The following is a 576,716-nucleotide window of genomic DNA, read 5'->3' on the forward strand; positions in this document are numbered from 1 at the left end:
AGGTCAAAGCAAAAGATCAGCAGAAAAAGCTTAACAAAGACATGTGCAGTGATGCTCCCAATTTTTTTTTAAAACTAACCAAAGTGTTTCTCTTTCTTTTTAAAATAATTAAAAGAATGTAACCAGTAGATGTTATCTACTGTTATAAGGTGGAATGCGGCAGCTAGACTGGTGACTGGGAGCGGCTGCCAAGACCACATAACACTGGTCTTGAAAGACCTACCGGTACATTGGCTCCCAGTACGTTTCCGAGCACAATTCAAAGTGTTGGTGCTGACATTTAAAGCCCTAAACAGCCTCAGTCCAGTATACCTGAAGGAGTGTCTCCACCCCCATCGTTCTGCCCGGACACTGAGGTCCAGCTCTGAGGGCCGTCTTGCAGTTCCCTCACTGCAAGAAGTGAGGTTACAGGGAACCTTCTCAGTAGTGGGGCCCACCCTGTGGAACACCCTCCCAACAGATATCAAGGAAATAAAAAACTATCTGAGTTTTAGAAGACATCTGAAGGCAGCCCTGTTTAGGGAGGCTTTTAATGTTTAATAGATTATTGCATTTTAGTGTTCTATTGGAAGCTGCCCAGAGTGGCTGGGGAAACCCAGCCAGATGGGCGGGGTATAAATAATAAATTATTATTATTATTATTATTATTATTATTATTATTATTATTATTATTATTGTTGTTGTTGTTATTATTATTATTATCAAGCAAAAATCTGGAGTATGTTGTACAAACAGAACTCCTTGAAAATTTATCTCCTATAACCGTGGGTATGCAATATATACATATGCAATATATACATAGTATATTTATAGTATTATATTATATTTATATTCTATTAATAGTATAGTATATTTTAATAAGAATAAAGAGAAATAATTGGACAGTAGGGATATAACATTTATATACGCTGCAATGAATATTCAAAATGAGATTAACTGCAGACATGAGGGCATATTAGGATTCCAGATGAATGCCAAAAATTATAGAGTTACACTAACAAATGTCGGCAGCAGACAATGACCTTTAGGTAATATGCACATTCACTGATCTTTCAGTGTTATATCTTTGGGCATTTCCCAGATAGATAAATGATAACCGGTACTTCCTAATGATGGTTGACCTTGTCTATATTTCACTTGAAAATATATATTGGCTTATGTCTAAAGGAGTCTCACGTGAGCAGAAAAGCATATCTGCTTGTGCCTGGTGCCACCATCAAACTTCCTCATCCTCCTGTAGCTTCAGTGCCCCATCCCACACCATCACAGAGGACTTTGCAAGCAACTGAACTCAGGACTTAGCTTGCGGACTTAGCAAGGACCTTGTAAGCAAAGAACCTTCTCTGGGCTCAGAGAATGAAAACTACTTGTAACATCTGATAATACTGTTATAAGAAAAAAATCTGCTATGTATGTATATAATGTGTATGTGTTGGCCTAGTAAAGATAACTCTTCCAAACAGTTGTTTCCTTTGGTGAGCTTAGCCACTTGACTGAGCACCCAACAGAGGTCCACTCAATCTTCTCTCGATCCAAATCATAATTAGTAAATTTTTATATGTTAGTGCATGGCATGCTATGACAGAATTTAAATATCAGGCAAGTAGCCAGGCAACAGAAAGCTGTTCTTCAGATTCATAGCCCCCTCCCTAGCCAAATATGGTCCCATGTTATTAATAACTCATTCTCATGCAATGAGCTACATTATTTGTGGACATAGTCACATTTATTTAGGTGAACTAATCTGGTCCCTGAAACAGCTTACAAATTCATAAAACAGATGCAAATATGTTTTCAGAACCAATTAAAATAAACCAAGTTGATGACTGATTTAGGCTGATGGTGACCAAAATGCTTTTCACTTACTGGAGCATAAACAAATGACATAAAGAAGTGGCAACCACACTATGAAGTGATATGAGAAGCGCTCATTGACTTTCAGGTAAGCGTGCTCTCAAAAACATAGCCTTACAAGAAAAGTGCATGCAAACTATGGCAGTTCTTAAAATATGAAAAATTGCAATCTTTTCTATTTTGCTTGTTGCGCGAAGAAAATTGTAATTAAATTTAAAAAGAAAAGATTGATTCCCTGCCACGTTGCATTTACAGTGTAATAGTTCTGTAAACCACTCAAGTCTTCTAGGCAATATGTAAACAAAATCCATTGAAATCAAAGCCTGATGAATCAAAAACATCAAGTTATAGCATCCACATTCAGGAACATCCCACTAGTAATTACCCTGCCCTTGCCCTTTCTCTTCCTGCCCTGCCTATAGATACACAGAATGAATGTTCCCCACATCAAATGGGGTGCGTGATTTGCGTGGTCACGAGTAGCCCCCTTGGATCACGGTGCAGCTCCTGGCAGTTGGTCCTGGCACAGCCTTCCCAGGTTGGATACCTGTGGATTCCACCTACTCCACCAATCCCGGCTGGGGAGGTGTTGCCAGGGGCATTGGCAGGTAGAAGGAGGGATTATACAGTACACACAATAGAACTTGAGTCATACCTGGGAAGCAGCCGTTGGATTCAGAGCTTCCCCACCCTCCACTCCCTCAATTGACGTTTACATTGCAGGTTAACCACCTTCTTTTTCCACAGCCACACAGGCATGCAGGCGCTGCTATGTCAAGGTCGCTGTTGAAGGGCCGGAAAGGACTTTCCCTGCATTGACAGGTTTCACCTTTCCAGTAGCAATTCATCAAAACTTTGGCGGTTGCAGGCCTTGGGCGGAATCCTTTAGTCATCTACAAAATTGGGGCTGGGGGGTGAGGCGGTGACCCCCACCCCCATTGCGGCGTCGGTAACAGGGTTCCCATTAAAGGGGTCTCAGAGGGAGGCATTGACCATATGCCCTCAGGTCGTCACTGCCCTCCCCCTCCAGCGGCGGCGAACGGGGGGGGGGGCTATCTGCTTGAACATATGTTCTCCAGAGCTAGCCCACTCTCCACACATGCTGGATAACCCTGAAATTACCCAGAACCCCGGCTGGGGGGGTGGGAAGGATAAACGCCCAATGCCTGAGCCAAGGTCTCCCTACATCTGAATATTAATAAAGTAGTGGCCAATTTAATCCCATAGAACGTTGTCAGGTGTCGTTATTTCCCTCAGGGACTGCCGGGGTTCAGGGGACTCTGCCTGGCCACGCAACAAGGGAAGACATGCAAGCTAAATGAATACGAAGGGGCTTTGCCTAAGCTTCTCTGATCAGACTGAGCTAAGATTAGAGATTGCAGAGCTCTCTCACTTGAGCAGCTCAGGCATTTGCCAGAGCTGCGTGCTGCCTGTTAGCTTAGGAATTTCATAGTGCCTCAGAAAAATAAGCTTTTGTGTGCTTTTGTGCAGCTCCCTCTCAGCTGTGATTTGTCCCCAGAACTTGGATGGAAAAGAGAGGCTCACCATTGATTTTCAGGCAATTTGTTAAGCTGTGAAAGGTTCACCTTCACTGACTATACAAATGACAGCAGAAAAACCAAAACTCACCTGAGTGGTAACCATCACCTTCTTTTCAAAATACAGAGGGAAATAAGTTAACATACTGGGAAGAACTTGTATGGGGTGGCCACTGTGGTACCCTCCAGCTGTTGTTGAACTGCTAGTCCTATAGCCCCAGCCAGCATAGCCCATGGTCAAGGAAGATGAGTGTTGTAGTCCCAGCAACATCTGGAGGGCATCCACCATAGACCATAGACATGTAGAGTTGGAGGGCAGAACAGGGGTCATCTAGTCCAACCCCCTGCAATGCAGGAATCTTTAGTCCAACACGGGGCTCGAACCTGTGACCTTGAGATTAAGACTCTCATGCTTTACCGACTGAGCTATCCCAAGCCTGCCTATCACTCTATCTCTCCCTCTAGCTTAGAAATACTAGAATGAAGTAAGGGTGGGTTAGTAGGTTAAGAACATAATTGTTTAACCACTATTTATTACAATATTCCTTTCATGTATCAAAGTATTATTCATCATTTAAAACAATGACAAATATATATACCATAACAGCACAGCAGTAAGAGAAATAACTAGCAAGATAGTTCATGATCAAGGGTCTGCAAATGGCTGGGTAGAATAAAAACGTCCCCAGTTTCTGACAGAAACACATCACTAGAGGTAAAAAATAAATTTTTAAAAAGGTAAAGGACCCCTGGACGGTTAAGTCCAATCAATGTGACTATGGGGTGCAGCGCTCATCTCACTCCAGGCTGAAAGAGCCGGCATTTGTCCACAGGCAGCTTTCTGGGTCATGTGGCCAGCATGACTAAACCACTTCTGGTGCAACGGAACACCGTGACGGAAGTCAGAGTGCAAAGAAACAGTTTACTTTCCTGGTGTGCTTTCAAACAGCTAGGTTGGCAGAAACTGGGACAGAGCAACGGGAGCTCACCACCATCACATGGATTCGAACCGCTCACCTTCCTGTAGGCAAGCCCAAGAGGCTCAGCGGTTTAGACCTACATTGCTAGAAGGTTCTCACTTAGACCTGTGTTTTGGGGAGGAAGTTATATTTTTCAGAGAACAGTGGGCCTGCATAGTATCCACAGCTGGTACCTTGCATTTTAGGATTAGAACCACTTGTAAGATTCAGCCCCAAACATAAAACCCAGTCACCTTTGACTTTGCAAATAACCTCTTTGACGTGTACAAATAACACCCTAATAATCAATCAGCACCATCAATTAGCAAACAACACTGGATAAGGGGAAATTACCTCAGAAGTTTGGTAAGGGGAAATTACCTCAGAAGTTGGTGGACTCTCCTTCATTGGAAGTTTTTTAAGAGAGGTGGGGTGGCCATCTGCCAGGGGTTCTTTAGCTCTGATTCCTGTATTTGAGGGGGTTGGACTAGATAATCCTATGAGTCTTTCCCAGCTCTACAATTCAATGATTCTATGATTCATGCATACACACACACACACACACACACACACACACACACACATACTGCTGGGTATATATGGATCGGAGAAAAATATATTTAGAATGACAAGTCTCAGAAAAGTCATACTTTAGGTATTTTATAGGAAAATACTAATTCATAGTTTATAGGGAAGAAAATTAGGCACTAAAATAATTTTGCTGAGCAGAAAATATGCACGGCCAAAAATATAATTCACAGTACTTTTGCCAACAAACATATTACAGACAACAGTAATATGCCAAAACCATTTAAATGCCACTCAGTTCAAAGCCAAGCAAAAACTCATGATGTGTTTAATTTGCCAGAAATTTAATGAGACAATACCGGAAGCTAATATTATCTATTTAAAAATAGAGAGACGGTCATAGTGGCAGGGGCCCTACCACTGAGTGAGAGTCCTCCCTCTAATAAAACATGGTGACTCTATAAGATTGTCACCTGGAGGCAGCCACTCCATTAAGTACCTCAGTGGGAGAAAAGGGAAGCAGGGCTTGTTCCATCTGCTTTGTTGAAACAACAGCTCCATCAGACACCTCCTACCCCAACCCCCTGTGCCAGGGGGTTGATCTCCCCCTTCTTCATTACCTGTCCTTTTTCCTTTGTGTGTCTTTAAAAAAAACTATAAGTTTGTAGGCAGGGACTGTCTTGTTTTAATTGTTTGCAAGCCACTCTGGGAGATGCGGGTGTCGCTGTGGTCTAAACCACTGAGCCTCTTGGGCTTGCTGATCAGAAGGTCGGCAGTTCAAATCCCCACGACAGGGTGAGCTCCCGTTGCTCGGTCCCAGCTCCTGCCAACCTAGCAGTTCGAAAGCATGTCAAAGTGCAAGTAGATTAATAGGTACCGCTCCGGCAGGAAGGTAAACAGTGTTTCCGTGTGCTGCTCCGGTTCGCCAGAAGCTGCTTAGTCATGCTGGCCACATGACTGTACATGCTGGCCACAGCTGTACGCTGGCTCCCTCGGCCAGTAATTGAAGATGAGCGTCGCAACCCCAGAGTTGGACACGACTGGGCCTAATGGTCAGGGGTCCCTTTACCTTTACCTTTAAGCCACTCTGGGAGCCCTTTTTGGCTGATGAGTGGGGCACATAAATAAACAAATATTTCCAGGAGTCAGAGCTCAAATAATTCTTATGATAGCTTAAAGGAACCATCTGCAGGGAACGCTGTCAGGTTTATATTTTTCCACTTTTAAAATTCAACATTGATTTTTTTTATTTAAAAAACCTGCACATTTTCTTGGAATAATGCCCACACATCTTCTTGATGTACTAGTACATAAAACACTCAGACATCCACAATGCAATAGTTTCCGCCCCCGCCCCCCCCCCACATTATCCATAGCCTATTCTGAGGAGACAATCCTAGTAGGGCTGAGCCTAAATTACTCACTGTTTTCCATGAGCAAGTTTGAAATGTTGAGCACCATTCTTTGCACAATTCTCCCTTCCTATTGTCTAGAAGGTGCTGGCTTGTTTAGGGAGCACTGCTTCCACTTTGAATTGATTTTATTCGCTATTGAGCGATATCAGCATATACTCAAAACTAACTGGCTAGGTAATGTTATGATATCATCAAGTTCACCACACAATGCCTGATTGCCCTGGATCACCCATGTAAGTAAAGTAGGAAGGAGAAAGAAGACATTGCTTGGGTAAATGGTGTCTAAGGCAGAAGAAATGTTTCATGTGGATTTGGAAGATAGCAAACTGATGATCTGGCCAGCAAGGAGAGGGCATCTCTACCTATGAGCATCATATTGTCACTTGTCTTCAGTCTGCTGAAGCAGGACATTAGTTGGTGGAGAGGAAACTGAGAGGAACTGAGCACCATCCTTTATCCCCAGCTCCACAGAAAAGGTAAGGCATGACCATGAGAGTGGAGAGATGGGCAAATCTGCCATTATAAGTTTCTCATTTTTTCTAGTCTTAAGTTCTCCACATTTCTGCATCAATCCGCTTTAACAATAACAATAACAATAAAAATTTATTATTTCTATCCCGCCCATCTGGCTGGGTTTCCCCAGCCACTCTGGGCGGCTTTCAACAGAACATTAAAAACAGAATAAAAATTCAAACATTAAAAACTTCCCTAAACAAGGCTGCCTTCAGATGTCTTTAAAAACCATACAAGTCCTCATGAGAATTTGTCAGCATTTTAGTGCAAATCTATGCTTATATTCTCATTTTTGTATGCCATCTTGCCCAATATACACATTTTTGAAGCAATTTCCCCCTAACGTAATGCATTTTGTACATTATTTTCACTCATATGTGCATTCCCCTAATACACACTTTATTGCATAAATTATTAGGTTGGGAAACTGTATCGCAAAGTTTTTGAAAAGTGAATTTTGAAGGCTCACTATGTTTCAGTTTGTGCATGGTTCCAGAAAGCACAGATTGGTATGTAGGTTTGTCTTAGACTCATAACCAATCTAAAGGAGGAAAGGAGAAATGTGGGTGGGGAACTTATAAGAGGAAGGGGAGATGAACTGGAAGAAGGGGAAAGAGGCTGAGTAAGGAAAGATGGCAGTGGGAACAGGGAAGAGAAGGATATAGTCCTTGTTTGTCATTTATTAATAAACATGAATTCCTGTCACTTGATTCTTAATCCTTAGCTGTAGCACAGATAGTCTTCAGCTAGGAAGCAAATTCAGCTGGGCAATAATTAGACAAGATATCACAGACTTAATTATGTCTGGTCCCAGATTCTCTTTAATGTTTAAACATAAAATATACTTTTAGGCAGAACATTTTATCTGTGTTACTTTTGGAGTTGCTCCCAATTCCAGCTTTCAAAAAGACCTAAAGGGCAACACTATAAGCAATAAACATGACCATAGAACTTATTTGAAAAATATTTGCTGCTACTTATTTGCTGCTGCTGCTGCTGCTGCTGCTGCTGCTGCTGCCCCTTGAAAAGCAAACTGCATGGTCAAAGAGCAGGCGTTATGGATAATCAGTGTAAAACAGAATGCTATTTTTGCAAAAGGCCCTTCAGGGTAATTAACCCCCTTGGGGCACTTTAAATTTGAAAGCTATCTTTGCTCACAACACTGCGTGTGTGAGTGTCTGTGTGCACGCACACATATACACACTTGGGGGTGTGAAACTGCTTGCTGTGCTCACCAACTGCCCTGGCATCCCCCCTACATTAATCCCCTAGAGCAGGATTCCTCAACCTCGGTCCTCAAGATGTTTTGAGACTACAATTCCACAGGGGGGTGACACTCAGCGCCACCCCCCGCAACTCCCAAGCTGCCACCCGGCACCCTTTCCATGTGGCAGCTGCTCGCACGGCAATTCGCAAGGCTAGAGCTTCCTCATCCCACTGCAAGCTACTAAGCATGCTATTGATTTCCTCAACCCCATTTCTGAAGCCACTTCTCTCATCTGTTCTGCAGTCTGACTGCATCCGTTTTCACCTTCATCCTATGGCCATGCCTTCTCCTTCCTTCTTTTGTACAAACTTGCTGGCACACAAACCACCCCATGGTGACCTCCTGCATCTTTCACTTTCCATGCATTGCATCTGCCCAGCTATGAAGCCACAATCACTTCCTGTTTCTCAGACCCTTTTAAGCCCCTTTCAAGAGCTTTCATCTTCACCCCCACTCCCTTGCCTCCTGCTCCCACCTGTTTTGCAACCCCGTTGCTCCCCCATTTTTATATTCACTCCCTTTTTTCTTCCACCCTTCTTATTTAAACAATGCCAGATGTTTGAGTAAACCAGGGATGGAGGCACATTGAGGGGTTGTGGTTCTTGCTGTTTTAAATAAAATTAACAAGGAAAAAGCAAAGATTGGTATAACACAGAAGCCAACACCAAAAAGCTAATACAAAGCCTTTCCAAACTCATTTCTTGCTGCATTCAAACCTTGTTTTAAACCGTCAGTGGCTCTCCCATGTCACCCCTGCCAACTCTACTCCAATCTCTCTGCCAGTTTAAACATGTCACTTTTCCCCTCTCAGTTTTACTCTGTCCTTGCTATATTCAAACCTCTGAAGTTGTTTGAAACCACCATTGCTGCTTTATTCAAACCTCTACCATTTTCATCTGTCTTTCCACCCTGCTTAATTCTAACCCCTGCTTCTGGTCATAACCACCATTTTCTATAACTTTCCTCCATTCGTGCTTTACTCAAGCTTTTGCTGTTGTTTGAAACCACCTCTTTCCCAGTTAGTGTCTCTCCCTTCTCACTCCCATGCCATGGCCACTGGTGTTGTGCATCCTGTCTTCTTTTATGCCCCATTTACCCCATCCTAACTTCAAGCAAATCCAGGATTGCAATGCTGCACCAAGGCTCCAATGGCAGCTGCCCAGTGACAGTCCTACATATTTATGTATATAGAAAGATATATGCATTTAAAAATGGCCTCACCTTACTAATTGACCGTGTGTGTTCTAAGCAGTCACAACACGTGGCCTAGTAAAAGGAATTTCCCACAATGGCAAAGATTTGATCACGTAATGTGTTGTCGCAACAATGAACTTTATAACAGGCAATTCATAACAAACTTCACATTTGTGTACTGTACAGTACAGTGCAACCTCGGAAGCCGAACACCTTGGTACTCATACGTTTCAGCTCCCGAATGACTGAAACTCAGAAGTGAGTGTTCCATTTTTCGTATGATTTTCGGAAGTCGAATTTCCAGTGCAGCTTCCGTGGCTTCCGAGTGGCTGCAGGACACTCCTGCAGTCAATCAGAAACCGCGCTTTGGAAGTCAAATGCTTTGGAAGTCGAACGGACTTCTGGAACGGATTCCGTTTGACTTCCAAGGCACGACTTTATTTATTTATTTATTTATTTTAAGAAACCTTCTGTGAAGAAACTTATTTCCTTTTATCTTAGGGCTTTTGTGCGTCATCAAGTACAAAAGTTATCCAGATAATATTTATAGTACTCTCCAGGTGAGAAAATGATTTCTGGAGAGCCTTAGGAAAAGAAACCCAGCAAGAAAGATGCAAGCAAACGCTTGATGTTTTGCTGTAAAAGCTTTCAATTACTTTGTTTATGAGGCATAAAGTATCAGAAATGTAGGTTTATGAAGAGCAACAGTCATGTTAGAGCATTTAATTTCATTTAGAGATTTGATGAAGGAAGGTGAACTGAGTAACACAAACAACCACTGTGTTTATTGTATATGTGACATTATCTTTCTATAGCATTAAGAAACATGGCCTACCTGAAAATACATTGAAATCCCTAGAATGATATCCCTATTCACCCTTTAACTTTCTCCTGTGCAATAATTTTTCTGTACCAGTGCATTTATTTGTAGAGGGAGGGCAGGAACTCAGTGGCATGCAAGACGTCTCAGGTACAATCCCTTGCATCTCTAGGTCACTTCTGCCTGAACTCTGGAGGAGCCACTGTCACTCAATGGGGACAGTACTGAGAGCAGCGTTTGGAAAAGTCATTTTCAATAGCAGCTAGGACTTGTTCCAGTTCACCCTGTGCAAAAAAAGGAACTAGCTCAAGTTTGTCTTTTTTATAAAACGAGCATGTTTATCCAAATGAACTTCTTAAGTTTATAAAAAGTTCATCCTTGGCCAATTTATGTCGCTTCAGCTTTTAAAGGACACCGGGGTTTTTAACTGGCTTTCCTATCTACTCAGAAGTAAGTGCTATTGAATTCAGTGGGCCTAACTCCCAGATAAGTGGGTTTTAGGATTGCAGCCTTAGCAAAGGGATCAGAAGCTGGATTGCAGCAATGATCCACCTCCTCTTTCAAACAGTATAATCTTATGTGCCTGGCATTTTGAGCAGTACAATAGTACATTACTAACACTTGAACATATGTAACAACCTCCTTTGATGGGGCACTTCTGGTGGTTCTCCATGCCCCTGAGGTTTGGTTGGCTTCCACTAGGTATTGAGCCTTCAGTGTAAGTGCCCCTGCCCTGCTTACAGCTTTGGCGGGGACTGCCCTTACTTTCTTCCAGACATTTTCTGAAAACTCCACTGTTTAGAGAGGCCTTCACAATATGGTTTTCTTTAAACCAAACAGTGATGTTTGCAATTATGTTTTATGGATATTTATAGACTGGTTTTATTGTATTTCACATGTTGCAATCTGCCTTGCTATATTTTACGAAAGAGCGGATTATAAATTTCCAAATGAGCAAATGTCCTGTGCCATACAAACTATGTAGATGTGGGCAATACAATAGAATACCCCCACACACACACACACACACCCTTCCTTTGAAAGCGGACACAGGTCAAAAGTGCATCCTGTTTAGTTTATTAGTTATGGGGAAGGGAATTGTAAAAGTATGAATTTCACCTAAAACATTCATGAGCTTAAGACAAAGATAGCCAGCGTGGTGCCCTCCAGCTGTCATTGGGCTCACAAGTCCCACCAGCTCCAGCCAGTATGGCCAGAGGCCAGAAATGGGAATTAGCTCCCCCTACCTGCTGATTTAGGGCCAAAAAAGTGACCTCGCCAAACTGGTTAGAAATGAAAAGCCATCCCTTCAAAAACATTTTAATGCGGCTGAAGAAAGAGATAATATTCATGACACATCCTGCCATCCATGTTTTCAGGGAAGAAAAACCGAAAAAGTTGAGGTCACATCTGTTCTTTCTCTTGGCAGATATTCTGTCAAAGTATACCGCAGCTGAGGGGAATTCTTCACACCGAAATCAAATTAAAACTGGCTTTGTGATGGTTTGTTCCCCTTCCCTGCTTTCATTTTTCTTTCTTTGCTTTATATGTTTCCAGATTTGGGAGGGATTTTTCTCCCTCTTTTTACAGCATCCTGGAAGTTGCCCAGGGAAGAGAGCGCTACATTACTTCGTAACCATTTCTTCATTTGCTCACTAGTGGCTTCCTCACCCTACACACGTGTCCTACATATCTGACCCTCATCGATCATATAAGAAGCAGATGGGGGCCTTGACAAGTATATTCTTTACCACCAGGTGAAATGGACATTGATCTATCTATAAGCAGTTCTCCAAAAGGAACACTCCACGAATGGGGGCCCACAAAATCTATTTGCAGATACAGAAGGAAATAACTGCTGCTTGAAGCTGGGAGACTGAGCTAGAAACAGAGAGGGCAAAAATCTGAAGAAAGATACAAAACCTAAGAATCTGCTATTAGTCTGCAAACTCCATTGTCACCTGTTTAGATCCAAGGGGATATTTTTTGGGGGTGCATCTCATAATTGGCAGCTAGGAACAGCTTTTTAAAAAGCCTCCTTCGTGTTTATTTCAGAGGGTATTATGGGAATTTGGTGGATTTTGAGAATTAAGCAATTTTGGCACAGCTGACATGTTCAGTGTGGTAAGGAAAGAAGATGAGCAATGGTTACCCTGGTGAACACTCATTTATCTGTATGGTGAAGAGCCATTAATACAACTGACTTCTTATGGAAGACCAGAGCAAGAGGCTATGGGAAAGTTGGTCTTTAGCCCTGGCAAACACATGTAAAACTGACATGCAGCATAAATTAGTAACACAGAGTCTTCTTCAGTAAAAGAATAAAAGCTTTACTGAGTTAAAATAAACTTGTTTGCAAATAACAGCATAGTGAACAGAAGGTTAAACTAGCTTCAGAGCATACACAGAGTTACTGAGTCACACGGAGTCTCCATTGAGCACAGGCTTCACAGAGCACAGGCTCCACCTTCACACACACACACACACACACTGACTGAGTCTGCCTGCAAGCAGATACAATACTTATACAGAGAATGAGTCATCCTCAAGATGAGTCACAATGATTCAACATGCTAAATGATTCTGCAGCTTTTCAGCATTTCACAACATTTCTAGACTCCTTTACTGCTTCCTTTACGGCTTCTGCTCTCAAATACCTTTGTCACATGACAAAAACATCTTAATAATAATAATAATCTGGCTGGGTTTCCCCTCTAGGCGGCTCCCAACAGAATACTAAAAACACACTAAAACTTTAAAAACTTCCCTAAACAGGGCTGCCTTCAGGTGTCTTCTAAAAGTCAGGTAGTTGTTTATTTCCTTGACATCTGGTGGGAGGGTGCCACTACCGAGAAGACCCTCTGCCTGGTTTCCTGTAACCTCACTTCTAAGAGCCAGTATGGAGTCAGCCATGCCAGAAATACAGTGGAACAGGTATGTTCTGCATTTGCAAGAACTCGATCGCTTAGTGTGGCAGCATCTGCACTTTGGAATTCCCTGCCTATTGAGATCAAGCAGGCACCTTCACACTGTACTCTTTTCAGCACCTGCTAAAAACATTCCAGCTTAGACAAGTCTACCCAGATACTTAGAAAGCTGAGGTAATTTTAATCTGTTTTGGTATTTTAATTTTGTATGTTTTAAAGCAGGGTGGTGAATTTTCCCTCAGTTTTATAGTTTATCTCTTTGTAAACCACTTTGGGGTTTTTATGATCAAGCGGTGTATAAATTTTATGAAATAAACAAAATAAAATGCTCTCCGCTTTCACTTGAAATTAAGGGCCGAGACCAGACAGCCTTTCAAATAAAGTATTCCTTCAAAACGAGGTCTGAGCTCCATAAGGTGAGAAACATTGAGCCTGCATTTGCATGTGATGTGTGTTATCACAGTTTCTGCTAGCTGCAGGCACAAAGATAAAAGCTGCTTTACCTGTCCTGGAGTTGGAATAACAATCTCAAAGCTGTATTTTGGTTACCTATGCAAGCGCAGATGACTGTCCCTGCTCCCCTTTACTCGGCTTTACAGCTTTGGGTTTAAGATCTGTGAAAGTGAACCAGCATATGTCTGAGCCTAGGTTAACCCCTGTGCAATTGCTGTTGTTGTTGATGTTGTTCAGTCGTTCAGTCGTGTCCGACTCTTCGTGACCCCATGGACCAGAGCACGCCAGGCACGCCTATCTTTCACTGCCTCCCGCAGTTTGGCCCAACTCAGGCTAGTCGCTCCGAGAACACTGTCCAAACATCTCATCCTCTGTCGTCCCCTTCTCCTTGAGCCCTCCATCTTTCCCAACATCAGGGTCTTTTCTAGGGAGTCTTCTCTTCTCATGAGGTGCCCAAAGTACTGGAGCCTCAACTTCAGGATCTGTCCTTCCAGTGAGCACTCAGGGCTGATTTCTTTAAGGATGGATAAGTTTGATCTTTTTGCAGTCCATGGGACTCTCAAGAGTCTCCTCCAGCACCATAATTCAAAAGCATCAATTCTTCGACGGTCAGTCTTCTTCTTTATCAGTGCTCTCACTTCCATGCATTACTACTGGGAAAACTATAGCTTTAACTATATGGACCTTTGTCGGCAAGGTGACCCTGTGGGATATTTTCTCATAATAAAATTAGCCTGCCTAAGCATGGAGTTCCCTTGGGCCATGTCACAGCAGTTGCTTGGAATATGTTCATGAAAAATGTGGAAGTACCACTGAAAGCCAATTCTTAAAAAAAAAACCTACAAGTGCATCAGACATTAGGAGGAAATCAGCACAGTTCACCTTCCCTTTTTCCAGGCGTGATGGAGAATGTGGCCTGGGTTTGATTTGAAATTAATACAAAGCAACAGCACTAGCTGAATAAGTTATATATCTAAACTGCTGGGTCTTCTAGCACCCCCAAATGGAATCTAGAAACAGCTGCATGGACCTAGGCTTAGCAGCAAACTCGTCTCCTTCAGCATATAGGAATGAACAACAGATTCAGTCCTATTCATATTATTTTCTCTCTGAAAATGCACAGATGCCTACACATATGCACATGTATTGAAAATTGCATATACATCTTATAAAATCACAGGGGTATTGAAAAAATGTTTTGTTGAAAGGTAAAGTTTCATATCAACCCTGTTTGACTTCAATACAATACTTTCCTGTAGTGACTGTCACTAAGTCACTCCTCAGACAAAGCTAATCTTATGTCTCAGGGATGTCCAACTGGTCGACCGCAATCGACATTTGATCTCCAGCTGATTGTGGTTGAATGCAGTCGATTGCGAGCTCCTTTCCTTCCACTGGGGAAGAACTGTTGAATGAATGTATCATGCTTGCTAAAACAGAAGACGGAGCTTTTGCTGCCGGATATTTTGGTGAGCGATTTTCGTTCTTTCCTCTCTAGAAATAGATCTGCAATTGTGGTCCCCCCACCAAGAAAACTTTTCAACTTTGGCACCCCCCCCAAAAAAAGTTAAAGAACTTTGACTTTCTCTCCTAAAAAAAGCTCAAGCTCAACAACTCTGCATTCCCCACCCCACCCCACCCCAGATGCCCCTGTTATATCTTATCTGAAAATAAGGTGATTGGAAAAGTGTTCTCTGCTGAACTTTTTGTTTTTTATGTCTTCAAGGATATAAGCAGGACCTGCAACAAATTGTTGCTGTGCATGTCCAGATCTAAAGAGGACTTCTGCTCTTTAATACGTATATGCAAATCTAAAGTGTCCCCTGGGTATAAAGAAACTACTAACTTTTCTTCCCTTGTATGGCCTTGTTTCACTTCCAAACTGATAGGCATTCAACCACCCAAGGTCATTATTAGAAGGAATGATATACAGTTTATGAACTGCAGGTGTTTTTATTAGAATCTCAATGATTTAAAAAAAATGATATTGTGTAGTTTCATTTCTTTAAAAAAATGTAAGCCACTTGTAGACCTTGGTAATATATGACTAATGGAAAATAAATCATGGTTAGTATACTCCAGCAGCAAATGGAGGAGAGGTGGAATTCCCTCTGTACTTCAGTTAAGGCTTTAAAAAAGTTCTGCTTTATCGACAAGTTCTCACATCTAAAGCTGATGTGACACAGCCAAGAAATGAAGATCAGAAAAGCATGGTGAGCAAATGGATTTTGAAGATGGGTTTAAATGAAGTGGGGAGGTAACTGACATGCCTGATGGGAGATAACATGAGTAAAGAGGAGGCAGGAGTAGAAAAGAAGGGGGGCAGGCGACCATTTGCAGTATGACAGTTGTGCAAAAATGGAGATCAGGCCACTATTACCCTTCAGCAGGATGAAGCGGCCCATAGTTGTCAATCATTATATTTTTACAAACATGGTAAAAATACAAATTGGATTTTCTGCTTTAAGTACCAACATGATTCAGGCCATATCAGAAAAAAGGCAATAAATGAAAGTGAATTCTAAACATCATGGTCCGTACATGAGCCATCACCACACAGAAGCATGTTTGGTGATGTGCAACATTTGAATTGTGAAGGCCTTGTTTTAATCGCCACTGTTGGGCTATGTAAATGGCTTTAGTCCACTTGGGGATCTGGTCCCAATAAAACAGAACAGCAAGCTTGCAATTGTCTCTCTTCACTGTTTTACAACACAATGTCTTTACCCGTCATCATTCTGCAGGTTTTATTTACTTATTTGTAACTAAGACATTTACTAAGCAACAATAATGGGGAAGGTCCAAATTAACATTAGCGGACAAGTTGGAGAGTTGGCATCACTGCACAAGCAGAACTGTAACAGTACAAAACAGTATACGATAGGTTAATACTTTTGGCAATCCCAGGTGCTAATTTGATTTCGCTGTTGCACTACCATAGGAACAGGGCTTCATCTAACAGACTGGGTCTTGCACTAGTGAGTTGCCACAGCTGGATCTCTAAATGATGATGATGATGATGATGATGATGATGATGATGATGTCTGGCCAAAAGCATCTTCACTCATACACTAGAGTTGGAATAAGTATAAAATAAGCACATCAATTCAAGAATACACAGAAAGGAACATGAATGGAACATATCCAGATTATTAGCTGCCCATCCAGAAACCTGTCTTACTTAGTGTAAGGAACATGCAAACTTATACTGCACATTAGCAAATATTCCTCAAATGCATTCATATCATTTCATTCTTACACAGAGATACAGCTTGCAAGGAGAAGCTACTTTCATTCTGAAAAGCTGAAGGGATGAGAGTACATAACTATGCTATAGATTAAAGTCAATATTAGTCACAATCTTGTAAATCCACATAGATCCCATGAGGATGAAGAGTAAAACAGGGGGAAAGATTTAAAAGGTTCTGTTCAGTCATGGTTTTTTGAAACCCAAGAGTCTTAAGTGTTTGCTTCAACAGATTGACTGCTGGTGTTTAAATAATCTCATGGTTCATTTATTGAGGGAGGTGGCAAGAAATGTCAAGAATGGCTGAAGCCGGCACATCTTTTTCCACTTCAGTTTACTAGTCCACATTCAGTCTATCACTACCTCTACACAACAGTGCAGCATCTGCACTGCCCCAAACAGCAAACCAACCCCACTGATTACCCCTTCCTGTGGTTTTGTATAGATGTTAATCAGTAGAGGTGTCAACCCTATAGGACCCCACAGTGCAATTGCCATGGAGCTAAGGTGAGGTCCCCCATTGACACTCTCCAGAGCAGAGTGAAGCAAAACGAGCATATCACCAAGATACCAAAAGCTGGTATGAAATCAAGGAGAATCAACTGCCATGATCCATGGGGATTCCTACCACCAGTTAAGAGTCCAATCATGAATAGGTCAGTAGCTTCTCATTCCCCTAGTTGGCCAGGAAAGCACAACGTGGATGTTTGAGGCTGAACATCTAATGTCCTGAACTTGGCTTCAAGTGACAAGAAAGGAGATTCCAGCTAAACATATGGAAAAACTTTCTGACAGTAAGAGCTGTTCAACAGTGGAACAGACTCCCACAACAGGTGGTGGACTCTCCTTCCTTGGAAGTTTTTAAGCAGAGGTTGAATAGCCATCTTTATGGATGCTTTACCTGTGATTCCTGCATTGCGGGGGGGTGGACTAGATGACCCTTGGGTCCCTTCCAGCTCTCTGATTCCATGAACCCCTGGCCTACCTGGCAGTAAGTCAGTATGTCAAGTCCCCAGTCCAGGATCCATCCACGGCTGCAAAGTCCCGCAGAGATTCTGGAGCACCCAAGCTGAGGTGGTCCATCAACATGCTAAGTTGAGCAGACACAGCGTTCAGCTCTGCTGCCCTTTTATACTTGGCATGATGATTGCAGCATCTGGGCTCGATGTGGCATGTGACCCTCCCCTGTCCAAGCCAACTTCAACTGGGGAATCACACACCTCCTTCCAAAGCTTGCGAGCCCCACCTGGCCAGGATTGTGGGCCCTTGGCTGCCTCTGCCTTCTAGGGAGCACCTCCCACTGTTCTTTAAGCCTTAGAGCAGGCATGGCCAAACTTGGCCATCCAGATGTTTTGGGACTGCAATTCCCATCATCCCTGACCACTGGTCCTGTTAGCTAGGGATGATGGGAGTTGTAGTCCCAAAACATCTGGAGGGCCAAGTTTGGCCATGCCTGCCTTAGAGCCTGTTGCGTTCGGAGAGAAAGGGCCCCTCTGGCTCTGGTGATGAGTCCTGCTGCTCTGGTTCCTGTGCAATGACACCCATCCCCTTGTCATCCTCTGTCACCCTGTGAGTACTTCCTACACCAACCTCTCCTTCTCCTTCCCCATCCCCAGCTTGCCCCAGTCCCAGCTACACCCCTCGCTGGGATCCTCTTCCTCCTCCCCAGTGTTCTGCCACTTCATGACATCCAAGTTGTACTAGCAAAAGCCTGGTGCAACTGACTGAGTTTTATTTCTTTTTTATAATGCTTTTTATTAACTTTTCATTACAGCATGCACACACACAACACTTAAGAAACAAACTAAAAAACACACAAAACAAATGACAAACATATAGCCATAAATTCGAAAGTTCTTACATATGGACTTATGTTACCCTATTTTCTCTTTCCGATTCTTATTCTGTTCTAATAGACTTCCTTTCTCTTCAAAGTGGTTCTGGTTTCATGTTTGATAAATGGTTTCTTTCTCATTTCATCATTTCTACCCTTCTCCATATACTATGCTTGTAGACCATAATTTATTTTGCAGAAATTACTCAAAGCAAGTCCAGGTTTTGATTTGGCGGCACTGTTTTTTTAAGTAATCTCTGTACATTCCCCACTTTTTTAATTTTTGGTTAGACTGTCCCCTAACAGCATCCATCATTTTTGCCAGTTCAAGAAAATCAAATAGTCTGTCTTGCCACTCTTTTTTTGTTGGTACTGTTTCAGTTTTTCAATTTTTTGCAGTTAATATTCTTGCTGCCGATGATGCGCAAAGGAATATTCTCTTATTTTCATTTGGGATGTCTGAGTCTAATATGCCTAATAAAAAGGCTTCTGGTTTGTTTTTTGTTTTTTTTTATAAAAGTTTGTTTTTAAAAAAATTCAGCTCCTCATAAAAAAGTGTCCCAGAAGCTCTTAATTTTGTTGCAGGCCCACCACATATGAAATACAGTGGACACTCGGGTTGCAAACGCGATCTGTGCGGGAGGGGCGTTCGCAACCCACAGTGTCTGCAACCCGCAGCACCGCATCTGCGCATGTGCAGGTCGCAATTCTGCTCTTCTGTGCATGCGCAAGTGTCGAAACCCGGAAGTAACCCAGTCCGGTATTTCCGTGTTCGGCGCAGAGTGCAACCCGAAAATGCATAACCCACAGCATTTGCAACATGAGGTATGACTGTAGTGTACCATCTGCTTGGTTACAACCCCAGCACATTTTAGATCTCGTTTTGTACATTTTGAATATTTTGCTAGGTGTTATATACCACCTATAAAACATATTTAGGAATTTTTCCTTTATCGAGTACAACTGACTGAGTTTTATAGCAGGTTGTCATTTACTAGAAACCCCATCTCTCAGTGGTGCCTCTTGGGCAGTTAAAGGGCTGGTGCGTATTTCTGTAACCATTGCCTTCTTTGAGCTGATGGAGTTTCTGGCTGTGGGATCTTCACTCAAGGTTCTGTTAAACCTCCAAGGAGTCTGAGGACCAGCCTCAGAATCTGATGGCAGCTATTTTCTGCAGGTTCAGAGGAGGGGAGGTGGGCAAAAAGCAGCATATTAACAGTACAGCACATATTCTACCAGCACCAAATATTGTATTATATTTCTATTTTCAATTTCCTTTTGCAGCCATTTAAGAATGACCCTAAAATGTATTCTGATAATATTTATCAAATTTGTCCATGACTTTTGTTTTCTCGTAGTCAAACAAGGACATTGTAACAAATTCTCCACAAAGCATTTTGTATTGCACAGGGTTTTGCTGCCCTCTCGTGTTGGAAATCAGTTTGGAAATGTTTTATGCTAGAAATGCCTTCCAATGGGGAATTAGGGTTTCTCTGCAAATACATCTTAAAGATGCCCACTCCCGTTGCACTTTTTCCAAAGTTCTACTGTGTTTTTTGCAAATGTGTGGTGCCAGTGTCCCATCACTTTGGGAGAAACGAATTTTGAGGACTCAGAAAATTGTGGCTGCATCTAGAAAGGGAATAGACAGATAACTGGCTACTTGCCACTCTTTATTACCCTCCTCCCATACAACTGTCATAGTGGATTCTGCTTTCTGAGCATCAGAAGGAAGAAATCAGGTAATACAACTCTTTATGAAGAGGAGTGAAACTAAGCAAAGCCACGCAGAGTGCACTTCATTCAGCAGCTGATATTTCTATGGACAATAGTGGGCAGAGTGGAAGGGGGTGAACTTCAGTTTTACATGCACACAGAGTTGCTGCCTCTATTGTCTTGCACTGCAACATGGATCATGTAGTTTTCAAACTGCTGCCCTATTCATGCATTACTCACAAGTAGCGTATTCGTGTGGTGAAACGGGCGTGCTGCTGGTCCACTCCCAAATTTGTGCACCTGAGCTAGCCATGCTTCCCAATAGCCACATGGATCTTTTAAAAAAGCTAAGAAAAAACCCATTATATAGCTCTCAATGCAATTTTCAATTGACTGCTGTACAGCACCACCTGCTGTCACATTTTTATAACACTTTTATAACATTATAACTCACCAGTATAGATCAGTCCACTGAGTGGCGCAGGTGGCTGCTCATACATGGAACTCCACTTGACTGAGACACTCAGTTGCATTAACCTCCTACTAGTATGTAGACCTCCGTAAGTAAGCAGTTGCTCACACATAGGAAATCCTTGGAAGTCATGAAGTCACTGGAAGACAAGGCTAGCTTGGGGTGTGATGTCAGGGATAGGGACAACAGAACTGCCCCGCATCAACACCCTGCATGTAAATAATGTGTGGATAGGACTTGTGAAAACAGTCATTCAGACACATGCATGATTTGGCAGCAAAAATGAACATTGTCCTATGAATGATAATATCACATGGGAGCAGATCCTGTTGAACTCAAGGTATGCATGAGGGGACTAGAGATGATTTCATGTGAATGGAAGAAAACTGCAATATACAGATGGCATGGCACGGATGTCAGTAGAACACAAATTATTTTGCATGAAAAGCTTAAACTTTTGGTATTCTAAGAATTATGCTGCAAATCTATCAGGTGAATAAGTTATGCTGGGAGGGTTTCTTCATTTTATTTGATTCTATTGAAAGACAGAAAGGATGGGAGATGGTTCTAAATTTTATTAGGCCAGATGGGGCACTATTTCTTCATAGCTAAAGATTTGTCAAATCCCTATCTATATTTTACACATTAAATATAAAACATTTGCAATATAGGAATCCACAACTGTCTGCACAGCATTCCAAGGGCCAAGCAGAGAGGCCTGGAGGGCTGCATGAGGCCTCAGGGCCTTAAGTTCACCACCACTGCTTTAAACTATGTAATTTGTTTATATATATTCAGTACAATAGGGTGATATGTCTGTTTTGAAATTCATATTTCCCTCTAGGACAAGCATGTAGTCAGTGTTTATGAAGCACCACTGAATAAAAATATACTAAAAAAAATTCTTTCCCACCATCCCATTGTAATAACAGCTATTTTTAGGCTTCTCGATCTTCAGGTGAGCAACAAACATTATATCACTTCTGTAGACACTGCCGCAAATTGACTGCTGACTCATAAAGATGCACGGTTCAGCCCAAATCTCATCTTATTCCTTTTAGTAGTTACTGCATGCCATTAACTGGGGTAATATGACTCTCACAAAATTGTGCTGCATTGCATTTGTACTTGGGGACAAAAGGGAAGGTTGCGATGGGGAAAGAATAAGGGATCAGGGAGAAATGCACTAGTGGAATGATTTCCTTCGTGCTATGTTGAATGCAACCCTTAGCTTCTTAGCCTTTATAGTTATGTACTAATAGCTAATAGGGACGCGGATGGCACTGTGGGTTAAACCACAGAGCCTAGAGCTTGCTGATCAGAAGCTTGGCAGTTCGAATCCCTGTGACGGGGTGATTTCCCGTTGCTCTATCCCAGCTCCTGCCCACCTAGCAGTTCGAAAGCACGTCAAAGTGCAAGTAGATAAATAGGTACCACTCTGGTGGGAAGGTACATGGCGTTTCCGTGCGCTGCTTTGGTTCGCCAGAAGTGGTTTAGTCATGCTGGCCACATGACCCGGAAAAACTGTCTGCGGACAAATGCTGGCTCCCTCGGCCAGTAAAGCGAGATGAGCGCCGTAACCCCAGAGTCATTCGCGACTGGACTTAACTGTCAGGGTCATGTACTAAATGCTCCATGATAGCCAACAGCCATGAAACCCATGAGTAGACAAACAGTTAAACTGCACAGTCTAATATGGCAATCTCTCCACTTGACACAACACAATGCTACTAACATATCATCACTGTAATATATAACTTGATGCATTAACAATTCCACTTTAAAAAAAAAAAAGAAGACCCTATGGCATCCTTATACTTTGTCCCATTGTCTACATATTGTTTTCCCCACACCCATTTAAAATAAGTACAAAGTATTGCTGTGCCACAAAACTTTGAAAACCTTTTCCTGGTGCACCTTATCGACTCCTGTCCCTGATTGTTACTCATTGTTAGCAGTCCTGTCATGGCTATTAAGTGATTGAGCTGATCCTCTTGGCTTACATTAAGTTAGCACTTAAGATCAATGAAACGTCTTGATAATTAATCACTTCAACAATGAGAACCACTGTCAAATTAAGCTTTAATCTCTTACAGCTCGAGTCTCGTAGTCCTCAGCACTCTTAGCTGCCACTCTTCACACACAATTTCATTGTCTTCAAATTAAAATCTTTATCCTTTCCAGGCACAGTAAAGTTCAACTATCTTCAATCGCTTCAATTTTCGTGATAAATTAGGCTGAAATCCTTGTTTTGAAAATGTCAGCCTATTCAAATATCCCTGTATTTTAAAATAAATAAATAATAAAACTCTCCTCAAGGGTAAATGTAAGCCAGTGGACAAAGATTTTGAAAACCTGGGTTCAAGGCTTACCTCAGCTAAGCTTTCATTGTGCAGCCTTGAGAGAATTGCTATTTCACCGTCTTAGTCCCACATCTCTAAAATTGTAATTATTATCCTCATAAATAGGGCAAAACTCTTTGCATAATGATACCACAATATTGAACATGTTTAGTTGGAATAGAAAGAACTTTATTTCAATTAAACCTTATTTCATGCTAGTACTATATTAAGTACAATACTACAATTTGTACAATCTTTACTATACAAAGTTATTTCAGCACTGTCTCTCTAATCCAATTATACCCTAGCCTTCTGTGTAACAATCATGTTCTGGGTGGCTTTAAACTTAGAGCAAGAACAGTAACACAACATTTTGAATTCACATAATCCCTTTATTCGCAACAGCTGCACTGCTTGCTAGTTTATTTCTGGGACCAATTCAAGGTGCTCACATTGATGTTTAAAACCCCAAGTGACTTAGGCCCCAAATATCTGAAGAAGCACCTCCTTGCCTTCAGGAGCACTTTAATTTTGCTTTGGGTTTCTGGTGCATTCTGGGGGAGGGCATTTTTGCTGAAATTCTGAAGGGGAAGGGGAAGGGGGAAAACTTTGGGATTTGGTTTTGGGGTGTGGCTTTACTGCTCCCCTTGCCTTTTTCATTTCTTATTTTTGTATATCTACTGCACTGTATAGTGGCACTATCAGAGCTCTAGTCACTGCTGCCACACTCGCGGTAGGAATCAAAGTTCTGCTGCTGCCACCCTTCCACCAACTCAAACAGCTGTAGAGCAGCAGGGGGAAAAGGGCTCTGGGCACCATTTTGAGCAAGTGTCAAGACACGTAAGCATCTTAAAAGCTTTTATTCCTTTCTGCCTTAACTGTTGGGTACTTGTGAGAGAGGCAAAGGGAGTTTTCCAGGAGTATAGCTTCTCTGCGAGACCAAATCACAGCAGAGAAGCTGGGGACCACACAAGTGAGCTCTGTGGCCTCAGCAGGCACCCGTCTTCTAGCTGATTTCCACGGCAGCACAGCAGCAGAAAGAATTTGCATGCGCCTCACTGAAATGGAGTGGAAATATTCCTTTACTTGAGGAAACTGAAGTGATACTAAACTTCCCCATGGGAGCATTTGGAGGAGATTATTTCACGGGGGAAGGATCTCGTGCATTCTGAAAACTTGTGGGGGGCAAGGAAGGGAGGGAAGTGCAGGGGGAGGGGGCAGTTCCGGTACAGTACTTTTTGTCCAGGAACAAACGCTGCAGCTACCAGTATGTTTTCCACTGTGACAGGATGATTTAGATTACAGAAAGATGTAGAAGAGGACTAAATGGTTTCTCTTTCCTTCCCAGTGACCCTGCCTCCATCCAGTTTAAGCCTTCCTGCTATCTCTTATACATTATATCACAAAGACCTGGATCGCCAGCATAATGCCCTGAGACTGGAAAATTATGCATTGCCAAGGGAGTTCATGACTGAGATCAGATTAGAAGAAGCTCACAACTCAAACCGCCGCATATCAGCTGTCCTGTGAATCTGAGTTTATCTGATATGGCTTTTCTCTATACATACCAAATTCAAAATTGATTGATCCATGTGCAAAAGTGTGTGGCTTGTCTTCCATCTCGAGACTCAAGTGATTTGGAGGTCAAACTGCTATCTTCCTTTAAACAAATGAAATTTTGCATGATAATGTAATTTATTTCTTTGTCCAATCCAGTTTGCCTCCTGGGCATTGAATTCTTCACCCACACGTAGGTAGCACCATTCTTTTTCAACTTCTGCCACTTTTATTTAAATCAGTCCAGGATAAATGGAAAAAGCACAAAGGAAGTTAATGGTGTCTGTTAACTCAATGAATTCAACACCAGCTCCCTTGAAGGAATTCTGGATAGACAGAGCCGAATGGAATTGTAGGGGAAACCTACAAGTGTGGGAAAACTTACAAACTACATTCTGACCTCAATTTCCTACAACACAGGGATTGGGGAAGGGTGCAGGGGTAGAACATCCGCTTGGCAAGCAGAAGGACCCAAATTCAAGCCCTGGTATCTCTAGATGCTGCTGGGAGAAATTACTGCCTGAAACCTGGAGAGCCACTGCCAGTCAGGGTAGACAAGTATTGAGCTAGATGGGTCAATTACTCAGTATAAGGCAGCTTAAAAGGGACGCGGATGGCACTGTGGTCTAAACCACTGAGCCTCTTGGGCTTGCCAATCAGAAGGTCGTAGGTTCGAATCCCCATGATAGGCCTGCCTATCACTCTATCTCTCTCTAGCTTAGAAATACTTTGTTCCAGCTCCTGCCAACCTAGCAGTTCAAAAGCACGCCAGTGCAAGTAGATAAATAGGTACCGCTGCAGCAGGAAAGTAAACGGTGTTTCCATGAGCTCTCTGGAAAGCTGCCTGTGGATAAATGCCGTCTCCCTTAGCCTGAAAGAGAGATGAGTGCCACAACCCCATAGTCACCCTTGACTGGACTTAACCGTCCAGGGGTCCTTTACCTTTTACCATTTTTTTATAAGGCAGCTTCCTATGTTCCTAATATATTAAACATTTCTCAGATTCCTGTAGTGAGCATGGTTATTTTCAAATACCAATTTCACCATGTTTTTATTTTCAAAATTGCTGTTTAATGAGCCATCTAATGATTATCCCAAAACATATGAGGAGTGGTGTGCTGACACAAAATGCCCTCTTGTGGAGCAAATAGCTTCTGTTTCATGATGGCACGTTCTAAAGGCAAGCACTAATGAAACAGAACAGCAGAGGGCACTGCCAATCCATAGTTAGGAGCCATTTATGCTAAGTTGATTTGGCTGGTCTTTCTCAACAAAGCTAGAATCTTAAGATTTTCCCCAATTAAAAGTATCTTAGGCTGCATTTGCAGCAAACTGGAGTGATATCAACAGGTTTTCATTGTGTCTTCAGCAAACATTCGAATCTTCATCTGTCTATGGTTTGTCCAGGGGCTTGCAGAGCTAAAGCAGTCCAGGTAAACATTCTGCAATCGGAACACATTTCTGACCTTCAAAATACCTGAGAATTCATGGCATCAGATTCCCCAGAGAGGCATTAAAATTGTTCAACTGACACCTTGAATGCTGAAATCAGGTTTTGATGCTTCAGTATTTGCATTTTTATGCTACAGCTGGGAGTAAGGTGAGAGGTGTTACTATACAGGTGCAATGGCACAGTAGGCTAAGCAGAAAATATATCACTGCTTTCATCAGATTTTGCACGTAACATTACAAAAACAAAAACAACACACACCTCTGGTCTAAAAGGTTTGAAAAAACTATGCACAAGCCAATGCAAGTAACAAGCATTAAGGATTCCAAATGTGGTATATCTGATATGAAAGAGGATGTGACTAAAAGCCAGAAACACTAGAGAAACAGAGGCTACTGGAGCTTTTCCTTTGCCTGATTGGATTTGGATTTTGTTTTAGGGGAACCCAGTTTCACTTGAAAATATCTGATGCTAGCTGGACTGTACAAAACTGAAATGTAGACATGGAGGTCTCAGATTCCCCCCCCCCCCCAGCCTTTGTTGCCAGGCTAGAGAAATAAGAAACTGGTCAAGAGGGCAGGTATAGGAGAACAATTAGCAGTAAGCTACTGTCTGGTGGGGGTAAGTCTTGGCAACCTAATTATAGCCATGTGACCTTGGGGAAAGGGCCACTGGGTCCTCCATTGGCAGTGACATCCATTGATGTGGAGTGGGTAGGGGCAGGGAATCACACAGGCCATGGGGTAAGCTATACCAGACATAGAAGATAGGCTAGGGGCACGACACAAGGCTGCCATCTTCAGCAGCAGCCATTTCACCCAACTGCACCAAGGTGGTTATTGTGTGGATGTCACAGAAAGTGATATAGGATCTCTCCATTTGCATTTTCTTCCTGCAATGTCCACTGGTGGGTGTTAAAATGCTATAAATCATAGCAACGTTTAAAAAAAAAAGCCACTTCAGTTTTAACTCACATATACCATATTTAACAAGAACCCTGTCATAAGCTCGTATTTATGGATTTAGTCAATAAAAATCAGTTGGACGTAATTGATAGCTCTACATTCTTATTGTGTTTAAATTATGCAATTATCAATCCTGGCCTCTGGGTCGCTATTAAAATGTGCATAGTAAATGGAGGAGCTGCATATCATGTTGCCGTGTCTTTCCTTGACAGGAGAGCAGAACACTGAAACAAATGGATTTAGTGTGGCTATTTCCCCCTTGCGTGTCGAGGTCCCCAAACCACCCCTCAAGTAAATCACACTTCACACCAGATATAAGTTTTAGGTTTTTGGCATTAATTTGGCCACAACTTTATTGAATACAAATTAAGTGAGTGGTTGCTTAGGCATTGGTTAAGACTATCTGTCCCTCTGGGAACAGAACTGACATCCACCCGCCTGTGGAGTCAGTATAGGGGAAAACACTTTGGGGAGAGAATGTGCGCCCGTTCTCCCCAAATGCTCCCAGGGGCTCTTGCGTGGGCCCTGTCCCCCAAGCGGGGGGAAACGGACAAGCATGGTGAGCCCCTGGATTCCTGTAACGGAATTCCCCTTGCAGCAGCAGCTTTGAAGGGGCAACCACAGCCAACCTGCCCCTTCGCAGCATAGGAGGGGCAACCACAGCCAACTCTGCCCCTCCTAAATCAATTTATAACCAATGCCTAACCGCCAACCTTACAAGTTGTGACTAATTGCTACGCAGTAGGCGAAAAACCAAATGGCAACATTCCAATCAGCCAAGTGGCAAAAATTCCTACCAGGCCCCTGCTCAACGCAGACGACCCCATGACAGGCATAGCAAGGTCAACGCAGAGGCCTAATAACAGGGCGGGAGGGAGGGCGATCCGATGCACGAAGCCAGGAGGGCTCCGACGCTGAGTGCGGGGTCATTTATAGGCTCTGGGCTGTCCATCAACAAATTGCAACATATGAATCTCCCCAACGACAGCCAGAGCCCAATCACCGTAGTGGCCATCCAAACTAACCCGCCCAGCAGCCGAGGGGTGACTTGTTAGCCCCCACCGCAACACGTGCTCTCCATGAAGGAGAACACGCTTTGCGTGTCGAGGTCCCCAAACCACCCCTCAAGTAAATCACACTTCACACCAGATATAAGTTTTAGGTTTTTGGCATTAATTTGGCCACAACTTTATTGAATACAAATTAAGTGAGTGGTTGCTTAGGCATTGGTTAAGACTATCTGTCCCTCTGGGAACAGAACTGACATCCACCCGCCTGTGGAGTCAGTATAGGGGAAAACACTTTGGGGAGAGAATGTGCGCCCGTTCTCCCCAAATGCTCCCAGGGGCTCTTGCGTGGGCCCTGTCCCCCAAGCGGGGGGAAACGGACAAGCATGGTGAGCCCCTGGATTCCTGTAACGGAATTCCCCTTGCAGCAGCAGCTTTGAAGGGGCAACCACAGCCAACCTGCCCCTTCGCAGCATAGGAGGGGCAACCACAGCCAACTCTGCCCCTCCTAAATCAATTTATAACCAATGCCTAACCGCCACAAAAAGCCTGCAAGGCTTGCCGCCAAAACCACTCACTACTCCACCCAAGCTTTTAGACCCGACGCCACTGAATTCAACCATGTGTCACTCCCGAGGGATGACAGATGCACACCATCATCCCGATACATGTGGCTTGCCTTGACATTGATGTCAGGGTGCGTAATCACGAGTCCCCCCAACCCCTGTATCACTTTAATTGTAGCACTGTTAGTACGCTTTCTGGCCTTTTCGGTGGCGGCTGGGGAATGACTTCCCCGCCAGACACGCCTCTGTAACAATTGAGACCAAAACATCTTTACAGTCGGCCAATAGGACACCAGGTCCTGCAAATCCTTCTGAATTATAGAGCGCAACGTGAGGCAGTCTGTTGCAGGCAAGTCATTTTCACCCAACTGGATTACAATCGCTGAAGGGGGCCCTTCAGTATGCACCCGCATATGGATTAAAGGCATAAATTCCCCCCACAACATGCCCCTTCTGGCAAACCAAGACACATGTACATGGCGTGGAAGTCCGAGGCTGGGACCAAGTCCTGTTTCTCTGGCTCTGACGCCGGCCCAGTGGACAATGCTGTGCCCCACGATCCAAATTTGAACAACCGCTAAACCTAAAGGAAGGGAGACAAACAACATTACCACCAATATCACAGTGCTATTTTCTTACGTAGCCCTTGTACACCTCGGACTTCCACCTTCCCAAATCCTTGATTCTGGCTGCTGACAGGCCCCAATGCGCCGCAGCAGTTGCTGCACCTATGCGAAAAGAGTGGGGAGCATACTCAGAGGCAGGGTGACCGCAGGCCATTATAACCTTACGCATCACCCTGGAAAATTGATGCCTAGCTAGTGGAGTGCCATCAGCATGAACCAAAAATGGGCCCCCCGCTGGGGACCTGACTGCCAAAAATTTAGAAGTATCTTTTACAGGGCAAGGACCTGCTTCCTTTGTAGCGGGCAGCCGGATAACAGCCCCCCTGCCCAACTGATCTGTTTTCGAGCTCCTAATAGTGAGCACCACCTCAGAAGAGGATAGCAAAACATCTTGCAACAGCAATCCCCTAGATCCCCCACCTTGAATGGGCTCCAGTACCACTTCGCCCACTCTTAGTGCCCCAAAGAACGCCAAGGAAAAGGCCGCAGAAAAAAGGCGAGCTTCATATTTGGTCCAGCAGATGGACCTCAACTTCATGCGCATCCTAGTCAATAATTCAAAGGAGATGGGCCGCCTGCCAGGGGCCCGAGGGGGACAGAGTCTACCCCAACCCTCCAATGCTTTGCGGACAACGAACTTCGCGCAAGGGTCTTTATTGAAAAATGTTTTAGAGAAAAAGGAAATCGCAGCAGCCTGTATCCTGAGTGTCTTTGGGGCACGACCTGCCTGAAAAAGGTGCGCCAAATACTTAAGCACTTGATCAGAAGAAGGAGGGGACCTGACGTCGGCCGATACGGCCGGATCAGTAAAAGATAAGAAATCCGTCCACGCCTTCCTATAGGATCGCAGCGTGGAAGGGGCAATGGACGCGGCTACTCCCTGCAGAACCAATTGCTGCCAAGGTTCCAGAGATGTTCCGGGAAATATTCCGGATGCTCCTGCGCCTCTGGAGCCAGGGACCTGAACCGCTCCATCTGAAAACGGGACAGAGCATCAGCGATCTCATTAGAAATCCCGGGAATAAAGCGAGCCGAAAACATAATATTAAAACGGAGGCAGTGCAGGACAAATGCCCTAAGAAGGGCCGATACCCTAGAGGAGCGGGAAGACTGCTTGGCCAACACGTTCACGACCGCCTGATTGTCAGACCAAAAACAGACACGGTGATCCCTGAACTCCTCAACCCATAAGTGGACTGCCACTGCAATGGGAAAAAACTCGAGAAAAGTTAAGTCCCGCGTAATTGCCTCCCCTTGCCAGGCCGCCGGCCAGTGCTTAGCACACCAGCGGCCCCTCCAATATAAACCAAAACCCAGGGAACCCGCCGCATCCGAGTGAACCTGGAAGTCATTGCGCATATTCAAAGTGTCCTGCCACAATGACACTCCATTGTAATTCCCCAGGAAGTCAAGCCAATTCCGAAGGTCCGCCTTGACTTCCTTCGGAATGCGAGTGTGATGATGTGGGGCCCGCAGGCCGGCCATAAGCCTGGCCACTCTCGAACAAAATGGTCTCCCAGGTGCCACTACTCTGCATGCAAAATTTAGGTGGCCCAGCAGCGACTGGAGCTGCTTCAATGTCACCTTGGGTAACGGGAGCAATTCCTCAATGATGCTCCGCAGGTTAGCAATTTTGTCGTCAGGAAGACGAGAGGTTTGAGAAACAGTGTCCAGGTGGATACCCAAATAAATCATCTGAGGGGATGGGCCCTCAGTCTTCCCTGCTGCCAGGGGAACACCGAACTCTTCCATAAGGGAAGTGAATGCCTGCAGAAGGGCTACGCAATCCCCAGAATCCCGTGTCGAAGCTAACAAAAAATCATCGAGATAATGGGTAACCCCCACCTGGCCAGTTTTATGTCGCAGGGCCCATTCCAAAAATGTACTAAATGCTTCAAAGGCAGCACATGCTACCGAGCAGCCCATGGGCATGGCCTTATCAAAGTAAAACGCCCCGTTAAACTGAAACCCCAAAAGCCAGAAATCCTGAGGATGGATTGGCAATAACCGGAATGCCGATTCTATATCACATTTTGCCAGCATGGCACCTGGGCCAAATTTTCTGATCATTTTGATTGCATGATCAAGGGAGGCATATTTTACCGAGCAGAGATCCGAAGGGATGACGTCATTCACTGACGTGCCCTCAGGATGGGACAAGTTATGGATGAGACGAAATTCACCCGGGACTTTTTTTAGGGACGATCCCCAAAGGGGAGAGATGCAGTTTAGGAAAAGGAGGAGCGTCGAAAGGGCCGGCCATGCGCCCCAATGCGATCTCCTTCTCTATCTTTTTCCTGACCACATCCGGCATCTCCCTAACTGCCTTCTGATTAGCAGGATTGCGTGCCACGGGAGACGAGGCTACCGGAATCCTGAAACCATGGGAAAAACCTTCCCGCAGGTAGGAAGCTGCTTCGCGATTGGGGTAAAGCTGTAACCAAGGTAACATAGCCGAAAGACGCACTGGGGTAGAAGCCAGATTCATGTCTGGCCTATCTTGCAGCACCTGTTGCTGGCTGGGGGGGGGCTGCTCTGGCAGCCTGTTGCGCGCCCCCCCTTCCCCCTCGAAAGGGCCGCCGGCCACTGTAACATGCCGCGGCAGGATGGTTCCCACCACATTTTTCACACACATGCGGGTACTTGCACGAGGTGCGCTGGCACGACCCCTTGTTGTAGTCCCAACAACAGACCTTGCGTGCGGATTTTACACCCCCAAATTTTTGCTTCTGTTGCTCCGGGGCTCTTTTCTGGATGTGAGGGGCCACGTAAGTGGACCAAACATCTATATCCCTACGATCCCAGCGGGCCGAGTGTATCTTGTTGGCCCTGGTTCTAAATTTTTTGTCATAAGTAATCGCAGCAGCCTCCCCCGCCATTGAACAGGCTGAGCGAACTATGGACTGATAAACCAACATGTGAAGAGCTCTTTTCGGGTAAGCAGCTGCGACCACTCCCGCAAAAACCTGAAAACAATCGAGCCAACGCTCGAAAGTTTTTTCCACCTTTGCGGAGCTGGCCCGTTTTTTAGAGGAAGATGCTACCTTGTCCTGGCCGGGGAAATCCTCTTCGGGAGGGGCGAGTTTAAATATATCCACATAGCGGCCCTCCAATATCCTGTTCCGCAGTTTAGAGGACAAGTGAGACCCTGGGATAATGTCCCTAGCCTTGTTGGTGGATACTTTGACTTCCGGCACCGGAACGTCATTCAAATACTCCTGGGTGGCTCCATACTTGGCACGATGGGAGTTGGCTCTCCGCTGCCACGCCCATCTGGGAAGGCCGGAGGCAGATTCGCCAAAACCCCAATAGAGTCGCAAGGAGTCCCCAGACTCCCCGTCGGAACTCGAGGAGGACGACCCAGAAGATGAGGAAGACCTATTTCCTCTACATCTTTTGGCGTGCCCCCCGCAACATTTTTTATGGCGACGTTTTCCGCCAGACGAAACCCGTGAAGGTGCCGGAAGGGTGTCCTCAGCCGAAGACTCCGACCCTGAATCCTGTTGAAAGTTACCTGTAACACGGGCGACGCCAGGAGCTGGAACCGCCGATGACCCGGAAGCGTCGGCTCTGGTCTTTTTGGCCCGCTTCTTGCCATGGCCCTCTGGGCGGCGCTTCCGACCGGAGGAAGCCTGCGATAGCACAGATGCGTTGTCTTCAGCCGAAGACTCCAACTCTGGCTCCTGCCGACCTGACTCCGGCTCCTGCCGGGAGGGCCCTGGGACTGCCGAAACAGAAGAGTGTGAGAGATCCGCTCCTAAGGCCCCAGTGACCTGAGGCCAGGGCAGAACCGCCGTCCTAGAGGAGGTGGCCCGAGGCCCCCTCCCCCTGGCAGCTCTGCGGGCCGGCCTTCCAGCCCCCCGAACCCCAGCCCTGAATGAAGAAACCAGGATCCGGGAAAACTGGGAATCCGAAAACAGAACCCCGGATGGCTGAAAGCCCTCCCCCTCGTCGGCGGACAAGGAGGAATTCTGTGAAGAAGCACCGGCCATTTCGGAAGGTCCCGCTTGGGCACTGGACTGCGGGGTAGAACGTTGGATGATGCCATCCACATCTGATGTGAAGCGGGCTAAGGCCTCGGGATCACTGGCCAGGCTGGACACAAAGGCCTGAATGCGCCCCATGGTCTGCGCCGAAGATGGTGAGCGCAAGGCCTGGGATGGCCCCTTGATGACCCTCTTTTCCTGGCTGGGCAGCGAAAGAGCTGGAACTTCCCCTGACGCCATACTTCGCTGCAGATGAGAAACAAATAGATCAAGTGACCCGCCAACGGCCTTTCCAACCGCTAATTATTATTATTAGAAATTATTTAAGTATTGTACAATAAGGTAAATTAAAGCAAATCACGCGCCGTAACCCCGCTGGCCACCAGGGGCAACAGCGGGGAAGCTAAAGGAATTAACTAAATCAAGTGTGGTAACCCAGCAAGCCGCTAGTGGTAACCGAGAAAAGATAAATAAATCAGAACAAATTAGGTGTAGTAATCCAACTGGCCACTAGAGGCAGCAGGAGGAAAAAAAAAAAAAACTTCAGTTCAAATTAAATTGGGTGCAGTAACCCAACCGGCCACTGGGGGCAGCAGGATGCAAACCTAGGCTGGGTCGGTGTAATGAGCTGACTGGCCACTAGAGGGTGCACCCACAGGAAAGTTCCAGGGGGAAACGAGCACCTGTGAAGAAGGCAGCCACGCGGGAGGCAGGAGCCCAAAATGGCGCCCGGCTGCTCCCCACACCCCCCCGGACACAGGTAAGATTTTTATTTTGTTAATTTATGTATTTATTTAAGTTATTTATTTATTTATTATTATTGTCTGTGTGTGTGTGTGTGTAAAGTGTGGGAGAGTGCTTGTGCGGGGACGGGGGGTAGCCAGCACACCGCTGGCTGGCGGACAGCCGCCGCGGTGGGCAGCTGGCTACGTGGAGGCCGCCCCAGATGGCCTGCAGGCGGCGCGCAACGATTGCTCCCGCTGCCGAGGAGGCGGCAGGGAGCGGAGACGGCCAGAGAAGGGGCCGGGAAGCGGGCTAGCTGGCGCTAGCAAGCGCCGCTGCTACGCTTGAGTAAATGCGTCCCAGCCGACCTGCGAGGCTGGGACGCTGCGCAAAGCGGCAAACGGCCGGAGCGGCCGAAAAAACAGCTGTGAGGCGGTAAAAAACCACCTCTCGTAGCCCACAGGGGAGGCTACTCTAAAGTAAGGGGGCTGCGACGGGCGCCTGGAGCCGGCGGGGAACCACGGCCTCCCCTTGCGCTGCCGAGAGGACCCGGCTGGGGGGGGAAGGGCCTACGCAGGCCAACTCCAGAGACGCGGTCCAAGTTCCCTAAGCCCAAAAGGCTTATTCACAAGGGCCGGGCAGCAGGGGGCCTCCCTTTGGGGATCCTACACGCGAGGAGGCCAAACCTGGCGCGGAGCGACCGCCCCGTGCAGCGAATAAATTCGCCCTGGAACGGTGGCTGGTAGCCACGCGTGGGGGGGGCGCAGGCAACAGGGGGCCGCCCTGACGAAATCCTCCACCCACCGAGACAAAAACTCGGCACCTCGCCGCGATCCGGGCAGCGCGGGCCCGAACCGGTGGAAGGGGGGAGGCCGAAGAAAACCGCCGCGCCGGGTAATCCCGGGCGGCGGCGAGGGTATGGGGGAGGGTGAAACGGGGTGGTGGTGTGGGGATTAAGGGAAATGGGACAATAAAATTAGATGGTAAGGAAGGGAATAAGATAGGCAAATTCGAAGTTGGTGAGAACAAAAGTGATAGAATACAACCGTCTGCAAATCTCGGCTCAGCGATCCGTCAGCACAATAGCCCGATCCGATGCACGAAGCCAGGAGGGCTCCGACGCTGAGTGCGGGGTCATTTATAGGCTCTGGGCTGTCCATCAACAAATTGCAACATATGAATCTCCCCAACGACAGCCAGAGCCCAATCACAGTAGTGGCCATCCAAACTAACCCGCCCAGCAGCCGAGGGGTGACTTGTTAGCCCCCACCGCAACACGTGCTCTCCATGAAGGAGAACACGCTTTGCTACTGCCTCCCGCAAAGGGAGAAGGAAAGTAATGCTGTTGGCCAGGCTTTTCTTCTCTATGATAAAAGTTTAGCAGCTACCAAATTCTGCTGAGTTTAATGTCTTTGCTCCCTGCCTGAGCCATTATAGATCTGAACTCCATTATTAAATATTTTTGCACAGCTGAGGGGGGCAGGGAGGGGAATGTGGACCCAAGCTGGCACTAGCTATATTTCAGGTAGGTTTGGCCTAACCCACCATGCAAAGCCTGAAAACAGTTAGTGAAATGGCTGAGATAATCTTAGTGGTCACTAATAAAACTTATTAGGAACTGTTCCATTGATTTTTATGGCTTGGATCCAGGCTTACTCTTCTATTGGCAGAAGGGTATTTGAGCTGGCACAGACTCCAACTGAGAGAAAGGTGAAGGAGTTTGCCACATGCACTTCCTGCAGCATCTCTCGCATATTCCAGAAGAACCCTCAGCCTCCAGAGCATAGCAAGGGTGTGATGAGGCTGCAGGAAGAAAGAGTAATTGACAAAAATCACCTCCACCCTTCCATGAGAGGGAACATCCCATGAGCTGATCTCTGGATCCAAGCCTGTATTTTTTAAATGTTTTGTGCATTTTCTATCTGGCTATTGCACACAGCACTGAAAATATTGATAAAACCAGGATGCAAATGGTGGAGGAGCTGAACTCAAGGGATTAGAGCATGGGTAGGCAAACTAAGGCCAGGGGGCCGGATCCGGCCCACTCACCTTCTAAATCCAGCCTGCAGACGGTCCGGGAATCAGCATGGTTTTTTTTACATGAGTAGAATGTGTCATTTTATTTAAAATGCATCTTTGAGTTATTTGTGGGGCATAGGAATTCATTCTTTTTTTCCCCTTTCAAAATATAGTCTGCCCCCCCCAAGGTCTGAGGAACTGTGGACCGGCCCCTGCTGAAAAAGTTTGCTGACCCCTGGATTCGAGCATGAGACATACAGTAGCAGATGCACTTCATTGTATTCCTTCCTGCATGGCGTTTGTTCTCTGAGTGTCAGAACAGAATTCACTTCCTGGGGAAGCATAACTTTACGACAGTCCTAGTTTGTTTAAAATGCTCAAGGCTCGGAATGCCTCCCAATAGGCCTACTCTTTGACACACAACTGTAAAAAATGAACACCAGAAAATGTGACTGTGAAAGAACAGTTATCCCTGCCCTGCCTAATATTTATTTTATGTGGTTTTCATAATGTATCAATTGCCTCGTCAAAAATACTGCCCAGGGCCATGTACAATAAAATACGTAAAACCTATACGATAAAACATCATAAAAGCAGACAAAAACAACTGAGTATATTCTCATAAAGGAGCTCTTAGCCCAAATACCTGCCTAAAGAGGAAGATATTCATCTTTTACCTAAGAAGAAACTGGCTCAGGTGGGCCTCATTGGAAGAAACTGCCAGAGAAAAAAGGCAGGTAACCTGCTGTCACGGAGGAGCAGTATGGAGGTAACAGGGCACAACAGTGTTCCATTGTCCTGCCTGCAGTGAGCCCAGCTTCTGGTATGTCACTTAAGTGCTGAGAATGCTGGTTTGCTTGTAGGTGGCATCTTCTAGTTCTTTACCACCCTCAAAAAAAAAAAAAATCCTTCCAGTAGCACCTTAGAGACCAACTAAGTTTGTTCTTGGTATGAGCTTTCGTGTGCATGCACACTTCTTCAGATACTTTTTCATGCATGCACTCATACCAAGAACAAACTTAGTTGGTCTCTAAGGTGCTACTGGAAGGAATTTTTTTAAAAAAATTATTTTGTTTTGACTATGGCAGACCAACACGGCTACCTACCTGTAACTTTACCACCCTGATTTTGATGCAGAACATTGCTTACATGTAAAAAAAAAAAGGGGGGGGGTTCAGTGCAAAATTTGAATTCCTGCAAAGTTTATTGTTCCACTTCTAAATATTATCAAGGATGTGCAGTGACTTTAGACAAAGCTGAAGCAGGGTGTTTCGGAGTGCTTCTTGGTCTGTCTGAGGTAAAGGTACAATGTGCACTTCATCATGCATTTGACACCCAAAAAGAAAACTATTGGTCTATTGAAGCATTTTCCTTCAGTCACAGTTCTTCAGATGCTCTGCCCACATAGAAACTGTCATGAAGTAGTGATCCTGTGAGCAAGTATTGCTGGGTGGGGGCCCTCAGGTAGGTAGTAACAATTAGTCCCCCAAGTGGGAGCATGTGATGCGGATGGCTGATTGACAGCATTCCCTAGCCTCTATAAATCTTCGAATTAACCTGCCAGGGGAGGCAGAGAACATGCCGTGTTTTAGACTTGCTGTTTGATGTTCTGTAGCTGGTGCCAGAGAAGAAGCCAAGAAAGTCTGGTAACCTGTTAGGTGCGTGTGCGTGATTTATTAGTAGCTTGGAGGGAAGATTTGGGAAAGTGAACCCCTTCTTGACAGAAACTTCTAAATCTTTCTTTCTTCTGAGAAAGCTATGTGATAAGGAATTTCTAGTCATATATACCACAAGTCTTCTTTGAAACCTCTTGCATGTTTTCTTTAGCATACAAATGGAAGCATACAAATTTCTTTAACAGATCTGACTTGTTGAGTCCATTGAATATAGAGGTTTCCAACAGCAACCAATATAGTTTCTGTATATAATGTGTAGAGTTTAGAATGCGGAAAATTTGCACACAATTCATGTTTTATTTGGAGATGCAGATATTTGTACATACAAGGAAAAAGCACGGCAGTTGATGACTAAAAGACAATGGGAGCGCATTGTCAATATATCTTTAGCTTCACATTTTGTTTTTGTCTATTGTATCTTCAAGGAAGATGCAGTCACATAGAAGAATGCAAAGTAATTTTATTAAAAGCCTTTCAAAACAGTGTAAGGCTCCATTTCATTCAGTAAATAATCAAGTAGTCCATACATTCATTTTTCAATAATAGAATGTGGCTTAATACTGTCTTTTGAATTCTATGGGAGCTGAGTATGCAGTTAATCCACAGGAGGTTGTGGACTCTCTTCCTTGGAGGTGTTTAAGCAAAGGTTGGATGGCCATCTATCATGGATGCTTTAGTTAAGATTCCTGCATTGCAGAGGGTTGGACTAGATGACCATCAAGGTTCCATCAACTCTACAATTCTATGATTCAATGATTCCAACAGTTTAGATTGGGGCGGCCATATGTCCAGACATTACCGAGATTTCCAAGGCAGAATTGATGTTCGGGGGGAATTTCCAAAAGGCAATGCTTTGTCCTGGGGTTTATCTAAGAAAAGCTCAACAATTTTGGGGGTGTTCTGGTTTTTACTTAGTTCAGCTTCCATTTCCTGAATTTGCAGGTAGAAATTGACCTAGCCCAGACACACTTGTTTTCTTATTAATCATTTAGAAGCATGAACATCAAATACTTCTGGCTTAATTAGTTCAGGGATCTGAATTTATTACCATATGAATCAATATATACTTCTTCACAGATTGATATTACTTGGTAAAAGTAGCATGGAACATTGATTGAGGACTGTTTAGCTGTCACCGTCATAAAAAAATAAAATATCAGCATGAAGACTGGGATAATATCTTACTCTTCAAATTATCTGAGAGTCAACAAGGACCATTACTGTAACATACAGATATGTGAACCAGTATCCTTGTCATATCTGTCTAGCTAACTGCCTCTACTCTGCTGCACCTTGCTTCATAAAATAAATACAAAGAGGAAATTAACCAGCAAAAAGTATTGTGGCCCCTTAAAGACTGAGACCTAAATAGAGGTGGGCACATTTGAGCCATTGATTTCAATGAGCTTAAGCATGGGATAACTCTGTGTTGGATTTAAGCCAGAGACTTAACCACAAATTAACTACCACATATTCAGGTCTGGTGAAGTTTTGAGTGCAGAGGACTCCTGCTGGTGACACATCTACTATGGCAGAGCCTTCCCAGAGTTACTGGGAAAACTCAGCCAGATGGGCAGGGTACAAATAAATTATTATTATTATTATTATTATTATTATTATTATTATTATTATTACTACTACTACTACTACTATTCCTCTAGCATAGAGAGCTGCTAGCTCCTTCCCTTGGTGGACAGCTCCTCTCCATTGGTAGAGCAGTACAGCTTCCAGTGGCTCCTCCGCCTTTGGCCAGCTCTTGAATTACTTGGTAACAAATTTATTATGACATAAGCTTCCAAGTCCAGAACACCAGAGGAGTATGTTTTTTGGGCTGCAAAATTGTTGGCCTGCCTGGCCAAGGAGTTAGTGATGCTATGTCCAGCTTTTGTCATGTTGCAGACCACAAGTGGGAGAATCGCTCATTTGAATGCTCCCCCTTTATCAGATTTTTAAAAGTAAAGTATGCTGCAAGAGTATTCAATACAACAGCCTAAAAAAACCTTTAAAAGTATGGTTTTTCTTAACATTTTAAATGTTGATGTTCTCTTATTTTATAATCTATGTGTATGAATATATATATATAGAGAGAGAGAGAGTACAGTTTTATCCCTGAAGTCTAAAGCATTACTGTCTAATTCATGGGAATCCTGATGATTCTACATCTTGCTCTGTGAGTCAAAACACATACTATAGTTGTCATGAAGATACCATCAAGAATGGCTTCCATGTTTTGCCTGCCTGGTCCATAACATTTGAACATACTGACTACCTGAATTGCTCTCATGATATTCTGAATTTATATGAAGCCCAAGCTACTAGCTGGAACATGAAGTACTGTCAGAGAAACCTGCAAGGGCTACTCAGAATGATATATTCTTTAAGGGGGGTTGGGAACCTTTATAAAAGCAGTTCAAAAATTATAGCAATAAAAATGGAGCAGTTTAAAAGTTAATCTGAAATTTTGCACAATCTAAGCAAGCAACTGTATTGATACCAAGTGCTCAGCTTCCACATCTCTGGCTGATGATGCCAAATGCTCCAGTGGGATTCCTGGACCAGCCCATCTATTTTTCTCTGTTTAATTTAGTTTAGCCTTTGCTGAGCAGACAATTGTTCATTACAGAATTAGACAGCAAACTGATTTAATGCCATATCCCACTGAGCAGGCAACTGAGTGAAGAAATTACTTAAGGCAGGCAAAGAGCCTAGCATTTGAACAACTTGGTGTTGTTCAGCAAAGGTCAACTTAAAATTGCCAGAGGCCCCCCAGTGGTTTTCCTGATCTGCATGTGAGACAACTACATTGAAAACAAATCCGTTGTAGCTCTGTTTATAAATCGTGCCTAGGATTGCCAACGTTTTCTTGGCATGGCTGCTATACTTTTAACAAGCAGAAATTCACCAGGTTAAGTTTTCCGACTGCTACACCTACACACTGGAATGGCATAGCACAGAGCCATTAAATACACAAACACCCTGTTAGGAAAGAAGTACCTTATTATGCTTTTTTTGGTAGTTGCCTCCCCAGGGTTGATGTAAACAAATCATTATAAATGGCAGAATTGTAAAAAAAAAAAAACCAAAAAAACCCCACTTCTATTTTGCATCTCCATTTCTCTCTTTTGTCCAAGCTGAAGACCATTTAAGAACTCCACCAGTTATCATCTGACGGGCAGCAGACTCTGTATGGCATGTGTACTGCACTCTTGAGTGGCATCCTGTCTCATTCTTTGGACTTGCCCTGTGGCACACTTGCAAAAAGGTTGGCCAGGTCCACAGATGTATGTCAAATATCTCCTAGGACTACAGCTGTTAAAGGCAAGGGAGACCACCGTTCGAGGCCAAAGCTGACACCTCTAGAATAAAAAATATATGGTCAGTTCCCCAGGGTTCATGTAAACAAATCAGTATCAATGACAGAACTGAAAAAGCTTCAGCTTTGCATTTCAGTTCTACCTTCTTGTCTCTCTGAATTCATAAATTGTGACTTTCATTGGCCACAATCTGGCAGCAAGAAATTCTGCTGAACACTCTCAGTCGGAAATAAACTGCACCCAATAAATGAAAATAATTTTAAGCGGCCAGTTGGAGCCTGGAACTCACAACACTGATGCATTTTGTAATTTCAAAATTTTGGGCCAAATCCATACATGAGCCACTAGCTATCTAATTTTATGCATGTATATATTTGAAATATTTATACCCCACATTTTAATTTCAAGAAAATTCACAAAGTAGGTTCTTTAAAAACGCAGCAAAAAAGGTCTAACATTCAATAAAATGCAAACTCTGTAAATTGAGCAACCTGGCAGAACACAGCACAAGAGAATAACAATATCAACTATTCATCTAAATACCAGACAAAGACATTTGACTTGGCACCGAACACTTTATAGGATAGGCACCTGAGCTACTATTTCTGAAGCCAGTGTTACCCAGTTTGACATCACTGCCAAACAACATTTCGTAGGATCAGAGAATTGTAGAGTTGGAAGGGATAATGAGGATCATTTAGCCCAGCCCCATGCAAAGCAGGAATATGCATGTCCTGTCCCATATGGGGATTGAACTTGCAACCTTGGCATTATCAGCACCATGCTCTAACCAACTGAGCTATTCAATCACTGAAGGTCTTAACTGGGCAGGTTCATACATGAGAAAGTATTCCTTTAAATGCCCAGCTCTCAAGCAGTAAAGAGCTTTTCATATCAAAACCAGCACTTTGTATTGTACCAGAAACACACAGGTAACCACTAAGGATCTTTTCACATGATTAAGATATGCTCCACGTGAATAGTTCAAGTCAATATTCTTTCCACAATATTTTGCATTAACTGGCATCTTAGCAGTCTTTGGGCATCCCCATGGAACATGCACTGCAGTAATCTATTTGCATGGATAAGTCATCAGCAAGGGTATGGATAATTAATCCTGCTATCTCTATCCTGGAGGGGTTATGCTAGCGAAAGGTGCTTTGTATATCACAAATGTCATCTGGCAATCTAACGTAAGGGCTGGACCTAACAACTGTGAACAGTTCAAGCTGTTAACCTGCTCTTTGAAGAAGAGCACAGACTCATCCATTATAGGGTGAATGCCAACTCCCTGGTCAGAAAAGTCAACCACTGAAACAGACATCTGGATGAGTTTCAGGTTATTCACCCTCATCCAGTCCATTACTGACCCTGCTCAGAACAGATCTGAACCATTGATTCTGTGAACATTTGTGTACATATGCCTTAGCAAAATGTGCCCCAGGGTCCCCTTGCTTGTTGTTTCTGCTGGGTTCTGTGTATTTCTTCCATGTCTGGGGATTGGTGACACAAAGACTCACCCCTGACTCAGCCTGTGCATATTGGGTGTCTCTGTGTCCACATGGCATGCAGCCACCTTGAGCAGTTTTTCCAGGAGCGCTGCTAGCCTTGTACTTCATAGCAGCATAATGGAAGTATGGGATTGCTCTGTCTATTATCTTAAATGAATGTGGAATAGTATTCTCTGAGGCTAAGATCTAAGCAAACTTACACATTTAAAAATATGTGCACACAGACAAAAATGCACATGCACTTTTGCAAACAAATATTATGATGCTGATAGTCATTTTTGACAACGTGGAAATATACACAGAAATAACAGGGAAAGTATGTTGCATTGCAAGAATATACAAGGATGATCTTGACTATCAATAACCTGCCCTATCAAAAGATTATAGCAGTTAGTGAAACTAGTAAGAGGTTCTACATTATGTACAACCTACATAAAGGGATTTAATTGATGTCATATTTTACTAGGAAATATAAATCGACAGATTAAACATTTATGTCCATTAAGCAAATTTTTGTATTGTGCTCAGCGGCATGCCAGGCCTTGGTAGAGGATGCAATGGGAGTCAATTTCTACAACAGTATGATATACGATGTTTACAGTAGTATGAACAGGAAATGAATTAATAAAGGAGTCTAGGGGTTTGGGTTTTAAAATTTAACAGAAGGGCAAATTTGTCTCAAGCTTTGCCTTGCAAAGTAGAACACAGCAGTTGCTCTACGACATATCAGTTCCGGCATGGCATATGCAAAAGCCCACATGGCTATCACGAATCTCACAGACCATTTTGTTTAATTGTAATTGCATGAAAACCAATATAGGAGTACATCAGCATAAAATTGAATTAGTGCCATGGTAAATCACAGGCATTTCTAGGTGCATGCATTGGTGATTAGACTAATTTTTGCTGCCTATAATGGTAGTGATAAAAAAGAAAGTCTTGTTCTTAGAACCCAACTGTGCACAAGCTCCTAGTAAGAGGAAGGATAATAGACTTCAGTCGTTTAAAAATTTAAACAGCTCTCTTATTTAATGCAAACCATCTGGTACATGATAATACATGCAATGTGTCTGGAGATAGAAGAGATGGACTGGGCCAGATTCTACAGAAGCATTCCAACCACTTACTTTACCTCCCAGTTTTACTGTGCAAGAACCTTAGACTAAAGCTGTGCTAAATAGTTTGGGAACAAGTGGGGCTTGTGGGGTGAGTTCCCTGGAAACGTCTAAGTCAAAGTCTATTATGGCTTAGCTTTAGAGAACTTGTGACCCTCCAGATTTCATTGGACTTCATCTCTCATCCACCCTGACCACTGGCCTTACTAGCTGGGTTTGATGGGAATCAGAGTCCAACAACATCTGGAAGGCCATAAATTCCCAAACCCTGATGAAAAGCTTAATGACATTGCTATACTTCTTTCCATACTTAAGTCACTTTGTATATACTGATGTATATTTCATCAGTGATAGAGTTTAGGAATGTGAATCCTTTGTGAACACAATTTATTTGTGCCAGGAAAATAAATAAGAATCACTCCTGTTACGTTGCCATGAGAGCAAGGGCCTTATCCCTTTTAGCCTGGGTTTGTGGAGGGTGAGGTTTTAGATTATCTCATGCTGTAGTGATTATTTCATACTGGATGTGCTCCCAATTTTAAAGACGTTTGTTTTGTGAGCAGTTATTTACACTGATTCAGAAATGTAATGGAGGGGAACATAAGGGAGGCAATTTTTGGATTTTTCAGGGCAGTAGCAATGGTGCTATCTGCCAAAGCACCAAGATAATGGATGGGTCCTCCTTACTCTGGCAAGTGAGTGAGGCGATAATGAAGCTTTCACATGTGCTGCTGTTTGTGATGCATATTGCTTGAGTTACATTAGCATAGAGGAAGCCAGACAATGAGAACAAAACAATATACAAATAGAAGCTGGGTACCTATTTCATTTCATTTTATGTTCCTACTTCATGCTAATAGTTTAAATTGCACATCTATTTGATGGGAGACTAGGGTAGGTCGTGATCCTTTGAATTATAGCTAAGCAATTGTTTGAGTTCCACACAATCTAGGTTTCTCTAACCATGAGACTAATGGGTAGAAATGTGTTAATGATGATGATGATGATGATGATGATAATAATAATAATAATAATAATAATAATAATAATTTATTTGTACTCCGCCCATCTGGCTAGGTTTCCCCAGCCACTCTGGATGGCTTCCAACAAAGATTAAAAATACATTAAAATGTCACACATTAAAAACTTCCCTAAACAGGGCTGCCTTCAGATGTTTTCTAAATGTCAGGTAGTTGTTTATCTCTTTGACATCTGATGGGAGGGCATTCCACAGGGCAGGCGACACTACCAAGAAGGCCCTCTGTCTGGTTCCCTGTAGCTTTGCTTCTTGCAGCGAGGGAACCACCAGAAGGCCCTTGGCGCTGGACCTCAGTGTCCGAGCAGAACGATGGGGGTGGAGATGCTCCTTCAGGTATACTGGGCCGAGGCCATTTAGGGCTTGAAAGGTCAGCACCAACACTTTGAATTGTGCTCAGAAACGTACTGGGAGCCAATGTAGGTCTTTCAGGACCGGTGTTATATGGTTCTCAGTGGCTGCTCCCAGTCACACATCTAGCTACCGCATTCTGGATTAGTTGTAGTTTCTGGGTCACCTTCAAAGGTAACCCCACGTAGAGCACATTACAGTAGTCCAAGCGGGAGATAAACAGAACATGCACCACTCTGGCAAGACAGTGCGCAGGCAGGTAGGGTCTCAGCCTGCGTATGAGATGGAGCTGTTAGACAACTGCCCTGGATACAGAATTGACCTGCACCTCCATGGACAGCTGTGAATCCAAAACTACTCCCAGGCTGCGCACCTGGTCCTTCAAGGGCAGAGTTACCCGATTCAGGACCAGGGAGTCCTCCACACCAGCCTGCCCCCTGTCCACCAAGAAAAGTACTTCTGTCTTGTCAGGATTCAGCCTCAATCCATTAGCCGCCATCCATCCTCCAACCGCCTCCAGACACTCACACAGGACCTTCACTGCCTTCACTGGTTCTGATTTAAAAGAGAGGTAGAGCTGGGTATCATCTGCCCAGGGGTCTGAACACGCATCCCCCACTTTTTGGACACGGACCAGGAGGAAGGAGTGGAACCACTGTATAACAGTGCCCCCAGCTCCGAGCTCCTCTAGATGGTCCAGAAGGATGTTATGATCGATTATATCAAAAGCTGCTGAGAGATCCAGCAGAACTAGGAAACAGCTCTCACCTTTGTCCCTAGCCCACCGGAGATCATCAACCAGCGTGACCAAGGTAGTTTCAGTCCCATGATGAGGCCTGAATCCCAATTGGAAGGGATCCAAATGGTCCGCATCCTCCAGGCATGCCTGGAGTTGTTCAGCAACCACCCACTCAATCACCTTGCTCAAGAATGGAAGATTTGAGACTGGGCCATACTGGCCGGGTCTAAAGATGGTTTTTTAAAGAAACGGTTTAATATCCGCCTCTTTCAGCGGGTCTAGGAACGCTCCCTCACAGAGGGAAGCATTCACCACTTCGCAGAGCCCATTGCCCAGCCCTTCCTGGCTTGATTTTTATTAGTCAGGATGGGCAAGGATCAAGGAGACAGGTGGTTGGTTTCACACATCCAAGCAGCCTGTCCACATCCTCGGGGGTAATGGATTGAAATTGATTCCATGCAACTCAACCAGACAGAGCTCTAGCACTCTCCCGCCCCGGGCCTGTTCCCACGATGCTGTCTACCTCCTTCCGAATCTGAGTGATGTTATCTGCAAAAAACTTTGCAAAATCATTGCAGGAGATCTTGGGGTCTTTACAAGGCCCCGATTGTAAAGGTGGTTCCATTAAATTGCGAACCACCTGCAAGAGTCTCCTGCTACTATTTTCTGCAGATGCAATGGAGGCAGTGAAGAAAGTCTTCTTTGCCGTCACTATCGCCACTTGGTAGTTTCAACGTTGAGCTCTAACCCATGTCCGGTCCGATTCAGAGTGAGTTTTCTGCCACTAATGCTCTAGCCGTCTCAGCTATTGTTTCCTCGCCCTCAGCTCCAGAGAAAACCATGAAGCTGTCCAGGCTCCATGCAATCGCAGAGGGCGCTTCAGAGCCAGACAGTCAATAGCCCTGGTTAACTCTGCATTCCAACGGGCCACCAGGGAATCAGCTGAAAGGCTATCAACATTTGGATCCATTAAGTGGCGAGAGCAGACCATCCGAATTGGTCCCACCTCCCTGCAGAGGGGAAGGGTCATGGAGAAGTCCAGTTGCACCAGGAAGTGATCTGACCATGGCACTTCTTTTGTTTCGCTTTTACTTAGTGTCAGATCACCCACGTCACTAGAGGTGAACACTAAGGCATGTCAAACTTATTCAGGGACAGCCCCATGGAGGCCATGCTTTCCACGAAGTCCCGAGCAGCCTCTTATAAGGTTGTGTCGGCGTGGATGTTAAAATCCCCTAGGACAACCAAACTAGGTGTCTCCAGGATAACATCCACCATGACCTGAAGCAGTTCGGGCAGGGAATCCTTGGTGCAGCAGGGAGGTCGGTACACCAAAAGGAATTCTGAACTGCCCCTATTGCCCAACTTCCAGAACATGCACTCAGAGAACTGGGTCTTCCCAGTAGGGTGCCTGATGCAAGCTAGTGACTTCCTAAAAATCACTGCAACCCCCCCCCCACCGCCCACATGACCTTGGTTGCTGTGCATAAGAGAAACCTGGTGGACAAGCAGCAGCTAGGACAGGCCCATCTGCTTCATCCAACCAAGTCTTTGTTACACATCCCAGGTCAAGTCCTTCATTTACGATCAAGTCATGGATGGCAGTGGTCTTATGAATCATTGACCTATCATTGTACAGCAACACCTTCAGGTCATGTGGGTTTCCCTTGTTGATTCCTGTATCCATCCGGTCAAGACCAGACCCGGAGGCAGGACTAGTCTTGAAACAACGACTAAGCCTGCCTCCTTGGTAATGACATGGTCTGGTCTTAGCGTAACTCCTCTTCCTACCCGTGATCACTGAGATCGGATGTCCAGTGCATCCCCCCCACCCCCCGTGGAACTTGCCCCAGCCATTTTGTTGGCTGGGGCCCACTCCCAGACAGCCCTGATCCCACCCCTTAAAAACAAAATGCAAAGTATACAACAACCAATAAAACAACCAAAAACAAAAACAGTTATATTAAAATTAATCCCCAACCAGATATCCATCCCACCCACCCCTAACAAAGCAAAAGGGGGGGGGGAGAGAAAAAACTTTAAATGCCACCGACTGCTTAAGGACATTTTAAAACACATTAGACACTTGGAACAGGGAAGCAATAGCAGACCAACCCTGCACTTCCCCAAAAGTTTGTTCAAATGAGTCCAGCCCCACCCTCTAGGCACTGCAACAGGAGTCCTTTTGTAGCTGGGAGTGTGAGGGCCTGGGCCCTGCCGCCTGGGCCAGTGGGAAAAGGCCTTGCAAGGGAGCAGGCCCTGCAGTCCTCACCACAGCTGATGGTTTACCTATGACTGCAGTGCCTCAGGCATGGAATGTTCCTTCATCAGGTCTCTAGGATGGCCAATTATTTTATTTTATTTTATTTTATTTTATTTTATTTTATTTATTGTGTTAGTTAGTTAGTTCATTAGTTAGTATACTGCCCTTCATCTGAAGATCACAGGGTGGTTTACAACAGAAACTACAAAATGGTAGGGTATAATAATAATAATAATAATAATAATAATAAACAAACCCATAAACCAAAATTCCCTTCCTACAAACACATTTAAAAGGCCATAGATTGCTTAACCAGCCCAAAGCCTGGTTACAGAGAAATATTTTTGCCTGGCACCAATTAGTATGCACACCTTGCTGATGTGATTGCATTAGGAATAGCAGGGAGGAAGACACCTTCATATTCAGGATGCCTCATGTATATTTGCATAATGCCCAAGGGTCACTGCTATGTTCTATGCTAATGGACAACAGACAGGCTACACTCCTGCTTGCTCATGCCCTGGGTTTCTAAGATGAAATGGAGATTTTAGCAGCCAAGGTATTGTATAGATACTTAAAATGAGAGCAAGGTTGTGGCTCTAGGTAACATGTTAGATAACATAACTTTTTCTCAATATTACATGTTAGAAAGACGATTATATTTCTTTCACTGACTGGTCACACTTCAGAAGTTTTCTTTTTGACATTTATATTCTGCCCCATGTCAATCCGGTCCTTAAAGGGTTAAATGATATTGTCACTCTGGACCTGAGATGGCCAAAGCCTTAGACCTCACATGCAAGCAAACCCTAGACTCAGATTGTGTCTGGGAACACGCTTTTCAAACAAAGAAGCTGTGAATGCTAAGTATGAGCTTGTGATGAAAAATTCCAGTGTGGTTTGATATGCATAGATTTGCATGCAGTGAAGCTACTGAGAAGCAGGAGAGGTTATTTGGCTAAGACCTAGCAGGTACAGGAAAGGAGACAACTGAGTTAAAAAAAACTCAGAAGCTAGTGATGAAAGACAGTGGGCAAGAATGTCCTTAACTTGACAGTGCCATGCCATGACACAAATGATCTTGTGTTAAAAGAACAATGACAAGGCTGGTGACAAGACAGGCCATCAGAGGCTCAAAGACAATACACCAAGAAAGACTCTATTAACCAGAAGATACATGCAGATGGGTACTTCAGAGAAAGTTTAAAGGAACAACGAAAGGTCTATTTGAGGACCAAGGTTAGGTGACCACAAACAAAAACTGAAGGTAACTGGAAAAGGTGATGACCTCACTATTGGTGATTGGTGAAATTATTCCACCATGAGGGTCCCTGACCAGAACTAGGGTATAAGAAACACCATGCAATGAAAGCTGAAAGGCATTCACCTTACTTTTGGCTTCACCTTACCTTTATCTTTTTTTATAAGGTTTTTTTTTTTTTGAAGGTTTTTGCCAAAAAAATAAAGCAAGATATCTAAGCCAACATCATGCATTTTGCTTTGACTTTGTTCAGTGGGCACGAATTAAGGGGACACTTTTCTGCAGAATAAAGGTCACAAATTGTTTTTCGTCTGCCAGCCACTATGGTACTGGTTGCATAAACATTATGACGGTGTGAAGGAAATATGTCTCTGTTATGGTCCCGGTTGGATTTTGATTCGTATTGGGAATACCCATACGATTTATGAGCTTTGGAACAGTCTCCTTTGTGCAGTTCTAATGTGACTAATGACAGTAATATTACCTGGCCAGTTTTACTCCAAGCATCTCTGCAAGCTTTGTGCCCTGTAAATTTTACTTTTATGGCATTTCATGCTTCTGCACATTGCCGCCAGAGCTACCTGCAGCATTTATTGCTTTAACAACATTTTCAAACACTCTGCCAGAAACTAATTGGCTTTCAATGTCACAAAGTAAGCATGGCAAAGGCAAGTTAAGGAACATCAATGTCTAACAAATAAGCAGACAGATGCATGGATCCAGAAAAAACCACAGTGGCATTTAATCATATTAGCTAGTTTTTAGAAAGAAAGAAAAGAAAGAAAGAAAGAAAGAAAGAAAGAAAGAAAGAAAGAAAGAAGGCCTATCATTTGCTAAGTGTAAAGGCACACTGTGGAGTTGACTCAGCTCATTCATTCTATTGAGGGTTTCAACAGGGGCAACTTTGATACTATGGAAGTCGCTCTCTCAAGAGACAGTGATGGCCACCAACCTAGATGGATTTAAAAGAGGATTGGACAAATTCATGGTGGAGAGGGCTATTGATGGCTGTGCTCTGCCTCCACAGTTGGAGGCAGTGATGCTTCTGAATACCAGTTGCTGGGAACCACAAGAAGGGAGAGAGCTCTTGAATCCTGCTTGCAGGTTTCTCACAGGCATCTATTTGGCCGCTGTAAGAACACTGCAATGAACAGGCAACTGTTCTATACGGGGATCAAACATGCAACCTTGACATTATCAGCACCATGCCCTAACCAACTGAGCTACCAACCACAAAACATACACATACATATATATACCGGTATATATACACAAGCAATGCTGGGTGGCCACTTACATATCACCAAAAGATGTCAAAGACAGTGTATACACAGAGACACATATTGAGAAATAATTTCTATATTTTAAATAGAAAAACAATGCCTCTCACTATGTTGTGACTAGGTTGCCTGTGTGCCTGCACAGCCTGCTTGCTGTGACTTCCAGCTCCCTGCCACTCTTCCTTCTCATGGTTCTTTATCTTTAAAACAGACTTCAACCAGAGAGCCCTTTAAAGAGAAGAACTCCTTCAAACTGAAGACTGTCCTCTGTAAAGTAGGATATATGACCATCCTAATTTAAAGCATGCAGTTCTCTTCTAACTGGGGGAAACTGCCACTGTGACAGACAAGGTCTGAAAAGCTACATTAAGAAAGGCTAGCAACTCACAATGGGGAATAGTACGCTGGCTTGGAGCAGAGTAGCAGAGTTCACATTTGCAGAATGGGGCTATTCCATCTTCCCTCTGCAGTTCCTGGCCCTCTCCCATCCCCAATTGGAACACACCAAAAGAGGAGAAGCTTCAAAAGCCAGAGGTTTACTGGGACATTTCAGCTACCAAAAAAGAAAAAACCCCAAAAAACCTTCTGCTTTGGAGTAGACTTCAAGGTGACTTAACAGACCAAACTGACTCCTATCTAAGCATGTTGCATATTTTGTTTAGGCTTTTCATAACATGTCAAGACATCATTATTTGTCATTGGGCAGAAATGCACTGCCACAAATGGAGAGAGAAAGACCACCCTGATTTTTGATACCTACCAATCCTAAGTGATGAACTCGGACAAACAGTGTGTAACAAGGGTTTGCGATATTAAATCAACTTTATTCTTCAAATAACTAATCACTCGATCAGCAAATGCTAGTGGTGTCAAAGTGAATGAAGGAGGGAAAGAAAACAGGTTGTTCCCAGCTTGCAACCTGTGCCAGCCAATGATGTGGTATATTGGGAAATAAGAAGCTGAACAATGGCTGAGTGGCCCAGATGCCTTTAGCAAGTTGAGGCATGGATATGGTGAAGCCAATGTCATGCAGGTATGCAGCTGTTAACAGATCAGTAGCACCTAAACAAGGTCTGAAGCTCATTCTGGGTTACACCAGCCAGAAAACAGTGCATGGTGTTTGCCTAGTAGCTGCCATTCTACTGCCACCATCTCCTGCCACCTGTTAGAAAGGGTATTGGTCTACCCAGCTGCTGTCTAGCAGCAGTGGTCTCTTACTTTCTACTGAACCATGTATGGGCTCCTGCCGCTTGCCAGTTTCACAGAAGAATGACTAACACCAAGCCTAGAAATGCAATCTGCTTGTCCATCCTACATCCTACTTTCTAAAGTTGCTCTGAGAGTCAAAGTAGCTGGTGACAGAGGCTGCCATTAAAACAAGGCCCACCATGGTGTTCTCCAACTTCTAATCCATATATTGTTAAAAATTAATTTGGCAGTTTTATCTGTTCAGCTGTATTTTGTACATGAATTACAGTGGCTGGTGGATGATGCAAATAATTATCTTTATATCAAGATGGAATAATATGCAGTCTGCAGTGTGTGTGTGTGTTTTAAAAAATATGGTTTTTACATATGGAATGTAAAATTATTTTTAAATGCTTTATAGAGGGAACTGTTTTTAAATGTTCTTACACATTTCTTCTTTTGTGGTTGTAATTGTTTTATAACTTGATGTTTTATTATTGTAGCCAACCCTGGAACTTTACAGTAAAGGACAGAAATATAATAAGAGAAATAAACTAATATATACGTACATACATAAAAAAATATAAGGAAAAGATCAGTTACGGAGATATAGGGTGCAAGGAAGAAGGGGCCATGAGGAAAATGGGGCTGGGAAAATTCTTTTGAAGGACCTAGGCACATGAGGGACTGTGTAGTGAGGGGAGGAAGGGGGTAGGCATGTGTGGGCACAAGCGGAGATAGTTTTGATCATGTATTTAAAACTCTTCACTTTCACCTTTCCTTGGCGGGGAACAAAAATAAAATCAGAAATTAGCATTTAAAATATCGCTTACAAACACTAGAAAACTAACACTTTAAATCAACAGCAGAAACAGCAGCAGCAATAAAAATAAATAAAAAATATGCAAAGTTCCAGAGACAGTTAAAGTCATTTTCATAAAATTTATGATCCAAACGCCTTCAGAGGTTGATTGTGTGTGTGTGACAGTTTGATTTGTGAGCTGCTGTAGAATTTCCTAAATTAAACATGGTATATAAATGGACCCAATAAAATAAATAATGAATAATAAAATGGAAACTTTTTCACTGATTTATGAAAGGCCATTAAAGAGGAGGCTAGATGGACATTTGAATAGACAACTACTTGTTTCCCACACAGAAAGACACCCAGTTTGGGTACCAGTGTAACACAGGGATACATCACAACTGTTTTGCTCTTGCTCTATTCCACAGTTTCAAGTTCCCCTGCTGAATTTGTCTGGTTAAGCACTTCCAAATCACAGTAGGATAAATGGTGCTGCAACTGTTTTAATTCTTGTAATTTTCAGTAGATTACAGCTAGTAGCAAATAATTGTGGTTACTGTGCTGCAATACTACAATTTTATGTTCCAGCTAGCAGTGTTGCTAACATTGGCTTTATTATATACCCTGTATTCTTGTGCAGTTTCCGAAAATCTAATAGTAAAATAAAAATCCCAGGAAGGCACATATACTTCTATAAAGCATTGGCAAAAGCACAATACAGCATGAAAACCTTCACCTGAGATGCTCTTAATACACATGAGAACTATGATTTCTTTTTTTAAAAAATCTAGTTTGAAAAGCTTTATAAACAGATACATTTATTTATTTATTTATTTTTACAACAAGTAAGTGGCCATCTCATTTCTATAGTGCATTTGTGACTACTTCACTGTCATAACTACAAGCTAGTGTATATTCTATACTTAGTGAACAGCGTCAGGAGTCATGACGTAGTCAAGATGATACAGGTATGTTTAGATCAATATGTTTAGATCAATTTAGATCAACCAGTTACAATGCTGGGCCCGAACAACTTCCCTGCCAACTGCACAAGGAAAGCGCAATCCATACCCATATCCTTCCTTGGAGGTTTTTAAGCAGAGGTTGGATAGCCATCTGTCATGGATGCTTTAGTTGAGATTCCTGCATTGAAGGGGGTTGGACCAGATGATCCTTTGTGTCCCTTCCAACTCTAAGATCCCATGAGTCTATGAAGTATCACAACCACGGGGAAGGGCTGTAGCTCCCGTTGTAGAGCACTTGCTTTGTGTATAAAAGGTTCCAGGTTCAATGCCTGGTATCTACAGGTAGAACTGGGAAAGATACCTTTTCTCTGAAACTCTGGAGAGTCGCTGATGGTCTGTGTGGAAGTACTAACCTAGATGGATCAATGGTCTGACATAGTACAAGGCAGCTTTTGATGTTTCCTAGTTCAAATCCATATCCCTGTAGGCTATGTAATTTCATTTTCTTAACTGGAATAGCTGCTTACAGTTAGCATTCCCAATACTACTCAAAACTGACATATATTGGCATCTACATAATTGAAATAAGTGTTTTGCAACAGTTCATTTCAGAATTCAGTATAGTAGCTGTGTTGAAGCCGCAAACACAACAAAGGCAGACACATCACGACACCATCAAATGCAAGAACGCGGCATGCATTTGATGACATAGGGCCTTGCCCGCAAAAAGATTGTGGTTAAATGCATTTGCTTGTCTTTAATGTGCCACTGATTGGTACTAAAAGGGGAAAATGGGTGAAGGTACCACACAAATAAATCCTTATTACTGAAGAAAGGGTAGAAAAGGTATGTGTGGTGGTCACATCCTGTCAAAGCAGTGGATTTTGGTGGAAGAGCTCAGATGGCAGGAGCTGCTATCTCCTGGTGTCAGATTTACACATTCAAATGATGTGTGCAGATTACAGATAACAATACTTAACCAGCATCAATGGCCATCAGAGTTGGGATTTGGAACTTCTTATTTCCACAAAATTAGCAAAATATTTTTTTCCTTCTTAAAGTAGTCCAAAACTTCATGATAATAGAATTTTTCTTTATTAATTTACTTGTCATAGAATGCCTTTCATCACATCCTGATCACTAGTGGTTTCCAATATATTCATAAAACACAATTAAGATTATCACAATTTATAACAAAAACAGACAGTGCAGTCATTCCTAAAATCTGGTGCATGCTGAACAAGTCTTTCAAAAGCCTGTTAGAATATGTATGTTTTTACTTGATGATGGAAAAATGGCAATGTGGTGGTTATCTGTGCCGCCAGGAAGAGGGAATTTCACAGTTGGTGTGCCAGAGAGACACTATGCTGTACTGTGAATGTACACCTGCTGTCACCCAACCACCACCGAGCTCAGGTTCCAGGTCGGCTGATATGGGAACAGGAACTTCATCAAGCATCTCAGCTCAGGGCTTTATATGTTAACATGAATAACTTAAATTTGGCCATGCAATGTATAGGCAGCTGGTACATGTCCTGAAAAATGGGTGTCATATGTAGTGCTGTATCAGCCAGTACTCTAGTGGCAGCATTCTACACTAGCCCCATTTTTTAGACCATCTTCAAGAGAATCAGGGGAGCGGGCTTATGGAGGTTATAATGTGGAACACAAGCCCCCCCCCTTCCTGGATGTACTCACTTTTTTCTAAACAAAAGAGGCCCAATTGTTGTTATTGTCCCTCATAGACATCACCTGTTAGTCACATGACATCACAGCAAGATTGATGGATTTGGTAGGTTTGACTTGGGAACGCCATAAGCTGCGTGTTTCAAAACGGTGTGATTCATGAGGGTGCCCTGCTTTGCTGATACAGCCATGATCTTCACCTTCCTCATGGCAGTTCAACCAACCAAGTTGGGCAAACATATATGGGACAAGAATGCTATCTGACTACTATCAATTCTGCCTGTTTCTGATGGAGAAGAATTGTGGCTAATCAGAGTAGGTGTAAAGCTTTTTTACCAGGAACAGAGCAGCACCAGGTATAGTTAGCTATATGGCCTGTGAGTTGCACGATACAAAACTTACACAAATATATCTGCACGTAAGTGTGCACTTTTATCAGGTATGGTGAGAAAGGGTTTTGGTACAATCAATAACTTTGGTATCCAGTTGCAATTTCAGATAACACATTGTCTAGGCTTGTAAACATTTCTTAGAGGTGCATTAAGTAGGTAGGAATTTTAGTTGGGATTCTGTTCAGAGTACATGAATCTGCTGTATAAAACAGTGAGAAGATGGCATTTTACATGGTTTTTACCTGCCTTTTCCTATTAATTCTAGGCTGCTGGGTTGCTTTTCTGGCTCCCTTTGCCTGAAATAAATATGCTATGAGACTTTCTTCCAGGCTGCAGGTATTTGTATGCTCAATCACGTCTAAGGAGAGCAATTATTCCTAAATATGGTAATAGGCTCTGTGTAAAAAGCTTCAAATAGAGGAATTGTGCCCTCTTTTTTTGCTGGTTACACACAAAAGAGGTTAGGAAGAGGAAAAATTACATTTCACACTCCGTAATTTCGTTAAGTGTTGCCAAAAGCAAAAGCCTTTTGCAGTTTAATACTAAACCAAAATTAACCTTATTTATGGCAGTTTTAAATTAATAATTTGAGAAGAAGGTTCTTGTGTAATACATACCTGAAAGCACTGTACCAAATGTTCTCCTGTTGGTCAAAAGTGGTGGATGAATATCTATCCAACAAACAAACAGCCCTGCATTATATGAAACAGATCTTTTTCCATTCCTGTTTGCTGACACAGTTCCCCTATCTGTTGCCTCTTTAGTACCATCTATTTATTCTTATCACTGGGCCTTCTTTGTCGCAGAATAGTTACATGAGTGAGCAAAGCCAATGGGGGACTATGAAGTAAATAGGACAGTCATCATGCAGTGTGGCCAGTCAAGTCTGTCTCAACATCAAGCCAATTGAGAACAAGTGTGATCCTTCCTGAATCAGTTACATGTGTAATCCAGTCCATCAGGGATCACACAATGAACAGCATGATGTCACAACACTATACAGTGGTACCTCGGTTTACGAACAGCCCTGTTAACGAACTATTCGGTATACGAACTCTGCAAAACCGGAAGTAGGTGTTCCGGTTAGCGAACTTACCTCGGTCTACGAACGGAAGCTGAACGGTGGAAGGGCACCGGTGGCAGGAGGCCTCATTAGGGAAAGCACGCCTCAGTTTAAGAATGGCTTTGGTTTAAGAACGGACTTCCGGAACAGATTAAGTTCGTAAACCGAGGTACCACTGTACAGCTAATCACATTTCAATAAAGCACAATTCTGAGGGCAAACATGGCCAATACAGAGTTAGGGCAATGCTTCCTGAGTATCTGAAACATTTTCCTCTCTTTTGTCACATGAAAAAAATAACTGAAAATGGGGGACTTTTATTATATCAGAAAAGTTCACAAAAGTGCCTCCCCTTTTCATCATGGTTCTTTGTTTTGAGCTGATGTTCATCTGAACACAGCTCACATAAAACTTTTATTTATATGCATGTTTATTGAGATCTAAATAATGAATTAATATTGCTCTGCAAAATGCATATTTTCTGTAAATTCATATGATCCTTTTCTAGGGTTTCATATTTGGGGTCTGACGAAGTTCAACTCAGATTTTGTCTTCATTTCCAGAGACTTTCCCTTCATATCATTTGATCATATTGTTTGATTTCCTTCATAACCCTTAATATTGTTTTCAAATTCTTTTTCTCTATGTTATTTATTTCTGTCATGCTGCTGAATCAAACACATCCTCTTATGCATTAAGCTGAGGTGCTTGAACAAACTGGGCCAGAGTGAAAATTGTCTATTATGTAGAAGAAAGCCCATCATCTTGTTCAGCACAGCTGTAAATCTGCATAACTGGCAGCACAAAACAAGGAAGCAAACTCTAGCCAAAGATGGAAGGGGTGGTTAAATTCATTGGCAAATAAGCTTGGTGTTTCTTCTCCTACAGATGGGTAATCTGAAGCAGAATCTTTTGAAGTCACTTAGCTCCAATCACAGTGCAAGGCAATGGTACAACTGTGAAAATAACTCTTTGACAACAAAACCACAAGCTTGGTGGGCATACATGAGAGTCCCTTTTCAGTGGTGGTTCCACTTTTGTAGGAATAAACTCCAAATGATATCAGACAAACCATATCCTTGTGAATTTTTTTAGTGGGCCATGAAAACATACTTGTTTTATTGAGTTAGCACTGTTAGCCACCTCAACCATAATTTAGTGTAAAGGTAGAATACAAATATAATACATTTTTAAAAAAAAAATACTATAATGTCTCTGGGAATTGTAGCTTAGTTTCACATATCCTTTATCACCTCATAGGGCCAGCCATGGTTAGAGTTCTTGGTAAATTCAGTGCTTCTCCCTGCCCCATAAATACACTTGGGAACCAAAAGCATCTGTGTAGGATAGAAGAACCCTAGGAAATCCTTCCAGTACAGACAGGGCTGTCTTAAGCATATGTGGCGCCAAGGTGCAAAGATCCGCCCGGCACTGCCCCCCCCCTCCGGTTACCCAGTCTCAGGCGCAGAGGAGGGCAGAGCCGGCTGGCCACCTCAGCGTCTTGCTGGCTCGGTCGCCCCCGAACTCACGGCACAGAGCCGCCGGCAGCAGAAGAGCCCGTCATGGCACTCCAACCAACAGACGGGCTCTTCCCCAGACTCAACTCTTGCACTCCAGGCTCTCAGCCCGGCGCCCAGGTGCCGCACACCCCTAGCACCTTTGGGTAAGACGGCCCTGACTACAGAGCATTGCACTCAAACACATTTTATTCCCTGATCTTCTCTCAGATTCAGTATTTTAGACAAGGAAGCTTTGTAATCAGGTGTCCCCCCATCTTTTTAATTTTTTTTTTTTAAAAAAAACAGTATTATATGAAGTATTAGAAGATATCCAGTCATAATCAGGTTGGCACAGAGAGGATAATCAACAATATGCTAAATTAGAGGCCACGGAAATGAACAGGACTTGCGTTCAAGTCATCTGGATATACAAACCACCTAAATTTGAGAATTGGGCTTAAATATGACTTAGTGCCACTGAAGTCTTTGATATTAAGGTGATATAGATGCTAGTGGATCTATAAGGCAGCTGGCCTTGTGTGTCTCAAAAACATACCGATTAAATAGATCAGACGATTTGGGACAGGTTATTTGACAATTGCTGCTGAACACTGTAAAAGACTGCATCCAGGAAATCTGTTGCCAAAGGTACTGCAGTATTCTATCAGTATCCTGGGATCCAATGTCTATTATTGTTAGAACTGCTTTTCCGTGTTATCCTAACTACACACTGGTGAAGCAAACATTGGTACTAGACTATGAGACTGATATTTCTTGAGAAAAAGTCCCTGGTTCCCTTTGTCAAAGGGGGAAATGTTAAAGTAAATGTTAAAAACCATACAGTTATTCAGATTCTTTAATATAGAAGCAGCCCATGAAAGCTTTCAGTTTGGTACAAAGCTATCTATATATTAGACTTGGCAGTAAAACTTCTCTAATAACTGAGGATATATTGGTTGCTTCCACATTTTATTGTCCTTACATTCGTAAGCTGGCACTAGAGTCCTTTTACTTAAATGTCTGGACTAATGTATCAGTCCAATTAATGCTTCTATTCTCCTTGAAGGGCAGGCTAATAACAGTTGGATTGCTTTATTCCTAAAAGACAAATCAAGATCTGCAATGTGCCTCTATATAGTCATAAACAAAATGTCTGATGCCATCACCTTAAATATCGGGGAAAAGAGACATTGGCTGTAGCTCTTTTTGAAACTTGATAGCATTTCCCTATGTTAACTGAACCCTTCTACAGTAATAGGTATTAATTCAGCAATGCCTATTGTTCAAGACAGGCTTGATTAACTGTCAAATCCCATGCTGCTGATACTAACTCCTAGGCTCCTTTTTCTGACAGTTGAGCTCTTAACTTTTAAGATGAATGGAAAGTTTAAGAGATGACTTCATGTACCTACCTCGGGACCAAGAGCTAGAAATGGATATTTTTTCTTGCTAAGAGCCAGCCAATAGCATAGCTGTGGAGCAAGAGACCACTCCATCTGACTTCAAACGACACAACAGAAAATGTCTCTGAACATTTAAAGTACTATTTGGACTCAAAAGACATACTCAGTATCCTAGAGAGACTAATTTAATTGCCCTCTGCTGATCTACTGAAAATGCCTTAGCCTGGGAAAATCGCATTCTAGACTCTGAGGCTTCATGTATATTCTTTATATAAAAAAACCCATGCAATATCAAAGGAAATGCCTATAAGAATATAAATTCTGAGCATGCGTTTGCTAATATCAGATTTTTCTGAACAGGATGCAGAAATTGCTAGGTGAATGTTTTGGGCCTGCATTAGACAAGAGGTCACATAAAATGATGGGTTCCTTCAGCCTTAAAAAAAATCTATGAATACATTTATCTAAGGTTCCTTGCAATTTATATTCATGGTGAAATTTTCCCAGAGTCCGGTTTTGATTCAAAGGGGCCATTTTCACAGTTACAATGTGATTTAGCAACAAGAGGTACTTAGGCTTCCTACGTAAGGTTATATCAGGTAAGAAATTGTACGCTGCGTCTTAGCATTTATGTCTTTTTCAGCACAATCCCATCATACATGTGTTTATTTGGAAGTAAGCTCAGAGTTCATTCAAACTTACTGCCTAGTACCACAGTCTTAGACACATTGTAGCACATCCTGAACAAACCCCTAATGTATTTCAAGAAATCATTCCAAGTGTTATTTTTATCAGCTTGTGATTTATTTATTTTCCTTATTGGGACCACTGAGGGTGTCACCAGTTGCTGTAATCAAACCATTATTTTTTGTTTTCAAGTTCCTATTCTAGTTCGAGTTAGACATACACTTTCAGAGAGTGATTCACCATTATGTTCTGTTTTGGGAAACAATAAAGATTCGGTCGCGTTTGGCTTGACTCCCTGACAATGTGAGCAGCTGAGGAATATTGACTTCCACAAGAATATATTATTCACAGAAAGATGACAGAAGAAGGGCAGCTGAACCAAGAAATTCACAATGGAAATGCACTCAGATGGAAAACTGTGACACCCCAGATTCTGACTCTTCCCCACACCATACTGCAAATGCTTCACCCCACACTCATGGGGGGGGGGGGTTGATTCCAAAGGGGCTCTTCCTCTGTGGCGGCACAACAATATGCCAGCTCAGCCTGGTTCATGTTTGTATTAAAAATTAAGAAGAAAAGTTTATTATATGTATAATATAATGTGTGAAGTATCATGTATGTAATATAATATATAGATTCTAAGGATTGCAAGGCTGCTAGAGAAGGGAAAGTATTGAACAAAGAATATCACTTATATCATGGGTAGGCAAACTAAGGCCCGGGGACTGGATCCAGCCCAATCACCTTCTAAATCTGGCCGCGGTCAGTCCGGGAATCAGCATGTTTTTACATGAGTAGCATGTGTCCTTTTATTTAAAATGCATCTCTAGGTTATTTGTGGGACATAGGAATTCATTAGTGTGTTGTTGTTTTTCAAAATATGGTCCGGCCCCCCACAAGGTCTGAGGGTCAGTGGACCGGCCCCCTGCTGAAAAAGTTTGCTGACCCCTGACTTATATTGTTACATTTGGGAGCTCCACTATGTTACTCCTTAAGATGGCTAACCTAGCACCCACATGACTTTAAAGAATTATTTATAATGTCATTTTGGTAGAAATTTAGATTTGCTTTATGTAAATATACGTATGAGACCAAAAGTTACTGCAAAATATGTCCCATCTATTCAAAGTTTAATAAATGAAGGTCTGTTCATCATCTTCTGAAATATCCAATAGAATACACTTTCATATTACTGCCAAAACTAAATCAATTTTCCCAACTATGTCTTACAGTGCCCTAGATTAGAAATTCCTATAGAATTTTTTGACATTCAAATAGTGGGAGACAAAAGTAAATAGTTAGCAAGTGACTTGTCCTTGGAACCAAACATAAGGCTGCAAATAATAGCCTTTATTGCCGTTCTATATTCAGACATCACCTTCCAGTAATTTACCAGAATCATTACTCACTGGATGAATCATTAGCTATTGGAGAAATGTTGGAAAGTGTCATATATTAAAAGACAAATTTATAAGTTAGAAACAGAGCTTTAGGATATCTGAAAATGTAATCAATATAGATGGAAGTTATATAATGTCATATATTGTTACAGCAAAAACTTCACATCTAATCTGAGTTTAAATCAAACAATTTCTCAACCTAAAGAATAAGTATGGTCAGTATAGTCATGTGACCTGAGAACCCATCTTAAGTTAAATTGGCCAAAAAGGTGGTATAATGCAAACTGTTTAAAGGTTTGTTTTCCTTCTGTCAGACTTACGCCGGCTTAGTTTAGCAGTAACCCTGCGAGAAAGCGGAGCTTGGATCCAGCGTATTTTGCCTTGGTTTAACTTAAATTTACATAGGTATAAGTATAGTGTATAGGATTTCCCTATATTATAAAACTTGACTACTTCAGTAATTTATTTTTTTTAATCTGAGGATCAGCTGGTTAGTCTTTTGCTGTCAGCAATCACTGGATGCATTTCATTTGTTCAAACTGCTGGGCTATTCCAACTGTTTTCCAAATTAATGTGGATTTCCATTGCCATTTTTTATGTAGCAAAGTGATTACAGTCATCACAATGTGAAAGATCCGCTTGTCAGCAGGGATGTGATAAGATTATCAGTGTGCTTAGACAGACCCTTTGTTCAAAATTCATCTTAGTGTGTGTTTGCACAGTCAATTTTGACAATAAAGGGCACATTGAAGTGAATTATCCCTAGCACACATTAAGTTTATTGTGCATGTGCCCTTGTCTTGTGCAAATAGATTTTATGTTCTTATGCAGGAAGTTATTCTTTAAGGTCCTTTATTCTATTTACCGGTAGTCCATTTTATAGACTGCCCTGTGAAGGCTTTGAGAAATTGATAATAAGACAAAATAATTAAATGATGTGGTCAGGCTTATATTTAGTTGGATTTTGAAGCAACTTATTTTTATGTTTAAGTTTATGGTTAAAATATAATTATGGCATGTTTTCATAAAAAAGAAGCTTAACCATACTAGAATCACAGTGGGGAAATTGTCACCAGTTGACTTTTTCCTGGACAAAATAATTATGTGAAGCTATTCTTATACAGTACACCATAGGAGTGCTTCATGTATCTATCATCCAGAAAGCTCCTCCACAGACTTACTATCAAGGCAAGTGCACAATGGAACATGTGACACAGTGCACCAGTATTTCACAGGCCTTTCACCACTAAGGGTGAAGTAGTGAGGGATCAGGAATCCACCATATGGATGCCTCCCGCAGTTTGGCCAAACTCATGCTGGTCGCTTCGAGAACACTGTCCAACCATCTCATCCTCTTTTGTCCCCTTCTCCCCTTCTCATGAGGTGGTCAAAGTACTGGAGCCTCAACTTCTGGATCTGTCCTTCCAGTGAGCACTCGGGGCTGATTCCAGTGAGCACTCGGGACTGGTCGACACAGTCAAATGCTTTTGTGTAGTCAATGAAGCAGAAGTAGATGTTTTTCTGGAACTCTCTAGCTTTCTCCATAATCCAGCGCATGTTTGCAATTTGGTCTCTGGTTCCTCTGCCCCTTCAAAATCCAGCTTGCACTTCTGGGAGTTCTCGGTCCACATACTGCTTAAGCCTGCCTTGTAGAATTTTAAGCATAACCTTGCTAGCATGTGAAAGGAGCGCAATTGTGTGGTAGTTGGAGCATTCTTTGGCACTGCCCTTCTTTGGGATTGGGATGTAGACTGATCTTCTCCAGTCTTCTGGCCACTGCTGAGTTTTCCAAACTTGCTGGCACATTGAGTGTAGCACCTTAACAGCATCATCCTTTAAAATTTTAAATAATTCAGCTGGAATATCATCACTTCCACTGGCCTTGTTATTAGCAGTGCTTTCTAAGGCCCATTTGACTTCACTCTCCAGGATGTCTGGCTCAAGGTCAGCAACCACACTACCTAGGGCAGTGTTTTTCAACCTTTTTTGGGCAAAGGCACACTTGTTTCATGAAAAAAATCACGAGGCACACCACCATTAGAAAATGTTAAAAAAATTAACTCTGTGCCTATATTGACTATATATAAAGTAATTTTTCAATTTTTCCCACGGCACACCAGGCAACATCTCGCGGCACACTAGTGTGCCGCGGAACAGTGGTTGAAAAACACTGACCTAGGGTGTACGAGACCTCCATATCTTTCTGGTTTAATTCCTCTGTGTATTCTTGCCACCTCTTCTTGATGTCTTCTGCTTCTGTTAGGTCCTTCCCACTTTTGTCCTTTATTATGGTAATCTTTGGACAAAATGTTCCTTTCATATCTCCAATTTTCTTGAACATATCTCTGGTTTTTCCTATTCTGTTGTTTTCCTCTATTTCTTTGCATTGCTCATTTAAGAAGGCCCTCTTGTCTCTCCTTGCTATTATTTGGAAATCTGCATTCAGTTTCCTGTATCTTTCACGATCTCCCTTGCATTTTGCTTGCCTTCTCTCCCCTGCTATTTGTAAGGCCTCATTGGACAGCCACTTTGCTTTCTTGTATTTCCTTTTCATTGGGATGGTTTTCGTTGCTGCCTCCTGTATAATGTTACGAGCCTCCATCCATAGTTCTTCAGGCACTCTATCCACCAAATCTAAATCCTTAAACCTGTTCCTCCCTTCCACTGTGTATTCATAAGGGATTTGATTTAGATTGTATCTTACTGGCCCAGTGGTTTTTCCTACTTTCTTCAGTTTAAGCTGGAATTTTGCTATAAGAAGCTGATGGTCTGAGCCACAGTCAGCTCCAGGCTTTGTTTTTGCTGACTGTATAGAGCTTCTCCATCTTTGGCTGCAGAGAATATAATCAATCTGATTTCGATGCTGCCCATCTGGTGATGTCCATGTGTAGAGTCGTCTCTTGTGTTGCTGGAAAAGAGTGTTTGTGATGACGAGCTTGTTCTCTTGACAGAACTCTATTAGCCTTTGCCCTGCTTCGTTTTGAACTCCAAGGCCAAACTTGCCAGTTGTTCCTTTTATCTCTTGACTCCCTACTTTACAATTCTAATCCCCTATAATGAGAAGAACATCCTTCTTTGGTGTCATTTCTATAAGGTGTTGTAAGTCTTCATAGAATTGGTCAATTTCAGTTTCTTCAGCACTGGTAGTTGGTGCATAAACTTGGATTGCTGTGATGTAAAAAGGTCTGCCTTGGATTCGTATTGAGATCATTCTATCATTTTTAAAATTGCATCCCTGTACAGCTTTTGCCACACTTTTGTTGACTATGAGGGCCACTCCATTTCTTTTACAGGATTCTTGCCCACAGTAGTAGATATGCTAGTCATCCGAACTGAATTCGCCCATTCCCATCCATTTTAGTTCACTGATGCCCAGGATGTCAATGTTTATTTTTGACCACATCCAGCTTACCAAGGTTCATGGTTCTTACATTCCAGGTTCCTATGCAATATTTTTCTTTACAGCATTGGACTTTCCTTTTGCTTCCAGGCATATCCGCAACTGAGCGACCTTTTGGCTTTGGCCCAGCCACTTCATCAGCTCTGAATCTACTTGTACTTGTCCTCCACTCTTCCTCAGTAGCATGTTGGACGCCTTCCGACCTGAGGGGCTCATCTTCCAGCATCATAACTTTTATATGCCTGTTGTCTTTATCCATGGAGTTTTCTTGACAGGGATATTGAAGTGGCTTGCCAGTTCCTTCTCCAGGTGGATCACATTTAGTCTAAACTCTCCGTTATGACCTGTCCATCTTGGGTGGCCCTGCATGGCATAGCTCATAGCTTCCCTGAGTTATTCAAGCCCCTTTGCCACAACATGGCAGTGATCCATGAAGGAGACTGTTCTACTTATGGAACACTTATTAGAGGGAAAACTCTTGCACATTCTCACTAACAGAAGTTGGCCAAATTAGAGTTTTCAGCTTGCCGACTTTGTCTCTCAGACTGTTGAAAAGATAATTCCTTGCAATTGCTTTCCTGCACGAAGTGACATTTGTCAGATTCAGGTAATGTGATAGCATAGTTGCACCAGTCACCAAGCTGTATTGCTCTTTAGATACAGCTAACTGTTGCAACCCATTCCCATCACTCCTCCAGCTTGCATTGTTTCTGAGATTTAGTTCACTCCTGGCCATTAATGTGGACAGGTGGCTCTGCCCTGAATATATTCTTATGATAATATCCATGTATATCATGGGTTGGCAAACTATGGGCCCTGGGCTGGATCAGGCCCACCTGGGTCCTAAATCTGGCCTATGCCATGAAGCCGGAACCTGCTGCGAAGCTGAGACTCTCGGCGATGGCGATGGGAGGAAGAGGCCGAGAGGTGGCGACTTTGCCACTCAAATGCCGTGCCTGGTTTACTTCAGTGGTATCTGATTGGCAGAGACGTCCCCACGGCACACTGAGGTAAACAAGGCGCGGCATTTGATTGGTAGAGCCACCGCTGCTTGACCTCCTCCTCCCATCGCCGCTCGGCCTCTTCCTCCCATTGCCGCTGCCGCCGCCCTGGTGCTCCTGTGGGCCAGAGAGCAGACAAGTTCACTCTGCCTACCCACCAGCAGTGGCGGCGGTGGCAGCAGCCCCTGGGAAGGTAAGCACAGCGGCTGGGGCTGGGGGGAGGACTACTTGCCCACCCCACCTTTTCTTCCAGCTCCTTCTCCGGCCCACAGGGTCTGAGGGACAGTGGACCAGCCCACTGCTAATTTTTTTTTTTTTTTGCCAACCCCTGATTTATATTCTATATGTGTATGTTGACCTGCCAGTTGTTATTCTGATCCACCAAAGTGCGTGTTTTTGGCAGAACAACATATGTGTGGAATAGAAGTTGGCGCTTGCTGAATCAGGCTGACAGCACATCTAGTCCAGCATCCTGTTCTCACAGTGGCCAACCAGATGCCTGTGAGAAGCCTGCAAGCAGGACCTGAGCACAAGAGCACTCTGCCCATCTGCGATTCCCAGCAATTGGTATTCAGAGGCATATAGCCATTAACAGTGGAGACAGAACAAAGCCATCATGACTAGTAGCCACTGATAGCATTGCCCTCCATGAATCTGTCAAATCCTCTTTTGAAGCCTCCAGGTTGGTAGCCATCATCACTGTCTCTTGTGGAAAAGTACTTTCTCTCCCTTTTGTCCTGAACCTTTCAACATTCAGCTTCATTGGATGCTCACTAGTTCTTGTGTTATGAGAGAGGGAGAAAAGCTTTTCTCTATCCACGTTCTCCATGCCATGCATATAAATTTCTATCATGCCACCTCTTACTCACCTTTTCTCTAAGCTAAAAGGTTGCTAACACTGTAGCAATTCATCATAGGAGAGTTGCTCCATCCCTTTGATCATTTTGGCCATCCTTTTCTAGAAGATAATGTAATGAGTTGAAGAAATAAAATGCTTTGGAGAAAACTGGCCAAAGGATGACTGGAGGAGAGCTCCAGTGTTTCAGTGAAAGGGGTGGTGAAGCCACTGTGTAAGGTGGTACACTTGCACCCTGGGGCCTCTCTGTGGGAAGCCCATGTAATAGTAATGCGGGGAGGGGGGGTAGACTGCCTATGCAAATTGTTTGATAAATATTGTACAGCTCTCAAGCTTTCTGAGGACAAAGGGAAAGGTGCTGCAGCCGTGGAGGCTCAAGAGAGGTTTGAGAGAGCTCAAGATGCCCAGAAGCAAATTTCTGCAGGAGAAGAGCAGATAGGCAAATGCTAGACAGAGAAAACGACACTTATTGTGTCAGAATCAGTTGTGAAAGTAAATGATAACAGGGATTAAAGAGCATCTTATGAAAGCACAATGTGTTGCTGGGGAATTGGAACAGCAGATTGAGAGTCTGCTGAAACAAGTTTCTCAGATTGCTGGACTAAAGGAATTAGTTACGGAGTTAACACATGAAAAGCATGTTCCATTTCCCCCGTGTTCCTGTGAGCAGGGAAGGAGGAAAATGGAACAGCATTGTAAAATTGTAAGATGTTTGTTGAACTGAGATTTTATTAAATATGAACAATTCCTTAAAATTGTAAGATGTTTGTTGAACTGAGATTTTATTAAATATGAACAATTCCTTGAATTAGAGAAATTGGGTATAATGGAAAAATTAATATGTCAATATGCATTAACTGAATGGCCTAAAGTACAGTAATAGCTTTGTTCAACATAATGGATGTATCAGTTTGCAGTCAACAGGAATGAGGGTATTGTCCATGTCATAAATCACATTATCTCTAGCTTGAGTAAGAATCTTGAACACTTATTGGTGGCTCTGGAAAATGATCTGTCTGCAACATTTTTGAAATATATCCCAGTTGGATAAAAACAAGTATACTGGATGGAATAATGTATCTGCTTCTCAGTATCAGTCTCTGTGTGAAAAAGCCGTGTGATTCCTTTCTTTCTTTTTATTCAGGTGCATTAACATTGGCTGGGGGGGGGGGGGAAAGAGCACCCTATTGGCAAAAATCAATATATTTCCTGGAATACTTTATTCCCCAGTCTCTTTATTAGTTTTCAAAAAATAAAACTCTTTCTTCACTCTTAGACCTGCACCACTGGAGTTTGTTGTTGGAAAGAAAAAATACCCAGACTCATTACATTGGCTGGGACAAAAAAACAGATCCCCCACATGTAAAATTCAATTGGTTTACTCCCCCCCCCTTTTTTTTGGTCCCTGGTACAGAATGAAAACTGAAAACAGTAAGTGGCTGAAATGTAGAGACATTGCTTATTACTGGACAGGACTACACTGTGAATCTACTACTTCTCTGTCAGTTCCAAAACAAGAAGTACACTTGGGTGTAATTTCACCCTCAAAGGTCTGGGCCAGGGTATTAAAGAGCTGAGTTAAATGATAATAAATAATATTAATAGGAAGTGCAGAAAGGAAATTTATCCACTGTTGTCTGTCAAGTGATCCCTCTTGCTTAAGTACATATTAGTAGCATGCTGTGTCAGGCCAAGGACCACCTAGTACAGTATAGCATTCTTTGCAAAAGCCCAGAAACCAACAGGTAAAAGACTGTCCTTTGGGAACTTGTCTTCTGCTACATGACGGTCTGCCTTCTACCCACCCACTCCTTATCATGGCCGTAGTGGCCATGGCTTGGGCATTGCAGAAAGGGCCAGCCCCATCTCAGATGCCGCAGCTGCCACTGCCCCAGGGCGCACAGACTCCATCTCCCAGCAAGCACAGCGCGGCGGTGAGTGCTCGGTCGGCTCACGGGCGGGCCGCGGGGCATGCTGGGAAACGAAGTTCTTTAGTTGGCCACCCCCAAACAGTGCTGTGCTTGTTTTTGTATTTGTGCCAGTAAGAACCTTCTGACTAATCATCAGGTTTTTCCAGTGATTCTAAATCCTTGTTGGTCTATAACTAAAAACCATTGATTCTGAAAAGAGTGGTCACTAAAAGACTTGCCTCAATTTGGCAATTTTCCTGACCTCCACTAGAGCCAGATTTTACTGTTAACTTCCACACAAAAAACTGTGTTGAAAACCTTAACTGCTTCTTGGACAACCACATCTTTTTGTTTGCTTCTAGCTTCAGTCAAAAGTGAACTGCCAGTTTATCATCTCACAAAGTTAACCCTTTACAAAACAGTGTTGATTTGTTATTGCTTAACCATCCCCTTACAATCTAATTGTTTCTTCAAAGCATGAATCAGAGGTTCACAGCAACAAGGAATGAAAGGGAAAATTGGATTTTCACCATAATATACAGAGAGAAGTTGAGTGAGGACTTGGTAAGACAGAGCGAAATCTAAAATAAAGTCAAGACCTCTTCTCTAGTCAGTGAGATATATGGGCATTGTCAGTGAAGAGGAAGGTCTGTTTAGTGAGTAAGAAATGAACAAGAAGGTCTTTTTCCACACACAGTGTATAAGAAGGCATCTGGGTGGCCACTGGACTAGATAGGCCATTAGCCTGATCCAGCAGACTTGTCTTGTGTTCTTAACCAGAACTTTTGTTCTAGTTTATAGAAGCCAAAGAGATACATCATAAGAACATAGATGTCCAATACTGTAAAAGCCTACTCAGAACTAAGTTTCACTGTTTTTCATTGCAACTTACTCCTGGGATTTGACCCTTTCTTAATTTATTATTAGGATGCAAGCACCAAATATTGAGAGCCACAGTCTCTGCTAAGATCGGACATGGGCAAAATAAAACCAAGTGACATTTCACATCCTGTCGTAATACAAGTGCAGCTTTAAAATGTAGCTTGATATATAACACTGATGAACATAAGAAAGGTAATATATTCTCAGACCTATCTCTTTCTTTTTAATTTAATAGTAATAAATGGAAGTGAATTTAGTACTACTTAGTTTACAAGTCACATTTAAATGTATCTTCTGAGAACCACTTTCCTATGAAGAATGGAACATTTCATGGATTTTCCCTTAAAAACCAGGAGATTAATTTTCAGCAGTCGGTGTAGGAAAATGTACAGATGGTTCCTTTCAATTACACACAAAAGCAGTATTTTCCTCTCAACTGCTCTAAACTTTTATACAGGTGTATCTCAGATGAGAAATGACAATTCTATGCATTACTTTCAGTCCACGTTTTTGAATTCTGGGCCTGAGTGACCTCAAAAATCAGAAATAAGGTCAAAAGTCTTGCATGAGGTTTCTATTCTTTTTTTGCTCAAGTCTGCATTCATACATCCTTAAAGAAAAGCTTTTCAGGTATTGTGAAGTCTACAGCAAGGCTTTTCTGCGGATGTAAAAACAGCCATAAAACTGTAGGGGGGCAGAGATTGAGGCACTATCGTTTGATTTATAGCTTCATTCTTTTCACACAAAGCTCACCTCACTTAAACATTAAAAAATGAAATAAAAAGCAAGTTATTGTTTAGAGAGATAGCAAGCGATGGATAATAAGGAAAGCATGTGGTAGGAAACAAAACGAATTATTGCAGTGTTTCTCCAACTTCAAAACAAGAACAGTTCTGGTTCAGGGACCAACCAATCTGAAATGGGAGCCTTGTAGCAAATTTTGGGGTTCACAGATGACACCAATGGAAGTTGGTCCATTTGGGCAGGTGGGATATTGTCCCCCCAACCTCAGTCTTCCCTCAGCAATCCCCCCCACCTGCCTTCTTTCTTACAACGAGCCCAAGGGGGGACACTGCATGCCAGCTTCCTATTCCTTAGTCTTGCTGTTGTCATTGTAGAACTCAACAAAGAGGAGGATGGGCGGAGGGGACTAGAACTGGCTCTTTCTATCATTTTTTCTGACTCTACCTACTGTTGCTGTCCCTTGCGGACTTCCACCTTAGTTGTTTCAATGGGCACCAGTCACCACTGGAGGACATTTCCCCCCCCCTCCATTTCCAGCCTACTGAAACCTTCCAGTTATGTGCTATGTAGTGGTAAAGGCCTTAGGATTAGAATCGCCAGCTCTAAACCTGACTGCTTTATTGTAATTTAACTGGAGGGGAGTACCGTGGTACCTCAGGTTAAGAACTTAATTCGTTCTGGCGGTCCGTTCTTAACCTGAGGTACCACTTTAGCTAATGGGGCCACCGCCATGCGATTTCTGTTCTCATCCTGAAGTAAAGTTCTTAACCCGAGGTACTATTTCTGGATTAGCGGAGTCTGTAACCTGAAGCGTCTGTAACCCGAGGTACCACTGTAGCGAGAAGATTTTTAAAACTCATGGTGTGAGGGATTCAGGGCAGTATTCTGCTAAATAAAGGCACAAGACTTTGACTTGCACTATGAGACTTCCAACCCTCCTCCTCTGCTCATGTGCTCCCTGCACCATCCCTGTATGTTCTCTGGATGGCTGAGGAGTTCTCCCTGGTCCCATTCCCCCTGTCAAATTCTTGGCTTCATTGTCCTCCACATACTGTGTGCTGAATTTTTGCAGGAAAAAAAACTTCTCTGTTTGTATAGATCCTGGCATGATTTACAACCATAGCTGTCAACTTTCCCCCTTTTTTAAGGGAAATTCCCTTATTCCGAATAGGATTCCTCGCAAGAAAAGGGAAAAGTTGACAGCTATGTTTAGAACCCTGTTTCCCCTGCCACATGATCAGGAGAGAATACCTGAACTTGCCTAGCTTCTAGTTTCTTTAGAATATTTTTCCTGCAGGGCAGGTGAGATCTTTCTATTTAAAAAACAACAACAGGGAAATCCAAGATAGGATAGGATAGTTCCTATCTTTGGCACTCACGGCGAATCAGTAAGTTGCCTCACCAGACATTGCAGTGAATAGCATCAGGTACTGGACTGATTTCACTCATCCAATCAAGTCAAAGCGGAAGAACTGATGTAAAGTCTGAAAGCAATGAGAAAGATAGCATTCATTATGAGTGCTGTAATATTCGGCTTGTTATGAAATTAACATTTCCATTGAGAATACAGCAAAGACATTCTACAGAACCAGTATAAAGAACGAGTACACAACCCACAGAAGCAAGGAAACAGTATAACTTAAAGGATACAATATTTGGTCCTCAACTGCAGCAAAGTGATCTCCTTCCCAAGGCAACTTGCAACTGAGGAACAGATTGGTATGGTGACAGTTAATGTTGATGCAGCAAAGGAATTTGGAATTTGGAAATAAAATCTGTGCCAGGGGTGGGGGGGGGGGGTGAGGAATAGAGTGGAAGTCCATAAAAGAGATTTTGTTTAAGAGAAAACATCAAGCTGTACAAATGATAACTAAACAAATACCAGATGGTGGATGCATACGACTGGATTTGCTTTTTCTTTCCCTAAGATTTGTAGTCATTGCTTCAATAGGAGTATTATGAATGTTTTCAGTACAAGCTTTGTACATATCTGACAGCATTATTTGATGAGTCTCTGACATCACAAACAAACCAGTGTGCTCATTAGCACCAATAAGTTGTCATTCAGAGGATAATTAACTGTGCTTTAGCTAGAGGTGTCTTTCTGCATATAATTCCACAGACTAAGAATGATAACTGCTATGACATGAATGTTATGTAACTTACATGTCAAGAAGATAGCACAGTGCGCCTCTCTGTCTCTTGCCATTAAAGTCAGATATTACAGTGCTAGGGTATTCACTCTGGTACTGCCCGTTCACCAGGATCTATGGACTAGGACTTCCTGCTTCTTCCATTGCCTGTGCAGCATCCAGAGGGTGAGCTTTTCTGCCCTGGCATCAAGCCTTTGGAATCCCCCCCCAAGTCCATTGTTCCAAGTCTCTAGTCAATTACATTTTACTTTTATATTATTTAAGAAAATGTATGATGGCTAAGCTTTCTTTTGAGCAAAGGAACCACAATGTTTTCTTACTGTGTCTAGCAAGGAGACTCTTTATAATCAGATGTTATGAGAAATGAGGTGGCTTCAGTAGAGGTTGGTCAATTAGGGAAATGGGGCAATGCCCTGCCAGCCTCAGTATGCCCCCAGTGAATCCAAGGGGTAGAACTGCCTATCAACTTTCCCTCCTCTTTTAGTCTCAGAGTTGCTCTAGAATCCAGTATTGAGGAGGTTGAGGACAAAGATAATATTAGTTGGCTCTGCCCATCATTGGTGGTGCTTGTCATTGGCTCTGGCTCCACCTACACTTTGGACTTCTTGCTTTACACCCCAACAGGCTCAGTAGGCATCAACCACCACTGGGTGCCTTTAAGGATTTATTAGATTGAATTTATTAGATTTATTTAGCTCTTTCTAACCCGTACCAAACACATTTAGTCCTCTGCCTCAAAAATCTCAAAAACACAGTAATAATAAACTCTTACACTAACAGGGAAACAGGGAATTTTCAAAAGGCAACCAGTGGAAAAACCCACATCAATAGCTGTAGATCAGCTGTAGAAATGGGTCGCATCATGTAACAGTGCTAGTGAATATACATCTGGATTAAGAACTGCAAAGTATGCAAAACTGGGCCAAGGAATGTATAGGGCTGACGTTGCTATTTGCTACTAATTGCTACCATTATGCAGTGTTGAGAAGGGCATAGAAAACAGACGTACTTTGGAAATGAGTCAAGAGACTTGTGAAAGAAAATATGGATCCACCCTTCCTTCCAGCCCCCACCTGCAACAATATTAAGAAGACGAGCATTAAAATAGTTGCCATTACAGCACGCCAACCAGCTCACATGCAAATATCCAAATTACTCTAATTGGAATGGCATTCTAGAAGAGTGTAATGGCTCCCTGAATTGGATATACTTAGGCCTAATAGTCACAAGCAGCAAACGAGCTGGCAAATTTGTGTCTGCCAGTGGACACTCAATGACTAAACTTAAATAAGTAAATAAAAACCCTGCACATGGACAACTAGATGCCAAGGAGAAGTGTTTTAGCCAAGAAGAAGAAGAAGAAGAAGAAGAAGTCCAGTAGCATCTTAGAAACCAACTAAGTTTGTTCTAGGTACAAGCTTTCGTGTGCATGCACACTTCTTCAGATACCTAGTCTTCCCTCAGACATACCAATGTCGGATTTCCCCCCACCTTGGGAACATTTAATCATTGCCACACCTGTATCTGAAGTAGTACAGTCCACATGCAGAGCTCACACTAACATGCACACCACTAGCCATGTGAACAGCTTTCAGCAGTATACATTGCAGGTTATGCAGCCCCTATCCAGCTGAGGGTTATATAGGCATGGAAACAGGCCTTGGTGTGTGTGAGAGAGTGCTATTGGCATTCAGTTCCCTGCCTTGGTTCAGCAGCTGGAGACATGTGTTTGTAGCCCTTTTTAAAAAGTGGAACTCTCGCTAATTGGGTGTTCTGGGAAGATGGATTCCATCTCTCTCATTGCCCCTTCTTTACCAAACAGCTAATTGGTGGGATTCTAACCTATAAAAAAATGAGAAAGGCTGCCTGCTCTGCTTTGTGAGTGCTACATTGGATTGAAGTTATAAAGTACAAGTGCATGTGTGTGTACTAAATGGAAGAAGATATAATTCTTGGGGAACAGATCACATTTTATTTTATTTTTTTAAGAAAAGCTCCTGGGATCAGACACACTATTTCTTTTTATTTTTCTATTTTCATATTTTTCCGTGGTGAACAATTAAGGTAAAGGGACCCCTGACCATCAGGTCCAGTCGTGTCCGACTCTGGGGTTGCGGCGCTCATCTCGCTCTATAGGCCAAGGGAGCCGGCGTTTGTCCGCAGACAGCTTCCGGGTCATGTGGCCAGCATGACAAAGCCGCTTTCTGGCGAACCAGAGCAGCGCACGGAAACGCCGTTTACCTTCCCGCCGGAGCGGTCCCTATTTATCTACTTGCACTTTGATGTGCTTTCGAACTGCTAGGTGGGCAGGAGCTGGGACCGAACAACAGGAGCTCACCCCGTCACAGGGATTCGAACCGCCGACCTTCTGATCGGCAAGCCCTAGACTCTGTGGTTTAACCCACAGCGCCACCTGGGTCCCTGCGGTGAACAATTACATTGCCAGTAATAAGCCCATCATTGTGATTCATGAGACATGTCTGGAGGCAGGGCTTTTTTATTTCAATGATCCCTTAGTTGCTGCTCTAATCCCATTCAGGGGGCAGAGGAAAGCTACTTCTAAGTTAAAATCAAAACCATCAGGAGATCAGAACAAGAATCTCATACATAACATATAGTTTGACAGTAACTTGTCCAATTAATGTGAAAGTTACTTGAGAACTATATTTCTTAAGAAGACTAGGGCCATAGATTATTGGTTATTTCTTTTTGTGTGACTATGTCACATTTCTGCAGGAAAAAGAAAAGAAAAGAAAAGGGAAATTCAAAGGCTCCAGAGGCAGGGTGAAATAAAATAACTTCCTGGGACACTTTTTATCCCAGTCATAGTAATAACATCCCTGACATTTTTCAATGTTCATTTTTCAATTAGTGCTGCATAGCATGGTTGTGTACAGAATTGTATAGAAAGACAAGCCATTTCATATAAAGTTTCAAGGGGTGGCACAAGGTACACCAGAAAAAGTTTTCTTACCAGCTTGTTTTGATTCCTTCTGTTACAAAGGCCTTCCAATGACAGAGCAGAGACTATTCACCTTTTAGGTTCATATGCAGAGCAGGGGAGGGAACCCCCATTGCAGCACTGTTTGTTCTTGTTGGTTTGCAGGATTGTATGTGTGTGTGTCCATCAACCATGTTGGTGCAAAATCCTGTTTATTTTGAAACAAGCTGGTGATTCCCCATTGCTTGACTCTTTTTTTTAATACTGAGAAAGGTCATGTTTTCCTGTGGAGAACAAAAGGGAAATCTCCAAGTTAATTCAAACTAAAAAGAATGATATATGTATACTGGGGGGGGGGGGAGGAGTTTAAGAAAAAAATGATGCAGTGTATATATCTCTATATAATAAAATTGTAAGAATGTTGTCAGAACTAAAGTATGAAGGCAGAAGAACGGGAAGGGACGCCTGGTAAGCAGTGTAGGTGTTGGGTAGCCCAGGTAAGCTGCAGAATGAATCCTTTATTTGTACACACACCTTCTCTGGCAGAAAAAGACAGGTAATTTTGAGGTACATAGGTATATAGTTTTATTGCTACAAATTGTCTTATCATGAAATGCTAATTAATTAACTGGCAAGGATCATAACATGGATACTCAAGTTGTAGTGTGGGTGTCGTTTTGTAATGGGTCGATAATGAAGAGTTATAGGTACAGACTGAAAGAAAACATCCTCTTCTGTGGGAGCACACCTTTCTATTAAGAAGCTAGGTATGTAGCTCAGCACATCTTTTGGAGCATGCTTGTTTGGCCTGAAAAAATACAGGTTTATATAGCTGATTACCTCATAGACACCATTTGGTTTGTTCCCTTGGGATGTAACAACAGAAAAAGAATACTTAATTCTTCGAACAAGCAATTTAATATGCCAGTTTCAGTTAAAAATTCTATATACAATTTTCGGGTTTTGAGGGTTTTATTTTGCAGCCACTACTATATTTCCACAGCCCTCTGTTTCCTTTGCTTTTCATGCCAACATGTCTAAATTTCATCAGGATTTAGTATTTTAAAACTGTGCCTTCTAATCATGTTTCATCTTCCTTGTATTGTAATAGATGGTGCATGCTGATCGCCATGCCTTCCGCAAATTAAGATTTCCAGCTTTGGAGCCCTCCAGATTTTGTTTGTGGCATTTTGATTGGCTCATCAGTATTCCTAAGCCTTTTAGACTGTCTTTGTTTCTCATTCTTTGTGGCCAAGTTTTCAGTTGTGAGGGACAAAAACAGCAATGGGAAATGGCTCTGGTAATCACAATACTGTTACTTCTTTTTCTTGATTTAGCTCATTGTGAAGTCTATCACAATAGCAGCGTTGCTGAATTCAAAATTAATGGTGGGCTCTCAGCCTCACCTGAAGAGATCCTCATCTCACAGTAATTCATATTCTCAGCACCTGCATTCAGCATGGTGGCACTACTAGTGTGGCATTCTGGCATATATATTTGTTTATTTTAAACATTTATATCCCACCTGTCCTCACACAGAGTTCCAGGTGGCTAAAAAAGGCAAGTTAAATCAAATAGTAGTGAAGCAACAAAATGGACAAAAACGACAGAGGGGGAAATGTAAACACAAAATAAAAAGTAAAATCAAATATGGTTATTAAAACAATTTCATCAAGCAGGTTCAGCAAGGTAAAACAATTCAGTGCAGGAACTTAAAAACCATTTTTTTCCTATGGAGGGAAGCTTTTGACAACCCAAGAGAAGACCATGAAAGAAGAAGGGAAGAGAAGCCTCCCTAGGAAGGGAGTTCCAAAGGCTGGGATGGTAAACTGAAAAGACCCCCTTCCTAATCCCAAGTATGCCTACTTCAGATATAGACAACAGAACATCCAATGAAGATCTCAGTAGACAAGTGGCAGGATCATATTGGAGTTGGGCTTTCACCACCCTCTTGGTAACTCCACCACCCTCAGTGTGGGGAGTGGCAGTAAGGGAGAGGGCATCTAGATGATGCATCTAGCATCTTCATGGTACAGCTTCTGCCATATGCTGAAGATACACCTCTTTACCTTGGGCTTTGACATTCAAGAAGCATATAAATTTTATGAAATAAATAAATAAACAAACAATTTTAACAATTGTTTTATGTAAGCTTGTAAGCTGCCTTGTGAGGATTATGCAGTGTCCTAAAAATATGTAAATAAATTAAGTATAAGCTTAATGTAACATATAGTTTGACTCTGGAGGATAGAAGAGGCTTCCACTGACCTCCTACTTCAGAGATTGGGACCCTGGGCCCATCTGAAGTTTGGTGGTCTGGGCTGGTGGTAGTCATAGTTCAACAACCTCTGGAGGCCCTCGGCTTCCCCATCCCCATCCTATGGTGACAGCTCCTCACATGCATGGCTATGCCCACATGGGGATCGTTTTACATGACTGTGATTTTAATTGAACCAAAGGCAACCGACCAAAGTGATTAATAGATTGTCTGGCACACACAAGCATGCACAGACACCATCCACCAAATAAAACTTAGAATCTGCAAGCGTAAATCTATTCAGCAATTTCAAGTCTCTTAAATATTCATTAGAATGGATGCCAAGCTCAACCAGTGAAGGTGATAAGTGCTTTGGGAAACTGTCCAGTGAGGGGTGGGGATGGGTTGCGATGAGTTCTGTTATGTATAGGAATCCCTCAGAAATCAATTAAATAGTCCTAAAAAGGGCAATCAAATGAACCAGAGAGGCAAACCAAAAAAGTTACAGAGCAAGAGGCTGGTGTGTGTGTGTGTGGGGGGGAAGCTAAAGAAAAGGAAGGATGATCATATATGGAAGACATTAACTTTTCCTTCCTCTGCCGCTGCTTCAGTAACATGTACTAGATAAATAGGGCAGAGCTCTTCAGCATCAGTATATTTTTTAATGGTATTGGGGAGACAAACTTACCCTGAGAAGAAGAGGAATGAATGGTAGCAGCCCTTCCATATCATCCACCTGTTTTCCATACCCCTTGCACTGTACAAAAGCTTATTTAGTATGCTGGAATAGTGCCACCCACCCTAGAACAGCAAAAGGGGCTGTGCCACACAGCTCTGGCAAAAGGAGAAGGTGCTACTTTGTACTGTCACTGAGGCTGTGTCACACAAGATGCTCTGCTTGAAACCTTGGCAAGCCACTCCCAGTCAATGTAGACAATGCTGAGCTAGATGAGCCAATAGTCTGACTCAGTAAAAGGCAACCTCTTGTGTGCCTTTGTTTCAGTGTCTATTGAAATCATCTGAACAAATTAATCAGGGCTAACCTAAGAGCCCATTGATTTTAATGGATTAGGGCCAGTATCTTTAAGCCACTGATTTTGCTTGGTTTCTATATGGGCTGTTTGGGAAAAAAATTAAGTACTGCTCTTGATGTCAACAGGAGGTTTAGGATTAAACCATACGGTATGTTGGACCCATAGCTGTCAACTTTCCCCCCTTTTTAAGGGAAATTCCCTTATTCCAAAGAGGATTCCTCGCAAGAAAAGAGAAAAGTTGAGACTATAGTTGGACCTCTGTGTTTAGAGTTCTCATCGTGTATTCCTTTTTCTTAAAACATGCACTAGAGCAGGGGTCTGCAACCTTTAAGACAAAAAGAGCCACTTAGACCCGTTTCCGAAGGGGAAAAAAAAAACTGGGAGCCACAAAACCATTGCGACATTTAAAACAAATATAACACTGCATTTTATTTTTAAAAATCCGATTTAAATTTTAAAAAATCCAATTTAAATAAAAAAATAATCCAATTTTTTTGATTATTTTTTTAAATCATTCATTTTTATCCACCCTGGGGGCCACTACCAGGTCACAGCCTGATCCAAGGTGGGTTGCAACAGCATACAAATATTTGATTTGTTGTTGTTGTTGTTTTAAAAAAATGAGTCCTCAACTGCACACTTGTGTTAAATGTTTGTCCCATGTCTAATTGAAGACTGCTGGCTTTTACAATAATCTTAGTGTCTTTTACCCTTAATATTCCAGACCAGAGGCTATGCTCACCTCTTCCAACCTCCTCTCTTGCTAAATAAAGCACAGAATTGCACCAGAGAAGCCTGTGGTGTTTGTGCTGACTTGCATACAGGTGGCTGTAGTAGTTCATAGTGTTCAAACCTTTTTAGGGGAGTTCCCTGCCCCCTTAATGACAATGGCGATAGATTTTGCACATGAACACAGATCCAAGTTAGGACTCCTCTCTTCCATGCCAACAGGTGCTTTGTCAAGTCTCCCCTAACACACACTCAGGACAGAGGAAAAACTGCAACCTTTTGGGGCGTCCCGGCCTTGCTCCGGGGCGGAGAGAGACGCGCGCCCGCGAGAGCGCGGTCTGAGGCTGCGAGCGGAACCAGGAGCGAAGGAGGCAGTGGCAGGGAAACATTTTTAAAAAGAGGGCTTCCCCCCTCGCCCTCGCCCGCCACCCACCGCCCCTGGCCCAGCCCGCAGCTGCCTACCTCGTCGTCGCCTCGACGCAGCAGCCAGCAGCAGCTCCACGTCAGCAGCAGCAGCCACACCTCCGGAGGGAAACTGCTGCTGTCTGCTGCTGCGCCTGCGCTGGCAGAAACGAGGCACGATGCATGAGCAGAGCAGCAGCGCCCTCAGCCTCCGGAGGGCGGGCCGCCGGCCAGCTGGAGGGTGGCCGCTGCCGCTGGCCAGCTGGAGAAGTGGACGGGCGTATCCGCCCCGGAGCCGCGGCAAAGGTGTAAAAGAGCCGCATGCGGCTCCGGAGCCACGGGTTGCTGACCCCTGCACTAGAGGGTCAGTTCAGATTAGGCTCACCAGCTGAAGCTGATTGAAGGCACTCAGTGCCACTGAGGCCCCAAGAGCCCGAAGCAACCATTCCCCTACACCAAGGCCCTAATCCAGATGAGTAGGGGAATTGTGGTGATTTTACAGAAATGAGATTACTTTGGGAGCTCTAAAGTCAGAACAATATTACATGTAGTCCATTGAATGCATCCTTAAATGATAATCAATGGGAATTAATAGTGTTTAAGGTTTGGATGAATTATGCCATTTGATCAATTATGTCTCATTAATTGCCAAATGGTGATCTGACACTGACCATGGCATGGCAATTTGGAAAGGCCATATAGCAAGAGTCTATACAGACTCCACTGAAGATAGTTAATTTTAATACAATCATTTAATTCATCTTAATATGTATTATTATGCACAATTCATTTTATCTTGGTTTTATGCTATTTCTGATTAATGATAAAACAAAATAAAAAATAAATAAATTCCTTCCAGTAGCACCTTAGAGACCAACTAAGTTTGTTCTTGGTATGAGCTTTCATGTGCACACAATGGTGATCAACTTAAATGACAACACAGTTTTTCAGTTCTGCTCAAATTACAATTGTTGCTGGATTGGGATGGCATTGCCAGGATATCATTGTAGGGCTTCCATCGCTATGAGCAAATTATTTCCACATGCCATACATCTCTAAAAGTGATGTCTCTTGTTGGTACTGATGAGATTCATTAGTAAGCTCATAGGGATCAACAGTGTACTCCCTTAACATCTAGAAATTTGGCAACAATTTACATTCATTTATAACAACCTTTGCATGGTTTCCAACTTTTCCTCCCCCACCCCCGGCCGCCGCATGCACCCAGCCAACACCTGTGTTGACTTCAAGCTTGGCAGCTGCAGTAAAGTCTTAAATTGGATTTTTTTCTCAAGTTATTATAACTAATTAAGGCTAATGAACTGTTTGCAGAATCTGCTAATTTGGTGGAGTCCAATTTTGCTGCTCCTATTAAAGTCAATGGGATTTCTCCCACTGGGCCATTGGGAGTATGCAATTTCAATACGATAGTATCTCTTACTGCTGAGTACAGGGAAAATCTGCAAAGTCTAATATATGGTCAGTGGTTCTCTGTTCTGTTAGCACGTTACTTTTCATGCCAAGTGCCATTTTTCTTTAGTTCTCCTTTAATTATGTGGATATGGCAGACTCTTGACAAGATCCATGTCCTTCGACTGTAAAATATCCTTGCACAGCCATATGGGATTGAAAGCATGCCTGTCTTAACATTGTGGAAGCTATGAATTAAGTCATTTTCATTGCCTGCTGCTTTGTTTAAAATGTGCTTCCAACTTCAGAGCAACAGAAAGATAGGGGAAGAATTGCAGCTCAGTGAAATGTGGAAGACCATCTAAGAAACATTTCATTGCCTCATAATCATTTCCAGTAGGGGATAAATGAGCTTTTCTGTATTGCTCTGCATCATAGCTAACAATGCTGAAGTTGCAATCTTGGAAATCTCAAGGGTGTGGGGTGGAACCATAGTATGTGAATTTGTGCAAATGTCACAAATGGAATATCTATGCCATGTAGTCCTGAGAGAGATGTAAATAAATGGTGTGTGCATGTAGGTAAAAGTACTGGGGGGGCAGGGAGCTAGAGCTAATTTTTTGTGTTATTTCAGAAGTGTTTTCATTGCTAAAGAAACAGCTCACTTTTAAAACCAAATACTAGTGTATCTGTTTCTCTTCTCATGAGTCTTCTCTCGTGAGAAGAGAAGACTCCCTGGAAAAGACCCTGATGGTGGGAAAGATTGAGGGCACGAGGAGAAGGGAATGACAGAGGACGAGATGGTTGGACAGTGTTCTCAAGCTACTAACATGAGTCTGACCAAACTGCGGGAAGCACTGGAAGACAGGAGTGTCTGGTGTGCTGTGGTCCATGGGGTCATGAAGAGTCGGACATGACTAAAGGACTAAACAACAACAACAACAGCGTGTCTGTTTAGAAGTGGAAACTACTACAATGAAAACAATTAATGGAACTGTAGCAGAATATGTGGATCTCTCTGCTCTACTTGCACAACTACTTCTTTGAGTCCTGGTATGGTACTTATTTTTCTTTTTTGTGTTGGCGGTAGATTTGGGGTGGGAAAACCAAACAAAATTTGGCCCACAATGCCATATTTATTTGTTTGTGTATCTTAGCCTGGGACAAACAACCCTCTCCAGACACCAACGAACAGGAAAAGGCAAGCCTTGCAGTGGTGCATTTCCATGTCCAGAAGGGGTGTGAAACAGCTTCATGAATTGTGTACATTTCCTACCCATAAATTACATTCCTCATAACAGGAACGTTCCTTGAAGACCTGAAGACATTACAAATGCCACTACCGCTTCCCCCACCCCAAAAAGTGTTATTCTTACTGTCTTTCCTTTTCAACAACTGTATTTCATGGAATTGAATTTCATGGAATATTAGTTTCAGCAGCCTGCCACTCTATTATGATATAAGTAAGAATCATGATAGTTCCCTGCCAACGGGAATTAGGTAGGATTAGGGCTGTATTAAGCAGACATCAGCCCTGAGTGCTCACTGGAAGGACAGGTCCTGAAGTTGAGGCTCCAGTACTTTGGCCACCTCGTGAGAAGAGAAGACTCTCTAGAAAAGACCCTGATGTTGGGAAAGATGGAGGGCACAAGGAGAAGGGGACGACAGAGGATGAGATGGTTGCACAGTGTTCTCGAAGCGACTAGCATGAGTTGGGCCAAACTGCGGGAGGCAGTGGAGGATAGGGGTGCCTGGCATGCTCTGGTCCATTTGGTCACGAAGAGTCGGACACGACTGAACGACTGAACAACAACAACAACAACAACAAGCAGACATTTTATCCCTTTAGGAGGACATATAAAAGGCTATGGTGATTATCAGCCAGTTGGAGGTGCAAGTGGAAAGATTTTCCAAGGAGCCATTGCTTCCTGGCCCTTCAGTCTTGCAAGTGGCCAAGGCAAAAGAGGAAATGAGGAAGCTCAACCTTCTCCCCATATAGACTCAGACTTTGGGAACATGCCCTCCTATCAAATCCTTTACTCGCTGAACACCCATCTTTGAACATTGCTTTTCATATGTGCCTCTCATATTTGATACTCTGATACAAATCTCTGAGTGGTGCAAGATTCCAAGGGTTCTAGGCACTTACCTAGGATTTGTGTTTCCTTTTGGATTGAGGCCCAGAGGAGATTATGGCATATTTGTGATACATGTTTTTTTTTTTTAAAAAAAACATCTATATATACAATCAGAGCCTACGATGGATGGGTTCAAAGCAAGAAGGTCTTGTTTCTCCCATAGCGACAGCCTTGGATTCAAACAGAAATCAAATTTTGCTCTGAGTCTTTCTCCAGCTTGTTGCTTTACTTCTAGGTCACACCACTCCCACACCTAACTCCAAACTCTGGCTTTGTCTGTTGAGGGAGCGGCCATTTGCCATCTCCCACCGAGTCCCTTAATCCCCCATCATCTCACCAGAAAGCTATGAGTACAGGGTACAATGAGTACCCGGTTCAGTGCCCTCCCCCCCCCTCCAGTCACAACACCTTTCCTGCAACTCTCTTTTGTGCTTCCAACCTAAGGCTGTCAACTTTTCCCTTTTTTAAAGGGAAATTCCCTTATTCCGAATACGATTCCTCGCAAGAAAAGGAAAAAGTTGACAGCTATGTTCCAGCCCCTCCAGCCTTGTTGTAGCTACTTTCAGTAACTCCAGACAAAATGGCACACACTGTTCTAAAAATTGAATCTACAATATACAAGAAGGGAATAAACATTGCTCCCCCCCCCGCATTATAATTATGCCTCAGTTAGAGCTTTAGTTGGTGGTAAATATATTATTAAATCTACAAGCAAGGGTTTATATTTTTTTTACTGCTACCGTAAGTAATAAACAGCTGTGATATACTGCAGCTGTTGAAGGATGTGAAACACTGTCAAAGATTAAACCTAGAATTGCACACTTAGTAGGATCAAAACGGATTAGAAGCATTTGAAATATGGAATTATGGCATAATTAGGCAAATGGGAACACATATTTCTTGTGCAAATATAATCCATGTTTCAATGTTCAGAATATACAAGCGAAGCACAAAACTGCTTGGTAAACTTGATAACTACAGAAGAACAGTAGGGTTTCCAGTACCTTGAAGGTTATGTTTATATGCCACCCCCAGAATTTGCACCCTTTAAAAGTTCTCATTGTCTCAGTCCCAAACCGATTATTTTGTTAATTGCCCACATGTGGCTCTGATCTATTTTCCACCTCCACAATTCAAATGTGATGTAGTGCATTAGGCATGTGTGGATGAATGCCACCGTCCTGCTCATCCCTTCTTTCCTTGAAGTAAATATCATATCACACGCTTTGTTTAAACTTCAGAGCTTCTGGGATTGGGTGAGGCCTGGGGCAACTCATGCTGGAGGGCATGACAGCAGGTGTGTAAGCAACTCCCATAGCTGCAGCTGTCATTGCCATGCTTTGCCACAACCCCACCTTGCTTTTGTTGGATCAACAGAATATGTTTGCATGGGTGTGACTGTACAGCACAGGAGAACAGACTGGGATCTACTTGGCATTTTCAACTTTCAAATTGGGACTATACAGCTTGGGACAAGGATCACCTTTTACATGCCCAATCAACAGCTTCAAATGTGTAGGTGAGAACATCCTGCAGACACTGGTGTAGGAAGGGCGGGGCATAGGGGGCAGGGCACCCCGGACAGCAGGATCCCGATAGGGTTCCATCTCAGCACACCATGGCCCCAGAACGTGCACCACGCCCCAGCGGGGGGCACACCCTGCTCCCAGAACGCATGCCAGCCCTGCCCCTGCCTGCTTCCCGCCCCCGGTGCCAGAGCATGAAGCTCCGCCACTGCCTGCAGATACCATCTTTGTAGGAGGTCCATTCCTCACAATATAGGAATTGGATCCTTGGTGTTGTGGCACCTACCTTTCGGAATTCCCTTCTGTCAAATATTAGACAGCAGCCTCCTCTGTTGTCTTTTGACTTCCCTCTTCAGAACAAATTGTTCCCAATCTGCACCTGTAATGGAAGTATGTTTAAATGCACTGTCATTTGCATATTTGCCACCCAGATCTTCCTTGGGAAGAAGAGTGGGATATAAATTTAACTATAAACAATGTTTTTAACAATGGATCCAGGTGCGCAGCCTGGGAATAATTTTGGACTCACAGTTGTCCATGGAGGCGCAGGACAATTCTGTGTCCAGGGCAGCTGTCTACCAGCTCCATCTGGTATGCCTACCTGCCAGCAGACTGTATTGCCAGAGGGGTACATGCTTTGGTTATCTCCCAAATGGACTACTGCAATGTGCTCTACATAGGGCTACCTTTGAAGGTGACCCAGAAACTACAATTAATCCAGAATGTGTCTGCTAGATGTGCGACTGGGAGCAGCCGCCTGGACCATATAACACTGGTCTTAAAGGATCTACATTGACTCCCAGTACGTTTCCGAGCACAATTCAAAGTATTGATGCTGACCTTTAAAGCCCTGCCCAGTGTACCTAAGGCATGTCTCCACCCCCATTGTTCAGCCCGGACACTGAGGTCTAGCACCAAGGGCATTCTGGCGGTTCCCTCCCTGTGAGAAACGAAGTTACAGGGAACCAGGCAGAGGGCCTTCTTGGTAGTGGCACCCGCCCTGTGGAGCGCCCTCCCATCAGATGTCAAGGAAATAAACAACTATCTGACTTTTATAGGACATCTGAAGGCAGCCCTGTTTAGGGAAGTTTTTTTAATATTTGATGTTTTATCATGTTGTTACTATTCTGTTGCGAGTCGCCCAGAATGGCTGGGGCAACCCAGTCAGATGGGCAGCATACAAACAATAAAAATATTATGAATTATCATTATTACCCTCCTCCCAGCTTCATTACTGAAATAAATGCTGGGGGGGTGTATTTTGTGGGTAGAAAGACTCACTCACTTGTGTTACTGAAAACAAAACCCTGGGCTGAGTGTGTACAGAGACACCCTATTCCTCAATTCTATATATATATTCAGTCCACTGCTTGGTGCCCTTATCATTGCTACAGAGCAGTGGTTCCCAACCTTCAGTTGCCAGCTGTCTTTGGACTACAACTCCTATCATCCCCAGCTAGCAGGACCAGTGGTCAGGGATGATGGGAATTGTAGTCCAAAAACAGCTCGAGACCCAAGGTTGGGGAAACTCTGCAATAGAGAAACCACACCCACTGCTTTTTTCAGCCCTCAGTTCCTGCACTTCTCAGGTGGGTGCCATTTTGCCATTACTGTACAAGAGAATGAGTGAGTTCCAGCATCTCTTTTTCTCAAGCCATAGCACCGACCACAGGCATGCAAGTCTCTCATGCAGGAGCTGAGCTCAAACTGTTAGGTCCCCAAACTAGAGCTTTTGCAAACCAACTTCGTGGCAACTGGACCTCAACAACACACACCTGCATTTACAAACCCCAAGCGTGAGAGTCTGATCCCTGGGCAAGAGTGTTACAAGGCGCAGAGATGGTTAAAGAAGCTCTGCTGTTGCACACAGTACTTTTGAGTTGGTGAGGCAGCGAGCAGAGAAAGTGCCAACATTTTCGCCACCGGACGCCTCTGCAAAGGAGCTAGCTAGGCCCCAGGATGCAGCCCAGCCGGGAGGAGCCGGCTCCTTTCCTCCTGCGCCAGCCGCCGCCATTCCACCGATCGGTCAGCAAGCGGCGCCAGATTTCGATGATTCACGCCGAGCCCGCGAGGAGGCGCGCGCGCGCACACACAGCCCGGCACTTACACAAGCGCACACAAAGCGGCTGGGCGAAGCTGGAGCGGGGCTCCGACGCCGAGCCAGCGGGGAACGGCGACGCAAAGCGAGGCGGAACGGGTGGCAGCGCGCGGAGGACGGCAAAGGTGAGTGCGCCTGGAATTGCTCGGCAGGGAAACTTGCAGGCTGCTTCTCGCGCCGCCCTCGAAAGGTACTGGCAGCACCCGCGTCTCCCTCAGAGCGTCCTTTTATTCCCTCAGCCGGAGGGGCGGTTGCTTTTCTTTGGGGAGGAGGCGCAGGGAGGGTCTCCCAAGGTAGGTCAAGCCCGTGAGGAGAATCCCTACTTCTGCACCTCAAACTTTCCCGGGAACCCGCCGCCCTCCCCTCCCGGTATGGCTGCTGCTGCCTTGGCAGTTTCGGTTCCATCTCGAGGTTCCTCTGACGGAGCGCCCTGTACGGTGGGCGAAGCTCGCGCAGGAACTGCTCAAGAGACCATCAGCTGCGTCTCTCATCAAATGCGTGGCTCACCCGCCTCCCTTGCCCCTCCTAGAGCTATTAAGCCGCTGTGTTTTGAACGCTTGCCTCTTTTTATTTTTCTTGTGGACTGATTAATTGAGACAGGTATTTGTCCTTGTTCTCCTCCCCCCCCCCACCTCCTCACCTCCTTTCTTCTCTTCCTGCTTTCTCCCTCTCTCAAACACCCCGCACCCCGTTTTGCAGATGCATAGGATATTGGCCATAGTTGTTTGGTGTTTTCTGCAAGTGGAAGGCAGGCATCCAGAAATCGTCCCTGGGAGCAGCAACAATGGCAATTTCTTGGACAACGACAAATGGCTGAGCACTGTTTCCCAATACGACAAAGATAAATATTGGAATAAGTTCAGAGATGTAAGTACTCCTGTTTTTATTCTTCCAAGCTGGTCCTTGGAGATTTTTTTTCCTTGCTAGGGATTGTCTGATGGTTCAGGTGTGTTGTTTTGGTGGGGCCAGAGAGATGGCTATATCTATCAGTATATGTCAATGGTTGCTGTAGATTTGGAAGAAGATCCTCGTCCTTTAAGATCAGCTGTGTTTCAGTCTTCTTACTATTAGTATTCTGTATATGTTTGATTAAGGGCTCATTTTCTTGGTATTCAGTTTTTCCTTAGGGTATAACTTTCAGAGAACTTTCTGTGTGCCTGTGTTAAGAGATTAGTTGCTGTTAAATGCAACCTTGGGGAAGGGGGAAGGATGCAAAACTATTTACCCACTCAAGCCACAAGGTGGTAAACACCTGAAGCTTTCTTCATGCACATGTGGCAAGAGACCAAAGCAGAAGATTCTATTACAGTATCTCAGTTCTGCTCTCAGGGGTATTTGTTATGGTATCTGTATTTCTCTGCCTTGGCATACTAAACATTCAGGAATGATTTCAGCTAACATTGTTACTCCAGTTTATGGATTGTGCTGAAACTTCATGCATTTGTATGGGCAGGGAAAATGTATTTCATAAGCAAAACTTTAGGGAAAAATGAACACTTCGAGAAACAATTCCATTGTGGTTAACCACCCCAGGATCAGTAAGGGGGGGGGGATGTAATGGCTTTGTTACTAAGGCTAGGTATTTGAGAAGCTTAATGTAACCCATTTAGAAATGTCTAAATGAATATTGTGGTAAGCCATTAACAGATACCATTCCCTTGCAATTGGCATAAGCAAGGGCATTTTGCCAAGTGGATTGTAGGGAGATGGCTGGGAAGAATTGGTCACCTGGTGTTCTAAAAACAATGAGGCAGATTCACAGCAACATTTATCTGCTTATGTCAGGCCTTATGGGAAAAATAAGACCAGATTCTTAAAAAGATGGCATTTACTTGACTATGACTATTGCAATCTGTTATTTACTGCAAGCAGTTCTCCAGTTAAGTAAAGCCTCAGTTCAGTCCCATTGATGCTATTTTCATTTTTATTCAACTTCCTTATATATATAGTAAACAAAATTCTAAGTATACATTGAACCATCAGTGATAAATGTATCTAAACTGGAGGAGGTGTTGTGATTCAGTTAATGTTTCTTTATGGTCAGATGTCAACAGGAATTTTGCTATTGAGTCTAGTGGGTTTGACTTGCAACCTTTTAAAGAATTTTATTTAATAAGTTAAAGCATGCAGTGAAAGAGTGGCCTTCTCCAGTCTCTGAGCGGACTCTCCAGGTCCAGGAGATGGCAAAAGATTCTCCACATCTGCTCATTTCAAACCACCACTATGCTTGGCCTGTGGTTGCTAACTGGCAAGGGGGGTGAGTGTCCCCTTAAGAAAGGTTTTATGTGCAGAAAATGGAAAATGATACTTTCCATGGTATGAAACTAAACATATTTAGTAGTCTGTAGGAATCAGCAAGAGATAGCAGGATAGCTAATGGACTAAGTCCAAAAGTTGGCAGCCCTTTGCTTAGCACATATCAAGGATACTAGTAAGGAATACAGGTATATTTTGCAGCAAATATGAGGAAGGAGATAAGTAAGGTGTGTAACACATGGATGCTACATTTACCTGTTTACATATTTATTGACCATCCATTAACAACACTCTTGGAGTGGCTTGCAGGTGGTTCAAAACAACCTAAATTCAAAGAAGTTATAACACAAACATCAGTACGGAAACCAGCACAAAGTATTTGAAAAAAATTTGTTCCACATACTTGATAAATCAGCCTTGCAAATAAGTCCACTGCAGTTCCTAGGCTATTAACCTACCTGCTCATTAATGCCATATAAGTAATTATTTTATGGGACAACCATAGCCTTCCAGAGTGAGGGGTCAGGTGGGGATTATTCCAATTAAGGCCTTATCCACACTTCCTCTTGTCTTGCTCCTCCTCCCACCCTCCAGGGGAAACTGCTCTTTAGTGCTCAGTTGGAGTAAATGGCAATTTGGTTTTTCTCTGGATTGAGACTTGTTTGGTTTTGGCACTAAAGAGCTGATTTTTCTCTGGGGAAGGAGTAGGGCAAGGGGAAAACCACTCAGACCTCTGCCTAGAAAGTGTGGGTCAAACAATAAACTGTTTGGACCAGTGCTTTCTTGGCATGGGACAAGCAGAAGTACGATGGAACGAGTGGAAGTGTGAATGAGCCCTTCGCTAACAAAATTATTACCTACCTGATCATCTTGTCGCAATTTTTATTTGCCATAGGTGAATAGGCAGGTGGGCTAGGCTTGATGAAACTTTCTAGTTACTATATTTTATGTATTCCCACTGTGATTTTTGAAGACCAAAAGATAATAATTTACATAAGCACATTTAAGAGTTGGTGCGGTTTAGTGGATGCAAGTGAGCTGGGAAGTTGACCTGATTGGGTTCAACTTGTAGTTTAGATTGGATTTGGATGTTTGATTTTTTCTTTTAAGTAAAATTACAAACTGATTTTTTAAGTTTCCTCAGTTTTAAAAGTGGTTTCTTGTAAGCTGGCCAAGAAACACAAACACAAAATGCATTTGGCTTTGCATCTCATTTTATAAATATATCTTTCATTATTCTTCTCCACGCCTCGTAGAGGTGGTTTTGGCTGTTTGATTGGTCTCAATGACTGCTTCATGCATGGTCCAGTATGCTGTGCTTGAAGGGAGCTATTTATTTAACATGACCCATTTTCCTCAGAGATGGAAGGAGGTAGCAGAGGCATACTCTACTATGACGTTTGGGCCATTGAAATGAGCATTACCCAGAGCAGCTCTAACTCATGTCATTGGACTTAGCACACCAGAAAACTGGTAGATTGTTTCTTAGAATGTCATGAGAGGATTGCTCACCAGTCATCATCCTCCTTCTTGAAGAGAAGTGCACATTATTCAAATTCTGCATGGCATATATCTTTAAAAGGAGATTTGAGTTCCTCAACTCTGGCAGTAATAATGCTGTCAAAAGATTATTTATCAAAAGACAGGAAAACATTAGGGTTCAGTATGTAGGTGAATGGCCCTGTGTGTAACGAATCTTAAAACCATATAAGTAATTAACATACATGCTTCTTTCATGACTTGGATATTTGGTGTTTTGAGCTACCGTTTGGGGAATGCACTTCGTCAGAATAAGAAACTTAAGTTGCCAAACTAGATGTGCTGGGAGGTGTTTTTGCTTCAGTGAATGCCCTTCCATGAAAACATATGTTTTTCCCGATCCTATGAGCCAGCACATTTGCTTACCTCTGCCCTCAAGGCAACAAAATGTACTTTGGTGCAGTAGAAGATAAAGGAAGAGCAAGCATTCTCAGATCCCTGTGGAACGTTGCTTCCCCCTCAGGAACAGTTAACTAAATTTCATAAGGGATGTTTACACATTGCATTCAGCGAGTGTACAATCTCAGTACTGTATGCAAATTGTTGAGTTGTACACTTGTTCATGCAGTTATTCTCATGTAATGCTTAACAAGTGCACAGTCCGTGTACCTGGGTAAATAATACCTGTACAAAACAAACCAACAGGCTGCACACTCTTTTATTTAAATGCTTGTGCATATGTAGAAGAGGCTTGTACCTGGGTTCAGGGTAACATGTGAACAAACCCATGGCATACCATTGTCTGTTTAAAGTCATAGCCATCTGTTTTTACTATCCTTTTAGTCTATGGCTGTGCATTTTAATTATCCCACCACAATTGCAGTACTGTAAATAAAAGCACAGGAACACAGGTGGTGCTGTGGTTTAAAACACTGAGCCTAGGGCTTGCTGATCAGAAGGTTGGCAGTTTGAATCTCTGTGACGGGGTGAGTTCCCGTGACTCAGTCCCAGCTCCTGCCAACCTAGCAGTTCGAAAGCATGTCAAAGTGCAAGTAGATAAATAGGTACCGCTCCGATGGGAAGGTAAACGGCATTTCTGTGCGCTGCTCTGGTTTGACAGAAGCGGCTTAGTCATGCTGGCCACATGACCCGGAAAAACTAACTGTGGACAAACGCCAGCTCCCTCAGCCAGTAAAGCGAGATGAGCGCTGCAACCCCAGAGTCGTTCGCAACTGGACTTAACTGTCAGGCATCCTTTACCTTTTTTAAAAAATAAAACCACAGTTTGTAAAATAGCACCAGGGTTCCAGTATGAGTTGTAATATATGATGCATTATGCCTGAGCAGGGAACTACAACAAAAGTAGGGGCCAGCAATTATGCTGGTCCCTCTCCAAGCATCCCTGTCCCCAACCTTGAGGAGGAAGGTCTGAAGGTTGTTTCTACCATCAATGCTTTTACACACACACACACACACACACACACACACACACACACACACTCACACACTTCCCTCTCAGAAATAAAGGGAGGACTCTCTCACCAGATAGTTTGATGTCCATTTGCTTTTCTTCTCTTGTGTCTTAAAGGCATTTTGTCATTAGATTGGGGAGTCTGCTTCAGTCGCCTGGGCTCCACCATACCTCTGTATTGCCTCAGAATTCTAGGATGAAAACATTGATATCCAGCAAGGAGGATGTTAATAAAAACATACATATCCTGCAAGAGGATATTGGCTAAGAGGGCAGTTTAGCACAGCACTACACCTTGCCCCCAACCCCCCACTGCCAGCCAGAATCCAGAGCTCTCCACTTCCCCAGGCTGGGACTTTGTGTTAACTACCTGTTTGGATCAGTGGACTTTTCTCCTAGGATATGGAGAAGGAATGGTGTATGTAGGGGTGTTTGTTACTTCCCCACTTATTTTTTAGTTTAGAGTGAATGTGGTCCACTTCCATTGAGTTCCAGACCCTCCAAGTGTCCCTATTTTCCAAGAACAGTCCCAGATTTACAGAAGCCGTCCTGGTTTCTTACTTGATCATGGAATGTCCTGCTTTTCCTTAGGACACCCCTATTTTCATTAGAGAAATGTTGGGGGGTATGGAGTTCTGGTGGATCAGAATAAAAAAATACCCTTCCTTGCCAAAATTTAGCAGAGTAGAACCCATTCATACTTTCAAGAGAGAACATCATGCTTTATTTTGAAGGCCATTTCCTTGAATGTAATAACTTGGTGGTCAGCAAACCAAATCAGATCAGATCCATTTGGCTTCAAAATAGGAGAGCAGCTCATGGCAGGAAATCTAAATTAATAGTACTGCAATGCTTTAGCAGGAGTGATAATAGGCTTCTCCATTTGCTTTGTGCTCATAAATCAGTATTTGATAAATCAATTTGGAATAATGAATTTTAATCCAAGGAACACATATTCTGCAACTTGTGTGTGCAAGAGCTAAGAAAATATTTAGACAGAGATTATTTCTAGCTTCCAAATATATAAAAATTGGGGTGTCTTAAAGCATGCATAAAGAAAGGTGTCATGGTCAGTGCAAAACTGAAAAGCTTGAGTGATAACAGCAGACACTGCAAATATGTCAGTTTAGTCACACATATTCAGGTATTTGAAAATAAAATAGTCTAGGTTTGTATTTGCTTTATAATGCTTATATGGAATAAAATGTTTGGCAGAAGTTTTCAACCTAGTAATAATTAGCAGTGAAGGTGTAAATGACCTACTGAGATCATTAGGATTTTTTATTTTTATTTTTAAAGCAGTTGGATTTGCAGCCACAGAGGTCCAAGCAGTCAAATGATTATGTATTGTGTCTGCATATAGATATTTTTCATATCTGTATTTCCTGCTGCTAGGTTATTGACATGCCAAAAAATGTTTCTTCATATTGCAATGTTTGAAAGTAGAAAATACATTGGGTGCAATAGCTTTCAGGGAGCTTTCTTTTATACAATGAGAAATGTTGAACTGAATTATGAACAATTACAGTTCTAGAACTGGACAGGGTTATCTTTGTATTTGCCAGTATGTTTTTAAGGTAGTTTTCATCAGCCTGGGCTGCATTTTTTAAAATTGTGCCCATGTTTCAAATTTGTCTGTCATCTTAGAAAAAAAGTTATAGTTTGCTTTCTGGATGTTGGTTATAGGTACCAAAAATAGCCAAGCTGCAGGGAACTATAATGATGTTGAGATCGTGCTATCTTCATGTTGAGGATGGAAAAAGAAAAAGAAATATTTCAGCTTTTGGTGAATTGTTGGGTAAAATAAAATGAAGAAACTTGACAACCTTTATATGGAAGATGGATGCCTTCAAGGATGAAAAGGGGCAAATGGGCAAATTAGATCTTAGCCAGATGTGCTTGAGATGTGAATCGTTTTTAGATTGATGAAATCCTAAACCCTTGTTAAATAAGCAGCCTCTGGGCAAAATTCTCTTCTTCAGGAACATTGGCAAAACCTAAACAGAAATGAAACAGTATTGCCAAAAGCACTTCTCTACATCTCCTTATTAAAAAGTTGGTAAGAGACAAAACAGGTTTGGAAAACAGACCCGCATTCTAGTATACAACAGTGTAGCTGTGGGTTTGTATAGCTATAAAAGAGTCAGCTTTTGAAAGCACACTACTCTGTTGAGGCTTGGTGCTTGGCTCCAGCCATGTATTTGTGAAGAGACCATTTGATGTAGCAGCTGCAATATTAGGTTCAAGTATGAGAAACTTAAATTCATATCCCTGGAGAGCAATGAAGTTCCAGTGATGGTTATAATAAGTCACTTTCTTATTCTAAGGTCCTTTCTGGTCTTTTAAAGAGGCCCTGATACTGTCTAGTTTTGTGGAAAAGAAGCTTCCAAAAAACAAACAAACCACCCACCCACCCCACCCTTCAGGGCCATCTACACTGGCTGTCCCTCTTCTGGGTAGATGTCCTGCCTCCCTTGCAGTTACATAGAGAATAAATCAGACTGGTAACCTCTTGCTGAATATATAATCCTGTGTCATCCTGGTTTCTCTTTTCCTCTGCTCCCTTTGCTGACCTTCGTTCTTAATTTAGATTGTAAATTCCTTGGGGCAGGAACCTGCCATCTTCATTTGTTACTCTGTAATGCTCCATGAAAAAAAAACAAAAACAGGTGGCAAAATATTATAGAACCAAGAAGTAATCTGTGGCTGGGGCTTAGTGCAGCTTGGGGACATCCCCAAGCTGTGCTAGTTCCCACTTTGCATGATCCATTGACCCCTAGCCGAGAGGAGAAGTGATGGCATTATTACTTCCTAACTTTGCTGAATGCATTGAAACATATAAAACATGTATAGCAAAATAAGGGAATGCCTGCAGGCTGAGCTGGTTTCCGCCTTGCATGTGATGAGGCTTGCTTTTTCTGTAGATTATCAGAGGTGGGGTAAATTTAGAGTTCAGTTCAGAACCCAAAACTAACATCCGGAGGGATTCAACGAACCAGAGTAGAAATTTCAGTAAATGGGGTGCGGAAAGGGAAAGCAGTACATCATAAAAATTAAAAACCAAACACTGCAAGCATTTATGAGATGTTAGCATCCGTCAGTCTTGAGAGACAATGGGGTGTGCCTCGGGGGGTGAACTCCAACTGCCATGTTAGCAGCACCAAAGTGATCTCCCTGTTGTGCAAGCCTGGGCAGTGTGTATGGAGGTCCTGGGCTGATATCCAAAGGAAAACAGAGCAATATGTTTGGCACCAACTTGGCTGCAGGAGTTGACAGAAGGAGGCATACAAGGTGCCATCCAACAGTCTTAGGGACTCCACTCCAGATTTGTGTAGGGTTTACTTAGCCTTTTCTTCTCCTGAAGATATCCAGGAAGGCAGTAGAGGTTTAGCATCAGAATTTTCCTTCTCTTAGAAGGGCTGCCTTCCCAGGCTGACGAGCTTCATCTGCCCCTCACTTCCCTCTACAGTGCATGCAGAAACCATCTTCTTGACTGTTGGACCCACTATTGGTCTAAGCTGGTCAATCTTCCAGAGCCTCTCTTCAGATTCATGGGAAGTCCATAACTCGTTGAGGGGTTGAGATCCATCAACTACCCTCATCTGGTTTAGCCAGCTTGTTTAAGCCCTTTCCTGGGGTGTAGGTGTGTTGACTGGTGACAGCTTCTAGAAGACACAAGTGAGATCTGAGTGCAGAGTGAGTACCAAAGGTGGACAAACTACCTCAGAAGGAGCACAATGTGTCCCCTACCACAGGTACTACCCCTCCCCTAACCATTCCATAAACCCCATAGAGCCCCTGAACATGCCTGATCTCATCTCGCAAGCTAAGCAGAGTGCTTGGATGGGAGAAAACCTGACAATACTGGGTGCTGTAGGCTTTTATCTCATGAAATTTATATGTTATATAATCTTGTTAATAAATTTGATCTAGTTTAAAATGACCTAATAACAAAGTTACTGTTTGTCCAGGATGATATAAAGCAGAATTTGGTATGCCTCCTTTACTTTTCAAGATCTGGTATAGTTAGCATACCAAACATTGCATATCTAATTTATTTTTTATACAACCCCTTCTCTCAATTATTTCCCAGACATTATACTCACCATGTTGTTAACCAGTGTGTCCAAACCTTGATTTCAGTTGTACTTTCCCCTCAAATTCCTGAATAATGTCACTTCTTGGTTATTGCTTGAAGAAGTTTGTTCTGCCAGTCTGACATTTAAAAAATTGAATGTTCATTTGAGCGGGGTCCCTATTCCATAGTGGGATTCAAGGGCAAGTGACGTTTTAAGAGGCAGCTTATAGTTAAAATAATTCCTAAAGTTGTGCAGCAGAGGCTTTGTCAGGGAGGTGGCTTGGGTTAGTACCGTAGATCAGTCTTTTATCTGTCACCTAAGCTGTTTGGTTTTTAATCCATTGTAGCAGAAAATCAGTCTCATTAAATGGGCGCAAGTGACTCAAATTAATTTTGTGGAATCCTATTCATATCTACTCAGAAGTAAGTACTACTGAGTTCAGTTGAACTTACTACTCTTAGGTAAGTGTATAGTATTGCAGCCTTAGTTTACTTAATGATCTAGGCACCATAAATTCCCCCTGCTCCTTCTTCGACTTACTGAGTCCTTCCTCAGTGTTTTCTCAGAATGCACACATTTTAACATGGGTATGAAAACTTTTTCTTCTGTATTTCTCCCAGGCTAGAACTCTGGAGAGTAAGACAGCAGATGATAGATGTATAAAAATGTCCTTGGTAGCGTAAACACTGAAGTCAGTTCAACTGTCCTTGTTCAGTGTGCTTGCTATATGCTTGTAGCGGGGTAAGAAGAGGACAGCGAAAAACTTTTGAGAGGCATTTGTAATAATATTGTGTTGTATCCAGCTAAACCATTATATGCCCAGAACAACTTTTATCACAGCACTATTGGGCAATATGTATTTATATACTGTACAATCTTACGTTTTTGGCCTGCTGTCTGAAATTGTCCTGTAAATAATTTGATATTGCGATGAAAACCACAAATCTCTTGTTAGTTTGGGGATATGTTCTTACAGAAGATTCCAAAGCAAACTCTTAGTAGCACTTTTTTGCTAACAGAAGCACATGAATAATCCCTACACAATCAAGATTTTATAACTTGGGTATCCCAAGTGATAGCCAGCTTTTCCAAACCTATTATAGTCAGAACATCCTGACCTGTATAAGAATTCTATTACTTTTCTAGTGCTCTCATATGTACCAGGATGCAATATACTGTCTCTTAGATTTCATTGAAGCTTTGCAAAGCTTATTCATTGTGCTATGCAAACACTTTGGTGTAGCTATGAGTAATAATCATAAAACATAGAAAAGAGATTGCCTTGTAAAGATAAGAAAATGAAAGATAATAACAAAATGAAATTGAGAATAACATTCTCAGTGAAGGTGTGCATTCCGTCTTCCAAATGTAATTGTATTATACTTGGGAAACTTTGTTTCATGCATGCTTATCCAACTTTCTTCTCTTCCTCAACATAAGAAAAAAATAGTTATGGTGAAAATTGGGACCTCCTGTTATGACACCTAGGGGGGAACTACTGATGAAGCTCGTGGCCCAGAGTGTATTTGAAAATCCACCTTGGCTTTTTGGAGCTTGGGTTTTAATTCTCATGTAGATAAAGTTCCCATACGGTAAACTGTGGTTTAACTATGCTCAGTGGAAACAAAACTATGTCAAACCAAAACTGATGACCAACTTCAGATGTGTGCATGCACACGAAAGCTCATACCCAGAACAAACTTAGTTGGTCTCTAAGGTGCTACTGGAAGGATTTTTTTTTTATTTTTATGCTAAATTGTGGTTAATCTAAATGGAAAGAGAAGCTCTTGAATTCATTGCCACATGGCAGTTGTTGTCCATCTCATCACGTTGACGTTTAAGCTTCATTCTAGATTGATGAAATCAGATATAATTACATTTTTGTAATTTTATCAATATATGTTTATACTTTTTGGAGAGGGTTAAAGATGCATTTCATTATTGTGCACATGTTAGTAGTACTTTACATAAGTTTTTTGCTCTCTCCAAATTCTAAGTTCAAGTGTGGATTTGCAAATCTTTCTTTTGTCTTATCAATATGACCCAGGCCTCTGTAGCTTCTGGGTGCTATCCAACTAACATGTCCCATCAATGCAAGAATGTCCCTTTCTGCAATGGAACTCCCCTTTCGCTCCTTGCAAGCCCCACACCCTTGCCGAAGCTGTTCTGGAGGGCGAGGGGTAGCAAGCAAAACAAAAATATTGCAAAACTTGAACCTGATATCTTCTGCATGCAAACCATGTTCTCAGTGGCTGAGCTATATGCACCCCCTGCAATGAACTAGTGTCCCAGTTGAAACTGAACTGACAGCTTCTCATTTCTAAGGCATACTTTCTTGATTAGGGGCTTTCCCATGGAATTCTGCATTAAACCTGAATATTTGCTCAATATTTTAAGAGCAAGGCTTCTTTTTATTATCTGATCCTTTGTAAGCTTAATATCACAGATGTATCAACCTGATGCCTTGCTCATCCTCATTGTTCTGTCCTCATCTGCTGCTTTTTATATAATTGGCCACAGAGGACCTTGTTTTAGCTTTCTGCTCTCCATTATGCTTATCATGCTATTATTGAATGACTTTCAAGGTAAAGTATTGTGCAGGTTTTTCCCCCTTCGAAGAGAACTGTTGGTTTCATCGTTTAGTTGTTATAGAGCATATAGAATTCAGCTTTATATAGTTGGTACATAGAAGTAGTTTTAAAAGCTGTTTAACTTGTCATCCACCAAGGTGAGCATCACCAGCTAGCCCTGTATGGTGGCCAATGATAGTCTCAATAAACTGGACCTGAAGAGTGCAGTTAGTTGTCCCTCATGTTTCAAAAGCCTGACTCATTTAAACTTAGAAGCCAGGCATTTAGAATTGCTGTTCCCAGGCTGTGGGACACTGTTCCAGTGAGTAGACATTCAGCAGGCATCTTCACTGCTGACTTTCAGATGTTTTTGATGACCTTTCTTTATGCCAACAGGCCTAATTATTTGTTTAAATTTCCTTAAGTCGAGCTAGTCTATTAATGATATTTTGTGTTGTTTTCATATTTTATGTTCCATTGTATTTGTGATTGCTGTGCATTGCCTTGACATTTTATGAATGGCAAGTTTAAACTATTTTTTTGTTTTTGTTTTTGATGCCTGCATGAGACCATGGAAACAGGTCAAACACCCAACAGGTGATACATAGCTAGTGGGATGCATTTGGCTTCTTTTCATACTTCAAATTGAAGAATAGGGTATTAGGAATTGCATCCAAGAGAAGGAAAATGTCTGCATAGCATATTCTAAGGCCCAGCTGCTACAAGCTGAATTTTGCATATATAATTAATGCTGATATGCATTAATTCTTTCTGTAATCTGTAGGTGATAATTATAAAGCGCTTTGATCATAAGATGTACCTTTTAAATAATATGTATTGAATCATTAGTTTTAATTTCAGTACATGCTTTTTCAGTACAGAATATTAGCCAATTAAAACTTGTCATGGAAAACTAGAGCTTTTTCACTTCTGTAATAAAGTACTGGATGATCACTGGAAAAGCAGTGTGTAGTATTATTGTCTCATGTGTCTTTGTAATTATATGTGTGGAAGTAGTTTCCTTTTTTTGTGTGGTGTGCAACTTAATCATCAATGAGCAAATACCTGCAAAATAACTAATTTTCTTCAGATATTTTGACAGTTCACATTGCTTTCATTCTACATTGGTTCATTACCCAAATATCAGGGTGTATGTGTATAGCTATTTCAAAATCTTCAACACTTAAACAAGACATTTCACTTCACACAGCATGAGTATCACCTGATCTAATCCTTCATAGTTTTTCTTCCAGTTCTTACATATTCCACACTGAAGTTCATTGAAGTGGACACACTGTATTTATTAGTTTTAAACTGCAGTTTAAGATTGCAAACCACAAATAGCTCATTCTGGAATGATCCCAAGGAGTTAATTTGGAATACACCAGAGAAGAAATAAATTGTCATTGTGCCTTCCAAGTGATGTTTAGTTTGGTCTCCCTTGTGTTTCTGAAAAATGTGAAACCTTACAGGGACTACTCTTCTTATTTCATCTGTCCCAAAACTGAAACATCAGCAGGAGATGTACAAAACCATGCTAATCAAACCAACCCACTTGCAGATGTAGACTGACTAGTTTCTGCCTAACTCTCTTAACATCTGTATCTACTGCACAAACTGCTATGTTGGCATTCAGTAAGTCCGGTTGCTTTCATCTACAGTTTTATTTCTCTACAGATGGAAGAGGATGCTTCACTGCTACCATTTTAGATCCACAGTTGTAGATAACTCAGTGCTGAGCTTTCACAATGATGATTATTCCAAATTTTGTAGGAACCACTAAATTTGAAGGAGAACTGTGTGTGTCATAAATTAAACATAAAACATTTAATTTTATAGCCATGTGTAGGAGTCCTGTGCAGTTACTTGGACACATTACTGAATATACAAAACGTAAGAATATACAATTAACAATAACCCATAATTTCCCTTTTTTTAAGGATGGGTGGCATAAACGTGTTTTAAATAACTAGAAATTATCTAAATTAGAAGTTTTTGAAAATCAAACATTTCTATTAATTACTGTGTTTGTGCCCTTAAAAAAATGTATGTTGGTCCCTTTACAATATGTTTTCTTTTAAAGAACTTGAATTTTTTAAAATTATGCACCCTTTTTGCTGCCTGGTTTTGATGCCACAAGGAGCTGTCCAGTGCTGAATAATTCTACAAGCACCTCACTGAGTTACTGAGGAAAGCCAGATTGTATTACATGAAGAGTGCTTTAATGTAGGAAAGGTAACCCAGTCACTGGCTCCTAGGTATAATTAGCGTTGTCCTTGGTATCCCCTGCCCCACTACCATGTAGGAGTGCATTACGCAATATTTTGCTGAATGCATGTCAAACATCACATTTTTATCATGTCGTCTCTCCCTAGGAGAGCTGCACAGCAGCAAACAATTTTAATATTAGTCCCCTCTCACTCTTTCTTGCCTGTCTAGGCTTCACTTTAAATGCAGAACCGCAAGTCCATTTGTGGAAGGAGCACATGTTAAATTACTTAACATTTTTGCTGAGGTAATGGCAAAAGTTTGTTACATTCGTAATCAGAAATGGAACAGATGGCAAAGTCCTAGTTTTATCCACTAAACATTCCAGTAATACATACTTAGTTTATCTTGCTTAGGTTTATACAAAGACAAAACAGTGCTTTAAAACAGATACAAAGCACTAAAAGAAATACTTTTGGCTAATTGACTGAGCAAGCCAGATCAATGTGCATAAAATATACTGCCTTGTATAAACCACTGTACTGGCAGGGTGATGAGAATTCACACTGTGAGGGTGGGAGGGGAGAAGCAGTAAGGGTATGGATGCTGCGGGCCAGGATCTAAGAAGCATTGGGAGGGATGGAGGTATTCAAAGCAGAATAGCTCATCCTTTTGCTGCTTTTCAACTTCCAACTTACGCTAAGCTTTTCTTCACAATCGTGACAACTAGAAAAATTAGCAACCCAAATTTTATTTAGCTGACTTTTATTTTCTTATTCAAGTGATACTTTTTTGTCAATTTTGAAATTCTTAACAGTTTAAGAGAAATTGGGATTGTACTGTATATCTGATGTTGAAAACATGTTAATAGTGGCATGTTTGCCATTACTGTATTTGGCCAACCTCTAGCCAAAAGTTGTTACTTTTGTGTAATGCAGAATAGCAAAAGTTTTCAGTTTGGTCTTGCTTCATCAGTGATATATTATAATGTGTTTACTTCCTCCTTTTGGGGAAACAAAAACAAAAACATTTGTTCTCATCTTTTCTGTCTTCACATTAGCTCTTCAAAGCCAGGAAATGTGTGAAGGAGTTTTGTAAGCATTTCACAGTGATACTAGTTCTACATAGAAAGCCAGAGGGCAAAACAAAGTGGTTTCTTTTGGTCCATGTAATCTACTTAGAAAGCAGTTGTAGCCTTACGGGCACAATCACAAGGGTCTATGTGAGCTACTGTTCAGGAAGATAAGATTTTAGATGCAAAAGCTGTCTAGTGATTAGTTGTGAGATGGTCCTTTGTAAAATTTCAAATGGGTAAAAAATGAGTTTTTCCTCCCTTCTGTGTGAGAAGGAGAACCACTCTAAACTACTCTATTTCTCTAATCTAACAGATATATTATTTTTATATCCTGAAGAGACTGGATGGATTATTGCATCCTGTCCTATATTGCCAGGATCAGTTGGTTTTATTTTTCCAATTTCTTCTTGGTTCACAATCAGATGGCTTCAGAAAAAGCCAAAGATAAATGACATTTTGGATGCTTATCTTGTAAGATAGCTTATATTTATCTTCAGGCTACAATGAATAGAGCATTCTGATAAACATAGCAGTCATGTTTTATACTGTGCTTTCATTCCTTGGACTTCTAAAGGGGGGGGAGAGAGATGATTCTGACAAAACAGGGATGGCATCTTCAGGTGTATACAGTTACAACTTTTATGTGTATAATATATATTTCACTTCCAGTGAAGTAATATTTTGTGATGCATGCCTCTGTTATGTATGTTGAACTGCAAATTTTGATGCTACATTGCAGACAACATCTTCTGTGTACCACTAGTAATGTCCTGTATTTCTTCACAACCAAAATCACAAGAAATGCAGAAGCAGAAATATAAGAGTTACAGTGCTGGGCAAGAGCAAAGTTATTTTTATCTCCAATGACAAATTGTTGGAAATAGTGGTCAGGGATGGTGAGAGTTGTAGCCAGCAACATCTGGAGAGCAACAGTTGCCCTATCCTTCTTTTGAGGAATCAAAGTTAAAAAGAAATACCACATGCTTTAGATAGCAGCTGAGAAGTTCAGCTCAGCTTTAAGAGTTTTGTGAAGTCTTTCAAAGTAACATTCCATGACAAATTGCTCTAGTTTTGCACGGTTTTCACTTTTGTCTTCTTTAAACATATTGGTTTATTTTTATTGAGCTTGCAGAACTTTTGAATAAGTGAGCTGATGCTTGTTAATTCACTTTTTGTGTAAGCATTGAAAATAAGTTTGAAATAATAAATAGCTGCTTAGATGTTTTATCACACTGGCTAGGCTTTCTATGAACACCAGAACTAAGCTTGTGAGCTAGTGACTTATTTCATACCCACTTAATATAAGAATAGGCATATTTTAGCAGTATGGTAAGAGTAGCCCTGGATTGTATCCTACTAAATTGCTCATGTTCATTAATTTTGTTGTGTCTATTCTGAGTAGGATTTCTGAATTGGAAGGACTGTGTCTTGGAGTTTTCAATTGTTCTCTCTAGTCTGCAATCCTATGCACAGTAACAGCTAAGAGCGATTTCCAAGTAGGCACGCAAGACTTGTGTAATAGCTACCCTCTTCTCAAACTTTTATTACTTGCTATTTTCTCATGAAGCATGAACTTCATGTGTCAAATGTAAGCCCTGCCTTGGCTTCAAGCCATGGCTGCAGTAGAAGAAAGGAAGAATCAGCAATGCTCTTAATGTTTGAAATTTCCCACCTGACATCTCATGACATCAGGTGCTTAGGTGGCCCTGCCCACCTGTCAAAAGTGGCCTGTGGAGGGTAGGCCAGATCTCCCCTCTGACCTGTACATTGGCAACCAGGGGTTGATTCAGATATTCTTGAAATCACTTCTCCACATTTCCTTTTCCTACTACACAGATAGGCGACTGTGAAGCACAACATCATCTCTTTCTTTCGGGTTATGTTAGCTAGAAGCACATTTGGTGCAAAAAATTGAAAAGCCCTTTCACAGCTGAGTGTCCAGCACAAAGTTCCTCTCAGCTATATACAGTCAGTTACAGACCTAGGAATTCCCAGTATCATGACCCTTTTATCGATCACCATACTTCATGTTATTAGTTTAGTCTGTTTGTGAACAAAGAACACTTTGCTAAAGGCTAGAAGGCAGGTTTTGTTTGAGAGTTGCTGAGAATATCAGGTTTTTTAAAAGCTGGCTTCCCCTCTGAGTTCTTTTTCTTCTGTGCTTTTGCTCTCTTCCTTCTTCAGACATTGACAAGGCCATCTGAGCTCATGTATCGCCGTGGGCTAGACTTTAAACTGCTTCATGAGTCAAGTACCTTCAAGTTAATAGTCGTTAACTTAAACGCCTTCTGCACTATTTGGGAAGACAGCATAATCGTTTCAACACACTTTTGGTCCTGTGGTAACCCTCAGTTGTACAATTGCATTCTAAATGTTTTCATTGGCTACTTTGCAACTCATCCAAGCTCTGAGCAACCTTAACCTTAGGGGACACATTTTCAAGCAATTTGTTGTCAAGTTGTACTTTAAGAGGACAACCACTGCACTGAAATATTTTGAATGATCTGCTGTTCTGGAACATTCTTATACATTTAAATGGTCATTTCCCTTAGATACAAAAATCAAGGTGGGTACTACAAATGGATGTAAATCATGTTGCAGTGTGAGGAGGAAAGAATAGTGCATTCCATATTCAGTATCGGTGGTACCTCGGGTTAATAACTTAATTCATTCTGGAAGCCCGTTCTTAACCTGAAAATGTTCTTAACCTGAAGCACCACTTTAGCTAATGGGACCTCCCACTGCCACTGCACCACCAGAGCACGATTTCTGTTCTTATCCTAAAGCAAAGTTCTTAACCTGAAGCGTTATTTCTGGGTTAGCGGAGTCTGTAAACTGAAGCGTCTGTAACCTGAGGTACCACTGTATTTCTTTTAGTACAGAAGCAATCTCTACATGTATGTAACAGTGCACAACATGCTGATGGAGGGAAAGGGCAAGTCTGAAGTGAACTTGAGAATTAGATTAAAGTTTTCTTCAGATCCTTTATCTAGAAAATGCCTGAGAGAGTCTTCCTTGGCTGTGTATCATTTTAGCCCTGACTCCATTAGGCATAATGCCGCCTTCTGCCTCTGATTTACGCAGGCTAGTATGTAGGACTGTGCATAGCAACCTCTTCCATAAGATACGATTCCTCTGTAATTAATTACTACAACTATTTGGAGACAGACTTTCTGACTTTTGATAGACCATTTACAGTTCCAGAGCAGCATAAATCACTACAAATTGTTTTGGATCCACCCAACCCATTCTGTAACAATTCGTAGCTGCTCCAACTTCATCCCAATTCAGCATAAATCACTACAAGTTGACCTGATTTGATTTGTGAGTTGGTCAAATCAGTTGCATAGTCACAGCACAATTGCCTGCATGTTTAGGTGTTGTTGGGGGGTGTTGTGTTTTTTTTTGGGGGGGGGGGGTAGGTGGCAATACTAACGTGGCATGGCAGGCAATGTGCCCAGTGCTAGGGGTAAAACCAAGGGTGCAGTCTCACTCCTTAGTACTTGCATAATGTTCCTTCATATCTTTAATGTATTTAGGGACCTTCTGTGTTCTTATGGACAGATGACATTCTTATGCAACCTCTAATCAAATAAAATTTTAGGACAGTATACAATACATGTAGATCACAAGCAGAAATCCAAATATCCTTTAAAGAAAACCCTAGAAAACACTGAGGCATAGTTTAATAATGGGGGTGTTAATAATGTATAAAAACTTGTAAATCACATACAGACCCACCATTGAAAAGGATGTATAGAGGACTTAAGGATTTTATCCTTAAAACTAATTTTCTAATATTTATTGGTCATAAAGATCAAGAGAGAGGTCTTTAAAAGTGCACTATCCATCAGACCCAGATTAAGCTCAAGAGAGCTAGAGGTGCAACAAATTAAATTGTAATTTATAAGCATCTGTATCTGACCTTTAGTTTCACCCAGATCTACCAGCACACCTGTCCTTCTAAGAGCAAAAGTGCATGTTGTGATCACTGGTTGACTCATTTCATACTCACTCAATACCCTAAAGCAGGTCTTGCCATTGCATCCATTTTTTCAGGCAAGTTCCTATAAATGTTCAACAAAGGCCTTCAGTTAGTGTTAGCAAAAAGCTGTGTCCCCTGGAATTCACATTACATTGTCTGGGGAACTTGCACTGTGCAGTAAAGGACTCTGATGAGGATGAAGTTCAGGCTGCTTATTCAAAGGGAGAACCATCAGTATCATACTTGGGGACCTCCTGGCCACAATGCCACCTTCCTCTGATTCAGACGATGAAGACTCTGCAACACCTGTCTCCCCCACCCTTGCAGAAATAAAGTACTACAAAGTAAGTCAAAAGCCCTTTAACCTCCCAACTCCTCTAGCAGGGCAGAGCCTACCACACTCCAGGTCTGGGCAGCCTACACAAAGCTTCAGAATCTGTGTATCAAGCTTCAACTGCCATTTCCAGGGACTACTTGCTATAATGGAACTATCACTCAGCTGTCAATGATGCAGTAAGAAGGACATGATTCATTGTGTATCCATTGAACTTTGTTTGATGCTTCCTTTCTGTGGGCTTTCTACTAGGTGGTAATGATATGTGTGTATTTCAGAATAAAGTTGATAATGAGAGAGAACACAAAGGAAGCATTTGTTGCTCTAAAAGCATCAATCAAGAAAATATTAGGTGTAGCTTTTTAAAAGCTCTAAGTAGCCTTGAAATCTGGAAGTTAATGATATATGCCAAATGCCAATATTATACAAGACCCACTTTTTATTTTTGAAGACAGAGAGGGAGAGCGATTGGCATCCTAATGAGAGTTGAGCTCTCTTATCTCTTGCAGCCCTGTGTACACTGCTGGAACTGGGACATATGCTTTAAAAAGATGTCTCATATTTTGAAGGACATTCCTGTTAACAGAAAAACAGTGCACCATAAAATATTCTAGTTTCCTTTTATTTCAGAAAGCAACTACTCTGTTGTAGCTCATCAAATATTTGTGCCATAGATATCCATGTTGTAAAATGTTTTGTTCACATTTTAAACATTTAGCTCAACAATAAATCACGTCTGTATGAAAGGGAAGTGGCACCTGGTTGAACATTCCACAGGAATACTGAACCTGCAAGGGCTTGAACAAGTAAAATTCCAAAAGAGTATTCATAGTGCTGGTGAAGGTGGGTAGTTGTTGCCATACTAGGTAATATCATCTGATTAGTGCTGGAATTGTTGCTCTGGTAATCATTTTACATTCTTTCACTTGAGCAGAACCCTATTTAGAAGATGTGTTATCAGCACTTTGTTGTTAGGGTGCAGCCTTTAAGAGTATTACCCCATAGCAATTTGGAAATGCCCTTGTTGAGCCTTTAGCTTTTGTAAAGTCAGTTGCGGTTCTGAAAATCCTAGATGAGGTCTTCCATTTCTATCCTTCTGTACTATATTCTGATACTGTACTGTACTATAATATACTATACATATGAAAAGACCAAATCAAAAAACAGTATAGTGCAATATACTTTTATTGTATTATCTCTCTGTTTTCTAAGATCCCTTACTTTGTTTCCTAACAAAATAGAAAATTCTTTCCAGTAGCACCTTAGAGACCAACTGAGTTTGTTCTTGGTATGAGCTTTCGTGTGCATGCACACTTCTTCAGATACGGCATTTCCACACTTCTGAAGAAGTGTGCATGCACACGAAAGCTCATACCAAGAACAAACACAGTTGGTCTCTAAGGTGCTACTGGAAAGAATTTTCTATTTTGTTTCGACTATGGCAGACCAACACAGCTACCCACCTGTAATTTGTTTCCTAAGTTTCCACTGTTCTCTCTTAGAGGCATTTAGGTAGTTGACTTGAAAAACAGAATCCTCTCTCAAAGAAAAATACCTTTCAGCTTGTTTACAGTGGGAGTTAATGGTTCTTAAACACACACACACACACACACACACACACTTCCCCCTTTTTTGACTTCTTTTAAAATGAGCCAAGATCGTAACATCAGTTAAGTCGTTCTCTGAGTCACCTAACTAATCTTTGTTAAGCAAAGCTATTCACTTATTTTACAGTATTTGTCTCACTTTGCAAGAGCAGTAATAGGGCTCTTATTTAATGGTGCATAGCAGTGGTTTCCAACCAGTGTGCATTGACACCATGGGGTGCCTTGAATGTTGGTCAGGGGTACCACGGGCAACACTGACCCCTGTCTCTAGCAAGCAAGGGAGCCCAGCCAGCCAGTCCACCAGCCCTTGCTGTTGGGAATGGACAGACAAGTTCCAGGCCCCTGTGGGGCAGTGTGAGGAGGCACCTTTATTTGGGGCAGGGGGCATTTAAGTTTTTATGAATCCAATAGAGCCCCTTGGAACTCTGCAGACTGTGTTCTAGACACATTGTAAGTTTTATTGGGAAACTTGTAAAGGTCCATTGATAGATAAAAACAACCACCAGAAGGAAAGGCTGGTGTGAATTTTAAAGGAAAAATACAAACAAGAACACATACTACTTGCCCACCTCTTAATTATTTTAAGGGAGGAAAGAAACAAACCTCCACTCCCCCACCTTAAAGGACCATGGATGAAAATTTATCCATTTTACTTCCCTGACAAAAAGATCCTTGGCCTATTTGTCTGCAATTTGGCAGGCTTAATCGATTGGGGAAAGGTTCCTGTGTCCATAAATTTCATTGACTTTGGTCAAAATGTGGAAATGTATTAGCTATTTTTAGATTCCTCATTATAGTGAATGGAAAAACACAGCTTGTCTTGTACAAAGAGGCTCAGAACTGATGTGGAGAGAGCATGGAGTGACTCAGAACCAGAATGGAATTTTTAAAAAGTACACAAGTGGATGTCATATTCGGCACACTCATAGTATATACAGTTTAGCAAAGATGTGCTTACAAACTCTAATGCAACTTGCACTTCTTTAATTAGTCTTGGGGTGCAATTGATTATTTTGCCCCAAGAATGTGGTTTTTTACCAAGAGCAAAATGTGGATACCTGATTAAGATACCATAAAAGGTAAAGGACCCCTGACAGTTAAGTCCAGTCGCGAACGACTCTGGGGTTGCAGCGCTCATCTTGCTTTACCGGCTGAGGTAGCTGACGTTTGTCTGCAGACAGTTTTTCCGGGTCATGTCGCCAGCATGTCTAAGCCGCTCCTGGCGAAACCTGAGTAGCGCATGGAAATGCCGTTTACCTTCCCACCGGAGCAGTACCTATTTAACTATTTGCACTTTGACATGCTTTTGAACTGCTAGGTTGGCAGGAGCTGGGACCGAACAACGGGAGCTCACCCCGTCGCAGGGATTCAAACCGCCGACCTTCTGATCAGCAAGCTCTAGGCTCAGTGGTTTAGACTACAACGCCACCCGTGTCCACTTAAGATACCATGTGTAGCAGTTTATGCAAATAACACCTCATGTGAACTGTTTTCAAAACTTTATCTCTCTTCACATAAAATTAAGTCAATTTTATAAAACCATTTATTTGAAATATTGCAAACCTTAGGTGATACATTTTTAATTCTGTGTTCATGTGATCAGAGTGGCTTCACATATAAATGCAGTCATTAAGAAGGTGGAGCTAGACTAGATAATTTCTGATCGGCTACATTGGCCACTGACATCAGAGATGCAGCAGATCTCATGACTGGGCCAAACACCCATTTTAGGATTTTCTAAGATGGAAGACATGCATCTGAAATTTTTAATGATTTCAGATACACCCCCCCCCCTGGAATAGGTAAGGCTTTACTCTGTCCTTGTGTTCCTGAAACCATCTGATCAGGAGACCAAGGATGCTGTCTCTCAGAATCTCTCTTCTGCAAGGAATTCTGCACATGCACTGAAACCCAAAAGTCAACTGGAAAATGATGCCACCATTCCTTCCTTTTAACTTAAATGGGCTGAGAAGCCCTGTGGGGACTGGTCAATTCCATTTCACTAAATATATCCCATGATGGCTTTTCTATGGACTGAAGTGTGACATATAATGAGTCCAGTAACATTTCAGTGCACAAAAATGGAGAACAACATGACTAGATCACAAGGCATCCTATTTGAACCAAGTGAAAAATATTACTTACTTTAGTAATTCTAAAGGCAGAAAGTGAAGCAACTGGATATTTTTCTCACTGCAACATATTTTGAGGCAGCACACTGAAATGGTAATACATATTGGCCCTAAATAACCTTTGCTGTGGAAGTTTCCACAGTGCATTGCAAGAAATATTCAGTCCTGTTGTACGTGCATAGGATGAAGGCATTTTTAATGATTGATGAAAGAGCCTGCTTGTTTTTTCACCAACCTTTTTGGGTGGTATATGAACATGCAGAGATCTGCTGCTGCACTGCTTTTGTTTTATTTGAATACATTATATGTAAAGTTATATTTGATCTGTTTGAAAAGTTGTATGGAAAGAATGTGACAAACAGCAAGAACTGAGACATGGCTTTGAAACTGTGCTCTGCAACTTAAATGACAAGGGAGTTGAAGGTGTGCTAAAGGAGGATAAGGAGATTGCTGATAAACTGAATGAATTCTCTGCACCTATCCTCACAGCAGAAGATATTAAACTGTTCAGGCTGTTAAAACAAAAAAAAGGGGAGGGAAAGAAAAAAGAATTTGCAAAAGGAAAGGGCCTCTCTAAACAGAGTGAATGGGTGGTAAAATGGCAAACACAGTTCACTGTAAACAAGTAAAAAGTGATACATGAGCTTGAGGGTGGGGGAATATTAATTTCACGTACAAACTCACAGGGTCTGAACTGATGGCAACTGACGAAGAATGAGACCTTGGCGTTGTAGCAGATATATGGATGAAGATGTTGACCATGTGTGTGACAGCTAGGACATGCTAGGAATCATTAGGAAAGGAATTAGAAATAAAACTGCCATTATACAATTCTATTGTTCAGCTCCATTTCAAATACTGTGTACAGTTCTGATCACTTCTCCTCAAAAATAATATTGTAGAGTTGGAAAAGGTTCATGAAAGAGTAACCAACAAGGGGATGGAGAAACTTCTCTGTGAGGAAAGGTTGGGGGCTTTGTAGTTTAGAGAAAAGGCGAGTAAGAGGAAACAGAAGTGTACAATATTTAGCATGATGTGGAGAAAGTAGTAAGAGAAAACACTAGAACTCCTGGACATCCAGTGAAGCTGAGTATTAGAAGATTCAAGACAGACAAAAGAAAGTACTTATTCACACAGTGCCTAGTTAAACTGGAATTTGCTTCCACAAGAGGTAATGATGGTTTCCAAGTTGGATAACTTTAAAATATGATTCGACAAACTGATGGAGGATACAGCTATCAGTGGTTGGTAGTCATGATACAGCCAGAGGAACATGTTTCTGAATGCAAGTTGCTGGAAATGGAAGTATGAATGAGTACTTTTTTAGTCAGGTTCTGCTTCCAGGCTTCCCTTGGGTGTCTGGTTGGCCACTCTGAGAACAGAATGCTGGACCAGGTGGGCCTCTCACCTGGTACACCAGGGCTATTCATATGTTCTTAATTGCCATGATTCCACTCTGAGATGACCGATGTCTAAAAGTATATCTGGGTGGGGGAAGGGGAAATGGAAATATGAATATCCTAAATATCAAATGCAATGTTTCATCTAGAATTCTGTGCATGTTCCAGAGCTAAGTATGACCCTGTTTTTAATCTGTATTAAACCCCAAAGCAAGATTTTTGTCTCTATTGTGTGCATGTGCAAAATCATACATTTTCAATGCTGAGAACAAATTAATCAGAGCTCTCTTTTTTTGGAGTTGAGGGAGAGAAGCATGTTTAAATAGGTTACTGAAAACATATTTCACTTGTTGTTCTTATTGAAAATATGATCAAACGATGAAAGGCCTTCCAACAAGCTTCATTTCGTTTTCTAGTTTTTCTCCAAGGATCCCATATAATTAGTTCCTTTTCTGTGTACAGATAGAAAGCTTTCCCCTGGAGCTTAAAATGCACTGTGTGTTATTTTATCCTGGGTAACAAGATACTGTTGCAATTCCTGTAAGCATAACATGAATGTAGCAGCTTATTAAAACAATACATAATATAATTTCATCTATTAAGAAACACAGGATAATTTATTGTTATTGCTGCCCTAGATGCAGTTAGGACAGCAGGGAGCATTTATGGTCTCTCCTGGACAAGTGGGCGAAGTAGAATAAATCTTCACAACTGTTCAGTTAATGGTCACAATCAATCATTTAACTGTTCTCCCAGATAAGGCCATTCTGGACCACAGCTGAGACTTGCATCTACAAAGATATACCTAGAATCTGGCCACCATTAACTGTGAGAAATGTTATGAACCGTACATTGCCACAGAATTTGCTTTATCTATGCTTCTGGCTACCATCCACTTTAAGCAGAGCCAGTGGTACCTCTGGTTACGTACTTAATTCGTTCTGGAGGTCCGTTCTTAACCTGAAACTGTTCTTAACCTGAAGCACCACTTTAGCTGATGGGACCTCCCGCTGCCGCTGCACCGCCAGAGCAAAGTTCTTAACCTGAAGCGTTATTTCTGGGTTAGCGGAGTATGTAACCTGAAGCATATGTAACCCGAGGTACCACTGTAGTAGGCTGGTAGCAGAAGCACAGACTGCCAGACCCTGAAAAGAGACAGAGAAGCCAGCAAACATCACCACTCATTGCTGTCTTTGTTCTGCATTGTGCACATAATCAGACATATGCATAATGAAGTTGTTCCTCTTCTGCAACCAATAACAAGCAAAAGGGGACAATGCGGTATGACAATGGCACTTTTAAATATAGGAGCCATTTCCCTATGACTTTGCAATATATTCAGCCTCCTCTGTCAATTGAGAAAAAGGGAGAGGAGATGCTATGTTGGAAAACATCACTGCTTCCATTCATGGGAGCCAAAGCAATCTTCAGCTGCAGAAATGAGAGGGAAAGTAAAATGTGCCACTACTGCCGCCAAAGTACTGGATGTAGCCCTGGCTGGGAACATAAAATGCACCTGCTCTGCTCACTCTTCCACCACATGGATTGCTGGGAAGTTTAAATAATTCCCTGGCTGGGCATAATGTGTGGCAATCAGAGGTGATGAAACACTGAAGAGGCAGTTTCCAGATTCCTTCTCTACATACTGAACCTAGTGCCAGTTCCTAGAAAGGGACACTTTTTAGAAGTAATAAATACAGGGAAAGAGGCCCAAGAGACCATACAAATCTGGAGCCAGTCTTCCTTTTAAAGCTGTACCATTGTAGTTTCTTGTTTACAGTACCATTTTGGGCACATTATTAAAAAACGAGTGCCTATGTTTTCAAGTGTTGCGTGCTGAGTGGCATTAACTAAGAGCACAACTGATGAATGTGCCATTCCCAGCTAGGCTCACATTTCTTCGTTCCCTGCCCCATTACGCTTTGTGTTTTTGTTTGTGGCTGATTTGGTATACAGCTGTCCATGGTCATTCAATTGTGTGGTGAGCTTCTTCCTCCTTGGTGTAAATAGATAATGGCTAAACACAAGGGGACATGAGTGACACTTTCCATTACACAGTCCTGGGGTGTCATTTACACAGAAACAGTTTGCTTCATTTGAAGAAATCCTCTTATGGATTTTTCCCCCTCTCCCCCTTTTGTCATGAAGAATGCTACGTGGCATTTGCTGATACATTACCCTGCATGACAGTGGAAATAACGTGCTGTCGGGTGTGATTAATAATGTGCTGCTAAGCTCTGTACAATTAAATGTTGCTACTTAATGAAATATAGTTAAAACCTGAAGCCAAAATCTAACTACTCTTGTGAAATGCTTTCATGACCCGGTGTGTATAATGTATAAAGAAAAATCACATTTTAGCCCTAGAGAAAAGAATTTGCTACTCCATGGCTATGATGTCATCTATATTTTATCTTCTACCTTTGGGGATGCTACCTTTTGCATCAGCTTATAGCTAACTGAACTACAGTGTGTAGTGAGGCTGAAATTGATAGTGGTTGTGGCAGCTGGGTTAGTACCATATTTTGTATAGCAGCATTTCCCCAGCCAATGATGAGTAGAAGTGAGGCTATTGCAGTGTCATGGCTACTACTGACTATGGAAAAGCCTCAGAGTAATGGAGCTATAAACTTGGAAAGTGCATCCAGGAGTTTTCTAATTTACTCCTGCCCCCAAGTACAGGGTTGGCATTTACCGGGGTGAGTGTCTTTCAATACCCTACGTAAGCCTAGTCAATCCCAATTCAAGGCAGTAATACTGCCTGTTTTCAAGGAGTTCCACCAACACTCAACACATTACAGTAGATTAGAACAAGCTGAGGTAGATGACAAAGCTCAGTAAGATGTTAGCTAGGTATATGTGCCATTAAAGTTCAGGGTTTTTATACAAATTGCTAGTTTGCGGGATTAAGAATCCAGTTGGTGGGGTAAGGGGTGTTTTAACCCTCTGCATGTTTCTTGGGCCCCAATTTGGAGTGGCATTTATGGCTGCAAATTGTATTGGGTGTGAGGGCTCCCATTACTTAACATGTTTAAAATGTAACTTCTCTGAGACAGTAGATTTAGTGATGGGCAAATAAGAGTGCCTTTTCTTGCAGAAATGTTAGTTTTAGGGATTGAATGGATATTCCCAACTATCTGGGATGCAACCATAGTTTTCAGAACGTGTACAAGCTTTTATGTAGTGGTCCCAGGACCCACTTATTTATTCCATTGGACCACAGTAACTCCTGCCTGCCATGAGGTGCACTTTCTTTCTTGACTTTATTGAGTGCCAAGTGAAAAAGTTTTTATTCTGATAATTGGATGAGGGTTTTTCTTCTTCTGCTGCTGCTGTTGTTTGTAAGCCATATTTTTAAAATGATTTTAGCAGACAGGCAAGACATAAATATCTTAATAAAAAGTAGTATGAATTATATTTTAAAAACCTATGGAATGGTGGAATGGTGAAGAGTTGTTGTTGGGGAGTTGTTGTTTACAGAAAGAATTGTTGTTGTTTATAGAAAGTGCATGTGGCATTGGATTGGCACCTACAAATCTATTATATTGCAAGATAGCCAGCTTAGGATGGAGACATGCATGCACGTGAAGTCATGCAATAGTTTTCTGTAGAAAAATTCTAAACACTATGAATGACTAGATTGTAGCATTTGAAAGGCCAGTGTCTTTCCTAGTTGAAAACATTATCACAGGCAAAAAGTGTCAACACTGACCCTGCCATTCCTGTCTATTTTCCTTGGGGCACAAGGGTCTGAGCATATTGGAAGGTGTAAATTAATGCTCCTAGCACATGCTGAAAGTTTAATGTAGGTCCCTGCCTCTGTATTTGGTAGATTCCTGAAAAGGCATAGTTAGTCAGCTTACGGCATGACCTCGCTCCTACTGAAGCTAAAGGCAAATCTACTGGCTTCAATGGTGTTGGATAAAGCCTGCAGAATTGATTTCCTATAGTGCCTGCGGTGCTAGGAGTTGTTAAAGAAGCTATAGAGTTTGGCACATTGTTCATGACTGCAATACTAAACATTTCTGAAACTCCCTATAAGAGAATCTCTTGCTTTGTGTTTTATGGCTTTCATGTAGAATTCTACTCTTGATGAAATTGCCTAAAATTTCCAGTAATTTTAATCAAGCAATTTAGTGTCAAATAGGCAGCAGGCTTAATCCAGCATGCATTTCTACATGCATGTGCAAGCAGTCCATATAGGACTGATTTGGGATTTAACTTTAAAACTGTGGAAATAAAAAAGCTGCATCTTGCTGTTTAGGTTATCTTAACAGTTGTACAGTTTGCAAATGAATGATGGAACTGGTCAGGTTCCTATTGGGAAACGGCTCAGCTGGTATATTAGATGCTCTGGGGGGATTACTCATTGGATAATCCTGTCCAGTTGAAGATCCTGCCAGAACCCTGGTGTCACTATGGAATGATGAGATTAAATGTATAGTTGACACAGTTGCTCCTGAACGTCTTCCCCAGTGCTGTGGAGCCGAAGTGGCTATTTGGTACTTTGGGGAGCTATGAGCTATGAAGCAAACCAACTGAAGACAAGAGTGCAAATGGTGAAAGTCTCACTCTGAAGCTGACTGAACAGTAGCTAGTAAACATAATTGTGAGGGGAGAGACTTCATCAGTCAAGGCCTCCTTCCAGCTCCTTCCACATGCCTTGCCCCACCCTCTGGCCCTAGGAGTCCTCATAAGGGAGCTGGTCCTGGAGGAAGAACTGTGAGGGGAGAGACTTCATCAGGCAAGGCTTCTTCCACCTTCTAGTCTCTGCTTCTCAATTTGTATTGTATTATTTTATGTACTGTGCTTGCCATTGTTTTATTGATTGTAGTTTAGAAATTATTTATTGTAACTGTTGAGTGGATTTCTGTTTAACTTTTATATGTTGATATTATTATTTTATACTATTCTAATGATTGTTGAATGTTACTTTTTGATGTAGGTTGCTTATTTTAAAGTTTTGTTTTATTACCACATTTTTGTATTGCATTAGATTGTTATTAGATGTACATTTTTTGTTTCTTCAGCTTGTAAGCCGCCTTGAGTATTGTAAGATAGAAAGACGGTATACAAATTTAAAATGATGGTGATGGCAGTGCAGGCAGTGAAGAAGGCACAGTTTGCAGTTTACATTGCATCTTTTAGTAGCCAGCCAGTGAAGTTATTTCAGACTGTGCAGAGGTTATTGACTTGCAATGTGGTGGAGGAACCTGTGGAGCATTTAAGGAACTACTGTGACCAACTGACTACAGATTATTAGGATAAAAGTCACTTGACTTCAGAGGGAAAAAAGCTACCCCCTTCCTCGGGAAGATGGTTGAGAGGGTTGTAGTGGGGCAGCTACAGGCATTCTTGGAGGACACAAACCATCTAGACTCATTCCAATCTCAGTTTAGGCTGATGACACTTAGCTCTCTTTATCAATATCATCTGAATCAGGAGAGGCTGTGCAGTCCCTGGACTAGTGTCTGAACGCAGCAATGAGATGGCTGAGGAACAGCAAGCAGAATTCCAGCAAGGCTTTAATGATACAAGCACATCTACCAATAGTGTAAATTTGACATAATTCTGGAATTGCTGCTCATATAGGTTTTAAATCCGTTTCATAGTCTAGTGATCTGCATCTCTGGTACTGTTCCTTCTTGCACAAGAAATTATTAACCTCCTAGTTAGTTGTCACGCTCTGACATATGACTGAATAGAAATTATACTCCTGAGATTGGAAGACAACTTGATGTTCCACTTACACCCCTTCATGGGAAGCATTTGTTAAAAAAATAGTATAATAAGTTTTAAATCAAATACAGATTAACAGACACCTGAAAATGAATCTAGGGAGAGCCTTTAAAGTCACCTTCATTTTTAATGGAGCTTGGCTAACATTCAGCACCTTCTGTATACGATCAGAATAAGCTAGGGAATGAATATTCAATTTAAGATTTATTTACATATAATTCTACTCAGATGGGATTTGGAATTGCTCAACCAGACACTCCTGTCAGCTAGCAGCTAAAACCTGTCAGTCTCAGCTGTTTTGATTTGATGCCTCCATTCCTTATCATGATGTGACTGTGCAGCAGTATGTGGAGTAGGGTTTAAATTTTAGTGAAAAGGATTAAAAATTTGATTTTAACTTCAGGCAGCTGAAATCTTGCTTTATATCAAAATATTTGAAGCTAGCTTTCAGGCAAGATTTCTAAGAAGTGCCATGTATATGGAAACGTGATCCAGACGAGAGCTCTACATAGATGATAAAAACCAGGTCAGAGATGTATTCAAATCTAGGCATACTTAATGAATCTGATATAGTACATGAAGGCAGGGATGGAGAACCAGTGAGTCTCCTGATGTTGTTGGACTCCAGCTCCCAGCAACCAAAGCTATCATGGCCAGTGGTGAGGAATTGTGGGGGTTGTAGTTTGGCAGCATCTGGAGAGCCATAGGCTTCACATCTCTGCACTAGGGTTTCCATAACCAAGAGTGTGCCTGTACTCTAAATGCCCAGGCGTGTTCTGCAATTGCATCTGCTGGCTTGTTTCTTACCAGTTCCTCCACATGTTCTTTTCCCTGCCCCTTGAAATAAACAGAATGCTTATTTTTGTTGATGAGTTTTAGAACTCTTCTCTTCTGTCCTCCACACTCTGATTCAGGAAAAAAACAAGCTGTTCTCGTTTATTATTGCTGACTACATTCAGGGTGTTCTTAACTGCTACCCACAATGTGTTTTCTAGCTGCAGTGATGGGAGCAGATATAGGTTGAGCATAGAGATTTCATGAGATCTGATGTTTCCAATGCAGAATGTCATGGGAATAGCAGCTTGCAAGGATTTCCAACCCATTACCCGAAACAATGGTCAACTCAGTATGGTCCACATTTGGTTAGGAAAAGCAGCCCTCCTGTTCACTTCCCTCTCCTAACATGCTGCTACAAAATAGGTCTGGAAGAAAGAGGGCTGAGGGTGAGCCTTGCAAGGGGAAGAGGAGGGAAGCTCGTTGTAATGAAGATTTAAAAGAGTGTAGGCCTGCAAGAGACCCATTTGGAATGGACTAGGCAGGGGCAAACTTTGGTCATTCAAATTTTCTGGCAACACACCATAAGACTTACTGATTGAAGGATGCATAACTAAATCATCTGCAAAAGAAATATGTATGTATCAATGCATGTATGCATGCATGTGTTCTACCCTTATTGTATATGAAACTTATAAACAGTATCATGGCTCAGCAAGGATACTAATATTCATAAATTGTCCTGCTTTATATATTCTACGTTATATTAAGTGTGCTGGACTGTGAATTAAACTCTTGCATGCACAGTAATCCATGTCAGCTCTTTGTAACAGCTATCACTTGGTGGAAGAGATCCTTTCACCTCCCTTTTCTCTGATTTTGTGCTGGTGAAGCACAATGTGCCAGCCATCTTAGCTGGGTGCATGCATGCACCCCGCTCCTGTGTCCAAACATCTCTAGATCAGCCACATAGACTCAATATAGAATGGGGTTAAGTTACAGTATGTAGTGGAGAAAATGAAATGAAGGGGACTGAGGAAGGAATGGTTTGGGGTTTTTTTTAACCCAAGTTGAAGGAATAATGAAATATGCCCAGGACCCTCTACTTTCTCAGGTTCTCCAGAAATAAAAGAGGGGGCATTGTGTGCTCCATAATGTGCCCAGCCTATTCTATACCCGTCTTCCATTTCTGAAGGCCTCCCATCATGCACAGCAATATCAGTAGCTGGAAGGGTCTGGAGCATAGCTGTCAACTTTCCCTTTTTTGCGGAAAAATCCCTTATTCCAGTACCGTTTCCCATTGCAAAAACAGGGAAAGTTGACAGCTATGGCCGTTTCCCAATGCAAAAAAAGGAAGGTTGACAGCTCTGGTCTGGAGTGGATGATGTAAAGTGACTTGAGATGTTCCCAGGCTGAGCTGAGACAACCCAATCCCTATCTCAGGTATCCAGAGTGCTACAAGGGTGGCAATATCTGCTCAATCCTGAAAATAGATTGAGGAATTCATTTCAGATGCCCGCATCTAATAAGAGATTCGATAAAATAGAACGAGTTGAATCCATTCTTCATAAAAGCTTTCTGCAGCAGAACCTAGTGATTCCACTCATCGGTAAGGTCATAGTAACATCACATAAAAAATTGGGGGGGAAATAATAAGTTTATACACTTCTTAATAGTGGTTAATTAACCCCGGAGAAAAATAATAATATTGACAATCCTATTGAGGGTACAAAAGCTAAGCAAGTGAAATAATTTTCAAGTTGGTGATCTTAAAACTAGAACACAAATGTCCCTTCTCCTCTGGGTGATGATTTTATTTTTCTGCAAAGTTCCTTCTCCTTTTATTTTAGAGGTCATCAAGATTGGGTTTTAAAACCAACACACGGATCAGCAAATTCCCCATTTGGAACCTTCTGTCTGGAAGTGCTATCGGATCTATTTAATTGGGTTTCAGTACAGCATCTGTAGCACCAGTAAATTCCAATAATTAAGCTCCATGATTTCTTCTGTATTATAAATGTCACTAAAATTGCTGTTGCAGAACAGATAATTTCTTTTTATAATTGGAATTTGTCATGAATTGTTTCCTCACTTACCGCTATTACAAGTTACAAATAATTCTATATAATTGGACTCCTTTTATTATTTTAGTTTATTTCCTTTTTTGTTTTGTATTTTAAATATATAATGCTTTTCTGTGTTCCTATCATCTAATGTGCCTCCTTTGCTCTACTCTGTACAGCATGTTGGTGAGCTGCTGCTTTAAGGTCTGCCTTGTAGATGAGCTAGAGTAGAATGGTTACTGCCACCTGGTGGTTGCTCTCTCCCAGCTTCCCAAAATATTTGTAACCTATCAGGAGTGGAATTAAAGATCTTGGCTATTAAAACGGCTAAAACCTTTTTTTGTGAACCACCCTGAGACCTCCGGGTATAGGGTGGTATATAAAACAAACAAACAAACAATTAAAACTGTTCATTACTGATATTTTGAGAAGGGGGGGGGCATGAAAAACATAGGTGCACGGTTGATTTCTCTTTTTGAGATTTGCATAATTGGAGCCAACATCTGTCATTCATGGACTAGGAAGCTGCCTTATGCTAAGTCAATGGCTTTCCACAGTTTCAGACACGAGTCTTTCCCCCTGGAAATTGCAGAAATACACCTGGGAGTTTCTTCAAGCAAAGCATGCCCTCTACTGTTAAGCTATGCCCTCCCCCAGTGATTCGTATGATGTTGAAATCATAGTGCAGTCATCTGAGTTATTTCCTTTTGCCAAATGCAAAGAATACAAAGCAATTTCTTCTTTTTCTTATTACTCTTGCTGTTTTATGCTGCCCAGTGGAACTAGAAGTTCTGCTTGCTTACCAGTCCCTTTCCAGAGCCATTTTAGCTCATGGGGTGAGGAATGTATTTAGTGTAATGCAGCAGTAGGTAAATCTGTGCATTGAAGTCAAATAATAGTAACTCCAGGTGTGAGTTGAAGTCAACTAATATCATCTCCAGTCAGCATTACCAGTGGTCAGGAACTGTGGGAGTTGTAGTCCAGCACCATCTAAAGCAGCCTTTTTCTAAACAACTGGGTCCCCAGATATTGTTGGACTTTGTTGTTGTTCAGTCGTTCAGTCGTGTCCGACTCTACAACTCCCATAATCCCTAGCTAGCGGGACCAGTGGTCGGGGATGATGGGAGTTGTAGATGACTGTATTAGTGGACTACAGAAATAAGGAAAATAAAGGCATACAGGCAGGAAATGTGCAAATGGGTCAAGCAGAGGTTGAGGGCAGATGTAATTTCTGGAAAGATTGCGGCAGAGCAAAGTAACAGTAAAGAGTCCAGTATTCTGCCTTATAATAATGGGCAGAAGCTTTCCAGAGTTTTAGATAGGAGCCTTTTACCAACCATCCAGGAACTGGACCTTGGAAGTTTTACAATATGCTCTGTGCTCTATCAGTGAGCTGTGGCCTTTGTTTCTAGATGAGGCACAAATCAAAGAATCTTTAAACAGATGGAGCCAGTCCTGTGATTATTCCCAACGCCTATGTGATATGTCTGCCACAAGTACATGCAAACTTTCTTCTAGGAGACTTTTCAGGACTGAAAAGTGTATTGTGAGCATGGGATACAAGATTTCCTAGGATTTCCCTGGAGGGGCTGAACTCACCACATTAAAACAATAATAGAATAGAATGAGAAATTCCAAGGGAAAAGAGAGAGAAACATAGCTTTTGAAGGGGCAACCCTCTCCTGGTTCTACTGGTCCATGTGATAGTAGCAACTGGACTGCTCATTGTAAGACACTGGAATGCCAATGATGCCCAAAGGCTGGAAAAGTGACTATTTTTATTTGAGCATTCTCAATTTTGTAAGGATGGGTGTTATGATTAGATGATACAAATATGTAAACTAAATAAATTGAAACAATTGCTGTGATAGAAATTTAAGACCGAGTGTATCCAAATCTTAAATTAAGCTCTGTGTCTAGCAGTGCCAAGTCAGTAATACACATTAAAAGAAAATATTGATCAGATCCTTTGATACGATATGTTACATTAAGATTTATGTTGGATTTTTTTTCCCTGGCAGGTTTCTATTAGTTCATTTTGCTGTGATAAGAGCTTACACAAGACTGTGGCAAATAAAAAAAAAAAACATCCAGATCAATAAAAGCATTAGTAATAAATGCAACTCTCCTGGGTGAGCTAATCCATTGCGCTACACCAAAATGAAGTGTTGGGTGGAATATATTGGCCAGAAAAAAGCGCATTATAGACCAATCAATACAGAAGCCCTCCAGATGCACCAGCTTAACATTAAGTGCTATTATTGGCCTTAATAAAATATGTGATACTCTACAGTAAATACTGGGATAATGTGGTAGTAAAGCAGGTCTGAACTCTGGAAATCATTGTGCCTTAAACCTAGAGCTTATGATCTCCAAGAAAGTTAGGAGTGATCGCTCCCTTCCTACAATGGTCAGTGAAATCAATGAAACAGAGGAAAGTTTGGCTGGAGTGGGTTCTGCTATGGATATTGCTTTGAAAATCTGGAAGTATACAAAAGCAGCAGTGGACCTGATGCCAACTAGGGACCAGCAGCTTCGAGTTGCTGCGTGCTGAATGGTAAAAGTGCTGACACTAAGACATAATACATAATTCTAAGGGAGCCTATGGTGTGTGGTATGCATTCCTAACTTGTGTTAATAAAGTTTGTGATGTTATTAGGTGTTTGTGGTTGGGTGCCAGTTTAGAACCTGCCAGTATATATTTAGGGCTTTTGACACCATGGAGAAGAAGGCTCTTCTTAAGTTATTTCCCAGTTGCCCCTGAATAGCTTTGAAGAGTTAGATAATCTAATAGTTAAGATACCAAGAAGAATCTTTATACGCTCATCATTTGGCTGCTCTGCAACGTGTTGTCAGTTGTATAGGAAAAGACAGGAATAATCCTTTCTGCATGGTAATTTGCAGTCCTGCTATATTCTAGGACATATTTCTGCTGTGTGTTCCATTAGTAGTATCATTCAGGTATCACCTCAGTGTTTAATTGTAGCTCTTTATTTTAGCAGTCACATGCTGTTATTTGAACACAGTAATTATTTCCCAGTGGAATATTTCCAATATAACAAATGCAATTTCTTACAATATCTAAACAAATACAGTCAATATTTTTCACCTCCTTTACGAATTTTGTCACTGACTAGATGAGGATAATCAAATTCTTTCAGAAACATCAAGATTACTGCTGGTTTATAATATAACATCCATACCATGTAATGTTGCATATCTTGTGTTCCTCCAGATGGCATCCTGTTTTAAATTGCATTCAGGAAGCTGATTCAGTAAACTCACCAGGTTTTGTCAACACATCATAATTGTTGCTGTGGTGGAAACTGCTCTTGGCTATTTTATAGTATTTTTGAATTTTGAAACTTGGAAATGGCTTTGAGACTTTTTTCTATGAAAACGATGACTAAAATTTAATAGATAGAAATATAATCAATGCAAATTCTTTATTCTATTTTGATTTACTTCTGCTGCAGTTTGCTTTTTGAGTCCAAGTGTATTATGGTAAGGTAAAAGGTAAAGGAACCCTGGATGCTTAAGTTCAGTCAAAGATGACTAGGGGGTTGCGGCACTCACCTCGCTTTCAGGCTGAGGGAGCCGGTGTTTGTCCACAGATAGTTTTCCAGGTCATGTGGCCAGCATGACTGAACTGCTTCTGGTGCAATGGAATACCGTGATGAATGCCAGAGCACATGGAAATGCCATTTACCTTCCCGCCGCAGTGGTACCTATTCATCTACTTGCACTAGTGTGCTTTCAAAGTGCTGGGTTGACGGAAGCTGAGACAGAGCAACAGGAGCTCACCCCATCGCGCGGATTTGAATCTCTGACCTTCCAATCGGCAAGTCCAAAAGGCTCAAGTGGTTTAGACAACAGCTCTGAGCACATTTATTCCACCCATCATAATGGGAGGCATGTCACTAGAAATGAAAAGTTCTGAAGTGCTTTTAGGCTATTTCAAGTAGACAGCGGTGTCTGTTTAATTCAACTAAATGTAGAAATACTTTGCTATCCATGTTTCCTAATCAGACATTTAACAGCATTCTAGTCATGATTGAACTAAATAGTCATATATGATCTTGGCAGGCAATTTTACTTTAACTGATGAATTTTGAGGATAAGAAATTTGAGCCTCCGTAGTTGTTATCTGTGCAAGAAATGATCTGCAAGTGGTTTGTAGTCCAGATTGCACCTGCAGTCTTTAAAGAGTCCATCATTGGGGGGGGGGGGGAGAGAGAGAGAGAGAGAGAGAGAGAGAGAGAGAGAGAGAAAGAAAGGAGAGAACATATGAGGCCAAGTCTCACTAAACACCATGTTTTGTGACTGCATCTAAACTGGGCCTAAATGTCCTGTTTTGAATCTGTTAAGTAGTTAGAAAGGGTAAGCAACTCAAAATCTGTCTTAGTATCTGATATAGCTGTTGGTTAATAGCTGCAGTGGATATATAGCTTGCCATTTTTGGTTTAGATGGACAAGAGTGTTTCCCAGCTGCCTCCTCTTTTGATGTCGAAATGTCACCCAGGAGCATTTTTCTCAAGCCTGTATGTGGGCTATTGGTTCAGCTTTACCTCCTGCCTTGAGTGTTGCAGTTTTTTATATGTGTGTCTGAAATTGTCTCTAAAAATCTTTGGACCCTACTTATATGTATGAGAAGTCAACTGCAGTGCCATTTCACAAATGCAGGAGCACTGAAGAACAAATCTGAAATGGCTCCTACTTGCACTAACACTCCTACTTGCACTTCCATTCTGTTTAAACTTGATCTTTGGCAACATATCAGGTCCTGGCCTCATTAGTATCCAACATTGATGTATGTCAAGACATACTGGTTTCTGTTGTATTTAGTGGGAAATGTTTATGTTCTCACCCATGATCACTGAACTCTTGATATAAGAAGGGTTCTGGTGCTACTCCAGAGTCCACAGAATACACCGTCAGTATATGTTTCTTCAAATTAGAAGATAGCAGCTGCATTTGCAGCATCTGTTAACTTACCTAAGCATGAATGTGAAGTTATTCGCAGCAGTGTCCACATCTTCTTTACTCATAAATAAGCACCACTTGTTGTTTCCTGTATTTCATTTCAGCATGTAAACTACTGTAATTGTTTTTATTTATGCAAAAAGATGCATCAAAATAATATCAACACCCCATGGATGAGAAGAGAAGACCCAATTCAATTTAGGAACATAAAAGAGCCTGCTAGATCAGGCCAGTTGCCCATCTAGTCCAGCATTCAGTTCTCATAGTGGTCAGCCAGATGCCTGTAAGAAAACCTTAAGCATTGTTGTTATTATCATTATCATTATTTATTAAATTCATCCAGTCTTTCCTTTTCATTCTTTCATTTGTTGTTGTTGTTGTTGTTGTTGTTGTTGTTGTTGTTGTTTCTCTGCCTGAGAAGCAAATATGTCTGATGTATAATGGTTTTGGCTACATATTGTTATGGTGATGATGATGATTATGACGATGATTACTGGTAATTTTTAACTATCTGAGTTGTCAAATTTCAAAATGAAAATTTTCAGGTCCCTGAAGCTCAGAAAAGCTAGGAAAGGGGAACTGCTGTCATGTGCTAGAGATTTCCCACCCCCACCCCATGAGTTGCATTTATCTTTGAGTAGAATCTGCTATAGGAATGTTCTGTGGCATAAACACCATTCATACTTCTTCGTCTTTTGTATGTGCAGTGAACACATGAAACAATGAGGTGCAGGACAGAAGGGGCTGTCATTGAGGCAGTCACTTAGCCCATGACTCTGACTTTTGCATCTAATATCAAAGGTCTGAAAAGTAGGAACAACTGAAAATGCAAGTGCCCCTTTGAGGACCTAAGCTCTTGGTGTGAAAGTTGGGAGCAGGACCAGACAAGTTTGCAACACTGGGGGATTTTCACCATACACGTGTTGCCCATAAACATGACTATTCTATGAATGGGGCCATAGTTTCGAATATACAGTATGTCCAGGTAATAATGAGATGGTGATAACCACACATGCCTACTTTTAAAGGTTTTTCCTTACACTTGTATCTGTCAAGGGTGTACATGGCAACATGTAGACCAGGAATGGCTAAGTTCTGATCCTCAAGATGCTTTTGGACTACAACTCCCATCCATTTTAGGCAGCATGACCAAAAGTCAGGGAGGATAGGAATTTGCCACTACATTAGCTTCTCTTATAGACAGACTATGCATTGGGCATGGGAAATTACATTGTTTAAATTATTAAGCCTGTGGAAGTTGTGTTAAATAAATACATATATTTCCTATGCCGATTTTACTTGAGAAGTGTTAGAAACATTTTCAAATATGGTGTTCACATCTTTCATATATTATAGCCTGAAGCATGTGACATAAAGGTGACGTTAAACAGAAGGCAGTGAGCCTTAGGATGGCTTCGAGATTAAAGAAATTAATTGCTTTTACAGAGGTTCATGACGTTGTTACACTTGATCAAAATATTCATGTACCAGAGTAGCATATGATTTTTAGAATCTGGTTTTTGTACACTGTGGGGAAGCAGAGAAATGAGGGCAGCAACAACTAATGCAAACTCAACCTGTGGTAGAGGACAAAAATAATATTTATGGAAGCATCATTACCATCATCAGATTTATTTATTATAAAGAAAAACTTCTGAAAGCAACTCTTAAGAACAGTGAGGATGAAAAAGGAGAACCAGTTTCAGGAAGCTGAAGAGTATTTCAGTTTTTAACAAATGCAAGTACACTTTAGATTATTGAGATTGGTTCTCATTTTTTTGTCTTTCATGTCTTTCATTTTTGGATGCGTTTCTCAAAATGTATTGTAGGTACACCAAAAACATAGTCATAAACGCATAATTTCACAAAAATAGTATTTTGTACCAACATTAGCAAACTGACTAATATTTATAAATATATAAATAATATAAAAAGAGCCTGCTGGATCAGACCAATGACCCATCTATTGCATCAGCCAGATGCCCGTGGGTATCACCTCTAGCTGCAGTAGCTTATTTTGTGACTAGAGAAAGATGGGGCTATGCCCTTCTGGTTCGGGTGAAAATGGACAGGGACATGGTCTTCAAGGACTCACTACAAGTCACTATTGTGCATAATGTGTTTTGAGTACAGCATGCTCTTAACTGGAGGGAATTGCTGCTACTTGTCTCCAGAATCAGGAGCTGCTTCCCCTTTGAGAGAAATGCTTCCATAAGGCAAGGGGTGTTTCCATAAAATAGTTTTTTAGCTCCACTGAGACTTTGCTTTTTCATAATTATCTGGAGCAAAATTAAAATATACACAGGATTTAATATAATGCTATGTCCTTCCCCATAGCCAAGATCTTTCTATAATTATTCAAAAGTTTTCCATTCAGCAACATTCCTCAAAACTAAAAGACCAAGTTCCTCTTGAACAGCCCTTCATCATCTGTGTTCAAATGACCATTGATAGTTAATAGGAAAATATAGTTTATGCTTGCTTTGCTGTTCAATGTATTAACCAAGAACTGGATTTAGATGACACTTCAATTTTATTTGAAAAGCTGTGTAGTTCTAGAAATGGTTATTATACCTATTGTCGCCTTTTCCTCATATCCAGAGTGATGACTCTGTGTATGTGGCATGACTTACTGATTTTTAAAGAAGTAAAGTGACAGCTCAGAAGTTCAGGGGGTGGATTCCTATAAAAAAATTGGGTGAGGTATGGGTCAAAACCAAGCATATTTAATAAAATGTATATCCCCCCCATGTTGCAAGTGGGATCATCTTAATAGATGGTCCTGGTTGCGGGCAGGTCCTCAACCCAGTCCCCCCCACCCTGGCGCGGGTGGAGTCATTACCCTCATGCCAGGGTGGCACCACGATTACCCAGGGCTAATTGCCCAATTCATTTGATGGGTTATCATGTGGGGGGAGTATAAAAGTGACAGTGTGATGCGTGTCAAGCACCTGATTCGCACTGCCGAACAACCGCCAACCCTCCCTTTTTATTTAGGTGTCTTCTGGCCTTGCTTTGAACGTTGGTTGGTTGCCCGCCTTGGGACGGGGACTGGGTAGGAATTTTTCCATTTGGCAAAATTGGCACTGGCCACTTGGTTTTCGCCTCTTTGCAATCGTCACAACTTTGTAAGGTATCGCGGTTAGGCATTGGCTTAATTTTGAGTGGGGGAGGGGAGGTCAGCCATCGCCTGCCTCCCCATTGTCCAAGGATATTCTGTTAAAGGAATCCGGGGCCTGGATCCTGTCCTAAGTCCGCTTGAGGGGCTAGGGCCATGCCAGGCCTCTGGGAACACCAGGGAGTTGCAGGTGGGTTCCCCCGAAGCAGCTGCCCTTTGGGTGGTTTACCCTTACAGACTTCCTGCAAAGGGGGCAGGAGTCAGATACAGTCTTTTGCCAATGCCTAAGCCAATACCGCTCACATTTGTAATTCAATAAAGTTGTGGCCAAAATTTGCCCAATACAGTGGTACCTCGGGTTAAGAACTTAATTCGTTATGGAGGTCCATTCTTAACCTGAAACTGTTCTTAACCTGAGGTACCACTTTATCTAATGGGGCCTCCCGCTGCCGTTGCGCAATTTTTGTTCTCATCCTGAAGCAAAGTTCTTAACCCGAGGTACTATTTCTGGCTTAGCGGAGTCTGTAACCTGAAGCATCTGTAACCCGAGGTACCACTGTAACCTTAAACTTAAAATCTGTGTCCGTGTAATGTTCTTTATTCAATGGGGTTGGTTTGAGGGTCTTGCCACGCAAATACTAGTACTGTGCCCAAAACCTGACCTCCAATTTTTTGAAAGTTTTCTCCCATCACCCCACCATGAAAGAGGCTTTGTTTTTCCATTTCAATTACAGAGGGATTCCCAATCATTAGAATATCAGTGGAGATATACCGTATCTTTCCATCTATAAAACGCCCCCATGTATAAGACATCCCCTATTTGGGGGGACTCAGATTTCAGAAAAGGGGGGGGGATTGTATCCGTGTATGACGCCCCCTAATTTTTGGCATTATTTTTCTAGGAAAAAAACCTAGTCTTATACACGGAAAAATACGGTACTTTATCACAGTACAAGCAGGCCAGTGGTAGAGTGTGTGCATTTCTTATTCATTTATTTATGTTGCAGGGTTATTTTTTGTTCCCAGCAGCATTTTCTCTGAATTTTCCTTTTGGTATTATCGTCAACATCCAACAACCAACCAAGTTGTCAAAGTACTGGTATTTCTCTAATTTAACCAAAGTAAAAGCCTGGCCCATACAACCAGGAACCCATCTGTTTGGGGTTTTTATTATTAATCTTGTAGAAATATTTTTATGAAGCTGGCATAGAAAAGGAACAACAAAAATTTCATGTGGCTTTTCACCGATGCAGGATTTGGAATAATTGCTCATCATTAAAATGTTGGTAGCAAAATGTCTGTTTATGGCTTTTGGCATTCACACTGCGTGTGTGCACGTGCAAGGGAAGATTTCCAGAGCCAGATGCACAGGGCTCTGTACACAGAGTCTCCTTGCATTCCTTTCTCTGAGTGTGGTGTTTGCAAGTGAAGCTCCTTTAAGGAACAAGGAGCAAAGGGGTGTGGAACAGCAGAACCTGGAAGATTAATCATGATGGAATTCTTTAGTATTAAAACAAAATAAAACATTTGTCATTTGCTTACAAGTTCCTAGCTTTGTTCTTTAATGCCCCTTCTGCCCTTAGAAAGGAGGGGGGGTTGCAGGCATCACGATCCCTCCACTTGCGCAGGGGATGGCTTCATCCCCTGCCACCATAGGCTGAGCCCTGGGCGTGGTGCTTTGCCAGCTGCCCAATCGGTGCGGCCGGCTGGGTGTGGCTGGGTGCATTTAAACCAGCGCACGGCCAGGGCTCAGCCTCTCTTAATTCCTGCTCGCAGGCGGCAAGCCTTTTAGCTCGATTGGCGGTAGGCATTGGATTATCTAGAAAGCTGAAGGTGGGGGGGGGAAGGTTGGGCCATCACCTCCCCTGGAAATGCTGAAGGGTACTTCCTTAAATGAGTCCGGGGGGCGTGTCCCTGTCTGAAACTGTGGTAGGCGAGGGCCAAAGGCACGCCCCATACCGGTGACCACAGGGTGAGTCTCTAGCTGATGTGCAGCAGCAGGGTTCTCCCATCGGTGGTTAACCCTTCCCTGACTGCCAGCGCGACGGGCTGGAGTCAGATATAGTTGGTTAGATCCAATGTCTATGCCAATACCGCTCAACGTCCGTAACCAATAAAGTTGTGGCCTTTTCATGCCCATTAACCTTACTTAACATGCCCAGTGTCTTTATTTTACCACAGGAGGGTCGGGATATTGACATGCAATACAAGGAACAACACAGTGCTGGAAGCTGGGTCATTTTTGCATCAGGGTTGGAATGTGTTTTTCATTTATGAGGGAGAACTGGAAGGGTCGTAATCAGAGACCCTCATGAGAGAGGTGCTTAAACGAGCTTTATAAACAAGCATGTTACTATCTGCATAACCATATCCCTTTTTCTAATCCTTGGTGATGCACCAAAACACAGACCATACTTGCATGCATAGATCTCCCTCTGCTTCCCCGTTCCATTTAGTACATTACAAGGAAGGACCTATGTATCTTTACCACTACACTTTTGAGTTTTCATCACTTGCCTCTGTGTGTTTGTATTTAGAATGTTTTATATAGGAACCTGACTTCTAAAATGTAAAAGCACGATTGATTGATTGATTGAAAGTAGTACTTCAGTGGACAGCAGAACAATATTTAAGCTTGACAAAAAAGTGTTACTCTTCTTATATGCTTGGCATAAGCACTGAACTTGTTATGTATTGCTTTTGTGCCTTGCTATTCAATGATTACAGTATGAGAGGTATTTTGTACAAGTTCAGTGTGACAGCTGTGGCTGTAAGCAGACTATGCTCCTTTGCTGACCCTCACAGATTGATGCCAGAAGCTGGTTAGCTATGTTCTTGGATGAAGTAACGGCAAATCTTTGACCCACAGCCAAAACAATAGGTACTGCAGATTCAGAAAGGCAATTTGGGGATGTTGCTTAGAATAAATGATTGCTTTACATTAGATGTACCAGTTTAAAAATCAAGGGCTGCTGTAGTTTGTCTTCTTACTTTGTAGCAAACATCGCTGTTATACAGCCCCTTGGTGATCCCTCCATTTCATAAACTTAATGTCATCAGGCTTGGCTGCCTGGTAATTTTATAACCCCAAGGGGAAGGATTAGACCAAGTGCTCAGTGTTTCATTGAACTTGTGCACATGGAATGCTGGAACAACCTTTCTCAACCTAGTTCCTTACAAATGTTTTGCACTGCATGCCCCATCATCCTTGACAATCAACCTTGTTGACCAAGGTGGATGGAAATCTTAGTTCAAAGCGTTTGGAAGGCACTAGGTAGTGGAAAGCTGGCTGGAAAGATTGAGTGCACATTTAAGCGTTCTTGATTGAGGAATCAGGAAAGGCTCCTGCTTAAATGAAAACCTGTGTTTGATCAGCTCATCATGCATAGGTTTCTTGACTGCAGATGTCTACAATAATGTGGGAATCTGGGCAGTACAGCATTTTCAGCAGTGGTTGTGTGGTGCACCCAGGGCTTTTTTTCATATGGAGCTCAGTTCTGGCACCACTCAGGTGGGCTCCATTGCCATTATAAGAGAATAAGGGAAGCATTCATGGTGAGCTCCGGTACCTCTTTCTCTAGGAAAAATAGCACTATTATGCACACATGAAAGGAACTTGTGACATATGCAATTCTCTGTCAAGAAAAATGTAAGAAGCACAGCGTTTTGCAAGCTATTTTATGTCAAGCTTTACAGGATTTCAGATAGAAGTGTTTCCTAGTGCTGCCCGGAGGTGCTAGGAATTTAACCTGAGACCATCTGCATGCAAACCCTGTGTTCTACCATGAGCTAAAGCTCAAAAATTGAGAGCTTTTTGCTGGCTCAGAGCTGAGTGTGCAGCATCCAAGTGGGACTATGTCCATGGTGTGTTTATTTGAAAAGTTATGTTCATGTCACCAGGGTAGATTTAAAAGGCATTTGTAAATAGATGCAAAGGAAGTCTGTTACAGCACACATATTTTAATGGCCGTAAAGGAGCTCAAATCAAATCTGCTTGCCAAAACTCAAAAGTACGCTGATATATTATTTTTATCAAATTTTTATCATTATAAAATATGAGACAAATAAATGAAAATATATAAACTATGCAATCTTGTTATATGTATATTTACTTGGAGGAAAGTCCCACAGAGTACAATGGTGTACTCATTTTGCTTTGTTGCATTGCGCTATTGAATGTGTCTGATTAAGGCAACTATCATTTTACCCTTGGAGAATCATCAGTCGAAGTTCATCGTATATCCAGTGCTCTTGATAGTTCTTTTTGATATTCTTTGCTTTGGTTTGCCAACATTTCAGGATCAGATGTTGCCATTTGCATAATAGATTGTATAGCTTTTTTCTCTCAATTGGCAGTTACAAGCATCATTATGTCAAATGCCACTTAGTGGAGCTTAAAACTGATTTAGCATGATTGAAAGCCCAATCTTGATATCAAAGATGTGGATGTTTTTGTAAAATGGTATGCTGATGTTGCTTTGGAAAATGAATCGAGGCACAATTTTTCAGTTTCTCAATTTGCTTATGGCAGTAAGTAGCAAATGACAATACTGTGCTCAATTCATTTTACAAAACTGAGCGTCATTTTATGATCATGTCTCATGTTTATTAAGCTACTGTTAATAAAGCCTGAACCATTTTGCAAACCCATTCATGCACTATTCAGGAAGCAAGCCTTCAAATGAGTCAGTAGGGCGTAAGACAGTCATTTGAAACAATGGTGATGTAAAGGTTTGTGTCTACTGGAATGCTTAAGCTTCGTTTGGTAAATGGAATTGCTAAGCATAGATTAGCTGCATACATAATAAACAGTAGATAAATTGTGTATGGATATTGAAGCAAGCATATTTAAACTGTTCCTTTGTCTTCTCTCTGTGAAATCATACAGCCATTACATAGTAATATATCTTGAGTCTCAGAACATTCTTCACACAAAATATTATCCATAAAAAGGAACAGCCTTTTTTAAAAAAGAAAAAGAAAAAAAGTCTAAGCTTTTAAACTTTTGAATGCTTGGTAAAACATTTTCTAATAGTCTGAGAATGCCTAAGGTTGGCAGTGAAGTAAGGTCTGCACTGAATGCCAAACAGCCAAATTTTGCCAGATCAACACAAGGTGCCCTACAGTGTGAAGTCTGTGAAAACAGGGAGACCAAATTGCTAATCAGGGGTTCCCCCAAAATTCCTACTCAGCCCCAGAAAAAAGGCAGCTAGGCAAAGCTCACACTATAGAGGGAGGGAAGGTATTGCAAGGCAAAAAGAGAGGAAACAGGATGGAGCAGCCTTAAATGTCAAGCAGTTCTGCTCTTTCCCTCTGGGCACTCTGGCTGGCCCTTGTAAGTCACAACCCTCTTCCCCTGACAGAGATCAATTTGAGATTCTTTTTGCCCCCACTGAGAGCACTATGACCATACATGTTCTATTTGCCTGTCTGCTGTTGTATAAATGTTGGCTACTGTGCTGCAAATGGGAAAGTAATACATCTGCTAAATCCAAAGGTATAGAAGGTACAGAAAGTGTGTTTTTAGGGCTGTAGCTATGACAAGCTACCTGTGCATTGCTCATTTGTTTCCACAGAGTTCTCCAGCTGCATAAATCTCCTGACTTTGTTTCTCCCTGGTCCTTTTAGCTCAGCAAGCTTCAACTTAGTGTGTCATCCAACCAAACACAGGATAGCGTTTAAGCTCTCACCTCATTGCCCAATATATATAGCCTGATCATAGTGGTTCCTTTGCCATTTGAAGGTGTCCTTATACTCCCACCACATGGTTGTCCTTGGAGATTGGCATCCATAACCTGAGAAGCAATAGATACAGGATTTACTGGGGCAAGTAAATAATTGCTTGGTTTTATTGGAGGAAGGGCAGGTTACAAGTGTAGTAAAGCAATTTCTTCTCAAGTTATAGTTTGTGATCTGTCTAGTTGGTAAATCCCATCAGATTATCTGATGGACCTGATAGCAGTCTGAGTGCAAAGAACAGCCAAGAGGTCCATACTTTTCTATCTGCAGTTCTTGTCCATCAGTGCTTCCAATCCATTTTGGAAGTCATTTGCAAATAAGGAGAAAAGGGAGGTGAAGCAAACTGTACACATTTATTGGACACCTAACCATATCTATTGGTTCTGCTCCATACTTTCCAGTCATTACAGAAAATTTCAGATGATACTGTTACCTAGTGATATATTTTACATCACTATCAATCTGTGCCGGGGTGACTACCCTGTGGCCTTTCAGATGTTCCTGGTCTACTGCTCCCATCATCCTTGACTGTTTGTTGGTCATGCTGGATGGTGCTGATGTGAATTTGCCTCCAAAAAAGTATGGGGGTGGGGGCACAGGTTAGCCATCCTTGATCTATGCAAATGAGACGCATAGAGCTGTCTTGTTACTGCACTGTTTTGGAATTCAGTGTTTCAGCTGTCGGTTGGCTACATGTTTTCTGTAACTTTTGAAGTGCTTTCATGTTTCCAAAGAAATATATAGCAGATAGATACTATTGCACTCCACCCCAATCTCTGTGCAGTGCAAGGTTCCCGGGGTTCCAGGCATGCTTTCCCGGGGTTCGTGTTTTCTTTTGGGAATGAGGCACAGTGGAAACTGTAGTGTCTTTATGATATATGACTTATTTACACATATATACAACCTGAGCTGATGATGGAGAGGCTCACAGTGTTGATACTCTCGAGAGCGTCTTGCTTCTCCCATAGCTGCAACCATGGATTCAGACACACACCAACCATGGCTGTGACTCTCTGCAGCAGGCTGACTTTTTCAGACTCCAAACACTTTCCCCTGGGTCACCTCACAGCCAAATCTGAAACTACTTTTAAACTTTACTTTGTCTTCTAAACTAAAATATGAGTTGAGGGAGGGGCCCTTCCCATTTGCTATCTGGCACAGAGTCTTCTCTTTTTGGCTTTCCTAATGGCTCATTAACTTCCCTTTGTGTTTCTTAATGGTTTGTCTCCCATGTGATTTCCTGACACAGGGACCTTGCCTGGCTTATCCAGTTTTAACACTCTAAACATAGATTAAAGTCTGACATTTACTTAATCCAGGAATTTAGGGTATCTAGCACCCAGAAACTCATATCAATACATACCATTTAGCCTTGGCTAATCACAGCACCCCAGCAGCAAGTTTTACTGTAGTTGAACAAATATCCTTAAGATGTTTCAGAAAGTACTCAAGATTTCAGGTACTCCTTTGATACTGCAAACCTTAAAGGAGTGAAATTCTTCATAATCGAACAGTTTTCTGGGAGACAAATTTTCTAATGTGTTAAAGTTATGAGTTCCTTTTCAAAAACTATCCTAGTTGGAATTGAAGGGAGAGAGAGAAAATCAATTGCAATGTTATGCCACCTTGTCAGTCTAAATTTCAATTTATACTAAGTTCCTTATTGCACTTGACTTGATTCATTAGTACTTTATCTATTGCTTCAGAGATGCATATGTCAGCTGTGAAGTTCAGTGTTCACACATGATATCTGGCAAGCTTTCATTTTGATAAAGGAAAGGGCATTATTAAAATACATTTCAAACTATGATTTGTCCATTTTAAAACGATCAGCTGCAAATCTGGTGATGCAAAGTAATTTGATATTGAACCTTGGACATTGCTTCCCACTATGCAAAAATTAAATGATTCTGTTCCAGGGCAAACTAACATCACCAAGAAAGACAGATGAATGAGTGCATAATTTATCATCCCTTCCTTTTCCAAATATACTACTTACCACCTGTAGGTTAAGAATCCTCATACTACATTAAATACCTTGGTCATGCAGGACCTTGTTTTGGTGTTGCAGCAAAAACTGCACAATCTACTATAATTTGCCATTTTGTATTTATTATTTACAAATTACAGTTTTCAAAACATTAGTATGTTTCTTTTATTTGCAGTTTCCAAAATGCATGGTGACCTTTAATCTAGTACACCCTTTCCCAACCTTGGGTCCCCAGCTATTGTTGGACTGCCACTCCCGTCATCCCTGACCACTGATATTGCTAGTTTGCAATGCTGGGAGCTGTAGTCCAGCAACATATGGGGATCCAAGGTTGAGAAAGTCTGCTCTAGCAACAACAGTAGAACTGAAGCTTACTTCCTAAGTTTCTTTCAAGTTCCTTTTTGCAAGCTGGTGCCAAACATATTGCTCTGCTTTCCTTTGGACCATATCTGTGAGGCCAAGAGGGGAGTTTTGTCTCCTCGGAAGCCCAGGACCTCCATAAACATTGTCCGGTCTCATGCCCCAGAATGGTCACTTCAGTGCTACTAACACAGCAAACACAATGCAGGAAGCCACAGTTATGAGTTACTGGTCTCTGCAGCCACAGCAGGTGCCGTGATTCTCCAGAGGTTTGACTTCACCCCCAGTGGTCTGTTGAGAAAGACAGATGCTAACAATTATTTGCAAAGCATTTCCACTCAAATGCTTTATACAAATAAATAAACATTTTTTTATTAAACCCCATGCTCCCCGGCCAGGGCCGGGCTCAGGGCAGCTAACACCAAAACGAATAACAATAAAATGTAATGGGGGGGGGGGAGGAAAAATAAAACCAGCAACAACAAACAGTTAATTAAAATGCAGCTTAAAATACAGTTTAAAATGCAACCTCATTTTAGTAGTAGCCCATAAATCAAGACCATAAAGGGAGGAAACATCAGATATTTACCCGAGCCAGCTATCCATGCTGGTCCTACATGGGCCAGCAAAAAAGCCAATGGAAAATTTATATACCATATCCCATATAACTTCCCTTTTAAATAAGTATTGTGTAATAAAATAAGAGGCATTTACAGACACATGCTCAGTGAGCCCGGATTCACCAGGGTTTAGAGGCCTGAAGGTAGCAATAATGACCTGGAATGAAATGTCCCCAACTTTTATTGATTACAGATGTAAGTATACTTTGGTATAGGCAGCGGGTATGTATCCTGAATCACTCCTATCCAGTTGTTGGTTGATTACTCCATTAAGGTCAATCCTGCTTTAAATGATTTCCCCCTGACATAGATCAAATGGGGCAAACCTGCCAGGCCACCACTTGGAAGAGTGTTATGACTCATTAGCCCCTGTCTGAGCCTTCAGATAAAACTCTCCCCAGGACCCTTTACTGGGATACACTAAACCTTTGTTCCAGTTTAACTAAGGATCCAACTGAGGCCTTTTCCTCCAAAAACTGTCACAGTTGTTATGAGGTAGGCGGAAACCCCAGATAGGCCCAATTTATCCGCAGGCAAATTCCTCCCATGGCCCGAGTACAGCAACTGATTAATTCCACAGCATGATCATGCAAGAGCACTCTCCGCTTACCTTCAGAGAGTGCACAGATATACAGAGTGGGCAGGTGGGATGAGCTTTGCTGACTGCAGTGTCCACTCACAGCACAGTTTGGATATATGGCAGACAGGCATACCTGAGTGGAAACAGGCTCCTGCAGGTCTGTCTCCAAACACTGTGCTCCCCCAAACCATCTCCAATTGGCCATCTCAAATTTGAAATTTGGGCGGAAAGCCTCCATGACTAGCCAAGGCACTGTCAGTCATGCAGCAGTGGATCCCCAGTCCCTCTGCATCTGTGCTGGATTGCAACTGCCGCTGCCAGAGATATGGTAAGCAGTGTTTCTAAGCTTCTTGTTCTCAATGCACTGAGGCTGCCGTTATGAAAAGCAAGTCAGTAAGAACCCTCCCATAATTTCTTTGTCTAGATTTCACTTCTCAAAGATACAGAAATCACTCTTTATTTCTGTTTCCCAGAAAACTTTGAGACATTACATTCTGTTTGCATTTCCAACAGATTGATTACAGTTGACAAGTGTTTGTGATTATCAGCTTAATCTAAAATGAACTTTCCTATCAAAATAACACAAAGGTAAATGCTCTGACAAAAAATAACTAAAATAGACACACAGCTTTGGCTTGGTTGCTCCAGGGGAATATGCCATGCATTGAAATTACGTTTCAAGAGAAAAGAATGATTATGATAGGAATTTCATTATTATAGAACAGAACCTAATGGGTTTATACACGATGTGGAAATGCAATATCTTTCATCTAAAGGTTCGATCTTAATGCATGGGTGACTTTACCACATCAGCTAAATGTGAAAAAGATGCATGTTGTGAGGTTAAGCATCTTGATTACGGCAGTCTGTTTTGCAGATCTGAGGAAAAGCCAAATAATGAGTCCCTTACATCTGATTTATTTATTTTAAGTAATTCATTCTTGCTTGCTTGCTTTTTCCTCTTTGTTTTGTTGTTGAGCTCTTTCTGAGCTTCTATATTTCTTAATTTCATGCCTTGTGATTACTCTTAGAAATTTGTTTTTTAAGTCACCCAGTTCATACATTTACTGAGCTGGCAATAGTCTTTCTGTGGTGAAAGGACACGTACTCCCATTCCTCTCCACCAGTGCTTCCCAAAAGTTATAGGAACTGCAAGCTTGCTGCTCTTCAGGTCCAAACTAAGCAATTTCTATTTTGCATTTGGCCAATTTGCTTCCAAGTCTGAATTCACAATAACTGCTGTATGGAATGGCTCCTGGCCAATATGTGTGTTATGTTTTATGGTGGCTTGCAGCAGTGTGAAAAAAGCTAGGTCCTGTTTGTGGTAGCATTTGCATATCAACATGGCGCCATTGGCTAATGCATCAGGCAGCCACAGAGCAGCTTCAGTTAGAGCTAGATGGCTTATAGTACCGGTACAATGTATTGTATTTTAAACATACTGTACTTTTTCCTAACAAAATAGGAAACAAAATAGGAAATTCTTTCCAGTAGCACCTTAGAGACCAACTGAGTTTGTTCTTGGTATGAGCTTTCGTGTGCATGCACTTTTTCCTATATGCAAAGTTGGCTGCATTTTTGGAGTTGTGCTTGTGCTTGAAGAATAGCTTGGTTAATAATCGAGAAATGTATGACACCCTCAACTTTGGGGTTCAACAAAGGGTCATTTTGACCCCACCCTGATTTTTGTCAAAACACTTGTGGCTTTTAAGCTTCTAAGTCTGTATATGATCAGTTGAGCTGAGAAATACATATGGTACTTACAACCTTCTGGTTTTGCACTTTAGTATTCCAATGGCCAGGCTTCTGAGCTTTTATTAGTATCCACATAACTGAGAAATGTAATCTTTCAGGTTGCTAAATGTAAACAAGTTAATAAATCGAGGAACTGCAGGCTCAAGAACTATTCAGAGGAAGAAACATGTAACTAACTCTGTCTTCCTGCTTCGGAAAAATTGATTTCTCTAAAAAGTAGATGTCAGCAGATGGGCCACACAAATTAAATCCAGTTCAAACAAATCTACATTGATAATTATATAAATCCCACATAAATTAATCAGTGAATACTTTGTCTGCTTTATTTCCGAAGATATAATGGCATGCTGGATAACATTTTATCCTAATATCTTTTTTTTAAAAAAAAAAAAGCATCTGTAAGGCCAGACCATGGAAGCTTGCCTCCAAACCCAAGTAATACAAATACCAGTGAGAGATTCAATGGCCTGTTCTTAATGATGGAACATAAGCATATACTGGGATATAACATTTGTGAAACTGAACTTTGTATAGTAGATATATTAAAAATTTCAGGTGATTAATGCTGCTGTATTTGTTCAAACAAAATGCCATCTAGTCATTTTAATATTGTGAAGTGATTAAACACAGGATTCTCTTTTTTTCTTTAACATGCTCTGTCTCCTATGTCTATGAGAGGAAATTAAACAAAGAAAATGAACTTAAAAGAGATTTTTTTAAAAAACCAACCCTATGAATATTCAAAGAGGCAGACCAGAGAGAGAAAAATGAGCTGACTTGTTGGAGAAAGTCAGCATGTGGAAAAGGAACAACAGAGAGGAAACTGAAAAGGCAAACATTTCATTTAAATTTGTCTGTCATCTTACTCTGCCATCTAGGGAACCAGTAAGGCCAACCAGTAAGGACAATTTTGATTTCCATGCTGCTGCTTGGCCCTAATTAGAGAGCTCTTTTTGGATCACATTAGATTGGCTCAGAAATGAGACAAGCTATTTCCCTGAAAGTTGAGACATGGCTCTGTTAGTTTCTGAAGAAATCTGAATTCACCAACTTATCCTGGGGGAAGCCCTTCAAAGGAACCCTTGATGTAAAACAACAAAGATGCTTCTCAGTTGCTTTGCCCAAGGCAGGGGTTCTCAAACTGTGATCTGTGGACCACCCATGGTTTGTGAACTTCATTCAGGTGGTCCACGACGCGCTTGTAAAATTGTTGTTGATGACAGGAGATGGCACATCCATCATATTCTATGGAATTCAAATTTCCCTAAAATACAATATACAAAAAAAAATAAAAGCAGCAATATAAATACTATTTAAAACCATACAACATCTCACATAGTGAATTACAATTGATATACTGTAACAAGCACAAAAATAATTAAGTGGAGAAAGTTTATGAACCACCGGCCTGAGATTTTTGTATTAATTACTCCACTTCCAGAATAGCTTCCAGATCAGTAAAAAAAGAAAAAAAATCCTCAGACATTCAGACTCACAGTGTAAGAGAGAGAGAGAGAGAGAGAGAGAGAAACTTTGCCACTTATTTTAAAAGTTACATTGTACAGCTGTACCTTGGTTCTTGAGTGTAATCCATTCCAGAAGTCTGTTTGAATTCTGAAAACGTTCAAATACCAAGGCACGGCTTCCGATTGGCTGCAGGAGCTTCCTGCACTCAATCAGAAGCTGCAGAAGCCACGTTGGACATTTGTGTTCCAAAGAACGTTCGAAAACTGGAACACTCACTTCCGGGTTGTCAGTGTTCAGGAGCCAAAATGTACGAGTACCAAGGCGTTTGAGAACCAAGGTACGACTGCATATTACAGTTAGTTGAGATGGAAATTGTTCATGTAGCCAGGTTGGAAAAGCTGGTGGCTTTGAAGCTCACCTTAAAACTTCAGCTGCATACTCCATGGGGTCCCCCCAGGGCTCAGCAGTCCCCAGCAGGGTTTGGGTACTGATACCTCTTCTGCGGTTTTAATTGGGGGCAGCTCTTCAAAGTATTTCCCTAGGTAGTACAATGGAATGAGCCCAGGGGTGCCAACTTGAATAAAATATTTGAGGGGGACAAGTAAGCCTCGCCCCTCAATCACATGACACAGTGCAGGTACACCATTGGAATGGCAGTGCCTATCGACTTGGGGGGTGGGCTCCTCGGCCCCTAGGAGTTGGCTCTTTTGAATGAGGTTGCCCAGGACTGAAAACTGGAGCTGGAGGGTAAAAGCATGAGAGCATTGGGACATGAGCAGAAGGACAATTTTGAGCCTATTAATTCTCATCTACTTTGCCAAGTCCCCAAACTTAGTTTCATCTATCATAATAAAGGACAATAATAAAAATTGTCCTTCTGCTCATCACTACCACCGTATCCCCAAATAAACCAAGTTAGTGCAAGTTTTGCAAACTCAAGGTGTATCAGTTGATTGAATCTTAACAGCATATTAAATTGTGATGGTTAAAATATACCGTCTGGTAGAGCATTCTTCTTTTATGAACCTACCGGTAAGTATTTGTCCTTTGTATGGTACCCCATTTTGTCCAACTCTGACTAATATTTTTTGGTAAGTTGGAGAGCTTCTTTCTCATGCGTTTCACAAATACCGGTCATCCAGAGCTCTGGATAGAAAAAAAGGATAAACTGTGAGAACTGTAGCAAATCACCCTGGCTTACCGCCACAATTGAGGTTGGCGCTGCGCAACAAGCGGATGTGTCATGTGCATGCTGTGCGGTGTGTGTGCATGACATGAGCACGTTGCACGGCTCTCAGGTATGTTGTGTGCATGTCACCATGGGTTATCAAGGGGGCTCAGTCCCCTCCTTGAAAATTTCAGGGGGAAGGCCCCTCGGGGTCCCCTAGATACACCCCCCCTGAGTGTAGCACATCTCTTCCAAAAACTCATGTTCTTCTTAATTGATATTGCTAATTTCACTCATACCTCTTTTTGCCAATCTCATTCACACCTTTTATTGTTTGTCTTTCTTTGGCTCAAAGAAGTATAAGGCATTTTACAGGCTGTGTTGGATTATGACTTCAGAGAAGAAGTTTAACTTCCCTTTTAATTTGCATGCTTGCAGCTGCATCAGTTATAAGGCTTTCTAGGGCTTTGGATGTGACTTCAGGTCAGACAGAAAATGACTTGAACTGTTTAATTGAAAAAGGCCGAAATGTTCTTGTCTAGTTTTTCTGGTGCTACTTCCTTCTGTCCATAGCTATAGCCCTTATTGCCCTTGCACCTGTTCCTGATATCCACATTTTTTATTGTTGTGCAGCTGCATTTTTGATACTTCATTTGATTTTGATTTTTGCGAGCCACTTTGGGTTTATTTTTGGAGAAAAGAAGGATATGCTATAAAAAAGTAAGTTGTGTTTTTTTTAACAACTATGCATATTCAAAACACGTCAGAGCACAGGAAGTAGCAGCCATGCCTATAGGAATAAGAACAGCAGGAGGAGACCAGGTTCTATTTAGGCTTTTTGGAAGTCTAAATATTAGAACACAGAAACAAATATTCCTGAGCTGAAAACAAGTGCAGATGCTGGTGCTCATGCACAGCCAGCCTTGGATGTAAAACAAATGGGCAGCTACACTGTATTGCTTATGTCTGTACAACTTGCTGAACCATTTTAATGCTGTGACTTGCTTTTTGTTCAATACATGCAATGTTTGGATAGCTGTCAAGCAGATGACTGTAGTTCAGTTCTCTGCATGGTGAGTTTTCATTGTATCATGTTAACTCTTTGGAATTGTTTGGGTGACTAAGCTTACATCACACCGAGACCTACACAGATGTTTGCTGGAGACCTTTGTCCATGCTGTGGTTTTCTCAGCTGCTAAATATGAAGCAATTAGTACTGATTCATGCTTTTTAAGTGCTGCTTGAAAATTCAGTTAAGGGGGATACATTTTGGGGCGAGTGTAAATAAGTGGTGCAGCAGCAGTTTTAATAAGGTCAGTTGTAATGTTACATGAATTGATCCAGAGGGGGCGGGAATTGTGTGAGTGACAATATGCAGACTAAAAAGGGGGCTGTATAAATATTGTTGAATTCCACAAAGGTTTTAACATAAATAAATTTGCATGAAAGAATACCTTGCATCTTCTCTGAATGAGGGTAGTGATTCAGCATCACAAGGCAGAAATAGATTTCTCTCTATATGCAAAATTTCTAGTAATCTGGACTTCAGCATTCTGCATACTTACTCTTCAGAAAGTAGACATCCTTAGAATTGTGCTTTAAGACATGACCAGAAGGACAGGGCGGGACTACATTGCATTGCATAATTGTAAAGCAGCATGCAGAAATCGAATTTTGAAAGAATCAATCTACAGCATTCATAGGAGGTGGAAACAATAGCAGGGCCCAGTGATTTTGAATTCAGTGTTGCTTCATTGAGTTGAAGGAAATTGACAATATTTGGGGGCATTCATAGCTTGCACTAAAGATTTGTGTCAACGCACTTAATGGTATTCATATTTTATTGTTGCTGATCAAGAATTATTTCTCACCTTCATTGTATTTCTTCTGATTTACAGCAGCATGCTACTGTGTTCCATCCAGTATTGATCAGGCTTGTATCTGAGAACCCATAAACAAATTAAAATCCATTTGCAACCCACCAGCTATACCTAAGAAGTGGCATTGTGCAGCCCAGAAGACAGGTGGCTCTGTCTTGCTGTGACACTGGCATTCTTCAAAGAGTTGTGCATTGTTGAGGTCACAGCCCCTCTTTCTCTGGGAAAGGTGAAATAGAAGCCTCATTACTATGGGACCCCACTATGTAGTTTTTAACTGGGAAGTTAAAAAAGGATTTAAATATGACCAAGTAAGTTCCTTCTCCAGCTAATGGGCATGTCACTCAATCATTCTCTTTGTCAAGTTGGCTAGATCTGTCACCCTCATATGCCAGTCATTGTTATGATTCTCTGCCTTTTAGTGTTTTTAGCCAATGAATGAAGAGGCTAGTCTCTCCTTCTCCTTCTCCTTCTCCTTCTCCTTCTCCTTCTCCTTCTCCTTCTCCTCCTCCTTCTCCTTCTCCTTCTTCTCCCTCTCTCACCCCCACCTTCAGATACCCATGGTTCCAGTAATGAATTTGTTGTGGTTACCTCTTTCATTGGAAGCTAGATTTTCTTTAGCAACTTAAATCAGTATTCTTTGTGGCCATCAAAGAATTTATGGATTTGGTTAGAAATGATTAGCTGGACTATTCTTTTCAAATAGGCTTTTAACCTCCAAGGGTAATGGAATTTAACTGTGTTTATGTTAGATAATGGTGCTGACTTCCTGTTTGTATTTATCTCTGCCTTCATGGTTGTCTTTATTTTTAATTAACTCCCCAGTTTAAGGAAGAATCTGAATCAAAAAGCAAGTAAAGAAAATCCATGAAATGGCATTAACTGTTAAAGCCTTCACGGATATAAATATCTCAACCAATCGATTTATTAGGAACATCCAAAATTAGGTGGTTGGCCATTGTATGTTCTATATGTGTTCTTTCTTGAATGAACAGAACCTCTGGATAGAGCAGGAACATTTTGCCAGTGTGCATTTCCCCCCAACTCACTTTAGCCTCCAATTCACAGGCTTTGTGTTTTCAGCTCAAATAGCAAATGCCTGAGCAAAAAATCCACCTACATCTGTAATAAATAAACCTATGGCCATTTTCAATCCTGATTGTACTCACTGCATTGGGGGGGGGGGCGGCACTGTGACTGTACTGCAACCACCTTGCCCTGATAAGTTACGTTCTACAAGATGTGTCATTCTAACATTATGTTTCCTAACCTACACTCCTATGGGAGGAAAGGTGAGATACAAATATAAAAAATACAGTGGTACCTTGGGTTACAAACACTTCAAGTAGCAAACACTTCAGGTTACAGACTCTGCTAACCCGGAAGTAGTACCTCGGGTTAAGAACTTTACCTCAGGATGAGAACAGAAATCGTGCGGTGGTAGCGGGAGGCCCCATTTGCTAAAGTGGTACCTCAGGTTGAGAACAGTTTCAGGTTAAGAACGGACCTCCGGAATGAATTAAGTATGTAACCAGAGGCACCACTGTATATAAAGCCTCCCTGTCCTTCACCCACCTAATTGGCACTAGCAGACTCCCTTTCTCTCTGTCTCTCTGAAATACGGTTTGTTACTTCCAAACTTGTACCTTACTGAATACACGAAACCAAGTTTTGAGTAAACCCGATATAGAAAGTTGCATGTTGAAATGAAAATGTGCAAGCCAAACTGCACCTAAGTTGCAGAGTTTCTGAATGCTTGTCACATGTCTACTTACTATTGGTTCCCAGTGGTCTAAACAGCCCACTGGATTCAGATGAATTGCTTACATTTTATTAAGTCTGGCAGTTCTGTATTTCACCATTGATTAGATGACCTAGGAGCACTGTAGGTTGTCGTCCGCGAATTGAAAAAGGATTGGCACCGCCTGCCAAATTAGGCTGGATTGCTGAGAAATATCAATGTATGCTCCCAAGGATTTGACAGAAATTAATAAAGTCAAAAGTTTCTTCAAGGTAGTCAGTGACAAATTGAGAGCTATTTATTTTCTTTCAGTTTAAGCAAAGCAAGGCACTATTTTTATTGGTGTAAAAAGCAGCATTTAAAAGTAGCTATTGTGAGCACAGTGCAATGATGATGATAATGATAATGATAACGATAACAACAACAACAACAACATCATCAACAACAACAATACCCCACCAATCCAGCTTGGTGGCAATAAACTGAAGCTAAGCTCTTTGGATGACCTGATACATTATTCTCATTAAGAATGGAGATTTCTGTTGAAAAGAGAAATAGCCCAAAGTGTGATGCCTCATTCTTCCCCATATAATGTTATGAATACCTGTGATCATGATGGAGCATATTCCTTTTCTGAAGAACTGTGCTATATGAAGTTAACATATCCTGGAACTGCTTGGCAACTTTGAAGAATGCACCTCCGGAAGAGACTTGGAAATCTTGTGATGCAAGAACCAGGTTCAAGGTGTTCATTTCTTAGACTATCATTGCAGGGATCATGGGCTTGGGGGGTCTGTGTTTTGTGTGTGTGTGTGTGTGTGTGTTAAAGTGAATGCCGGTTCAAAAATGTGCCAACCACACTTTCTTGGGCTGCTTCTACCCCCTGTTGACATCTGTCTGTCTTGGGAGAGAATGGAGGAGTGTGCCTTTGGGGATTGAAGTCAAAACTTCTGCCCCACAACGTAATCTTACATTACCCGCATCCTATCTTCCCACTGTTAGCTGAGTAGCAAGGGGACAGTGTGGGTCTTCATAAAAACTGCAGTCTATTCTACTTTTCACCACTGTCAGCTATTCCTCTGGCTGATCTGGCCAAGGATTGGCCTCTGGAACACTCAGCCGTGAGTTGTGAGTGATTTGCACAGCACTTTGGGGATAAAGTTGCTCAGCTCCATAGTGCTTTAGATATCTTGAATAAGCAATCAGTGTGTGGTACAACTTACAACTTAATGTTTAGCCTGAAACCAACAAATGCTGATACAGTGGTACCTCGGGTTACATAAGCTTCAGGTTGCATACTCCGCTAACCCAGAAATAACGCTTCAGCTTAAGAATTTTGCTTCAGGATAAGAACAGAAATTGTGCTGTGGCGGCGCGGCGGCAGCGGGAGGCCCCATTAGCTAAAGTGGTGCTTCAGGTTAAGAACAGTTTCAGGTTAAGAACGGACCTCCGGAACGAATTAAGTACGTAACCAGAGGTACCACTGTGCAGTCTACATTGGAGAAAGCAGGTCTAAAGTAGTGTTGTTTTGTTTTGTTGTTTTTTGGTGCAGCCTAGGCTTATGTACGGTATGTTTACTCATAAGTTCCACTAAATTCAGTGGGGCATATTCACAGGTAAAAATTACAGCTTCTTGAAACTTCTTTTTAAATTTAAAAATATCACTCATTCAGTGTCCTTGAAATTACATGACCCATTTATTATTAATTTTATACATTCACCCCCCCCACCCCACACAGGATTTCTTCCAATATAGATCTCATGCCATAGACTCCCCAGCTGACGGCTGTAAATAGTCTTCCTCTGAGGCTAATTGGGTATGATAGACAATTTTTAACCATCCGTTCCCAAAATGGAATCTTAAGAAGTAGTCCTCTATTATCTGTGTTCTGTATGCTTTGTGATAAGTTTGTCATGGGGAGAACTGACAGAGTGCCTATTAAACTGAAGTTCAAAGTATAGAGATCCTTCATCTGATCCTGCAGTTCTTGAACATTTTAGCCAGGAGGTACAGGTACAAACCTTTTGCATTCTTCATATTTTATCTCCCATGGCAAAGTTTCATTAAAGCAACTGGAAAGGTATATCAGAATTTTTCTATATCAAAATATGAAAAAAAACACCTTACCTCTTACAAGGGCTTGTAGCTTCTGCACAAAAAAATAATGGTAAAATAATGATAAAAAGTGTCAGAACAGGCTGGCACTAGAGTTGAAAGAGTGATTAGAAAATAGTAATTCTAATCTTTAGAACATTCAGCGTGTTCTGCAAAAGAGGCTGCACTGTAACATGTATTACTTTTCATATCTTTAGGAGATATGCCTGCATATAAAGTCAAGCTAACTTTATGATGATCTTAACAGCCAGAATTAAAGCACGTTCAGGCCTGTGGTATAGAACACTGTGAAACGAGATTCTGTGTTTCTATTCTGATATCCACATTAAATTTTATACAGTATTGGGCATGAATATAAAATATTTGAATCATGCTATAGCGATTATAAGGGATGCGGGTGGCGCTGTGGGTTAAACCACAGAGCCTAGGGCTTGCTGATCAGAAGGTCGGGTGTTCGAATCCCCGCAACTCCTGTTGCTCGGTCCCTGCTCCTGCCAACCTAGCAGTTCGAAAGCACGTCAAAGTGCAAGTAGATAAATAGGTACTGCTCTGGTGTGAAGGTAAACGGCGTCTCTGCTTCGCTTAGTCATGCTGGCCACATGACCCAGAAGCTGTACTCCAGCTCCCTTGGCCAGTAAAGTGAGATGAGCGCCGCAACCCCAGAGTTGTCCGTGACTGGACCTAATGGTCAGGGGTCCCTTTACCTTTTTTTATAGCGATTATAAAATGAGAGAAAGGGATTATTCTCTTATTGCCTGCAGAATAACTTTCAGCCACCACAGAATATCTCTCTGTGTTTGTGTGTAGCGATGTGTATAAATGGGGGGACCCAAGGTGTAAATCAAGAAACCCAAGGGAACATGCTTTGGGACCGCATTGTGGTTTGTTTGTGTGTGTGTGTTGTGTCTTTTGATGCAGTCCTACTGGAAGCATTTTGCTGATTTGCTTATGTGTCAGCTATATGTGTTCTCTTGTGCCTTCTGTCATAGCAAGAAGAATCAATACTAGTCCTGCATATTACCTGAAGCTTGGTCCTTTTGATTTGTAGGATTGTATGCTGCCGACATAAGAGATTGTAGCTTATCCTCCCTGAGAGCTGCGCTGCAGACCTCTGAGACATGGGTAATGGGCGCAGGGGTGGCCAACTCCCAAGAGACTGTGATCTACTCACAGAGTTAAAAACTAGCAGTGATCTAGCCCCTTTTGGGGGGTTCAGGTCAAAGTTGTTAATCTTTTTTGGGAAGGAAAGCCCTGTTTTTTTTGGGGGGGTGCAGGGCAACAATGTTGAGCTTTTTTTAGGGGGGCCAAGGTTGTTGAGCTTCTTTGGGGGGAGCCGGTGATGTACCAGTGATCTACCACAGACGTCCAGTGATCGACCTGTAGATCACGATCTACCTGTTGGACGTGCCTGGGCTAGGGTGTCTCCTCAGTGATAAGTCCATAGACACTGTTGCCAGACATTGGCTGCTTTTAGATACATAGTTCTCACACAGATGGTAATCTTGTCGCTGGGTTGAACCACTTCAGGCTGCAGGTGAGATCTCAAGCAGAACTCGGGCCATGAAGGGTCTTTAACTATTTGCCTATGCCTTGGTCCCAATCTGAATTGCAGGTGTTTCTGACAGCTTTTTACAATTTGAGGAAAATCCAGCCTCATACAATCAACATACTTAACTCTAATTAATGCATGGGGGGGGGATTAAAACCATAGAGTATGCTGTCCTGCCAGATTTAGCTAGGTAACGCCTTTGGGAGGAAGGGCTGCCAAACTTTTTGTTCTCCCACTTTCCACAATTCTTTTTTTCTACCATGTAACCAACCAGTAAGGATGTCTGAACTGGTTGCTCCAAGCCCAGACCTCATGACTTTGGCAATCCATCTTTGTATTTCTATACAAATAATTTAGAAACATTTACTAATTTTGAAACTAATTTACCAATTTTGAAACTAAGTTGTACTGCCTGTCTTTTCTTGCTGCTATATGGAAAAGCACATGAATCTGACTTTTGCTTCGTTTGTAAGTAAATCATATGTAACTTACCAAACATGTGGTCTCTTTTGATGCTAAGGGAAAGTGGGAAGCTTTGGAATAAATTTAGAAAGGGATATTTTAAATGTCTAACAGCCTATATTTCCATGCTTTTCTTTGCTGCATGTTTTGTGATTTTAAATCTTTTCTGGAGTTTCCTCACCAAAGAATACTTGTCCCAAACCTGGATTTAGGCATCCAGGGAATTCCCCTTTTATTCTTTAACCAAATTTACTACTAAAAACCAACAGAAAGTTCCCATCAATGGAATCTTTTATTCCATTGCAAATAGCCTAGATGCCTTCCCCCCACGACACCACAATGTGGACCATGGATCAGAATCATGTTGTGTGCAGAGGTCTAAAGCCTCCTTTTAATAACCAGGACCTTGGTGCTGGTTACTTATGGGAAAAAAATGTATGTCTTGGCTAAAGATGAGAATAAACTTTTGTCTAGCATGGCTTTAAATTTCTTCTCCTTTGCCAGTTTTTGTATTTCTTCTCCTGGGTTTCTGCAGTGTCCTTCTAGAACAGCTTATGTAATATACTTTTATGTACTGAAAAATATATTCTTTGTTTTCTGTGAGCTGGACTGTAGATGTTATTGATCATCAGAACTGATACCTCTATGATGGATCTCCCGGCTTTTACCCGTTTTGTAGCATGAATTAGGGCTGTCCCATCATATTCGTGTCCATGTAACTGAGGGATTGGGACTCATAAGGGGATGGTAATTTCTGCACTGGCTCTAGTCTAGACATTCCTGAGTTTGTGATAAATTGGAAAGTTACATGAGACCTGATTAGAGTCTCAGCCAAAGAGTGTGAAACAAAATGGGTGAACAGAATGCAATCTAATAATCTAGACAGAAATGTCAGATTCTGGGAATTACAGCAAAGCAATGTGATATTTATGTACTGGGCATTTTACTTGTATCACTGGGTTGGATCAGCAAAATATTCTGGTCACATGATGTCTTTTGCAGCTTAACTTATGGGGGGCATGAGGAAGCTTTTCATGTTTTCTGTCTTCTATGAAGCATAAGATATCTGCTTTGAAGCAAAAATTATATTGTATGAAAGTCTCTGTTGGAGATTCATTCAGGGATTTTCATGCAATTCATTAAAATTTCCAAAGGACCGAATGTAGGTAAAGACAGTAAGAAGCTTTTGTGATAATTATCAGGGGAAATAATTTTAACATTATAATTAACTATGGTGTGATTTAAAATAATTTACATTTAGGCTGTGAATAAATGGTTCCAGTAGATGTGCTTTACTATCCATTCTTTTTATTTGCATTTTCTCCCAAGAAGGAAGAGGGTAGAAGATTTCATAATGGACTGAACTAACACAGGTTTCTCCTAAAAGCTGGTAGTTTAACCATTAATTATAAAATTAGAGACTGAACTATCCTTTCTTCCTCTACTGTTTGCCTTCAGAGCTTTATCTCCTTTTGCAGAGTGGGTGTACACCTACCCTTACCCCCCTCAAAGCTCTTATTTGTGACACTGAAAAAGCTCTGATTTATGTAGGTCAGACCTGGCCTGGATCATTTGTAATCTACCAGGCCAAAGGCAACTCACCAGCCTTGTATTGTGGCTTGTCAGGTGCTGGACCACTCCATTGCTTCTCACCTGAGAGAGCTAGTAAAAACAGGAGGATTATCAAGCTCCAGCCTGCTTGCCCGGTAGGCTGCATTGGCCTTGGTATGCAAGCTTGTTACTGGTTAACCAAATTCTGAGAGAGTGAAAGCACAAAGCAGAGTTATGCCTAACAAAATTATAATTCACTAAAAGCCTGGTAGAATAATAAAAAGTCTTAACTGCCCACCTGAAATATAAGTAAAAAGAAGAAGTCCAAATGTCAGTTAAGTCTTAAAGCTCACTTGAGTTTGATGTGAAGATAAAATAGGTGGTGAAACAAATAATCACCAAGCTCAATAGCAATAGATTTATTTAGTGCCTCTTATACTCCCCTGCCTCCAAGGAGTTCAGGGATTGATAAATAATAAACAAATAAGAATTATGCTGGATCAAGCCAAAGGCTGATCTGATTTGTCAGGTTTCCAGTGTGGTGTAGTGGTTTATAGTGGTGGACTCGTAGTCTGGTGAACTGGGTTCGCTTCCCCGCTCCTCCACATGCAGCTGCTGGGTGACCTTGGGCTAGTCACACTTATCTGAAGTCTCTCAGCCTCACTCACCTCACAGAGTGTTTGTTGTGGGGGAGGAAGGGAAAGGAGATTGTTAGCCGCTTTGAGACTCCTTAGGGTAGTGATAAAGCAGGATATCAAATTCAAACTCTTCTTCTTTTTCTTCCCACAGGAGACAACAGTAGGCCCTTAACTAGGGGTATAAAGAAAGTCCTTCATTGGCAGCAGCATGGTGTTTGCAGCTGATGGGTTGGTAGCCCCCAGACTAAAGACTCCCCTAAGATTAGCAGTGGGTGAACCCCCTGAGAATTTGGGGAGGGGTGCATGATTGGTAAAGAAACAAGGACATCAGCAGCCTATTCTCTAGACTGAACGATTTGCTTGCTAAACTAAGCCAAGAGCTAATGTTTGAGGACAGAGGGAGAAAGCGTTGAGAAAAATCAGCTGTAAACACTATTGTTATGTAATAATATGTACCATTTCATTACTGTTGGGCTCCCTTTTGAATTTATTTTTTAATTTAATATTGGAGCACCTTGAGTTCCCCCATCTTAAAAACACATTTGGGGCCCAAGTGTGTTTGAATTTTGCACTATATCAATGACTTTATATTCATTATCTTTAAAAGGGGTGGGGATCATCAGGTTGTCTTTATTTTTATTATATATTTTGTGTTTTTTATATTGCGATTTTGTGTTGTGAACTGCTCTGAGATCTACGGGTATAGGGCAGTATACAAATTTAATAAAAAAATAGCAATAACAACAATCTCCTGTAACCATATGAATATGGTTTTAAATTCCAATTCTTGTTTTTTTAAAAAATGAAGTTCAACTCAAGTTTGGGGGAAAAAATTGTCAGTCTAATACTTTTCCAACTATATTTTCCATATCATTGGCAAAATTATCAGGCACTATCAGAATGATGACTGACTTATTTGCTCTCCCACTTCCTGTCCACTGATTTAGCAACAAATCAATATCTTGCTCTGGGTTAGCTTTTCAACTGATTGTGTATTTGCCTAATGTTGCAGTACAACTCAATTTTTTCTACCTGGAATTGTCAAGTTTCTTAGTGATCCTGATACACATTACATAATTAGATTATTTTATCTTCTTAGACTGGTTAAACTATTAAAAAAAGAAAGAAAAAATCATTGGACACAATCCAGCCTACCTTAGTTCTGTGCAAGGAGGGCGGGTGCAGACGCCTTCAAATGGATGCCTGGTACTTATCATGAAGGTCTGCATACCATAATAATGGCAGACCCTTCCACCCCACCCAGCGGGAAAGGGTAAGAATGACCTCGCAAGCTGCATGAATGAGCTATATTGGAATTATTCCTATGGGAGATAGTCACATAAAACTTCATTATAGGAGAGCAACAATTTCTAACTTAATATTGGAATACTTTGATTTGAGCATTGCATAGAGCAAACCAAATTCATATCTCTCCAAAGGGGTTCGATTTCTTTTTATCCTAAACTTTTCAACTTTAATTTTAACTTCAAAAGTGTCATTAAGGAAGTGGTAATCAAAGCAATGATTAAAGTACAGAAATAAAAGATGGTATCAAATATTGCTATGTTCGCATAGATGTTTCTATTTTACTTATGGGTATGTTTGATAGTTGGAGCAGGAGGCTCAGAACCCAGCCACTTGGGTCCCCAGATGGACATGATTTCAGTTTGAGATTAATGGACTTACATGCACATGGCACCAGTCATCGGTAGTCCTGCTCTTCTCTTCATAGCAAATATAATTTCCTTTTCACTGAGTAAGAAGATGCTATAGAGAAAGAAATCTGTTTTCCAATAGTTCCCTCCCAGGTCATAATGATGCTGAAAGTAGTGTGCATGCACACAAAAGCTCATACCAAGAACAAACTTAGTTGGTCTCTAAGGTGCTACTGGAATGAATTTTTTTATTTTTTATTTTGTTTTGACTATTGCAGTCCAACACGGCTACCTACCTGTAATGGTTATATTGTCACTGACCCTTTGAAATTGTAGTTGGTTTAACTTGCACCAACTATAGCAACTTTAAATTCAAGTGCTGACCACACACCTATCACCATCTGCAAAGAAGAAGCAACTGCAATAAACAATCAGGAGAATTCAGTAGCCCAAGTAAAGAAGATACTTGGAAAAATAGTTTGTTTGATCTGGTAGTTCTGGTTGGTATATTACATATCCGTAAAAAAGAGTTTTACTCAACGAATGGGGTTAACATTCAACAACTTTCGCACCTGTAAAGCAGCTGACTTGGAGCAGCTGGTCTGCTGAGCTTTGTACACCTGTAAATTTTATTTAGGATACTGAGCCAGAGAAGTGTTGTTGTTTTTTAAACACATGCCACTCAGTAATACAGCTGAACATTATAAAAAATGAAATTTTGTCCAAGTGTAGTACAGCAGACAACATTTTATTTGTTGGAGAAAGCTTCTCTTATAGAGATTTGGGTTGTTCAAACCATGTACAAAATAATATTAAGATTTCCCCCCTTGATTAACATTGATTACCAAGAAATCATTACAGTGCTGGAGGCAGTTTTCTTACATTAATAACTATTTTATATTTAATCATTAAATATCTGCCTACAGGACAATGTGCTCACATACACCATTTATATGATGTAACAAACAATAGCTTTACACAAACATTTAAATCCTGATTGGCGTTACGCAGCTATTTCTATTATGTTCTGCCTTTGCTGGATGATTGTGTAATCTTACTGGTGCCGTTCAGCACCTTTACTCTAGATTATACATTGGTGTAAACAAAGGAAGCAGTTGGTGCTGCTGTTTTGACGCAGAAGTTTATAAGATTTGATAGGACAGCCCATCACAACTGTGAGACAATAGCAGTGTTGGCAAATATCTGAAGTCAATTAGTTTCCTTGTGTGGTGCCAAAGGGCATACTATCCAATGGTATCTGCAACTATGTTAATGTTGGAAGGGTGTTGGTTCCAAATGTCTCTCTCTTTTTTTGTAATTTTTACTTGTGGTTATGTTTAGATGTCTTTCCTAGCTATTTAAAACCTATTGGGTTATATTCAATGCTAGTCCTGCTCATAATAGATCCATTAATGTTAATCAACATGACTGTGCGTACCTATCTGATGCTGTACATAGTTGCCAAAATCCTTAGTAGGGATGTTCACCCTTGTTTGAATGCTTTCCAGAAAGATTGAGGTGAGTAGGGCTGTGTTCACCTGGCTATAAAGGCTAAGAACACAGCCCTTTGGTCCAGTGAAGGGGGAAATGGCAGCGGAAGCTGTGATGGGCATTCCCAGAGATCTGGTGGATCATGTTTTCCCACCAGGGATGGGAGTGGGACAATCAGTCCCAAAATCTCCAGCAGTAAAGCACTATTTACTTTTCTGCTGAGGAGAAAGTTTCATCCCTTTTCTTACCACTTCTTCTCATAAGAGGGCTTTATCCCCAGATGAAATTTTGTGAATAGCAGAATTTTTCTGCCAGGGATTCTGGGACTCGTAGTCCCAGTCCCATGTCTAGTGGTTTAAGAAGACTTTGGGAGTGTTCAACTCTGCCATTGCTTGGGAACTGGAGTACGGCACAGCAGTGAAAAGGTTCTAAATGTTTAACTTACAAAACATGTGCACCAGTGCCTCCACAGGTTTCTATCAGACGCAGGGATAAAAGAATCCAATAAACTATTTGGATTCAACATCTTTTGTGTCTCCAGGACTTTAAAAAGATACTATTGATCTTTACCATCAGACACCCAGGCAATCAGTCATGTGCTGACAGTCACACATATGCAAACTAGAAGTTATCATATCTAGCAGTCTGCTCCCCAGAGAGATATTGATTTTGACTTGGTTTTGAGAGTTTTCCAAAGATACCCTAACAACTTTTCTTTTTTCCTGCTGTAAATGATCTGTGTGGAAGGGACAAATATGCAGAGCTGGACAGCGCAATGCTTTCAGTGCTATCGACATGCTTGTAAAACTTCAGGCCTGGGAGGCTAGTTTAAAAGTGGTATTGATTTTTTTCAGGAAGGTTATTGAAGTCTTAAATGCTTAACTACATTCTTTCCATTCAATTATATTGAAATCACCAGTCTTAACAATTAGCCAAGTTGGTATTATTAGCTGTTGAGAAAGATTTATACTGAATCCACTGCACTGTCCTTCACAGAACATCAATAGTATGTATACTTTAGCCAAAAGTGTTTCAAAGTATCCCATCCAACCAAGGCAATGGTCTTAAAAGCAGCACAAAGAGCCCCCAATGTATTTTATTCTAAAGCATTCTAAGGCAGTTGCCTTATGCACATTTCTTTCAATTGAACAGAGTGCAGCTTCTGAGTAAACATGCATAGCACATGGCTTTAAATGGGAGTGCTCTTAAATACAATGTTTTCAGCATAGTTGTGGTAACATGAAAGAAAAGAGAGTAATCTCTTGTTCATTTTTCTTTCACTATCATTAAGTATTCAAATGCATTCAATTTTGGATAAGGGACTGGAATATGAACTGTGGGTTATATTATATTAATTTAATCAAGCGAAAACGCCAGTGCCGTATTGATTTCAGTGGGCTTTGGGTGGCTCCTATCAAAAGTGACAATAATGAAAATGTGTCACTTTCTACAAGCAAGGATAATTAAGTGCTGGAAATCATTGCCAAGAAATATTATCAACTCATTACATTGATTATTAGATGCCTGTTTAAAAAGATTAATTCAACATTCAAACAGTACAAAAATTGAGTCTGCAGATATTGGCCCAGATTCAGTGCTCTCTGACCACCACCACCACAAGGGCTGTTGCACTAGCTATAAGGATGGAAATAAAGGTTGTACAATATGAAATGCAGCTGCACTAGCAAAAGCTTGCTGCACAGCAACTTGAGCAAGAGGAAGTCCTTGGGACTACAGCAGGACATCAAGTTGGGCATAAGGTACAGACCATTCCAGTAGTGCAACTTGAAGGAAACATCAGTGGGTGAGGGCAGTGGCTCCCAGAACTGGACTGGATTGTGAAGGAATCTCCAGCATCCACACTCCTCCAGCCTGAGAGATCAAATTGCCATTCTCTGATGCTGCTGTTGTGTGGCCCAACTAAGCTGCACTGGATTCTGTGCCATTGGACTCAAATTCAATGACTGTTAAGGCAGTCAATGTCTCATTAACCAAAGAAGCTTTGCTCATTGTGAGGAGCTGGCTAATCAGATGGAGTTGCAGCTTTATCTGAGGCTCAATCTAGGTTTGGTGTTGAAACCACATTCAATCCTTCTACCTGATGCTTCAGCCTGTCCTAAGCATTGCTTGCTGTGTCTTTCTTTTGACTGACTCACATCAAACCGGGACTTGGCTTGGCTTGCCTCTCTGGAAACTGAACCTTGTCATTCTCTACCTTGTCATGCTGGTTGTGCTGAACCCAAACCAGTCCATAGCCCTCACCACTAGAATCTCAAATGTCCAACCGAACCCCCCACCCAATGCTGGTCTGAGGAGTCCCAAATGTTTCTAACCAACTTTGTGCAACCAACCATTCTCCTGATTTCTGGGAAGGGTGCTACTTGGGGTGCTTCCTACCTTTTTTGGGGGGGGGGGTTCTGGATGCTAGAAAAGGGTGGGAGGGAAAGACACACACACACACAGAGAGAGAGAGAGAGAGAGAGAGAGAGAGAGAGATTTCAAAAGAAAATCTATGAGAAAAGTATATGAACCATAAAACAGAGATATAATTTTGAGAAAGGCAACCCCCTCCAATTCCACATATACATATACCCTGCTTTAAAACATGCAGACACACTAACCTGTTTTATTTTAAGGGGTGATTAAAGCAAATTTTCACATTATTGCTTATGAACTGTGATTCTAAAGCAGTATAATTTTTTCTGTGGGGTTATTTTTCTTCCCCCCCTTGGTATTTGGATATTGTAGATGCAGGTTTATTGTTTATTCTCAAGTTGCTATAAGAAGCTCTTTTTTAATTAAAAAATATCCATATCAACAGCTATATAATCGCATCTGGCTCAGTTAGCTCAAAGTGAGAGCCAGATACAAACTATTTGAATTGAACTGTGGGTTTTGAAGCTACACTGATAAGGCTGGAGTTGCCTTCTATTAGAGGATGATAAATCATTCAGGGGAAATCTCAAGTTAGTTTAAACTAAGTCACGTAGGCAGTAGATTTGTTGTCAGAGAGAGAAGAGCTTATCACTAAAAGTGGGTTGAGAGCTGAAGCTAACTGTCTGCAAGTTCTAAAATTAAGCTCTTAGAGACTAGAACCTCGGAAAGAGAGAAAAATACAAAGTTTTTAAGCATGCCCTCAGTCTTTGATGTTGTAGTGAAGCGTGTTATTTTCTCCTCTAATATGATATTCTCTGCAGGACAGCCATAGCCCCAGGGAAACACACCAAACACTTAATAGAACTTAATCCTTGGAGAGTAGTTCAAGGTGGTGACACAATTCATTTTGCATTTTCTCCTCAATGATACATGGAAGTTTGTATGCTGCTAAAATTCATACAGAAATGTTTCTTTTCTTTTTTGCATTGTGACTGAAAGCATGATTCTGCAAAATGCTTGTGTTTCTCAGTAAACCTCTGTCTGTAAGTTGTAGTGACATCTGTAAAAGTAGTTGTGGGAGCCAAATTACAGGTTTTCCAGTGTGATACATTGCCTTATCCTGTATGGGCTTCTTGCTCTCAGGGGGGCTACATGATACACCACACATAAGGAGCAGCCTCACATATTCCATTTTCATCTGTTGCTCCTCCCACAATATGTGCTAAAACTCAACATGAACATTCAATGTTACATATTTTGCTATATTTATCCTGTTGTCATACTTACTCACTTAAACTGAAATAAACACAGCACTTCCACCATTTATTTATTTATTTATTTGTATGTTAAGTTTCTCACCTCCCTTCAGCATAAGGTCCAAGGGCGGCTTACAACGATATAAGAATACAGTATCATTTTTGTCAAACATGTCTAAAATGTGCTGTTTCTTCCCCACCATAGCAAATGCTTCCTGTCCAAAATTTCTGTCAGTGTTTTATCATCTTGGTACTTCTGATGGTTATCTTGCAGCTGCCAATAGGAATGTTAATGTCTGGCAGGTATCCTTGCTGTGCTGTGCCAATGGTATCTCTGAAATAAGGTTTAAGCAGCTCTGGGACTATATGTAAATAGGTTTCCTTGTAAATACATAAGTGCAGGAATGCTTGTCTGGTGCTGAATTTTACACCCCTTCTTCACTTGTTCAGTTGAGAGGATGGAAACATTTTACTTAATTCCAGAGAAGGTCATTAGTTTCTTGTTAAACTTTGTTAGTCTTTTTTATTCTGCATTTTGCTTTTGGGGGGGTTCTGTTTTTGAAAATTGTATTTTATTTTTTGATAAATGTTGTATTATAAGCAATTGCAACAATGCAAGACTACAATATAAAATCAGTTAAAACAAATTATATTAGGGGTGTGTGTGTGTGTGTTTTAGCAGTCAAAGACCTGGGTAATGATTCCCCTCCTCACAAATTGTCCTGTGTGTGATTGAGTCCTGTTCTAAGCAAAGTGAAGAGGACTGGGTGGGTGCTTCAAAGGAAGAGGCCATGGGATATCCACAGAACAGTTTGAGAAGCTGATGATGATTGCCCTCTAGTTCATGGCTAGGGGATAGCAGTGGAGTGAGCAGTACTTGTCTGCACTTCCTTTCCCATGTAATGTTAATCACATGCATAAAGGGGCTCCATAAAGGGGCTACTGAAGATGGCTATTGTCTTTGGCTCTCAGTGGTTATCCTACTGTTAAAATGAGGAAGATAACTAGAACTGACCTTCTCTATGCCTTGCATTGTTTTAAGCTTATACCATGCCACTTCTTATTCACCTCCTCACAAAATTGTCTTAACCTTTTAGAGCTTTTCTCATGTGGAAGACTTTCCATGCCTCCAGTTATTTTTGTTACCCTTGCCTGAACTTTCTCCAATTTGCCTCTTCCTCTCAGAAATGGTGTGACTAGAATTCAACACAGTACATTAATGTCAAGACTTATTAGTATAATATTTTTCCTTCCACTCAGTGTAGCAGAACACTATGGCTTGTTTCAGAAATCATTGTATTTGTTTTAAATCAGAAGAAACTCCACCAAAGTCTGTTGAGTAAATCTGACGAAGGTGGGTTCAGCATCAGCTTCTTCTTGTCTTAAAAAAAAAAAATCTTCCCCAAACCCTTCCTTAATATCATTGATATGTGGAGTTCAGAACATATATTATTAAAGCTATGGGAACCACATACAATCTTACGTAAGTTTTTCTACCAAAGGCTTCCCTGTAAGTCCCATTGAATTCCAAGGGGCTTACTTTTAATTATTCATGTATAAGACTGCACTGTGAATGGGTCAGCCTACCTCTTTCACTGGTGGCAAATTTGCATGTGGTTGTCATTTGTGAGTCATTGTTTCATCTCACACACCAAATGTGAAGTGACTAGTACAAGCCTAGATTTGGCCTTGCAAGTGTCCCATACCAGACTTTACCAAGCTGGTGCCCTCCAGATTTTTGGACTACAACTCCCATCAGCTCCAGTTCCGTTCACCAAGCAGCTGGGAATGGGTACCACAATTTGAAGTGTAGATTGAAGAAGTTTGTACTATCTAATGGAACCAGTCATAATTCAGGTTGAACTGTCCCATCAGTTTCATAACAAAGTCCCCTATAATATGCATTTATTTTCTACAATTCAAGCAATTCCATTTCCAGGACAGCTCACATAATTTCATAAAAAGAATTAACAATAAAAGTTGAAAATATATTAAAGCTCTGAAAGAAAAATCAGTATAAAAAAGCAGGTTAAAAAAAAAAACCTCTGCCAAATAGTAAATGGCAAAACTATTTATTTATTTATAAAAGATGTTTATAAATAAATTGTGATGCTTTGGAGAAATAGAGCTGTGTGTTATCAGTACACTGATAACATTGTGCTCCTAAATTCTGACGGCTCCTAAAAGCTTCATATAGATATTAAATACCATTGGCGACAAAATTTGCCCTTTGCAATCCCATAACTCAAGTGCCCCCAATGAAATTCTCTGGACTTGGGCCAAGCAGGTAGGAATGAAACTACTGCAGTACAGTGCTTGCAAAACTCATCCCACACCACCAGTTCAGAAGGAAACCATGGCCGATGATATCAAAAGCTGCTGAGAGTAAGAGTAGCACACCCCTCTTGATTAAGGTCATCTTTCTGGGCAAGCACGACTCATTCAGTCCCAAACACAGCCCTGAACATAGGTTGAAGGGGGTCCAGTTGTTACAAGAGTTGCTGAAAATATACCATAACCCTCTAATATTCGATGGTTAGAGATTGGAAGCTAGATCATTTTTTCTTGGCAATAGCACAGTTATCTCCCCCCCCCCACAAGATGGTTATTATAATTATCACTATCATCATCATTGAAATAAACTTAACATAGCAAAAGAGTACAGGTTGCCAAATATTTTTATGTGAAAATCAAATTTGGGCACACATTTTCATCCACACAAATGAATCCAACAAAAATCAATCTTCACACAACTGTGTGCCTTTTATGCTCTGGTACCAACTTTGCAATAAGTTTTGAAACAAATAAGCCATGTTTGCAGAATTGAATTTGAGGTTCAGTAGCTTTAAAGCAAGCTCCTGACAGGGAGTGTTATTTGTTTTTTATAAGCTTTATTAATAAGTATTAATTCTTAGAAACTATACAAAAGTTACAGTAGCACAGTAATCTAAATGAACATTAAAATATTAATTCTCCAAAGTACCTAATGTGAAATTATTAAATACACAACACCATTACTTTACAGTTATATATTTATAATATTTATTCTAGCAAATACAAGACTTGGTGATAATAATAAAAAATTCAACTGATAACCAGCTTGTTCTTCATTTAATCTCCCTCCTTTTCCTGGATATTTATTCACTGCAGAACATCATCTGTTGTCTATAGGATACTTGTGCATCCTGTGTGTTTATAAGGTTCTTAAAACAATACTTGCAAAGTAGTTTTGATGTTAAGAGATTGCCTTTATTTCTAAACAATAGAGAAGAAGTTAACTTTAGCAGTGAAAAGTTTTTTCCCAGGCTCTTCCAAATAAAACATTAGTCTTTTATTCTGTGGTGATGTAGAAGGATAATACTGTGATCATTCTACTAGGTAATAGACTCTATCATTACTGGAAGCCAGTTCTTTATAAATTCATTTATCAACTCCCTGCACCCTCAGAGCTTTCCTTTTCTTATATCTCTGGGAATTAAATTTAGTTATAGCTGTGGTAATATTGCTTTCCTCTGTACATCATTTTCTCATGGTGGGAGAAGATGTTTATTCAGTCAAATAAAAAAGTGGTTTTCTGGCAATACGGTCAAAATGCAATCACCAAATAACTGTGTGATTGATGTGGATTCCAGTTCTAATATCTAAGGGACAATGAAGGCCTGTAGTGAGAACTGACGCAAAGCTTATTGTTCCTTCTTTCTGACCTTTATGTTGAGATCCAGCACTCAAATGTCAAAAGGCTTGGAAAAGCCCATTGCCAGAGATTTTGTTTTATATTTTAGCTACATTTTCTACAGAAACTGTGGCAAGGGAGGATATGGGGTGATCCAGGACTTTTATATCCATTGGTATTGGTGCGGTCCTTTTATTTGAGAATGGATCGAGGTTTTATTGATTAGTCCTTGAGAATATGTGTCAGGAGTAGACCAACAGAGTGGAAATCAGTACACACTCTTCTTCATAGTGCTAGTCTTTGATTAATAGGGAAGACACATATTTTGGAGGTATAGCCTTACTGCATTGTTTTTTCTCCATTGAGAAAAGTATAGGATCCAGCAGTGTATTATCTGTTGTGGCTAATGCTGGTCCAAATTCAATGTAATTTACTCATGGTTGTATCAGAGTTTCATTGCCTCTAAAAAAAATCTAGGTTCCATTTCATTTCTTTATTTTTCTTAACATGATTTATATGCAACTTAACCCTCTTACATGAAGCAATAAACCCTCAAATCCCTCTTACATGAAGCAATAAAAATAAATATTAAAAGTATATGTTAAAAACAAGTTGACACGCATGCCCCCCCCCAAAAAAAGAATCAACAGTTGCATCTATGATGCATTTGGGGAAGTGGTTTGTCTGTCAGTCTATCTTTTCTCTGTAGCCTTGGGCACCTTTCGAAATATTGTCATCAAACTTGGTACAAGTTTTCTTGAGCTATAGTGGGATGATGTTGGATGCCAGCTGCCATTTTGAATCAAGATGAGGGACTAAAATGTCACTTTGGCATGACTTAGCCCATTTTTGGCATAGGTTCAGCTGCCTCTTGTGATATCAGCAAACTCATCATGAGGGTTCCTGAGGTGGGGATGACAGACTATATTGCTGTTTGAGTGCTGAGCACCATTTTTAACAACAACAACAACAACCATAGTTTTTGGTTTCTACAAATTCCTGGGCAATGCTGGGCACTCCCTACTAGTACATAAAAAATAAAATTGCATGCTAATATATATGTCAAAACTTCATGTCTGAGTGGACTTTTAATTAGGTTTTTAAAAAGTTTTATTATATTTTAGCTATTGTAATGAATGTCTATCAATAGGTACCTTCTATTAATTTGTGTAATCTTATAAAGACAAACATGTGTATTTCCTTTTTGTGCGTACTAGAACTTGCTGCCATTCACTTATACTGAATTTTCACCTCCCATTTTACTTGCTTTTTTCATGGAATTCTTTCATGGAATGCCATTTAGTGCAACACTTTTAAACATGGGATGCAGGAAGCTCCCATAAAGATGCACCCTTGAAGTGTTTATAGGAATGAGCAACTTACAGTCTCTGCCAAGTGTGCTAATAACACTTTGTTTGTTGTTAAGACACATTTTACAGTTCATTTGATTTCAAGTATTTCCTGAATAAAATGGCTTTTTTTGACAGGTGTATAATAGAAATTCTTCTCATATACTTGAAGCCAGGGCAGCTTTAAAATCATACTTCAAATTGACACTAAAGGAAAGAAATTATTTTCATACCTTTTTGACATGGCTTTTCACTTTGGAATTGAGTCAACTACCTATAAGCATTCAATGAATTGATATATTATTGCCATGCTATTACTGTCAGTCATTGCTTTCTGGTGCAGCTGCATATATGAAGATAAATGAGCGATTAAAGCAGCCTTGCTACTGCATTTGTGCTCTTGTGAAATATATTGTTTATTACAGCTTTAGGATATCTGGCTTCAAAGTGCATCTCAGATTTTCTTGTCGCTTCCCCGAGTTCTTTATTTGAACTTGCTAGCTAGCCCTTTGTTTTCTACATCTTCCCAGATTGGCATACCAGCTAGGACATGAGTGGCCTTCAAGAAAATATGGCATAGCTTTTAACAAAAGTGCTCTTGTCCAGCACTCCAGTCAGCCATGCTGTCCTTTAGGAAACGTCATTCTATTACATGGTTTATGTTTTCTTTTCCATCTAACACTTAAAATTCTATAGCTATTGAGCGTTCTAGTCAGCATGCTTTTGGGCTGTTCTCATTTTGCCACCTAAGGTTTTTTGTTAAAATGTTTTTTTTCCTGTACTTCAGAAAACATCTGGATTCACACAAATTCACTTATACATCCCTCCATAGCAAAGTAATCCAGTTTGGGGTTCATTTTTGTCAGCCCTCACTACCTGGGTTCTCTGTTGGAGAGAGTGATATTGAGCTGTTCAGCACAAGGTCCCCATTTCAAATCCCTTTGCTGTGTGCAAAGTCTTAGTCAAATCACGTACTCTCAGATTCAACCCTCCCCACATACAATCTGTGAGGTAGGGGTTGTAACATATCTGCATTACTGCATGTAACTTAGATTAATTAAGTCATATTAGTGTCATTATCAGTCTAACTGTTACTATACCACATAATCAAAGGTGGTAAACTCTGGCCATCAGGATTGGCACATTTTTTTCTGACCTTGATTGCATTTAAGCACATTAAGCTATTCTCTAATTTACTTCATACCAGGAAAAGCTTCATCTACTAAATTTTTGCGTGTCGTGCTACTTTTGAAGTCAGGCCAGTAAAATGTGTCTGGCCAGTAAATAAAATATTTTAGAAGCTTTTACACACTCAAGGACTGATGCTGTTTAAGTTGACATTGGAACTCCATGGCAGATATTCTCCAAGAGACTCCATGAGGATTTTCTCAGATACTTGAACCCACTGTGCTGACTGTATACATTCTCTTCAGCACAGGTTGGCAACAGGCCAGGAGTACTACTTTAATCATCAGTAAACATCTGCCCAGCATTACTTCTGGTACTTAATGTAGTAGATCCCATATTTCAAAATTACTTTGATATCATAAATCTGTGCCACAGTTTTTTCTTCCAGTTTATAAATACCATCTGTGATATTGGCACCTTAATTTGGATTCAGCTTAATTTCCTCACACAACTAATATAATCAGAATGTGATTAATAATAAGACATTAGGAATGATGATGCTTCCATTATTGCAATTATGTATTTGTCAGCATATATTAGTATCCAAAACTACATTGTTTTGTTTCTTATGTTTTCACCTGGCATTTTAAATAAAAAGGAGCAACTATTTAGAAATGTGCAGAAGACTATAACAGGTAATAACGCCATTGGATCAGATGATTAAGTAATGTATGACTCCAAAATATATAAGAACTAAAAGATGGATGCATTTGCTTGACAGGTTTCAGAAGTGGAATATATTTCTGTTCCAAAATCTGAAGTGAAGCAGTGTGGAATATTGGTATTTTATTAACATACTAACTCATAACTGTCAGGTGTCTTTGTGGTATGAAAAGGGGATGAATGAATAAGCAAACAAAAATGCACAGAAACTTAGAGAGTGGTCCTCGAATCTTGTATAAATCATTGGAACTATTTTGAGGGAGAAATGGACTGTATTACGGTGAATACTTGTTGAAATTGACTGCTTTGAAAGTTAAAGCTATAGAAAACTAGATTGAAGGCTAAGTTTGACTCATACGAAATGATCAGCAAACTGAAATATCAATCCTAGCTTTAATCCATGTTCTGTTCTTGGGATTTGTCTGAAACTGAATATTTTCTTTCTCCACGGGTTTTGAGGTGACAGAATTGTTTACCAGAATTATGCCAGGATCTGTTTCATCAACAAAACCTGTGAGCAAGTGTGGTGAAGAGATGAAAGCATTGGACTAAGAGGTGGGAGATCAGGGTTCAAATCTCCACTTATCCATGAAGCTTGGTGGGTGACTGCATCATTCACAGGGCAGGATTTCCCTAACAAATTCCAGGGCTTTGGCCTTTGGCTTGTGCAGTGGTTCAAGAGAACCCCCAGAACAGTGTGGTGATGGAGGGTGTGGTTTTTTTTTTTTTTTTGGCGCCATCTGGCAAGTTGCAATGCTTGTGCTGATGGGAAGTGCACCATAGCATTGCATTGAAATCCACTCAGTCTCTCAGCCTAACCTTTCTTCACAGGGATGTTAATGGAGAGGGAGATGAACCATGTCTACCACCTTGAACTCCTCTACAGACCTAAAAGCAGGTTTTGACCCCATGCCCAAGTTTAAGCTACGACAAAAATTGGTCAATCTTATTGATAAAATACTTTTCTCTCTTATTAAGGCTCTGCATAGTAATGTTGTCGTTGTTATAGTTAATGAACCAGGATTGGTGCTATATGTTCAAACCGCCTTGCCCCAGTGAGCAACTTGACCTCTGAATTCTGCACCAGCTGAAGTTTTCAAATTGTCTTCAGAGTCAGCCCCACGTATAACACATTGCAGTCAAGTAATGTAGAGGGTCCTAGAGTATAGACAGCAGAAGTTAGGTTATCCCTGTACAGATAGGGGTGGAGCTGGGTCATCAGCCAAAGCTAATGAAAGGCACTCAGTGCCACCAAGGCCACTTTAGCCTGAAGCAACAGCAATGGATCCAGAAGTACCCCCAAACTGCCTACCCGCTCCTTCAAAAGAAGTGTAACCCCATCAAGAGCAGGCAGCCTCCCATCCATCAGCTCTCAGGAACCACCCAGTCTTATCTAGATTGAGCTTCATTTTATTGGCTCTCATCCAATCTGTTTCTGAAGCAAGACAATGGTCCAGCACACCCACTGCCCCACCTGCAGGTGTAAAGATGTAGAGCTATGTGCCATCAGCGTATTGCTGACAACATAGTCCAAAATGACCCCATTCAGTGGTTTCATGTTAAACAGCATGGAGAATAAAATCAAACCCCGAGGAACCCCATATTGAAGGCTCCCTGGGGCTGAAGACCAATCCCCAAGTATCACCCTCTGGAAACAACTATCTAAGTAGGACCAGAACCACCGCCAAGCGGTGCCACCAGCCCCTAGCTTGGACAACCACTCCAGAAGGATATCGTGGCTGATGGTATCAAAAGCCACAGAGATGTCGAGGAGAATTAACAAGGACACATTTCCCCTGTCTCTCTCCCGCAAGAGGTCATCATACAGGGCAAACAAAGCAGTTTCTGTGCCCAAACCAAGCCTAAACACCAATTGAAATGGATCTAGAAAATCAGTTTCCTCCAAAAGCACCAGGATCTTGTCCACAACCACCCACTCAGAACTTTGTCCAATAAGGGGAGATGGGCAACTGGCTGGTAATTACTTAGATTTTCCAAATCCAAGGAGGGTTTATTGTGCAGTGGCTTTACCTCTGCCTCCTTCAAACAGTTCTTATATGCCTGGATATAAGAAACACAGATAGATGAGAATTTACACCAGGGCAGAATCCAACCCAGATCTAGGCACATTTTCAGCCCATAAGATTCAATTGCCCACATACAAGTGATGAATATATTTATTTACAGGTGGAATAAGTGTTCTGAATCAATCAACACCTTTTGCAACTGATTGTAGATTCACAAATAAAATAATAAGTAACATTTTTTGCGCAATAAATTGCAAAATCAAGCCAATTAAACAGAATGAAAGAACATGAAATAATCTGATATTTTGAGAAACAGTTTGGTACAGTGTGAAATAACAAGGTGTATAAAACTGCTGGGGAACTGTGATATACATGAAAGCCCATCAGTCCATGAAATAGCAGGTCAGTTGATAGCATGTGCACATTTTGCTGAAACTTAAGTTGTACGTAGTCTAACAGGAACAACACGTTCAGAATATCCTGCCATTACATATCCACTTTTTTTGGATTAATGCCCTGAATTTGCAGTATCACACTTTAGCAAGCTGAAAATTTCCATGGAAATAATATGGAAGGTTTAACTCATCACTACCATACCTTTATTTGATAATGCCCCATGAGTGAGAGTTACATTGTGGGGTATACAGAAAAGCCAACCGGATATTTAATCGTAGTACCTATTTACACTCAAAACTATAATCGGGATAGCACTTGTTTTTGATGTGTGTTTTCAAATCATATTGTCCCTAAAAATAAATAAATAAATAAATTCCAGCATAGCACTGCAAAATATGCTCATTTTTATAACAAATTTTATGGGCATATGGTATGTTTAAACAACCAAATTGACAGCAGGTAGAGCCAGCCTCTTGGGAAATTGACATTCTTAGCACTCTCTTATCTACAAAGCATGATTGCTTGGAAGGTGATGGTGTCTGAAGATAAAATATACTATAGTATTGTGGGTAAACTAGCATGGGAAATGTCTCAGCAAAAAAGGTGGGGATCCTTCTGAAATTATGTTATCTGGTTACCATTATTACCATTGTAACAAATGTTAAAGAAACCTGTACTCTGAAAAGGAGAGAGTTCCTCAGAATCACAGAGCTTATTTTTATTTTTATTTTCTTACCCTGCAGCAAAAACACTTCACCAAAAAAGTTTTAACACGTGAATGAACCAGCATTTTGAGTTGACTCTGGCATGACTGAATTACAAGGGGGAGCAATACTTTATGTTTTGATCAGCACTTAACCTGGTCCCTATCACCCACTAGTGGGCGTTTCAGGATTCTAGGTGGGCGGTAGGGGGTTCTACGGCACAAGCTGAATCCTTCTTCCATCGAGCACTGGTGGGCGGTAGGAAATTTTACATCAAGAAAGATGCATTAGTGGGCGGTAGGTATAAAAAGGTTGACTACCCCTGATTTTACCCATTGTCAGATTTATATTATCAGATTTACTTTCAGATTATTGGATGGCCATGGGTTCATTTGCCCCCAGTGTGGTCAATTTATTTTTGGCATTTTTGGAAGATAATGTAATTTGTGTTCCTATTCATAATCCCTTCTAAGTTAATATTTTATTTTACAAATAGTATATTGATGTTTTTTATTCCATTTTTGTAAATCAATAGCTTACAATACTTTTAAAATTGAATCAACACCATTCATATCAATCTAAAATTTTCCTTTCATTCAGATCAACATAGTATTTAATTTCTAGATGCTGAGGTGTAGAGACATCATAATCAATAATGAACTTTCATCAAGCCCACAGACAGGAACTCTCCCTTGGATTTCTTTTTTTTTTTTATAAGAATTTATTGGCATTTTTCTATAACAACATATACCCACACCCACACCTACAATTAAACAAATGCAAAACAAATAAAACAAATACAAACAATGTCAAGTTTTCTTATTGCATCTTTCTAGAAAAAAAAAAAAAATTCTATTTCCATATCTTGACTATTGACTTCCCCTGCCTTTTCACCTTCGAGTTTATATCCTTAATCTATTTTATAACCATTTCTCCTAAAAAAGAAAAAAGAAATTAAATTCAGTTGTATAATTACAATCAATTATATCTTCAACATTTTACTAAAAATACATCATCATAATAATACCTCGTCATAATTCTTCTTCATTTATTCTTATCGATTTCTTATCTTAATCTACATCTTGATCTCAATCCTCTTAATCCATAAACTTAATCCACTTAGATTCACTTTACTTATACTCCCCCTCACAGATCTTCACAACTCATTCGATCAAATCTATCTCTTCTATCCTTAAGATTGCTGCTAATAACATGATAACTTGAAATATCTCCTTTCATGTTCAAATAAAAAATATAACAGAAAATTGTTGACAGTATTCACCCTCCAATTTCAGTTTACCATATCAGGCTACCTTAAATTTTACTTAATGCTTCACCCCACACCCCCTCTGTCCATTATTCTTCTCCTGGTGGCTTCAGCACTAAACTTCCATGTAGCTTCCCTCTCCAAACGTCCACAGATCCAGGCACAGTCCAAATCTCTCCTTGCCACGAGATCAGAGGTATCCATCTCATCATCTCTCAGCTTCTTCGGTTCTTTGTAACATTTCTTTTCTTCTTGTAAATACCTTAATTCTCTGTCCCTGGCCCCCGAGCTCACACCTCGGGGACTGGATATAAAAAATCTTAACGTCGCCTTGGGGCTGCCACCCCCAGAAAGCGAATTTCTTCTCCGAAGTAGCTCACTCATTTCTCTCCAACTTTGCATCAACCCTCTCAGCTCCTTGGCAAGGCATTCTTCCAAAATGTCAAAAGTTTTAAAAGCCTCCTCTGTGGGCAATTGGTTCCTTTTCAGACCCCCACACAAGACTTTGACTTTTCTACAAAGCAGTTCCACCTTCAAGGCAGTGAGTCTCTGTTCATCCGTTAGTCCAGAGTTCAATACCAGTTCAAGGACGAAACCCAACATACTGGCAGAGGAGGAGGAAGTGGGTGTCATATTTCTACTCCCCTCTTTGTTCGTCGCCATTTTCCTGAGCTGGAGCGCAAATACCGCAACTTTAAATGGAGATATTTTCCTCTAGTTAACTTCCCGAAAGAAAAGTTTGCCAGTCTCATGTGTCGATTTTAAATACATTGTAACCAGTTCTGTAGCAGTAATCACTCAAATTGGTTAGATTCTTGAGCTCGAAGGGAGGGAGGCAGGCTGCCCTTCTCCTTCCCCCCGGATCGTCCCAAAAGCACGATTTCTACTCAAATTCTTTACTCACGACCACCGGGTTCCTTTAGCTCCATTCTTCACAGGTAGAACTTAGACGCTCACCGCGGGCTCTGTCGCCGCATTTGCATCCCGGTTGGGGCATGTCCCCGAAGCCCGGCTCCGGTTGTCCCTTCACCCCCACTCCCCCTTTACAGGGGGAGCGAGGGAAGGGTTCGGAGCCTCCGCGGGCGCTGCCGGGGAGCCCAGGGTGCGGGACGCTCTTCCCGCACCCCAACCGGAGCCCCGCTTTGCGGTAGCGGGGCTCCTGACCCCCGGGATGGACAGGGCGCTTCGGACCCGAAGCAGCCCTCGACCACCCGGCGATTGCGTCGCCGCCGGAAGTCGACAGGAACTCTCCCTTGGATTTCATATATTTCCATTCACTTCAGTGATGCAGAAATTTGCCTTATGGACAATAGCTTTGTCTTAATGTAACTCCTCAAAAGAAAGGGATTTTGCTACTCGCACAAAAACAAGATTTAAACCTCCTTCCCTCACTCTGTTGGCCTTAATTCCATTCCATGGCAAACATGCTTCCAAGCCTTCAGCTGCGTCTCCTCTAGAACGCAGCAAATATCTAGGCATTTGTCTAGCTATTTAAATACCAAAAGCTGGGAGTTCCCGGCGTGCACAGCGGGAGGATGGCGGACTTTAACATCTTTGCTATCTATCACGAGTTAATTTGGCGGCTGCGATGGGAGTAAGCAGCCTCCCACCTCCCCGGGACGACGGGGAGGGCTGCCTTTGCCCGCGGTACTCCTTAACCCGCTTTTGGTCCTTCGGGACCGGTGGGGGAGTCTGGGCACATAGGGCTCGTTTTCAGATGCAGCTCCTGGAGCCGGCCCCGTTCGTGCACGCTCCCTTTAATTGGATATATAAATTTGTTTAAAGATTTTGGGCATGTCTCGGACAAAGGAGTGGGAAGAATGTTGCTAACTGCAGCCCTGAGTGATTAAGAATGAAGATTGGAAGAAGACGCGGACTTTACATTGGTATGTGAAGGAGGGAAAAGAAGGGGGGGTAAGCTCTGGAATCTCCGTTTGTTTTGCCTCAATATCTACTTAACACGGGCGAAACCCCCCCCTAGAAAATCCACTTTCACAGGCAAATGGCAAGTGGACTTTAAAGACAGAATGGAAATTAGAATGGAAATTACAAAAATAAACTGTGTGGAGGTGAAACTTGATCTGGACTTGACTCAACAGAAATGGAGGATCCTCGGCTGGCTGTGACGCAACTAGAATTAACTGCCGAGTGCTGATGATAGCCTGTGGAGCTGTACACCACTTCAAAGGGAGAAGCCGGATTTGATGGACAATTGATAGTGGAATTTACGAGGGTCTGGCCCTCCCGGAAAGGAGTGGGGACGGCTCGCAGGGGAAGAAATTGGTGTGTCGCAGTTTGATTTACAAGTTTGATTTATGAGAGACTTTCAAGATGGCGTCAGCCGAAATGCGATATTGGGAGAGGATGGCTTTTTCCACACAGAGACATTATTTACTATAAGAGTGTCTGCTTGCTGGCATTTATCAGAGGCTGTGAAAATATTGACTTTATGAAGCAACTGGAAAAGATCATAAGAAAGCGCTCCGGAGTCCGAGACATGGGGAATTCACAAGTTAAAAATTTGGCATAATTGGAATTGTTATAATTGGAATTGTATAATTAATTTGGCATTGTAATTTGTTTGGTAATTGGAAATATATATTGGAAAATCAATAAATATGTTTTTTAAAAAAAATACCAAAAGCTGGTCCGCCCTTCCGCTTCTCCTTATGTATGCTAAGCTTTACCAACTATATCATCCCTATTCTAGTTTACCGCAAAGTAAATCAGTGGCTTTATGCTTGCTCTCTGTCTGTGAAATAATGTGTCTCCTCTAATTTGTTTATCTTACAACATTTACTAATTCAATATTTATTTTGATGAATAATTGTTTAATGGGGATTTAATTGATAATTTTCTGTATTTCTGTGACTACCACCACCTCAACCAAAGGACATTTCCATTACATGTGCAGGCCTTGGTTAGTTACTATGAGTGAACTATACAAAACTATACAAAACACTGAGGGAAGGAAAACTCTAGTGCCAACAGAGTAAATTACACTGTGCTCCCACCATGCTGGGGCTGAGCTCAGAAATGATTAATGTTGTATAGATTTTGTACAGCAGGCCAGAAGGGGAAAGAAAATAATCCCTTCGTTCTCACCAGGACTCACACCCCTCTGTTCGGTGTGTTCACCCACACTTTGACTACCCAAAGGATACAAAACAAATGGAGAAAAGGATATTGATCGCAATTCTGTTTAACCTCTGTTTAGGGAAGTTGACATTAAAGTTTCATTATGGAAAGTACTAGAACCACGGTTGCAGTCCTGCACATGTTTTTGTGTGTTGAATGTGCAAGTTGTGCATGTGGCCACTGTGTGGTTGATTTATGCCCAGAATGTGTAGATTTCAATCTGTGATGAATTTGGTTTTGTTTATGTATCACCAGATATATGGAAGATACACATTTCTTTAAGAAATCATTCCGCTTTGATTTTCCCCCCTTTCCTTTTAAACTGTCTTCTGTGTTACCTGTAATTCTACAGACATAAGAGAAATGCACTTATATGCCAGAAAATACAGTAATTGTTCCTTGATAATTTGTCACCCCCTCCATTATGGAACATGGGGCAGACCTGACTGCATTCACACCAGTTGGATTCAGGATGAAACTATGCTTTTTACCCTCATTCTGTGACTTTCTGAGGGGAAAACTGGGGGAACTAGACAGAAAAAGGTAACACTGGTGGTATCTAAAAAGGGGAACCAGGGGGAGCAGTTGCATGAAATATTTCACCTTGCCTCCATTTTCATCCCTATAGCTCCACTGTTGTTTAGCTCTAGTAATGATCCTAAGAGAAACCAATGAGCTTTACCCCCTCTTCTTGATATAATAATAGAATAGAATTTATATTTTTCAAATACAATAGAAAGTGGGGAAAGATTAAAAACACTGCTAGCTCACATTAAGAATAAGAATATTCTATGAATTCCAGTTGAAATGTATGGATTAATATAAGCATCTTATATGTCCAAACAGGAGTCTAAATGAGTTTATTATAAGCCATGCTTTTGAACATAGAATTCTTAGCAATGATGTAATTTTAAATATTAAAATATGTGAATAATAGTTTTTAAAATAATTGTTTGATACTTAAATGTAACTCTTGCCAAACTTTTCCTATCAGATATTTTAGCGATTTCCTTATTTCTAGTAATAACATATGTGTGTTTTTTCCATCTAATAATATATGGAACAGAATTATGTAACCTAAGATTATTTTGACAGTGATCCACAATTTGTATTCTTTCTGTTCCTTGAGACAAATTGCCAAGTATAAAAAATCATTTCAGCTTTGTTGATTTTTTTAATAAAAATAAAATGCACCAGAGTAAACACAACTTAATATAATACTGTTACATATTTCCAGTTCATTGCTTTCATTATTGAGAAATAAGCAACAAAGTAAAGCATACACTGTAATCCTAATCAAAAGTGAAATCTTGAGTTTATTTTCAGATTCAATATTTCTGTTTAGCTTTCCACACAATGCATCTACATTCTTTGAGGAGTGGGGTGGGGTAAGCTAGAAGCCCCCCCCCCATCCATTGCTGGTATCAGATTGCAATTTAAATGAATTGGGTTTATGGATGGCTGCAGAAACTGTCTTTATTCACACTCCATAAACATCCATCAGACACTCTGCAGAATTTTACTGCAGCAGTAGGGGAAGAGCTAATCAGAATCACCCAGTGGAATGTTATGATAGGAAAAAGAGAAGAATAGATTACATATTTATGTAGTCTCCAGAAATGCATTTGGACAGAGAGTGTGTGTATAATGTAGCCGGCACTTCCATTACATGGCCAGCCATCCTAAGCAATAATTTGTGAGCTAACTTCACTGGAGTTAGATGTGGGATATTTTATCTCAGGTGCAGCTTCTGTTAAACTTGGGACATGGATTGTCCTGAATGTATTGAAGTTTTAATGAGTTTCCTCCATTACATTAAATATACAATTTTAAGAAGGTGACATTTTATACTTGTAAAAATAAAGCAAGTTCTCTCCATCTGCTCTGCTGAAAGATCAGCTTCATCAGCCTTCTCCCTCAACTATCATCTACAGTAGTGATTCCATTAGACTGTATGGAGGGGTGGCGCTGTGGTCTAAACCACCGAGCCTCTTGTGCTTGCTGATCAGAAGGTCGGCGGTTTGAATCCATGCAACAGAGTGAGCTCCCATTGCTCTGTCCTAGCTCCTGCCAACCTAGCAGTTCAAAAGCACACCAGTGCAAGTAGATAAATAGGTACCGCTGCAATGGGAAGGTAAATGGCATTTCCGTGCCCTCTGGTTTCCGTCACGGTGTTCAGTTGCACCAGAAGCGGTTTAGTCATGCTGGCTACATGACCCAGAAAGCTATCTGTGGACAACTGCCAGCTCCCTTGGCTGAAAGCGAAATGAGCGCCACAATCCCAAAGTCACCTTTGACTGGACTTAACCCTCCAGGGGTCCTTTACCTTTTATCTTTTTATGAGAGGGAGGGATATATGACTGCAGGACCCCTTCATCAAATCTGCTGAAACCTTTGGTTATTCCTCTGCTTGGAATACTTTCGTTTCAGGGACTTCCATTTCTTTTCTCCCCCCTTCTCAATTCATTTTTCCATTTGTGTTGTTTCTTTTGCATCATAAGCCTGAGAAGGGTAACTGCCTTTCTGCTAAGATTTGAGAGTTGCTTTGGAAGCCTCCCTTAGCTAAACTGCAGAATAAAGATGCTTGTTAAATAAAATAGATCAAGGAAGACTGTAGAATTTTATATTCAATTCGAAGAATACTGGGGAGAGAGAAATACTTCCAATGTTTTTAAATATTCAAAGGTTTAGGGTTAGTTCACATGTATCAGAAGTATTCAAAGGTTTAGGGTTAGAAGAAATATTCAAAGGTTTAGGGTTAGTTCACATGTATCAGAAGTTATTATTTGTTACATTTCTTAGTCACTCAAAAAAAAAAATATGCAAAAGGACCCCAAGTTACTTACAACAATAACGTTTTCCTTCCCTGAGTTGGTGTTTGAATGAATTTCAGAGGGATGAAGTAATGTTTACACAGGTAGTATATATCCCAGTTTGTATACAGTATAAGACTGTGGCAATCCTTGCAGTTGCTGTCACAATAGAGGAGATTAGTGCGACCTTGTGCAATTTTGTATATTTACCTATATAAGAGCATAAGAAGAAGCTGCTGGAACCATCCAAAGGTCCACATAGTCCAGTGTGCTGTTTTTCTCAGTGGCCAACCACATGGTTATTGGGAAGCCCACAAGTAGGACAAGAAGGCAATGGATGTCTCCTGTTGCTGCTCTTCAGCAACAGGTATCAGCTGCTTGATGATTTCAAGTAGCCATCATGGTTAGTAACCATTGTTAGATTTTCTTCCAAGAATTTATCTAATCCCATTTAAAAACTGTCTAAGGTACACACACACATACAAACACACTGGAGAAATAGCTCTGCTATTCAATCCATGGCATCTCCAGGTAGGGTTTGGAAGAAGCTCCCTGCCTAAAAGCCTGGAGAGGCAGTGCCAGTCAGTGTAGATAGTATTAAGCTGGACGGACCCAATGGTCCGACTCAGTGTAAGGCAGTTTCCTATAAGCTGAAGACCACTTGCATGAAATAAATTCAGCAGTAGAGGCACATGTGAATTAGCCTTGAAGGAGGTTGGAATTATATAATCCAATGACAGTTTTTAACAGGTGGCTTAATAATGATCCCCTGTGCTGTAATCCTGAACTCAGTGAAACTAACTTCTGACCAGACATGTATTTACATTAAAAAATCATTAAAACTTAAAAAATATGGAAACTGAGGACAAATACATTATTTTTAGTATTGAAACAAGGAATGTAACTTCACGTGTGCTGATAAGTTATGATCCTCCATCGTTTTCAATCTTTTGATCAAGAGCTGTTTTATGTTGAAAAAGGATAATACTTTAGGCATATATAATTTCATAAGTGATGTAGCCAGATAGGCGGGGTACAAATAAATTATTATTATTATTATTATTATTATTAGTCAGAAAAATTACCAACTTCCTTCCTTCCTGACATTAAAAAAAAAAAAAAACAGAGCCGGCAGAGTTTTAAGAGAGTTGTGCTTTTTGATAACAAATTTATCGTGGATTTTTCAGTGTGTTTAGACCAAAGTAGTATTGATATTTATTCACACAATAATGTGTGCAGTTGCATCATTTTTGCATGTGAATGAAGTAGCATCTGCAAAGGAGGCAGTGGTCCAGATCAGGATCACAGGATAGGCTTTGACATTTTACCACACTCTCAGTCTTTGCTCTATCTGGACCTGCCCTCCCCAACCCTCAATAGCTGCTTTAGAAAAGCAGGTTGCATTAGGGAAACCAATCACATAATTGCTAATTGAGTGAATAATGTCAGGTCTAATTTGGCCCTAAGAAGTTGAGACGTAAACATGTTCAGCAAAGTTTGTCACCCTCAAAGACACAATCTAAACTATTAAGGGCATGTGTTTTAAAGAAGTGTTGAGCTGGTGAATTCTTTTGTACTGCCAAGGGAGTTTTGCCACTGAAGTAGATCAAAGTGGTGATATGTCAATGTTGCGTTTGTATTGGAAACCCTACCTTAATGGCATTGTAATTGAGTGTCTCTTGAAACTGCATATGCAGCTATCCAAATGTTACTGTTTACTTTTAGGATGACCCTGATTAAGAAGACCATTTGCTAATTGGCTGAAAATATTGGCCAAGAGATTGACTTTTCTCAGATCTGAGGCTGCATCAGAGGGTGAGCATTGCTGTGTATAATTACCTCAGCAAGACAACATGCAGCTCAGGACACATGAAAACGAATTTGACTTCACTTACCAATTTGCCCTTTTGACTGACACAGAAAATTACATACAATTTGGCATGGCTGGTGGCCTTTTTAACAACATAAAATCGAAGTAGCAAAGACATTACACTCCAGAATAGGAATTGCACTAACAAATACGTGATAACAAAAAGCTGAATGGCCAGTAAAGCTCTAATGGGTACTTCTTTTCTTGGGGAGCCATCTGCATTTTAAGCCCCAGTTCAGGAGACCAGAAGCACACAAAAGCTAACTTGGCTGGCTAGAATTGTTGCAGATAGTCTCCTCAAACAACAATAATCAGCTTGAAATAAAACAACAGCAGTAATTCTCATCACTGGTATGGAATGGATAAAGATAATCCCCATTCCTGGCATATCACATAACTCCTAAACTTCAAAATTCTCCAGTGGTTCCATACTTCTTGACTAGAAGTGCAAGCAGTAGCAGGTGGCATAGTGGGATGGTAGCACTTGCCTAAGAGCTGAGTTGCTGCTGCCTACTGGGAAGAAGAATGGGAGGGGAAAGGCAGAGGTTGGCATGGCTGGAAAAGATAACCTGACACACTGGCTAGTATGTCTACACCACACTGGCCATCCTTCCTCCCCTCTCCTTCCCAGGAAGCAGCAGCGGTGTTGCTATCAGGAGGTCAGGTGGGTGCTGCCCCTCACTGTCCACTACTAAGTGTAGGTGAATCAGCCAGGTTATACGGAATAGCAATTAGGGGTCATGGAGGGGAAGGGGAGGGGAAAACCCTCTTTGCAATGTTTATGGGACATCTCAACTAAAGACCTAATTAGCTGACTGTTTTCTCTTGGCAAGCTCCTAATAGCACCATTTTATTCAGAAAGGCACAGAGTAATTTGACCAAAACAACTGCTGAGTGTCCATCCAGATTTCTCAGCAAATACTAATGGTGCCATAATCTATGCTGCCCACATGCCGCTGCAATAGTTAAAGGCTCTGGTATTCCCATTCATAGTAGTTTATATGAAAACTGCTCCCACATCAAGATGCATTAACAAGTCAATATGCTCTCCAGCTTACTTTAAATTCCAGAAACACAGGTTGTTAGATCCCTGTGCAAACTCAAATCTGACAGTAGTTTTCTACTTCTGCACATTTAATCTTCCATCAATTTCACTGCTCTCTGAATATTTCATCCAAGCTGAAGACTTTATCGCACAAGGAGCCGGAGATAGCTTGATATTATCTCATGGGAACACCTCGCTATTGCCTGGTTTACATCAAAGTGCACTTGATGAGTATTATGCCTTTGACACTGTGCAAGAGCAAGGGACAGAGCACAGTCCCTTGTGCAAGTTCAAAGAAGCTGAAGCCTTTGACTCTTCACGCTGAATAATATGTACTAGCAGAACCTTGTTGTTTTTTTCTCCATTCCAGTACGCAACAACTTAGTTTCTCAATTTCAGATAAAGGTTTTCCAACCCACCAGTCAGAAGTGCTTCAGCTGAGGTTACAGTTATCTCCAATCACACAGAGCCTCAGACTTTTTTTTTGTTGTGCTGTCAAGCTAAGATATGTTGTTGTGTGGGGTGGGTGTTTGGCCAAGAGGATTTTGCTTCATGTTGCTCTTCTCTTACCTTCTCACATTCATAGTCACAAACATTTGCAAAATATACAGGTGAAACTCGAAAAATTTGAATGTCGTGGAAAGGTTCATTTCTTTCAGTAATTCAACTTAAGAGGTAAAACTAATATATGAGATAGACTCATGACATACAAAGCGAGATATGTCAAGCCTTTATTTGTTATAATTGTGGTGATTATGGCGTACAGCTGATGAGAACCCCAAATTAACAATCTCAACTTTGGGGTTTTCATCAACTGTCTGCTATAATAATCACAATTATAACAAATAAAGGCTTGTCATATCTCGCTTTGCATGTCATGAGTCTATCTCATATATTAAACTCCAGTAGCTAATGAAAATAATTGCTTACATAAATGAACTTTTCCACGATATTCTAATTTTTCAAATTTCACCTGTACAATAATGTCACAGAGCCATGCTTTGCAAGCTCATCTTTTTTATCCAGCTGCTAGGACTATGGCAGCACTTTAGATGCTATCTTAACTAACAATATGCCCACCTTATGTATGTTGTTATGAAGATATTCTGCAGCGGGTTGTCCAGATCCACAGGCCCAAAGGAGATCCTGTGTGAGTGGTTTAGTGCAAGGATACCAATTTATAATGCTTTTTTTAATGAAAAGTGTGAATTTACAACACAGCCTGCAAAGCCCTGATGCTGTTATAGACTCAGGATGGACACAGAAGCAGTAGGACTCTTTCATGTCTTAACTGTGAAGTGCAAATATATTACAAAAAGCAAGCTATGTAAGCTGCATCAGTAGCCCAGTTAACTCATGCCTAGAATAGAGGCCCCTCCCCAATTCTCATCCATCTCTTGGATAAGGGAGTAGCTGACAGGCAGGCAGCATGAGAAGCCTCTCCTTTCCCAACTAACTGAAGAAGCTACATCTAAAGTGGAGTCCATAGAAGCTCATGCTGTAAAGAATTTGTTAGTCTACAGGTGCGTCCAGACTGTTGCTGTTTTCAGGTGGAATTCAATCATGTACCAGTAAATTTAGTTTGTGCTATTATAGCTGGTTTGGCAGTCATCTTGCACAATCAATCTGCTTCCCACCATAACTAAAAGGAAAGGGATGGGGAAATATACTGGAAAGTGTGGGATAACAATTGCTTGATGCAACGTCATATAACTTCCCCACAAACAAGTCAGAACAAATGCTCAAGTAAAAAGCTGATGTCATCTAACTGCCTTGCAAACTATAGGGTTGCTTTGTTGTTGTTGTTTCCTATTTAATACTCTAGAGCGCCACTTATAAATCATAAAATGGCAGTTCTGCAAATGGTCCCTATATGTGGCCTAAGCCGTTTACAACAACTTCCTCGAATAAACAAGTTTAAAATCAGTTGGTACCTTACACTGTTTGACTTCTGGATTTTAGTGGTCTAAGGGTGATGGAGAATATTAACATATATAGCTGAGCTGCAAGTTGAGAATGGAGACTGACTTAGTAGATAGGAAACACAGAAAAATAAACTTGGTTATGCTGAGAAAGAGACGTCGCCTTTCTTATCCTACTCACATCCTCAGCCTTTACTTATGCCAGCCCACGCAACCTTATTTGCATTTCAAATATCTGGATGCACTAAAGGCAGCTAGACCTTCCAGCGTCACAAATGATTGGGGGGGGGGGGCAAAAACAAATGATGGGACATTTCAACTAGCAGGTTGCTGACAGCGAGTTCAGAAATTTCCTTTAAGGCTTTATTTACATTTGATTAATGCATCTCACAGTTCTGACAGGACAAGGAGTAGATCTCTTGGATCAGCTTTCAGGCTGTCAGGCTGAAACTGAAGCTTAGTGTTTTTCTTTCAGCACACTGCAGGTTCTTGCAAGTTTTGCTCTGCAATGATACTGTTACATTTTGGGTCAGCACAGAAAAAAAACGTACAGGGGAAAACTGGTGTATCCAAGTTGGTCTTTCTTGTAGTAATATTCCAGGATATAACACTGCTGCAAGGTTGCTGGCAGCTATCTGTGTTATTGCAAGCTCATGCAGTTACAGAATTAAAACATTTTGCAGGTCAGGAACCTAGGAATGCCTTACTCCTGGTCAGACAACTTTCCTTGGATCCCAGCATTGTCTACTGACTGGCAGTGGCTCTCCAGGAAATTAACTAGCGGTCATTCACACCACCTACCACCCAGTACAGTTAACTGGAGAGGCTAGGGATTGAATGCTGGGATGCTGTGCATGCAAAGTATGTGTTCTACCTCTGAATGCAATTAGAATGCAACATTTAGAATGCAATTGAATGCTCTCAGATTATCCAAAGGAAATATCTGGCACTGTGTAAATTAAAGGCAATTTTGTATCGTTAGGCTTTTAAAAACTAAGAATGCATTGGAGGTTCTTACAATTCTTACTAACAAACGCTAAGATTTTTAAATGCCTGGTTCTTTTATTATTATTATGGATTGCTCTGGGAGGTCATCTTACATGTACAAGGTGATTCCAGGCTCTCACTATTTTGTGAGAAGGATCTAAGTGCAAACTGGAAAGTTAAAGGTAAAGGGACCCCTGACCATCAGGTCCAGTCATTCATCTCGCTCTATAGGCCCAGGGAGCCGGCGTTTGTCCGCAGACAGCTTCCGGGTCATGTGGCCAGCATGACAAAACCGCTTTCCGGCGAACCAGAGCAGCGCACGGAAACGCCGTTTGCCTTCCCGCTGGAGTGGTCCCTATTTATCTACTTGCACTTTGATGTGCTTTCGAACTGCTAGGTGGGCAGGAGCTGGGACCGTGCAACGGGAGCTCACCCCGTGGCAGGGATTCGAACCGCCGACCTTCTGATCAGCAAGCCCTAGACTCTGTGGTTTAACCCACAGCGCCACCTGGGTCCCTGGAAAGTTAGTTGCATACAATTCCAATGGATTAATGCACTCTGTCACTCTAGAGCACAATTCAACTGGGGGCATGGTAAACTTTGCTTTAAGGAAGGTAATGGGAAAATGCACTGAAAAGTGTGGGATGAATGATTATTAAGAAGACATGCAAACACTCATTAGCAAATCGGGATGAAGGCTTATTGTTGTATAACCACCCTTTATACAAATAAAATAAAATGCTCCATAAAGACCAGACATAGGCTAGTCATTGCACAAACAAATCAGGATGATTGCTGAATAAACAGGTCATCTGGAACAGCCCACAGATACCTGATTAAAAATAAAGTAGCATCACATTTCAATAGCATTCTGTAATCTGCCATGTTCAGTTTCTAATGTGATCATTGCCTCTCCTTATGATTTAATTTCAGTTGCAGGGGCAGGGGGCTTATCAGCATATTTACATGTACACTCTTGTCATCATGACGGGGAAATGAACAGAAAGCCCACTGCTGCTTCACTGATAGGCGCTGTCATTGAGAAGTTAAAGAGAGGGGAAAGGGTACCTGCTGTCCTCTGTGAAGGTAAATGCCCCTGCCGTATCCAAATCAGAGATCCATTTTGCACCACCCCTCTTAGGAGGAAATGAACCCCCACCTCTGTCCACTTTGCTGCAGCCCTAGTTTCATCTCTGCTATTCACAATCTTTCAGGTGGCAACTGTGCAATATGCAATCCCTTGCTTAAGGCCAGAGAACTGTGAAAATCTGTACAAATAGAAGCAGGAAAAAAATCTAGAAATCTTATACATACCCTTTCCTGACTTCATAATTTCCAGAAATCTCAGGTACATGAAGTAGCATTTTTGGTGTATTTGTTTGAACTTATTCTTGTGAGTAAGTCTTGGTAGAAATATCAAGATAATTGTCCCAATATTCGTTTTCAGGTTTGCAGCTTATTAGTCCATTCTTTTAAGGATGTTTGGAGATAACAATATGAATTATATCACTTTGAGTTAATCCCTCTTTTGTTTCTAGTGGGGAGAAAGTCCTTTATGATCATAAAATTGTTGTATTGTGGAGGAGCAGAAATTAGCATATGTACAGATTAGCCTGCAAGATCCATCAAGTCTCTCTGGTTTCCATCAAACATCTATAAACATCTCAAGGGTTTGAAAAGCTTAAGAATATTAAGCCTCCAACTGTAAACTTTTAAACTTATCTTAAAAGTATATCTCTGAAACTTTTTGAATTCATCCATATGAAATGCAATGGGGACAATATGGATTTTGATATAAACATTTTTAGTTGTGAAGGACTAGTTGGCTCGAAGTAATTAATAGACACATTGTTACCCTTCATGTAGATAGTTATGTGTGTGACATCCTTTTCTCATCTAGAACAGGATAGGCGATTGAAGAAGTTAGGGTGTAAATCAAGGGCTTACTATCTGCCCCTATTGTCACTAGCTAGGCATCACTGTTCTGGTATCTGAGAGGCGGTTTCCCATTCCCACAGTGGCATAGCACTTCCTTATCCTAACACCCATCAAGTAGAGAAGCTGGAACTGGATACAACCAGCACACAGCACATGTGAAGGTTAAAGCAAGAGTTAGCCTAGTAGGTGGTCACCGGTTGGGCTACAGGTGGAGGTGGAAATTGTGGGAAGCAACCAGTAATTTATTTCCTATTGCTCAGAAGCCAAAAGAACACCTAGTGATTATTAGGCAGCTTGCACTCTACACTTACTTTTCTCTAGATAGCCCCTGTCTGCTTTCTGAAATAAGCTTGCTCCTGGAAAAGAACTGGCTTTCTGATTCTGCCAGCTGTAACCTGTGTTGCAGTCAGCGGGCGGGGGGGGAGCATTGCTTAGAAGCTTTGTGGTTGGCACTAGCAATGCGCATAGGAATTGGCAAATATGTTTTGGTCTACATTAACCCATACGTTCACTCTGCCCCCTTTCCACATCAATCCATGATTTTTTAAATACCACACAGACATTTCTGTTAAAATATGTTTCAACATATTTTCTCTCAAAATACACATCTCTAAATGTATTTTGATGCAGTTAGAATAATAGAATCATAGAGTTGGAAAAGACCACAAGGGCCATCCAGTCCAACCCCCTGCCAAGCAGGAAACACCATCAAAGCATTCCTGACAGATGGCTGTCAAGCCTCCGCTTAAAGACCTCCAAAGAAGGAGACTCCACCACACTCCTTGGCAGCAAATTCCACTGTCGGACAGCTCTTACTCTTACTCTTGTTGGTTAAGAAAATGTGTTGGAACATTTGCGAAGTGTGAAAACAAATGGATGGTGAAGTTCTGTTCCGCACTTCAGTCTGGCCACTCAGATCATAATGGTTTCCAGAAACTTCATCAAAGATCTCTAGTTTGCAGTGATATTGTAACAGCTTCATTGGCACGTTTATTCCCACCATGTTCGGAAGAATTGATTTATCTATTACATTAATATCTCAGGATAGTGTACATGAGTCTCCTTTCCCCTCAGCCATTTTTATCTTCACAACAGCTGTGTGAGGTAGGTCAGAGTGAGAGGCAGTGACTAGACCACATATGGTGCATTATACCCCTTTAACAAATTGTTTTATTGGTGTGGCATTGACTTCCTCTGTGGTTGGTTTCCTTAACTCCATTCTAGAAATGTGTACAAGTTCCTAACTGTGGTTACTCGTGACTAAGATATATTGGTAGTAACATGCTGTTTGAAGTAATTGCATGGCAAGAGCTACCGGTATATACATGGTCCTAGAGTGATGTAAGAGCAACCAGGAAGATTATATCAACCACCCTGGTGAGAGAACATATGAAGTGTGTTTAATAGGACAACTGCATATTAGTGTTTACTATGTTTTGCTAAAAATAGAAGAATCAATTGTTTCAAGCCCTGAGTGTAAGTTAACAGCTTATTAGAATTCCAGGCTTCTCATGTTTGACAAGTTCTGCTGCTGTTAAATATCACATTCTCACCTTTGGATTTTCAGTGGCTGTTTTGGTTTGTTTGACACACCTCCTGATTTTCAATCTTTTTTGCAGGTAGTAACTATAATGTCTCAAAAACAGGAAGACGTTTCTGTCTTTATAACTTCAAGTTGAAAATTGCTTCTTGGCAATTCGGGAGCTCTATATTCTCTTGAGCAATAGCTATCTGGTTAGGAAGCCTTCTGAAATAATATTTTGTTTCATTTGATTTCCTTGTGTCAGAGGTCAGGCTATGCTGAGGAGAAAGGAAACACTGACCTTTTATCACTGAAACACAGAGGAATGTATTCTGGAAAGTTCAACAGAATGACATTTTTTTCTCTGTGATCAGACTTCATTGCTTGTCTGTCCTGGATTAAAGAAATGTGCAACTTTTGTACAAGGAAATTGTTTTTAGTTGTTGAAGAGCTAAATCTCCACTTTTGTTGCTGTTTGCTCTGTTTTTTAAGTTTAATAATAATAATACTACTAATAATAATTTATTATTTATACCCTGCCCATCTGGCTGGGTTTCCCCAGCCACTCTGGGTGGCTCCCAACACCATATTATTATTATTATTAGTAGTAGTAGTAGTAGTAGTAAATACTAATGATGATGATGATGATGATGATGTGATAAAACAGTGTTTTTCAACCTTTTTTGGGCAAAGGCACACTTGTTTCATGAAAAAAATCACGAGGCACACCACCATTAGATAACAATAATAGTAGTAGTAGTAATAATAAAAATGATAATTCTTCTCATGTCTGAATTGAGCATGTGAAGATGGCGCACCTTGCCCCGCCCCCACCAGGCTAATAATAATAAATAACAACTATAGTACTAGTCAGGACTCTCCCCCCAGCCACAGGAACTCAGTTCTGGCACCTCTCAGGTGGGCGCCTTCGCCATTATAAGAGAACGAGGGAAGGCGTCCGTGATGAGTTCCAGGCTCCAGCACCTCTTTTTCTAGAAAAATAGCATTGGTAGCAGCAGATGCCCCAATGCTAGGTAGGCAGCAGAGGTAGGAGGCGGTGTCGTAGCGGCGGCCGCCTCGCCCCGCACGGCCCACGGGGGTCAGCCAGTTGCTCCACTCGCGCAGTGACCAGATGTTGGGCACGCAGCTCAGGTGTCGGCACAGCTGTAAGAAGCTGCCGGGCTGCCGCTGCACCCGCAGCCGCCACTCAGCCAGTCCCGAGGACGGCGGGAGGCACTCGGCTGACAGCAGGCAGGCCGGGCCCGCGGTGGTAGCGGCGGCGGCGGCATCAGCCACCGGGCCGGGCAGTACCAAGAGGACTCCGGCTTCTTCGAAGGCCTCGCGGATGGCGCAGAGGCGGAAGGCCACGTCTCCCGGCAGCGGCGAGCCCAGCTCCGGGCGCTCGGCGGCGAAGAGCGGCGCCCTCGGGCACTCGCCCCGCACTGAGCCCAGTCCGCAGCGCGGCCCGCCTGCCAGCAGCTGCAGTCAGTCGGACGAGAAGTCGGCCGCGTCCGCCACGCCACCCGCGAAGACGTGAGCACTGGGCAGGAAGGCCCTCCACGGGCTCCGCCGCAGGAGGAGCAGCTCATAGTCAAAGGCGCCCGCCGCCGCCGTGGGCCGAGGGGGAGACGCGCCCAGCCCACCTGCCGCTAGCAGCAGCGTCGCCACCTCCCGCCAGTGCCGCAACCGCCAGCCCATGTTTTCCCACGGAACACCAGGCAACATCTCGCGGCACACTAGTGTGCCGCGGAACAGTGGTTGAAAAACACTGTGATAAAACATCAAATATTAAAAACTTCTCTAAACAGGGCTGCCTTCAGATGTCTTCTAAAAGTCAGATAGTTGTTTCTTTCCTTGACATCTGATGCTTCTATTCTACTTAATGTATGTGTGGAGTTTTGTGTCAGCATCACTTGTGCATGTTCTCTTTACTATTCGCTTGTGTTTATTTGGTGGTGAGAGCGGTTGGGGTTGACCTAGGGTGTGGTTGTTTGTTTATGATTGGCTGTGGTGAACTTTGTTTTCATATGTGAGTGTGGTGGGTGGGTGTTTTTGTATCAGGTTAGCCACATTGATTCGTATGTTGTTGGTGGGTTCTTGTCGTTGTCTTGTTGGGCTGTGTGTGTGATAAAGGGGAGCCATAATGGGGTGAAGGTGTCTTCTTCTATTTGTCTCTCCAGTGTCTGGCTATGATGTTTCTGACTGCTGAGAGTAGGTGGGTTATGAGCTCTTTATGATGTGAGTGGACATTATTATCTTGGAAGATGTTTAGTAGGGCCAGTTCTGGGGTGATTGTTGTCCAGAATAGTTGGATTTCGGGGCATTCCCACCACGTGTGGATGTATGTCCCTGTGGAGGTGCATCCACTCCAGCATTTTGGTGAGGTTCCTGGGTGTATTAGCACTAGTTTCCTTGGTGTTAGGTATCATCTGTATGTGAGTGAGTTTCAGAGTGAGTTCTTTCCTTTTCACTGATATGGATTTAAAGGGAGGTTTAGACCACATTCTGGTCCACTGAATGGGGTTACGCTCATAGCCTATGTCGTTCTCCCATTGTCAGGGTTGAGCCAAACAAGGAGGAGGAGTGGTGGCAAGCCCCCCCCCGGTGAGGCTGCACCCACAGAAGAATCTGGGGAAATGGAGGAGTTCATACCTGGAGAAGACTGGTGGCGGCCCCTCCAGGTGGAGAAGGGGAAAGACCAGAACAGAAGGAGGAAGTCGAGCCAGAATCAGGCCCTTGTGAGGAGAGAAACTGGTGGGGCCCCTCCCCTCCTCCATTCTCAGCTGTAGAGCTGAGAGACGCAGGGAACCATTAGAGGCAGCTGCAGCTTGTAAGAGACGTGATTATGGGCCGGCTACTTAAGGAAGGCCAGCTGCTCTCTTCGCTAGCACCTGCAACTGCTGTGCTGAGCGTGTGGTTGTTCTTGCTCGTCCTGTTCCTGTGTTCCTGACTCCTGGCTTGTTCCTAACTTGGCTTGTTCCTAACTTGGACTGTTCCTGATTTCGGCTTCTCTTGACCCCAGTGCTGATGCCTGACTTCGGCTGGCTTCTGACCCGGACTGTTCGGCCTTGGCTTATCTGACTCTGACTGCTACACTTCAGCACGCCAACTTGTTGGCACCCTAACACCCATTGTTTTTTGATTACGCATAGGGGGTTTGTGGGATTTTGGAGCAGTATTTTGTATATTGCGGATACCATCCCTGTCCTATGTCCCTTTGTTGTTAGGAGGAGGTTTTGGAAGGTTGTCAGGGGCCTAGTTGCTGTTGATTTTACTACTGGAGAGTTTAAGAGGCCATGTAATTGGTGGTGTGTTAGCCAGGGCATTTGGTTTGCCAGGTTTTTATCTGGAGGTTTTGTGCTGTGTGATGGAATAATGGGTGATGTGCCAGGGGAATTAGTGGGGATGGGGATGGGGTTGGGGACAGTTTACCTACTTCTGTTTTCCATGCTTTAAGCATGGTCTGTGTGAAGCTGTTTAGTGTTGTGGGAATTTTCTTTAGTTTGTTGGGAGGAATGGGTATGCTGTGGTGCAGGTATTTTCAATTGTGTCCCTCTCCAGGTGTACCCATTGTTTCGTCTCGTCTTCTAGTATACACAGGATTATGTGGCATACTTGGTTGAAGACTGACTCAGTTGTGCATCAATCTCATTGCTATGCCTTATTAACTAGGCTAATATAAAAATAGGTGAAATTAAGGAAGCTTTTTCTTTTTTAAAGAGCAGGAATTTATTATTAGGTTAAGTTAAATATATATATAATTTGTCCATAGATTCTTTATTGGATGAGATAATTTTTGTTGATTTCTCTTCATACTCTTGCACAGTCTCTAATGCTGATTAGGAGGGTTCATTCTTCATCTGTAACTGTTTGGGGCCACCGGGGAAAGAGGACTAGGTGAAAATTGATCTTCCTCCATTGTTAGTGCAAGTCGGCTAAGTGCAACTCTTGCTCCAACTTGATAAGACTCTCTTATGACTTCACTCTAATTGTATTCAGTTAAAATAAAAGATAACAATGCATACGGCATATTGGGCAATACTTCCTATATAATGATGTGAAATCACAGATATTTTAAAGTGGTTGATTTATTCCAGCCAACATGGTTCTGGACATTTTTGTCTTTACCCCATTACCCTGCACATTTCTGCACATACATTAACTGCATTCTGTTGATGGAATATCTGGGATGCTATTGTATTATTAATGGATGTATATGTGGGCACCCCCAGTTCTGGTCTTGCATGAAGAAATGGGGTGTCCTTTTGACCCTGCTAACAATGGTCCGAGCATTCTTTCAGTTTTGTCCTAATCGCTAACATGAAAAAGTGAAACTCCCTCCTTTATCTTTTTTTCAGGAAGATAACAGGGAACAAAAAAACCATGTTATGTCTACCACCCAAATGCAATGTTTGTCCATATTCAGAGGCCTAGCTAATCTCTTATCAAAACTGTGGTCTTGAGCATAACCACTTAGCCAGTCTTTTTCACACTGAATCCAAATTGAATTGTCATTCAATAGCTGCAGCTCAAAGGATTGGGAATTACCTTTATACTCTGCAGCGTAGAGCGCTCATGAGGAACAGACTATGATAAAAGTAGGTAGTCATATTCTACTCCCTTCTCCCCGCCCCATTAAAATTGAATCTGTCTCCACGGTAATTCTGCTCTGTGGATACTAACAACCTTTGCATTTGAGTCTCACTGCAATCGTTATTGTAGTGTAGTGGTACATCCACTGAACCAGTATATTATGCTTTTTGTCTATTTATCTTATTTTTATTTCCTCTTTATTGACTATTCTAGCAAGCTCTTTCAAATTCAAACACTGTTCAAGCTTACAAAAAGTTTATCTTGGGAATATTATCGCCTCAAGCAGATGACACCATGCAATTTTATGGCTTATAACTTTTTGTCATTCATTATTAGTCTTCCCACACAGGTGCTACAACAGACACTGCTAATACATTTCAGTTATTTTCTGCCTTGCAATTTGAAAGTCTAGATACGTATCTGCAAGTGCGTATAAATATACTGTAGAACGTTTGGAGGCCAGTTCACTTAATTCGCCTATCTGGAATTACATGTGATAGATATTCGGATCAACTTCACACAGTTGGAACAATCAGTTTCTACAAAGAATGATAATTTTTGATAGAGCACAGCCTAAAAATAATTTTAAAAATGGTGACATAGGTGAAGTCATCAAGCCAGCATTACAGCTTTAAATTACAGCTTGTTACTTCATTGCAAATGTTTTAAAGAAAATTTTAAACATTTAAAAATTGTATGTTTCAATATATTACAATTTATTTCTTATTCCCAATGTTTTATAATCCTCTCACCCTGCTGGTTTCATTGCATAAATGTTACATGTCTAAATCATACATACTGTTGATGTAAAGGTAAAGAATTGGGTAGATCTACTAGTCACGTGGGTGGTGCTGTGGTCTAAACCACAGAGCCCAGGGCTTGCCGATCAGAAGGTCGGCAGTTCGAATCCCTGCGATGGGGTGAGCTTCCGTTGCTCAGTCCCTGCTCCTGCCAACCTAGCAGTTCAAAAGCACATCAAAGTGCAAGTAGCTAAATAGGTACCGCTCCGGTGGGAAGGTAAACGGCGTTTCTGTGAGCTGCTCTGGTTCGCCAGAAGCAGCTTAGTCATTCTGGCCACATGACCCGGAAGCTGTCTGCGGACAAACGCCGGCTCCCTCAGCCTATAGAGCAAGATGAACGCCGCAATCTCAGAGTCGTCCGCGACTGGACCTAACGGTCAGGAGTACCTTTACCTTTACTAGTCACTAGTTAGTAGTGAATTAAGATTCCAAATGCTCAGATGGGCAAAGACCCTACTGAGGCTACTACTGAACAATTACTTTTAGGGAGTATAGTTCTAACAGTAATTAGCACTGTTTTTCTTTCTCCCTCTCCCTACCCTTTCTAACTTCACAAAACATAGGACCAGGTCCAGGTTTATCCACAACTAGGGCAAAATCATTCAACATAACAGTAAATGCTCATGAAAGATAAGCTCGTTTCTATTTAGTTTTCCTATACTTGTCAAGCATGACATTTTATTGCAGTTTTGGGTTTTTTTAAAGAGAATTTTATTGCCTTCAGAACTGTATGTTTATTTAGGTAATGGTAGCTTGGAAATAACTAGATGACCTGCATTGGAATTTAGAAAGTATGGGTATTCTGACTTTAAATTTTGTCTTTCATCAAATGTGAATATCTTTGAATAGTTGTGGGGGGGGGGACTGAAAAATGTTTGCATTCTTTCCCAACATTTAAATTCATTCTTTTATGTTTCCTCATTTATTATGCTTACGTCATCAGGAAGTTGAGGTATGTTTGCTTCTTCTTGTTAACTATTGAATAACTAAAAGGTACTGCATGGCGTTTTATACACAGTCAACATTTTAAATAATGGTTTAGCCTCTTTGTTCCAGAACTTGTTCATTTTCTGGTCTCTGGTCTATGAAATAGACTGGAAAGTATTGAGCAATAGTTAGTTCTGTTTGGAAACTATATCAGGTGGTATTCAACTAAGCTTTCCTCAGAGTAGACCCACAGAAATGAGCAAAATGTAGCTGAATGCTGCCCATTAAACATTACAGAAGTTTGTCATCCCTGGTTTAACATCTGGATACAAAATGGCTCTAGGCAAATTGATCCAGTAGGGAGGGAACATAAAACTGGGACAGGCATTTAATCACAAAAACTTCACTAAGTGAGCACTCTTTGGACTTTTCCAGTGCTAAGTTGTTAAAGCAGTAATAGCACAACAAATGCCGTTGTTAATCTTTATTTATTTATTTAAAATATTTATAAAGTGTCTCCCATTAACATAGTATCACCACGTCAGTGTACAAAAAGCATGTAGCTTTCTCTAAAAAGAAAGGTTTCTCTAAAAACAAAAACAAAAACCCCCACAGTTCCCTTATCTGGGAGCCAGTGTGGTGTAGTGGTTAAGAGTGGCAGACTCATAATCTGGGGAACCGGGTTCGCGTCTCCGCTCTTCCACATGCAGCTGCTTGGGCTAGTCACACTTCTTTGAAGTCTCTCAGCCCCACTCACCTCACAAAGTGTTTGTTGTGGGGGAGGAAGGGAAAGGAGAATGTTAATCACTTTGAGACTCCTTAGGGTAATGATAAAGCGGGATATCAAATCCAAACTCTTCTTCTTATCTATGTATTTCCCCCCCTCCACAAACATGCTTTTATTCCTAAGAGACTTTGAGTTGTATTGAACATAGCATTATAACTAAGGTTCCATCAGTGAACCCTCTTTCCCCTGTGTGCTCCCTAATCTGTTGTTGGAGTTCCCCCAACTTTCCAGAGCAGAACTGGGAATAGCATTCTCATCACACTAGATGGAATCATTGTGCTGCCTTCCCCTGCAGTGGGTTAAATGAATATGTTCCTCTCAATTTAGATAATGTAAGTAATGAATAGCTTGGGGAAGAAAAGACAGCTAAGAAATACTAAAGCATTGTATTTTGTATAGGAATAAATTAAAAGCAATTAAGCTTAAAGCGGGGGTCACGAGTAATAATAATTTTTGTGAGAGGGAAATATGCTTCTGCAAGTCATTTATTCAGTTGAGCAGTAGAACGTAGTAGTGAATCCACTGCATTAGAAGAAGCCCTGGGATGCAGAAGCTGCTAAAGTAAAATGATGCTAGTTTAGAATATGTACATTGAAAATACCTTCTTATTCTTAACTAGCTGTCATTTCCTGCTTCATGTGATTAGATCTGCATTTGATCAATTTCCTACTCCAGCTCACACTTTTTATATATACCGCTCTGCCTTTTCGTAAACCGCTTTGAGGTTTTATTACAGTCAGGAGGTATGTAGATCTTGTGGAAGGAAAGAAACCCATTAGCGTCACCTTCAAAATATGACTAATGCCATATAAATTAGCAAATTGCACACAAATTAAGCAAGCTCTGTCTGTAGGCTTACAATCTAACAAAAAGGCACGATAATATTAGGGAGAAAATGGAAGAACGGTAAAAAGGGGTTGAAGAGCAGCAGTTGGGGAAAGCAAGAATGTAAAGGAGTTTTTACTTCATTGTAAAAAGAGAGTCAGCTGTTAAATGGAAGAGCACTCCAGGGAATGAGAAATGGAAGTAGGTGGGGAATAGCAAAAGTATACTTAGGTTTAACTAGGAAATTGGTACCTTTAGAGTGAAGGCTTTAGGAAGAAGTGTGTATAGAAATAAGAGATGATAGAGAGGAAAAAAGATAATGCAAAATTATTTAAATACAAGTAGCTTAAAGCACTGATGAGAAGGAAGAGGAACCAAGTGACAGGAGCAGTATAACCAGAGTGGGGGTAGGAATTGCATGAGCTGAAAGGCAAGTAGAATATATTAGGCAGGTGGCAGAGTTGAATACAGACTATAGAATTTTGAGAGCAGAAATAGCAATACCAACAAGAAGAATGCTACAATTTATCCGTGCAGGAAATGGAGAAAATAATAATGACCATGAATAAGAGCAGTCCACTTCATTTGGTAGTGAATTGTTTACCTCAAATGTTAAGACTTTGAAAGACCATGGACATATGGAAGAAATGAGAATGCCTAGATTTTAAGCTTGAGGAGAAAAACAATATGAACACATGCAAGAGAAAGTTCTGCAAAAGGAGGAAAAATCAGAAGCTCAATTTTGACCCAAATTAAGTTTGAGAAACTGGATATTATTCATATGAATTGAAGGGTATCAGAAAACCACAGGGGGTTGGAACATGAAAAGAAGAAATGGCTTGGGTGTAGGTTAGTATAGTTGTAACTCAATAAGCAGATGAAAAAGCCAAAAGGGAGAATGTCAGGGATAAAAAGAAAAGGGCCCAGTACTCAGTTCTTTCAGAAAGAAGAGGGGTTTAAGGAGAACCATTGTTAGAAACTCTGAAGTAATGACAAGAAAGTTACTGCTTAACTCCAATACTCAAGTAAGCAATGGAAGTGGGTCAGTGAGCTGGACTAGAGGCTAAAGAACCAGGAGAAGGAATACAGAGAAGAGATATTGCTGCAATAAGATTACTAGAAATAGAAGTTAGAGAGTGAAAAGAAATAAAACCAGTTTGAAAACAAAGAAGACCTATGGAAAGGCTATACTTTCTGGAATTATGTCTGTACTGTCAAACGAGAGCTGTACTCAAAAACATTTGGCCAAGTGAACTTTGAGGAGCGAACCTTTTCCGAGCTGGAAGCAAGTGGGCAGTGTTGCGTTCATGTAATTGTTGCTTGCTATTTTTTTACCGTTATGCTTTCTTTCTCTAAGAGGGTTGGATGAAGAGAACATAGGCTGAGCAGCTTTAGAAAAAGAAAAGAAAAGAAAGTGACAACATTTGGAGGATGGAAAGTAAGACATTGGAAAAGAGCAGTATCCTCAAGAGATAGCCAAAGAGAAGAGTAATGAGAGAGTGGGGAATGAGAATCAAACACTTTTTTTGGTGTAACAAGGGTAGACTTACAGGAATGAAAGAGAGAACATATACAGAATAATTGTAAATATGCAATAAAAAGGAATGCTAGGGCAATGGATGTCAGGAAGCAAGAGAAAAATTAATAAGTAGTAGAGTGGAAAGAGAGAACCATGAAAGACAAATATGAGTGAATAATCACAGAAAAGAAAGCAAATAATGGAACCTCGGCCAATACAAGACAGGAGGAGGAGGAGGAATGTAGATGGGGGTAAAGGGAATGGATTTTTAAAATCTGATTTAAAATGCTTTCACCAAAAACTTCTGGAGGAAAGGATGTAAGGAGCAAGTGAAGAAGTTATACATAGTCCACAGCAGCAGGGGACTGAAATGGAGAGAGAGATGAAGAGAAGCTCTCAGAATCAACTGACTGAAGGTTGCAAAAGGGACAAGTAGCAATCATTTTGCTTCATTATTAATTTGCTTCATATTAATTTGTTTTTTATTTGAACAAAATGATGTCCAATATTAGTGATACTCAGAGTGGACGCACTCAGATCAATAGATTTAATAACTTAAATCATTGATTTCAATGTGTCTACCCAGAGTGTATTGGATATAATCCAAGATCACTAAAATTACCATGTGCAATGCGACTAGACAGGCAACTTGAATTCATTTTAAAAAATGTAGATAAATGTAGGGGATGGGGAATGCTGACTAGTTAAACTGTTAAATTCAAGACAGCTCACTAAATCCTTTGCTTGTTAAGCAGTTGAAAATATTGGATTTTTTAAATGTCATTTGCATGCCACCCTTCATGACTTCTTTATTATCCCAGGGTGCTTTGCAGGAGAGGAATAACTAGTTAAAAAACCCTGTCATATTTTGATCATCTCTGGCACAGTCATTTCTCTCCCATGCAGGATATGCACACCCAGGAAGAGCCATTTGCCATGCTTACAAAACCCAGTATTGTGAATTGGAATCCTGATTGTGCATCTTGAGAAGAAGATGACTTAGCTAATAGCAGCCAGTGTGTGGCCCTGTTGAGAAAGGAAGCAACCTCTGCCTCTGCTTGTCTTGTATTCACAACTTGCACAATATTACAGTTCCTTATGCATAGCTCTTAAACAGATACCTTACCCCAAAGGCCAGTTTCACAGACTTCATTTGGAAATATGTTGCTAGTGCTGATTTATACAGGTATACATGCCAGAGACAGAGGAAAGGCCACTTATCACTAACATGTGTGTGCATGGCGACAAACACCAAATTACCACTGTAATGGGTAAAAGAACCTTTGCTATCAAATTTAGTCACTGCAGTTCATGATGCCTTTGCTTTGAATATGAATATCAGCAAATTAAAAAGCCCAACTGCAATATTAAGCATTATTACTTCCAGAGTTTTCCTCTAACTCAGGTATAACCCAAGTTAACCCTCTTCCTTTCCCAATCCATTCCAGGTATAAATTTTGGAGTGGAGTAAGGGAGAAAAGTGGGGTGGTTATGGGGAAGGATTTCAACCATGTCACTCTCCACATTATGTCATTGGGTGTACAATGATATCCCGAAAAAGTTTGGGATTGCACTAAAAAAATAACCAAGCTCTCTGCTGACTTTAAAAGAAAATTGGTTGGGCTAGATGAGCCCAATTCCAAATGAATCCGAGAGGAGTTTTCCCTTCACTGGTTAGACTTCTTTGAAATTGCCTGGATATATACACAACCCTGGAGCCACTAAGATAGCATAGTATTTTGAGTTGTGAAACATATCTTCATTTTCTGTGTTATATTTAGTGTGTATATGTTTGAAAGCAACATTCTAAATTTTAAAACTTTGTTTTATCTTGAGGCCAAACAGTAAATGGATTACAGAAAAAGAGCTTTTCATATTTGTTTAACAAAGAAATAAATAAAAGACTTGCCCAAAAGAATACCTACATTTCATTTTAACAGTTTAACTGTTTTCACTCCTATTTTCTTCCCTTTAGGATGATTATTTCAGAAACTGGAATCCAAACAAGCCTTTTGATCAAGGTAAAAGAAATATTATATTCACTCTATAAAATTGCTTTGTTTTATAAGTATCAGTATCCATATTGCTTCGTTTCCCAACAACATAGCTTCACCTGTTGGTTTAAAACAGCTACTGATAGGAGCAGCCAGCCTGGCTTACTTCATAGAAATTGCTTACGAGGGTACCTGCACATTTTGCTTCACAAATTCCTTTTCAAGGAGGGCTAGAAACACTAAAGAAAGCAAATAAATCTTAGCATCTAGATGCTCTGCCCAGGAGCACCAGTGAAGGCCTTCACAGTTATCGTGGTGTCTGTGGGCCCTAGGTTGGTGACCCCAGATTAAACAATAAAGTTCCATTCATTCAACTGTACTGTAGTCTCACTGAATTCATATTATTCAAAGGGTCAAAGTACTTGCAACATGGAATCAGGATCTTCTGTGATCCTTCTTTTACTCATTAGCAGGCCAGTGGGAATGCTTTGAAAACTGGGGAAGGGGTGCTTTGGAAGAGAGTGTCTAATTTACTGTTGTGCCTTTCCCCAATATAAATTACTTTCTCATGAAGACTGGTGCTTTACATGTTCTGTAAAGATCTCATTTTCCCCAGTAACCTTTCTATGATCTCTCATCTGCTTTGGAATAGTGTTGTGAAAGTTTTTAAAAAATTGCACTGCAAAAAACCATGCATATTTGTTATATTTTGTGATTCTTTCACTTGTAATATCTTTAAATACATTTTGTCAAAGTTGCCAGTTTATGATGAAACAATTGTGCCAAGCTTATGGCTTTAGAATTTCAGCATCATCGCCTGCTGTATTTTCATTTTTCTTGCTACACTTCTGTTCTTTCCCCTTTTCCCTTCTTCGTGTGCTTGTGTGCAAGCGATATTTTAGCTTGCTTCCTCATCTGGAAATAAAAGGTCACCGTAAACAATAGTGTAATGCTACCCCTGGAAAGACTGCTGTTAAATGCAATTTTTGTTTCATTGTGAGTGCAAAAAAATCTCCCACAGCAAAGAGTACACCCATCAAATGTGCTAAAGGAAAAGGTGTCAGAGCTGTCTTGCTGTCATGTGCAGTAAACAGAAATAAAAGAGTCAGTGCTGTGATGCAGTGCCATATGTTGGCAAGGAAATACTGGTAAAGCGTTGATGAAATCTATCACTCAAGAAAACAATGTTACCAAATGATGGAATCATTAACCTAGCAGACCAAAACTCCCCTGCTTTGAGGAAAGTAAAATGGTAAAGGAATATCTGGCCTGTCATTACTCTATAAATTCATATAGCCCAATAATAACCTGTCTATAACGGTAACATATGCCTGGATTCTTAAAGAATATAGAGCAGCACAGTATATTCATGATCCATTTCTAGTCAGATCAATTTTGGTAAATCACAGATTCATGGAAGCCACAAATACTTTAGGAAATGTATTTAATAAATTCTGATTGGTTGGAGCACATAGAGATTCTACATGTGGGTAGTTTAGAAGTTTATCATAGCATCTAGTCAGAGACTCTACAGCAGTTTCTCAAACTTTTAGATCACCCTCCATCCTTAATGCCTGACTCTAGCTTCCGACCCTTTTATCTTTGTGCTGTCATCTGTTGTACAGATGAACATGCCAAGATCCTTAGTTATAACCTCATTTTTACAGCCTGTTGCTGCTGCTTGTGTTGATCTGTGGGATACTAATCTGAACACTGGCACAATAAGAGGAATAGAACATATCTCTAATCCTATCCATAAACTATAGTCAGGAAAATACCATTAACCACAAAATGACTACTCTCTCTAGCTCCCTTCTTTTCAAATCATATTAGGACGTTAGGAAAGTGGAGGTGCTGTCACAGCCCTTGCATTCAGTCCTCTGTCAGGGATATATACTGTCTTGGCTGGAGGTAAGGAAGACATTGCTTGCTTAATGAACATACATATCCATAGTTCCAGTTACAGGTAGGTAGCCGTGTTGGTCTGCCATAGTCAAAACAAAATAAAATAAAAAATTCATTCCAGTAGCACCTTAGAGACCAACTAAGTTTGTTCTTGGTATGAGCTTTCGTGTGCATGCACACGAAAGCTCATACCAAGAACAAACTTAGTTGGTCTCTAAGGTGTTACTGGAAGGAATTTTTTATTTTATTTTGTTTTATACATATCCATGTTCCCTTCAAGGGGGAAACCACCATATTGAGAACCCCTTCTATACAGGGTTGTGCAGCAGATTCTTTCCAGATCTCGTACTGAGAAGATAATAAGGCACATTAGCAGTCCTGCTGGGGTTGTACATATCAGTTTCTGCCAGTTGAGTAAAAAGCAAAGAATCTGCAACCATTCAACCGGAAAGTAGTTTTAAGTGCATATTATAAACTGATGGGTACCACACTAGATTAATAACAATGTAACAGCCACATTTCTCCCCTAGAATTTACATTTCTGCTGCACCCAACAGCACGGCAGAATAATACCATTCTGCACTGGTGTCTGGAAAACCCTTAAATAAGAAGAAAAAAAAATAAGCTACTTGAAATGGTTTTTCATTAAGACTCTGTTACTAGCAAGAAGAACATGTGGGACAATTAACCTTCCCTGGGTCTTGCCTCATTAAAATTTTAGCAGATGCTATTGATCATCTTTACACTGCATGGTGTCTACTGCAAACAAGCACTGCTGGCATTCTGGCATATATAAGAGGACAGCTTCCCAGGCTGGTGACCAGCATTATAAGGCATGCAGTTTTGTACATTACTATGCAGTAACCAACCAGTTCTATTACAAATTTTAAAAATCCCTGACATTTCACTGGCACATTACAGACAAATAGTATTCTCTTCCATATTTATTGTTGTATTATGTGATGTACATCACAGTAGTTACTGACCAGTATGTGTCCGATGAAGTGCTAAAAGTATCCTTGAGATCCAATCATTTCTACAAAAACAGCTGGATTGTGCTGTTGTTCTGCCCTGGAATTTATCTCTTGTGTGTTTCTGGATGCAACTTAAGGACAATCCACTCATGCAAGTTTCAGGTTTGCCACTACTGGAATACCAATGAAATACATCTCTGTTTGGATTAGATGTTCAACAGAATGTCTGCAGGCTACCTAAATCCCTCCTTAAGCCTTGTGTTTCCAGGGTTTAAATTTGGTTGGTTTTTTTTTTTGTTTTTCACTGTTGATTGGCACAGGAATTGCTTTCCTCTGTGGACATACAATGATTCGAATGTGCAATTCTTAATGCATAATTATCTCGTTCATGCAAAGAAGGTATTTGTGAAAGGACTCACCCATTTTCTAACTGGTACATAATCTCAAGCTTCCCGGCTGTATTATGTGGTGACTGAATGTGCATGTGTAATGGTGGGGGGTGAGTTCAGGAGGGCTCGGTTTCATTCTTTACTGAAATGTGACCATTTTATATAAGTAAGCCTTATGCTCCTGCATTGCATTGCTGGTTTTTATTGTCTTGTATTTCCTGGGATGCTAATGTATTTGTGCTCTTGGAATTCTAATGATGTCAAGTTCTCTCTCATATTCGTAATTGCCTTACTTTCAAGCTGCTAATCAGTTTACTGTTATTGTGAATGCCACGTCTCCTCTCCAGGGCTTCTGAAGCTAGTCTGCACATTTTCTCCCCCTCTCCCTAAAAATCCAAAGCACAGCTATTGCACTCTGACATATAATCAGTGACCTGTTTAAAATTATTGATTTAAGCTGTTCAGAAAGCAGGCTTCATAAACTGGGCAGTTTTTATACAGATAATTGACTCTTGGCAGTTAGGTCCTATTACCTTAGGCCAAAATAAAGCAGGGCAGGGAATGATAGTGTTGTTGATACAATGCTACACATCATACATCTCTGTACTGTATGTCCTAATTGTTAAGAGTTTCATTTTAAAGCCTCCATTGTTAGATGGGCCAAGTAATCCTTCTTCCATAGTTTCCCATCATCAGAATACCACTCTGTGAGCTCCAAGTACATGTGAAATGAAGTCAGAGAAAAGGGCCCCATGTCATGTGTCTTATAGTCTCCCTATATGGGATTTTATATTGGTGGTTTGTGTGGTGTGAATGGGAGTTGTTATGCCATATCCTATGCTCTGCCACGGCAATATTAGCAGGATGGAAGGTGACTGGAGGTGGCTACCTTGTTTTGGTAGGTAAATTCCTTACACCAGGTTGGCAGCTTGTCTAAAGCTTTGCAGTGGTGTGCCCATGTTCTGGGTGTGTAGAAGATTTTGCATAAGTGTGCTCTTACGCTGTCCCATCCACAGCTCACCCCAATTTCATCAACATACTTTCACTGGTGAAATAACTCTGCAAGCAGAGTATTCTACAGGTATGTCAGAGGAGTTCTACTAGCAGATCTGTCAGACTAGTAGCATATTTCGAGTTCCACCTACATAATTAGGCTTCTGCCATTTCCCAATGCACCTCTGCTGGTGGATCGGACTGCACCCTGAAAGTCTCACATAATTGATCAGTAATCAGCAGAAGTACGTAGTTCTAATTTCAAAGTTTGGGTTCATTTTAATGCTGGGAATGTGTATTCTTGACTGCTCGCTGTGACTAGGAAGTAGGATTGGGGGATAGGAATTGCACAGGTCGCAGGTTTGCCAACTGGAGGTCTTATTCCTGAATTTAAAGTGGAGGGGGGAAAGATATTGGCAGAACATGATTATAGTCATAAAATGGAAGGAATTTATAGCCAACAATTAAACTATTAAAATAACCATTAGGATTCTATTCTCCTCAGAGATTACAATATTGACTCACTTTTCTCCCCTTAGAAACCTATGCAGGAATTCTTTCACTTCATATGTGAGGACTTGACAGAGAATGAGAGAACAGGTACACAGGCAGGAGGATGAAAGGGAGATTTTTCTTCCACTCTTAGCCCCGTAGACTAACAATGGCACCCAGTAGAGAGAGAGAGAAAACTCAAGGATTGGAAGCTCAGAAGCTGCAACACTCTATGCTCTTTTACTCTTGGACGTAACACATTCAGAATTAAAGATAGCTCCAGGGACTGGAAAAGAAACCAACAATCTGTACTTTGTCCAAAGCAGTTGTGGATTTGAGCCAAAAGAGAAGCGCACAGTGGAGGTTTCTTCTGATATTATGGAACGTAGCAGTTACAAACAAATGCAAAAGGCCCACACTTTCTCCATGCTTCCAGATCTTTTCTCCTTCATTCAGGATGAAAGGTTCAGATTTATATTGTAAGCCACTCTGTGATCCTTGGATGAAGAGTGGTATAGAAATGAAATAAATAAATAACTTTTCAAAATGAGAATATGCCTGTACCTGCCCCTGAGAGTGGAGGGAAGATGCAGAAGTCTGGCTTTGCATGATAAAAGAGAAGTGCAGGGTATTTGAACTCCTCTCTGCCTGCCACCCAAGTCCCATGATGATGGAGGTTTATTGCCTGCTAAAATAAGGGAATATGTACATAGGCCACAAATGCACCCCTGATTGCCCATTTGCAGGAGGTGGGACTTCACTGTCTTATTTCTTGTTCCTAGAAGAGCAGCAAATACAGCTTAGTCGAAATACCACTGCTTGCCCTTCAGGTCATTCCAGAAGAACTTGGGTGTTGTGTAAATGTACCATATATCCCAGTTGTGCAGCCTGTGCGCCCCCCCCCCCCCCGCTTTTGTGAGTAGTGTCCTCCCTGTCATTTTTACTATAGCTGTTCTGCTACTGCTCATTGAACTACATTATAGGGCCGGCTCTCAAACATAAAGAAACCCATTAAACATGCTCTATGGTCTTGAACAGTTCACCTTGTTACATTTTAGTCCTGATCCCTGCAGTTATTTCCTTTTTTTATTAATAAGATGGTGTCAGATTTTAAAGGAAGAGCTGGAAAAGTGGTTGTATACATTTGCTACATACTTCATATGTACAAGAGAAAAAGTCAACAGTAGGTGTAGCATAACAGCATCATTTCAGTGTAATCACTATGAGCGACAACAATAATATATGTAGATTATAGAGTGTTTGGCTCTATAAATAATAATACAGGCCTTTTCCCTGTCCACAATTCTCAATGCAGTAGAGGCGATAAAGGAAGAGGAGTTGAAGGTGAAGTCGAAGGTAAACAAGGGAAGAATATGTTTTAGTTCAGTTATAGGTACTTCAGCTTCGCTTCACTAGATGATAAGAACTAAGAAGTTGTGCCAACAAGGTTGTTAAGAATAATATTTATACCCCCCCTTCCTCCTGAAGGAGCTCAATAAACACATCAGTGGTAGAACAATACAATAAAACAAACTGAAAACAATCCATGATTAAAAACAGTTAAATATATCTGTATAAAAATAATTACAATGCAGGTGCAAATCAGTATAAATATCTCCATTTAAAAGGCTAGTTGAAAGAAGGAGATTTTTTAATGAAGGATTTGAAGGAAGGAAGAGATGTGCCATCAGAAATGTGTTCATTCTTATCAATGGTTAACTGTTGAAATGTTAAGTTAAAAGAACATATATCCAGCACAAGACATCTTACATGCCACTGTAGCAGAGGTTCATTTAAATTCTTAACAGATTTGCAGAATCCTAGATATGCAAGCAGATGCTGTTAATTTTTCTGGTAATGTGCACCAATAAAGAATAAACATTGATAGCCTTAAAATCAGTGAACCAGTTTAGAATGGTTTATAATTTGTTTGCCATATGGCATTTTTAAAAAGCATCATTACCCAAAAGGCAGAAACACTGGAAGTAATGGGATGCTTTTTGTACTGCAGAAATATGCTTTGAATTAAAAAATACTGGCCTCACTGAATGACCATTATTATTTCTAATAAGCAAGCAGATGGATACACTGAAAGAAGAAAACCTGTCTCGTAAATGAGACTATATCCAATTTCTCCAGAATGTTGGGTGCAAGAGATTATAGAACTGCCAGATAAAATAGATGTAGGAGGTGCAAATGTCATTCACCTATTTGGCAGGACCTTTCGAACTACATTTCCCACATGCTCCACGGCAGTTTCTGAAATTGCTCTAGTGAGGGTATACAAACATTTGTAATTAACCCTGAATAAGCAACCCAACCTCTCAAAGTTCACAATTACATTAAAGCAAAATATCAACTTAAAAATGGCATGGTGCATGAATCTTCATTAATATCTTATTTCTATCTTAAATACCAAGGATAGCATAAATGAAAAAGCTTGATGTCACAATGGGTCTCAGTGGTTCAGCAGAATTGGCTGCTTTTATAAAGAGATCTCTGAGACCCAGGCTAGACATGATACTAATTCTGTGAGCGGTTTTGGGACTGAGGAAGGGGAAGTTTAAGTCTTTCCTTTCTTGCCATAGTCCTAACAGAAATCACTCAGTGACCCATTTTGCAAGTAATGCTAATGCTGAGCCAAACCCTGTCTCAGAGTGAATGAACAAATGAGAGGCTTACAGAGTGATATCACAGCTGCAGGACTCCTCCCCACAGTCTGACTGCTACCGGTACCACATTACCCAAGGCTAAACAAAGGGTTGGCTTAGTGTTACTGAACCAGGCGTCACCAATATTAATTGCAGGGCTCCATCCCTTAAAAACAACTTAGGGTCAAACTAGGCATGGCAGTGGCTCAGTTTACACGTAAAGCTAAGGCAGATCTTGTCTTAGTGCATGCAGGCTCCCAGAGAGGAGATTATGGCACCTTTGCTGCTCCTCTGGTCCTCCTGCTGCTGTAAGCTAAGTCATAGCCATTAATGTGTTGCTTGAACCCAGGTTTATGGTTTTGTCTTACACAGTCTTTGCTTGCCAGCTTTCTGTTTGATTGAATGTTGAACTCTAGAGCATGGATAGCCAATGTAGCACCCTCCAGATGCTGTTGGTCTACAACTCTCACCATCCCTGGCCATTGGTCATGCCGTCTGGGGCTGATGAGACTTATCGACTAACTACAGCATTTGAGCTCATCGTTTCTGCTAATCCTGCTCTAGAGCCTCTACCCTTAAGGAAGAACAACCAGTTCCCAATACCAAAATTCCAACTCATGAAAATCCTCATCCATATATTCCAATTGATGAAAATCCTCATCCATTGTGTTTATGGTATTCTGATTAGATCCACTAAGTTTGTTCTGGTATAAGCTTTCGTGTACACACACACTTCTTCAGATACCTTCAGATGCTACTGGACAATTTTTTATCCCCCCCCCCCCCCGCCGACTGCGTCAGACCTACCTGATTAGATCCGACATCTTTGTATCCTTTTCATGGTTCCACCTTTTGAACCTTTTCTCATCCCTAATCTTGAACAGCCACGCCTATTCTTTTTACCAGGCCAGCTCGTAGCTCGTTATTTCTTGCTATCTGGTTTTCCACGCCCTGTCATCAAAAATTATTCATTGCCTTTTAGCTCTGTGTTTTGTGCAGGAAACAAATTCCATCTATGCATTCAGGTCATTATGCCGCCTTGTTCTCTCGTGTGTGGAAGAGAAGAAATGGCTGGCAGACACTTTGTGCCCCGTTTGCAGCACCTAGAGCTTTAACCCTCTGTGCCTCTTGACACCCACAGTTGGTACTGCCTAAAAGGCCCAAGGATGCCAAAAGTGTTCAGATATTTAAAAGGCCAGTGAGCATGCAGTGTAGTAGATTATTCTCTCTTCCGGATATTGTCTTTTCCCCAAAGGGGGGGGGGGACTGTTCTCAGACACAGGTATGTAGGCATACACTATAGTAGCTCGTCTTTTCTATTTTCACCAGATTCTTTTTTCCAAGAAGGAAGTATAATCATCAGAGATATCCCAGCATCCTTCTGCACAGAAACTCCTCTATGCTTCAGCTGGAAAATATGATAAATTCCTCTACTCCCTTGTTCCATTGGTATGATAGCTGGTTTCTGGGCAGCCTTATATAAACTGGTGCATGTGAGACAGCAATATGCCCACTAGTCCAAGGGAGAAATGTTTCCAAGATGCACAGTTAGGTATTTAGCATTGTATAAGCTGGGAGCCCCTGGAATCCGTGTACAATCATTAAAGCTTTTATCTACAAACACCTGAATGTATATCAGTCCTTCCACTTTGCCATATGAAGTAAGAATAGGACCTACATTTTCCTAGTGTCTGACAGCTGAATTATGGCCCACAAAATGGTTTCTCTCAGTACTGCTGGGGGGTGGGGGAGGGAGAGAAAGAGAAAGATGATGACTGGAGTTAATGAATATCCTTCCAGAAGGAGATAATGAGAGAATTGTGATGCAGGGCAAAATCATGGAACCTGCAATTATTTTTGAAGGCTTCAATTTTCGTTTAGCCCTAGCCAAGATGTGCTTTTTGAGAAGCCACTCATAAATCCATTTTCTGGAATTGTTTGTTTCTGTATGTATTTTGCTCCCCATAAATGTGCAGTTTCCTAAAATCTTTCTGTTATTTCTGTTTCACTTGGCAGATTTTCTGTTTGGCCATTTATAACCCCCCCCCCAAAAAAAATACTCTGGGTTTTCACGTTTATTAATAAGAGTGATTGCCCAGTCAATCAGCTTTATTTTAATAGTGCTTAAATGTGCAGAGAACAATAACTGAAACACTGTGAATGAAACGAAGTACTTAGCGTTAAAAATATAGTTGGAATAGCTGTAGGCTCTGACAAACCACATATGAGCAAAATCTATAAGGATGTCTTCCTGTATTATTTAATTCTTCAGTACACTATATTAGAATGTCTCTGTGTTTGACTCGCCATCAGATTTGTAATTCAGTTTGACATTAACAGAGCAATCCTAACCCCAGCCAGGCAGCAGCAGGGTGCGACCGAGCAGCACAGCCTCTGCTGCATCCACCACTCTGCTGTTTACACTGGGGCTGGGGTAGAAGACAAGGCTGGTAAACCAGGAGCGGGCACAGCAGCTGAGCCCAATGATGGCATGGGATGGCAGAGGATCCAGCTCTGGAGCCAGGGGGTCCCATGTTGCCTTCCAACATTCTCTGTTTGGAGGAATTTCTACAGGTTGCACACTGGGGAACAGAAGACAGCAGAGCTGTTTGGGGCTGGGTAGAGCAGGGGTCAGCAAATATTTTTAGCCACGGGCTGGTCCACTGTCCCTCAGACCTTGTGGCAGGCCAGAGAAGCAGCACCGGGGGGGGGAGAGCTGGAAGAAGAGGCGAGGGGGGCAAGTAGTCCTCTCCACACCCCCTAGCCCCCAGCCCCAGCCGCTGCCACTGCCGCTGTGCTTATTTCCCTGGGGCTTGCACCACCACCACTGCTGCTGCTGCTTCTCATGGGTAGGCAGAGCAAGCTTGTCTGCTCCACTCTCTGGCCCACAGGAGCACCAGGGCGGCAACGGCAGTGGGAAGATGAGCAGCGCAAAAGGGCTGGCTCTGGAGAGGGGCTGCTTAAAATGGCGCTCAGCCAGCTTAGCCCATCCCCCTTCCTCCTTTAGGCAGGGTGGGAAGAAGCCAGGAGGGGGGAGGGAGGAGGTGTGGTGGTGGTGTGTGTGAGGGAGAGGGGAAATGGAATGACGCATGGGGGGGGGGAATGGCACAGACCGAATGAACAGAATCCTCATGCTGATCCATGGACAATCCGCGGGCCGGATCCTGATCTGGCCCAAGGGCCTTAGTTTGCCAACCCCTGGGGTAAAGGGAGATTTCCACCCCATCAAATCCTGTGATAGCAGAAAGGCTTTGAAAGGCGATTGGACTGTAGTCTTTATAACAAAGGCATACCTTTAATTTGTTTTTAAAATGGGTTCAATGCATTGGTCTGTGACCAGATAAATGTGAACTGAACTATTCGTGTAAAGCTTGTCTGAGTGTTGATCCTCAAGGTTTGATGGTCCATCTTGAACCATGTGGGATAGCTCCCGCAGTTCTTCAGTGGACTTTTAGCCTCTTCTTAATTCTAAAAAAAAAACCCACCAGATTGGGGTACAGCAAAATAAATATCCTATAAAAATGGAGTAGGGGACTTCATTGCTCTGCCATGTTTTGTCTCTGGCCCAGTGGTCACCACTGGCATGTTGCCCTCAGGCTGGAAAGGGTTCCTCTTCCCTGGTATGAAACAATCTAAAACCAGCAACAGCAGTAAAACATAAAAATTATATACAGTCCAGCAAGCGAGATCAGTACTTCCCAAATGCCTGCATGAATAAATAAATAAATATTCAAAAGGCATCTAAAGCCCAAAAGGGTTGGTCCCAACCAAATTTATGGTTAAATGGGATGCCAAGATTGAGAATAGCCTCTCGCACATCACCACATATTGCACCCTTGGTTGATGTGTTCCTGTTAGGAGGCCTTCTTTAACAGACCTCAAAAACCGTGGTGCTGTATAAAGAGCAGGATCTTGGCGATCCAGTGGGCATCTAGGTACTAATTTGTGTTCTGCCTTATATGTTGATACAAGCACCTTGAACTTGGTTTTGTAGCTAACTGGCAGCAAATGCAGGTGTAGCATTAGCAAATGCAGGTGTAGCATTAGCATATGTGCACGGGCAACTACCCACTCACTAACTTGGCTGCTACATTCTGCACCAGCAGCATCTTCCAAACTCAAGAGCAGCCCCATGTATAGCACATTGCAAGAATCCAAGCACTGTTCAACAGCCACTGTGACTAGGCAGGCACATCCTGGTAAACCAGTTTCGAAGAATATGCAGCCGTGAGTTTAATTTCATATGGTGGTGGGATAAAATGTTGGGGGGAAATCAGGATATATAGGGTCAGGTTCAAATGATGAATTTCACCAGCAGAAGTCCACACAATGACTGCTGCTTGTGCAGTGGGGCTCCCCACCCCAGGGGTATAGGATTGCAATGTAAATATGTATTGTAGACTAGTGAAAATTGAATTAAAGTTGCAATTAGGAAACATTAAGCACCAGTATTGAAACAGTCAGGCTCCAGTATTTTGAGGAGTGTAATAATATTGCAAAGTATTATTGGCATCATCCAACCAAAGTTTATAAACAGCTTATGCTTAACCCTGTCATTGAAATTAATTGAAATTAAAAATGCTTAGGCTGTCTCAAGATTTATATATTCAGATGAGATGCAAGATGTGTATAATTTGTGTTAACTTTCTGCTTTGATTTTTACATTCAATTTTCTGTGTGTGACCTTACTTAACCCAGAGTGTCTGTGTCTCAATTTGCTCATAATTAAAATAGAGGGTAATACTTAGGCTTGCACTAAGAAATAAAACACTCTGAAGTAAAATACTCCTGTTAAGTGGAGGGACATTATTTTAATGCTGTGCATATTTTTAGATTATAGATTCTGAAAACAGATGAAAAGCCTGATTAGAAACACAATGGTAATTCTAAATACCTAAATTGCCTTTGTGTCACGCAGTATGATGTCCTATAAAGATTTATTTAGATTTTTCATTTATTTAGTGCCTACAATTTCAATTAGAACAATTAATGAAGAGGTGAAATGATTTGGGTGGTGAGGGAGCCAACATTTCATTTAATGTCATAACCTGGCAAAAATCCAATCTGATCTTGATGGATTACCTTAGTCATTTAGTATGCCTTTCATTGCAAAATACACCATTACCACTTAAATAAATTTGCATTTTTCCCCCTTGAACTAACAATGAGAAAATAGCATTTTTCAAGTGCTTTAAAGTATTTTTGGTGACAACTTCTACAACTTTCATGTTGCAATAATTTGAAGTGTCCAAGGAAAAGAAAGGCAAACCAAGATTACAATAAAAAGCTCGGATAACCCTTTCAACTATTAGACGTCCAGGTGCTATTTTAACACAGTGCAATTTGTTTTAATGCAAGCAGTAATGACGATAACTGCAAATCACTGCATCAAGAAGCTTTTAGAGACTGAGCGCATGAAACAGAGGTCAAATGTTCTATTTCCTGTTGTGAATTTTACATGAGTTTAATACATTGGCATTTTCAGTACTGAAACCTGTGAAATACTGGCCAATACTTCAAAGGCACAATCTAATAGAGGCTCATAAAAATTGGACTTTAAATGTGCAGATAATTTTCCTCTTATATTTTTATTTGCATGAGCCACATTGCATGTGCAAATAAAGCATTTCCCTGCTTTCACATTCATATAGATGTATCCATTGAAGTTTTTTCCTCTAATGTGATCAGTGCAGTTATTGTGTGGAACACAGAGGAGGAAAAGAATTGGAAGCTCCAGCAGCATTAATGGTGACATCCGTCTTGCCCACAAAACAATGGAGACTGCCCGTCCAAACTGGGTGCCTGTTTCATAGGTGCGCACCTGCCCATTTCCCTATTCTCCTCTCATACAGAAGTTGAGTTTGATGCCAGCAAGTAACACTGTGGGTTCCCAGAAGAAGCAGAATCACTGTGTTGGATAGAGGTACCTGGACTGGGAAACCACCGCTCCCACCCACCATAACTGGACAAAATATAAACATGATACATCTACTGTCGCTTAGCTTCTTAAAGCTCCAGACAATACACTTTCTTTTTCTTTTTTTTTGGTAGAACATGCTTGATAAATTAAGAGTGTTGCCACAAATGTGTAGCATGGATAGATTGTGTAGTTCAACATTGCATTATAAATGAACTTTTGATAGAGGCAACTCTTTTATATCATATTATTACTTAAGAAAATGCAGTAAGGCACATTAAGTAATGTGCACAGTGGGGTATAGCGGGTTCTCCACTTAGCAAGAGCACGGGTTGCGGAAGGCTTAACAGGACAACTCCCTTGTTGCTGGGTGGGTTAGTTTGGATGGCCACAGTTGGGATTGGACTCATCAGGTTGCTGGGGAGATGAGCATGTTGCAAGTTAATGATTGACAGGCATAGTTGTTTAAATTCTTGCACGCAACTTTTAGGTTTCACTTTTGCTGCGTGCAACGGATCTCCTGCCCGCCCTCCATGTTTTCAGGGCCTTTTCTCTTTGACCTTGCTATGCCTGTCATGGGGTCGTCCACTTTGGAGTGGGTGCCTGGTAGGATTTTTTTTCATTTGGCTGATTGGCTGGTGCCATTTGGTTTTTTTGCCTACTGCATAGCAAATCGTCACAACTTGTAAGGTTGCGGTTAGGCATTGGTTAAAATTGGTTGGTGTAGGGGTAAAGAATTGGCTGGGCCTGCCCCTGCAAAATGCTGCTGCAAGGGTATTCCATTAAAGGAATCCAGGGCTCATCTTGCTTTTGTCCGTAGCCCCCGAGAAGGGGTGAGGGCCGTGCAAGAGCCCCTGGGAGCATTTGGGGGAGAGCTGAGGGCCTGGCATCCAGCTCCTGATCTCACCCCTATAGGGTGACTTCGCTGGCTAGCGGCTGTCAATTCTGTCCCAGGGCGGGGGACAGATAGTCAGAACCAATGCCTAAGCAACCACTCACGTTGGTTGTATTTAAATAAAGTTGTGGCCAAAATTATACCAAAAACCTTAAAACTTAAATAACTGTGTGAAGTATGAATTATTGGGGGGGGGGGTGTCTTGGAACCTCGACATGCAAACAGTTAGCTCAAAGTGGAGATTCATGATGTGTTTATCTTGCCATAGTTTTTTTTTTTTTCAAAATACACATACACATACACAATGGACTTCATCCTGTTCACAGGATGGATGGCCAGCAGAAGAATTTGTTGCATGGAACTGTCTTTTTCTCATGTAACCCTATCTTCAAGTTATAAAGTAATATGGCTGACAGTGAAATCTGTGTCATATTATGTATTTAAGCTGTATTTAGAGCTAAGGGAAAGTTGGCAGTTCTGAGTAGTATATGGATTTTATGTCTTATAATACTGTGGTTCAATACAACTTCAAAACAGGCACGACCTAAAATGTTTGTTTCAAAGCAGTGCATTTCCATTGTCTGGTCTAGTACATATCAGAAGCAATGCACAATCTCCTCAGCATCTGATATGCAATCGGTGAATCTTAGGAATGCTGGCCTGTGATGACAGTTGGAAGACCCTGGTGCATAATATAGAAGGGGCATTGCCCATAAGCTGTCCATCTTCTTTGATGATAGATAGCATCCTTTTAGATGCATTTTAATTCCATTTTCTCTGGTGGCTGGAGAATCTATTCCGAGATCAGCAAGCCCTGCCACAGTTTTTCCATCTGTGTATTTCATTGGAAAAACCATGAATGATGCCTTGCTTTCTTGTGCTCACTTCTGTGCTAAAATTGTAGGGGTAATTTCTCATCATAATTTTGAGTGCCAGCCCAGTGCCTGTAATGCCAGATGTTTCTGTTACTCGCCAGACTTTTCCACTCATTGGTGTCAAATTCTTTTAAGTCACTTTTACAAACATCCTTATATCAGTCAGAGTATTGAGGTCTGACTGGCTGGGCATATGGCAGGTGTATAATTGCTTCGGAACATGCACAAAGTAGAGAGTTTTGAAACATCCCAGAGAAATTTCACTAGAAGACCAGCTTGCATTCATCTCTAGAACTGGCATAGTGAGTAGTGTGTCAGATTACAAATCTTATATGGTTCCATTGACCTAAATTTACAGTACACAAATTGGGGCATGTGAATTGAGTTTAATAGTATGAGCTTTATCACTGAAAGGGCCAGCAAGACATATTATTTGAGAAGCTTTACCAGAAACAACATTGTTCTGTATTTTTAGACCTTAAAAAATGAAACTGTATCAACAGTTTGCTGCCAGCCTTAATGAATTCCGTCTTTCTATATTGTTCTGCAGGCAACCCAGCATCTGAACTGCCAGGACAAATGCTTGTGTTCTGGTCCGCCAGGTGTTCTAAAACCATTGTTTTTCTAGGCAGGCAAGGAAAAGCATACTGGTGAATTATGGCTAAAAACATAAGAAGAACCCTGTCAGATCAGACCAGTGGCCCATCTAGTCCAGCATCCTGTTCTCTCATATGCCAATAGGAAGCTTGGAAGCAGGAAATGAATGCAGTAATACTCTCCTCCACAACAGTGGAGCTTCAGGGTTTTTAGAATCTATCTGGTGTGGTGGTCTACAGTTGTGCAGGGTATTCTAAAAGCCCCAAAGTGTTCACCCATTCGTGTCCCATGTGTGTGCCCTGAAGTCTTGTGATATCTGAAGTTGCTTTAGATCAGAATTGTATGATATTTACTGAAGGTTATTTTCCTCCCTCACAACTCCTATACACCCTCAATCCCAAAAGAGATTCACATCTCTAAATAGGTTATGTAATTTTATGGTACAGCCCATTCCTGCTTCCTAAAAATGCCCACATTAAAATACTGTAGTGTGATTCAGGAAAGGAATGTGAGATTAATTTTGCAACATGCTCCTTTAGTGGACTTGCTATTATTTTTTATAGAAGTTTCAAATTCAGTATTAAAATATTCAGTCATTGTTTCATTGTAAGATACTGAATAGTCTAAAGGCATATTCTTTAACTTGCATAAAAAATATTAGTAATAAGCTTTACTCGACTTTAGGTTTGTTTTGTTTCATTTTCCAAAGCGAGGAAATTGTATGATGGCTTTGAATAGAGATGTCACAAGATTTCAGAGATGTGCTCTAATAGGCCATGCTTTTAATGTTCATAAGAAGATTGGGTCAAATGCAGCCTGATTCATGGTCTACTGCTAGCTGGGCTAAATTCACTCCCTAGTACTATGAATCACCACTGAGGACCCACTTGGTACCCACAGGGTTATAACATTCTGCTGTCATTTAGCTGTCAGGGATCCTGGGACAGAAAAGTTTCATACATGTTCAGTTGAGCATCTATAGTTTTGAACAGCCTGAAGTGCTCTGGGTGCCTATACAGTGAAGTGATTTCTTCAAAGCCTAATATAATTCTTTGGGCAGTTTATTTTTTGCATTAGTTCACAAATGGTTTGTTTTGTTTTTTGTTTTTATTATTTATTTTGATCTTGTATTTTTATGATGTGAACCACCTTGGCATCTATGGATGAAGTAATAATAATAATAATAATAATAATAATAATAATTCATGGATGGGGGATTCCTCATGGATCCAAACAGCCATCTGTACTCTCTGGGTCCAATACATTGTGACTGATGAATCTTTTTGAACCCAAAGGTCACATTCCCTCCTCAGCAATCTTCCAAGGTCATCTGCCTGTGGTGGGTGAGGGCCAAAGGCAAAAGTGGGCAGAGAAATTAATGTAGATTTTAGTTTTCTGCAGTAGGTTGGCTTCTACATACACACACCCCTTTGTCTTCCATCCAGAGAAGCAAGAGGCATTCTGAGAGTTCATTGATATATTCCATCCAGGCAAAAACAGTCTGTGTCTGTGTGGGGTATGGCCTGGAGGGAATTCTGAGGGCCAGAGCTGAAGGTCTGCATTTGGCCCCTGGCCGTGAGGTTTCCCACCATTGAAATATATGCTAAAGTACATGATACATCTGTATTAGTTAACCAATAATTAGGTCACATTCAGGCTTTCTCTTGTGTCAGCTTCTCAGATCAGATACACACAATCCCATTTTGTCAGTTCTCATTTGTTTGAATTACGAAACATCGAGTGATGTGCTTAAGAAAAATTGGTTAAACTTTAATTCACATTATTTTTCACATTATTTTTCTCTAGTTGCCCAATCTTATTGGCTGTTGTACTGGCAATGACTGCTTATGCTTGAGAGTCATGGGTCACCAACACAGTGGAATAGCTGGTGTCCTTAACAGTGATACTGTTTCCCATATAGCTCCCAGAGCACATATTGAGCAGGTTAACCTTACAAAAAAGGATGTGGGTTGAACAAAGAGGTCACTGGAGCACTAAATCTTCCTACCATAGTTTCCCAGTCTCCTTCTAGCTCAGCAAAGACAGTACACACACTCTGCCATTACTCAAAGGTTAACATTGTGCTGTATGTTCAAGATGTAAGACATGGCATTCAAAACAGTTTTGAGAGCCAAGGTTTGGGTCAGATAGCACACCAGCTTGCTATCTAGACATGGAGGTCATATGAAAGCTTAGTGGCAATGGTTATACCAGGTCATACGTTTTATCAACATATCAACATATGTTCATAGTTTTAGTTAAAGGACAGTCATTTGTGGTCATTACTAATGGTCTCAAAATAATAAGAAGTACAATTTAAGGATGCTCAGTGTAGATCATTATTGTCTATCCACATTCACTGCCATGTTTTAAAGGCAATATTCACTTCAAAAAAAATGCTATAATTTAATGCACTGATGGTGATGCTGATTCAATTTTCTGCTTGTATAGATATCTTCCAAATCCCTTATTATGAAAGAACATGGTTGGCCCTAGGTATAAGAATTCTTTTTCTAATCACGGAAGCAACCAGAACTAATGATTTGGTAATGACTCTGTCATTTGATAAACTGATCAATCTGACCTCATATACTGTACCGTGCCATTGTGTGTGCATCAATTAGTAAAAGGCATTAAATAAGACAAGATCTGTTAGTACTAAGCAGGATTAAAGGATTATTTAATGGGAGAGAAGCAATGAGGGTGAAATTATTTCAAACAATGAAGAAACCAGCTTGCTGAAAGCTAGAAATTGCAGCAAAACGTTGGTGAAGGCAATGACTTGCTTAGGTTTGAAGACAAACCTAGTTTTGATTCACTCATGTGCAATACCTTTTCTTGTAAGAAAAACAGAGCAAATTAATTTTCTTCATTAAAGTTGTAATGGAGAAAGTGTATGATCATCAGTGTGTAGCTGTCAGGGTGGCACGTTCCTCTCTTCACCGCAATCCCCACTTCCGAGCTGAGGTTTTATGGTCTTTGTTTACAAGTATTTACAAAAGTCATTACAAGCTCATCACCATCAGTCTGAGAACGAGAGATCAGATACCCCCAATGATGCGGGAACTTTATGACTCTTCTTTGACTCTGCCTCTTTTCCTCCCACCTGGCTTGAGCCCACGTAAAACTCCCTCCTCTCTCCGGACTCAGAGCTTAACCCTTGTGGTGCCTGCAAGACTGCTTGCTCATCTGCCACTTCTTCCTGCTTCTCTGCCTGCTCCAACTCCAACCCTTCTCTGCTGGGTCCTGCTTTCCCCCCACTGGCGGAGGAAGAGGGGTGCAGGGGAAGTACACCACCCCCAGCAATGCAATCCCGGCGGGGTGCCGTCGCAGCTGCCCCCCCTGCTGGGTGCCACCCCCTCACAGGCGGCATGCCACGCCCCCGCCTGCTCTCTACCACTGCTTCCCCTTCCTCTCTAGCCACACTTTCCTCTGCTTCTTCTTTCCAAATGCTCTCTTCCATGTCTGGGGGCTCTGGGCGCTCTGACTCAGCCCTGACAGTAGCAAATGAACATAATGTAGTGATATTTCTTAGCTGTGGTTACACACGTGTTTTTTCTTCCAACTCTGCCCCAGAGCAAATGATCCCCTGCCAAGTTAACCATCATGGGGCAATTGAAATTCAAATTGCCCCTGCTATGTGCCATGCCTGGCTGCTGGACCTCACTGTTGCCAGTACAACAAGGAGGTGCCAGCCTGGATTCTGTGCTTTATTCTGGCTGGAAAAGCAGTGGCAGCAATTGAAGTAGCATGGTGAAGCCATGCTGAGCCAGGCTGTCTGTCTTGAGCAGTCACACACCTTCAGCCACTGTCGGGACATCCCAAATAACTGCACTAGTAGTTGCCTTATATTGCTGACTGATGGGTTGCATCGGAAGGGACAGGTGGAGAAGTAATAACATGGCATCCCGTTTGAGCAAAGGACTCAATCAACACATCCTTGGCATGGAGAAAGAAGAGGTGCCGGTGTGCATCAGTGTGTTCTACAGCCAAGGACCTCAAACTCCCACAAGCGCTTCCTAAAGGACCCCTCTCATTGATCAGATACTTTAATTTCCTCTGGATTCATTACTTTAATGTGCAGCAAAGCTGGATCTTGTTTTGTATGGCTCATAGTTGCTGTGAGTAGCGGTTCAGGGGCAGATACTAATTCCTGAATCTCTGAGGAGATTAATGTTATAATATCCCATTGCTTAATCACAATGCATCTTACTGTGAACAGACATAATCCTGCCTATTTGGCAGGCTGGCTTCACATAACCATATTTATTTCATTTGTTTTTCAGCTAAAGGTAAAAACAACTTCTACCGTTATTTAGGAAACAGCTTAAGCATGTATTTCACTCAAGAGTAAGTAGCCTGACATAGGAAGGCCAACAAATAACTGCTTGAATTTTAGGAAGAAGTCTGGTTGCTGTAAAAAGAACTGGGAAGAGAGGATTGCCTTAAAACCCTAATAATAATAATAATAATAATAATAATAATAATAATAATAATAATAATAATAATATTTATTTATTTATTTATACATACATACATACATACATACATACATACCCCGCCCATCTGGCTGGGATTCCCCAGCCACTCTGGGTGGCTTCCAACAAAATATTAAAATACAATAATCCATCAAACATTAAAATCTTCCCTAAACAGGGTTGCCTTCAGATGTCTTCTAAAAGTCTGGTACAGTAGTTGTTCTCTTTGACATCTGGTGGGAGGGCATTCCACAGGGCGGGTTCCACTACTGAGAAGGCCCTCTGCCTGGTTCCCTGTAACTTGGCTTCTTGCAGTGAGGGAACCACCAGAAGGCCCTCAGTGCTGGACTTCAGTATCTGGATAGATCAATGGGGGTTGAGACGCTCCTTCAGATATACTGGACCAAGGCTGTTTAGGGCTTTAAAGGTCAGCACCAACACTTTGAATTGTGCTCGGAAACGTACTGGGAGCCAATGTAGGTCTTGCAATACTGGTGTTATGTGGTTTTGGTGGCTGCTCCCAGTTACCAGTCTAGCTGCCGCATTCTGGATTAGTTGTAGTTTCTGGGTCACCTTCAAAGGTAGCCCCACATAGAATGCATTGCAGTAATCCAAACGAGAGATAACCAGAGCATGCACCACTCTGGTGAGACAGTCTGTGGGCAGGTAGGGCCTCAGCCTGCATACCAGATGGAGCTGATAAACAGCTGCCCTGGACACAGAATTAACCTGCGCCTCCATGGACAGCTGTGAGTCCAAAATGACTCCCAGGCTGTGTGCCTGGTCCTTCAGGGAACATTCAGGACCAGGGAGTCCTCCACACCTGCCCGCCTCCTGTCCCCCAAAAACAGTGCTTCTGTCTTGTCAGGATTCAACCTCAACCCCAATGCTAAAGACTTTAAAGGAGTGATTGTGTGTGTGTGTGTGTGTGTGTAATGCTTTAGTTCCAGGTGGCTAACTTGTGGTTCTCTGTATGTTGTTGGACTCTACAACTCTCATCGCCCCTGACCATTGGCCATGGGGTTGGAGTCCAATGACATCTGGAGGAACAGAAGTTTCCCACCTGCTTGACTGTTTACACCTCAAGCCTGAGATGAGAACCATGTGAATCATATTGTACCTGGCCATTGGGCTTCTGTATTGTCATAGCAATAGTAAGCAGGAGCCCCTGGTAGACTACTTCACTAGCAACAGCAAAGCATTACAGTATAGAGAAACAGAGCTGGGTGACTGGCAAGTCATATCTTTTAGAGCCACCTGCAACACGCCTTTTGACAGCTCCAGCCCAGTTAAGAAAACTAGCTGTGAACCAAGAAGCACTTTATTTAAATCTCATGTTCAGTCACAAGCAAGGGCACTGCCTTTGGAGAAGCAATGTTTCTCAGTTCCCTGTATGTAGTATGGAGACAGTAATAAAGTGGTACCTTGGGTTACATATGCTTCAGGTTACATACTCCACTAACCCAGAAATAACGCTTCAGGTTAAGGACTTTGCTTCAGGATAAGAACAGAAATTGTGCTCTGGTGGCGCAGTGGCAGCGGGAGGTCCCATTGGCTAAAGTGGTGCTTCAGGTTAAGAACATTTTCAGGTTAAGAACGGACCTCTGGAACGAATTAAGTACTTAACCAGAGGTACCACTGTATCGTACACATGTGACAACTTATAAGGTTGTTTATAAAAATGACTGGTGCAACGTATGTGGAATATGGAGGGTCTATACAGATTTAGCAACATTATAAATGGCTGAAAGTGAGGGATACTAAAAATCATGGAAGTTAGAAACACTTGACCTGCATCTGTTTTACAATGATATAAATTAAAGTTGCACAAAATGGTCTGTTTTGATTGTTTGACCCTATGAAGCTGGGGAGCAGTAATATCCCCCCCCAAAAAAACCCTTTTTAAATGTGTGAATGTTTACCCCTCCCCCCCAAGGTGTTTGCTGCCATTGTTTCTCTTATCTGATGTTCCTTTTTCTTGGTTAGCATTTATTTCTCCTTATCAGAGTGATCTTGAAAGTCCTGAGGTCATGGAGTAAATGTCCTGGCTTTCAAGAATGTTATTCAGCCAATGAGGTTTGGCTCTGGGCCAGCAACACAGAGGGCAAGTGAAGTTAGCTTAAAGAGAGGGCAAAACTGCCTGCACATGTATGAATCTAAGTAGCCAGGTTACTGACAAAAGAAAGAAAAAGAGAGAGAGAGAGAAAACAATGTTCTCTTAATAGTTTTCAGTACATTCCTCAACAATCCCTTCTAAAAAAAACGTTAAAAGGGAGGGCAGGTGTCTTTCAGTGCTGGCTAATTTTTCTTCTTTTTCTGAATGCTTCTCCTCCACTTCAGCTCAGCTGTGTATAGAGCAGCTTGGTCATATAAAGAAATCTGGTACTAAAGTACATTGGGACTTGTCATTTTGGAGTAACTAGTGATATAAACAAGCACCGGTTCTTCACATATTTAGAAGGCAATATACAGTATTTTCTAGGCCAACAGAGTATTAGCCTTTTGTTACTTGCAGTTGGATGTAACACAGTGCTTTGCCGGGGGGGGGGACCCAATCTCCCAATGGAACTAATAAAACAAAGTGAAATAGCTTGAATATTATCACGCAGTTATGCTCTACTAGATACCTAGAAAAGCAATTAAAGGGACGCCATCAATGAGAGGACCCATTGGAATGAAAATGAAACCGAATATTACCATTGTTTACCTTAAGCTTCTCTGAACTGAAATTACTTTTTGTTGCTTCTGTATTCAAACACAATGACAAGAGCAATTTAATCTAATTTATGCCTTTTCAGAGGTTCCCGAAGGGAATGTTCTTGTTCCCAATCAGCCTTTGATTTATTCATCCATAATAATGAATAGTACTGTGGTCAAAAATGCATCAATTTTAATACTGTCTTTCATTTCCAAAGCGTGCCACTTAGATTTTTTCCCCCTCCAAGGCTTTCCTCCCTCTTTCTCACCACCATTTATGGCTTTATTGAAAGTCTTCCTGTAGAACGCAATGTGTGTTTTTCATGAAACCGCCATTTAGTCCCAAAGTGAGTGATTTACATTCTATAAAAGGTTGCTGGTATAAATAGCAGGCTCAATGGAATTAGAGTTGCAACTGAATTTAGCCTAAATGAAATACAGAGTTCCGTCAAGACACAATTATTTCCCAAAATATGAAGTAACATGACCTATATCTGTAGTACTTCAGAGGATTCAAACTTGCTTCTTTTGCACCTTATAACTTGATGGGGTCATTGTAGTGATAGAAACAAGAGATCTGATACAGCCAACCCAATGAGGAAGAACATTCATGTGCTTTTTTTTTTTTTTACTTACTGGGTTTGCCAAAGACAAAGCACAGCAATTAAAGCTTTGGAAGAAGGCACTGACCCAAAGGAATTTTTCTGTATATTTTACATGACCATGTAGACTTCAGATAATACTGACATATATTCCCAAGCAAGGATTCCTAGTTGCACGGTGCTTGGAAGCAAAGGTAGCTTCAGTGCATTGTTTTCTGGGACTTGTTCCACTGTCACTTTAGCAAATGCAGAATTAGTTTATACATAGTGTAGACAACTGTGGAACTTTAAATACTGTAGATATAGAACATCCATTATGATTATGAATATCTAATATAATTTTATTAATTGGGTTAAACCACAGAGCCTAGGGCTTGCTGATCAGAAGGTTGGCAGTTTGAATCCCCGCGACGGGGTGAGCTCCTGTTGCTCGGTCCCTGCTCCTGCCAACCTAGCAGCTTGAAAGCACGTCAAAGTGCAAGTAGATTAAATAGGTACCGCTCCGGCAGGAAGGTAAACAGCATTTCCATGCACTGCTCTGGTTCGCCAGAAGCTGCTTAGTCATGCTGGCCACATGACCCGGAAGCTGTACGCTGGCTCCCTTGGCCACTAAAGCGAGATGAGCGCCGCAACCACAGAGTCGTCCGTGACTGGACCTAATCGTCGGGGTCCCTTTACCTTTTATACTGAAAATGTCTGGTGTATCTCTGAACGATTCATGAGTCTTGCCTTATCCAGTCATCATCTATTGGGACCTAGTATTTTTGCCACATCTCAACATCAGGATATTGCATATTCAACCCTATTACAGTGATGCAGCAGGGTTATCTGCCCTCACAGGATATATTTTGCATGCAAAGACTTTCCTTGTCCGCTTCTTTCAATTTGGAGGCATGGTCACAGCCACCCAGAGACAACTTCCTTTCTGTTTCCACTGCCCATGACGGAAATCTCAAAAGCTCTCTCTCTCTCTCTCTCTCTCTCTCTCTCTCTCTCTGCTTTCATGTGGGGTCTGGGTAGAAGTCAGATCCAGCAAGAATGAAAATGGATCATCTTGAATTTGTATGATTTCACACAGGGTCATCCTTTCCCCTGCCCCCCCCCCGAATCCACCATTAAATTAAAGTTTACGCTTGTAGATTGGGGGTGGGGCAGGGTTGTTGAATGGACTGTTTATTGACCCATTGCTAGTTCCTATTAATTTCCTCACTATTTCAGTTCCCACGTGGGAAGAGATTTAGTCTTCCCCCTCCACCTTCATTGGAAATAGTACCACTCCCCTAGAACAACTAAAAGATAAAACACTTTCAAAATCCTGAGTGCAGTTACATGCAACTTCTTTGAACATGTGATTTGGTCCTAAGGATGTGGACTACTGGACGTTTTGTATCTGTCTTCAGTGGAGAAGGCAATCTTGAATGTTACCGTATTTTTCGCTCCATAAGATGCACTTTTTTCGCCTAAAACGTAAGAGGAAATATCTGTGCGTCTTATGGAGCGAATGGTGGTCCCTGGAGCTGAATTGCCCAGGGGCCAAAACCAGATCATGCTTTTTATTTTACAAAGAGAAAAGGGGGTGTTGAAAGGACCCTGCTAAGCAGCTGATCAGCAAGAGATTGGGAGAGAGATAAGAGTCCCGGCTCCCTTTCGCTGTGCCCCCTTGCCCAGGCCTCCTTTGTTGAATGTGCTGTGGAGAGAGGTTGTTTGTTTCCACAGTGACATGTGACTGGCTGATTAGATTATCTCTCTGGGAACAGTAGAAACTGCTGCCTTTCCTTAAGATTTTTCAGAAATGTGAGTTGAACCCCATAAAAACAGGACTTTTCCTCTTTGCTTTTCCCCCTTTGCAAAAGGAGCTTTGCTTTTCCCCCTTTGCAAAAAAGCTGCAAAACTTTTAGCTGATCCTCAAAAAAACAGGGCTTTTCCCTTTGCAAAAAAAGCTTCAAAACCTTTAGCTGATCCTCAAAAAAACAGGGCTTTTCCCTTTGCAAAAAAAATCTGCAAAACTTTTAGCTGATCCTCAAAAAAAAACAGGGCTTTTAGAGGAGGAAAACCAGAAAAATATTTTTTTTTCTTGTTTCCTCCTCTAATACAAGGTGCGCCCTATGGTCCGGTGCCTCCTATGGAGCGAAAAATACGGTATATCTCAGACACTAGGAATCACAAGTGACTTGTGTAGTCTCTCTTTGCTCGTTTGTAGAATCACAAGCAGAACTTGTGCATCTTCCTCCCTCAGAGCACATTTTAATTCAGGTGATGAGCAGGAGCAGCAGCAAACATTCCTGCTTGCCCTGCAGGAGACAATGCCCAAAGCTTCTCTGAGAATGAATTCTCTTGCCTGGGTACTGAAATGGAAACTATATTTTATGAAGCAACTTTAAAAGAAATGAATGGTAGTGAAGGAATAATAATAACACTCCTCAGTTTGCCTGTTGGTAGCTCTGCTGTGAGGAAGAGCCATCGCCACGTGTGATAGATGTTTCCTTTTATTTGTTAATTCCTGTAGAGTACTAGTTTGGGAAAGGTTTCGCTCCACCCTTGAACATGAGTTAAGAATTTGAGGTATGTACCAAACAGTGTGTTGAAGTGGCATTGTTAGTGTCTGTAATATACCTCACAGATCTTTTGTGACGGTGAGCACCATCAAATTTTGTGCTATATCTATATATATTTAAAATCGCAAAAAGTGGGTGTTTGTGCTATACCACCTTTCTCCATAACCGCTTGACCAATTTACTTCAAAATTGGACACAATGTTCCATGGGCATATGGGAAGGATCTTACATAGTTCGAATGCAAAAATAATACACCTAACCCAGGTAAAAATTGGATTTTGTGCCAAAAAACAGCGCCCTCCAGTGGGTGGAACACACCATAACACACTAAAAAGTCTCAAACCCTTCCTCCTCCTGTTACTACGTCACTACCTCTAGCCAATAGAGGGGCACGCCGCTCACAAACGCTGCTGCTGTCTCCGGTGGCAGCTGTAGACCCATGCAATCAGGAACAACTGTTTGTGCGGTTGGTGGCCATGGCTCCATCGGGTGGGGAGGAAAAGCGAGATGAAACATCGCTTCCACCATCTGTGGTGTTACCTTGGCCACCTACAGAGCCAGGACAGGTGGAAACGGCGCTCTCAAACCTTTCAAGTTTCCGACGCCACCTCCACTTACTAAACAGCCAGGGCGGGTGGAAACGAAACTTACCATCATTTGTGGCGGCAGCAGTAGCGGCTGTAGAGCCAGCCGGATAAGAAGCAGTTTCCGACGATGCCTCCACTAACAAGACGGCCGTACCGCCTGCGGAGTCGCCCGCAAAAAAAAAAAAAAAAACGGTCATTTCTGGGACTTCCTTCTCCACTTAGAGGAGAGTCTGGATGCCTGGAAACGAAATGACCGCCATTTATGGCTGTGCCAAAAGCATCTGCAGAGCCAGTAAGGAAACCACGCATCCTCAACTTCAACAAGAAAAAGTGTTGGTAAGCATACACTTCCACTTTTGCACTGAACCTCCCTTTCCCATTTCAAAAAATCTGCCACAGCAACGTGTGGCCGGGCCAGCTAGTAAATAATAAAACAGTGGCAGTACAGAAGGGAGGCCACTCTTTGAAATGCTCTTATAGTCTGGTATGCAGTCAAGTGTTGACTTGATCATCCTGAATTATTTACAGCCTGAAAGCCCGAAAACTAGAATCCAAAATCATACATAATGAAATTTAGCACAGAACTTGTTGATATAGATACATAGAGATTTTTCTTTCAACCTTTGTTTTCTTTCAATATGTTTTGCATTTTGTCAACTGCAGCCTCCCTTAATAAAACAGGGTTGTGTGGAATTTCTCACCTGAGCACGTGGTTCAATATTTATTATTGGTATGCATTTTGTAATCAGACCTGGCAAATAAGTATGGACACCCATGGAGTATGTGTTTAGTCCTAAAGGCAGTGCACTCGCGCTCTCTCTCTCTCGCTCTCTCTCTGTGTGTGTGTGTGTGTGTGTGTGTGTGAGAGAGAGAGAGAGAGACACTTTAATTTGTGGCTGCTACATAATGACATTTTGAAATATGCAGTGGCATTTCTGCTTGGTTGCTTCTCATCATTTTGTTTCCTTGACATGAAAAATAAAAGCTTACTAACTCTGGAAAGAATTAGCATGAAACGTGTCCATCAATCTCCATGAAGAAGCATTATGCTGCAGAATTATATTAACTTTGAAGTAAAGGTGGCATAATTGAACAGAAATGTGTGCAATCACTGATACCTTTATAATGAGAAATTCTCTTCAATACCATATTTGCTCTGTCCAAAATTTAATTAATTCTTACCCTGCTCCTTTCTGTTGTTACACTTTTTTATATATAAAAATACACCATTCCAATATATAAATGTTATATAAATGTTTTATGTTGTGAATAATTTTACTTTGTAGTATATCACACATTACTTCCTTTTTGGATAAAAGGGTCCAAATTTCCATATATTTTGGAAATGCATTTTAGATTATTAGAGTGGGACAAAATTTCTTCTCAACCAGTCTTTTATCTGATCTTCCTTCCTGTTCTGGCAATCAGATATAGGAAAGGAAATAGAGTAATGGGAAAAGATTTGTGGCTCAGCATTTAAGCTGACCATATGCATTATATTCATTTATTTACTGCATATTTCAACAAAAACCTGTAAACAGTTTTCAAAGTCTAATGAAAGCAATCAGCATAAGAAATACAAATTCCACATTCAAAACCAAACAATTCTACAACTAGTAATAGTAATAACATTAATAATTATATATTAATAATTGTACATTATAATGTACAAACTAGAACTGTGAAGAAATATTGTTTCTACCCAGAATGCATGAAAAGACAAGTAGAAATATTTATGTTGAATTTAGTAATTGAATTCTATTTCATTTAGAGGGCTCTTTGGTGGTTCTCCTTGGGCAAAAAGGGAGGTGCTAAAGATGACTTTCCTGAGGACATTGGCTAATAAGGAAAAGAGTAATAGCTAGTACCTTGCTTTTTCTGGTTGCCTAGGCAACACAAGAGAAGATTACTCGCTGCAATTCGTGTGCAGTAAAACTTCAGGCTGCAGGCTGCAGCAGGAAACTAAGTTTGTCCAAGGCATTTCATACTCACAACCACAAGTGATTCTGAATCATACTTACTTGGGAGTTAGTGGATTTACGTGTGAGAAAATATTGTTCCTGTTGCAGATTGTGGTTATTGGAATGATGTATTTTTATTTTTATTTTAATGAAAGAAGCTTATAAAAAACATTACTGAACCATTACACCTCTTGGTTGATCACACATGGGGTGTGTACACTTTTTTTTGCATATTGTTGCAAGGGAACATTTTAATGAATTCAAATATATCATGCATTTGCAGTTTCCCTGAACATGTGCAAAGTACTTTCTATTTCTTCAGCTTAGAATTTACCGCTAAATAAACATGCCTTGGGGAAAGCATCATAGCTGTGACTAAGAGTCTTTGCTTAGGAGAGCGACCTTAAATCCTACTACAGTGGTACCTCTAGTTACGAACTTAATTCTTTCCGGATATCTGTTCTTAATCTGAAACTGTTCTTAACTAGAGTCGTGCTTTCGCTAATGAGACCTCTTGCTGCCGCTGCGCCACCGGCACACGATTTCCGTTCTCAACCTGTGGCAAAGTTCTCAACTTGAGGTAACTCATCCAGGTTAGCGGAGTTTGTAACCTGAGGCGTTTGTAACTCAAGGTACCACTGTACATGTAACGAACATGTATAGAAAGCTAGTTATTTAGCATGTAGCATGGTGGAGAAAAGCAACTTGCTTGCTTCATTTTGGATCTGCACTACCAGGCTACACCATCAGAAGTCTGTTTTGGTCACTCAGTAATCTTTCTTATTCTTCTCATACATCCATCCCTTCACAAGTTCTTAGCACGGATGACCCATGTGTTGAAATTTTCACTTTGGTGCAGTCATTCAACTAGCCAATTTTTTGTTTGCTCATTTGGTTGACTCCGAAATAAACTACGAAATAAAAAAAATACTGTATTGTCATTAGAAATTCATTTTCTGCTTTTCTGATTCCTTTGCTTACAGTTTAAAATGCAATACTTTGTTGACAACTAAACTTTCAAACAGGAAGAAAGTGGTTTTGAACACTTCCAGCCATGGTGGTAGTAAAAGAGATTGGTTTGATTCCTAGGCACACAGTTATTTTGAAACCTAAATAAATAATATTTTAAAGCCAATTGTCTGGCAATGAAGTTGATTACTATGGAGGCTGTAATCTTGAGGTGGCTGGTGTCCATTGGGACTGATAGGATGGAAGGCAGGAGCCAATGACAAGCAGAGCCAACTAATTCTAAACTTCTTCCCATCCTCCTCCCTGACAAGTTCCACAAGGGCAACACTGAAACACTGAAGGGCAGAAGCTGACAGGCAGTGCTGTTACCTGCCCTAGTTGTAAGCAGGTAGTCTAAGCAAGGTCAGGCTGACTGGCCGAGGAAAGACTGAGTGTGTGGGGGCAATGCCCCATTTTTCTTAACGGAGCAGCCTCCTGTGGCAGATTTCCTCGGTGAGATGGGAGCTGTGCAACATGACCAAGTCAGGTTGTTGTTTTAACCTTTGTCAATCCCTGCCTACCATTCAGGGGTTCTGTATATGTGGTTTCATATAATATAAATCAGCAGCAAAGGTTCTTGATGTTGGGGTTCCTTTGACAACATATTCCAAGATCTAGATGTAAACTAAAGGTGAGGTACAATGGAAACAAAAACTGTATTTTTAGTAACAAATACTCAATGAGGTATAAAGCTTCACATTTTCACTATTAAGGCACAGTACTTATCTTCTATCAGAAATTGTGTTTTAGGTTTAAATAAGATCTTTTCTCATAATTCTTCACAACAGAACTGTTGCTGCTTAATCTGTTTCTTCCTAGAATGGCTATCTGCTTTTACTTCCCTAGCCAGGCCCCCATCTGCCAGTTCAACAGTCAAATTCTCCCTTTAACATCTTCACCCTCTCCTGATTGGTAGTTTCTCCTGCTTGCCATGATTGGCTAAGGGTCTCCAGGAGGACAACCCAATGGTCTGTTTGTCACCCTTCCAGTTCCAGGTGCCATATATCCTGCTAGTAATCCTTGTGAGGAATAGTTGCTTCTAGCTAGCAAGTTTGTTGGTGAGCTGAGATTAGAATTTGGTTCATAGCTCATGTGCTTAACCACTGTGCACTGCCATTTCACAGCTTCACATTTCACTATAGCTAGATGTAGTTCTTTATCCTTTTATTTATTTTGTACAGTCCATAAAGCAGTATTTCTGTGAAATACCAAGGTGATGAATTGTGGCATAATTTATTGTCTACATCCAAATAGCATTACTGTATTGAAGCTTTTTCTGCAAAAGCATCACATTCTTAAGATACCAACTTCCATCTCATTGTCATTGGTTTTGGTTTTCAGAAGTACTGTATAGATGAATGGTGCCTTTATCCTAGTGCTGCATGGCCTATTGGAAGTGCTTGGGTGCTTCATCCATTTCAAGATCATGCTTGCGGGCTCATCTTCAGACGCAACTGTGTGTTAAAATTCATGAGAACTACCTTTTAAGATTGGTTATGCCAAGAATGTGAATAGTGACTACTGTGCAAATAATTTGGAATGAAAGATTACTTAGCTTGAATATTACCAGCCTTGTTCCTGTAAAAGGAGTGTATTTTATCTTAACAAATTGCTGGACAAATTGTTAGACTGATGAAAGCTTTTTCCTGTAGGCAAGTGTGAAGTTTATACAAAATTGGTAAGGGCTATGAAATGTGGAGCAGCAAAATACTTTGCAGCAAGCATATTGATGGCATGGCATATACACCTAACAGCGATCTCAGGAACAGAGAGTGAATTTGGGATTATAATTCATTTCAGGTTACTATGGGTTAAAGATTTCCCTCTAAACCCCGTAAAAAGAGCGAGCCTACTCTGATTATGAAAGCTACCGGTATGTTCATAAGGTTTATTGGGGCGCAGTTGAAAGTGTGCTAACCTGCTGTCAACATTTGCAGTCTGAGTGTCTTCAAATGAATTCACACAAGATTGGCCTAAAATAACCACATGACTCTATCATATTTCTGAATAGAACAAGATCTTCAGACTCATGGGTTAACCATGGAGTCTACCAGAAGGGCAAGTGGTTTCATCATATGTCATGAAACTGTATATCAGGCTTCCTCAACCTCAGCCTTCCAGATGTTTTTGGCCTACAACTCCCATGATCCCTAGCTAGCAGGACTAGTGGTTAGGGATGATGGGAATTGTAGTCTCAAAACTTCTGGAGGGCCGAGGTTGAGGAAGCCTGCTGTATATTACGTGCATATTAGTATATAAAGCCCGTGAGCACTTGGGACCAGTTTTCTCATGGGATTGCCTTACCCCATATAAGGATAACCACTTCAATATGTAGAACTGACGCTTGTAAGAAATTGACCCAGTGTGACAGGACCTACACTTTGGAGCTCCATTCCTTTGGACACCAGGCAGGCATATTTGCTGTACTCTTTTTGGCACTTGCTTAAAACAATGTAGAAGTAATTTGTGTTTTTGTTTCTTTTTAGCTACTATTGATTTTAATCATCTTTTGAATATTTTTATTACCAGATTTTAACTGGGTTTTTTTTATTTAAAAAATACATTTTATTTTATTGTAAACCATTTAGATTTAATTTATTTACAATGAAACGATATAATTTTTTGTTAAATAAATAAAATGAGAGAGCTAAATCAGGGACAGGGAGGAGAGAATCTTTAAGGGAGCTGCGTTGTTACACCTAATAGCCCCTCCTGGAAAAGCTCGCACACAAAAAGTGTTGCATGCAGTATCTGGGAATCTGCTGAACGTGTCACACAGAGTAGAGGTCAATAGCCATTTATATTTGTGTTTGAAGCACCTGAGCAAGAAATGAATATATTTATAGATTAATGAGATTGGAAGCAGGCAGCCTGCTTGAACTGTTCTTGTCTCCTGCATTTACAAGTGTCTCTGTGTATACAATTGACTGAGCATGTGAATAGTGGATCAGGCTCTCTCTGACTTACATGTGTTGGGTGTCATGTTTGCTCTAAGCCTAAGATGTACCACTTGGGTTATTACCATTGTTAAAATGCTTATCTTCTAATCCTAAATATCATATCAACAGTGTTGATTGGAAGAAAGTGTGCGCCACTCCCTGCCAGCACAAGGGTTCCCACTAGTGCAGTGGGAGTTTTTCTCCTCTCCTCTCCACCTCCCCCATGTGGCCTTCATGCCCCCCCCCCCCACAATCCGAAGGGTCAGGAGACCATAAGAAAGTACACAAGGGGAGGGGGGGAGATAGTTCTGCTTGCCAAATGAAACTAAAAAAATCAGCGATCTTTCAACAATCATGTTGCATTCCAGCCTCTGTGTGTCCTAGATGCTAAACACCATGCCTTGTAGGATCATTAGACTGGATGCTCTGGGACACTGTGGAAATTTTAAATGATGGCTTAGAGACACCTGGAAAAAGGACCCAAGGACAGATTCAGTACCCCTTTTGGGATACCGGGGTCCTGTCATCTGCCTGCGGATGCCAGTCTTCAGCAAAACTCCCCTGGGTCACAGCTTATGTTCTTGCTACTACATTACTGAATATGTATGTATCTTTTTACTTCAAAAGGTGCCTTTCAGCTAGAGTTTATATACACCTATAAAGTACTCTGGATAGCAGGAATTGTTAAATGCAATTGGGCTTATGTGAGCCTTCTGAACACAGCACTGGGAGCAAAATATTTATTTAGATGCCAGGTAAAAACAATACCTTTTCCAGGCTTTTAGCAGCTGAAGTCATTTCTGAGTTTGGATGCTGCTAATTATGAGCATTGTTTTAATGTTTGTTTGTTATGTATTACATCTTGTATTGCCTTATTCTGATGTAAACTGCCCTGTGATCATTCTGGTGAAGGGGAAAATAGAGATAAATAATTAGGGAGGAATTCAACATTGTGCGAAGTCAGTTGTTCTGTCAGGGCAAGCATTTCAGCTTGCCAGACAGAATGATCCCCCTCCTACCCTCTCACGACACACACCCCAAGCCAATTTTGGGGGGTGCAGGGGGCACAAGGGGGGGACAGGGGAGCCCCCCTGTGCAAGCAGAAGTCCTACTGATGGGACTCATTACTTGAATCTGTCCATAAATAATATATAAATCAATCTATAGCTATGTGACATTCAAATTCCTAGGACTCACTTGCTATGCTCACACAGATATCTGCATCTGCTCTGACTGACAGTAGCACTAAAGCCTTCGGAAGCATTTTATTTTATACATTATGTACAGTAAATCGGGGGGGGTGTTGTTTTGTTTTGTCAGATTCAATCAAGACTAATGGTATGTTATCTATCTCGCAAACTGGGAGAAGAGTCTCTTGATACTTGACTAAACAAATTGTTATGAAAATTGTTTGTATTCCCTGCCTGGGGCAATGTTCTTCATCTCCTACTTGTACTAAGTAAATTTAGAGTGTTTTATAGAAAATGCAGAGGGAGGGGCATTTCTTTATGTTTAAAAATACCATACTATAGTAAGCAATTCATTCACAAATTACACAATGCTGCTTTCAATATTTCTACCAGGAGGTTTGGGGAGTGTTGTTTTTGTCTTTTGCAAATTTCACTTTCTGCAGTGAATGCTATTTGTGAGCTATTCTTCTGTTATTGCTGGGAGTATGAATTCCTTACTGAATGTATTTAGAAAGCTGCAGCCTTTCCATTTAACTAGGGGTGAATGGAATGTTAATAGAATGATCTTTGGAACCATGTCTATCTATGATGAATCCATTAACCAGCTTATGCTGCAGAAAGAGAACTATAAATGCTATAACCTTGAGGGTTCTCACTGGGTTTGTTTTTTTTAGTTTTCTTTCATATTTCTTTTCTCATAAAGGCTTAGAATACCATGCTTATTGTTGTCTGTTTGTTAACAAAAGTTAATGTTGCATACAGTGTCAGTATTGCATGAATTACCTTCTAAAATGAAACATCAGCTGGGTAGATAGCTACCCAGAGAAATAGCAGAGGGGAATTCTCCATCACCACATAAGTGGTGGTAGAAAAGTGAATAGACTTGAGTCCACAGGCTCACCCATAGAGCAATGAGAAAAAGCACAATATTGTTTGCCTAGAAGTAGTGCTTAGGAGAGGTTTGTTCCATTTATGTTTGGCTGAATTTCATAGAAGTAACTTAAGGTAGTCTTGAGAATGCCTTATGATTACTGACTTCTTTCCTTTAACCCACGTACCATCTTGCTATAGTACAAATATTAATTTTTTTAAAAAAAAAACCTATTTTAGTTTTCATTGTGGTTTGGGAGCAGGGGTAGTTGGAGTTGGAGTTGGCAAAGTCAGGCTCTTGTCAAAGCTCATGGGTTCGTTTGCTCAGCAAGGCTTCCAAATGCTTAACTTTAGAAGTAGCAGTTGAAATGAAGGGGGAAAGTACATAATGAATTGCTACAGTCCTGATGTGGTGTAATGGGACAGTACAACACCTGACTGCAGGTAGAAGGATTTTAATGTTTTCCCACATTTCACTTTTAAAAAAGCCCCACAACCCCCCCCCCCCATGGGGGTATATATTTGTTATAGCACACGGTTGTAATTCTTAGTAGCTATTATAGCAAAGCAGGGAAAGTCATGGAGATCTGACTATCATCAGCAGATTAGCCCTATTTTCTGAATCTTGACCCAAATCCATTGGAAATTCCATTGTTGTATTGCTTCAACCACAGATTGTAGAAAGCTGAAAGTGCATAGTGTTCCCTCTACAGCTGCACAGAAGGAAGGAGAATATTTTCTTTTAAAACTTTGCAGCGGGGAAATTCCTTCCTATGACCTGTGCAAAATGCACAGTAGTCCCCCCCCCACCCCACTCTGTAATCCTTTTGTATTTCACATAGTTTACAGGCCCTCAGCAAAGGGTTTCTGCAGAGGGTACCTTTTCAGGTCTTTACTACAGGCAGAACAGTCATCCATATGTGATATGCATTCATCAATTCTCAGCACAGGAGGGAATTTGAATAGCTAGATCCTCAGACACTTTTAACCAAATGTTAACACTACTCATTCCCGAGCTGTGTTGTGCCTCTCCCAACCGCAGCTATGATCCCTGCTCTTGCAAGTGGCTGCAGGGGGGGGAGCCCCTTCCGGCTGCTCCCGCCGCCGCTGACAGTGACAAAGACAGAGGGGAAGGAAGAGGGAGCATCCTGAAAGAGCCCTTTCCAGCTGCTCCCTCCACCGCCACCAACACATGCTTGCACACCCGGCTTATACTCAAGTCAATAAGCTTTCCCGGTTTTTTTGTAGTAAAATTAGGTGCCTCGGCTTATATTCGGGTTGGCTTATACTTGAGTATATACGTTAATTGTTTTTTAAAACAAAACCCATCATGGGGGGGGGGGCACCTTTGGAAGACTGAGTGCTTTATAGATGTAGAAGCCAGTAAAATCTCAGGGACAATCTGAAATTCAGACCAATGTAGAGAGAAAAATCTGTGCTGTAGTTGCCGAAGGAGAATGGTATTTCATTGCTATTTTTTTAAAAAGCTAAGAGCAAAACAAAGCTTTATTTCACCCGGGTGAAAGACTCAGTTTGGTACACGCACACCCCTGCACATTTGCGTACACACACACACACACACACACACACAGGCTGGGAGCCTCAATGGCACCCCTCTGGAGGCTCCACTCAGGTCAAAAAACTTGGCTAGCCCCCCACCCCCAGTGATGGCACTGTTTAAAGCCATGATATAATGATCCAGAAGACAAACAAAATCTGATCATCTGGCTTTCCCAGGCACTTGACATTCACACTTGGTAATCAAAGTAAGCAAGAGATGAGTCATTGCCCATGTTGTTTTCCAACATGTCTTATGGATGAATGGAAGTGTAACAATGATAATCTTTTTTGAGAAAAGCGTGAGACAATATTCAGATTGCAAAGTCACACATATTCCTTCAGAAGGAAACAAAAACTGGAGAAGGTTAATGTTAAATGTAGCTTTCTTGCCCATGCTTAATCAACAGACTTAAGACTTCTAGTCTCTCTTCTGCCATCTTATTAAAGAGAGAGAGGAGGGGGAATTTCCTAGTTTCATTGCTAGATTATGGGACATTCAGCTTTTTAACCATTTTACATGTGTAATGGAGGAGAGATATTTCAACTTACCAAATCTCAAAGCATATAAGAGCATTTACTTTTATCTCAGACTTCATAGTGGTTCTCTAATTGTATCATGTATAAACACTTGTATTGTGTGTGTTAAATTATTGCTAGTTTCTTGTTGGTACTATATAAGCACACAGAATATTTCAAATAACAGTTTTTAAGAAAGATTCTTGGTACAATCGGTGTGGGAAGTACTCTTGAAGCACCAATGTATTCTTCAACTGGGGGAGAGGAGAATAAAGCATAGCATGGATGCTTATTCTTCAAGCTAGAGATGAAAAAGTGGGAATCACAGATGGAAGGTGCCAACAGAGAGCAGGTTGACAGCAAAAAGGGGACTGAAAATGAGTGACACAGGCTGTTTGGTAGAAAGATACAACTACAGTGGTACCTCGACTTACGAAGTTAATGCTTTCTGAAGGCGCCCTCATAAGTCGAAATCTTTGTAAGTCGAAGGCGCCATCTCCAAACGGCAAAAAAAAAATCGGAAGTCGAAAAAACCACATTCAAAACTTCGTAAGTCGAGGTATCGTGCCGCCACTTTCCCTTCGCAAGTCGAAAATTTCGGAAGTGGCGGCCATTTTTTCGCTTCCGGAGGTCATTCGGAAGTCAAAAAATGCGGAAGTCGCTCATAAGTCGAGGTACCACTGTATACTAAATCAGACCAGAGGAGGCAGGGAAGGGAGGTCAGAAGCATATGCAGTTCTGAGGAGTGAAACAATTGATCCATTAGTCATTTGAAATGGAAATTTTAGTTATGACCATCCCAGCTACTGTACACATAGAATCAGAAGCTGAATGAAGGTTCGTCTCAAAATAATTTTGAAGGAACTAAAACTCACACAGTTCTGAATGTTTATGACCCTGCCTTTTCAGGGGGGAAGTTTCCCAACAAAACAAAACTCTTTTCTATTACTTGGGTTGCACCCGTTTCCCCTCTGATCTCCTGTTGTGCAGTTGTGAGGGGGGGGGAGCAAGAAACTAATTCCCATGATCAGAGCAGCAGGATAGTGATTCCTCATCACAGTGGGATATAGATTCCAATGCACATCATGTTCTGCACTTCATTGTTCTCAATAGAATCCATATTTGGATTTATTTATTTTATTCATTTCATAAAAATTTATATGCTTCTTGACTGTAGAACAAAAACAACAACCCTCAAAGTGAATTACAAACAAACAAACAAACATGATGGATGTTCCTGTTTAAGATGTGTGGATCTAAGCCCCTTGACAACAAGGAAACATTTACCCCCCTGGATGCCGACCTTTTTATAGTTTCCAAGAGATGCAGAAAATCATCAAAAGGGACTTCTTAGAATGTACACCGAATGCTGCCATTCCATTTCTGGTCAACATTGATTAGAAATCATGTGCACTGTGAAAAGTCTGACTTCAAAGCTTTAAATATGTGTGTGTGTGTGTGTGTGTGTGTGTATCAGATTTGTATATTTTACAGTATGAACCTTAGAGAGCAGTGATATTTCCATGCATGCCCCATTTTGCTAACAAATAGCATTAGGTAACAATGGCTCTGGTAGAACATTTCAGTTTGCTGCTTGAAGATTTTAAGAAGTAATAGGAGTAACAGTGGTTTGTCTTAATCTCTTTGATTTAATCTGATTCTGTTAAAATATGTTGTGCCATCAATTGATAATTATATGAGGAGATTAAACTCCAGTATAAAGTTTGCAGATAGTAATGTTACCATTGAAACATGACGGTGACCTTGGTCAAGTAAAAACTGCTGACAGGAGAAAAAATCCTAGATGTTGACAGTGATCTACTGGAACTCTTATTCAGAAGTTTTTATTTTTCGTTTTTATTTTTGGAGTAGCTGAGAGCAGTATTGTGCAAGAAGCAAATGTGTTGGAACAGGTAGCCTTGAAATTTAATATAACCATACAAAGAAAATTAACAGCCCCAAGGGCACTGCAAATTTCAGGCTGGATGTGGAGTTTTTATCCAGTATGGGAGAATGTAAGCAACTCTTTCTCGGGTAAAGACTTGTTTTAAAAAAACAGAAAAAGCTTTTAGGTTCATTCAACTTTTTTATTGTGTAAACATCCTTCTACAAGTACTGTTTTTACTTCAAGTTGATGTTTAATGTATCCTCTTTCTTAACAGTCACAGGATAAATTTGTTCTTCTTGTTTGACATAGGAACATGCCTCACATTTGAAAAATGGGAGAGGCTTTTGGGCACTGTGACTAATACGATAAGTCAGTGTAAAGCAGGGATGTAATGTTAGTGGACTACAGCCTCCATTGTCCCTCACCACCAACCATGCTGGCTAGGATTGATGGGAGCTGGAGTCCAACAACAACTGTAGGTCCACAGGTTCTTTACCCCTAATGCTCATTTAATCATTTAAGCGGCAGGAGACAGAAATACAGTTTTCTAGCTATATGCAGTTAATATCATCATCAACAACAACAACACTCAAGAATATAGAGTTGATAGATCTTCACATTAAGATGCTGGAAACGTTAGATGGTGCCACATTTCCATCCCAGCCTGTCTCTGACAATACAAAATGCTTCTGGGTCTTAAGAACTACTAACTTGGCTCAGTATGACTTGCTAAGAAAATCACCCAACCTAACAAGGACCTAAAATTTTGAGGAGTGGAAGTAAGCCACTGTTCCTGTCCTTTGCAAGCTAAATTTGTTTTTTTTTGGGGGGGGGCATTTTGTGAGGCAGTAGGAAATCCTAGTGCACTGGTGGCGAACCTATGGCACGCGTGCCAGAGGGGGCACTCAGAGCCCTCTCTGTGGGCACGCATGCCGTCGCCCCAGCACATAGCCGTCAGAAGGTGAGGGTGGAGCGTTCAGTCCTCAGCTCAACTTGGGCGGCCAGAGCACCATGTGCATGATGGGTCGGCACAGGAAACTGCACAGCAGGAGCAGGATGTGATGCCCATCAGGGTGCCGACTCTCTCCAAAACGGGGGTCGCAGCTATCCTTTGGCCCGACTTCATTGTACCCAATTGCATGGAGGCTTCTGGAGCATATTGTGGCAATTAGTATTTTGCGCGAGCAGGTTGCGAAATAGCACCGGCAATGATTATGGTGGGCCCTCAGTTTGGGTTGCTACACGAGCAGGACAATAAAGAGCCGAAATCCCCAAAATGGCCTGTCTGCTGCAGCGCCTTTAGGGCTCCTTTTGCTCAACCGCTCTGTGCGGGATGCCCAAACTGAGAAGACACCCTCGTGGCCAGGGAGGCACAAAGGGAAGGGCCGGGTGGAGCATTGGTCCCATTTGGATATGTGGCGCTATCCCCAAGCAGGCACCCATGTTGTTTTCAGAGGCTGGGCGTGGATCCTGGGACTTGTATCCGAGTAGAAGCACCTCAGACGGGGTGTTGGGGGGTGCAAAATGGAGCCACAACCCCCAGGGCGCACGTTTTCCCTTGGGAAGCCTCCGCTGTGTGTGGGGAGGATGCAGCGCTCTGTACACGCTGAAAGGCGTGCTGCCATGTTGGTGGGCCGCCAAGAGTTCCAAGCAGCCGCCTTCCTCCTCCTGCTATGAGGTTGAGGCTTTATACATTCTCCGGCTATGCCGGACACCCTGTGTAAGGGCCAGTCAGGGCTGGGCAAGGGAGCAGGGCTAGCACATGGGGCAGCCCCCAGGGCCCTTTCGGGAAATGGCGGCATGATGGGGGGTGCCGCTCTGCACATGCTCAGAGGGCCATGCCGAAAACGCTTGCTTGCTCGGGCTGGAGCTTAAAAGTGGGGAATCCTTAAAGTGTGGGATTCTCTGCCAAATTTTAAGTCAATGAAAGCACTTGGGATTGCTTTCGTTACTTAGTTTGGATCATCTTAATGCAAACCTTTACAAGTTGTTTGTATAATTGAAAACTCTGTTATTGTGTTTTTCTTTTAAGACAAAAGATGTTAATGTATGAGTTGTTTTTTCTAAACTAAAACCTCCGTATTCAGGTTAAATTGCCTTGCTGGCACTTTGCAATAAATAAGTGGGTTTTGAGTTGCAGTTTGGGCACTTGGTCTATAAAAATCCTAGTTGGGGTTTTCCCTAGGTTCAGTGAAAATAATGGTGTTTCTTGGAAAACAGAGATATCCAAAGATTTTGTAGTAGTGGACAATATTTGATAGTAGCAGTAGCAGAGTTGAAATCAGATGGTGTCTGACATGTAGCAGTTAGTAGCATCCTACGGTTGCTGGTGCCTTATATAAAAAATTGCAGCAGCATTCAGTATTTGAAAAATCTGACACCTTGATCTCAACAGACTTTAGTAATATTTATATTGACAAAAAATGTGACTTTCAAATTTAGATGGCAAAGTTTGATTCTGAAATTCAAATGGAAAGGAAAACTTTGTAATTTGAAAAGCTGCTGCATTTTGAAATTTGCCATGTTTGTTTGTTTGTTTCCAAAATGCCCGTAACAGTCTCACAGTTGGCTTTGTCGCGGGGTTGGGAATTATCGCCTGGAAATGCATTTCTATAATATATACTGTTTTGAGCATTGGCAGCTGTAACTACATTGTCCTGATTACAGTTCGACAATGTTTATGATTTCTGTAACACCAGCAGCCTGCTGCTCTCTGTGCTGCTGCTTCCTGTCTTGTGTAGCTAGTGTGTGGACTGCGAAAGGAATCAGCATCTAGAACTGTCAGTTCAGTACAGCACTTTTCAGTAGTATTCACTTAATCAAACCCAGTGAAGTCTGGCTTCAGGAGGATGAATATGTCTCTCAAAGTGACAGTGTACTAAAACTCCTTTCCATATCCTGACAGCAGCATACATGATGGGACAGAATTGAAAGGCACCCCCTGATGTTCTCTCCACTTCTGTCTTTTTTTAAAAAAAAATCATTTAATGTGTTCCATTCTGATATTATAGCAATCATTAATTTGTACCTGTTGTTGTTATGAACATCATTTCTCAGTAGTCTTTAAAATGCCACTCAGAAAATGCAATCTCTGTGATTCATCTATTAAAAAGTCAAAGGTTTATATTTGCACACACAATATTGTAGCATCTGCTTTAAATGTGGAAATTGTAATGAGTAATCTTTTAGACCCCTGCATTAAGTCTGAAGCCCCAACCCTGAAATATTTACAAACTGAGACTGAATCATAAATTTCCTGCTGAAATCTTAAATCATAATCTTTTCTTACGCCATATAGATTTGCAACAGTCATATTGTGGAAGTTAATCACTGAAGCCCAAATCTTTACTCAATTCAAATATGTATGTGGATGCCCCATTGCACTGTGTTGGGCTCCTCTGTGAATTACTGTTCAGACTCTAGCTCAAGTCCCGATCATATTTCTAACAGGTCATGGTTCTGAATCCATCACACATGCTCAGCATACAATGACTGAAATACATCTGAGCCAAAGAAGAATTCCTGACTTCTTTAGCCCAGCCCTATCCAGCTTCCCCAGCCTCAAAAGTCCTGATAGTTTATCACCACCACAAAATGTGGTGCACTAGAAGAAGGAGTAAGATGACTTTTGGACACACATGTATAGAAAAAAGAAACTCTCCTTAATATAGAATGTCAACCTTATGCAAATCTCCTTTGAGGGAGATACTGAAAATACAAAGAAATATCAAGTGTACACACACATCAAATGCATGCACGATAGGGCTAAAAATACAGCAAGAGAATAAATGACTCTATGAATATTGATGAATTGTCAACATTTAAAAGTTGCTGGACAAGTGGTTCAAAAGGAATAAGCCCACTAAACTGGAAATGCTTGTTTTAGGAGTCTCATGCATATTCAATAACTAGATGTTTAATCAACTAATCAAAGCACTTCAGTAATTGAATGTTGATTGCCTGATGCACTAAGGGGGAAAGTCAGCTTTCCAACCATAGCTGAAGGTGGTCTAATAACTAATCATAGAAAGAGTTCTTTAAAAAAAATAGTTCTTACTTGTAATACAAATATTAACCTTCTAAAACACCACCCTCACCTATTGACTATTAATGCATTGATTTCCCCTGCTTTTTAGAGGTTCAGAAGTCACTCCTGCATTTGTATCATTGGGAAACAACACAGAAGCTACATTAGAAATGTAGCATCCCAGAAACAGGCATTCACAAAGTTTATAACTTGGGCAGAGAGACATCCAAAGCAGGATTGGGGGAGAGGGAACTGAAAGTTGATGAGCCCTACTTTGTATGCAGCAGTGGAACAGAAGGGGGTGTAAAGTGTTTTTCTTTCCCCCCAGGGTTTTCATTCTGGAATGTTGCTTCTTTCATTGGAAACAATGCACCAACTCCTTTGGGTCTATGCCCTTCTCCCAGCAGAGTTTGGGGAAATAATTTTTCAGATTCCTGGCACTTGTGTCATGGGATTCCACAGGGTTCCATCTTGCCTCCCCCCCCATTCCATTTAACAATACGAAGCCACTAGGAAGTGTTATCCAAAGCCTTGAAATGAAATATCAACAGTACTCAGACAATGTATAGATCTGTTTTTCCATGTTATCTAATGCAGTTGAGGCAATGAAAGGGTCAAATTGTTGATAGAGCTCAGTAGTGTGCTAGTGTGGGGAGGGCAATAAACAGAAGCTTAAACTTGATAAGACTTGGGCATTGTGAGTAGAAGCCAGGATTCCTTTGTCTGGTAAGGAGGTGAGGTTCAGATGGGGCTGTTCTTTCTTGTTTACAGTTTAGGAATAATAATTGATCCAGCTCTATCATTAGAGACACAACTGTACTTGGTGGCAGATTTTGCTTTTTCCAGCTTAGACTGGTCATCCTGCTGCAATTTCTTCTAGACAGGAACCGTCTGGTAACAGTGTTCTAGTATCATCCCAATCAGACTAGTGCAATGTCTTGTGCTTGCAGTTACCCTTCAATACGGTTCAAAGGCTGCATTTAGTTCAAAATATGGCAGCTAGAATTCTAATTGGGATGGCTCACTGGGAACATTCCACTTTTTTTCTAAAATGAATTCAAGGTTCTTGTTATATCCTTTAAAGTCCTTCATGGCTTGGAACCTAGAAACCTTAAGAGGTGTTCTCTCCCATATCAACCTGCACAAGAGGTAAGATCTTCCACTGACACCCTTCTCAGGGTGTCACTGCCATAAGCAAATAGCAACAGGGGGGGGGCTTTTCTTTTGTTACAGAATTCTCTCCTCAGGGAAGTTACCTACACGGTAGCCGTTTGGGCACTAATTAAAACATTTTTTCTTTTCCAAAACATTTTAAATGAAATGAAGTTTTTAGATGTGATGGATTAGAAAGCTATATTTTGAACACTAAGGGTGGAATTCAGTATTGCTGTCTTATAAGTGTTTCTCCAGAAGCAACTTGGGAAGGCATGTGGGGGTGGGGAGCCCTATTGCGTAAGTGCAAGGCTTCCACTGACAGGGCTGGTTAGGTGAACCCCACCCTTCATAACTGGATCATAACCGTTGTCAGAATTGATTTGGAAGCTGTAGTGAAGTTGTGAAGTGTTTCAATTTGGGGGTTGTGGTTGAGTGTGTGCTTTCTTTTTATTGTCATTTCTTCTTTTGAACCAGCCTGGGATGTATGGAGGTCTGTTTGTAAAAAGAGTGAGATACAAATATGTTTCATAAATAATTCCATTTGATCCATATTATGCATGGGCTTTAAAAGCTCATTTGAACCAAGCTTTTATGAGTTCTTATCTGAGCTGGGAATGCAGCAAACTGTGTGTGTGTGTGTGTGTGTGTGTACAAAATATACATGCATATACAGTAAGTATTATACCCAAGGCAAACTTTTCTAACTGTTGTATTTTAGTTTTGGGTATTGCTGGCTGAACTGAGTACACTATTGCGTGCAGAAGTTTTCAATAATGCTTTGCATGCTAACAAGGGAAATATTAAAATTCCCATAAAAACAAATTGAAATATACTAATGTTGCATTTTTGATAAACATTAGAGCAAGGGAGCATGCAAAGTCAATTCAAAAACAGATCCATGCAGCAGGGGTCCCTTTTAATGTTATATAAGGGTGATGAGTGTGCATGATTTCTGCTGTGAGTACCTTGCTTGTGGGTGTGCTCAGGAGGACCTTAATGTTCTTTCTGTATTAACAAATATTCATCACTGGCATTTGCTGTTCAGGAATAATTATGCTTCTGTTCTTTGGGCGCTTTCAGAAATCACTGGTGGATCATGCTATTGCTACATATTCCAGTGATGCTACCATATCTAAGGTGGAGGCTCAGACAGCCTAACAGTCTATCAACATTGGTTTGATTCTTTGACTAAACAAGCATTTAGCAATAGGATCACAAGAAATAATCTAGCAATGCAATCGTAACTCTGAAGGTGGGAATACACAAGAATATTACACAGTAATAGGGATCAAGATTTGTCACATGGATTAAAGTCTACTTTGTGTTAACTATGTAAACAGATGCTATCTTAGCCACTGCTTAGTGACACAAGTTTCAATAAGCCCCCGATTAGGAGCAGTAAACCAGTTATATCAAAGTTCCTCTCCAAACTCAAGAGAACACAATAAATATATTTATTACAGAGCGGGGGAAATGTGGCCCTCCAGTTGTTGCTGGACTTCAGCTTCCATCCCTGACCATGCTGGCTGGGGCTGATGGGAACTAGAATCCAGCAACATCTGGAAAGGCGCAAATTCGCCAGTCCTATTGAATTAGGACCAACTAAAATGTCACAAATTCACACTCTCTATAACTCCTCTAAAGGAGTGAGAAATTGATTACGATAGAAAATCCCAAAGCCTGTAACTGACTCAGAAACAACATGCCCTCTGCAGGCAGCATGTGCTCTACTACTTGATAAGATCCCATAGGAATGCCAGACTGTCCTAGAATCATAGAATTGTAGTGTTGGAAGGTATCCTAAGAGTCATCTAGTCCAGCCCCCATGTAAATGCAGGAATCTCAGCTAAAGCATCCATGGAAGATTACCATCCAACATCTGTTTAGAAACATCCAAGGAAGGAGTCTACAACCTCCCACAGGAGACAGTTCCACTGCCTAACAGCTGTCCTGTATGAAGCAGCACTGATGTATGAACACACAAGGGCTAGCTGGGAAGTCACTCATGCATGCATAGAGATTTTTGTTTTAAAAAACTGAGTATTTATTTTTTGAGGAGGGTTGTTTCATAACCCATTGGGATAAACTGTTGACTCAGTGGGAGGTGGTTTAAGATCTGCACCTTCCAGAATCGTTCCGTGTTTTAGCGTATTTTGACTTTAAAAAAAACACAAGCCAATTGTTCAGCATTTCAATATGACATTCATTTTGTTTACTCCCCTTAGCAGCTTAGTGCAACAACACTCTTCGGCCTTACATCTTCCTACAACAAAATAACTCCCTTAAGGGAACAAAATAAAAAACTAGTCTTATTGTGAACATATATATGCAACACAGAAAGAATTCATCAAAGGCAGTAGGATTAAAAATATTTCTGTGAATATCTAGACGCCCAAGACTCAGACACACAATGAAGATCTGTAATTACTCCTCTTAAGGGTGCGGGGCGTATTACAATCTGCATATTACAATTTCCTTTTGAGCAAGGAAAGCAATAGTTTCTTTGGTATTTATAATAATAATAAAAGTTCATAGTAAGAAGACAATGCTCAAGAGCTTCCTCTGTGTGTGGTGTGCTTATTTATATATAGTGCCCTTGGTGCAACTTTACTTAGTTTCTTAAGCAGAAACACAAACAAGTCTCTGCCCTCAACCTGGGTATAATCTGAAACACAGAGACAATGGGGGTAGAACTAAGGGTATGGAAGAGACACAAGGTTTGGAAAGCATTTTGAATACCACTCCTGTGTTTCTCTTTCCTACAAAAATAGGTATAGATATATCATAGAAGGACCTTTCCAAGTTCTCTCCAATCAGATTAATGCAGTTGGTGACATTTATATAGCACTTGAAAAATAGACAAATGTGCAAAGTTCTGATAGTTATCTTTTAATACAGCTATTTGCCCAAAAGGAACTACAAAGCAGGAAGAGAGTCCTGGAAGAGAGGGGGACTTAAAGAAACTTCCTGGTATTCAATTTTCACAGTTTTCTGAATTTTAGAGATAATTCCCTCCCCTGAAATAGCATTCTATGGCAGTAGCCTGTTATCCCTTTTAAGTCACATAACTTGCTATCTAATGTAATCATGGAGATATGTCTTGGGGCAGGATTTGTGCACCAAGGCCAAACTTGTGTTGCTGTAGTTTCCACTCCAAAGCCTCAAATTAAACAAGTTTGAGTCATGTTAAAGGATTCCAATGTAGCAAAATAAAATGAGCCCTGATAGAATGAGGAACATAAGAATGAAAGACAGGTTTGGAGTGATTCAGGGTGTTTATTGCATATGCAAGAAGGAAAGCATTTCAGCTGGAGTAGAATTACTTGTCCAAAATTGCAGTAATACTGATGAAAAGTTTGAACCAGGCTGCACTTGCGGTGAGCTGACTGTGTTATCATTTAATCATTGTGGATTAAAACACACATATGTTCTCCCCCCCAAAAAAAAAAAAACTGGTGGTCACAGCCAGGTGGATATTTCATCAGGAGTCCCAGTTCAAGACAAGTGTTCAGGTTCAAAGTAGCACCATGGACAGCAATGAGTGATGCTGAGATTGAATACAAGGAGAGTCAAATGTTGTTTCAGAAGCAGAAAGCTCTAGTTTGGGATTTAAATGTAGCTTGGTCTGGATTTGCCTCATCTGGAAGAAGACTCATAGTTAAAGAGGTCTTGTCTGATCTATTGGCCATTGGCTCTGGTGGCATGGGAGAGACTGTGGGGAGACTCTAAGGAATCTGTGGAAAGATGGGCTCCTCATGAGATGGAGCTTCTAGAAAAGTGTGGTCAGCCAAGTCTGGTGCTGAAGGAAATAACCTTTCCATCTCAATCACCTCCTCATGGAGAATCTTACTCCAGAGCCATGACAGTGTAGAACATACCAACCTTTCTCTATGCAGCCGTGTACCTATGCATTATGGTCATTATTGTTATTATTTAACAGGATATATATAGAGAGAGAGAGAGGGAGAGAGAGAGCAAGAGAGAGATCAAAATCTATTGGGGGGAATGTGAACCTTTCATTAAAGTTACTGAAATGACAAATATCCCCACTGTCATTTCCATTCTAGCTGTGGAGTATAAATTCCTTCTGTTCTGAGGAGAGAGGAGTATTTATTAAATAAGTCAAAAAGGTGTTTTACAGCACTTCTTTTTTTCCAAATAGTATTCATTTTTACATGCTTCTCCTCTTGATTCCCACTGTATCTTACCTATTGCCTCCCTCATTATGTTCCAGTAACATATGGAAATACTAATAATTGTGTCGCTGTGACTCAGTAATATACATTGCCTATCAGCTGTAATTGTTCGTTTGGTGGTGGCATCTAGCATCTGTACAGTACAATGCTATACATGTCTACCCAGAAGCAATTACATAAGCAAGTAATTGTGATGACCTGACAGAACAATGTCAGAGGATCCCGGTGAGGGGTGTAGCCAGGACTGGGACAAACCAGGACAAGCTGGGGGTAGGGAAGAAGAAGTTGGTGTAGTAAGTACTCATGAGGTGACAGAGAATGATGACAGGATGAGGGTCAGTGCATAGGAACCAGAGCAGCAGGACCCATCACCAGAGCCAGAGGGGCCCCTGTCTCCATGAACACACTGAAGTGTAGGGGCAGTAGATGGGGCACTCCAGGAACATAGCTGTCAACTTTTCCCTTTTTTAAAGGGAAATTCCCTTATTCCAAATAGGATTCCTCGCAAGAAAAGGGAAAGGTTGACAGCTATGTCCAGGAAGCTGAGGCAGGCAAGGGCCCACAGCCCAACTCCTTGTAATTCCCCAGCTGGAGTAGGCTTGGACAGGTGAGAGTCATGTGCCTCATCAAGCCCAGATGCTGCTATCAGCATGCAGAGTATAATAGGGCAATAGAGCTGAGGTGATGTGTCTGCTCAATTGCCCATGTTGATGGACCTCAGCGGGACTTTGGTTTGGTTTGGACTTTTAGACACGTGGATTGACCTTGGACTGGGCACTTGGCTGACTGATTTGCTGCTAGGTAAGTCAGGGGTCCAGGACAACAACAAACTTCAACACTGGACCAGGAATGGTAGCTCTCAATTTTACATAACTGGCCAGCCCTTTGGGTGTCTCCATTAGCCAAGACATTAGTGTGTGTACATGTGTATTTGCTATCAATTACTGTCTGCAAACATACATAACCCCCCCCCCCAAAAAAATCCCAACTGTTCTTTGTAAGAGATGAAATTGTGAAATTTGTGTGCATGTGGGTGCCTGTGTCTGGCCGCCTTTCAGCATTCCTTGCTCAATGTATATATACATCTAAACAATGCTTCATTACTCATAGATGGTCTAAATGTAGCGCTCCATTTTGTTGTTTCCCTTCTACTATGAGTGTCATTTATTTTCATTAAACTTTTATCTAAATGAGGCATAGCTACCTTTTTCATTTGTGGATAGTTGAGGAACTTTTTTGTTCCAGTAAAATAGTTTAAAGGGGAGAAATTATAACCCTGCTATATCTTTTTTTATTAATATTTATTAATATTTGCATAGAGTTCCTATGCAACTGTCCTGCACAGTCTCTGACTTGCAAGATAGAGGCCATATTGTATTATATAGTGATTAGCATATAATATGTGTGATTCACAATCATATATCTGCTCAGAAATAAGCCCCAATGAGTTCCATGGTATGTGTTAATAGGATTAGCTAGATAAGTGTTAATAGGATTGAAGCCTTTGAGTTGGCTCTCAGTGTGCCAGCATCCAAATAAGAGCTGCACATAAACACAAGACATATTTACAAGAGCATAAGCTGAAGAGGAGCCATCGTGTTGCATGCATTTGTGGCTTAATTGGCATTCTGCTTGTGTGAGTAAGCTGCACACAAGAACACTGCTGCCCTCTCTGTGTACCATGGGAACTGAGTTTGGCCTAATTGAATTGATTCTGGCAATTGCAGAATAGTAAACTGTACCAAACCCTTTGAATACAAAAGAGCATTGTGCCTGCCAGAATTGTGAAGACTTATTTTCTGTCGTAGGATAAAACTTCTATGTTGGTCTTTTTTGTTACAGGTAGGTAGCCGTGTTGGTCTGCCATAGTCAAAACAAAATAAAAAATAAATAAATTCCTTCCAGTAGCACCTTAGAGACCAACTAAGTTTGTTCTTGGTATGAGCTTTCGTGTGCATGCACACTTCTTCAGATACTTCTTCAGATACTTCTTCGAGTATCTGAAGAAGTGTGCATGCACACGAAAGCTCATACCAAGAACAAATTTAGTTGGTCTCTAAGGTGCTACTGGAAGGAATTTTTTATTTTGTTTTGTTTTGGTCTTTTTTGTGTCAAGGAATTACTGCTCAGTCATATGCAGTGTTGAGCAGACACAAGTCCATTGTAATACTAGAAATGTGTCTGCAAGTTGGAAGTTATATGGAAACCAGACCGTTATGGTGCTCTGTTTTTCTAGGGTTTAGTTGTTCAAACTGTTGATCTGAGAATTGCAGCTGTACAATATATTTCTTCTTTGTATTTTAAGATTTAAATAAGGAAGTATTCTGTGCACACACAGTGTGGTATAACTTATACACAAGCATACGAGCAGGCTGAAAAAGACAACAACAGACAGTTTGACATTCCTGTTTGCTTCTCTATTCCGGTATTTTAATCATGCAACTAGATAATTGAAATTGGAGAGGGGGAGCACACCAGTGCTTTCTTCTTTTTATTTGTGTTACTTGACTGCAGGGCATAGTGGGAACAAATAGGGGCTCATACACACAAAACATGATAGGACTCCAAAGTGCTAGGCAGGCAGCTACCCAACTAGGGTAGACTTCAATTAGCATGAATTATCCAGGGTTGTAAGAACTCTTCACTTTGGCAAGAGCTCAGACATTCTTTCTTTGTACTGGGAATTTGCTCATCTTTTTCAGAGACCTTTTAATGAGCTTTATTCAACACAACAATACAGAAAACAACTGTTCATGCTAGCTCATAAATAGATGGAAAACCAAGATACAACACAATAATTCTTTGGTTTTCATTTCCCCTTAATTGAAATTATATTCCATTTAACTAAAATTACATCAGTAGGTAGAAAATATTTTGGACAAATGCAGGAACTAAGAAAATAGGCATTTAGGTAAAATAAGTATTTAATCCAATTTAGAGATGCAAATTTGCATGATATTTACACAGATTCCTTTCTACTTATTTTGCCTTCCCCTCCATGTCAATAGCTACACGGTTAACATGGTGTAGTTTTTTGAATGTCAGAGTAGGCTTGGTGACACCTGGGTTCAAATCCCCACTCAGCCTGGAAGTTCATTGAGAAATCTTGAGCATTCTCTCTCAGCCTAAACCTCCTTCAGCACAGTAGTTGTGATGATAAAATGAAGGGGCAGGAGGAGACTCATATAGACCACTTTGAGGTCTGTGAAAGAAAGGTGGGATAAAAAAATATAAATAATAAAAATTAAAATAATGTATGTTATATAAATACATCCATAATCTAGAAGTCTGAGAAATAAATTTTCTTTATCAACTTCTTGAGTAGCCTAAAGTCTTCACGGTACCACATTATTTTTGATAAGTCCACTATATGAATTTCTTTCCAAATTTTATATGGATGATGAGAAAACACCAGTTTTGTAATCGAATGAGCGCATTCATGCCGCAGTGCTTTTCTGAAAGATTTTGTTAAGTAATTATAACTCCTTGATCTGCCAATCTGCACATCAAAAGAATCTGCTTTGTTTAAATACTGTATCTACCAAGATTAATTTAACCGAACAGGTGAGGAAAGATACACTACGATCTAGTAATTTTTAAAACTAGTTTGGGGGCCTATGTTAAAATCTCCAACAGCCCCATTTTTATCTAATGCCAGATCAGCAGCTGCTGTGGCAGCAGAACCCCCAGATGAAAGGCAGAAGAGATAAAAGGGAAAAAAGAATGTTTATTAATTAACTTCAGTTATTTAATGGGCCCCTCTTCCAATTCACTCTATCTAAAATTACTGGCATGTATTATGGTCTGCAGATGGATTGACCGAGGATGTGCATATGGCTGTGAATTTCTAGCACATAGATCATCATTTTGAGCATGTTGAATGACTGGATTCTGGGAATGGAATTGTCCACAGTTGTTTAATACAAAAAGGAACATAATGTGGTGCATTGCATGAATTGTTGCAATAATCCATGTAAAGGTCTGTAAAGATTCACCTATACTTCTTTGTGTATAGTTGATATGATTTGAAGCAAAAATACTTCCTAGTAGTAGTCATAGCCATAGTAGTAATATGATGCTTAACATTAGATATTGATAAAATAATAAAATAAAAAGCATAATAGTATGACAAACTCTTCATGCCACTGGTGCAAAATACCACATTTTAAAATCAGCCTATGTTTGCCACTCCCCCTCCCCTCCATTGCGTATGCAAAAGTTAAAGGAAGGGAACTCTGACACATTTTTTCCATTGATTATTCTTGGAAAATGAAAAGGAGACATCGACTCTGCCCCTGTATGCAAAATTGAGCCATTAATTCTTTTTATTATGTTTTATTTAAGATTTGGTGCTACCTTGACCTTGTGTTGGCCTTCTGAGTATGGAATTAATTGTATAAAGATCGAGTGCTTAGTTTACCTCATTTTAATTCAAAAGTAAACCAATATATCCAACCATTGCTATAAATATAGAAGGGCAGTGTAAAAAATCTGACAACTATTGAAGAAGCACTTCCTTAGAAACATTTATAACAGGAACACAGGAAGCTGCCTTATATTGGGTTAGACCATTGGTTGTTGCACTCACAGAACAATTTCTATTTGTACAATTTCTTCTCCTCACCCGCCCTCCAAATCTGCTGTAGGTGTTTCCCCAACCCCCCCCCCCAGAGCAGATCTAAGGGTGGGTGTAAGGAGAAAAAGTAGAAGTCCTGTTGTTCAAACAGAAGTTGTTCGCAATTTCAATGACTTAGTTGGATACAACTCTTAGTCCAGTGGGAATTTATAAGTACCGGTATGTGCAGAATTAGGCATCCCTGCTGCTGAGGGGTCACCAGGTTAATGGTATACATTGTTAACTGAGAGGATACCTTTGAAATATGACTACTGTACAAACAATGAATTGATATTGTTGAATTCAAGTATTTTAATATCATTTACCCTACTCCCAAGTAAAGTCAATGGAGGCTGGTCAGATAGAGTGGAGATCAGTAGCCTTCACTGGCACCCTGAGATGCCAGACTAAGATATCTTCCCCACTCCACCTATTTTAAGTAAACATTTGCCCCTTCTAGAAATAAAGTTGTGATGCTCAATGTGCACGCAACCTAAGCTAGGGGTTGCCTACCTAACTCAAGCAAAGGGATGAGTATAATTACTATTTTTGCTCTGCAGCCAGAGCACTTGCAGGAGTTGGAAGGCCCCAGTCACTTCCATCTCCCATTGGCTATGGTGTTCACTCCTCCCTTCTTTTCTGGAGGGAAGGATTTCCTTGAGCAATTTTTGCAGGACGAACATAGAGAAGAAAGAATTGGCAAATGTTGAGGGAGTGGGGAAGTGCTGAGGTTGGTCCACTTCTGTTTTGGCTACCCATGAAGAGGGAAGCTATGAAGGGCTTTGCCTGCCTTGCCTTCTCTTTGCTTTTCTGACCATGGAAGTGCTTATGGAAAAGTGGTTGGGGAGGTGGGAAGAGAAGCTTTCTTGTTCATGGAGAGGCTTTTTGAAAATCAGGAAGAAGTGGTGTCAGGGCCGCTTTTCCCTCCTCTTTGCTGCCCTCATAATAGGGAATTGCTGGGCTAAATCCTGTATACCTAGTATGTTATCTTTACTTGCAGTTATTTTTATAGAAATAGAGTAGCATTCAGAACTGATATCATCATGTGAAGTTTAAAACAGTAATCTACTACTTCTTACTACTGAGTAGCACTTTTTGAAAGCTCACAGCTCAATCTGTCTCAGAAACCATGTAGCAAATGTGGAAGTTCATTTTGCTTATCCCCAGCTTTCCTGCAGTCCTAAAATTTAAGATGACAAGGTAACAGCCAAGTTAGTCCTTTCCTTTGTTGGTTATCGGAATTAATGGCCTCAGTAATTTTTTTCCACAGGGTATTCAGAACTGGCAGTGTGCTTTTGCTCTGAGGGATTATATTGTTCTGAACAGCTTGTTTAGCACTGATAATAGGTATGTGTGTCTACAGAGTTGCCACAGAGGTGGTAACGTGCCTCTTGGTTTTACAGAACCTACTATGACTGGAGAACTTACTGGGAATGAACAACATGGTTGAACTACCTGTTCTGTGATTTCTTTTTGTTTTGGCAGTGTCTCTTGTCTGTGAGTGCAGACTCAAAATTGATGCCTGAGAAATGTACTTCGTCTTCCACATTGCGGTTAGCAATTAACATTGTGTTGCCATTTAAACACTGCAACAAAATTCAGAAAGTTGTGAAGTGGCTTCTGATTGCTCCTGCATGACGACATGTTAGTGTTGTGTTCACTGTTGCTATCTGATGTTATTCCACCCAATTGTGATCCTACTTTGCACCTTCAAGAAATTGGAGAGGAACTCCTAAATGTTAAGTAGGAAGCTGTTTGACTGACCCTAAGAAAATGCACGATGTACTGGGTGAAAAGTGCAACGTAAAAAAAAAATAAAATGTATGAAGTCATATCAAATATCTGTTCCCTGCTGGTAGCTAGGTGCTATGCATCACAAGACTTCACCAGTGAAGATCAGTGGTGCTACTAGGATTTATTAAACACGTTGTGAAGGATCAACTTCATAACATATGAAGGCTTGTGAAAAACTGAAGAAAGCAATCCATCAAGCAAAGCTGCTGCTGCTAAACCTCCACCATGCAAGTTCAATTTAAAATTAATAGGACTTGTATTCAGGGGCGTAGGAAGGTAAATTGGTACCCGGGGGGTTCTCACCCCCCCCCCCAGAGGCGTAGGAAGGTCAGGTGGTACCCGGTGCGGAAAATTTCTTGTCGTTCCCCCCCATTGATTCCTCCCCTGCAAAAATGGTTTTACGTTATTTCATATTTTCTTACAAAGGAATAACAAGTAATAATAATAATAATAAACTTTTATTTATATCCCGCCCTTCCCGGCTAAAGTCGGGCTCAGGGTGGCTAACATCAGATACATAACATTGGTATAAAATCAAACAATAATTAAATCACCTCCCAAAAACATCTCAAAATCAAATTAAAGTCTAATTAGATGGCTTTCCACAGGGTTAGGGTTGGGAACAGTGAGTGCTCCACTGAACTGAAATTTCAGCCTTCACGACATAGGAAAACAGCCATTTTGGTGGAGGAGGGTCAAGATATTAACCAATATGCATGAAATTTCACATATAGCTATATAATCCCTAGTATAGTAAGATAAGACCTTTGGAGCAGGCATTTTTTTTAAAAAAAGTTTTTTTATGAACAGCTCTAGTAGGGCAGTAATTGTTCCTTGATAATTTCTCACCCCCTCTATTATGGAACATGGGGCAGACTGCCCCCTTTGCCCCCCTCCCTTGCTATGCCCCTGCTTGTATGAAAATTGAAAGTTCAGTTCATCTTCCCCGAGGCTCCTAGTGGTCTTCTGCCCAGAGACTGATCAGGCTGCTACTGTGGAAATTTAGATGGCAAGCTTTCTGGATAGGAAACTGTTGTTTTGTCTATATTACTTTTTAAACCAAAATTTACAATATTATAATAAGAACTCAGCATGGTTTGAGCATTTCTCCAAGCTTACCACCTGAGGTAGTTATGAAAAGATTGCCTTAGAAGGCCACTACAACCGTACTCAAAAAGGTAAAAATGTTAGACCATAGCACTTAGACTCTTCTACCTCATCTATGAGACATGATAGGCAAGAACTGAAATATATTGCAATACTGCAGAGAAGAAGAAGAGTGTGGATTTGATACCCTGCTTCATCACTACCCAAAGGAGCCTCAAAGCAGCTAACATTCTCCTTTCTCTTCCTCCCCCACAACAAACACTCTGTGAGGTGAGTGAGGCTGAGAGACTTCAGAGAAGTGTGACTAGCCCAAGGTCACCCAGCAGCTGCATGTGGAGGAGCGGGGAGGAGAACCTGGTTCACCAGATTATAAGTCTACCTCTCTTAACCACCACACCACACTGGCAGAGGTATTCATCTCTCACACTGACATTTATTTACTTACTTATGCACACATATTTTCTCTTTCACAGATTATCCTTTCTTGCACTATTTGATTTGAAATAGAATCAAGTCCTCCCCCTATTTATGACCAATAAATAGACCAATACTTTGAAGTAGCCACTGTCAAGTCTCACGTTTTACACAAATAAATGGTAGAACTGCACTAGGAGGAAGAATATGCAAGGTCACTTATGGCATCTTGTATCCCTTTAATCCTACTTTAATGGCTGTTTTGTTTATACGGATAAATAAATGCCTTCCACTCCCAGTGCTGTGTTGAGTTTATAATGGTGATTCTTAATCATGTTAACTAGTATGAGAATGCACCTAGAATGGTTTCACATAAATCTATAAATTTTAAAAATGGATTTCACTGAGAATATATCTAACCTATGGGTATGAGATATGGTGATGGTTGGCACTGTATATGGTTGGCACTACAGGAAGAAACCAGAGCTGCCCATACTAATCCTCCATGTATTTCTACTGACTTGCCAGTACAGCAAACAGAATACGTGACTACAGAAAACAGTACAGAAAACATGAAAAATACTTCCTACTGAAACTGTTTCTTTAATCCAGGCAAATGTACTTTGAAACTTATTCTTATCATTATGCTTATTCTTACACTTACCGGTATATGCCGCCAACACTTGCTTTAAATCAGACATCCCCAACCTGCGGCCCTCCAGATGTTTTGGCCTACAACTCCCATGATTCCTAGCTAACAGGACCAGTGGTCAGGGATGATGGGAATTGTAGTCCAAAACATCTGGAGGGCCGAAGGTTGGGGATGCCTGCTTTAAATCTTCCCTGCAGCTCATTTGTATGCTGTCAATGACATAACAGTTGGTTAGTCTCTCTTATATTTGTGCAGCTGTCACAAAGGAGTTAACAGGTTATAGGCTCTTGTGGTCATTTTTAATCATTGTGAAGTAATGTATATTTGTAATAAGTAAAGTGATTAATTACCATGCCCTTTTTATGATTGTAAATTCTGTCAGGGGTATTCTGCACTCAGTTTTAAATTGAGAAGAAATGAACTTAGAAAGGGTGGGGAGAACTCTCAACCAAATTTCCCTGAATCAGCGTTGCTTGTTCCTCCACAAAATATAATCACATGGGTGCTATTCAGTCCATGTTCTTAATAAAATATAGGCAGAGTACAAATCTTCAATGTTGTGCCATAAATCAGAAACCCAAGCCATTAAAAGAAAATCCAACTCACCTTGGCTTGTAATAGTTTGGTGTTGGCCTTCTCGTCTGCTGTTTTCCCCCCACCCTTTCCAAATTACCATACTTTTACTGTACACACATACACACATATATGTCTGTATACAAGCACTACTTTTTTAAAAAATAACTTTTTTGTTATTTGTGATGTGCTTTATTAGTAAGTTTATTCTGTAAACTGCTTAGGGAGTTTTGTGATTAAGCAGTATATATATTTTCCTAACTTAACATAAATAAATGTCAAGTTGCGAAGAGATAGGAAAAGGGAAATGACAACCAAGGCATAAACCAAGAATTGCTTCTAAGCTGCTCTTGTGTTGCTGGTATGCATTATCGGAAGTGTAAGGATGGGGGCTTCGTCATGATTTGAAAGATTCATTTGTTTTATATCCACTATAGTTTCCAGTGTCCCTATCCACAGTGAAAGGTCAGAGCTGTTGTGTTTATCACAGAGACATTTCTTGATTCACATCAGGATTTTAGAATGCTCTGACAGACTAGTCCTCCACATGACTTAAAGTAGTCTGGCAGTGCAGTGGGTTTTCTGGAAGGAAGAACACCAGTCTGCATGTGGCCTTACACAAGGAAATAAAACTACAATACAAAATGTAGTCTGGATCCAGATTCTTATTTCTAAGAGCTCCATGCCTTGAAACATAACAGGAACGTTCTCCAAAGCCTGCATTACAGAAAGCTGGAGTGAAGCATCCAGGAGCCAGGAAGGCTGAGTGATTGAAACCCTGAACAGAAACAATTTGTTGTAGTCCCACTTGCAATTTTGTAAAGTTCAATAATCCAAACTTTCATCACCTTGGCTCCCCAAGCCAAAACAAAACTCAACCTCATTATTTACTTTCCTCATAAGGAAGGGACTCTAACCCCTGAGTGATTTTGGTTTCCCTATTCTGAACCCTATATATCTCTTCAGAGATAAATATACTGAATATATAAAGACACACATATACAGAGGAGAGGGGGACAGGCAGGCAGGCAGGCAGACACAAAGTGCTTAGGGCTATGTTGTTGCGGTTATGTTGTTAATTTTGTAAATATAGAAGCAGGACACATGTTTTAGGAGGAGAGTATTTGTTTTAATGGCATTGGAATACATGTTGCTTTATTTTCAACATTAAATTCATCATTTTTCAGTGCCATGTCATACTGTGTTTGTGTCTACAGTAAGCCCTGCTGCTTGGATAGCCACAGCCAGCTCAGATGCAACTGTGTGTATGTGGGAAGTTAGGTTTGTTTGGAGATTTTTGGTCTCAGTATTCCGCGCTTAAACCCACTGAATCTCATTTGTTTTATCCATTCACCCAATTTGGAAAGGTCATTTTGAAGCTCTTAACGTCATTTAGGGAATAAGCTGTAGCTCAGCAGGTACAGCATATGCTTTGAATGTAAAAGGTCCTAGATTCATTTCCTGGCATGCCCAGGTAGGACCAAGAAAGACCACTGTCTACAACCATAGGGAGACACATAGTCAATACTGAACTGGAGGGGTCAATGGGTAGGACTCAGTATAAGGCAGCTTCCCATGTTTTTAATATACTGAGAAAATGGTTGTCATCCACAGACTTTAGTATCTCACTGCTCACCCCTGACTTGAGACAATTATGAACAGGTTGAACAGCATCTGTCTCAATAAAGATTCTTGAAGGACACACTATATCAGCAAAGCAGATGATTCAGGGGTTTAAAAGTCTCTCTTCAAACTGAATGTCAAAAGCCACATTTAAAAGTTTCCAGGGGTTGTATTCTGAAATGTTTGAGTATGTGTGGACTTTCAAAATATACCCTGGTGAAATCTGAATGAACTGAGAAAGAAAAAAGGAACTGTGCTACTGGGCAGATCTTTCATATGACAAGTTATTATCTTCTCTCTGCTTATGCAAATAAATAAATAAAAACCTGACATCCTCTGAGAATACGAGAAAGTAAGCAGAAAATTCAGCTCTGATATTGATGGTTGAACCTGGAATCAGAAGCTTAATGGAAACAGAAATGTATTGCACTTCTTTTATGATGAGAGAACAATACCTTTTCATAAGTCTAAAATAAATGAAATACTCTTGCAAAATTAGGAATATGCTTTTCATTTGCAAGAAATAATGGGGGGAGATGCTTTTCTCCTGTTAATAACTTTACTTCAGTCTCCATTGTGGAGAATTAATGGAACACCACAGCAAGTTAGGGGAAATTACTTGATTGTATACAAGAAAATGACAAGAGCTTTTCATAGGGTCGGTGTTTACTGAATGGAGAGCAGTATGCCTCAGCTTTACATTTGGAACCATTCTTGGAAGCATTTAGAAATATTGTGGTTAATATTAAGCAATGTTGAAATTGTTTATACAACCATTTACCACAGCCATTGTTATCTGTAGCTTTGACATGAATGAGGCGTGTTTAGTTGCCTTGTGTATGTATTTAGAAAAGCATTTATATCCTGCCTTTGGCCCTAATAATTGTAACTATAAAAAAACAGACAAGTCAAAGAGAGAAAATACCCTGGAGTTGGAGAGATAGTTACGAAAGTATTTTAAAGAATTGAAATAGGAGAAAATGGAGCCCACTTTGAAAGGAAGGTGCATGGGGACCAGTTTAACCCTGGGAAGCAAATAACTCTTGTAGGCCTCAGTGCCAGTGGGGCCAATGTAGTGCCCTACAGGTGCTGCTGCTCTACAGTTCCCATCATCCCAGATCATTACCCATGCTTGCCGAGGCTGATGAAAGTTGAAATCCAGCAATATCTGAAGGGCAGCTAAAAGATAGGCTGCTCCAGTGGAAGAAATTAAGAATCTTGCCATGGGTGAGCGGCAGGCAGGAAAGTATCTCTATATCAATTTCACACTGTCTTTGTTGGGATGGAGGAGGGAAGGGGGAATTTCTGCCTGTCAGCCTTACAGGACTGACAGGTTTTATGGCAACTTAGCCTAGGCATTTTTGATCCAAAGCCCATGGTAGGAGTAGCAAGAAGAGGAAGAAATTGGGACTTCTTCCATAACTTGTGGCAGATGCAAAGAGCTTTGTGGGCTTGGCACACAGAAATGTGCACAAGGCAAGGCAACAGACAAAGGATCACTTCACAGAGAGACACAATTTGATTAGAACTTTGATTCGATCTCCATTGAAATCTGGGTAGAGGTTCTTTGCCAAGCAGCAAGAGTCATATAACAGACATGGAATTCTACTCAGAACAACACAAAGAAAAACACATCTCAAGGGGAATGTGTTGTTGATGTTAGAATTAAGCGGGTTGTAACTGCTAAGATAAGTTTATATTCAGAAGCAGCAGGTAGGGGGAAACGCAAACCCATCTTAGCTGGTACAGAAAAGAAATGAATTGCCTTGAGAGATCTAGATTCCCCATCCCCCCTCAAAAATAAATCAATCTTGAATGTAGTTCTGCTATGGCAAAGTGAATTTTGTTCCCTGCTCTACCCATGTAAGGGAAACACTCTTCTTTTAAAAAAAAAGAAAGAAAGAAAGAAGAAGAAAGAAGCGATCAGGTGTAAGAAATGAGAGGGCGAAGCCAAACACTTCCTACATTTTACAGCCACATTTGGAAGCGGGTGGTGGACAGAATGGCAACAAGCCAGAAGTTCTGTTTCCAGTGATTGGCAGGTGGTAGAAGACATCTGGGAATGATAGTGTGGTGGTGGTGCATAGCTCCCAGCAGTTTTTGAGTGGGAAATGACAACCACCTGGAGCAGTACTTCTTACTATCACTGTGTTACAGGCACAGTGCCCCCTTTTCTCCCTTATATTATCTCAATGGACTTAAGCCAATCTGGTATTCCTGCTAGTGCATTTGTGCCAGTGGCGGATCTTGGGGTCTCACGTTTCAGTGGCACCCTGTGTGATGGCAAAATTCTGCACCTTTCTGCCTCTTGTGCTCCATTCTAAAACATAGTTGCTGCATCCCCAATGGTGCCCCCAAAGCTCTGCCCCCAGTGTGAACAACTGTGCCTCTCTCCCTGTCCATCCTAGTATGCTGCAGTTACTCAGGTGGATGGAAAGAGAGAGTGTGTGTGGTGTTGCTGCTGCAGCACACTATCTGCTTCTGTTTGGAAGCCTAAAAGGATGTTTTTCTTTGCATACCTGGATGTGGGACAATAGCTTTAGGTAAAGGAGGAAACCTTTCCTTGTTCCTTGCCTCTACTGATGGTCTGACTAGGGATGTTTTTCTCTAAGAAAAAGAAATGTTTATTAGTTAAAGGGAAAAACCATTCGATATGTGTGAATAGCTAATTATCTTTTTGCCTTTTATGTTTTTAATTTTTAATTTTTCTTATTGCCAAGACACTTGCATCCATTAATAATTTAAGGAGTCTCTGTACAGTTGTGGGGGCTTACCTGGCAGGGTGAATATGTAGGGTTGTGAGTTTGGCCTTCTGATTACTGTGAATGGAACTATCATTGTGCTTTTGCCTGAAGTATCACCTGATTGAGGCCAGCGTTTGACAAAATAACTTGAATGTTCCATTAAGGGCTGTGGATGTCTCCTGAATGGGTTATTCACCTGCAAGAGCGCAGTCTCAGCCCGGTGCTGTTGCAGGGTAGATTTGTGTGAGATCATATAAAAGCAGTTTCAAGTTTGGAGATGGGGAAATGGTAGTTGATTAAGCCTGAATCATTTTAGGGTTCAGTGTTCCTTGTGCCCTCCCTTTCTCAGTGGAGATCTGTCTATCAAAATCAAATGATTCTTATTCATTTAGAATAATTTTTAGATCCCTAAGCTGTGTATAGAACAAACAAAACAAAAGAATTCTCACCAGTATACAAGCAAAAAAATTAAAATCAATAAAACAAGTATGCTGAATTTAGAAAATTCAGTGGTAATGGCAGAGCATATGTTTTGTAAGTAGAAAGCTCAAGTGTCAGTCCTTAGTATTTCAAGGTCCATTGGTTTTAGTCTTCTTATGTTCATCATATCAGTGCTATTTTCTCCTCATAAACAAGTTTATGCTCATTTGGTTAATGTACACATTTTTGCAAGCAATTTATCCTAATATAATGCAAATTGTACATTGTTTTCACCAGTCTTCATTTTTGTGCATACTTTTAACTAATATATGCATTTTCATAATCTTTGGTTGGTTGGACAACTGCATAGGAAGATTTAGATAAGTGTGAACTTTGAAGGATGATTATAATTCAGTTTTGTTTCAGAAATTGTGAATTTGATAAAAATCAGCTTTGAATGCAAACTGAATCAAATTTATCCCCCATCCCTAACTGGCACCCATGGCACTTTTATCAAAATATGAGCAGCAGCACAATTTTTTAAAATCCAAAAATCACTGTCTAGAGGGGTCAGCAAACTTTTTCAGCAGGGGGCTGGTCCACTGTCCCTTAGACCTTGTGGGGGGCCGGACTATATTGGGGGGGGGGATGAGCAAATTCCTATGCCCCATGAATAACCCAAGGATGCATTTTAAATAAAAGGACACATTCTACTCATGTAAAAACATGCTGATTCCCAGACTGTCCACGGGCTGGATTTAGAAGGTGATTGGGCCAGATCCAGCCCCCGGGCCTTAGTTTGCCTACCCACGATCTTGGTAGAAAACTCTAGAAAACTAGATCGGTGCTCATAATTAGGCCCAGCATTGGTCCCAATTTGGCCCACAATACCATTTCCTCCAAACAATGCCCATCTGTTCCATAGCTGATGTCATTTGTAGTTTCAGGTATGGGGCAAGAATGGATGCAGCTACAGGGGAAACGTCAAGAGCTTATAATGAGCTCCCAAGTCTTCTCAGCAAGTAGGTCTTGTTCCGGTGTCAATTAGCTGACTGGCACTGATAGTGAGCCCCACTGGGACCAACTGTTCTAGGGAGTGTCCCATTGGGAACTCCTAGTCAAGACAAGGGGACTCAGTGTTGGCACCGAACTGCACTGTCAGTGAGTCCCTTTGAAGGCACACTTCCATTAACAGCGCTGTGAGTTCTGCTTTGTCTGTTTGCAGGCATGGTTTGCACTCTGAAGGTGTGTGTGAATCCAAGCCATGCCTGCAAATGGACTTCAAAATGACTCATTGGATCCATAGATCAGCTGAGCAGTGCTTCCAGTGTTGAAGACACACTTCCCAATCCAATCTAATACAGTAGATAGATTAATACCAATGACAAATGCTGTTGGGGTTTTTTTTTAAAATCCCAAAGTGAGTTTGAAAATACTCTCCAATTACAACAATAATTACCTGCACCACGACAAATTTGATGCTTAGCTCTTTAAGAGTATGTATGGCCAAACTGCAGGAGGCAGTGAAAGATAGGCATGCCTGGCGTGCTCTGGTCCACGGGGACACGAAGAGTCGGACATGACTGAACGACTGAACAACAACAATGGGAGTTGAAGCCTATTTTTCCTAATGTAAAAGTAAAGGGACCCCTGATTGTTAGGTCCAGTCGCGGACGACTCTGGGGTTGCAGCGCTCATCTCGCTTTCTTGGCCGAGGGAGCCGGCATACAGCTATTGGGTCATGTGGCCAGCATGACTAAGCCGCTTCTGGGGAACCACAGCAGCACACGGAAATGCTGTTTACCTTACTGCCAGAGCGGCACCTATTTAGCTACTTGTACTTTGAGGTGCTAGGTGGGCAGGAGCAGGGACTGAGCAATGGGAGCTCACCCCGTCACGGGGATTTGAACTGCCGACCTTCTGATCGGCAAGCCCTAGGCTCTGTGGTTTAGACCACAGTAGATAGGATTAATAATAATTTCCATCTTTTTAATAGGTAATGGATAAATTCAGTATTTTTATTTGGCACACATATTACTGCAACGTGCAAAAATAATTTCCTCAGCAAAATGCCTGTAATAAAGCAACATGTCTGCTTTCTGAACCAAGGGAAAAGAGAAAGATGAATGCTGGAAATCTGAATACAGATGTGAAATCTGAATTTTGCAAATGTAATTTTATAGTTTTTTATTATTATTACCATTCACACTCACCTCTGGCATTAAATACATGTGTCACTGTGTAGTCATAGTAGCATTAATTTTTAAAGCATCAGGTTTTTTTAGAAAGCTGCTTTACTGCTGCAGAAGATGTCTATTATACTACTGTTGTACAAGCCCTCATACAAATTAGTGTCATTCCTCACCAGTGAGATACTAACTGCTTTCTCTCGTCAGATGTTTTCCAATGACTATTTCCTTACTTTGGGTGGGGAAGGTACAGACTAAGTCCACAACTAAACTTTTGCATTGTAGGAAAGATTTCCTCCTGCTTTTCCTTTTAACCTGTGGTCGTTGGCTGACTGGAATTGTAGCATTTGCTGCTTGACTGGCAGAGCAAGACACAAAGTATGATTTGAAATTGCTTCACAGTACATATCTGTAATTAATCAGTGGAGGGCTCTGAGCTCAGGAGTCCAGTCAGCATCTCCTTTAAGATTTACTGCGTCACATTCAGAGCGCTATTCATATCTCTGGGGGAAAACAAAGGTTGATCACACAGTCTCTTACACACCCACACCTCTCTGCACACTATAGCAAAGCAAATAGGTTGAAACTGGGAGCAAATGGGGTTGGAAGAAGGCATCAAATCCTGCTCTGACCTGTATTCATTACAATCAGGGCTGTTTCCATTCTGCTGAAGTTTAGTTCCCCTGTACTTTGGTTTTTCATTTCACTTCCCACTGTTAAAAATATGCTATGCAACTAGTTACATGATTTGCATTACTTACATTCATTTCAATTAAAATAAAACATGAAAACAATGTTTTTAAAAGTCATTAATTACCTTTCTTGCAGACTTAAAAAAAAACAAAGTTCTTTCTTTTGGAATTCTTTGTAATCCATAGGAGCCTGGGCCAGGTGGTTAGCAAAGAGAATTTGAAGAATAGATACAAAGCTGACTGAAAAGTTGAAGTAAAGCAGGCTTCCTCAACCTTGGACCTCCAGATGTTTTTGGCCTACAACTCCCCTGATCCCTAGCTAGCAGGACCAGTGGTCAGGGATGGTGGGAATTGTAGTCTCAAAACAGCTGGATCCCAAGTTTGAGGAAGCTTGAAGTAAAGGAAAAATATGAGCAATTGGGGCATGGATGAAATTGTACTTCAAGGTCAGAGTCTCACTCAAGGCTATGAAATGGGAAAGTCAAAAGAGCCTCTTAGTCAAGACATGTTATGCAACCATCTTGCTCAAACTATGCAAGTGTGGGCCTGTTTAGAACCTGGACACTGAGAAGCTGCCTTGGAACCCTATATATGCTACCTTCATTGCGGGGGGGGGGGGGGGAGGAAGCCTATACATGTACTAAGTCAGTGAAGAAACCTCCCATGCAGTTAGGTATGTCCTGGGACCATTTTGTGAAGCTGCTTTCCACATGGTGCAGCCATGATTCTAGAGTTGCATAAGCAGGGCGACAGCTCTAGATAGAGGAACGGATCAGCAGGTGACAGCGCAGAGATATCCACCAGAGATCCTGGAAAGGTGGTTTTACATGTTTTAAAACATGTAATGGTTTTAACTGTTTTTATAACTATGTGCTGCCGTTGTAGCCTGTCATAGGGCCTTAAGGTGAAGTAAGAAATCCTATATATAAATAAATATAGCCATCAACAATTTTGTGTGCATTTTTCATTCCTTATGACAATGAACCAATCCAAGGGAAGAAACCCCCTTACCAACATTATCTAAACTGCAAGGTAAATGAAATGCCTATAAATTCCTTGTCTCCACCTTAGAGGTAATACAGCCAACCTCTCTGTAATTGGATTCACTTCATGGCAGCAGAGATAGCACAGAAATTTTGTTAGTATTTACCTTTGACTTATCAGCTAATGCATATTAATACGGGAACTGACTGAACTCATCCTGATTTTTCTTTTCTCCTCTAGGCCTTATTTCATTATCAGTAAGTTTCACTGGCACTGCTTTAGTAAATGTTCTTCTGATGCCTTTACAGAATATTATATATCAACTCCACTCTGCCAGTATAGTTTTGGAGTTTGTTTAACAGAGGCTTCCAATAGCTAGGCTCTGATTTGATTTCCACCTTCTAGTTTACCCTGTCATTAATAGGTAATGCAATAAGAAACAATTATCCCTGGTGACTGATGATATGATAAATGAAGGTAAGTTCACACAACCAATTATCACGTGTTAGTTTATCAATTATACAATGGTCAATGAACAGTTGCCCTCTCCCTTCCACTCTTTTTCCCCCTATATAAATTTGGAAGTGCAGAGAGATTCATACTTGGCAAAGGGAATACATACAGATAATACATTCTTCTGGCAAAACAAGTGGGATAATGAAATCTTCTATTGTATTTCAAGAAATCTAAGCACTTTATTCTTTTCACCCAGCTTTGAAGTGCAAGAGAGGACAAGGATAGAATGAAATATATTGCACCCCTCCTGGTCTCCTTTGCAAATTATCAGTGAGCAATCTGAAAGCTCTTTTTTTAAAGGCTAAGATAATTTCATCTAAGTGTGTTATTGAAATGCCAGTTTCCATTACCAGCAGCAGTCCTGCCCAGAAACATTGTGAAGGGTATTTTAGCATGTAATAGCACAGGTGTTCTGGCTTCTTAAATTTGCCTTTTAAATTGCATGAAACTGGATAGCATCAAATCTTTAGGGCTGTATCTGCACCCTTCATTTCTGAAATTCAGTACTTCACGTGTTACTATAGCACACTATATACTATGCATTATCAGCATTAAACACAGCATAGTTTGACTACCATTTTCAAAAAGAGGACCTAGGTGTAAAGAATAGCTGATTCCAAAGCGATAATTCTAACCTGTAATACAGAAGGCTTGTCGGAGGCTAGAAAACTTGCATTGTTGCCCCAAAGCTTTTCCCTTTACAAAAACAAACAACCATCTTTCACTGGGAATGGTATTTCCTTACATCTGAATCCATACGCTTCCTAGCCTGGACTTGTATCTTTTTGCAGTCATTGTGTAGAAGGTCAAAACAGGCATGGGGAGAAACGTGTGCCCATTGAAAAAGCACATGTTTTTCATGCAGAAACTCCCATGTTCAGTTTCTGGCATCTTAATGAAAGGAATCAGGTAAGAGGTGATGGGAATGACCTCTGCCAAAGATCCTGGAGAGAGGCACCACCAGGGTAGATGGTCAAGAAATCTGACCTAGTATAAGAGGGTCAGAAAGTTTTGGAGGCTGTGATTTGGTGAATATATTCTGAGGCTGGTTATGATTATGTACATAGCATTTCAACTCCATGGTAGCTGGTAACATGTTGGTAATGAAATGAGTGTACACAGTGGTTGTTCAGCAAGTATCTGGGGTGAGTAGCTATTGTGTGAGCAGCTTAAGACACAGAAATGATAACACTGCGTACTCTCAGTTTGCAGGTGCTTAGGACAGCTGCAGACAGGAGAATATTTTTCCAGCATCAACCAAAAAAATTATGATTGAAAGATGCTCTGCAGCCTAGAAATTCTATTAATAAAATGTAATACAACAGCAAAAACATATGGTACAATAAAGTCTATTTCTTTTCCCAAATAAAGTTCTAGTGCACAGGTTAGTACTTTATAACTTTCACCTTTTAAGTATTTAGTTGATATGATTCTTCATATTTCAAATGAATTTATTGCTAGTCAGTATGCTGAGCCCTTTTATGATATATGTGGAATGCAAAAGCCTAAGATGTACGATGTAAAGAAAATGATAACACGCTGTTAATTAAGGCCGGATCTTGAAGAGGGGCTGAATGTCTCTCCGCTGTTTCAGTGGGAACTGAAGGTGCTCTGGACATTCTCCAGCCTGACACTGAGCTGCCTGGAAATGAAAGTTCAATTTATATTAATGAGGGAAATTGTTCTTTGTGCAGTACATCAAGATGATAATCTGTAATTTATAGAATACACTGTAGGCAGGAGCACACAAATTTGAGGGCTATCAAGATAGCCGCCTGTCTCTCCATAGTAGTGGCTGGAAAGTGCAGGGTGGGGGAAGCTTATTGACAGAAGTTATATCCCATTAACAACTTCGGCTACGTGCCCGTATCCTTTTATTGCTTTTAATTTTCCTGATGTAGTCTGATAGCATCCAGCAGAATCAGACCAGGACAATTTCCAAATCGCTTTCTCTGGCTTGAAAGCACACGTTGAGAGCTCACTGCACTGCGAAGGACATGTTGGGAGCTCAGCCTTTTTTGTATTAATGTCAGCGTACAAACTAATCAAATGTTGATATCGAATCTTGTCTGCGCTGGCTTGCTCACCTGCCCTGTTGCTTCTGCTGCCCATGCTGCCTTCTTTGGCAAGGAAGCAAAGCAGCAGCAGACCTGCTATTTAGCTACCTTTTTGGTCCATTGAGGAAACTATGTTTGTGTTCTCAAGTCTGGAAAATGTCTAGCCTGAAGCCTGGCGAACAGAAATACGCAAGCAAACTAAGCAAGGCCTCCTCCCATATACAGCACCTTAACATGAGCCCAGGCTAACCAGAGACTTTAATTCAAGTGGTTTGTGGCTTTGTAGTTCTGTGGAGGAGGATTGCCAATTCTGCACATCAAAGTCTTGCATATTTCAACAATATTGTACCCCTTATCATTATTTTGTTGTCAGTTTTCCCCACACACACTTTGGGTCACAGCAATGGTTATCACTATAACTGTGGCTGCTGGTAAAGAGGAACAGTTTCTATCTAATGCTGTTCCACTTGTGCAACAGACTTCCACCTATGCAATGTAGGATTTCCCTCCTCTGAAGCTCCTGTCGCCACCACCACACACCCTCAAAATATGCTCCAGAGTGTTGGGGGACCCTCCTGGGAGATTTTGGGGGTACAGGAGTGTTGGGAGAGCACTCCATGCTATCTGCAGCCCCCCCCCCGAGCGTCCTCCGGTGAGTATAGCTCTGGAAAAGGCATCCCCTTCTTTTTCAGGGCGCTCCAGTGATTTAGGCAAACTAGCCTTCTGGATGAGCACAGCAAGAAGACTGAAGCATCGTAGTTCTAAACTACTATTTATTTACACTGTATTACACAGATTTATGTTCTCATGGTGCTCTCTCTCACCCAGCTCTGAGAGAGAACAGGCAAAAGTGAAAGTACAACACAAAGTACATACAGATAGGATTATATCCGGCTCTCACGCTTCCTCTCAGACAGACCGTGTGATTTCCACAAACCACAAAATGCAGCCTCAGAGGAGTGAAATTGCTAACATCCTCCCCCATTTCAGGTAACCGATGCTGCATAGTCTAACGCAGCAATAAGTGAAGTAAACATACAGTTGTCATACACATAGTATACCCCTGTAGTACCCGTTCCACCTGTGGAACTCCCTGCAACAAGATTGGTCTTGTGTTTGATCTCCTTGCACCTCTGGTTACCTCCCTTCCATGGGACTAGAGCCTTAGTTAACAAGGAGAACAGGGATAGGAAGAGAAGTCTTGTTGTGTGAGTGGAACTCTGTACACATAGCTTTAAATGCAGCTCAAAGATATGAGAAATCCAGGTTCAAAACTTTTTCACTCTGTAAAGGTTCACAGAATAAATCACTCTGGATCAGTTCATTGTGTTGCAGCCCAAAAAGCCTGCTCTGTGCTTCAAATCATAGCTAGCATGTGCAAGCAAGTACTAGGCACCATAAGCTTTGTGGAGACGTAGGCTATAGAAATAGTTGTAACACTATTCATATTAATAGTAGTATGTGACTAATCATTTCCATTTGGTGCATGTACTGGGAGCAGTTAGAAGTCCATATGGGCTAGGTGTATCAATGGCTGCAACGTAACTGAAGTTCCCAAACCTATATTAGTCTCCTACTTCATAAAGTCATCATTAGCAGCAAATGAGCAAACGCTATGTTATTGTAACCAACCCTGAGTCCTTGGAATAGCGTGGGAAAGAAATTTAAATAAGGTATAAGTAACAGTCAGGTTTACAGACTCTTGATTGTATGTTGGGTCCTGTGAAGTGGTTTCAAGTGAATCACAGCTACAGCACTTGTGCAACCAAATAGGTCTTATGTGACTAGAATATATATGCAATGAAAACAAAAGGTGTTGAATGCTGTTCACAAATGTGCAGCGCAATAAGCATACCCCAAGCTTTCGAAGTATTAGAGATAGGGAGTGAAGGTCAATCAACTCACTTTGCATGATCAGTTATGTTCCTCCAATACTCTTCTTTTAGTGGTTGAAGCACTTTCCGTTTTCCCCGTCTCTGTCTTCCCATTTTGAAATGGTGACTCACCAGCTAGGTTGGTGCAGCACAGTATGTAAGGCCCTAAACCATTTACAAATGACAAGACATATGTTGGTGGCTGTTTAATTATCCCATTTTTTGTGTTGCTCATTGGAGATTTGCCTTAGGAATTTTAGTTATTTCTGTTAGATGAACTGATATTTCACCCTTGCCTGAGGGTCTTTATAGGCTGTCATATTGTTTGGTGCTGTCACTTTGCATTGCATTAACCGTCCTGCTCTAATTTCCAGTCCTATCAAATTGCTAACCCCCGTATCCTCCCCACTGTGCACATCTCCTTGGCAATATCAGTAAGCCTTTTTAAGGCTGGCTATAAACAGCCATGTTTCGGGACTACTTAGCTCTGAATAACATTTCCAGAACTGCACTGCTGAGGTTGCTGTTTTCTGTTTCAAGTTGCTGCCTACAACATATAAAACCTTAAAATAGATAACCTGTTGCCCTTAAAAGTAGGGAAGTGAAAGGATTCATTTAATTTTGAGGATCACTAGCATACAAAAGCATTGTCTGTGTGGGAGTATACATATACAATGGCCAGACACAATAGGAAAATGGTCAAAGCCAGCCAGCATAATTGATCAGCGCAGTCAGTGAAATCAGCACATAATTGTTTATTAACATGTTGAGAGTTTAACAAGTACCCACTGGAAAAGCTCTCAGAATCTTGTATTAGTTGGGGAACCGGGAGGGTATGAAGAGATCAGACCAGTTCAAAACACTATTATCTGGCTCTGAACAAAACTTACATAACTTAGCATAAAAAATTAACAACATAATGTTTTTCTTCTTCCCCATCTTGTTTTAATTCAAAGTCAGTGGCGCCCTCGGGGCAGGTGTCAAGGTCCACACTTAGCAGAATGAACAGGAAGGCATCCACTAGCACCAGGCAAGGCACATCACATTTTGAAGTATGCATTACCATCTAAAGAGCCCCCGCTTCCCCATAAAACCATTAAATCCAGAGTCTAAAATTACCTAAGTACAGTACACCATATTCAAATTGTACTGAAATCTGATATTCCTAGTGTTTACATTCCTTTGGGACTCTCCATACTAAAGTGTTCATCACGCCCCCCCCCCCACTCAAGTAGCTGCATTCAACTTACATATAACCCTCTTCTGAAGAAACACTTTTAACACTTCAGTTTTAAAAACACAGTGTGAAAGTGGATCTCTTCTCTGTGTCCTGTGCTTTGCTTGTTCCCTTTTGAGATCATGGCAATACTTGGCATGAATCAGCAATTCATGGACAATATTTAGCATCAAATCAATAATGCAGAAATATTATTACACTGGAATTTAAGTAGCTTCTTCTGTAACCTCATGCATGCAGAGTTTTCTTTCCACCTACCACAGTACAGTGGTACCTCTAGTTACGAACTTAATTTGTTCCAGAGGTCCGTTCTTAACCTGAAACTGTTCTTAACTAGAGGCGTGCTTTCACTAATGGGGCCTCTTGCTGCTGCTGTGCCGCTGGCACACGATTTCCGTTCTCATCCTGGGGCAAAGTTCTCAACTCGAGGTAACTCTCCCAGGTTAGCGGAGTTTGTAACCTGAAGTGTTTGTAACCTGAGGTGTTTGTAACTCGAGGTACCACTGTATATAATTCTCATCTGAAGAAACAGCTCAGGTTTGCACCATGTTCAGCAAGCCTCATGTGAACAATGCACAGACTCAGCATCAGCACCCAGCACAGTCAGACAAATGCAGTTGTCTACATGTTCTGGGGCAGTGGCCCACAGTGGCTCCCACCTGGGCTGGTGCCAGCCTCTTTTTAATGAACAAAATTTTAATTAACCCAGCATTTTGCAAAGGTATTTGGCAAGTCAACTACAGATGCTGTAGCTATCTTCTCCTTTCCAATGCCTCTAGGTCATACCTCGAATATGTAGCGCGTGGCAGTGATTCTCCACTGCTGATCAGTCTGTGCTGACCATACCCACCAAGTGGCAAAGAAACAACTAAAGATGCCACAGGATCCAGAATGGTGTAATAGTATAATTGGCACTCCTGCATCATTGTTGCCAAAAAGTCTCTGCAATGATATTCCATATGGTTGGCCTACCTCCAAATCCCTTTGTAAGTGTGACTCTGTTTTCATGCCACAATACAACAGAAAGCTCCATAGAGCCTGTGCTTTTACTCAGCTCACATACAAGAGTCCCCAAGGAAGTGCATCTTCCTAGGTGATGTGTGAGAAGATATTTTCATAGAAGTTGGAAGATACGGCAGATAAAGTTTGTAATGTTCAATCTCACTTGGACAAGACGCATCTAGGGAAATCTTTGTTATAAGAACCATGTTCTTGAAATTCTTACCTCCAAATAATTATCCAGATATTTAGACAGTTTGACAGATTCGCCACTAGCTGTAGGTTGTGTTTGAAAAGCATTTCACAGTCTTTATGGTAGATAAATACACTCACATGATGTTAACAAAACAAGAAAGGGGTAACAAAGCAGTCCTTTGGTCAGAATGTATGCCTTCTTTCACCTTATTTTTTGGATTGAGAGTGTACCTTCCTAGCTAAAACCAGTCTCTTAGAAATAGACAAATGACTCTAAAGTGACTGTGGTGTTGGAGAGTCTATTATACTTGCTAAGAAGTGTGGTTCCCCAGTTGACAATTCACCTTACATTATAGACTATAGGTACTGTCGTAATCTTGTGGATGATGAGGAAAAAAACAAAGCATGGAGATTTGTGGCTCATTTTAAAAACTACAGGGCATGAAATTGATACTCTTATGAGGAACAGAGAGAGAAAATCCCTCATTAGCGTCTGTATGTCGGTGCAAAGCTTACAGTGGCTTTATTGTTTACTGATGGGTTGGTGGGCTTTTTATGCATCTTCACAGTATCACTCTTAGACATTCCACAAGGAGTAATACTTGTGAAGGATTGACATTTCTCCTTGTTGTGGTTCGCAAATGGTTTAATTTTGTTTTTATGCAAGCAATAAACATGGTGGGAGAGTGATCATTACATAAATAGTTCCATTGAGCACTTACCAGGTCAGAACCTCCAGAGACTTGTTTTACAGTGAAAATGTTTACACTACAGACCACAGGCTACTTAAGAGGAGCCCTTGTGTTTCAGATGGCCTAAACATATTGAGGTTAATCAGAATCTCCTGGCTTTACATACCAATAAGGTGGCATGAACAGTTTGTGGATCAAGTGCTTAATTCTGAAGCATTGCTTTAAATATCTCTTTTGGGTTGTTCCCCCAGACATTCATTCATAGCTCATATTAAACCCAAGTGCTCATTCTGAAATGTAGGAGAAATTGTGACCCAGGATTGCAACCTGTTTTGGATGGGGGTTTTGCTCTCTCTGAAATATCAGGTTTGCAGTTTTGGAGTGCTTCTGGGTCCCACATTGCTCCTGAATGACCCAATGGCTGCTGAGGCTAGGAGTGCCTTTACCAAAGCACAGCCAGTGTGCCAGATACATCTCTTTCTTGGGAAATCAAATCTGATGCATGGTTACATATGCCTTACTAATATCTAGGTTAGATTACTGCAACTCACTATCCATGGCCCAGCCCCTGAAAAGTTCAAAAAGTGGCAGTCTGCATAGCCACTATCACACCAGTCTCTTGTTACAGTTGCACTGGCTGATGGTTCATTTCCATGCTGAATCCAGAGTGCTGCTTATTACCTACAAAGCCTTGAATGGCTTGGGAGTGAGGTGTTTAAAGGACCACCTCTTCCCACATAGACTTTCCCATCATTTGCAATCAGAGTTGTAGTCCAGCAACACCTGGAGGGAGCTACCCATGCCCTAATTGCACCTGTCACTACCTTGGATTCAATAGAATCTAGGATTTATTTCTGAACACTCAAGTCGTTGCCAGGATTTCCTTTTAAAGATGAGGACAAGAACTATACTTAAAAATAAACCTGGGATTCTGAAGATTCAGGCAGAGATCTCAAGGTTTGTTGCTGATTCTTCATCAAAATGGTTATTGTAATAACCCCACAATCCTTAGTTGATTTCTGTGCAACAGAAGTGGTGCCTGTATAATGTATGTGCGTGTGCCCGCACATAAAATATATACGTAGTTAAAATGTGGACCATGCCAGAAGCGGTGAGAGTGAAATTCTGTTGCACTAAACAAAATTCAAAGGCAGTTTGTTGAATTCTATAAACCAATAAGGATTTTAAAATAATTGATTGCACTGAAAGATTCATGATTCAACTCCGAGATGTGTGAATGTTGATTTTCCCTCTCCCAGTGGCTCAGATTATTGCGAGATAAGATTAATGAACATCCCTATGTTGGGCTCAGAATTTAACGGGTGTTTTCCAAGTGTTGCCTTCAAGTACTTGCAGAAGCTTGACAGATTTTGTGTGACCTTGGAGAAAATGCTTGCAAAACCCTGATGTGCCTATTGAATTCAATAGAAAGAGACAGTGGTCTCCACTGATTTCAGTAGGCAAATTTAAAGAAGTGGCATGGCCAGAAATAACAGAGGAGGGCAGTACAGTGAACCACCCCTCTTGCACTTAGAATCTTTAGCAGTAGGATTGCTCCTTGCATTTCACCATCCATTTTTAGCCATGGAGCATGCTTAAACCTGCCTTTTGAAATCTGTATATTGATTTAAACAAACTGGCATGCCTGGAAGCAGCTGGTGGGAGGAAAATAGCAAGCAGACAAACCCAGAGATGATCATGTCACAAGGCTCTTCGTTGTCAGGTCACTGCACCCACCACCAGCCATATTTCTGGAGCTGCAATCTTAAAATCATTTGAGCCTTTGTGTATCTTATCAATTTCAATCTGAGAGCACTGCAGCTGCAAAATCAGCTGCTATGGGGTAAAAGGAAATAACCCAAGAGGGTCTTCAGTGGTGGTTGCTTTTTTCTTTGTGCCTGGTGTTTTTGCAGCTCTAGGGCCAAAGGTGCTGGCAGGCATTGTCAGCAGTCTTGATCTTAGGCTGCAAAAGGCAGCCAACCCCAGCGCAACCTTGGGGAAGGGGAGACTGGCCCACGATGGAGTGCAGGCAAAGAATAGATAAGCAGTTTCTCTGCCTCTGATTACAAAATACTTTTGAGAGCAGCACTGTTGTTGTAAAAGCATTTTTAAAAAATCTTGAGAGATCCTTCCACTTACTATCTGTGAAGCTATCTTTACAGCAGGGAACAATGAAACCAAGAAAAATAAAACTATCATATATTATTGCTATTGTTGAAAATACCTGGTCTCAGGAGCTAAACCTAAAGCTCCAAACTGACCACAATGGAGGGTAAAATTGGGCTGCAAGACCAATTGGCATGCTGTCTCAAACCCCAAAATAGAACCCCACCCCATAGGCATATCTTGAAAGAGGGGGTGCTGAGATCTTCTTTCCCCTTCAAAATGAGGGATTTCTCCCTTATTATATAGGGTGGTTATTCTTGCTGTACACCTATTAGTAGGAATGGTGTACAGACCCAATTCTCTTCCATCTTATTTTTGCATGTGTTCTAACTCATGAATGCCTGTTCTAATAGATAGTATCAGCTGTCGAGAGGAATGACTAGCACAGGTAGGCAAACTAAGGCCCAAGGGCCTGGGCCAGCCCAATCGCCTTCAAAATCTGGCCCACGGACAGTCTGGGAATCAGTGTGTTTTTACATGAGTAGAATGTGCCCTTTTATTGAAAATGCATCTCTGGGTTATTTGTGGGGCATAGGAATTCATTCATGGACTAGATGGACCAGTGGGTTGATCCAGCAAGCTCTTCTTATGTTCTTAACCCCTTAGCTGCCATTTAGGCAAAGTTCAGATCCACCTTATAGGCCCAGGTTATTAAAAAATGAATCTAGATAAAACAGTGGTGCCTGGGTGATTTAATTTTTTGTGGGGAAGATCATCCTCTCGCTCCAAGATCAGCATTATTCATTTCACAAAATGTACCTTGGATTCAGATACATTCGTTGGCCGTAAGAGTATTTTTTACATGTCACTGGAATAATTTGTCTCATTGTGGGACTTGCAGTCTCATCCTATGTGGAGTACTGCTTATGCCTAAATTCATTGAAATGTATGTGCTTAGACATGCCTAACTCTGCATGGAATTGAGTGGTAGTTCTGCTGCATCATGCTAGAGAGAAAGAGACTGGGATGTGTGAATCATTTCTTCATTCATGCAGATTTCTAAAGGATGCTCTTATTTCCATATAAAAGAAACATGATTAATCTTTGAAATTTCCCCTCTCATTTTTGCATTTGGTTTTCTCAGTGAAGACTAAAATTAACATAATGTGGAAACAAGTCTTTAATTGTTGATAAAGGAAATAAAATGCTTCCACGCATTTCCTTGGTAACAGGCAGAAAGCTATGATGAATTATCATGGCTCTGAGCTCTGCAGGGGTTTCTCAGCTGTTTTGTATAATTTCTTTATCAGTAACTGGCCCTGGTAACTGTAACTTGGCTGTTAGATGTGGTAGCATGGCAAAAGGTGCTCTATAATCTACAGGTAGGCATTATTGCTCCTATTTTAAATGTGGAGGGAAATGAGAGACAACAGTCCTAAACTGGACAATGGAAGAAGAGAAGCAGAACTTTGAATCAGTTTTCTGCCACAGTGAACTAATACTTTATTTCTAACAGTTCTGTCTTATATTTTCAGCCAATTTGGGGGTTGGTAGAGGTAAAGTAGCTTGTTGTGTACATACTGTGATCCAAAGGACAAAAATCAGATTTGATGTCCACTTAACCTAGCAGTTTGAAAGCACACCAGTGCAAGTAGATAAATAGGTATCACTGCAGCAGGAAGATAAACAGCATTTCCATGTGCTCTGGCTTCCATCGTGGTGTCCCATTGCATCAGAAGTTTAGTCATGCTGGCCACATGACCCGGAAAGCTGTCTGTGGACAAACACCGGCTCCCTCGGCCTGAAAGTGAGATGAGCACTGCACCCCATAGTTTCCTTTGATTGGACTTAACTGTCCAGGGGTCCTATACCTTTTTACCTTTACTAGGAAGGGAAATCAGTGATCTCTAGAGACAAAGGAGAGTGGACTATAAAGTCATTGAACCCACCCCCAGATTCAAGAGTGTACTTGGAAATGTAGGTATATATCATTAAAGTGGATTAAAGTGTTTTGTTGCCCTAGCGCAAGAAATCCACTTTAAAAAAGAAACAAACCTTTTTGCATTTAGGAAAGTGACAAGGAATTGCTTTGAGAAGCAGTGGGTGAACAAATGATCGATACAAAGCCATAGAAACACCACACAAGCTAATGAGGATGGATGTTAATTGTCATATACACGCCCCACAACAAATTGGAACTAAAGCTCAGTAAAGACCAGATATGGTCTAACCTCCTCAAGCAAATCAGGAGAGAAACACATAACTTCCTTCCTAAGTCAACCTCTGTTCTCTTCCCATTTCTTTTCTGGCAAATTGGCTGGATACTTCCCCATTTGAAGCCCTATCCTCTCTTTTGTACTATTTCCTTGCTTGAGCCGGTTCTTCACTCAGTTTCTGTGTTGGGTTCTCTGGAGATTCCGCAGTCCCGGTGAGGGTGCATACGTTACAAGAGACTTGTGCTGAATATTTATGGCGCAGACTAAAAGTAACAGTGCAAGTGAGACTAGAAGCTATGCTATACTGCTTTCCCAAGAGGACTGAGTAACCACCTCTATTAGATGCTAACAAGGTGAAAAGCGTGTGAAGACCAATTTTGTTCTCACTATTTAGTTGGAAGGAGGGGGCCAGAACCAGAAAAGCACCATTGAAAGAAGGTGAAATATTACAGTTGCCCTGGATGTAGCTGAAAATATAACACAACCTATCATTATACCTAATTGCTTTTGTAATTCTGAGTGTGTTTTGGATGTATAAGATTGATTCCCTGAATGGGAATTACAGTCACAGTAATAACTATACCACATAGCTTGTCAACCCTCTATGCAATTCCACTCCGCATATGTGACTCAGCCTTTAGGGATATGAATTTTCAAAAGCTCATAGGGACTGTGGTGTTTACTAGGAAACAGCCTTATTATTACAGCTGAAGTTCAGATTCATAAGCTTGATAATTTGTTGCTTAATTTTCAGCAAATCATAATGGGCTCAGGTTTATTAATGAGGGCTCCCCCCCCCCTCCGGGAGACATAGTCTGCTTGCAAATCTGGAAATTAAACATTCATGTGGTTCATATGTTTTCAGTAGATATAACGAAATAAATGGCTACTGCAGAGCTATATTGTAGCTCTAGTTAGGATCTCTTATTTAAGAACGACAAAGGAATTATATAACCAAAGTAATTTATTCCAGTTACAGTGTATTATAACATGAAACTTGCAAGTACCTGAATGCAGCTCATTTGAATGCCTGCTAGCACCTCCCACACACTCTTATTTAAGAACAATAAAAAAAATGATATGACCCAAGTAATTTGCTCAAGTATTTCAACATGAAACTCGCAAACACCTGAAAGCGCCTTATTTGAATGTCTGCTAGCTCATCCCACACTGCATTTTTAAATTTACTAGATATGCATGCAGACATGAACAGCTAACTAGCAGCAGCAGCCTTTCCCTACCCTTCCCATCCTTAAGCTTTTTAAACATCTAGTGTGATAAAGAATTATCCGCAACTTGAAAGTTTGCACACTGCCTTATGACATTACTGTTCCTTCCCTGTATGGGGTTGGGGGGGTACTCTTCTGCAGGAGTAACGTGAGCAACCACATAGTGGTGATTTGCCCTATAGAGGAGAAGTGGAGATCAGACTATTTAAGCCCGCTCCACCACATGCTCTCCCCTCTTCTCACTGAGTCAGGCTAGGGAGAGTGTGTGTTAGTGTTTGCCCAATAAAGGTATTGGCCTAATGCTGCTTTGGGGGAGATTTCTTATGGACCAGCATGGCTACCTTTGTTCTTAGTGTAATATAGCTCAGTCAGGCATTTGAATCTTAGTTGTCTAGTTACATAGGTTCCATCTCACACCAAAGATTGTGGGTGCCCACAACAATGGGCATTGACTTTGAGGGGGCCCAGCCCCCACCAAGATATTATTGTAGGTGCTGAAGCACCCACGGCCCCCTGGAGTTAGCTCCAGTGTCTGATTAGGATTGTGTGATGGCTGGGAATCTCAAAATACAGCTACCTTTTGTTATCTCATGCCTCTTAATAATCATTGAAGAATGGTACCACAGTCTGACCAAATGTAGGTACATGTAACTTGTTTGGTTTTCAAAGGAAGCTCAAGCATGTGCTTTAAGCATTTATATCAACAGGGTTTAGAAGCACAAAACTTTGGTCAGACCATGCCCTGCGCATCATATTTAATGGAGCATCAGGACTTCCGGCGGCAACGCCATCGCGGGCGGTCGTGGGTTGCCTCGGCAGCGAGGCGACTCAGGCTGGCCCGGTGGTTGGAGCCCCGCTACCGCTAAGCGGGGCTCCGGTGAGGCGCGGGAAGAGCGTCCCGCGCCTTGGGCTCCCCGGCGGGCCCGCCAAGGCTCCGAACCCTTCCCTCGTTCCCCCTGTAAAGGGGGAGTGGGGGTGAAGGGACAACGGAGCCGGGCCATTAGGGGACATGCCCCAACCGGGTCGGCGAAGCGGCGGCCGCCGCCCGCAGTGAGCAACATCGTTCTCCCTACAGGAAAAAAAAAACAAGGAAGCCCGGTGGTTGTGAGTACATGATTGGACTTATTTCTCGTATTTAACGATCCGGGAGGTATTATGGAAAGGAAGCCTGCCTCCCTCCCTTTGGTGGAAAGAAAATAACTGTTTTGAGAGACTGCTGTTACAGTGATGGTTACAAAGTATTGCTTTTTTGACAAGTGAGACTATTTAGACCTCCCTTTGGGGGAGCAAGACGGTGGAGAATATCTCTTTTTAAAATTATACTCTTTGCGCCCTGGCTCCAGGGAAAATGGCTGCGAAAGCTTGAGATTGAGTGGAAAACTACTGGTACTAAGATGGAAAAACATTGAAATTGAAACTGAAATTTGATACCAATGCCCGCTTCTGCCATGCTGGGTTTCGTTTTTGAGTTGGTTCTGAACCATGGATTGACTGATGAACAAAGGATTACTTTTTTGAGACTGGAACTGCTTAATCAGAAATTGGTGATATTGAACCGGGATATGGCAGAGAAGGTATTTCCCACAGAGGAGACTTTTCAGGACATGGCTGCAATGGAAGAGAGCCTTGGCAAAGAGCTGAAGGGGATGATTGAAGAACAGAGCAAAATGGCTTGGCGACTCCGGAAAAAAGAAACGTCCTTTGGGGGTGGCAGACCCAGGACGGGGAAAATAAAAGAAGAATGGAACATTGAATCAGAGAAGCTGGAAGAAGATGATCTGCGTACCCTGATGCTCTATGCAAGGATTGTTGTGGACTTTGTCTGGATCTGTGGACTTACAAGAAAAGAGGACAATTTGAGGAGTGGTTCAGGAGTAAGACGGAGAAGGAAAATGGTTAGAAGGGGGATAGGGTGAATTGTATTAAGGGTAAAGTAAAAATGATTTATTACGGTACCCTGAAGCCGGTGTGTCAAGATTTTAAGTTTTTGAACTAGAAAAGGGATATTTTGATTTCTTTTTATTAGCAGCAGTTTAAGGGAAAGAAGATGTCTGTTATGATTTGATTTAAGAATAATACGTTAAGATATGGAGTTTTGTTACTAACTATTATGAAGTTATAATATGATCTGATTTTAGTTAAGTTAACAAGTGGAATATTATTGTAAACTAAAAAAATAAGATTTTAAGAAGAACGTTTAGTTTTGAATTTGTAAATGAATTTAATTTTTAGAATGTGAAGTTATTAAAGTAGAATTTGGAATTGGAGCCGAAGGAGAGAAGGCAGGGGAAGTCAACTGTAATGATTCGACCAAGAACTTTTTTTTTTTGTATTTAAACAAGAAGAAGAATCGTTGGTATGTTTGTATTTGTTTAGTTTAGTTGTGGTGGGTAAGTGTTGGGTTAAGGTGGGTGAAGGTGTTGGATTGTTCTTTGTTATGGAAAAACCAATAAATTCTTTTAAAAAAAAATTAATGGAGCATCAGAAGCATATAATTGTCATAACTGACTTCAGCAACATTGTGGGGTGTAGAGGAGTCATCTCAAATGATTTTTACTATGATTGATGCCCATGGAAGCTTATGCTACAATACAATTGTTAGTCTCTTAAATTCAATGGGATTCTATGTTATTATTAGGGTTGCTTCTCATATTAGCCCTAGTCCAGGTATCTGCACATACAGCTATCAAAGAAAGTGGTCTGCTCTGAAAGCCCTTGGTATGTAGGGAAAGGTCTGAATTAATATTTGCCAATATTAAACTGATAGCTGTTGCTCAAGGCTACTGTCTTCTAGAACACTGGTCTTCAGCTGGTGGATTGGGACTCGCCATTTTGTGGCCTGATCCAAGGTGGGTTGTAACAAGAGTACTACCACTATGCAGATGTATGGTAAAATATTACGAAATTGATCTCTAAATGCATGTTTGTTAGTTTTTTAAAAGTCCTGGTTCCTGGGTGTGAAAAGGTTGAAGATACCTGTTCTAGAGGATGCATATGTGGAGCTCATTTAAATCAGATGGCAACATGTCAGTCCTGAATTCTGGAGGTAGGGTTAGGGTATTTAGTGTACTCCATATGGTACCCTGTTGCATGCAAGACACTGTCACGGTCTGGTCTACGGGTGAATGAAGTCCCAGCAGAGGACATCAGGACCAGGGGCAAGATGGTGAGGTGGGAGCAGGAATGCGAGTCCAGAAACCAGGGGTCCGAGGGTCAGGAAGAAGAAAGTCACGAAGTCAAAGGTCCGGGGGTCGAGAAGCAAGGAGTCATGAAGGCGAGGGTCGAGAAGCAAGAAGTCCAGAAGCAGAGGTCCGGGGATCAGGAAACAGGAGGCAGGAATCAGGAGGCCAGACGCAGCAAGGCAGGAAGCGTGTTTCTGTGGCAAAGAGCCCAAGGGAAATGCTGGCCTTATATCCCTTCCCAGCTCTTGCCACCAGGTGCAGTGAGTTACCAAGCAGCCTTACCTGTGCAGCCACGCATTGCCTCTCCAGAACAAACTTAGGAAGGCCCCAGTCCCGAGAAGCCCTGCTGGTCACGGTGCCTGGCTCCTGCATGCACACCTGACAGACACAATGATGCGACATGATTCTACACAGAGCCCTCCTTCTGGGCATGGAGTGATATGGCAAGCTTTTAAAAACATGGATGTACCCTTGAGAATCATATCTTAAAATATGAAAATGAAGCTCATGCTTGGAGAAATAGGCAAACTGGTATGAAAAGGCTTTGACAAGAGGAACAGACTTAAACTCCAGCCGTTTAAGTAATTCCTCATTTGTATTCTCCATACTTTGCAGAGTTAATAATTGGGTAAACAGCCAACCACTGACCTTGTTTCAAATCTATTTAGTTTCAAACAGAGTTTGGCCTTGAGCTTATCAGGACATGTGGCATAGCTGCCATAGAGGGAGAAGCATCCAAGAACAAATTAACTCTCACAGACAGCAACTGGGACTTAAGGGACCAAGATGCTACAGATGTCAGATTATAGATTATTAGTCTAAAAAGAATGGTCTTTGCATCCATCCGTTAAATGTTTGCATTTCAAACCCCATCCTTGTTGCATCCTTTAGTTTTAAAACTAAAATATACTACAATAGATGCTATTGTATTTCTTTGTTACATTTTCATAAAGTAGCATTTCCAACTAACTTTGATGGTTGCGGTACAGTGATTTAATAGTCAAATTAAGGCAGCAATCCTGTTCAGCCTTACATGGGAGTATGACCTATTTGACTTATTTATTAGTAAACATGAATAGGTTGGGGTATGACTTTATTCTACTGTTTTTGCTCTTATGTGTAAATCTCTTTTACATAATCTGTTAACCATCTTGGAATCAGTAACACTGAAGGAGCAAGGTTCGTACAATTAAACAACAAGACAGCTGCAGAGAAAGCAGGATCCATCATTTACCCATCAACTTCTGACAAATACATGGGGTTTTATCCAATGCTGTAAAACTGATTTGTAAAAATGTTACATGGAAAAAATACGAGAGAGACATTGCACACACTTTTGTAAATGAAAAAAATCTTTAATTTAAAAACAACAACAGAGTTCCGCTTGAGCAATTGGACTTCCTCTCCTTGTGTGTCCCTGAATCCTGCTCTGGAGGGTCTCCCAACCCCCTGAAGCAGTTTTTGAGGGTGCACAGATGAGAAGTGAGGAAAGGGGAAGTCCCATGGCACAAGCAAGTCTGCTGTGCAGGTGAAATAGTAGCAGTGGATTGCAACCCACTGAATGTAGATACCTTCAAAGCAGAAATCAGGCCATTCAACTGCTTTCAAAGTTCTGTTCTGAAAGTTGGGCTCTTTTCAACGGCTTGACATCATACGCCACTGGTTTGGTGATTCATGTCTTGTTACTGGAGACAAGGAACTTGTTTCATTTTATCCAGGTGCACTTGCATACAATGTGCTTCCTCTGAGCCTTGTTCACTACTACTCTGTTTTGACATGATGATTAATTTTCAGGATGTGAGGAAGATGTGACTCTTCATGAGATAAACTGAAGTGTGTGCCACACATTGATGTACTTAGACAAAAAAAGGACCACAATTTTGCAAGGTGCATGTATTCTCAGTAAGTCCATAGATTGCTTGGGTGTCCCCATAAGGATGTCATTTGCATTCTTGAAAAGATTAATATTATTAATGCACATAAATGTTCATATCAGCATGAAATTCAGGACCATATATTTCTCATATTCATTGATGTTTATCTCAGGCATCCAGCCTGGTGTTTTATAGCCATCACCTTTTATAGCTGCCTCTCATATACCTTTTATCAAACAGGCTGTTATTACTTAGGTTTCTTATCACAGTTGGGAAGCAAATCTGCCCAGTCCTTTTACAGTATCTTTAGTGTGGATATCCATCAGCACCTTCATACTTCAACAGTGAAAGGTTATTTTGTAAATGCCAATGTAAATAAAATAAGTGCATTTCCCCCCCTCTTTCTTACTGTTCATATGCCATAGTTTATATAAAACAAAGGACGCTGCAGTAAATGAGTAACCCAACAGCTTAGTCTGTCTTGCTTGTATTCAGCATACTGCTGAGTCAGGGACTTCCCCTTTCCTCCCTCCACATGCCCCCTAATTCTGTTCTAGGGGTTCCTCCAACCCTCCAGAGCAGATTTGGAGGACGTATGAGGTATGTGCAGCAGGAGGGAGGAGTCTCATTGGACTAGCAGTACTCCTTGTGCTAACAGGACAACTTAGCTGAATACCACCCTCCATTTTATTTTTATTTTTTACAATGTAAAGTTTGCTTACTTGAAATTAATTCCTTTGTGTGTATGAAGCATTCATATCAATGATCACACATTAGTTTTAGCTAGATCCATTTCTATATGCAAATGACTACAAGCAATAATGGGTTGGAGAGTGTTAATCAGAGCCTCTCCCTTTATATGTGCTGCAGGAGGGGCACTGAGAATTTCTTTTACTAATGAAGCAGAATGGTTTTTTCCAGGATTTGTAGAAGGAACATACAAAAATTTAATTATATGCAACTTATTTTTTCCTCTAGTTGGTGCTACTAAATAGCATTTTGTAAAAAACAAAAACAAAAACCAATATATACTGTAACATTGCTATTGAGATCTTTAGATTACTTCTTCATCAAGCTCCATGTAAACTGTAATCAAGGCAATGTCTTGACTTACTAAAAGGCATTAAAAACATGTTTTATCTTGAATAACTAACTATTGACTGCATTGCTGAATGCTTGTTAGAACAAAGGATTAATGGTTTGGTCTTAAGGGTTCTGTTCTCTCTTTGTCACTGGCAAGGCTATATGTAGGTCTTGCCCCCATGAAGGTTATAACATTGGGTTTTAATAGCATTTTAATTGGGCATTTCATCTTTTTTATCATTGTCCTCCCAAAGATGTCAGGATTCATTTGGCTATAAATACAAATAGACTGGGCTGGGGTACATTTTTCTCAAGACCACCAGTATTCTGGTCAGCTTTTTTTTCCACCAAGGCAATGTAAACCTTTCCTACATCAGCTTCTGTGGAGGACCTACCCAAAAAAGGGGAGTTGTTTAAGAGCCTTTATAGGGACTGGGACCCCATATATCTGGCTAGTTTGGGGTACATGCCTTTGCAACTCTAGTGACTGACATTTTCAGACTCTGCTGATATTACTTGTTTTCAGACTGTTTTTTTATTTCACATACAGCTTTTCCTGGCTGCCTGAGTACTCTGGGACACAATAAGCCACACAGATAACTAATTTATTGTTCACAGATTCCAGACTAGATTGAGGGGGAAGTTGAGCCAAACAGCCCTTGACAGACATGTGATTCACCATAAGTACATAATAATAAATAATGTCTGTTTCTTTCCCATTTTTAGAGCCTGTTTCTCAGTGACAGTGATTTTCTCACCTACTTATTCTTGTTAACTCATTACCGGTAGTTGCTCTATGTGGGAACCTTAAGTCCTGGCGCCAAATGCAGCCCCAAATCCAGCTTTGTGAACCCCCAGGCCACAATCTTCATTGACCCTGCTCTGTGGCCTCCTTGAGTGTGTTTGTAATCATGCTTCTTGCTTGCCTCAAGGGGGGAGATGTGGGGCAGCTGTAGAAACCTCTTTGCATGGCTGGAAGATAGCCTACTGCACCAAGCTGTAAGTCATACTCCCATTGCCCCATCACCTGAGAGTAAGAGTGTGGTGCCAAAGAGACAGGCAATAACGCTGTGCATCCATAGCAGCAACCAGGTGAGAAATGATTGCCTGGAGGAGCAAGGGGGAAGAAACACCGTGGTGTGTCTGCAGCAGCACAACCATCATCTGCCCCAGCTGCAACATGTCTCTCCCGCATAGGTCTCTACAGCCACAGCAGGTGCTGTAACCATCCAGCAGCTTGACCTCACCCCCAAATTTGCACCACTCCATTGTCTCCCCAGACCAACAGATGCCAACGAAGGGTGTGGTGCCAAACCCCACCCGTTCAGACACACCACCTACAATGTTCTAAATACATGGGATGTTTCCACAAGTACAGGAGACTCCCACTTCAGACCTTCATCCTTCCGCTTGTGGAGGGCTATGATGTGCTGTAGCGTGCATGTGATTTTCAATCCCCAAATAGAACTAGAGTAAAAGCTGAAAGCTAGTTGTGAGCACTGAGACCCACTGGTCGTGAGCGCTGAGACACACTGGGTATGGGGGTGGCGCTGTGGTCTAAAACACTGAGCCTCTTGGGCTTGCTGATCAGAAGGTCGGCGGTTCGAATCCCCATGATGGAGTGAGGTCCCGTTGCTCTATCCCAGCTTCTGCCAACCTAGCAGTTTGAAAACACTCCAGTGCAAGTAGATAACTAGATACCGCTGTGGCGGGAAGGTAAACGGCGTTTCTGTGTGCTCTAGCTTCCGTCATGGTGTTCCATTGCACCAGAAGCGGTTTAGTCATGCTGGCCACATGACCTGGAAAGCTGTCTGTGGACAAACGCCAGCTCCCTCGGCCTGAAAGTGAGATGAGTGCCGCACTCCATAGTCACCTTTGACTGGACTTAACCATCCAGGGGTCCTTTACCTTACCTTTACTCTTTTTTTACCTTGGGGATCTGATATGAGGTAGCAGGTCTGGTGCCTACTGGGAGTGAGTATGCTGCTTGATTCCACTTAACTTCTAGTTGTATATTTATTAATAAATCAGATATTACAAAAAATGCCATAAGCTCCTGATAATATTTTCTCCAAAAAGGAAGCCAAACCCAAGGAGTGTTGCTCCTGGAACGTCTCAGAGCTCAGGGAAATGGGGAGTGTGTAACATTATTTTCCTTCAGTCATTTCTGAACAGATGTTCTTTCTTTGTCTTACACCAAGAACAATTTCAAAGGGATTATTTGAGGAACTATTCTTGACATTTCATTATATAAAAGTCTTTTTGCTTTGGAGTGATCATGCTAGTTACAGTAGGGCAATATTGAAAACAGAGAGTGTTTACATAATGCCATATTACCTTTGATTGCCGGCTTTTAAAGAAAAGCTATACTGTATCGTTGTGAGTTGGATGGATTTTCTTAATAAAAGGATGGCTGTGAAGCAAAATCAAGTTCATAAATCATCTTGCAAGTGTGTTATAAAGTTCTGTAGAATTGTGCCTCTATTGCAGAAAGCTTTTGGGAGTATTTATTTGTTATCACCCTCACATGTATGAAGAATAGATTTGATGTGTTGTGTGTTTAAAACATATCCTGGAGCTACAATATACTCTTAATATGCTAGCCCTCCAAAGGATTTCTACTATCTTGACTTGAAAAAAAAATTCTCTCAGGTCATATGTCTGTCTTTAATAGTAGCTATATATAAGCATGAAATATAATGGGAAAGTAGTTCAAGCACTGTTGTTAACTCTTTGTCCAGCAATGATTTGTATTAAGTTACTCATTTTGCAATAGGTAAGGGACAGAGCAGCCTGTATTATTCATAGCAAAATGTCCTGCTCTCTGGATCATAAGAAGGCAAGACAAGTAGGGGTCTGAAATGCAGCCCACATTGTTTGTGTATGTATGTGTTTCTATTTATTTATCTACCTACCTATAACAAATTCTGGTTGGTAGTTTGTTAAGGACCTAGTACAGTTGTTGGCGTTTACTTCCCAATTATTTCGATAGCTGTGAGAAGGAGCTGCAGAGGATTTATAGATTTAATAAGGGGCTTAGAAAGCTATGAATAACAAAAGGTCAGCTGGAAAACAGTGAAAGAAGATACTCTCGCTGCAGCGGGTACATTCCACCCTTTAATACTTGAAGCCAGAAATTTGCTTGGATAGCTTGGCTTTGGACAGGAATTTGAAACACTGTACATAGATGGATGAATCTTTTAATCTTGCCTTGGGTTTAGCTGACCTTTTGCCTGCCTTTCAGCCAGTGTGGCATCTCAGCAGGTTTTGGTAGCCATAGAAACTCTATATCAAGTGAGTTGTTGACCTTGACTCTAAACTTGCTCCCAACCATGACATTCCTGTGAAATGTTCTTAATCCCTCTCATCAGTTGTGAAAATTTGTGTTGTTTAATCTTGGTCATCTTAGTGAAATTCCACAGGCCTGGCAAACTCTTTATGTTCCCGCCAAATAATAAAGAAAGTTCACCTTTTCAGGGGAGGTGTTAACTTTATTCTTTTAATTCCCTTCTCTGCCCTGCCACCAGCACCCTATGCAGATATATTTTATGACCCATTTTATGACCCACTGGTATGTAGGGGTGTGTGTGTACACCAGGCATAGGCAAACTCAGCCCTCCAGATGTTTTGGGACTACAACTCCCATCATCCCTAGCTAACAGGACCAGTGGTCAGGAATGATGGGAGTTGTAGTCCCAGAACTACAACTTTGTTTGCCTATGCCTGATGTACACCGACACACACATATACACCCTGATACCAGCTGAGTGACAGCTGTATGGGAAAGATTTGTACAACTGGCACTACCCATATGGTGCCGGTTCTTTAAACATTACTGCAGTGCTTTGGGATGAAGCTATGGAAGGGTGGCTGCTACATGAGTTCTGAATCACAAAAGGGCACCCCCCCCCAAAAAAAAAAACAATTCCCAAGCCAAGAGAGAATATACATTTTAGTATTCTGAGTTCCTTCCATACTGAGCAGAAGATATGTACTAAAGAGCCACAGTTGTAACAGACGTCTGTTGGTTGAAGGAAATATTAACTGACTCAAGGATGCAGTCAAAACCAGCTCCTCAGGAGAGCAATTTCTGCAAAATTTGGGGGAGGGACCCCATGAAGGGCTTCATACTACTTCACACTTCATTTACAGTTTCTTAAACTGTGGGTTGCCCTCTCTCTCTGCATGCAGCATTTGCACACATATGTAAGATTGGATCCAATATACAAGCATAATGTATATTCACTCATGCAACAGCATTTTGCCTTTCTTGCCTCCTCCTCCCCTACAGCCTCCCGTCTTGGGGAACACTCTGGGCAGATTTCGGGGGCAAGAATGTCTGCAGAGGGGAGGGGGAGAAGGTGAAATCCCATTGCACATGCAGAACACTGAATTCAGCCTTTAGTTTACTCCTGGAGCACCTATTGCTCATGTGAGAGCACTGCGTTAAAAGGAGTCAGTCGCAGGTTAAGGACTCTGTAGACCAGTTGCTTGTTCATGTGACACACTGCACAAGTATTTTGCTTAATTGCATTTTTTTTCCTGAAAATGTTGCTATGCACACAGCATAGCAAACCTGTGTGTTTAAAAATCAGTAGGCACAATTCAAATCTCCTATTGGGGACTCAGAAAAAAACATTAAAACTTTACAAGGTAAATGTGTCTTTCGAAAAACCAGCCATAGTTTTTAGTAAAAAGTGAGGTGAATACTTTATTTATTTATTTATTTATTTAAATCAATGGTTATATTCCCATTAAAGAATCTGCATGAAATGATTAGTCACATGCCTTGACTCCTGGCCTACTTATGCAAGCAAACGAAAATTGGATTGGGAATGACTCTGCTTCTGATGGCAACAGACTGCTCTTCTGAAGAAAACGCCACATCATATACTGAGTGAATATAGAACAGTCTGTGCATTCCTCCATTTTGCAAACATATGGCCTTATGTTTCTCTGTCAGTTTTATTGAGAATCACCCACACAGAGAGAGACAACTTACAATAATTTCTAAACACTGCAGGAATCTTCTGCTCAGATATTAGATTATATATTACACCCTGTTGTCTCTTAGAATTGTTTCTACAAATTATGTATCTTGACATGGTAGATGCAACTCCAGCATATAGGTATGGTGGCTTCTTTGATAGCAGCATACAAATGAAGGGTGGATGGGTGTGGGAATGTTGCCTTGTTTGAATTCTGTGGAAATGAATTAATGAATTCTCAGTCAAGGTGGCAAAGGGTGCTTCCTTTCAGTGGCATGGCAAAATTTTGACTATTCTTTCATAAAACTGAAGTGCAGCAAGGAAACTATCCATGTAACATCACCACTGTGAGCTGCTGTACCACCTTATTATAGCACCTATTTGCATTTCTCTTGCAAGGTCTTCATGAATAAATCCTTCATGCTCTTGTCTTCCTTCCTTCTCTTCTTCTTATGTGCCGAGATTTGCAACTGTTCGCTTCAAAGCTTTCACGTTCAACGCTTTAGGACACAAAGAACTGTGATGACAAAATACAGGATTTGTTTCTCTTTAATCTTTTTCCCATGGGTTGCCTTCCCCTACAGATGATGAGCATCTGCTCCTAGAAACTGATTAATGGCGCATGATCCATCATTAGCATATTTCAGAAAATGACTCTTATACTATGCACAAGGCAGATGGGATTGAGGTGTTGTCTCTTAAAAGTGTGACCTAGCGTAGTCCTTTAAGGTGCTAAGGAAGCACACTCATACCTCATGTTGCAAATGTTGTGGGTTATGCATTTTCGGGTTGCGCTCCACGCCGAACCCGGAAGTACTGGAACAGGTTACTTCCAGGTTTCAGCGCTCGCGCATGTGCAAAAGAACCAAATTGCAACCTTTGCGTGCGCAGGTGCAGTGCTGCGGGTTGCAGACGCTACGGGTTGCAAACGCACCTCCCGCATGGAATGCGTTCGCAACCCAAGCGTCCACTGTACTATCAGTCCTAGGAAGTGTTGAATGCTCAAATAATCAGAAAGAAAATACTACCTTTTTGTTTTTGTGCATTCCAGATTAGCGGAGCTAAGTGCCATGTTTTCTTTTTCTTATTTTGGCTAAGCAATAAGTAACCCAATGTGGTGCCCTCAATAAATTGTTGAACTACAATTGCGCTTCGAGGACCCCAGGACCCCCTCCCCTAAATAAATTCACACAGACACATATTTTAGTTTAAGGTTGATGGGCAAATAATTTAGGTCACAACTTTATTAAATACACAGTGTGAGCGGTATTGGCTTAGGCACTGACAAACTCCAACTGACTCCTGCCCTCCCAGCAGGGAGTCTGGAAGAGTAAACCACACGAGGGAGCTACATTGATGCAAATCAATTGAAACTCACCCCAGTGTTCCTGTGGTCTTAGCATGGCCCTAGCCCCTCAAGCAGACTTCGGATGAGATCCAGGACCCCCAGATTCCTTTAACGGAATGCCCTTTTCATGGAGGGGCAGGCGATGGCTGCACCTCCCCTTCCCCACACAACACTAAGCCAATGCCTAACCACCAAACCTTACAAAGTTGTGATGATTGCTGGGAGGTAGGCGAAAACCCAATGGCCCGTGCCAATCTGCCAAGTGGAAACCCTGCCACAAGACAGGCATCCAACTGAAGTCCCAAGCAAGGCCAAAGCACAGACACCAAAAGAGGGAGGGTGGGCGGGAGTTCAGCAGCGCGAAGCAAGTGCGTGTGACGCGTCATGCTGCCGTTTTTATAAACCCCCCCCCACGGTCGCGCCAGCCAGCGTGATTGGCTGTTGTGAGTGGTGCAATTGGGGGGGGCATCGCAGAGAGAGCTGGGCACTCCCCTCCCCCAGATGTAACGGGTTCCCGGGTTCCCGCGTGCAAGCAGGACCCTCCCTGAAGAGGATCCCAATTCCTGTTATCTCTGATCATTGGCTTGGTGGGAGCTAGTGTCTATCCATAGCATTCCTAACAATGAGAAGGAGAATCAGAAGTTCATTTGCTTGCAATGATAATGATATGGAAATTATTTATGATTCAAGTATATAAATAAGTTATAGCTCTCTTCATTCTGCATATACCCTAGTACTTTGATACTTTGAATATAAAGAAATCTGTCCTAAACTATAGGTAAAGCATTTTTCTTTCTATCCATGAGAAGAGACAAGTGATAAATTTGAATGTTGCTATGCAGCAATGAATCTGAAGTGCTGTGATGAGTCAGCAATGGAGGGTTTTGTTTTCAAACTCTTTTTACAGCTAAGCTGAACCTGTTCTTTCAAGTTCCTTCAAATTATACATAAATGTTTCCTTAATGGAAACTAATGGAAGGTTGGCACTTAACCCCATAATGAACTTCTGATCCACCTTCTCATTACCTACTCCTACAGCCTTAATTGTATTAAGGTGCCAAAACTATTGACACTTTTAAAAATGTTTATTTTGTTTTGAATATTTCCAGTGACTTGTGCTAAATGTACCATATTCAGTACACTTGCACCAGTTGTGCTCAGTTACCCAGCATACATTTCAAAGGCGTGTTAATGCAGAACTCTATTGTAGTTCTAAATACCTGAGCCAACACTGAGCAGCTACAATACTCAGCTCTGGGGGACGGGACTGAGGAAATTGCTAATTGTGAGACAGTCATCTGCAAAGTTAATATTGGTGATAACTGAGCTGAAATGCGGAACATACAAAGGTTCCAGTAATTGGTCCTTAGGTAACTATTCCAGAGTAGCTGCAGACTTTGCTAATGTTCATATGAACATGGATCTTGGGGGCCACTCTAGTAAGTGCCTTTTCTTATAAAAGCAACGTGTGCATTTGTGCTTGTGTATATATTTCAGAAATTACATATGTGTATTTATTTATGCACATACTTTCTCCACCATTTTATGTGCCCACTCCATGTGTGTTGACTCAAATGGTTCCGTTTTGCCTTCCTGGGAAGGAAAGCTAATAGAGATGTAGCTAACCAGGCAGTTCAAGTTTTAAAATTTCACACTGAAATGCTCCACTGATGGACAAGTGTGTGGCCCCTGTCACTATTCAGCTAGTATGGGACCTCCTCAGATCATAAACTCCAAGCCTTTCTCCTGCTCTTAAAGAAATGGGAGTGCCTGATCACCTCATCCGTCTCCTGAGAAATCTGTATGTGGGACAAGAAGCTACAGTTAGAACTGGATATGGAATAAATGATTGGTTCAAAATTGGGAAAGGAGTACGACAAGGCTGTATATTGTCTGCCTGCTTATTTAACATATGCAGAATTCATCATGCGAAAGGCTGGACTGGGTGAATCCCAAGCCGGAATTAAGATTGCCGGAAGAAATATCAACAACCTCAGATATTCTGATGACACAACCTTGATGGCAGAAAGTGAGGAGGAATTAAAGAACCTTAATGAGGGTGAAAGAGGAGAGCGCAAAATATGGTCTGAAGCTCAACATAAAAAAACTAAGATCATGGCCACTGGTCTCATCACCTCCTGGCTAATAGAAGGGGAAGAAATGGAGGCAGTGAGAGATTTTACTTTCTTGGGTTCCATGATCATTGCAGATGGTGACAGCAGTCACAAAATTAGAAGATGCCTGCTTCTTGGGAGAAAAGCAATGACAAACCTAGACAGCATCTTAAAAATCAGAGACATCACCTTGCCGACAAAGGTCCGTATAGTTAAAGCTATGGTTTTCCCAGTAGTAAGGTATGAAAGTGAGAGCTGGACCATAAAGAAGGCTGATCGCCGAAGAATTGCTGCTTTTGAATTATGGTGCTGGAGGAGACTCTTGAGAGTCCCATGGACTGCAAGAAGATCAAACCTATCCATTCTGAAGGAAATTGGCCCTGAGTGCTCACTGGAAGGACAGATCCTGAAGCTGAGGCTCCAATACTTTGGCCACCTCATGAGAAGAGAAGACTCCCTGGAAAAGACCCTGGTGTTGGGAAAGATTGAGGGCACAAGGAGAAGGGGACGACAGAGGATGAGATGGTTGGACAGTGTTCTTGAAGCTACTAACATGAGTTTGGCCAAACTGCAGGAGGCAGTGAAAGATAGACATGCCTGGCATGCTCTGGTCCATGGGGTCACGAAGAGTCAGACACGACTAAACAACAACAAACCAAAGCCTCACTATACTGCCCTTTTGAATTGGCCATTGAGAGTCCTGAAAAATTAAATGGCACTATACAATAAGTACCATAAATCCCACTGCAACCTAGACAGTGGGAAATAGCTCTCCTATTTAAGAACATCAGGCCTGTTGGATCATGCCATCTAGTTTAGCACCCTGTTCTCACAGTGGTCAATCAGATGCCCATGGGAAGCACGCAGGCAGCGCCTTTGTTTTCTGTAACTCTTGATTAAACACCAAAACACACACTTCTCCTGTATTTGTGCAGTCAGTATTCACAGGACTGGAACCCATCTTTTCTAAGATCATCTACAGCTGAGCCACATGATGAGGCACTTTATTCAAATAAATTTTGACTGGCCAGTAGTTGGCCATATCAGAAGAGTCCACTGTTTTAAATGGTTGAATCATTTATTCCTTCAGAGCTGGCATTTTCTCCATCCACCCATTCTATTCTGTCTTGGCAATTCTGGTTAGCAAAGCTGGGCAAGTATTGAGAATGCAAGTCATCATAAGGACAACAAAACAGTTGTCTCTGTTTAAAATATATCCTGAACAACAGGGCAAGCAGACTCTTCAGATAGCAGACATTGAACCACAGACAGCTGCTCGTGTCCCATCTCTGACGCTTCTCCCAATTGAATTATGCAAGCTCCAAAGAGTGATTTGTGTTGAGATGCAGCAACAATCAGGAGTGATTCAGTGAGATCCAGTCATGCATGATAGCGAGACAAATTAAAATTCCCCACCCCAGTGAAGTCTGACATTAAGGACACAAGGCTCAGAGCAGTACATTACGCAGATGTATAATGGGTAACCTCCTTTGTGGGTGGGATATTTGGGGTTCACAGGAGCAATTATTCGGTGCAATCCAGTGCATGTCTACACAGAAGTAAGTCCCACTGAGTTAAATTAAGATTATTCCAAAGCAAAAGGGTAAGCCTGCCTTGAACATAGTGGGACTTAATTCTGAGTAAGCATGTTTGAGGGACGCAGGTGGTGCTGTTGTCTAAACCAATTGGGCTTGCTGATCAGTAGGTCGGCGGTTCGAATCCCTGCGATGGGGTGAGCTCCTGTTGCTCGGTCCCTGCACCTGCCCACCTAGCAGTTCGAATCGAAAGTACGTCAAAGTGCAAGTAGATAAATAGGTACCGCTCCAGCGGGAAGGTAAGTGGTGTTTCCGTGCACTGCTCTGGTTCACCAGAAGCGGCTTAGTCATGCTGGCCACATGACCCGGAAGCTGTATGCCGACTCCCTTGGCCAATAAAGCAAGATGAGCACCGCAACCTCAAAGTCGTCCGCGGCTGGACCTAATGGTCCCTTTACCTTTACCTAAGCATGTTTAGGTTAGCACTGGTAATTACTAGATTTATTCCTTACAGCACCCTACCTTGTGTATTATTGCTTTGGATTGACAGTTTAAACAGTTCATCCTGATGGCTTCTTCTAGAAATTGGGGGGCGGGGTTTGCATGCATAAGCAGCAACAATATACAAGATAGTCATTATGACAAAGTAACTGCTTATGTACATTTTACACTATCAGTTGATTGTTGGCACTTGCAATGTCTGACTTGATAGCATGCCTTCAAAGTCCATTTGCAGCCACAGTTTGGTCTCCAGCTAACCCTCAATTGGAAATGAAAAACATCTGTTTGCTGGCATAGTTTGAATTCAAGCTATACCTGAAAATAGAGTACTTTCCTATCTCTTTGCAGATATGGTTTAAATGCAAACCACACCTGCAAACAGACTTCAAAGGGGTCCTGTGCAGTCAGTGTCAATCAGCTCCACTGGTGCTGAGAGCAACCTCCTTTGAAGTTGTCACCTGACACCAGGTTTTGACAAATGAGAGGGCCCGCCTGCTATCAAATTTGGTCTTGGGGGAGGTAAGGATCCAGCCTACCAGCCAGATCCAACTCCACTTCTTTATGAGCAAAGTTGTTTGTAATCCAAATTTCTATTTTACATTGCCTGTCATGCCTCATTTCCAATACTACCTGAATTTTGAGTATCTGGTGTACTGTGTCAATACGACTTCAATACTTTCTGCTGAAACCTGCTTGATGTAGAGATTTACTAAAGGGCTAAAAATGAGGTAGAAAAGGGAGGATATTAGTAAAGGATGGAATGGCGTCTTTCTGAGTGGTGGCAGAATGAAGCTGGACTTGAGAATCATTACTGCATGAGATTTAGCTCCAGAACATTTCTCACAGGGTCAGATGATCAAAGTCTCAAATGGTTTCATTCCTCTTTCTATCCACTACTAATTTATCCTTGTCAGACATAATTTATCCCTGTGCCTCATAAGCATATATCTGAGAGCATGCAGTTTCCCCCTTAAGAATAGATGAAAGCCAATGTGAGGAACTCATTCACCTCTGTGAAATGCTGTGAATATGTATCATAGGTGGCAAGGTGCAGCTATTCTGCATATTAAATGGACATGTAATTAGATTAATTGGTGTGACTTCTGGGATGCCATGCCATGGCTAATATGCATGTAATACATCTTCTGAAATACTATTTGCACAATTTTAGAGCGACAGAAAAGCATTTCTAAAATTTCTTGGAAGATGGTTCTCAGTTAATCAGAACATGAATTTATGCACTCCTTATGGCTCAGCAGATATATTTACTCAGAAATCTATATAGAGTGTCAGAAAGAGTTAAAGATTTCAATGTAGCACTTAATGTGGGGAAGCACATTCTAAAATGCTTGAAAGTAAGACAAACCATCTCCATGCCATGCATCCCATTTTTCCAAATAATAAATTGTATTGAAAAATGTAGTAGAAACTTAGAAATATTTGTGTATTTACAATAGTTCTCACCTCAACAATGAAGCTTTAGCAGGCCACGGAGGGCTGACTCTCGGGCCCTCTGCTCTTCTACAACAGAGGGACAACAATACTGACCTTTGTTATTCTAAAGATGTATGAAGTAATAAAATGTCAATTGCTTCACACTGCACAATTTCACTAAATAATATGAATGGGAAGCAGGACCGTACTGCTGTCTCTCATTGAGTGAGCAGCCCAAAGCATAGCTGTCAACTTTTCCCTTTTTTAAGGGAAATTCCCTTATTCCAAATAGGATTCCTCGCAAGAAAAGGGAAAAGTTGACAGCTATGGCCCAAAGCCTGATAGAACATGCAGCACATTAAGCCTTCTCCACCAGACAGCAGTTTGGGAGGGTGGCAGAACAACCACCAATGCCTGCTTGTATACCACGTGTCAACAACTTGTCCGCTGCCCACCCACAACTGCAATTCAAAGTGAAAGCCAGTTGCAAGCCCATGGACTTCATCCTACATAACCTCATTCAGCAGGTGAGGGGAAAGCAGCAATACACCTGCTGACATCAGCACCCCTGCTGGCTGTGTCTTCCAGTGTCCAAACATTTGTCCAGGAGGTGATAAGAGTTTTTGAATGCACTGAGGAGACTTTCATACATTCAGCCATGCATTCATAGACTTACACTGACAGTGAGCACATGGACATTGGAGTCAGAGCATGCAAGAAGGATGCCGCCCCCGCTTGGTTCATTCAGTATCCACACAGGATGAGTGTATTTGAAGCAGCTTGGATAGAAAGCAACAATGCAAAAATTGTTCCAATAATAATACTGTCCTTGAGTTTCAGGCATTTCCTTCCTTCTACCCTTCTGTTATGTTCACATATTCATGCTGCATACACAAAAGGTTTATCATAAGCTAAATGGGACATTTTCATAGGAGCCCCGTCTAATTGTTGGCAGAACATCAGTGGACTGCTTACAGTCCCTCGAGATCTTTTTTTGGATGTGAAAAGGTTTTAATCCTTGTGTCCTGGCAAAATTCCAAATTTGTAATTATTTTCCTTTCTGTGGAATTAAAAAGACAGCCTGCAGTTTCACCACGATATGACATTATTAATTCCTTTGAATCTACATCATGGATCGGTGCTGCCTTGCTCTGCAGAGATGGGTACCCAGGTGTAATTGTATTTAACTGGCAAATGGAGCATCAATCCGCATGTGTGTACAGAGAACTTCAAAAGTTCTTTTGGATTCTTTGTGAGTTAATGTTTAAAGGTGTGATTGTTGCAATAATGATAGTATCTCTCTTCTACACTAGTATTTGTATGTCATGCTGGCAGTAGCTAGATCTGGCATGCTGTGTTTTTGTTGATTTTAGAATTATGCTGAATACAAGAAATCACACATTGTAGTAATACAAGATTGCTTCTATTATATGGGGCTGAGCAATCGCTACATGTCCTGCTGCACAGTAGCAGTCATTAAGTAGCTGGCTGTACAATTCTTATTTCAATAGGTAACAGTGGCATTTTGCTACAGTCCAGAGTTCCATGCATGATAGACTGGTGATGTTCTATGCAGTACTCTTCTTTAAAAAATCTTGTGTGATCTAGCTAAAAATAGTTTAAAAAATCAATTATGATGTGGATGTTAAAATCAAAGGAAAAATGCATAATGGATACAGAAAGCAGTTATTCATGCCAAATATTTTGGAGTCCAGGGGGAATTGTTATTCAGACTGGCACCTAGTTTTTCAAGCAACCTTTTTTTGTTTCTTTTCCTCATCCTGAGCAGTGGTGCACCTTCACTACTTTTATTTATTTATCATATCAATTGCTATTGACTCTGTACTTATCTTTGATCTAATAATAAACAGTTATGTCCCACTCAAATGGTAGCATGGGGAGGCAAGAGGTGGATTCATCTAGCTGTGTACAGTTCTGTGATTCTGCAGATCCAAGCAAAAGTGTATGTAACTAGCAAAAAACCTGTGATATTGCAGTGGTTAGAACACGGGGCCTGGATAACAGATCTATGTAGCTTTGAATCCTAATTGGATGGCTATAAAGTACATTGGACTGTATCTGAGCATAATCTTTCTTGCAGAGTGGTGAAGATAAATAGGGTAAACATTTTTACACTGAAAAGTATTTCCTCATGAGATGCTTGGCTCATTATTTTGGCTAATGAGGGAGGAGAGATAATTTTCTAAACTATTTCTTTATATCTTGCTTTTAATAGCTCTTGATCCTTCCAAAGACCCATGTTTGAAGGTAAAGTGCAGCCCACATAAAGTGTGTGTCACTCATGACTACGAGACAGCCATTTGTGTAAGTCGCAAACAACTGGTACACAGGTAAGAACGTTGTGATTTATAGTTTCAACTAAACAGCTATGATTGGTTTTCAGAATATTCTGGGAGCTGAACCTATCAGTGTCCTGATGTTATGGCACCACATAGCCAATGTCAGTGAGAGGAAATGAAGCTTCTGATTTGGGAGAGGGAGGAAAGAAGGAAGATTGGGACAATCAGATGGTTCCAGTCTTGTCATGTTGTGTGGGTGGTTTCATTTTCTTGTAGCAAAACAGGAAGAATTGGCTTGGTTGCTTGAACCACAGGGGCCCAGTCCTTCTCCCCCTCGACACTGTTCACCCTGCACAGTAGGCAAACATTATTTGCAACTCTCAGAAAATTATCATGCTTTTTGCAAGGGTCAAAAGGACCAGTGAAAAGTCTCCTCACTGCCACCACTGTGGGTTCAGTTCTAATTGCAAGTGTGTGAGAAAGAGGCTTCTGAGAACAATATAAAATATAGAATAATATAGAAGATAAAATGTAAGAATTCCCATGTGTTACAAGAACTCGATCCTGACAGTATTAAGTATCCAGCAATTAGTCCGTTATATTGGCTCAATGCTACTGAAGCCTTTGTTATGAACCAAAGAGGCAAATAGTGCAAACGTGTGTGCGTGTATGCATCTGCGTATGTTTTAAAGATCTGGACAAGTTCCCAGATAAAACATCTGTCCTCCTACATTGCAAATCAAGGCCTTCTGTTGAGTAGAGAGGCAGCAGGCACCACTGACAACTGCATTTATCCCAAAGAAGTGGAGCTAATCTTTCTTTCTTTCTTAAAAAAAAATCTAATTCCACTAGTTAGTTAGCTCCCTGTGGCAAATAGAAGCTGCGAAGTCATTTCTCCCATGCATACTAAGCTATAGTTGCTTCCCTCCTAATCTACAGGGTGTTTCATCCAGCTGTGCCTAAAAGGAAAATTTAGGAAGGGAAGATACTAATCATTGCAATAATTTCTTATTCTTGACCACTTTAAAGAGATGAAGTAGGATTTGGGGCATTTTGTCTCCTTTTTAGCCTTTCTGGATGGGTTTTAACAGTGTGTTATTCTTAGTTTTTTTCTGCCTGTGTGTGTATATAGACACCATTTGCATTTTCTTTTAAGATTTGTTGAATATAAAGCCTATACAACTGAACAATGTGTCATTAATCTACTTTTTAAGTCGCCTATACATACCCATGTTTCCCTCTTTTATGTTCATGCTTTACCAGAATGTTAATTAAGAGCTGACTTGCATCCAAGCACTCATTTGGGGGCAGTTTTTCCATGTATTAAATGTCTGACCCTTACCTTTTTATAGCCAAGACAAGGTGAATGGCACATGATTCTTGAGGCATTCCTCATTTAATTCTGAGCAACATACAAATGAGTAGCTAGTTATGGTTTTTATATTTATATTTTATTTATTAAATTTGTATCCACACTTTATCTGAAGCTCTAAAGGCAGTTCACAGCATTAAAATACAAGATAAAAACACAAAACACATAAGAAAAACAAGAAGAAAAAACAGAGCAAACCCCACCACCACCATCACACACACATACACACACACACACACACGACTGGTTGAAGATGCACGTTTTCGCCTGGCACCTTAAAGGTGTATAATGAAGGTGGCAGGTGAGCCTCCCTCAGGAGAACATTCCACAAGTAGGGAGCCACTGGAAAAAAAGTCCTGTTCTCATGTAGCCACCTTCTAGACCTCTCATGGAGGAGGCACATGAAGAAGGGCCTCCAATGATGATCCAGGTCAGTTCAAAGGGGGAGAGACAGTCAATCCAGCCGGATGCTTACAGACGCCCAGCAGCAGGACTCATCAATTGTTTTCTCCCATTGTTGTTTCCCAGGAACAGTTATTCACTGGTATAATGAACCTGGAGGTTCCACATAGCTATCTTGATAGATGCATCTTCCATCAATCTGTCTAATCCACATTTAAAGGCGTTTACCACATCTGTGGTAGCAAATTCCTTAAGTTGATAGGCATTGTGTGAAGAAATACTTTAAATGTCCTAAATCTTTGTTTCAATCTATTAAAGCAGTGGTTTTTAACCAGTGTGCCGTGGCACCTTGCGGTGCCTTGAATGTTGGTCAGGGGTGAAAACCTCTGTATTAAAGCATTATTGGAACTGCATTCAAACAACTCAGGTAGGGTGCCGACCTTCTTCCTCTTCCATTACATATTTGGGAAGGAGCTTAGAAGCTTTCCCTTCTAATTGTAGTAAATAATACTTGGCTTATTTCTCTTAATGTAGCAAACTATGGTTAGCACAAACCATAGTTTTCCCTCAATCCAGGATCCTGTACCCGGATCAAACCATGGTTTGCCATACTGTCTTGAGAGCTAACTATGTTCTGTGCAAACTACAATTAGTTGCTGAGGCATCTAAACTTTCATCACCTGTGAAGGAAGAGTAGGCAAGTGCCTGCGAGCCCAAATCTTACTGCTGCACGTTATTATACTGACAAACCATGATTTGTTATTACATCCAAATTAAGCCTCTAACTTCTACACCCCAAGGGAAAACTTGAGAGTGTATCTGTATCCCTTCGGGAGAGCTTTTGAGGCTGAGCAGTACAGGAAGTGATATTCCCAGGGAAGGGCTGGAGTTCAGTATTACAGCATGTGTCTTGCATACAGAGAGCCCTGTGTTCATTCCCTGATATCTCCAGATAGGCCCAAGAAAGTATTTCTGTCTGAAACCCTGGAGAACTGCTGTGAGTTGCGCGTCGAGGTCCTCAAGCCACCCCCCAAGAATTAAACACAGAGACATAATTTTTGTTTGGGTTTTTGGCAAATAATTTAGGGCCACAACTTTATTAAAATACAAATTTGGTGAGTGGTTGCGTAGGCATTGGTTCAGACTATCTGTCCAAACGGGACAGCTGCTGACTTCAGTCAGCGTCGGGAGAATGCAGCTGGGGAGAGTTAAGGAGGCTGGGGACGAAACCTCCCCCTCACCAGCGGTCCCGGGGGCTCTGCCTATGGCCCTAGCCCCAGACCTGGGGTTCGGACAAAGCAAAAGAGCCGCCGGATTCCTTTAACGGAATTCCCTGTACCAACATAAACATGATTGTGGAGGTGGGGCCTCACCATCCGAGCAATCCAAAACATAACCAATGCCTAACCGCCACAGAGCCACCGGCTCCCGCCAAAACCACTCACAAACCAAGCCCAACCTTAAGGCCCTCAACTATTGCCGCCAACCACAAATCGTTCCCCTCAGGGGAAAGGTGGACGCCATCCCTCCGAAACAGGGAGGCAGACTGAATGGTGATACCAGGGTGCAGAATGTCCCAACTTCCCAGGGCACGGACCGTTTGGACCGCTAAACCATTGACCCGCTTGCGTGCCCTCTCAACCGCTGCCGGGGATCGAGCTCCCCGCCAGGAAAAACGTTGCAAAAGGTGCGACCACACCAAAATAGTGTCGGGCAGGCAAGCCCCCAGGGTCCACAAGTTGTTGTGGATGAGCCAGCGCAAGGTGCGGCAATCCATCCTGGGCAAATCATTCCCTCCCAATTGCAAGAGCAGAACATCGGGGGGACCCAACCAAAACACCCTATTCTCAACCAGGGGAATGAGCTCATTCCATAGCATACCCCGCTTGCCCAACCAAGTTACCCGGACCTGGGGAAAGAGTCCAAGATGATGAAAAAGCCCCGACTCCCATGCCCTGGTGCTGGCCCAGTGCACGATGCTGCATCCCACAATCCAGACGCGGATGGGAACGGGACCTGGAAACAGAATACAAGCAGTATCAATTCAACATCAGGGCCGAGGTCTTGCATACCCCTTAAAGGCTGCGGACCTCCACCTTCTGATTTCTTTAATTCTGTCTGCCGACAAAACCCCAATGAACTGCCGTGGTCGTTTGCACCAATTCGAAACGAATGAGGGGTGTAATTGTTGGCCGGGACGCCGCAGGCAGCAACGGCCTTGCGCATGACCCCAGCGAACTGATGTCTGGTGAGAGGAAGGGAATTGGCATGCACCAAGAATGGGCCATCCCCAACGGCCAAAACGCCAGGTACTTACACGTATCACAGACTGGGCAGGGGGCCTGGGTGCCCCCATTGCAGGCAAGCGAACGAGGGTCCCCCCTATGCAGCTGGTCAGTCATAGAATATCTGATGGAAATGACTACCTCGGTTGGCGAAAGAGATACGTCAAGCAGTGCCAAACCCCTATGACCAGCTGGTGTGGCTTCCGAGACAACTTCACCTACCCTCAACGCACCAGACGATAGGGCCTGGAACTATAATGGGAATTGCAGTGGACTGAGTCTGGATGATATTAGGGCCTGTCCGAACCGGAGCAGGCGATCCAAGGACTGCAACGCCCGCTCGGAGGATAGGAGCAAGTCCCTCCAACTAGGCAAAACTGCCAGCAAAAGGTTAAGAAGTCACTCTGGACCTGCTCAAAGCCCAAAGTGGCAGAGGGAATGGGAGCTACTTCTCATAATAAATAATTGCCGCTAAATTCCCTCAAGAGTTCCAGAAAATTCTGGCTCCAACTAGGCAACCAGAGCCCGGGACCTGAAGGTCCCCATCTGAAATATGGGAGAGGGCAACATCGACACCTCAGATGAACCCGTGAGAACATGAACAGCAAACACCATTTAAACCTTAAGCAGTGCAGCTGACAATGTGTAAAAAGGTGGGCAAAACTCTACTGGAATGTGAGGGCCATTTGCCAAGGGTCCCCACTGCCTGGTCGCCATACCAAGCCTAGCTACTGGACTCGGGGCCATGGCATTGAACAGCTACCGCCCCTGAATTAAAACCCTAAGCAATTCCGGTAGCGTCAGAATGCGCCTGAGACAATGTGCAGGTTCATGAATCCTGCCATGTTGAACACTCATGCAGTCGCCTGGAGGTTGTAACCTCCGACTAAGCTCCGTCTGCGGCTTACTTGGAAGCAAGACGGGGAAACACCTATGCAACTGCTTTGCCTGCAAAAGTAATTAGATGACCTGTCAACAGGACACACGGCTCCTCAATGAAGGAATAAAGGTGCCCAATAACTAAGCCGTGTTGTCCCATGATCCTGCGAGAATAATAATCATATTAACAGGTTACCCGGGTGCACAAGGTTAACCAGACTCACTCTCCAAGACCAATCAAAGAAGGTACTAAAGGTCTCGAATGCTGCACAGGCTATTTGCGGCCCAAGGCGACTCCTTATCAATAAGATAGGCTCCTTCCGCAAGAGAGCCCAACTACTTCTGTGATGAAAGGGTTATTGGATCTTAAAGTGCTGACGGAAGCGCCCACAATGGCCGGGAGACTCAGCCAGATGGGCAGAGTAGAAACAATAATGATTATTATTATTAATTAACAACATTAATATTCCTTAAAAGTTGTGGGCGAACTGGCAATAACCTCAAGGCAGATTTTGACCACAAGGGCCATTTTGCCCGTTTGCTTAATTGGTTGTTGGTAAGCTTTGATAAACTTAACTGCCTGATCCAAGACACGTATTATATGGAATAAGGCAGTGTTTTTCAACCACTGTTCCGATGTTGCCTAGTGTGCCGTGGGAAAAAATTGTTTATTTGATTCCTATTCAAGAGAATTACTTTATATTATAGTCAATATAGGCACAGTTTTTTTTTTTTTTTTTTAAACATTTTCTAATGGTGGTGTGCCGCGTGATTTCTTTTCATGAAACAAGTGTGCCTTTGCCCAAAAAAGGTTGAAAAACACTGGAATAAGGTACCGACGGGATAGCGTCGTTCACTGGGGGCATGTAGATGCCAGGATATGGATCAGACAGAAATCACATGAGACTTGCTTAAGGACCAAACCCCAATGTGGGTGAATGCAAGTCAGGTACACAAGGAGAATCGGAATGGGACCCGCCGTGCAACTCAGTGCAGTGTCCTAGCTCGCCCCTCCCCCAGGCTACTGCAGGTAGCTCGCTACCAAATTTAAATTGCTGTGTTACTGACCCAAGGCTGAAAGCCCTAGGAATACTAGAAATAGTGGGGAGACCCTTCCCACAAGTACAAAGCAGCTAATTAAACCGTAAAAACTTCTTGCCAGATTTTGATAGAGATAAACTTACAGGAGTAAGTGCAAATGGTAAGGTTTTATTGCTTGTCGAACCCATTCCCACTTGGCAGTGGGCCTGATGAGCTGCTGCTGAGCCCCTTCCCCCCCAACAGGGGGGTGCAACTGTCTGGCAGCAAGTAGCGAAAAGCTGTGCACCCAATAGCGAGAGGTGTCGTGGAATCAAGTAACTGACAAAGTGAGTGTGGCCCTAAGGGTCATATTGGCCAACTTCCATGGATCACAACAGGTGAATCCCAACCAATTTAAACTGCGTAAGGGCCTGCTTAGCATTGCAAGCATGCCAGCACCTATGTTGCTGCCCCGCCAAGAGGTGCTTCCATCATGGCGAATCGCCCCTTGGGCCGAGGTACCTGGAAGAGGCCGTTGACAAAAGGAGAGACTCCCCGTCTCCTATATTGCCGGCTTTCTGGAATGTCTTTGTGGCGGCACATCCGCCCGAAGATACTTGTAATGGCACTGGCAGGCTGACCTCAGCAGAGGACTCAGGCGCAGGATCCTGCAGCAAGGTACCTGGGAGAGACTGAGGAAAGGAACACGGGTGAGATACCAACCCCAGAAGAAGACCTCCCAGCCCGGGAGGGGGCCATTAGCAGCCCCCTCCTCCTAGCTGCCCACCGAGCTGATGCTCCCACCACCCGCACCGGGGCCTGCAGAGAGGAAGGAACCGGACTCTGTGAAATTGGGAATCAGAAATTAAAAAACCCTGATGCCAGGGAGCTCCTCTCCCTCCTCGCTGGATGCCGAGGTGGCAGGAGACGAAACCCCATCAGGGGCAATGGCCCTGCTTGAGCACTGAATTGACAGGTGGAGCATGGAAGAAGACTATCCATTCCGGGTGCAAAGCGGGCCCGACGCTTCTGGATCACTGCTAAGCAAGCTATGAGGGATTTAATATGGCCCATAGCACAACTAAGATTGGTGAACATGTGACTGGGACGGCCCCTTAATAGCCCCCTTTGCTGGGATAGGGAGCAAGCTGCATAGAAGGCCTACTTTGGAGCAATTCCAACAACGGGTTAAGGAAGAGTTTATTACCCATGGGCCGTGCGGCTGCTGAATGAAATACAGCAACATCACAGCTGATGTTAGAGGTTGGTGGTAATACGGCAGCTCGAAATGTGACAAGTACTGTGAAATTGGGGGGAGCGGGGCACATTCAATCACACTGTAAACATGTGATATAGTGACAATAAATTATTTCCATTTTTATTCTACCTGCCCAGCAATAGAGTAATCCCCAAAAAGAATCCTAAAGATAGACATCTAAAATGGTGACTAACCTAACAGGGCAGAATATACTTGAAGAAAAATAGGCTTATTCAGGAAACAGCAAAGCTAAAGGAGCATACACAGAGTGCCCCAGTATTAGAGACCCCAGGAGCAACCGGCTCCACCCTGTCTGCCTCAGAGATGCATCAGCAATAACAGTACAGACATTCAGGCAGTCACACCCACACAGAGCTGCTAAGCCTGCAAGGAGACTGATACAATTGTATAGGGAGAAAGAGTCACATGTCACAGACTCAGCCATTTTCTGTTAACAGTAGGAGGCTTAGGCTTCAATGGTTTGAGCAGGCCGTATAGGCCTCAATGATTCTGCTCTTAGGGATCTTTGTCATGATGAGGCCCACACAAAATGAAAAAAAGAAGCAGCCCAAAACAGTGCTCACATCAACGGCTAGGAAAGCACGCTCACAATAGCAACAGCTGCAGAATTAAAAGAACCTCACAATAGTGCTCCTGCCCATGGCTAGATTAAAAAACAGCCAACAGTGCTGCACACCCCCAAATTAAAGGCAGCCTGCAGGAATACTAATGAAAGTGATTCCTCAATCTAGGAATGGCCCTGACTAACCCCACTATTATAAAACGGGAGAAATGGGGGAAAACCTTTTGTGTGAGGAAAGCCCTAATGGGGGCTCTCATTATTAGGAAAAGCAAGCCAGGAGGATTATGCATGGGCAGAGCTAATGGGCACAGGGATAATCTTCCCAAGGAGCAGGGGAAGAGCCCAAACAGGCCTCTGGTGTGGCAAAGCCCCCGCCAGGGGTGGGGTGGGAAATCAAACAGGAAAAAGCAACCCCCTGCTGTTATTATTATTACTGGTATCTGCTATTATTATTATCAAATATTGAGAAATACACACCAAAGCCCTGGGGCTGCAGAGTGATTTGCCACCCTCTTAGGCTGCGTGGACACAGAATAGCTGGCAATAAAGATGCCCTATGCCAGAAATAAATGTAATTTATCCAACTACTGTACAAAAGGACCCCGACAGGCCACCCAAATGGCGGGAGATGTGTGCGTGGAAAGGCAATCAGGGGCCTCCTCGTGAGGAAGCGGCATGGGCCTGCAAAATTGGGGCATTATCACAAGGGAATTCTTAAAACGAGGGTGGTGGGTCTTAAAGTTAACCGAGGTAAATTAAGAACAAAAGGTACAAGGCCAAAGGTTCAAGGGATAAATAAGGGATAAATAAGGTTAATACAACCGTGTTCACAGCCTGGTGATCTGATCCGAAGCTCGAAGCCAAGAGAGGGATCACCCTGCGTGCAGAGGATTATAAAGGACGCTGACCTGTCCATCACAAATTGCTACATCTCACTTTGCCCAGTAACTCTGCCTGACCAATCCTGACTAAGGCCAGCGTCCAGCCACTCCCTACAGGTCAATTTAGTGTCTTGCCAGGCCCCGACCGCAACACGTGCTCTTACTCAGGGTAGAACCCGATTAGCTAAGCTTAGACAACCATGAGCTAGATGTATCAATGTTCCTATTCATTTCTGCTAAACCTATACATACTTCTTTTTCATCCACTGTGTATGGGGATGTTGTAATTCTAGTTACACCAACAAAGGCTGGAGCTTCCCTTGCCTGTGGAGACATTCTATAAACTTCATTGGCTCAAAAGAAAACAATTCTGTAAAACTACTGTTATTGGGATGTGTTTGCCAGTGTACAATTTCTCTAGTTACACTCCAAGTTACAAGAGAATGGAGAGTGCTCACATTTTTAGTTATACTGCTATGTTTAGAGATTTAGAGCTCTTTAAACTTTTGTTGCTGTAGAGTTGATTTTAGAACCCAAAGAGAACATTCAAATATTGGTTTCATCCCTTATGGGGGGGAAAGATAATCAGATTTATTTGTAGCTGGGGAAAAAGTGGAAGAATATATTCTGGTTTCATTAAATGAACATATGAGCAGTAACCAGTAAGCATTCTTCCTCTCTGGTCCATCCTATAATACTTCCTAATTACATGAAATTTGCACATGTACTGGAAGTGCAATGTGGGCCAGGACAGACTCAGCATTTTAAAAGTTCTTCTTTTTATATTTAAAATATAATTCCTTGCAGTAGGTTCCATACTTTACCATTAGCACTCACCAATTGTACATTTAAAAGTATCCGATTATGGTTTATATTATCAGGAGAAAGTTGATCTGGAGGTCAAGGAAAAAGGTATTACCAGACATGTAAAGAAAGAAGAGAAACATATCGAAAAGCAGAAAGATATATAAAGCACTGAATCTTTTGCCTATTTTACAAGATGGCTAGACAATTTATTACTATGCACTGGAGCTTCAAAGTTTATGACAAAGAAATAATAGCCAGCTAGAAATATCAAATATTTTGGTTCTTTCCCCTGCTGATGGAAAATTGCAATAAAATGTCTGTTGGGTAGGTTCTGTTTGGACGTATTTTGCAGCAGTTTTGTTCAGTCAAATGCCCTTGAGAAGTTTATTTTTAAAATGCAAGAAATGTTGTCTGCAGTTGCCCCATAGTTGAATTTTAACTATGTTACAGATATAGTATGTTAGTTGTTGTTCATTTCTGCATTGATACATGAATTAGTTCAATGGTAGGCAATGTTGAAGGTGTTATTTGAGCCAGACTGTCGATTTTCTTAGAAAAATACTTCTAGTGGAGATGCCCTTTTATCAGTTCACTTCCAGAACAGCTATAGATATATATGCTGCTGGTTTGGATTCCTACACACTTTTGGGGGAAGTGAAATTTATTTCTAAGTAAAAGTATATTGATTCCAAATTTAAGAATTTGTTTGAATTGTCTGATATTTCCCTTAATATTATCTGAGCTGCGCTTCACAATGTTTCCAGTAGGAGTGGGCAGAAGGTAGATCAGAATCTGTTTGTAGATTTCTGGGTGATTTGAGGTCACTCAACAAGGATTTCTGACTCCAAATGTCTAACAATTGAAACATTTTTATTCCAATTACGGTAGGCTGCTGAAATGAATAAGGCTTGGGGAAAAACTGAGAATGGATTTCTGTGTGAAAGGCCATGAGTCAGTTCTAGTACTGAAGACAAATTCTTCAGAGGTGCCCTGTTCCTTACTTCTAAGCTACTGTTTTGTACTTGGCTTCAGCTGGTTTCAGCCTGGGGTCCTGGGGAAAAATAAAGTAGATCCCACAAGCAAGAAGTCCACTCACCCCTGACTTACAGTGTAATTGCCTTTTATTGTCTAAAAGTCCCTTTTCCCCAAGTTTAATGTGTTACTGTATCTTTCTATCTGTGCCTGAATGCTTTAGCTTATGCCAGGGCAACTGGGGAGTCCTTTAGGATGCAAGCCTCAAATCTACTTTTCTTTCATCTTAAAAAAAATGTCTCTGGCAATTAAGAAGTCATTTCACTGTTGTACTGTGGTACAGTTCTACTGCATTGGAACAATATGATTGAACAAACACCCATGTATTACAGATTTTGTAGCAAAATGCAGCAATGAATACAGTACATGCCCCAATATGAATGTTTGTGATTTCTGAATAGTTGAGGCAGCTCTGTGGAAAGATGGCACTTGGTTGTCCAAGATGTTTCAATATTAGGGCTACTTTGTGGAACAATAGCCAGTGTCCTGTGTTGTAGCAAACCAGAACTTTCTATCCTAAGTAGGGTGGTCAAGACTTTGTATGGGGGAACTAGATGAGGAACAGTAAGTTGGTCAATTCTTTAAGTGGGAGGCCATATGCAATTAAGCCTCAACATTGTGAATAATCATAATATTTTCATAAGGGGAGAGATGTGTATCTTGTTACCAAGGATTCATTTTACATGTGCCCCATGCCTCTTGTAATTTGCCCTATTGTACATCCAAAGATATATGTATTGGTTGGGTGCAGTATGTTTTGGATTCCATGTACATGTGTAGAAAGGACACATGATAATGTCTGTGCATATGCACTTTTGCAAAAAAAAAAAATCACCATACTTTTCCATGTATAAGATGCCCCCATGTATAAGACGGCCCCTATTTTTGAGCCCAAAATTAAGAAATAAATAATTGCAACATTCCATGTATAAGATGACCCCCAATTTTAAACTTAAAAAAATTGGGGGGAAATATAGTCCTATACATGGAAAAATACAGTATGTGCTTTTATGGGAGCAGGTAACAAGGTGCAATAATGATCTGAACTAACCTGTGAACCAACAAATAAGAAAACCCTACCCTCATGAAAATTCCTGACCCCAGAGATGTAGTGTCAGTTTTGACAAGAATAATAAGATTTTACCCATCATTGCACTTAAACATCTCTGTTGATTATCCCAAAATATCCTAGAAGGAATACAGGTCAGTAGTTGGAGCACTTCAGTGTTTTGCTTCCAATAAGCATTCTCCCTTCTTCTTTATTCAAGCTCTTACTTGTCCGGCTATCTTTCCTAGCCATTATCTTAATATTAATCTTAACAGTTTGCCCATTTCAGAACTCAGTAGATAGTTGTCATGTTATCAGTGTGTTGTTAACTGTAGCTGAGAAATCCACAAAACTGGTTCTTTGATTTGAATGCTTTTTGTCTTTGTCCTGTTTTTGTCTTATTATCATCAAGCTCTTAAGAGCAGAAAAGGGCAAAGTGAACTCCTTTCACGCCGGGGACATCACTGTAAATTAGTTGTAAGTAGATGGTTGTCATAAGTGTCTTCCTTTGGACAAATCTTGAGAGACCAGTACTAAAGAGCAATAAAAAGGTTATGCTAGTAAATATATGCTAAAATTCTTTTAGTGCATCCTTTGTGCTTAGGGAGAGAATTAAGATTACACATGCTGCAATAACTCTGACATTTTCTTGACTGATGAATGCTTCGTTGAGCAACCTTCATGTTTCATTACTGCATGGTTTGACTACATTATTATTATTATTAATCATTTCAAAATAAACATCACCCATCACACCTATCAGTTTCCAGCATGGGCAAAAAGTGCTACAAAGGCAGTCATGACATAATCTTGAAGGTTCTCACCATTTTAAACTGCACCAATTCCCTGTATACCCAACTCTACATTTCTTGGCTGTAAAAACAACAGCTGTCCAGCATGACTTGCTTAAACTAGAGGCCAGACATGATGCTCTAAGGCAAGGTTGAAACAAGTATTGTACAAGGCCTATCAGAAAAGCACCAGGCAAAAGCATTCCTTTTCTCTTAGCCCTTTGGCAGATTTAACAGTCTATGGCCTTTTTAATGTGTTGTGGGGTGTTATTGTTTTGTCATTGTTGTTATCTTATGTATTTTGTGTTTTTATACTGTAAACCACCCTGTGATCTTCAGATGAAGGTTGGCATATAAATTTAATAAATAACAATAAAAAGAAAGGCATTGGAATATTAGGCACCATTACACACTCCAATTATTTGACTCCCACCAGCATTCAAGCCAGTTGCACTTTGTACCAGCTGTGGATTCTGAACCATCTTAATGACACCCCCACATAAAGTGCATTGTAGTAGTCCAGCATAAAAGTAACCAGGGCTTGTATAACTGCAAGATCCACTTTCTTCAAAGAAAGTCACAATTGGTGAATCAGCATAAGGCTCTGATACAAGGTACCTCTGTCTGCAAGTTTCCTAGTTCTTTCCTCAGCTAGACTATCAAGACTTAGCTTGAGGGTCACAAAAATGTAACTGATTCTAGTATGTCAATTGTCAGCTTTGACCCAGCGAGAAGAGGGCTTCCATAATTCCATGGTTCATTGTGATAGGGTCATGCTGCCTAAAATCCCCCATAATGTTTTAACATATTTACAGTTATAACAGTATTGAGTGGCATGGGGGAGTGTTGTCACTCACCTGCCCTCCTGTTGGCTGCATTGCTGCTGCTGACCAGAAGCAAGGAGTAGGAACAAGGTGGAAGTAAGGTTGGCGTGGTAGTGCAAATGCACTACCACCATGCCAACCTCCCAAACCATCTCACCCTAGCCTCTCTACTTCCCAGTAAGCAACAGCAGCATGAATGTTCAGAGGTCAGGTGAGCATCATGCCATCCACTACTGAGTTATGATAACTGTGACGTAGCTGGCAGTGATGCTGAACACAGCTATTTATTTTTATTGTTTATCCATGACTAAAATTGTCTGAGCATTTCATTCAAAAAGAAATTGTTATTTAATGTTCACAAATGACCACCAATGTTGCTTCAATCATTTTTTATTTATACAATAATCTACTTACGAGAGTTTCTAAATTTATTGCTTTTCCCCCTGTAAAGCCTCGGGACATGAATGTGTTGAGCAGAAAAGTCATTTTAGTGCTAATAAAAGGCATGCTTTTATAATATTGAAATTGATGTTTACAGGGAAAGGATTTTTATTAAAGCCTTTCTTCAGTTCCTAACATCCATACTATATTGGTGGGAAAGTGTTAAATGTACAGCCTTTTAAATTACTATCTTTGGGCAGATGATATTACAAACTCCTGTAGCAGTATAAATTATGAACACAAAATATTCATTCATATGAAATATGCAGATTATCCTCTTTAAAATATTGCAGTTCCTTTCAAGGTGGCCAGTATATAAACCTTTTCTGCAGCTTTGTATCCATTATGAATTAGGAGTTTTCTTCTCATAGTGTTATATCATGTTAAACATAATCGGATGGTAACATACCTTGATTTCATTTTTTTTTTTTAAAGTGGGATCTACAGAGGAGTGTTTTGATATTTTAACTGCTTTGGAAAGGTCATTCTTCCTTTCTACACACAGGCCTAATTTGCCCAACTGTTTCGTAAATTCATTCACAAACCATAATATGTGTGAAGTCCCAACAATGGAAGCTTGAACATTCTACATACCTATTGTTGGAACATGTTCCATTAATTCCTGGAAGGCTTACTTCTCCTCTGAGGTATGGTTGATGGTATCTCTCTTTGCTTTTTGACACCAACCGAAAGTAGGTTAGTTCAATCGGGGATTTATGGAATGTTTAGTGTCCAGACTATACTAAAACACTAAGATGCATTTTAGTAGTTCTTACTCTTCTGATCTGTTCCTCCCCCCCTCATTTTATTATATGATGGTCCCATTGCTAATATCCCTTTTAGCTGAAAGGTGATGGCGGGGGGAGGTTAAGCACATGGAAATGGGTGTGCATGTTGTAGCCTACTCCTTAAAGTTCAAACCTGCACCTAAACAGCTGTCCAAATCTAACAGGGACATGGCAAAATTATGTGAGTGTTTTGTTATGGGAAAGGCAAATCAATACTCCATTCCTATAGCCATCTTCTCTGGTGCTTAAGTAACAGTCTGCATTTACCAAACAGCTGAACATACCAATTATGAATTTGCCCTCACTTGAGATCAAGTGTTCAAGTATCCCCAAAGCAGACTAGCTAAGTTGGTAGTGATCCAAATACAAAAGGAACATAACAAGATCTATGGTGTCCTGATGTTTCAGATTCCCCATGTCTCCAAAGCAGCTGTCGTCATTGCCTGATATACTGCCCCCAAATTCAGGGGTGGGCGGGGGTTTAAAAACTGATTCCAACACAGTAAACAGAGATTTGTGTTACCAAACAAAACAACAAAGCTGTAGCAAAGTATATCCATGCAAAGGATCATTGACATCAAAGGCTCAAAACATAGACACCTTTAAGACTGCACATTCTTTCTTTTTCCCCTTTTATAAAACAAGACTTGGATTCCAAACTGTGGTTTATTAACACAGACTCTGATATATCTCCTTCATATACACTCTCTTCTACCAAAGCATTGTAACGTGAGCAACCCATGTAGATTTATTTCCTTAGTAACAATCTCAGTGGCAATTGTACTTTAACCTTCTAGCCAAGATAGGGAAGTATTTCACTATTTTCTCAAAGGTCATGAGGCTTTCAACAGGCCAAGCAGGAGTCAATTTAGGCTTTGGTCCTGGAAACACATACCTGAAATGAAGCACTGCCAAACTAAATGGGACTCACTTCTGAGTATACATATGTAGGACTGTGCTGTCAAGAGTTGTAACACTAAATAATTTAGCGCACACTCAGAGTTGTTGGACATGCAGGAGATGCAAATGACAGTCTCCTTCTCGGAAGGTGGGTAATTGTGCTGCATCTAGAATGATTGAGTGATCCAGTTATAGTTTATGCAGAGATGTGGTACAACTTCCCCTGTGAATGGGGTCTTGAATATTTTATTTATTTATTGCAGGATAGTAGCAATTTTCTAACAGTAGAGCCGAGGAACAACTGGCTTAAACATGGGGAAATCCCAACAATGAATGCTTTATAAAGCATGTGGATTAAGCAGGGGTGGCGCAGCCCTTTTCACCACCTGAGGTGAATTGGGAAGCTGCCATACACACCACCAGCACAGCCTTGCTTATTGGGGTTGTGTTGTGACCACAGTAGCTTCTGGTGAGATCTCACAAGAGAAGATCTCACTGGAAGCCACACCAGCAGCTGTGCAACCCCAGTGGTAGCAGAGGTGGGCAGGAGCAGGCTCCTATCCAGCTTTGCTTGCCAATTATTTGCTCTTTTAATTCTTGCTGTAGTCCTGATGCAAATTCCACCCACCTACAATCTGCTACTTGCAGCTACTAGGAGAATTGTTTTTTTTTATGGGGACCATAGTGTGGAAGTTAAGCTCCCCCTCTCCATTCCTTATGGTTCTATTGTTTCTACTCCAATACCATGCTTTAAAAATCTTCGCCTTAATTGCAGTCACACTCTTTTTAAAGTGAGTTTTCACAATGTACTAATCTGATTCCAAGAGAAGTATCATCCGGCAATCACCAAACATTTCTGCTTTTAAGTATGAGGAAAAGATGTGTGTACATTGAGTGGTTAATGTGCATAACAAACAGTCATTGTGCACATTCCCCAGGCCCCTATGCATAATTACTGGAGAATGTACAAAATATATTCACAAGGCCTGTTGGAGATTCTGTGCACAATTCCCTCTTGATGGTCAGACCATGAGTCCTGTTGAATGTGCACAATGACTGGTTATTATGCATATTAATCGCTCAACGTACATTCCTACTAACACACATATTCCTCTGGGGTCGGCAATGTGGCACCCTCCAGAAGTTACTGGATTCCAGTTCCTGTAAATCCCAGGCAGCATGCCTAACAGACTCAGGGAAGATGAAATCCAAAAGCAACTGGAGTGTTTGTTTGTTTGTTTGTTTGTTTGTGCATACACACATTCTACAAAGCTCATGGTAAAATCCTGAGTTGTCAATACTAAAATAAAAGAATTTAATGCAACAACATTTTTCTGTTTGACATATGTGGTCTTACCACATTTATCTTCTAATCTGTTACTTCCTAGTACTTTCATTTTTCAGTTTCCTCTTCTCTCCTTTTTCATTAATAAGCCTGCAATTGCCTGCTTAGCATTCTGCCAAAACTCATAATGAGTTCAACCCACAGATTTTCAATTTAGTCATTTTCTATCAGATTAATTTGACCAATGAACCATGAATGACATTATTTATGGGCATCAGCTATATAAGTACAGTCTCTTTCAGGCTCTGATCTTATGGGTTATATAAATGCTGGTCTAAGATTAAACCACATGGATTTGCTTTTTAAAAAATAGATGTACTGATATGCCATTGTTTTAGTTATAAATTATTTCCAAAAAGGCCACTAATCTGGTCTGCACCATGGTCAAAGAAGAGCACCATATTTCACTTTTAGGAGAAATAGATAGTTTCATATTGTGAAGTCAAAGAATGCTGAACATAAACTTTACAGGATCATGTGTGCCCTTTTTAGCTCCTTGGGGCAATAAGACACTGCTGTCCTGATAATTTTAATACTACCATCTTGCCATCCGCAGCAGTGGCCATGAAACAGAACTAGCCAGAGGGCCGCTCCCAGTAAGCTACTGCAGCGACAACAGGTAGGGTGCAAGAACCCTCTGTTCTAGAACCTCTGCACCTTGCAGTACAGTTATTCAATATGTACTTTCATGCTTATGTAGTTCGCTGCTGCCTCCTGTTGATCTGTATGCACGAAGCAGCTCAAAGCATATCAAATGAAGAGCAATAACAATTTCAAAAAAACATATTAAGAGCAATTACAATTAATCATAATGCCAATAGTGCATTGATGTGTGTAACATTCTGTAAAGCAATACCTACTTTAACAGGCTGAAATTAAACAGGAGAGAACATAAAATCTAATAGAGGAATAAAAGCAACAGCACAAAAGGTCCAAAATAACTTCCTACCACTAGACATTCCACAAAGGTTCACACTTAGCTGACCTGTGTTAGATGGCACTTTTTTGCTCTTTCACCAGCCATCTCTTCTACCAGTTCATTCCCCATTTCTTACTGGAGGAGTAAATATTACTCCTCTCTGCCCCCAAGCCCCACATAGACTCAGTTTTGTTATTGCTCAATTTCTCTTATTTAGTTTGCTAGTTAATTAGCTGGGTGAGTTCATTGAGAGTCCTTATTCACTGAGCTTCCAAAGTAGTTTGTAGAAAGAGTAGCTCACAAATTATCATATGTAATCCATGGGTGTGTGCGTGTAAAATATATAGGTGGGTGGTGAGCATTTCTGCCTTATCTCTGTCACCAAATAGCATATTGTGGCATTTGCCCATTCTTTGGGGATATGTTTGTATTGGGGTAGAGAAAGGGTTAATTGGTTGACCAATAAGAAAGCCCGGAGGTGGAGCCTACCTGATTTTGAGGCTCAGCCCAGAGGTTTTGACAGTTAGTTCGGTTGGTTCTTTGCGGGGGGGGGGGGGAGATAGAGGAGTCAGAGTGAGTTAGAGACAGGGACAAGATTGAGAGGGAATAGAGTGACAGCATTTAGAATATATTTTAAAACTTGTTTGTGTTTGAAATAAACTTTAATCTTCATTGTTAACTCTACCTGACTGAGACTCAATACTTCACCAGGGAACCCTGGTTTTTTTCCACAAAATTGGTGGCAACAGAAGAATAAAGTAGTGGTGTACAGGTCAATAGTCCGTGCAACGACCGGGAGCTCTGTACAAATGCCACAAATACCTTTATCTTATCCACACAAGGAACCTACTACGTGCTTATTTTTTCCATTTGCTTTGAACCTAGCCAATGAAACTTTTAAAATTATTTTTAACTTTTCTTGCAAGCCTGAGTTCATTCTGAGCTTTGGCCTGCCTGACCTTCTCCCTGCAACTGTTGGCTACTCATGTATACTCTTCCTTCATGATTTCCCCTTTCTTCCATTTCTTATACATACCCTTATTAAAGCTCGGGTCATTTGTATGCAGCCACACTGGTTTTTTTAGATGCCTCCCACTTTTCTTTCTCGCCGGAATTGTATGTATTTGTGCCTTTTTGCTTCTTTCACCACCTGGGAAATGAAACTGTCCGTGTTGGTAATTGAAGAATTTGTTGGACCTTACGTTCCTGGCAGAGTTTGAGTTCCAGTCCCTGACACTGAGCAGCTCCCTCCCAGTCCATGTCTCTTGGTTCTAAGCACAGCATGAGGCAGCAGTCCGGGCCTCCCCCTCAATTTCCCCTGCTAAACACCCTCGCAAATGTCCCTGTTTACAAGTCCTGTTCACGATCTACCATAGGATCAAAATCTGTGAGCTACCCTTTCTGGTAGTTGCAGCAAAAATACTTTGAAAGCTCAGCAGAGGAGTCTTGATAATTATGAGCTGCTGTTTGGAAGTGGGTGGGAGGGGAGATGCCCTGGTTGGTGCCCAAGGAGCTGCTATGCAGACTGTTTCTTAGTGCAACAATAATTGGTTCCATGGCATCTAGAAACATGCCTGAGAATGCTTAGTGATGTGCCCATTGGGGCCATTTTGTAGATTGGTTCCCACAGGACACTTCATTGTCTTCACAATAAATACTGTCTGACAGTTCATCTTGGAGTCTCTTTGATTTTGTCACCATCTAACCTGCCTAGGAGCTGGGGACTTTGCAAAGTAATGACTGCAGACCTGTAGTGCAAAAATAAGTGTTGCCTCATATATCTGAGTCAACCCTATACAACCTGCCTTTAAACACACAACATTCCTACTGCTAGAGACTTTTGTAGTCATGTGCAATTTTGTATTGATGCTTTCCTTGTTGAAATGGAAAATAAGCTGCTGTGTTCTTCAGTGGAGCCCAGCTGTTTTCCCTGTGATGAATAGCATGGTTTATATATATATTAATTACACATATTCATTTAAAGAAAATACACATCTGTGTGATACCTTATTCTACAACTCCCTTACATTTAAGAAAGTGCTTTTGTCTCCCAACAGCTGCCATCAGGAAATCAGTCGTTTTGAAACGAATCTGAACCCAAACAAAACTAGTTTTCTTGTTTCCTAAAGTATTTGCCTTTTCATTTTTTGTTTTGTTTTGTGTACTCACTATGACTAAGAAAAACAACAATGATTGGGGTAGTTGTGTGTTTTTCGGTGGGGGGCACATTTATAAACCAGTCTGAAGACACTTAAGTCTTAAGACTACAGTCTTAAAATGCATTTTGTTTTCAGCTTGATTCCTGTGGCTTGGTTGGTAGTAGCCAAGGAAAGTGCAATATGATTTGAAGGCATAAAGAGTGATAAGAGTTGCAGAAATTGTTTATCACATATCAACTGAGAACAAGATTTTAAAAAGCAAACAAGATGAATTTTAACAGCGAGAAATGTAAAGTACTACACTTTGGAGCGGGGGGAATGAAAGGCACAAATACAGGATGGGTGACACCTGGCTTGAGAGCAGTACATGTGAAAAGGATCTAGGAGTCTTGGTAGACCATAAACTTGACATGAGTCAACAGTGTGATGCAGCAGCTTAAAAAGCCAATGCAATTCTAGGCTGCATCAATAGGAGTGTAGCATCTAGATCAAGGGAAGTAATAGTACCACTGTATTCCGCTCTGGTCAGACCTCACCTGGAATACTGTGTCCAGTTCTGGGCACCACAGTTCAAGAAGGATACTGACAAGCTGGAACGTGTCCAGAGGAGGGCAACCAAATGGTCAAAGGCCTGGAAACGATGCCTTATGAGGAACGGCTTAGGGAGCTGGGTATGTTTAGCCTGGAGAAGAGAAGGTTAAGGGGTGATATGATAGCCATGTTCAAATATATAAAGGATGTCATATAGAGGAGGGAGAAAGGTTGTTTACTGCTGCTCCAGAGAAGCGGACACGGAACAATGGATTCAAGCTATAAGAAAGAAGATTCCACCTAAACATTAGGAAGAACTTCCTGACAGTAAGAGCTGTTCCACAGTGGAATTTGCTGCCAAGGAGTGTGGTGGAGTCTCCTTCTTTGGAGGTCTTTAAGCGGAGGCTTGACAGCCATCTATCAGGAATGCTTTGATGATGTTTCCTGCTTGGCAGGGGGTTGGACTGGATGGCCCTTGTGGTCTCTTCCAACTCTATGATTCTATGAAAAGCAACCATGGCAAAATGACAGCTTGAGGAGAAGCACTGGAAAACCATGATTATTGGTCAAATTACACATAGGTCCTACTATCCAAATGCTCATTATATGAAAATTCACCTCTCCAAATACAGGGAATTAGTACCCCAACCTCACTATACACACAGCAAATTCAGCTATTTAAACAGCTGGACCTGTGTAGTGCTGTAAACTAATAAGCACCTTAAACAAGCCTTTCTTTTTGTGTTTTGCTGGTGTGCAGCAGCTGTTTTGCCAGAAACAATAGTGGGAGGGAAGAGATTGGACCAATAAGAGAGCACCCCCACCCTTATTGCTTGCCTTTTGCAAGGTTTCAGAGCATTTTCTGCCTGGGTTTGCTGTGGTTTTTTTTTTATCATTTTGGGCTCAAGTTCCATGGTCAGGAACACATTAGAAATTTCTCCATAGGAACCAATGGAAATTGTCAATTCATTGGGCAAATGCTTGTCTAACAATCACATTCCAGCCATGCAAAAACACTGAATGGAGGCCTGGAGGAGGCCAAGTAGGATGTGGCCTGGGGAGAATCCTAAGGGCCAGATCAAGGCACTTGGAGGGCCTCATTTGGCTCTCAGGGCTGTCCCCCTGCCCTGTTGTTAACCATTCAAAATCTGTGTGAGTACTTGATATGAATGGTGTTTGAATGTTGCATGTGATGATACAACGAGCTGCATTTAACAGTAATATGCTAATTTGATGCAACTATTTATATGAATGTATCCTAAAAGGATGTTTAAAAGTTTATTTTTAAGACACTTTAGTTCAGCCATACTGGGGCAGCCAAACTCAATTGACAATACCTGGCAGGAGCTTTAGGATAATTAGGAAATTCCCAGGAAAAATACAATATGTCCTTTGTTCCCAGTTGCAACCCTTTCTTTCCTACTGTACACATAAATTATGGTGCTTACTTGTGTCCATTGCAGTGTCTCCTTCCTTTATTTCGTTCACTTGCATAGAAAAGTTCAGCCAAATCCTTGAGGGAGAATTAAGTCTCCTGACCCCACAAGATGCAAGGAATTAAGATAGCTGTGAGCTGACCCTGGCTGATGCAAGCCAGATTGGATGTGTATTAATAGGCTGCTGGTTGATCACTGTGTCCCTGTTTTGCAGGCTACTCATGTGTGCATGAATAGCTTGCAGAATGCAGACCATGTTGTAGCGTATTGCAATACTACAATGTATTATCAAGAGACACTCCAAATGAGAATTGCAGTTTTCTTCCAAAACTGAACTTTTAATGATTTGCCATTATACCTCTGTTCTGGGGAGCCTATCATAGTTTATACCATAACAACAAGAAGAAAATCCTAATAAATATATTACATATCTAGGATGACAGTTTGGAGTGTTGTCTTGTTAATTTACTTGACTCTGTCATTTGGCTTTTGATTACCAGGCAACCTATCTTCTTTCATTAACAATCCCCACAAAATCCTGAATAATTATCTGTTATCAGTAGTTACCATCAACTACCAGGGACTAATTAATGTCAGGAGTAAGTCAGGACGTTTAATTCATTCTAGAATTGTATTTTATGCCAATTCACTGGGTGTCAAAAAGATTGCTTAAGAAATTCCAGTACTAAGTTACATTACTCCCACTAGTAGCACAGTAGTGGGACTTCACAATGCCTAGAGATGTCAAATGATGATGCAAGCAACATTTGACTTTCTGAATGATTTCCTATACCCAATTCTTTTTGCACCTTAATACTTGTTTTGCTTTGATGCTTGGGTTTTCCGCTTACAGCCATCTAGTTTTACAAGTCTAAAATATGTCTTTTATTTTATATTATTATGCTTCTTACATTTACATGCTTCATACATTTACCAAGATGCTGCCATCGCTGAACTTACAGTTGTTCCACAGGGATACAGTGGAACTACGGGTTACGCAAGCGATCTGTCCAGGTCGCGGTGCGTAACACGGGTGTGCATATCCCAAACACACAAAAAACCCGAAAAAACCGGAAGTAGCACGCTTTGAGCGCTTCTGCACATCCGGGGAGCGTGCGCAGGTCGCACGCACTCCGGAAACACTTCCAGGTTGCGGGCATTCACAGCTCGAATGTGCGCAACCCGGGGGGTGCGCAACCCGGGGTTCCACTGTATCTCTAGCACTGATTACAGGTGCCCTGTATCAAATGCTTCTGAGCTGAACAAGGTGAACTTAGCCCTAGATGAAGCCTGCTGCAATCCATGAGAGCAAAGCTGTTTTTTACTCCCGTCCTTCCCCTTCCATTGCCCCAAGGTGATAAAACTTCACCCTTCACTCAGGCAAAGGGGATTGCAGCCATGCCCAGTTTTACTTCCACATTGAGAATGTCACTCCCAAACACCAGCATCCCCACTGGGAAAGAGAAGCTGCTTGTGCCCAGAACTACACATGCTGGGAGCTGAAGTTCCAGTTCTATACCACATCAGTAAGAAACTGATGCACTGCATCTGTCTCTGCCTTCACCTGCCCATATGTACATTTCTTTAGAGAGCGTTGGAAGCAACATGAGTGCTGTTGCTGCTTCTTTTACCTTTGGGTGATTTGTGTTTCCTTTGGACAAATGCAAAGGCGTTGGTGCAGTCCTAGTGCTCTAGTCTTTAAAGTTAAGGATGTGTAGTAAACCAAGAACAATTGTTACAGATTGTGATCATCAATAGTTTTGCATTTACATGTGTGGTATGTAATGTATTTATATATTTATTCCATTTCTACTTCCCTTTCAATGCAGAAGCAGCTTAACACATCAATTAAATATTTCCAAAGCAGCTTAACACAACAATTAGAAATACTATTATGCTATTCACAGTCATTAAATCACTTCAAACACATATTCCAAAACCTGTAAAATGATGGGGGGGGGGGTTTAAAAAAAAAGCAGAGGTGTCCACTAACTGCACCAACCCACTATGTGTGATGTAGAAATGTTGACATCCTCCACAGCACCTGGATGCTCTTAACCAGGGATGTTTACAGATAAGGGGAGCCATTTAAAAAGCTCTGTTGCTTGTAGCTACCTTCTGAGGTACAGAACCTGACACAAATAGAATAAGATATTATGGTTGGCCGTAAATATAGTGGGAGATTGTACAGAACATATTGGCGCTTAAACGATTAAATCAGAGCCCGCCTGAAAAAGACAAAAGCACACTGAAAAATGGAGGCTCGTTTTGAAAATAAGAAAATGAAAGCAAAACTAAGCAGATTGTTTGTCTTGGCTCTAGTGTTAATGCCAAAGATATAATGAGATAATAAATCGCTGCAGAATTTGAGCTATATATAGAACAGAAAGAGCTACTTGAACTTTATCAGTCTCCAAATGGACTAAAATAAAGCTCTGAGGGAACACAGAAGATACAGCAAGTTGTAAGACAGCACATGTTGGAAGAGCTACGGGAGTGACAGGAAGACAAAAACTACAGAAAAGAACAAGAAAGGTCCAAGGTGTGACATTTGTATAAAAATGTTCAGTCAAGATAAACTATATTTTTGTGCAGCAGAATGGATCAAGTCATGCCTTTTGTGACAACATTCCAACTCATGTCCCTCCTCACCCATCCCCTAATGCCCATGGTTTCTATTAGTGTTCAAGGCTAAGTAAGTGTTGGAGTTCTTAGTTAGCTTACGACTGAAGGGCACTGAACTATACAAGTAAATATGAGAAAGAGAACCACTTTCCTTAGACATCAAAGACTTATCCATTGTCTTGGAAGTCCTGTGCAAGTTTCAGAGGAATATTGGCATAGTCTAACTCTTAGGGAGAAGTTTTCACAACATTGGTATTTAGGCTATTCTGACTTGCTCAGGTAATCAGGCAAGATTTTGAGAGGACATAAAAGTATTCTTTTTCCTAGGAGAATTTGAGCAAATTATTCTGAAAAGCAAATGAACACACAGCAAAGTTTCTCAAAAAGCTAGTCAGAACTCACTACAAATTAAAAAAGAGAGATGTTTTCATGGAGCCCAACTTTATCTCAGAACCAGTTCAGAGAAGAGGGTCAGAGAAAATAGGTTCTAGGCATTCATTTTACAACCTACCTTCTCTGAGCTGGGGGAATTTTTCACATGTGCCCTTTACCTTAATTGGAAGTGTGTTGTGTGAGATTTTTGTAGTTTTATTTCTTAAAAAGAAAAAAAACCAGCATTGGTGAAATTGTGCAAATGATATGTACAGTATCTCCATCTCCGCTAATTTGGGTTTTGTATTGCTTTGTTTTAGGGGAGGGAAGAAAAGGCTTGTTTGGTGGGCTTGGCTTTTATGAAATCTTACTTTGAAACAACTTCTGTAACCATCCCTGATTAAGGATCACCTTGTCAGTCCATTGGAAGGTCTTGAAAAGGGATGGAATTTTCTGAAAATCTTGATGTCAAGCTGATTCACACTGATTTTTCCCCCCTTTAAATGGGCAAATGGGCATGCTGTGGACCAAAATTCTAAATGCATTTGTAGATTTCCTAGTATTATTCATATTGATTCTAATGTAAGGGTAAACATGGCCAAGAATGTATTAGCAACAAGCATCTTCGACAGAGATGCATTCTAGTTGCCTTAAGGTATTTGGGAGTTCAACTCCTTTCTCCCTGACTAGTGACCCTACTGGCAAGGGTTGATGAAGTTGGAATCCCAAACATCTGGATGCCTTATGGGGAAGACTGCCTGGTTTTTGGTATGCAATGGTGGTGTTTTAACCCAGCAAAGAAAAAATGCTCTCCAAGAAGCAAGTACTATAAAAAAATTTTTAACAAAGTTGTTGCTTATGCTTTTGTGGCAGCAAGAATATGTTTACACTTCATAATGGTGTATATGGTAACTAGTCATAATAATAATTAACTATAATAACTTACAATTTTATATGCTGCATTTTGTATATTTGGCTACATCATGGCTCATAGGTTAGACCAGTATTCATTTACAGTGGTACCTCGGTTTTTGAACGTCTCTGTTGACGAACATGTCGGTTTTTGAACGCTGTAAACCCAGAAGTAAATGCTTCGGTTTTCAAACATGCCTCAGAACTTGAACATGCCACATAGCTTCCGCTGAGTGCAAGATCCTGAGGCCTAGCTGTCGGCTGTTGAATTTTCGGTTTTTGAACGTTTCAGAATTCAAACAGTCTTCCAGAACAGATTACGTTTGAAAACCGAGGTTTTGGGCTTCTTTGGTTCTTGGTGATGGTGGTTGTAAGTTACCACTTAGTGATAGCAGCTGGGAAATACAGTGTGCCCATGCACCCCTCCATGGGACATAATGTTCAAATCACAGTGTTATGAAATGCCTCTGGTCAAATTATTGTAGACTAGAAGAGTTAAAACAGAGCACTTTGACTTGAAATATAACATTTCTCCCATCCTGCAGGTTCTTCTGAAATTCTAAGGTCCCCTAGCTATTTTTTCTACATTTTTGTTTTTGAAATTTTCATTTACGTTAGTATAAAAATAGCAAAAAAAGAAAAGAAAACAGGTTGTATTTTTTTTTAAAAAATGTATGAAGTCCAGGAAGGTTGTGAGGCTGTGTTGTATATTCAGTATATCGCAATGGTACAAAACAAAACAACAAGCTTTTTTTTTCCTGGGGTGGGGGTAGGGGTGTTGGGCCAGTGCCCCTTTAATATTTCAGTTTCTCTGAGTATGCATGATACAGATCAGTAAGAAAGAAGAATAGATATTGCATGGAATGGTAATAATATGATCCTTTGAGCAAAGTAACATCCTTTTGAAAGAAAAAAGTTTTTAAAGAGTCCAAAGCCAGCAATATACCAGCTGCTCCCATGACCTTCAAACAGCCTCGTTTCAGTCCAGAAAACAGCACCACTGGCAGGATGCAATAACTAGAAGGGTGTTTACATTAGAAAAATGGGCTCATAACAGAGCAAGTCAGCACTGTGATAATAATTACTTGTCAAATGTTTATCTGGATAGCTACTTCTTAACAATTGTAAAACCTTGAAGATAGATGAATAGCCGCATTTGGCCTTGCTTGCTGAGGAGTGCTGATGCTGAAGGATGATGATACCATGCTTACAAATACTATTGGAAATGTGTTAGTTCTTCTACTGGGAGGTCTGTGTGGCAAGAGCTTCAATGAGCAGCAGGTGGGAGGAGAATGTGGGTGCTAGTTGACTCCACAAGCTGACATAGATGCTTTTGTTGTGCTGTATTTTGAAAGATGTAGAGAGCTGGATGTTGTCCTGACAGGAATGAGATGGAATGGTCCCCCGTAGGGCTGGATGTGCTGATTGACAGCAGTAGGGAGGAAATGATCACCCTTCCTCAAAGAATGTTTTAATCAGTGCTTAATTCAAAGCGTATATAAATTTAATAAATAAATAAATAAATATAAATAAAAAGCATAGCAATTTGGTTCTATTTGCACAACCCTGTTATTTTTTCCTTACTTACACTTTGGAAGAACCAAAAGCCTTTTTTTCCTAATCTAAACTTTAGCATAGCTCTGTTGGACTGAATTATATCTAGATTTTAAACATGTGCTTTAGCAGCTGTGCCTGATGCTCTATCTATTACCTATGAAGTAGGCAGAATGAGTAAAGTGCCGTTTAGAAGTGTCTTCTCTAAGTTATCATTATGTGGGCACGTGGCTGCTGATGGCTCAGCTGCCCAAGTAGTCCACTGGGGTGGAGGAGCTCAGAAACTGAAAAGGTTCTGCGCCCATGCCTTAGGTCCTTAGGGATGCACTAGATAAGGGCACAACTCTTTTCCTTCCCTCACTTCAGGGGTCATCTACAATGCCTTGCTTTGTTCTTCACTCCTACAAGTCCCATATCTGAGTTTGGCCTTTACATAACCTTACCTGTTAAGAGAATGCCTGTGTTAAATACTGGTACAGTCATATTAGACAAACAGGTGTCATTTCACTGTTATTTAAGAGCTTTCAGTAGAAGTGGATTTGGACCATATACTGAGGCACAAACAGAACAACCAGAGCGATAATCAGGGGTCTTCTCTTGTCAAGGATGTTCTCAGTCATCGTGTGTACTCAACAGCAAGCCAACAGGCCTGCAGTTTATTATTTCAGATGTTTCTGGGAGAAAACCAAGAGAGTAAAAGCAATCACTTGCCTGAAAGCGTGTAAAATGGCAAAATCATTAATTTCATTCAAATCACAGAAATACCATTCAAATTTCTGCGCTGATGGTGAAACAGCAAGACAAATCCTCCCATTTTTGTTATTATTCTTTGCAAAATGTATTTAATCCAGGTGGGAAATGACTAATTTGTGCCTTTCACTTTACGGTGTTAAATGAAGGGTTTATGTTTCATTCAAAATCATGCTTTATTGCTCACAAACAGAATACAGGTGGAAATTATTTTTTTCCACATGCAATAATATCTGAGCAGAGGGCTCTTACAGCAGCTGTGGATCTATGCTGCCTTTATTTAAAAATTTAGAAGACTATTAAAATGTGCCTTACCCCTCTGCATCAGTAAATGTGCAGAACAGTGATGTAAGACGAGAACATAGCCTTGACATTATCCTAGCAATTCAAATCTATCATTTCCTATGTTGAAATCGCAAGAAACCTCTTGCACAAGGTGAAGGCGAAAACAGGCCAGGGACTAGTGGTTCTCCTGTTACAGTAATAAGTTCCTTTCCAGCCAACAGGAACACTGTGTGCACAAGGAGCAGGCACTTAAAAAAAAAAAAAAAAAAAACCTTTGCTGTTTGTTTAACTATGAATCATTTCACTGGCAGTGAAATATTTGAATTCTACTTTGACTCTCAAGATATTTTAGTAGAAGTAAATATTTAGTGGCAGTTTTGCTCTATTTTTTTTATTTATTTTACAATTCTGTCATTTGCTTTTACACACAAAGGGTGCCATTCTGTCTACACTTGCATGGAAGAAAGTCCCACTAAACTCAGTAGGACTTACTTCTGAGAAGACATTTATTTCATTTTTATAATTTAAACCCTACCCTTTGTTGTAACCTGCCCTGGGGTCTACAAACAAGGTATACAAAATTATTAAGTATTAAAAGCAGTTGAAATAAACTTTCCATGACCAACATGGCCCAGGCATGTACTGTATCAAAGGCATGTCAAAAGACCCACCTTTTCAGTTTCTATCTAAAGCTAAGCCAGGGTTGTGCCAACCAAATGTCCCTGGCAGATGTGTTCCCTAACTGGGGTGCTACAACTAAGAAGGCCCTGTGTTGAGTTATAGCTCCTCAAGCGTCTCTCACAGATGGCACTGCCATCAAGGCCTTCTCATCAAGTTATGGGGTTGTTGATACAGGGAGAAGCTGCCCCATAAGTAACTGGGTCCTAAGCCATGTAATACAGCATTTTATAGACTAAAAGTAGTGTTATGCCACAAATTTTTGCTCTGCTTTGTTCTTTTCCTCAATCAAATGAGACAAGAAATTGTATTCGAATGGATAATTCTATGGATATATCTATATCTATATCTCTATATCTATATACTGAGTGGAATGCAGAATTTTGTTCTATTCACCTTACATTCAAGGTTGTCAGGGAGTGTTTGTGACTAATGACCTTTCTTTCATTCTACAAACCTCCACGCGGTAGCCTTCTTGGCAGCTTGCATCTCCTGAGGAAATCCCAGGAAATCCTCGGCTGGATTTTCACATAAACACAGGAAAGCGGGTAGGCTGCCAACTGTGCTCCTAATAGTTGTTCTTTATTATTTTTTAAATAAAGCCATTTTACTTTTAAGTGAAGCCTTTTATTACTAGAAATCAGTGTGGGAAGATAGTTTATAGAGGTAAAAAGAAAATCAATCAGCACACAAAATCAATTGGTATTCAGTAGCCCATGCTTCAGTTAAACCCCAGGGAAAGATGTCATGAGGTAACCCCTCCCATGAAGCTTTTTTTCCATTCAGGGATATTGGGCACCTGGGAAGGCTGCAGAATACAGCACTAACTATAAAACATTGAATTGGGATCAATTGGCAGTGAATGCAAATGTTGTGGCACTGCATGTGAGCACTTTGAAACTCTTTACCACTATATTCCTGTTGTTTGTACTTTGATTAAGCATGCATCAATAGGTCACATGTGTGAATATTATTTTCATGGATTTTAGGTTGGATAAAATACTGGAACAGGTGTGGAATCAACATAGGACATTATTTCTATATTTAGACTTTTCCAGCATTGGTACATTTTTTCAGAGTTGTGGCTATAAAATAGCTTTGATTGTTGAACTGGTTTTGCTACTCCAATTTCCTGCATATTTTAAGTTTTGACCAACTACAGTCTATTGTTCTGCGAGGGGTGGTTCCCCTTTTCGATATTCTTTAAATTCCCCATCATTTTAAGTTTAGGAATGGAGCAGTAGCCCGTCCTTCAACATTTCACTTTGCTGAAGGCCAGAGAGACCAAACCAGGTTTCCGTCTCTCTCTTGGAACAAAAGAAGCTGATTGCAGAGGTGTCACCAACTGGTGCAACCCTCTGGCCAAACAGGAGTACCGGTAATTTATAAGCTACTTGATACACAACGTTGAATTCCAATGCTAAATGCACTGCCTGTAGTCTGAATCCCTTTTTTAAAAAGAGAAATAAATCTTAAGAACCATTTTTAGAAATAGATTAGCTCGTCTTCCACAGTAATCCCAAAGTCAAAATAGCTTTGCAGTTTGTTCACTTTGATTCCATGTTAATTTCTTGTTACGTTTTAATGGTCAATATGTAACTACTACTATTACATCTCAGAACACTAAAAAAGGCTTTGTTTACACATATTAGAATTAGACGCACTTAATATTTAAGTGTTCCTTTTTAAGGCAGATTGAATTCTTTTTTTAAAAAAAAGCCAATGTAATTACAATTTTAACCCCCTTAATTGCTGCTTCAATTACTGATTTGGCTATTTTGAAGCACCAGCAGCATAAAGAAAGTGGAAAGGTTGTCTGTTGATATTGTTTGTCATTTAAAATTATAGTATAATGGCTCAGCTCTTCTGTATCAGAGTCATTATGCTGAGGATGAAATTATTTTGCTTGTTAAAGCTTAATAGGCTCGTGTTACATGATGAGCTGTTTTCTAAAACACATGCACTTGGTTTTGTTTGTTTGTTCATTCCATATTCCATATGAAGGCATTCTATGTAAAAACTGCAAGTCTCTACTTGTGGGCAGATTTCAAGCCTGCTACTGAATAAATGATAAACATCATACGGAATAGATTGTCTGAAGTGTTGGCCTGGAATTTTAAATATGTTTTCTTCATCTTTTCTTGAACAAAATCTCAGTCTGGATCTAAGCTGAAGCACAGTCGGTTTCTGCCCTGGTTAGACAAAATGAAAGAACATATCAAAGAACAGTAAACTGCATACTAAGAGCATGGTTTTATTTTATTACTTTTTCTGCTACCTGCTTAGCTGCTTTGAGCAATACCAGTTGCTGGAAATCTTGGAGGAAGTGCTCTTGTGCTCAAATCCTGCTTGTGGGTTTCCCACAGGCATCCAGTTGGTGACTGTGAGAACAGGTTTCTGGACTAAACAGACCATTGGCCTAATCAGACATGCTCTTCTCATGTTCTTACCCCAGTTGGATCTCTCTTGTAATAGTCCTTCTGCTTTTTAACTGAGTAGGTGTCGGGAGTAATGTTTATTTCAGTATTTTGGGGTAGATTTAGAACTGAAATAACTAGTCAACTATCTAATTTTCCTTACCTATTTACCTCCTGAGTTGCCATGGTAAGGATGAGGGATATGAAAGTCCAAAAGGTTCCTAGAACACCATATGTCTGGTCAAATGATGTGCACTATTGAAGAGAAAGGAACCCCTACCCACTTTGTCCCTGCCCATTCAATAGGCTGAGATCACTTGCAATTGTGGTGGTCCACTGGGAGTTCAGACAAGGTAGAAGAAGGTCCAGCTCCAGCAGCTGCACATAAATCTGGACATAAAAATAATTATCTGCTTGACTGTTGATGCATGAATTGAGCAGATAATGTGAATAAATTCTGTCAATTTTGCCATCGCGCCTGGCTTGATGATACATGAAAATGCCCCATAATCTTGAATGTAGAGTCATGTAATCTGTCAATCAACATTTCATATGTGATTGCTGAACTCATTTGAAATTCCTTCAGGGTGAAATGACTGTTCCTTAGTTTTTTTGTAAATAAATAAAAGACAGGTTAGAAAGCTTCATGGATAGAACTGATGGGAGAGAGAAAAACTAAAAGTACTGTCTTTGCTGGGGCAAAGCAAGGTGTTAAAACAGTTCCCTTACTCCTTTAAACTTCAAAGGGGGTAGATGTTTCAGCAGCTTGGGTCCTAGGAATGTGGTTAGCAGGGGTAGACCACCCCATATGCCCACCTGAGGTATAATGGGAATGCGTTGCCCCTTGCCCACCGCCCACTACTACACACCACCTCACCTGCCACCCTGCCCTGCCTGCCCCACCACTTCTATTACTGCCGGAATGCCCCCCTCTTGCTGAACTTGCCAAGAGGAAGGCATTTTGCAAGACTTTGCTGCTCATCTTCTCCACCCCAGAGGTGGGAAAGATGAGTGGCAAGGCCACATGCTGGAGTGTCCCCCTCTTGTGGAAAGGGTTGGGTACCACCTCTTGCAGTTTTGCCACCTGTGGCAGCTGCTTCACCCCACCTCATGAGTGGGCCAGCTCTGGTGGGGGAGGATATGGAAGATAGGTGCAATGGGAACTGCCTTATACCACTTCAAACCATTGGCTTTCCGGGGTCTGAGACAAGAGTCTTTCCTAGCTCTACTAGAAAAGTTCCTGGGGGTGAACCTGAGACCTTTTGCATAGTAAGCACATGTTATACCATTGAGCTACAGCCCTTTGACTCTAGGCTTTGAGCATGTCTGCTTAAATGCATGCTTTCTTTGTGAACAGTTCCCTCTTACAGTTTGGTAGAACCAATTCCTTCCCTGATTGCCTGCTGAGCTGCCTGCAAACTTTTCTCTGCTATTAGTACTCACAGGCCTCTGCACATTTTGTGGATAAAATATATCTGCATACATGGGTCTCCTGTCTTCTCATTCCCTCATTTTTGCAGCCAGCTTATTGTCACATGGTATTTCCTGTTTGAAAATGTGAGGTGTGATTGTGATCTGCATGCAGTATACCTGTTCAACACTATATCCTCTTTCAGAGATACTAGGCACCTCACAGTCCTTTATCCCATTTCCAGCTGGGTGAAAACAGCCACGGCAGAAATCTCAAGCACTGCCTTAGTTCTTAACTGGTATACCTTATTATATTCTTTGTTGATTAGTAGGGAGGTGGTAAAAGTATAGCACCGCATCAAAATATTCATGAATTTCAAAATAAATTGCGTGGAGATAAAGGTTCACATGTTTCTAGTTGCTCTTGAAACTTCCCCACCTCTTCCCCCCTGCATATTGCAAACATTCTCCCACTGAATAGAAAATGCCTTCCTTCACTATTTACTGCTGAGCCTGCTGCTGAATTACAGTAGATTCTTTCAACTGTGGATTTTAAAGCAAGGATTACAAGCTGTTAAGTTTTTCAGCAAAATAGAACTTCATTTGCCTTGGCCCAAGATGTTTCAACACATTTATTCATAAACGGAATGATTGGCATACCAAAGTAGATTCACAGTGTGTATTTGCACTTCCATTGAGAAGAGATTTGCAGTCTGTCAATTTAACTGTAGCCAACATTTCAGTCTAGGTTTAATTTGTTTGTTTGGGATTTTGAATTGCTGTTAGGGGTTATACTCTTGAAAAGCATCCCTCCCCCAAAAAATATTTTTATTCTTGCTCGATAAAGAAGAGTATTCACTTATTCGGTTCAGCAGCTGGTGTGGTGTACCTTCTGTACCCTTCCCATCGGAAATAGATCCCATCATTTCAAAAAACTATGCTTACACAATTAGATTCAACCAAAATGAAGTAAACTGTGTCTAACATACTTTGACTTGTGAGTCGAGGCCCCATCCCCCGCTTTATGATGAAATAAGACACATGGACACCAGTATTTTAGGTTAATGGGCTAAAAATGGCCATAACTTAATTGGTTACAGAATGTGAGTGGTATTGGCTTAGGCATTGGATCCGAACAGACTATACTTGATTCTGCAGGGTTAACAACCTGTAGGGGGAGCTTGTTAATGCAAATCAACTGGAAGCTTTCCCCTAGTCACCGGAGGATCGTGCCATGGCCCTAGCCACCACCTGGGCATCAGACAGGAACCACGACCACCAGATTCCTTTAACAGAACACCCATAAAGGGGAGGGGTGGGTGATGGCCACAACCTCCCCTCCAACACGCAACACATTTTCCAATGCCTAACCGCCAAACCTTACAAAGTTGTGATGATTTGCTACAAGGTAGGTGAAAAACCAAATGGCTGCTGCCAATCTGCCAAGTGGGGAAAATTCCTACCAGGCCCCTTCAACAGGTGACCAACTGAGGTCCATAGCAAGGTCAGGTGTGGAATGCACAAGTATAGAGGGAGGGAGGGAGATCCGTGTGTGCAGGAAATGAACAGGCTGAGCCACAGTCCTGTGCTCATTTAAAAGTGGCAAACCATGCCCCTCAGCCAGCCGTATTGGCTGGCTGCAGGCATGATGCAGGCCAGGGACTATCTGTGAAGTAGTGGGCCATCCACGCCCACTATGAAGAGTGGGAAGCGAGACCCACTCACAACCCCTCCCCTCAGGGATGAGGAGAGGCTTTGTTGGCTAAAGTTTGCATAATAGACTTCAGAAGGAGTGGTTTAACTGTCAGAATCAAAAAATGTAAGTGTGTTTTTCCTTCTGAAACACAAACTGTTATATGTTACTAAGGGCATTCTTGTTGCATAATGTAAGCTCAGCTGGATCTGGCCTGCCAAACCACAGGAAGTGGCCCCACAGCTTTATCTCCAGATCTGATTGGGAGATAACATTTTAGAGTGATCTCTAAGTAGCAGACAGAGTGCTTTATCTCTCAGTTGGATAGGGAGATAAAAGATCCCATTAGAGAGGTGCCTTCTCAGAGTAAATCCCATACACAGCCTTCCTGTCCTCAGCATCTTCAGTATCCATATCTTTGCCAGACCTCTGAGTCATCACAGAATTGTAGCCCCTCTCTTGTAGGGCACCTTAATGTGGCAAGCCAACTGGGCACATTGAGACTGCTTCCCCCACCCTGGCCAAATTACAGGGTAACGCCTGGTCTTTATTAGTTGCCCAGGGACTAATAATAATAATAATAATAATAATTTATTATTTATACCCCGCCCATCTGGCCGGGTCTCCCCAGCCACTCTGGGCGGCCTCCAACAATCAAAATACAATACAGAGTCACAAATTAAAAACTTCCCTAAACAGGGCTGCCTTTAGGTGTTTTCTGAATGTCAGGTAGTTGTTTATTCCCTTGACTTCTGACGGGAGGGCGTTCCACAGGGCGGGCGCCACTACCGAGAAGGCCCTCTGCCTGGTTCCCTGTAGTTTTGCTTCTCGCAGTGAGGGAACCGCCAGAAGGCCCTCGGTGCTGGATCTCAGTGTCCGGGCTGAATGATGGGGGTGGAGACGCTCCTTCAGGTATACAGGACCGAGGCCGTTTAGGGCTTTAAAGGTCAACACCAACACTTTGAATTGTGCTCGGAAACGTACTGGGAGCCAATGCAGATCTCTCAGGACCGGTGTTATGTGGTCCCGGCGGCCACTCCCAGTCACCAGTCTAGCTGCCGCATTCTGGATTAATTGCAGTTTCCGGGTCACCTTCAAAGGTAGCCCCACGTAGAGCGCATTGCAGTAGTCCAAGCGGGAGATAACCAGAGCATGCACCACTCTGACAAGACAGTCTGCGGGCAGGTAGGGTCTCAGCCTGCGTACCAGATGGAGCTGGTAGACAGCCGCCCTGGACACAGAATTAACCTGCGCTTCCATGGACAGCTGTGAGTCCAAAATGACTCCCAGGCTGCGCACCTGGTCCTTCAGGGGCACAGTTACCCCATTCAGGACCAGGGAGTCCCCCACACCCGCCCGCCTCCTGTCCCCCAAAAACAGTACTTCTGTCTTGTCAGGATTCAACCTCAATCTGTTAGCCGCCATCCATCCTCCAACAGCCTCCAGGCACTCACACAGGACCTTCACCGCCTTCACTGGTTCTGATTTAAAAGAGAGGTAGAGCTGGGTGTCATCTGCATATTGATGAACACCCAACCCAAACCCCCTGATGATCTCTCCCAGCGGCTTCATATAGATATTAAAAAGCATGGGGGAGAGGACAGAACCCTGAGGCACCCCACAAGTGAGAGCCCAGGGGTCTGAACACTCATCCCCCACCACCACTTTCTGAACACGGCCCAGGAGGAAAGAGCGGAACCACTGTATAACAGTGCCCCCAGCTCCCAACCCCTCTAGCCGGTCCAGAAGGATGTTATGGTCGATGGTGTCAAAGGCCGCTGAGAGATCCAGCAGAACCAGGAAACAGCTCTCACCTTTGTCCCTAGCCCGCCGGAGATCATCAACCAGCGCGACCAAGGCAGTTTCAGTCCCATGATGAGGCCTGAATCCTGATTGGAAGGGATCCAAATGGTCCGCATCTTCCAGGCGTGCTTGGAGTTGTTCAGCAACCACCCGCTCAATCACCTTGCCCAAGAATGGTAAATTTGAGACTGGGCGATAGTTGGCCATATTGGCCGGGTCTAGAGATGTTTTTTTAAGAAGCGGTTTAATGACCGCCTCTTTCAGCGGGTCTGGAAAGATTCCCTCGCAGAGGGAAGCATTCACCACCGCGCAGAGCCCATCGCCCAGCCCTTCCCGGCTAGCTTTTATAAGCCAGGATGGGCAAGGATCTAGGAGACAGGTGGTCGGTTTCACTCGTCCAAGCAGCCTGTCCACATCCTCGGAGGTAACAGATTGGAATCGATCCCATGAAACATGACTAGACAGGGCTCTAGCACTCTCCCGCCCCGGCCCTGCTCCCACGGTGGAGTCTACCTCCTTCTGAATCTGAGCGACTTTATCTGCAAAAAACTTTGCAAAAGCATTGCAGGAGATCTTGGGGTCCCTACCAGACCCCGGTGATAAAGGTGGTTCTGCTAGGTTGCGAACCACCTGGAAGAGTCTCCTGCTGCTGTTTTCTGCAGATGCAATAGAAACAGCGAAGAAGGTCCTCTTCGCTGTCGCCATTGCCACTTGGTAGGCTCGAAGTTGAGCTCTAACCCGTGTCCGGTCTGATTCAGAATGAGTTTTCCGCCACCGGCGCTCTAGCCGTCTCAGCGACTGTTTCATCGCCCTCAGCTCCGGGGAAAACCACGGAGCTGTCCGGGCTCCATGCAATCGGAGAGGACGCTTCGGAGCCAGACAGTCAATAGCCCTGGTTAACTCCGCATTCCAGCGGGCCACCAGGGAATCAACTGAAAGGCCATCAACATGGGATAATGCATCCCCTACCACTCTCTGGAAACCAATTGGATCCATTAAGTAGCGGGGGCGGACCATCTGAATCGGTCCCACCTCCCTGCAGAGGGGAAGGGTCGCAGAGAAGTCCAGCTGCACCAGGAAGTGATCTGACCATGGCACTTCTTTTGTTTCACTTTTACTTAGTGTCAGATCACCAACATCCATAGAGGTAAACACCAGGTCTAAGGCATGTCCGCGGCTATGAGTTGGACCAGACTTATTCAGGGACAGCCCCATGGAGGCCATGCTTTCCACGAAGTCCCGAGCGGCCCCTTGTAAGGTCGTGTCGGCATGGATGTTAAAATCCCCTAAGACAACCAAACTAGGTGTCTCCAGGAGCATATCCGCCACGACCTGAAGCAGCTCGGGCAGGGAATCCTTGGTGCAGCGGGGAGGTCGGTACACCAAAAGGAATCCTGTACTGCCCCTATTGCCCAACTTCCAGAACATGCACTCAGAAAACTGGGTCTTCCCAATAGGACGCCTGGTGCAAACTAATGACTTCCTAAAAATCACTGCAACCCCCCCTCCCCGCCCAGATGGCCTGGGTTGCTGTGCGTAAGAGAAACCTGGTGGACAAGCAGCGGCAAGGACAGGCCCATCTGCTTCATCCAACCAAGTCTCTGTTACACATGCCAGGTCAAATCCTCCATCCACAATCAAGTCGTGGATGGCAGTGGTTTTGTTAATCATTGACCTGGCATTACACAGCAACACTTTCAGGTCATGTGGGTATCCCCTGCTGATTCCAATATCCATCCGGTCAGGACCAGACCTGGAGGCAGGGATAGTCCTCAGACAACGACTAAACCTGCCTCCTCGGTAATGACATGATCTGGTCTTAGCGTGACTCCTCCTCCTGCCCATGATCACTGAGATCGGGTGTCTTTCCAAGACTACCCCCCCTGTGGAACCTGCCCCAGCCATCCTGTTGGCTGAGGCCCAATCCCAGGCAGCCCTACCCCTATCCCCTTAAAAAACAAATAAAGACCATACACTAAATTAACAAAATAATACAAATAAAAAACAGAGAACAACGCTAAAATTAAATTAAACATTTGCCCCACCCCCAACAAAAAATAATAAAATGATATAAAAACCACTAGTGAAATTCTGCCTTCATTGAGAGAGGATATGCGCACCAACATGGTTGTTTCCCCTACAGTGGTAGGTATCAGGATATGCCTTAATTCTTCTTTCAAGAACTAATGTTTGCTTTTGAGGCAGCTGTGAAGAGGGCATCCCAAGTCACAAGCCCTTTGCAATGTTTCTTTATTGGCTGTAAACTGCTGGGGCAGATCTTCAAATTTAGTGAACTGCTCAAACCACTCAAAATGACTTTTAAAACTGTATTTCTAAATGACAAGAGGGCCAGAGGAGCAGAAAAATGTTATTAGCACTAAGATTCATCTCCTATTAGAGGCTACTCCTGAAAATGCCTCTCATATGAGTGTGAATGGGTAAGAGCATGAGTTTTCAGCTGGGGTGTGACGAGAACCTATGTAGAGACAGGACTAATTAAACTATCAGTGAAACTACAACAAATTCTTTCAGATAGGCTGAAGTCAGATTTTTATTGTTTTGATTATGATAAATCAAATATTATTAATAAATTGAAGAATTAGCATATAGCATAACAGAGCTGTCAGGTTCTGGCATATGAATGAGAAGGAATCATCAGAATAACTACTACTGGCTTGCCAGTGATGGGGGAGACAACAATGCTATGCTGTTTCAAAAAGAAAAAAGCCAAAGCTTTACTTGGTTGTATCATTTTATGTGTGTGTGTGTGAGAGAGAGAAAGAGAACGCTCCTACCAGTTACCTGCAACTGCGTTGTGGAGCTGAAAGGAGACACACTCTGCCCTCTGCCAACAGATTGGTGACCTAGGACCACAGACAGACCACTTCCTTGTATTTCAGGAAGAACATCATGGCAAAGGGAAGACAAAACTAGTCCTATCCATTGTGGCTTGAAGCTCCCATGGAAGGAGCAGCCTTGGCCCAGTATACCTGAATGAGCGTCTCCACCCCCATCGTTCAGCCCAGACACTGAGGTCCTTGTCCATCTCCAAGGGCCTTCTGGTGGTTCCCTCACTGCAAGAAGTGAAGTTACAGGGAACCAGGCAGAGGGCCTTCTTGGTAGTGGCACCTGCCCTGTGGAATGCCCGCCCATCATATGTCAAGGAAATAAACAACTATCTGACTTTTAGAAGACATCTGAAGGCAGCCCTGTTCAGTGAAGTTTTAATGTCTGATGTTTTATTGCTATTATTATTATTATTATTATTATTATTATTATTATTATTATTATTATTATTGCTGCTGCTGTAAGGCTTGCTTTCCTCTCACACACCCCCCCCCTTTGTGAAGTATTAGAATCTGAACCTGGGCAAGAACTGTCTCAACTTTTAATATGTACAAAATTTAAGAAACTTTGGACAAAATTGTTAAACCTTTTTTTAAAGAAAAAGAAACAACTGCTACTACTTATTACTTTTCTGCTAAATAGGTAAAGGTAAAGGGACCATTAGGTCCAGTCGCGGACGACTCTGGGGTTGCAGTGCTCATCTCGTTTTACTGGCCAAGGGAGCCGGCATACAGCTTCTGGGTCATGTGGCCAGCATGACTAAGCCGCTTCTGGTGAACCAGAGCAGCGCACGGAAATGCTGTTTAACTTCCTGCCGGAGCGGTACCTATTTATTTACTTGCACTACGTGCTTTCAAACTGCTAGGTGGGCAGGAGCTGCTAAATAAGTATTCATAATACAGTCATATATCGGGTTACAGACGCTTCGGGTTGCGTGTTTTCAGGTTGCGCACCACGCCGAACCTGGATGTACCCGCTACTTCTGGCTTTTGGCGCTCGCGCATGCTCAAAAGCATTAAATCGCGCTTTGTGCATGCCGAGAAGTGCTGGATCACGACCCTTGTGTGCGCAGACGGCGCTGCAGGTTGCGAATGCTGTGGGTTCCAAACGTGCCTCACGCACGGATCACGTTCGCAACCCGAGCGTCCACTGTAGGTTGTATCCATTGTTAGTTCTATGCAGAGTAGACCCATTTCAATTAATGGGCATGACTAATCTCAGCCAGTGAATTTCAATGGATATACCGGTACACTGCATAGGACTTAGTTGCAGTCATCATGCCAAATAGAAAATCAAGTTGCTATAATTATATCTGTTGTACAATGAAATTGGCAGCTTTAGCTTGAGGCGTGACTTTAGCCTTGTGCAGATTACAAATTCAGAGACAAAGGAAGTGTGCCCTCTGGCCTGCCCTCCAACCTTCACATATTAATTCACCCTTGTGACCGAAACAAACTCAGTACAGCATGCAGACTCTGTACAGAAGGCTAAATAAACACAGGGAACTGGGATAATAGTACTGGTGGCACAACCCTGACCCTCCCTTTAGTTATTTTCTCAGGATATGTTGCCTGCACAAGGCTACTGAACCAATGGCTTGTGCTGCTGAAGCAAAACAGTGAAGAAACTTCTAGGATCAACAAAAGCCATGGGATGCAGTTCAAGCAGGCTGAAAGGAACTGTGCTTCACACCTGATGGAGTGGCACATATTTATTTAAATCTTTGTTTTACAGCACCAGTCATGAAAATTCATAGAGGGAAGAACAATAAAAACAACTTTCAGTAAACCAAAACAAATTACATCAATAAATCAGCAAAAGCAACAGTCCCAGTAAACGGACACTAAAATAAGCACAACTACCCTGAAAGTAAATAGTGTTAAAAATGAAAGGTCCTCTGAAAAGGGACAGCCTTCAACTCCCCCCCCCCCCAAAAAAAAAACTAGCAGGGAGGAGACTAAATGAATCTCTTTTTGAGGATAATTCTAGAGCATTGGGGCTGATCCTTTTAGGCTGCCCATAAAATGTTGCTAAGTTTATCCCAGAGAACACAAAACGAACAAGAGGTAAGAAAATCATGCTTGCTTCTTAATGAAGTTTTCACAACTATAACTACTGCATGCTGACTCTAAATGTTTGCATTGTTTTTATCAATCTGCAAAGCCATGGGTACATCCTTGCAATTAGTATGAAACTAATATGGAGAAGGTTTGGGTGGGAGAAACCTAAGTTAAAATCCTCTTCCCCACCAAATTGCATGTTATAGCGGATCTTGAGCTGTAGCCAAGTATGGCTGACCAATGCCACGTTCTTCACTTTTGCATTTCGGTGTAGGTTTGCTTACTTATACTGTTATTACATCGTCTCAACATTAATTTACCAGCCCCTCATCGGCAGTAGCCAACAACCTGGAGAACTAGGGGAGGGCAATACATGATGTGACAATAGGAAGACTTGGGGTAAATGTTGAGTTCATTTGTCCCTGTTTGCTGTAATATGCTCACTGAGGTAACTTGGGGACCAACTCTACATCCCATGGTCATCAAGAAGTAAAAGATGCCCCTTAAGTGTTTTAAAAGTGGGTGAGAAGTAAATTGTTTAGTGTGAGTAATGGCACTTATCAATTGGTATTTCCCTAACTAACCTTTGCTTGTTTTGTTTCTCCTTACACTCATATATCCATTCTCTCTTCCTATTTTTGGCATGCTGCTAGCTGGCTTCTTTTTGTTGTTGTTTGCTTTGGGATTACAAAAAAGCCTAAGATTCAACCGCACAGGCTTTTCTCACATGCTTTCTTCCCAGATCCATTAACCACTCCCCCACCACAGTTTGACATAATAGGAAATCCAGCTGTGCAGGTGGGAAAAGAGGAAAGACAAAAGAACTCTGGGGAAATGGGCAGGAGAAGACATAGTTGCTGAGTCTCTCCCTTAATCAATAAATGTAAAGATATAGCAACAATTTCCAGGTTGTAACTGACAACCCTGGTTACACTTTCTGAACTACAGCTAATTAGATCTTGGTCCAATAAATCATTTAAAAACATACATTTTTGCACAATGTGTCTCTTTGTTCCATGTCCACATAGTAAATTATTATAGGTATGAAAATGTTACAGGCATTAACATTGAAATACCTGTTTTCCAGCAATCCTACATGAATTCTGTTTACTACCAAGAACAGCCATAACTTGAACACTATCTCTTTAGAGAGACGTACAGCAAGAACCCTTCTATGGGTGTTTAAAATCTAGTCTTTTTAAACATGTGAGATAATATGAATGCTGCATAGGTGATAACATCCCCAGGCAGGCAGAAATAAGATAATAAAAATATATTTTTTTCTGTCTGGGTTCTGAATGCTGGCACGTCATACTTTTGACTCAGAGCACATACGCTCCTGGAACTGAGCAAGACAGAGAGATAAAGGTAAAACGAACACACATCTCTGTCAAGCTGAAAAGACAAAACGTTCATAATAGAAGCCACTGGAAAAGCCATTAATACAATGCCTTTTCCACTTAAAAGATTTGCAATGTGTGTTTTTTTTCCTTTTAAAACACTGTTATTAATAAAGTGAAGTTGCTTATCAGACCATTTCTAACAGCTAGAAGAAAGTGAAATCTTGAGAAAAGCCAGTTTAGCTGATAACCATATTTTATACTTTATTTTAAATCTGAAGCTTCTTGGGGTTGAGAGCTGTTTTTCTGCCACCAAATACTAAGTATAGATTTGGTAGTGGTGGTGGTGGTGGTTTTTTACCTTTTCACTTCAAAATGATCTGATTTGTATATTGAATTTTATATGAACTTATGCAAGAGGGCTGTGCAATATTTCTGCTGAGAAGTTCCAGGTGAAATGACTAGTGGGTTGAGTGTGGCAATTAATACCTCACAGTTGTCTTAAAATAACCCAAGCCCAACTTATGTTGTCTGTTGGTCTTTTGGTCTAAAAGCTCAATGGGGAATGCAATCCAGGCTGTTAGAGCATTTGGCAGGCTTCTATGTGATATAAAAGTTAAAACAAATATATATTTTTAGATGATCAATTCAGACTCACATCATAAAACTAGCACCTGCTATGCAAATTGTTCCCCTCGGGAGGTTGGCACTCTTCTTTTTCCTCTTCCATAGCCAGTCCTCCTCTCAGCAACATTTCCCTTGCATTTTCAACTATAGAGCATGTCATAATAATATCCACCCTTGATTATTCTTTGGCAACTACAGAGCCACATTAGCAATCACATTGATGGATTAAGTGGAACACATGAATGAAGAAGCAGACAATATTTACTAATTGCAGTTGTTGAGTAGATGGGAAAGAGATGGATGTGGCATGGTAGGACTCAATCGATCATCAGCTTGAAGGAACAAGTAGAAGGTTATGACCCCTCATGGTTGGACTTTTTGGAACAAAAGCAATTTTGAACACCTCAGGGACCAAATACCTATTTCAACTGGTTTCTAGTTTTAGGGCTCTTCCAGACAAGTTGCTCATTGAGCATTCATTCCAATTTGGTTGCTTAGAGGTAAAACGACATTGCTGTCATCCCACACTTTCCAGTTCATTTTCCTGTCACTTTTCATACCACAGAAATGTTGTTGTATGCAAGAGAGCCAAATTTGCTTTAATTGCACAACTGAAATTTGCTGGCAGAGTACTGAATATCATCTACAAAATAGTATAGTCTGAAAGTAGCCTTAGACTATTTTTGGAAGTTAGCACTTTCACAGCATGTGTTCAAGCAAATAGTGACAAACATTGGTATCTGAAGAAGTGTGCATGCACAAGAAAGCTCATACCAATAACAAACTTAGTTGGTCTCTAAGGTGCTACTGGAAGGATTTTTTTTTTCTACTATGGCAAACCAACACATCTACCTACCTGTAACTAGTGACAAATGTGTTGCTTAAAAAAAAAACACACACACACACAATTCAAAGCATGACACTGCTCAGTAACCATCTAACCAGGGCATTTCGTGAGAGTAGAAGATGAACTTGAATGCTGCCTTTTGAAATGTAGTCATCACATGTTCAAGTTAATTAGCAACTTAATAATCTGCAACCACAGCAACTCATTTTTTTTAAACCAACCTATAAGATGGAGTTGTTGATTTCTTCTAACAAGATTCTGTACAGAAAAACATATGTGCAAGTTACACAAGGGGACTGTGTGTGGGTTGCACATATGGCGTGCAAACTTTTTTTCCCCCTAATGTGATCTGCTCCTGCTCCGATCACAGGTCCCTGGTAGTCACAGCTTCTTGTGCTTTTGCCTCTTAGCTATGATTATATGGCATGATTTTTCAGATACTTAAATTTTTGCAGGCATTCTGTCATGCAAAGATGTAGACATATTGTAATATTTGGGTAGCATCACAAATTTCACAAATCATTTGCAGAAATTTTTATATACCTCACCCTTTTGGGTTCAATCCAGAGTATTTTACTATTCACCTGTCTTAATTATTGATGAGTTAGTTTGTTAAGGAAAGTGAATGCATTCTAGAAGATTAACACTGTTATATACTGATAGAACTGGTTTTTGTTACCAAGGCTTTGATTGCAGCCTTCTCTCTCTCTCTCTCTTTTTGGTTGACTTTTTATTTTTTTTATTTTATGATATCATGATGGGGTTGCTTCTGTAGATGCAAGCTTCCTAATAGTGCTATTTATCACTGTGACAAAGGCTCAAGCAGAAGAAAGCTTTAACTGAAATGAAAGAATAGCATTTTTATTATTTTAGCAGCCAAATGTGATATTACAACAGAGTTTGAGTTGTGCAGCAAATTGCAAACTGAGGCAAAATTGCTTTAAGGAGCATCCATATGTGTTATCGAAACCATGATAAAGGCATTCGGTGATGTTTTAAAATGTTTTCCTTGTCTCGGCTAAACTGCTCTGATGTGCTTTCATATTAGGGCAAAGCAGTGGGATTGCTATTTCTTCCAAATGCTTGGGGTAGAATTTATATAGTGTTATGAAATCTAGAAATCCAATATCACATGGGACTAGTTCACACATGATATTTACAGTACCTCAATCATGGTTAAAGGGGTGGGCCATTAGACCTTGGGGGGCCCCTCTGTCCTTACTAGAGCAAATCCCCTCCTAGCCTTACCCTTGATTAGGTGTAATGTTAGCCAGGGCTTACTCTTAAGTAGGATTCAGGTTCATTGTATTTATTCTTTAATGCAAAAACAAAGGGCTGATTTTTTACAAAAGGGTATGAGACATACAAATGGACCCTGGGTGGGCATGTAGTAAAACAAGTTAGTAATTGAAAATACTTGAGAGTTACTTTTCAGTCCACTCTGTCCTGGTCACTTTGAATTCAAAATATTGCATTCAGTGCATGGACTAGTCCACTGGCGTTGTTGAGGTTCTGCTGTGCAAATGATGGTGAGCATATACCTTTAGTTTGAAGGTGCCCCCAAAACAAAGGAATTACCAAAACTATGTACATAATCCAGGTGTGCATATCAGGAATCAATTAATCACAAGAGAGGACACAAACTATTTTTTGAGATCTTTGGTGCCCCAGCAGTATAGGCTTTGTCAATATTCATCATCAACAGATCATGACTACCTATCCCTGGCTTTTTTTCTTGCTAGCTCAACTTGCCCCTGCATTCAGCAAAAAAGTCAACACCATTTTCTGTCACTTGGGTTAGAAAAAGCAACCAGCTACATTAAAGAGGCTTCTAGATCATAACTTGCAAAATTTGTCAAGTCTGACATATTGGGTTTGTTTTATTTTTCACCACTGTACTTTAGTCTAGAACCTAAAAGAGATCATTGATTTGCTAGGTATTTAGCAACTTTGAATATTCCTAGGTAACAGAAGAGAATTTCCATGTGCTGGTTCAGTGCTTTGCTATCAGCATTTAGGGGCAATTTGCCAGGCTGCCCTTGTCACTTGAGAGTTTGTCCCTTGCAAAAAAAAAAACAGCTCAATTGAAACAATTGCTCATGTCCTCCTATACTGTAACTTTTATAGAAAAATAAGATCCCATTATATGTCCCCAATACTTTCTCTACACTGATGAACTGAGGCCAGTTTTGTGTCTCAGTCTTAATGGCAAAAGACAATGGCACATCACATAAAATATGGCCATATTCATTGCTATAGCCATAAAACGTAGGTCACAATTTGTTTATGATTAGTTTCCCATGAGGCACCCTGAAGCAATTTACAATTTAATAATGTGGCAACAGTTTAAAACAGCAGTACGTACCTACAATCAGTTTGATACCAAGTCAGATACCAATTTGAGCTAAAGCTTTTAGAAGGAATGACTATTGCAGGCACTAAACTGACAACAGACATTATCTCTATTTATAACTCTTTCTGATTATTCGTGGATTTTCTTATACTCTCATGTTAAAAGGTGCATGCATGTATTGTCTTGATAACTCTATGTACTGTATTTGATGTTACGGTTTGTAGACCAAATAAATTGAAAGTGATCATAGAAAAGCACAACCTAAAACAATATAACATTTATTAACCTTATTAATATTTAACTAGCACAACAGTGTATCTGAAGACGTGTGTATGCACACGAAAGCTCATACCAAGAACAAACTTAGTTGGTCTCTAAGGTGCTACTGGAAGGAATTTTTTTATTTTGTTTTGACTATGGCAGATCAACACGGCTACCTACCTGTAACTAGCACAACTATGCAAAATATAAATGAATCTTAAAAAAAGAGTTGGCATTACCCTTAACAATTATTTAAATGGCTTCTATCAGGAATGCCAGTCCTATTTTTAAGGTGTTTATATTTAATTTTTAGATATAAATATAATATTTTTAAACAGACATTTATATGGCACTTTGTTCATTGAATGCCCTTCAAATTTAATTTCATAAATCATGCAGTAGTTGACTTTTCTGATTTCTCTTGGGCAGAATTGGTAGCCAGCTACAGAACAATGGTTTCAAATCTTGGGTATTGCTAAGTTCTGGTTGGCACCAAGACATTGTGGAGATGTTTGTATGCTAAGAAGGGATACATCTTTATTTAGTTGACTGTGATAATTTGATGGACTGTAACATAGTAAATGTACAAAACTACTCAAACAGAGGAATCTTAGTATTGTGCAACTGCAACAGATTGGAGGGTGGGCACAATGTCAGTGGACATTGGACTGCCAAGTGTCAAATTTTATTTTATCCATGGTATTATTCTTTTTTGTCATATCATTTTTATTAGTTTTATAAAAATAAATTGATAAAATCCATCACATTATCCTTCCTTTTAACATTTTGGCTTTTTCAAGCCATGACTTCCCTCAAACCCTTCACATGATTTTCTAACATCTATTACTTATATTTATACTTCTTAAATTTATCATTGCTATAAATCATCACGTACAGCTTAATCACTATAATTTCATATTTGCAACAATATTTCTTCATTAATCTACAAAGCTTCTTGTAATCCTTTCAACGTATTTAACTGAGTACAATTGTCTTTTAAATAATCAGTAAACTTAGTCCAGTCTTTGATGAATTTCTGATCCCGCTGTTCTCAGATTCTTCCCATCATTTTATCCAGTTCCGCATACTCCATTAGTTTCACTGTCCATTCTTCCTTCATCGGTATTTCTTCCTGTTTCCATTTTTGTGCTATGCTATTAAAATTCTCGCCGCAGTTACAGCATATTGAAAAAGTTTGAAAAGTTGCTTTTTAATATCAGTACCTGTGATTCCCAGTAGAAAGGCTTCTGGTTTTTTAACAAATGCATATTTCAACATTTTTTAAAGTTCATTATATATCATGTCCCAGAGGCCTTTTACCCTCTTACACTCCCACCACATATGATAAAAGGTACCTTCTTTTTCCTCACATTTCCAACACTTATTATCACCTTTATACATTTTTGCTAGTTTGACCAATGTAATATACCATCTATACATCATCTTCAAAATGTTTTCTTTTAATGCATTATATGCAGTAAATTTCATTTATCCATGGTATTATTCACTCCTGTATGAAAAAGGAGGCCATGGTTCTCATACCATTGGTGATTATGGGGTAGCAGAGGCTTTCCATATCACAATATAGAATCTAAAATCCAACAAGTTAAAAAAAAAACCCTAGATCTGAAACCCCATAATATAACAGTTAAAGTACTGAAGAGAAGAAGTGAGAACATCAATGACACAGTCAAGATAGCCATTCATTTTTAAAGTTTCAGATATCCAGAGTGGTACATTGCAGGCTTTTCAATAGCTTTAGAAACGTTCATAATCCAAAAATGAGCACATTGCAAAGCACAAGGAAATATGAACATTGTAGTAGACAAAGTCATAGGAGTGACCTCAGCTGTGCATTGCCCCATTTAAAAATATTTCCTATGAGATTAAAAAAAAAAATCAGATTAACAATATATTCCTTAAATAGCAAGCCACTGGAAACAGAAATATAAAATCATAGTATTTAGCAAACTCACCTAACTGAATGAGCTTCTCCGTACATACCAACTTTGATAGTAAGCTAGTTGTCATCATTGGTTATAGTGAATGGGGTTTTCTTGTTGTTACTTTTCATTTTGGAAGGATCCCTAAAATAGTTTAAAAGCATACGAAGCTACATTATACATTGTAAGGCTGTCCTCCTAGTTGAGTATTAGCAGCCCTGACTGGCAACAGCAATCCAGGGTGTCAGGCAAGAGTCTTTTCTCACCCTACCCAATGATGCCAAAATTCAAATATGGTGCTTTCTGCATAAAAGGCAAAGGTAAAGGGACCACTGATCATTGGGTCCAGTCGTGGACGACTCTGGGGTTGCAGCGCTCATCTCCCTTTACTGGCTAAGGGAGCTGGCGTACAGCTTCTGGGTCATGTGGCCAGCATGACTAAGCCGTTCTGGTGAACCAGATCAGTGCACGGAAACGCCGTTTACCTTCCTGCCAGAGCGGTACCTATTTATCTACTTGCACTTTGACGTGCTTTCAAACTGCTAGGTGGGCAGGAGCTGGGACCGAGCAACGGGAGCTCACCCCGTCGCAGGGATTCAAACCGCCGACCTTCTGATCGGCAAGCCCTAGGCTCTGTAATTTAGACCACAGCGCCACCCGCGTCCCTGCATGCTTTCTGCATACATGTTAGGGAGAATGCTAGACAAAAAATGCTTCCACTTAAAATTGTAGCTCCACTTAAAATTGTATAATGCTAGCTTCACTTTCCTGGTCAATACATCAGTCTCTTATCTGAAACATAAAAAATACATTCTGGATATCACTATCGTCCACATTTCTATGACTGTACCATAAATATTATGTTATTGTTGTTGCTGGTGGTGCTTTTTTATTGTATGCTGTTTTTATGCTATTACTAGTTTTCATGTTTATGATTTATTTCTGTCTCCTATGGCTTTTATTTCATTTTTTGTACAACCAATAACAATAATCATTTCGTTATATAACTACTGGAAATAAATAATATTGCTTTGCCAACAATTATAAATTCACTCTTTAGTTGGCCCTGAAATCTACTTAGGCAAACTTAGATCCAAAAGTATTCCATGCACAAAATTTAGATTGTTTTCAGGCTTAGATCTGGTAGAGACTTGTTTTAGTTGTCTATCACATTCACACAGACTCCCGCCTTCTTTTCCAGTCTTCGGCAAAAGAAAGGAAACCTTCCCCAGAGACACTGGAATGGACCAGCTAACTTAGTAAAATGCAAGCCATGCCCTCTGATGCATGCCAGTGCGGTTTGCGGCTCCGATGGACATACTTACACAACCAAGGTAATGACGAAAGCGTTTCTGTTGTAATTCGGGCATTTGCAAAAGTACCATATAGGAATGTAAGCTTTCAAACCCAAGCCATTTAATGAAACATGGAAGACAGTGAGTGAGGAAGGCTATTACCCTGATGCTCCTCAGATCAGCTGAAAGCGCCAGTAGTTCAAGAGAGTTCCTCTACACCCACACTGGAAAGGGGGTCCACATTTTGAAGCATTTTTTGTAATGGTGTTGTAAGATTGCCAGATTGGATGCCAAACTTCCTGCACAATGGAAATAATGTTGATCTTGTGTTTAGAGTGTGCAGAAAAAGCAGTAACAATTGATTGAAGACACCTGTTATGTGAATCTGTGGCTTTATGTTTCCCCATATTTCCTTTTCTTTATGGTGTAGCATAACACATTAAAATGAACGATGTGCACTGCATTTATATCACTCAATGCATGGTTGTTAGAGAGTAAAAACCTTGGTGGGAAGTGTAACATTTGACTTTATAATGAAAATATAATTCACTTGGTGTGCTGCATAGGTCATATATATTCTATACCAGTACACCAAAGGCATAGCTGAAACACTAAAGGATTTCCACATCTGAGAGCAGATAATGCACTCAGTGGATATTTTTAAATGGCCTGATTATTAACGCCTTAGGTGTTGATTTGGTATATTTTTTAAAAAATCACCTCCTTAGTCATGTTTAATTCAAGTGTTGTCATCTCAGTTTTTAAGTGGAATTAAGATTTTCATGTTTTGTTCTTTGCGGTGTACTATATTGGATTACTCATTTATTTATTTATTCATACATTCATTGCTATACCCTATTCTCAAAGGTTTTGGTTGGATATGATACTTTACGATAACAAGTCTGAAAACATAAACATAAAAGATAAAATGCATCAATATATACAATATAAAGAGGGCCCCAAAGAGCCGTAACTGTGGTGACCTAACTCACTTTAATGTATATTTAGCTCCTACATTGTATTAGCAAGTACCCAATGATTTATCATCTATATCAAGATAGAGAAGTCTGTCTTCAATTGTTTAAAGGAGATGCCATAACAGAATCAAGTGGATGCAGTAGTTGAGGAGTGAGAAGAAATGTGGGTTAGAATGAATATATAGTGATCTTGAGTGGTGGCATAGAGGAAGGAAGACAAATTGTAGGAGGAGGATTGTTCCAGGCACAGGAAACAACAGGGTAGAAGGTATGGAGATAAACCAGATGAGTGGGTGCAGAAAGGAAGGAGCATGAAGTTATAAATGCCATGAAAAGAGAAATCTGATACAAATTCAGTCATGCATGTTGAGATCCTCTTATGGGAACTGTACAAACACACAACACGTACACAATTCTATGTGTTGTTTTGTGTTGTTAGCCGCTCTGAGCCTGGCCTTGGCCAGGGAGAGCGGGACACAAATAAATTATCATCATCATCATCATCATCATCATCATTAATGAGAGACAGAAGGGGCAATATGAATGCATTTGCTTCTGAATATTCTGAATTTGAATCAGGGCCAGAGAGGAGCACAGCTAGGGGAAAAAAACCTTAGTTTTTGAATTAAATGTGGAACATGACAAAGAGGCAATGTGACAATTGTGGAGAAGTTGAGTTATCCATAGTGATAAGACAGGATAATTTTGCCAAGATATGCTAAATCACGCACCAGAGGTTAAGGCATATATTGGGAAGTTTCACTGGCTGAGCTAGCACTTGACTGTCCATCTAGGTTAGATGGCAAGGTAAGGTCTGTGAACTCTGTGCACATGTGTGAATGTTTTCAAAATATTAGAGAATATTTAATCACATATAACTAGATACAGTAATCCCATAGTAACATTGAATTATATGTATTGTACATTTAAGGGAGCAGTCATAGCTTGGTGATATAGCACACTCTTTTTATAGGTTCAGTTCCTAATATCCTCAGTGCCGGATTAAACCCTGTGGAGGCCCCTAGGCAGTCGGAATCTCGAGGGGGGGGGATTGCAAATTATATCTGAATACTTTTTGTAATTTTCTTTCAAGATCAAATAAATATTATTTTGATCCATTGTTGCAGGGCCCCTAAAAGGCATGGGGCCCATAGGCCAGTGCGTATTCTGCCTATTTGGTAATCTGTCAATGAATATCCCCAGCCAAAAGTATGTCCAGTATCAGGACTGGAAAACCAGCAAACCAGGAGTTTCTGTCTGTCTGGGGAGGCTGTACTGAGCTCAATGGACCATTGGTGTGAGTAAGACAGCTCCATATGAACCAGCACTTGCTTTCATATGGCACTTACGTATGCACCAACTAGATTCTCTGTTACTGATTCCTTTAAGTCTTCTTTCAAAAATACATTTCCATTCTCTTGTGATTATCTTGCTCTTCCATGCTCTTCTTAGCCACTTAGAATATGCTCAGATAAAACAAACTGGGATTGACTTGATAAATCCATGGTAAATGCCTTTTATTGTATATTCAGTCAATCTGTTCCACTGGCTTATTGTGCCTTTACTGCATGATTTAGGCTGAGCCCCAGATCTTTCAGAAGCCCCTTTGATTATTTATCACTACATCCAAATACTTTTTTGATCCAGAGCCATTGATATGGTTAGTTTACTAACCTTCTCTGGCTCAGTTTTGATTCTGCTAGTTATAATGAAGACGTCTAATGCCTCCTGCTGTTGCCTATCGCTGTCTGGGAAAGGCAGGCTCTTCCACCCCTCATTCCACTTTGAAAGAGATCTAGGTAAAATCAGTGTGTGGATGGGAGGCCAGCATCTCACCCATTGGCATCATTTCCTCCTTACCTCCTATATTAGGTGTGTAGACTTGACAAGGTGCATGTGCAATTATACCCAGCATGCTTGCAAGGTAAAGATTTCACAGGGTATAGATTTTTCATGCACCTTGTACATACATATGCTCTATTTCAAGAAACATGTGGAAGGTGGGGTCAAGAAGAATTAATAAGTAATTAGTGATTGGTGATTAGTAATACCACCACACCCATCTGATTAGGTTGCCCCAGCTATCTCCCAAGTCCCCACATATTCATTCTACTACGTTTTTATCTGTACAGGACTTAAGTCTTTTAATAATGTGTTTAAAGAATAATGTCCTATAATTCCCATTTCAGTGGTTTGTGGTCCCCACAAGGATTGTAAGGAAACCTATTTTGACACCAGTTTCTGGAAAATGCAGTATGGATAACTCCAGTAGTGTACTATACTCCTTCCCATATGCTGGGCAATTATAGTTTCATTGGCTTTCATTTTAATCAAGTCCAGAATTCTTGTGCTATTGATATTTTTCCCCTCCTTCTGTTGCATGTCTATAGCAGGTTTGCTTGAAAATTTGGATTGAAGTTTCTGCAGGTGAAAGTAATAATGAATAGCAATTTCTCAGTGGATATGTCAGTCACAGCTACCAAACGCAGAGTGCTTTTGACCTTTCTACTACAAGGAAGTGGTCCATTGTCAGAGTGCTTTCTTGTAATAGTACTTTGTTGCAAATGATGCAAAACAAACGTGTATCAAGTTTCACAGCTTGACTTGGGTAACATTAAGAAATCTCTGGCTCCAGTTTGTTGTTTCTTTCAATATAAACTTTTCATCACTCACCCAAAATAGGTAGTATTTTTGTGCAGTACTTCTCTTGAAACCAGTTCTTTCATGTTATGTTTATTAGTAAATCGTAACAAAATCTTAGATTCTAAAAAACAAACCCCGAGATAAAAGTCAGAATAGGATAAGAAAATTTATAAGAAATAATAATGCATACAAAAGACTTCACGGTTTGCTTGTTCGAAGATTTCTAAACCACCTCTCAGGGTGCATTGCACTCACAAGGCACTGTGCAACATTCTGTCACAAAAATATATTATATAAAACCATCTGAATGAAGCTATGTTTTAGCCGCGTTGTTTAAAACCTGATACTACATAAAAACCATTGTTCCATTCCAAATGACAGCTCAGCAGTATAAGGCAAGAGTTTATGTTCAGGCAAGCCGAACAAAGTAAGGAATAGTAGGGCAAGGCTATTCACTGGCACCCCGGTGTCAAGATTCTACCTGATCCAGAACTCAGAAAGACTTCTTATGAAGAAGAGACTTGGGACTATGCAGAGAAGTCAAGTACTGCTGAGAATCTGGAGGACCCTGCAATTGCCCCTGGGCAGCCTGAAGTGCCTCAAATCATTGATGTCTCACTTGGGCTTTGCATAATGCCTACATCCACATGTTGCAGCCTGTATTGATCCCTAATTCTTCTCATATTCCACTGCATTTCTATGGTACAATTTATAAAATTTGTAAATATGCAAATATATGGGGATGAGAATGTCTTATCTACCACCACCTCAAGTAGGAGGGAAATCTTTTGAAGCAGAACACCTGCTTACACTCATTGAGGATTCCTGCACATTCTAAAACCCGGTTTTCCATGGTTCAGAATGTGTGTGGAGCCTCCATATGCACAGCAGGTTCTCTGCATCAGAAAATGACCCTCCAACTCGTGGAGAATGATCCGAAGATAGTCAGAGAGGTGGAGCATGTCCCCATGGTGTTTACTGAACTCAGTCAAAGGATGTCTGAAGTGCTCATGTGTCTCAGAGATTCTGTGCAATAGACAAACTCCAGCACTCTTCCCAGACTCAGAGCAGCAGCAGAGGCTGATGAATTGTCCCTGACTTCATACTGAATTTCAGAGACACAGTGTAAGGCCAGTCCCATGATCCTACCCCATAGGGCAGGGCAGGGTTCTTGCAACCACAACATCTTGATTAGCAACCAGTGATCTCTGTACGTCCATTTTGTTCATTGCACAGATTTTCCATTTTCTGGGTGCATGATTTGGTCCTTTTAGTTATGTGGAAACCTTGGTGCACCATAGAAGCCAACTTCTACCCTTTGCTGTTTGAAAATTTCTGTGTTTGCAATGAGTAAATGGTACATCAGGGCCATTCTCTAAGGAGAAATGTAAAACTGACAAGTGTAATGCAGGATTTCCCCCCCCTCCCCACTCTAATGTTACCCACATGGTTCTCAGCAGTGCCAGCTTTTATGGGCTTGGCATTTATTTCAGCTGTTTGACTTCACACAAGGTTTCATTTCCCATGCAGTCTAAATTGTTTCAAGCAACTGCTGTGAAACTAAAGGTCAAGATTTAATGTCCTAGCAAATAAAATGTTGATGATTGTAAGTAATTATCAGGAAATTCTAATGCCTGCCCACAAATTTCAGGGAATGTTCTATGCTTCAACGAGCAAATGCTTTAATGAGCTTTACAAAATTCAGAACAGTACAAGTGGCATTTATGGATTACCATTGTTTTGAAATGTAACACAGAAGACACAATGCATCTGACATAATAGAGATAACACTGTCGTATCATATAGCTTCCATGTGTATCTAGAGTGGAGAAAATTGGTTGTCCTCCAGAGGCCAAACTTATCAGAAGAGCTAAGAATTTGTGTCCCTATCTTGGAACATGATGTGCAGGATCCCCTTTGTTGTCTATTTGTTAGTTCCCACACCGCAGGAATATAATGTCAGACTGCATGAATATCCACAAATATTTATCCAAAACAAAGTTAACACAAACAAAAATCAGAAGGAAGACACCATGGGACATGCCCGCATCATGCATCTCAAGAGTACGGTTTCAGCATTACATTTATTGCATTTATCTGAACTAGTCAATTATTTCCCATAAAGGTGCTGTAAATTCCAGTTTACCCAAAACATCATTTTTTGTGGAATCAGCCTCAGTTTTAAATCTAAGCACTACTTATTCTTTGAAGGACAATAAAACTGTGTGGTCCTTTTAAACTGGAATGCCAGTACATTACATGATGGAGTGGGTTTATGATAACCAAAGCCACTGTCAGATGAATATCAGCTCTTCAGTTGTTTTGGCTGTCCACAGCAGGGCAACCTTTTATAATAAATGGCCACAGTGTTTCTGTTTTCAAGCGCTCCCGTGGCTCCTACTGTGCTGTCAAAATTATTGCACAGTCTGCAATCACACAACAAGCCACCACAGAGACTCTTTCCAGTCCCAGCAAAGGTTGAATATCACCAGCTGCAGTTCTGTTGAAAGTTGTTGGCCAGAGGGGACAATGATATTTGTGAATTACTGTGTTCGTCCTTGTTCAAACACATAGTACATGGGCAGCTGCATGTAACCCAATTGTCAATAATGACGGCTGCATCCCAGCACATTCCCATTCGTCATTCTCTGGTAATGATGGATAGCAATGTTTGTACCATATTTTGTTGCTGTTGGTTGTTGCAGATTAACACCAGTAATAACATTTTGGCTTGCGGTTCACTCACTGGCAATCCAGTTTTTGTATCTGAAAATTGGATTTTGGATGCTTTCTGTCATGAAGCTGTCGAGCACACAGGTTGAGTACATAATAGCAAAACAAAACAAAACTCTGATGCCAGAGACTGACTTTATTTTGTACAATAATTATTATTTCAGAACATTTATGATAATTTTATAGAATTCTCCACATTGAAAGTCTGGCATAAGTGTTAATTACAGACTTATATAAATAACCAAAATCTGAACCTTGATATGCTACTCACAATAACAGTAGCAAGTCCTCCAAACCATTGGTGGCACCAGAGGGGGCGGAAATGATGGCTGCTCCCTGTAGTTATTTGAAGAACACTCACATTTCACATAAAAATTATAACTGGATCATAAACTTGAAATTAAAAATAAGGCTGCCATTCTAAGCATGCTAAACCCATCTAAGTCAACAAGGCATATTTCACATTGGGGCAAAGTTTGTTCCATTCGGTTTCCTTTTCACACACACACCCCTTCTGGTGCCACCATTCTCAATACCACAGTGTGGATATCCAGTTCATTTGGATAATAAGGCACAGAGACTCTGCACTGAATGGAAACAATGTCTATTAATGATAACGGCAGTAAAATGGAATTACCAACTCAATATAGCATTTGCCTGGAACAGCAGGAGATCCAAGGAAAGAGAATTTAGCATACATTCCTGCTGTGTATTGTATGCTTCTCAAATCACATCCCATGATGCACGAGCTGGCAGTGTTCTAAATTGTAGTTGAGGGAAAATTAAGAACTGCAAAGTATCCCTGGATTATCTCCATTTCCTGGACTTTGTTTGTGACAATATTGGGTGTACATCTTGGGTATAGCCTCTTTACTAAATTAATTTCAAGTCGTTTTTATAGTTAAATGACACATTGTGGTTGTAGAGTTCACTTTAAAGAAAGTAATCTAAAAGATAAAAAATGTAACACAATGCAATTTGTATTTTGTAGCTCTTTCCAAGCTACAACATCTCCAGTACGCTTACAAACTTATGGCTATTCTTTAAAGAATAAATTCCCCTTTCCTCAAAAAACAAACAACCCCCCCCCAATAAACATCTGTTGGCAGCAGTTCTATTCCATTCAGTGGAACCTACCCACCTATATCTGATATCACATTCAAAATTCATGTTCTTGTACTTCTAAACAGACAGTGCACTAATTGTCAATTTGAAGATACCCAGGATCATATTCCTAAACATCTTTGAATTGTCAAGTTCTTAGTACACCGAAATCATGATTAAATTAATTAGACATTGGGGAAAGGCTGGGCGGCTTGTTGCTTCTCAGCTTGACCTTGAACACATTTTTCGTGGAAACGAAGACCTGGGCAAATGACATTAAAACTAGTGATGGTGAACATATGGAGGGTGAGAGCAGAGCTGTGCCTTCTGGCCCTTCTCCTAGTCTCATGGTGTGGATCTTCTTTATGGACCCAATACACAAGTTGTTTCCTGTCACCTGCCCAGGGCTGATGCTTCAATGGAACTTGTTTTCAAGGAATTGGATTTAGGATCAAAGCCTTTCCCTGCTTGTTGAAAGAATCATAAACCATACAACTTATGTTCAGGTAGAACTTTGCCTTGTTCTCTGGCATCACACCAAGTACCAATTCATAGCATTTCCATCATACTCTTCACAAATGAATTACGCCAGCAAATATTCCAGGCCTCTAAAAGGAATCTGTAAGCAATTAGTTAGCACTTTTTCCTGAGCAACACATTAAGCAGAATAACTGCATAGCTGCCACTTTTACAGGATGTGTAATTAAGCTAGTTAATAAAGCAATTACCTGAACATGACGATGACTGTTCTTCACTAATCAGAAAATGAAAATAAGGGTAATCTTAAATTACCAAATACTTCCACAGTGACTAACAGCCTTTCAGTGATTGGAAGGTACACATAGGTATAATTATTGTGCCTCCAAGTATGTACATTGTTGTTTGGCAAATTTAATTAAATGATTGTAAACAAATTAATCCAATTATCAAGCCTCTTGTTTGAAAATAGGAACAAAAAATGCCTACTGTTGTCATAGCACTCACTAATTTGGCAAGAAAAATTGGAGGCAAGCAGTGTTTCCAGAAATTTGGGAGGGAGGAAGATGCAGTAGTTGATGCCTTAGTGAACCAGTGAATTTGAATTTCTCTTTACTTTATTGTATTCACCAATGGCCACCTCTACACTGTCACTATTTTGTGAGAGGGATTTAGTCACATACCAGACATTTAGGTTTTCACAGTTAAGTGGCTTAGAGTGTTTCTGGTGTTCTGGCACAACAAATCCACTTTAAAAAAAAACCAAAAAACTTTTGTGGTAAAGAAAGCTACAGGAAATGAACTAAAAAGTGTGGAATAACTATTGATGGGTGAGAAGTCATATAACCTCCAAGCAAGCAGATCAGGTGGAATGTTCAGCAACCAGGTTATCAATACAAGCTATGCGTCTGCATTTGTGACTCACTAACAATGGAGAACCTGCTTAGTCCCTGATAGGCATTAATTGCCAGAATCAAAGGAAGATTGTGCTCCTGTATTTTTAATGGCATGTAGAAGAGGGGAATTCCAGTAGTTGCAGCTTTGCTCACCCCAGGGGTGGATTTAGGGCTGTATGAACAGTGCATATGCACTGGGCACTGTCTCACTGGGCTTTGGGAAGGAGGTGTGAGGCTCTCACAGGGTCCTAGAGTCCTCCCCCTCCTCCCAAAAGCCAAGTTAGTGCTTTCTTGCCTTTGGGAAGGCAGCACAAGGGGGGGGGGATGCACCACTGCTTACCCAGCATGACAGATGCATTTAGTACCTTTAGGAGTTTAGTGTTAGACAACTATTTGTATCTCTTTCTGCGAAAGTCACAACAACCAAGTAAAGCTGCTTCTGTTCCTAGACTGTACTATATAACCCACTTTACAAAAAAAGACACCCATAAAGCAGACCTGAGAAGCAAAGAACTGGTAGAATGTTCATACAGTGGTAGCTTGGGTTACAAACTTAATTCATTCCGGAGGTCCATTCTTAACCCAAAACCGTTCTTAACCTGAGACGCGCTTTCGCTAATGGGGCCTCCTGCTGCCACCGCATGATTTCCGTTCTCATCCTGGGGCAAAGTTCTCAACCCAAGGTACTACTTCCAGGTTAGCGGAGTTTGTAACCCGAAGTGTTTGTAACCTGAAGCATTTTTAACCCAATGTACCACTGTATTTATTAATTATAACAGAAGATCTGCAACCTGATTAGCCAAATTCAGAAAGCATGGGCAGGTGAGGTTCTGTGGAAATCTGGTAGGTGTCCTGCTCTGGCTCTAAAACACACAAGAAGAAGCTCTAAGTTATAAGGAAGGAAGGAAAGAAGGAAGGAATATTTACTCAGGCAGGTAACAGTGCAGCTTAGCAACAGACACATTGTTCAGGAATCATGGTTTAGGAGCTCAGGAGCAGGGCAAGAAGTTCTGAACTGGAAGAAAATGACAAAAATATCCCAACAAGTTTCCACACTGCATCTGCCAAGCTTTTAATGATGAGTGCTCACTCACCTTGTGCGAATATCAGGATTGCAAAGATGTACATATGCTCATAAACTTCAACCTTTACTGGCTGGAGGAACACAACAGTACGTAAGGGGTATGACTACACCCACAGAACTTTTCTCAAGTTAGTTGCAACCCACCACCAGTGGGAATGGGAAAAACCACACTCACTCCCTAATAACAGTGACATGTGACCAAAGGTGCAGTCAGTCAGTTTCAATTTCAGTTTAAAAACATCAAAGAGCAACTGTACCACTATAGAAGAAGTACAGAAATGCCCCGAGTCTTCCTAAGTCCCTCAATGACCCCATGTTTTTCCCCTAAACATGATGTGCCTGCCTTTTTATTCTCTCCACTCAGAACCCCCTATCCAATTACAAGGTTCTCGGAATTCCGGTATCTCATAGGACTATAACTTAAGACCAATAAGTTTAAATGGAATGGCCACTAAATGATCTATCACACTTTGCCCTTTGGGGTTTCTACTGACCTCTATCAAAATTGGGTTCCACAACTGTTCTAATGGAAAATCTGAAAAGATTCAGTCTCCTCTTTAGTAATTGTATCAGCCTAGCTGTTTCTTGCCAAACTGGCAACTGAAGAACCCCTATACAACAAATCTCCTTTATTGAGGTAAGTTATATGCTAACCAGTTTTTATAACATAATATTGTAACATTGACTTTTCTGCTCAAAACGTCACAGCATTCCACCTCACTAGGCATAGGGAGTAAAATTTCCAGTTTAATGTCTATTTCTGTGAGTTTAATGTCTATTTCTATTAACCCACAGTGGGTTTAAGGTGGATCTATTAGATCTAAGAGTCCATAAAAGTAAGCAGAACTTCGTTATCTTAAAATACCCCAAATATAAGACCATTTGCCAGTTCAAATGTTTATTGTTTGTAGCAGACCTGCTTTATTTCCTCTTTGCATGCTTAGTATTTGTTTGCTTTAGTATGTAATAAAGATTTAAATTGCCCTTTCCTGAGGTCCCAGATGTCCTTCTGATTTTGTTGTTATTAAGATTGCCGTTAAGGTTGAAATTGCCCAATATTTGAGATCAAGCTTGATCAAGGTAGCTGAAACTAAAGAGGAATCTCACTGGGATGATTAAGTCATGCTAGGCTTCCTTCTGTCAACTCTAGTTGCTCCTTTCTTAATGTAATAATCTAGTGTATGCTTCACATGTCATCCCCCTTCTTTTTAGCTTTCCTGGGCGGCTAACTCACAAAGATCAAAGACAGAGCACACTATTAAACCATTGAAAGGTGGTTGAGGAAGTGCTGACACAGGCAATAATAAACTATGCATTGCAGCGCTTGACACTGTAAACAAACATCACCATCATCAGTGTAGCTGCTGTAGCTTCCAAATAAATCTTGCAGCATTCCTTCAGGCTGTTTTTCACATCTGGATTATCCTGCTTATGTAGCATGATGAGTGTAATGGCACTCAGTAACCCAAATTCTCATTTGAATTGGACCAAATTATTGCTCTTGTTGTAATTGGAGCAGCTCCAGCCCCCCTTTAGCATCTCACCAGTTTTTACCAAAAGCATGGAGAAGACAAGTTCTTTTTCAAGTCATCCTGGAGAGAAGTGCCAGCCTCCCCCATGGCTACCTAACTGAGACCCAATAAGAGGCAGCTAACAGTGATCCAAATGAGGTCCAGCTGGGATGCAAGGACTAACAACAGGAAGTGCAGGTCCATCCATTCAGTTTGAAAGTTTCTACAGAATTATTGGAAACTATTTCACCATATCTCTATATCTATCGATCAATCAATAGATGATAGATAGAGATAGATAGATAGATAGATAGATAGATAGATAGATAGATCTACTGAAGTAATAAGCAGTAATATCCAATAAAACAAAGGGTTACCTGAGGATGGGATAAATTGGAAGATGAAAAAAGTTACTGATGAAAGAACCAAACTATAAGCTTCTAAATCCTGATGTGATAGTTAAATGGAGAGGATGCGGTAGCCCAGCATTATTAGTGTCCAAAACTGGGCTAAAATGCTTTGTAGGTGTGAGAAGATCTGTAGTTGTGATTTTTAAAAATATTTTACTTCCATGTTCAAAAGTGCCTCAAATGTATGCATCTGGTTTTATTAGAGGGGTATTATGTGAATTCTCGTCATTGCATATTTTTCATTGTTTCCTTTCCACTTCCCTTTCACCTGGCTTTTGAGTAATTGCTAAAATTTGGAAGGATTTTCACCCAAGGAACCAGTAAGATTCAGTGACATTCTTCCAATGTGTTTCCAGAAATTTAAAGAAGTAGCTCACTTTCTCCCCCAGATACTCAGCTTAGATGTGCAAAATTCAGCAAATCTCACAGCCAACTACAATAATGGAACGCTTCCCTATTTCCTGATATATATTTTAAACAAAAACTAATATTTTTTGAAAAGCAGAAACATTGTTAGAGATGTCTGTGCTTTGGCATTTAATGTTTCATTTTATATGCTGAAGAGGGTCTCCCTACTCTCACACTCAACATGCTGTCTTTGGCAATGGAATTTCTGTTCTCTGTTGTGACTTATGATCCAAATAGTAAAAACTGACTGAGTGCAGACTTTCCCAGACATTTAGCATGATCTAGAAAAAGAATTCCACATACAGAAGCAGGCTTCTTCTTATGCATCTCTTCCTAACTCAGAATGGGTATAAATAATATGCTTATTCAAATTATTGGAATACACATCTAAGTGTGAGTGCCATCTATTCACATTTGCACTGCTTTTACTTGAGTGCACTGTTCAACGCTTATCACCGTCATGGCAAAACTAGTTGTGTGTAAAATACCAATACTAAAGAGCGACTAGAGCAGATCAGGTGATCAACCTTTTTATTAAAAATTAAAAAGTATGGAATTGTCTAAATTCAGCATCTCCAGCCCCTTTTTGTATATGCGCCTGGTGCTGATAAATTCAGGAGTTAATATGTGGCTAAGGAGGAAGGAAAATCTTGGGGGGAAAGATGGACTAGCCAGCACGGGAAATTGAATAGTAGAGAGCCAATACAGTTCCTATTGATTTGTATAGAGCAAAGCTAGATATCTACAAAAACAAGAGATACTGTGGAAATTTTGAACTTTGTGTATTTTCATTGCAAAATGGAACAAAGCCAGAGTCTGGAGATGATTCTAAACCTAAATCTGGGTCCTTTATCTGTTCATATATTGAACCCTGGCCGTAACTTGTCACAGGATAGTTAAAGAGGGAAAAGTGCCTTACGGCCAGTCCTTAGATGAGCCATTCATTTTAGTGCTGCCAGAGAGCCCTTGTCCAGATGATGTGTGTAGAAGTCTGGTTTTGCCTGCCATCTCAGTGTCTTCATAAAAAATCTGAAACACTGGAGCAATCTATTTAAAGAAAAACAAAGTTTTTGGAGCTATAGCAGCTACTCCATTTAGTAGAGAGTTTTGACCAATCCATCTTCAAGCAGGAGAGCTGTGATCTTTGCCTTCCCTCTGCGCATTCCCTACTATGTCATCCTGCAAGGATTGACAATATTATTAATGTATCGTTATTTCATGCCTTGAGTATGGCTGTTGAAATAGTTTTCCTCTGGAGGGAAAAGGATCCCTTCTGTAACACACTGCTCAGCGATGACAGGTACCATTCAGCTCTCTCATCTTTACAACATCCCAATGCTAGCCTTTAAGTCCAACTCTGAATGTGTGTGTATGATAATACGAACTAAGCAGCCACCTGATCATTGATTCCTTGTGTTAGAAGAAAGCTTGTTTTCACTGGTTAAATGCTTATTGTCATTTATTTGCCAGGACTCCGCATACTCCTTGCATATGCATTTTGGTGGAATTAGGTACCTTTTAACCATTCCTTTCTTACTCCTTTTCATGCCCTTTTGTTTGTGCAAAAATGCTTGGAAGTATAAATAAAATGTCATGTGAGTCTTTATAAAACAAGAAGTGTTTCTAGAGCTTAGCATATAGCATTTCACTGCCGTGCTGTACACATGACTAGCATTCTTCCATAGCTCTTCCTATGCTGTCTCACCCCCAGCTACTTGATTCCCCATGTCTTTCCATTCTCTTCTCCCCAGTATCCCCTTCCACTCTTAACATCGTCAAAATATGAACCCTAACAGACTTGTTAACATAACAAATAAAAAAATGTATTTGCGCATTATTCATTCATTCATACATTCATTCATCACTGTATCTATACCCCCACCTTTCCTACAAGATGCTCAAAGTGGAGTACATCGTTCTCCTCCTCATTTGATCCTCACAACAACCCTGTGAGGTAGGTTAGGTGACTGAGAGAATGACTGGCTCAGTGAGCTTCATGGATGATATCATCCACAGAGGCAGCCATTACTCAAATAGGTATATCATAAGACAGGCATAGGCAAACTCCAGCCCTCCAGATGTTTGGGACTACAGTTCCCATCATCAATGACCACTGGTCCTGTTAGCTAGGGATGATGGGAATTGTAGTCCCAAACATCTGGAGGGCCGGAGTTTGCCTATGCCTGTCATAAGACACCAATCCAATTGCACCCTAATATTTAATCAGTGTCACTGATTAAATTCTAGTGAGTTCTGGCTGGGGGGAAAAAAGTCATGGGTTTTCCATGAAAGACCCATGTGTGACATACCCAGATTTGGTTGCAGTTTGAAGTTACATTTTCCAGCTGGTTATTTTGGACTTCCCAAAGAAGGATGTAAGACCTAAGAGATCCCCTCATAGAAATTGATTGCTAGAAATTTGAAATTACAATAAATTCAAATCCCCTCTGTGAGCCTTTGTTTTGATGTGCTCCTGCTGTATCACTGAATGAGTAGATATGTTGACAAAGGCATGCATGCATAAATGCACCCAGCATTGACATCATCAAATTCAAAATGTTGGATTGATGGACCAATATATCTGCAAAGCATTATATTGGAATTGTGGTCTTGTCTGACAGTTTCCCTTTAATTATTTGTCATGAGTTCCACCAGCAAACTTTATGTAGCAACATGGGTTAAATTCTAATGACAGCATGTCTGTCAGCAATGTGGAATGTACATAACCTTTTCCTGACCTTGTCTAACACATTATTTTCATGTTTTTTCCCCTTTTTGTGTTAATGTTGCATAGACAAAGCAATTTATAGATTTTCTCCCCCTAGGGTGTTAGGGAATAGGTTTCTTACAGTTAGTTTTTCTTGTGTGGTTAAGATGTTTTGTCAGTTTATTGATCCCTACTTTTTATTCATAAACCTTTTATTTTCAGAGGCAAGTATTTTTTCACAGTTGCCTGGTTTTAATTGTGATCAGGAAGCCACAGTATTTTGAAGACAGTTTTTCTAGTAAATTACAAGCCATCATCTTTCAGTATTGAATTAAAAATTAGAGGACTGTAATACAAAAGGAATACCCATGATATATTTTATGTGCAGTAACTATTGCTCTGCTTACTGTGCATGCATTTTAGTATTGTAACTGCCTATCAGAGTATTTGGACATCACAGGTCTGGAATTGAGGACTTCCGCAGGGCTAGAGAGGATCTCTGCCATCATCAGAGACCTCCTACCCTGTTGCAAATGAAAAAAATCCCCAAACCAACACTAGTCAAGGATTGTACATCGCTGGCAGTAGAGAACAGCTCATATGCACAGCCCTTCGTCAAAGAGGGCTGGAAGTTTGGATGTCTGAATAGAAGTAAATGAAACTTGGGCACACTTTTGGCACCCCTAGGTTTTCTCTCACCTGACAATGCCATAGTTTCATTGGGCAATGGACTCTGATGCACCTGAGTGTCCCCTTGCCAGTTGGGAGGGGAACTCTGTTCCCATCCTCAGCAGCCCTGCTAGTTCATTGTGGATACCTACTGACATCTTTAATATATGCCTGTTCTGTCTCGTTAGCATCATATCTGTGGGCAATGCTATTTTTCTAGAAAAAGAGGTACCAGAGCTTGGCAATGGCGCCCACCTGAGAGGTGCTGGATCTGAGCTTCAGTGAACTCTTGCTGAAAAAAGCCCTGTCCCTGAGTAGCAAAGAAATGGTCCTTAGGAAGAGACTTTGCATGGAAGCAGACTTGATCCTCACTGGATGCTTAAGTAAAAATGGCTGTAATCGAGGGCACAGGGTTGAATCAGAGAAGACGCATTGAAATTTATAAACATGACTAACATCTCCCACTTCTACAATATCCTTTTTGAGGGGAGACAATCAGAACAGCACGCGGTATTATTGGTGGACTTTGTACCTTAACATTTCAGCAGTGCACTCTGCAACACTAAAATGTGGTGACAAACCCCCACACACATACACACACCCCTCTCACCTTCCATTGCTCATCATTGTATCAGTATCCCCTGCAGCACCATCTCAGCTCAGTGCCCAGTGTGGGCGAAAACTGGTTGTGCTCCCCTCAATCCACCTCTGAAAGTATTCCAAATTTAGTCTCACTATGGATTTGCTTAACAGCATTAAGATACTGGCAGTTTTGTTTTCAATCCTGTTCCTAATGATCCTTAACATGGAATTTGCCACAGCTGTTGCACACTGGGTCAACATCTTCATCTAGCTATCCATCACAGTGTTAGGGTCTCTTCTCTGGATCCCATTAGCATATATGTGAAGTTTGGAATTTTGTGTGCCTTTGTGCATCATTTTGCATGCTTACATTGAATTGCATTTTCCATTTTAGTGCCCATTCACCTAGTTTGGGGAGGTCGTTTTGGAGCTCTTCACAATCACTTTTTGTTTGTTTTGTTTGTTTTCCACCCTGAACAATGTGGTGTTAGCAGCAAACATGGCCATCTTTCTGCTCACTTGTAACACCTGGTTACTTAGGAACAAGTTAAAAACCACAGGTCCTGATACTGCTCCTTGTTACCTCCCTCCATTGTGAGAAATATTCCTCCTGCACAGTAGGAATAAGCCATCTATCACTTTGTCGGATGGAACCATCCTCCCTCTCCTCCCCCCTTTTGGAGGTTTTCCTGACCTCCCCAGAAACAATTGTGGGGTGTGGGAGGGGAGGGATGAAAGCCCCATTAGTGGGAGTCCTTGCGCTGACTTCCACTAGTAGGGCTCAGTGGTTGAATTCTGCCCCCTGCTTCCAGTTCTTGAACTAGTTACTGATATATAAGAGACCTGCCTTCTTATCTGCTAAGCTGATGAGTCTTTTGTGATGGAATATATGTAAAATATGAGATAGTGAAGATCATGGCAAACTCTTTTGAGAGAAAGATAATATTTCTGATGCTCTCACATGCTTTGCACAATGAAACCCTGACCTATTACCGCTAAATAAGTAGCATACTGTTATTGATAACAGGAATAATAGTTCCAGTTACAGGCAGGTAGCCGTGTTGGTCTGCCATAGCCAAAACAAAATAAAAAATAAAAAAATCCCTTCCAGTAGCACCTTAGAGACCAACTAAGTTTGTTCTTGGTATGAGCTTTCGTTTCTGAAGAAGTGTGCATGCATACGAAAGCTCATACCAAGAACAAACTTAGTTTGTCTCTAAGGTGCTACTGGAAGGAATTTTTTTATTTTTTATTTTGTTTAGAAATAATAGTATTAGCAGTTCTGGAGTTTCTGGCATAGTATCTTCCCAAGCAGTTGTTGTTGTTGTTGTTGTTGTTGTTGTTGTTGTTGTTGTTGTATCCACTTCATTTATACACTGTACAGTATTACTGGCTGTTTCCCATAAACTTCACTCATGATGGCTTCTTTGGGTTTATTTGCCCAGTGGCATTAAGAAATATTAGATATATAGTGGGAGAGAAAGCATAATTATAGGATTTGTTTTGAAAGGCATGGAAGAGGTGTGCTCTGAATGACAGCAGGCAACGTGCTTCATAATAACCTTCTACATTAAAATTACAGTAGTTGCACAGGGAGAAGAGGCATTGAATAGGCTATGCCATGCTTACTTTGAATTAGCATGTCAGTAATGATGGATGGAGCAAACAAAAAAAATTGACCTGTCACGTTATGATTATGAGCCGGAAAGCCTTAAGGCATTTGTAATTGGCTCCAACCAGCAGTGTTAAAAAAGAGGAATTGGAAAATGAGATTATTAGGGTGATATGATCTTCTTTACATTTTTAGTATGCAAAAAAAGAAAGAAATTGCAAGCTACTTTTTTTAAATATACGCCATAAGGCTCACGATTCCAAACTCTCATTCATTCCCTTGAAAAAATAGAAATAGGGGAATAGTGCCTTTTAAGCTGACAGTTTAGACCATGAAAAATACATGAGCTACTGGAAACTATGATGCTGGGCCTCATACTGAAACTGTATAGGAAGTTGGCCTAAACTTCTCTTTGCCCATACTAGGATTGATATGTGTTCATTTTTTTCTATACATTATGCATCATTCTCCAGAGGGTCTCTGTGGGCTTCAGTGTCGATGGAAATGACTGTTTTTCACCTGGTGAATTTTCAACACACAGCAAAGAAAGTAAATGTGTAATGCAATACATGCCCCAATGCAAGAAATAAGCATTGATGTTAGAATTAGCATCATCACATTCCCTGCCTAAAATATATCTGTTTTAAAAATAGTCCATAAATATTGAGGGCTAGATTCAACTCCTCAGTTCCATTAGAGGAAGCCAGTTCAAGGATTCCTGGCAGCATAACAGGGCTTCCCTCCTCCTTCCTCTGCATGTCTCCTATGCCTCCCCCAAATCCACTCTGGAGTTTGAGAGAACCCCCAGAACAGTACATAGGAGAAAGGAAGAATAAATTGTTCCATTGCGAAAGCAGAAATCCCTTAGCTCTACATTGAATTCTACCTTTGGGCCACACCTACGTAATAGAAACTAAGCTTTGGGCCACACCTACGTAAAAGTGTCTTGTACCAGGTGGCATTGAATTGCAGCCAATACTTCATTTGGGTACAGAATACTGTCATGCAAAGTGCCCCCATGCCAATCATAGCAAATATAGGCAATAAAAAAATATGGAACTGAGGTGGGCACCCCACAACCTAGACATCATGTCCGCCATGTTTTTCATTCTAAACTAGGTCTTCTGTGCCATCAAAGTGGACGTTTCTGTATGATTTTCTTACAGAAGCCCTGTTACAGGGATGACATGGGTGGCTAACCTGTGTCTCTCAAGATGTTGTTGGACTCCCATCACCTATCAGTCCTAGCCAGTATGCCCAATGCTCAGGGATCATGAGAGCTGGAGTTCAACAACTTATGGATGGCCACAGGTTGGTTTCAACTACTTTAAAGTCTTGGTGTGGGTTTTGTCTTTTTGTTGTTCTGGAATTTTCCCCTAGTTATAGATGTTCCTACAGCTGCAGCAACATTCTGTGCAAACCAACTGGAAGATATAAATCTCAACACACACATACTTTGTGACTTGCAAACTCACTGTTGTCTAATTTCTGGGTAACTACAGACTCATTTGATTCAGATTCAACAGGGAGAGGCTGATTCTAGATGCCACCGTATTGGTGCAGGAACAGTAGTCCACACAACATGGTTACTTTCTGATAACAAACCATGCTACTTGGTTGTACTTTCATAGCTGACGTGTAAATAAAAGCTTTACAGATTATTATTTTTCTATTTGTAACGGAAGCTGCCCTCGCCTCCTATATTGGAGCTGTTATTCCTCACTGACAAAGGGGAGCTGCATGCAGGCTGCTTACTCCTGCACTTGATCTCTCTGCCACAGCAGACGTGAACTCAGTATGAGGCCAGTATGAGGAAGGTCATAAAAATGTGTTGTTGCTTCCCCACCTGTTTGTTTGATGCAAACAAATGTATTTGTAGGAGCAATTTATTCACAGGGTTTGGAGAAATATGCAGAACAAATATCTCTTCCCACAGCAGCAGAATAATTCTCTCTTAAGAATATGTTCTTTAGAGCATCTTCGAGAGCCTAATCCAGGAAAGATGACATGAGGACCGTAACATGCATATGTAGCATGCGCATCATAAAGCACTCTTGGGACTAGGTAGAAAAGCACTTAGGCTTGATTAAGCAGAGGAAAGGAATCTGTGCATTTGTGAGCCACTTAGCCTTACCTTTTCTTCCTATCAAGATAAAGCTCATTACCTCCACAGCATGCTGCCTCTCCATAGGTTTGGAATGATGCTAGATAACTCCAGCAGCACAGCCAAGTGTTTTACATCACAAGCAAGTGCTGAAGCGACATTTTCTGGCTCCTGAAGTTAGCAAATCTAAAAAGAAACACCAATAGGTCTCCCCAAGGGCACCTACTGCCATTTCACACCAAAAGTAGCAATCTTTAAAAAATCAATAGGGTTTTCTTAAACACTGAAACAAAAATTGAATAGAAATATCCTTCAAGTTATTATTAATTTTATCCTTCAAATGTTTTATACTGCTGAACAGGTTTTGCTGATGTCTCCTGTAGCCAGATCCTGGGGCGGGGGGGGGGGGGCAAGGAATTTGAGTGGGTTTTATAAAAGGGTTCTTAGCCTACATAGCAGCATTAAACGGAACTGTGAGGCCAAAGTCAACAGATTTTAAGCAAGTCTTTCTTTAATTTATGGGTGCATACTGATCCCTTTGGTGTGATTACTGTTGTAAATTAGATGAAGTGGAGAAAGACAATTTTCTGCTGATAATTCAGGTGCAAGCTAAGTTTTCCTATTGTCATGTGTGGTGTGTATTTTGCAATCTTACACTGGACGTTGACTGGCTTAGCAACTCGTCAGAAGAAGGTAGGATTCCATTCTCATTTTCCATTAGTTGGGTAATGGAATGCAATTTGGCACAGCTGGCAGCTTCTGCTAAAGAAACGTCCTGTATTAAATGAGAATGGTGTCAAAAGGCCAGAAAGAACTGCAGTGCTGTAACAGCTCTCTGCAGAGAAGCTTGCATGTTGTATTTTTCATATATTAATATTTATTACTGACTTCACATTACTCTAGTACCCAAAACTCAGCAAAAAAAAATCACAGAGAGCTTTTTTCCTCTCTTAACATCCCAGGAGCAATGGGAGCAGAACATATGAGCATCACCAGAGTAATTAAGAGGTTAAAGGGAGGCCCTTTCAAGAGAATGAGGGCATTCCTGCTTTAATTTGATTATTCCTCAGGAGCACCTATATTTAGTTCCAACTGAATGATTCTGCTTGGTGAACGAATATTGGTTTAAACAATTATTTGGGTTTGTATGCCAGCTATGCTTACCAAAGCCAGAGTTCCAGCAGTAACAGTATCAGAGCTTTAAAAGATAATTAGGTTTTTTAGCTATTGATCCTACCCTGGGCCTGCCAAGCTCTGCCTTTGACTGTCATATACCTCCAGACTTATACCTGCCTGCAGCTAGGAATGGATGAATCTGTCAATCCAGTAAGCCTTGCAGCCATGATCCATTCCCTTATGGCCTGCTCAAATTGTCCTCAGAACCATTGCCCAGATCTGCCCCAGGAGGTCAACAATGTGCAAAGCTGCAGCAGTTTGCTGCGGAATTGCAATGTAAGAAGGGTGGCGATGAGATAGCATGCCGTTTACCTGGTGCTCGCTCTGTCATTTTTCAGCAGCAGGCAAAAATGTTTTTGTTTCCCCAAACATTTGGGCTGTGTTAATGGTCCAGCTTCTGCTGCCTGTTTCTGGTCCTCATTCGTTAGTTGGGTAGGGGTGGCTATTCTGTGGTTTTAGGTGATTTCAAATGAAAACATTTAGTATATTTTTATTGTTTTTACAGATATTTTATTCTGTAGTATGTGTTTCACTTCTCATGTAAATCACGACAGGACTCCTTTTGGTTGTGTTAACTAAGCATAATAAACTAAATTGATAAAGGTGACTTACCTTCTGGTTACTGAAATAACTAGTAAGGGAAAGAAGTTTTTGGACCCATGTTCTACCTTAGTTCATTATTCATCTATGGAGAGTGATTTCCTCTGGATATTTTGAAGATTCCTGCTGTGTAAAGAGGAACTGACCTTTTGCCACCCACTTCAAGCTTCTCACAGAATCATAGCTTGCAGTATTGCATGCTGGTGCCCTTGGCTAGGGCACAGACAAAGATATCTTTGAGCAGACCTAAGCAATTTTCATCTCTCTCCCCTCACCCCACCTCACCTCAAACTGAAACAACAGGAAGAGATGAGACAGGAGACTACTGAGATTATACAGCTTGAAGGTAGGCATGCCATCCAGAACTGCTTTAGTTGTTAATTTCATGCCTGTGGGCAGCAGCATTTACTAAGTTGGTCTTGGTTGATTTAACCAGCTTGGATAGCACTCGTTGGCCACAAGTCTGCACCTTTGATGTGTGTGTTCTTTTTCTGGCCAAGGGAATATTCACAATGGGTCCTCATTTGAAGCCAGATCCATCAAACATGTGAAACAATATTTGAACTGAAACATAGCTATCCTTCCAAATTTGCACTCGTCTCAATTTCGCTATGCAGTTTGCCAATCAGTGTTTACAAAAACGCATACATCGGAGGAAACTGCTGGCAGAAAAATGTGTACATTAATCTGAACTGAGTCTAAAATCTGTTTCTTAACAACAACAAAATGCACTAAAACTGTTGTTGGCATCCATCTGTCTTGAAAGACAATGGAAGAGTACACCTTTGCGGGTGAAGTCAAACTGTTGAAAGGTTGCAGCACCTGCTGTGGCTGTAGAGACTGATACTGGAGAGACATATTTTGTTGCAGCTGGGGCAGATGAAGGCATCTGATTGTGCTGTTGCTTGCAAAAAAAAAATGTGTACATTGGTCAAAATCACATCTTAAACCGCTGAGAACTGAATTTAAGATCCAAAAAATGAGAAACTGGGAGAACTGATATTGACAGATGCTTCTATCACTAGTAATCACTACAGGGAAAAAAATATTCCTGTACACGTGGGATCTGAGCTTCAATGATGGACACATATCCCTTTAATACAGCTGTCTAAAACAGCACTCTTACTCTGTTCTCTTCTCTAAAACTTGTTTTCTTCCTTTTTGTGTGCAGATAAATCAGAATCCTTCCACAGATAACATTTTCAGCTCACATTACACCCACTTCACCAGCCATAAAAGAAAATGCCTTCTGTCAATATTTGTGCGTGTGTTTTAAATACGTAGACTTTTATGTAAATGAGTAAGTTTAAAGGCAATGTTGTAACTACATCATACATTCTGCCTATCTACAGCTCTCATCTTTTTCATTACTTTGCTGAAAGAGCAGAGCATAATGCAAAAATAATTAAAAGAATCTCCTTAAATATCATCATGCAAATGTAGCTTGGTGGCAACAGCATTTTCTGTAAATGACAGAAATTACTGCAGAAAGCACAGACATTGTTGCACGTAGTGACGGGGTTATTACTGAGACAAAATTGTCACACACAGAAATGTTGTTCATTTTCATCTTATGTCTCTCTGAAATGTCTTGGAGCTGTACTTATTCTTGGACCTCAATTTAAAACTCAGGTTTACCAAAGGAAAAGGCTACATCTCATCTGTGGAATTTATTTCTACATTGACCTGTGCTATTGACCCTGCCAAATGGGTATCACAAATCCACTTTAACACTTTAGTTTTAGTGGAGCCGAGTGCTTGCTCTTGGTCTGGGGCAAAAGGTTGAAGGACTTTGTACAGTTCTTGAAAAGAGGTGTCCAAGCTGTTTTAAAAGGTTCTTTTATAGTTAAAGAAATGATCCTTCCTCATTTTCAAAGTCCTGCTAACGGTGCAGGTTGTAAGCACATCTGTAACAACAAAAACAACAGTCGTAGTCAGAGCCAAAATAGTAGTCATAGGAAAAAAGAAGCAGCAACAAATATATACTAGTTTCCCTGCGGATTTCAAATGCTGCACATACATTATCTCACACCAACCCTCTATTGCATACAAAAGAGACAGGGGGGTTGAGAAATGGAGGTTCTTGCCAAAGGCAATCTAGTAAGTTTGTGGTTCATGTACGGTTTAAAGCACGGACTTCCTGGCTTACTGCCACTGCAAATGCTCTGTTTGGGTTAGCAACTTTTAAATGGAGGGGAGGTTGGAGTAGGGAGGTATATTTGAGATTTCCACCGCACTACATGGAAAGACTGAGGTCTGCACTAATTTGTTTCTCTGTACCTGAACTTTACCTACAACAGTTCATGGTAGCTCCCAAACAAGAGCCTCTGCATATGCTAAAAGATAAAATAAAAGTAACTTATCACAGCAGACCAAGGGTTAAAACAGCAACAATAAAAATCAAGTGTTTGGTTTTTAAAAACAACAACGTTTGAAAGCCCTCCAAGACAGCATTGCTGACCAGGGGGTGAAGTCAGATATATAAGGGGGAAAGGCCTTAGTATCATAGAATTGTAGATTTGGACACGGTCCCAGGGTCATCTCATCCAACCCCCTGTGATGCAGGAATCTCCACTAAAGCGTCCATGACAGATGGCCATCCAACCTCTGCTTAAAAACCTCCAAGAAAGGAAGTGTCCACAACTATCAGGAGGCTTGAGGCAACCAGAGTGGGAGAGTCTAAAAGCATCCAAATAAGGACTGATTATGCCCCAAAGTGATAGAACATTGTGTTTGTTGAAAATGAAAACTGGGAGGCAAAGGAAATGGAAGTAGTGAAGGGTGGCCACAGCAGCAAGAAGGCTGCAAAACTCTACTGATCTGCTTGTCAGGGAAGCTGTTGAAGAGAGCATGCAAGGAGCTCAGAGCTGGGCAAGGTGGAGAATAGAAAGCTCTCTATCTCTTCCTGCATTGTCCTTTTTGCCATTTTTCTTCTTTTTCCTTCTCCAAAAGCATGAAGCACAAGTAGGCAGAAGAAGAGACACGTGCATACAAAAATGTGAGAGAAAACCCATCTCATTTCCTGAATAGGTCATTTCCTGAGGAACTATTTTTACATGTCTCCAGCTATAGGAAATTAGGGTTGCCTATAGAAATGAATGTGAAAATCCAAGATTTTAACATAGCTGAAATTACACACACACACACACCCAAAAAAACCCTCCCAAGATGTAGCAGCAAAGATACAAGTTCCATGTATTTCTAAATCAGTTCTTATTTAGTGTGATGTGTTTTCCTTAAATAGCTTTGCTAATGCAAATTCCAAAGCAAATGCAGTTCAGTGTTTCCATATTGTAGGTTGGGGCACGCAGTGTAGTTCACACTGAATTCTGCAGATCATGTTTGGAGTGCTTTATAACCACCCTTCAGAATGACCCATCTCTTTATGCTACACCCCGTGTAAAATAATAATAATAATAATAATAATAATAATAATAATAATAATAATAATAATTTTTTAAAAAAACATCTGGTGGGTACAAGACAGGGGAAGACTGGGCTATAGTTTTCTGGTGTTTTAATTATGAGTGACCTGGAATGGTTAGCGAAAGGCAAACTGGCAACCCAACAAAATTGCTTAAGACCAAGATTACTAGAGTCTAAAGTATGCGAAACACTCATTAGGCTGCTGCCATTTCCCCTACTATGACCCCATGCTAACTTTTATAAAGATTGCTTTGCCTGAGAGTTAGTTTTAATGTGGTTGTAAGCAGAAGTTAGTAACTTAATACGATGTGATGTTGTTGCTATTACTCCCTTTAACTGCCTCAGAAACTGCCCTGTTAAAGATAACATATATAGGGGGATAATTGATTGAATTAATTATGTGTAGGAATTACATGATTATGTGAGATAGCAACATCAGTACTATTTATTAGTTTTGAATACAGAATATCTTGAGCCATTAAACGACATATTGCATAAAGTTCTGTATTAATTAATCTCATTTGTGGAGAGAAAGCACATACCCAGGGCTGCGTTAAATGCCAAATAAAATTCAGTGGAGTACTTAAAGTCTGTGGTAGATCACGGTTTTGTATTGTTAATGGCCTTTACCCTGTAGATGTCAGATGCCCAGTTTTTCTAAGGAAACCTAGTCTCTCATCCATAAGAGAACTGCTCACTGGAAATTCCAATTTTAAAGTCATCATGTGTAACATGTTTGAGGGAGACATGTCAAGGAGCAACATGGTGCCAAGAGGGGTTAAGCGCAGTTGTTGATGGAAGCATGAAATCTGACGGTTGGGCATTTTTGCAGAACACACACACACACAACCAATTTTGATTTGAAAGGAGCTGAAGTGAAAAAGCCATTTGAGCCTCTGCAGTGTGTTGGAATGAAACACAATCAGGTCACAATCAGGAGAAAGCATATCAGTTGCAGGCTGCATTTTGCCTAGTTCCTATCTATACTATCAAAATATTTCTTGTAAAGCCACACAAATGAAAGGCAAATGGCCACAATCTACCATACCAAACCCTCTTCAGCAAAGTGGTTGGTTTTTTTTGTTATTATTTCAATAGGTTTTGTGCAGGTAACAACAACAAAATAGGTTTCGTAATTCAGTACTAAAGTGTCTTTCGTTTCAATTTTTTTTATTTGTAAGACAAGGGTTATGCTCTCCCCTAAATGATGTCACATTTAATTTTTACCACTAATCTGGTACATCTTGAGTATTTTGCAAAAGTGCAAGTCATTTTGTGGTATGTAAACCCTTCAGTGCCCAGTACCCATTGTTACAAGGTTTAGCTGCAATTTTTCTAAAGTATAAAGAAATAATTATAGTCTAAAAATGTATAGATGAGAAACGCATTGTGCTATGCGATCTATAATTATTAGTGATGGAGGCAAAGTTCAAATTGGAAGAGCTTGGAATACAAACTCTTCCAGATCAAAATGCCTCAGCTAAACACCCTTTCAGGTATTTTGCTTCTGTGTGGTAATCAATGTGTAAGTAGGGCAAGCCACACTTCCTGTGTGGTGGACCATTCTGGCCTCACCCTTGATATCTGAAGGTTAAGGGTGGGTGGATGTCTGAATAGGGGAAATGTGCCTAGGCATTCCCTCTTCATACATTGATGCCCAATGTGTGGTCATTGTGACCAGCTAGTTGGGCCCTGCTTGGGAATTACAAGCTTTTGTCAAAATTTCTGATAATGGCAAATATTTTATTTCCTTTATTACCTCAAGAAATGCACGTACAATTTGATTGTATAAAACAAACAAACGACCCTCAAGTATGAGCTAAGCTTAGATCCTTCCATATCTAGTCCTGGGCTCACCAAGCTTTCTGACTGTCAGTCTTCCCCATTCCCCTTCTTTCCTCCCAATCTTACCTGGCAAAATCTTTCCTGATTCTCCTGGCACTCTTTCTGGCTTTTAGAACGGAAAAAAGATTTCTCAGCATTCCAGAATTGATAAAGATATGATGGACATATACGGCTACTAGTGCTATGTATATAAATAATAGCATTCTGCCAAAAATACATAAGGTTATAGAATTAGGAGGAAATCATGGAGAAACCAGATACAAGCACAGCAACAGATATACTTTGAGTGAAAGACACCTGGAGGCACTATCAGTGGTGTGTAAGTGCATTGCTAATGGCTCTTTTGTGAAAGATAAGAAGAAGAATCTGGTTTTAAAGGATTCTTTTGAATTCTTGGGGCAGGTCCTGCTAGAGGAAGCCTGTGCAATGGCTTCCACTTGCACAGTGGGACTCGTCCCCTCCTTCCTCTGTGCACCCCCATGACCCCATAAACTGCCTTTAGTGGGTCAGGAGAACCCCTGGAATAGTGTGCTTGTGGGGCAGGGAAAGGGGATCATTCCATCCTGCAAGCTGAAATACTTGTGCTGACAAAAATGGTTACAATACTGTTGCATTGAATTCTTTCCTCGAACCATATGTATCTCAGTAATGGTGTCAATTCTACTATGCCTTAATACAAGTTTTAAAACGAATGTGTTTCTTAATGCTTATCTTCCCAACAATTTTGTCACCATTCCAGGAACCCCTGCACGAGACCATGTGTGCCCATGTGACCCCTGGGTTAAAAGCAAAACAAAACATTGTTCTTCTTGAGTGCTGGGTGTGTACGATGTGCACTAATATAACAGGAGCAATTTAATTTGCCCCACATAAAATCCCATAGAATGGCAGAAAGCCTCCTGGAGTCGTTAGAACAATTTATATACTGTGGTACTTCGGGTTAAGAACTTAATTTGTTCTGGAGGTCCATTCTTAACCTGAAACTGTTCTTAACCTGAGGTTCCACTTTAGCTAATGGGGCCTCCCACTGCCGCTGCGCTACTACGGCACAATTTCTGTTCTCATCCTGAAGCAAAGTTCTTAACCCGAGGTACTATTTCTGGGTTAGCGGAGTCTGTAACCTGAAGTATCTGTAACCTGAAGCATATGTAACCCGAGGTACCACTAGTGTAGTCTGCAAAAACTTTGGTGCCTAGTTTGCCTTTTTGTAAATTCAGCACATACGCTTTTCAGACTTCAGCTTCAAATGACACATTAGTTAGGGTTGCCATATTTCAAAAAGTAAAAACCAGGACACCCCAGAAGGTTTTTGTTTTTTTTACATAAATGCCAAAAATATTTTTCTATTGACTTGCCTAAGATCTAGGACAAATTCCCACAGGACATCAATTTCACCTTTGAAATCCTGGACGTTTGGCAGCCCTAAAATTAGTTTGGTAGGACCTACACTCACTTTGTAGCCTTCTGGAAACCAGTTCTGTGTATAAAGAGACACATAGGGCTGGCTAAAACTTCAGAACCTTTGAAAACTATGCGCCTTTGGCTATTTTTATTTTAAAGCTACAAACATCAGGCTGTAGTGATACTTTGATCTTTCTCAAAGGCTTGCCAGCAGCTTCCCTTCATGCAGGAATTCTCATTATGTATCATAACGCAGGCTCTGGTTCAGCAAAGTAGTCCTTTCAAAAGCTAGCAGGTGTGTTTCATACACACTAGTCAAGATTTGGGTGTGTCAGGCAAAATGAGTCAATGCAGGAAAAACAATTAGACCAGAAATAATTAATCAGTGCAGCTGTTCAAGAAGTTCATCAGTCACAGATTGCCTTTGGAGCCAACCCTTTCAAAAGTGTATTAAGTGTTAAGGGTGGTGTTATGTGCAATTTTGTGCATCCTTTGATTCACATAGTTCACTTAATCTCCCAAATAATGGAAGTTGCTCCCTCCCCCCACCTGTGTTTTAGTTAAAGGGCAAGAGAGTTAAATCAGTAACAGACGACTTACATAAAACATACAGGGTTTTTCTGTCATTCTTGGTGCAAACAAAGACAAGAGAAGAATACCAAATGAGAAATAAACCACGGAAAAAGTCAGTCTTCCATTTCAAAATGCACGTAGAATTCAGGCAGGCATCGAACAAGAGTTGGATAAAAGGGGGGGGCACCTTTGGGCTGAATGCCAAACACAGATGGTTATCAGGATATCAGTTCCATGTAGTATTTGTTGTTGACTCAAGTAGTGGGCAGAATTTGTACACCGAAAAAAAATAATTCAAACTACGCTTCAATTCTTTTATAACTTTTATGTTGGCAAAGCTTTGTAACAAATTTAAGCCTTACTTAATGTGTTACACATCGTCGTCATATGTTTTCTATTTCTGTTCCCTTTTTTGTTTGCTTCTGCACACAAAATATAATCATGCACATTTACAGAATGGTGATTTGCATCCTTCCACATCTAATCTGACCTTGGTAATGCTACCTAGCAGATATATGGCCATCACCTGACTTCTGTTCGGGTTCAGCCTTATACGAGCACTAGAATTAATTTTATGAATAAGGGCTTCTCTTTTATCTATTTCAAAGGTGGATGCATTTTCAAATGTTTACCTGACGTTTTATCTCGCATATGCATAGCCGAAATTGTTTGTTTATGCTGTGTATGGGTGGGGAGCTTGAAACGTGAACCCTTTCTGCCTCCTGAAAAATCTGGCTAGTCAACTTTCTTAATTAAATTTTTACACACATGCTTAAAAAGGATTTGTGTTGGTTAACTTTGGTGGCATCACACCTAAAGAAATAGAGAAGCCTGAGCAGCATAACTTCACATGAGCAATTCAATACATTTCCCCCTCTTGTATGTACCTTGCTGTGCATTATCTAGGCATGCCGGTCATTTAATGAACACTATCTGGACCACAATCATTTTTTTTACCTAGGTAGATCTTTCAGCTTCTGTGATTTTGTATTGGGGGGAGGGAATACATTTGACTATTGAAGTGAATTGACTTTGAATATGTAAATAGGCTCCCCAAACACACATATTGTCAGCATGAAGCATGCAAATGAGACCTGCATGTTCTCTTTCCAAGGCTTCCTAGGAGGTAAATATTTGTAAGAGTTGCCTTGTTTGCTTTATTTCATTCATGTTTAGCAGCACAGTGTTTATCTAAACTAGAAGAACTGGCCTTTTCCACTTCAAGGCATCTATTAATATGTATGAAGTCATTGAACATCTTATTGCAATAAAACATTTTAAAACTTCTGAGCCTTTGAGTTCTTCAGGAGATAACATCTAAGCCCTACTAATAACTTTTTGCTAATTCCCAACTGTTTCTAAAATGTACAGTAAAAGATATCTCATGTGCAGACTGATATACAGGAGACTGGAAATATGTGGAGGCCAGAAAGCAGTAATTCTGATACAATGTTAATTTCTGACTAATTTAGACTGTATGTTGTACCACAATTATAATAACCTCTCATTAGAAATGTTGTTTGGTACAGAGTCTCCGGGCAAATTTAGTGTCTTGGCCCACAAGAAGAGAAAGGGTAGCAAAAATGAATTGCAAAAAGGCCTTAGTTTAGCAAGGATGCATGCTGCAGAATACCTTATAAGAGCAGTAAAGGTAAAGGTACCCCTGACCATTAGGTCCAGTCGCGGACGACTCTGGGTTGTGCGCTCATCTCGCTCTATAGGCCGAGGGAGCTGGCGTTTGTCCGCAGACAGCTTCCGGGTCATGTGGCCAGCATGACTAAGCTGCTTCTGGCGAAACCAGAGCAGCACACGGAAACAACGTTTACCTTCCCGCCGGAGCGGTACCTATTTATCTACTTGCACTTTGACGTGCTTTCGAACTGGTAGGTTGGCGGCAGCAGGGACCAAGCAACGGGAGCTCACCCCATCATGGGGATTTGAACTGCCGACCTTCTGATTGGCAAGCCCTAGGCTCTGTGGTTTAGACCACAGCACCACCCGCATCCCAAAGAGCAGTAGACGTCATCAAACTTCTGGGAAGGAATAATGTGCATTTCCAAACTCCCTAAATAGCTCTGACTCTTTAATCCTATTCTCTGTGTATTCAAACCCATGCAGACTTTAAAAACTGCTTGCCTTATGGCAGTGCAGAAGTTAAGATGAGACCTCCAAACAAACACACCAGGCCCTCCAGAAACTACACATATACCGCCACCAACCTTGAGCCACGGGAAAAAAAAACCTTTTCGAGGCTTTCAGACTGATAAACAAGAAATGTGTAGTTGTCATTTATGTGTCAAATTGCCCAAAGAACACAAAGGCCTAGAGTGAACTAATGGCATGTCTTGTACAACCTTGACAAAAAGAAGGTTAATGAGAATTCTAAAAATATAATGTAAAAAATAATGTGCAATAATCCGAGTAGAGCCTACAGGGAACCAGAATAAGCCATAGTTCAACTTGCTTACAACTTTCATCACCTTTTGGGAAATATCCTTCAAATGCCACCGTATATCTTCTTTGAATGTATCATTTGGAAATATTCAGCTGTACCACACTGGAATTCTTCACCACAGAGATAAGAAACAATAGCAGTAAAAATGAAATATTAAAAATGGAGACACTTACAAGATTCCTGGTATCTCTGCAAAATGTGGCTGCATGTACATTTAGTATTGTCGCCACATAGGACCAACAAAATGAAATTGTGCAATCTCAGTTAACATGAAACACTCCTTTTTGTTTTTTAAGCTGATTCTCATAAACATGCATAACAGTGGTGGCTTGTGCCCTTTGGAAGTGGTAGGGCATAAGGAAGGAGACCAATAGTAGATGGAGTTAGAGGCAATGATAGACAGAAACAACTAATTTTATCCCCATCTTCCTCTGTGCTGAGATCTACAAATGAACTGGATGTAAGTAAGGAGGCAAACAGCTGGGGACTGGCTGCAACTGGCAAGGCAAAACCCCATTGTCCTAATGGACCTGTAAGGGTTCTGCTGTGGTTCCTCGCGAGTAAAGAGGCTTGACTCGGGTCCCGTATATTTACAGGTTTTATTGTGCAGATATGTACAGTGCAGAGCTCAAAAGTCCATGACCAGCTTAGTCACTTTCAGATCCCGGAAGTGGCGCTTTTTGGGAGCGCCCCCAACATAAGAACTTGGGCACCCCCACTCTCCTCCTACCCTCCTTACGTTTGACGCCCCTACGTAATTGGGGCGATGGAACTGCCATTGCTCCCTCTTGTCTGTGCCCGCTGAGTGGGTGTTGGGTCTCTGGAGCATTCCCCAGCCCCTCTCCGCTGGGCTACCTTCCTGCCTGTCCCTCCCGCTGGAGATTCCCCTGCTATCCTCGCGGTGCTGGGGCTCTCTGTCCCCTGACAGCCCCTGCACCGCCCCACTGGGCGTTGCCTGTTCCCTGACAGGACCACACTCCAAAGCTACCAATATAGGAAAGAATGATACCAATGTGGTGAAGGGGCAAAATAAAATAAAAAACTCAAAGCCAGGAATTGAGGCTGAACCAACAACAAATAGATTAGTTCATTCATGAAGTGGTAGAAACAGAGAGCAGAAGTGATCAACGTCTGCATTCCAGAGAGGCCTATAGACTCAGACAGGAGTAGCGCTGTAGTCTCTTCGGCTTGCCGATCAGAAGGCCGGCAGTTTGAATTCTGCAATGGGTGAGCTCCCATTGCTTTGTCCCAGCTCCTGCCAGCCTAGTAGTTTGAAAGCATGCCAGTGCAAGTAGATAAATAGGTACCACTGTAGTGGGAAGGTAAATGGCATTTCATTGCGCTCTGGCTTCTGTCACAGTGTTCTGTTGCTCCAGAAGCAGTTTAGTCATGCTGGCCATGTGACCCAGAAAGCTGTCTGTGGACAACAAACACCGGCTCCCTTGGCCTGAAAGCGAGATGAGCACCGCAACCCCATAGTCGCCTTTGACTGAACTTAACTGTCCAGGGGGCCTTTACCTTTTACCTTTAGACCTAGAACAGGGACCCTGTGGCCATCCAGGAGTTGCTGAACTCAGGGGCGTAGCAAGGGGGTGGGGGGTGGGCCGCCCCGTGTTCCATAATGGAGGGATGACAAATGATCAAGGAACAATTTTTTTTTTATTTTTTGGGGGAAAATGTCTGCTCCGAAGGTCTTATCTTACTATACTAGGGATTATATAGCTATATATGAAATTTCATGCATATCGGTTAATATCTTGACCCTCCACCAAAGTAGCTGTTCACTTGGCTGTTTTCCTATGTCATGAAGGCTGAAATTTCAGTTCAGAGAACACTTACTGTTCCCAACCCTAACCCTGTGGAAATCCATCTAATTAGACTTTAATTTGATTTTGAGACGTTTTTAGGAGGTAATTTAATTATTGTTTGATTTTATACCAATGTTATGTATCTGATGTTAGCCACCCTGAGCCCGACTTTGGCCAGGGAGGGTGGGATATAAATAAAAGTTTTTTTATTATTACTTGTTATTATTCCTTTGTAAGAAAATATGAAATAACGTAAAACCATTTTTGTGGGGGGGGAATCAATGGGGGGGGTTGACAAGATTTTTTCCGCACCGGGTACCACCTGACCTTCCCATGCCTCGGGGGGGGGGGTTGACAAAAATGTTTTTGCCCCGGGGTACCAATTTACCTTGCTACGCCCCTGGCTGAACTACAACTGCCATAATTTCTGACCAACCTGCCTCTAATAAAAAATAAAACAAGCTTATCTGAAATCATTGTGAGTTATACATCAATTTCATTGTAGTACTTCAGAAGTTTTTGAAGTTTTGTGGCAAAGCTATCCATTGTGGCAAAGTTTTGCAAGGTGAGGATGGATCATAAAAAATCACAGAAGGGTGCTTTGCGATATATGGCACATTTCACACAAGGGACATACGTCTCTTCTTTTGGGAGTTCAGCTGTGAAATAGCAGGATATGTTCTGCTTGAAAAGTATATAAGAAATTGCCATTGAACTATTGGTTAATATTTTAGTTAGCGTGTTCTCAAACTGTGAAATAAAGGTTAGCAGTAGCCATTGTGTGGTTTGTTCAATTAGAGGACCTCATCAAAAATAAGAAATCATTATGTAAATTACAAAATTGGGAAGATGCTAATATGAACATTTATGCCCATATCTTTCTCCAAAATGCCTAAAGAGTAACCAGGGATTAAAGGAATCTCTACTAATTGTTATTTTTTTCACACCTGTGCCCTGTTTTGCCTTTCAAAAAGCTCAGAACACTTTGCATATGCCAGCACGGCAGTCCTAGTAGTGCTCAGAGTCAAACTGTGTGCTTCTGGATACTAGTTAATGGCGAACATGAGTGAGGAGGTTCGAATGTGATGCTTACATCTTGCTTGCAGGCTTCTATAGGCATTTGGTAGGCCACTGTGAGAACAGGATGTTACACTAAATCAGCTTTTGGTGTGGTCCAGCAATGCTCTTCCTATGTTCTTAAGCTTATTTTCACCAATTACATTTGTGCTTTCAGAACATTCAGATCCTGTATGCTACTAATCCTTAAAACCAGTGCTTTTTTTCTCTTTAAAAAAAAATGTTTAGGGGTACTCTCATTTTCCTACTCATATTGAAATACTGTCCATCAATGAGGCCAAACATAGATTCACAGAATGTTTAGGGGTATGCATACCGCTGCATCCCCCCCAGAAAAAAAGCTTAAAATATTAGTTGATTTCACCACTCCAATGTTATGACTGGGATCTATGGCCTCCCCGCTTGTTAACAATGTTCTCTGCAACTGCTGTAGTGTTTTGTCTAAGACTCTGATCTTTGGTCAGATAAATTCCTGGTTCAAATCTTCCTTCCACCAGGCAGTCTTTGGAAAGTTATTTTCTTTTAGCTTCACATCAGCCATATAGGGACAACAATATTGCTCTACCTTGTAGGATTGTTGTTAGAATTGCTCTGAAGAATCTGAAGTGAGGTAGATGATAGATAGATAGATAGATAGATAGATAGATGATAGATAGATAGATAGATAGATAGATAGATAGATAGATAGATAGATAGTAGATAGATAGATAGATGATAGATAGATATAGATAATTAGCATAGCAATTCCATTTTCTGTCTACAGAATCTAGTTGCCTGCATATCTTTTCTATGAACCACCCTGAGACCTCCAGGTATAAGGCGGTATATAAATAATAATAATAATAATAATAATAATAATAATAATAATAATAATAATAATAATAATAATAAATACCAATGCAACTGCAAAAGGATAGCACAGGATAGTGTGCTAACTATGTGTACCCCCAGGGAAAAAATTTAAAAAAACATACTGTTGGGAGAATGTTGTTTTATTTTCTCTTCCAGTTGACACCTAAATCACTATTTAAGCAAGATTGGGTTTTCTACTTTTGTAAAATTGGTTTTTAGCAGGCACACAATTAATTTTAAAGATCAATGTATTTTCTAATTACCAGTTGTTTGTTTATGCCTAAAGCTAGTATAATTTAAAAACTGTTGATAAATGGGGGTCATGTAAAAGTGGACAAGGACTGATAACTCTGCCAACATCATTTGTATAGCTAAGATTTATACACAAAGTTACATGGACAAAGGAGTGTGTAAGTGACACAGCATGGTGTACGCAAGTGATAAAACATGACATAGTGATCAGAGGACTAACCAACTCAGGCTGCCCCACTAGCAAAATTTCTGTTATATGTAAGCTCCCATATGGGAGTGAATACAGTAGTCAAGGATGGCAGAAAAGGAATCCACATAGGTGGTGGAACTGTTTCTCGGGTATCTATTGACTAAGCATAAGACATGTAAACCTTTTGTGATATAAACAATCAAGTTCAAACTAATGAACAGTCTATGGAATGAGGTGGCCTTGCATTGCAATTAACAACCCCTGAAAGTGGTACAACTTGTGCACTTCCTAAACACTAATTTCATATTGTAAGAAAAGATCAAATGAAGTATTTTCAGACTTGGCTAAAACCATTTTATTAAAGGCAGAGACACATGAATATGGCAAAGGGGATTAGCTGTGCTTGCTTTGTTTTGGAACTAAAACAATTTGTAAAGCATTTCTGTATGGGTTTCAGTCACAACTCATCCATTTTTTTTCTCCCAGACATTTTGTGTAGACCCGTAATGTGTTGAACTGCATTTTGCTTGTTCTTGTTCTGTTTTTGTTTTTTGTAGATTTTAATATTGTGCAACATTGAAGCAACTGGATGCATAAAAACTGACTCTTAGTGGAACAAAACATTGTCCAGACCCATTAGATATTATTCAAAACTTTACTTGCAGAACTTGCTTCAAATAATACATCCCAATAATACCATACAGTATCTTGTGCATGTTCGGCGCAGGCTCAGCATCTTATAGACAGACCTAGAAGCAAAGGTCTCTATCCTTACATAGACCATTTTGCCTGGAGCTGTATTCACTCTCAGAGAGGCTCATTTACAAAGCCTGGGAACAAAGACTAAAGGCAACTCCCTTGTTTGTCACAAACTTTAATTTTAAAACTGTTAATAGTTAAGTTTGTCAGGCTTTTCTGCATATATATTCAGTAGTGGACAGCAGTGTGGAGCAGCAGCACTTAACTGACCTCACAGCGGGTGGGTCACTGTTGCTTACCCAGAGGCACAGTGGGAGGAGCAAAGTGGTGTGGGAGGTCAGTGCTGTTAGAATGCAGCAGTAGAGCCAATATGACACTCCTGCCGGGGTGTTTGCACAATCTCCCTGTGGCTCCTCCCACTCTCCCAGTAAGTGGCAGCAACTCTGCTGCCAGGAAGTCAAGTAAATGCCATCTGCTTTTGTGTGTGTGTCGTTTCATTGGCTGCCAATAGTTTTGTTTACTTTGAATGAAGTGTTGCTTGTTCATTTATTTTTGTAAATACAGGGGTTTTGAATGCATTTGATTGGCAAAAGAATAAACTGACCTTTTTAAACAATGTCTCCCATTGTTATTCCGTCTCTCACAGCTACAATAAACCTACCATTAAAATTATGGACTGGTCATTTCTTTGTCAGAGGGCAAACAGGCAAATTTAGCAGGGGATCAAATACTTTCCCCCCTCACTGTACGTGTCGGTGATCTTACAGCAACTGCTACAAGGTTTGTTTGTCTCCCGATACATGACTGCCAAGAGTGTATCCTTTCTATTTCAGCAGTGCACGCTTTACTTCAGGCATGGGGAGAACATCTACAGGTCAGCAAATTATGAAAGGTATTCCTGTTGGCATCCATCTGTCTCAAGAGACAATGGAGAGCACCTCTGGGGGTGAAGTTAAATTGCTGCATTAGCAGCACCAAAGTGACCTCCCCAGGATGCAAGCCTAAGCAGTGTGCATGGAGATCTTGGACTGCCCAAATGCCTCACTGATGTTGTCCAAATGAAAGCATATAGGTACAGGTATAGGTGTTAACTAAACAATCACCTTTGACTTTATTTACCTATTATTATTTCCATCAATGACAGACAATATTGTATGGGAGTGTAGGGCTCAGTAGTACAGTGAATACTTTCCATGCAGTCAGAGGAAGGACAGTTTAGTCTAGCATCACAATTTTTAACCCTATTCAACCCTTGTCCAAAAACATAGCTTACCTTACTAACACCTCTGGGTAAAAAGTTGACCCCATAGAAATAGCTTGTTCTCACTAATTGGAAAATGATCTCATGGCTTGCACCTGTGCTGAGTCTTCAGCAACAATGGCAGTTAACTAATCAAAAGATACAGTACCTCAGCTGTGAGACAGAAGGCTCTCTCTAAAGTTTTAGAAGGTTACAGCTTGCTTGTACCTTGATTGGGTAGGAAGGCTTAGCTCAGTACCTAGACCAAACTTTTCCTTTTCTTGTCTGGTGCCTCACACTTTGATTTCTGACACCTCTGGTTATGTTTCTGTGCGGTCCGTTGCTCTGAATGGTTTATATTAGAGCCAGGTAAGTTATCTTTATTGGTTTTTGCTCAGTTTTGACATTAACAAGTGTACTCCTAACTATTTCTGTTTTCTCACTGGTACACAGTTTCTTTTTATGCTGCTTTTTAAAAAATCATTTTAAATCCATATCTTCAACCCATGTGTATTTTCTCAGTAAAAGCCTTAGCACTGAGTCCAATTATCTTGGCCTCTTGGTCAAACTGCTACTGTGGAGCTTTTGTGGGCCTGAGGCTCAAGGACAGGAAGCCTGGTTTTTAGCTTTGGTAGCTATGAATCTCAGCTGACATCTGGTAACATATGGGAGCCTCCTGGCCCAAACTGTGTTTTACCTTGCAGGGTTGGTTATTGACTCTGGTTACCTGGCAAATGGAGAAGGGCTGGTTCCCAGGGTTTGGGGACCCCAGTACCACACACACACACACTGCCTTTAAAGAGTGTGGTCTACCCAGGCTTTTGCCTTGGAGAAACCAAACTGGTAATTAGAAATGTTAAAATAGACCACAGTCAGATAATATCAAATGAGTTTAAAGTAATATATAAGGGAAAGAAACCAAATGCACTAGTCACCCATTATATAGTAATCAGTATGTTGGGAAAGAGAATAAGTACTCACATGTGAAAGTAGCAGAAGGCAGATTATTAGTCAGTTACATTATACAACCCACAGGAATCTGTTATGTGTTTTCAAGCAGGAAACATTGGCCCTTGTGTACGTTCATTCTGCTTGAAGAGTTACCTGAAAATCATAAATAACAAAAGGGCATTTCTCTTCCTTAGAAGTGTGAGTTATGAGGTACAATTGCTGTTCACCTTTCAGTGCTTGTTGAAAACTTATCTATTCATTCAAGCCTTTGTGTGGACTGATGCGATACATGTTTTAGAAATTGACTGCTCCTGCTTTTTAATGAAATACAGTTGGCTGCCAGTTGTGCAAATATTTAGTTGAGTCCAGCCATTATGTTTTGTGTTTGTAAGGAGTCTTTGCCCTCTTTTGTGTGGTTGCTTTTCAGTTATTTAAAGAGTGTTATCATGTCCCCCTCAGTCCTCTTCTCTCATAAAAGGACTGTTGCCCACATTAAATGTTTTGTTTGCAGGTCATCCCAATGAAAAATAACACCCTGCAAATCCTACTGAAAACTAAGAGGATGAGAAAAATGTGATCGAAATGGTGAGCTGTTGAGCTCCCGCACCATGCTTGAGAGTGTGGACAGACATTTGTATTATTGCGCTTTTGATCCCTGGCCTTCAAGCTGATAAAATCTAGCAGGAGGATAGATCCAGGATAGGTTCATGCCTTGCTAAGGGAGGGAGTTTTGCCTACCACCTTGAAAGAGGTAGTGCAAACTCACGCAAGGTGGTCCTCCATGGATCTGAAGGTTTTAGAAGGCTGTCAACCAGTCTCTAATACTCTATTACTGAGCAAAGTGATTGAGAGGGTGGTGACTAGCCGGCTGCAGGTATGCCAGGAGGAAGTAGACTACCTGGACCTATTTCAGTCTGGACTTAGGTCTATTTTTGGCACTGGAACAGCGTTGGTTGCCCTTTGCCAGCATAGAGATGGGGAAGTACAACCCTGTTGGTTCTCCTTGATTGTGCCATGTGTTTTCATACCGTTGACCATGGCATTGTTCTGGACCACGCCCAGCTGGGGCAGCAGCTGCTCCCACTTTGCCTGCCTGCCCAGGGACCTGGTCCCTGTAGTACTCTCTGCAGGCCTCTTCACTTCTGTAGCAGCAGGAAGGGTAGCATTTTAATGATGTGGAGAGAGCTGAGGTGTGAATTGATTTAACGTTCCCCAAATGTGATGGCAATAACATGTTAGTCTATATAGCCTCCTTCTGAAGAGGCTGCCTAGCCCTGAATCAGTTTAATGCTTTGGTTAAAAAGCTTTATTAAGTACCTGCTGGATTTTTTAAATCTCCTTTGGACTGGCATATCCTTGCTGTTACTGTGCACACATTTTTATCATAAAACCAATGTGATTAACTGAACTTCTGAACATTTCTGCTTCTCCCAGAATGAGCTGATCCTCCAGCTATTGCTCAGGACAATTTATTTGGCATTAAAATAGCATTTTATGCTTGAGCGATCCATCTGCTGGGCCCAAAATTAGCTGATTCTGCTAGGTATAGATGAGCAGTTTTATAGCACTCCATGATTGTATACCAGTACTTGGTTTTCAGCCCTGCCACTAGAACAACTGGATGTTTCAACCAGTCTGCCAATTGTGGGTCTACATGCCCCCGCAATCACTAATGTAACAAAAGCCTGCAGAAATCCAGGCTTTCTTGTGAAATCAGGAGAGCACTTGAGGACATGTATAGGAAACAGTAAACAGTGCTCTCTAGGTTAAGTTAATGCCAAGCTCACAAAATTCAAATAGATTGCTATTCAGAGTAAAAACTACAGAGGGGAACAACTTAAATCACAACAAAACAACAGGTCCTATAGTTCAAAACGCAGATTGTTTGATTTTCTTTTACCCCATCATATGTTAAAACTAGAAAGTGTATCCCCAGAGAGTAAGGGGGAATTTCCATTCACCACTACGCCCACAACCTTTGTTTCTGTTGTTGTTGTTCAGTCGTGTCCGACTCTTCGTGACCCCATGGACCATAGCATGCCAGGCACCCCTATCTTCCACTGCCTCCCGCAGTTTGGCCAAACTCATGTTAGTAGCTTCAAGAACACTGTCCAACCATCTCATCCTCTGTCGTCCCCTTCTATTGTGCCCTCCATCTTTCCCAACATCAGGGTCTTTTCCAGGGAGTCTTCCCTTCTCATGAGGTGGCCAAAGTGTTTCTGTATCACCACAAAAAAGCAGGGATGATAAACGGAAAACAGTAACTTATTGTTGGTTCTGCACATTTCTTTTTTTTTTATTGGTTTTTTTTCCAAAACAAAGAACAAAACGCATAACACAACACATACACAACATTCAAAACATAATGAAAAACAAATACAAACCACCGCCAAAAACACCAATAATTCTTTTTCTTGCTTATAAAACAAAAAAAAAATTCTTGTTCGAATCTAGGTGGGGTGACTTCCCCCGTTTTCTCTCCTTTGGTTCCAATTCTAATTTATTTTAATAACTTCTAAAATTCAAATCATCCAAAAAATCTAAACAAACTTCTTAATCTTTACTTTTACTTCAAAATACATCCTATTACTTCTTAACTCAACTCTTATTTCTTATATCACTTAAACTGCTGCTAATTAGACATTCACATATCTCTTCACTTGTTCAAATTCTTAAAATCTTAACACACTGACTTCAGGGTACCATAGTGAGCCATCCCAGTTATATTTTAAATATTCTCACCCTATCCCTTTTCTAACCATTTCCCTTCGCCATCTCGGGGTTTCCCCCCAGACATTTCTCCATCTCTCTCCAACAACAATGTCCAGAATGTCCTCTCTTTGTCTTTCCATAAATCCACAGGTCCAGACATAGTCCAAAAATGTCCTTGCAGGGTACTTCAGGGTACACAGATCATCACCTTCCAGCATCTCCGTTTCAAAATTCCGGTCATCTTCTAATTGTAGATTCACAAATCTTCTCCCCATCATTCCTGGGCTCTCACCCCAGAAATTGGATATAAATTGTTTTCTAATCCTGGGTCTCTCACCCCAACAGGATTTTCCTTCGTCCCGGAGTTGCATAGTCATTGTACTTTGTTTCTCAAAAATTCCCTCAAGTTCTCTGCCAAGGTTTCCTTCCAAATTAACCAAAGTCTCATAAGTCTTTCCTGTGGAGTATAACTTCTCCTCAACATCCTGGTTCAGCAAAATTAATTTCTGATTTAGCAATTCTAGCTTCAAAAAAATAATCCTTTGTTCATGAGTCAATTCTGAGTCCAGAGCCAGTTTAAAAACGAAACCAATCATAGTGGAAGCAGACATAGGGTATCAAGTTTCAGTATTTTTCCATCTTAAACCATAAGTTTCCGCCGCCATTTTCCTCAGAGTCAGGGTGAAAAGATTACATTCCAGCAACTTCAAGAAGAAATATTTCCATCAATTTAGTTCCCCTTAAGGGAATTCAATCAGTCTCACTTGTCAGAGAAAAACTCCATCGAAACTTTATATCCAGTACTGCAGCAGCAGTCACCATCGGAAACAATGTTATTTTCTCCATTTAGCAAAGGGGAGGAACGGGCTTCCTTTTTAAAGTCCCTCCCGGAGTGCCAATTGTCAAATTTAGATCCGATTAATCCCGTACTCACGGCCTCCGTGTTTCTTCATTTTTTCCTGATCAGGTAGAACGACGCGCTCGTGCAGGCGGCAGCCGCCACATCGCCGCCCAGTTGGGGCATTGCCTCCACAGCCCGGCGCTGGGGACCCTTCACTCCCTTTCCCCTTTTACAAGGGGATCGGGAGAAGAGCCCAGCGCCATAGCGGGCTCGCTGGAGAGCCCAAGCCGCGGGACGCTCTTCCCGTGGCTTATCGGAGCCCCGCTGTGTGGTAGCGGGGCTCCTACCCCCGGGCTGGCCTGGGTCGTCTCGCTACCGAAACGACCCACGACCGCCCAGCATGGCGTCCTCGCCGGAAGTGCGGTTCTGCACATTTCATAGCTGATGACCAGAAGGGTAGAGACTGTTGCAAAAGTGTTTAACCATCCACTTATAACTGGAGTTGCAAACATTCTTTTTGGAAACAACCACCATCTATTTCTTTGTGGTAGTTTGCATGATCCTGTGTCAGATTTCTGACCATAGCCAGAAGTGTAACAGGTTCAAGAGCTGTTACTCCAGTTTCTCTCTGGATCATCTTATTGTTACAAATAACAACTTTTGAAGTGGTGCTGGCTTGATTCTAAGAGCTCCTTAGTTCACCCATACACAGATAGCTGGTGGCAGCACAGGAAAACATGGCATTGGGAAAGGCAAGAGGCGAGAGTGTGCTTGTTCAAGAGCTGCAGTCATAGCCACAGCTTCTCCCCGGTGCCATCAAGGCAGCAGAAGCAGAGCAAGTCAGGAGGTGGACTTCCCCAGATTTGTTTCTAGGAAGACTGCCTAGAGCCCTGCTTAGTAGACATTTCCATGGGAAGGATGGTGATAGTCAGGACCATGCACTCTGGCTCCGAACGCTTTGCAGAAGGTATATGCAAATTGGTTCTGTACACAGTACAGTGCCATAGCTGTCAACCCTCCCTGCTGTTTCCCAATGCTATAATAAGGGAATTTCCCACCAAAAAAGGGAAAGGTTGACAGCTATGGTGGTACCTCAGGTTTCAAACGCTTCGGGTTACAAACTCTGCTAACCCGGAAGTAGTACCTTGGGTTGAGAACTTTGCCCCAGGATGAGAACGGAAATCACACTCTGGCAGCGCAGCTGCAGCAAGAGGCCCCATTAGCGAAAGCACGCCTCAGGTTAAGAATGGTTTCAGGTTAAGAATGGACCTCAGGAACGAATTAAGTTCGTAACCCAAGGTACCGTTGTATCAGCCGGTACACACAAAGGCTTGGTGGAGAAGTTCAGATAAAATTTGTAGAGGTCAGAAGTGTGATCAGCAGACATGATTCATTAACACATTTTCATTACCAATTGTCATATGAAAATGTGTTTGTGTCTTTATATAGATATGCACAGATGTGCACCTGCGCGCACACACTCACACCCACCGCTGATCTGGTTAGATATGTGCTAGCTGTGAGAAGCCACCCCAGAAAATCCATGCCTGGAAATGCTCTGCTCCAAGGCTTCTCCTGTCTTGCTGAAATCCAATTCCATAAGTCATTTCCACCATCACCACCCCCTACTTTTCCTCCATCTGCCCTGGAGACAACATCTGTGAATCTATCAGCAGCCTATTTTAGGCAACAAGAAAGACCATGACAATATGGTCACCTGCTGCCTCTTATTTGGTAATGACAGCAATGCCTACACAGGTGTCCATGCCTCCAAGGGACCCATTCCTACAGATACTTTGGTGACGGGGGGGGGGGGCTGTTAGCAGAATTGTCTTCCCACTTAATAAATGCACTCAGTTCATTTCCAAAGGATATCTTTTGTCAATATGTACTGAGTCTCCTTTATGTGGAGACTCCTAATGTATACTGTTTTCCTAGCTGCTTAAGAATTGCTAGACTGCAGTGTAAATATGCTCTGAGAAGGGAGTTTTTAATGTGTATTCGTTTACACAACAGTCAATAATGGTCTTTCATGTCAATTTACATTTAGATGCTAGTAAAACTGGTATTTCTGACCTAATCAGCTGTAAAATCTGCTTCAAAGAGGCAAATAACATCCACTTTAGAAAGCAAATTTAACACCCACATTTCCCAGATGGCTAAATACATATTTACACAATAGACTGTGAATGTTAATTAGGGGGTCTTGGCCAGACCACCATTGCTAGATTTAATGCCTATTAATATTAATGGCAGTGGTGCATATTCACCTAGAGAACAGTGTTCTTAATTAGAACAGTGACAATTCCAACCCAATGGAGTTCCCTGGCTGAATGGTTCTTTAGTTACATGGATGTAAATCTAGTTTAATATATTTAATAAATGGGAATAGAATGCAGCATTTGGAAGACTCATGTTTCCATATTTATTATTCACTGTTTACTCAATAAGTCTTCGAAGCTCGTTACATAATATAGTTAAAATACATTAAAATGCTAAAACATATACATTGCAGTTAAAGCAGCATGCTGGCCAACCTCAAAGCTGAGTTCAGAAACGGCAATAAATAAAGAACCATATAACATGTGAAAAATTTGTCAGTACTTTAAATAATGCATCATTTTCATGTTTTAAAAAGTAGTCTTAACAAGTTCAAGCAGTAAACTTGACATGGGGAAAAACAGCATAGCAATTATAAAGAAACATTTCTCATTTGCACAATAGTATTTAAAAAAAATCAGTGTTTTTAATTTCTGCGTTTTGTTTCATTTTTAAAAAAAGGAAGCCGCATTGTTCCTTGAAGCTATGTATTCCATGGCATCCTCCCCAGCCCCATTTAAGCCAGAAACATCAGAAGAGAAAGATTTATAATGGAAACATCTATAGAACTCTAGCAGACAATGCTCAAAAGCATGTAAACAAAATCTCTTTCTCAAAGGGATGTCTGAATTCCAATTGATTCTAATTATCTGCTAAGAGACACAGAAAAGAAGGAAAGATTAGTTGAGGATGACAAACATCTCTATCCTGTAGTTTCAAATTTTCACTGCTTTTTCATGTAGCAGATGAGTAAAAGAAAGATTTTTTAAAAAAATCATTAGTGTTTGCTGCTGATATATTGAGCACACAGAAAGAAGTTAATATATTGAAAGGAAACAGAAAAAACCCATAAAACAAGTTGCATGTTGACACCATTCTTTTGTAAGATTTAAATTAAACATATGCTATAAAACACAAGCATGTTGTAGAACATTTTTAGTTTAGAAGTTTTGTTATTCTTGGCGTGCCCTTTAGGGAGAAGGTGGGAAACTTGAATAATATTGAATTGATATCCTACACTATGGTTTCAAAGGATTGACAGCCTTTATTGATCATGCTCCGCAATCTTCTGGGCAACCCTAAGATATGAAAATGTAGACAAGGGAAAGTATAAAATTCAAACTTGACCCCATGGGCCTAGAGACATTATCAAGAGAGGGAGAGAGTAAGCTGAATTCACATTCAAAGGAAGCAGCTACTGACTTCTTTTGGAGATGATGGTACACCACTGGGGTCCCACAAACGAGAGAAATATAAAATAGCTAGGAATAAATGTTTATGTTGTTACTTTATATTTCTCTTGAAATATGAATATTTATGCAAAATGCATTGCTGTAGGTTTTCTGAAAATGAAAATTAAATCATGACACATGTAAGGTTGTAAAAAATCTCAGGGGCCCACTTTAGCCAAAATACACTCTCTGACAACTTGCCACGCAGACTCAGCTGTTAAACCTAGTGCTAGAATTTTCAGGGGTTGATTTCTGTCATCTTCTCCCACCCCACATGTATTTTATTATATCAATGTATATTTAGCATCAAATTCAGCAGATGATTTCCATTTGTAGTAAAATGGTTTTGGAACACTTTCGTATTTGGGGATCACTGTGAACAAATGTAGCTTAAAGCAGTATTGCATTTATCCATTGAAATGTGCCATAGGAGAAGTACAACATAATTATGGAACTTCAGACAAAGACGTGTTAGCTATCACACTGGTATGAGGTCTATGGATAGCTCTTTTTGTTTCTGTTCAAACATTGCCGTGAGTTACATTGGAAAGAACAAAAATTATTCTGCCCGTTTTCTTCTTAAGTTGTAGAACAGGGGTTGTCAACATTTTGGGGCCAATGGGCACATTGAAACCACAGGATCTGTCAACTTGCATCAGACACACCCTGCAACCATGCACACACAGACTCATTGCAATAAAACTCCCAGACATACACTTACTGCAACCACTGAAAAACGCACGAACACTGCAACTACACATACACTAACTCCCCCTCCCCCTGCAGTGGTGTGGATATTTTCATCCCCCCCCCCAAAAAAAAACCAACATAATGGGCATAGGATGATCTTCCTAGAGAGTGCAGGTGCAAAAGGGGAATTACCGAATTTTTCTGTCTATAAGACGCCCCCATGTATAAGATGCCCTCTATTTTGTGGGACTCAGATTTAAGAAAATGGGGGGAGATGGCCCAGAGTATAAGACGCCCCCTAATTATTGACATTATTTTTTAGGGAAAAAACCTAGTCTTATACACAGGAAAATATGTGTTGCGGACAGGCCACATGCTCTCACTGCGTACAGTGGGGGGCATGGCAGTGCCCCTGCGTCATAGTGGAGTCCCAGTCGCGTCACGCCCCCAGCCGAACAATCTGTTTGGCCAGGGAGCATGGCTTACCGTATTTAAGCAGCCGCATGGCCGGGGGATCTCTCTTTCCTGCTTCCCCGGATCTGCTTAATGCTTCGGTCGCTAAAACCTGGTTCATGGGAGGGGAGGTTGTGGCCATCACCTGCCCCTCCTCTTTAAGGGTATTCCATTAAAGGGATCCAGGGGTGTGGCTCTCATCCGAAGCATGGGTATGGGCTAGGGCCATGCCAGGACCCCATTGGGGACCCTGGGGGAGCTCTCCGTTGATGTACATCAACAAGGCTCCCCCTACTGGTGGTTGATCCTTACTGGACTACCTGCATAGTGGGCAAGAGTCGGATATAGTCAGTTCAATTCCAGTCCCTAAGCCAATACCACTCACATTCTGTAACCAATAAAATTGTGGCCTTCCTTAGCCCATTAACCTAAAATACTGGTGTCCATGTGTTTTATTATTCAACAAATGGGGGAGGGCTCGGGGCCTTGACATGCAATTCTCCTCCATGCACACTGCTACAGCAATTGGACTTGAAAAAGGGAAACATCAGTGGCAGATTTGGGGCTCTCAAATTTCAGCAGCACCCTATGCGACACTAAAATTTGTCTCTCTTGCTCCCTTCTACAGCGTTCTTGTGGCACCCCCTGCAGTGAGGTGCCCAATGCCACTACACCATCCTAAAACTGCCTCTGGAACCATTATAATATTTTTCTCAAGTCTAATTGCATAGGGGAGGAGTGAATGGTGGAATTCAATGGGTGGGGGGAGAGAGTTAATCCTTTGCTTACTGAAATTTCTCCTCCTTTGATGCAATTAGTCTTGAAATAAGACCGTTATATATTGGCTCATGTTTATATCCTTCCCACAAAAGTTGTTTTTATCCTGACCTTTCCTATCTTTTTTCTTGTTTTCTTCTTTCCCCCCCAAGAATGTCTTTGTCTTCCTCTTAAAATGCCTTGAATAGCTTTGTTATTTTTAACATTCAAATATCCTTCCTCTTGTGAGTGGATTCCAGCGTACCCCGTGATGTCCACTTTAGGGTAGTTGCGTGTGGTTCTGTTGTAGCCACACTTGTCAGAACCATGCAGACAAGCAAAATATCACAAAGTATCTCCTGAACAAAGCCTCAAGCAGATAGCTGGCTGTGTCAGTGAATTTTCTAAATCTGAAGGACAGAATATCATAGGGAGTATGCAATCACCAGGGTCTTCTGAAGTTCAGTAAGAGCCCAGGAGATAATGTCATTGGTACAAAACGTTGTCAGAAGATAATGGTCTCCTGCTGCTAGATTAAAGCCTGGGAAGACTGAGCCCTCTTAGCAAAACTACACACAAGCAGAACCAAGCTACTGATGGTATTTTCAAAGTAGGAGGCATTTATCTTGTAACAACATCCTATTCCATTCACTCTGCTCTTTTGCTGTGGCAGAATAGGAAAAAACTGTGTCATTGTTCAGAATATGCCTTGATATTTTCTGATTGGTTCATATTGCTTTCCAACCTTGTCATGATTCTTGGGCTGCTATCCTAAACATGCTTAAATGGATGCTTAAAGCCCAGTTAAAATCAATAAGGCTGCATCCTTAAGCACATGTACTAAGGAGTAAGCCTGATTGAACACAATAGGACTGACTTCTGAATATACCTATATGGGATTGCACTATTACTGTCTTCCAAGCATTTTCATACTCTACCTTTCTATTTGCAAACACAAATTTATTTCATATGAGGAACTCAATTCCTCTGAATATGACAAAACAAAAGGCATCTCTAAAACATATATCCTCTACTCAGCTGAATTTTATTATCGAGAATGTGTAAATACAAACAACCAAATACCACTGCTTGAAAGGGAATAGCACTGGTGGTACTTCAGTTATTTACAGACTAAATAGCCAGGGCTATTTGAGTTTGGCAAGGGGTGTTTTTTATATCCAATATCTCCACCTTACACCAAATATTTAAGCTTAGTGCTGATCTATGCTCTAATAAATCAGCCATGCTCAAGAGCAGATTATTGTTATGCTTTATATACCAGTTTAACTTTCAGGAGCATTCAGCATTAAATCTACAGTATGTAGTATTGAAACACTGGATCACTGAAGAGCTCTCTTCCAGTGTCACCGGTCCGTGAAAATAAAAGGTTGTAACCTTTTAAATTTTGCACAAAACGTAACATCCCATGACACTCCTCAATGGAACCATCACACATATTTATGTATTTCATAAGATTTATACTCTGCTGGTGTTGCTTTCTTTTTTTAAAAAAAACCAGTAAAAATCCGTAAAACAACTCTGTAAATCATTCAAAACAATTTATAGGATCAGAATTTGACTTCAGTCTTTTTTTTAATTAAAAAAATATCAAACCAGATCAGTAATTAACAGCACAACCCTATGCATATTAGCTTGAGGTAAGCCACACTGAACGCTGTGGAACTTATTTCTGAGTAAACATAGGATTGAGTTGTAATAATCTAAGCCTGAAATCCTATGTATACTTGCCTAGGAATAAGTTTCATTTAACTCCTTAGGACTACTTCTGAATGGATATGCATAGGATTGTGTTAGACTCAATTTGGATTATCTTCCAAGTAAGGCAGTATTTTTTATTATCACTAACTGGATTATACTTTTAAGATATGGATAGTAGAAAGTACAGTGTTTCTGCTATCATGAAGGAGTCCTAATGCTGTTAAGTTAGGCTCAGACCAAGTCTTCCTCTACTTTTGTTCTAATCATCCTCATCCTGACTTATTCATTGCCCCCAATCTTCAATTTTTATATTAGGCTTGTTGTGCTAGGTCAAGACAATTGGCTAACATACGTTTTGTTTTGGTTTTTGCCTAATAGTATAACCTGTTAGTGGCTTTTATTAAAAGGGCTTTTTTTCCAACATATGTTAGTCAGGGTGCCTTCTGCATATGCTCAGCATAAACCTGTTGTGAGGGAAGATTAAGTGGAGGGGTGTTGAGTGGAATATTGGATGAAGTGAGAGTGAGTGACAGTCATATTTGGGTGGGTTAATAAATTATAGTTTGTGGGTGTGACTGTGAGAAAGCCAGAAAAGGATTGGGGAAAAAGAGAAGAGGGATATATAACAGTGTATTTTGTTTCAATTTATTTATTTATTATAGGTTTTGTTGTTAAGGGTAAATACATTCCATCAGTATAATGAAAAACAAGGGGCAGTAGGTTCTACAATTTTTTAATTTAAAAATGTCTCAACAAATAGATTTGAAACTTGCCAGTACAAGAAATGAAGTTTTGAGGAGTCTCCATGACAAATTTGGGGTAGAAATGGCTTATTCTGAATGAGTTAAAGGGTATTGTGTGTTTTTCTTCTACAGAATTTGCCGGGGTTGTTCTCCATAAAGAATTCTTCCTGTGCATTGTGTGCTTTGGGAAATGGGCTGCTGATTTAGGTCAAAAGGAATGTCTAGTATTTACTTTCACCTATGAGTTCTGTAATATGCCATTAATTGTCATTAAAAATGCTTTTTCCTGGCCAATGTCAGTCAATGGACCTGTTATTCCATTGTTGCTAGGCAGCAGTTTTTGGCCAATCTTAGCCTCTGAAGTACAAGATTCTCATAGAATAGGCCTCACTTTTGAAGAGCTTACAGGTCAGGTCAGCCAAGAGGTGAGATGTTAGGTGTGAAAGGACAGGGAGAAGAAACCACAAGAGATGAGTAAAAATAGTTTGAGAGGCATGGAGGAAGGGGAAATGTCTTTAAGGTGCACAGTGGCTGGATTTCTAACAGGCAGCTTAAAGGCCCTGAGGAGTCTTCACAAAAAAAGGAAAAGATTTAGGTGGTAACACTGTGCTGTATCTGCTGAATTTCTTTGTTCTCCATTCCAACTTTTAAAGACCAGCCTTACCAGTGCTGGCCACCACCCACCCACCCTGCAAATTCAAGCCTTCTCCTGCACCTTCAGTAACTACAGAATGTGCAGAAATTGGCTAGAGTGGTTGTAGGGCATGGACACCAACACTGTACTAATTGTACTTGTAACGCGAAGGTAGTGGTGAAGATGGAACTAACTACAGGTTAGAATACCATATCAATCTTGCCTAAGTTACACACCTGCACCTTAGCAATTGTAATTCCCTGAAATTTTGGAGCTTGTGTAAACATGGAAAGCCCTTAACACACCATATTAAAGCAAAATATTACTTGTTTATTGAACAAACACTCAAAACTGGAATTCTGCCATACCATGAAGAGGGAGAAGCAATCCCAGGGAAGTACGGTGATACCCTATTGGCCAGGCACATGGATGCTCTTTGGAAATAAGCTCTTTCGGAAACAACTGCCACCTCAAAGGTCCTAACTATTTGGCAATGTGTAATTTCTCTCTCTTCCTCTCCCCCTCCCTCCACAATTGTTTTACCTCAAATGAAAGGCCCTTGTTTTGTTTTTGTTGCAATTGCAGTGCAAGTTGGAGTTTCATGCCTGCACATCTGGCAAAAACATTGCAGCTCGCTGTGAAGGGCCTTGTCCATGCCTTCCAGGCCAGGAAAGTCTAAAGCACAAGGCCGAGAAAACTGGTGAGTTGATCTGTTGACTTCGATATGAAATGTCTTTCTAATTACTTTTGCTGTTGGTATGCTGTCCAGTCCAATCCATATTTACTCCAATGAGAGATCCACTGAGTTCGGCGAGACTCGCTTTCAATCTATGCTGTGGCAATAGAATCACAAGTCCTGGAGCTCTTTTGTTATGACTTGTGAGGAACGTGGAAAAGGCCTCTAGCCCAAGCCTTTTGGAATCCTAGATGAGTGATTTTCAAATACTGAATGGGTCACTGGAGCCTTGAAGTTGAATTGAAATGCTGTTGCAAGTTCATGTGAAGGGTAGCGCATCAGAAGAAGGTGGCAGGAATGTGTGTAACAGCTTCATCAGTGTGGAAACCAAGGGTTGGGCTGTGGAGAGAAAAAAATGCAACTTCCTATTGGTAGAACCCTCTGCAGAAATTTTCTGACTTTTTAAGAGCATTTGTCTTTGGTGTTTTGGGCCACACTGTACAGTGAAATCCTATACATGTCTAGAAGAAAGTCCTATTAAGTTGAAAGTGGAGCTTACTCCCATGTAGTATAAGATTGCAGTCTGAAGGTGGGTTGCAACAGCAGCACTATCACCATGCAAATAAATGTTTGAAAATTAGGAAGTGGGTCACCTGACCAAATGCATGTTTCAGCTAAAGGCAGCCCCTGAATCTACTAAGGGTTAGGAATACTGTGCTGCATGAGTTCTAAGAACACTTCTTGTTTCTCGAACATTCAGTGTTTCTTAAACTTTGTGAGACGCCATCAACAGGTGTGTTAAAGAATGCTAACTGGGCAATCAGCAGAGTGGCTAGCCCAGAGACCACTGCAGCATTCCCAGCTGGTGGAATAGAAGAAAACAGAGTGTCCATGTCTTTCCTAAGCCTTCACTTATTGCCACCTCCACCAATGGCCTCTGTTTTTCTTCTCTCATGTCACTAATGAGCCCAATGAGGACACATGGCAGCCCTGTTTAGGTTTCCGAATCATTAACATGATGAGGGTTTGTAAGGATGAGCACACTGGCGAATGACCTATCATTGACCCTTTGCCCTACATTAGTTCAAAGAATAACTTCTGGGTAGGGAGATTTTTCTACTCATGTAGGTTCCTTGTGTGATTTAGAACCCTGATTTTCCAAGATTCTAAAGTGTGCATTGAAAATTGAAGAAAAACAACCTATATCTAAAATGATATCTTTATTGTATTATTATTATTATTATTGTTTGTTTGTTTTTTTAGACCCAAGGAAGATGATATTATGCTGCAGCTATTGTTCTATATAACAGCATTTAATTTGACCACTCTTCTTAAAGAATGCATCATAATTTCCCCTGCTCACCACATTTTATCAAATTTTGAGAAAGCATTTTCCATGGTATGGTCACCTAACATTACACATGTGTTTATTAATCTCTGATGTGGCTGGGATGGTTTTGAAAAAAAACCTCACTGATAAATTGCCACGTTTTTATTTTCTTTTTTTCTTCTCTTAAACAAATACACATGCACACCCATTGCCTCACATTATCTGCTCTCTCTATGCCCTTTCACATGCCCTTATCAGAGGCTGTATCATATTAATAAATCTCCAGTGACATTTTAAGCTCACAATTTCATTCACATAACAGAATAAATTCTAATAACCGTTAGGTTGATAAATGCAATTTGACAGGATGTACGTATTCAGCAGGGCAAGCTTTTGTTTTGCTTGAATCTCTGATTAGTTAATTCTGCTGTGCAGAGCACATTGTGATGTGTTCACTCTCTTTCTGGAAACACAACTTCTCAAGTCAAAACAAAATCGAAAATTCTTTCTAGTAGCACCTTAGAGACCAACTGAGTTTGTTCCTGGTATGAGCTTTCGTGTGCATGCACACTTCTTCAGATACACTGAAACAGAAGTCACCAGATCCTTAAATATAGTGAGGGAGTGGGGAGGGGTATTGCTAAGTGATTGAGACAATAATTATTTTGGAGTTGGTTCTCTCAATGACCATCCTGTATGTTACTCTCACAATTAGTGCATGTGTATAACTGGTCTACCCATTTTTCCAATCACTCTTATGTGGCCTGTGGCCAATGCAGGTGTCAAAATCCACACCCATGACGTTTTCCAGGTACTTGAAGGAGTACAACCCTATGTAGTTCTAAGATTAAAATCAGGCTCCACCTGGCTAAAAGGATTGGGCTTTAATTGATTGCCCCAAGGAGCCAAAAGTGGCATGGATTGCAAGGCCAGCTCCTGTAGTAAACGGCAGTGGTAGAAAGGGCCTTTTTTCCATTCCCACTACAACACCAATGTGTTCTGTTGATTCACCGATGCCAGTAAATAATTAAAGTTATAGCCTAGTGATATTCCAAGACTGGGGCCTGCCTCTTTCTTGCCAGTCATAATACAAGGGTGTTGCTTATCTCAGCCGTCTCACAAAAGTGTCAGGTTTTCTTCTTCTGGCAACCAAGGTAGGCAGTAGTGACCAGAAGCAGATTGGCTAGTGGGATGGAGTTACAGCAATAGCCTCCCAGCAGCACTGTTGTGGCTGCCTGCCTGAATGGAGATGGTGAAACAATGAGCCTAGGCCTGCACGGGTCACCAGTGGCACCAATCCAACACTCCTACCACTATGCTCACACAGCCCCAACCTCAGTTCTGCCTCACTCTCCCTTCTTCCAGTAAGCAACAGCGATGCCACTGCTATGAGGCTTTTTCTCCTGCTACACCCACCTCTTGCAATGGAGGTGCCCACACAGATCCATATTGCTGCCTCTGCTGGCTAGGGAAAGTAGATGGCTGCTTCTTTTGAATAGAACTGTTGCAGTAAGAACTGTAACGAGCATCCTTTTCTTTGAGAAGGGCCAGAGCTCAGTGGTGGAGTATCTGCTTAGCGTGCAGAATGTCCCAGATTAAATCTATGGCATCCATAGATAAAGCTGGGAAACACAACTGCCTGAAACACTGAAGAACCACTGCCAGTCAGTGCAGACAATATTGAGCTAGATGGACCAGTGGTCTGCTCATGGAGGATATATTTCTCTGGCCAAAACTGCTGGGATCCAAAAAAAAACAAAAAAACAAAACAAAACTTGATGAGGCTTGTTGCTGGTGGTTGTGCAATCCCGGCATCTCTAACATTGCCTTTGAGACCTAGCCTCTGCCCACTCACAGTATCTCCCTGATCACACCCACCCACCCATTTATGCACAGAATATTTTATAATGTCTCTCCCTATAAAGCTAGTGATTTGGTGTCCTGCCTGCAGTTCCGTTATGTAATTAGCATGGTCCAGTTTGTGCTGAGGTAATGTAAACAGAAAGTCTCTCAGAGATTAATTTATTTTCTCAATAAGAGTGTCAGGTACAAAATTCCTTTAACTGAAATTTGCTGACAGGTGATGCAGTATTTCCATCACTTATGAGAAGCTGAATTTGTGAAATCTATTCAGACATGACCATATTGCTAAGCAGAAATAAAAGAAGGCAGTGCTGAAACCGGTGCTTTAATAGAGGGATGTTAGTGGGAAACTACTGAACAGAATTACAGTGCCAGAGTTCTGAGCAAAATGGAAGCGTGCCTCACCAAACTGCTGCATAAGCTTTCTTAATCCATTTATATGAGTTAAATATATGTAATTTTAAGCTTCTAATTTCCAGGCTTCTGCCTTGTTCTGCATATGTTTGCTAAGTTGAGCACAATTATGATTCTAAGTTAAAGGTACAAAGAAACATTTAATTTCCAGGGTGCTATTAGATTATTCTTTAAAAAACAAAAAATGCCATGTGAATGAAAAACAGAGAGCAGTATCACTGTGGCTTACCTGAGGTGGGATCTCAAATGATATTATTGGAAAATGTTTGTGATTTAAGCAACCACCATCTTATGGATCTTTCCCTTCTACTCAAAATTCTGTTGTGCAATTTTATCCCACCCATGTAGCTTCTTAATTCATGTGTTTTTCTAGTGGCAAGAGATCCCACTATAGGAAAGCAGCTAACACAACTCCCACCAAGGTGAATGGGGCTTGATAGGTGTGCTTTGAAATAAAACACTGCTTTTAGTAACTTAGAGCATCTCCATGGAGCCTCAGATCAGAGAATCAGAGCTACATACTTCAGGGTGCAAAACAGCCTGATGGCCACCTTCTAAGGGCTGCAGGCCAGTGGGGCAGCAACAGAGGCAAAAGTGGGCAGAGCAAGGAATGTGAATCCTACCTTTGTACTGTAGGCTACTTTCTATACACACTCACATACACTTCTCTGTCCTCCAATCAGGCAAGCACACTCCACATTCACCTTGATGGGAGGTCAGTGGCTCTGGTGGGCAGTGGCAGCTGGATTTGGCATCCTTATTTAGAATCTGAATGGATCCACAATTGCAGCTTGTGGTATGGCACCTTGGCCATACCAAGTCTGGTGCTGATGGTTCTGCAGAGCTGGCAAGGACACCATGAACGTGACATGGGACACCTATGGTCCACAAGTGCTTCCTGTTGCATGCTGAGGGGTGACAGGAATGGAGAAACAGGACCTTGGACAGTACCATTGCAGGCCGTAACTGCTGGCATTTGATGTGTGGTGCAGGACAATGTTCTCGAAGCGACTAGCATGAGTTTGGCCAAACTGCGGGAGGCAGTGAAAGATAGGTGCCTGGCGTGCTCTGGTCCATGGGGTCACGAAGAGTCGGACACGACTGAACAACTGAACAACAACAAGCAGGAAATTTGGTGTAGCTCATTCATTTATTCTGCAGCTTTTCTGGGAGTAAGGAAACCAGTATGCCCTGCATGAGACGAGATTATATAGCACTGGCCTGATTTAGCTGCAGAGACCCATACTATGAATGACTTGATTGGAGCTAAAGTTGTAAAAATTATGCTGCACATCTTTCATGGGTCTCTCGTGATTTATTTTGCAAGCCCTATTGAGTTGAATAGAAGTGTATTAGCTGCAGTGCCTGATTGATTACAGTTCTGGTCTGAAGAAGGGTAAACTGGACTAATAATTTCTTTAATAATAGCTCCCTGTTAACATCAGCACCCAGTATCACTAAGGCATTCACATCATAATAATCATTTCATTTGAATTATAAGATGGTAAGAAGGAAAATTAAAGGACAGTTTGTCACTGTAATGATATATGCTCTCTGCATTGTTTGGTATTCTGCAGTAAAATCTTTGAAGAGACAAGCAAATTGTATTCTTTGGTCCCTGTGTTTTGAAAATTGGATTTTGCTCAGTTCTCCAAGAAGCAAAACCCTCATAGTGATGCTGTATTACAAATGGCATATTTTTTAAAGTGAAAGCAAATGTTTAATCCACATTCTCTGCCTGCCTGCCTGCTTGTGGCACAGAAACTTTGAAGTTCATCAAAACATGGGGTCTGTGCTTCATTATTAACAACAGCACCAGGCCTTACAGTCTGTTTTGGTGACCATTTCTAACTCAGCTGTTGAAAGATAAAGGTTTATTTGTAATCAGCTCTTGTTAGCTGCCCTTTCAGACAGTATGCCCCTGCTTCATGAAACAAATTCAGTACAGGAAATATTTCAGCAAGGCAAGGGAATGAATACTGAAGTTTGAAGCAAGAGTCTGTGGTCATTTAATAGTGTTGGAGGGGTTCTAGTCCAAGCCTATGTGCTAAGAGAGAGTTAATCACAGAGCAGTACTTGCCTCCCTATCTACCCACAAATCAGCACCACAGTGTGTTGCAGAGAGAGAAAATGGAATGGGGCAGGGTATCTCATGAATAACAGTAAATATTATGGAGCTGATCCAAAGTTCCTTGGTTGCTCTGATTTGGTATGTATTCATTTATTAAACTTTTAAAATTTCCCTTCAACCAAATGGATCCCAGGGCAATTAACAAGATGATAATGAGACACCAATTGAAAATAAAGTTAAACAAATTATTGAAACAACACGGCAAGATATAGCAGCAAACATAAAATGGAGCTTAAAATCCACAACCTTCACAACACTGGGCATTCTAACCAGTTTTCATCAAAAGCCAGATGAACAGATGTGTCTTGATGCATTGTCAGAAGCCCAGGAAGAAGGAATTCCACAGTCAGAGTGCCACTGCAGAGAAGGCCCTGTTCTGTGCAACCACATACGGGACAATCCCTGCTGGTGAGAAGAGAACTGCTCCTTCTGCTGATCTCAGAGCCAGATTGGCTGATATAGGGGAGGTGTTGCATCAGATCCCAAACTAATGGGAACTTATTAAATTGAGCCCAGTAGCATTTAGTCAGCCAATGCAGATATATCAAAATAAATGTAACATGATTCCACACAGATGTGCAAGTCAGCATCCTTACAGAAGAATTATGCACTACCTGGAGTTTTTGGAATGTCCTCAACCCCACATAGAGCACGTTGCAATAATCTGGATATGAGAGTGTTGAGTAAAGACTCCTCAGGCTTTCCAGACCCAGGGCCCACCTTATCATATTTGTGTCTCTAAGTCTTGTGCCATTATGGGAAAATGAGAGTTCAAGAGAGTTCTTCATGTGCCACTGGAGGGAAGCAGATGAGCATCACTGAATAAGTCTCTTACTGGCAGTGTTGCAGCTTCTGTTGAACTAATGTAATAGCAATTAAGCAATAGAATAACTTAATTTGCCATTGGTATGTTTGTTTTGTAAGGCTATAAAATTGGCACAACTGTAATTGGCAAAAGTACAGAGCTACAGTTGTAGTTTTGCTGTTTTCATTTTCTTTGGTTTCTCACAACCTTTTATCAGAAGGGGAACAGAATGTGTATTACAATAAATTTCACAAGCATCTATTATTATCACAACTTCAGTTTGAGGCACTAGGCTAAACTTTTTTTTATTTAAGCACTCTCAAGATCTTAAATAAGTGACATTTCAGTTCCATAAAGTTAGCGTATACTACAAGAAGGGGCAGTACTGTAAATTAAGCGATGACCCTTAAAGAAGAAACAGCTGGCAATCCCAAAGGAATATACCTTGGCAAGTGCTGAATTTTAAAATGGCAATCGGTGTACTCGGCAATCTGTTTTTATGCCCTTCTGTAACCTCTGTCACCAGACTAACCTATAACAGTACTTCCTATGTCTTTCTAACTTTGCTTTATTTAGCGTGTCTAGGTGGTATTATACTATACTATACCAGTTTCTGTGTGTATTTCATTTGTCCATGGATATATGCAATAATTCAGCAACAGCAGTCTTTACGACATAACATTTATGTGACTACACCAACAGCAGTAGTAATAATAATAATAATAATAATAATAATAATAATTGTTTGTTTATACCCCACCCTTCCCAGCCAAAAACCGGGCTCAGGGTGGCTAACACAAATTAAAATCACAGCAAAAACATAAAAATAATCAATTTAAAATACAGATTAAGATACAAATTTAAAATTCAAAATTAAAACTGCAGTCTCATTTTCAAATAGCCCACCAATAAAAGAATCCTTCACACAATCTTCTCCCAGCTGTACTTATTTGCACCAAGATTTTCAGATTCTAGGGAAGACTTCAAGTTAGTCAGGAACTGCATCCTCACCTTGTTGTTACAGCTATTTAATTTCTCACCAAAACAAATACAACTTGTGACAGATAGTGCTTGTATACAATGTGTATGAATGAGTCAACAATGCAAATAAACCATAACAGTAAGTGGCAATGGGGTAGTTTCCTCCATTGCACCAGAGGGCACCAGTTATGGGGGTGCAGGCCAGGCCATGTGACATACACAGCTCTGTCCTCTGACAAAAGAGTACATCCAGGGGGTTCAGGAACAACATCCAGAGGGCAGTGCTTGCCACCTAGCATCTACTGTCTGAGATGCTTCCTTACTCTGCCTAAAGGTAGGCCCGGCCCAGCCCAGCCCCTCCATGCTTTAATTCTTATCAGGAAAATGGACAAAAAGAAGCATGTGGGTCATACAGGTATATAGCATACCAATCTTCCAACTTCCTGTCTGAATGTCCAGTCAGTGTAGAAGAATGCAGATACAGCTTATATTGACAACTTCCCCTTTAAATGTTACACACTAAAGTGCACATCCTGTTCACGGTGGAGTGACTATCCTATATTGTTCATGCTCAACTACCTGTCTTCTCCTCTATTGAGTTGCAAGTCAGCTACATTTAATAAGCTAATCAATGACAGTTAACTCATTTCCATTCAATTTCAATGGAATTTCTTTAATCAGCATTATTTACCTAACATCCATCAGAATATAATAAGTGGTTGTGCTGTATTTCAGAACCAAGAGAGAGAGAAAATTCCCAGACACAAAATCGAAATGTCATGAGCCTGAATACTGCAGGATGACATAAACCTTTAGGACTTCTGCTCGGAAAACTTTGACAGCCCCTAGAACAACAGCTTTATCTTTCTTTCTTTTTTTATGGAGGCATTATAGAAAGGAGGAAGAGGAGCCTTCAAGAATCTATACATTCAAGTAACCTACACCAACTCAAGCTAAATTATTGGACTATTTCCCCTTGCAATAACATTATTGTATTGAAGAACTGTAAAGCAAATTTCTGAACAGCCAGTGCTTGGACCACAGTTTAAATCAAAAGAGCTTTAATAATCAGTGTTTTTTTGAACATATGACTCAGTAACGTGAGTGTTATGGCAGGCTCCTGTCTTCCACCTCGAAATGCCACAAAACCTCTTAACTGAAGGTTCCTACCCAACTTTCTTCATGGGTTTGGGAGCTTTTGCCCTAAAGCCTCCCTAAAAGCTCCTATTAATGATGTATTTGAGTCATATCTTCAAAGGACACCCTACAGATTTAAACAGCGGCCCTTCTATTATACTGCTTTGGCATATGTGGGCTGTTCATGGCTTTCCAACTTTCTCTTTGCCTCTTTTTTATACTTTTTTGACTCATATTTCAACATAATTGTTAGAGAATATTCAGAGACCTAAGAACGAAGCTCAAGGTCTCAGAAATTCTTACAGCTTCAGTGGGGTACATTTTATAAAAAAAAATTGTTCCCGATTCCAGCACATTATTAATGCTCTTCATAGAGCATGTCTGTGCCTGATGCAGCACTCACTGATATTATACCAAATTGTTGGCAGATCATAATGTTAATTTGAAAACAAATGCTTTAAATGCTCTTTCTCTAAGTATGTGCCATTGTAGGTGTTTTATTCTGGAACGCTGGCTGCCTAATAAGCTTTATTGCTTTTCGAAGCATAAACCTGGAATTGATCCTGCTCTTTGTAATGCTGTTTTTCCCAGAGGGGATATTAATATTTTACAAAAAGAAAATAAATTAAAATAGGTTTGTTTACTTTCAACAGCCCATCAAAGGAGCTGTTTCGCTTGGTATGAATGATATTGTCGTTTACACGAAGATGAAATAGAAAGCCAAAGTATACTTTTCAGGGGCTATTTTGCATATTGAACTGTCTCAAAGGTATTCACAGTAAGTTATAAAACACTTATTATGTAAGACTCTAGACTAGGGGTGGACAAAGTTTGGGTTTTTTCCTCCCCCCCCCTGTATTAAGTACACTCTGCCCCATTTTTTCACAGGAGGAGTGGACTAATGAAAATTCATATGCTTTTTGGGGTAAAAGCCTGTGTACCGTTTTTGTATGCAATTTTGCCTGGTATATATGTATTTTGTGGGCACTTTTCATTAATTTTCAGTATGCATTGTTTGGGTAGGGGGCTAGAAAACAATAAATTCAGAGCAATGTGAATTCAGGAACCAATGAATTAATAATGATAATAATGATAATAATTAATAATAATAATAATAATAATAATAATAATAATACTGCTCTAGGGGTTCTCCAGACCCCTCTGAACCAATTTCCGCGGGTGCAGGGCCACTCGGGGGGAGGAGAAGGGGGGAAGTCTTGTTGCACTGGCGGAAATCTGTGAGCAGGTTTTAGATAGCAGGACTAGTTTGTTGAATCCTGCCCATAATATTTAGATTGGGCTCCGAGTATTATTGAAGATTAATTTCAGACTACAAGCTTTCATAATTGAAACAAAGCTGACTATTAGTATCACTTCACATGTTGCATGTTTTAGCGGTATCCATAAAATGTTTGGAATGTGGCAAATGTGCTCTAGGGAACACATTATCATACTATAGGCGCACGCTGCTCAAAGAGCATTGACTGGCTCTGACTCCATGTTGAGTGTACACTCAGTGGCAAATCTGGGTTCTCTTTTGCTTCTGTGAAAAATGGTCCCTACCATACCTCCCAGAATTGTTTCACAATTGCTTTCTTCAAGGATATGTTATAAAAAAATTTACAAGCAAAAAGTGGGAATGCAAAAAAGTGATGTGTATTAAGTTACCATATGTGTTCCTAGAGATACGCTTGCAAAGGAGGCGGGGTTGATTGTGTCTCCCTTCCAAAGGAACACTAGGCATTTACTTGACTCATTGGTAAAAGATTGGAGATTGGATCATCTGAAGGATTTGAACAGACAGTTTCCTGTAGGCTCCCCTGAATTGTGATTCTGAAAAGGAAAAACACTGCCTGGTTAAACTGCAGGTGACAGCCTTCTCAATGACTCTGCTGATCAGTTGAAGTAGTAGGAAGGAGTATTAAGCCTTTTTTCTGTTTCAGTTGAGCCTTATTTGAGCAACAAGGTCTTCCTGATCCTTGGTTATTCTTAAGTGATGAATCCTCTTTGATTCTGTCTCCTGGTTTTTCCTACAATTCTGCTATGTCTCCTGATTTGTCTGCTGGCTCTGACTTGCTCTTCAGTACTAACTCTTGGCTGGGCCCATGGCTCTTGGCAGACTGTATATGAAAGACAGTATATATCACATACCTGAGAACAGTGTTGTTGCTGCTAGGATGTTCTCAAATATTTTGGAAGAATGTGCATGCATCCTGATAAACAACAACATGGAGGTTATATATAAGGACAGTTGAGATTCCCAGTAGTCACAGTTCCTGGAATGTACTTGGGAAAGTGTCATGGCCTTATGCCCTGGCCACCGATTATTGTAATCGAACCAATATGATGGTAGAGACCTGAGCAGAAAGACTATTTAGAACAGATTTTGTTAAAGCAAAGCATAACACTGTGATATGATAAATTTTAAAATCATAAGTTTTGTAACTTTAAAAATAATTTATGCTGCATATACACTTTTTATGGCTCAGCATCTGTTCACATTACAACTGCTTCAACTCACAAAATTGGAGATAACAAATTCTGTACATCTTAGGAGTTGACTGATCAGTGAGTTACTCCTATGGTCTCTCATAATGATGATATTTTGATGCCAGCTCATCTCAACACTGGAAGATTTGAATATTAAAATAACAGAATGCCAGTTTGGGGGCACGATTCAACTTCATGAAGATGGAAGCAATTTTGATCCTCCAGCAAACAAAATGCCTTGTTAGGCCTCAGGATTTGAACTCCCCCCAAGAAATTTCTCAGATAATGAGATTGTAATTTACTTAAGCAAAGTTGATAATCATGAAACTTCTCAAAGGCATAACAAAGACAAGATTATCAAGTGACTCTTGTTATCTCGTTGCCATTCATGGATTTGTTAACAGTACACATACTGAGTAAGAAACATCATGGCAGCCAATCTGACATAGACTCTGAGACTATCTCATCCAAGGAAGAAGCTTGTGACTCCATAGAAAGCCCCAGAGAGCTCATTAAGCAGCTCAGTTCACCGTGTGCTACGGATACCTTGTCTGGGAGCTGAGATGAGCCCCTACACCATGTCATGGGTCCAGACTTTCCCCTTTCATGCATGCACACAGGACCACAGGTGCTAAGATGAAAATGGGTCTCAGTTCTCTCAGTGCTGGTCCTTATGTAGCCAAAATGATACCATCCATAGAGAAGAGAGAGATCAGCATGCTTGAATGAAGTACAAAGAACACTCCTATGACCAGGGGCCGAGGAAGGGGTGTGTGGTGGGGGTGGACTGCCCTGGGTGTCTTTGCTGAGGGGGGGGGTGACATTTGACAGTCACGGGTGGGCGATGTACCGAATGTCCGCCATTGGCGGCTTGCTCCGCCCCTATGGGCAGCTCACTCTGCCCCTGACTGCAGGGCGCGTGCACACGCGCTACTCCATGCACCCGAGCGGCTATCCCACGCCTGGGAGGGCCCCCTCCACGCCCTGCCCCCCTTGGGAGCACACCTGCCCTGGGCAGGGTGGGCATATGCTCCGCCACTGCCTATGACCAGAAAAAAATCTTAAGGAGGCAAACAACAACGCTGCAAAACAGCCCAGTGAGGACTGTGCATGCTCTGTGGGCACAGAATGCCTATTGAGTATTGCCAGTTTTTTTGGGGGGGGTGGCAGAAAAACATGGGGGAGGGAGTTGGAATGAAGTGGCTGGAGCCCTTAACAGAGCTGAGAGGAAGTATCCCCACTGCAATGTTTTGTGGCAGCTCCCAGTTGCACTTCCAGATTCCAGTGTGCTAGATAACAAGAGTGCGCACACTGCAACACATGCGAATAAAACTTAGTTCATATTACTTTAGTGATGTTAACTCATGGATATATACACAGAACCAATTTAAGAATAGAAAAGAAGCATACTGGAAAGTAGAGCAGACATGCCAGTTGCCTGTTTCCAGGGGAGTAAAGTGCCCCCTTTGTTGTGGAGATTAATATGTACTATTCTAAGACACTGTTTGCATCTATTATTTCTGTTGGTTGGTTTCTGATCCCTAAAGTACTGGGATAAAAAAAAATGCACTCTTCTTTGCTTGCGAGCACTTCTAAGCACAGATGACAACAACATCCTAGTGAGTCGCTTATTTCAATTCTGGTATTTTAACTTAACTGAAGGAGTACCACAACTAATGGAAATATTCCCCAAGCCTTGGATTATTGTACACGCCAACTTAGCAGCCTCAGGCTCTGAAAATACGGTTTGAATAAAAAATAATATTTTAAGAGTTTTAACACAGGCAATGATTAGATGTGCCTTGCCCCAGCAAGCATCTTCATAATTTTCAAGTCAATTTATTTTCCCTGATAGAAGGCTTTGAGTACCGTGTGAGACAGTTCTTCTAGCAATAGAAAAGAGCACAGAAAGATGGAAAACAATATGGACTCTGAAGCTGTGTCTGTAATGTTGCATGGATTATGCATGGAGCTTTGCCCTAGTGGGATATTATTGTAGAGATTTAAAACAATCCTTCGTGCCCTTCAAAGAAAACTACTTTTATTCAGATTCTTTGCTCAGTGAGATTCTCTGATGTTAAACCCAAAAGAAACATGTTTATCAACTACTTTGGTGGGTGCAGTGGCAGGCTGGGGCTGGGTGGAGAGTAGGGAAATGGCTGTTCCATTTTTCACTGAAAAGCAGTCCCATGTGTGAGACTTTTTAAACCTTTATTTTGAAACTCTGAACACAATGCTAGAAGTAATGACAGAAAGTAGTGCTTTTGGTGACTCTTATGCAAGTATGCCTACCCTATGGAATGCTAATACATGCAGCATGTGAGATATAATTAGCAGGGCTGCTCTGTTAATTAGTTTAGTTTTAAAATGTATACAGTATATATACAATATATACATTTTTAGTTTTGAAAAATGTATATATTGCTAATGTATTCCCCCCCCTTAGTAGTTTTAATGTATCTATGTTGGGGGGGGGGGGTTTGCAAGTTGCTTTGGGTTGCCCTGAGCGGGATAAAGCGACTAACAAATTTAATTAATAATAAGTCATATAAAAAACATTTAAGCAGTGCTGAGCGAGTATAAAACCACAGTTGAACCTGAGAAAGATATAAAAGCAAACATCTTGTGGGAGCTCTACAAACCTTTACATTAAACTTGCCCTTTCAGAAGAAAGGAGGGTGGCCATCCCTACTCCCCCAAGCGGTGAAATAAAATATGATAGCCAGTTTTCAAACAGCTTGTCAATCTCTCCTACACATACACAAGTTCATTCTCTGCTTGAGAGATAACAGAACTAGATATGGTGCAGTCTGTCGTATTCTGAGAAATTGCTGCTCGTCAGGCCCCTCACACCTGGGGTGCTATCTCTGTTGTACTATCTAAGAGAAATATTTTTAGCTAACGATTCATCTCTGAGTCTGGACTTCAGCTGCAGTAATGTGAACAGAGGTGCCTGCTATACATGGAGACCTGGTGTAACTAGTCTGAGAATTGGAGAGATTGCCAGATCATCACATTCAATCATTATGGCAGAATTGCTAAAAGATAAGACTAGGGAAGCAGACTTCATTTTTATTCAGCTAGTTCTTCACTCAGTACCATAGTACCGTTTACCTGACATAATGTTTTCCCTCTGCAGAAAAATAAAATAACAGAATGCAAATGAACACGAATTTTAAAGGAGGGATCTGTGATAGAGAGACTAGAGTGCTTCGTGATCTCTCCTTCAAATCCATGTGGATATTGTGCTCCTCCAGTGAAATGATTTTCCCAAAGAAGAAAAACATTTGAAACAGAATCAGTCGACAGAGAATGATTATATTCCCATGAGCAATGCCATGTGTTCTTGTCAGCATAGCTACAGTGGGCACTTCTCTCTCTGAAAGAATCCCGTGTGGCACCAACTCACCTGGGAGATGATGCTATGGAGCAATTGATCTTACAGCCTTGGAAAATAGCTGTTGTTGACTCTCAGAAAACAGTGCTGCAGGTTTAAAGTTGTAGAGCGGGGCTGATGATTGTTACAATTGTGCACATACATCAGGTTATCCCTTTAAAAGTGTGTCTTAGTGAATAGCCTCCAAAATATAGTTTAAAAAAGAAATATATAATCTATGAGCTCAGTGTACTTGGTGCAGTTGTGGCATGTTTAGCAATTTACATTGAGCACAGCATATTCTTAGACTGTGTGTGTGTGTGTGTTTAGGCTCTTCAGAATTGTGGGATAATGGCCATTTGTTTTTCTCCTTCACCTTTTTGCTCTTTTGAAAACAACTAACATACCACAAGGGGATTTCAGTGATGAAAGGTGAAGTGAAGACTCCTCTGGCAATTGGATATTTTGGCTTAGTAGAGTCATTGCTGCTTGAAAGAGAAATTGGCTTCCCTAGAGAACACATGGGCAATAAAGAAATAAAGTCACAGATGAGTTTGTATAAGAGCACATAAAAACTCACCCCTTTTGTCATAGTCATCTATGTGGGGAAACAGAGAACTAAATGGCTCACTAGTAGCATGACCGTTATATTTGTTTAAGTCATTTTACAAATCCACACCTCTTTTAGAAGTGTTTATTTCCCTGAGGAGACAAGCAAAGGGTTCTGTCTTACAAGTCATGTATGCCAATCTGTAACAGGATTAAATGACGCTTTGCTGTTGGACTGAAGTATGAAAAATGCCCTTAGCATTAGGTCAGGATGTGAGGAAGTACTCTGGAGAAATCAAGCTGACCTGGGGGCTACAATATTAAGGCTTGCCAGAAGATGTCTGTTTGAGCTTTCAGAACTGCTTAAGGAAGTTGGGGGATCTAAAAAATCCCCTTGCTGATTAGGTTAAATATGCCTTTGATAGTCCTAGCTGTTAATGTGTTAGTTTGTAGTAGCAAAATAATACTAGGTAGTTAACAATTCATCAATTCACAAAGATGTGGCCCTGTCTTAATTACCCACTGGGTTGTCTGTTGGTGCCTATAGCTTTAAATGCTCCAAGGCATTTGTTGGATGCATGCTTCCCCGATCTACCGTGAGTCCCTTTTGCCCACTGCCATGGTCAGGAAGAACCTGTGAATGAGAAAGAGGATAGGCAAGAGCACTTGAACAGATCTTTCTGGAAAATCTCAATGTTGAACTAACCCAGGGAAGTGTTTCCTATTCCCATCTTGCTCCTTGATCAGAACAAGAAGTGTACAATGTACACATTACCATATTTTTCCGTGTATAAGATGAGCTTTTTTTGACCCAAAAATGAGGTTCAAAATTTAGGATCATCTTATACATTGGTAGTGCTGAGGGGGTACAGGTGAATGGTTTTTTGGGGCGAGCCCGAGATTGTAAGTGGTGATTGGCCACTTGATTGTTGGGGGAGGGAGATGCCCAAAACCACTCACCCACCAGAACTCAGCACACAACCGCTCGCGTCGCTTACAATTGCCACTTTACAATCTCGAGTTCGCGCTTCGTTCCAGCGGGTGAGAAATCTTCGGCATTTGCCGCTTGATTGTTGGGGGGGGGGATGCCAAAAATGCTCACCTGCCGGAACACAACCGCTCAAGTCGCAGCTGCCTGATCGCTGCCATTCACCCTCCCAATTCTGCGGTAGCCAATAGACAGCTGCCCTTGTCACAGCAAGCGGAAGCGTGATTGGCAGCCGCTGGCAGCAATCAGGCAGCTGATAGGTGGTTTCTGCGACACGAACTCCAAGTGACTGTGGAGGCCAATTCTGGATCCACACGTCCTTCCACAGTGGGGACATAGGTTTCTGGGCGGGAGTTGATCATGCTGTAGATTTGCCAAGCGTGCCTTCCTCTTAGCACGTTTCTCCCTTGCGTCCTGAGTTTGAGTGTCTTCAAAGCCCATGACACCTTTGATAAAGGCTGTTCTCCAATTGGAGTGCTCGCAGGCAAGTGTTTCCCAATTGTTGGTGTTTATTCTACTTTTTAAAAAATTGCCTTGAGACACTTTAAACGCTTTCCATTTTTAAGTTTGGAATAGAGTAGTTGCTTTGGAAGACAATAATCAGACATCTGCACAACATGACCAGTCCAACGAAGTTGATGTTGAAGAATCATTGCTTCAACACTGGTGATCTTTGCTTCTTCCAGTACACCGGTATTAGTTCCCCTGTCTTCCCAAGTGATGTGTAAAATTTTTCAGAGACACTGTTGATGGAATTTTTCGAGGAGTTGGAGATGGCGTTTATAATGCGATGTTGAACACATTTTATTGTCTGCATGCAACATCCCACCCTCCTCCTCCTGGCCACTTCAGGCTCAGAAATTGTGTTGTGTCATGCCTGCACCCATCTACTCCACTCCACTTCCATGCTCCATCTCCCAGTGTTTTTGTTTTTGCAGTCACTCACTGTGTTTTTAATGTACAATTTATACATGGCCTTATGCATGTAATAAATCAGGCTTTTAAAAAAAGGAAGGAAGGAGAAAGAAAGAGAAAGAAAGAGAAAGAAAGAAAGAAAGAAAGAAAGAAAGAAAGAAAGAAAGAAAGAAAGAAAGAAAGAAAGAAAGAAAGAAAGAAAGAAAGAAAGAAAGAAAGAAACTGGACATACAGGAACAGCTGATGAGTAAGTTGTTGCTTGATAAAAAAAGAAAACAGCAGTCCAGTGTGGGCAAAGCTTGATCATATCAGAAGCATTTATGGCAAGAGAATGTGCTTTGAAGTGACAGCAATGTTACTCAGCCATATTCAGGTGGTCTTGCCAATATTAAATTCATGGGTTTTGAAAGAAATGGCATTATTTCCTACAACAGGCTTTGTGAAGGAATGTAACTTTTCAGTTATTTCTTAATTCTGTTTTTATTTGTGAAAATGGTTGTCTTCAGTTAGAGCAGGAGTGGGGAACCCCCAGGCCTCACTAGACCACATCTGTTCCCCCAGGCGACAGCCCTCACTGGTCCATATCTGCATCCTCTCAAGTGTTTTTGCCTGGCTAGAATGTGTTCTTGAACTAGATGGATGATGGAGAAGCTATCAGTCATGAAAGTCATGCAAAACATGTACTGAAAAGACCAGGTGGCTCATTTCCTGGGGATCAAGCTAATCTGTCCATCCTCAGTGAATTTATTTATTTTTTTATAAGAATTTATTGGCATTTTTCTATAACAACATATACCCACACCCACACCTACAATTAAACAAATGCAAAACACATAGAACAAATACAAACAGTGTCAAGTTTTCTTATTGCATCTTTCTAGGAAAAAAAAAAAATTCTATTTCCGTATCTTGACTATTGACTTCCCCTGTCTTTTCACCTTCGAGTTTATATCTTAAGTCTATTTTATAACCATTTCTCCTAACAAAAAAAAAAGAAGTTAAATTCAGTTGTATAATTACAATCAATTATATCTTCAACATTTTACTAAAAATACATCACTACATCTTGATCACAATCCTCTTATTCCATAAACATAATCCACTTAGATTTACTTTACTTATACTCCACCTCACTGATCTTCACAGCTTATTCGATCAAATCTATCTCTTCTATCCTTAAGATTGCTGCTAATAACATGATAACTTGAAATATCTCCTTTCATGTTCAAATAAAGAATATAACAGAAAATTGTTGACAGTATTCACCCTCCGATTTCAGTTTACCATATCAGGCTACCTTAAGTATTACTTAATACTTCACCCCACACCCCCTCTGTCCATTATTCTTCTCCTGGTGGTTTCAACACTAAACTTCCATGTAGCTTCCCTCTCCAAACGTCCACAGATCCAGGCACAGTCCAAACCTCTCCTTGCCACGAGTTCAGAGGTATCCATCTCATCATCTCTCAGCTTCTTCGGTTCTTTGTAACATTCCTTTTCTTCTTGTAAATACCTTAATTCTCTGTCCCTGGCCCCCGAGCTCACACCTCGGGGACTGGATATAAAAAATCTTGACGTCGCCTTGGGGCTGCCACCCCCAGAAAGCGAATTTCTTCTCCGAAGTAGCTCACTCATCAGCCCTCTCAGCTCATTGGCAAGGGATTCTTCCAAAGTGTCAAAAGTTTTAAAAGCCTCCTCTGTGGGCAATTGGTTCCATTTCAGACCCCCACACAAGACTTTGACTTTTCTACAAAGCAATTCCACCTTCAAGGCAGTGAGTCTCTGTTCATCCGTTAATCCAGAGTTCAATACCAGTTCAAGGACGAAACCCAGCATACTGGCAGAGGAGGAGGAAGTGGGTATCATATTTCTACTCCCCTCTTTGTTCGTCGCCATTTTCCTGAGCTGGAGCGCAAATACCGCAACTTTAAATGGAGATATTTTCCTCTAATTAGCTTCCCGAAAGAAAAGTTTGCCAGTCTCATGTGTCAATTTTAAATACATTATAGCCAGTTCTGTAGCAGCAATCACTCAGATTGGTTAGATTCTTGAGCTCGAAGGGAGGGAGGCAGGCTGCCCTTCTCCTTCCCCCCGGATCGTCCCAAAAGCACGATTTCACTCAGATTCTTTACTCACGACCACCGGGTTCCTTTAGCTCCATTCTTCACAGGTAGAACTTGGACGCTCACCGCGGGCTCTGTCGCCGCATTTGCATCCCGGTTGGGGCATGTCCCCGAAGCCCGGCTCCGGTTGTCCCTTCACCCCCACTCCCCCTTTACAGGGGGGCAGGGGAAGGGTTCGGAGCCTCCGCGGGCGCAGCCGGGGAGCCCAGGGTGCGGGACGCTCTTCCCGCACCCCAACCGGAGCCGCGCGCTGCGGTAGCGCGGCTCCTAACCCCCGGGATGGACAAGGCGCTTCGGACCCGAAGCAGCCTTCGACCACCCGGCGATGGCGTCGCCGCCGGAAGTCATCCTCAGTGAATTTAACATGAGAGACTCCTATGCAACAGTCAGAAGCCCCCTTCAAATGAGTCCCACCATTTGGTCCCACCTCAACTTCCCATCCCCACTGGCTCCATCCTTGCACATTGGGTAGAAAGTGTGAAGGGGAGAACCTAAGCATATTCAGTTGAATATGCATTGGCTCTTCCATGCAGTTCAGAGTCCAACTGTGATCAGGCTTCCGAGTCAGATACAGTGTGATCTGGGTACCGCTTCAGACCTTCTGCCCAATGTGTGAAGGTCTAAGGGTGGTGCTAGCATGTGCAGCTCCACTCCTCCTCACATACCTTCTTGGAATACAGGGCGAGGTTAACTTCTGAAATAGCCTGAAGCAGACTGCAGCAACAATGGTTTATGACCCCAAACTATCAGAATGCACCAGGCGTTTAGAGCTCTTATTAGTTAGCTAACTCTAGCAATGCAATATTGTAATGTGGAAGGTGACCTTAGGAATTGCTATGATGGAGTGTGTCAGGTGCTGTAGTGCTACTATCTAACTAAGCATGGTTTTGCCCTTGGGTTACATAGGCCTTCAAACATTGTATAATCAAATAATACACCCATACAAATACCCAGTGACATTTTTATGACTTACGGTTGAGGAAACTGTTTTCTTGTCTATGCATTTATTTGTTATCTTTTTACCCCGCCTTTTCTCTCATTGGAGCCCCAAGTGGCATACATATTGTATAAAATATATAGCATTTGGAAGGTTGGTGTGTGGATACAGATAACTGAGGTGTGCGTGTGTTGAGACAAAGAGACAAAGCAAATGCTGTTCACAAGCTGCTGTGGGTACAGTATGCGTGTCAGTGAACTAGAGTTATAAAGGCACAATATATGTGGTTGCTCTGCTCTCAATAGTACTTTAGGTTTAGGAAGCACACTCCTACCTTTTCGTTGGAGCTAATCGAGCCTGAACTGTCTCCCAAAGGAGCCAAGCAAAAATGGAAATGAGAGAAATGTGATTAGATGTTACCGTGATGGTGTACAACAAAAGCTGATAGCTATCAGAAGGGAGGATGGATATGCTGCCATCAGCTACTTCAGTACAACAATAAAGGAAATCACAGTGAGATCATATAATTATGTTGCTAATTATATTATTTCTCATGTTAGCAACACAGAAATCTGTGCAACATAATGTATCCTGGATAAAGAAATCGACTTGGAAAGGAGCCAAATGCAGACAATCTTATAGTCATGTTTTCTTTTTCCTCCTGCCACTTTTATCCTGTTTCTTTTCTCAGTACTATGAACCAGTTAACACATGAGAAGGCCCAACTATGGGTGCCTTGGGAGTGTGCAGGCCCCCCACTGGGTTTGAAGCCAGGCCTGCAGAGAGATGCCATTCAAATGAGTTGCTGCCTTCATATCAGATAGAGATAGATACAGATATGCCCTGGTTTTTGCAAACTGGGGGTTTCTCATCAAGAATAAGTGCAGCACCATGTATTTCACCCATGGTGTATATTGCTTTGCAAATATACCACCTTTTAATATAATTTGAAATAAAGAAGACATTCCAGAGTGAGAAATTCTGAAACAATAACAAAACAGTAATACTGTAATATTGTGTTCTGTGAAGCTGTGTGTTGTGTGTGTGTGTGAGAGAGAGAGAGAACCTGACAAGCCAACCCAAAAACTCATTTTGTACCACCTCCCTCCCTTTTTCCTCAGTAAATGTCTGTATAGCCTCCAAAATTCTTAATTATGATATGGATAGTTAGATAGTAAAATTAATAAAGGCAAAGGCAACATGAAAGGAAAGAAGGAATTGCTGTACAGCTGTATTTTTAAACTTCCTGGAAGATCTGAGTTTATGATCAGTATACTATCCAGTTAATGTAATGCAACAGGTGTGGGGAACCTTTGTTCCTGAAGTACAACGTCGTTGTCAGCAAATCAGTTCCGCTTCCAAGTGGGACCGGGTTGCACTCGGACCACCAAGTCCCACCCCCGCCTCAGCGTGGTGCAGGGTAGCGTCCCGCGTCACACTGAGGGTGTGCCAGCCACACCATTGTTTTTGGAGAATGCAGTAGAGATCACAAGGCATCACCTGCAGGTCAGCAAATGTCCCCACTTCCCACTATAGTAATACAAATAAATAAGTAGAAGCTTTGTGGTGGGTGCCCCATGTTCAATGCTCCTGCTTCACATATGTACGCTTTTATGTGTGCATGAAGCCACAACAGTCCACATCAAGCATCCTGATTTTTAAGATGATCTGCTTGACGTGAATGTGAATGCCCATCATTCAAGTAAAGTTCAGGAAGCTGCAGTGTGAGTAAATAATGATGTGTGCTTAAGTTCCCTAGATGCATATTACTTATCTATTTAATATGCTTCAAATGGCCTTTTGAATATTTAATCAGGGAAGCCAAAGAGAGATTGAAGGGTGGACCTTCCCCCCTCTTTCTATGCATGTACATCAGGTCATTTTTTTTTAGCACTTGCTCTGAAGCACTTATCCCACCCACCCAGCTGTTGACCATGGCACTGTTCACATTGGCAGTTACCTGGAGGTGATAATAGAAGCATCCCTAATTATACCTGTCAAAGTGCATGAGGCTAAGAGTAATCTCAAAACACATTCTAAAAGGATGAGGCCTTCCTGTGGCTATAATATGCACTCGCCATTCAGTAAATAGCTGCCTTTGTGAATTAGGATGACATACAAGATCCTCAATCTGCCCCTCAGCTGCCTCTCCCTCTTATTTTCCTTCTAACCCATTAAGGCAGACGTTAAGCAGTTTTGAAATGCCGTGTGTGAAAAAAGGGCACACATTCTAGGAGCAAATTGCAGGGTGTCTATATGACCTCAAAGGTTCACTGCCGTCTTTCTCTTTTCATCTCAGACATGAATGTCATCATCCTAGGGATTATGATGGATGGCAGATTTACCTGCTTAAATGCAGAAATGTCGGGGGAAAGAAATAACAGCCTGTTTACCCATCAATTTAAAAGCAGAGTGTGTGGAGATTTGTACCTTATTTGAGCCAGGTGTGAGGTTCCTACCTGTACCATGATTTTTATTGAATGTTTATAATTCAGGAGCAATACCTATAAGCAAGTAGAAAAGAAAACCCAGTTTGGATGAAACTCTTCAGTGATTGTTTGTCTTGATTGTGTGACAAGTTTCAGTCAATTGCCTTCAGTTCCAAAAATATGCTTTCGAGCTGGGGAGGCAATCAAGAGCAGTGGCAAATATGCTTCAGGGAGGGGGGAAATTGTTTTGCAGGGTAAATAGTTGTGTAGAAAACATAATGTTGCTTTGTTTACCAGCCCTGCTCCGAAAGCTGAAATTGCTGAGTAAGGGGATATCAGTTTATTTAGCATGTGTTCTATTTTCCAACAGGGTAAAAAGAATCTAGGCTTTCCATACGTCAGGAAAATTCCTGGCATGTCCCTTTTTTCAGGTGTAAAAATAGCATCGGGGGGAATTTTGGCGAATGGGCAAATCGTCAGGGGAAACCCGGATGTATGGCAACGTGATGGGAAAAGCAGTGGAAACAGCCTCAAAAACTTAAAATCACTATTTTGGGGAAAGGTTTCCCCAAAAATGCTCAAAAAAATTGAGGTCTTACTAAAAAAAAATCTCAACTTTTTGGGTGTCAGAATTTTACTTCTTGAAAAAATGGCAACTCTGCAGAATCAATAACATCAACATAAAATCTCATGCAACAACATAAACAGGACAGAGAAAGACCAGCAGGTTAAAACACAGATGATGAAATGACTCAGCAGCGGTTTTAAGGGTGGGGCAGAAATGACATGAAAGTATGTGTCAGACACATATCCCTGGAGAGAGCGTTCCCTTAACAAAGCAATGAGGGTGCTCCTTTCTGTGGTCCCCATCTTTCCCCCTGAAAATGCCCAAGGTATAATGCTGTTCTGAGGAATGCCAAGAGGATGTCTAGCACTGTCATGAATAATAAGTAAAAAGGACTGCCCCCTGTCACCTAACAAATCATAAGCCCGTCCCTAAATTTCAAAGAATTTTGCTCCCCAACAAAAAAAATAATCAGTTTCATGGAGTCCTGAATTCCCCTGCTTAGAAGTTCTGGAGTGAGAACTTTTTTTCTGAACCCTAAGCCATATTCACCCCATGCATTTAAAGTATCATGATACCATTTCAATGAGTCATGGCTTTCCCCAAAGAATTCTGGGAGCTATATTTTGTCAAGCGTGCTGAGAGTTGTTAGGAGACACATATTCCCCTCACAAGGGAGGCGGGTGGCACTGTGGGTTAAACCACAGAGCCTAGGGCTTGCCAATCAGAAGGTCGGCAGTTCGAATCTCTGTGACAGGGTGAGCTCCCATTGTTCAGTCCCTGCTCCTCACAACCTAGCAATTCGAAAGCACACAGTGCAAGTAGATAAATAGGTACCGCTCCGGCGGGAAGATAAACAGCGATTCAGTGCGCTGCTCTGGTTTGCCAGAAGCGGCTTAGTCATGCTGGCCACATGACTCGGAAGCTGTACACCGGCTCCCTCAGCCAGTAAAGCGAGATGAGCGCCGCAACCCCAGAGTCGTCCACAACTGGACCTAACATTCAGTGGTTCCTTTACCTTTATTCCCCTCACAGAGCTACAGTTCTCAGAAGGGTTTGATGATCAATCCATCTTCCCAGGGAACTCTGACAATTGTAGCTCTGTAAGGGGAATCGGGGCCTCTTAACAATTCTCAACACCTTTAACAAATTACAGTTCCCAGAATTCTTTGAGGGAAGCCATGACTGTTTAAAATTGGCACCATAAATGTATAGTGTGACTGGGACCTTTATATATATAATAAAGCCTGTAGCACACGTGTGGTTAGGGATTAATTTTAGTCTTGTAAAGATTCGGTATTTCGATTGTACACTTTTCCACTTGTTTCCCTCAGACTGCTAAGGTGTGCGCGGAGGGTGGGGGTGGGGAAATGACCAGGCAGTCAAACTGCAGAACCGTGAAAAGGTCATATAATGAAATGTATAATGTATTTAGTGCGTATTACGCAGCTGTCTTCCCCTGAATTTATGGAGGGTTTAAAAACCTCTTGCAACAAAGATCATAATGGGAACTGAAAATGCCACAACATAAATTGATTTTGTGCTAATGATTGTGACAGGAATTGAAAATAAATGGATGCAAACATTACCTTTTACACTTAAAACCTGTCTTGAGACATTATGTAAATGTAATTGCATGGCCTGCTTCATATCATTACTACCCTAGCTTTAGAGATAGAGATATGCACACATACACACGTATATACAAAGAGATAGGGTGGGAAGAGACGGCTTTCTCACAGGTGTCTGTTTGGCCACTGTGAGAATAGGATTCTGGACTAGATGGGCTGTTCACCTGATGCAGCAGGGTCTTCTTATATTCTTACGGATTTATAACATCAGATCAAACAACTTTAAACTACTCACTCCTATTGACTTTACCAAGAAGATATAACATGCTTTGGTGTATGACGGAAGACTAAATTAAGAAGGCAAACTCAAGTCTCCAGTGGGCTCAAGATCCACGCATGGAAAAATTCAATAATATAGCTTTCCTCCCATTCATTGCATGGAGCAAGTAGCAGACCAGTCAATTGTGAGGATTATGAGATTGTGAGTGTGCATCTCCTTTGTCTATTTATTTTAGGAATTTACTTCCTACTTCTTTCCAGGGTGGCTTACAAAGAGTTAAAATCACAGTGTCTCAAGGCATTACTTGGGCTTAAAGCTTAAGTTGCCTGAGCTCACTATTTGAGCTCTGATCTCAATTGCAGAGAACTAAGGCTGTATGCGTACAAAAGGGGCTATGTACAACCCACCCATTTCCCAAAATGCCCATGTGCACTACCTGTGTGTGTGTGTGTGTGTGTGTGTGTGTGTGTAGGTGGGAAGCCCTATGACAACCTCTCCAAATATGAATGCTGGACATCATCTCCTCACAAATTATGGTTAAGCAGTAAAAAGGTAAAGGTAAAGGACCCCTGACAGTTAAGTCCAGTTGTGAACGACTCTGGGGTTGCGGCGCTCATCTCGCTTTACTGGCTGAGGGAGCCAGTGTACAGCTTCCGGGTCATGTGGCCAGCATGACTAAGCTGCTTCTGGCAAACCAGAGCAGCACACGGAAATGCCGTTTACCTTTCCGCCGGAGTGGTACCTATTTATCTACTTGCACTTCGATGTGCTTTCGAACTGCTAGGTTGGCAGGAGCAGGGACCAAGCAACAGGAGCTCACCCCATCGCGGGGATTCGAACTGCCGACCTACTGATCAGCAAGCCCAATTGGTTTAGACCACAGCGCCACCCGTATCCCTCAAACATGCTTACTCAGAATTAAGTCCCACTATGTTCAAGGCAGGCTTACCCTTTTGCTTTGGAATAACTCTCTGTTACTACTTTAGTGTCAAAGAGCAGGCAGAGGCTTATCTCCAGTCTTGTCACTATAGTCCAACAGCACTGAGATTAGGGAGAAAAGCAATGCATCTCAGTCTTTGACCACAAGGGGCAGAATTTCCACCCATTCCTAAAGTTAGCAATGGCTAAAGAGCTGGAGAGGTAGCACAGGCTAGCTTTTTGTCACTATTGTCAGATGCTGCAAAAGGCCTATGTGTCAACTTCCTAAGTGTGTGAACAACTGAGAGGTTGAAGTATGCTAAGTGTTATTCTGTTGTAATCCTTAGAGCAACATTGTAAAATAAGACAGTATTGTTATTCTCTGTAATGCCAATAGGAGAACTGAGGCTGGGAGAGAGTGGCTTACCTGAGGCCATATAATGGGTTTGTAGCACAGGTAAGATTTAAACTAGAGACTTCCTGATCTGTAGCTCAGTCTCTTGCAGTGCAATCCTAAGCATGTCTACTCAGAAGTAAGTCCTCTTAAATTCAGTGGGACTTACTTGCAGATAAATGGTGTTAGGATTGCAGCCTTAACCACTAGATACAGCGCAGCACACTTCTGTATTATTAAATTCTGAAAGCATGCATTGCCTGAAAAATTGGTTTCTATTCATGATAACATTATAATGTCAGAATCATTATGCAATGAGGATGTAATACATTATGATCCTATGCAACATTCATTTCCAGGTCCACCCAACCCAAATACTATAATTTTAGTGGTAATTCTACGTGTCAGGCTATGTTAAAAAGGCAATATCCCATATGAAGTTTTTCACCGCCATCATTCTGAAGCTCACAGAGGAGCAGTGATCATTAGAGGTTTTTGACAAAGGCCTAAATGAGGACAACCTTAGATCAGAAAAGAAGCAGAGACCAGAAACACAATAAGCAAAGTGAAAAACATTTCAAAGTGGTGCCATATTATTCTTTTGCCGTCTCCTTGAATTAAATTCATACCGTATATACGCGAGTATAAGCCGACGCAAATATAAGCCGAGGCACCTAATTTGACCACAAAAAACTGGGAAAACTTATTGACTTGCGCATAAGCCGAGGGTGGGAAATGCAGCAACTACTGGTAAATTTCAAAAATAAAAATAAATAAAATTACATTAATTGAGACATCAGTAGATTAAATGTTTTTGAATATTTATTTCAAAGAAAAACAGGGGCAAGGAGTTCCATAGGCTTGACTCTGCACCACAGGAATAAGCGTTTTCTTTTATTTGCCCCCTCCCCTCTTCCAACAGTTAGGCTTTCCTTTTTATTTCTTTGGTGTATTTTATGTCCAATATTTCCATCCCCCTACAACCTCTATCAATAAATGGGACTGATTCCTGAGTGTGAGGGGGTTTATTTTCAGGCCCTTTTCTTCCCTCCCCAAAGAACCCTCCCTTCCCAAACAGCCAAGCTGTGAATGGATCCAAAGGAAGATAAGAGTTGCAGAGCTCCTGTCACCTTGCCTCCTCCTGGGCTTTGCAGAGAGGAGGGGGGCAAGAGCCTCTGTTCCTTGACTTGGGGGTCCTCCCTGCACCCTCCCCTTCATCCCAGGGACCCCCCTCTTCTCCCCAATGGACCCTTTGCAAGATGAGCAGAGACTCACTGGATTCAGGAGGCGCCAGGGATGCAGCACATGCAGAAGAGAGAGACAAAGGCCCCCTCCTCCTTTTGTAGGTGGGCTTGGTATTTCCTGACCTCTCTAGGAATCCCACTCAATCCTTTTTAACCCTTGGCAAGCCAGTGCCCCCAGCTTCTCTGATCCTGTCCTGTGCCTTTTGCAGGAAAGAGCTTCTCTCCACTTCTCTCCCCCCCCCCCAACTGACAGAGGGGGAAGCATTGTGCAGTGCTTCTCCGATCCTCCATTCTGTGCCTTTCTGCTGGTGAGTGGAGGCAGAGTCTTTACCCTTCCAGCTTGTGTCTGGAGGCGCTAGGACCTCGCAGACAGCTGCAAACGCACGGGATGGGATCCTGCGGGATCGGAGAAGAGGCGTCTCAGATCTCCATCCTGCGCATTTCCTGGTGGGGGGGGGGAAGCGGAGAGAAACTCTTTCTCTCTGCTTTTCCTACCCAACCACCTCGCAGACAGCTGCAAACGCACAGGACAGGATCGGAGAAGATGCCCCCGTCCTGCACATTTCCCGGTGGGGTGGGGGGAGGGAGAGGGAAGCGGAGAGTAGCTCTTTCTCTCTGCTTTTCCTTCCCCACCGCCTGCCTCACTTGCGCATAAGCCGAGGGCGACTTTTTCAGCCCAAAAAATGGGCTGAAAAAGTCGGCTTATGCGCAAGTATATACGGTATTTCCCATAGGAATCATTCCAATTTAAATAATCATTCCTCACTTTAAGTCATGCAATTTCATCCTATTATTTTAATCCATTCATCTGATTACCAAAGTAGAGCTGATATTTAGTTTCCTTGTGTTATTACTGCATTCCAGTCACTAATCAGTGATGCCTGTGAGAGTGCTAATATTTTGCTCTATGAGATTGTAGCAGATAATTTGTTGTTCTGATTTTCATAGACAGATGAATATGATAAAAGGGTAACTTTCTCATAAAATGCCAGCATGTTTGATGCAGCAGACACATTTGACAAGTAAACAGGACACCTGATTTATAGTACACCATGTGGAACTTGCTGTGATTAGACTTTTAATGATGATAAAATGTTTGTGACTAAGACACAAGGAGGACAACCACATATTTTATTATAAACAAGAGCAAGCAGCAGAATCTGCCCACATCATGATATCTGTAGCAAAGCTTATTTTCTTCAACTAAGTTTACTCATTCAAGAAATAACATGCTTAAAAGAAGACCTGTTTACTGACATTTATCTTGCCTAGAAGATACCAGATTCCTCTATAAAGAATTCATCTCACATTGTGAGCTAGATAAAATAAATTAACATGAAGAGGTTTTAGTCAATGCATTATGCATTGTTCAGATCTTCAGCCAGAATGCCAGTTTATACTTTTGCTAGTGGAACGGAATCTATTTGCTTCTTAAGTGACCCACATAAGAGACAGTACCCCAGCCATCAAGCCTCAGCCTTACTCCAATAGATTTATTTCTACCTTTAGAATGATATCATTATTCTATTAAATATGATTTAACAGTTATTAGCCTACGTTGTGTTGTGTCTATATTTCTATATATATATTTCTATATTTCTGTGATATTTGGTTCTCATTGCAACACAGGGGTTTGTTTTTGGCATTTTGGTCTACACATATACAGTTGTACCTTGGTTCTTGAATTTAATCTGTTCCAGGAGTCTGTTTGACTCTCAAAAACCAATGTGCTGCTTCTGATTGGCTGCAGGAGCTTCCTGCAGCCAATCAGAAGCCGCATCAGACATTCAGCTTCCAAAAAACATTCGCAAACCAGAACACTCACTTCCGGGTTTGCGATGTTCAGGAGCCGATTTGTTTGACATCTAGGCGTTCGACTACCAAGGCAGTGTTAAAATGGATTGTACCATGAGACTAAAAGTGTGGGCTTTTGTTTTGGAATGCTCTCTTATCAAAAACATTCCCTGCAAGAAGATGTAGATATCAGGGGCATCTGTTGTAGCCATTCCCTTGTCCCTGCTGTTGTAGTTTACAATTTACAGAGCGGTATTATTGTTAATGCAGGGGCATAGTTAGAAAAGTGATTTCCTACCTGAAGCCTAAAATTTTGCTTTCCGTTCTACCACCTAAGGACTCTACCACCTCATTCCAGAAATTGAGGGTCCCAATATAATACGTATGCAGTTGACATATAGATGCTCTCTCTTTTTCTGAACCAGTGTATAAGGATAGTTCAGGAGTGATTGTGGACAAATTTAGGCTTAATCCAGACAAGTTAGAATTGCAGATACCAGGCAGAAGAGTGAGCTGTTGGGTTAGCTCTGTTCTTCCCTGCCTTTGCTCCATTATGAACACACATACCAGGCTCCAGTTTCAGAACAGATTCTTACTAGGGATTCCTTTCATTAACATATACTGGTGTTTTTTTCTGGAGACCTTAACATGTGGGACACAACCTGTCCAACTAGAAATATACTTTGCCCCTTCTGTGCCCTCCTTCCAGAACTGATCTTTTTTTCCTGGTGCCACCACTACCTCCACCACTTTCTCCCTGGCTGTCTGGTATAGTCAAGGGCAGGACACCCATTTCTGCTGAAGGTGATGCCTGCTCACAACTTGGGATGGGGGGTCCAGAATAGCAGCCAGGGGAAACTAGCCTTGCCTCCTCTGGTGTCTCATCTCACATTGCTTAATATAAAGATATAGCTGTTCATTTATTTCCCCATAATACTTACTGGGGAGGCATGAAACTTCAGTTTTCTGAACTGGGGTTCTAAGTTGGACCTGCAGTGAAGCAGGCAGCCATCAAAGTGGTTCAAGCCAAACTGAGCTGATTTCTTAATTGGGAGTCCTAATCATATTTGTGGTTGGTACACACCCCAAATTCCTACCCCTCCTCTAATAAACCATCCAAGCTTAATTTAAAAATAAAAAAATCATCCCATCCCCAGGACCTGGACTATCTGCTAAGTTACATGTTTGTTTGGCAGCCTCCTATAAATAAGAAAATCCATTAAAAAGAAGCATTAAAACATTGCTCCGCTGAGCATGTGGATATAATGGCTTTCTGCCTACTACCACAGAATGTTGACTTTCTGCACAGCCAAGTAAAGAGGAAGGTAGTTATTTGTTTGTAAAAAACAAAGGCTGGCCAATCCACACTCTGCACATCTGGACAGGAAGCACTGTTAGTCTAACCACCAGGCAAATCAGGATGAATGCTGAACAAACAGATTGTCTGGATGAGCCTTTGACAAAGTGGATGTGTGGAGCGTTTCCTGGCAGACACAGTTCTGTGGATCAGTAATAAACCTCTTATTGCCCAATTATCATGTACCAGTTGATCATTGGTATTTGCCAACTGCAAATACAGGATCTGAAAAAAGCAAACCAGCTGTTGTCCTGCCAGAATTTGTACCAAGGATTGGAATGCCATTGGCTTGGAGTCTTTCCATGCCCCATGTATAAAGCACTACACCCTCTGGATTGGTTCCTCTCGCTTTTGGCCACATGAGAGGAGTGAGGGTGAGGGAGGCAAATACAGATGCAACTGGATAACAGGAATGCCTCCTGTCAGGAAAACTGTTCGAATGCATTGCTGCCACTTGTGTGGTTTGTTATTGGTCCAATTCCCTCCACACAAAAGCTTCAAGGGAGCAGGGAGACCTCTGTTTTTATAGTAAAATTTGAGCAACTGTAGTTAATTTCAGGCTTAGCTTCCCTAGCTTTACGCCAATGTAGAGGTTCCAAGGAAATGAACTGTCAAATGTAATTTTTGTCTATCTCTTAAAGGAAAAAAAAAGAGCTTGATGGAATTTTATGCTTATAGGATTAATCTGCCGAGCGGATCAGCCATACAACACAATTTTAATTACACTTACCATCCTTCACTGCATTCTTTCATTCTCTGGCTGAATCGTATCGGAGCGAAGGTCTGTGAGATGTGTTGGGGTCTGCTAAGCACCAAGTCTGAAAGTTTGCTTTGTCATTGTTTTAAATAAATAAAACTCACGCGGGTGTTTTAGAGAGCAGTTGCAATTATATAAAAAGATGTTGCATATGTGGCAGACACAAGCTACACAAACTACTACATGTTTTCCTTCCCGGAGGGGGTTGAGGATACTGAAGAATCACTGGCAGAACTTTCAGAAATGAATGACAACAAAGGAAGTGCAGAAGTGCTGAAGCAGACCAGAAGCATGTTATGGAAGATAATTATTGCCAGTTGTTCATTATGTATCATGCTATGGTTAAGTGAGTTTTATTGCCTTTATTTGCATTGTAACTAGAATTTTCCTGGTCGTCGCATGTCACAGCTGTATCTTTCCAGTATCTAAATGTAAATCTGTTCTAGCTGCCTTTATCAATTCAGATTTAAACAAAAAACAAAAAAAACCCACAAAGGAAACAAATGAATGCTTGTCACTTAAGATAACTATGAACTGACAAGTTTTTCTACACACATCATTTGCCATGTAAAATATTGAGGTGGCTACACTGCAGATGCCTCACTTAAATGCTGTTGCCTCATAAGCAGATAATTTTGTAACTTCATTTTACAACTGAACACACCCATACAAATACAATGACATTATCCTTTTTGTTCAAACCGAGCTGAGAAAACATGGGCAAGGAGACTATTTACTGCTATGTAGTTGTGGTATTTCTGCCCTGCAACTTCTGTGCCATGGTTTTTCCGAGGTCGGTACACCATAGTCACATTCATAACATACATTTAATGCACATATAAAGTACATGAATTTCATCCAAAAAATCCTGGAAACTGTAGTTTGTGAAGGGTGCTGGGAATCATAGCTATCTGAGGGGTAGACAACACTTCCCAGGATTCCTTGGGGGAAGCCATCTTTGTTAAGTGTGCTTTAAATGTATTGTGTGGATATGAGACCAATCCACACTTGTTTTTCTCTGATCCCATTAAGGCAATGTTGTATGTATGATAAGTTTGTTATTTCTCAATGTCCGTAGTGTAGAGTCTTCGTGGGACCCCACATAGAAAATTATGTCATCATAATATTTTATAGTGCCTTGGTTCGAATATACTGCTAGGATTTGCCTCCTTTCTGGGTTTTCCTACATGTAGTGTCTGAGCATGCTGAAAACCTTTGTACTTGCTCAGTAGGGATGGTTGAAGCACCTGCCCTTACTCACAGGATAAGCAACCTGAAAAATAAAATATTTAAGTTCTGCAAGTGATTCTTCAGTATCCTTAACCCCCTTCAGAAAGGAAAACATGTAGTAGCTTGTGTTAACCACATATGCAACATCATAAAAAAACGTGTCCTCTATAAAAGAAGGCACGTGTTGCTGTGCGACCTGGCCACCTGACCTGGTGTTGTGGGGGGTCATCAGCCACAAACCCTGATATGTCAGTCCCATGTTGCTGGGGTGAAATCTGACCAATGGGGTGTCACGAAATAGCAGCAATGTGGGACCTATTTTAAGCCCATGCGAGGGTACTGAGCTTCCTCTTTGGGGCTTTCGCATCGGAACACCCTCCCACCTCTCCCTATATTTAGGGCTTGCGCTTGACCTTGCTATGCCGTCGTGTGTCATCTGCCGTTGGGGCAGAGACACAGCATGAATTTTCCCCACTTGGCTGATTGGCTGGTGCCATTTGGGTTTCACCTGACGCGTAGCAAGTTGCGAATAGGCTCTGGTTCAGGTGATAGGCATGGCACGTGACATGGCCACGCCTATGCAAATGAAGATATTCCAGGGACTCACTGGTTTGGCGTTCCCCGAAAGGGGTCCGGCCCGCGCCTGAGTCCAGGGGACATCAGGTAGGCTGATTGGCGCTCCTTCCAGCAGCTGTCCCTGGTGTTCATCCTTGGCTGTCCTATGAACATGGCTCTGTGACAGCACTGCCTGCAAGGGTGCAGGGAGATAGTCGAACCAGAACCTATGCAACCACTCACTTGGCTGTAATCAACAAAGTTGTGGCCTAAATTCTGCCAAAAACCAAACCAAATATCTGACTCTTGTGTGAATTTATTTGGGGAAAGCTAAAAGGTCTAAACATGTAAGTGCCTCTGTTCTCTAAAACACCAGTGTGAAGGTTTTGATCACCTGAAACAGGTGTATGTCCTGTCTAAGGTAATGTCTGACTGCTACTCCTAGTGATGCCTCTCCATGTAGCAACTTTTCTCCTTGCCTAGCAATTTCAGTTCCCTGTTTTTGCAGGACATCTGAGGTCGCATTCTGTTGTTCCCACTTCTTTTACGAGAGTGCACTTGTATTTTTATATCAGCTTAGTACTTCTCCAGATTTGTCCTTTCCCCTATATTCATCTGCCCCTAGTATCACTATTTATTTTTCCCCATTTTAGCTATGCCCCCCATCAGCAAGCTTGAACTTTGTTCTTCCTAGGCATCTCCCTTTGAAATCTAGTTTGTCCCTCTTGCCAACAGTCAAAAAGAATGTTTAAGATCAGAGTATCAATATATCAAATAAAGCTTTCCAGAGCAGGTAGGGGTCTTAGTGCCCTACATAAAGCATAGGATTATGAGCACTGAACAAAAGAAGAAATGTGTAAGACTATAAAAGGTTTTTCTTCTGAATGGAAAACTTGGCATATTGTGTCCGAAACAAACGATACGAGTGCAAAGAAGGTCTAATTCTGTGACATGTTTTACTGAGAGCTGTTCCATTGCACTCAATGGGATACACTTTGAGTACGTGTGCTTAGGACTGCAGCCTTAGTCTACCAATTTTATCTTTTAGGCAATCCTACTGTTTGCTTTTCCTGCTGAAATCCTCTTTCTTATCAGTGTGCCAGTTCTGCTCATTTTGCACACCATCTGGGGATCAATACTGAGTCCTAGTACAGCTTTTTTTGCTGCTTAAAGCCGCCAGGAAGCTAATCTACAGGAACAGTCAAGGATTTCCTGAGACATAGAGGAATTCGTAGATGCCACTAAGGCTGCACAGGCTCGTGCTTTATTTTATTTGTCTACAAATCTCTCTGTAGTTCTCAGCCATTGCTTTCAGAGATCATTTTTGACTCGTCATGAGCAGTGGACAGATGGTCTTTTCAAGTACAGTGCCTAACACTTCATCAGGCCACATTTCCAGTGATCTCATTGAGCCATGGGTTGCACAGTCTTTATTGCATCTCCCAATTCATCCAGCTCTTGGGAAGCAATAGTGGAAATACTGTAACAGAGAGAAGGGCAAAGAGATCAGGATTGTGCAACAACTCCAATCATAATAAGGTTTCTGCAGTTTAAAAGAAAGACGTGTGTCATAAATGTGAAAAATAAATTTTTATAGAAGACATTAAAAGCTTTTGTGAAGGTACACCCATATGTTCAGGTAAAATTACTTTTCCTTTTATTAACTACACACACACTCTTGCCACCAGTAGCACCTTGGTTGCTTCTTTATTGCAGTGTGTACACAGCAGCCAGATGTGACATATTTTCACATGTGCAATCCTTAGCACATGTGTAATCCAAAAGCACATTGATGCTTTTGAATTATGGTGCTGGAGGAGACTCTTGAGAGTCCCATGGACTGCAAGAAGATCAAACCTATCCATTCTTAAAGAAATCAGCCCTGAGTGCTCACTAGAGGGACAGATCCTGAAGTTGAGGCTCCAGTACTTTGGCCACCTCATGAGAAGAGAAGACTCCCTAGAAAAGACCCTGATGTTGGGGAAGATGGAGGGCACAAGGAGAAGGGGATGACAGAGGATGAGATGGTTGGACAGTGTTCTCGAAGCTACTAACATGAGTTTGGCCAAACTGCGAGAGGCAGTGAAGGATAGGCGTGCCTGGCGTGCTCTGGTCCATGGGGTCACGAAGAGTCGGACACGACTGAACAACAACAACAACAACAGTCCTTAGCTCTGTGAAAATTAAGACCCATGATAAACTGGCCACAGAATTGCAGTGCTATATAAGCAAACTAGCATTTCAGGCAGAATTTCATTCAGCCCTGCCAACGTGGTGAGACCAGCATCTGAAACAAAAATTGGTTTACCCATGCCAGTCTCCAGTGAAGATATTTGACATTGATCGCTCCTCGCCATGCTCCCCATAGCCACTTGCCGGCTTCCTGTGTGCCTGGCTTCCCTTCTTTGGAAATCGCCCTTCAGTGACTGCTGAAAGGGGAAAGGCTGGTGAGGTGTAAACAGGAAGGTTGTGTAAGCTGTGAGCCAATGGTGGTTAGCAAAGTTTAGGGGGTTCAATAGGGGTGGAAGGTAGAAAGGGTTGATGGGCAATGTGAGCAGGGCCACATACATAAAGTGCCATCAGGTGCTTTATAAAATTGCATTGGCAAGTAATAGATTGGTGCCCAATCTCCCTCTAGGAGCGTGCAATCTAAACAAGACAATGGAAAAAAACAGAAAAGGGAGAAGAGACAAGGGTAATGATGGGTGACTTGAATCTACTTCCCATACAGCACTCCTATACTCTTCAAAGTCCCATTGAACTGAGTAGCGCTTCTGAGTAGACATGCACGGGCTAGAAGTGCAGAAATCAAAGACATTTGCTAACAGTTCTACATTCATAGCTTCATTGCTTCCAAATATATCACCATTTCTGAAACCAGTAAAATGTTTTATTCGTAGCTCATTTCTCTATCTGGCTTTTTAGATTTGGGATTGCTGGCTTTTCTAAGAGAAGTGAATTTATAAATGCTGAATGGGATAAGCCAGCTGCGAGAAATCACAATTTTGTTTGTTTCTGAACTTTGTCACCCTGAGCAATCTGTCCATTTGGAGAGGGCAGGATATGGGGTAGGTGGGTTATTTCCGTTTTATTCTTTCATAGCAAAAGGTCAGAGGACAACAGTTCTAAATGATAGGATGAGAAATGTCTCAATCTTCAGACCATTTTTCCAAAGTAATTTAAAAATGCTGCGCTCAAACTTCCATTGACTTTTATGGATTTTGTTTGATTTATGTAGACCTGGCTATTCATCTTCCACTCAGCTACTTTGCCCAGACTTTGATGGTGAACTTTTTTTATACTGGTCCCTTACATAATTAAGGAACAAGCCCGTTGTCTTCAGAACAGTGTGCAAAAAATACATCATAGATATCAGTACAGCCTTCTCTTCCCTACCAAGCTCTGTCTGCAGTAGGCATGACGCAGCATCATGGCTTGGCCATCCATTTGAGGTTAGGACCCACAAGCACCAGCTTATTCCTTTGCAACCTCCACATGCATTCCCTACCCCCAGCCCTGCTCAGTTGCACATACCCAAAATTCCTCCCACCTGCTCCACTCATAGAAGCCTCTCCTGTCAGCCACTGTACAGTTAAATGAAAACCCAATGCACAGAAGCAGTATACCTCTAAATACCAGGGGCTGTTTCCATAGCGCCCTTATTGTAGGTCTCCCAGACACCACCAGACACCTTTAGAAATAATTACAGTAATTTAAATAGAAACACAGCATATCTCACTGTGGTGGCTTGTGGGTCTGTTCAGTGTGCTGACCAGGTGTTAAATGTTTGTGGGCAATTTCAAGGGCCCTGCTCACTCTTCTTCTGGCTCTTTATTATTAAAACCAGACTTGGACCTGACAACCCTTCAGATGTCAGAGTTGGGAACCACAAAGGTCAATGGTGATGGATTACAGCTCCCATCATCACTAACCATTGGGTCCCTATGTACAAATTTGCCATATGGCTGTACTAAGGGTGGCCACGTGTCTTTACAGAGGACAGTCCTCTATTATTTGTTCCCTTATTTCAGGTATGATGAACCTGCACCCCCTACAGATGTTGTTAAAATTCCAACCCTAGTCAGTAGGGTCTATTATTAAAAATGATGAGACCTGTAGAGACACTGGTTTCCTTCCCTTGTACTACAGACTTGCCAGAGAAAGGCTGACAAACTATTGAACCCCAAGAAACTGGCCAGTATCTAGATCTAATAGAAAGAAAGGCAGACAAAGACTAGTATCATAACGGACTATGAGATTGCTTGTGTGTTTACATTCTGTGGACCAGTACATTGTTAAATTTGTCCTCCCCCCAATATTCAGCTAAATAACTATTTTGCTTCCACAATGTATACTTTATAGGTGTATGTGGAGGATGATCCTAATGAGATCTGCTGACTGATTTTTCGGTTTGCTGGCTTTTTTCATGAGTTAAGAATCAGGGGTTAAGAATCCAGCCACTGCCCTCTAAACTGAAACCCTGTCAACATTATCATCACCATTATTGAGTCCCTTCTTCTTTCAACCCAGCTCACATAGTTGATGGAGCAAGGAAAGTAGTTGCCTGCCCAGATGGGAATTTTAATTATTGAAGATACCACACGGAGCTACTGTTTAGATTTTTCCGAATTTATACCAGTTCCATATGATGAGGCAGCACCTCCCATCTGGGATCATCTGGCATGGCTGTTTGTTTGTTAGTTTTAATTATTGTTGCCTAGATGCCTCCCCCACTCTGAATAATTCATTCCAATACTTGAAGTGACAATCAGCTGACAGTTTAAGGTCCATGGAATGGAAACCCCATTATATTTGGTTTCAAGTGACAACTGACAGAAAATTGTATTGACAGGCCATGATAGAGTATGATTTCCAAACAGGAAGCAGTCATCTTAATTAATTAATGATAATAGAAGTTAATTTGGAAATTTTGGTGGTTCGGAGCTCCCTGTTGAAATGCTTATCTGATTTTGCTTGCAGCGGTTGACTTATTCTGAATGAGATGTTTTCTTTTATAATTAAACTAAGAGATGCTGACACCTAAAGAAGTGGTGTATTAGTTGCTGTATCAGCACTATAAACACTATAACATTTTCTATTCTAGCCTTGCAAGGATGTGAGCTCTGTATTTAAAAAATACATACTTCAGGGATTTCCAGTTTTGCCATCAGGTCTAACTTTACAGGTACCTGTCTTTGCTGGGGGCTTTTAGCATCAGTAAGGCTCTATACATGTGTGGATTTTTGCTTCTCAAAAGACCCATTAGAATCAGTGAAGCATCACAAAGCCTTAAAAAGCTGTTGGGTTGTTTAAATGTTAAAAGTAAAAAAAGAAGAAGAAGGTGTGCAGAGTGTTTGCTGTAGCAAGAAGGTCTAAATGAGAAAGAGTAGACAGAAAGTATGTATACTCCAAAGAGGACTTTAAATGATCTATAGTATAGTTTATAAATAAGACAAGTTAAGATCAGATTTCTCCCTTTCAAGACCTTTTCCCACTACGGTGCTATGTGTTGGTTTACTATAATGGCATTTGCTGTAAGTTTATAGCTGTCTCCAAAATTCTTTTATCATGATTTACATATACACTTCTTTTTCTTTGCTGTTCTTCTGCATCCCTCTTGAAAGGGGAATGAACTTTTGAAAGAGGTATGAATCACTGTTTTCCTCCTGATCCAGTGGTTCCTACAGAAGTCTGAGTGGAATCACTGTTTCAAAAAATAAGCAAGAATAAACTTTGGCAGGCTGCTTAACACTGAGCATGAACTTGTCTTCATCAAAACCCATCTACACTTATTTTATTTTGCTGTACAACAAAAGCCCACTCTAGGTTTCCTGACGTGCATTAAGAAACTGAGTCAGTCCCTGAGATGTGCTTATTTAGTAGTGCTGAAGTTCATCTGATCAGGTAATGGATAATTTTTTTATCTCAGTTGACAACCTGCTACAACTGTTCATTAACTAAGGATTTACTGCAGGGATTTTCAGCTAGCACAAAGTTCTTCCCATATAGAGGAACCTCCAAGTACCTGGTATGAAATCGCATGACTGAATATGACACAATTCAGTCCTCCAATTCTGTTCTACATGTATCTCAGTTCATGTCGGTTCATGTGGGGTGCTAGCCAAGGTCTGTCCACCCTTACAATTCCCCAGGCAAACAGAATGTCCCCTCCTACAACTTTATTGTAGTACTGGGAAAGATGGCAAATGGTGAAATTCCTGACAAGCTTCCAAAGAACCCTAGTGCTCCCTGGAATACAGTTTGAAAGGTCATTTGCAGAAATGGTTACTTGTCTTCTATGAATCCCCGTGTAACGATGTTACTCTTGAGTCATTTGTTGCCTGAGTCATTTTGCTGCCTTAAGTAAACAAGATGGTTGTGGCGCCCGCCCTGTGGAACGCCCTCCCATCAGATGTCAAGGAAATAAGCAACTATCTGAGTTTTAGAAGACATCTGAAGGCAGCCCTGTTTAGAGAAGTTTTTAATGACTGGTGTTTTAATGTATTTTTAATATTTTGTTGGAAGCCGCCCAGAATGGCTGGGGAAACCTAGCCAGATGAGCGGGGTATAAATAATAATAATAATAATATATTATTATTATTATTATTATTCCCTTTCCCTTCCATATACAGAAGCACCTACTGGCAACTGAATCTGGCAATGGTTCAGCATCCTTCACCACAACAAACACTAGCTTAGGGAGCACAAGGTAAGCCATGTCACACACAGCTCCAACACCTTGTTTATTTTTTCCACTGCTTCACAGAGCACCTGCTGACTCAATATAAATCCTGCAATGCAGTGGTGATAACACCAGCATGCGTCATGTGAACAGAGCAAAGCATGCACATGCACAATGCTTGCTGGAGTGCCTTGGCCTGGAATAATGAGAGTAGACCAGACAGGTAGACAATTCTGGCCAGCAATAAGGAAGCATTGTTTCCACCAGGGCAGGAGGGTAGGAACAACCAGGGAGTGTTATGTCCCCAGAGATGGACTCCCTTTTTTCAGAGGATAAGACCATGGGTTCAGAGGAGGTATCAGAGGGGAGGGCAGTGTGTGTCACCTTGAGCTCCTTGGAAGAAAGATGGGATGTAAATGTAATAAATATAAAATCAAACCTTGTTCTCCAGTCATATTTTCTAAGCACACGCAATTCAGTTATTGCTACTTTATACTTCCAGGCTAAGGGGAATTAATATTTCTAACCTGTCAAGTGGAACAAACATCATTTTACTTTCATAATAAACACAATATGAATAGAGAGAAAAGTCTAAACTCTGTAATAAAGTCCCACTTAAAGCTGCAGTGTGTGATTTAGTTCTCACACGCTGAATACAATGAGGAGTGGAAGAGGCAATCTGTGCCATTTAGAGTAAGAAATAACTGAAATGTTTTACCTAGGCATTAAGGTTTTTTTAAAAAAATAAAAAGCGGATAATTTGGTGTCATTACAAAAATCAAAAAGGCTTCTTCCATTTAGGAAGTCCAGACACCTTAGATTTCCTGTGCTGGCTGTATTGTTCAGTTAATACACAGTGCAAATGTTGTACAACTTCTAATGCATTTCTTTTCTCCCCTCCCCCCCCCAGTAGCTGAAATATTATCATTTGGATCAAGGGAAACATTAAATGCTGCTGGAATTTAGTAAACTGGACAAGCCTTAATTGGTTTAATAGGCAAATGTAATCCACTTTCGCAAGCAGGTTCTCTTTCCTTTCTCTTACAGTTCTAGTGCTATTTTGTCTCCCATAGCGTTTCTTCAGGCTGCTTTTAAAGCAATTTGTTCTTTAGATGGGGGAAAATACAGGGCAGTTTGGCATGCCATATCCACATCAGGACAATGTACAGGCACCTTTTAAACAGCAGGGAGAGCATGTATGAGAGTAGCAGATGCTTCCCTCTTTTTACCTATGAAAAGGTAGGGGCTGTATGTGATTGTAAGGATGTGCCTCTTGGCTCTCTTTTTTATGGTGTTTTGGCACCATTTGAAGACTTGGGTGTTTCTGCTGGTGTTTGACATACCTGGCCGAGACTATATTATCCCCCTGGGTATGTTTTTAGCTTTTGTGTCACCTTTGATAAATATATGAATCTGGCTAGCAGGATGTGTGAGTATGGAACACTCTTCTTTTTCCAAGTGTGTAAATGCAGTGAGATCCCCAGTCAGTCTTGGCTAAGCTATCCAGTGTCAGGTGTGTTGTGACATGTTTTGCTCCCATCACAACAATGTCAAAGGGCACTGACTTTATGGCTGCCATTCACTCCTATTGAAAAACGTAAAGGGGTGCTATGGGAGGCATCAATATTTTTTGAGAGGTAAAATTGTTCTCTTTTCTTATGTTCTCTCACCTGAGGCAACTGCCAGAGGTGCTTTCCCCTCTAATGTATGACATATCCTATTTGAATGATTGGGATTGCTTTTTCTAATCTTGGAAAAAGAACTGGGACCCATAGGAAGCATGCAGCTATACCCCTTGAACTACAGCCCCTCCCAACTGTGGCTAAATGCTCCTTTGAAACACTGTGCCTTGTTCCATGTTGGAATGCTAGCTCATGAGAGGCTGCTAGGAAACTGTTTGCATGTATAGTATCATGCCTTGTTGCAGGAGCTGGGCAAATTGTGTTCTCTTCACTGAGAGCACGTGTTGTGGTGAGATCACCATAAACTGCCCTTTGGTTGCTGGGGCGGGTACGTTTGGATGGCCACAACTACCCAATCGGTTCCTCGGTTGCTGGGCAGAATCTGGCCAATGGGATTTCACAAATAGTAGCTGGGGAGCCTCTTTTATACAGCTGCACATTGCATTGAGCCTCCTCTTTTTCATGCACTGGATCACCTGCCCACCCTCCCTATATTTAGGGTATTTCTGACCTTGCTATGCCATTTGGGGTCATCTGTTTTGGAGCAGGGGCACGGTAGGAATTTTGCCTACCGCATAGCAAATTGTCACAACTTTGTAAGGTTTGTGGTTAGGCATTGGTTAAAGGTGTTCTTGGAGGGGGTGTGGCTTGGCTGTGGCCTGCCCCTCCAATTGTGGTGGTGTGGGTATTCTGTTAAAGGAATCCAGGTGTTTGTCTTGCTTTTGTCCAACCCCTGAAAAGGGGATAGGGCCACACGAGAGCCCCTGGGAGCATGTTGGGGTGATCCTGGTACTGCTCCCAGACCAATCGATCGCCCAGGGTGTTGACCCTTACTGACCTCTGCGCTGGCGATTGTCAGTTCTGCTCCTGTCCTGGACAGGTTCAGATAGTTTGGAACCAATGCGTAAGCAAACCACTCACAGCCTGTAATCAATAAAAATTATGCCCAAAACTTTAAACTAAAATTTGAGTCCTTTGTGTCTTTATTTGAAGGGTTTTTGGGGGGGGGGGGGTCTTAACACGCAATATCACTTCATAGCTCTTTTAGCCCTATAGCTCTATGAATCTGTTCCCAGCTTTGTGTTTCTATATCCTCGTGAGTCGTGCAGTGATGTTGTCAGAAAATGGAGACATTCTACCTCAATAGCCCCCTTTTCTACTGGTCCTCTAGTGCAGTGTTCCCCAACCTTGTGCCTCCAGATGTTTTTGGACTACAACTCCCATCATCCCTAGCTAGCAAGACCAGTGGTCAGGGATGATGGGAATTGTAGTCTGAAAACAGCTGGAGGCACAAGGTTGGGAAACACTGCTCTAGTGCATTATTTTTCCTGTTGTTGCTGAAAAGGTACAAATTGCAAACCACGTGGAACCCAAAAGCCAGTCAGTCAAGACTTTGAATTCCTTCAGAATTCCTGTAATATAGTGTATTGGGTGAATAAATCTGATAAATGGGACTACCCAGGCTTAACATCACTTTAGATATACAGTGAAGTCTTATAAAAATCCACACTTAAAAAAAAAAAACTGTTAAGTACATACACTGCATGTCACTAAGCTGTTAGCAATTAAACAGCCTCAGCCTTAATGCTGATGATGTATGCATAATGTAAAAGTTTTATCTAGAGCTCAGAATCCTTCATTATAAAAAAAAAAAATGCCTGGCTGGACCTTTTACAAGATTTGTTAATTGCAAACACTTTGGGTGCATTGATCCATAACCACTCTGATGAAATAATTATTCAGAACAGTACCTATGAGGACTGACAGGAGACTGGCTTGACGAACCACACAAGATCTACATTTAAATGAGGGCTGTTGCCAAGCTCCCAGAACACCGCTCTTTGCTTGCATTTTCTTTCAATAACTACAGTTCCAACTATTTAATTTTCTCTAGAATGACTAACGTTTAAAGTAGATTAGTTGCTTTTGCTGAAACTGTCTTGAATCCATGGACAGTTCTCTCTCTCTCTCTCTCTCTCACACACACACACACACACACACACACAGAGAGAGAGAGAGAGAGAGAGATTTCTGGCTGTACACTTATTTATTTGCCCTACTGTAGATGAAAGCAGTTGTGCAAACATCAAAGGAATTGTTTGCTTTGTTGTTGGAATAGTGTGGGTTATGCTAGGGATGTAATGAGGTACATGTTTGGGCACCTTACATTTCCTTTCAGTGTAGTTGTTCAACCAGTGGGGATATTGAAGTGCTTGGCTATCAAAAGTTAACTTACTATCCTGCTCCTTGACTCATCCGCTCTGTCAGACTTTAACCACTCTTTGCTAGAGGTCAGCTCGAAGTCTTGGTTCTAAAACACTCCCTTTATTAATGGTGGAAGGCTCAACAGAGAGTTTGCTACAAGATGGTGAATACATATGTTGGCATGTAAGTGTTCAAAGAACTCTGCACTATTGCAGTCAATAACATTAGCAGCTTAGCCAATTGCATACATTTGTGATTTTAAATTGGCCAGTGGAGATCCAGATTGTTGTAAGGAAAAATGGGGTGACTCAGTTCTTCCTCATTCCTGGAACATGGACAAATGGCTAAAATCCCCACAGTAATGTTGAGGGTTGGTTGGTTGGTTACAATCAATAGGTATATTATATGAAATAAATAAAATATTTCATACTTCACATTTAGGGAGTGGAGGACAGTTATAAGAACAGAGGTTAATTACCTCTTGCATACATGCTAGGACAGATAATAAAAACACAACACAGCACTAAGGTGTATAGAAAGTGCTATGCTATTCTTCTCAAAGTGAGACAACAAGGATTCTTTACCTAGTGTATTTAGCTGTTGTCTGATCTTTAAGTATAGGTGTGCCTGAGAGTTCTAGGGAAATTATAGGAATTTAAGTGTCAGCTCAGTGACACTCGGCCATCTCTACATTTCATATTAGTTTACAATTCCCCTCGAAGTTGTAACCTGTACTTGGACAAATCAGGTATCCCCTTGTACATGCACTCTCCCTCTGATAGAATATATGGAATGGACCCTATTATCTTTTGACTCCTCAAAACTAGCTTCTTTTTAAAAATCAGGATTTCTACATAGAAATAATAGGAAATTGAGGGATAGTTTGTGGAAATGTTCTAAGAAAAGAACAAACAATGGCTGGAGAAGACAATGGATTGGATCCAGACTTAGGCTGCAATCCTAACTTTACCTACTCAGAAGTAACACAATCCTATGTTACACAATGATCTTCCATTCTATGTGTATGTTGACTGTAAAATATATTAACAATGACTTCAATTTAGTTTTTTAATGACAAAAGCAATTCATTAAATTAAATCTTGGAATCCAGAAAATCAGTGCTAGGCCCCTTTAATAGTAAGGAAAAAGAATACTGTTATTAAGGCTTCTTCAGGATTTACATAACCATTCTTATTGGTGCATGTGGCTGCCCATTTGCAGGATAGATTCACACTTTATGGAATGTGACGGCCTATGGTAGACATAAAATTATGGTAATGATACACAAGTAACAGGTACTGCACAAGTTAGGAATTCTGATCTCCTCTGACATTTTGCTTTTTAATCTCCTCACCAGATGTCTACTTCGTTATTAGCCCACTAGCTGAGGACCAGTTTGCTTGCTCTGGGTGCCTGTTTTGTTAGGAATCCTGACAGTCAACCCACCTCCCAGGGTAACACTTCCTGAAGCTGTTTACTTTTGTCAGAATAATTTCCATGTCTGTGTAGCTATAGCCATTAAAAAAAAAACATCAACTGTTTTAAACATAGTATCTATATAGATTCCTAATCAACAAGCTACTAGTCGCTTCTCTGGTTCCTGGGAGAGAAAATCATTAGGTGATGATTTCATTATATTTAATGGTCTTTGCACTGTGTGCCCTCTGCAGCCAACTTAGGCTTATATTGTTCTTCCTTACATGATTGTAACATAGATAGAACTGCAAGCAAACACAGGGGTCAGGATCCACCTTCCTTTGTACAGCACAATTATTATGGATATTTTAGGGCCTCAAAAGCAACTGAACCACTTAAAGGACACTTTCCGCATCATCTTTCAAAGGCAGAGCAGGCATACCCTTTCAGCACACCCACATATCTCTGAAGATATGTGCAAAAGCATTATCAGAATTGCCACTAATACATTTGTCTCTGAGACGAGTGTCCATGCATAGCAGAACATACCTAGACATGAAGTGTGCAGAGACAGAGGGTTGTTCCATGTGTTTTCAGAAATATATTTTTTTTGTACCCCACCCATCTGACTGGGTTGCCCCAGAAATGAGTGATGTGTTGTAGATCACCCCTCTCTTTGAAATGTTATACGGAAGAGAGTTGTGATTTCATAAGCTAGAAACCACAAGCTGCAGCCCCCCCTTCTGCCTTATTTTAATTTGCCTTGATTTGAATACAACCATGTTCCTACTGTTTGCATGTCCTGTCTTTGGGTACGGCATCAGAATCGTGCTTGCTTAGGAGCCGCTCTTCAAAGTGCCCTGCCAGCAGAAGCTTCATTCATTTCAATTTAGAAGGAACAGCAGGGTAGAGAGATTCTTTGTTCTTTCCATGGAGTTCTTTCCACTGCAGCTCACGAGGGAGCTGCGTTTTCTCCTCATTTGCACACACTCATTGCCTTTCTGTCAGGTTTTCAGAAAATTGCAGGGAGGATCCATTGGGACACCTCTAAATGCTGCCATCCCCACGATGCCCTAGAACACCTCATTTTCCTTTTGAAGTCTGTCTCTGTTTTCACATTTCAGAGTAATTCGCTGTATGACAACATTCTACTTTAATGAAGCCCTGGTGGTAGGAGACATGATAACATTCAGCAGGGAACATACAAATAAAAGCATAGAGGACACACATAATATAAAATCAAAATCAGCTGGGCATGCAAAAAAGCTAATGGAGGAGAAAAACGGTATTTGTAAGCATATGCTGACTTGCAACTGCCTCTTTTCATTTTGCTGGAGCCAAGTCGAATTAGATTTATGTCAGTTCAGCAAAGATCCCTTCTGAACAGTAAATTGGGGGGGGGGAGATACACACGTGTGTTGATTCTCATCTTAGTTGGCCACTTACGTGTTGGATTCTTAAGACCTATTCCCAATTACACAGCTCCTGATCAATAATATACATCTGCCTCCTTTCTAGTTAGGTATGATATCTTTATTCAGACTGCTCCAGGTTCTGAGTGATATTTCAGCTAAATCACAAAGCAGGAAATTACTTAAGAATTACAATAATTCAGCATCCATAACCACATAGATCCTGAGACAATTACTAATGAGTCTAAGGAAAGAGAATAAGCGTGTGTAAAAGGGTGAGACTTTCAGGTTCCTTTAATTACCACTTATATTATTGGAGAGAAGTGAGTCTTTGTGTATCTATATGTAATGCTGCATTACAATAAAAAGGGCATTTATCTTCACTGCATTCTTATTGAAGAATGCACCTGCATTTAGGGTTGTTGTTGTTTTGTTCAAATAGTTACATATAACATTTGCTTCCAAGTTCTGTTTGCAGTCCTGCACATATTAACACATTGCTTGGAAGCTGAGCTGTGAACAGCTAATCCTCTGTGATTCCAATACCTCAATTAAGCCAGCAATGGACAGACAACCTGTGACATTCCAGATACTGTTGGATTCCAACTCATCCAAGCCCCATCCAGCATGGTCAGTGGTTAGAAGTTGCCCATCCCTGCTTTAACCTTTGCTATTTTATCTAGCAGTCCTCTTCCCTAATCCCAGATCTGTGGGAAGTTGGGAGCTGGCTGTCCTAAGGGAATGGTACTGTGCACGCTTCAATACATGCTTTCTTGCTAGAGTGCAGGCTTATAGACCAATGCTTGGATCCAAGGCCATCTACTGAGGCCTTGAGAGGCCTAAGGGAAGTTTATAGGATGATTTAAAAGGGGCAAGAGTGGGCTAACCAGAGAGGTGTACTACCTTTCCTCAGATGGTAGGGGTCCCAGAATGGCTGTGAAGTGGCTGTCACAGTGCCAAATACAAGTTCTGCTGGGATTAGTTCCACTAGGCAGCTCCCAGTTGGAGCTCCTGTGTGTGTGTGTGTGTGTGTGTGTGTGTGAGAGAGAGAGAGAGAGAGAGAGAGAGAGAGAGAGAGAGAGAGAGAGAGAGAGTGAGAGAGAGAGAGAGAGAGAGAGAGTCAAATTCCCAGGGTGGAGGTGCTGTTAGATCCATCCCTTACTCTAGATCAGGCATAGGCAAACTCGGCCCTCCAGATGTTTTGAGACTACAATTCCCATCATCCCTGACCATTGGTCCTGTTAGCTAGGGATGATGGGAGTTGTAGTCCCAAAACATCTGGAGGGCTGAGTTTGCCTATGCCTGCTCTAGATCAAAGGTCTTCAACTAGTGGGTCATGGCCTGATCTATGGTGGGTCACAACTGCAGTGCTACAACCAAACCAATATATTGCTAAAAACCTTAGTGAGTCCTCAAATGCATGCTTGGGCTGAAGGTTGGTCCTGGGTCTCAGAATGCTGAATATTGCTGCTCTAGATGCCAAAGTGTCACCTGTGGCACAAAGTGCCTTTTCCTGGCTTATGGTAGTACATCAGCTATGATCACTTTTGAACAAAGAAAACCTGACCACTGTTATCCACACCATGTTCAAATCCAGATTAAACTACTACAGTGCATTCATGCCCTGAGCTGCCTTTGAAATTGGCTCAGAATATGACAGCTAGATGGTTGGCGGGTGCTGGTAGCCAGTTAGAAAAAACACCACCAGTTTAAAAAGAGCTGCGCTGGCTTCCTATGTGAGCACAATTCAGAATTTTCCTTTTAACCTGAAAAGCCCTATATAGCTTGGAACCCAGATTTCTAAAGTCTCATATGCTCATCTTTGAACCACATTCTCCAGAGGCCCCCCCCCCCCACTTTGTTTGAGGTGACGACTAGGGTGGTGACTTGAATAAAAGGCCCTTTTAGTGGTAGCCACTACGATGCGCTCTCCAAGGTTTCTATCCAAACACCTAGCTTCATCAATCTGAGGCACCAGATTAAATTTAAAATAGTATGCAAATGTGGATTTTCATGCCAATTGTTTTTAATGCACATTAATGCAGAAATGTAATGGAAGAGATTTATGAATGACCACAGGAGATAGTGATACAGATTGGAAAGAAGATGATTCATCTCTTCCAGCTTGATCCAGTTTTCTTGCTAATTTGTTTAAATTTATATGTTAAGCATTGTGGTCATGAAGTAAAATTATTTTGAAATTAAGTATGTCAATCCCCACATTAAAAAAAACCAACATCCTGTCTTTTCTATCTCACAATTTTCCATCTTTCATTTATTTTCCTTTTCTTGGCAAGTTGATTTAGTCTTTGCCTATTATTTTTTCCTGTGGTTTTTAAAATGATGCATGCACATCACATACACATCTTAAAGGAAAGGCAGATTACATGAATCTTCTCAATATGCGATGGGCTACAAGCCAATGCAGCTAACCCATGAGTAAAGCATTATAATGCCATACGCATGATTACACATATTATACTAAGTAAACAGCTCAGATTAAAATAAATGATTTGGCTCCGTACAAGTACAGTTGATAATTTCATATTTGCTTACCTTTTCGCTAAGTAAATAAATAAGAAGCACATCACAAGGAGACTTACTTCTATTTCCCATGGGTAGGTAATGAAAGAAACAAATTATGAAAACATCTAATTTTTAAAGGAATTAAAATAAAAACAATAACCAGCTGGGATCTAATTAATTTCATATGTCAAACATATTTGAGTAGAGCTGCGTGAGTTTCATTCTGCAGTTTTATCCTTATGAGCTGCCACAGAATTCATCATTAGTTACATTAAATGAAAAACAGCAGTGTGGTTTTCTTCACTGAGCCAAAAATGCAGAAAGATCCCACTGAAATTAAGAAGTCCAGCTGAGAGGGGGAAGGGACCACCAGGGCAGAAATGAGGGCAGAGAGAGTTTCTTGTGTTCCTCCTTCCTTTTCTGTTTTGTTTTGTGTTTCCAGTGGAAGGGAAATAAACTACAACAATTCCTGGGCTGGGTTAGCATAGGCTTCTCCCTGGACTGAGAAAGCTTTGGATCCAAGTCCTTCTCCTCATCCATCCCAGCAGGCCCCCCCAATCTACCCCCAGCACCAGATCCTCCAAGTGTCCCTATTTTCCAGGGGTGTCCAATTTAGAGAAGCTGTCCTGGTTTCTGATTTGATCCCGGAATGTCGCGCTTTTCCTTAGGATGTCCCTATTTTCATTGGAGAAATGTTTGAGGGTATGGAGTTATCCAACCCCCGAGCCGTCTGAAGGCAATCCTGTATCAGGAAGTTTTTTTAATGTTTAATGTTTTATTATGTTATTATCTGTGTTGCAAGCTGCCCAGAGTGGCTGGGGCAACCCAGTAAGATGGGGGGTGGTGGTGGTTAATAAATAGTAAAATGGGATTGTGGAACGGGGTGTCCCTATTTCCATCGGCGAAATGCTGGCAAATATGCAGCACGTCCCTTTTCCAGGTCTACCAACTCTGCTACTCTGATGTCATTGGGGCCGCAAAGGTTTCTGCAGTGGTTGTTGACAATATTAGATTCTCTGCATCACATCCTTTTTTTTTTTTAAGTTTCTTGTTTTCACCACTGGTTAGGAAAGTAATGAACTTCCATAGGAAGCATCAGATCTCTCTCTCTCCAAATGAGAACTGATGTCAGATTTCCCCCTCCCCACATTATTATCTCCAAAGTCAGCCTGTGCTTACTTTCAACCAGTTCAGATTGTGCCTAGCCATTGTAAACACCACACTCTTAGGATAGTTTTTTCACTTATTCCCAAACAAAGACCATGTCCATTTGCCCTCAGTGCAAACTTCACCCATTTCAGGCTAAACTGGTTGAGCTGGCTTTGATTCACAGTGAATAATACTGATTTGCCACAACATCAGCTGGCAAGCTACTTGGAAGGGTACAAAGAGAACAAAGAATCTGAACCCGTATTTTTCCACTAAATTAGTTCTGTTCTCCTTAATGTACAGGTAGATTGTTTTCATGGTCATTAGGATTACTTCAACTCTCCAAGGAAATCACTCTTATTGTATAGATTGCTGCAGAGTATTCATGTTAAGCTTTCATTTCTTTTAAAGAAGCAGCCATTTCCCTGAGAAGCCCTACTTATGTGTAAAGCTTAAAATATTTTTTCAGTGAAATGTGACATTTACCATTATCTCAATCTCAAAAAGATTGGCAGGAGGGGAGTTGGGTGGCTTCTCTTGGCCTTGCTTTTCTGTCTATGCATTGATCCAAGGTTGTATGCAAGTGGGAGAGGCTTGCGCCATACGAAGTGGGAATGTGAATTTTGCAGCATCCATTATCACATGTACAGAAACTACATATGATGGTCAGATAAATGTGATAACTGACACCAGTGAAAGGCACTGGGTTTCGTTAAGGCATTATGACATTCTTCCTGTAATGTTAGATGAAGTGCGACAGCCCATGGACACATGCAAGTAACTGCATAATGTTGCAATCATTAGGTATCACATTTGCCTACTTCCCATTGGCACCAGTTGTATCGGTATGCTCCTAACTTTCTTATGGTTTGAATTTTTGTACACCCACAAGCTTTGTCCCAATATAATGAGGTGCATCTTGTTTTTCCTCCCCATGTTGAGGCAAATGGGGCCCTGCTTTGAATGAGAAAAAAGTGGTATTACAAAGCTCAAGAGTACAGTTGATTTGAAAAGGAAGACAGTTGAGAATGAACGGAGAGAGGGTGGTTGGAATATGTGTGGGATCTGCATTGGCACAGGAATAAAAGGGGCCACTAGTGGAAGGAAAGATGGGGAATGAATTCAGTTCAGCTAGCATTTAAAGGTGAACCTGCAACATTTGCATTTTCCAAAATGGCAAACTGAAGCACAGACTTCCTTCAATGTTCTCCCAATTTTGCAATGTTCTTGCTGCACCTATCCTGTTTTTGCAGTGAAAATGACTTCTAAAACAAAACTAAACAAAAAAAACCCAAACACTGCTTTCTTTATCCATTGCCAAAATTACAGGAGTCCTGACAGAATAAAAGGTAACCAATTTATTGGCAACAACAACAACAACAACTAAAAATCCTCATATTTTCTCACTATAATAAATTTTGCAACTTGTCAGTGAGGAAAACTTCTAGCATCGCTACACTACCATGCTAGAGAAAGCTACATAGAATTGCAGCCTGTTGTGCAGCTGTTGAAAGCAGAAGCACCATGCCAGAAAGGGAGAAACATCTGGCAAAGCATTACAGGTGGTGTACAATAGAGAAGTATAATCTTCCTGCCCAGTATGCTAAAATAGTTTGCATCAGTCTCTGATTAGCTTCCAGATTTCTGGGCATCTGAGTAAGCTGAACTGCCAAAACTTTCAAGGTTCTCACAGAATTAATTAACACTTACATAGAAGCATCTGACATGAACTAAGAAAGTAGGCTATAGCACTGTGCTTCTCTCTGTGCATCTTTGAACGGCAGCCCTCTGTCTTTGTGCTATTTTATCTCTGAGCTTTGTTCTTTAAAAACCCTGTTTTATGTAAGCTCCACATCAGAATGTGTTTCCTCTGTTCAGCTGCTTTGGCGGGTCCTGTATTCATCTCACAGCTATTACTACGCATCTTGTCTCCAGCTTTATTTGCAGCACCAGGTGTAAATAAGTGACAGGAGGATCAGAGGTGGTTATCAGGACAGGCATTGTGCTTCTAGAAAGCTGGCCATTAAAACACCCAGAACATAGTGTATGGTAGCACTGGGGATCCACTTTGACATGAAATGTTTGTATCTAGAAAAATGTAGTTTCCCCAGCATTGAAGAATAACAGCCTTTTTCTTCTTCCTTCTACAGGCGGAGGGGGGTGGGGGTGGGGACAGAGAACGTCAGTGTAAATACGCACATTTATTTTCAGAAAAGAGCTACTTGCTTGGCTTAATGAAATGTCAGCAGTGAATATTTGGTCTAATTAGGAAACCTGTTTCTAAAGTGCATTCCTATCTTCCCAACTGACTTTAAATGGAATTTCTACTAGTACTAAGAGGGGAGAAATATCGGAATGCAATCACATGAACATAACTCCCCATATGAACCATTTTCCTTTCCCCCCTCCCCTCCCCTCCCCCAAACCACAGATTCCTAAGGGAAGACATTATTCCACAATTTCAAATGCAAGTCCAATGGATGCCACTGTAGTTGATGTTCTGTCGAGTATGTGATGAAAGGGTACCATGTCTCTATAAAATCACCCCAATCTCTCTTTCCAGCTAAGGCTTTAATTTTCTTGGTCATTTTTCCCCCCTGAAGGTAATCCAAACTTTCATTTCCATTGTGACATTTCCAAGTGTTCTAATTTTGGGCAACAAGTTGTCAAACTGCTACTAAAAGAAAAGCAATCAATTATTTGTATCTCAGGTTGACATTTTCATTTTTAAAGACTGTTACCAGTACTAAAGTTGGGGTGCAAATAAGATTTGTTTTGTGATCAAACTTATTTCACCAACAGCATTTTCCCAAAATGGCTGTAATTTGCTGTAGGCCCATGGCATATGTCTATGTTCCAATCTCTTTACACCCTCACCAGCAAAGAGCAGAAATAGCTTCATTAATATGACTGCACCTCAAAGGTGTTAAATGCCGTCTGTGTAGCAGCTTAAGAATATTCTCTTTTATGAGCCTGGGCACTGAATTTAAGGGCTTTTTTCCCCATAGGCTCTACCTCTGCAATTACTGTATCTAGATCAGATTCCCAAGTGTGTTTCATCAAATTTGTTTGTCCTAATCGTATGTCACTAATGATTTTATAAATTATTGATTATATATGTTTAGATTCTGTGTTAGTACTTAAAGTTAGAATTTCAAATGGTGTTAAGAGTTCTGGATGCATGCATGATAACTGTTGGATATACTAGAAACTGTACCAGCCTTGGGCTTATAGGCTCTCTCATCCACTTTCCCTCTCCTTTCACATACCAATATTTCTACACTTCCTGACAATCCATAATTTGCTCTCTCATTGAAACTTGAGAGGGGGGAGTTTGAACAAACCACAGTTTGCCTATGACAACCAGGAAGTACGAAAATTGTGGTGGGTGGGGGGAGGGGAGAAATTACCTCTAAGTGTTTTCAGCAGCTCAGAGTTTTTCCAAAGGGCTTCAACAAGTAAAACTGATGATAAATGGGAAGTACTTTTTCATTATCAGCAGTTTAGCTTTTTGGAGGAAAGAATACTTCATGTCCTCAGATAATTCATTAATTAAGGTATTTTGCTCCTACGTGAAAGCAAACCAAGGAAGAGGAAGAATATAATAAATAAAATATAAGGTTGCATATGTTTCTGATAATAAAGAATAGAATGATGAATAATACATAGCCTTTTTGGTAATAAAAACAGCTTTCTTGTTAAAATTGCATTTCCCTTCACTATAATTTGCCAATTTTACATGTTTATGTCTTTGGTTAAGAAAAAAAACACCTTTGCAGAACTTTGAGATCATATAAGTAGAGCAAGTCTTCATTTCTTATTCAGTAGATTTTGTAGAGCCCAGTTTATTTGCTGGTGACCTTAGAATGTGTGTGAAAGTTACCATGATCTACTCTAGTGAATAGAGTAGAGCTAACCAATGTAAGAGCCACCATAACCTGAATGTATTCCACCAACCATATATAGTGGCCAACCAAGATGCCTGGACTTCCCCCCGACAATTGTTTTTGTAGTCCCAGGCAGGTCACAGGTAGCAAAACACAGTTGTTTATTGTACCATGTAGGCTGCTATCCATGGATCACAAGTTGTCAAGATCTGATTAAGCCACTCTGTTTATGGCCTTAGGCAAACCCCTCCCCTCTGCTCCTCATAAGTTCTATGGTGACTTACAATGATCTCCTTATAGAAAAGCTGCAAGTCTAACAGGATCAGTGCAGTAAAGCAGCTGATAATGGTGCTTCCACAAAATGCTGTTGTTGGCATCCCCCTGTCTTGTGAGACAATGGAAGAGTACACCTTTGGGAATGAACTCAAACTGTTGGAAGGTTGCAGCGCTTGCTGTGGCTGTAGAGACCAATACAGGAGAGACATGTTTTGCTGCAGCTGGGGCAGATGTTTCACAATATGCAAGGAATAAATAAATTGGTTTTTTGTTTTTGTTTTTGCTGCTGAGCATGTTTCACAAATGAAGTCTATGTCCTCTTGCCTTCTGATATGAAAGCCTCTCCTCCTTTTTGAGGGGAGGGGTTGTGAACGGGAGCCGACACCCGCATCAGCAAGGGGGCGTTTCGACCCCTCGCCTTACCTGTCCCTGCTGCTGCACCGTGCCCCCTGCAGCCAGCCAATAGGGCTGGCCCAGGGGCGGGGTTTAGCTGCACTTAGGGCAGCCGCGGCAGCTCTTTCCGCCATTGTTCGTCGCTTCTTCTTTGGATCTGGTTCATGCAATTGATTTTGCCTTTGCCTTTGATACATAGTCCTTCTGTTGGCCATCCCTGTCATTTGTCATGCTCTCTTTTCTTCTCACAGTTTTAAACTCTAAGGTCCTTGGAGCAAAAAGGAACCTGTCTTGTTACTTAGCTTTACAAAGCACAATGACATTCATGTGACTATATCAGAGATATTTGGAGGGGCTGTATTAAAATATGCAGTGAATAGGGATTCTCTGCTGTGGATTATTCTGTACAGCATGCCCTATGCTACTAGAGAAAAACCTTCTTTACAGAAAAACCTTCTGTACAGCATGTCCTATGCTACTAGAGAAAAACCTTCTTTTGTATCTGAAGAAATGTTATTTAAATTTTAGAATGAGTTTATGACAAGAATGATAAAATGGCTTCAATCTGTGAATTCAAACACTAAAGATAATGCAAAGCTGGAACATTCTTTGTGTCAGGAAGCACTGTCTAATTTCCACCCCTGCTAATAAATACTGGCTTCTGCTGGGCACTAATCTCTTGGCAGAAATTTATGAGGAAAAAATTAGATGTTTCCCAATAAAAACCTATAAGGGAAGCAAGCAGTGTATGCTTTCATCCAGGTAAGATGAAGAAGCAGAGACACCCTTAAGAGGTTGCAAAGTCTTATTTGTCGTCAAATTGGAGAACATGACAGCTTCCATTAAAAGAAAGATTTCCTATTGCCATGACAATAGCTTTAAACTAAACCAAACAAGGGATATAAATTATTCTCAGGGTCTTGTTCTAATAGCAATGCTAGATGGCTTCCTTTTTTCCTATTGCCGTTTGATTGATGTTCTTTCTCAGAAGACCTAAAAGGTGACAGCCAAAAAATTCCCACACATCTTGTGAGATGGATTTTTGTCTGGATTGTGTACCATAAATTGTCTCCCACTTAGGCAATATTCAAGTATAATAATAAATCTTGTCTTGCTGCCTTGAATTTTCTTGATAAACCCTTCGACTTGCTACTCCTTGTTTGAAATCTAAACGTCTTTGAATCAAAGTTTATTCTTCAAGAAACAGAAGAACAATAATCATCTTCTGTTAGGACATGTGTAGCATGTTCTCACTAATTTAATTATTGTCATTTTCTTAGCAGCTTGCACAGACAAGGAGCTGAGGACCCTTGCATCCCGCCTAAAAGACTGGTTTGGTGCTCTTCATGAAGATGCAAATCGTGTCATCAAGCCAACCAGCTCGGATTCAGCACAAGGCAGTAAGATGACAATCTAAAAATAAAGTTTGATATAAGTTCACAAGTTCAGCAGCAACTGTAATGACAGCTAATGTGGAATCCTTCATTTAAATATGCTGTGGTGCATTTTCTTGCTATTTCAAACCACCCACTATTTTGTTTTATTTTCCTTTATTTTTTTGCATATAGAAACAGGGTTGGAAATTTAATCACCATTTCCAGTCTGGTGAATTGGGAAACTGTGAGGTAGCTTAAACAAATAGGGCATGGGCCAGATCACTCCCATGGAGATCCTCTGTGGGCCAGACCGGCACAGCGTGACACCTGAAATCACGTCTGCGCATGTCCGTGGCACCGGAAACCTGTGCAGAAGGGGACATGTGCAGACATGATTTCTGGTGTCTGGGCATGTGCAGAAGCTATTTCCAGAGCTGTGGAAGAGAGTCCCCACGCTGTGCCGCGCCGGTTTAGCGCAGCATGCAGGGACTCGCCGAGTGGGCGGCTAGATTCGGGGGTGGCTCATGGGACGGTTAAGCAACACTTCTGGGCCGCTTCTGGCCCATGGGCCTTAGGTTGCCGACCTCTGGAGTAGAGCAATGGCTGTGACTCCTGCTGGATATCAGACAAAGGCCTAGTGGCCTGTTTCCTACAGTGGGCAACCAAAGGCATATGGGGAACACACAAGCAGGACTGGGGTGAATAAGGGGGACAGCCCTTGCCTGTTATTGTCTGCCAATAAGTAGTAGCTTGCTAGCTTGCTACCCACCCCTCAACAGGTCTTAACAATTTAAAATTCAGAAATTAAAAACAGTTAAAAGAAATTACAGCCGCAAGAACAGGGTGGGTCCTGAAAACATTCCTCTCTAGTGTAAAAGGCTATGATAAAGTTCTGGGTCTTCTATGTTCACAGAAAGCTGTTTAGGGAAGGTGTGAGACATACCACTGCAGGGAGTGAATTCCACAGCTTACAGAACCATCAAGACCTGTAGACATTAATAGCCTCCCCCCCCCAAAAAAAATTGTCTAATAATCCCTCTTTTAAAGACATCTCAACTGGTGAGTGCTGTGATTTTAAAATGTGCTAGTTCTGTGGAAGAAGGGCGCATAAGGGCGCTAAGTACAGTCTCTTGCCTGAGGGCCCACAGAATCTTGCATCCAACAGGCGCTGTGTCAAGGCTTTGTGCAAAAGGAACAGGCCTTCTGCTGCCCTGCTGACATTCCAGTGACTGACAGCATGCAGTGGAGAGGAAAGGGGCTTTCTGTCAGTCCTGTTACTCCTTTCCTCTAGTGAGGGGCGGCAGAGTTTGCTGAAACCAAGTGAAATGTCAGCAGCCTCCCACCTGCTCTCAACAGAATTTGTCAAACTTGGGCAATTTTTCAATCTGTAGGTTAAAAATTCACAGCAGGCTTTGTGTGCTACAAATATTCCCACGACAGGCACTAGATTGGAAACATAATTTTAACAGAATGCTTTTTTATCCATTTATTATTAAGCATGCAACCGCCTGTCTCTGAGCAAGAAACTGCAAGACATTTTCTGTGTGAAAGTGTCTTTTTTCTTAGGTTAATGAGTATTTAGGGAGGGAGGGTGCAGACTGTGGCCAGGCCTAAGTGTTACCATGGAACAGCAATCCTGAGTAGAAACTATTGGTGTGTAACTAGATCTGGCTTTCCCTACCATTTATTTTAATTATTTAAAAGGACAAACTGCATTTTTAATCCTTCATGAAAACCAAGAGGACAGTAAAGATGTTCTTTTGGATAGTCCAAGCCCCTTGAATAGTACATCTCTACAGTAATCCCACCCAGGAGCCTAGTAAATACAAAGTGCAGACTCCATGTTTGTGGACTGTACCGCGTCAAACTGCTTGTGGCAGAATAACAGAATCGAATGATCCTTAATATAAAACTCCCTGCTCACAAAAAAACTAGATATTGAGAGCACGATTGTGGATCAATCTTTTCCTTGGTCTACCAATTTGCATATGCAGAGGGCCCACCCCCAGGGATAAATTCAGCTGTATGATTTCTTTGTCTGCAGTCTGAACTTGGGCAGAATGGACTTCCCACCCCAGTGCTGTTTGTGTGAATGAGGCATAAGTTTCCAGTGCTCAAGAATCTCCAGCCTTTCACCATTCTGCTTGTATTTTCCTCCACCGACATGTGATCACTTCATTGACTTGAGCTGTCAGGTTATGCTTATGGAGCCATAAGAAGCACATGCTTTCTTCATTGCAATCTATTTTGAGTATTCTTCTGTAGTTTTAAAGCAACTTCCAAATGATTGGAAATGATGGCTAAGATTTCTCTGGATACACCGCATCTGGAGAAGGTGTTCCACTGAATTTTTTTTTTCTGTGCTGCATTTTGATAGGATGCTGCTGTAAGTTAACAAAAACCGAGTGGATCAAGTTCATCTGCAGGCAAAAAGTATAGATTATATTCTTCCTATTCTATTGTGAAATGGAAGTGCTGGCACAGTTTTATGTTTTAACTACTGTAATCTCATTCGCGGTCCACTTTAGGCAAAGCTCTTTTCTTTCTTTTTTGCAAGCAACAGAAACAAAGTTATTCAGAGCACCAGTGTTGTTTTTGTTTTTGTTGCAATTAGTACCTTTTCTAAAGTGAGGTGTTGTCATTTTTTTAAATGTCACTGGAAACTAGTCATTCTGTGCAGTGGAAGACTATGCATGTTTTCTTGAAAGTAAGTCCCACACTGTGTTCAGTGGGTTTAATGCCCTAAAAAGTGTGGTTAGGATTGAAGATGCAGCTAATTTAGCTTTAACAGCCCAATCTTAGAAAGTAGAAATTAATTAAGTCTTAGGGATGGAGCCCACGGATCCACCTACATGTATACAAGATAAAGCATTCACATGGCATATAAGCAAGTGTTGAGCATTGCATAGCTTTCTTTGGGGGGGGGGGGAATTATCCAGATTTGCCTTTTTGTCTTCCTTTTGGTTTGTTCATTCTACTAGTCCAACACAAACACAAGGCCCCAATATATATAAATTGTTATTTTATTTTACCTGCAAACTATAATGCAGCATATACAATTATTACAGTAAGGCATAGAGAATGCAAGTGTTCTTATCCATAGTTTTTTTTCCTACTAAACAGTTGTTTCCATCTACCGGTAAGTTATAACATCCATATATATTCCATTCATTTAAGAGAACCCATAATTTGCACATTTTTAAAGATTAGATCTGTAGTTATTCTAGTTCAGATGTGTACAATCAGTACACGGATTCAATTAAGCTGGTGTGTCGTCAGAAGCTCCACTGAACTATGGTCTGTACCCACAAATTTATGTGTATCTTTTTCTATATTGAATCTGGCTATTCCAAAACTATTTATTATAGATTGTATTTTCATTAAGTCTGTTTCTGTCTAAAAAATACTGCATTGTGCCCAGTATGTCAGTGTACAATTTTCTGTTTATTTTTACGCGTGAAATGTGTAGGTGAAAAGTTTTTGAGACAATAAGAAGCCTTTTACAAATAGGTCACTTATTTGAATCTGTTCCAGAATCTGAAGCGATTGGAAGCTGGTGTCTCTTGTTACCAGCTGTCCAAGACAATGTTACATGTAATGACTTAAGCCCACTTTTGGTTGAGCAGGTGTTTTGAGTCCAAAGAATCCCCTTCTCAACAGGCACTAATTAATAACCTTTCTAGAATTGCCTGCAAAGATATCGAGTTACTTGAATGACCTAAAAAGCTAGCGAGACTTTTGATCTTTGGCCTTATTATTTGAGGCAGTGGGATGGAGGGAAAAAGTGAAAAAGACAAAGCTTTCTCTTGATGCAGGCGTGTTTGAGTGTAGCGTTGAATAGGTTTCTCGCTTCCTTTCACCCAACATTGTAGGAGAGGAGTAGAGAACAGAAAGTCAACATCATATTTTGAGTGAAAGAAGTATATTAAGCTTCCCAACACATATAAAGCAAGCTAACATTCAGCACTGTTGACGTCTTTACCCCACTTTTCTTGCACATCCATCTCCTACACTTCTGAAAACTGGCTGAGCACTGCCATGAAAAGGAAATATATCAATATGTAAAAGGGTTCCTCCTTTTACATATACCCCATTAATGTATATGTGACTGTATGCATTCTGACAGCCTGTATCTGAAGAAGTGTGCATGCACACGAAAGCTCATACCAAGAACAAACTCAGCTGGTCTCTAAGGTGCTACTGGAAAGAATTTTCTATTTTGTTTAGCCTGTATCTTGTTTATCAAATCATGTTTTTGTCATGACCCATCATTTGAGCAAACCTTTTTATGATTATTACACCAGTGATGTCAGAGGGATCTGTGTTAACAGTAAAAAGGTAAAGGGACCCCTGACCATTAGGTCTAGTCGCGGATGACTCTGGGGTTGCGAAGCTCATCTCGCTTTACTGGCCGAGGGAGCCGGCGTACAGCTTCCAGGTCATGTGGCCAGCAAGACTAAGCCGCTTCTGGTGAACCAGAGCAGCACACGGAAACGGTGTTTACCTTCCCACCAGAGCGGTACCTTTTTCTCTACTTGCACTTTGATGTGCTTTCAAACTGCTAGGTTGGCAGGAGCTGGGACCGAGCAATGTGAGCTCACCCCATCACAGTGATTCAAACTGCTAACCTTCTGATCGGCAAGCCCTAGGCTCTGTGGCTTAACCCACAGCACCACCCGTGTCCCTGTGTTAACAGTACCATGCCCTTTAAAAGATATTATTCACTGCGTATCCCTATAGCACTATGATTTAGATTTAAATAGATATTCCATTCCCTGCAACAGAGGAGCAACTAACAATAGGCAGGTGCTCAACTTTCTCACTGAAATCAATGGGGAGCTTGGCTGGGTTACGTCCAATGTTTCTTTTGACCACTGTATTATACTGAAAATGTAAGCTACAGGCGTAAAATTCAGAATTACAGTTAATTCATTATGTACATGTCAGTATTTAGGAGCTGGAGCAGGATTTGGGCTGGGTTTTTATCCCTCAGATGGAACAGTGCAGTGCTGCTTGTGATAAAAAGCAGTCTGAGTAAGAGACCACTGTAGCAAGACTTTTATAGTGTGTTAGTTTTGGTGAGGTGTTTTCCATTATCTTAGTTCAGGATAACAATGTCAATACAATTCCTATTATATATATTATTCACAACTTGGAGTTACACATATTCATTTAAGCAGAGATTGAATGGTCATCTGCCGTGGATGCTTTAGCTGAGATTCCTGCATTGCAGGAGGTTGGACTAGATGACCCTTGGGGGTCCCTTCCAACTCTACAATTCTGTGATTTTTATTTTCTTTTATTACATTTGTATCCCACTGTTCCTCAAAAGAGCTCAAGGTGCCATACACAGTTCTCCTTCCCAATTTATCCACAGCAAACGTGTGAGGTAGATTAGGCTGAGAGTGACGTATCAGATGTCTAAGAAAAGATTGATGTGATGATCTTCTGTAGTTTCTTGAAAGTCACTGATTTGAATAAATGTATGCCTCAGATAAAATGCATTTCCCCCCCTTAAAATTTTACTTGTCTAGAAAGAGACAAGAAAGTGTACATAAGACTTGGCAATATTGGACTTGATTGTTGACATAGGCATGTCAAGTAGTGATTCAATCAAAGCAACTTTTATTCAAAGGCAGTTTAAAGTGGAAATAGAAACTTGCTGCCACATCTCAGCACCATAATATACTTGAAAGGCTTTGATCCCTCACTTCCTTGCTTTAACCTTTTAAACAGCAATAACTAGCTAGCTAAACTTTTCATAAGACTTCCTTAAATGCCTGCATATTAAATCAGCACATGAGCATTTTCTAGTAGAAGTCTTGAGAGAAAAACATTTTAAAAATAATTATAATAAAACGGTGTATACAAATAAATCTTAGGCAAGTCCAATTAACATCTTCTGGTTTTCACATTTGGCCCTTACAAGTGCATCATAATGCAGTCATTGTATCTATATTAATTACTGTGTCATTCAGTTAAGTGCTTGCATTGAGATTGCATACTGCAATAATGTGATTAGTAGCAAAGCTTCTGCCACTGTTATGGGAAACGCCAGACATAACAGGAATAAAGCTGTAGAGTTTACCAAGAACCACCTTCACTACGTTTATATGAATGTACCTACTTTTCTTCAGCATAAAGCTCCTCCCATTTTTAAAAACACAATTCTACAACTTTATAGGAGAAGCCAGTGGTACATGCTCCTAATTGATGTCCACCCCTCCCCTGCTGGATGCAACAAGAAAACTCCTCCCTCCCCTTTAGAAAGTATTTCTTTGTTTGCTTCTTTAAAGGAGCAAACAATGAGTGGGTAACACAAATTTGTTGCCACTGTTCCCTTGAAACATGAGGATGGGTGGATAAACTAGCATTTTGATTTGGTTGTCACGCATGCTGATCATTTCAGATGAAAAACCTGGGTCAGGGATGCACTCGGAGCTCTCTTCTGCTCTATTATCTGTTTATTATCTGAATTAAAGGCATTTCCAAAATGTTTAATATCTAAACACCTCCAAGTGATATATAAAAGTACAATATAGAAACAATTAAACTGTATCACAGAAACTGGAAACCAGTAAAATGTTATTATAAAAAGGTGTAAAAACAGGAAAGAGCATCCCTGTGCAGGAACAATGGTAGAAAATGCCCTTTTTCAGGTGACTACCCTGTGATACTCTGTAGGCTGCAGTGCCACAAGTAAAAATTCCCAGGGCAATATAAATGATCTTACAGGTCTATACAGGGGCATACAGGTGTTTTTTAAAAGATATTCTTCAAATATCTAAAGGGCTGTCACCTGGAAGATGGAGCAAGCTTGTTTTCTCTTGCTCTGGAGGGTAAGACCCCAACCAATGGCTTCAAGTTACAAGAAAAGAGATTCTGACTAAACACCTGGAAGAATTTTCTGGTGGTAAGAGCTGTTCAACAGTGGAACACAACCCCATTGGAGGTTTTTAAGCAGAGCTTGGATGGCCATATGTCATGGATGAGATTCCTGAATTGCAGGGGGTTGGATTTGATGACCCTGGGGATCCCTTCCAACTCTACAATTCATATGATTATACGAAGCCTCGTTACTCATGTATCAGTTGTACCCTGTACTAGTGTAAGAGGAGACCGTGATCACTTAGCCTCTATTCAACACTTCTCAAGTTTCTTCTGAAATTAATATCATACATCATAATAATTTGGGATCACCAGGATCGTAAGTACTTAATTTCACTCTGGGAACTCAGAGTCAACCAAGGAAATGAATAATGAATAACAATAATAATTATGGCAATGATCTAAAATATGTGAAAGACAGAAAAGCCCCTAGCCCATCTCTACAAAGCAAGGTACTGGAAATCTCAAACACTTAGCTCTCAGTCTCAGTTGTCTTTAGCTTGGAGGGAAATCGGTTTATCTTTTTGAAGTAGTGTGTAATAAAATAGCATTAATGTTTACATTACCTGAACACCTCTGATTATTCTTCAGTGTCACAGAGAACCCTCCACTGGAGTTACACCTAAAGAGCTTTATTCCCAATGTGATGTCTTTCTGATCCTCCACTTAAAATAGCAGATAGACTTCAGTTCTATTCTAGGCTTTCATGACAGTTCAGTCTAAGAAGTCTCCATGCCACCCTCCCACCCCCCCAGTTATGAAGAAGCTCATATAATGGGGATATCTTCCTTTTATGCACCATCAAGAAATGAAAGCTGTTCAAAAAGAGAAGACAAGTTCTTCAATGGATTGGTTGTAATATGTGGTAACCAATGTACTATTTGCCACCATAAAGCCAGAGCTAGGTAAAAATATGTCTCAGAAGGGGAAATAGATAGAAGACACTGGGTATACAAACTTGACTTTGAGCATTGCAAACAAATCTTTGACAAATTATGTGTCTTGCTTAACTATAGCAAGATGAGGTGTGAATGGGGCATCCAAAAGAAAAAGCTGCTTCACACTGTGAGTTGGAGGTGGGTTTCCAGGATTACAAGCAGAGATGCCAGGGTTCTTGGAGAAGGAGAAAGTCCTGTAATCGTTTTCCTGAATCAGAAGCTGCAACCTGATTTAAAAAAAAAAAAAAAAAAAAAGCTTTGCCATAAAATACAGACCAGCTAATTGCTTCCATCAAAATGGGTTTGGAGAGCTAGTTGTTAACATGCAGAATGCAGCATTCAGAAGAGTGTATTGCAGAGAAGAAACATTTACAGAAAGAATTTTATCATTTTAAGGAATGTGAAAGGAGACTATTATGAAATTTAGTGGAGAAAAATGGGTATCTTTCATGATGTTTTCTGTTCTCTGATTCTAGGAAATTTGAGAATGAAGCAAATGTCTACTCCCAAGCCATTACAGTGCTGCTGTAGGGGGGAGGGTGCTCCCCCTGCCCCACACATGTGCAGCACTTTGCATTGTACATTAATATAATTGCTGCAAGTAGCTTTGGGACTAGGTTTTGGCTAAAAAGCAGGATAATATGTGGAGGATAATAAATAAATGTGCAAATGAACAGAGAGGGCAAAATTGAATTCTGAACGAAAACAGGCTTCAATGAACTGTGAACCACTTACCTTGCCTTTTCATTCACATTTGTGAAACAATAATGAACGGCTATGACTCAGAGTATTATCCATCTCTGAGGTTTATCCTGCTGTCTCTTTAGCTCATCCATTTCATTCACACTTCGTTCTGAATTGGGATCATCATGTTCCATTTTCTTACAAGTCAAGCAGGAAAGGTTAATCTGAAATCAATTTTGCCCTAGTTATCTGCAAGACTGAAAACACAGTCAATTAGCTGGGCTTCTTGTTTTCAAGAGAAATCTGTATGTTTTAGCTCAGTCTAGGTTGTTTGCTCCTGCCTTTACAGGATTTGACACTAGCATATTACCAATCTGCAAGGATTCGTTGGGCTGGATGTTCAACAAACTGGATATGAACTATGACCTTCTCCTCGATCACTCAGAGATCAATGCCATTTATCTTGATAAATATGAGCCATGCATTAAACCGCTCTTCAACTCCTGTGACTCCTTCAAAGATGGAAAGCTTTCGAACAACGAATGGTGCTACTGCTTTCAGAAGCCTGGAGGTAAGTTACTAAATTTTGTACTAGAAAATTGACTGTGATTGCAAGTTGATACTAAAATATTTATACAGGAAAACTAGCTCCCATGTAATATTAAAAGGCAAATGCATTATCAGGATTTGTTTAAGGCACATCAACATACCTCATTCCTAATAAAGTTGGCATCGTTTTAAATTGATTAAATGAGGAGACATGCTTGATTTTCGTACAGTAAACAAAACTGATACCACTCCACTTATTTGTTACATATTGAGTGGCATTCAGTTGAGTGGCAATAGATGGCTAGAAAATCCTGGGTGTGAAAATCCTAGCATCAAATAGACACTGACACCTAAAACGTTGAACCGAATGATTAGCACCTGGTTACTGTACACAGCAGGAAGCAAGTTTGGGTGTGGAGTAGAAGTTGGTGGCGTCATGTACGTGGCATCCATTTAAATACGCAAAAGTCTCTGTGTCCTCTTTTCCATATATAGGCCAAGGAGTCTAGATTAGGTTCATGGCCTCCTACTCTGTGGCTAAAAAGTGCCTGTGAGTTTCCTTTCACATGGTGGCCTCCTTGTTCCATTGGCTGAGGAACAGAGTGCCCCATGTGTGCCCTAGGGAATCTAGACCATGATCATGGTTTTCAATCTCAAAATTTGTTCTATTATTGCTTTGTTGTTGTTGTTCAGTCGTTCAGTCGTGTCCGACTCTTCGTGACCCCATGGACCAGAGCACGCCAGGCACGCCTATCCTTCACTGCCTCCCGCAGTTTGGCCAAACTCATGTTAGTAGCTTCAAGAACACTGTCCAACCATCTCATCCTCTGTCGTCCCCTTCTCCTTGTGCCCTCCATCTTTCCCAACATCAGGGTCTTTTCCAGGGAGTCTTCTCTTCTCATGAGGTGGCCAAAGTACTGGAGCCTCAACTTCAGGATCTGTCCTTCTAGTGAGCACTCAGGGCTGATTTCTTTGAGAATGGATAGGTTTGATCTTCTTGCAGTCCATGGGACTCTCAAGAGTCTCCTCCAGCACCATAATTCAAAAGCATCAATTCTTCGGCGATCAGCCTTCTTGATGGTCCAGCTCTCACTTCCGTACATTACTACTGGGAAAACCATAGCTTTAACTATACGGACCTTTGTCGGCAAGGTGATGTCTCTGCTTTTTAAGATGCTGTCTAGGTTTGTCATTGCTTTTCTCCCAAGAAGCAGGCGTCTTCTAATTTCGTGACTGCTGTCACCATCTGCAGTGATCATGGAACCCAAAAATGTGAAATCTCTCACTGCCTCCATTTCTTCCCCTTCTATTTGCCAGGAGGTGATGGGACCAGTGGCCATGATCTTAGTTTTTTTGATGTTGAGCTTCAGACCATATTTTGCGCTCTCCTCTTTCACCCTCATTAAAAGGTTCTTTAATTCCTCCTCACTTTCTGCCATCAAGGTAGTATCATCAGCATATCTGAGGTTGTTGATATTTTTTCCGGCAATCTTAATTCCGGTTTGGGATTCATCCAGTCCAGCCTTTCGCATGATGAATTCTGCATATAAGTTAAATAAGCAGGGAGACAATATACAGCCTTGTCGTACTCCTTTCCCAATTTTGAACCAATCAGTTGTTCCATATCCAGTTCTAACTGTAGCTTCTTGTCCCACATAGAGATTTCTCAGGAGACAAATGAGGTGATCCGGCACTCCCATTTCTTTAAGATTATCCCATTTCTTTAAGATTATTATTCTATTATTGCTTATGTCATTGCTTATAATGTGAAAATTAGTCTTTTAGCAAGCAGTAAATTAGCATCCTAGCTTTGGATCAGGCTGGTAAAGGAAAGGAAAAACTGTCTTAACAACCAAAATGGCCCCCAAACACACTTTTTAAGCAAAGCATGTTGTGAATTTTTTAATTAGTAAAGCTAATGGCATACATTTGTTCTGCAGTACAGTACAAGCATATGTGGTTCATTCATTCCCAGGTGTGCAATAGACTACCACTGCCTGTCAATTGCAAAGCTAATCATTAGAGAATCTGTCCCTTACCATCTGGAAACTACTCTCGTGCATTTTGTTTTAGGTCTCCCTTGCCAGAATGAGATGAACAGAATTCAAAAGCTGGGCAAGGGGAAGAGCCTGATGGGTAAGTTCAGTTACTTGCCACTCACTCATTTAAGCTGCTAATTAAAGCTTCTGTTATTACTGTGACGTTACATGCTGTAATAGGGTCCCAACTGTGTGCTTGTGCCACTTCAGGAACTCATATAAATAACAGAACATCAGCCTGTGCTAAATGTGTTCCATGACTTGGCATACTAGCTAGCATTATGCAGAACAGAGACTGTCTTTCTACTGAAATCTCAAATCAGTTCCATTAAATTGACACAGCACATAGATTGAGTGTAGATTTATTTCTTTATTGTTTGACAAATCCACAGTAAGAAATAGGCTTATTGGATCTTCCCCTCCCCTAAAGTATAAATTGCACTTTTAAATGTGCTGTAATGATACACATATTAAGGTAATTTTGGTATGTTGGGCACATAATGCCATTTGGAAGTTGAAGAATCCATCTGTTAAACTGTAGGTGTATAATACTAACAGCTTTGGACACTCTGTGGGCTTAAATCTGTGGATTTCAGTGCATTTCTCTTCCACATTAAATAATTCATATTTGAAATCAAATAATACTTCCAATAATATACAGTGAAATTAATACAAACATCATTCTAAAGCAGCAATACTGAAATGCATACATAAATTGAAAACCATGCAAGTAGAAAAGGAAAGAAAAATCATTATGACACAAAGGATATGTGTGGAGAGGCAGCATTTGTACTTTTTAAAGCCTTGAAGTATCTGCACAAATATACTTTGCCTGGGGATTCTTATTGAAGGTGAGGCAACACAGCGTGGCAGGGCAAGTTCCCCCTCCTTTCAAGAATATTATTTTCAAGTACTCCCCTCCCCCAGGAAACATTTGGAGGTAGTAATAACCCTGATCCGTGTGTGTGTGGACAGAAGGCAGGTTTTGCTTTTATTCAGTTGTGCTCCTAAGAACAACCCGTTTACCCTTGTACTCCATAGCTCAATGGACTCCTTTAAGGACTGAGTTGGTGCCATGTATATGTTCCTGCTTCCTTATCTCAAAGTATTCCTCCCACAAAACAGGACTTAACAATGAAAATAGTGTAGAAAGGTATTCCATTGCTGTTACTAGGGAGCTACATTAAGCCCATAAGGCAGTCCCATTATTCATGAGATCAAATTTATTCATCCATATAGCCCAGGGGCAAACTTTCTTAATGGTCATTTGCAACAAATTGGTAGACAGGTAACTAATGCATGCATGATATGATACCTAAATGAACTGCAGTTATAGCTGTCATGACTCCTGCACCTGGGTCCCTCACACTACCACGAGGAAGATAACAATGAGGAGGAAATAATTTTTGCTAAGACACTCATCCCCTTCCCTCGGGCCATCCTGACCTGAGGATGTAGCTCTTCCACATTCCTTAGACCTATTCCTTCCACAGCGCAGGTCAGCACCTGCAAAATCAGACAAGGTCCCTTTAAATCACCACAGCCAGCTCCTCAGAAAGGTGGAGCCTACATAACACCTCAGATAGGCCCAGAAAGCATGGCTTGTGGGAGCTGGATACCTTTATTGACCTACTGTGTTTACTTGCTTCAACCTGTTTCCATTCCCCTGTGAGTCCCAACCCGTCAGAACAGAATAATGGCACCTGCCATATATATGCTACTTACGGTATTTAGAGAATGCCTAAAATAAGGCTCATTCAAAGTCACAGGTAATATTTTAGGAGCGTCCTAATTCCAGGTGTATTGCTGAGGCCCAGTATCTCCTACTCCCACAGGGTACTATGGGCAGGAAATGACTAACGACAGGGCAGTGGCTGAGCATTGCTTCATTTCATTTGCTGAGTCACAATGGATAGATTTTCATGCGTGTAGATTAGCATGGTGGAGAGTTACAATTTCACACTAATTGGTACTCTAGCAGCATTAATCTCTTATGTTGCATAACCCAGTCTACTTTGGCCAGCTTGATCCTCCCAATTCTTCTGTCAGAATAAATCCCATCAAGTTAATAGTGCTTGGCCTGGCCAGTTGAATTGTTAGGTAACTGTAGTTTATGCCTGTGCTGCATTTCTAGTCCTCAGCATTATTTTTGTCCTCTTGTCTGTACTACACGGGTTTAGTTAATGGGAGGGAAGGATCTTGTGCAGTAAGGAGACAAGGAAAGAGTGGACAGCAGATTCTAACAGCAACAAAGGATGGCAAGGGCGTCTACTGTAACCTGGGCTGAAGCTATGCCATATAGGGAATAAGCAGCAGCAGCCAATTTTGACCAAGAGGGGAAGAGATTATTGACTAGCAGAGTTGGGGGTTCTAGGGAGGATTAGAAGTGACACAGGTGTAAGAAGAAAGATAGGTAACTGTAAGGTCCACTGGGAGGTTGCTCGTGAGTAAACAGGCAAAACTCCGTCCTGTCTTTTAGCAGTTTTATTGTGCATACTATTTACAGTGCAGAGCTACAAGTTCATGTCTGTATCAGTCACTCGCAGAATCCGGGAGTGGCCCCTTCCAGCTGTGACCCCAACATAAGAGTTTTGGTATACGAAATCTCCGCCTCCCCTCCTTTCGTTTCACCCCTCTGTGCATCTGGGGCGATAGAAATGGTGTGACTCCCCCCTCACCCGCTGGGCGAGGGGAATGCAAGGTCTCTCCAACATCCCCAGAGCCTCTGCTCTCCAGCCTCTGAGCTGCCTGCCCATTCCCACTGGATACATTGCTGCTTCCTCTGCTGGAGGAGGAGGTGCTGCTGGTCAAGTGGGGTCGGGGCTCTCTGTAACATCCCGAGAGCCCTTCCACCACCCTGCGCTGATCTGGGGACAGTTCCCTGACAGTAACAAAGATCTGTATTTCCAAGGAATTTTGGAAATGAATTCAGTAGGGGTCATTTCACCTAAGTTGCAGTAGTAAATATGGTTTGTGACAAACTGAAGATACTATAAAAATATGTAAATAAGTTGAGCGTGCATCTGAAAAAACCTTATTGCAGCAATGTTTGTTAAAGCAACTTTGGCTGAATTGGAGGGGGGTCAGGAGGGGCTAGATGCAAAACAATTTGGCTAGCATAATTTCAAAGATGTGAGCTAGGGGAAATGATAGCCAGTATTCTGCTGCATCTGTTACTGCTCCAAACGATATTTTTATGAAGTGAAAAAGAAAAAAAGAGCTACCACATCAAAAACCCCAAGCACCACTTTCTCCTGCTCCTGGCATAATATGAATGGTTTCTTCTTCTCCCACAAAATTGTCAAATTGACTACTTGCAAACAATGTACCAATTGGTGAGGGCATTTCAGGGCAGCCCCATCAGTGGTACGGCGGCAGTAAACAAAAAACAAGAAGGGGCTAAATATTCCATCTCCATTAGGCTCTGGATACTATTTTGTAATCACAGATGCTTATCTTCCATTTACGCTTATGGTTTCTTTCATTAAATATTTTAGGCCGGTTACTTTAATAGACAAAAATTAAAAAGTTATTTTCACTACTATTACCTTTAAAATTTAGGTAAAATATAGAAAGATTAATGGTTAGATATTTCAAAAGGTTGTTTTTTTTAATTGTGTATCCCATTGAATAACTGAAGAGGTTGAGATGGAAAACCCATTGACTTCCGATGTATAATAAATAAATAAATGTAATTCTCTGTATCTGTCTTTTATACAAGTAACAGCATAGCAGTTGAGCAATGCATTTCCTTCATTTCCTCATCCATGTGAAATGGAGTGAAAATAGCCCTTTTGATGTTATGTGTGCACATTGCAGAGATGCATTGATCTACAGAACTGGTGAAGGAAGCCTTTTATTTATTCTGAGTAGTAAATCAAGTAGTATCTCGCTAACAAAGGTGCTAGGTATTTTCTCAGATATAGCCAGACCCAGTAAAAGTCTGCTCTTCTGTGCCTGTAACAGAAGCAAACAGTAGAGAATGGAAACTGCTATATAAAACCTATGCTCAATATTTATCTAACTGATCTTCAAGTAGAAGTGGTTTGTTTTAAATTTATGCAAGTACATTTGCGCTGAATCCGTTGAAACTGATGGCAGAAATATCAGCTTTTGTGAGAGAGGAACGAAGAGCCACAATGTTGCACAGAACCAGTTGTTGTCACTGCACTTCTTATAAAATGAAGGCACTTCAGGGGTTGTTCCCCCCCCCCCTTTATTTCAAGATAACAATTTGAATTGCAGCCCTTTTGCACCCTCACAATCTCTTCTAAATGCTATTTGTGTTGAAGAACCTTACTGGCAAAAGAACTGATGGGGTGGGGGAGAGAGAAACAGTATGCCTGGCCATTTCAACCTGTTGTACAAACAGTCAAAGAAAGCCCTCCTTAAACGTCAGGGCCAGACAAATGCAAATTTATCTTCCTGCTTAGCTCTACAATTACAAGTATTTGTATTATTGACAAGGGCACCATTTGGTATCCCTAGGAACTTTCATTCCACGGTGCAATGAGGAAGGATATTACAAAGCAACTCAGTGTCATGGAAGTACTGGGCAATGTTGGTGTGTTGATAAGTATGGAAATGAGATAGCCGGCTCAAGAAAGCAAGGGACTGTTAGCTGTGGTGAGTAATGACATGCTTTTCTCAGATAAAATAAGAATGAGTGTTGTGAGAGCCCTTGCCTGCTGCTGCAAGCCTGACTATGAGTCTACAGAATGGCAAAAAGAGAAACCTATTAGCCATCATGACAAGAATCTTCAGGCCTTCATATTTATAATACAAATGTGCTCATACAAGTAAGCTCTCTTCCTGAATAAGTGTGACAATACAAAATTGGCAAAAGCATTTGATTTTTTTTCTCGCCAGCTTACAAACTGCAGTAGTTTGTACTGCTAAATATATATATATATATATATATATATATATATATATATATATATATATATATATATATATATATATATATATATATGCTGGTTAGGAAGTTATTGCAGGCTGATTATTAAAAAATCCAAATTTTAAAAATCAACATGTTGCTCCTTGCAACAGAAAGCACAAAGTTAAGGAGTCCTGTTCATCAGGGCTGCCTTTTGAAAGGAAGATTTACCTGTGATATAGATTGCATTTCCCCCATGGAGGCTTAATCTGAACAAACAATTGCTGCTGAAATTACCCCACAAGGAGCACATGTACACATAATATAAATGTGTGCCATAGATGGCAATCTCTACAGCTCTTTATACAGCTCTTCTAGTGGAGAAAATGAGTTTATAATGAAACACCTTGGCATAAGAAAAATGTCTTTTTGGAACTTTTAAAAGCCAAGTCCTACAAACATGTAGGGATGGAGGAGAATTACATTTGGTCTGCATTTTTAAGTAAACTGACCGAATTTGTACCTCCAGGAGAACTAATACACAGGTCATAATGTAATAAGACTTCAGATTTCGCAGTTTCTCTGAATTTTGCAATGCTGTTCTCAGCTCAAAACAACCCAGATGGATTTTTAAAATGCATATTTTAGGTAAGTTTCTTTATAAATGTGTACATTGAGATAAAATGCATATTTAAATATGAATATGGATTTTTGTACAATTTAAAAAAACAACAACCACCCTACAGACTAATGCAGAAGCAGGATAAAATAGAATTACTATACACCTCTACAGGTTCGCAATGCGGGAGCAATCAGCAGTGGTGGGAGCACCAAGGAACCCATTGTTTGAATGCCAAGGATTTACCAAATTTGAAAAAAAAACAATAATCTAATGTACTCACAAGAGTATATAATGACATCATAATAGCAAGGTGTCAGTTTCAATAGCCTTATTATGACTTAAGACAAAATGGCACCTGAAAATTTGCCACCTAATCGTCTTTGGCTGCCCAGAAAGAACATCAAGCCTTTTATATATTGTATGTGTTTGGATTATTAATGCATTTGGATGACTTTGTATGGTTTTATTATTTTATTGTTTAAACTTATACCAATAAAGGTAAACAAAAACCATCAAAACACAGAGTTAAATGAACAAGTAAAGTGACAAGCAAATCAGCCTGGTTATTTTGAGGCAATAGAAATGGACCTTTCCAAATGTAACCCCTTATTTGTCTCAGCTGGCAGGACCACACCTGGCACTATGAGATTTTCTAGGCCAATTTACATTCCAACTTTTTCTGGACAATATCAGGACAGAAACAAAGATATCACTTGGTGATGTTTGTGGTGAGGTTTTTATGAGGTACGCAATTTACTGAGACCACCAACTCATTTCAGATCTCTTCGAACACTCATCAGATGGTGGTGTCTTTCAGTCACCATTGACCTGGAATGGATTTGAACCAACAATTTAGAGATGTAAGGTTCTGTCTTCAGCTATTGCTTCCTCCTGAAAACGTGTGGTTTTGTGGGTGTAGTAGAAGACTGTATATTACTTTGAGCACTTTACTGTGTAAAAATGTATTATTACTATTTATTTATTTATTTTATATATTTTTTTAAAAAGCAGACATGTTGGGGGGAGGGATGAATTAAGTACAGTAGTTTAAATAATGAGAACATTGACATGTTTTGATAGAAAATTGGGCTTAAAGTATAACTCTGAATTCTTCCTGGTTACAGAAGAGGAGCAAGAAACCTCAGGGGATTTCGGTAGTGGTGGATCAGTGATATTATTGGATGATCTGGAAGAGGAACATGAAGCAGCAAAAAAGGACCAAGAAGGGAAACAGAAGATCCATGTAAGAGCAGCTAATGATGATGATGAAGACGAAGATGACGACAAGGAGGATGAAATTGGCTATATATGGTAGTTCCCATAACTCTGAGGACTCATGTTTTGCACAATATCACAAGTCATTTCGTATCTCTGCAATGGTAACTGAAACATCAGGCATTGCATATGGAGCTCAATCTAAACCCATTTGGGCATTCCAATATGCACACAGGTATCCCTTACAATTGAGCTTCCCTTTCACTTTACTGCTGGGCTTACTCCACAAGCACAATGGAGATGAGCATGCAGAGCTGAACCTGACATTGAAGTGAACTGGGAAGACCTTTCACATGTGGGAGCTCCTTGCACATGTGGGACTTGGCACACTCATGTGCATTGGAGCTCTTGTGGCCAGCAAACTGCTGGATGGAAGCAATTACCTGTATCTCTCTACTCAATTTAATTTAGTACACTGTGTTTAATTTGGAAGACAGCTTTCCCACCTGACTAGCTATTTTTTTGCATAATTGTAAGCTATGTTTTATTTTACTGACATGGTGACTTTCATAGCTTAATCTGCTCACATGCATCTTTTATAAAAATAGACTATGGAACATAGCAAGAGGGTCAGCACATCCAAGCACTGGGCTCTTCTGATGTTACCAGAACTGAAGTTTTCAATTACTTGATCTTTTTTAATTGTGCCATTTGTTGTTACTACTGTGGTTTTGCTACTTTAATGTTAAAAGCAGGTAGGGTTGGGGTTTTTTCTGTCTCGCCATCTGGAATTTGATTGAAAATATCAAAATCGCCTTAACATTCTGGTTTGGTTACCCACTGGCTTTAAGTCAGAAATAATTCGATTTTAGTTCCCCCTCGTTTTTCTTTAACATGGTTGGCAGAACCACAGTCTTAAATTAGCAGAACTCAATGAAAGTTCTCCCCCGCACCAGTAGTGCAGGATAAGATCTCAGATGACTGTTTATGTCATTAATCAAAATTAGTTCACTTTAAGTTAAGCATCATGATCTTGATGATTGGTATAGTATATGCACACAACTTTTAGCAAAGGAAACAAGCCTGGAATGGCCTTTCAAAACATGTGAAAAAGGAATGCTTTGCAAATGCATTTCTTTACAATCGTTTTTGCAGGCTTGCAAGTCTTGGATTTTGCTTTGATCAAGTTTGCACTAATGCTATGCAAGCTGCCTCTGGTTCCTGGATAGCATACCACTGGTTTTGCTGAAAACGCTTTTTCTTCATTTACTCTAAATGAATCCTCATTTGGAAGTGCTGAAGCTGTCAGAGGCACTAACCATCAGCAGTAATACGCTGTCTTCCCTTTATTTTAAATTGTTGATATTTATTTGCTCTGTTTTAAAAAAGAAAACATCTTTAGGTAGTTGCGTTTCTGGCTAATATCACTTCTGGTTAATATGACATGTAATACTTACACATATGAACCAACAGAGAATGTGATTAAAATATTCCACCTAGTTATATCTCCATAGCAGCATCTCATTATTCCCCATTGCCATTCAGTGTGGGGAAATGAATTTGCCATTGCAGACCTTTTATTATGTTAGCTGTCCACGCAAGGACAAAACATGATGAGCATCTATGATTGGTTGGGAGGGAAAAGATGGATTTGTAACAAGCCCCATCTTTTTCTCATTAAATGGAAGGAAATAAATGCCAGATAGGTCTTAAATTCTGCAAACACTAAGGACCATACCACTTTTGTTGATCAGGGCAATTATAGTGCTGTTATACCAGAACTGAACATGGCCTGTACACTTAAAGAAAGCTTATATTTCTGTGAGAAAGTGCTAATTTTTTAGTGTGAATTTCTATACAGTTTTCAGGCGGCTGCACAATGGCATCTATCCTCAGACTACTGTTTGCTATGTGTGATACTCTTGTTTGTTTATGCCTTTTGCTTCTGGTGTGATGAAGTCTGGGGTTGCTGTTTTTTAACAGTTCATTTTAACACAAGGTCTGGTTTGTTAATGAACCCTTCAAATAGTAATGCCAAATGTCCTGATGTTAATATTACATTTCAGTTTGTTTTAATATTCCCAACTAGTGCAGCCAAAATTTACTGGCTTTGTGAAATTATGATAATATCCAGCTGAGAAGTTACCTCCCAGATATACAACTTTAGCCTGAAACCCTGAGCTCAGTGGATTCCAGTAATTAAATAAGCTGGTTGTCTTTTGACTTTTAAAGATGCCACTGCTACAATCCAGAAATGTACATCATACACACTTAAAAACCTCTATAGTTCCACTGAAGAAAATCCACACAATTGCTTTGGCCTTTCTGTCTTCTTTAGCCATAGTGATGCAAATAGTGTCCTGTGCTGTTGTGCTTAAAGTAGGATCCAATGCCTGGTGAATAAAGCCATTGGGCTCTGCCCTAATTCCCAGTTGACCTCTATTTCAATCCTTGTCGAGGAATGCACTGTCCATTCCTTGCTATTATAAAAGAACATAGTCTGTCATGTAAGGGGGCAGTGGATGCTCTGCTCTTCCTCAACTTTGCCCATCTCCAAGTAAAGCCATGTAGCTATCCTTAATAGGCCAGCTACAACACACTATGGGGTAGGGAGCAGGTATACAACCACTCCACTCCTGTGAGTTACCATGTTCATAAAGCACCTCAGAGTATCAACTAATGGCATTGTTATCTAGAGCTCACACTTGAAACTAAGTTACACGAGAAAAAGTGATGTTAACCACTAAATGTTTTAAGAATATGGGTTTTGTGGGGCAAACTATTAAGCTGTATTTGGACACTGGCTGGACTAGTATACAATAAAAGTCACCTACTGTAATAATGTCCAATTAGAAGCTGCAACATAGCTATCGTTTTCACCTTACTGCTTACCTACTTAATTTAATAAAACCTGCAAAAGTCAAATTCACTGTGGTTGCAGAGAAGTGCTATTATCTTTTATATACTTACGATAAAGTTTCCATTTGGCCTTTGTTCTTGCTACGCACACAGAGCAGCGTGAATGCAGATGCTTTCTGGTGAAGTCCATCATTGCTGAGGTGTGTGTGAATATTGAAACCACATGGTTGAGGCCACTCACATGGGTCTTTCCCAACTGATCTGCTTTCTTCAGCTCCAAATCATAGCCAAGTCCTATTGAAATCAATAAAAAAAACTTAAAATAGCCATACCATACCTAACCTATTCTACTGATTTCAACAGGACACAGGATACATTTAATTTCTGGAGCAGTGTGTTGTTTTTTCTTTTAAGAATCATTTCAAATTCTTTCCCAGCAATTCCCCACTCCCAAGTAAACCCATGATAATATAGATTACTTCATACATATCGGTATAGAATTCATTAACAAAAGTGAAAACAGGCAACGTCCTTAGATTCAATAATCTCCCTGAGAGTTAGTACATTTAAAAATAAGCTCTTAAAAGACGAATCAAACTCAGTTTTGTCTGCAGACTATTATCCTCTAAAATTATTGCTATTTGATTTCCTGTTTGTCTGGAGAGAAAAATATTAAAATCAGAAAAGGGTGAGGTACAAAAATACAATTTATTATTGTAACTAAAGGTGGAAAACCTGAAGCAGCAGCAATTGGAGACACTCCTACAATTTTGTCAGATTCTCAATAGCATTTGGAGGAAAAATGAATCCTTTGTAGTAAAGCCCTTAGCAAAATACTAGAGCAATGCCAGAGAAGCAGAATGAAGTGGTGCCTTCAGAGGCAATGAAAAGTTGCAGTGTCATCTATTTCATGATGGCTCAGCTTCACCGCCTGTTGAACCATTTGTCCTCCCCTTGCCCATGTAAGATTCAGGAACTAGGAAAAGATGGCAAAGCTACATGAAATTTGACCAAGCAAGTCTCACAAGCTTTTTTGTTCCATTCTGCAACAGTGCAGAACTAACACAATCCAAAGCCACGACAGGTTCTCTTGAGTTCTCTATCAAGACACAGGAAAATTTGCTGCAATTCATTTCTCATTACATTTTCTGGGGGAGAAATAATAAATGTACCTACAATAATGGCTGACCAAGACATTAATAGGCCTCCTGTCCTCACCTCTGTGGAAATTACTTTGTTTATAACTTCTAATGGCTTTAACCTCTACCAGATAAAATATAATGATTAATTTCTGCTATGCCATATAACAAGAACATACAATAGGTTATTTTATACAATAGGATAAAATGATACAGTGGTATGAGTCAGCAGCAGGCTCAATCAACAACAGTCTGGACCCAGCCTTATTGTGGATTTGTCTCAGAAAGTGCAGCTTTCCATCTCTGTTTCATTTAAATCATTTTTTAAGATACATACAATTATCTACTAATCTTAGTGGCAGCTCCACATACTAAACTGCAAAGACGGCAGGAATTTTCATATCAACTGACTTTATCCTTTTAATTCTAGTCAGAGTATATATGGCAGCCAGCGAAAGGTGACCCATGCATAGAATCCAGCTTCCACCTTTTTGGATGTCATTGCATGTATACATAATGATGGTGCATGAGAAAGCAAAGAGCACACAGAAAATCCAATGCCAAATTTGCAAGACACTGTGAAGCAAAGAGGTACCCAACGTAGTGCCCCCCAGCTGTTGCTGGACTCCATCTCCCATCAGCCCCAGCCAGCATGGCCAACGGTTGGGAATGATGGGAATTCCACCCAGCATATATCTTTCCCAAGCTCATCAGATTCACCAGTTCCCTCACAACAAAAGCAGTAAAATTAAATAGCTATGCACATTTATGAAGGGCTATGCTCTCCTATTCAAACATGAATAACCTTAATGTTACTTCAAGATGTTCTTGATGTTTATCTGAACAGAAAACAAGGCACAGCATATCTATTTGTGCTCAGAGGCTGGGGGGGATATTGTTTTTCAATATACATTTATATTAGTCACTGTTTAAAAGTAATGCAGGAATATAGTATAAAGGAAAGTAGAAAAGGTGGTTAACATGGGGTGGGGAGGTTTCACTTTCAGTTTGGCAACCCCAGCAGCCTCCTTAATCCTTCCCCACTTCAGTAGCTTGCACTGCTGAACCAAAAATAAAATGTTAAAAACTCAAGTACAGACGTGGATCTCACATTAACATTATTTGGGAACATGAATTAGGCATGCCATATCACTGCCAACTGGTGCTTGAACTGTGGAATACATGCCATGGTTCATCCTTACTACTTCTGGTGAAGTATGCATTTCCACTTCTCAATATTAGTAATATAAAATGTGAATTCAAAGGGTTTACTTTTCCACCTGTGAGAAGGGTCATAAGAAACCAAATGTAACATAATCTAATACATTATGGATCAGAGCAGAGATTTACTTCATCTAAATCAGTGGCATTCAATGTGTGCATTTGATTACAGAATGTGGCCATAGTCAGCTCATGCTATATACTGTTGCATGATATTTGCCTTCATCTGATAAGTTAGGCTGAGAGCTTTGCACAACGTTAGTGAAAAAGGTAAAGTGCTTATTGAAAAAGACTCCTCTAAAATCAATGCCAAGCAAATGGTTCCTTATTTCTACACATCAGACACATCATTTGGAACAGCATCTTCATTCTTTATGTTAGGGTGGATGGTTTTGACCATTTTCACAAACTACAACTCAAAATAGTGTTGTTGTTTTTCAGTCAATCACCATGCAATAAACTTACTTTGGTAGCTCAACAAAGCATCCAGCCTGCAATTTGGCATACATTAATCGCAACAGTGTAATCCAATGTTGTGGGAGCAGGCCTCTGTTCAGACAGCAAGACTTCCCCTTCCTCTCCTCCCACACCCATGCTCCCCCAAAATCTGCTCCAAAGGGAGATGGAGGTGTGTATGATTTTATGCTGTGAACCGCCCTGAGATCTACGGGTATAGGACAGAATACAAATTTAATAAATATTATTATTATTATTATTATTATTATTATTATTATTATTATTATTATTATTATTATTATTATTATTATTAACAGGTGACCATAGAGTGGGAGGAGCAAAAGTTGAAATCCTGTTGAGCAAGTGAACATCTGTTGGAGTCAATCCAGTATCTTTTCAAGGATTACTAAATGACTTGAGTACTTATTTGAATACATGCTAAACCATTTTCAATTCTTCTCAGCCCACTGAAAAGGGACATGTCTCATGACTATCCATGATTCAGGGGCATGTCAGGCTTCTTGGAAATCTATGTATTCTTCAGGTTGTAACTTCCCTTCATTTGCCCCCAGCACAGCTCCAATTCTCCTCTAGCACACACCCTTTTCAGCCCTATGGATCAGTAACATCAGTGGAAGTTTCTGCAATGGCAGGGAGGGTGCATCCAACATCAGTTCTCCCTCTTTCGGAGAAGAAGGTCTGATGCCTCCCATGGACAATGGTATTGCAGGGTTGATCATGCTATTTAAGAAAACAAACAACCCTCACCATAATTATGCCTGTTGGTTTTCTGGAAATACCTATACAATAAAAAGGTTGATTTGAAAACAAATCTTGATAATTCAGTGGAATTATTTTATAAACCTGTAAACCAAAATATCAGCACTGGTTATCAGAATCTTTGTCAAATTCTTGGCCACCATATTTGTTCATAATTAATACAAAAGTCAACATGGTTGATGCAAGTATCATTATATTCATGTTTCAGAGTTCTTCTTATTGCTTTCTCCACAGCCCATTTCACAGCATGCCTCAAGGGAAAAAAGTGATACTCCAGATCATTAAAATGTTAAAGAAATAAGGCCTTTAATGCAGTATACAGTAGAGCCACTGGCTCTTATATCCCACAGCAGAATTACCTATTCTATTTCTCCCTTATGACAATCTAAAGCTTTTAACTTGCCTACAGCTTGACTTAATTTCTGATTCCATTGGAAGCTATAATACTGCGTTTCCTTCAATTTACTGACCTTCCAAAAAGTTATGGGCAATGAAAAAAAAAGCCTCCACCACCAAAAAGAACAAGGCTACTCTGCAGTCTTCAAGCCAATCATTCCCTGTATTTAAATGACTTTCAAGGAAGTAAGCTTTGAGGGATGCATCCTATTTTTTTCATGATACTTTACAAAAAAATATGTATTTTGGAGCCTTGTTAGGTTTTTGTATTGCGCTTCAGTGTGTTTTTGCAGATTTCACAAAAGGTAACATATGTTCACTTCTAGCCTCCATTGTGCTTTGCATTCTTTCACACCTGATTTAAAACTACATTGTGTCTGCAATCCAGCACAGAATTAGGTGAGATAAACCCATTATTTCAGTGGAGTTAAAATATAGCTAAGGGGCAATTCTATGCACACTAGAATATGTTGCATTGATTTAGTGGGACTTCCAAGTAAACGTACGTAGGATCAAACCTGCACCTCTGTGTTGAATTGTTGCCTATGAGTTTATGTTAATATGTAACAGTACCTCACATGCAACAGTCATATAAGAAGCAACACAATCTGCTAGTCAATACTTTGATATTAGAAATTTCATACCATTTTCTCCAGGTAGCAAAAGACATAGAACACCAGCCAGCCAAAGTTAAGATGTTTACGTCACACTGATGTTAGTTAATGGCAGTGTTAAGCATGTGGTTAATTTTCTCCCACTAAAATCAATGGAAACTCATTAAATTTGGTCGGATTGTGTCCACTAAATCTAGGGTCATTATTTGCAACAGACCACCAGAACTCCCAGTGTTTGACTCTCGTTTTTTCCATAGATGGCTTTCACTGCAGACTCTTCTTTCCGCCATTCAGTTTTCTTTTATTGCACAGACTGCTTTGTACTGTTAATACACATCAAAGAGCCCTTTCTACAGTAGGTGGTATTTGGTCTTTTTATACTTTTCTCAATGCTGCTGATGTCCGTTACTGTTTAATGTGTAGCGTTGTAAGGAGAGATCCAGATATTAAGTGTTTAAGTTTTCTGTCCCTACTGTAGATGGAATGTACAATATCATAGTTAATTAGAGTAGCATAGTAAATTATGAATGCTTTCCCCCCATGAAGATTTAAATGGAATGTGAACATGTTGCTGATTTCCTTGGTTAATTGTAAATGCTGAATTGTAGTACTAAGTAGTTGCATTTTTGTCTGTCTCAATAAATTTTAATTTGTCTGCGAGTCCCCATTGTCTGACTTCTGTTTTGTTAAATTTCTGGAATATAATGAAGTAGCACTCACCACTTTGTCTGGAGTAAAGAATATGCTCTAATGTAGTGGTATGAAGTAAAGATAGGCAAGATCTGGACCAAACTCCCCTCCAAGTTATAGCAATCCATGTCTCATTTAACCTGGAAGACAGATGGAGACTCTGTAACAACCTCTGCTTCAATTTGTTGGCACTTTGTGAAATTGTATGCATAGTTAAATAAAGGCCAGTGTAGATATGTTCAAACTTCACTAGAACTGCTCCATGCATGTAGCTCTGGTGAAACAGACTTGGGGAACTCTCTTATACTGAGTCAAACCATTAGTTTATCTAGCTCAGTACTATGTATAATGACTGTTCTGGCAGCTTCTCTACCCACAAATAGGGCTGATAGTTTTCACATCCCTCTAGCTTATACATAAGGCTTTCTTTAGCTGGACTGAAGTTAATGCCTTAAAAAAAACCACTTTAAGAATCCCCCACAAGGAAGATAAGCATTGCAAGGAAAAACCTATGCTATATTACCAGCTTATAATGAAAACAGTATAACTAAAGTAAGCAATTTGTTTCTGGGTGTGGGTGCTGCAATGTACATGAACTGCACAGAATGACTTCGCAATCTGTGCTGGAGAAAGCCAATCTCTCTTACCTGGAAATTAATTGCTAGTGGGTAAAACCCACCCACCTTGACTGATAAAAGGAATGTTATTCAAAGCAGGAGGAAAGGGCTCTAGCTCAAGGACGTGATTTGCATGCAAAAGCTGACAGGTTCAATTCCCTGGCATATCCAAGTAAAGTTGGGAAAGTGTGTGTCTATAACCCTAGGGAGCAATTGCCAGCTACTGTGAGGGTTCTCCTGATCCTCCAGAGTGGTGTGCATTCTTAGTTGAAATTTTTAAAGCTTACTGACATCTTTCACATGGTGGCTTTTTTCCTGTTGCGGGTTGTTACAGGCCTCCCAAGAGGCCTTACAATGTGAAGCTATCTAAAACACTGCCTGCAGAGTTCTGAAGAATTTGGGGAGCAACGTAGGATTTTTTTTTTTTAAAAAAAAAAAAGCTTAAATGAAATTTTGAACTTAAAATAAAATCCTCCACCATTGTGCTTTAACAACGAACAATTCGGATATCCTCTGTGCTCTGCAAGCAACATTTTCAACAGCCTCACTTTTTGCAAAGTCCATGGACAAAAAGATAATACAGGGAAATACAGAACAGTTTTGACACAGAAAAGTACAGAAACAGAACAATTGCTCTGTGAAGGCCCCAATCTGACCAAAAACTATCCAGTTGTCAATGGATTTTACCTGCATGCTCACCTACATGTAAAGAGGAAAAATAGGTAAAACATATTTACCTCCTATTAGTAATTACAAAATATAACTCTAACGATTTTGCAGGCTGTTAGTTTGTTTGAATATTTGAAATCATTTTATAAAATAAAAAAGCAAGTCTGAACACTAAGCAGTTTCACAGCAATGGGAAAGACAGGATTTATTGTAGGTCAGGCCAGCTCTGCAGCAACAGCCCCACTGCTTGCCAGCACCCACTTCATTCCGCTCCTCCTCAGAGAAGCCTGGCTTGCTGCCCACGGATCTTAGGTTGGCACAGCAGTGCTAGAAACATAAATTCCAGCAAGGAATGAAGAAGAGCTACAGTGGCCTGGCTAGTAGTGTTGATAGCAGTGGTGGCAGTTGCAGGTAGGTAACAGGCTATTTGGCAGACCGTTTCATGGGTCCCTTGTGTGTGTTTATGTAGGAGACAAAGACTGAAGCCCTTTTCAAGAATTCTATACTTGCCTCAAACAAAACATGTGAGGGAGGAAGTGGAGACGTGTGCCTAATTCCATTCCATTTCGGTTGCCCTCCAACTCAGGGAGTGGACTACTTCCGCCCCTCTTCCATCGTTCTGGAAAACCAGAATTTTAAAGCATGTAGGGAGCTTTCATGAGTACAGGAGGCTCCCAACTTCAGAATTTTCTTCACCGTGATTTGGAGGGTGACCAAAACAATGATGGAGGCAGACCTAACACACTCATCCCAACATGGTGCTTTCCATATGTTTTGAACTACAACTCCTATTAGCCCAACTCAGCATGGCCAAGGATGCTGGGATTTGTAGCACTGATGACCTCTGCTATAGTCAGTCCTGGTTTCTTTCAGGGGGCTATTACATTGATTTCATCACACTGGGGTGTATTATAAGCACAAAATTAAAAATAAATATTACCTTCTTGTGAGCTTCATTGATAAAACTTAGTCATAAACTCACCTTCAGTTTTGTTCTTAGCTGTTTTTCAGCTGTTAGTAACAAAATTACATGTGAAATATATGTAAATTGCCAAACTGTAAGAGCATCCAAACTGCTCCCCAAAGCAAAAACCTGTCAAAGCTGTTCAAAATGTTTGTTATATTGCACTAAAGAGATTTGCTACTCTCACATTCTAGAATGATTCCAATGGAGAAGCCCAAACCACAACAATTGTGAGAACCTAATTAGAGATTAAATAAAGGTTCTTTCAAATACATATAGTGTATTTTGTTACAGGCACAGAGCCTTTAGGGGGAATTAAATGTTACACTAAGGCAAATTGTTCTGTCAGGGCAATAATTTTGGCTTGCCAGATGGAGTGATCCCCCCTTCTTTCCTGCCGTGCTCTTCCAACAGTTGTCCTCACTCCAATCTTGGGGGGCACAGGGGCACACCAGGAGGGAGAGAACTCATTAGTTGATTGCCATCCTTTGTTATGAAAAAGTGATGGCAATATTGAGGTTAGTTATGCATCCAAAAGCCAGCATCAAATGAGCAGTCTATACTGGTTGTACATACCACTAAATATAGTGGGCAAAAACCACTATGGAATCAATACAGGCCCTCTGTGCTACAGGTGAAACTCGAAAAATTAGAATATCGTGGAAAAGTCCATTTATGTAAGCAATTGTTTTCATTAGCTACTGGAGTTTAATATATGAGATAGACTCATGACATGCAAAGCGAGATATGTCAAGCCTTTATTTGTTATAATTGTGATGATTATGGCATACAACTAATGAAAACCCCAAAGTTGAAATTGTTAATTTGGGGTTCTCATCAGCTGTACACCATAATCATCACAATTATAACAAATAGAGGCTTGACATATCTCGCTTTGCATGTCATGAGTCTATCTCATATAATAATAATAATAATAATAATTTATTATTTATACCCCGCCCATCTGGCCGGGTCTCCCCAGCCACTCTGGGCGGCCTCCAACAAATATCAAAATACAATACAGAGTCACAAATTAAAAACTTCCCTAAACAGGGCTGCCTTTAGGTGTTTTCTGAATGTCAGGTAGTTGTTTATTCCCTTGACTTCTGACGGGAGGGCGTTCCACAGGGCGGGCGCCACTACCGAGAAGGCCCTCTGCCTGGTTCCCTGTAGTTTTGCTTCTCGCAGTGAGGGAACCGCCAGAAGGCCCTCGGCACTGGATCTCAGTGTCCGGGCTGAATGATGGGGGTGGAGACGCTCCTTCAGGTATACAGGACCGAGGCCGTTTAGGGCTTTAAAGGTCAACACCAACACTTTGAATTGTGCTCGGAAACGTACTGGGAGCCAATGCAGATCTCTCAGGACCGGTGTTATGTGGTCCCGGCGGCCACTCCCAGTCACCAGTCTAGCTGCCGCATTCTGGATTAATTGCAGTTTCCGGGTCACCTTCAAAGGTAGCCCCACGTAGAGCGCATTGCAGTAGTCCAAGCGGGAGATAACCAGAGCATGCACCACTCTGACAAGACAGTCTGCGGGCAGGTAGGGTCTCAGCCTGCGTACCAGATGGAGCTGGTAGACAGCCGCCCTGGACACAGAATTAACCTGCGCTTCCATGGACAGCTGTGAGTCCAAAATGACTCCCAGGCTGCGCACCTGGTCCTTCAGGGGCACAGTTACCCCATTCAGGACCAGGGAGTCCCCCACACCCGCCCGCCTCCTGTCCCCCAAAAACAGTACTTCTGTCTTGTCAGGATTCAACCTCAATCTGTTAGCCGCCATCCATCCTCCAACAGCCTCCAGGCACTCACACAGGACCTTCACCGCCTTCACTGGTTCTGATTTAAAAGAGAGGTAGAGCTGGGTGTCATCTGCATATTGATGAACACCCAACCCAAACCCCCTGATGATCTCTCCCAGCGGCTTCATATAGATATTAAAAAGCATGGGGGAGAGGACAGAACCCTGAGGCACCCCACAAGTGAGAGCCCAGGGGTCTGAACACTCATCCCCCACCACCACTTTCTGAACACGGCCCAGGAGGAAAGAGCGGAACCACTGTATAACAGTGCCCCCAGCTCCCAACCCCTCTAGCCGGTCCAGAAGGATGTTATGGTCGATGGTGTCAAAGGCCGCTGAGAGATCCAGCAGAACCAGGAAACAGCTCTCACCTTTGTCCCTAGCCCGCCGGAGATCATCAACCAGCGCGACCAAGGCGGTTTCAGTCCCATGATGAGGCCTGAACCCTGATTGGAAGGGATCCAAATGGTCCGCATCTTCCAGGCGTGCTTGGAGTTGTTCAGCAACCACCCGCTCAATCACCTTGCCCAAGAATGGTAAATTTGAGACTGGGCGATAGTTGGCCATATTGGCCGGGTCTAGAGATGTTTTTTTAAGAAGCGGTTTAATGACCGCCTCTTTCAGCAGGTCTGGAAAGATTCCCTCGCAGAGGGAAGCATTCACCACCGCGCAGAGCCCATCGCCCAGCCCTTCCCGGCTAGCTTTTATAAGCCAGGATGGGCAAGGATCTAGGAGACAGGTGGTCGGTTTCACTCGTCCAAGCAGCCTGTCCACATCCTCGGAGGTAACAGATTGGAATTGATCCCATGAAACATGACTAGACAGGGCTCTAGCACTCTCCCGCCCCGGCCCTGCTCCCACGGTGGAGTCTACCTCCTTCTGAATCTGAGCGACTTTATCTGCAAAAAACTTTGCAAAAGCATTGCAGGAGATCTTGGGGTCCCTACCAGACCCCGGTGACAAAGGTGGTTCTGCTAGGTTGCGAACCACCTGGAAGAGTCTCCTGCTACTGTTTTCTGCAGATGCAATAGAAACAGCGAAGAAGGTCCTCTTCGCTGTCGCCATTGCCACTTGGTAGGCTCGAAGTTGAGCTCTAACCCGTGTCCGGTCTGATTCAGAATGAGTTTTCCGCCACCGGCGCTCTAGCCGTCTCAGCGACTGTTTCATCGCCCTCAGCTCCGGGGAAAACCACGGAGCTGTCCGGGCTCCATGCAATCGGAGAGGGCGCTTCGGAGCCAGACAGTCAATAGCCCTGGTTAACTCCGCATTCCAGCGGGCCACCAGGGAATCAACTGAAAGGCCATCAACATGGGATAATGCATCCCCTACCACTCTCTGGAAGCCAATTGGATCCATTAAGTAGCGGGGGCGGACCATCTGAATCGGTCCCACCTCCCTGCAGAGGGGAAGGGTCGCAGAGAAGTCCAGTTGCACCAGGAAGTGATCTGACCATGGCACTTCTTTTGTTTCACTTTTACTTAGTGTCAGATCACCAACATCCATAGAGGTAAACACCAGGTCTAAGGCATGTCCGCGGCTATGAGTTGGACCAGACTTATTCAGGGACAGCCCCATGGAGGCCATGCTTTCCACGAAGTCCCGAGCGGCCCCTTGTAAGGTCGTGTCGGCATGGATGTTAAAATCCCCTAAGACAACCAAACTAGGTGTCTCCAGGAGCATATCCGCCACGACCTGAAGCAGCTCGGGCAGGGAATCCTTGGTGCAGCGGGGAGGTCGGTACACCAAAAGGAATCCTGTACTGCCCCTATTGCCCAACTTCCAGAACATGCACTCAGAAAACTGGGTCTTCCCAATAGGACGCCTGGTGCAAACTAATGACTTCCTAAAAATCACTGCAACCCCCCCTCCCCGCCCAGATGGCCTGGGTTGCTGTGCGTAAGAGAAACCTGGTGGACAAGCAGCGGCAAGGACAGGCCCATCTGCTTCATCCAACCAAGTCTCTGTTACACATGCCAGGTCAAATCCTCCATCCACAATCAAGTCGTGGATGGCAGTGGTTTTGTTAATCATTGACCTGGCATTACACAGCAACACTTTCAGGTCATGTGGGTATCCCCTGCTGATTCCAGTATCCATCCGGTCAGGACCAGACCTGGAGGCAGGGATAGTCCTCAGACAACGACTAAACCTGCCTCCTCGGTAATGACATGATCTGGTCTTAGCGTGACTCCTCCTCCTGCCCATGATCACTGAGATCGGGTGTCTTTCCAAGACTACCCCCCCTGTGGAACCTGCCCCAGCCATCCTGTTGGCTGAGGCCCAATCCCAGGCAGCCCTACCCCTATCCCCTTAAAAAACAAATAAAGACCATACACTAAATTAACAAAATAATACAAATAAAAAACAGAGAACAACGCTAAAATTAAACTAAACATTTGCCCCACCCCCAACAAAAAATAATAAAATGATATAAAAACCACCATTAAAACAAATTAAAAGTGCAGCAGTGAGTGCAGGCCCCGCCCCCTCAGCCAGGTGGAATTAGCAGGAAAAAGGAGCGGCCTTCCCAACACTCACAAGCAAGCGGCAGCAGCAATGTCCCAGGCCTCTCTGCAGGCTTTTAAGCTGTAACGGTGAGTGCAGGCCCCGCCCCCTCAGCCAGGTGGAATTAGCAGGAAGGGAGCGGCCTTCCCAACACTCACGCAGCAAGCGGCAGCAGCAATGTCCCAGGCCTCTCTGCAGGCTTTTAAGCTGTAACGGTGAGTGCAGGCCCCGCCCCCTCAGCCAGGTGGAATTAGCAGGAAGGGAGCGGCCTTCCCAACACTCACGCAGCAAGCGGCAGCAGCAATGTCCCAGGCCTCTCTGCAGGCTTTTAAGCTGTAACGGTGAGTGCAGGCCCCGCCCCCTCAGCCAGGTGGAATTAGCAGGAAGGGAGCGGCCTTCCCAACACTCACGCAGCAAGCGGCAGCAGCAATGTCCCAGGCCTGTCTGCAGGCTTTTAAGCTGTAACGGTGAGTGCAGGCCCCGCCCCCTCAGCCAGGTGGAATTAGCAGGAAAAAGGAGCGGCCTTCCCAACACTCACGCAGCAAGCGGCAGCAGCAATGTCCCAGGCCTGTCTGCAGGCTTTTAAGCTGTAACGGTGAGTGCAGGCCCCGCCCCCTCAGCCAGGTGGAATTAGCAGGAAAAAGGAGCGGCCTTATATTAGTTTCACCTTTTAAGTTGAATTACTGAATTAAATGAACCTCTCCACGATATTCTAATTTTTCGAGTTTCACCTGTACATGCTGACTAATGTTTGCCGCCTTCCACAGATGTTTTTGTTAAAAGAAAAAAATACTCTTTGGGAGATGGTAACATGCACCTATCATGTAAGGTCTAGTTTGCCCAATTAGCAATGCACTCCTATACATGTCTACTCAGACATAAGTCTCACTGAGTTCAAGTAAGTAAATATAGGACTGAGGCTTCGTTCACTTAAAGCAGCTGCATTAGAGAGACTAGCCAAAGCGCCAATCAATTCTTTCTCTACCAACTACTTTTCATGCAGAAACTAGCAAAAAGCGGCACTGATTGATTGGACATTGACAGAAGCAAAAGGAACTGACAGCACCTTTGCTTTTATTATGCAAGCTAAGTTATTTAAGGAGAGACGCCAAGGGCTAAATCAGACACTTGCCGGCTCGTGCCTGACATTTAGAAAAGCCCACAAGAAAGTTCCCTCATTCTTATTCTCGTCCTGAATCCTCTTCCAATATTTTTCCAAACTGGGGTTTCCCTGAAGGAACAGCATGCCTTAGCTTAACAAAATGCACTGATTATTTACAGCTTGTCAGTCTGTAATTTGAATTTATTGTTTGTGGGTTTTATTTACAAATGCTCATTACTCTCCCATTTTCCTCATCTATCCTCTAAGTTCCCTTCCAGCTTTTTCCATTATTTCCCCATATTGTCAGTTTATCAATTATATCACTAAGATTCATTCTTGGTGAACACAATTTGTTCCTATTGCATGAATTTTGACAGCATGATTCATTCTGGAGCTCAGTATGGAATTCAAAGACATGGTGCTTTTAGAGCAAAACAAATATGCAGGAAACCTTTTGCCCCTGAATGAAACATGTTGGCAGAATACATCAGGGGGGGAAACTGTCTACATTCACACCACACTTTAAAGCAACAGAAATAGAGTAATCTCTGATCATATTAATTTCATTGCCTTATCTAACTCCTGTTTGTGTAGTAGGGTTGTGGTTTGGTATGCAGCATTATGCTAAAGTGCTGAAGTCCCACAATCTATTTGCCACCCATCTCCAGGTGAAAAAGATAGAGAAAGCATCATCACGCTCTTCAAGAGTTCAGAACATCTCCCCTTGAAGTACAGGAAAAGCATTTGGTTGGTTGGTTGTTTTTTTTTAAAAAAATTGACAGATTAAGGGAGAACATAAACAGAAGTTTGAAAAATTAAGAACTGTAAAAGTAACAGATTTCTTATTTTCTCTCATACTACTACAACTTAGGGTCAGTCTTATTTCATTTATTTTATAAATATGTGTGTTTTCCATCATCATCATTTACTTATTTCTTCCCAGCCAGAAGGGCGGCTTCCAACAAAATATTAAAATACAATAGTCTATTAAACATTAAAAGCTTCCCTAAACAGGGCTGCCTTCAGGTGTCTTCTAAAAGTCTGGTAGTTGTTTTTCTCTTTGACATCTGGTGGAAGGGTGTTCCACAGGGTGGGTGCCACTACCAAGAAGGCCCTCTGCCTGGTTCCCTGTAACTTGGCTTCTTGCAGTGAGGGAACTGGCAGAAGGCCCTTGGCGCTGGACCTCAGTGTCTGGGCAGAACAATAGGGGTGGAGATGCTCCTTCAGGCATATTGGGCCAAGGCCATTTAGGGTTTTAAAGGTCAGCACCAACACTTTGAATTGTGCTCGGAAACATAAGCGGCTTGCAAAATATTTCTTTAAAATCTATTTAAGATGAGAATACTCTTATCATTAAGATGAGTTACCAGAAAGAACCCAAACGGCTGTGGGAATGTGGCGAACTCGATACGTATCTGAAGAAGTGTGCATGCACACGAAAGCTCATACCAGGAACAAACTCAGTTGGTCTCTAAGGTGCTACTAGAAAGAATTTTCGATTTTGTTTTGACTATGGCAGACCAACACGGCTACCCACCTGTAACTAGGTTTCTTGTGTTATGACTTCGCTTACAAACTAACCCAACTCTTCTACAGTTCAGCTTTATTTCAGGTTAACGAATTAACAGCTCAATAACGTTTTACAGGGCTGAAAAATTACCCAAGCCTTTGAATTTCTTTAGATCAGATAAAGTTAAGATGAAGTGTGCTCCTTCGTTTAATTATTCTCAATAAGGAACATTGAAGAGAATCTTTGTGTTTCATGACCAAGTGCTTTCTTTACAAAAGGAACACAGAAATGATGGGCTTCTCCTGCATACACACATTATTATTATTTTTACATAGCTCTGGGTTTCAAGTGGGCTGATGACAGAAGTGCTTTCCTAGCCTTGCATGTAACAATGACAATCTGACTTTTAGAATCTATCATTTCCTTTCCCCGGATCATGGGGTGTGTAAAACATGGTGATTTGCAAGGATCAGGATGTGAAGGACTTTATCTTTCCCTGTTGCATTCATTTCCACATTTCAAGTGGTTTAAGGCACGTGCTCTCTGCTTTTACACATTTATTTAGATGGTGTGCATTTCTCTATATAGATCTTTCCCCACAACATTCATCCCAAGGCTGTGCAGTGTCTGCAGTTGATCTGCAACTTGATGAAGCACAATAGGGAAAATCTTCAAAATGACTGTCGTACATGGCATCAGAGAAGCCATTTGTTAAGCTTTACATAAGGTTCTGGTCTCTCATGGCCAACTTTGATTGCTTTCCAGATGGGAATGAAAAAGTAACCATTGAAATTCTCAGAGAAAGGGTGGGGAACACTTCAAAGGGCTAGGCAGTAGCATTTTCCTCACTATTTCCTGATTCAAATCTGTCCTCACCTCAAAGCTTCTCCTCTAGGTATTGCTGAAGAATGCTTCAAAACCTCTCTGTGTGCAAGCCCCTTTTATGTCCACAGAGCCTGAGCCAGTGCAAGGCTTTGAAGATCACACTGCTTGGCTATTCAGAGGGAAATTGGGGGAAAATGTTTAAAAAATGAGAAAACAGGTTATCAACTGCTCTTTGCATTCCCCGTCTCAAACGACTTGGGAAATTCAAAAGGGAAGGTAGAAATATACAATTCTTTCCCAACTCTGTGACAGGCACAACCAAATATCAACCCGAGTGGCTGCTGCTATTGATTTTGTTAACATTTTAGGAGGTAAAACTCAGTGTTTGATTGGAATTTAGCATTTGTTACCCTGTTTCTTGGGGGCAGGGGGGAAGGCACACTGAACATTCAAATCCTGTTATTAATGCATGTAAAACAGAGCCTGCTTCTGACTGCTCAGCACATATACACATTAAAAAAAAAATTCCCTGCCAGCTATCGATATCTGATTTGGTCAATTTAAGTTTCATCTACAGAGTCTGTAGTTGAAAATACATTGTTCAATCAGAGCATTGTAGTCACCAAAAGCATCAGCCCTGTCATCTCTCCACCGTAATGTTTAGTTCATAGCACTTAGAAGACCCAATGTGACATTACTGCAGCGAGTTTCCCTTTCTCTGCAAGCTGTAGCCAATGAATTGGAACAAGGGCAGACAAAGTTGGAGTGTGAGGTCACATCACACCATTTGCCGCTTCCTATATTACAGGGAAGACATGGAACTGGTGCTTACGGCAAGACCCATAATGCACAGCTGCAATTTCCACAACTACCAACCAAACACGTTCTCAAAACAATATTTTATGATGGTAACAAGCAATGGGGGAGTCATAAAACTCAACCCTGAGATTTATTTTACTTTTATTCTGTTGAATACATTCACTCCTACCTATGAAAAATCTTCTAAGGAAGGCAATATTTCAGAGGAAGAAGAAACATTTTTCTTTTGTGATCCATTCTGCATTCATGGTATGAAAAGTTCATTTTATACAACAATCCATTTCTTGTGGCTGAGGACAGTGTCAAAATATGTTTAAAAAGACATGTGGGAATGAATAATAGAGGCAAACACATTTCTGAAAGAATTTTCAGGCAACACTAAGCACATTTTACTATGGAAACAATAAAGGAACTTTATGTCACTCTGAATTTTTGTTCAAAGGTAGAAAATTGAGAGGTAGGTACCATTTGGAATGGGTTTATTATATATCCCAATATAAGCAAATCTCCTTGCAAAATGGACATTTTTTTCCAGCTAAAAATGCAGTTTTAGAAAATAAAAGTTGGATATATGATATAAAACAATATAGTGTGTCATATACTTGGAGGTACCCTGTAAAAACTAGTCTCGTTCATGAATTCCTAAGCTGCATATTTCAAAATTGTGTGTGTGTGTGTTCACCAAATACTTAATTGTTCAGCTACTGCAAATCAAAGCTGCACAAACTACATGGATGTCCAGTTTGCACATAATCCTAAACCATTATTCAGTGTTATGAGGGTGAGCCTAGGCAAGTCTTGAGCTTGCATAATCCTTTATCCCTTATCCTCCTGCAATGTTTCTTCAAGGAATAGATAGAAGATTCCTACTTCCTTTTTAGCTTAACCTGTTTTGCATTATGTCCACTAAACTGTGGTTAATCTTAACTATGGTTAGTGAAAACAAAATCTGCTTCCTAAATGTGTTTATGAAGAAGAGGGGTGCAGTTTCATGGGCTTATTTTTTCCAAAACAGGAGTGGTGACTACTTAGAGCAGTTGATGGACCCTCCTTACTCTGGCAAGAAAATGAAGCGATGATGAGGCATCCAAGATTTACTACAGTGTCTGACATATTTACATAAAGGAAGTCAGAAAATGAAGCCTATGGCTATCAGACAAACCTAATATAGAATATAAAATTGATCCAGAAAAATCTTTTAAACTCCATCTCCCTGCCATCCTAGAGGTGGGAGGAGTAGAGGAAGAGGGTGCATGAGCTTGAAGCTTACTGTAAGTCATCCTCATAATGCTAAGCCATTACATGCTGTAATGCTGTACTTATGCATAAAGCATGTCAATCATCTCACAGTATTAAGCATCAGTGAAACAATTCTCACCTGATATTCTACATCTTGATCTTTTCTGTGAGGATTACATAACCCTACTGAAAGTCACCTGGACTTGTTATTTGAAATCATATGAACAAGGAATGTGCAAAGAACTAGTGGGCAAAAGTTTAAAGAAAGGGCAGGAGGCTCCTAGCACATAGAAAGAATAATCCAAAGCAGTGGTGGTCAAACTCGGCCCTCCAGATGTTTTGGAACTACAATTCCCATCATCCCTGACCACTGGTTCTCTTAGCTAGGGGTGATGGGAGTTGTAGTCCCAAAACATCTGGTGGGCAGAGTTTGACCACCACTGATCCAAAGGGAAGGAGGGTGAAGAATCAAACATGGCAGAGGTGCCAAATCCCAAAATCTGCTCTAGGGAAGTTGAATTCCCCTTAAAAAAAAAACTCCTTTTCAGTGGTTCCAACAAGAGAAAAAATCAGTGTACCAGCTATATTCCCCCAGTTCATTCAGGGTACATGTGAAACATACATCCTGGAACACCTGGTTTTTGCCCTCCACACTGTTGGAGCACTGATGGTGTGAAAGGAGAGCCACAGCAGCAGCAATCAAACCTCCATGGGTGGATCTCCCTTTCTACCTGTCAAAAAGAATCATAAGATTGAACCCCAACAATGTGATCCTGTACATGTTCACTCAAAAAAAGTCTGTGTTTGCTTCGTAGTAAGCATGTTGGGGAAGAGAGGCCAGGAAAGCCATTTCTTATCCTACGTAATATTTTTTACATGTCTTTATAAATAGGTTACAACCCAAACACTTAATGATTTTAAATGAAGTCCCATATGAAGAAATACAAAGCTTTCTAAAAGCAGCTCTGTGGAGTATAGCATTTTAAAATGATCGCTGAATATATTTTACAGAATATCTGTTCAGAAGTATTGCAATCCAAGGATATACTTGTATATGACAAGCAATATTTGCAAAGCATCCTAGGGTATTTTCACAAAACCATACTTGTGGTATCTTTCAGTCATCCACTGAGTGTCCTAATGAATAGAATATATTTCTTCTGTCTTATGAAAAATAGGCAAAGACCACTTGCTGATTTATCAAAACTAACTAGAAGAAAAATCCTAAATGGTTACTTAAAGGGGTACTTTTTGTAATTAGCTGAATAAATGGGATGGAAGTTACTATAAACAACGGAAAAGTGTTTACCTAGACATCAGGAAAGTGCATATCAGCTCACTAATTGGCAGTCCCTTAAGACTATGATACAAACTTTGGGTATAAAATAATTTGCTTCGTGCATCTCTTAATAAGTGAAGAAAACGGAGATAAAGATCAGTTTTGTGGATATAGCCACACAGGGAATTGAGAAACCTAATTGCTATTTTTACATTCATTCCCTCCACCATTTCTGTTTCTTTCCAGTGACCTACTCCCAAAACAAACAGTTGAGTTTAATAACAGAGCACCAAAGGCTTCTTTCTCAGTCTGTCCCAGGAGGACGGTGTTTAACTTCTCACCTGCTTCAAAATTACTACTGAAAATTAGTACTGAAAGCAGTATCCTCTAACTATACAAAAATGATTCACAGCCAAACAGCAGCCTTGAAAAGAAAAAAAAAACAGATGAGCTAAATAGACAACAAGTTCACATATAGTGGTGTCATTGAAAGCACTGAGGGTAAATGAAGACCCTGTTCTCTTAAACTGTTCATATCCCATCACTCCTTTAGTTCAATGAAAATCGGTGGGATGGTAGACTGAAAAGTCCAACAATATGAACAGCAAGTAGGCAGATGAGAGCAGCCACCACAGAGAAAAAGCAGGCAACATAGGGCTCAGTCCACACTTTATCGAGAATTAAAGGCCCAACTACATATCCATCTAAGCACGCTGTTAGAAAGGAAATCAAAGCTATATAAAATAATAGGTGCAAGAGTCCCCAGTTTGCACTGGGATCTCACTGTGAAAGAAGAGGAGGCTTAACCCATCCATCTCTGGTGTCAGGGATTGGGAGTTGGAGTCTTCTTCAGGCGATGAAGAAGAGGGTTCCAAAACAAACAAAGAAGGGCTTCCAGGGCACACCCCATAAGTGTCACCACCCAGTTAGCCTGCAGGGCCAGTGTTTCCCTTGGCCAGAGGATGTGGCACTGCCTTCCTTGGACTCAAAGGACTCGATGGAGTGTGACCAGAGACTCCTCTGTTACATCACAGAAAAAATGAATTGAGGATGCTGGGCCCCTTTTAAGCAAGGCACCGTCTTCAAGAATGAGCGGGATTCATTATAAGTGGTGGTTGTGCTGCGCATATATATATATATATATATAGAGAGAGAGAGAGAGAGAGAGAGAGAGTGGTGCTGTGGTCTAAACCACTGCCAATCAGAAGGTCTGCGGTTCAAATCCCCGCAACGGGGTGAGCTCCCATTGCTTGGTCCCAGCTCCTGCCAACCTATTAGTTCGAAAGCATGTCAAAGTGCAAGTAGATAAATAGATACTGCTCCAGCGGAAAGGTAAACGCTGTTTCCATGTGCTGCTCTGCTTAGTCATGCTGGCCACATGACCCGGAAAAACTGTCTGCAGACAAACAGCTCCCTCGGCCAGTAAAGCGAGATGAGCGCCGCAACCCCAGAGTCGTTCGCGACTGGACTTAACTGTCAGGGGCCCTTTACCTTTTATATATATGTATATATATGAGAGACTGAGGAGGTGCAGTTGTTCACTGCTGAAGCAACATACAAATTTTGTTTTCATAGACTACAGTCTAAGTACCTTCATTCAACTTGAACCTTTCTGTACCTAACCAACTCCTGTCTCAGTCTGCTCCGTACCCAACTTGAACCTCAGCCTGCACCCACCCGGAGTTTTGCCTTGCCTTGCCTCAGCACACAGCACAACAGCTAGCGATGATCCTGACTAAAATCCCTCCCTCTGTGCTGCTATTAATCTTTGGTAGGTGAGTAGGGGAATGCTCCCATTGTTGCCACTGGGAGTCCCACCCACCAGGTGCAAAGCAGTGCTTTGTGTCCACAGGGTAGACTTCTGGTTCAGGATTGAGCTAGGAGTTCCAGGAGACTATTATGGGAGAACAATCAGGGCAGTTCCACCAGGGTGGGATTATTACTTTATCTAAAAGCAAATTATGGTTAAAAACATCTTACTTGAATATATTTAACAGGGAGGGATCTTCCCATACACCTCCAGCTTCTCAGTTTTCATAATGGTTGGGGTATTTAAATACTACCTGATATTTAGTGACGTATGATTGTAGTCTGGTATACACGTTTGCTGTTTTGATTTCACTCCGCAACCCCTTTTTCATTTTCTTTGTTACTTGCCTGTTTTTCCCTACGTCTACACATTTTTTTATGCAAAAGTAAAATTCAATAAAAAATGTTTTCATTTTTAAATCTAAAAACACTTTAAAACATTATTTTAATATTAAGCAATTCCCATGAACATTGATCACTGTTAAGTTTGAGAGTTAAATAAAGTTGTGGCCTATTTTAATCCAATTTATGGTGACCATCTGCAAATAGTCACCTGCCAGCGCAGCTCCTTAGGCTACAATTCCAAGTTCCTAAAGAGCTGAACCAAGCTGCTTGCATCCCTGCCAGTGCTGCAAGTAGCCCAGCAGAATGTTTTGAAAGGAATAATTATAGCTAATGTCAATTTCAACCTTTTGTTTGAACATCCCAAAGGAAAGCTGTGTTAATAGGTGAGAATTGCATCTCAGCAGACATCAGAGTTGCCAGGGGGCTCAGGAGCAACAGGATTGTTTCAGCTGCTGGCTCTTGGTGATAAATGAGAACTGAGACAACTGCTAGGAGATTTGTAGCATATTGGCAACAACAAGCTGATCAGGAGTGACATCAGCATAGCTGTGGCACGGTGCCAGCATGCTACAAATCAGGCACATTTAGGCCTCTTCCTTTTTCTCAATCTGCCCACTGGGGAATGACAATTATTATGGCTAGAATCATCCAACTTGCAATCAATAGTAAGTTATTGTATTGGCAGTCGCCCTGTGTTTGATGACAGCCTGACAACTTCCACAGCACTGACCTTAATGAATGGTCTCCATGCAATGTCAAGTGGAAGCCAGAGAAGTGCCTTAGCCATGCTTTGCAGCAGGAGGATGATTACCATTTTCAAGTCATTTGAGAGACATAAAGGAGCAGAACAGAAAAGGGTTGTCAGGTAACTTATAGGAAGTCTATGGGGACATACTGGTACTCAAGAGCATTAAAAGAAGGCTTCTTTCACCTTAGCAATCCTGACTTAAATGGGATGGTTACTGGCAAGTTAAAAGGTGGGTGTTTCCCTCCCTTTCAGTGTATAGTTCTATCTGTGAATATGACACACACACACGTGTCACATAAATGTATTTTTGAAAACTGGCTTAGGAGGAGAGAGGGCTGTTGCTTGTGGGCTTCCCAAAGGCATCTAGTTGGCGGCTGTGAGAACTACCAGTAGATGCTGGGCTAGATGGGCCTTTGGACTGATCCAGCAGGGTTCTTTTGTTCTTATGACTTGAGATTGTTATTATAGAAGGAAAGGAAGTTGGATAACTCTCTTTAATTTTTCTGTACAAAAGTAGCTGTCATTTAGTTATTGGTGAGAACCAATGAGTTTACAGTACCACAAGTTAAGTAGATGAGAGAGTTGTTTTGCTGTTTGCAACTTTTGTCTATTTTAATACCTATAAAATACTGAAGCGAACTTCAGTTATAAGGTGGACTATAAATAAATAAAACACCTTGTAGCTAGCTGATTTTGTAAAGCTGAGTTGGGAGAAGGGAGCCAGGCTCTGATTTTTAGTTTAGGTGTTAAAGTTTAATAATGCATTTATTTATTTTTAATGTAGGCAGAATATGTTGAAACTAATATTTCTAATAGAAGTTACACCAAAACAATAAAAAAGAAAAGTTTAAATGTTGTATGTAGTAAAGGCATGGGCAATAGCTGATCTCCGGGCCTCTGACTCTCATTTGTGGGCACTGTGGGCACCACAGTTCAAGAAGGATACTGACAAGCTGGAACGTGTCCAGAAGAGGGCAACCAAAATGGTCAAAGGCCTGGAAACAATGCCTTATGAGGAACGGCTTAGGGAGCTGAGTATGTTTAGCCTGGAGAAGAGAAGGTTAAGGGGTGATATGATATCCATGTATGCCTTGGTCAAATCATCTTTCTAAACAACAAGCTGGAATTGCTTCTATGGCTTAGGCCACTGGTTGCTTTTGACTTGTTTGCCATGTTACACCCACTAGCAAGTGCTAGATCCTTGCTACATACTGCCATGTGAATCAAAATTTATGACCTGTAAACAGCATTAACTTTTACTTTCTGGCATTCATTCATTTCACTCCTTTGTTAATTAACTGGGGTAGAATGGGAAGGGCATTTTTAAATACCCATGGAAACAGGAGGAAGGGGATGGGCACAGGAGGGGAGAGGTGTGGCAAAATGGGCATGAGTGAAGGAGGCTGACATACAGCCTTCTTGATGAACAGCCCACAAAAACCTGGGAGAGAAAAGCCCCAAGGCAAGGTACTACTTGTATGGTGCAAAATGCTTCTCTAAGCTGTTTTCCTAAGATATACTTCCTCCCAAAAGCTAAGAAGTTAAAATCTAAAGATAAAGCCAAACTTTACAGATATGCTCAACCTTGTTTAGAGAAAAATGAACCCGGATATTGTACTTATCACCATGCTCGATAACAGCTTAATCCAAATACATTCAACCTAATCAAATTACTATCTCTGAAGTTTACAGTGTTGGAATCCTATTTATACAGTGAAATCCTTTAAACTAAATAGCTGGGATTGGACAGGGTAGCTAATAAATGAAAATGTGCTGTACCAAATAAAATATATAGCCTATTTCATCTGCTTTAACAAAACTTATTTAGCTGGCAGGTTCACTGGAGTATCAAAGGAGGCCTGGAAAGGTGAAATTAATCATGGAAAAGTGAAGTGTAGCAAGAGGCTTATCGAAATCTTGATGCTGTAAAAGTTGCTAGTGGGGTGTGATTTCTCTGATGAAAATTTCATTTGCATCAAGAGCTTAAACATGTTTTTGCACTTGATGTTAATATCACACATAAATGTGACTGGATGACACTGTTACAAAGCAAAGCCCACTCAATGTGCAGGGCAGTAGAAGAGGAGGATGATTAATACTGATGAATGCTGTTTTCCTGACTCTTAGAATCCAATTAAACTGCTGAAGTCCTGAAGGTGAAGAGAGAAGAAATGTCTAGTTTCGACAGCAATAGTTTTATATATCCATTAAAACTGAGGAGAAACAGCGACTTCTAAAGGAGGAAGGAGACACTTATTTTACTCATCTTATTAAACCCAATCCAACCCTTGTGCCCAGGGCTACCTTCAACATGGCATTTTTTGTTGTTTGCAACACAAGGGAGCATAATCTGCACTTCCCTCTTCTTAGCCTTAGCCAATAAGACGCATTTCTATACTTATTTATCAGATTTGTGTTCCACTCTTTCTCCCCATTCCTCAGGGAACTATATATGGGGGCTATACACAGTACCGTCAACCACTCTCTGAAAGTACTCATCTAAGGAAGTTCATGCAGCAGGGCAAACCAGAATTTTGAACCCTATTCAAAATCTAGCATTCAATCCACTATACTTCACCAACATTGAGAAACTCATCAGAACCATCTACGAAGATAGAATCAGAACCAGCCTGTGAGTTGCTCTTCTCAAGCTCTGACATGGCTATGATATGGACAATTCCAGCCCCAGCAACATTTCCTACAACAATGTTTGAAGCTGTCATATAAATAGTTGCTGCAGAGTAAGAAGGAATGAAGGAAGTCAGTTGTGCTCTTTGTCTGAAACTTGTTTAATAAAACAAAACAAAACCATTTCACACTATATATATCTCTCTCCTTAGATTTCTCCTTTCCCTCAACTGACAAGTAATTTTTTCCATATGGGCTACCAACCATATCTGAGAATACCCCTCCTCCATCAAATTAGTGGGTACTCATTTCTAATTTGGGGCTTCCAGTGAATACTTATCATGCATACTAGTCCCGCAGAAATCATCCATGAAGCGTACTGAACTACCTGCAGAATTGTGGCCTTCACAAGTTAAGCTTCCTTGCTTAGGCAAGCAGCATCTTGGAACACGAAACCATAAATGTTTAGGGTTGCCCTACGTCTGGAATTTCCCAGACATAGCTGGGAATCGGCCGTTGGAACAGTGTCTGGGTGGAAATCGCTGAAATGTCCAGGAAAATCTGGATGTATGGCAACCCATGTCGGCAGTGTCGTTTTTGGTGATTTTCCTAAAAAAGAATAGCTCAAAAACTAAGATAGTTGGGATAACCTGGATAATATGCTGCACAATTCAAGAGAGTGAAGCAGCTCAGCTGTAAAAATTTGACAGCAAGATGTGGATACATATTGAAAGACAGCAACTATTAAGAAAAACACACACACACACAAATGGTGGATAGTAAGTGTTCTATAAAAGTGAAATAATAAACTCGTTGGTAACATTTTGTACTAAAATAGTTTTACTATAGTTGTCCCAAGTAATTTCCCCCTATTTCTGTTTGACATTACATCCAGCTGAGCATCTGATGACACATTTTATAATTTACCTTTAGAAATCTTTTAATTGCCAGTTTCTCAAAATCCATTAAAGAGGCTCTCCGTGTACCAGACTACAGTATATTTTAGTATTTATATAATCACTCCGCTGAAGGTGTGGAGAACTAGCCCAATGCCAGGTAGGGGTTAATTTTTTCTGACAGTTAGAACCCTCAGGGGCGGGCTTAGCCTGGGTATAAAACACCCCTCCCAGTGGGCAGTGAGGCAGTTAAGTGCGGGGAGTTAGAGTTGGAGTTGAGCAGTGTGAGTCAAGAGATAGAGCTGGGAGTTTAGAGTCTTAGGTGGATGTTAGCAGAGAGGATAATGAGATTGTGAAACGCGTTGTTATTGATATTTAGTTTACTATTAGAGGTATTAGGCCGGTAATATTTAGAGGTATTAGGCCGGTATAGGACAACTGTTTTTAGCTTATTGAACAACCTTTTATTTATCAGCAACCACAAGCTTTGTACGCAATAAACATCTTTTTAGTTCACAATATCCTCGTCTGTGGTGAATGAAGTAAGCAGGATCCAGCCAGTAGTCTGAAGGGCTGCAGCTGGGGGACTGTTTGTCGTTGGTGCAGCACTCATAGACCGTAAAACGTCCGGGGGTGGGCTGTACAGGGCGAAGGGCCCGCGACATTAAAGTGGTGGCAGCGTCGGGACGAAAGATTGTCATAAAGTGGTGGTCACGTTAAGATCATAGATCTAAAGTGTTGGCAAGAAGTGCCAAGGTACAAGAAGGATTTAAGGGTGACGCATTGTGTGAAGTGTGAGGCTTAAAGAGGATTTAAGCAAACTTCAGTGAGACTCTACAATCTAGTCAGGAAGGGGATCGCATACACCTGGAAAGGGAGAAGGGGAATTCAGAGAGGAATTACCTGGCCCTAGGGTGTGGTGTGATAGCGCCTAAGACTGTGAGATTGTGAGAGAGTTACAAAGATACTTTGCGTTTGAAACTATTTCAGGCAGAAAGGTTTATAGTGAGAGGTCGGAAAAGTACGCTGGACAAAGTGCACTGAGGTAACTTTAGGCGTGACTTTGGACCTAAACTGTGGAAACTGAGCCTGAAGAAATAGTTTAACTGAAACATCCTTGATTTAAGTACAAATATAATACCACCTAATAACTAGAAAATGCCACCTAGAAAGACTAAAACAGCTCTTAGGGACTCACAAGTAGAAAGCTCTGAAGAAGAAAATGGGGTTTCGCAGATTGAGGAAACCAGTACTGAAACAGTTGACAAAAATCCTGCTGAGGGGACTAGTTTTAAAGCCTCAGAGGAATTTGAGAAATGGAAACTTGAGAAAGAATATAATTTAAAAATCGAGCTAGCGAAATTACAAGCTGAAGCAAAAGAGAGAGAATTAAAGTTACAAGCTGAGGCAAAAGAGAAAGAAATGACCTTAAATATTGAGAGAGAACTGAAAGAAAAAGAAATGACCTTAACTATTGAGAGAGAAAGAGAGGCGAGAGAACTGAAAGAGAAAGAAATGACCTTAAATATTGAGAGAGAAAGAGAACGGGAGGAAAGAGAATATTTATTAGAAATGAAAAGACTTGAATTATCAGCTGTAGATAATAGAAACAACAACAATAGTTCCACACAAAATCCTAGCAGGGTGGATTTAAAAAGATTCCCTGACTTCAAAGATAAAGACGATCCTGAAGCGTTTATCATTTCTTTTGAGAGGGCTTGCGAAGATTTTGAAGTAAAAGATGAGGAGAAAATGCAAATACTGAGAGCGCGTATTAGTGGGACATTAACAGAGATTTATTCTCAAATGCCATCTGATCAATCTAAAGATTTTGAAGCATATAAACAGTTGGTTTATGTTAGATTCGGAATTACTGCAGAACAACTGAGACAAAAGTTTAGAACAATAAAAAAGGTGCGAGAGGAAACATTTGCTCAACTAGGAGCTAAAACTACAAATTATTTAAACAAGTGGCTAGAACAGGAGGGTGCTGATTCTGTGGCGAAAATAAAAGAGGTGATCGCATTAGAACAATTTTATGACACGATTAATAGTCATCTGAAGTATTTAATTAAAGAAAGACGACCTAAAACCATCCTGGAAGCTGCTAATCTGGCAGATGAAATAAATGAAATCCGAGAACACGCTTATGATGCCCCAAAATATAAGGACAAACAGTGGGAAACAAATAAGTTTAAGAGAATGCAACAGCCCACAAAGTTTACCACAGAAACTGCCAAGAAAATTTTTCCCGCCAATGCAAATGTTCCCCATAACACGCCTATGACAACGGGGGGGACTGAGGGAAAAGTAAATAAATATAGTGAGGGTAAAAGGCCTGAATTAATCTGTTGGCAATGTGGGAAAAAAGGCCATAGACAACTGGACTGTAGAACTGAAATCAGAACTAGGAGTGCAAATACTATCCCTCAGAAGCAGACATATTGTGTCCAAACTGTGGAGACAGAGCCAACTGCCAACATGGTTGCCACGGCAACCGAGGCCCAGTCAGAGGCTGATGAGTTACCAGTGGCCCAAGTTGTGAGGTGCTATATAATTCAACAAGATGACATGCTATTACACAAAACAGGAGAAGAAATTTGGGTGAATGGTAAACCATATAAAGGCTTAAAAGACACAGGGTCTCAGATTAGTATTGTACATCCTGATTTGTTAAAGCCAGAAGACTTTATTAAAGGCAAAACAATCAGTTTAAAAGGAATATCAAAACAGCCAGAAATCTTGCCAGTCGCATTAGTTAATCTGACATATAAACAATGGTCTGGAAAATGGCAAGTAGCAGTTTCACCAGAAATCCCAGCTCCAATGTTAATCGGGTGGGATCTACTTGACCATGTACAGAGTGCATTTGTAATAACTAGGGCACAAAAACTGCGACAGTTACCTCAGGAGGAAAGGCCTGATACAATTGCTGAACTGACACAAGATACAAGTATAATGCCAGTTACAAATAGTCAAGCAGCTAGTTTTGCAGCCAAGCAGAAACTAGATACAGATTTACAGAAATATTTTCAAGCCACAGCCGTGAATACAGTATTAACCCCTGAAAGCCCGGAGCGGTTTATAGTCAACAATGGGTTGCTATACAGGGAGATTCTTTTAAAGCCTAATAGAGGGGGTAATGAGATCCACAGGCAACTGATAGTACCTACTGAATTCAGAACCAAGATAATACAACATGCACATGGCAGTATCTTTGGAGGTCACTTGGGAATCACCAGAACCAAACAAAGGGTGTCCCAAAATTTCTTTTGGCCTGGGATGGGCAAGCAAATAACGTTACGAAACCTAGAGACTGAAACAGTGGCTTCAGCTCTAATAAGTTATATGTGTCGGCTAGGGTTTGCAGAACAGATCGTGACAGACCTTGGAGCCTCATTTACCTCTAAACTGATGCAGCGTTTGTGGGAGAGGTGTGGGATAAAACATATAACCAGTACCCTTGACCACCCACAGACCAATGGCCTTGTAGCGCGATTTAATGTACTACCTATTTAAATTGCAGAACACTCTCAAACGATCACTAGAACTGGCGGGAGAACAGTGCAAGGTTGCTCAACACAAACAGAAAGTTTGGTATGACAAAAAAGCACGTGAGAGATCTTTTGAGCCAGGACAAGATAGTTTATTAATCAGACCAGTAAACGGTGACAAGTTACAACTGACATGGGAAGGTCCTTGTAAAATCATTTCAAAAATGAATGATATAAACGATATACTTCAGCATGGTGAAGGGAGGCGGGTCATGCATGTGAATTTGATAAACCCACTCAAGTCCCTAAACCATGAACCCAATCTAGACTACAGTAGTCACGTTGTTGAAAAAGCCTGTGATATTGGTAAAGGAGTGTCTACCTGCAATGTGACCAGTGACCTATCTGTGAGATCGGTTAGAACAACTAGTCAAATTTATGATAAACCATTCATCAGTTGGAAAGATAGAAAGAAAGACGTACTAGAAGTTATAGCTGGCATGGGGTCCCATCGACTTTCTATGAAAGTGAAAGTGTTTCCTACACTAGAGATTGTGTGGTGGGAGGATGGGTACCCTGCTGCTCATGCAACACAAATAAATGTCCAAAATGAATGTGGTTACACAGCATTAACAGGGCTACCACGTCAAAGGCATACAACAGTAGTCTTAAAATTGCTCGAAGTGGGAAGTGATAAATCAATACAGACCAAAGATGAACTGACAACAAGGGCGATTGCTATGAGCAATAAGCAATCAAAGCTTTTTAACTTACTTTCATTAAGTGAACACGCTTGTCTACAAAGCTCCAGCAAGCTGACTAAAAAAGAAGATATACACAAACTTCTGAAAATAGTTCCCAGTGCATTTAAAAGCCAGACAACCAGTGTTTATGCAGCTTATGATGACCTGGAGATGTGTGTACAAGTCCGCGAGCTTAAACATTTAACAGAGATCCTGAAGAAGGGAGAGGTTGAACTAAGAGCGCTTTTGGCCCTGAGAGACAAGGACTCTACCCAGCTTGGGATCCACAATCGTTACAGACGCCTCGAGTGCAGAGATCGGAATGGGACGGTGTCATCTGGCCGGGGAAGACAGCTTACATCCCATCACGTTTGGCAGAGAAAAGACTGGTGCCCCGAGAAAGATACTTCTTGCGACGGTTAAGGACGATAAGGAGCGTGAAAGGATCCTAAACATCATCGCAGACGCCTTATAATGAAGACCCAAAGACAAAGGTTAATGGACAGTTACGGTTTTTCTTGCAATAAAGACCTAATGCTGCATGAACTATTGTATATAATGTTCACAACCATATGTACTTTTACTGAAGATGTAACTGTTTATGTTATAGATAGGTAATATAGGTAAGAGTTATAAAATGTATTGTTTATGTTAATGTTTAAAAATGTTGTTTGTATCAGAGGGATACTTTGGCTAGTAACTCCTCTGATACAAACCTAAAAAGGAGGGAGGTATGTGGAGAACTAGCCCAATGCCAGGTAGGGGTTAATTTTTTCTGACAGTTAGAACCCTCAGGGGCGGGCTTAGCCTGGGTATAAAACACCCCTCCCAGTGGGCAGTGAGGCAGTTAAGTGCGGGGAGTTAGAGTTGGAGTTGAGCAGTGTGAGTCAAGAGATAGAGCTGGGAGTTTAGAGTCTTAGGTGGATGTTAGCAGAGAGGATAATGAGATTGTGAAACGCGTTGTTATTGATATTTAGTTTACTATTAGAGGTATTAGGCCGGTAATATTTAGAGGTATTAGGCCGGTATAGGACAACTGTTTTTAGCTTATTGAACAACCTTTTATTTATCAGCAACCACAAGCTTTGTACGCAATAAACATCTTTTTAGTTCACAATATCCTCGTCTGTGGTGAATGAAGTAAGCAGGATCCAGCCAGTAGTCTGAAGGGCTGCAGCTGGGGGACTGTTTGTCGTTGGTGCAGCACTCATAGACCGTAAAACGTCCGGGGGTGGGCTGTACAGGGCGAAGGGCCCGCGACAGAAGGTACCTCCTTCCTATATTAGAAGGTCACTCAGTAAGACACTATTTCAGAAACTCCCTCTCTCCAGTATATCAGGTTTGGCTAATAAGAAAACTTAGTTACGACCTTATAACTGTTTGTTAAATGTAACAAGAGGTCAATAAGAGATATACAAATTTTGAAGGCATTTTAAAATGTATCCCTTACACCAGAGACAGGGAACCTTTTTCCTGCACTACTTTGTCTACACTGCAGCAAAGTTGGCAAAGCCAGAACAAGCGGCAAAAGTGTAACGTAAGCATGAATATAGGGACATTTCCCCAGAGTCAGACCCTCTGCCTGTATGCTTTCTCAATCTTACCCAAAGCTAAAAAGAACAGTGAGAAGAGATAAGACGACTGGCCAGGGTTCCTGACTACAGAGTAGAGGGCAAAGGCATTACAGTACTTCTCTATAGTCTCCATATAATGTACGCAGATTTCTGAGCTAGTGTGACTATCTGCCACCACGGTCTCTTGGTGCTACAGTTTAAGACAGGAAAAACTGCTCCCAGCAATCCCAGATGGATTCTGACTTCCCAATGAAATGCCACTGTTATTTGTATTTCGACCGCAGTGCGGATTTTGACTTCTGTTACATGACCGTGGTGGATGGGGCAGAAACTTGTACAAGTATCTGGAAACCTGCTTCTATTTTATTACCAAGTTAATGGCACACTTGTTGAAAAATAAGGGTGGCTATTTCACCTTTTTCTTCATGTTTCTTCTGCATTGCAAAAGTGAACCTTACTCATGAGATTATTGTGACCACATGAAATTCAGACAAATACATATTTGAATCTAGGAACTGAAATTCATTGCTCCTACATTGCCTCCCTGTTTCATGCCATAACCACTTTCTCTCCCCCCCCCCATTTTTTATTAAGAAATCAACTTTTCCCATCTACACCTTGAGAAATGCTGATGCAAAGATTGTGATGGGGCAATAAAGCTTCTAAGCTTACATAATGTTATCCTCTTCTGAATGATATATATAGCTTGTTAAAAGTTGTTCCACCTCACTAAACATTGCTAATAATCAATTGTTATTTAATTAACCATTGACCTAATACATCTAAATCAAATCTTTATTGGAGACACTTAATTTAAAGTGCATACAATACTTTTTATTAATTAACTGTGGTTTAAATATATGAATTTAGTACGCAAACATCCCTGTCTCCATCCCTTAGTATCTAAACATCCCTGTTTGGCTAGCATTGAATTGAATTTGGTTGTACAGTATTATTAGTATTCTTTGCAGCTGTTGTGAAGACATTGGAACCAGAGTAACTGTTTCCCTTGCATAGCACTAAAAAAAGTTTCATTTGCTCTATTTGTGGCTTATACTGTTTTTTTATTACATCCAATCCTGCTTTTATCATTTATCACCCTTCTTTTCTAAGGCTGAAATCGGGTCTCACACGTGACAGCTGGGGACACTTACCACTATACTAACATGAAGTTGTCTGAATTGGGGGGTTGGAGATGCAGCAATAACTGTAGTCTCTCTAATTTTGTACTATGCAGCACCCCACAGCAGCCATTTTTTAACTGGTGCCCACAATACTTTGTCAAAATTCAGAATGTGCCAACTGATCCAAAAAGGTTGGTGACCCCTGGTCTAATTATCTCATAATTCTGAGTTCACACAAAGCCAATGCACACTCTGCCTACAAACCATCAATCTAGAAGTAGGCATAGTAGAGACATTCTACTCCAAAATTACTGATCAAATTCACACCCATCAGCAGTTTCCACGATTTAACCCTGCCTGTTCTCTATTACATTTAAGCTTTTTTATGTTCTATATTACATATAAAATTAGTAGTTCTAATTTAAAAATGATTTGCCCTCAAAAAAATAGACAGTGCTGTGGTTATAATTTAAGCAGACAATCTGTTGGTCTTTACCTAAACTTTTCTGTTACCTGCGCTGAACTTTAGCTTATTATTTCCAATGCAATGGAATATATAAATAGAAGCTACTGTAAACCATAAGACTGTTGTGGTTAGGCTTCACATGAAGTATCTGGTTTGAAAACTTGTCTGTACCAATTAGAAAAAAGGAAAACAGTACCAGCTGGTGATCATGACCCTGGAACTTTCAAGGGAGACAACAGATGCCAAGTAAATGCAGCAAAACAAGGTAATATTCAAATTCCATGGAAGATTCTAGAGGATGAAAAGGTCAAATACAATCACTATTAGGGCTGTTGCACAATTGAAGAAGTCTGACTTTTTGAGACTTGCTTGACTGGTCAATTAAGTGATCATAATTGCCTAAATAGGTATATGAATAAAAATAATAGCTAATAAAGCAAAAATACTAGTTTTAGGTGCATGTGTATCCTAGTGAGCACTGCCATCATTATCAATATACTGAGGCAAACAAAACCCCACTATTTTTTGCCATATCAGGTAGGCAGCAAAGCTCAGGCAGTTACGGAGCATTGATGTCCTTGCATATATGGCTAGCAGCACAATCCTATGAATGTTTACTCAATCCTACTGAATTTGGCTAAATTTACTGCTAATAACCTAAGATGGGTTGTGTTAAGCTTAGGAGGTCACAAGTTGTACAGTGCTTCACACTTAGAACAAAAAGACAGTTTCATAAGGCTGTAATGGATTTGTGAGAAGCATTAATGATATAGGAAACCAGGTTTCACCAGACATCCATCCATCAATCAATCAATCAATCAATCAATCTTGCAGTTTGCCTCTGCACCATTAGTAAAGTATTGCAGATTTCTTTTTTTGTTTCTTTGCTGCCAATATCTATCAGAGACTAGCTTTGATTTTATGGTGCTCTGGGGATTTGCTCCATTGTTAGGGGGAAAATCTCATGCTGCTGTTTATGATCATAGTCATAAAATAGTCCTTGATGGCTGTTGGGCAGCAGTAGCTGAAACAGACTCTTTTATAGCTCCCAATGAAATCTCAATATTTAGTCCGTCTGTTAGGTGGTAAAAACAGAAGTCGGTGCATCTTGCCTGAACACTTGCAGCTCTGATTATTGTCTCCACTGCAATCAAGGTTTAACTGCAATCACAGCAGTGCTTGTGACATATTCATTAGATTATGTAATCTCACTGAAAGGTTCTCCAGACTTCTCCAATGCCTTGGTCTATCTCAGGGGCAGGCAACCTAAGACCGTGGGCCAGATGCAGCCCAATTGCCTTCTCAATCAGCGTGGTTTTTACATGAGTAGAATGTGTGCTTTTATTTAAAATGCATCTCTGGGTTATTTGTGGGTCATAGGAATTTGTTCATTTTTTTTTCAAAATATAGTCTGGCTCACCACATGGTCTGAGGGACGGTGGACCGGCCCACGGCTGAAAAAAGTTGCTGCCCCCTGGTCTATCTGCTGTAGATGTGCCTGTAGATTGTGCCTGTGAATATTTTCTTATTTTGTGCTAACAGCTCTGTCTGATTAGCCTTGAACTGATGAAGCTTTGTGGCGAAACCTGTTGCTAATCAGGAGGACAGGTCTTCTGTTACTCGCCCACCTGTGTTGATTTCATCATGGTGGTGGTTATATAAGACCCACGGAAGAACATTTCATCCAGCTCCTTCCTTCAACCACCTATGTCAATTTCATCAGGGTGGGGTCAACCTTAGACCTATTGAAGAACTCTCCATTTAGTTCATCCTTTATAAACTGTTTTGAACCTTCTTCACATTTTTCTATTGGCATCAGGCTATTGTTCAATGTGCATAGGAGCAGGGCGAGCTGCCCCCCTCCAGAGTCTGTCTGCCTCCTCCCACTCAGCCACCCTACAGCTTGGGGGGAGGCAGCAGGTGGACCGTTGGGGCAGCACGGAGCCTGCACGCACACAAGCCACAGCGTCTCTCCCAGGAGAGATGTGTGGCTCGGGCGCACTGTAGGCCCCGCAGTGAGTGCTGCCGGGCATTTTGTCACACACACCCCCAGTGGTGACACCCAGGGTGGACCACACACCCCTTCCTCCGCCCCAGACATCATATACAATTGAAGTATATGTTATTTAACATATATATATCACACATATTAACAGGCAACCACTATTATGACTATTTCAAGGCTTATTTCCTCACTACTCATTTGCTAATTAATTTACATGTAAGTGAATATTCCAATGTCCCAATAACATTGAACCTAAGTTTGCCAAGCAAGAGTCAACGAGAGGAGAAACTGAAAACTATTTTGATAGCATACAACCAGGCATACAGCAATCTCAATTCTGGTACTATCTATTCCCACTTCTGACAAGCACAGTATTTTACTACCATGACCTTTGAATAAATCCAACTATGCAGCTCAGAAACTGTTAAGCTTTAAATTAGTATTATATGCTGAAATACAGAAGGATATTCATCCACAGAAGTTGCACATTCACAACCAAAGGTGTTTCCCCCCACTCCAAACTTCCTTAAAAAAAAAAAAAGCTGACGTAACAAACTGCTAAACTACAGGGGGTTTTTTCTTTCTTTTCTTTTCTTAAAATAGTTTGGGAACTTTAGTTTTTGTTTTTAACCAGAGGTAAAGAGCACTCCAGGGATTCTGGGAAGAGTAGCTTTTGAAAGGAGAGCTGTGGAAAAATCTGGCGAGTGAAGGAACTTCTGTTCATAACCCTCCATATCCTGTTGCAATAATTTAACACTATTCAAACTCTGTTGCAAAAGAGACCATCTATTAAAAGCAGCCATGCGCAATGCAGAAGCTCAAGAACGTTGGTTCCCTCTCTTGATTAGAGGGTAGTAAATAATTGGCTTTCTCCATTGCAAATAGTAAATCTGTAGGCCTGACACTTGGGGAGCAAAATCTAATCCTAGTACACCAGCATCCTTATAAAAGGAGAATCCGGATGAATAAAAAACAGGGGGGGTATTCATTTTTCTGAAACCTAGCAAAGGAATAAGCCACCTGCTTTTGCCATGAGGATTAGGACACAGGACACTTTTTTATTCTACAAGTTGATCACTCTCAGAAGCTGAAACCATAAAAGCCTTTGTGTCATTATAAAAGCACTGCACATTCATGAAAAGGTGATTTGTGTTGGAAAGTAATCCAGAGTAAACTGAATTGAATATTTTATGGAAATTAACTAGGCTTAGAATTTTGATACATTTTGACTATGCAATTTTCCCCCTGTGTTGGAATCTCATGTACTTTAAATGATAGTTTAGCAAAAATGACAACCGAAAAATGATTTTCAAGAGTTATGACATGCAACAGAGCAGCAGCCATTGCCTACCTGCAAAACAGACCATGGAAGCCAAAGTGCACAGAACCTCCCATTAAAAAACACTATTTATATGAGTTTATGGGTTAAGGGAACTTGGGAATTTAAATGTTTCTCTTTCTTGAAGTGGGCAATTATTTTGCGCAGGTTGATGTAAGACAGAACAAGCCACAGCGGAGCTCACTTTTGTATTTTTACAGCTTCAATTTCAAGTTGGTATCAGATGTACTAATCCCTTGGAAACTGCACATAAATCATTGCAATTCAATGAAAAGTAACAAAGAGTTTAAGAAAAAGCTTGAAAATATATTCTCCTAACAGTAGTGAATCGTGAAGGCAATTGAGAGAGAGAGGAATTGTCACTGGTGATGTGTGCAAAGTAATAAAAAATGGTAGGAGGGTAGAACGTTAATTACAATCTATGGTGCAGACTGGATCCAAAGGTTTGTGACATTCATCTATAAAATGCTTCCTCCAACCTTCAGCCTAGTCCTCCCAACATTATTCTGTTCTATTCTGGGGTTTTTTTTTATTTAAATTGTATACTGTCCTTCATATGAAGATCACAGGGTGATTCACAAGATAAAAACACTCCTCCTCTCCATTACCATGTGAATTCCACCTCTCTTTCTCTCTCTCTCCCTCTCACACCCCCACCCCCACCCCAGGATATTTAACAGAGAATCCTACCCAGCACTAACTATGTCCTGCATAACCTGGACTAAGCCAGAAAGTGATGGAATCATCTAAAATGGAGGTAATACTCTGTTTGAAGAATTCCTTTAAAACAAAAACAAAAAAACCTCAGATTTTGACTCGTTGGTTACCTTTCTGATGCTATCAGAAGCAGATTTGCCTATTGTGTAGAGAGCACCCCTGCTTTCCAACTCTACAATTCTATGATTCAATCATCTCACCCAAAATCTTTTTAAAGGTGCCACTTAAACCAAAGTGTCTTCATCAGAGCGGGGGGGGGGGATGATTCTCACCTCTCCCTTTGATCTTGAGGATCTGTCAAATTGTTTCTGTCAAGATGTTGAAGGTGATATGGGCAAGGCATGCTCTATTTGCACAGAGTCATCCTCAGTACCCACCCAATGGTGAGAAAATCTGTTTCCATTGGATGGCGCAGATAAACCACCTCCTGCTCCAAGGAACTATTATATTGCCAACAGAGACACTGGTGGTGCTGTGGTCTAAACCACTGAGCTTCTTGGGCTTGCCGATCGGAAGGTCAGCAGTTCAAATCCACGCAATGGGTGAGCTCCCGTTGCTCTGTCCCAGCTTGCCAACCTAGCAGTTCAAAAGCACACCAGTGCAAGTAGATAAATAGGTACCGCTGTGGCAGGAAGGTAAATGCCATTTCTATGCACTCTGGCTTCCATCACAGTATTCCATTGTGCAAGAAGCGGTTTAGTCATGCTGGCCACGAGCCAGAAAGCTGTCTGTGGACAAACGCTGGCTCCCTCAGCCTGAAACATGAGATGAGTGCTGCAACCCCATAATCGCCTTTGACCGGACTTAACCACCCAGGGGTCCTCTATCTTTACCTTTTTTTGCCAACACCCATCCCGGCAATCCCCCATTGCTAAGCACACAAGATCCAACTGTGGGACCCCTATCCCCTGGCAATATTCTGTTTGGAATTCAGATCAACTTTCCTTCACATCAGATTCACCAAATACTTGGTAAAATCAGATAGAGTGCAATTTTGAAAAATATTTCATTCACACACCTGAACCCTGCATACTTTGACCATAACGTACCCTCTGATTCTCATAGGTACCAGGCTCCACCTTAGTTGGCCATTCAGAATCCCTGATTTGTCATGCACTGAAATATTTTATACAACCCTCTCAAAAAAGACAAACCTGTACATGGATCTTCCTTCAAACTCCAGCTGTGCCTCAATTCTTTGGGGGAAGGGCCATAGTTCCATGATAATTATCTGCTTTTATTCAGAAAGTCCCCCCATTTGACCTCTGCCAGGTATAGCTGGAAAAAGACTTCTGCCTGCAACCCTAGAGAGCTGCTACTAGTCAGTGTAGCCAATATTGAGCTAGATCAGGGGTCCCCAAACTAAGTCCTGGGGCCGGATTCGGCCCAATCACCTTCTAAATGCGGCCCGCAGACAGTCCGGGTATCCGCGTGTTTTTACATGAACAGGATGTGTCCTTTTATTTAAAACACATCTCTGGGTTATTTGTGGGGCATAGGAATTCGTTCATATTTTTTTTCAAAATATAGTCCGGCCCAGTGGACTGGCACATGGCTGAAAAGGTTTGTTGACCCCTGAGCTAGATGATCCTATGCCCTGACAAAGTATAAGGTAGCTTCCTATGTTTGTTTGTTTGTTTGTTTGTTTAGACCACTCTCCTTCCCCGGGGGGTGGAGTTGTGGGCAGGCATCTGGGACCTCACTGTGACCCGGCAGGGGGCAGAGTGATGCCGCCCACGTCATCGGGACTCCCAGCCGCGTCACGTCCCCTGACTGACCAATCAGGTTAGCTGGGGGGCGTGGCCTGACAAAGTATAAAGTAGCTTCCTATGTTTGTTTGCTTGCTTCAATTGCCTTTCTACTCTGCTCCCTCTGCTAATGGTCTTCTCTACTTTCTTCTTTCTCTTATATGTAGGTCAGCAATGAAAGGTTTATTTCAACATCTCCAAGAGAGCATGTCAAGGGAAGAGATGGCATTAGATGGCGGCTGAGGATAGAAAATTGGACCTCCAAGTCAATGAGCTTCAGTAAGGGACCCAGGTGGCGCTGTGGGTTAAACCACAGAGTCTAGGGCTTGCTGATCAGAAGGTCGGTGGTTCGAATCCCTGCCACGGGGTGAGCTCCCGTTGCTCGGTCCCAGCTCCTGCTCACCTAGCAGTTCGAAAGCACATCAAAGTGCAAGTAGATAAATAGGGACCGCTCCAGCGGGAAGGTAAACGGTGTTTCCGTGCGCTGCTCTGGTACGCCAGAAGCGGCTTTGTCATGCTGGCCACATGACCCGGAAGCTGTCTGCGGACAAACGCCGGCTCCCTTGGCCTATAGAGCGAGATGAGCGCCGCAACCCCAGAGTCGGACACGACTGGACCTGATGGTCAGGGGTCCCTTTACCTTTACCTTTAACAAAGACAACTTCCTCATATTTCATATTCGAATGAAAATTACTCCACAGGTGGCTTTAGTGTTTCATTTTTCCATCCTAATTTGTTCAGATTCTTGTATCTTGGCACTTCAGTCTTTTACTGCAGATAATTTTCTACTAAATGAGGTTTTTGAATCTGAAACAAATATACCTCACAAAGCAAATGCATCTCTTGTCGGTCTGCATGATGAATATTAAAATAAGCATTGTAACGGTCCATGCAGGGAATATTTATACAAGAATGCTGCAGATGTTGTAAAGCAATGGTAATTGCCAAATCAATCATTCTTAACCTTTTGTCTCAGACATTACATAACGCTTATGTTAAAGCTTGACTTAATTTTTCAGGGTATAAGTGGTGCTGTAATCATAGCTATAACGTACAGGTTCACTGGAGCCTTCGTTTTAAATGTAACGTTGTCAGTTTACACAGAAATCTGACTATAAGCCATCTGTTGCTGAAACTGGTCATTATCAATTTTGTCAGTCTGTTACTAAGTTCTGCAGATGCTAACCAGTTGGAACCATCTGTTTATGTCAAAAAGTAACAGTTCATTTTGAAGGAGAGAAAACTGGCATTATTGGAGAATACTTGCAATGTGCTCTTGACCTCAGCAGAGGTAGAGCAAACCAACTCATCAGAGTAACAATCATTTGCAAAATAAGTATGCTAAAAGCAATGACTATTTGCATCTCACTCCCCTGCAAGGTCAACTTGAAACTACTGAGTAACAATATACTAGAAATTGACTTAATATTAGTTTTCTATTTCTGTAGATTGTGGCCTGCATTTCTGCACTGGATATATAAGGGTTCCAATTTTCCCTTATTTTCTGAAGTCAAACTTGCTAATTCTAGCTGAATTTTTTGCCCTATTCTTCCTCCCATCACTGTGATTAGTTCACTCCCTCCCTCCCTCACGTCACACACACACACACCTTCCACAACCCACTGGTGCAATATGATCTACCACCTTTGGGGAATCATTATTTTAAAGTGTAGCATGTTGAAGGGGTAATATTTTAGTTTGCCATGAGCTAGCTCAATTTTATGGGAACATAAATGAAATAATGAATTTATTTGATGGATCTCACGGCAAATGTCAAAATTCAACAACTTACCCAGGAATCTATCTTCCTAAAGAATGGGTTCTAGTGCACTAACGGCGCATGCAGGTAATGTATTTAAAATAATAAAGCAGAATGGGGCCTATTATCACTGAAGGCTCATTCTTTTCCTTGAGTCTCTGTCATGCCATTATTTATTATTTTCCTAGTTCACGTACAGCTGCTCAAATTCTCAGGAATAAAAGCCCTGTGCTCAAAGCACTGGTGAGACTGAAAGATATTCCCATGAACGTTCACTGAAAACAGAACAAAGAAATGAACATGATAATGATCAAATTTCAAATCGGATACACTGTTCAAACCACAGGGGCTAGATACACTTCCATGACAACACTAACATGACAACAATACTATTTAGTGCATGTAGTTCATGCATTCAGGTTGGCTTTCATAAATATCACAGCAACTGGTGAGCAGATTTTATCATCTAGTGCTGTGGTAGAGGATGAGGCTATTCAGTTTTCCTGTTTAGTCATGCTCATGCACTCCATTTTGTATAGTACTGGTAAACTTTTTCAGTTTTCTGATTATTATTTTTAATGGTGCAAAAGTGCTTTCATATACTACTGTCAAGATTATGTAGATATTGTATAGTCTGCTTCCTGCGAAAATGTAAGCAAACTGGAATGTTTATTATTTTAAAAAATAATATTCAAGATTGCAGTTGGAATAATAATAAAACTCTGGGTGGCTTGCAACAAAATACCGTATATACTCGAGTATAAGCCGACCTGAATATAAACCGAGGCACCTACTTTTCCTACAAAAACCTGGGAAAGCTTATTGACTCGAGTATAAGCCGGTTCACCTTTGCTGCTGTGGAGGAGGAGGAGGAACGAGCAGCCCAAAAGCAGCCCTTTGGGCTGCTCCTTCCTCTTCCTCCTTTGCCAAGTTTGCATTTATGCGAGCAGTTCAGGAATGGAACAAGCTGCCTGGGGAGAGTAAAGAACCGCCATTCTTGTACGCTTCTTAAGGAATGGTTGACTGGGGAGAGCGGGTGGCGGCACGAGCGGAGAGAAAGGGCTTCTTTCTCGCCGCCCCCACCGCCCGCCTCACTCGAGTATAAGCCGAGGGCAGCTTTTTCAGCACAAAAAATGTGCTGAAAAACTAGGCTTATACTCAAGTATATACAGTATTAAAAATACAATAAAACCTCAGACATTAAAAACTTCTCTAAACAGCACTGCCTTCAGATGTCTTCTAAAAGTCAGATAGTTGTTTATTTCCCTGACATCTGACGGGAGGGTGTTCCACAGGGTGGGCGCCACTACTGAGAAGGCCCTCTGCCTGGTTCCCTTCGCTTCTTGCAGTGAGGGAACCGCCAGAAGGCCCTCAGAGCTGGACCTCGGTGTCCAGGCTAAACAATGGTGGTGCAAGGTAGGGAAATGGCTCCGTCTATGAAATTTGCCACTTCAAGGAACTGCTTCACAGTGCATCATGGTATGGCTGGCCTTGGAAATACAATCATCGTTGCCCATACACTCTGAAAACATCCTTAGAGATCATACAAATATATTCCAATCTCATCCAGAAGCAATCCCTGGAAGTTCAAATGGAATTGGTCTAACAACAGTGGAACAGTGTTACATAAAAGTACAAATCTGATCATATAAGCATTAACTCGGGGCATTTGGTGCACTGAGGAGAGAACCCAAGTGCTTCCTGGTTTAGTTTTCCAGAAACACAATTAGACCTTCCAAGCTGGAACTTAAAAGATGTATAAGACCTGTGTGGGGCAAACTATCACTGCTGGCTCCCCTCTCTGAATCTCTGCTCAGGAGTGGCAGGAGTGCAGTGCATTGTGGGCTTCTTAAAGCAGCCTGAGAACTCTAGCCACAATACTGGCACACAGGAGAGTTCCCTACACCCAGGGGTGGCATACAGGGGGGGGGGCCTATGTGGTTTTTATTACTTTGGGTTCCCATTTGACATACTGTGTTGTTTGCTTCGTATTACCTGTAGGACCCTAAGCTTCTTCATGAAATAGTATTCTTCCTCTGCCGCTACACACTCTGCTGCAGAATATTTTAGAGATCAGGTTTGCATGAAGCCAATATGCTAATGTCATTTTGTTTCGGCCAACATTACCAGCAACAGAAGGTGAGGCAGCCTTTGCCAACCCGGTGCACTCTATGTATTTTTGGGCTAAAGTTCCCATCAGCACCAGCCAGCACAGCTGCAGCAGATGGGAGTTGTATTCTTAACTATCTGGGATGCACCAGGCTGGCAACGACTGTGCTAAGGGCTTCTGGAAATGGGGAGAGGGGTTGAAATAGCATAGAAACAAGGCGTGGAATTCAGTTTGCACACCAGATCCAATGACGTTAGTCACTGCAGAGAATACCCATAGTTTTGTGCTGTTATAAAGGGTTGCCAAGTCCCAAAGATTTTCTTTAACACATTCTGATGCTTCTCTTCTTCCCTGGGTATCTGCTATGTGCTCTGCACACCTAACAATCAACTGGCAACCACAAATAAAGCTTGTCTGTCCAGAACTATCCAATTTTTTTCAAGGTTGGTTTGCTTCTTAGTTGTTGTTTTTTTGTTCCAAAGCAATTTGAAAGTGACTGTACTAAAAACAGCAAGCCCTTAGGTTTACCCTAGCAAACCTTGATATTTCCCCCCCCCCCCACGTGACATTGGAAAAGACATGTCTTAAAGCTATAACTTCACAATAAATAACAGCTGGAACAAAACCACCCTAAACTGCTATGTATATACTACACACAGGAGCTAAATTCATCTGCAGTAAGCAGTCAAAATGAACGACAGATTTGATTCATATGCTCAGCGTGAAAGATGCACAATTAGATGTACAATGATATTTCTAGCCAGGAGTAACGCAAATTCATATATATCTAGCGATGAGGTCAATATATGCTTAGCAGGAGAGCAGGATGAACAACAAACATTTGAATGTTCATATACATCCAAGTGGATACTCTACTTGAACTAGATCTTATAAATCTTAAAAACAATCTTTAAAATTTGTTTAGGGAGGAAATACAATAGAATCAGGAAACAACTCAATATTCATAACATTGTGTATGATTATCTGCCTGGGAAATAGTTACAGATGGTTTTGTCTGCATTTGGGGACTGCATAATCTAAGGACAGTAAATCCTTCCCAATTATGGTTTAACTTTGACATATGCCACGTATGTAGCCTGCAAGCATGACTGATCCAGTCAAATTTTAATTACGGTACAACCTCATTTATTCCCCTTCCCTGAGGGAAATTCAAGTCATTCAGATAACTAATAGTTCAGGTACGTGGGGCAGCTATTTTTGTAAGGCAACACTGCCATATGGTGCCTAAGGAAAACACAATGAATTTGGGCAAAACTGTTTCTGGTATATTTTGCATATCGAAATTTACCTTTCATGTCATCACCCCAAATCTCTATTATTTCCTTAGTGGGCATGAACAACTTACTCTGGAAACCAGTTCTGAAAGATGTCACACTCCCAACAAATCTCAGTTGTACAGCAAAGCTTGATCTTATGCGTGCTTCTACTTGCAAGTCCCACTAAGTTCAAGTGTGCATGCATAGGTGTCCAGGCCACTTAAAGTACTGCATTTGTAGGTATAAGCTTAAGATATGTTTACACTTAAAAATGTAAAGTGCAACTGCAACAGATATCATACACTAGTCAGGGGGTTACAACTGGCTGCAGGTCCTTGATTAATGCACAGTCGGGGGTAAACCCCAAGTTTGCGTTCATATAATAGGTCATGGTTAGAATCAAAGAACAACAAAGCTCCAAGGAACTACCCACTTCCTATTAAGGCAGAAAATGATCCTTTTGAGAGGGTGCAGTTAACATCTGCAAATAACTACTTACATAAGCAATCTCACATTCATCTAAAGTGGGGGTGCCCTGCTTTGGATACCTCATCTTAGGTTGGATACGTTTCTGCTAGCAGCAGGGCTGTTTTGCTCATGACACCTTCATACATAGTGCAAAACTTCCTCCACACATGAACCCTGAACATTTAGTTATTTCCTTGCCTTTGAAAGGCAGGTGAAGTTCTTAAATTCTACTAGCGCAAAGTAACTAGGAATTTCAAATCTGAAGGCTGAAGATTTTTTAAATGTTTCTCTTATTATTTTGCTATAACTGGGTTGTTGTTCCTTAGTATTATTAATGTGTTTTAACATTCTTAATGCCTGATCAATTCTTTGTACATTTTATACTTTTTGGCTTTCTGCAAGTCAGAAAAGTAACAATGCCACACGTTTGGAGCCAGTAAGAGTTTCCATTTTGTTCCATTGGATCAGAATATGTCTCTGATTTCATTTGTGTGTCAAGGCAATTGGGTATTCTAAATAGGGCAACAGCAGAAAAGAAAACTCATTGCATCTTCCCAAATGTGAGCAACGAAGAAAGCTAGTTAGCCTTGCTCCGTTACTCATCCTAATTAAAATATGTGTCAAGAGTCTCAATTGACTTTTCTGCTCTTTTCTCTAGATATGTTACACTCCTTCCCACAAGAACAGCACAGAAGGTTGATGCTTTTCTATTCTGCTTAATTTCTGAAATAAAGGGCTGGAGGACAAAAGACTAAATAGTAGCTTTTCAATGGACAGCCTTTCACCCAGATGATACCTTCTCTAATACCAGGTGTATGGAGGTTACTATATTAATGATTGACAAAAGGTGCTCTGTTCTTCTGGTGGAGGCCCATATGCAGGAATTCCCAAATAACACAGATTACGATAACCCATTTCAATCTGATTTTTAACTTGGTTTCGGAACTAAAACTGCCTTGGTTACCCTGGCTGATAACCTTTGCGAGAAATAGGTGAATGCATACCTGTTGATTCTCCTAGGGTTGCCATATTCCCAAAAGTGAAAATCCAGACAAAGCCATTGACTTTTTTGGGGGGGGGGGTGATGTTGAGATTTTTGGGGAGCATCCCCCCCCAAAAAAAATGTATTGGGGATTTTTAAAGCATTTTATTACAAAAAAATCACCCTAGTTGCTATATGTCCACCAAGGCGCCATTTTGACAGTCTGATTCTGGACATGCCCAGGAAAACCCAGATGTTTGGCAGCCCTAGATTCTCCTAGACATTCCAGCAGCTTTTGATACTATCCATCATGGAATCCTTCTAGATAACCAGGAATGGTAGGAGGAGGCACCATGCTCCAATGGTTTTGCTCTTATCTAACAGGTCACTTCTAAAAATTGGGGCAGAGGAGAGGTTGCTTTGTACCATGATATTTATGCTGCAACATTCAGAGTTCTATTTTGTTTCCATGTTGTTTAACATTCATATGAATCTGCTGATGGAGTGAGCTGCCATTAGTATACAAGTGGCAACCAATTCAATTTCTCCTTCTCACCTCATGCATGCCAATCTCAATTCAAAAGGCATCGACCCCCCTCATTCCTTTATAGATCTATAAAGCTTTCAAATAGAGAAAGATAAGGAAGTGGGATCCAGTTTGACTTCTGATCACCAGCAATGCTAGACAAGCACAATAAATTCATTAATCTAATGGTGATGCGGCAAACAGTAATGCAGGAATGATTTTAATAACGCTAAATAAAAATCATGATTGTGGCATAATGATAACTGGAGAAAATGAGAACTGTAAGAGGTCTGCACTTTTAGCTGACAAACCTGCTTTGTTTCTTGTATTCTTTTCTGCTGGTGACCACGATAAATACTCTTTCCTGAGTGCCAATTAATTCAAGTCACAAACATCTGCCCTGGATTCTTGTAGGTAATTAGAATTGCAGGTTATCAACAGGAAGCTGGTACCCACTGGCACTTCAGATAATTGTCTTTCAATATTAGCACATCTCTGTCTCCCACTAAAGGTCACTGTGCATTCAATCAAGCTACCTCCATTCTCCTGTTTCATTTGCTAAAGCAGCGGCAAAAGTTACTACCATTGTACAGATATTCACAAGAGTCAATGGAAGAAAGCTATGGGCATTGTAAGTCAGACACATGAGCAATGTAAACTTTACAGCAGGTTGTTGTACTGGTTTTCTGAAATGGCTCACTAGTTAATGAGAAAAACACTGAAGCCTAGTTAAATGCCCATGCACTTGAATTTAATTGGGGGGGGACCATATGGAGAAAACATATAATTATGTAGGAGCAAAGCTATTGGTCATGCTCACCAGCATGTGGAATATTGGTAAAGCTGTTATTTCCCAGTGGACAAATTCTAAACATTCTTTTGCCTACTCTGTAAAGAGTAACTGTTTACCGTTACACTAAAGTTCGTTTTCAGAACTGAACTAGAAAGTGTTTGCATAAGAGCTTAAAAATGATGTTTCTTCCATCCTAAATTTTAAAGAAAAAAGTAAAAATTATCAACACAAAATACCAATCTTCTTTATTATAAAGCATAACCACATATTGGGAGGATGCAAATATGGCCAAAGATCATGCTTCAAATGAATGTTTAGTATTCATATACCATATCAAAGTGTTCTAAGTGCTGAACATACATTATTTACTCATTTAAAAATAATAAGATGCATACCCCATCTTTCTAAGCAAATACCAGCTCAATGTAGGTTACAACAATTTCCGAATAAAAACCGCCATTTTTTTTAAAAAAACCACAAAACAAATTAAAAAGCAAAAAACAATGAGAGTAAAGTGCAGAAAAACAAAACCCACATTGTATAAAAAAGCCCATAACTTCAACACATGCTTTAAAGCAAGTAATGAAGAGCTAGATGCGCCTTTCTGGGTGTGGCATCTAAAGTCATCTCCTTCCAACTCTATGCAGTACACTAGTATTATCCCCATAATACAGATGAGGCAAAGCTGAGAGAGGTGCAAGCCCAGTGTCACCACCTGCTACCTCCAGGCACTTGTTGTAGCCCCGGTGCCTTGGGCAGTTATGAACCACAAATTTAAATATTCCACAATACTCCAGAGCTTGAAATCATCCACCATTGCCATGAAGGAAAGCTATGGGAGAGGGGCACTAAAATTTACTGAGAAACCCCTCAGACCTGAGAGAGTGCCTTGTCTAAAACCACCTAGTGAGTTCTTTATAAAGGCAACATTTAAACCAGGGACTTGGAGCTTATACCTCACACTCTTGGGACCAACGACATGTAACATTAATTGAATTCATGCCATTAACATGCACAGGTTTTGTTGTGAAAATAGCAGTTATGGGGGAGCCTAAGCAGCAGTGGCCTGAAGAGGGTGTGAGAGATTAACCTTTCCCCCCCACCACCACTTATATGATGCTGACTAAAAATCTCCCCCATGCCATGGTTGTTTGCATAAGGAGAGAAGCCTTCATTGGTGCCAATAGATACAAACAATTGTTGGGAGAAGGGGAGGCCTCTGATGCATACAGCAACTATGGACACCATGTTCACTGAGATCATGTCAGGAGAGAAAGGGTTAAACTTAATCTCCTTGTTACCTGGTTCCCATTGCTACTATTTGCATAATTAAAAAGTTAATTGCCTTCACCAAATTTAATGGTATGTCTTGCTTAGCTCTTAGCCACTTCATATACAACAACACCAGCTCTCATCTGCAACTTAACATCTGTCCTTTGCAAAGCCTTAGGCTTTGAATGCCCAGTCCTCAAAAATGGTTCCAGTTACAGGTAGGTAGCTGTGTTGGTCTGTCATAGTAAAATAAATAAATAAATAAATAAATAAATAAATAAATAAATAAATTCCTTCCAGTAGCACCTTAGAGACCAACTAAGTTTGTTCTTGGTATGAGCTTTCGTGTGCATGCTCATACCAAGAACAAACTTAGTTGGTCTCTAAGGTGCTACTGGAAGGATTTATTATTATTTTTTATTGTTTCAAAAATGGTGTTGGCACTTCAAGGCACGAGATTCCTACCAAAAAGGGATACAGGAATTACTGCTTATCAGGTCAATATTACAACTATATCAGGTCAAAGCAGAATTACTGCTATATCAGGTCAAAAAGTCAGCTGTGGGGCAGGACAGACTCTGAGCTTTCACCTTAACAACAACAACCACCACCACCACATCTGTAGCCATTGAAGAACAATAGCTAAGAAGCAAGATGTGCAGGCGCCATTATAACCAATTGCATTGTGAAAAATGAATCTGCTTCTACCTTTCAGCGTTTTAGCCAATGAGTGAAGTCAGAACAGTGATTGATTAGTGCTATAGAGATAAGTATTAGAAGCACACACCCTAAGAAAAACTGCTTTGATTTTTCTGTACAATCAAGCAGTGAATAAATTTCATGATAAATCTAAAAATAAAAGCTTTACTATGAACCAGGAAATCTGCAGACAACAGGAAAAAAACACAGGTGAAAATTTACAAATTAACAGCTATGCTACCAATAGCATATGCTATCAACAGCATTTATAGACATCAGTTGTCTCATGGCAACTGCCTCCTCCACCCACCCACCCCGCTAATTGACTACGAAAAATCCAACCACTTTTTCCAAAAAACAACAACTATGGAGCTCCTGGAAGAAGAGGGGGGGAGCACCACCTACTGAATGAGAGATACTGTGAGCAACATTTGCTTTCAAGAAAAAAATCAATATTAACTTCATAGAGTGCAAAACTTTTAACCCCTCTCAGGTGCAGCCTTATAATCAATGGACTATTTGGGCCGCAGTGACCTTCACTAGGAACATGCTCAGTAGTCAGCACACTGTGCAAACTATCTATTACCTTGCTGCCTAATTAAAGCGTATGCCTTGTAATGTCACTGGATTTTCCCTCTGGCTGAGCAATATAGTACACAGTCCCCCTTTGGCAAAAGGCTGTTTTGTTAGATGTTAGGTCAGGAGTCCAGGGCAGAAAGTACACACTTGAACAAAGAGCAGATTTAAATTGTTACTGTTATTCAAAAGACACAAACTGTAGCCATAGATTCATAGGTTAATGCCCTCAATAGGAAATGGCAACTGTTTTGCCAGCTAACGAGAGACCTTTGTTTTATTATGCAGTTTATACTATAATTCAAACTTATTGCCACTATTATGCTTTTAATAGCATCCTCCCATTTGCCACCAATAGGATTCTTTCCCACTATATAGTAAGTCTTTACCACCTTCAGACTATCCGTCAGCTCAGCCTTGGGTCAGCATCCACTGGCCAGGTTCAGTGCCAAAGGGTTATCTTCCTTCATTTTGTACTGCATTCAATTTTGGCTGGAGCTCCCACTCAGAAACTCTCAGACCTCAATTTGGAGGTCTAGGTAGCAGACTCTCACACACTGCTGTTATGGCTAATCAACATTATTTATTCAAGTCAATAAACAGCAGCAGCATCAACAGGAGACTGGTAACTAGGACAAAACCATAAAGCTGTAGACAACTCACCTCCTTCCAGTGTCCAAGTGTGCCAATGAAACTTTATGACCTCTGGCCTTACAGTTGATTCAAGGACACAGCTAGTGAAGTGAGGCCCCTTGCATGTTCCATGAAAATGCAAAAACTTAAGTGTTGCAATGTAAGTTCTCCAACAGGTGACAGCAATGAGTTTGAGTGTGCTGCAAATACTTCATCCAATCAAAGGCAGGTGGCTACATAGAGGCTCCTGCAGCTCCTTATGTTCTTTGCCACTTCAGCCTATAGGAAGTGCAAGCAAGACCCCAGATACTAGTGTGGATTACAAACCTCTCCGTTCAGTAGTGATTTCAGTCAAAAAGGATGAGTCCATTTACTAGTGACTTCAGCCAATAGAAACTGCAGCATAAACTCTATGTGGGTTAACAAATCCCTGCTTTTAGCATCCACCATAGCAATAGCTCAGCTCTTACACACCTGGTTATAACAAGGTGTAACAACAATCAACTAGCTCTTCAGCTTTTACTCTACCATGGAAAAGAGTAGTTATGTGATTAAAATCTAGATCTTTCCGCCAAAACAATAGATCTCCTCCCCCACCCCTTCTCCTCTGAAGTTTTGGGCGTTTCCCAAAGCAGTTTGGTTTGGTTTCTCAGGGAGGAAAGAAAAGGCATTGAGGTTTCTGGAAAGCTTCGATAAAAAATTATCCTAGTTTTGTATATTGCCTTTCAGAACAGGGCATAGTATTTCAGTGTCTCTTTTTTGCTCTGTCACCATTTTGCGCCTGGTATAGCCCTTCGGTTTTGCATTTATATTCTTCACGTGAAGATTTTCATCTTCTTCTTCTCCCTCTCATATCAACATACTCATGGAGGGCAGGAGAAGAGAGAATCCGACATAGGTCTGTGCTTTCCAAATTGTGAAAAGCAAAAAAGGACTTCAATTTTCTTATTTGGTTTCCTTCTGCCTCCCAAAATTGGTTCAAATGAATGTATCTAAAAGGGTTGCCATGGAAACCAATTGACAAGACTTTGATTGTCTGGGGTGGCATTTCGTGCATTGCACCATGTCAAGAAGGAGAAAAACATTATCATCTGAGAGATGAAAGTGATTGGATGGGTAAAGAGGGAGAACACTTGTGTCTTGCGGCAAAGCAGCCTGATGTGAAACCGTCATTTTACTCAAATCAGGGCATGCCACAGATTTTCATGCTGCTTACAAAATGACCGTTCTATGTCACCAGATGTGGAGGGGCAAAATAATAACCATGTTAACCCTCACTAATCACAATCACCTAGATTCCTGGCACTTGGAGGAGTGGTTCGAACCAAGTATTTATGTGGTAGGTGACATAAACAGTGGCTTGTGTTACCATGGTGAACGTAGAATTCAATGCATGGCATCTGTGAATTCAATACTTTTTATCTTAAAGCTGTGAGATGGTTGCACCACACTTCCCCTCTTCCCATCCATAGCTCCTCTACTACAGAGCCAGTGTAGCCTAGCTTTTCTGTCTTCTACCAATGCTGAGCACATTTATGCCAGAACAGGGGGGAAGCACCAGCATACTTGCCAAATACTGTCATTACAATGGGGCTGGAATTAGGCCTCCAAACGACAAAAAAAACCAAACTTCTTTTGTGCCCAAGATCCATAAGTTGAGTCACAATAAATAATCATCTATTTTTAAACAAAATTGTGTGTGCAAGCACATGCATACACTTGCAATACAAATTGCTAAGAGTCAGCTAATGACATTGGAAAGGCAGTGGTTAAGCTCAGTTGTATTTTAATAATAAGCACAGCTGTGTTAATTTCAAGCTCTGTTGGAAACACAAGAAAATCAATGTCTGACAGATAGTAAGGGGCATAGATAGGTCAGGAAAGATCCTTGCTTCTGGGAAGATTCTAGCAACAATGTGGGGCTAAAAATACAGTATGATAATCAAAAGAAGCTATTTTGTAATGTTTTCTTCCCTCAAACTACTTTAAAAGAGGACACTGCAGATGTCATGACGCACTCACAGAAAGAGAGGTAAATAAATAAAATAGGTGCTAGCAATGTGCAAGACCTTGTAAAATGGGTTTAATAGCTGGCTATCTCATATAGCTATCATTAAAGTGAATACAATAAAGCACTTTGTTAATGTAAATAATAATGTTGCTCTAAACTCGGAGGGTGTTTTCCATTCACATCTATTCTTCTACCCTATGGAAGGAATACAGGAAGAGGACAAAGGTGAGATTTTACTTCCAAGAACAAAAGCCTGTTTCCACAAAGAAACTACATGATGGTGTGTCAATGCCTAGATAAACTTTATATGACAAACCGTCATTTGCATCAGCACATACTTTGCATCAAAATGCTTCATATACACTTTCTTAGTAAAAGGTACAACAGCTCTGAAAGGTGGGGTCAGTACCACAGTTGCAGTGTTACTGAGTAGAAACTGAGAATGAGAAATGGCTGAACGAATGAAAACTTTTTGCTCTTAGCCAGAGAAGCACTGCTTCTTTAAAACTTTCAAGCATTCCTACTCATCCCAGAGAAGATTTAAACCTCTTCTTTCCCTTTTTTTGCAGAAGTCTAGCAGCAAGTTCTCTCTGTGAAACCCAAAGGGAATAGGTTTGCTGTATTTGACAGGCATTACAATGAATAGGCCAAACTGGGCATATTCCTAAACTGGCGGCTGTTGCATATTGCCATGGTATCGACCAAAGATAAGGGAAGGGAATACAATTTAATTCAGATTTTTATGCAACTCTACATAATTTGCATTTCCTGAAACAATACAGGAACTGAAATTGAGTTATCCTTTGAAATCTGCATTCTCCACACTTAGTAATACAGCTCTCCAATCAAATATGTACAAAAATCTCTATATTCATAGGAATAAAAATGTATAAAGTGAAAACAGCATACAAAAATCCATGTTTACCTAGTCTTTCCTTGCATGTGGCCAATTCCAGAAAGTGTTGACTGGGAGGAAAGCAATGCATGTAATGATAAAATGGAAGTTGCCTCAATTTCATAGACCTCCTAAGGAAGGATGTGGGGTCCTAGGAAAAGGCAGAAGTGATTTCTTTTGTTTCATAAAATTTGCAGTTGTGATAGGACTTTATCAACACATTGGAAATTTTATTCAAAGTCCACTGTAGCAGAAAAGAACTGCAAGTATTTTGAAAAGACAGATTGAAACATCTGTAATTGGTGCTTTATCAAACCTGTTGCACATTCAAAAATGTGCTTGCTTATGTAACATTAAGTGGAATTCTCAATAAACCTTGATTTGCTTAATACTACAACTGTGCACAATATGGCACAGAAGAATGGAGGGGGGCGGGAAACAAGCTTGAAGAAATGTCCAAGTTAACTTTCAGATCTGACAAGTACACAAGTAGTTATTACATTCCTGTAGTGTACATTTTAATCCACTCTGAGGCAGCAATTCTTTATTTCGAAATGTAAGTTTACTTTGGTATTGCAGCATCCATGTTCAGCATTTTAGACCAAGGCTAACTAGAGATAGAAGAATGCAGACATAGGCATAACTAACGCAATGAATGATGGGCAGCTAATTTAGACCAATATAGATAAAAATAGAAATTAAGTCCAAAGCTACACCAACTACCAGTGTTTGAAACTCATACTGTGAAGGCTTGTGGGCGCATTACCTTTTACATCCTGCTTCCATACCAAGAAGCATCTGCTATATGTGCTTTAATGCAGCTGCCAGCCCCTCTCTAATGAAGGGGAAATAGTAATTTTCTTATTTCTTATTCTCCCCCTCTCAGTCCCTGTTGCTATGCCAGGTGGTTGTGAAGCCATTGTCAGCTTGAGTCTTTAGTTCTTATGGCTTCTATCTCCAACTAGTCTTAGACTGGTAGACATGACTGCACACACTGTGAATTTAAGTACTGATGTTAGCAAGGGACACCAAGTTCATAACACTGGCTTTACACTTATGCTGCAAAGACTGACTATATATACATATATAGCCCTATGCTCAAATTAGATACACAACCTGTTGTAGATGGGGTTGCTCTCCCCCTGAAAGAAGAGGTATGTGTGTCTAGGGATACTCTCAGATCCAACACTGTCGCTTGAAGGTGTAATTGGCCTCATTGCCAAGGAGCACTTTCCCCCAGCTACAGCTGGTCCATTAGCTGTGATAATTCCTGGTTGTATTACTGTAATGCACTGTATGTGGGGCTGCCCTTGTAGATAGACCGGAAGCTGCAACTAGCACAAAGTGGCACAAAGTGGCTGTAGAGTGGTGCAGCCTACTGGGATCATGTAACACCAATTCTGAAAGAGCTGCACTGATTGCCAATATGCTAATGTAAAAACTGCTGGTAATGACCTACAAAGCCCTGTACAACTTAGGACCTATGTACCTTAAGGAGTGCATCCCCTTGTATCTACCTACCAATGTCTTGAGAAAGTTGGAGAAGGCCCTTTTGGTTGTGCCACAACCAGCTGAAATCCATTATGCAGTTACCCTCACTTCTGAGTTAGGCCTAGTGCCAAATCTTTTGTTGCCAGCTGAAGACCTACTTATTCCTTTGTCAGGTTATTAATGCCTTGTGTGGTTTATTTTTTCAGTTGTTGTTGTATTGGCTTCTGTTTTGATTATCCGTTCTTTTATTATTTATTTAATAACTGCATTTGTGTCCTGCTCCAAGAGTAGTATACACACAACCAATTTAAAACAAGGTGGCCCCCTGTCCACAAGCTTAGAAACTAAACATGGCATAAAGGGAGAAAAAGAACAGGAAGAAAAGAGGGGAGTGCAGAGCCAACTAAGGCACCAGTTCTTAAAGTTAAATATTGATCAGCTGGAAACAGTTCAGGGGCAGGAGCTGTCTGACAGAACTGGCCTTTCAGTGAAGTTGATGAAATAAGCCCTACTTCTCACCTCTCCTGCTGAGGCGGTCATATTATTGCTCATATACAGCTCCTTTTCATGTATCATCTTTTAGGATAACTGTTAGCAGTTTGCTTTGTGATAGGAGGTGAGCTAAAATTAGTTGCAGCCAGGCTAAAGTTCAATACGGATAAGTGCATACTATCTCTAGGTAATCATGATAACAAGACATCAGCTCCCCTGTGGAAAATGTTAACTTAATTCTTTTAATCCCAATTAGCATGTCTACTCTCAAACCTGTCAACATGTCTAGGACTTGCTTCTCCAACTTATTCATTTTTAAAGGAAAACCTGTGGCACTCTGGCTCCCAACTGAAGCCTGCATTCATCCTAACAGTTCGCTTGCTTTTAACATGGAATTACCCCTTGTAAATTATTGTCACAGTAGCGTATGCATTCATAGTTTTTGGGATAAATTGAGTTTATTTAATGACCAGATTTACTTAAACTGCTTACATAAGCCTAGGCATTAAATTGCCTTTGTTTTGCAGGGAATTCAGATTTACTGTAGCCAAATGGTTTTGATGTATATGGGATCAATGGCCTCCGCTTAACCCACACTGGCTACAACATGGCTGATGGGACTAGCTTGAGATCAAAGTATGTGTGCAGCACAGTCTATAATTAAGCTCCTTGGCAGATCAATTAAAGATTAAAATACTGTTATACTCCACTCCAATATCCAAGCGGTGCAAGATTCCAGGGTACCAGGCATGCTTAGCCAGGGTCTGTTTCCTTCTGGACACCAAGCACAGCAAAGACTGGTGTCTTTGTGATATATGGTTTATTTACACATACAGTAGTGCCTCGCCATAGCGGGTGGTCGGGGCTGCTTCGGCTGCGAGGCGCCCGATCCATCCCGGGGGTTAGGAGCCCCGCAACCGCAAAGCGGGGCTCCGGTTGGGGTGCGGGAAGAGCGTCCCGCACCCTGGGCTCCCCGGCTGCGCCCACGGAGGCTCCGAACCCTTCCCTTGCCCCCCCTGTAAAGGGGGAGTGGGGGTGAAGGGACAACGGAGCCGGGCTTACGGGGATATGCCCCAACCGGGATGCAAATGCGGCGACAAAGCCCGCGGTGAGCGTCTTAGTTCTACCTTTGAAGAATGGAGCCAAAGGAACCCGGTGGTCGTGAGTAACTAATTTGACCAGAAATCGAGCTTTTGGAACGATCCGGGGGGAAGGAGAAAGGCAGCCTGCCTTCTTCCCTTCGAGTTAAAGAAGCTAACCAATTTGAGCAACTGCTGCTACAGGACTGCTACAATGTGCTTAAAATTGATACATGAGACTGGCAAACTTTTTTCTTGGGAAGTAAATTAGTGGAAAATATCTCCATTTAAAGTTGCGGTATCTGCGCTCCAGTTTAGGAAAATGGCGACGAACAGAGAGGCAGGAGTAGAAATTTGATACCCACTTCCTCCCCCTCTACCAGTATGTTGGGCTTCGTCCTTGAACTGGTACTGAACTCTGGACTAACGGACGAACAGAGGCTCACTGCTTTGAAGGTGGAACTGCTGTACAGGAAAGTCAAAGTCTTGTGTGGGGGTCTGAAAGAGAACCAATTGCCCACAGAGGAGGCTTTTAAAACTTTTAACACTTTGGAAGAAAGTCTTGCCAAAGAGCTGAGAGGATGTCTGGGAAGATGGAGAGAAATGAGTGAGCTACTTCGGAGAAGAAACTCGCCTTTTGGGGGTGGCAGTCCCAAGGCGACGGTAAGATTTGTTATATCCAGTCCCCGAGGTGTGAGCTCGGGGGCCAGGGACAGAGAATTATGGTTTTTACAAGAAGAAAAGGAATGCTATAAAGAACCGGAGAAGCTGAAAGACGACGAGATGGACATCCTGGAGCTCGTGGCAAGGAGAGTTTTGGACTGTGCCTGGATCTGTGGACGCTTGGAGAGGGAAGCCACAGGGAAATTCAGTGTTGATGCCACCAGGAGAAGAATAATGGACAGAGGGGGTGTGGGGTGAAACATTAAGTAAAATTTGAAGTAGCCTGTCATGGAATTTTGAAATCGGAGGGTGAATACTGTCAACAATCTTTCTGTTTTATTTTTTGTTTGAATATGAAAGGAGATATTTTGAGTTACTATGTTATTAGCAGCAGATTAAAGGATAGAAGAGATAGATATGATATAAATGATTGGTGAAGATTTCAATGGAAGAAGAATTATGATGAGATATTACTACGAGGATGCATTGTTAGTTAAATGTTGAATATATAATTGTGTGTAACTATATAATTGAATTTGAATTTCAGGAGAAATGGTTATAAAATAGATTAAGGATATGAACTCGAAGGAGAAAGGGCAGGGGAAGTCAATGGTCAAGATATGGAAATAGAAATTTTCTTTTTAAAGAAAAGATGCAACAAGAAAACTTGACACTGTTTGTATTTGTTTTATCAATGTATTAGTTTTGTATTTGTTTAATTGTAGGTGTGGGTGTGGGTATATGTTGTTATTTACACATACAGTAGTGCCTCGCAAGACAAAAATAATTCATTCTGCGAGTGTCTTCGTAGAGCGATTTTTTCGTCTTGCAAAGCACCAATGCAAAACCGCTATTTTCGCGACAAAATAAAAATCGTCTTGCGAGGCAGCCCCATTGACATTTCCGTCTTGCGGGGCAGCCTTCCGCTAGCGAATGCCGTTCATCTAGCGACTTTTTCGTCTAGCGAGGCATTCGTCTAGCGGGGCACCACTGTATATACAACCTGAGCCTGTTGTGGGGAGGTTCCCAGAATTACACGTATCTTTCTTCTCTCATAGGTGAAGCAGCAGTTCGGCTGTTGCTCTCATGGCTGCCACATTCGTTCCAAAAACTGCCAACGCACATACTTACTTTGCCTATTTTTTCTCCTGACCACCTCGCCTACTGCAATTCTGCGACTCTCTCCTGGCACTCTAATTGTTTCGCATCTCAGGGTGTGGCTTTCCCCATTTTCTGTCCAGCTCAGAGTCTCTCTGTTGTTGTTGGTATCCGTCTGTCTTGAGAGACAATGGAGTGCACCTCCCAGGTGAAGTCAAACAGCTGCATTAGCAGCACAGACGTGACCTCTTAAGGCACAAAGCTGAGCAGCCCAGGCATCATCCTAATAATAATAATAATAATAATAATAATAATAATAATAATAATTTATTGTTCATACCCCGCCCAGTTGGCTGCGTTTCCCCAGCCACTATGGGCAGCTTCCAACAAAAGATTAAAAATACATTAAAACATCAGTCATTAAAAACTTCCCTAAACAGGGCTGCCTTCAGATGTCTTCTAAACTGTTAGGATTCTTGCCTCGTGTTGCAGTCATGGGATTGTTTTATCACATGACTGTGTATGTTTTCATTCCACATTGTGGGAAGTGATGGAGACAGGATGTTTTTATTACTGTGTTCCATGATGTGGCACTATTATCCTTTGTTCGTTCTCCTTGCTATCTGATGAGAAAGAGGAAGGAGCTAAGTCAGAATGCTCCGAGTTTATTATGTGTAAATAAAGTAGTTTAGCCAATATTGCCATGCTGCTGAGTCTGTTAAGCGAACTGCTAACACTCTGCTGATCCTAAAGTATACTGATGTCTCTTGGTATCAGTTGCTGTGATGTTCGGGCTGGAGAAAGTTTTGGAAGCTCCTGAACGAACAACCTGGAGGAAGAAACATGCCAGTCGGGCATGTGTCTCTATCGCATTCTTACTCACGTGTAGGATGCTCCTGACATAAACGTCAGGTGGTTATTTATTTCTTTGACATCAGATGGGAGGGGGTTCCACAGGGCAGGCACCACTACCGAGAAGGCCCTCTGCCTGGTTCCCTGTAACTTCGCTTTTCGCAGTGAGGGAACTGCCAGAAGCCAGCCTGGCCTATTATTTTTTTTAAAGCATGGCTTATATTTTAACATAATAAATTCAATGTCTGATACTCAGGAATTAAAGGGGGGTCCCGAATTAGAACAGGAGTCCAGCCACCTCAGAAACTTATAACAATATGATTGACTGATTAAACACCAGTTATTGAGAGATTCCCATGAGTTTTATGGGACTTACTCCCTAAAAGGGTCGTGTAGGCTTGCCATCTCAAGCACACTTTAACATTTGTTGAATCTGAAAGACTTGATTTTGGCTGGAATTGTGCCCATTCACAGCAAACTACAAAGGTAAATACAGTGTTAAAAACCAAGGGGAAATGTCAGTTACAGCTAGTGCTTTGCCCAAAAATCTTTTTTTACTATTCTCCATCAAATAATGATGAAAGTGCATTAGAAAAGAATTAAAGGCGAGATTAATTTTCGTTGATATTCCTTCCCATGGGTGACGGGAAGTGTCTTTGGGATGCTTATCTTGCTTTTAAGCTGGCTTTTATATTTTGTCTCAGTCCTGAGGAATTATTCCACTTTAAAAAAATGAATTGGATTGCAGACCCAGCATTCCAACCACCCTAACATCTCCACTACTGCCACCAAGTCATTTGAATTGTGTGGCCTTCAAAGATGTTAAGCATCTCTCTACCATTTACCTTTCCAAGTTACTATCAGCAAGTGAATTGAAAAGGTTTTAATCCTTGGAGCAAAAAGTTCTTACACTCATAGCTCAGAGTTGAGACTAATTGGATCATCTAACTGGCCTGTGCTCTTTAATGAAACTACAGTATAATTACAGAATAGGGTAAAGCCATCAAATAAACTAATTAGGGGATCCATGAGCCAAGCAGCCCAAATAGATGGAGCTGACGAAGCAAATTCCTGTTTGCAAAATCAAACCAAGAAGTAGCAATTACTCATCCTGTTTTTCCTCAGCTGTGCAAAGGGCACTTTGAATTAAAGATAGATAAATTCATTACTCCTATTAGTAAAATGAGAAAGAAAGCCAATACCATTGAAGAGAATTTGTTTGGGGCTTAGCCATATAGGAAGCTTTCATTATAATCACTATCAGTGAAAGGCTCCCAGCTGCTTGAACATCAAACCAGTTGAAATATAGAGCGGCCAGCTTACTCAAGCCAAAAACCGGGTCCAGATCCCAGTTGCATTGTTGAGTTCCAAGTGAGAACCATTCCAAACAACATTAATTTCCTACATGGCAAACACCTGTGTATAGAAAAAGGAAAAAGGCCACATTCAATGTTCCCACGTGTCTATTGTTCTGTCTGTATACACAGTGAAATGGATGCATGTTTGATCCATAAATAACAATGAATGTATGTTATTCCTGCACAGAAGTGCTATCCATATAAAATAAACTTATAAAGATGTTTGCATGCACCTCAGATATCTCAAAGGCCTTACAGTGTTCTCTGTTTTGCCGAGAGTGCCACTTGCTCATAAGAATGAAGCCTAACTATTAGAATCCACAGAAAGGTGAAGGGCGAGGATACATAAAATAAGAAAACACAGTGTTGTTTAATTCAACACAAACAGGAAAAATACATGAACTATCCTTTTTTTCCAGATGTTCAAGTTTCAGAAACAATAATGGTGCAGTTGTTACTTATTTGTTATGCAGAGTCTAGAAACCTCCCCGCCCCCTCGAGCCTGGAAATACTCCTCTAGTCCAGGGAGCAGGTGATGCTGTGGTCTAAACCACTGAGCCTCTTGGGCTTGCTGATCAGAAGGTTGGTAGTTTGAAACTACATGAAATGGGTGAGCTCCCATTGCTCTGCCCCAGTTTCTGCCAACCTAGCAGTTTGAAAGCACATCAGTGCAAGTAGATAAATAGGTACCACTGCAGTGGGAAGGTAAATGCTAGTTACACCTACACAGTTAAAGATGCAGGAGCCCTGCCCTGTTTTTCATTTGGCCACTACAAAGTAAGTCCTACTGTGTTCTATGGCGCTTACTGCCAAGTAAAGTGTTCAACAAAGTGCTTTATGTTCCTCAGGTTGGAATGCAACATAGCACCAAGCAAGGCATGTGTGCACAGAACAAGGTGTGCTCATGCAACAAGACTTTTCACTTCTTTCCTCCCCCCCCATACACCCTAAAACCTGTTTTGGAGGTTCCCCCAACCCTTCAGAGCAGATTTAGGAGGGGTGGGAGTTCTGTTGCACGAGTGGATGTCATTCAATGCATACAAAAACTTAGTTGAATCCTGCCTCAAGTGACTGTCAACTTCCCTCCTTAGACGATGTCCACTATCCTAGAGTGCTATCATAGAACTAGGTCATTTAGCTAGCATTGTTTCTTTGTGTGTTTTTCATAATGTTCAAAAAGCAAGAAGCTTTCTCATTCCACCAAATTAGTCCACCATTTCAGCAAACTTGGGTGTACTTGTTATGTGGTCGTTCCTGCTATACAAAGCTAATATCACCGTGATGGCCTCTGCAACTCAACACAAGTGCAAGAAGCTATCCAGAGTGTTATAATTTAAGAGGCAAAATATTATAGTGGTAGTGTTTTTGTATTGTAAACTGCCCTGTGATCCTCAGATGAATGGCAGTATAGAAATTTAATTACTAATTATTATTTTGATTGCTAGGTGATGGATAATTAACTGGAAGATAAATACGAACTTTCTATGATCGTGCAGTTTTCATCCCAGATCCAGGAGTTCCCACCTTCCCTCTGTGTGTAATTAACATAGATTACCAACACTTTTGGCTCCTCTATAAACCCAAACATTAAAACAATTACACTGATGTTTTGTCACCAAAGAAGGCCTGCCCTATGGTATTGGCTTTCATGACTTGGCAAGGACACAACTTTATTTTGATTTATTTATTGGTTGCATTTAGGCAGTAGCCAAAGGATAGCCCTTGTTTTCTGCTACCCTCCAGGCACTTACATTTGAAGTTTCTTTCATCAGTGATCCAAACTTTGTGCAGCAATACTTTTTTTGCCTCCCAGTCATAAAATGCCTTTCTGAAGAAGGCAGCAGCTCCTAATGGATTTTCATACTGACTTCAGTATCTACAATGGCCACAATCCAATGCAACCTGTTGATTTCAAAGGGCTTAAGCATGCCTAACTCAGTACTGGATTGAAGCCAATACTCCTTTGGCAGATGTTATGGCATAACTATTATCCATTCTAACTCTTCATTTCTGGACAAGAAGCAAAATCCTACATGCAGATTCTCTTCACCTAAAACTTGCAATCATTTGTAATACTAGAAAAGAGCTCCTGTAAATGTAGCCATTGTACCAATTTATAATCTTTAGATAATAACTGTCATCACGTGCCGAGACGCTGCAAACTCCTGTCCCCACGGCCTATCAATTAGACTTTTGCTGCAAGGCTTTGTTAATCATGAGTGCTGGCTCCCTTCTCCTACACTATCAGAAATGTTGGATGGTGTTTGGATGGCTAAGGACTGATGGCTAAGGACTGATGGGTGCCTAAGGACCTTCTGTTGATTTGCTTCTGTCATATACCCTATGCCTAATTTTTATGTAACTTATCTCATTATATCAGATGGCTCTGTAATCATGTTTAATTTTGGTTTACCCATGGTAGTTCAGTCTGGCTCCAGGCTTTTAATTACATTTTACCCTCTAAAGCCATTGATTCAGTCTAGACTTCAAAATATAATTTTGCTCAGCCCAATTCTTTTTGCTCAACATAACCTTTGATTTAGAAATCTGCACAGCAGAATTTTGCATGGCACTTTCAAGAGCCTGTCCTCTGTTAGATCAGAGGGTTGGTCCTTTGTAGAGAATGAATAGAAAGATGTAGAGATTAAAAATATGCTGGTAAGTAGTGAGCAGGATAAAAAGCAGAGAGGAACCCTGCTCTTTATTATTGAAAGATGGGGGCAATATAAAAGCTTGCTGCACACTCTAATCCCCAAGAGAAAGCAGAGGCCTTGTTCAAATGTTAGCAGAGTGCTTTTATTATAACTTGAACTTTCTAGTAGTATGCACACAGTACAGATGCACAGTATTCTAATGTCATATAAAGTAACCATGGTGCACACATGCCTGTACATCACTTAACTCCATCTTATACTTGATGATTAGCAGCTGAAGGTGTGGATTGACTTTTACTATAGTAAATATGGTATTTCAGGTTACCTAGACCAGCCTTCCTTCATCTGATGCCCTCCAGATGTTTTGGACTATAACTCTCATAAGCCCCAACCAGCATGGCCAGTGGACAGGGATTATGGGAGTTGTAGTCCAACAGCATCTGGGGAAGGCTGACAGAGGCTGATTTTAAAATTTCTCCTTTTGGTCTATGGTGGCTCAATCACACATCAAAGTTCTTATCTAATGATGCCAAAGTAAGTGATAAACTTGCATGTGTGAACCAGCCTGGAGTAGAAACAACCGTTCTCCAACCTGAACACTACCAAATAATTAAAAAAAATGCTGAGTGTTCAAAAACTGCACAGTATCATCTGAACACTACTTTCTGTTTGTAGTGCTTCACACTTTGCTTCCTCTTGCTCTTTATGTGGAGTATGCAATGGTAAAAGCAAACACAGATTGGCAGCTGTGTGCTATCATATCTGAACTACTGCAAGAGTTTTACTACTACTACTACTACTACTACTACTACTACTACTACTACTACAATAAGCATTCCATGATGCATACCTAGGAGTTGGCCCTATCAACAGCACAGGCTGGGGGGAGGCACAAAAATTGCACCTCTCTTGATGCTTTGGCAGAGCAATCTGGACACTGACATGGGCTGTTGCAGCAGCCCTGCAGAGCCACCTCCACAGTTTTCCAGAAGCACTGGTGGCTAGTTTGTGCAGTGGGACTCTCCATGAAGACACCTCTACTTGGCCCTCCATTCTAGCACGGCCACTGCTTCCTGCCCTCCGCTCCCCCTGCTTGCCCTGAGAGCGGCCTTTCAGCATATGTGGTGACGGAGAAACATCAGATGAGGCTCTTAATTTACCACAGCCGAGTTGCTTTTCCCTGGCTTCTTTCCCACCTTGACCAATTTCCAGTGCGTGCGCCACTGCATGCCTACCCCAGAGAGTAAGGGCCGTTGTCTTAAGTGGAGCTTCCTTCCAAGTAAAGTGTGCACTGGGACGCAACCTCCAAGTTAGTGCCTTTCTGCTGGCACCTTGTTGGAACCAACGGAAAGACAAGCGAGGTATTGTCAGAAGTTCTTGCCTCTGGCTTACCAGAGTAAGTCCCATTGAACTCAATGAGATTTAGTTTTGCATAGACATTTTATAGGATTGTGTTGCTAAACATCTAGTTTAAGAGTCATTTGTGATGACTGAATTTCTGGAAATGGGGGGCACTGCCGATACAGCTCCTTGCCAAGGGCACAAGGAAGCCTAGGTACGCCTCTGTATACAGATTACGTGTAAGGGTAAGACATGGGAAATGTAAATGACAGTGTAGTGCCAGAGCATGTCACAGTAACCTAGGAGGATGACTCCACTCATCATTATGGGCTTCTTCTGACCAGGGATGGGGGAGAAATTAAATCCAGTCTGCATTTAAAGGTGCACCTACTTAATTCACAATTTCCAAAATAATAAGAGAACGGAAATACAGTAATCTTTTGAAATTTGCACTTCTCCAGATTTTGCAGTGAAGTTCTCTAGACAAGTAGCATGTAAACAAATGCATGTACTGGAATTAAAAAGGTAAAGGTAAAGGACCCCTGACAGTTAAGTCCAGTCACAAATGACCCTGGGGTTGCGGCACTCATCTCGCTTTACTGGCCGAGGGAGCCAATGTTTGTCCGCAGACAGTTTTTCCGGGTCATGTGGCCACCATGACTAAGCTGCTTCTGGCAAAATCAGAGCAGTGCATGGAAACGCCGTTTACCTTCCTACTAGAGTGGTACTTATTTATCTACTTGCACTTTGACGTGCTTTCAAACTACTAGGTTGGTAGGAGCTGGGACCAAGCAACGGGAGCTCACCCCATCATGGGGATTCGAACCGCTGACCTTCCAATCGGCAAGCCCTAGGCTCAGTGGTTTAGACCACAGCACCACCCCCATCCAAAAATGCATATATTAGTGTAATTAACATAGCAAGATACATTATTTTAGGGAACATTGTTTTGCAAAAATATGTCTATTGGACAACATTGCCTACACAGATGTGCATATTAGAAGAAATTTACATTAAACAGCTGGTGAATTTTCATGAAGACTTTAAAAAGAAATTGCAAACTGGTGGGGAAATGAGAGAACTGAACTTAAGACTGGAAAAAGGAGAAACTGAAAGAATCCAAAATTGGCAGATTCACCCTATCACTTCCTCTTTACATACCCAAGCCCACACTTCCGGGATGGTTCTCTTCAGCACCTATCCCTGCTTTATTGTCTACAATCTGGGCATTGTTTGCTAGCCCCTTTTGCCACATTTTTTCACACCACATCCCTTCTTTTCCCACAGTAGGAGAATTATTATCACAGCCACAAACCAATAAAATGAGCAATGTGTTCCATGAGTAGCTGGCATGGCTTCTGTGACATGTTTGGTTTGTTTCTGAAGCATAAACATACATTGGACAAGTTAAAAACCAATAAATGCTTGATTTCAGGTTGGAGCCCACTGCCAAGCAACAAATTGCTTTCCCTTCCTACTCTTCCATCTGCTCTTTAATGCCTTCCTCCTCACTTTCTCCTTTGCCACTCTCTCACTTTCTTTTGAAAACTGTCATGTGGTTTAGAATCCTAAGGATTTGGGGAGTTAAAATCCTAAGCCACTTATGTGTTTCCGGAAACTTCACCCCCATTGCCACTACATGAAAAGTTATCTTCTTTCCTTGAGCGCTCACCTATTCCTGCTGATTATTAGAATTTTTCATTCCTTTTCTGCTTGTACTGACAAATTGCTGTCTTTCAGAAAACTCATTTTCAACATTTTCCTTTGGTGCTACAATTTTCTTTCTCCTATTCTTCAAACTTTAATCAAACCCCTCTCAATCTTGCACACATCTTCTTCTCTAGCCCATATCCACACGTTTCCTCCTAATTTTGAATCTTGCCACTCAATCAACTTCTATTTCATCTGCCCAGACAGACCATGAATCTGTAATTGTCACATTGCTGTGCACATTTTGTTTTATCATATAGTTCCCTCCACTTCTGGGCAAACCTGTCAGTTCTCTTCTTTTCAGCTTCATCTTATATGGGCCTTAGCTGATTGATAACGCTTTGCGGTGATGGATAGCTCAGTCATAACTCCATGCTTAAACCCTACTAATATACTTTAATTTTGAGCTCCAAAATATGGTGTGGTGCAAGTAAAATTCCATCTTGTTAAAGCTCCTGAGGCTGCATTAATCACAAGTGTGGCCCAATCATAACAGCCTACTTTAGTTATAGCCTTGCTTTGTTCTGTTGCAGTTAAAGTGGTCTACTATACTCGACAATAAAGGGTCAGAGCAATGCAGTTATATCTCATTCGCCATTACACTATTTCCTCCCCTAAAAAAAAAAAAGCACATTGGCTTGGATCCAAAACTGGCAAAGAAAGGGGAGTAGGGAGCATTAGCACTGTTCCAATAATTCTTACAGAAGATCTAGTGAAAGACTTCTCATGATACAATACCATAATCTAATCGAGGGTTGCATGCAGGCATGTCCAACAGGTAAATCGTCATTTACCGGTAGATTGTGGGGGTGTCCCAGGTAGATCACAGCATGAAGTTCAGTGATCGCCTTTGGGCAAACCTCCCCTAAAAAAAAGCTCAACAACTCCTGGCAAATGACAATGGGTAGATCACAGCTGAACCAAACATTCCCTTGCATGTCCACTCTAGCAAAACAAGGAATGTTGTATTTGATTGCTCCCAGTGGATTACAACCCACAAATTCTGCACAAACAAAAACAAAGAACCCCTCCCCTTTCAAAGGTCAAATAACACAAGTTCATTTTTAGTTTCATCATGAAATCCATTGCCTAGCTTTCTGAATGACAGTCCCCAAGCCCAGCACACTGATTAAAAATTAAAATTTGTTCATCAAATATACTTTCAAATTATGCCTGTTGGAAGCAGATCTATTGTCATTTCATTACTTGAAAAAGAGAAGGCAGTATTTAAAAATATATAATTGGGAATTATATTTGATTGCAACTCAGCTCTATCTCAGTAGGTTAACTGGGGGGGGTGTTCCTGCCTGGTGTTGCTATGCAAAATACCAGGAGGCTGGTGGAAATCCTATAGCACTCTCATTTTTAAAGCATGTGAAAAATACATTTTTCTTAGAATTTTATTTGAATAATGCTTATGATCAGAAACCAATGTGGACATAGTGTATATTGATTTCAGTAAGGCTTTTGACAATGTTCCCCATGATGCAGAGAAGCTGGTGCAATGTGGACTGAACAATGTAACTGTTAGTGGATTTGTAGCTGGTGGACTGATCATACCCAAAGAGTGCACACTAATGATCTCTTGTCATCATGGGGAAAAGTGACAAATGGGGTGGCAAAGGGTTCCGTCCTGGGCCCATTGTTGTTCAACATCTTTATAAATGACTTAGATGAAGCTATTGAGGGGATGCTAATCAAATTTGCAGATGACACAAAAATGGGAGGGGTAGCCAATGTTACAAAGACAGACTCAGTTTTCAAGTGGACCTAAACAGATTGGAGAACCGGGCCCAAACTAACAAAATGATTTTCATTAGGGACAAGCGTAAGGTTCTACACTTAGGCAGGAAGAACCAGATGCACAAATATAAGATGGGGAACACATAAATTCAATTAACAACAACAACAACACTGGGCTTACCTGTAGTACATGTGAAAAAGATTTAGAGGTCTTAGTAGACCACAAGCTTAATGCAAGTGAAAAAATTGATGCAGCAGTGCAAAAAAATCTAACGCTATTCTAGCTGCATCAACAGAAGTATAGTGTCCAGGTCAAAGGAAGGGCATAGTACTGCTCTATTCTGCCTTTGTCAGACCACACCTGGAGTACTGTGTCCTGTTCTGGATACCACAATTTAAGAAGGATATGGACAAGTTGGAATGTGTGCATAAGAGACAAGATGATCAAGGGTCTGGAAAACAAGCCTTATGAGGAATGGTTGAATGAGTTGGGTATGTTTTGCCTGGTATAGAGGAAACTAAGAGGACATATGATAGAATAATAATAATAATAATAATAATAATAATAATAATAATAATAATAATATAGTTTATTTGTACCCCACCTTCTATGCATGTTACATTCACTTGGGCTAGCTAATGTGAAAGGAGAATTGGTAGGTTATTATACAGTAAATGTGTTTACAGAATTTGCATGGGTTCTACTAACTAGTATTTACACAGTTCTGAATTTTAATCTATAACTGATGGAAGGCTTTTGTAGTGTTTACACATGAGTCATTCACTTCCCACATAAGATCTTTAAATGCAGCACTCTGTTCTGGGCATCACCAGAAGTTATTTTTCCATATATTAACTTAACACGGCCCACTTGCTGATATTTCTTTACTTACTTGAAAGTTTTCAAGGCTGTGATTTAATCTTTTTCTTTCAAATATTTATTTTAAAGAGCCACCTTGCTAATAACCCCAAAACAAATCTACCAAGGAAGAAAAAAAATACTTACATGTTGATTACTACAAGGCCATTCTCTGACAGGCAGGACTTTATTTTTCATTTTTAACAATTCATCCTATGTCAATTGCTTAATATTGACTTTTTCTAGTTCCTTTGAGAATGATGACCTTGTTGCAGCCTGACAATGCCTGATTTGCAGCCTGATTTGTTATAAACCCTTTCTATATTGCATAAATTGTGCTAAAGGGGGGGTGTTTCCAATTTTAGTGCCAATTCCCCTCCCTTCCACCCCACCCCCCTTTTCCCTCTCTATTTAAAACAAGCTTTCATTACAAGGGCAAATTCAATCATCTTTGCTTCAAAAGGAAGGGGTCAGATCTCAGTAGTGGCTGTAACTCTTTGCATGCATTAATTTATTTTAAAAAATATTCCAGACTGCAAAGAGAAATTTTGTGAACATAAATATAAAGCTAGACATTAACTAATAAGCATTATTGTAATACCTTTGTACACTTGTTGGACTGTGGGGAACAATGCAACAAAACTAAGTTGCAACTAAGTCAAATTGAAACAAATTAAAAACAATGGAATGGAATTCAGTACATGTAGTAATTGACTTGTGTTGTGTTCCACTGAATTCAATAATAGTTATAAATATTTTTTATTTTTTTGGGATGCGTCCATGGTTTTCAACTTTGCTTTCACTTTCCTACACCTTTATAGCCTTTTCCCCTCAAGTCCTTTAAACATACATACAACATCCCAATCTGAAGAAGTGTGCATGCACACGAAAGCTCATACCAAGAACTAACTTAGTTGGTCTCTAAGGTGCTACTGGAAGGAATTTTTTTTAATTTATTTTTTACTATGGCAGACCACCTGTAACTGATACATACAACAGATTGTGTACGTAGAGATAAGCATAAGACAAAAAATTCTCAAAGGGTTATACCTGTATACCTGAAGGAGCGTCTCCACCCCCATCATTCAGCCCGGACACTGAGATCCAGTGCCGAGGGCCTTCTGGCGGTTCCCTCACTGCGAGAAGCAAAGCTACAGGGAACCAGGCAGAGGGCCTTCTCGGTAGTGGCGCCCGCCCTGTGGAACGCCCTCCCATCACACGTCAAGGAGATAAATAACTACCTGACATTCAGAAAATACCTGAAGGCAGCCCTTTTCAGGGAAGTTTTCAATGTGTAATATTTTTGTATCTGATTTTTGTTGGAAGCCGCCCAGAGTGGCTGGGGAAATCCAGCCAGATGGGCGGGGTACAAATAATAAATATTATTATTATTATAGTCAAAGTTAGTTCTACTCAGAGTAAGCCCATTAAAGTTAATGGACATAAATAACTTGTATCAATTGATTTCAATAGGTCTACTCTACTCTGAGTAAAATTTAATTGGGAAGGTGCATAACACCAGACACACGCACACCCTTTGCTACAGGAAAGGATGTGAGGGCCATACAATGGGGAAGGGAAATGCAGGAACCTCTCCCCACCACAAGCTCCACCCACCACAAGCTTTGAGTAGAGGAATAGTATAACCAATAAAACTGACTGGCAGCAGAAGCTTGACAGATGAAAGAAAGCACTTATTCACATATTGCCCATTTAATTTGTGGAATTCATTCCGACAAGGATCTGGTGATGATGCCTTGCTGAGATGGAGATTAATGCATAGGATAATAGGTTTCTCAATGGTTGTTATCCATGACAGCAAAATGGAGGATTCAGTTTACCTCTGAATATTAGTGAGGACCAGGGGTTAGTGCCTTCATGCCTGCTTGTGGGCTTTCTAGAGGCATTGTGGGAAACAAGGCCTTTGTCTGATCCAGCAGGGCTCTTCCCATCTTGCAATGTGGCATTAAGCTACCTATCTCAAGTTCATATTCTATCAGCATTAATAAGTGTTCCTTCGGAAATACTATTCATACATACTCTCTCAGACATTACATAAAATCATCTTGCGCTATGTAAGAACAGAACACATAAATTGTAATCGCAATCACAATCCCACCCTCAGTATTTGCTCAGCACTAAATCAACTCCTTATCTTTTCTCTTATTATTTTTCAGAATTGGCTCAATTCAGAAAGCAAGAGAGAGAAAGGAAGGCACAGAATATTTTGAAATAAGCTCCAGCAATATATTTTCCCCCCTGAATTAACATGATTTAAGTTCTGCCTCTGGACATTTAATTTCTACATAAAAATTAACTTTGTCAAAACTGTAGGGTGATTCAGATATAACACCACACCATGGTTTGATATTAGTTGAACCAACATTCAGGCACCTCAGGCTCACTTGCACACTTTCCCTATCCCCCTGTGGGGAGGCCAAGAGAACCCTGGAAACAGCAAATGGGAGGAAGATAGGGGAAATCATTCTGTCTTACAAGCTAGAATGCTCACCCTGATGGAATGACGGCCTTAGGCTTAGCACAACAGTGAATTTCTCTCAGACTTTGCACAATTTTCTTTGCACACATTATTTTGAATGTATGTTAGAACAATTCACTCTACTCCACCCCAAGACTCCACGATCAGAAAGAAACATATCTCTTGTATCTGAACAGCAAACAGTGATGGGAAAAGTTATTTGAAAACAACTGAAAGCCAATTGAAATCTGAATTGCTTTTCTAGAGAAGACACTAAAAAGAAACACGTACACACGCTTCCCTGTACACATTCCATTTTTGGCACTCAGTGTTATCTCTACAGGGACACATTATCACACAGACAAAGCTCCCTCTTTTCCAGAGATACCTTAGATTACGAAGATCATTTTATTTTCTGATAAAGCTTGACTCTAACAAGCAAAGCATATTTAATCTAGACTCCCAAACATGTTGCTATAAATAACCTGCAGTACTGCTGTTTACAAAGAGATGTGATACTTCTACCACTTGTTCACTTTAATCTGAGCTGCTCTTTGCGGTTTAAATGGCTTTCCTAATTGAATTCTACTGACAGTCTACTTTTCATCATGATTCATATTGTAACAGTGCTTGAAAACATCCAGTGTTAAAAGAGTTTCCATCAATTCACACAACTGCACGGGGGGGGGGGGGAAGAGGGGTGGTTCAGGTGTCTCAGAAATGTTTGCTAGTTAATGATATCGGAAATTAAATTAAATACAGAGCGTCTCATGCAAAGCAGCTCATCTTAAAAAGTTCCCAAGGCCAATTCACAGATCCCTCACCAGTTCTAAGTACACAGAGTTGGTGCTTTTGCAGGAATCCATACCTAATTGGATTTATTTATGTATTGGGGGGAGAGTTCAGGAAACTGGGAGGTTTGAAATCTGTAGTAGAGCTACTTAGCTATTTCCCTTGTCCTAATCAGTTTTAAACATCACATAGATGCCATGAATCGCGGTAAGAACTGCAGCAGTTATTTCAGTAGGGCACGCCACTTCTATGGACACAAAATGAAGCCCTTTGTAGAGGTTGGTTCATTTTGCTAACAAATCTGAAGTCATTTTGGCTGTACTTATTCCTAGTAAGCAGCAATGATTTGATTCAGAAACAATAAGCAGAAGAGGCACTACATTTTCGCTTTAGTACCCTGTCTTGTGAAGCATCTCACCTATCTTCATTTGTTGTATCAATAGCAGTGGGGCCCTCTGGATAAAAAGCCGATGTTATATCTCAGATGTACTTTTATTATTGTGGAGATGCCACAAGAAACACATTGCTCAGCGTGAATTTGGCATGTTAATGAAATCAGGCATACCCAGGCATATCACATAGTGCTCTTCTGTTCCACACAAAGATGCACATGATCAAGAAGCATCCATAAATCGCAGAAAGCACAACTTTAAGACTAACACCCTAAGAAGTTAGCCCAGTGGCTTTAGTTTTGCTTGGACCCCATTGTTGCTTTCCCTCGCATGTGCATTTTCTCCTAAGTCTTGTTCATTTTAGTAGTGTCTCTTGAGAGGCAAACAGATATAGTTATGAAGATCCCATGGGTCGAATTCCTTCCCCACAAAGAAAATGTAGACAGATGGAAGAGGTCCCTTGGGAATGTAATTAGGTCATTTAAGCAGTAAGTAAGAGTGGGGTGGCGGGGCTGTGAAAGAGAGAGAAATATAAAACAAATACAGTAAGTGTCAGAGACATTTCACAGCTTAATAAGAAAATGAATTCATTTTCATCTTTGCTTCACTCAGGTGATGCCCAACCACTGAATAGAAACATGAGGGTAAACCATCCACGAGGCCACTAGATTTGAACGATGATAATGGATGCAGATAAATTTGCTTAAAACAGGGTTACCCTGGCTAGTTCTGGAAAAGCCTCCTCTAATTATCTGATTTGAAGCTGAAATATATTTTCAGCGGGTGGATTTGCTGCTGCACTGTATACCTCAGACTGCAAGTAGTGCATTCCACCTGCATTGTACAACAGTGCAGCACAACAACAGATGAGGTTGCTGGTAGTGTGCTGTGGCTCTCAGTTCTGTTGATGGTGGCCTAGCAGCAGCCATAACCACCGACATGTGAAGTATAATGAGCAACAGACATTTCCTGAGACGAAGGGATGGCAAAATGTTTAACACTTGAAGAAATAATATTGCTGTTGGTTATGGTCTGCATTGCTGACCTGTTTATCCTGATATCTGGGATATGTGTGTAATTGGTTTTGATGCAGCATTCATAGAGTTCCTTATTGTTTGTATTTTTTCCAAAATGTGGCTAACTTATTGAAGTGGGTGGAATGTAACCAAGGTGAGACCACATTTCCCCTGCTATTTTAGGGAAAACTCTGTTGCACACATGCAACTCTTGCTATAACAATTCCTATAATACTTGGAAGTCCAAATACAATCATGAGAGTTTCCCACTGTGAATCACAAGGATCTTCAGATATCCACGAGTTTTCTTGCCTTCAGGAAACACTTGGTGAGCTCTTCACTCAGATGAGTTTAAATCCCTTCTCACCTTCAGAGACCTTCTGAGGTCTTGCTTCCCATTAATCCTCTATCATCAGTTGTGTAGGTAGCCTCTCCCTTTTGTCAGGTAACCCTTTCTCTCCTTGACTAGCCACTGGGGTGGCTAGCCCCAGAGCTGCTGCCTTTTCCTTGCTCCCAGGCTGTGTCCTAAGTCACTGTGGCAAGGCTTGCTCATGGCTTTGCTCTCTTTCCTTTTTCTGATACTCCTTCTCGGTCCTTGCTTCCTCCTTGCAACCCCATCTAAATGTGCCACCTATAATTACTTTATATGGGACCAGAGGAGGAATGACTGCTGGGAGGAGCACGGGGGGGGGGGGAGAAATGCCACAGTGCACCTGTAGCAGCAAAACCAGGAACCTCCACCTGCCCAACCTGCAATAAAACATGTATTTCCCCTATTGGTCTCTACAGCCGCAGCAGGAACTGTAACTCTCCAACGGTTTGACTTTATCCCCAAGCACATACTCTTCCATTGTCTCCCAAGACAGTCAGATGCCAACAACCACCTGGTCTAGAATAGTTGCAGATCACTACCAGTTCCTTTGCAATGCTAAACTTCTTTAAAAGGCAAAATCTATTTGCTTTCCCCAATATAAAACTCCTCTTTCCTTATGTTTTTGGTTTTGGCTCCTGATGATCCTAGGGTTAGTGCAGATCTCAGTTATGACTATGTCTCACCTGCTCCCCTTTCCTGATCACTCCCAAGCAACCAACAGTTGCCTGCCAGGGTAGATTCACACCTTAAGCGACAGCTGTGGCTTGTCTCCCTTGTGAAGGGAAGGTTCATGTATCTAACCTTGTACTGAACACATTATGGAGCTGCATGTTTTCTTGAGAATTTGGTGTCTTCTGCAAACACCAGTCTATAGGAAGCAAGCACAATTGCCACCTGAAGTGTGAAATGGCCTTTGGTGAGAATGATTTCCTTAAAAGAATTTATGCCTTACAGAAGCAGCATGGAGCTACACAGGATGAAGGAGTAGTTGAAGATACACACAATTATTGTCAGAATCTTCCCTTGTCCTTTTTTTTCTTCTTAAGCTGAAGAATGCAGCAGTGACCACAACAGCTAAAGAGACACAGCTGCAAATTCTTTTAGAGAGGCAGCAAATGTAAGATAGGAACGTGGGGTTTCTTCTGTACATTGTTAAATTATATCTTTTTAAAAATCAATTTGAAAACTTAGTGCATGTAGTAAGATAAAATCAGGTTTAATGATGCTCCATGAGCGTCCAAGAGCAGACATGAACAACTTATGAGCCCAGTTGTGATTCACAAAGTCAAATCCACTGGAAGTTTGATAGATCTATTTTTAGCTGCTTGCCTAGAACTCTGATAAACAGAGGGGTTGTCAAGTACCTTTAGGGGGAAATATAAAATTAGTGAGCTTTATTCAGCTTTGTGAGTCCCAAGTTGTGCAGAAGAGTGGCCATGTGTCCTGTTACAGAGGGCTGTCCTCTATTTGAAGGGCTATCTGGCCCACCTCTGACTGAAAGATATCCATTTTAAAAAAAGCAGGGATCTTGAAGTTGCCCATCAAGTGCTAGGATGTGGACATCATACTGTGCAGATTTACAGATTACTTGGTCTGTCTTCCCCAATATGGTGACACACTGAATTTCCAGTTTCTAAATTTGCTTCTATACATATAAATTTGCGTGAGCACATGTTATACAAATCAATGTCCCTTTTTGGTGATATATTTTCTCTTTTTAAGCAATGTTGAAGTGACCAACCTATTGTGTGGTCCTACAAGATTACTGTGAAGCTGCTCTTAACAAATCACAAATAATATCTGGTGTTAGCAAGTAGGTCTCATGCGTACTGTGATGATTAAGTGTTTTGTATGGAATGCATGGCACACAGCCCAGGCTTGTGCCACAGAGAGGTCACTTTGGTGCTGCTAATGCACCAATAACAATGCAGGAGGCAGTAGTTGCAAGTCTTTGCAGTCACATTAGGCGCTGTGATTCTCCAATGGTTTGACTTCACCCCTAGAGGCACACTCCATTGTCTCTTGAGACAGACAGGTGTCAACAACAATGTATTAGGGTCTCAGTAACCCGAGTCGATGTTTTTATTTCTTCTTCTCCTGGATGGTTTAGGTTAGTTCAGTTTCAATGCTATTTTCAAGTAAGAAAGGCTTTGCTAATGCAAACATACATATATATATATATATATATATATATATATATATATATATATATATATATCTCCCACCCACTCTAGGCAGAGCCTGGAAGATCTCAAAAGCTATTCTCTTCCCATAACCATTATGTTTCAACAGGAGGCAGCAGCTGACTGTTGAATAAGGAAGTCTGGAATGGAACTGTGCAAACATAAAAGCAGTCAGTTCTTCCAAAAAAATAAACTTCTGCCACCTTATTTCAAAGGCCTGAACTCTAATGTGCCTTCACAGACTACTGAGGGAATTATATAAAAATGATACAGAACTAAGAATGTCAAATTATTTTCCATGCTTTGATGTTTATGTGTTTTTTGCACTGCAGGGCACTTGTGAAATGTACAGGGGAAAGCTAGGAGAATGAGTGAATACTGCTCAAATAATTTGGGAGGATGGAACAGCAGAAAAGCTGCTTTGAACTCAGCCTGATGACATATCTTTCTAATCTTTCTGCTGTCACCTACCCATGCCATGAAAAAGTTGCTTTCACAGTGAACCTGGTTGTAAACACACAAATAAAACTCGTAACACTTCTTCCTGCTAAATTAGAGGTGGGATACCTGTTTTTTCCCCCAAGGGTTTTGCAATCTCTCAGAGATAATGTATTGGGGGGGGGGGCTGCATGCCAGCAGCAAGAGGAACCAGAAACAAAAGTTGATGCCCCCCTTAGACTTTTTGCTTGGAATTGTAGATGAGATCCCAAAGAAAGATTATACATTCTTTTTGTATGCCACAACAGCAGCTAGGTTATTAATAGCCAAACACTGGAAAACGCAAGAGATGCCTACAATAAAAGACTGGCAGATAAAGATGTTTGAATACATGGAACTTGCCGAGACGGCTGGAAGGATCCGCAACCAGAAAGAGGAGAAGGTGAAAGAAGACTGGAAGAAATATAGAGAGTATTTGAAGAAGTATTATAATATATAACGTATCCTTATGGAAGTGCAGATAGGTTTCCGGTAACATATATGATTTAATTTTTGGACAGAATTGATTGATTTTCTTTTTATTAAAATTTAAGATTAGAGAAGAGGAACCTGCTATAAGAGATAATTGGACAATGCAGCTCAGAGAGGGGGACTGAGGGAAGTCCCCATACAATGAAAAATAGCAATGATGTGGATTATGATTTTTTTGTGTGTTTTGTTTGTACGTTGTGTTTTGTTTGTTGCTGTTGTTTAAAAAAATGCAATAAATATTATTTTATTTTAAAAAGTGGGTGCCCCCTGGGCTCCCCTGAGAGGAGGGGCAGGGTATCAATTTCAATAAATTATCTAGTTAGAATAAAGGCTACCATGGCTAACCCAGATTGAAACTCCAAATCCTATGTAGGTCAAATTCAGAAATAGGCTTCACTGGGCTTCATGGGACTTCTCTCAAAGAGGTATAATACACTAAGTAAAATACTGTAGAAACATTGTCACCCGATTCCACCCGCACCCATCCTCCCACCTCTGCTCACTTCTTTCCCCCTTTTTCTTCCCAATGTCTCAACAAATGAAACTGATCTGTAAAAATGATACATGTAAAAAATATGAGAGAGAGACATTGCACATACTTTTGTAAATCAAGAAACCTTTAATAAAAAATATTTCCAAAACAAAAACAAAAACAAAGGATTTTTAAAATTATAATTATTTTAGTATAATCAGCCAATACAGCAACTATTGCTCCAGAAAGCAAGTGTAAGTAATTCCTTTTTTGGCTTTTGTGCAATACTCACACTTTCTTTAACGACACGACGTCTGTCTCTGTGAATTATAAGTTTGCACACCTGTGTGGTCTACTTTGAATTTTCTCATTTTCTTCTGTAACCATCTATAAAGAAGCATGGAATCAGGATATCATTCCTCCAAGGTATTCTGTTGTGGTGAAATTGCGTTTCCCCAGCCATAAACTACATAATGCTGCTTGGAAAATGTTATTTTCCTCAGCACTCAGTACTAGGGTTTCAGTTTCAATAACAGAAGTGCTATGTGAATGGTGCCTGCATAAATATCAAATGTACATTCTGGATAGTGCATCAAACAGCACAGAGTCTTCAACCATACAATTATTATTATTTTTAAATCTTCAGTGGCTGATTGTTCTTTTTGTATATTAGTCACATCTGGGGGCATTCGTTTAGACATTTAATTATAGCCCTTTTAAAGGCATTAGCTTTAGCAAAAACTACTTACCCACTCACTGCACATAAATATGCCTGTCACATTTACTGCATTGTTTCCTGTTATCTCTTGGTTTTTGAAGGCTGTATATACCCCTCACCTGTTCTTGTGTACATGTCTGTCCTGATGAAAAGAACAGCATTACAGGATGCTGTTGAAACTAGTTCTCTGGCTCTATTCTCCCCCTCCATTAATATCAAGTAGACCATTACCTGGTGCAGTGATGTGACATTCATTCTACATTTCCCTACCCCATGCATGTGTGTGTGTGTGTGTGTGTGTGTGTGTTGCAGCAAATTGTTTATCCCATCTACATCCTGTCTTATAGAGACTGATTGATCTAGTACTATGAGCTACCTGAAAGAGGATTGTGCAAATGAAAGCAATGAAGGTGTGCTTTGCAAGCCATGTAGATGGAATCATAAGCTCCATCAGGCACCTGGAAATATTTCAAAGAGCTTTGAGGAAATTATTCTCACAAATATTAAGAGGAAGCAATTACTCCAATAAGATCTGATCATTTTCAGCCGCAAGAGTGAAAGGTACACAGTATTGTAGGCTTCGGAATATAGATGGAACTGTAGCCATCCAAATAGTCACTGCTGGAGGCCAATGGTATTTTTCCCCCTATGTGACTGGTGGTCAAGTTATTTTTAAAAGAATAAAATATTAAGACATTCAAGGCTTTTATCTCTGTGCCTTGGAGACTGAAAGAAGGAGTGCGAAAATAGGACGGTGACATGAGTTAGTCCCCAAATGTTCCTTGCCTGTAGCATAAGAAACATGTCTTAAGAACACCAGTAGCACTTCTGCTGAGAAAAGTGTCAGGACCCTCAGAGAGAGGCACAGGAAGGTCACATTGTACCTCACAAAGTTCACTAAGCACAATGTACTATTTCTGCCCCCCACATCATCATCGCCCACAATCATCACTGTGCTACCAAATTGCATTCTACACATCTTGCTCTATGAGCCAATAGCTCCACGTAATACTGAATTTTTTAAAATAGCCTTATATGTTGTATTGTAAGCCTTATCCCTTTTTATAATCATATAAGATGTAACTAGTCCAAACCTTTGCATATTCTTTCTAAATGTTCGTCTCGTTTCAATATATTATGAAGGATTAACAAGAGGAAATACCCCGGTAGAAAGCATATATTTATGTGGAAATTGTTCACTTTCATTGTGTACTTTTTGATGTGTTTTATTGTTTGTTTAGGACTACTTTTGACATATTTCTAATTATGTACAGTAATTCTTTTCATGGTGTAAGCCACCTTGAGCATGGTTTTAACTATCGAAAGGCGGAATACAAATAAAATGATGTAATGTAACATAATGTAATATGTTTCCTCCATATCACCCTCTTGCAAAACAGTGGAAGTAGCGTGAAGATTACATATCTGTCCATCCTTTTCATTATTCACCAATAGGTGGGAAAGCACAGGATCTCCTATTGCGGAGGGGCGACAGACCGCCTTTGATACTCCAGACATTGCTGAACTACAACTCCCAACATCCCTAACCACTGGTCATGTTGGCTGTGGCTGCTAGGAACATGAATCCACCAATGTCTACAGGGCCATAGGTTCCCCACCAGTGCCCCCTGACTCACATAACATTATGTGGGTGTGGCACTGATACCCACAGACGTTACAGCTTTCGCAAGCCTGAGACATGGAAAAGATCATTTGATTGCACTGCCCTGTTCTTTCGAAAAACACTGCTGTGACCAGGAGAACAATTCATACAGCCCTAACCAGAGGCAGCAAAGTTCAGCCGAGTAAGGTGTTGTTTCTCTTATTAAGGGCAAACTATTATTTGGTAAACCTCTGGAAGAAGGTCAGACTTATATCAAACTGTTCTGAGCCTTCTGCTTACATAGTATAGAGAGATGTTGTTCTTTTGTTGCAGGTATTTTATGGACAATTGCTCATTTTCTGAATTGTGCACCTTTGTGTATGTTATGAATTCCTGGGTTGTTTTTCGTTTGTTCATTTGTTAATAAAATGAAATATAAAAATAACCTGCACCCTCCACCTCTGCAATTGCAACACAGTACCACACAATGCTCTGCAGTTTAGTGTGTGCCTTAGGAAAGCTATGGTGATATTATCAAATTGTTTTCCCAAGTGCCCAAACGATGGATGGGATTCAACTAAGTTGTTGTGTGTGCAGAACGAGGTCTGTTCACACAGTGAGATTTCGTGCCCCCCCTCACTTGCACCCCTAAATCTGCTTTGAGGGGTTCAGGAACCCCGAGAACAAGTTTAGGGGTGCATAGGACAGGATAAGGTGGAAACTCCCATTGCACAAGCAGACCTCACTCCCCACACAAATATTCCATATTGAATAGTTTTGCCTGGAACAATGAAGCCTGTGAACGTACACTGCCTCTCAAGCGAACCAGACACTTACATGTGCATATACAATCCCTGTTCCTCCTTTGAGATGTAGCAGATCCTAAATATGACTGATGGAACAGAACAGCCATTCATTGAGTTGTTCCAGCATTTAAATGAAGTTACAGTACCTGTTCAAAAACTACCTGCAGAATTCCAAATGCTTCTGCAGATGAAAGGCATATGGGGAATTGTCAGGACAAAAGAACACATCAGATCAGTTCAGAGGGTAGCATTCTTGCCTCTGGGCTATAAAGATTGTAGGTTTCAAACACACACAAGCATTTAGATATCAGTCTATCACTAGGGCAAGTGGGGTGGGGGTAGGCAGGTGCCAAACGGAAAGAAAGCATAATATTTCATGCAGAGCTCTACAGATGGGCTTGCCCACTTTGTTCCTTTCTGAAGGAAAGCTGTGGTCTTCAACAATCAATTCAAAACCCACTTCAGATTTTGAAACTTAAATGTGTTTTGTTCCTTAACCCTGCTAAATAGCAAAGGATTTTAAGCAAGGAGAGAGATAAAATCTCCTTTATCTCTCTTCTGACCTCAAGCAACAGGAGCTTCCCTGCTCTCCAGGCTCTGAAGCTACTACATGAATAAAATACTGAATGAGATGAATTAATGTATTAGTGCACATTCTCCTCAATGAGCATGCATGCACATACTACCTTGTCTATTGAGAATAATGAGAACTTACTTCCTGAGCTTCCACTGTCCAAATTAAGGATGATTATTTCATTGGACAGGACCTTTTCAGTACCTTGATTATAAAATCATTTCTGAGATAGGGACACTGTCCCCCTCCCCACCCTGACCCAAGTCAGTTCCTTGAGACTACAAAGTATTTTGTTCTGCCAAGATTATGGGCAGAGCTGGTTGACTTTATTCATGTTGTTTCTGAAACTGGCTTTATTTATGTGTCAATGTACATATTTTATAGTGCTATATTTTCCAGCATAAACTGTCTCCAACTGTCTCATTAAGTAGAAAGAGGAAGTGGTGTTTTTGTTTCTTTTAAAGAAGCACACAAAAAACATATGGTTTGCCTACAACTGCTATTCACTAGTCTTTAATTGTGGCCTCGGCCCAGTATACCTGAAGGAGAGTCTCCACCCACATCATTCGGCCCGGACACTGAGGTTCACCTCCAAGGGTTTTCTGGCGGTTCCCACACTGCAAGAAGTAAAGTTACAGGGAACGAGGCAAAGGTGGTTGCTACCTCCCTGTGGAACACCCTCCCATCAGATGTCAAGGTGATAAATAACTACACAATTTTTAGAAGACATCTGAAGGCAGCCCTGTATCTGGAAGTCTTTAACATTTGATGTTGTATTATGTTTTTATATTCTACTGGAAGCCACCCAGAGTGGCTGGGGAAACCCAGGCAGATGGACGGGGTATAAATAATAAAATTATTATTATTATTATTATTATTATTATTATTATTATTATTATTATTCTGAGTTTATGCTGGATCAGACTAAATGCTGGGTGATTCTAGGATGACAAAATTAACTTACTTCATTGCTGCATCTTTAGTTTCCCTCATGGAACTAATGCACCAGTCCACTCACTTAAACTAAATCTCATAGAGGAATATTCATCAATGTTTATTCATGTAGAATGTGCACACTACATTAGCCATAGTCCTATAAATAAACACACTTTCTCATGCACATCACATTAATCTTGATCCCATAAACAGATAGCCAGAGATTTCTATGAAGGCCCCTCTAGAAAAGATACTGTAGCAGAGGAAACATCTAGCCCATCTAACACATCTGGCTATAGAAGATGAAATCATATTGTTTCACTTATTAGTTTATGATAGTGGGTTTGTTGAGGGGAAACAAGAGTGGTTTTGTTTAAGGAGGATGCATACATTTAAGTACAATGATATTACTTTTTAGCATTGTTATGTTTTAATAGTTTGTGTTCCTGCCAAAAGCTTAGAACACAGCTTTTACAAATAAATCCAAGTAAATAAAATTCGCAGCCACATGAGCAGCATCTGAATTCCTAGTTCACGCTGCAAAACAGTCCTTTACAAGATTAGGGAAAAAGTAGCATCATCTTGGAGTCACAAAGCATTACATCTGTTTACAGGTCACCCTGGAACACCCAAAATACAAAATAGGAATCAACTTGCCAGCAGCAGCTGAAAAGCTTTGGAATCAGCCTGAGTAGAAATTAGAAAATTATGAATAGACTTCCCCTACACATAAATTCTTCAAACACAGCAAACATTTCAAGACTGCATTTGCAGATATTTTGATGTTAATGCTGGGAATTATCAGCACTGAAGAGCCATGTATAAATGACAAAGGAAGGGGGGCTGAGGAAGAAGGGCTTCGTGACCATAGATGTACGGATCAGGGGAAAATGCAGTTCACATTTCAGTACAAAACTAACTAATTCAAACTTCCAAAAACAATACATATGTGAACTGAAACGCACGTATGTTTTTAAATCTGCACTTCTCTGAATTTTGTTATATTAGTTCACCAACAAAATAGTGTACCCCAAAAGTGCATATAAGGCAAAAGTGTGCATAAAAAAACTTATATTAGTGAAAATAATTATTTTTATAATGCATTGTATTAAGGAAACATGCTTTCAGGAATGTGGATATTAGGCAAAATTACATACCAAACATTGCGTAGTAGGAGAAATTCGCTCTAAAATGCTGCCGAATTTTCATGAGAATTTGTTTTAAATACAAAAATATGGAAAGCTGAACTTGAGATTGGAAAACAGAGAAAGTAAGGGGAACAGACATTGACAGACTCATCCATCTCATCTACAGTGGAAGCCAGGAGTCTCAGAGACAAAGGAATAGAAACAGGGATGAATAGTATATTCCCAAGTGGTTAAGCTACTTCCAGATCACTTAGGAAACTGACATTTAGCACTGATTACTTGAAAAGTCTGAAAATTGCACGTTACACTTTACTGTTAAAACTATGGATATTGTTTAGCTCATAACAGGGCCAATATTCCTACTCTGGGCAAGCTAAGATGCATATATAAAGTTGCTGCCCCTTCGGGGCTGGATTTGGGAGGAAAGGATGCTCCCAGGTATATGTGTCTATGCTTGCAGAATGCAATCTTCATTTACCAGTAGAGTCTCAACTCCCTACAGTGCAAGGCCATATGTGTTACTTACAGAGCATGACATCTTTCTTCTTAATAATGAATAATGACTGGAGCACAAGCATCACCTCACAGGTATCAATAGCTGTTTATTCCTGCCTCTGTGCATGCTGCCATTTAAGATTAATGTGTGTATTGTAGATTACTGCTCAGAGCTAACAGATAACTGAGCCCTGCTGAAGGTACTGGCCATCTCAAATCACATTTACCGCTAAGAAGAGATGGTTTAAATGAAACTACACAGGCAAAGCTTGTGAATACCTTGAAGAACAATAAAGCAAATGCTGGGGCAGGCTTCCTGTGGCTGGCATTTACAATATCTTATGAAATGCTGACTTCTACACTGGGAACCATAACACTTTTGCAAGACATAAAGCCAGACTATATAAATTATTTGTGAACACTCCAGATTACATGCATAGACCAGGCATGGTGGACCTACTGGCAGGAGTGGGGCATCAAGGATCAGATATGATTATTTCTCCTTCTTTATATGTTCCAACAAAATAATTATTGTTTCTCTTTTGGTGATACCTTGTCTTACAAATGGACTCTTGTAAAGCTACATATAAATTGGTTCATTAACAAAATTGACCTGCTAGTCCCTATTTCTTACCTACTTTTCTCAGGAGGATAGAATTAAACCAAAATTAATTGTTCCATTAAAAACAACATGCAGAAACTTGAACCTGTATAACATTTCATCTTTCACAGGTTCCCCTTGGGTTTACTTTTTATTAAATTGGCTGTCCTTAACTTTTCTATTAATTGGCATGACTTTTTGGTTACAACACTAAGCAATTGAGGCTGTTTTTTGTATTTTTACTTGGTGGAACTGCAGTTCTAAAAAGTTCTAAAAAGTTACTCCCTTCTAATGCCAGGACTTCTACAACACTTCTAAACATAGCTGTCAACTTTTCCATTTTCTTGCAAGGAATCCTATTCGGAATAAGGGAATTTCCCTTTTAAAAAAAGGGGGAAAGTTGACAGCTATGCTTCTAAATTAAAAGGTGCTTCAAAATATTTTCACTGCACCATGGTCTTATATTGAGAAACATCAATTTATTCACTGTATACCCAGAGTTGAGTCCCAAAATATTAAAACCTCTTAAAATATATTGGAACACTTGGATTTGGTTGCATGCAGAATCTGAGTAAAGGCCCATAAAAATGTATCAAAATCTATTTAATTCCTTGATTTGTGAAATAGTTGCCTCCTCTAAGGCCGGGAAGTTGAGTCCAAGCCTGCCTGCCGAATTGGCCAATAGCAGGCAGGCTTAGTGGTGGGTGCCTATTAAGAGTGGGCTACAGATCCTATCAGTTCATTTCAATTTAACATCCCTATAACTAGGTCAACTGGACTGAAACAAAGGAGAACTCACAATTAGAAAATGCATGTTACTGTTCTTTAACCATGGGAAGGGAAGAAGAATTCCAAAACTCAGCCAGGTTGAGTGGAAGCATTAAGTAGGTTTGTAATCATTCACCAAATTATACTTTGTATTCATGAAAAACACTTCAGGTAACCTGTCTGTCACATGCCCAGTGGAAACTGGGCTCAGAAAAACAGAGTCACACAAGTTACTGTGTAAATTCATCTTCATACAGTATAGTATCATAAACCACCATTAGTGTGAGAATCAATTTCATAATGACCAGGAAAATATTGTAGACCAGATCATAATAAGTTTCTGAAATGACATTGGCTTTACTTAGGAGACATCAGGAGTCTTCGGAAACATAAAAGTTTCAGCTCTGCCCCAAACAACCAATTACTTTTGCTTTTTGAACTCTGTCAAAAAGATTGACCTCGAATATTCTACACAGCTTCAGTTAACTATGGATGGATTTCTCAGTTCTGCTGAGTGCATACAATCATGCCTTCTATGCACTCAGATGGAGCTCTGAAAAGCCACACAAAGTTTCTATGAAAGACATCTAGCCATTAGTAAACACTTCATGTCCCCTACATTGATTTCTTTCTGAATCCATGACTTTAAAAAGCTAACCTATGCAACACATTTCAAAAACAAGACTGGCAGCTAAATGTTATAGCCATACTATACCAGCGAAAAACAAGTAAATTAATTTGTTTTCCCCCTAACAAGAAGATCTTTGCAACTTTCAAAAATCTGTATCTAGGAAACAAATCTAGTGAAAGTTATCACTATGCTTACTTTCTCTCTACTTCAGACAGGAAGAAAAAAATGCCCTGACCACTATGACCGCAGAAGCCCAAAAATATTTGGATCCTTTCCAGTCTGGGACATAAGTGATTTTGGTCACCTTTGTGGACAACTGTGCCAGAATCTAGACAGAGGATTATGCTGTGGAAACTTGTTGAGATGTGACTTGGGAGGTAGCTCTGCTCCTCAGCAAAAGGTGGGCTGTATGAGGTAAGTGTTCAGTGGATTTATAGCTGGTTGACTGACCAAACCCAAAGAGTGCTCACTAATGGTTCTTTGATAACACTGGTGGAAAGGGACAAATGGGGTGACAACATCACGTCATACCTCTATTTCAGATTTCCCACCCTATCCAGAATGTGCAACAAAATGGTGTTGCTAAGTATATAGTATGCTATTACAAAAGCATCTGCTCGTTCAGAAGCCACAGCAAAAGAAAAGTGCATCAAGCCCCTGTTAAAAGTCAGCCTGATACATATTCTACAAAACTGCCTCAAAAGCCAGTTTATCTTCTTCTGGCATTTGCTAAATCTAGCTCTTTAAAGTCTACATCAGGGGTTGGCAACCTGCGGCCCATGGGACAGATGCGGCCCACAAAGACTGTTTTACCGGCCCATGAGCCACCCGTGAACCGAGCCGCCTGCTTAGTGAGTCCCCCACGCGCTGCACTAAACCAGTGTAGCATGGCTCAGGGACTCGCCAAGCGGTGCCATAAATTGCATCTGCACATGCACAGATACTGGAAATCGCATCTGTGCATGTCCAGATGCCAAAAATTGCTTCTGTGCAGGCGAGAGTTTCGGCGTCTGGGCATGCACAGAAGCAATTTCTGGTGCTGCAGACATGCACATACACGATTTCCAGCATCATGCTGTGCCAGTCCGGCCCACGGACGATCTCCATGGGAGTGATCCGGCCCATGGCTGGTAAACCTTGCCGACCCCTGGTCTACATGCTTCATGTTTGCTAAACAAAACAACTCAGAATTCCATGCCTGCAATAAATGCCAACATTTTCAACTGGAAAGTGATGAGGAACAGGCAGTGCCATGATGTAAGGAAATACTACATGCTCAGTTAGTACCAATTGAGGAACACTCTGATACATAGAAAGATCTTTGTCTGTGTCCCTCTGGTCAAGGAGGGTCAACATTTACATCTTAAGGCTGTACTGAAGGAAAACAAAACAAATATGTTCCACCACTTAAAATCCAACACAGGTTATCACAGCAATCCAGAAATCTGTGTTTTCCGTGCCTGAGGGACTGCTCTGGGCTTAATTAGGTTTTGGTTTTACAAAAGCATCTGTTGCCTGTTGCACACTCTGCAAATCTGAGGGGACCACTACAGGCTTGGTATATGTTTTGTTTTTACATAAAACAAAAACTTTATCAAGCCTTGAACAGCCCTATTGTCCCTGAGGCCTGCAACGCTGCATGTGCATGCAAATATAGAAGTAGTCGGAGAAAGCTGCACAATGGACAACTACAAAGTGAGCAATCTGAGGGAGCCGAACAGTCTATATATTCCTTGGCAAGCATTCATCTTTCCCTTTTACTGCAGCCAATTAAACATCAGAAGTTTGGTTCCCAAGCGAAAATGGGGTGGGGTGGGGACTGGAAAAACAACCTTTGGAAAAGAGAGAAAGAACTGCTGAACGTTACCAAGTATGGTAAAGTCTATCTAGGCATGAAATACATCCAAACAATGAAACCATCCTTATCTTCGACTGAGTTGTAAATGAAAGAAATTAGGTATACTAAAGACCTTCATTCATAACATAAAAACCTTCTCTGTAAGCTAAAGCCTCTCAGCTTTATCATTAGTCAAGATTCAGAATATAGTAGCAACTTGATACAAATCAATAGTGCTTTCTGCAAAGCCAGGTACTACTCCAGCATTGACAGAGCGGGCTTTCTTCCACTTTGTCCAATATAGTAAGGTATGCCAGAGTATTTGTAGCTATGCCAATTTCACAAAGTGGGACCATATCTAGGCTTTCTGCATGCTTACTTTGATAATCTAGCAGTGTAATGAACTGAGAGGCACTCCCAGCAGAGATGCTGTGCACCCCCCTAATAAAAGCAGCTACCACCTGCTCCTTTGATTTCCATTACTTGCCAGGCAGAAGGGACTTAAAAGCTGTGATAATTTATCTGAGAGGAGGGAAGTACTTTTAGCAAGCTCTCTGGTATGCTTAGGTGAGAACCCAATCCATACCTTTCCTCCTGTGTCTCCTTTCAGCATGGTCGAGTAGCTCAAGCATTGAGTGAAATCAATCCAAGCTAGGCAGATTCATCAGCTCAAGGCTTCTCATTCAGGTAATTGCATTCCAAGAAAGTTAAAATGCAAACAAGTAAAGACATGGTAGTTACATAAAAGAAAATAAACCAGTTATTTATCCAACTAAGGCAATTTATTACAATCCTATTATAGCTAGAGCTATTCAAATCCTAACTTAAAGTCTCCACTGAGGGAGGGAGGGGCTCGGGTCCTGTTCCTGAGACAAGATCAAGACTAGAAGTGGATAACTTTTGGCTCTCCAGATGTTGCTGAAATGCAGCTCCCATCATCCCTGGTCATTGGCCATGCTTGCTGGAACTGATGGGAGTTGCAGTTTAGCGACATCAGGAGGGAGGAAGGTTCCCCACACCTGCTCAAGACAGTGAACAGAAATAGAGACCAAGAAAAAAAGCATGGTGTGGTATCTAACATTTAAGAATATCAGCATCCAATCAAATAATATTCTAAGATTCTCTGGCTACTTATCACTGCACATTCACAGGAATTAAGGAAAGAAGAAGAAGAAGAAGAAGAAGAAGAAGAAGAAGAAGAAGAAGAAGAAGAAGAAGAAGAGGAGGAGGAGGAGTTTGGATTTGATATCCCGCTTTATCACTACCCGAAGGAGTCTCAAAGCGGCTAACATTCTCCTTTCCCTTCCTCCCCCACAACAAACACTCTGTGAGGTGAGTGGGGCTGAGAGACTTCAAAGAAGTGTGACTAGCCCAAGGTCACCCAGCAGCTGCATGTGGAGGAGCGGAGACGCGAACCTGGTTCACCAGATTACGAGTCTACCGCTCTTAACCACTACACCACACTGGCTCTCCAGTGGCATAAAGGCATAAAGTTTGTGATAGGCATAAAGTTTGTGATACCTCAGCCCTTTCTTACCAGGTGTCCAATGTGTTTTCAGGCAAAAGAAAAACAAGTGTAAGCAACAACTACGCTGGCTTACTTTTGGGATTATGGGTTAATAAAAGTCTTTGGGTAGAAACAAGAAATTTTTGAAATAACAGGGGTGGTGAGAGCTGGCACTTCTGTTACAAGCTGTCACTGAAAAACATGGGCAGCATCCCTATATATGTAGGTCCCCCCCCCCAGTTAACCCTGTGTGAGTACTGGGGATGCTGGGCATGAAGATTTCACAGAGTGCATGGTTCTGCAGTGGCTCCTCTAAGTCATATTTTGTGAAAGCTTATAGAGGAAGTGAAGATAATTTATGAGTGCATCCAATATCGCAAACCAGCACCATTCCATTGTGACCTGTGTGCAAAATCCCCATCCATAGCTATTACAAAACTAGTTCTGAAAGTTTGAGGGGCAATTTCCTTCTCTGTTACTAATAGATGGTTTGTTTTGTTTAGCATACAGCAATTTCAGGATTTCAGACTAAATTATCAAAACAGTGGATGCTTTGGGTAGCAGCAAGAATTGTATATAGATAAACCCACCCACACACTGTTGCATACCTTAAATTAAAGAGTACAGTAAATCTATATTGTGCACTCTGATAACTCAATAATCTCAAATACTTTCTCAAAAGCACACAGTTTATTATAATAACATCACTTTTGAAAGCTAAAGGTATTTTAAATGAAGCAAATAATGTTGGAACATGGCTGGCTCCAATCAGTAATGGAAAAATATAACTTTCAAGCCTGATGAAATCAGAATATTTGAAATCAGAATCTTTTGTTTTAAAAGTACTGACAGAACCAAAACAAATAAACACATAAGGAAGGCATTATTCCCACTATGGATTGTGGTATTCATAGAGAGTCTAACTACAAATCTGCAGGCTTCTGAATTGCTAATGGTGGCAAAATATGGTTTGGATTGTGTGGATTGACTTCCAAGGAACAGGCCAGATGATGGCCATACCCAAGAAAAAACAGCAGAGATATGTGCAACAGAGAGGCTAACACCAAAAAGCTAACACAATAGCATCTTTCCCAACTTCCTTCTTACTGTACTGAACTCTTGTTTTAAACCATCACTTCCCCAGTGTCTCCATCCCTGCTTGTTCTACTCAGATGTAAACTGTTGTTTAAAAACACTGTTTTCCTCTCAGTATTTCTCCATTCTTGCAGTACTCAAACTTATCCCTCTTCCTTTTCTCAGCTGCCTTGTGTGAGAGAGATAAAAGATGCAGAACCCTCAGGTGTTCCATAGCACTTTCACGGAATGTATTTCATCCCTGGAACTACCGGTATGTGTTGCCTTCAACATGAAGCTCCAGATTCAATGTAGTAATTTAGAACAGGTACTGGTATTTTATTAACAAGCAAACAGGCCTTATATGTACAACATCCATCAATTAAACCAAACCTTCTCTATCACCGAACAAGCTAACCAACAGGCTTGCTCTTAAGATTCTATTCATCTTAAAGATACAGTAATATATGACATCACAGATGGGGGGCTGCAAAGCAGGCTGCAGAATAGGAGGGAGGAGAAGAAGGCATGGAAATAGGGGTGGGTGGGTGTGCAAGGTGGAGCTGAAATAAGGAGCACGGGGTAGGAAAAAGGGGAGATAAGGCATTAATGGCGTGTGTGGGCAAGGGGGGGGCTGCCAAATAGGAGAGGAGGAGAAATGGAAGGAGTAGTGGTCAGTGGGCAACAGAAGTTGAGAAAAGGAAGGAGGAGGGGGCAAGGGGATGGTGAAAATATGGATCGCAAAGGAGATTGCAAAAAGGGGAGTAGGAGGTATGAGTGAAGATTAAAGTGGTGGTATGAAAGGAGCTGCAGGATAGGAGGCTTCATAGCTGGGCAGGTGAAAGGGGTGTCTACAGTGTTATTTTTCTAGAAAAAGAAAAAAATTTCTAGAAAAAGAGGTGCTGGAACTCACCATGAATGCCTCCCTTATTCTCTTACTGGAAAGAGAAGTGGCTGAATTGCAACTAATCATCAAACTTAAAACCATGGAGAAACCTGGTCTGAACAAAGACATTGGATTCTTATTTCATTATACATGACAAAGCTATCTTTAGCCATCTCACCCCTTGCCTTTCCCTGCAAGACTAATTGCAGCCGTTAAGAGTCGTCAACAGGTTTTCCACACCTATCAGCTGATCACCCATTCCCACCACCCCCTTCTGAGTAATACCCCTCCCCACTCCCTCACTATATTTAAGGGTCTGGTGACTTCCGTTTCAGTGTATCTGAAGAAGTGTACACGAAAGCTCATACCAAGAACAAACTTAGTTGGTCTCTAAGGTGCTACTGGAAAGAATTTTTTATTTTGTTTTCTCTTACAATAGTAATGGTGCCCACTTGAGAAGTGCCAGAACTGAGTTCCAGTGAGTTCCAGCTTTGTATGTCTAGTAGTTCCAACGTGTGGGGAGGAGGAAGATTTAGGAGATCATCATGGGGTGGTCTGTGTGTGAGGGGGCTGCAGAAAAGAAGGTGGATCCGAGGCATGGATGTGGGGTGAAGTTGAAAATAGGTGTAAAGCAGGGCTGTAGAACAGAAGAGAGGTGTGGCTTCAGAAATGCAGCTAGAAGGGTGAAAAGACAGCTTAGTAGTTGCATGGGTGGGAATGGGAGACTCTAGGGAATGAATGTGGAGTAGGGAGTGGCAAGCAGAGTGAGCAGGGGCACAGCCAAGGGTCATGTATATGAATGATATGCATCATGTATGCCCTCATATCTAGATTGAACATAATCACCATGCTGCAACATGGTTGAAGTGAATTCCAAATAATGAATTGCTAATAAAAGTTTCCCAAGTCTCAACCTCAATTATCAAACGAAGAGGCAAGGAAATAGACTGCTTAAAACAACTACTGGAAACCTTATTTGCATTCTCTTACAGAGCAAATATAAATATATCAAAAAGAGAAACTTTCCAACCAGAGGAAGGACAAGACAACCACATGCAGAACTGATAATATATGCAGATTGGGGGAAAAAAAACCTCAGGCCAGGAATAAGTGGGAGGGTTGAGAATCTTAATTCCTTCTTGACAAATCAAAGTGGAACTATTAACTTTCCAGGAAATAACAGCACACTGTGTTCTGAAACTTTCAGCTCACACAATGAACATCTGCTCCAAACACCGATAGGAACAGCTGGGCAAATAACGTTGATGTGAATTATTCAAAACCAATTCAACCTGTGCTACTCTTGCAAATATCATGTGGGAGTGCTATAGAGGCAGGAACATTCTTGATTTCTTGAATAAATGCAATTTGATTTTCTATAAATGTAATTTATTTTACTGATTCACCTGAGACCACTTGATATGGAATGAGTGTCCTACACAGATAGCACTTCCATGTTGAAAAACAGCACATGAGCCACATATAGACTCTGGCGTGTGTGTTGTATGTCTATGTGATTGCATTGCCACTCCCTGAGAAACTGACAAATGACTTCCCTGCGCGTGTACAGAAAGCAAAATCAGTGTGCACACAACTGCTGTGCAGGATGGTTACAGATGTCGTACAAAGTCTTCAAACTTAAGAACTGCTATTCCAGTGGAAAATTAAACATGTTTGAAGTGGCACTTATCTTCCAGTAGGAAACAAGATAAACAGACAAAAGCTATAGAAGTAAGGGCTTTAGGTAACTAAAGAGCAATACAAATAGTTCCATGAGGTCATGGGCCCTTTAGACTTGTTTCCCTGCCCTTAAAAGTCAATGTGGAAAGTTCCTTTTGAAACTGAGGTTTCAAGAACAGTTTACAACAGTCTCCTGTTCAAAAGAGGGGAAAGTCCTTCCACTAGATGTCAAAGAGAAAAACAACTACCAGACTTTTAGAAGACATCTGAAGGCAGCCCTGTTTTAAAAGGGAAGCTTTTAATGTTTAATAGATTGTTGTATTTTAACATTCTGTTGGAAGCCGCCAAGAGTGGTTGGGGAAACCCAGCCAGATGGGCGGGGTATAAATAATAATAATTAATCATCATCATCATCATTATCTACCATTAGATATGCACACACTTCTGGATGAGTCTGAAGTAGCTCTTTGGACTCTAGACACTGGTTAAAAACATTCCCTAGAAAGGACTTGCTTGTCCACTATAGACCCGTGTTTCCTTTTTGTTTCTTTGGCTTGTGTTTTTTCTTATCCATTTTCTTTCTCTTCTGACTCTTTCCAATTTCACCGCACACATTACCCCTGTGTACTCCTGTGGTGGACCTACCTATCCACCTAAAACAAAATTAATCTATTACAATGGTTTCAAGGCTGAAGTTGGAATTTTATTCCCCATATTAACATTCAGAGCTATTAAAGATGCCAAAACAGAAAACTCTGCTTGTTTGATTTTCCCACTTCAAACTAATTAAAATTGTAACCCAGCATCAGTTCAATTAATTTTAGCGTATCCGGCAACATTACTGCAGTGGCTTGGGGGAGTGGTACATCTCTTTTGCCCCAAACTGAGCTAACAAATATTCCAAACAAAAGCAAAACCTTAATGATTTTGACTTCATTACTGACATCTCAATCCAAATGTCAACGGAATTTGCAATGCTTAAAATCCGAATGGTAGTAAAGCTGAATAATTGGACTTAGGTCATAAGGACATCGTGTTAGAATGGTAGTTTCTAAATAATTAAGAACTAGTAAATAGAAAAACTGTAATATCATTTAAAATGCAATTGTGTGCACATCTACTCAGATGTGCCCCCACTGAGGAGGGTGACATTTGGTGCGCCGCCCGCAAATCCCAAGCCTATCCCGAGCCGTCGGGGTAAGGGGGGAGCTGCACCACTTTGCTGGCAGCATTCCCCCCTTCCCCATTCATTTTGACAGTGGTCATATGCTCCACCGCTGGGTACACCTATTCTTTAGCAAAAGCATATTGGAGGGAAATTATATATGCCAATAGAAAATATTTTCTTTGGTTGTGGTATACCTTTGGATCCACTGTAATAATGTGACATAGACCGCAAAGACAGAGAACTAATTTCTTATACGATACCTGTTGCAGTGATATATCCAATATTAGTGTGTTAAGAAAATGTAAGATCAATATTAAAATGAAAAGAGGTACTAAACAAGGCTGTCCTTTCTCACCATTGGTTTTTGCTCATGCAATGGAGCCTCTAGCAACAGCACTGAGGGGGGATTCAGAAACTGAGGGTTATGAAGATTCTGGTGCACAACATAAAAATCAGTTTATTTGCAGATAATATAGTTCTTTTGATTTCAGATCCAATCTCATTTTTCACTAAGTTTTAAACATTATTAACTCAGTATGAACATTTCTCTGGTTTCTCAGTCAGCTACTCTAAATCAGAATCCCTTTTTATAAATTTAGGGAAATGGTATGTCTAAACTTATGCTATGTGCCAAATCTATTAAATATTTAGCAATTCACATTTCCAGGTTTTTTCATACATTATATCACATGACTCATAATCCAAGTATACAGAAATTATGACCATACTTTTTATTATTAATTTTTATTGAGAAACTTTTGCTGATTGGAATTTCACCCTTAGAGATTCTGAATCAAGATCTAAGTATAGCAAAAAGACCATCTCCCAAAGATTGGATGATATTGGGCGAGGGGACATGCTCACTGAGATCTCTGGGCATTGTACCCCCACTTCAAACACCTGCCTATCTATCAACTCTTTCTATTGCTAGTCACCGTTTCACTTTTATTAAAGCATGGTTTAATGTCTTCCCTTCAAATGTTCTTTTTCACAGATTTTCTGGGGGCCAAATTTCAGTCTTATGTGCCTGTGATAACCGCTCGATTGAATCCTTGCACCATATAGTGGTTGTCTGCCCCTTGTATTCTGATGTCCGAAAGACTTTACAACTTCCATTAATTCAAAAATTACCAAGGTATTTGGAAGAGACTTACCTTGCTCTTCTGTTGCAAGATACAGACCCGATTGTAACTTTACATATGGCAAAATTTCTGACCTCGGTCCTGACACTTAAGAAACGCAATGGTTTGCTATATACAGTTTGAAATTTTAATTTAACTTTTATCATATTCTTCGCAGCTGAGTATTTTTAAAGCTATTTTATTGTTAGTAATTGTAAACCAGTCTGTGATGTTCTGTTTCTGTTTTTGGTTGTTATGTTTATGGGCTTAAAGCCGAAATAAAATGAGTTGAGTTTTATTAAGAATATTTCAGTTGAACAGAATAATGGGGGGGAGGGGGAGAATAAAGAAAAAGAAAGAAAAGAAAAGGCATATTACATCACTATGTAGGCAAACAACAACAATTCCATATATGTTTGTCTGGTATATAAGTATGTAAATGTTATTATTATTCAAACAGATAGATGGTTATTTATAACCTACTATCTTTTTTATAAACATGTTCCAAATATCGTTATACTTGTCCAGACAAAGTTTATGTAAAATAAACTGCACTGTCTATTTTATGTAGTAATCTGCAACAAATGTTTGAGCCCCATGTGGAAGGAGTGGTCAAATTGGTCTGATTCTCAAAGAGTTTCCTTTTTATTGAATAGCTGCGGGCATGATAGCATGGAGGAAGTAGCAGGCTATCTGAGAAAAGCCATGAAACTACGTTGTCATAAGACTGGCTCTTTTTAACCCTGCTAGGCCTGTATGGTTTTCTCCCATAGTATCCCCTCCTGTGAACAGATGCCAAATTTTATTTGTTGACTGTTTTATACTGCTTTCTCTGTATGCTAATAAAGGTTGATTGACTGATGTAAAATAAAAATTAAAAAATTCAGAGTGGTTTCAAAATGAAATGTACATGCATTAAAAAAAATCCTCAGTTGAAAGGGATAGCAGAAGTCTCAGGCAATGTCCATTTCAACTGAATGAAACAGCAAATCACATCTTCACTTAATCACTGGGAAATGAGGATGCTATCACCTAAATAATGAATAACTTGAAATAAAAATCCCATGAACTCAACCCTTAGCTCACGGAGGTAGAATGGATGGTAAAATCATTAACATCCTAATCATTAATGCTGTTAATTGCATTGCGATGTCTACTGGGTGCTTCTTCCCGTGTGTGTTTACTTTCTCCCTAATCTTTAGTCCCATTCTCATACCCAAAATTTGTTCACATTGTAACAGCAGGTGGTAATAAGGGTGTTAAATTCAGCTGGCAAAAAGTGCAATGTGTGATGGAATAACTGCGTCACTTTCCATATAAACTGGCAGCGCAATCCTGGACTGTGCAGCTGTAACCGCCTCTAGTGTGACTTGCCTAGTTTCCAAGCATAAAAAGTTACTGTATATACTTGAGTATAAGCCTAGTTTTTCAGCACATTTTTTGTGCTGAAAAAGCTGCCCTCGGCTTATACTTGAGTGAGGCAGGTGGTGGGGGTGGCGAGAAAGAAGCCCTTTCTCTCCGCTCGTGCCGCCACCCGCTCTCCCCAGTCAACAGTTCCTTAAGAAGCATACAAGAGCGGCGGTTCTTTACTCTCCCCAGGCAGCTTGTTCCATTCCTGAACTGCTCGCATAAATGCAAACTTGGCAAAGGAGGAAGAGTAAGGAGCAGCCCAAAGGGCTGCTTTCGGGCTGCTCATTCCTCCTCCTCCTCCACAGCGGCAAAGGTGAACCGGCTTATACTCGAGTCAATAAGCTTTCCCGGGTTTTTGTAGGAAAATTAGGTGCCTCGGTTTATATTCAGGTCGGCTTATACTCGGGTATATACGGTACCTGATCTAAGCCATTATAGTTAGTGTGTGGTATAATGTCCAATTGGCAACATGCCTCTGCCTCTGCAGCATGGCAGTGTATATACCAAAGCAGCCCCCTGGCTCTTTAGCAGAATGGATTGGAAACATGTCTCAGTAAATTCATTGGTTACTTGGAGATGGCACTCTTCAAATCCAGTCACTAAAATTACAGACGGCACATTCCAAGGCTGAACAGATGGTGGGGCAATGCCAGACTTAAGAAGCTGGCCCCTTATCCCTCCTGTTTTGGGAAGGAGACAACCAATCAAATAATAGCTTCTGGGTGACTATTGTGACCTCAGCCTTGTATGAATTTGCCTTCAAGTAATCTAAATAGAGAACGTTCTGAAATAAATACAACAGTATAAGGACAAGTTGATAGATGCAAAGGAAGCAGGAATACAAGTCCCCACTAGGAAGTGGAAGAGTGGTAAAGACTGCAGACAGGGATAGGCGCAGGATGAAAGCTGCCCCTTTCTTCTCCATGTCCAAACCCTTCATCAGGCTAACTGCTTCTGGGGAGTCAGACGTTGTGAGCAAATCCTGCTTCTGTTACTGGGTGCAGGCAGCAAGCATTCCCTCAAAGAACTGCCTCATTGCTGTCCCTGGCCTTCCTGATCTTCCTCAACCAGCATTCGGTTTCTCTGTCTGCTTCCACACACAGAATCCTACTGACTTTACAAGGAGAACAGAGCATTACTTCCCATGCTCAGAAGAAACTGCAGACAATAGCCAAGAAAGTGTAACTGAAACCCAAATTGACTTTCTCAAGTCCCAGATCTATTTAATTTCTGTGTAACATAAATTTATCCCACATTTTTGTTTAAACCTAGAGATTCCAGTGAACCGATTTCTTTAAAGCATGGCAGGATCCAGTCCACCTTCTCTTTGACATTCATTACGTTGCATTTGGAGGATGAAAGTTGCTCTCTTGGAAAATGTTATAAAGATTACTACTGAGGCTGGTTTTATTCACTTTTTGTGTCAGTGGTCTGGAAAAAAAATATGTAGCAAGGTGATAAAGAAAAGGATAATGGCACAAAGTGGAGGGGCGAATCATTGTCAATTTAAGAGGCAATGGTAATAAACTTCAAAATGATTTGGGCCATGCAGGAGTAGGCTGGTAAATGATTTATGTGGTTCACTGGAGAAAAATGGAAGGTGATGATTTAGGATATAGTGTTTGTCACAGGATTGGTTTAGAAAAAGTTTACTGGTGAAAAGGACAAAAGTCACTGCACACAGTTCTCAAAATGCATAGAAATAACCACTGCTTTGCTTTAAAACAATGCCTCCCTCTTTTGATTTTTGGTGCATGCAGTAAGTCATCCAAAAGCTTGATCCATAAAACAGTTGTGCCATCATGTTGCACTTAAGGAACTTTTGGGCTACAACAAAAGGTGGAACTTTTCAGAATAAAAATATGTATATTATATTGTTTGCAATTAAGAATAAATATGCCTTTCTACCATGTGTATCCATGGGCTGGGCAGCCACTGTGTATATCATCTGCCAAGTCTCATATTCAAGACAAAAGAACTACCCCATCGTAATATGCACACATTTTCCTCTATGGAGATGACATTCATGAAAAGAAGATAGTGGGAAAAGTAGCTCTTAATCTCTGGATACAACCAGTTCAACTATAAGTACACCAACCCAAGGATATCACAGCATCACTCTGTATTCATTGGATAAACTATACATAAGCACAAGAGTCTAACACGAAGCCTTATAAATCAATTAAACCATCTGACCTTGCTCAAATACAAAGAAATTTGGGTCCCATACCAGCAGAAAAAGGTTAACTGGCACATATAAAGATATTGTTGAACTTATGAACTGGTTTCTGAATGAGATTTGCTGCTGTTCAATACTATTACAATAGAAAGGTAATACTTCACAAGAAAGCACTGTATTTCTGTGCTGAATCTGGCCATTTCTTCAGTTGCAGATAAAACTAGAGATATCCTGGGAGGAAAACCATTGAGGGCTCAAAAAGTCCACTACTGCAAAACCACTTCAGTTTATTTGGAGAAAATATGTTTTATTGGTGGTGGTGAAGGAAGTGACTTTTTGGATAAGACAGCTAAATCATTGTGCTAAACCTGCCATAAAACATTTTATAGACAAGGGGCATCCTGCCAGCCATGTACATAGTTACAAATGCTTGTTTTATTACTTTTCATTTAAATATGTTATCCTTTTCTGCAACAAAATTGTGCTTATTCCCAAGTCAATGTCATTAGCATTAAGACAGCAGAACCAAACTCCATTTTATTTCTGAAGTCATGCTACTGCTCATAATATTTCTATTTTTATCAGGGTTGGTCAACTGTTTCTTTTGGCTTTTTTGTTGTTACATAATTTGCAACTGCTTGTGATATGTAAGAAGAGAAATGTTAATTACATGTTTCACAAGTTAATCAATGCTGTCTTAAAAAAGAGCCCACTTTGATGGGTTTTTAAAAAAACATACCATTAAGTGCCTGGGGCTTGCTGATCAGAAGGTTGGCAGTTCAAATCCCCATGATGGGGTGAGCTCCTATTGTTCGGTCCTTGCTCCTGCCCACCTAGCAGTTTGAAAGCACATCAAAGTGCAAGTAGATAAATAGGTACCGCTCCGGCAGGAAGGTAAACAGCGTTTCCATGCACTGCTCTGGTTCTCCAGAAGCGGCTTAGTCATGCTGGCCACATGACCCAGAAGCTGTCTGCGGACAAACACCGGCTCCCCCAGCCTATAGAGTGAGGTGAGCGCCGCAACCCCAGAGTCGTCCGAAACTGGACCTAATGGTCAGGGGTACCTTTACCTTTGCCATTAAGTGCAAGGTCCAAGATGTAGGTGCATCTGCCACAGGGTCATTAAGTTGACCTACAGTCAGTTTTAAGCTAATACATTAATTCAATTGGGCTGAAAACACAAGGAACATGATTCTGTGATCCACAACTATTTAAATCAGCATCCTAGAACTGAAGCAAGTTGACAACAACTAGCTAAATTGAAAGGGACTAGAACAGTTTAAATGTGTATAAGGCAACTGATTTGTGAATCACACTTTAAACCCTACCAGTCATACACAAACAAAAAATACAAAAATAAGAGGGAGGAAGACCTGTGGGTGATGCATAAATCAATCTCCAGATCCACTGACATGATGATTAATCCCACCCTGTCAAGGGTCAAATTCCCACAGCATGACATTTTTGATCACTGAGACTTCAAAACACGTCTTTTTAAAGCTAAACATCAAAGCAAAAGCAGGAGTTTAAATCATTAACAGCACTGATTGGCAAGGGGGCAGGGCATTTTGAACCACTGAATAAAACACAAATTGTGCAATTGCAGGGATTCAAGAACCAATGAAACTGTGCAAAACGTACTGAATTAGGATGGATGTCGGAAGACTTGTCATATGTTCCACCTGAGCACAGACCTCCAACTATATCCCCAACAATATGCATGGAAATAAAAAACCCACTTTACATGCAGATCTGCCAGCTCTCCTTATTTTTATACTTATCTCCAGAATTTATATATATCACCTTTTTGCCACGCAGTGTATCCGGCAGAACACCATGGGAGAAATACTAAATTTGAGAACTAACCTCTCGTGCTCCCACTTGAAAAACTGATTTCTCAGCTTCATCTTCGTTCTGGACAATTTCACCGTCACCAGAGTATCCAAATCCATCCGTTTATCAATTAGAGCAGAACTAAACTGAGCTCGTTAGATCAAAGTGAAGACTTTTGAAATGCTGTTCAGCTTGCTGGTATTGCTGCACCTTGATGTGACAACACTACAAGTTTCCCTGACCTGCGTACCTTTTTACTGACTGTCATTTGCCTGGATCAGTGGATATGAAATTTGGTCACATTACATATTTTGTATTAAGAAACTGTACCAGGGGAGAGAAGAAGTGATGGAGAGCTTCTGTTTTAGATAGCTGGTGTGCATCTCCAGTGATTTCTGGTTCTTAGATAGTGTTGCCCTCAGATTTGAATGGGGGCCTTTCTGGGACCCCCACATGCTGCTGTTGTGGGGTGCCTCAGGTGCTTTAAGCTCTGCAGCGGGGCTAGGCTACCCAATTGTGGTATTTCATTGTCTGCCACCTTTTGTCACCGGGAGCAGTATCTTGGCATATTCCAAGCATGGCCTGTTGTATGGCCCCCAGACAAGATTTGTAAATAGCTGGTCAATTTGTATTTGGGGGGTTGGTAAAAGGGAGACCCCTAAGGACATATTTTAGTCTGGGTAGGATATTAATTTTAATGCTGTGAATCCTGCCCAGTCCCGAAGAAGCTCTGCAAAAAGGAGACTATTAGCACTGAACTATTGTAACATATTTTGACCCTAAATTTATTCTTGACCATGTTCAAGATTTATCACAGAGAAGGAAATATCCTTTTAAAAAGTTGGTCTGATAGCAACAACAAAAAAGGCCTGTCACATGCACAGTATTCAAGATGCAGCTTTGTTCAGACATATTAAGCAAGCACAGCATGCACATGAAAGTACCTTCTCCCTATGATGTACATACACTTATGAATAAACATTTTTATTCTTGGCATGGGCACAATGATGCCAAAACATTTGAAGGCACGATTAAGTATCTGCAGGAATGCATCGTGGATTCTCAGCATCTGCAGAATTAATCATGGGGAGCACAAATAAGGCTGAGAAGCTTACTGCCTCAAACAGATTTTTAAGAAGACTTTTTAATGCTTACTCTCCTACCGTGCTACATCAGGTTGGGGAATGGTGGGATGACCTAGGAATAGAGATGAAAGAACCAGCTTTTAGCTGTTCCTTGTCAGTTTCACTAATGCTCACAGTTCTGCCCCATTTTGTGTGTGTGTGTGTGTGTGTGTGTGTGTGTGTGTGTGTGAATTTTCTAAAAGAGCATGCACAAAAATATACATACGAATTGGATGCATTTTGAACACATATTTCACATAAAATACATGCTTTTGTGTACACTTTTGGGGACTGAAACTGCATCGTGAAATCAGGAACGGTGCATGATCTGACTGACAGCAAGCCTCCGTGTGTCATATAGGGTGCACAAAAAAGTGGACCAAATGACGTGTCCAATGTCCATGCTGATCCCTACCCAGGAAGCCAAAGTGGAATGGAGCTGGGAACAAATCTGAAGCCGATACATGTGAGTTTTAAAAGGGCTAAGTAATAGGAAATTTGGGTGGGGACACTGAAAAAGGGTTCAGGCAGCAGCTGTGGAATAACTGCTTCTATGATAACTGTCTCGTAAAGAGTAAAAATTAAGATCTGCCATTTTAGCATCACAACTCCAGATGTAGGGGACTTCGGTTTTCCTTACACTATTATCTTTGACATGTCCTCATGATCTGTGATGTGCGCCAAATAGGTCGTAGAGACAAGCCCAGAGTTAGTCCCAACAATGTAAAATATAGAAATAACACTGCAGCACAGCATTTTAGGCTCTAATTAGTGTCACTTAGCTGTTCCAGAGTAGTCTTTGATGCACAGCAATGTGGCATGTGCTAGCAGGACAATATTCACCCAGCTGGTTTTGCCATCAGCTATCATGTTATGAAATAATAATAATAGTAATCCTATTATTCATAAATACAAAAACAACAGACTGAGAAACAGTTCCACTTAGACACTCGAGTGATAAATTGACCATTTACTTCAATTTAAAAAAAAATCTATCCAGCAGGTGTAGCTATTGTGTACTGGTGCCATCTTGTGGTGGAGAAACAAGAGACTAACAATTTTATACATACCTGTTCAGAAGTACCGGTAAGTTCCAATAGACTTACTGTGTGTGTATGGACTGTAGCTTAAAGGCTCTACTGCCATCAAACAGGAAAGAAAGAACTGAAGTCCTGTTCTTACTCTCTAGTTTTTAGTAGATGTCCATATCACTTGACCACTGATTTCTAAAGTCATGTATTCCACAAAACCCATTTGTAGTCATGGTCCTTTTTAAATGCATCACAATGGGAAAGAGATGTGGGCCTTTAATTGTCACAGTGGTAGCTAATGTGCTCACCAGGCCTACAATATATGCATTCTTCGCTTGGCACCTCCTGTACTGCTGTGCAGTCAAAGCCACATTGACACGCATTTACTATTCTCTTTTATGTATGGGGTATTTTAGTTGTTGTTTGATCTCATTTTCAGCTATCTCGGTTAAGGCTTAAAGCTAATAACTGATCATTTTAATGTTTACCACTCACATATGAGCGCTGTTCGCTGTAACTGCTTGCTATAAGTTGGCCTGACTCCATTCTCAGTTGATTAAGTTCAATTAGCATAACTCTCTATTTAATGTACAAAATTAATGTTTTTAATACTCTATATTTTAATCACACAGCTGATGATGTATATTTTGATTGGTCCAGGGGGCAGTGCTAGTTGGTAGCGGTGCCACATGTTCAGGGTTTGCTTGCACCAACATTTTAGAATTCTGCCCCTCTGGCAATTAGACAGGTGCCTTCTACTCTTGTGTTGTAGACACATGTTGAAAAACCTCTCCTTTTAATCAGCCCCCCAGCAGAATTGTTGCTTTTAGTTTGCAACCAATACTATCTATAACACAATATTTCTATGATTTCTTTATATCTTATGTATTTTTATATGATCCAGTTCACTGCTTAGATGTATATTGAGTGGTTTATAATATTTAAAATTAAATAAATAAGAGTTTCTCTCCGAAACACATGTTTATGATAGCATTGCTCTCTAAATTCTTCTTATATATGTCTTACTTAACCACTAAGCAAGGATTAACTGCTCCCGTATCTTGAACGATGTTGCTCTGTTGAAACAGACTGGTGTTTACTCTTGCCTACAAAGAGCAGCACAGAGTATTTTTCTTTTTCTGTATAATATGTGCTATAATTAGTGATAAGCATAAAAAGGAGAGGGGGAGAAAATTCAACTAATGACATGTGACCAAACTTCCTTTCCCACCCCATTCCTGTACACCCTACTTGTACCCTGCAGCCAAGGAGAAGGTGCCCATAAGGATCCGCTGACAGTTCTGTGCTTGGTTGCCTTGCTTCCACCTGAGCTGAATTTCTGATTCACGTCAGAGGCACTTTTTCCAGTGCAACTAAAATCTGCACATTACTAGCCAAGCAGAACCACCAGCAACATGGTGCATCTTGCCTTTGGCTCCTACATGGCAGCTATTGTGACAGTTGCTTCATTCATAGGAGAAGACATGACAAAGATAAATGTGGAAAACTCACCCACTGTAGCACCAGCCTGTCCTTCTCATCTGCTACTCCAGAAGGCTTTTAATAGTATTTCAGAGCAA

At 41.1% G+C, this 576,716-nt stretch overlaps 1 protein-coding gene and 1 non-coding gene across 5 annotated transcripts; both read left to right on the forward strand.

Annotated features, from left to right (window-relative positions):
- Positions 1-87,247: 87,247 nt before the first annotated feature.
- On the forward strand, positions 87,248-471,321 carry SPOCK1 (SPARC (osteonectin), cwcv and kazal like domains proteoglycan 1). Of its 4 annotated transcripts, none has more exons than XM_033140153.1 (12): positions 87,248-87,286; positions 87,796-87,963; positions 191,599-191,607; positions 196,689-196,734; positions 295,848-295,962; positions 345,591-345,723; positions 396,831-396,945; positions 452,966-453,082; positions 461,918-462,139; positions 464,191-464,253; positions 468,645-468,782; positions 470,782-471,321. In XM_033140153.1, exons 2-12 carry the CDS (start codon positions 87,796-87,798, stop codon positions 470,970-470,972), a joined length of 1,317 nt encoding a protein of 438 aa, XP_032996044.1. In that variant the 5' UTR covers positions 87,248-87,286; the 3' UTR covers positions 470,973-471,321. The 4 variants fall into 4 exon arrangements, with proteins under 4 accessions (XP_032996044.1, XP_032996046.1, XP_032996043.1 ...); XM_033140155.1 differs by lacking the exon at positions 87,248-87,286 and adding an exon at positions 470,437-470,517 and having other exon boundaries at positions 87,719-87,963; positions 470,782-470,865; XM_033140152.1 differs by lacking the exon at positions 87,248-87,286 and having other exon boundaries at positions 87,722-87,963.
- LOC117043041 lies at positions 194,376-194,584 on the forward strand. The gene has a single exon (XR_004426128.1). It is a non-coding gene; the product is annotated as a small nucleolar RNA U3 (small nucleolar RNA).
- Positions 471,322-576,716: the final 105,395 nt, after the last annotated feature.

This window comes from Lacerta agilis, chromosome 2 (genome assembly GCF_009819535.1).
Source record: "Lacerta agilis isolate rLacAgi1 chromosome 2, rLacAgi1.pri, whole genome shotgun sequence".
NCBI classification, from domain to species: Eukaryota; Metazoa; Chordata; class Lepidosauria; order Squamata; family Lacertidae; genus Lacerta; species Lacerta agilis.

Excerpts from the sequence above, each read along its gene's own strand:
- SPOCK1 (XM_033140153.1), top strand. The coding sequence starts at position 87,796 with ATGCATAGGATATTGGCCATAGTTGTTTGGTGTTTTCTGCAAGTGGAA. Across the intron at positions 295,963-345,590 it reads CGCAAACAACTGGTACACAG|TCTTCGGCAAAAGAAAGGAA; the intron begins GTAAGAACGTTG and ends CTTCTTTTCCAG. Across the intron at positions 468,783-470,781 it reads GCAAGGGACTGTTAGCTGTG|AAGAGGAGCAAGAAACCTCA; the intron begins GTGAGTAATGAC and ends TCCTGGTTACAG.